Source organism: Sceloporus occidentalis, unplaced genomic scaffold (genome assembly GCF_023333645.1).
Source record: "Sceloporus occidentalis isolate IW3139 unplaced genomic scaffold, rSceOcc1.0.p SCAF_25, whole genome shotgun sequence".
Classification (NCBI taxonomy): Eukaryota; Metazoa; Chordata; class Lepidosauria; order Squamata; family Phrynosomatidae; genus Sceloporus; species Sceloporus occidentalis.
In genome coordinates this window covers 12,403,297-12,980,012 of record NW_028317005.1, presented here as the reverse complement: position 1 = coordinate 12,980,012, position 576,716 = coordinate 12,403,297, and the positions used below count along the sequence as shown (strand labels likewise).

The window sequence follows — 576,716 nt, the reverse complement described above, 5'->3', positions numbered from 1 at the left end:
GTATAAATAGTCTCACTTTGGTATTGCGCTAAGCTAGTCACACTGTTTGGTAGTCCTCTGTTTGGAGACTAGCTTAGCGCACCGACATTTTTTCTATTCCGTGTTTGCACATATTTGAGGTTGTTGGCTCCTCATCAGTCTGGTTGCAGCTTGCTGTCCAGGGGTTAATGGGGAGGAGGTTTAATTGCACCTCCCCCAACACATTAATCTGGTTTTGGTAGCAGTATAAACTGCTTTGTGTGCCCACTATGTAGGAGGTGAGAGCAGGTTCTCACCCTATTGAGAGTGTGCCTTGACGTGGCGGGTGAGCTTAATTATGTTTTGGCCAATTCATATAACCAAAACCTCTCATTTATATTATGTTTATATATTTGTTGCCAACTTTATTAGGGTGAGAAGCGCAGACAGTATTTTGTTTTTTTGTCACATCGGTATTGGGCTTGGACCCAGAATAAATTATTTTATCTATCAAACTCCTTGGTGGAACAATATTTAGGGATAGGGCTTTCCACCTTTTCCACATACAAACATTTCCTGGGCATTGGGTTACTAAGAAGATTATCTTGGAATCCAGGAAGTCCAGACGAAACGGGAAACAATAGTCACCAGACGGGAACCAGAAACTACGGGCATTATATATCCGACTAACTGTAAGTGCATCCCAACCCCGGCGGTTTCAGTTTAAAGACGGTATTACCCTATGGTGTTTTTCCTTGTTTGTGTCTTCTTGCATACAAGCCATGTACGGATTCCGAGGATTTGTTTGAAAGGACCTGTAACATCATACATACATTGTGAGTGCATAGAGTGAAGTTCACCCATCAAGAAATAATTTGTTTTCATATTACTTAACACCGGTTTAACCGAGCGCCCCTAAGTGGATTGTGTTCGTTACGTTCAACACCTGGAGAGTGTTGTTAAGGGTTGCGCCTGTGCATCCGGTATAAAATAAGAAAGGAAAGTCTTTTATCTTTACATATTATCTATTCTACTTACACTGGTTTTCACATTTTTTTTTTTTTTTTTTCAATACTCATTCTGGAACAGCAAAAGATTTCCCCCAAACTAGTGTCAGAAAGTTTATAACATACAACTGTCTAAAGTCTCTTTGAATGCAGTAACATTAACATCCCAATCCCAATCCAGACTCAGAACATTATCCCTCCCTTACCAAATATAACTTTAGGCTCTATGCATTCCAAGGGTCATGATTATACCCGCACAAACTTGCATTTTGGTGTCCTTGTGCATGGACACATGACATTGTATGACGTTGCGTGACCCTATAGACAAAGTAAATGCCTTTTCAGCTGCCAGGTAAAAAGACACATTGGCAAACCTAAGCATCAAGTTACAGGGGTCCCCTGAAGCAGTGCACTTGCCTTAGCATGCAAATGTTTGACCAGCACCCTTACACTAAAATTGGCCCTAGTTCAGGGATCCTTTACACACATGGCCTCTGGTATTACTTCTCTTTACCTTTTGATGTCTATGCAAAGGGTTACATTCTTTGCACAAAACATTCCTAGTGTATACCGTTTTCTTAACGCTAGTAACATTGTCAGTTTATATTTCAGAATTCTAATACACCCAAAAATATCATTTATTAGGTAGTTAAGAACCTTTTAGAAAATTAGTATTCACAAAATGGCTTCATTTTGAGACAGAATCCAATAAATGTCTGACTTACATATAGGTTGAACTTGATGGACTTTGGTCTTTTTTCAACCTTATGAACTATGTTATGAACTATGTTACTGTAAAGCTTTGATATCTTGGGCACACAGCCATTTATGTTATATGTAATTTTAAGATGTATTTCAGAGCGCTTACAAGAGGAATGTAAATTAGATCTGCACCTTTATGGTCCTCACTTGCTGATACAGCAATAAAATAAATAAAGTTAGTATTTAATAGAGACGTGTTATGAATAGGTTTTTTTGCAAGATTATATTTTGCCATTGGCAAAAAGACATGTTTCAGTAATCCGAAACTGCACAATACAATTTATGTCCCTGTATCCTTTATGTGGACAACTAAATAGATGATGATACAGCATATTTAGTAGATGTAACTAGAGAATGTGCTAAGAGTTTCAGCTGTTTGACCTCTCCCTCCAGAGGGGAATTGAAACTAATTATCACCTCTCTGCGTGTTCCTAAAGAAGTTTGCAACCAACAATTCTATAAGCTAGTTTATGGCTCAGTACTTGATGGTAGTTTGGCTCAACCTTTTATGGCAAACCATGACTTTTGTAGCCTTTATCCTACATCTTAGTTCGGACTAATCCATCCTTTATTCTTTGTCCCCTCCTGCAAAAAATAAAGAAAAACAAAAATTCAAATTCCTACATTAATTTAACCTTGCTAGCATAGCAAGGCTTAACTTCTCTTCCATCCTATTGTGGTTAATTCAATTTCATTCACTGAATCTGTTAACAAACCTTAATTTGGTAATTTCATATTTTTATCAGTTGTGTTGTAAAAGTCCTCATAAAAGTTCCTTTCCCATGATTTTACAGGACATTCCTGCATCATACATTTCTAAGACTCTTAACACAACCCGCCACCTTTAAATGTAATTGGTAATGTCGGGACATCAACTGTATCAACCAGTGGAACTTAAGATAAATAAATAACCAATGGATATGTTGGAGATGTTCAGCCATGCTTCCTATATATCATAGGTTGAATGATTTAACTTGCCAATGACCAATAATAGATATAGAAACAGTTTGATGCATTTAGAACCATTCAGCTTATCTGGATCTATTTACTTATTAAAGGTTAATTCAATTGACTGCGGTTGTATGCCCTTGCATGATAACACTTGGAAAATAATTTGCACTGCGAATTTTGCAAGTTTCAGATGAGGGTCCTCATTTTTGGGCCATATCATAAGAAAATTATACTCACAGCTGAAAAATATACCATTTAAGTCCAGTGAAAGGGTATTGTTAAAATAATCATTGTGACTAGTTGCCTGGGAGCCAGCATCCCCCAATTGTTCATTGACCTAAAAGAACAAGTTCAAATCTACAGACCACATTTAATTGAAAGGAAGTTGCAATGCATCTGCCAACCATTGGGGACACAGATTGGATTTTTCTTTGTGATAAGCATGTTTTGACCTATTGTAAGCATATAGGATATTTGGCAAAATTCACTTGCACGAGCAGGGGTAGTTCCTATGCTGTGCTGATGAGATCTAAAGAGTTCTAAATCACAAAAGTAATTTTCCCAGTGTTGATGGCTTCTTTGCCACACTTACTATAATCATAATATTGGCCTAATTTATCTTATACTAACTAAATATTGTTCTGGATCTTCTACACCAAGGAAGGCAGAAATAGTTGGAAGACTTCGACCTGAGCAGGAAGAAGAAGCTGGCAACTTCCACAAGACAAGTGAATAGGGAAGATATGCAAACACTTCTTTTTCAAGAAAGTGACAGAAGCACCAGAATGGCAGTGAGTTCTGGGCAGAAGAAAGAGGAGGTCCAAAAGGCAGTGTTTACAATTACAAGAATCTCTACTCAACTAAAGCATCGCACCTGTTGGCTACAGGATCCTTAACAACTTCAGCACGCAGATGCTGCTGGTACAGTGATTTATAAGGTCTGAGATGCTGAGTATTCAGGATATTTTGGGAGTTATTCTGTATAACCTTTGTTTCCTTTGCAGCATGTCATAGATACAATAAGAAAGACCTAAATTTCCTATTGCTCCATTTATGGGCAACTGTCTGAAAAGAATGCCCTGCAACCCCAGTAGGAATGAAGCACATACTTAGATTGCTCCCACCTAGCATGAGTATACACCTAATGGGTGGCAGAAAAAAACCCAAAAAAGTCAGGCTACCCCTCCAGTTAAAGCTAAGAAGGGTAAGCCTGCAGCAGCCCTCCTCTGTCAAGGTTCCACTTTTCATTTCACCACCACCTGCTGAACCCCCTACCCAACACCTTGCACAGACAGCACCCCCCCTCCTTCCTGCTGCTTTCAGCCCAACTTGCTTCCTATATTTCTCCCCCTAAAACCTACTCCTTACCCTGCTCATCTCCAGAACTAATTTCCCCTTCTTTTATCTGCTGTAGACATTCCTCTGCCGCAGCAACTAGAAAGAGCTAAAAAGAAAATAAGAAAAATAGCTGAGAAAAGGATGGGAAAGAAGTTGACAAGAGTCTCCGAAAAAGCCTTAGAAAACAGCCCCATCTCCCCTGGAAACAGAAATGGACATAGTAGGGGATAAGATCTTAGGTGGATTAACCATATGTGAGAAGCCGAGACTAAAGAGCTCAACATTACTTAGCTAGAAAGCAATGGTTTAAACTGCCTCCTCAACAAACTGCTGGTTAATTTTCCATAAAGAGTGCTCTTACCTCTTTTGCATCTCCGTCAGGAAATGTCTGTATGTGGCACTATATCTTTTAGTCACGCATATTTTCAACTTAGATCTATCCTTTAATGAAGGTGTGTTAGGAAACTAAATAGAGCAAATGCACTTTGTAGCATAATTGAGGTGAATCATCTTTTGCATCAAAATGGCCAATATTGAGAAAAGAGAGAAATATTTTTTCTTTGAGAAACGTCACTTACCAGGCTCTAAGATAGTCTAGGTGTCTGATAGCAATAGGTAGTACATTCCTCTTTACACTGGAGGAGCTGCACAGTCTACCCATAGCGTTATATTATACTCTGTCGCACATTTTAGCCTGGACCTGCTCAAACTGTATGAGGAAGTGGGGACGGAAGGCAAATGCTTTCTGTGAAGAGAGAAGATATGATATAAACAGTAAGGCAAAAGATGTGACTCTACAAGATCTTATCTAAGGCGTCACAGTCTGTGATTACAGAGATTTTCCATCCCCACCAGACCTGTGCAAAAGTTAACTGCAGTAATGTGGAGACCATGCTCTTTGGGCATTGGGAGTTGCTTTTTGTCCAACTCTGCTTCACCATCTCCACCTACAGACTTCACCTAGAGGTCTGGTTTGGGAGAGATACCCTGGCAATGAAAAGTTGGGAAGAAGGACTGAGTGAAACTTTGCTGAGAGTCAATTTGGTGTGACAGTGGTGTGCATAGAGACACTGCATATGGCTCTGCAGGTAACTTCATGTCTCATTTTTTCATGCTTCACAAAAAATCACCAAATCTCTGCAAATCCAGGAAAATAATACATCAGTAATTTCACCAATTCAAATCACATCTAATATGACCAAAATAAGCAGACCATCTTTAAGTAGTGAGTAGGAGTGGAGGCTAAGATACATATCAACATTTTTGCTAGTAACCTTTACCAAGTGAGTATCTGTTCCGGATAGTGCCTCTTGATCTATTTAACATTTGAATGTTTTCCCCTGGTTACTGTTGCTCCTGCAGTATTTGCTCGATTATAAGATGAGGTTTTTTTTAGAGCAAATGCTCTGAAAAATAGCCCTTGTCTTATAATCAAGGTCATCTTCTAATCAGACCTCAAATAGAGGTCTGACTATGAGACTAAGATGCAGATCCCCTGCAGTGCTGGAGGAGACCTGGATCCTCCTGTCTGGTAACCTCAGCTGCTGCCGGCACTTCCACCTGGCGTCTATCACCGAGCGCCGGCTAAAGTGCTGGCAGCAGCAGAGGTTGCGTATGCGCGTACTTTCCCACTGCAGGGATAGCCTGCCCACTGCAAGGGAAGCAGAGCCGGTTGGGGACATCATTGATCTCTCTGTGGCAGGCGGCGCTCCAGAAGCAAGACCGGCAATGTGCTGTCCCAAAGAGGATCTGGTAGACTTACCTCTTTAATTTTCTGGAGGTGGTGGGGGCTAGCGGAGTCACACAGCATCATTGCGTAATCCCGTGGGAGCTGCAGTAAGCGCCAGAGTGGCATATAGGGGTATAAGGCATTTCTGGAGGCAGAGTGGCATATAGGGAGTTAAAAGGCATAACATCGTGCAGAGTGGCATATAGGAGGGTAAAAGGCATAGCAGGACGGCAGAGTGACATATAGGGGGTATAAAGCATTTCTGGGGGCAGATGTGCATAACTGGGGGGGGCAGGTTGGCAAATAAAAGGAAATAAAAACAAAAAAAATTGTTTACATGAATTAATTTACTAGTAAAACTTTTTTCCTATAGGGTCATCTTATAATCAGGCTTTTTCTTTTTTTCCCTAAATTAATATTCAGATTTTGGGGGGTCGTCTTATAATCAAGGTCGTCTTATATTCGCAAATACGGTATGTCCTATGGTATTAAAAGTAAACTTCAAGGTTTCCTTCTAATTATAATTTACCTTGAGAGGATTTCTTGGGACCCTTCTGGGTTCACCCTTCCCAGATGCTTTTAAATGGTTTTGAGTGTTTGTAAGTTTCACGTCATTTGAGTCATTCCTCTAATGTTATGAGTTTCAAACAAAGAATAAAAAGTTGCATGCTGTAGGTGAGACTGGAATAGAAATAACACACATTGCTTGATGAAGAGAAGTAAACTTCATGAATTCTATTATGAAAAAGTCAAAGAATATTTATTGTTTAAAAAAAAGATGCAGGATATTTATTAGGTCAAATAAACGCACAAACCAAGTTGCATTTTAAGAAGCCCGAGAGAAAAGACAGCATGCCTCACTACTTCTAAATTAGATCACAAATTTTCTGGCTGATGGTAGCATCTTAGTGCTCACCCAGAAGGCAAAGATCTGAACAAATTACATTTTAATATCCAAGGTTCATTTAGCCATGCTGAGATCACATTGAAGCAAAGGATTTCACATACATGAATTTTCTGCAGCCCTTAAGACTTTAACTGGAATAAAGAAGTAACAGCTGCATTAAAATCATCGGTACTTGCGTTAAATCTACTATTCTGCAGGAAAACAGATGCATGTTTAATAACAGTAGGAATCTGGTATTTTGAACAACCCACAATGGTGTACTTTCTGGAAGCCTGATCAGTGATGTTCTAGAAATGTAATTTTCAATTAGATGCAATTAGCATAAATGTTAGTTTAGAAAAAAGTCACACAGAGGGTCATGTATAAAAAGGGATTCTGATGCAAAGTTTACAAAATGGTATTATCACCATAGCAGGTAATTGAATGTTCCTTCTTATTGGAGCATTTTGTTGGTTGCTATGGTGATAAGACCATTTTCAAGCACTGCTGCTGAATATCTTTTTAGATGTGGCCCAGAGTGTCTAAGTCAAGCTTTCTATGTTGTTCCAGGTAAGTATCATATACTATAAAATGTAGAATCTGCAAAATACCAAATGTTTTCATACTTATACAAGGATATTTGGATTTGGACCACGTAATTTGGCAAAAGGAGGATCCCCCTCGACTTATACCTCACACTCATTTGTATGCTGTCTTTATGTTGTGTATTTGACTGTGTCCGTATTAAGCATTTTATGTACCTCAAAACTACCGTATTGCTAGAATTGGTAGAACTTGTATACGGTATCTCACAACAGTGAGTACACCCCTCACATTTTTGTAAATATTTTATTATATTTTTTCAAGTGACAACACTGAAGAAATAAAACTCGGCTACAATGTATAGTAGTGAGTGTACAGCCTGTATAACAGTGTAAATTTGCTGTCCCCTCAAATATAACTCAACACACAGCCATTAATGTCTAAACCTTGGCAAAAGTCAGTACACCCCTAAGTGAAAATGTCCAAATTGGGCCCAATTAGCCATTTCCCCTCCGCGCCATGTGACTCATTAGTGTTACAAGGTATCAGGTATGAATGGGGAGCAGGTGTGTTAAATTTGGTGTTATCGCTCTCACACTCTCTCATACTGGTCACTGGAAGTTCAACATGGCACCTCATGGCAAAGTGGAAATGTCCAAACTAGGCCCAAAGTGTCAATATTTTGTGTGACCACCATTATTTTCCAGCACTGCCTTAACCCTCTTGGGCATGGAGTTCACCAGAGCTTCACAGGTTGCCACCAGATTCCTCTTCCACTCCTCCATGATGACAACACGGTGCTGGTAAATGTTAGAGACCTTGCACTCCCCCACCTTCCATTTAAGGATGCCCCACAGATGCTCAATGGGGTTTAGGTCTGGAGACATGCTTGGCCAGTCCATCACCTTTACCCTCAGCTTCTTTAGCAAGGCGTTTTGTTGCAATACTTCCCTGCGGCCCAGTCTGCTCTTATGCAGGCCCAGACCATGACACTCTCACCACCATGCTTGACTGTAGAGGCAAGACACACTTGTCTTTGTACTCATCGCCTGGCTGCCGCCACACATGCTTGACACAATCTGAACCAAATAAGTTTATCTTGGTCTCATTGGACCACAGGACGTGGTTCCAGTAATCCATGTCCTTAGTCTGCTTGTCTTCAGCAAACTGTTTGCGGGCTTTCTTGTGCATCATCTTTAGAAGAGGCTTCCTTCTGGGATGACAGCCATGCAGACCAATTTGATGCAGTGTGCGGCGTATGGTCTCTGTACTGACAGGCTGACCCCCACCTTCAACCTCTGCAGCAATGCTGGCAGAACTCATTTCCCAAAGACAACCTCTGGATATGACGCCTAGCACGTGCACTTAACTTTTTTGGTCGACCATGGCGAGGCCTGTTCTGAGTGGAACCTGTACTGTGAAACCGCTGCAGGGTCTTGGCCTAGGCCATCTTTATGTACAGCAACAATTCTTTTTTTCAGATTCTCAGAGAATTCTTTGCCATGAGGTGCCATGTTGAACTTCCAGTGACCACACACCTGCTCCCCATTCATACCTGAGACCTTGTAACACTAACGAGTCACATGGCGGCGAGGGGAAATGGCTAATTGGGCCCAATTTGGACATTTTCACTTAGGGGTGTACTCACTTTTGTTGCCAAGGTTTAGACATTAATGGCTGTGTGTTGAGTTATATTTGAGGGGACAACAAATTTACACTGTTATACAGGCTGTACACTCACTACTTTACATTGTAGCAGAGTGTCATTTCTTCGATGTTGTCACATGAAAAGATATAATAAAATATTTACAAAAATGTGAGATACTGTATTACCTTTTTGTATGGCTTCAGTTTTTTTTAAGCCTACAGCTCATGGGGTTCTATTTACTAAACAGGCAGCAGGATAATGTCAACATATTATAGTTTGCTCATTAGCTGAAAAAAGGTAGATATTTTTTTATTGTCTTGTAGAGCACCATCATATTCCATAGTGCTGTACAATGGGTAGACATGACATAACAAATAGTATAATATTATATAGAATAAAAAATAGACTTGCAGAAACAGGTGAGGAGGGCCCTGCTCAAACAAGCTTACAATCTAGAGGGAGGTAGGGTGTATTACAGAAGAGGTAAAAGTGCCACTTAAAAATGTAGCCACACAGTATGTCAGGCTTTGGTTTAGTAGTTTCTATCCATACAGATCTTATCACACAATACCACTGTAGCCTCCCCAATGAAGAATGTATACCAATTAAGCTTATCTTTAGAAAAAGCTACTGTTGCAGTGGACTGACCACTCTGATGTCTACTTCTCATGCCAGTTTTGGCTGCGTGAAGCAACAAATAACTATGAGGCAAGCACTTCAGCAATCATAAGAATATTATAGCTCAGTGTTCCCTTTTAATTAATATGGCTTTGCTAGTGATGTGGAAACACATTATGTTCTTATACGTGGTCTTCTACAAAATATAAATCCATGGTTTATTTACTACAGGGGGAGCTACTAGTTTTGCCTCCTTGATATCACTATACATTAGAAAGGGCCAACTGCAGTTTACGAAGGGCTGAGCTGATCTTATCTGATATAGTTAAATCAGGGAAGTTTGTTCACCCACTGGACTATGTATTATGCAGGGCCAACTCTCAAGAAAACTTGCCAGGATCAGCCCATTATAATAAAAATGATTAATTGCAACAGTAACTCTAATGCAAGCTCCTAATTTAGTTAAAAAATGGAGAGAGAAGAAATCTCCCGAATATATGTAGATCAACTTATTTCCTTTAATAAGTTAAAATTGTTTTCAGCTGCCAACTGTGAAAATAATTGGCAGTCACTAGTGCAAAAGAAAATTTTACATTAGAAATATAAATAAAGCTTTCATTAAAATATATAATTGTTACTTGTCTACAGTAAGAAATTAAAAATACAATCAGTAATTTAATAGCACTTAGTTCTCTGTAATTAAAGTGGTTTTCATTATGACCTATATATGGTTCGCATTATTACTCTATATATTTTCCAATATGTATTTTCTGTTTAAACTATGTTTGTTGCCATTACTAAATAAATACTTTTTTGTTTCAAGTTATTTGTGCATTATAGCTTCCCAACTGAAAGGGAAAATTATTAAGATTATGTATTCATATATCATGTTCGTTTTAAATGCAAGTCAATTACTATATGTAATAAAAGTCCACAAAATCTTCCATTGCAAGACTCAAAAGAAATATATGAATTTTGAAGAAGTACTGGCAGCTAAGTAGCTGAAACAAAAATCGGAGTAATGCTTCGACTGTGTTTCTTTATTGTGAAAATTGTGGCATGTGAATTATTATCAGTAAGGAATCACTGTCTGCATGGGCATGGACCATACAAGTCCTTGACGAAGAAACATATTATGAGTTCCTTAGTATTATGTAACTCCACCCTAATTTCTTAATAGTTGTTTTGTTAGAAAGTTGGACAACACTAAGCTAAGGTGTGAGGACCCTTATAATAAATTGGATTGTGTATTCCAGGAGCTTTATGTTACAAGAAGTATAAATCCCGTAGAAGCAACTGGCCTGGGTAGGCAGCAGCAAGAGAACAGTAAGTCAGTTGTAATGAAGGCAACACAATTACAAGAACTAATTCCATAATCACAAAGCAAGCAGGCAGAGACAATGAAGGGACCTAGGGCTTAAACTGGGTAGGAGGCTACTCTTCCTACTCTCTTCTGTTTCTAGCCAAGCTTAGGTGCAGAAATCCAAGATCTTCGTTTACCACTATTTCTAGCCTTGTTCCACCCCTGTGTTTTAGCTTTTATCATTCTTGGGTTTCATTTTACTAGGGAAATGGAGATTTTTAAATTCACCCACAAGGCTAGAAGGTCATGTCTTATAGGACATAACTGGTGCTAAAGGTAGATCTATAATCACCTCTAAATTTGTTTTAAAAAGCTAGGTAACAGCAGTCATGTCAGTAGAAAAACAAAAACAGAAGTTAAAAAAATAATTTTTCTAATTTCCTCTACATTGGAGGACAGTGTCAGCCTTTATCCACAGAATAAAACAGATACTTGCAAATATTAATAAAATATAAAAAGAAAATGAACAAACTTACAGTTCACTTTTTAAACAAGAAACTGAATAAAAAGGTAATGCTTCCAGCAGTAATCATTTTTCATTTATGAGAAAGATATAACTACTTCAACGATTTACTTGAGAAAGATGAAGGCTCTTATTAGTATTCTATACAACATCCGAGTCATGGTACTTCACAAGATACTGACAGGAAAAAGGAGAAAATATGAAATATAGAACCTAGCCTGTGATGCAACCTTGTGCATCATTACAACATGACAGAACCCAACCAATTCATCTCAGTCAGGAAAAAGGTGAAAAGAAATAAGAAGAAACAAAGTAAGGCATCTGTGGAGAATCTAGAAAGAAGATCTCATAGATGAACATGCAATGCAGAAAATAAACACAATCTAGATCACAAGCAACAACTGGGGCTTACATAAAATTATAACATTTAAGGCTGTAGTCATGCCAAGTAAAGCTTGGGCCACAAGAACAAAAACAGAGGGATGCTTGAAAATAAGAGACACAGAAACTTTCATAAAGCTTAAAAAAAGAATGAGTTGCAAATGATGACCTAAATAGTCTGCATAGGTGGTAGTTTAGCTATATCTTTGAGACAGAAATATGTAACATGGTCATCTTTATTCAGGGTTGATAAAACAATCAAAATATTGGGTTGCAATTAAGTATAATGACAAATGTCCATGCTGCCTAGGCACAGTGAATACTTATACATGGGTATACCTCCAGAACGTTCCACCTTCTCACTTCATTTGGGAGCTAGTAAGAAATATGGTAAACAATGGAGTGTAGAGCAACGGTTGAGGCAAACTTTCAGTAGGGTTTCAGCATCACTGAGAAAAAAAGGTCAGGGCTCCTAAGACAAAGGCTAAGCTATGTTGTCAACAGGGACAAGAAGTTGAGTGAAATATTTTGGGGGAAAAAATCCCCACACATTTTTTTTACCCCTTTACATACTACAGAAATATACATTTTTATAGTCACAGCAATCCTCAAACATAAAGGGGCTCAGGGTAAGCACCCTAGGGCCACCACCCAGCCCAACTGTACCTGAGATGGTGTTCTGTCAGCTGCCGACATAGACCTCTCAGCTAATGTTTCATCCACAGTCAATGTGCTGTTATACGACATCATATTTGCGTCGTTGCCAACAGTAAGGAATGCGCAGTACACAAGGGAGGAATCTTTAGGGTAGGTCTGTACCAGCAAGTATGCAGACCTCCACCGCACTATGGCAGCTATTGAGGAGGCCAAAAGGAGAGCTAATATGAGCCCCTAAGTTAAGCCTGGGCCCTAGGCAGCTCCTCCTTTTCCCACTAGTTAAAGATAGCCCTGATCATAGAATACATTTGTATAGCTAATATGACTACATTTTAAGCAGCTTCATGTCCCATGAGAATTTTGCAATGTGAAAAAAATGTCCAACATGTTTGGTCGCCTTGGTAACATATCCAATCTATAAGTGCTATATAAAACAGAAAACATAATTCATCCATCACTTAAACGTGTGCAGACAGAGAAAGAGATTACAAATTAAAAAATAATTCCATCTGGTATATGAAATAAGTCCATTAGAAAGACATGTTATTTGCTGTATAATGCAAATAATACAAATAAGTAAACCAAAGTATTATAAACACACTAGTGGCAAATCTAGCCAGATAAATATCACTTTTTTATATATATTTGGATATAGATTAATACCCATTGTTAAAATAAAAAAATTTAAGGTGTCTCACTTAGCAACAGTACAAGATTCAAATAAAAGCACAAATATAAGTCTCTTTGTATTATTGTCTATCATGTTTTGTGTCTGGGAATTTATCAAAAAGTGATCAAGGAAGTTTACATAGTGCTATATAGTAAACCCTATAGCTGCTTTACTGTCAGTGACAATATTGTTTTAGTGTTAAAACTAAAGGGATCCTGCAGTGATTCACATTAGAGTTGTACGGGTTCTAGTGCAATTTCAAATACATACATGAGTATTATTCCCTACAAGTTTCCCAAAAAGTTTTTTCCTCCTCATGTTCTTATTACCATGGCATGCAGCAATTCATTCATACCATACATTTTCATTCACAATGACCCTGGAGAAACCTATGTTATTATTGGGTTCATTCATAAAAGGTTGAGTTAAAAGGAACTAGACTTGGGCGCCGGCCAACTCTTTGTGTTCGTCTACATGTTCGTCTTTGTTGGAAAAAAAATCTTCATTGGTTGATGGCAGACGAGCCCCCTGCTGCTGCTAAAGTAGAGACCAAGATCTTAACCAGTCCATGGTCTTGTCTTAGATTCAGGATAGCTTTATAGCTATCCAATGCATACTGTTTAAATTCTCCATGTTTAACAGTGTAATCCCAACAGTTGCATTTTTATTTTTAATGTATGTTGGAGTGCATTTTGCATGGTCTGCAATGTATTTAACTGCATGTATCCTTTTGTTATTGGACCGTCTCATCTAAGGCCTCTTCTGGATACCTCTACTGAGACCAAGAAACATTAATTGGTTGATGCCAGAGGAGGTCCCTGTAGGCGACCAATAGGCTCATTCGCACTGCCCTGTAACCCGTGACAGCGAACCTGCGGATTTCCACTTCCGGGAACTGCCGCGATGCCGCGAAGACAAGGTAAGTTAGAAGGGGGGGGGGGAGAATGGTAGACGAAGATGATCACGAAGATCTTCGTGGTGTGTGTCTTCGTCTTCATCTACGTTTTACCGCCGCTGTCTTCTCTTCGGTGTGTCTTCGTAACGAACACGAAAACGCACTCTTTGTGTTCGTTTTCATGTTCACCCGAAGACGAATGCACAAGTCTAGTTAAAACACGTAAAGGGAACACTAGATGGACAAATATAATGGTAAGGTCCTACTTCCAGATATATTTTATATTTATGCAGGTGACCATATTCTTTTTAGAGAACAGATGCATATTTGCATAGTGTGGTATTATAAACATTTGGCTAGAACACAATGTTTTTAACATCTGTTCCTGCCAGTCTCTGTTGTATGTAATTATTCATACTGTCATTTTTGAGAAGTTCTCTTGTATTTTTAAACTGAGATGATTGTAAGTTTTAAATAATTTGGGTAGGTTAAGAGTTTTGTTAAACACAGAACATTATGTTCTTTGTGGAATGGTTAAACACTATGTTACTAATCTCTGTGGTCCTAAAAATAAAATGTGTATTTTGTGGGATGTGAAAATCTTTATTTCTTTCAAAGGTTTAACTATGAACATGTTTCTAATCAGTGAAGGAATTAGTTAAAAGAAAAAATCCATTTGCATGATCCAAAAACATGTGCATTATTGAGGCATGATTATATGGGTTGGCAATCAGTAGGAAGATGTGACTATATTATTGATTGCCATTGATGGGGCGCATGGTAGATGAGATGGGCAGTGATTTGCCTCTGATCTTCCTGGACAAAGAATTTGCAGAAATTTAATACTATGCCATATCTACACTCTACACTTCATAACCATTATGAATTATTGAATCATTAATTTTTTTATATGTTTAGTTGGATATACATTCCTTATCAGAGGAACTGTACAAATAAATATTTATAGCACATGTAAATGGTAAAAAAATAAAAACCTACAGTTTTCCAGTGGCAATGGATCGAAAAAACAATCACAATATTTCTTTACAGGCTCTATAGAAAATTGAGGTGAATCAAATAAAAAAGAATAAAATAAAATAGGCAGAGGCCATGGTATAGTATATGTTTAAAACTAGACTTTTAAAATGTATGTATTTTTCACTGTGATTAAGTACACAGTAGAAGCTAATTTTCATATGAGAACCATGGGCTTGACCAATTGAAGATTAAGTAAATATCAAATAAGGAAACTTGTCAGGCAGGAAAACAATTATCAGGACTAGTGTATATATATATATATATATATATATATATCTATCTATCTACAAGTTTATATAATTGCATAGGATTATTGACATTTTCTGGAACATGCATATGGATTGTTCTTGTTTAATCCTGTACCGACTACATTAACTGTGCTATGTAGAAACTTGCTAACTTTTAATTATTATTCCTGTTATATTACAAAGTGTAGTGTTTCATTTGTCATTGTATTTATGTAAAAAATGAGAACATTATTTAATGATGTTTTATCCCAGACATAAAAATCTCCCCCCAATAAAATCTACTTGGAGCACACTTTTATAATATATTAAATGCTTGATCTGGTTGTCACTTAATCTTATGTTTTAATGAAAATGTCTAATTAGCTCAATTTGTGGTGAACAGTTTCCATCGCAACAGGACGAAGGTTACATGTGGTCAGTAAAATATGATTCCATGACAGCTCTGGTTTACAGCTAGAATGAAATGATATACATCTTTTTCTAATTTATAATAAGATACACCATAAACCTCATTAGAAGCCAAGAAAAAACCTAAACCTATAATAGTAAATTGACTTAGATTTTCTATTAAAACATTTATACAGTGGCAGTTGGTTTAAGGGTGTAATATTGATTGCCTCATTAGCATAGGAGCAACAGTATAAATTCTGGCCATGTCATAACTGATCTTACACATTAGCATCATCCTAACTCCGTTATTCATATTCCAATAAACCAAACCTAAAGACAGCACAACAAAAAAAATGTTGAAACTGATTAAATTACTTTTACATCTCAACTACTCAAATAAACTTTCCTTGTCAAAATGTTTGCAAATAATACATTAAAATCTGTGAATTCTTTAGCTGTGTACTGGAGATCCAGAAGTTGTAGGTGATTACAAAAATTCCAGGGCAGCCTCCACTTGTCCTCCCTGCCCACTTCTGTCCTGTGACCTGTCTAACCATCTCTGGACTCCTCTACGGAACAAGAGTAGGGGTATCTCAGTGGGGGGGGGGTCATATCTGAGATATTTCCAGTTATGGTTATTGACAAAATAGCCTTGGGAATTCAAGGCAGGAGGAGATAATAATAGTAACCATATACCTCTGTTTGACGCGCATGATCTTTTTCTTCCTGGAACCAGGGACATGATAATTTCATCCTATAAATATCGATCTGCCTCTATGCTGAAATTAATGGATAATTGTGCAGGGAAAGCTAATGTCAAACCATTAGGAGGTCAATGTACAAAACAGCTGCTGGCTCAGGTCCAACCATGATAATTAAATAATAATTGTGTCCGTGAAATCTCTTTCACACATCAGACTGAATCATGAACCATTAAGGGCACATGTATTTACTAAAACAACCCACGATTAAAAGAGGATATTTTGTACATATATCCAGGATATGTTTGTATGAACAGTTATTCACTTTGCTACTTTAATGTATACATTTATGTAGTTACCGAAGATGTTCATGTATATTATAAAAAACAGGTGATATTTATCAGTCCAGGGGCAATGTCACAAGCTTTTGCCTTTAAAGCAAGCTTGCTATTTATTGTATACCTTGATTTTCATTTAAAAGATTAATACGAGAATTATTATGTTTTTTCCTTGCCCTTGTATGCATTTTCCTGAATGAGTCCTTTAACTGGAAACATCTGTATATCTTATGCCTTTGCCTTGTGTGAAAACACATCAGATCCATTGCCACCTGCTGCAGACCTTCCACGGCAACAAGGTTAAATGGTATTGACATTTAGTTAAAGCTGTCAGAACAGAGAAAAATAAAACTCCTAGACTAGACTGCAAAGCTATATAAGGTTTTCAATGATACCGGTAGTTCCTGTATTGTATTCTAATCACCAAGCTTGTAATATGCTATCACTTATGATTTCTAACCCACAATTGGTTTAATTGTTTATATTGACCAGCTTCTGGTTTTTTTTTGCTTTGCCAACTGGTGTCAAGATTACTACATGAAAACAGTATTACAAGGAAAGAAGCACTGAATAGAAAGAAATATGATGTACGGCGCTAAAAAAAGTATTTGCCCGCTTCCTCCATTTCCTTTTTTTGCTTATTTGTCACATTTAAATGTTTCAGATAATCTAACAAATTTTCATATAACACAAAAACAATGTGAGTAAACACAAAATGCAGCTTTTTTATTGAAAAAATATTAAAGGCAAAGAGTTAAACAAAATCGATATCACCCTTGTGAAAAAGCAATTGCACCCCTAAACTAAATAACTGGTTGTGCCACCCTTGGTCATCAAATGTTTGTAATTACTGACAATGAACCTTTAACATCTCCGTGGAGGAATTTTGGCCCACTCTTCTTGGCAGAATTGTTTTAATTCAACCACAATGGAGGGTCATGCCAAAGCATCTCAAACAGCTCTAAGTCAGGACTTTGTCTAGGCCACTCTAGTGACACAAAAGTGACACAAGCCTTTGTGTTCTTTATGGTCATTGGTGGTTTTTAGCCCTGCATCTCTATTATCATTGCCAATTTTTCTTATTGTGGAATTGTGAACACTGACAGGGCAGGTGAGGGCTGGGTTCCTTTGTGGAGGAATTTTGGTAGGCCAGTCAGTCCTGAGAAGATTTACCACAGTTTCAAGTTTTCCCCATTTATAGATAATGGCTCTCACCGTGGTTTACTGGAGTGAGCCTTAGAAATGGCTTTGCAAACCTTTCCAGACTGATAGATGTCAGTGACTTTGTTTCTCAATTCACTTTGCAATACAGGTTCAATTTCATTTATTTTTAGATTCAACAGGCCTGTCAGCAGTGGCGGAACTACCGGGGTCGCAGGGGTCGCGACTGCTGAAAACCGCTCGGCAACTCTTGGGCCCCCCTGACTGACAGAAATCCAGGATGCCTCTGCTCCCCGCCGCTGCCGCTGCCACTGCTGCCGACGTCGTCGCCGCCGCCTCCTGCCTCAGCGCTGCCCAGAGTACAGTGTTGGGAGCGTGAGGCGTTTGTCTCGGGTGCCGGCGCTTCACGCTCAGCAGTGAAGCGCCGGCACCCGAGACAAACGCCTCACTCTCCCAACACAGGAGTTGATGGTAAGTGACCTACAAAGGGGGGGGGGTAGGGAGGGAGTGGGTAAATCGTGAGAAGGGGGTAGGGAGAGAGAGGGTAGATCGTGAGAAGGGGGGGTAGGGAGGGAGAGGGTAGATCGTGAGAAGGGGGGTAGGGAGGGAGAGGGTAGATTGTGAGAAGTGGGGTAGGGAGGGAGAAGGTAGATTGTGAGAAGGGGGGTTTGGAGGGAGAGGGTAGATTGTGAGAAGGGGTAGGGAAGGAGAGGGGAGATTGGGAGAAGGGGGGTAGGGAGGGAGAGGGGAAACTGTGAGAAGATGGTAGGGAGGGAGAGGGTAGATCGTGAGAAGGGGGTTAGGGAGGGAGAGGGGAGATTGTTAGAAGGGAGGGAGGGAGAGGGTAGATCGTGAGAAGGGGGGTTAGGGAGGGAGAGGGGAGATCGTGAGAAGGGGTGTTAGGGAGGGAGAGGGGAGATTGTGAGAAGGGGGGGAGGGAGGGAGAGTATAGATCATGAGAAGGGGGTTAGGGAGGGAGAGGGGAGATCGTGAAAGGGGGGAGGGAGAGGGGAGATTGTGAAAGGGGGGAGGGAGGGAGAGGGTAGATAGTGAGAAAGTGGGTGGGGGGGCCCTTAACAGATTCTCGCACCGGGGCCCTGAGGTTTCTAGTTACGCCCCTGACTGTCAGTAGCCTTGGTGTGTCTAGTGAAATTTAACAAAATTATGAAACACATTTGGTTAATTGGTTGATTTAGTAACTAAGGGGGCAATTACTTTTCAGATAGGGCTGGTGGGGTTGGATAGATATTTTTTCTTCCATGACATCAGCATTTAAAAATGCATTTTGTGCTTACTTGGGTTATGTTTGCCTAATAATACAATTAATTTGATGATGTGAAAGATGTTAGTGTGACAAATATGCAAAGATAGAAGTAATGGGCAAGGGCAAATACTTTTTCACAGCACTGTACATAATTGTAGGTTTCTGTATGATTTTGTTTTTTAAAAAAAGCTTCCTGGATTCTTCCTGTCTTACTTTGGACAGCATACATTTGAAAATGGTACTTTTACAGAGTCTCTCTCTCTCCTATACTTGTCTCTGATTAGGTTAAATCATTTACCCAGGGCCAGACCGCATCTGTGGCCAGCTGACCGATGCCACAAGTGAGGGCGTAGCATGTTGCCCTTCATATGATACCATAGCGTCCTCACTGCCACGCAACAGTGGGTCACAGAGTGTACTCATGTCACATGATTAGTTTACTGCCTAAATAGCAGGGCAAGCCAAAAGACCAAATGTGCAAGTTAGGCTGGCTTAAAAGCATCTTCACCATTGATAGCTTGGTTGGACGTTCAGAAAGCAAGTCCTACTCTGCTTGTGCAGGACTTAAACCTAAGCCATTCCCTAACCGTTTAGCAGCTTAGTTAAGGCAGCTATTAACTTTGCTTATTCAAAAGAGCCAATGGACTTTTCAGGAATGATGTGGACCTTACAAAAAAAAACAAAAAACCCTGCGATCACCAAAGTCTCTACTCCAGATAACACTTTAAATTATGATTGTAACAAACAATACAATGGCACATACGAGGTTAATTTAGTGTTTGTTATTTCTGTTACTTTAAATAAATGCTTGCAGTGAGCCCAGTGGTTTTAAAATAATGGCCTGCCGAGGTCGTTTAATTAGGCAATGCCGTTAAAAGAACCATTCTTAAATTAACGGCTTTACGTGAACTGTACATTTATTAGTTACATTCACAAGCTCAACACAATCCTGTTTTAATATGCAGCTTGAATCTACATAGTTGGTGTGTAATTTACCAATCTGACTTCCTTAGGGGGTGATTAGAAAATTACTATGCAGTAGCATATCTCAGCCACAAAATGGAGGAGGTCTGCTTAATCCTTATTTGCACATAAACGTATCAATTCCATTAGCAAACCAAAGTAAAGACCATGCACTAATCTGAAAAACGTGACATTGTTTGTAAAAGTAAAGATGCTTAAAAAACAAAGTGGATTTTTCACTGACAGTATAACAACCCAAATAAACAAGCGACTATGAAAGATTTATTAAGGCTGTACAACACCTTGCCATATTGCCATAAACCATAGTCAACTCTGTAAGTACATTAAATGTACAAGTATTCTGTACATATTTGCATCAGAATCTGTAGAGAATATTTCTCCATTTTTTCATTCAACCTTGTCATCCTCTCTGGTTTCCTTATCTTGTGTATTTTATCTCTATTATACCAACACCACAGCTTGTCTTCCATTTGTAGCCTGATTTGTTCTAAGCCATCCATTTTATTTGTATCACTTAACTACATTTTCTGTAGTCCTTTCAACACGAAGGCAGCTAAGATCACCAAATCATTTAACGCAGTATACCTGATCTTCTGGTTTTTATCATTCTGTATGCATACATTAGACATGTTTCCATCAAATGGAGAGGTGAATGGAAATTCAAACATTTTCATTTTTACATATATCATATGAGTTATGTATATACTTTATTACTTCACAATTATGTTATAATAGTTTTTTCATTGTTTGGCTGGTTGGCAAGAGGAGCAGTGGGAACTGCCATCTGCGCTGGGTATAAGAATCATGGCCCCAGAGGTCACAATTACTAGACCCATGCGACTACTTGTCTGCCCTTTTAAAGCTGCTAGGTGCGAGTAGTACGCACAGCTAGTGGCACAGAGAGAAGGGGCGGACTTTCTCCAAAACTCTCAAAGAAGGGCTGATGCAATTTGGACCAGTCCACTAGCAGAAGCCAAAACACACCCTGGTCATGTCCCCCTCATGGTGAAAGAGAGACTGCTTGTACAAAGTGTGCGAGAAAGAAGCCCCTGGAAAGATAAGAGTGAAGGTCGGGAGGGTGAGAGTATGAGGGGTGAGAAAAAAGGTAAGGGAGTGAGGCAGCCAGGGAGAGAATGGGAGAGATGATAAGGGATTTAGAGAGGGAGTGAGCATGCATGTATGCATGTAGGTATGTAACAATGAATGTACATGTGTTAACATGAGTGTGTGTGTATAAGTGTGTGCATTACCGTGTGTGTAGTAGCATGAGTATGTATGTAGAAGCGTGTGTATTAGCATGTGTGTGTATGTATGTGTTAGCATTAGTGTGTATGTGTATTAGAGTGTATTAGAGTGTTTGTTGGCTTTGTCTGCCCCCGGGCAAAAAAAGAGGTGCCAGCCCTTCACTGATGGAGAGTTTAGGAATCATCCAATCAGATGATCTATCTTTTTTAAAAAAAAAAACAAAAAACATTACAACATTAATATAGTTACATACTATATCTTTAGAATCGCACGATAGGAATACAACTTATATAATCAATTATATCATTAAAGCATGAAACTATACAACAAAACATATACATAAAAATAGTGTTGTCGCAGGAATGCTCTCCACACACATACAGTGAGCTATATAATGGGTGTTCCAATCTGATGATCTCTTACACTCTCTCCCTGTGTCTCACTGATCTAATGTGCAGAAAGTGACATCACATCCAGTTTCTGCATGCTTGATCAGACTGCACACAGAATGGAGGAAGAAATACACACCACTCCTTCCGGTAAAGTGATGTAGACATGGACACAGGCAGGCTGTTAGGGGGCAAATATGGTACAGTCAAGCTGTTTGGAGGCACTGACCAGTTGTTTGCTACAAAGATGGCACAGACAAGCTGTTTGAGGGGCACTGGCAAGCTATTTAGGGACAAACATGGCACTGACAAGTAATTTGGTGACAAAGATGGCACAGACAAGCCATTTGTGACAAAGATGGCACATACAAGCTGTTTGTGGCACTGACCAGTTGTTTGGGGCAAGGATGACACAGGCAATCTACTTGGAGACAGAGGTGGCACAGACAGGGTTAAAGGCAAAGACGGCACTCACAATATGTTTGAGGGCAAAGGTTGCTCTGATTTAATAGTCTGAAGCTGTATTGCTTGATCGTTTTCTGCAATTCCATATATAGCTACTAGATTATGCATTAGGAAAAATTTCTTATCGACCGAATAACTTTTTTGTGAAAAACATTACTACTCCAAAAAAGAGATCTTAAATTTTACACCAAGGTCTAGAGGTCCAGCTTAAATTGTCTTTCTTCCTGGTTTGGAATAATATTAGTTTTTGGTTTACGTATACTATAAGCTAGTTGATTAAAACATAGGCACTATGCAAAAAAGCTATTATATTTTAATTTTGAAAGATTTTCTTTTGTTAGATTTATTAAGTTTAGTGTAAAAATAAAAATTATGAAAAGAAAGACAATTAAAAAAATATTTATTTTATAATAAGATCAGAACCCTTTTAATACAATCTAAATAAACCCCTGTAAATAAATACATAATTTACAAATGGCAAACAGATTTTAGGTGTTTAATGTATATATACAATATTAATATGCAAAGTATTTATATTTATCATGAGTTTGGACCATCTTCAAAATGTAATGAAGGCAGATAAGACAGCCTCAGTAGTACCCATGCTAACAATTCACACCATGTAGCCAGCTCATCACAAACCCTGTCTTTATTCTTTGCATGTTAAAATCAAAATTGAATTTGCTTTAGGATAAAACTCTTATTAACGTGTTATCCATCAAGGATAATGAGGCAGAGAGATTGTGAGCTGAGGAACAGACTTTTTTTGAGAATGTCATGATAACTGGTGAATTTCGCATTATATATTTTTTTTGTGAAAATTAATGCCATTAGTAAGCAGTGGGCTGTCAACTGTCTAAATGTTTTCCAAACTGGGGAATCCATCTTAACCAAGCTTTCAGGATTATTCCTGTAATGTGGTGTAGTCTCACTTTTAGGGACACTTTGGAATGCATTTGTCCTGACTCTGTGGTTGAAAGCATTCATGTGACAGAGACCCATACTTGGACTGAGTAGCCCCGCCATAGAGATCTTTCTTGTCACTGAAAGCTCAAGGGACTAACCTTTTATATTTCCCCCTTTATATTTCCCCCCAAGCACTAGCCAAAAAGTATAGGGGTAAAACAGAACTCTCTTTATTGAGGACAGAACACATATATATACAGCAAACATGATGATTAAAGGTATAATCCCATCAACCACCAGACAGCCCGGTGCCACAGTACAGTTCTATGGCCAGCAATGCCCTCCCGACAAAGTCACTATTTCAGGGTGATTCCAGAGGGAGCGACATCAATCCCAGGGTACAAATGGAGAGCTCAGCGTCCAAAAATATAACAATCCAAAAAGCGATGTGATCTGACGTCAGGACCCTGAGAGACAGTGGCGGAAACATCCCCGGGAAAAGTCAGCTCGGTATCGGGGACAGAGTTCCATAGCCGCGGCTAGGTTTACCCCCGGTCCTAAAGATTGGTAATAAAACTAGGGTTCCCGAATTAGCTTCCTCTCTGTTATCACCACTGTTTATTTGTGTCTGAATCTCTTTTATGGCTACTCTTTAATCCGCACATGGCCTGACACCCTGGCATTCAGAAGACTCTGGACATTTCTGGTTGTCATGATTCCAGCTTGCCAGGCTCCTGTATGTTTTATACCAGTTATGGTGCTATTTCCACTTAAAGTCTCTAGTGGCCACTCTACCACATTTGCAAACTCTGGCTACAGTCTATTTGTGTCAGCTGGGACTCATAATCTGGTGCAGCCCTGGAACGCTTGACTATTTTTGTGCTTCTGGCATTTTACACTGTCCTAGAATTGTTGCCGACTGCACCTGTTTACTCCACATCTGATTGTCCTGACATATATAGAGGTCATATTTTAATTTAATTATCTTAAAAGCCATGTAAGTTTTTCTTTAAAGAGATTCAAAATAGCTTTTAGGTAGGTACTTTAGTGAGAGGGTGGTAGATAAGTGAAGTGGCCTCCCAGCAGGAGTCATATCACTATTCTTAATTACATTTGGGACCAAGGACTAATTAGTGTCCAAGTCTATACATTAGGGAAAAAGGGGCAGCCTAGATGAGCCAAATGGTTGTGATTTGCTGTCAAATTATATAGTATGTTTATATGTTAAAAACCACAATCTGGTTAGTTGATGGGTACAACTAAATACATTTCATTTTATATATTCATTGTTTCTGCTACATGACAATCATTAGTTACTATAATTCTGTGAAATAGATAAATACAAAGCAGAGTGTTTAGTATTAGCACCATTATATACTGTTCATTCTGTGCTTTCTGATAGGTTGTCTAAACACCTGAGCTTGAAGAGCAGTGATTTTGAGAGAACGTCTCACTCCTGTTGATGGTTCATCTGTGAAAGAGGTTTTGGGATTGTAGATGCAATGTGTCAATTAGGACTCATAATCCACCCCCCCTTCACATTCACCCACGTATATACATCATTTTACTGTATTTGTTGTTTTTGTGAATGTTGTAAAATTGGTGTGATTATTTAATGTATATATTACCAAGTTGCAATTTTAACAGTTATTTGCTTTCCCTAGTTTATTAAATATGGCAAAATATCATGTAATTGCTGTTTTGTAAACTGTGATTGAGCCCAGATATAATACGTTCCTGCTTTTTTTGTTTCCCTATTTAAACAGATATAAAATTCAGAAATATATGTATATGATACGTAACAAGGTGTTATGAGTGCTTTCCTGATTTTTTTGGTAATTGTTTCTTGTGATTGAAGTATACATCAGCATGCCTCTAAATTTATGCAATCGTGACGCTCTATGAATGAGTAATTTCATAATGCTAATGAATGTTTTACATCAAGAAGCTTCCTCAGTTTTTCCTATTGAGTTTACTGACTGTGGGAGTACCTTGAATTAAATATTTCCACTCCTCATTGATATTGCTTAGCTGTTATTTGAAATACCTCAACACAAGTTTATCTAACGTAATCATGAAATCTCTGGTTATAGTTTTTCTTATACTTATTATACCGAATAAACAAACATAAATTGTGTAACTTATTCAAAATTACAATTATAAGTTAAATAACATGAATAATAAAACAATAATAATAACAATATTAATATTCAGGCAGAAACTAAAAACATGGCTCTCAGAGAAGAAGAATTCTCAACTGTCACCTCCCAATCTCTTTTATCTTTCCACTTAAGGGTTTTTTGTGCACTATATAAACTCATAGTTGATAGCATTAGTTTTTCTCTAGGGGTGATCATAAAGTTGCCAATGCCTGGGTCTGATATTTGGAATACATTGAATATGAATAAACCTACACCATAGGTTGAAATAAGTGCACACATAATTTTTGGGTGTAAACATGCTTGAGTGCTCCAAGTTATATATATTGACATAAAAGTCTTGTAATCATCAATAGACACTGTATTTTAAGATTTTTTTCACTCTCTTTCTTTCTCTCTCTCTCTCTCTCTCTCTCTCTCTCTAGCTCTCTAAATGTTTCCCTACCTTCTTGATGACCACTTCCATTTCTACTGATCACTTCTGCATCTTCTTCATCTTCTATCTTTTATCTTCTCCCTTCTCTTTTGTCTTATAGCTTTAATCTGCTATTGTTAATCTTTTATCTTCATCTGCATCTCCTTCGACATAACCCAGGGGAATTTACGACAAAAAAAGTGATGCTTCCGGTGACATCTTCTCCCCAATACATCACCGAAAGTGTCTTTGTTTTGCCCTAACTTGAACAAAGGGCAATATGACGGCGCTTCCTGTGATGTCATCTCCCAGATCTTCCAATCTCTGATCCTCCAATCTGGGGAGAGGCTGTCAGTGAAAGAGCTGCCATATTGCTGACATAACCCAGTGGGAACTTCAGACAAGAAGGCGCTGCCATATTGCCCTGAGTTCAAGTTAGTGCAAAATGACAGCTGTGATGTCCTCTTTCCTGATTGGAAGATCAGGGAGAGGACGTTTTGGCAGAAGTTCCTGCTGGGTTATGGCCACAGAGATGCTGACAAAGATAGCAGATTGAAGATAGAATAGAAGATAAAAAGATAGAGGATGCTGAAAAAGAAGTTGCGGAAGAGGAAGTGGTTGGCAAAAGAGGAGGTGGTCGTAGAGACGGTAGGGAAACATTTAGAGAGCGTGAGAGAGTGTACGAGAATGAAAGTGTGAGAGTGAATATGGGCACAGGGCAACAAATAAAAATGACCCAGAATTTTTTACCAAACTGAATAAGCAGGGAATGTACTGTAATTTGTCACCCGAGAATGAATGAGCCAAAAATCAACTGAAACATTTAGCTGAAAGTTTTTGTTTTCCATTTGTACATGTCTAGTAAACAGGACAATACAAGTAGGGCTGAAAAACTCCTCTCCTTATATAATCTGACCTCAAACAGAGATCGGATTATAACACTAGAATCCAGATCCCCCGCAACGCTGCAGGGGACCTAGATTCCCCTCACTGTCGGCCGGTCTCTCACTTCCGTCTCTCTCCCCCCTCCCATACACCCCTCTGACTCCTCCCCCCTCCCATACACTGCTCTGCCTCTCTCCCGACTCCCTGGTATTTTGTGAATCTCCGTTGCTGACAGGCACTTTCACTGCAGCTTCATAGAAGCCTCAGCGTAAGTGAAAGGCAGTAACGGAGGCTACTGCCCTTCACTTACGCTGAGGCTTCTATGAAGCTGCAGTGAAAGTGCCTGTCAGCAACGCAGGTTCACAAAATACCAGGGAGTCGGGAGAGAGGCAGAGTGGTGTATGGGAGGGGGGAGGAGTCAGAGGTGTATGGGAGCCACCCTCCCATACACCACTCTGGCTCCTCCCCCTCCCATACGCCACTCTACTTCTCTACTCGGCTCTTTGGTGTCTTGTGAACCTCCGTTGCTGACAGGAGGCAGAGTGGTGTATGGGAGGGGGGAGGAGGCAGAGTGGAGTATGGGAGGGGGAGGAGCCAGAGTGGTGTATGGGAGGGGGGAGGAGGGAGAGTGGTGTATGGGAGGGGGGAGGAGGCAAAGTGGTGTATGGGAGGGGGAGGAGCCAGAGTGGTGTATGGGAGGGGGGAGGAGCCAGAGTGGTGTATGGGAGGGGGGAGGAGGCAAAGTGGTGTATGGGAGGGGGAGGAGCCAGAGTGGTGTATGGGAGGAGGCAAAGTGGTGTATGGGAGGGGGAGGAGGCAAAGTGATGTATGGGAGGGGGAGGAGGCAAAGTGGTGTATGGGAGGGGGGAGGAGGCAAAGTGGTGTATGGAGGTGGGAGGAGCCAGAGTGGTGTATTGGAGGGGAGGAGCCAGTGTGTTGTATGGGAGGGGAGGAGGCAAAGTGGTGTATGGGAGGGGGAGGAGCCAGAGTGGTGTATGGGAGGGGGAGGAGCCAGAGTGATGTATGGGAGGAGGAGGATGCAGAGTGGTGTATGGGAGGGGGGAGGATGCAGAGTGGTATATGGGAGGGGGGAGGAGGCAGAGTGGTGTATGGGAGGGGGGAGGAGGCAGAGTGGTGTATGGGAGGGGGGAGGAGGCAGAGTGGTGTATGGGAGGGGGGAGGATGAAGAGTGGTGTATGGGAGGGGGGAGGAGGCAAAGTGGTGTATGGGAGGGGGAGGAGCCAGAGTGGAGTATGGGAGGGGGAGGAGGCAGAGTGGTATATGGGTGAGTTATAGTGGTGTGGGGGGTATAATGAATTTCAGGGTAGCAGAGTGGTGTATGGGGGTTTAATGAATTTCAGAGTAGCATATCTGGGGCAGGCAGAGTGGTGAATCAGGGAGTATAATGAATTTCAGGGTGGTGTAGGGCATTTATGGGGGGCGGAGTGGCATATCAGGGTGCACAGTGGCATATAGGGAGGTATAAGGCATATAGGGGGTATAAGGCATATCGATATTAGGCATATCAGGGGGGCATAACATATCTGGGGTAAAAGGTATATCAGGGGGCTCAGTTGCATATCACTGGCATATAAGGAGTATAAGGCATATCGGGGGCACAGTGGCATATCGGGGCACAGTGGAATCTCTGGCATATAGGAGGTATAAGGCATATATGGGGGCAGAGTGGCAAGCTGGGGGTCAGATGTGCATAACTGGGAGCAGTTTGGTAAATAAAAGAAAATATAAACAAGGCTTTTTTCTCATAGTTTTTATTAAATATGAAAAATAGTTAACATATGAATTATTATTTACTAATAACTTTGTATTAAAACCTAGTTTGAGAAACACTGTGTTCTTGTAGCTTTAATTATTATGTCAGTAAAATAAGAAGGTGAATAGAGAGAGAGAGAGGCCATTACAATAAAGAGATGAAAGTGTAAATTGTACATTTTTTATTACATTATTTTAAATTAAAAAAAATTGAATTTTTTTATCCGATTAATCAATTAATCAAAAAATAATCGGCCAACTAATCGATTATTAAAATAATCGTTAGTTGCAGCCCTACATAATATAACAAATTGGGCTGACAGAAACACAAGGTAAGGAGGGCCCTGTTCAAATGATCTTTCATATTTCAATGTGGTACCACCAGTATATGTTACTCTTTATATTAAATGATTTCTGGTTTAGAATGTGTCTTGTAACATCTGAATTGGGATGCCAATGTCTATAATAGCCATGTAAAAATGCCCTGATGGCATTCATTTTTGAGAATGCTGTAAAAATCTTCCCTGACAGTTTACCAGCTCTTAAATCTGGACAGAGGATAAAGCCAACTCAAGAAGAAATGCTTCAGGGACCTAGTGCGATACATCCACAAAGATAATCTCTGCATCCTTTTTTAAAACGTAATGCAGCAGATAATCTGTTTTGACGTACAAATGCTGTGTAAGGAAAGAGCCTCTATAAATCTACCTTTCAGCTATTATGAATCTTCTATCTATTCTACTCAACACGAAAAGATATATGATTTTCTAATGCTATCTATCAGGGGATATTCAAGACTAGAGACATTTGTATGAAGCCTGAGACACTTTGGGTTCTAAGGAGAATGACACTGTTGTATTGGAACATTTACCATTGCTACTGGGTGTTTCACCTTGTCATCCTCGATATGCATTCACATATTAATTTTAAACTATCTTAGCATATTTACTGCTGCAGGGCAAGGTTCTACCTTGTAGAGCAATCGTGCTTCCAAAATTGTTCATGTATTATATTAACTAGAAAAAAAAAGTTTTGAAACTACGTATCCTAAATTAACAACGGTTTCATACATTATTTATTCCCTGTTGCATGTTTACAAAACCTGACAGGTTAGTGAAACTATAAGAGAAAGTATTCATATGATACATTAAATTCTAGTTACCAGGCCATCTGGCAAACTGGGCAAATGCCCAGTAGGTTGGGGGGGAGGGTTGTTTGGGATGATGATGTTGCAGTTACATTTAGGTTGCTCATGAGTTTACTGTGTGGCAGTCAGCTGAATACATCATTCATCAACCGCTGTCCTAAGGCTAGGTTTCCACTTGGTTTTTTTTAGCTAAAAACGCCCATAAAAACGCCAATAGCGCCACCTGGCGTTTTTTTAGTGAAAAAACGCTGCAGCCAGATGTTAGCTGTTCTTCAATAGGAAATCGCAGAATGCCATATCCACTTGGCGTTTTTTTGTTTGGCGTTTTTTCAGTCCTCTTTGGCGTTTTTCTGCTTTTTTGGGCTCTGTGGCAGTTTTTCAAAATCGCAGCATGTTGACACTCTGGCGTTTTTTGCAAGGAAATCTTGGCGTTTTTCTCCAATAGAAGTCTATGGGAGAGAAAAAACGCCATGAAAAAGCCATGTGGGTTTATTGCCTTGGCGTTTTTTATGGCGTTTTTTTTCCACAGTTACAATGCAGAGGATGGACCCAGTATCTGTGTGTCCTACGAGAAATAGGCTGGAAACAAACAGTTTCACACAAAACAAAGTTCATATTGAATTCTACACCATTTGGAACAAACATGCCATTACAAACAAACATACGCGACGCATCAACTGGATCCTGCGTGCCAAAAGCAACAGCAAACAATTTGCACCATCATTTGGGGCCAATCTTCCTAGAGGAGCAGACATTCGGAATAAAGCAGGCCTTACAAACCACAGAAAAGTGACAAAAGGGTCCGCCGGGGCGTTTAAGTAGAACTCTACCAAGTAAATGACATCAGGGGGCAGATACTTGCCATTTATCCTAATCCCTTTTAGCTGGGTGAAACTTCTAACTTGTAAAGGCTGGAAAAACTGCCTAAGGTCAAAAAAAGCAATTTCCACAGAAAGGCTAAAACGCCAGAAAAAACTCCAGAAAAAACGCCAAAACGCAGGAAAATGCAGTGGCAGTTTTCTTGGCGTTTTTCATCAAGAAAAAAAACGCAGGACAAAAACCCAAGTGGAAACCTAGCCTAACAGTGTCAGGGTGATTTTCACCTTTAGTATGGCCTTGCTTGTTATATACTATTGGGGTTTAATGTGGACCCTGATATGCAACAGACCTGTTTCTTATGTGGTGTGTTATAGCTGATCACTTTTTTTTTTTCTTTAACTTATGTATAACGAAACCACTTAACATTCAATACTTTGCAATCAACTAATTCAAAAGAAGATTTATCTCCTGGAACTAAAAAAATAGGGTAGTTCTTGAGACAAGTACGTCTAGTACATTAAGTCAAGCGACTGCTATATAAAATACATTCAATACAAGTTCTGTAACTTGCATGCAGTCAAAAGTGCTGCAAAGTTCAGCACTTTCATATTAATATTGTCAAAGACAATGTGCCACTTACAGAACAGACTTTCACTTAAATCATTATCCTTGATTTACTACAGGCATGGAAATCTTTTAGCAAGATCTGTAGTGTCCTCACATTTTCATCTAATAGCAAGTGTTTGTAATGCAGTATTTCACATTAATAGACAAATTGCAGCAAAAAAGTAGTAAGTGCACGTGGAAAATGTATTAAAAGGGATGATCCATGCCAACTCAATTAAAAGTATATGTGTTGCCTATAATGCCAGACCGTTTTGCTAAGTAACTAATACAGTTGGCGCACAAATACAAATTGCTATTTTTTATTGTTACTTTAATCCAGGACATTTAAAAAGAACCCATCACATTACTCAATGAGTAAATCACAATAAATGCATCAAAATGTGAAAAAGCTGTAAATTGTTCAAGGAAAAGGGAGCAGAACATGTAAAACTATGTGAGGCTTTGCTATAAACCATGATAGTAGAAAAAAGCCATTACGAGATAAATTCTCAAAAAATTGTGTGGTTATAGAGATTTATTAATGTTTTGTGGGCAAAAATTATATAGTATTCCTATATCAAGAACAAAAACTGCCATATTCTATCACATTCCCCTCAACTTCCTAATAAGCAAGAGAAGAGTCCTCTTTTCATTCTGTACCACTGGGTTTATACTTTCAAATTTAATATTTTTATTATTTATAATAGCCCCATGGAAAATTTTGTAATTTGTGTTAGTGAGTTATTGCAAAATAATCAACAAAAACAGATTAAATTTTTTTGTATCTGTAAACTACTATACTTTTTTACTAAGTTTTTACTAAGACTGAAATTATCTTCTACACTCCCATTCAAATCTTTAAAGTGTAGCCCAGATGTAAGTTTGGGTAACTGGCCTTTTAAAAGATTGTATTTTTCTTTTGATGTTTGATCTTGGTTTATGAGGCAAACTCCAGCGAGAAGGATGTTGAAACACTGGGGAGAAACCTGATGTATGAACTTGTTTGTACAAGATACCGTATTTGATATCTGATTATAAGATGCCCCCCCCCCCAAATCTGAATATTAATTTAGGAAAAAAAGAAAGCCTGAATATAAGATGACCCTATAGGAAGAAAGTTCTACTAGTAAATGTTAATTCATGTAAACTATTTTTTTTTAATTAAAGCTATGATTGAGAAAAATATATTTTTTTGTTTTTATTTCCTTTTATTTTCCAACCTGCCCTCCAGTTATGCACATCTGCCCCCAGGCTTGCCATTCTGTCCCAGAAATGCCTTTTGCCTATATGCCACTGTACCCCATGATATGCCTTTTAACCCTCTATATGCCACTGTGCCCCATGATAGGCCTTTTGATCCCCTATGTGCCACTCTGCCTCCAGAAATGCCTTATACCCCTATATGCCACTCTGGAATTTAGGGGGTTATTATGGGGCAGAGTGGCATATAGGGAGGTATAAGGCATTTCAGGAGGCAGAGTGGCGTATACAGGGTTAAAAGGCATTTCAGGAGGCAGAGTGGCATTAGGGGGGTTAAAAGGCATATTATAGAGCACTCTGCCTACAGAAATGCCTTATGCCCACATTTAACACTCCCCCCCCAAACTTACCGGTGCTTCTAACTCCCTGGTGTGTAGTCTGGGCAGCGGGTAGACGTCTACGCGATTCACGTAGGCAACTTCCACTGCAGCCGGAAGGAGGTGCCGTTAGCAGCGGGGTTGTCTGGGTCCATCGCGAATACACCCTCTGGCTGTCAGAGAGAATTCCCCGCAACGGTGCGGGAAACTCTCCTCTCTGACTGCCAGGGAAGGTCTGCATGTTGGACGCAGACAACCCCCGCTGAAAATACTGTATTTTAAAATCCTTCTTGTCACAAGGAGGATGCATTAGCATCCGGTTGAGTGGTTGGGGGAAGGTGTGTCTGGATTGATATCCTTGAGGGATAGCTATAAGGAAGAGAGGAATTATATCCACAAAAGAAAGTAAATGGAAGGAGATAGAGATAATTAAAAGTAGGTCATAAATTGAGGAACAGATTACAAATTGAATGTGATACATGTCAAACAGTTACAAAGACACGTGTCCTGTTTCAGGTTGTGTACCTCAGCAACAACCTCCTGATTGGAGGATCAAGTGAGAGAATATCACCTAAGATAAACTTGTGTGAAATTACACCCAAACGTTTGTCTCTTTTTGAAGCTCTGACATTTTGGCGGAAGTTTTCCTGAAGGTTGCAGATGACCTAGAGTGCAGACGAAGAAAGAAGAGTGAAGGAAAAAAAGAGAAAAGAGAAGAAAGGATAACAAGAAGATGTGAGACACAAAAGCGCAGCTGTGAGACGTGAATTCCGTCGGCCGAGACGGTAGGGAGACAGAGAGCATGAGAGACTCAACAATAATGAGAGAGTGAGTGAGAGTAAATGTGTGCGTCGACAACAAATTTCATTTCGGAATTTGAATGCCCCCTGAAACAGAATTGATTGTTGCATGCAACATTTTTGTGTAAGGCCATGTGCAGTGTACAGTGTGCACCTTCCAGATTTCTTCTATTTTTGCACATTTATCACACTTAAATGTTTCAGATCATTTGATTAATTTTAGTATTAGACAAAAATAACCTAAGTAAACACAAAATGCAGTTTTTGAAATTATGAGTTAGTATAGAGAAGGAAAAATGCTATCCAAGCCTACCTGAAGCTATGTAAAAAGGTAATTGTCCCTTAGCTACTAAATCAACCAATTAACCAAGTGTAATTGATAATTAGGTTCAATTTCATTAGATACACCCAGGCATGATTTCTGGCAGCACTGTTGATACATCAATTAAGTAGAACCTGTCTTGCAAAGTAGGCTAAAAGGTCTCAAAAAGGAATACATAATGCAGCAATCTTCAAGAACAGATGAAGAACACAGTTATTGACGTCCATTAGTCTGGAAAGGGTTCCAAAGCCATTTCTAAGGCTCTGGGACACCAGTGAACCACAGTGAGAGCCATTAGCTACAAATGCAGAACATTTGGAACAGTTGTGAACCTTTCCAGAAGTGGCTAGCTGTCACGGGGTCAGGGAAAGAGGAAGGATCCTACTATGCAGATAAGCACTGTAGAGAAGTCCAGTATACAGTCCGTAATCAAAAGGGCAAAGGCAGGCAGCGGTGTCAAACGTATCCGAGGTCGAGGCAGGCAGGATAGGAGCAAAACGGTTAAACAGGTCCGAGGTCGTGGGCAGGCAGCAGGAATCGTAGTCAAAAAACAGGCAATGGTCGGTACACAAGGAAATCGAGATAATATAGAGTAATCAGCACACCCAGAAAGCATAACACTTTGAACGGGTGACTACAGGAGAGAAAAGTGGTGTTTAAATAGGTGAGTGATTACAAACAGCTGTGCAGCGTATTCTACGCACGTTGCGTACGTTGCGTACGCAGCGTACGCTGCACAGGCTGCGTACGCTGCGTATTTTGTGTACGCTGCGTAGATTGCGTACACTGCGGTACGCCAGATGCGGACCTACGCCGCGTCATACCCGCGTCCCCTTCGGCACGCGCGGGGGACGCGCCGGCGCGTCCACGGACAGCAGACGCGACCCTAGCCGAAGAGGAGGAGGTGGGACCGCGACACCGCCGTGTGCGCCCGGCGGGGACCGCCGCGGAGTAGTCGGGACCAGGCGTGGCAGCCCTGGCGTCAGAGGTAGGGACGGCGGCGCGCGTGACACTAGCCAACCAAAATTCCTCCAAAAACTCAAAGAGAAGAATAACATATAAAGAACTGCAACCCTCACTTAAGGTCAGTGTTCACAATTCCACAATAAAAAAAGAGACTGTGCAAAAATGGCATCCATGGGAGAGTTTCAAGGCAAAAAAATCCACTGCTGACCAACAAGAATACAAAGACTCATCTCACATATGTCAGAAAATATCTTGATGACCCCCATGACTTTTGGGATAATATTCTGTGACTGATCAGTCAAAAGTGGAACTTTTGTAAGACATGTTTACTGTTACATCTGGCGTAAAGCTAACACAGCATTACACACAGGGACGGTCCTACCATGGAGCAGAGTGGGGCAATTTCTCCAGGCGGCACTTTTGAAGGGGCGGCACTTTTCCGCCCCAAGCCCTTTTTTTGTTAAAGCGGAAGAGAGAGAGAGGGCGCCGAGTGGTTTTCGCTTACCAAGTTGTCAGTACCCGCTCGGCGTCCCTGTCTCTTCTCTGCGAGGCCTCTAGCTCTGTCTCGGTGCCGGCTTGTAATGCTGAGCGCCGGAAGATGACACCATTTCCGGCGCTCAACATTACATGCTGGCACCGAGACCGAGCAGGGAGACTCACCGGAGGACTGCTGAAAGGTAAGTACAAAGGGGGGGATAGGGTAGATAATAGGGAGGGAGAGGAAGGGTAGATAATAGGGAGGGAGAGGAAGGGTAGATAATAGGGGGGAGGGAGAGGAAGGGTAAATAATAGGGAGGGAGAGGAAGGGTAGATAATGGGGGCGGCGGCAGAGGAAGGGTAGATAATGGGTGGGGCGGCATTTTAAACTTCGCCCCAGGCAGCATTATGTCTTGGGCCGGCCCTGATTACACAATAAGAACATCATGCCAACATTCAAAAACGGTGGGAGTAGTGTGATAGTTCAGGGCTGTTTCACTGCTTCAGGACCTGGACAATTTGCCTTAATTGATGTACCATGAATTCTGCTCTGTATCAGAAATTTCACACACAGTTGGGTTATGCAACATGACAATGATCTGAAACAAACAAGCAAGTCCACCTTTGAATGGCTCAAAAGAAACAAACTAAAGGTTTGCAGTGGCCTAGTTCTGACAAATTTGATTGAGGTGCTGTGGCATGACCTTAAAAAGGCAGGTAATGCTCGAAAACCCTCCGATGTGGAATTAAAACAATTTTGCCATGAAGAATAGGCCAAAATTCCTCTACAGGACTGGAAAATACTGATTGCCAGTTATCACAAAAGTTTGATTGCAGTTGTTGCGGCCAAGAATGGCATAACCAGTTATTAGGTTTAGGGTGATAGTAATTTAGGTTACCTTCAATAAAGTGTGTTTACTCACATTGTCTTTTTCTTGTATTTATATTAGTTGGATGATGTGAAACATTAAAATGTGACAAATAAGCAAAAATAGACGAAATCAGGAAGGGGCAAATACTTTTTTCACAGTATTGTACTTTGTGTGCGCATAAGAAAAAAAATAAAGACTTAATATATATATACTATGACCCATCTGACCTGGATAACAAATCTGGTCTACATATGTATAGTTTGTCATGAGACATAAAGCATAAGTATGACAATTATTTTGTTTGTTTGAGGGATACTTTGTATTAAAAATGGTAGCATTATCCTAAAACATTCAGCACTGTTCATTTGAAAAAAATGACTTCTAGACTATTGCTTTAATCTTAGTCTTGCACCATTGAAGCCATGATCTAAATGTGCCCTGGTATGTCACCAGCTGATTTTTCAACATCCCCTCAGGGAATGCATCATGTACTCAAATTACAATTATAATTTAAGTGCTCATCTTTTTCTGCAGTAATTGGTACAGTTGCTTTATCTAGTAACATAGTTCATAACATAGTAACATAGTAACATAGTTCATAAGGTTGAAAAAAGACCAAAGTCCATCAAGTTCAACCTATATACATATTGTGTCCCTACTGTGTTAATCCAGAGGAAGGCAAAAAACCCTTATGAAGCAGATGCCAATTGCCCCATACCAGGGGGAAAATTCCTTCCCGACTCCAAATATGGCAATCAGAATAAATCCCTGGATCAACGTTCTGTCCCTATTAATCTAATATCTAATAAATGATTTTGAATCTAATTGACTCTAGATTTATCACACAAATGTCAAAGCCAAACTTTACTGTAATAACCCATTATCTCCATTGTTCTAGTTCAGTGCACCTACAGGAACACACTGATAATAATCTTTGCAATAATGCACATAATGTTAATGAAAGCTGCCAAACAGAGATTTCAATACAAATTTTGGCATTTTAATAAAAAAATATAATTTCTATATTTTATTACTGTCTATATATATATATATATATATATATATATATATATATATATATATATACCGTATTTTCCGGCATATAAGACCACTTTTTAACCCGTGAAAATCTTCTCAAAACTCGGGGGTCGTCTTATACGCCGGGTACTGAAACTTACCGAGCCGGAGAATCACGATTCCCCACGAAGCCACGTATCTCTAGGGGAGGGACGAGCGAAGAAGACACCTCCCCTGGGCCGGTCTTCAGGGCCGCGCCGAGGTAGGTGCAAGATTGTGATTTCCCCAACTAGCCCTGATCAGCGGGCGCCCGATGAGCAGGGCTGGTTGGGGAGATCACGACCTCCCTCTAACTAGCCCAACATTAGGGAGCTCGAGGTCTGGTCTTCCGTGCTCCCTAATCACTATGCGCTGGCTATTGATGCCGAGCACGGGGATGGCGTCATATCGGCATCAATTGCTGGCGCGTAGTGATAAGGGAGCAGTAAAGCAGAGGTCTGAAATGACAGACCTCACGCTCCCACAACTGGATGGAAGATAGAAGATGAGAAAGGTAAAAGATGGGGAGAAAGGGGTGTAAGTGCAGTGTATGTGTATATATGTGTGTGTGTAAGGTCAGTGTATGTGTATGGTAAGGTGTGTGCAAGAGCAGTGTAGGTATTTGTGTGTTTGTAAGCTGGTGTGTATATATATATATATATATATATGTGTGTGTGTAAAGGCAGGGGTGTGTGGTGAGGGCAGTGTATAAATGTGTATGTATGGACAGGCGTATGTTAGTATGTGTAGATATATATATATATATATATATATATATATATATGTGTGTGTGTGTAAGGGCAGTGTATGTATGTATATGTCTGTGTATGGGCAGTGTATGTGTATGGACAGGTGTGTGTAAGGGCAGTGTATGTGTATATGTGTGATTGTAAGCTGGTGTGTACGTGTATATGTGTGTAAAGGAAGGGGTGTGTGAGGGCAGTGTATGTCTATACATGTGTGTGTGGACAGGCATATGTTAGGGAGAGCTGACCCACCCAATCCAAGCAGGCTTTGTATACAACAACCAGCCAATCACCGGTAAGGTACATCACTTGCCATGATTGGCTGGTTGTTGTATACTGGGTAGAGGGGTAGTCTTATATGGCGAGTATAGCCCAAACTCTATATTTTAACTGGAAAAGTTGGGGGTCGTCTTATACGCCCAGTCGTCTTATACGCCGGAAAATATGGTATATATATAATATTATAGTATATTATATTACTTATATATATATATATATATATATATATATATATACAAACAAATACAAAAGCAACAGTATTTAGGTTAGGACTCACCTACATTGGAGTACTTTGGCGTAGTGGTGGGCTTAGCATAATATGCTTAGCGATATAATGTGACTAAAACTCCAATTTTGTCATCTTAGAAAGGTGTTTTTAAGTGATGTGTGTGAGCTGATTTAGAGATTGTATATATATATATATATATAGACTGAGCAACTTGGCCTGGGAGGAACAGGGATTTCATTGGTTGATGACTAATAAAGTTACTCTTACAGACCTTTAACTCCTGGCACGATCCTACATTCCTGTTAACCTCTGCTATGCTATGAAGACTTAAGGTAGGCTAGAGGCACTGACTTGTATGGGGAAAGGTACCAGGGAGATTAGGTAGTAGATATTTATGAAGACCAAGACAAACATGAAGAATTCTTCGTGTGGTGCTTCTTCGTCTTCATGTACATTTACCCGCTGCCATATTCGTTTATTCGGTATTTGGTTTGAACAATGAAAACGCAACATTCGTGTTGCACAATGCACAAGTCTAGTGAATATCATGTAAATACCACCCTTAATGTTGAAACATTTGCGCTCGACTGGTGTGCCACTCTTTAACTGGCTGATTATGGACATCAGAGATCTCCCTTGCAATGGGCCTAATTACACTTTGGGATAGTATGTGTAGCTAGTGCAGTATCTACAGTAACTTTATCTGGTGCTGCACGTCCACCTGAGGTGCTTAACAGGGCAAATGCTGGCCATGAAGTCAAGCTTAGGGCAGCAACAACCAAAACACACCTCTGAGTGTATTGTTAGTGACAATCCATGTGTTGGTGAAGCTATTAACTTTTCCCCTTTTTCCACTAAAGATGCCCTTAAAAACATAGTACTCTAGGTGATTGCTTTACAAGAAATCATCCCCGAGGGCACCAAGAACCATGTAAGCAGACATCACTGTTTAAAAAGGCTGAAATATTGAATCTCCTGTATAGTTTTACAAATGTACATTATATAAATGTTTGTGTATATTTCTGTTTGTAGTGACAAGCAGTTTTATTTCTCAGAGAGCTAAATGGCTATTGATGATCACTGCAACATATGTCTGCCCATCTATCAAAAAATATTGTTAAACTTCTCATTTAATATTATGGATAATAAGTCAACAAGCTTTGTATAACATTCTAAAGGAGCTATAGCAGCATGTACCAAAATGGTTAAATAACATTTTGGATTATAGAGATCTTGTAATTGTGCCATGAACAGTTATTATAAAGTAAGCTGTCATTACACATACTCTAAATATATGCAAAAAAACTCACTTTTATATTATGCAATACAAAACCCCTTCATCTTTCGAGTAGGTGTTTAATTTCACTAAAAGTACTTTCCAGAGAAAAGGCAAAATGATAAACAAAGCACATTATTATGGAAAGATGAAATGTATTTTTATTACTAAGGTAAAAACTGCTATTTCAAAAGTTGTAATCAGAATTTTAAATACTAGAAACCTGTCACAGTAAGGAAAATTAGCTCCACAGATTACAGCCATTTAGTAGATTTGCAGGGCTAGTATAGAAAAACTTGATGGCCGCTTAGGGCACTGACCTGTAGAGGGTGTGTTTAAGCCTACTAGTCTTCAAAATGACCTTGATAACAATTGTGGAAAAACTATAAATGGTCTTATATTTGTACATGTTTAATAACACTTGTCAAATACTTCAAGTGGTTCTACCTTTGCAAATAATTTATGTAATTTATCCCTGTAGGAATTATGTGTATTCATGTTTACCTTGTCACATCCTTGTTGTGTTTGGTACCAAACTTCTGTCGATGATCAAGCCACAGCATTTATTGACAAACACAGGAAAATTAATATTATTGTCTTCCTTACTGCAAACACACAAACACATTTTTAAAGTGCCAACATTATTCCCTACCCCTACTCAGCAGTAGTTGGCCTACAACATCACTCACCTAGCTTTGAGCAATTGCCTACTTCCCCTAACCACCCAGTTGTAACCGACTCCAGCTAGATAGCACCATAGTAGAATAAGTCACAAACATAACCACCCTAAGCACTACTCTAGAACCTTGCATCATGGTGTGACAAAACTGTGTCTATCATTTGTACCTAGTGGGCAGACGGGAAGTTCTCACGGTTGTGGAAAAGTTAAAAAAGGACCATCCTGTCTCCCTTTTACCTAAAGCTCCCCTAGAATATCCCTCTTCCATCCCATTGACCTCTGAAGCCCCTCCCTCTTAACCTAAATCTCTTTGGTTCTTCCTTGCTGCATCAAGAAACCCCAAACCTCCCCTGCGTTCCATCACGAGGAATTACTTTTCCATAGTAACCTTGTGTGTTAGCATTTGGACAGGCTGCTTATTTGGTACTGTGCTACCAAGAAAAAGTACATGAACCCTTTGGGGGGGGTCCACCCCGGGTGCCGATCATCAGGGGGGTGCCACCACGCCCGCGCCCCTCCAGAGACGGACAGTATTGTCCGCCGCTAGAGGAGCAGGCTCTGTTGGGGAGATCAAGGATCTCCCTCTAACCGGCTTAAAATCAAGGAAGCGGGAGGTTGGTATTTTTTTTTATGAAAGCATAGTACTGTATATATTATACATAAAATATATTAACCTTTTTATAAGTAACATATTGTTTGATGGATAAATAAAATACTGCAGGTATAAAGTACACTCACCATAATATGCATCTAACCAGTGTTATAAGGCATCAAAAGAATCAGCTACTCTGTAGTAGACTCAATGTGTGATCTGGTTGATTGTCATGTTTGCTGAGTAATTGGACAATCTGTTAGAAAAGAAATGTCCTGAATAATTGGATTATCTGTTCAGAACAGTAAGGACCTGAGTAATTGGACAATCTGTTAGAAAAAAAGAAGGTTCAGAATAATTGGACAATCTGTTAGAAAAAGAATTGTAATGTAATAGGTGACCCATTCAATGCCAGACCATTAAAAGACATTTGATGCAACAATGTGTTCAGCAGGCAGATATATCATTGTACATGTGAAAATATCACCTAGTGTTCTTTAAACACCTATATATTGGTATAACAACTGCCCTGAATGAAAATTGTATTTACACAGAAGGGGTCTAGAGAGATTTATTTTGTGTAAATTTTTTCCCATGACAAAAAGACTCATCTCCGATTAGCATGTGATTTTCCAATATTTTCTACTTTTAAACTTAAATGCTATTTTGTCAACTTTTCATTTTCTAGTAAAGCTATCAAACTTGAGGCGTATGGGAAATAAAAAAAAAATTGAAATTTTAGAAAAGAAAAAAATAGCATGCATCCAGAATATGATTTGTAACTCATACTTGGCCCATGTTTATTAACAGAGATTCATTATTTCAGTCTATAGTATGATTGATAAGTTTATCTCCAACATTTAATCTATCCCCTTGGGTCTATTTACTTAACTCAGAGTCCATGAAAGTTGGCTTAAACTGGGCAAAAGTCCAACTTGCAAATTCACCAACCAACTCATATTTGCACTCGCAAATAAATCACACAGAATATGTGCATATTTTTGACTGTAGGAGAGATAATTTGAGGCAAAGATGAAAAAAACTTTTTAGGGCCCATCCAGTGTTGACCGTGATGCCCTTGTAGGGGAGATAGGGTGGGAGGTGTATAGTTTGAGTACCACCATGTTGTATTTTACTACCCCTGCCCCACTTTGCACAGGTCTCTAGAAGTCTGTCACTCAGGGTATATATATATATATATATATATATATATATATATACAGTAAATAAGTAGAGGTGGTAGTTTGAAAAGGCATTAGGGGCTACCTAGGCTTCAAGCCCCCTTGATATCTTAATTCCACAATTTGTCTTTGATGCCATTGTACTTGCAAGTATTTTCCCACAGTCTCTGCTTGCTCATGTTCTCTTGGAGATGGTGTGAGCTAGTCATGACAACTTGGGACTTTGAATCAAACTTAATGGTTGTGAATTATTTATGTGAGTTTGGCAACAACTTGAGAGTCACAAGTTGTAATTTCAGTGCTCATTTAATTTTCAACATGGTAGGCAGAAATTGATCCTTTCCTCTGAATAGTTCTTGACAATCCGATAGTTGGACCTTGTGAATTCAGTGAGCTTTTAATAGCTTCTGCCTTCAAATTCAAATAAGCATTTTCCTTCAATTTTGACTTGACAAACATGCATATTGTTATTTTTTCTTTTCATTAAATGCTACCTGTGTTGAGTTTTGCCTTTAAGTATTTAAAACAAACCCCCAATTTCTTTCCTGGGTGATTCCATTACTCCCATTAGGATGCCCAACCTCTGTTTCTTAAAAGCATTACTTACTTACAGTCAGGGGCAGGCTGGGCCGGGGGGCAGTTGCCCCCTAGGCCGCATGAAAACTAATCTAAACGGCCGCTGGGTGCTGATGCCGCCGGGCGGCTTGCCATATTAAATTTAAAAAAAGGTATTAAAGCAGCGCCAGCCAGCAGCATCAGCACCCAGCGCCCGCCTAGTGATGGGAGCAATGCCAGCGTGAGGGTTGAAAGCTCCGCCCCCTCGCATGGAGCTTTCACCCCTCACGCTGCTCCAGTCACTATGCGGCCAATAACGGCCGATGCGTGCTGCTGATATATATATATATTTATTTTTTTTTGTATTCGTTAAAAAAAGAAACAAAAAAGGGTAGTGTCACCTCCGTCCCCAATCAGCCCCTCCCAGTGTCACCTCTGTCCCCTTTCAGCTCCCCATGTCATTGCTGTGCCCATTCAGCTCTCCAGTGTCACCTCTGTCCCCAATCAGCCCCTCCCAGTGTCACCTCTGTCCCCTTTCAGCCCCCCCCATGTCATTACTGTCCCTATTCAGCTCTCTAGTATCACCTCTGTCCCCAATCAGCCCCTCCCAGTGTCACCTTTGTCTGCATTCAGCACCCCCATGTCATTGCTGTCCACATTCAGCTCCCCAGTGTTACCCGTGTCCCCAGTCATACCCTCCCGGTGTCACCTCTGTCCACAATCAGCCCCTCCCAGTGTCATTACTATCCCCATTCAGCTCCCCACTGTCACCTCTGTCCCCATTCAGCCCCCCATGTCATTACTGTCCCCATTCAGCTCTCCAGTGTCACCTCTGTCCCCTTTAAGCCCCCCATGTCATTGCTGTCCCCATTCAGCTCCCCAGTGTCATCTCTGTCCCCAATCAGCCCCTCCCAGTGTCACTTCTGTCCCCTTTCAGCCCCCCATGTCATTACTGTCCACATTCAGCTCTCCAGTGTCAGCTCTGTCCCCAATCAGCTCTTCCAGGGAATTAATATTTGAGAGTGTATGGGCCCACTTGATCCTGGTAGGGTACTCATATTAGCCTTAAAAACACTTTCCCTGCTGCTGTGTACTATACATCCCATAATTCTCAGCCAGTATCATGGGGGACATTTACCTGGCTGAGCATCAGGGGGACATTAGGTTTTGCATTGTTGCTATTAAATTTACTTATGTTAAACCACATTTGAATCATATTTGTAATTTTATAATCAATATGCGTTAGAAAATCAGGAAAAGATGGGCTGATTCGGTGGCACAATGGGCCACTTGACTTGCCCCCCAGGCCTTAGGCTGCCAGCCCTCCCCTGCTTACAGTCAGCTTAAACAGCTCTCTAGTGATCTATTAGCCAAGAGGTCTCTACAAAAAATTGACTCAAGTAGGTTTTTTTTTCCTTCTTTTGGATCAACTTTAGAATTTTGTGTGTTTTTGAAAGGTTGGAGTTCATGGATTGAATTTTTTTAACCTATTATACTATACTATACTATATTAATTGCTGGAAAAAGTAATGACGCCTTGCAAGGTGAGTGTGAAGACTGCAGTGTATAGCAGGGTAGTACAGTCACATAGAGGCAGGTAATTCATAACATAAAAATCAGAAGGTCAATCAAGGTCACTCAGCTATAGCAAATTAGGGGGGGATGGTGACTGTGTTAAGATCACAGCTTGGCAACACACAAGCACAGACTGTAGTGAGTGCAGGGGTTATAACGGGCTGCAGGCTAGAGGCTCCTTGGAAGCACAATGAAGAGAAGCAAGCCTGAATGCCCCACTGCTGGCTGCAACACAGTCATGCCACTGAACGTGGCCCGCAAGATACTTTGACACTGAGTGATAGTATACCTTTGTGAATCTAAAAACACACTGTAGCTAATGTTTTTAAATAGTACAAAGTTTTGGTATTGCTTGACTTCTTCATGTGAAGGATATTAATTATATAAACTTTTTTTCATAACAACTCAAATTTATTGCACACAATTAAGGAACTTAAAGTCAAAGACCATAAAATAACATTAACAGGAGCCAGAGAATTATAAATGTAACTTCTGATGACAAGAATCAAAAATCAGATGTAGCTTCTGTATACACCCCTGGTACAATTATTGTCAACATGTGCTCACTACTTGTTAATAAAAATAATTATATTTTTTAATTAACATTATATAGAATTCTCTGATTGCATATTCCATATAATGAGATCCCTGTTAATTGTTAAATAGAATTAACACATGCTGATTATAAGATGTTATAATGTTACATTAATATGATAATAATCAAAAGTTATTCTGTTTTATATGTATGGTAATATGGCATTATGCTCACAAAAAAGAATGAGTGAAAATATGAGCAGGTAACAAAAATAACATTTTTAAATACAGCTAACCCTTTAACATATTAGAAGACAGATCACTCCAATAAGATAACTCATATTGAACTATTAATATCAATAAAAACATAAGGCACTGGAAATTATCTAATTGCATTGGCGGCGTGAAAGACAAATTTGATTAGTTTCAAAAAACACATTTTAATAATTGTACAATCCATTGCAATATAAAATATTTTATCATTTTCTTATATAGCGGTCTGCAGTAAATACTGTCATGGATGAATGTAATTTAACAGTTTTATTTAACTAACTCAAGTAAAGCAAAACAGAATTTCCAAAATAAAATTTCCATGTTGATTATTTCTGCTATTTATTTGCGTAGAATACAAATGATGCAAACTGTAATTCCGTTATGTTTGCATATTCCTTTATGTTATTAATCCAGGTTCTTTAACCCCTTAAAATTCAGTGAGTGAGCCAAGAACCAAATTTATGTAGATTTTTGGAGTCTTTAAAATTTTTGCTTAACAGAAAATGGTTATTTCTACTTAAAAAAAAAAAATGATATTTAGAAGAAAATGAAAGAGAGACTAAAATAAATGCCCTTGAAAAAAAGGTAATACATCACATTTGCCCTAGAAATGTAAGTTATGATAGTATTAAATCCTAGCAAGATGAGAGGATGGCATGCGAATGCTTCCTTTTAGGTAACTTGCCATTTCATTCCACTGTGCCTTTAGCGACCTATCATTGCTAAAACAAGACATTTTTTCAGTGATGTATTTAGGTCAATAGGGGCTCACAACCTACCTCTGCATCCATTATCCTCTCTGCTCACTACCTGTGCCCCATCTCAGGATTATTGTGAAAGGTACTAGGACCAGGGGCGGGCTGGGCCGGGGGGCAATTGCCCCCCAGGCCGCCCTAAATCCGGGCCGGTAGGCCGGACGGACGACCGGCAGACGAGCATTCAATGCAGCCGCATAGTTAAAAACTAAGCGGCCGCGAGCAAGATTGAATGTGGCCGTCATGCCAGTAGCTTACCGGGCGGGGGCGGTCCGCCCCAGCTGCCGCTCATCTGAGGGGTACCACCATGCCGGCACGCCTTCAGAAACGATGTGCGCGGCAACTGTGGCTGTGCGCCGGGACTTGATGTCAAATCCCGGCGCACAACACTGAAGCCACGCCCACCGTCTTCCGCGCTCAGTACACCGGAAGGACAGAAAGAAGAAGAAGTAGAAGAAGAAGAAGAAGAGGAGGAGGAGGAAAAGTGAGAGTGAAAGAAGAAAAGGTAGGACAAGATTCAGGGAGAGTGGATTAGTAAGTGTGTGAGAGTGATGGGTGATATGCTGAATGTAAGTGTGTGAGAGTGATGGGTGTTATGCTGAATGTTTGTGAATGAGGGTTTCAGATAGCATGGATGTGTAAGTGTTGGGGGATAGCTTGGCATAGGGAGTCCATAATCACATTCCTTTCATGCCCAGATTCCAGCATGTAGTGGCTGCCTAGGCATGATAGGAGTGTGATTGCTGTTATAAATTATTTTTTGGTCCAACTTTGGTGTGTTAACACTTTTATTGGACAGAATAATTCAATGACAGTATTAATATATATATATATATATATATATATATATATATATATATATATATATATCAAATAACAGATGGAATAAGTATCTTGTTATAATACCTTTTTTATTGGACTAACAGAATTTTGGAATGACAAGCTTTCGGGAGCTCTTCTCCCTTTCTCAAGTCTAAAACATTTCTGAGCAAAACGACACATAGAATTCAATGTTGTGTGGCAGGGGAGGGGGGCTTACTACCCAGATCTGATAAGAGAGGGTGAGATGTTGTAAAAGTATGTGTCCCTCCAGAGGGTCATAAATGTTCTGAGTAGGGAATTTTGAGGGGGGGTTTTAGCACTGCTGAAGATAAATTTACAAAAAAAATAAAAAATACCATAAGATGCTAGTGCTCACATACAGGGAATAGGAGTGCAGTGATGAATATAGGGATGGGAATGTATATGTCTACACATGCAGTGGCGGAACTACCGGGGTCGCAGGGGTCGCGACTGCGACCGGGCCCTGGAGTTCTGCCAGTCAGGGGGGCCCAAGGGGTGCCGAGCGGTTGCTGAAAACCGCTCGGCAACTCTTGGGCCCCCCTGACTGACAGAAATCCAGGATGCCTCTGCTCCCCGCCGCTGCCACTGCTGCCGACGCCGCCGCCGCCTGCCTCAGCGCTGCCCAGAGTACAGTGTTGGGAGCGTGAGGCGTTTGTCTCGGGTGCCGGCGCTTCACGCTCAGCAGTGAAGCGCCGGCACCCGAGACAAACGCCTCACTCTCCCAACACAGGAGTTGATGGTAAGTGACCTACAAAGGGGGGGGGGTAGGGAGGGAGTGGGTAAATCGTGAGACGGGGGGTAGGGAGAGAGAGGGTAGATCGTGAGAAGGGGGGGTAGGGAGGGAGAGGGTAGATCGTGAGAAGGGGGGTAGGGAGGGAGAGGGTAGATTGTGAGAAGTGGGGTAGGGAGGGAGAAGGTAGATTGTGAGAAGGGGGGTTTGGAGGGAGAGGGTAGATTGTGAGAAGGGGTAGGGAAGGAGAGGGGAGATTGGGAGAAGGGGGGTAGGGAGGGAGAGGGGAAACTGTGAGAAGATGGTAGGGAGGGAGAGGGTAGATCGTGAGAAGGGGGTTAGGGAGGGAGAGGGGAGATTGTTAGAAGGGAGGGAGGGAGAGGGTAGATCGTGAGAAGGGGGGTTAGGGAGGGAGAGGGGAGATCGTGAGAAGGGGTGTTAGGGAGGGAGAGGGGAGATTGTGAGAAGGGGGGAGGGAGGGAGAGTATAGATCATGAGAAGGGGGTTAGGGAGGGAGAGGGGAGATCGTGAAAGGGGGGGAGGGAGAGGGGAGATCGTGAAAGGGGGGGAGGGAGGGAGAGGGTAGATAGTGAGAAAGGGGGTGGGGGGGCCCTTAACAGATTCTCGCACCGGGGCCCTGAGGTTTCTAGTTACGCCCCTGTACACATGTTATCATATATACAGGTACATATAGATGAACATGGTGCACTTAAAAATACAGTACATATAGCAGGTGGGGGTTATGTAAAACCTGTGTAGTGGGATAGGAAACCCAAATCGACATTGAGTCCTCTATTCTTGCTGTTGAATAGTTGAATCATTCTGACTTCAAATGTTTGTCTTTCTTTGGTATTACTGAAGTCCCCTTTCAGTACTTTGATTTTTAGGTCCTTGATAGAATGGTCATTTTGGGTGAAGTGGTGTCCCACAGGGGTGCAGTAGGAATTTTCCTTGTGATGTTTAATGGAATGTCTGTGCATGTTCATTCTGCCATTTAATTGCTGGCTGGCTCCCGAAAGCTTGTCATTCCAAAATTCTGTTAGTCCAATAAAAAAGGTATTATAACAAGATACTTATTCCATCTGTTATTTGATATTGACACCACTGGACTAATACGGCTACAACCTCTACTCTACTATATATATATATATATATATATATATATAAAATTGCAAACAGCAATCACACTCCTATCATGCTAAGTCAGCCAGCACATGCTAGAACCTGGGCATGATAGGATCGTGATTGTTGTTATATATATATGTATGTCCTGATGAAAGTCAGTAATGACTGAAACGTCGACTTGACTTTGAATAAAATGAAATTGTCTATTTAAAGACCTGGAGTGCTGACCATCTTTTTCAAAGTGTTTTATATATATATATATATATATATATATATATATATATATATATATATATATATGTTAATATTGTTATTGATTTTTTTTGTCTAATTTTGGTGTTACTTTTAATAAAGTATTTTAAAGTTTTTTTAGTTTTTTTTTCAGTTTTGGCCAAGTGAATGCTGAATTTTCAGTTTCAGTCCAGAATTTTCATTTCGGTGCATCCCTACTATATACTATGCCAGTCACTAAAGTGGTAAGCCTACACCACATCAATGTTTGGCTTAGTATATAGTGATAGGGGTTGTCAGTGTCTGGCTCAATGTATAGGCACACATTGACGGTGGTACCGCATAATCCCTAAGTATATAATGATAACAATTTTGCTAGAAACTATGCAGTTTTAAAGTGTGTGTGTGTGTGTGTTTGGGGGGGTGCCACATACAGGATCTGCCACAGGTGCCAAATACTCTAGGTACGCCCCTGCATCGTGCGGCTGTCAGACCCAACGGCCATGCCTCAGCTCCTCTTCCCACGTCTTAAAAGGGGTGTGATGAAGAGCTGAGGCATGCGGTGTGTGCACACCGGCCACTTTAATTTCATTAAGCGCTGGTGGAGTGACTGCCGCATGACGGCTGCTTTCAATGTCGCTCGCAGCCGCAATGGGCCAGTTGACTAGACTTGCCCCCGAGGCCTTAGGCTGCCAGCCCTCCCCTGACTAGGGCATCTATGCTGGCTAGGCACAGACCATAGAGTAATTAGACCTCATTAAGCACTAACATGCCAGAACCTGCTGCCTTAGGCAGTATGCCTCTGGGTCTGTGGGAATCATACTAGATTTTAAGTATTAAGCCGGAATACAATTTATTATAAGCAGAGGTTCTTGATTGACAATAATACTGATTTTTAACTTTGATTCAGTATGCTGTGCCATGGAATCTTTTCTGCTTTTCTTCCATATGTCCACCCCAGTCTTAAGAAGATTACCAGTCATCCATTGTGGATATCTTCTATTTTCTACTACAGTGTGCTTTAGTATCTGAAAAGTCCTTACAGAGATATAATTAGAGGAGTACTATTTCTCTATATATATCTTGCATTTGGTTCTGTTTGTTTCTCTTATAAGTAAGTTATTGTTCATGTATTTTAATAGATACATGTGCTTGTCTGCGTGGGAGAAGAATGAGATTTTTTTCATCCTGTAACTTCATAGTTGTAAAAGCATAGAGCCACACTTTTGAGCTTCTGTCTTCATATTTAAAACAGCGATTTTCTGGTGAGCTGTTACAAATCATGTAGGTACTGCATTTGAATTGACACATATACCTTGTGTATTTCTTTTATTCTATTACATTCTACCTGTGTTGATTTTTTACATATTTAAATCATACTTACTGGTTAATTCCAATAAACCCACTAGGATGCCCAATCTTGCTGGAGGTTTCTTATAAAAATGTACATTCTCCATTTTGGGACTACAGTCTGGTGAGAAGAAGTACTAGAAATGGTTTAAGTGCTAATTGCAAAAGACCTATACAAAACAAGTCCCATGGCCATGCATTTTCTTAAGAAGCAAATGCATTACTATCATTAATGTAAACTTAATGCATACACACATTTAACGTAATTTTCAAAATGTTTGTAGTCAGTGTAATAGAGATGAATGGTTTAATTTAGCGCACTGAAAATAATTAAAAAAAATAGAGAAGAGTAATCAATAAAACACTGATAAGTTACAATTTTGTTGCTAACTCTATGCTTATAATGTGGGTTTCTTATTATGTATATTATATAGATATTATAATACATATTAATGATATACCCTATAGACATACAAAACAATGTGGCTCAATAGAACAGTCAGTACATAAGAAAAAAAGAATGGGATCAAAGGGATCAGCACCATTTATAAAATAAAAAGATGCAAACAAAAATTGCAAAAGGACAATTGGCTCCGGGATCAAACTTTTTGCAAGGTAACTACAGATCACGTCAGGCTAACTTAATTGGATTTTATGAAAAGGTAAACAAAAATATGGGCTAGGATCTTTCAGTATATGTTGCTTATTTAAAAAAAAAAAAAGGTTTAGGCAACACTTTTTGCACCCGGATTGAAAACTAGACTTGCACAAGGCCCAAAATATTTTTTTTAATGGACAATGAATTCTGTTTTCTGTTCTTTCGTTTCATACTAAATTCAGGAGCTTTTTTTTATTCGATTAGAAAATTAATTGCCCCAAAAACGTCTCTCTCTCTGTTCTCTAGTCCTGTCTGTGCCCTCTGCACCTTTCCCCTGCCTTGTATCTGCCCCTCCCCAGCTGCTTACTATTTACTTGCGCATTCATATTTGTACAATTTGCAAATGTAACAAATTTTGTTAAATTCAGCTACTCGTACGAAGACGGGAAAACAAGACCAGCCTCCCCACAAATCGGACAAAAATAAAACAAAAAGCTCACACTCTAACTTTCCCTCCCTTCTCTGCCGACCACGTCTACTTCTGCATCTTCTTCTTCACCTTCTGTCTTCTCTCTTCTCCATTCTGTCTTTAATCTGGTATCTTCTTTCTTCGTCCACATCTCAGCTGACATAACCTGGCAACTTCTGCCAAATTGGCAGTGATGTGGTGATGTCCTCTTAATCCTCCAAACGGAGGAGAGGATGTTACCGCAAGTGCCGTCATTTTGCCCTCAGTGAACTGAGTTTTAAAAGATATTATTATGAAGCTTAGTTTTAGAATAATCTGAAATAGGATTTTTCCAATATAGATATGTCTGGCATTGCAATGGTCATTTTGCATTTGCTAGTACTTAAGAAGCAACACCTGTTAGATTTCTTGGCATCTGAATGCTTACCACATGTACCACGTTACCACTTTGAACCTTGACCATATTTTCTGAGAATGCTGCCAAAAGTACTAATCATAGCTTGTTTAAGCCTGCCTGACCCCAGAAAAAGTAACACATTGTAATTACTGTCAATTATGCCAGAAAATGTGTGAGAGGAAGAGATCATCTCTAGCTTATCTATAGCAGGAAAACGAATGAACAAAACACAACTAAATTTTGGATGGTTTGATATTTGTTTTCGTTTGTTTTGTTGGGTCCCTCCTCTTTATCAGAAATTTGTACAAAACATGCAATATTCTGTAAAAAAACCCAAATTTGTATGAATCTAAATGCACAAAAGACTTGTTGGTAATGGAAAATGTTCCTACTGGACAAAAGTGATTGGCAGAGTTCCTCATGGTTCTGTCCTAGACCCTCTATTATTTGATGTCTTTATCACTTATATTGTAGTGGTATTGAAAGCCATGTGCCAGTGATGACGATACACAATTAGATAAGGTAATACATTCTGAACAAAACATTACTTCCCAGCAAGGAGAATAGGTCATTTTGGAAAACTTGGTGACAAGTTGGCAGGTGAGATTTAATATTGACAAAAGTTTGCATTTTGAGAAAAGAAATAGATGTGTAAATTAAACCTTAAATGGTGTTTTAAAGCAGACAAAAGAGTGTGGAGCGGTGAGGCAAGAAGACAGGGGCACAGAAGCGCTCAGTGGAGAAGGTAGGTAGGAAGACATTTAGAGAGAGCGTGAGAGAGAGTGAATGAGAGTGTGAGAGAGAGTTGGTGAGAGTGCATAAGTGAAAGTGAAAAAAGTAACTAAATTCAAATGAAAATTCTGAGCTTTTTGTTTTTTGTTTTTTTATTTAAATTTCCACAAATCAGAGTGCACAAGTTTAATGTATATAGTGCATTAACAAGGCATTTGCTGTTCAATAGTATTACTACATATCATTTCTATAACTCTGGTATTTTTTATTCACCCAAACAGCAAACACTAGCCTCTGATTGGAAAGCTCCACATAGTATCATGACCAGGAATAATATTTAAGGGGACATGAAATGAGCCATAGACAAAGCTTAGGGTCATCATGCAAACCACAAAACTGGATGAAAGTTATAGCAGCAAACATACAGTACTGTCCACACATAACCAAGCACCCATCAGATAAGGCAGTATAAGACTCTACATATGTCATGGAAACTGTTCCTGTCCTTGTGTAGCTACATTGATTATACATAGACACACGTATACCCTTCTGAAGGAAAGGGGCCCCATGCAACAAGTGACCCCCATCTGAGCTCCCACATCACCCAGCACAAGTAAGCAGTAATTGGGAGCATCTTGCCCCAGGGGCCCCGGGAAATGCTGCTGTTAATTGTTAATCGGCACATGAGGCAACCCCACAAACAGGTACAGAGGTGTCTGGATTCCAACCACAGTCTCATCTTGCTGTTGAATTTGATAAATTATTGACATGTATGTCAGGACTGTAATTGTCACTGAATTGGTGATTAAATAACAGGAAGTAACCATTACAATGGCAATCTCACTGATAAATGTAAGAGAAATATGCAGAAATACTATAGGAATCAGTGAAGTCATAATAAATAAATAAATTAGATGTATAGGACTGGCTCATGCAAGAAAAATGAATGAATTTGCGGAAGGTTGGGGTTATATTTGCACATACATACCACTGAGGACCCCTAGTGACACTCATATTATCTGTAATTATACGGACCAAGGTTCCAAAAAATCAAGAAAAACAGAATCGTGTTTATCTTTTTTGCAAGTGCTTAAATGTGCGCATCACTATAAAAGTGTTTGTTAAAATGGAATTAAGGAACAAAGCTGAGGTGGAATTGCATGCTGTATATTATTTGATTTCATACACTGCCCACAACTGCGTCACATTAAGTTTAATGAGGCAACATTCCCATCAAACTTTGCAGCAGAAATTATTTCGATGGGAACCTGCTACAGATACAGAATCTTAAATATGTGTTCAGATCATTCAGACAGCTACTTTGCTATTTTTATTGCTTCCCAGGCAGTCTTTTTTAATGGAAACTTTTTACTTTGTGTGCTTCATGACATAACCCTTTATGAAACCTCTGAAAACCCTGTGATGAAATTTTAATGTGTATAGTTTTCAGGAAGCAAAATGATGTGAGAAAGCTCTTGACAGGGTGATAGCAGAAAATTCAGACAGAAAAAGATTTATGCACCGTTTTGGAGAAAATGTTAAAATGAATGCATTTGATAGCTGACCCGAGACGAGTCACTTATTTTATTTTTTTTTGTCTAAAAAAGCACTTTAATCATTTTAACATTTATCTATTACATTTTTGTGTTTGATCTATTATTAACTACTGCAATCCACCGAGGGAAGAACATTAGCTAGGCTTTCATATAAAAGACGATGGTGGCTATGTCTTCCACAATCCCTGTTCTTATGTTCTCATGCACTGATGATAAGATATCCAACTGGGAATGTCACAGGCATATAATATATTTCACAAGGAATCTTTACCATTTGCTTTTATAAAACTTTTAGTATGTTTTTTTCACACTGTGGGTAACTAAACAATAATGAATAAGAGATAAGCAAAGACAATATGCTTGACATTCTCATCCCTAGTTCTTGACACACCATAATTCATTGGCTGTTTTGTAATTGATAGCTGACTTAAAAACACAATAACTTAAAAATTAACTACAATGTACAGTGCAGTGTGATAATTTATGCCTACGATGCAAGGATGAGTTGTAATGTTCTCTAAACAAAAATGTAAGTATTTGATTAGTTACATTTATGAAGAAAACAGAAGTCTAGGAGGGATAAAAAATGTTGGTGATACATCTGTATATATTAATAAGCCAAATTCAATTTCTACTGTATTATGATTTCTATGTCCCCTAGACTACAAGGCGCCAAATTGTTCAGTACAACCAGAACTCTTAAGAGATTGTAGAAGGATGATGCCAAATTCATAATAAAATTATTATTTAATACATTGAATTTGTTTGCAATCCTTAAATTCTCAAAATAACAATGGAGATCCTTTACAACTGTGCATTAGATTGACAAGATGTCCCTGTTTTCAGTGACAGATGTAGGATTAACACTTATATTTAGGATAATGCTTCCCCATGTTCCATGAAGACTCCCATCATACTTGATCTACTTGATGGTTTATGTAACAGCTTTCTGGAAAATAGTACACATTTGATTTAAGCAGGGTTATTCGTGGGTAGGTATGTTCAATGCATTTTTCTTTCATATGATCCTTAGTGAAAATGTTAATTGAATGTTTATGTATTTGAAAATTGAAGATGAACTACAATTACAAACTGGATAAACCACTTATTTTTCATAACATCAGGGTTTAAAGTGTCTTATCTTTTATATATAGCTAAGTAATGGTTCCACTTGAAACCAGAATTCAGCATTCATGAAAAATCTTTTCTGTTTCACTGCAATTGCATCAAATAAATATACTATGAATCTGTGTCACCATTTTGTGGCCTTAGGCCATTTGTGATTAATTGAAGGCAAGACATCCACAAATGGACTAGTTTCTTGGTAAGTAGGCTTTTATATAATCCCAAGTAATTAGTTATTAGTCTTAATTGTCCAATAAACTTAATTATTTACAGTTTAATTACAGATGATATTCCCTGCTCCCTGAGGCTCTGTTTGTTAGCACCATAAGCCAACCTGTTCATTACCTGCGACAAATACTTTGCGTTCACAAAAGGCCTTTTTTATATGGCTCTTATAATCATTTGGAATTGTTTTATTCACAAGCACTTTATTTCATAAAACTGCATTTACTAAATACAATAATTTTAAATAGTGTGTATATATATATATATATATATATATACTGTATATTCACAAGAATAACCAAGAATCAGAAATTTCTGATTATCCATATCTACAGTTTTACTGCATAAAGTCTCCTTTTTTGAAAGGCAGTATTATAACTGTAGTTGTGGTGTAATAAAAAAATCTGTGAGTTATGAGAGGGGGTGAGAAGACAAGGAGTCACTAAACTGTAATTAACTGCCTTTGAAAATCATAACCGACTCTTCTCCTTTATCATTTCCTCCCAAATGACATCCACAATTCATTTTCATGATTTCATCAATGAATATGACAAGTAATTTGAGGGATAAATATTATGGGTAATGATTACAATTCCTAGCTTGCTGACTAGGTCCCAGCACTTAGACCACACATTGTCATGGCATTCTATCCTTTTTTTTAAATTAACAAGACAACATTTATTTGGTCCTTCAGAAGGTACAGTGTGGAAGCTGAATTTGAGGTTCACAATACATCAAATATAACCTTGAACAATGCACAAAAAATGCTTAGTATTGACATCCATCAGTAGAAGTTGAGACATTAACTGTTTTACAATAATATAATGCCCCAGCAACCATGAAAGAACTCATGCCGTGGCATTTTGTGATCAATATTAACTTTTTCTGAATTTGCTTAGAATATGAGAAACATCAAGTCCTAGAGGTGCCCCTTCTAGTCTAAACTAAAAAAAGCCATAACTAAATACCGTATTTGCTCGATTATAAGACGATCCTGATTATAAGACCCCCCCCCCAAAATCTGAATATTAATTTAGGAAAAAAAGGAAAAGCCTGAATATAAGACGACCCTATAGGAAAAAAGTTTTACTAGTAAATGTTACTTCATGTAAACTATGTAAACTATCTTTTTTGTTTTTATTTTACAACCTGCCCCCCAGTTATGCACATCTGCCCCCAGGCTTGCCACTCACAAAAGGCATATTATGGGGCAGAGTGGCATATAGGGAGGTAAAAGGCATTTCTGAAGGCAGAGTGGCATAAAGGAGGTTAACAGGCATATCATAGAGCACTCTGCCTACAGAAATGCCTTATGCCACCCATTTACCCCCCCCCCCAAAGTTACCGGTGCTTCTGACTTCCTGGTGTTCAGTGGGGGCAGCGGGTAGACGTCTATGTGATTCGCGTAGGCAACTTCCGTTGCTGCCGGAAGGAGGTTCCGTTAGCAGCGGGGGTTGTCTGCGTCCATCGCGCATACACCCTCCGGCTGTAAGAGAGTTCCGCCCAGCGGTGCGGGGATCTCTCCTCTCTGACAGCCAGGGAAGGTCTGCGCGATGGATGCAGACAACCCACGCTGCTAACGGCGCCTCCTTCCGGCTGCAGTGGAAGTTGCCTACGGGAACCGCATAGACGTCTACCCGCTGCCCCGACTACACACCAGGAAGTCAAAAGCACCGGTAAGTTTGGGGGGGGTTACCAGACAGGAGGATCCAGGTCCCCTGCAGCGCTTAGTCTCATAGTCAGACCTATTTGAGGTCTGATTTTAAGATGACCCCGATTATAAGACAAGGGGTATTTTTTAGAAAAAAAACTTGTCTTATAATATAAATACGGTATGTTTAGCCAAAATAATTAGATATACTACAATTGTTTGAGCTAAACCACTTACAAAACACATTTTCACAAGGGAAAAAACATTAACATACGTGCTACCTGACATAAGAAAGCACACAATTGTAAGAAATGTAATAAAAAAGTCTGGGTTTGTCAATGTAGGAAATGGAGCCCTTTTGACATGAGGTCTAGCCCTGGACATTAAACATACCCTAATGAAAATTGCATTACGCAATAAAAAGAGAAAACAAATGTTGACCAGGAGCGTGTAATCTTGCAAGAAATTGTCAGCATGAAGTCTGCTGCCACTATGAATGCCAAATTCTGAAAGTTTCTCCTTTAAGATCTTGTCTTGTCACATCAACACTGTTACCTTCTGAACATTTAACTATGACCTCAGAAGACTTGTGCAGACATAACAGTTGGAGTTTGGTGGATCCAATGAACAAGGCACAAGTAGTTTCTTCTGTGGGTTTGGCTGCTTGTTCAAGAAAAACATTCTTCATTGATCTAGGTTTCTGGATAATATCTTCAAAGCTTCAATGACGATAAGCCATTATATTATGGCCTTAGTAGCAATCACAGCAATGTTTCCTGCCATTGACTTATATCAAATCTACTTTTCATGTTCATGCTGACGATGTACATTTGGAGGTTAGCAGCAGCAGTGACAAATCATCCCTATGCGACATAAGCTCTGCATCATCTCCCTTTTCAATGGTTTAGGCAAACAACTGGGCTCAGCTCAGAACACCCAGAACCTGCTGATCCTTTAAGCCAGGTGAAGAGGACTCCTGCTGCTCTTCTGGGAATAACTATTGTCTTTATTTTCCATTGAAGCCCGGTCCAGTGGCAGTGATTCTTTTTTGTTCCTCCAAAGTCTATCCATTGTCAGACGGTATCTAATATAATCTTTGAGCTATGTTGAACAGCTTGATGGGATCATGATCAGTGCATTTTGCCCATTGCTTTGTTGATACCGTCTTTATGTTTCCATCCTCATTAGAGATATTGGGTCTCTCAGCATCTTCTTTTGGTTCCCAGGTGGCCTCTAGGTCTGCTGTGTCTTGTGAAACTTACGGATTAGCATCTCCCTCACCAAAAAAGTGGTTGAACAGGTGTTTAGCCTATACAATGCAGTGGATGGGGGTGTTGCAAACTGTACATCTTGGGAAACTTTCTGAGCAATTTTAAGTGGCACTTGTAGCACTCTGATAATGGTGTCCTGTCCAAGGTAGCCAGCTATGCCGCCGTCGACATCGTCTGCCAGACACATCCTATTCACATCGTTTCACGCAGCTCTGGTATGCAAGGCATTCATGACTGTGAACTGCCTAAAGAATTCCACATTGTAATCACGGGTTGTGATAAGCTGTGATGTTTGCTTTTGGACAAAACTGTAGGATGCTTTCCTTGGCGACCTGAGCCTTTGACCTTCCAGATTTGAAACAAGAACTGCCTGTTGAGGTTGCTGATGTCTATAGTGTATCCAAGTCAATCACGTTCAGGTTGGTAAATCCGGTCAGCACCAAGTTCTTGGGTAACTCGCAGCCAATGCCTCCAGCTCCCACCACCGAAGCCTGATGGCCTGCTGGGTCAGCCCGGTGGGTGCGCAGGGCCCTGTTCAGCAACATTACTCTGACATCCGACACACAGAGAGAGTGAGCAAACTGTGCATTCCACTTTTCTGTCCAGCATTATACTACTTTCTATTACTACATTATATTACTATTAATTCACAAATAAGAACAACTGATAGCATTTTTTGGATTAATGTATCCTTCAAATATCTTATTAAAAGGTTTTTACAAGTAACCTGCAATATAATGTCTATTGATTTTAGTAAAGTATTATTGGATGTAGTTACCATTTACATTGTGTGCTCTAAATGTATATTTTCGTCCCTTCTTTGCATTAAATGTAACACTTTACATTGTGTATATGCCTTAAATGATTGCTCCTTTAGTTTATTGCCACTGCAAATGCAAATGCATTGTCATCTGCTAAACTGTACATTTTGTTATAGATTGCTTAGAGTATATTTCTGTATTAACCCCTTAATGACAAAGCCTGTACATGTACGGGCTCAAAATGCATTGTTTTCAATGGGTTTAGGGATTGCCCATTGTCCTTGAACTGGCGCTATCACCAGTTAGCATACCTAGAAATGTTCCACGCTAGGTTATCCAATGCTCTCCTAGCCTCCAATGATTTCAGGAGGCTTTATGGGGAGTGTGGCTAGGATTCAACAGAGTGGGTCTAGCTGTGCATAGGGGCAGAGCTAGCCCCAGAAAGTCTTGGGATGGGAAAGTGGATGGGAAGTGGGCATGGCCAAATGCTGCTCCCCTGCCTGGAGAAAGAGGAAAGTGACGAAAGCAGGGCTCTGTATTCAGTTTATTAACTATAACACTGTGCTGTACCTCTTGTTGGAAATACCTTAATTAGTCTGCATCTGCAGCCCCTTTTTATTTTACACAGCATAGAATTAAGTGCTTTACTAAAATTAACAGAAGACTACTGTACCTAATTAAGCACTGTATACAATCAAGAAAATAATCAAATTTATTTCACCTTAGCTTACAGTAGAAAATGTCAGCTGCTTTGGGTGCTTGCAAAATGGTAGACACATGTTTATGAATCCAATTCTCAATGTTGATAAGTACATGTGCAGTTTATAGTGATAAAAACATTTCAAACAATGCATTCCAGCTTCCTTTCCTTGGCATTTTGCAGTAATAACTTATGTTTAATTTAAACTTTAAGCACTAACCTGTACCATAACTAGTCAACGTTCTTTGTTTATTGACAGCCCTATTTTCTAGCCTATTATCTGCTTTTGAATAATTACAATACCCTTCTCTTACGCAGACCTAATATAATTATGTCTTGCTTTAATTATCACCTTCTTCTGCTAGAAAATAATTGATGTACACACTTTTTATGTGAACATTCTTTCCTTTAAAAAGGATTTTAAAAATTGCCAAAACATATTGCATTTTAACGCTAATTGTAAGCATTTTACAACAAACTTTGAAAGAGACTAGTAAAGACATGACTCTCACATAGGGCTAGAAAGGGCTAGATGTTTTTTTTTAAAGATAACTGTATATAAATGAAGAGGGCCATCTTTATATTTATTGAGGCCTAAAACAATCTCCCTCCTCATGTCACCCCCTAGCCTCATTATACCTGAGTGTGACGGTGGTGGAGGTATGTGCAGTAGCCAGGATTTTTATCAGGATATATGTTTTTCATGTATTAGCAAATATCCCAAAAATGATTTGGACAAATTTTGGTAAATTTTTCACCCATTTGTTTTCAGCCAACCAATTATGTTCCCTGCCCATTCTATTTGCCTGAAAATTCAGGGGTGTTTTTAATTCAGGAACATAATTTGTGGCCTGGTGTTCACATTCGCTCACACACTCTCACTCTCATTCTTGTGCACTCTCTGTCTAAAACTCTCAAAAAGTTTCTCTAAATTGCTTTGTGACCACTTCCACTTTCATAGAGAAGAGTGTGAATGAATGAATGAGGGCCCATGTATTATGGATGAAAATTCTTAGCTTTTTGCTTTGTTTTCATCAGATTCACGGGTGGGTCTGGCCTCCTTTTTGTGACTTCGTATGAATCACCAATTTTACCAAAATTTTGTAAATTTGCATGATCTACTGCAGGGTCATGTAAAGTCAGTAGCGTACCTAGCGGGGGGCGCCATGGGCTAGGGTGACCACATGTCCCGGATTGCCCGTATCCCTGGCAGACTCGTCACTTTTTTTTTACACGGAGAAGTCAGTCTCCTTCGCGAGGCCTCTAACTTCGTCGTGGTGCCAACATGTCATGCTGAGCGCCAGAATATGACGTCATATTTCGCCGCTTAGCAGTGAAACAGAGGCAGAGCAGGAAGCAGCGGCAGAGCAGGAAGACGGAGGCGTCGTGCTCCCAAGGCAAGACTTTTGGAAGGTAAGTCCAAAACCTTTAACTACAAAAGGGGGAGAGGGTAGATAGTGAGAAACGAGGGAGAGGGGGTAGATAGTGAGAAGGGAGGGAGAGGGGGTAGATAGTGAGAATGGAGGGAGAGGGGGTAGATAGTGAGAAGGGAGGGAGAGGGGGGTAGATAGTGATTGGTGGGTAGATAGTGTGAAGGGAGGGAGGAGAGGGAGAGGGGTAGATAGTGAGAAGGGAGGGGGTAGATAGTGAGAAGGGAGGGGGAGGGGGTAGATAGTGAGATGGGGTAGATAGTGAGATGGAGGGGGAGGTGGTAGATAGTGAGAAGGGAGGGGATAGATAATGAGAAGAGAGGGGATAGATAGTGAGAGGGGAGAGGGGTAGATAGTGAAAAGGGAGGGAGAGGGGGTAGATAGTGAGAAGGGAGGGAGAGGGGGTAGATAGTGATTGGTGGGTAGATAGTGTGAAGGGAGGGAGGAGAGGGAGAGGGGTAGATAGTGAGAAGGGAGGGGGTAGATAGTGAGAAGGGAGGGGGAGGGGGTAGATAGTGAGATGGGGTAGATAGTGAGAAGGGAGGTGGAGGGGGAGGTGGTAGATAGTGAGAAGGGAGGGGGTAGATAATGAGAAGAGAGGGGGTAGATAGTGAGAAGGGAGGGAGAGGGGGTAGATAGTGAGAAGCGAGGGAGAGTGGGATAGATAGTGAGAAGGGGGTACAAAAGGGGGAAGGTAGATAGTGAGAAAGAGGGTAGTAAGTATATTAGAATAAATAAACAGTGAGAATGAGTGAGAGAATAAATGAATGTGTAGATGCATTGTGTGAATGAGTGAGAATGAATGAATGTGTGGATGAATTGTCTGAATAAGGGAGATAATGATTGTGTGAATGAAGGTGTGAATTAGTGAGTGACTGTAAAAGTGTTTGTGTGTATGATAGATGTGTAATTGATTTGTAGAAAGGCAAATATGGCACAAGCAGGGTATTTATGGGACAAAGATTGCACAGGCCGGGCTCTTTGGGGACAAAGTTGACTCATGCTGGGCTGTCTGGGGACAAAGATGGTAAGTCCTTTGTGTGTAATCTGGGTGCTGGTCAGGTTCTATGTGGGCAGTGTGGACGCTAGGGCTGGCTTTGGGTTGTGCAACCTATCATCTATGACTGTAGTTTTATCTCTTGCTATGTTTCCATACATTATTATTTCATACCTGCAAATACAGGAGTTGTATGTCTGATTCTATGCCTCCAGTGCTGAGTTCACATGTGAACAATAATAATAACAATATTAATATGCCCAGGCAACCAGTACATGCTAGAAACTGGACATGATAGGAGTGTGATTGCTGTTAGCAATCACACTCCTATAATGCCAAGTCAGCTAGTACATGCTGGAATCTGGATATGCCTGGGCATGATAGGAGTGTGATTGCTGTTAACAATCATATATATATATATATATATATATTAATATTGTTATTTATTTTTTTTGTCCTATTTTGCTGTGTTACTTACTTTAAATAAAAGCGTGAGATTTTTTTTATGGTGGGGGTCATATTCGGTTTCGGACAGGTAAATGCTGCATTTTCGATTTCAGTCCAGAATTTTCGTTTTGGTGTATCCCTAAGCCAGACAATGAAGTGGTAGGCCTACACCACATCAATGTTTGGCTTAGTATATAGTGATAGGAATTATACTGCACTAATATCAATGTCTGGCTCAATGTATAGTGATAGGGATTACGCTGTACCACCGTCAATGTCTGCCTCAGTATATAGTGTATAGTATATAGTGTTAAGTGTTATACTGTATCCCCATCAATGTCTGACTCATTATATAGTGATAGGTATTATGCTGTACCCCCGTCAATGTCTGCCTCAGTATATAATGATAGGTGTAATGCTGTACTTCGTCAATTTCTGTATCAGTATATAGTGATAGGTGTTATGCTGTACCACTGTAAATGTCTGCCTCAGTATATAGTGATAGGTGTTATGCTGTACCCCGTCAATGTCTGCCTCAGTATATAGTGATAGGTGTAATGCTGTACCTCGTCAATGTCTGTGTCACTGTTTCGCTGGACTATTAAGGAAGGTCGTCCCTGCAGAAGTTCTTCCGCCCAAACTACCGCTACTGAGAGGGGAATTCCCGGCAGCAGCAGTCCAGGACTTAGACGATCCCAACAGTGGACAACCTCCCACCAGCTGGAGATAGATTCTGAGCGGCAGCAGCCGCGGCAAGGCACAGCACGAGACAGGAACACAAAGCAGGATAGTCAGACAAGCCAGGGGTCTGATACACGGAGCGGATAGTCGGACGAGCCAGGGGTCTGATACACGGAGCGGATAGTCGGACGAGCCAGGGGTCTGATACACGGAGCGGATAGTCGGACGAGCCAGGGGTCTGATACATGGAACAGGATAGTCAGACGAGCCAGGGGTCAAAACCAGAGATCACAAGCAAAGGTACCGAATCGTGGAGCAAGGGAGAGTCAGGCAAGCCGAAGGTCAAAAACAGGAAACAAGATGCACGAGCTAGATACACGAACTGAAGACCACAACAGGGTGCTTGTGAAAGGCACAGCCGGCTTTTAAAACTGGCGCCATTCCACAAGCCCCTCCCGGACCAGAACCAAAACCACGCCCCCCAGCCGTCCATCAATCCTCCTGCAACGTGCAGCGTGCCCGGGAGGCGGACCAACGACCGGAGGACGGGTAAGTACACTGGCCCTCCGCCCGAGGTAGTGGGACACGGGGAGATGTTTTCCCGGGACCCGTGGACAACCCTTCGCCCGCTACTAGTGACGCGAGTGGGGGACCGCCCGCCGTCCCGAACGGCCGGCGTACGGGAACCGCGGCCAGACCTCCTCCCGGCGGCGTCCGGAGCCGGGACGGAGACACTCCCGGCTGCGTCCGGAGCCGGGACGGAGACACTCCCGGCTGCGTCCGGAGCCGGGACAGTGACAGTCTGCATCAGTATATAGTGATAGGTATTATTCTGTACCACTGTCAATGTCTGCCTCAGTTTATAGTGATAGGTGTTATGCTGTACCACCGTCAATGTCTGCCTCAGAATATAGTGGTGGGTGTTATGCTGTACCACCGCCAATGTCTGCCTCAGTATATAGTGGCAGGTATTATGCTGTACCACCATCAATGTCTGCCTCAGTATATAATGATAACAGTAATGCTGTACCACCTTCAATGTCTGCGCCAGAATATAACGATAGAAGCTATGCAGTTTTAAAGTGTTTGTGGGGGTGCCACATACAGGATCCGCCCCAGGTGCCAAATACCAGGTGCCAAATACTCTAGGTACGCCCCTGTATAAAATTATTCTGTTACTGGGCAATGCACCCTCCTAAGAGCAACATTGGGCACTCAAATACAGATCTCTTCCACATTTATGACTCTCAAGCAACCCATGGTTTAATGAACCCCTGCATTACTATTTTTATGGTGTAGTTGAGTTGATGTGCATTAGACATTTAGTACAACTCGTGTGAGTTTGCTGCTACAAACCTGTATATACTGGCTGCTCTGATATACTCACGTTTTAGTGAAAAGATAGGTTTATAATTTGACACTCTAAAAACAAAAAGAAATAAAAACATACTGTGAGGCTGCTGCTGCTTTGTAAATGTTTTGTAGTAGATAAAATTAGTGCAAAGATGTACAAGAAAGAACAAAATCTTCCACACTCATGGCTAAGTAGGTTCTCATCGTGAGAGCTTCCACTCATGAGCTAATAAATCTTCCTTTGCGAACAGTAGTATAGATCTGGTGCTCAGGTGATTTTATATCTTGTTTATTGCTAGTGACAGTAATGTGTGGAAAACAAATTAGTCTAATTGCATTTCTAAAATCTTACACAGTTTGTCTAGTTACAGTTTCTAATATTTCCCTAGCTTTATCAAAGCTGCGGGTATAATTAACAAGCACTGAGGAAAAGCAATCCATGTAATCACTTTATCAATGCCAGGGGATAAAAGATGGGTTAATGATTATCTTTAACGGATATACAAAACACAATTGTATTAAGCTAAATGTGCTCTATTAAAATTGCCAAATTTCACTGTGTTTTTTTTGTGATATAGTACACAACAGAGGAAGATAAATATGTACATTTATGGAATTGTTTTATATTTTTTTTCAGAATGGTAACAAATGACGAATTTGAATTGCTAATTCTACAAAAAAAGTAAATATTAGTATATTTTCTTCCAATATCTTACAAGCAAATTAGATTAAGGTGTAGCTACTGAAAATAATACCACATTTCCTTCCCACTATTTAGTGTTAAAACTTTAGAATTCTTTATAATTTGTAACCTAATGTAAGATAACAAAATACATTATTTTTATACAATGCAACACTGTTAAAGCCCTTATTGACCACCGCTTTTTTACACTACATGATTAAAGCAATTTTATTGCTTTTACTATGTCTCTGTTCAACCATAATTTCCCTCTTTCTCAATTAGCGTACCCATTTGTTTTTTTTTTTTGGCCCCAGCTTTTAGAGGGGAGAACTGGCTGTCATTTGACACCCTTATCTCCCATTCATCAGGATTAAGCCTTATCTGTGAAAAAGGGCCATGTGTTAGGGTGTTTTCTTGTAAAGTATCCCCTATGCCCATGGTTGTGAAGACGTTAATAGACTATCTTAATAAAAAATGTTTTACAGTGCAATAAACAGTATAGTATAAAGTTTACTTAAAGCAGGGTAATTATACACAGTAATTATATAGATCACATTTGTAATACACTATACCACATATTTCAAAGTGGTAACACTGTCCAAATGAAGAGCAATATGGAAGGTGGGGGGCAGGTGGGCTCACAACCCTAGGCTTTTTTAAAGTTAATCCACATATGGGATACATAGTTGGCAAAATGAACATAGGGTGGGGAACACTTATACCCTATGTGGTGGCACTCTCTCACCTCTTAAGTGATTGTAAAAAAATAAATAAATGAAAATAACAAGCCAAGATCTTTACTGAACTCTTCACCAGAAGATAAATGTTTTTTTTTATCATAATATCCCACATATGACGTTTGCTAACCACCTCATTTTACCCTTACACACAATTATTATCACTATTTTTTATTTCTAGAGTAAATACTTCTACATAGAAATGAGCTTGTGTTGGGCCCATGAGGCATATCAATTAGTTTTATGATGTTAGGAGTAGATTGAGGGTTAGATTGAGGGGTTTAAGTACTAATTAATATACAGTTTATTTTAGGAAACATTGATACTGTACGACAGTGTGGCCCTTTAAAAAATAGTTGGGCCTACAAATAGGGGGGTATAAGGCATTTCTGGGGGCAGAGTGGCAAGCCTGGGGGCAGATGTGCATAACTGGGGGGGGCAGGTTGGCAAATAAAAGGAAATAAAAACAAAAAAAATATTTTTCTCAATCACAGCTTTTCTTAAATATGAAAAATAGTTTACATGAATTAATAAAGAAATAAAAGTTTCTTACAAGAATATCGTGAAGAATAATGTGATCATTGTTTTGTTCCACTAAATAAAATGGAACTTTTTCATCTAAAAGTAGCAAATGTTTTGATTCCATTATGTCTAATGTATTTCATTTATTAGGGCCTTTTAACACTTTTGCTTTCTGGCATTTTAATACAAATAATGTGATAAAAAGAATGTTTTATGTTTATTTGTATGGCAAATAGTGTGAGTCAGGTATGTATACGGGTTGTGTGTAGGGTACAAGAGCTCGATAAACTGGTCTCTAAATGTTTCCAGGGCTGCTTTTCATTCCCAGTCTGGCCCTGCTGTCAAGAGCCAACTGTCTGTTTTACATGAAGGTAAGTGCTATGTCATTGTGAATAGGGCACATCGCAGCTTGTGTACTCACATTATGGTATGGCTATCATGGCAAGAATTACCCAATAAGAAAATAAATAATCATTTATATCCATGAGGTAGTAAAAATACTTGTAATCAATATGACGAAAAGTATAAAATGTATGTATAATGAGACAAGATTTTATTTATCAAACAAACCTACTCTTGTACACAGTCTCCACTGTCGTGATAATAGATTTGTGTAAATGGACCAAAAACCATTCAGAGAATGAATGAGAGTGTGAATGTTAGAATGGGTAAAGCATTGGTGAAATCACAAATGAATTCAAATGAAAATTTAAATTTTGTTTTCAGATATTCATACAAATTGCCAAAATTGCCAATTTTTTTTAAAATTAAAATTAATCTGAAGGTGCAAGTCTACCTGATAATATTATCTATTATTAATTAGAACTGTATATTTTGTGTTCTCATAATGAATACAATTCAAAGTAAAACATACAAAAGATATAGAAACTGTAAGTAAATGTCTTACTCCCTTACCTTTAGGTAGTGAGTTAGCATTTTGTTCTAGTGCCAAACCTAGTAAAAATACATGACTAATGCAACTGAATAAACATTGTATATATCTATAACACTTGAGTAATTAGTTTTCTTTAAATCAATTCTAATCCAACAGCTACATTATATATCTTCTTAAAGATGAAACAGGCAAATTATCCTCCCTTACGTTGTGAAGATAAACTGATGGAAAAGGCTTGAAACTAATCATTCTATACAAGTTTACAGCATTTTGTGATTGGTTCAGACTTGTTGACATTAAATGTTTAAATCTGCATTACAGCATAGAATAAATGCATGTGCATACAATATTGTCCAAAAAGCTTAGACAGGTATAAAAACATGCTGTAAAGTTAGAATGCTTTCAAAAATAGACATGTTAATAGTTTATTATGTATCATCTAACAACATGCAAAGTGAGTTAAGAAAAATCTGAATCAAATCAATATTTGGTGTGACCATCCTTTGCCTTCTAAACAGCATTGAGAGAGTGTAAGAGTATTTGGCACCCGAGGTGGATCCTATATTTGCCCCCTCCACACACTTTAAAATGTAAAAATACCCACACTCATACTATGTGAAACTCTCACTCTTACTCATGCTTTTTCACATTCTCACTCGAATGTGAAAAAGCATGAGTAAGAGTGAGAGTTTCACATAGTATGAGTGTGGGTATTTTTACATTTTAAAGTGTGTGGAGGGGGCAAATATAGGATCCACCTCGGGTGCCAAATACTCTAGGTACGTCCCTAGCAGATAAGGGCATCTTCTGATTGCGAAGGGAAGTAAACATGAGTCCTTTATCTGCTACACAACTTTCCTTGACCAGTCACTGTATCTACAGTCCTCAACATTGCCTGTCTCTTTGTGTGACTTTAAAAGAGCTTGGACAGAACACCTAGAAACCCTTAAGTGCCTTGAAAGTTGTTAAGTCTTGCCATGGTGGATGACTTTTGTCTTCAGCAATCTCACCTTGTTAGTGAGTTTTGCTGTTCCTCTCCTGTTTTATCTGTCCTACACAAGTGTGTCTGTTTCAGTTAACCCCTTCAATCCCAGGGGTTTTTGGTACCTCAAAGCCCAGAGCAATTTTGCCATTTTTGGGGTATGTCGGTTTAGCGATGATTCTCTTTTCCTGTGAATAGTGTACCCATATAAACTATATATCGTTTTTTCAAGGAGAGATAGAGCTTTCGTTTGATACCATAGTTGGATGATTAGCTGAAAATTTAGAAAGAGAAATTTAGTAAAAACTAGCGAAGATTAGAAAAATAAACTAATTTTTTTTTACATTTTCCCTCTGAATCCTCACAAACTTAGGTAAAGTGATGGAAAATCCCCTCCAAGTTTATCAATTCAGGTGTCCTGATTTCAGAAATACCTAATTTATATAGATTTTCCAGACTTTCCCAGCACCAGGGAGCATACTATAAGGTGTACAATTTTGTATAATTTTTATGCCTATGGCTTAACGGGTTTGGTGGTTGTGAACGGGGGCAGAAGGGTTATACTGGCTAGATGTTATGCTAGGGCAATGGGAAGTAAGGTTTTTTAATAATTTTTTTATTATCTTTTTTTATATATTTTTTTTTATTTTAATTTTTTTACATTTTTTTTATATTTTTTATATTATTTTTACACAGAAATGGTTAGAGGTCCTCCTAGGGACCTCCTGAATATGCCAGTGATGTCACAATGACATCACAGCTCACATTATAATTTTTTTTTGTATTATTTATATTATTATTTTAATGATTTATTTAATATTATTTTTTAAATGAATTAACTTTTTCTTTTTTCCAGCTTTTCTGTTTCAGGACGGGAGGGGGAGAGATGGTTTCTGCATCTCTGCGGGGATATCCTGTCCTCCGATGACCTTCCGGTGACCTTCCGTCAGCAGTGACGCAACCCGGAAGGGAATGCCCGATCGCGCGTTTGCAACTGCGCGATCGCGCGATCGGGCACTTTCAACTGTAACAGCTTACCGGCTTTCATGCCGGAAGCTGTTACGGGAGATCTGCCAGGGGTGAGTCCAGGCTGTCGTTTGCACGAAGGGCTAGACATACCGGGACGTCCATAGGGGTTTCTTTGTGGGCGTTTTTTGGAAGTCCCGGTACGTCTATAGGGGAATGAAGGGGTTAATGGTTGTATTTCAACATACATATTAAATTGATGGTCATTAGCACCTGTTTGCTATAATTGTTTAATCATACATCTATGTGCCTGCAAATCCCTGACTTTGTGTGAGTGTAACTTAAAAAAAGAATGCTGTTTTAAAGGCATTGCATGTTGTAGATGATAAAAGTAAACTATTAACATATCTATTTTTGAAAACATTCTTACCACTTTACAGCGATTTTTCATACCTGCCTAAAACGTACTGTATACAGTATATATCTACATACATACTAAAGATATATTTATATATATATATATATATATATACACACACACAAGTATTTTGGTGTTTGCAGTATATAGTTTCAAGCTATTGTTAGTGATTATCAGAGTAGAAGAGACAACAAGTTGTATAGCTGAGTGTGCAGTCATCCATTTTATCACATCAATCTCCTTTATAAGAGCCAGGAATATAAATGTATTCATGTCCACTCTTTGCTGCACGCAGTGTTACTGCTTTGGCTCTAAGTGAATTAATGTTCCTTCCAAAATCACAGTTTTAGTTTTTCAATACAAATTGCTTTAAAAGCTTTTTCCATTTATCATTATTTTAAAGTGACATTTCTTATTGCTTCTTTTCTTTTTTGCTGGTTTGACCCTGAAATTACTACTGATGGATTCATGGCTACTCGGAGTAACACACACAAAAGCCACTCCATTATTTTGAAAAACATTCATCCTTCCCTGTTCTAAAAGTTGTGCAAATGTGCTTTAGCCTCCCTCATTTTACCTGCTTTGTTATCTGAAGAATTCAGATTAGGATCATCTTTAGTGCTATAGCAATTTTCATAAGAAGACTTGTAAGAGATTATGTGAATCCTATTTACTATCTTGAAAAATATGTTTTTATGCCAAGGAATCACTGAAAAGTAGCCTATAGAAGTTCTTTGATGAAATTTCAAGCACTGAAATCAATAATATTGTAAAAAAATACATGACTGAGGTAGCGTCTTTTGTCCCCCCAAATCAAGACACAAAACACCATAGTCATTTTAACAATGCTTTATTATAAAGTCGACTATGGATAATTTAGGCCACGGTGCAGTCCGCTTTTCGCCTTCCACACCGTGACACAGATATAAAATAACTTTTTATTATAATACAAAAATAAAATATTTGAAAACACATGAAAACCATAATACAATATGGCAATGCACGTACCGCACCACATGACGCGCAAGCCCCGAAATATAACTATAAAGTGCTAGTTGTTAAAACAACCACTTATTAACCATAAACTATACCAAACGAGCTGGCATAGGCGTAAAACCGTAACACTGTAAAGACCACCGGCGCCCCATGCACGGCATCCCTTGTCACACCTGGATTCACCCAGGCACAAGCCCAAAGAGTGTCCTGCACTTAGGCCGAGGGCCTGCGCACCATGAGTTAACCCACACCTAAAGGTGGTTAACCCAAGAACCAACTGCCAAAGCAAGGGAGCGCGACCACCTTGCACCTCACTGGCACCCCACCACAGACAACGCACACTCCAAACCAGATTGAACATTAAGCAACCAAATGTCCAAGCCCACATCACATGAGTCCCATCCCGCCTAAAAAAACCCGCAGGATCCCCTTCTAACTCAACATGTTTAATGATTATCCCACGCCAAAAAGAAATAAAATGGGAAATAGTCTTATTAACCTGTTTGGGAGCCCTTACGATCCCTGCGAGAGATTTAGCCCCGCACCACCGAACACGAGGAACAATATTGGACCACACAAGTTTTTTTTATGGATAAGCCCCCTACAAATTCTGAAAATCAGCTTTCATGTTAGAGAGAAGAGACCAGATAGGGACTTGACCCAAATCATTCCCCCCAATATGAAGCAGCAGGACCTGGGACACCCCATTCAATAAAATATGCCGTGACAACTCCCTGGATACCCAGTCCCACCGCAGGCCCTGGAAACCAAGCCAAAGCCACCATCCTGCGGTCCAAACCTGAAACAGAAACACCAGAAGTGAAAAGATGCCCAATGAACCACAACAAAACCTCACTCTTGGACACAGAACCTTGAGGGTAACCCGCCAATGTCCAAATTTCATTTGGTGCTCATGTTTAACGGCAGAGGGAACCCCACTTGAAATGACCCTCGTTACACCTCCAGCAGTAACCTTTGCACACCCCTGCCGACGACCCGGAGGCTCCAGAGGTCACAGGCGCAACTCACTTATCATGGTGGAGCGTAAGCCTGTCGTTAATGCAGCTTGCAAACCGAGCTAATACTGCAAGGTCACACCATGTGAGGTTACATGACACCCCTGAACCCTGCCTCCTTTTGGAAATTAGGGGAATGGTCTTACACAGGACTTACCTCTTTTTGCCTAGACCTGGAGCATGCCGCTGCCTTTCTTGGTGGGGGCAATTGCCCCATTGCCCCCTCCCCACTGTTCCCATGATACTGCCAAACTGCATGCACTGGAATTTTAGTGAATGGACCTCAGTAAATGGTCTTAGTTCCCTTTACTGATTAATAAACTATGATCATTTATTCTTATGTAAGCATACATATATTATACATATATAAATATGTTAGAACTCATGTAACAGATGACAATAAATGATTTAAAAATAAGACAAAATTAATCAGTATGTTTTTTGTACTGAAATAGTAATGTAATGGTTAATAGTCAACACAAGAAATATAACTTAGAATCTTGCATTAACAAGAGAATTAACTACACTCAAGCAAAATATGTTAAAATTATTGTCAGGATTTTCAACTTGGTTTTGTTTCCTTCAACTTCTTTGTTTGCCCTGTATTTTAGTTTTGTGTAGCTACTATACAAATTGGTGTATTTACCTACAAAGTAAAATGATCAGTCCAGTCTTGTCAACTGAGGTTGCATCTCCTATCATGCTAATACTCACAAAAACCCCACAGTGGAATTAAAATATAATAGATAAATGTATTGAAGGCATGTAGCGCACTGTGTGCCCCTCCTCATTTCATGCCAGATGGATTCCCCTATGCCCCTATACCTTATCCTTTGCTCATCGGTATTGGTGGGATAAAGAGAAATTAACATTTGAAGAAGCACAGAATCTGATTTACTCTAGGTAAAATCTGGCCACTTAATATTTTTGCACTGACCTTGCTGGAGTAAGATGAAGTTTATTACCTAGAGGATGATATAGTAATTGGTATAATGCAAAATCTGTGCATGTTTTAAAGAACTTTTTGACACTTTGACATACAGCGTATTTGCTTTCTACAACATTGCAATTATAATCTATGTTATGCACTATTGATTTGATACACACAAATTGTAACACTATTGTTTGATATTTTAGAGACTTTAAATTGCAGGTTGTTATGCATTTCACTTCCCTAGGAGATATCAAACATAATGAAAACATAAAACAAAGGGGGGGGGGTATGCAAAGAAGTGTGTATTTTTCTAAGCATTCTGTATGTGTTTTTCTTCTTCATACTGGCCTGTAAAATAAATTATTACCAAGCATTTGAAAAGTGAAATTAACACTTTGTATGGAAACCTGAGTTCTGGTAAACAATGTATTTGTTTCAATAGCGTGTCTAAAATGTGGACAACACATTGGATCTTTTGATTATTGGGAATTGGTGTATTACAAGGCTGTTGCTTGGGATGCAGTAGAAGGATGCTACCATAATCTGAGTTATAATACTAAAGTATATCAAAATGTAAGAAAAGTCAGAGATTATTGACTCAAATTGATATGTGAATTGCACCCATGGGTGGTGCTACTGCTGCTGCTGTTCAAAATTTCCAATTACAATTCCTGCAACTCTCCTTCATTTAGCATGCCCATTTCCTCACGTACCCTATGGTAAAAAAATTGTTTTAAGGGCCAACTTGCTATCAACCCTTGGGTCACAGAGATGGCCAGCATTCACTCTAGGGCATCTGTCAAGGGGTTGAATGCATTTTGTCAGCTCCTCTATTAGCCATCTGATCAGCTTTTTAACCTCCATGTGTAATCTCATTTTTTTCCAGGAAGTAATGCATTTTCCAGATCAAGTAGGTAAGTAGTGGATGACCTGACTTAAAGTGTCAATTCTGACTTAAAGTGTCTTAAATTCTTGGTCACATTCCTGAACAGCTTCAGGACTGCCACTGCATGCTCCATTAATGCCCATTCCCCTGAAATGATCTCCTCAAAGGAAGTGGAGTCAAGAATCTTCTCCTGCTTCAGGATCTGCTCCATGTATTCAATTTATTAGTAAAAACATATTGTGTTTGTTCATTATTGTAACTTAGACCCATAAATCACAGCCATAACCATCAATGAGACCATCCTCTGATGTTTTTGGCTACTTTTACCTATCAATCATTTATGTACCCTCTAACACACAGTCCCTTCCGACTTTACATTATCAAAGAGCTTCAAAATGGATTGTAATGTGCCAAAACGTGGCAAATGAATGAATGAATCCTAACAAAATTTTGGAGATTTTGTCGTTCATTTTCATTTGTCTCTTTGGGGACCTTCTTCATTACTGGAAATTCGTACAAATGCACAAATCCAAATTTGTTTGAAAATAAAGTTTGTATGAATTTTTCATGTCTTTAAATAGTACAAAGCAGGAAAACAAGGCTATGAATATTATATATCCGGTCTGTACATAGTTAACAATTTCATGCTTACTCATTGATTTGCATTTTCACATTTGGTTAAATATGGCAATTCAAGGGTAGTCATGATTTTCATATTCCATCACAATACAGTATTTGTGGTAAAAACAAAACAAAAGGCAGAAGGTTGAAAGTGAGCCATTGCATTGGATGTCTTTCAGCGACCATTGCTGCCTCCTAGCAGATAGTGCCAAAAGTGTTCCTAAGTAGAAGTTGCTTTCATAGAATTTTCAGGGCTCTGTAAACATATCTTGGGTTGGTCAAATGTTATATTGAAAATATAATAGAACACAAAGTACAGCAATGCTAACCTAGGTGTAAGAGTATCCTAGAGTTTCTGCATAGACATGATTCATTCCCTACTTCCATGACAGTTTTATATGAATATGAACACTGTGACATATGCTCAAGGTTTGGCATTTGCATCTTATATTTCACTTGCTTAAAGACCCACATCTAACACATGAAGGAAAAGCAGGAAATGATTGACTCCTGTGGGATCAAAACAAGAAACAAGTTTTCAAGCATTGCAGAGAAACTATATAAAGTCTGAGTAGACTGGAGGGGGCCTTGACAGGGATGCAGAGCAGGGCTAGGTCAGAGGGTCAAGTAAAGTTCAGTGAGGGGCAGTGGCGTCTCCAGGTTTCATATTTAGGGGGGGCACATGGGGGGCCAGGGACCAAAGTAGGGGGGCCAATTATAAAACGGTACATATACACTATATATTATATATATATTATATATATACATATATACACACACACACACGTTAGACGTGCATTTTTAACTACATAATATGCACTTATCTCTTTGAAGTAAAGACTGTGATTAAAATATGATTTCAAAATAACAGCTAAAGTGACAGTTATTTTTCATTCTTTAATATTAGCCCCTGCTGACAATATATATAAATATTAGACCCTGCTGCAGATATATAGAAATATTACACCCTGCTTCCGATATATATTATTAACCCCTGCTGCGGATATATATTAATATTAGCCCCTGCTGCGGATACATACTTATATTATACCCTGCTGCCGATATACATAGAAATTATACCCTGCTGCCAACATATATTAATATTAGCCCCTACTGCCGATATATAGTATTAGTCCCTGCAGCCAATATATATAAATATTAGCCCCTGCAGCCAATATTTATTGATAATAGGCCCTGCAGCCAATATATATTAATATTAGCCCCTGCTGCCGATATATATAAACATTAGTCCCAGCTTCCGATATATATAAACATTAGTCCCAGCTTCCGATATATATTAATATTAGCCCCTGCAGCCAATATATATTAATATTAGACCCTGCTGCCAATATATTTGCTACACTGACTGCAGATCAGGGGAAGACAGTGAGAGTCAGTGCAGTGTTCCCTCCTTCTGACTGCACCGTGACATTGAGAGGTCCTCTCCCCTGTAATCATCCCCAGAGTCCCTTTGTCCCCTCATTCACTAAACCATAGCGCTCTTTTACTTACACCCTGTAGTTCAGGTATAGATCAAATAAACAACACATGGAAACAGCACATGCAACTGAATGAGATTAAAAAAAACCTTGTATTTGCAGGTATACATAAATAATGTATGGAAACATAGCATTGCAGGTACAAACCAACAGAACACACAAACCCAGCATTGCAGGTATATATCAACTGGAAATCACATGTACACTCAGCACTGAAGGTTTAGATCAAATAATCAACACATGGAAACAGCACTCCAGGTATTGATCAACTGAATAAGACATGCAAATCCTATATTTGCAGGTAAACATTAATAATGTATGGAAATATAGCCAATACAGATGAACAGAATGACACAAAACCCAGCTTTGCAGATATAAATCAATTGGAAATTACATATAAACTCTGCATTAAAGGTATAGATAAAACCCCCTAAATTACAGGCGTAGATCACTGGTCACAAAGTGACCCCAAAGCCAACCCTGGTGTCCACGCTGCCCACATAGAACCTGACCAGCACCTAAGTTACACATTATGTCAACTTTGTCCCCAAACAGCTGAACGTACGCCGTTTTTGTCCCATAAAGACCTCTCCCTCCCAATCTATCTTATCTACCCCTCTCCCTCCCAATCTATCCTATCTACCCCCTCTCCCTCCCAATCTATCCTATCTACCCCCTCTCCCTCCCTATCTACCACATCTGCCTCTCTATCTACCACATCTCCCTCCCAATCTATCCTATGTACCCCCCTCTCCCTCCCAATCTATCCTATGTACCCCCCCTCCCAATCTATCCTATGTACCCCCTCTCCCTCCCAATCTATCCTATCTACCCCCTCTCCCTCCCAATCAATCCTAACTATCCCCTCTCCCTCCCAATGTATCCCATCCACCCCCATCTCCCTCCCAATCTACCCCCTCTCCCTCCCAATCTATCCTATCTACCCCCTCTCCATCCCAATCTATCCTTATCTACCCCTTCTCACTTCCTATCTACCTCTTCTGACTCTCTAACCCCCTCCTAACTTTCTAACCCCCCCTTTGAAGTTCACTTACCTTGGGCTTGTCCAGCGGTGAGATCGCGAGGTCTCTGTATCCCTGGTTCTGCCGGCTTCACTGCTGGGCGCCGGATATGACGACATATACCGGCGCTCGGCTTGAAATGCCGGCACTGCGAACCAGGAAGAGGCCTCGCGGTCGCGGAGAAGAGTGAGAGGCGCCGAACGGTTGCTGAGAACTTATTCCTCAGCAACCGCTCGGCGCCTCTCACTCTCTCCTCCGGGTCTATTAAAAGAAAAAAAAAAAGACGGCGTTTCAATTGGGGGGGCACACCGGGGGGCACAGCATGATGTAGGGGGGGCCATGGCCCCCTCTGGCCCCCCCCTGCCGACGCCACTGGTGAGGGGGTATATACGGTTAAGGGAAAGGGGGGGTTCTGGGTTGTTTGTAATGCCAGCTTATCCTGTGTTTTTGTCCCACCCTCCCTCCCTTTATTTTGAGATGTTTCCTCGTATTATGTTGCTGATTGGTGTTCCTGTTTACATATTTTTCTGTTCTAGGCATTTTGTCACAGCCGGGGGGAGGTAGCTTGCCAGGTAGCCAGGGGGTGTTATGTGATTATTGCCAAGTGTTGGTGGGAGGTTTCTGGCTGGGCATGTTTGCTGGAACCTCGGGTGGGGGCGGGGCATCATGGGATGCCCTCCCAAAAGGTGATGCTTGAGGTTCAGCCCAGTTGGTCCTGGCAAGCTTAGGTTTGTTCAGTTGTATTTGGTTGTGGGTCATTGCCGTGTTAACGCACCTTTTTTATGTTCACAGGTTGCGTGGCAATGTTGTTGATAAATCGGCTGTGGCCTTTTCATCCCAAATTGGTGTCTGTGTTTTATTTGGGCCACTAATCGTTTTGGGTATGATATAGCCTGTGAATCGAGGCTACTCCTGTCATGAGACATGATGAAATTTGTGAATTTGAGAAGCCATTCTCTTTTATACCAGTAATCTTTTAAAATAGTTGACTATCGGACTGACAGCTAATGGGCTGTAGACACATGCACCTTGCTCTCTGCTATTTTGCTAAGCTTAACCTACCCAAAACATCTAAAATTCCTTGGAGCTGATCCACTACATGTCTGGAAAAACTGGACATCTCCATAAACCTGTCACCATAACAATGTGTAACTCCTTTAATGACCCTTCACTGGGGCAATTGAAAAAAGAATTGCAAGCTTGATAAAACATTTTGTTTTAGTGACTTAATTACAAGTCATGAAGTGACAACTTCAGAAAGCGTTCTCCTTCAATAACTGCACAGTGAACTCTGCATAATATAGGGTTAAACTGGTTACATTTTTGTACAGATTTAACTGTGCAACTGTCAAGTTTTTCTACTGGTTACAGAAAAAGCCTATTTTAAGTGTGGACATATGTGATACTGTCTTATAGATAAAGAAAACATTAAATATTAAAACAAATAATTCGATGACATACAAGATTTTATCTTGTATGTTATTTTATTATAATTATAAAGAAAATAAAGTCTCTTTAAAATAGCAGTATTTTACTTTGAATCCTTAGAATTAATGAATTTCATGAAAAGAAACAATATTTCAAATGAAATTAGGGATTTATAGATCTTTTGTTCAAAGGAAGAAAAGCAGTTGGGAGAATTAAACTGCTGTAAGATAACGGAAAAGTTCCTGAGGGATTTTAATTATATTTAACTGTAACAATAAAAGTCGAAAGTATTTGATTTTTCTAAAAAACAGTCTAGAACCAAAGGCCACTGGATGAAAATTATTATAGGAATGGCTTTATTTTGCATATTTTACATCATGATTTAGAATTCTTTTTAACCCGTTTTCTTGTTATATGTAAAAACTTAAATTGTTGGCGCTATATAAATAAAAGATGTTGATGATAATAATAATAATAATAATAATAATAACAATAACATACATAGTTACAACAAGAAAAATATAAATACAACATTTTGTAATTTATTGACAAAATGTATAAAATGATTTGCAATTAATGTTTCAGTATATACTTAATATTACATACCAGTTCCAAAAAGATATAGTGTAAAAATAGTTCTTATACATTCTAGACTTTATGTCAATGTTTGAAAATAAAACCTTACAACTTATCAGTCCTCTAAAACAAAAGACGTGTACAACCAAAAACTTGCTGTAAGCTATGTTCATATTCAACTAAGAATTTTACGCTTGTATATGTATATTTTATTGAGCACTAACAGATTTGCTTAGTTCTTCACAATTTACAGTATAATAAAATATGAGGTACAATCATATAATAAGTACATCTACATTTTGATTGTGGTAGTAATATTGCTATGGGTATGATTACATTAGGAAAGGCGGTCCCTTGCCCTTAGAGCTTAAAGTCTTACTATGTTATCCTATCATGCCATTAAAATTTATTTTTATTATAATTATAATTTTGTTTCGTGACAAGATAAAACAAATTCTCTTCATGGCTTGTTGGTACTTGTTTTGGAAGCAGAGCTGAATTACCATTTGGAATGCTGTTGGTATTTCAGTTTAATACCTAATTAAAATACTGTTTGCAGTTCTGAATCAAACATGGATTTTAGAGTGGCAAATTTGGAATAAATTCAAATGAGAATCCATGTTAGGATATGCTATGGTATATTTCCAAAAAGAAGGTTACCTTTTTAAGCAATAATGGATTATGCAAACACATTTATTGAAACCACAAACAGATTTGGAATAAAAATTCCAAAAATGTAATGGGTTTACTTTTAAACAGCCAGATCTATGTATGCTCATTTCACATTTACTAACACAACATTGCCTGTCAAAATATATTACTCATTTTAATCACGCATATGAATAGATTCATATTTTTCTGGTTCATTTGTCAGTATCCATAGAGATAGTTTTGAGATTTGGGCATACATGCCACAGCAGGAAAACTCGTGTGGTGCTTTTGTTTATGAAGAATAATGTGAGCCAGCGCGCCATCTTTAGTGGAATATTTTGGATCATGTAACTTGAACATAGACATGAAATCTACTTCCAATTTAATGAAAAGGTGCAGCCAATTATATAGGATTAATACCTAAAAAACACCTTGAAGCTACTACATCACAGAAAATTACCCTTGGTCCTTAGTAACCATTATCTTTAACAACAATAAAGGGAGTGTAAGAGATGTGTATTGAATTCCTATGACTTGATTTTTTTTTTTAAATTGTCCTGGAAAGGAATAAGATCCAAGGGCATTGCTATGTCCTAAATTACATATAATATGCAACAACAAATAGCAATAACATGCATATGTGGAGACATTTATAAATTATTTATTTTGGGACTTCAGCTTTGTTTCATTGTGCAGGTAAAAATGATCTCCCGCTTTTGCTCAGTTATCAAAAAGTATGATGTAATTGTGCAAAACAATAAGAAACACGAGGCATACTTCATGGTTCTATTTGGAAATATGTATAGTTGAAAAATGAAACATACCTGTATGAAATATACATGCATTTATCCAGTAAACTGTAAATTGTGTGTGAATGAAAATGAAATGTTTCACCCTCACCGCTTTGACTATGCATATGCTCTGGATCACTATATAATAATGGGAGTCATGTTGTACCCCCCTATGGGAGTACCCGTACCAAGGAGCCTGAAGCTTAATCTCGTAGGGTCATAAAACACTGAGTGGCTCCACATTTTTGTGGCCCTGCCTTCACTGAAGACTATGATCTTAACTTTTTTGAGAAAAAGGTGGTAAACCTAGCTGCCCCTTCAATGGCCACTGTTCTTACTGCAATGCACTGGGATATGATGTTATACCTTGGTGTTTTGTGACCTAAAAGTATGCATTTAAAGCAGTCTACATATGCATATGGAGAGTGTCATGAAACCAGGGCTGCAGAGGATTTTTAACCCCTACTTCAGCTGTGTTTACCTGTTTTGGTTGTGCCCAGGAGTATAATCCCACCCTTGTGTCACCCGGATCCATCGGATCTTTATTTCCCTTGCCCTGTACCTGACCAGGTCTTAGCCGTAATTCTCTGGAACTGTTTGTCAGCTAGGATTGGCAGGAGTGCCTGCTGGACTTTTTAACCCTAAATATCTCGGATGCCCCTGGCCACACCAGAGCGCTCTTTTGCACAAATATAGAACACGTGGTGGGGCTCAGACGAGGGATGATTGGGCGAGGGAGCCCCTTGGGAACCCCAGTTTTTAAGAACCTTTTGTTGACGGGGTTTAGCAGCCGCGGCTATGGAGCCTCTGCCCGGTTGCTTTGTGTACTGTTCTGGGGAGCCTGCAAACTTCTACTGCTTCTGGTCCTGTCCACATATCAAATTGCTTTTTGGACCTAATCATCTAAGGATTGCCACTGCTTCCTTGTGAACCCCCCCCCCCGAAAACAACAATTTAGGGTTATATGGGCATTGCTGTGCTTGGTGGCCTGATTGTGGCGCTGGGCTGTCTGGGCAGGGTATTGTTTGTGGTGATGGGATTATCTCCTTATCTGAGTTTGTATATAAGGCTGTGTGTTCTTATTTTTCACCTCAACATTGGTTCTGTGTGATGCTTTGGGTGGGCTGCTATAATCACTGGTCAGGGCAGTATCAGCACTACAACAGCTAGAATTTGATCAGCTACAGCGCGAGCACGGCTCAATTTTGAGTCCCACTTCATGTCTCTAGTGCTAGTTCTGTCTAGCTCTGAGAGGATTAAACGCCGAAGTCTTGGGAAGACAAAATGGCGGGTGTACTCAGTCAGTGTACAGGACCTCCCGTCACAGAGAGAATTGCAACCATTTTGATTTTTCCTTTAACACAAGCAACTGGAATTAGCAGGTGGCTGTATTTTTGAACCTAGTACTAGATTGAGCACTGATTTATTGGGCCCATTAGGTGGAAACATAAGGAAATGTGTGCCAGTGGGTATACTGTACACGGCACCAAATTGTTTTTAAGAAGCAGAGCAATGGGTTATGATGTTATAGCACTAAGCAGTAAGGACAGAGGGAGGAGCTGGGATTTTGCGCTGGGTCCTTTATAAACCATTTTTTTTTTCTTTCCAGTACCTAGGATTCTTGAGAATTTACTAGGGATGCACCGATATATTGGTGGCTGAAACGTATTGGCCAAAAATAGCATTATCTGCAAAATGCCGAAACAAAAAAAAACCCACCGAAAATAATCATCCGCAGGGGCCCTGCCGTTTCCCTCTGTGTTGCTCGGCAGCTTCTCTTGCTCTGTTGAGGGGAAGCAGGAACACAGTGGAGTCACCTGAAGCGTTCACTCAGACTGGGAGCAACGCAGAGGGAGGCAGCGGCCCCTGCGTAAGTCTGCAAGTGGCACCAGAAGATCTGCAGTTCAGGTAAGGGTGGAGGAGTGTGTATGAATGAGTATACTTGAATGAAGGGATGAATGTTTGTGTTGAATGAATATGCATGTAATAGCATGGATGTGTAAGTAGGGGGGCAGGGCACAGTGAGGCTGTAGGTTATGTGCATGTATTGGCTGCTTGTGCATGATAGGAGTGTCATTGCTATATATATATATATATATATATATATATATATATATATATATATATATTACTAACAGCAATCACACTCCTATCATGCCCAGGCATACCCAGATTCCAGCATGTACTGGCTGACTTGCCATGATAGGAGTGTGATTGCTAACAGCAATCGCATTTCTATGATGGCCAGGATCCAGCATGTACTTGCTGCTTGGGCATCATAGGAGTGTGATTTCTGTTAGTAAGCATATATATTTAATATAGCAGCAAAAGCTAGCAGAAATTACACTTCTATCATGCCCACGTTCCAGGATGAGTGCGACTGATGTTAGCAGTTGCTGTTAGCAATCACACTCCTATCATGCCCAGGGAGCCAGTACATGTAGGACTCTGGGCATGATAGGAATGTTGTGTTCATGAACATGAACCTTTATTGGAAGCTCTAGATTGCTTCTGGGAGAGGATCACACTCCAATCAAGCCCAGGTTCCAGTATGTACTGGGTGCTGTACTAGCAGCTAACATCAATCACACTCATATTATGCCCAGGCAGCCAGTACATGCTGGACCCTAGGCATGAAGGGAGTGTCATCCTTACCTACAAGCCTATCCCCACATTTCATATACATGGTGTCATTCAAGCACACTGACTACTATCATGGCCAGGCAGCCATCACATGCTGGAATCACTCAGATGGGAGTTTAATTGCAGTAATTAATAATATATATATATTTATATATATATGTATATATCTATATCTATATATATATATATATATATTATATAAAACTGCTGTTTGAGTTTATTATTATTATTATTTATGTTATTTATCTGAGGAAGAGTGATATTTGGGCAGCTGCAGACACTGGGTGTTCACAGGTGTTGGTGGGGACCACATTTCTCCTTTGACATTTTTTTTTTTGTCCAATTTTAGTGTTACTTATATTTAATAAAAGTGTTTTTTTTTTTTCTTTTCTAAGGGGGGGGGCAATTTTTGGTTTCAGCCAAGTGCATCATGAATTTTCGGTTTCGGTTTAGTATTTTAATTTCGGTGCATCCCTAGAACTTACACCATCTGTGAAACAAACGTTTCAGGAAGTATATCTTTGATACAATTTTACTTATTGATTTTTTTTCCCACAACTTTTTTTTTTGGAGCGCTGTCACTAATTACCTTTGTTATTTCACATTACTTTTGGGGTAACTGTGGAGTTTTACCCTCACTGATTCAGCAGCACTTTTGTTTACGTTTGTTCAGTGCTTCACTAAAAGTCACTTATTTGTACCTTTATAAACCATATTTAGTGTACTGATCTGCCTCTGCTAGTTGACAACATCCTAATTATCTGGGCAGCTATTGAAAAAGAACTCATACAGTTCCACAAAAACTACAATTTTCGCTCTACAATAAAACTGCAACTTAACTATTCCAGCACCAACATCAGCTTCCTGGACACATTCATCAGCATACAAAGAAACACCATTCAAACTAACAGAAATCTCAACAAATAGCGGCTGCATCGGCTACTTCAGCCGAACCCCCTCCCCCCCAGCCGGTGGGCCAGTCTGGTCCTGAAGAGAGCTGAAACATAAGACGCTTCTGAGAAAGTATGCACTGTAGCGTAGGCTATTAAGTGTCTGTCCGTCCTCAGGTTGTTCTGAACCTTTATATATATATATATATCTATATCTAAATATAGATATATTTATTTATATATATATATATATATATATATGTGTGTGTGTGTGTGTGTATTTTATACAAACTTTTAAGTATGTGCAATATAGAATTATTTTGTTCAATTACTGCAGTGGAAAAAGCCTGCAGAGTATACCTATAGCTATAAGCTGAAAGGACAACAAAATTACTGTATTAAGCAAACACAGAACAGTTGATTATTGTTGGCAAAATCATTTTCTGTCTATTTTATTAAGACTTGGGATAACATAATCAAATTAATTAGTAACAATAGGATTATATAATGCCTTATCTGCGGTGTACAATCTTCTGATTTTATGGATGGAAAATCATCAATCTGTTATCAACTCCTTCTGTTTCCTGTAGATCTTCTCCCACAATTATCGCTGCATGTGCTTAAATCTCAAGAAGTGTGAATGTTTTGTCTTTTGCTTAATATAGCTAGTGACAAATACAGATCAGCAGGAAAGTTACACTTCTTAGCAGCTGGTATAACACATGTGGGCTTGGAAGAAATAACTGCAAATGTCAGCATTAGTCTACAAAACATAGTCTTTTAGTGATTGTATCTGTAATGAAGTGTGGAAAGCAAAATTGGAAACAAACAAGTTGTAGTAAAGTAGGAAAAACAGCATCTTCGGGTTTTCCTTGGGCACCTTCATACGGCAGAATTTATGTGGTAAGCTGATTCCTAGTCCTACATTGGCCATCTGTTCTACAAGAATGCATTCTGATAGAAGCATTATTGGTAAGGATAATTTATTAGCACTTGCATCCGTGTATCAAACACGTATAGAGGAGAACTGGCTTGGCAAGAGATAATTAAAAAAAAAAAAAAAAAACATTTTTCCGACAACAATATTTTATGAGATTGCACAACTGTTCGCCTGTTTTTGTTTAGCTTACCAAAATGAGCAGTTTTACTATTTTTTCCTCCTACTAAAATGGTCAGTATGTAGACATGATGTGAATTGCAAAATCCAATAATAAACCTATGGCAAATGCATAAACAATACCACCTGTTCTGTGCAAATGGTTTTAATAGAAAACAGGTCTATATTTTTCATGGATTTTTTTTTCTCTTCTAGAAAAAATCTTTTTTATATATATATTGTGATCAACCTTTTAGATCCCAGATTTTGCCATATTTTCTTATTGCTGTTTCATTTTATATATCCAGTAAATGTTAAATAAAACTTGCCGCTTGCCATCTCTTGTAACTGGACAGAAATATAGGCAAACCAAATAAAGACAGAGTGAACATATCACTCATAGCCATTTTGCATCCATTTCTATATTACACACCTACCAACATTTCAAATGGCCAAATAGGTGACATCTAGTTATTTTTGTAACCAAGCAATGCATTCAGATATTGTTTACACAGTTTAGTTTATAAACACATTTTTCTTCTATTTCAATGCACATTATTGTGACTTTTAAGTCTGTAGAACTTCAGGATTCACTCAAACCTTTCAAACTTTTAGAGATCAAAGAGGGACATAATTTAATTATATTATAGCTATACCTTCTGAAATATCCACAGAGTGGGACAAAAGTATCATCTATAGCAGATTTCATTTCATGTATCTGTTGTATAGATGACTTCACATTTGCAGTTATGCTCTTACAGCATGGTGAAAAGGTTCATACAGATATGATGGTTTGTTATTCTCATTAGTGCAGATGCATATCTTCTACAACTGTTTGTTCTGGAATAAGTGGCATATTGTAGTTTAGCATACTGCGGTATTAAGTAGTTTCATAAACCATCAGTATGAAATTAGCCATTGGGCCGCTTTATTCAAGTGTTCTCATCATATTTAATGAAGCATAATTTTATTTTATTTGTTTTTTGTTTTCCAATTCATATAATTTACAGTGCCTTATGCTTTACTTTCCAAATGAACAGAACTAAAGGCAAATGTAGTAAGATTTAAGTTATATTGAAGGTGTTGTTAATATGCCTGTTAAGTAGTGGTCACCAAACATGTGACTAATACAAAAATAACATTTTCTATAGTGTGTAATTACTATGTGGCTTATAGTGTCATATAGTGATGGGAAGTTCGGATCATTAAAGTGAATCGGATCATTTCGATTCGTTCACTGAAATGATCCGATTCATGATCCGGATCTTCGGATCACTCAGTGTGTCTGCACGGAGTTACTGTTTTCCAGTAACTCCGTGCAGGCACACTAACGATTGGCCCCGCCCCTTTCATTATGAATCCTCCCCCCTGCCTCCAGTGATGTCAATGAAGGCAGAGAGTCGTTCAAAGATTCGGATCTTACAGGGATCCGAATCTTACAGTGATCCGGATCACTGTAAGATCCGGATCATTGTAAGATCCGGATCATTGTAAGATCCGGATCATTGTAAGATCCGGATCTTTGAACGACTCTCTGCCTTCATTGGCATTGTAATCATTCAGAGAATGTCACCATACTGTTATAAATAATACATTCATAATCACTGCCCCCAGGATTTACATTCCCCTTTACCTGCAACTGCACCTTAAGCTAACTTTATTAAATTAATTAAATTAACCCTCACCATTAAATTAACCCTAAACACCCCATCAACCATGACTGCCCTAAAATTAACCCTTAACACCCCATCAACCATGACTGCCCCTAAAATTAACCCTTAACACCCTATTAACCATAACTGCCCCCAAATTAACCCTAAACACCCCATTAAGCATAACTGCCCCTAAATTAACCCTAAACACCCCGTTAAGCATAACTGCCCCCAAATTAACCCTAAACACCCCATTAAGCATAACTGCCCCCAAATTAACCCTAAACACCCCATTAAGCATAACTGCCCCCAAATAAACACTAAAGACCCCATTAAGCATAACTGCCCCCAAATTAACACTAAAGACCCCTTTAAGCATAACTGCCCCCAAATTAACACTAAAGACCCCATTAAGCATAACTGCCCCCAAATTAACCCTAAACACCCCATTAAGCATAACTGCCCCCAAATTAACCCTAAACACCTCATTAAGCATAAATGCCCCTAAATTAACACTAAAAACCCCATTAAGCATAACTGCCCCCAAATTAACCCTAAACACCTCATTAAGCATAACTGCCCCTAAATTAACACTAAAGACCCATTAAGCATAACTGCCCCCAAATTAACCCTAAACACCTCATTAAGCATAACTGCCCCTAAATTAACACTAAAGACCCCATTAAGCATAACTGCCCCTAAATTATCCTTAAACACCCCATTAAGCATAACTGCCCCTAAATTAACACTAAAGACCCCATTAAGCATAACTGCCCCTAAATTATCCTTAAACACCCCATTAAGCATAACTGCCCCCAAATTAACACTAAAGACCCCATCAACCATACCAATTTATTAGGTAATTTATCTGGAGTACATGCAATTAATTTAGGGGCAGTTATGGTTAATGGAGTATTTAGGGTTAATTTCAGGGGCCGTTGTGGTTAATGGGGTCTTTAGGGTTAATTTCAGGGGCCGTTATGGTTAATGGGATCTTTACGGTTAATTTCAGGGGCAGTTATGGTTGATGGGGTATAAGGGTTAATTTTATGCTGATGATTGAGGGTTAATTTAATTAATTTAATAAAGTTAACTGTAGGTGCAGTTATAGGTAAAGGGGGGCAAACACAGGGGAATCTAAATCCTGGGGGCAGTGTGAACATTATTAATGTATTTATTTATAAAAGTATGGTATCAGTGATTTTCTCTGAATGATTCGAATCTCTGTAAGATTCGGATCCTTGTAAGATCCGGATCCCTGTAAGATTCGAATCATTCGACTCTTCGGTTCATTCGACTCTTCGGTTCATTCGACTCTTCGGTTCATTCGACTCTTCGGTTCATTCGACTCTTCGGTTCATTCGACTCTTCGGATCATTCGACTCTTTGAACGAATCTCTGACTCTATGAGTCATCGTTCCTGTGAGAATTAATGAGCTGTAACCTGACCCCAGAGTGCTCTGCAGATGACTCACAGCTCTAGGATCAGGTTACAGCTGCATGATGATTCACAGACTGAACCGCTACAAACGAATCGTTCAGTCTAGTGAACCGACTCATCCGGATCACTAAAAAGAACCGGATCAAATGAACGATTCGTTCATGATCCGGACATCACTAGTGTCATACAACAGCAGGCTTACTTACTGATTGGTGGTATATACTGGCCCAGGCCTAGGGCAGCAAATCTGGTTGGTGGTCTCCCTTCTGCTGCAGCAGATCCCTGTGTCAGGTCTAGGGCAGTCATAACCAAAATACATCACTGGTGCTTATAGATTAAATTGCCAGCAGAGTCCAAGCAGGTACAAAGCTCACATAGCACACATTAAATATATTTAAAAAATATTTTTTCTCCAGAGATGGATTACAAATACTGCCATATTTTTGGTCATTATCCTGCATCATTGATAGCAGAGATTCTAATAATAATAATAATAATAGTGATAATAATATTGATAATTAAACCAACAAGCAATATGAATTATTATGTTTACAGTGTTTAAAATAGGAAACAATTTATCTAGTGCTATTTTCATGTTTTCTTGTAGAATCTGGATAAGAACTAATATATTACATTGGAAGCTTGATAGAGTGATTGATTGAGCTGGATCAATTTGGGAATGTATGTTCGATTAGTAATCAATGTTCTTGTAAGACACAAAATATAATCTAACTACACTGGGATCCATAAGGGCAATCATGTGAATGTATTATATCTTGATTATCCAGATTGCTGCAATTGTCACTTTCAATAAATTAAAGGCATCCATTGTTATTTTAATATTTTATGATTTAATTTCAAATCAATCATAAACAAGTTCTAACCATTTTCAGTACAGCAGGTGATGTTGAATGTACAATGTAATAACTATGCATTTCAACAAAATCTTAAAAAACGATTTACTATTTAAAAACTAAAAACTATTTACTATCACTATACTATTACTTAGGATACATTTGCAGTATGGGATGTGAAATAGGTTTTCTTCCAAAATAATTTGTCTAAAAAAACAAATCCACTTGATAAATATGTTAAATTATATTGCTATTTGCTCCTAGGGGCTTCATGTGTAAGATATTAGTTAAACAAAGTTATGAGGTGTGTAGAGAACCTAACAACACATTTAATGTTTAGCCAAAATTGATGGTAATGGGCAACCTGCCAAGGTCATTATTTACTAAAAGTATTGATAGTTCCTCTATCTACATCAAAGAAGGGACACCTGCATACAGTGGAGGTCCAGTAGCCACATGCCTAGGGGATGAGCAGGGCCCTCCTCACCTGTTGTCTCTATAAGTCAAATTGTTTGTTACATACTACTTGTGTCCTGTCCACCCATTGTACGGCGCTATATAAAACAATACATTATGATAATAATAATAATAATAATAATAATAATATTTTGCAGTTTTATTACAGTACACATGGATATATGACTTTATATAATTCTGTTACATCTTACAATACTTTACACACTAACATATACATACACACACTTGCACAAATACACATACCGTATTTGCTCGATTATAAGACGACCCTGATTATAAGACGACCCCCCAAATCTTAATATTAATTTAGGAAAAAAAGAAAAAGCCTGAATATAAGACGACCCTATAGGAAAAAAGTTTTACCAGTAAATGTTAATTCATTTAAACACTTTTTTTAATAAAAGCTATGCTTGAGAAAAATATTTTGGTTTTATTTCCTTCTATTTTCCAACCTGTCCCCCAGTTATGCACATCTGCCCCAGAAGTGCCTTATACCCCCTATATGCCACTGTGCCCCATGATATGCCTTTTAACCCTCTAAATGCCACAGTGCCCCATAATATGCCTTTTAACCCTATATGCCACTGTGCCCCATGATATGCCTTTTAACCCTATATGCCACTCTGGCACTTAGAGGGTTAAAAGGCATATTATGGGGAAGAGTGGCATATAGGGAGGTTTAAGGCATTTCAGGAGGCAGAGTGGCATTAAAGGGGTTAAAAGGCATTTCACAGAGCACTCTGCCTCCAGAAATGCCTCAAACCCACATTTAACACTCCCCCTCCCTCCTCCAAACTTACCGGTGCTTCTGAGTTGGGGGGGGCGCATAACACAGGAGGGTCCAGGTCCCCTGCATCTGAGCCCCAGGTGCTTAGTCCGGGCAGCATGTAGAGCTCCACGCGAATCGCGTAGAGCTCTAAGCACCGGGGACTCAGAAGCACCGGTACGTTGGAGGGGGCATAACACAGGAGGATGCAGGTCCCCTGCATCCTCCTGTGTTATGCCCCCCCCCCTCCAACTTACCGGTGCTTCTGAGTCCCCGGTGCTTAGTCCGGGCAGCGTTTAGAGCTCTACGCGATTGTATCGTGTAGAGCGTAGAGCTCTACACGATACAATCGCGTAGAGCTCTACACGCAGCCCGGACTAAGCACCGGGGACTCAGATGCACCGGTAAGTTGGGTCGGGGGTTAACACAGGAGGATCCAGGTCCCCTGCATCTGGGTCCCCAGTGCTTAGTCCGGGAAGCGTGTAGAGCTCTACGCGATTGTATCGCGTAGAGCTCTACACGCAGCCCGGACTAAGCACCGGGGACTCAGAAGCACCGGTAAATTGGGGGGGGGGGGATTAACACAGGAGGATCCAGGTCCTCGGGGGATCTGGATCTTAGTCTCATAATCAGACCTATTTGAGGTCTGATTATAAGACGACCCTGATTATAAGACGAGGGGTATTTTTCAGAGCATTTGCTCTGGAAAAAACCTCGTCTTATAATCGAGCAAATACGGTATATTCATATATGCACACACATGTATACACATCTTGAGTATTTTTTACATGTGGAAATTGAATATACACTCACTGGCCACTTTATTAGGTACACCTGTTCAATTGCTTGTTAACACAAATAGCTAATCAGCCAATCACATGGCAACAACTCAATGCATTTAGGAACATAGACGTGGTCAAGACAACTTGCAACGTGGTCAAGAAAAACAAGCATCAGAGTGGGGAAGAAAGGGAATTTAAGTGAACTGGCATGGTTGTTGGTGCCAGACGGGCTAGTCTGAGTATTTCAGAAACTGCTGATCTACTGGGATTTTCACGCACAACCATCTCTAGGGTTTACAGAGAAGGGTCTGAAAAATATCCAGTAAGGAGCAGTTGTGTGGATAAAAATGCCTTGTTGATGTCAGAGGTCAGAGGAGAATGGGCAGACTGGTTCGAGATGACAGAAAGGCAACAGTAACTCAAATAACCACTCATTACAACCAAGGTATTCAGAATACCATCTCTGAATGCACAACACATTGAACCTTGAAGCAGGTGGGCTATAGTAGCAGAAGACCACACCAGGTGCCACTCCTGTTAGCTAGGAACAGGAAACTGAGGCTACAATTTGCACAGGCTCACCAAAATTGGACAATAGAAGACTAGAAGAACATTGCCTGGTCTGATGAGTCTCAATTCCAGCTGCAACATTCAGATGGCAGGGTCAGACTTTGCCGTAAACAACATGAAAGCATGGATCCATTCCGCCTTTTATCAACGTTTCTGGCTGGTAGTGGTGGTGTAATAGTGTGTGTCACGAACCGGGGGCACAGGTAGAGAAGGAGCCCAGGTGCAGGGGATACTACAGACATGAACAAGGCAGGACACCACTATACAGAAACTAGCCTAGGACTATTTGATAACTATTGGAGATTCCGTCACATCTTATGGCCATAGTATGCTTAGCCCACCACTACGCCAAAGTACTCCAATGACGTTGGGTCCTAACGCTAATCCCTGCATGACAGTGGTACGGAACAAACCAAACATGTAATCCAAACACATAGCACTGAGACATACCTTTAGACTGCAGACTGAGACGAACAGAACACACGGGTGGGGCACACTTCATAAGGGAAGCAGAACTGAAGCAAAGAGCAGAACTAGAAGCAAGGAAAGTCTCTTGGCTGGAAGCCCTCGGGATGGGGCACACTCGGCAGGAAGCCCTCGGGATGGGGCACACTCGGCAGGAATTATGCATGGTCCAGGCTTTTGCCACACTTTGGGGCCCTCAGTACCAATTAAGCCTACTTGAGTATTGTTGCTGACCATGTGCATCCCTTTATGACCACAGTGTACCCATCTTCTGATGGCTACTTCCAGCAGGATAATACACCATGTCACAAAGCTCACATCATCTCAAACTGATTTCTTGAATATGACAATGAGTTCATTGTACTCCAATGGCCTCCACAGTCACCAGATCTCAATCCAATAGAGCACCTTTGGGTGTGATGGAATGGAAGGTTCGCATCTTGGATGTGCAGCCGACAAATCTTCAGCAACCGCGTGATGCCATCATGTCCATATGGACCAAAATCTCTGAGGAATGTTTCCAGCACCATGTAGAAAGTATGCCACAAGGAAATAAGGCAGTTCTAAAGGCAAAAGGGTGTCCAACCCAGTACTAGCAAGTTGTACCTAAATAAAGCGGCCAGTGAGTGTATATATATGTATATATACTACTGTATTTATCCATCATTTGAATGAAATGCACTTTTCCCTTCAATCCAGAGAGAGTGGACATTACCCACTTTCGAAGTCACCACACACAGAGTAGAAGGGGGGAGAGTAGCAAGCACATATAAAAATTTATTTGGAGTGTTTGGCAGCGTCAGGAAGGGTCACAGAGTGTTGGGCAACATCTGCAAGTGTTGCAGTGCTGCATTCAGCATTCACATGGGGAGAACAGCATTGCACCATAGTGGGCAGTAGCAGGATGCAGCAGGCAACACAAGACACACCGTGGGAGAGTAGAGGGCTGCAAAACGGGCACCAATACAAACAGGCAGAATGGTTCTTATCTGACAACAAGTTCTATGCTTATATGCCTCTTAATGGTCTTTCAGGTTAAGAATTAAGATTCAATGGCAATTTTGTGATTTATTTATTTTTAAATCAACTTATAATTTTAACATTCTAAGATTTTTAATCAAATGGGTAACAATGAATTTGCTTTGTATTTGCTTTATACTTTCTTGTTAAATAAAATTTTAGGAATCAACATATTACTCTCATTTTTATCTATACTAATCCAGCATGTGCCATACTTTCTGGTACAGTAATAAACTGTTAAACTGCTGCACATAGCGATCAAAGTAAAAATACAGTGAAGACAAGAAGTTTATCCTCATTCATTTTTCTACAAAATCCCAGAAGTTAAAAAGATGGATTACAACTGTCACCACAGTTATCCATGTCATCGACTTTATTATGTGTCCAAACGTATCAGTCATTTTCTTGGCAGTCTCTGCTCATGTAACTCTATCTTGTAAAGTATTGTGGGATTAGATTACCATTTGGTGCTACAATGAGCAAATCCATCACACCAATTTAATTGAAAACAAAACCCATAACCTTATAGAACAATTTTGACCCTTTGTAGTCTATAAATAACGATACTGAATTGTAACTGTAGCTGGCTTTATTTTAAATATACTTTGAAAAGGTAATGGGGTGTTGAAAGGAAATGGATAGATCTGACATTGTTTACATTTTATTTTATAGAAAAAGTAGTATATTTTCTATATACCAGGAGATGGCAATAGTGTACTACAGCTTCACACGTACCAGTGCATGTGTTGTATACTGTATGCATGAATTTAAACATTGATTCCAACAACAGAAAACAAAAAGGTAAATATACAACAATTAATCAGATCATTGTCTCACTGATACCTTGATGATAATCTCTCTAATCTGTATAATTATGTGTTACCATTCACTGCATCAACAAATCTGCATACTTTCAGCAGTACCTCTAACTACAGAAAAACACACCATGCAAATATTGATTTTCGTACACCATAGCATTTATTTATAATTAATGTTCATAACATTTTATCTTTGCCATACTCTGAAGCAGAGCTGCCCTTAGGCAGGGGTACTTACTAGACTTGTGCATTTGGATGCATACATTTTGGTAAATTTGGCAATTCGTACAAAGCCCAGAAACAGCAGAAAATGAAGTAAAAAGCTCAGAACTTTTGTCCAAAATTTGTGGGCGCACATTAACTCACACTCTCTCTCACACTCTTGTTCACTCTTTCACACTCTGTAAATGTTTCCTTACGTTCTTGTGCCTCCGCTTCTTCTTCCACATTTTTTTTCATCTTCTAATTTCAATCAGCTATTGTCAGATCCTCCAATCAGGGGAGAGGACATCAACACAAGTGTCGTCATTTTGCTCTCACTTGAAGATGCGGAAGAACATGCGGAAGTATAAATGGTCGGTGGAAGTGGAAGTGGTTGGCCTTGAAGGTAGGGAAACATTTAGAGAGCATGAGAGAGAGTGTGAGAGAGTGTGGGAACTGGAGGGATTTTATGCCTCTGACTGCTTGCTTCACTGACTGGTTTGTTTCAAAGCTTTTTAGCTGCTGTGTTTTGTCCATGTGCGTTAAAGAATGCATATTAAGGTACTAAAGTTTAAACAGGAACAAAAAAATACAAAACCATACTCCTATCATGATCTAACATGTTTAACCCATATTTAAGGGGTATTGTAGCATACCTCCCAACCAATTTCCAATGAGGAACATTTTTATTTTTGGGCTGTAGCTTAGGTGTGGTTGCAGAAAGTCTGTACTGTAGGCTTTGGAGTAACTTTGTTCCATATTAATAGAAGTTGAACGGACTGCAATTTGCAAATAAGCCCAGAACCACATACAGTCCATAAATGTAATCTTTCTCTTGTGACAAACCCTGTAGCATGAGGGCCTTAAATGTCACAATTAAGGGTCTTAAGCATAGTCATCGAGGGCAATCAGGCCCAGGAACACCAATTTGCAGCAAAACAGTACTTTATTTTTAACTGTTCAACCAAAACAAAATCCTAAGAATAAACAACCTAGGTCCAGATTGGGTCCCTCTTTAACTATACTATGCTGGTCAAGTTAGTGGGCCTAAACACCCACTAACTTGACCTTGCAGCCAGACTAAGCTAAGCCAGGCCCTGGAAAACTTCCCCAGACAACACACAAAGGTCCAAGTAGGTAATGCCTCACTTGGCTCAGGGATGGTCTCCTTGTCCAGGGAGCTCAGGGAAACTTCCTCTTCTCCCAACAGTCTCCCTGCTCATCAAGCTCCAGGGGGGTGTTAATGCCCAGTATCTGTGCCTGATGCAGGTCCCATAGTAATCCCGGACTGGATCCTGCAGACCTCTAAGCCGGCATGGATTTTCCACTGAACGTGGGAACAGAGCATTGGCCCACCCTGCTTTCCAATTGCTCCACCCCAGGGACCCATATGTATGACCTGTACTCAAGTGGCAAACTAATGCTGAATGTATATACATTCAGTAAATTAAAATGATGGATTCTGGATAGGAGGGCTGGTGTTTTTGGCTAGGGGCATTTACTCCAAGGGAGACTTTTTGCTATTAAGGATTTTTATCTATGTATCTCTCTATGAATCAATTAATAATGCCCATGTACCTGCTCAACCACAAACATCAAAATTGTATTTAAGTACATAATTTAGGATCTTACATTACTATACCATCCCTTTTTTCTTTAATGTAAACACACAGTACAGTCATCATTATTTTTTTCAATACTAAACATTTATTACTTACTTATAAGCATATAGTTCAGGTGGAATTAAAACTTCTTGGTTAGTATTCAACTAAACAAAGGTCCAATGGCAGAATGAATGACAGAATTTAAGAAGCTGTACATCAAATTTCCTTGACTTAAACCCTCTAGCGTAGGTAGATAATCTTCTTCTATTCCCTTCTATTAGCCAAATGTATTAGACAGATCTGTCAATAGTTACCATAACAACCACTTTCCTCACTTGTAAATAAATGCATCCAAATCACCACAATATTGGATGAAAAAAAAGAAAGTATGGAGAACAAGCAGCTCATGGAACAGGAAAAATGTTTTCTATATATTGATATTTAAAAGAATATTCTGTTTGGAACGTTACTAGGATTCTTGTACACACGATTATCGATTCATCAGGTAGTACAGTGCCAGCTGCTGATGTCATATTACTGAACATAAACCTCTTTTTTGAACAGGATTCTTAAAAGGGTTCCCTAAAGAATATGTTAAAAAAGAAGAAACAAAATACAGATATGAGCTTATACCCTCCTTTTTAACACAAAATATAATTCCGAGCAAACACCCAAGTGCAGTTTTGTTATTAAACTGTTACCTATAAAAATGTGTACAGACTGTGCAGTAAAAGATTCAAAGTTGACATAAGCAGATACTCATAAATCAGTGGGCGAGACATTAATCAATAGAACATTAAAGGGAAACTGTCACATTCAAGATTATTTCTTTTTGTAATTCTATACAACATATTAAACTTGTGTTTTCAGTTTCACCAGTACACTCACCTATAATATGTGATTTCTGTTATTTGTTGTGTTGCTGTATTTGAGAACTGCCATGTTGTTGCCACATCATGTTTTAAACTGCTTGTCTCAGATTTACATATAATACTGTAGGATTACAAAGGAACGGCATGGTTATTGATCTCCAGAGCCCAGGGCCACGCATAGTTTGATAAAAAAAAAACAATGCAGGAGTCCAGGAAGCAAGTTACTACCTCATTTCCTGCTCAATATTCATAGGAAATCTAGAAAATTTGAATTGACTATGTCTCTGGTGGATGTCAAAGTTGGAAAATATAAACCCGAATTACTCTTAATGTTAACGATTAGAAGGCTTGTGAACGTACATTATGCTTAAAAATCAAAAGACAGATTTTGGGTCCGCAACTCCAAAGAAAAAAAACTCCTATGATTTCTGTTTATATTTAAAGTCAAACATTAAATGATATAATGGTACAAAGGTGAAAGACAAAAAATACATGTCAAAAATGATAAAACATTTATAAAAATGTAATATTCTTTCTGAAAATGTCTCATTAGTATGTATGCAGTACATATATGTAGATTGCACACATGGCACATGAAGTTGACAGTACACAACATATGGTGGGGTACAAACCCTTTGGACCACTGACATGGTATACAATATTTTTTTTACTACTGATGCAAGGCACTCTACTACATTGGGAACCTTTGCATTTTTGAAACAGACTTTTTCCCCATGTTTTCTCATGTCATTCTATGCTATCATAGGTTTAAAGCCCACTATTTTCATGGCAATGTGATCTGTCATTAGGGACAGAGCATGCTTTTTGTTCTGGAAGGGTATACTGAGAAAGTATACTAAGGTCAGCAATAACCTGTATTAGGCTAGGTTTCCACTTTTATTAGTGAAAAAACACTGCGGCCAGATGTTAGCTGTTCTTCAATAGGAAATCGCACAATGCTATATCCACTTGGTGTTTTTCTGTTTGGCGTTTTTTCAGTCCTCTGTGGCATTTTTCTGCTTTTTTGGGCTGTTTGGCAGTTTTTCAAAATCGCAGCATGTTGACACTCTGGCGTTTTTTTGCAAGGAAATCTTGGCGTTTTTCTCCAATAGAAGTCTATGGGAGAGAAAAAACGCCACGAAAAAGCCATGTGGGTTTTGCCTTGGTGTTTTTTATGGCGTTTTTTCCCACAGTTACAATGCAGAGGATGGACCCAGTCCTACGAGAAATAGGCTGGAAACAGTTTCACACAAAACAAAGTTCATATTGAATTTTACACCATTTGGAACAAACATGCCATTACAAACAAACATACCCAACTGGATCCTGCGTGCCAAAAGCAACAGCAAACAATTTGCACCATCATTTGGGGCCAATCTTCCTAGAGGAGCAGACATTCGGAATAAAGCATGCCTTACAAACCACAGAAAAGAGACAAAAGGGTCCCCCGGGGCGTGTTTAAGTGGAACTCTACCAAGGAAATGACATCAGGAGGGGGCAGATACTTGCCATTTATCCTAATCCCTTTTAGCTGGGTGACAATTCTAACGTGTAAAGGCTGGAAAAACTGCCTAAGGTCAAAAAAGCAATTTCCACAGAAAGGTAAAACGGCAGAAAAAACGCCAAAACGCAGGAAAATGCAGTATCAGTTTTCTTGGCGTTTTTCCTGGCGTTTTTCATCAAGAAAATAACGCAGGACAAAAACCCAAGTGGAAACCTAGCCTTAGGCTGTTATAGCCTTTCTATGACCCTCATCTTTATGTTTAACTACTTAGTGTAATCAAAAGTAAAGTGTAGGTGCAACCTTGGAATATATGTTTAGGAGATTATTGATTAATACTTTAATTGTATTGTTTTTTGGAAATTATAATTTCTTGTGTGTTGAGTACTTGATCTTTTAGCAGCAGGAAAAAATAGTTATACTAGCTGGGTTCAATAGTTTTTATATCTGCCGTCAATTTTTAGATGCTTCTAAGCCAAAAAAATACAATGTCCATTGAGGTTGCTTGTGGTTAAACAAATATACAATATTTTTAATGTTTTGATTTATGGCAGTATCATACCTGATGTGTCTGAGTATTGCAAATTAGACAACAACAATCACTTACCCGCTGTGGATTATTCTCTTAAATCATTTATTGCATTTATTGGTGACAACCTGGATATGCAGCAGTCAAATTATACACCAAGAGTTTAGAGGGGACCACTACAATATGTAACGTTGATGTTGTATACAGTTCAAAATATTATTTACATTAATTAATATAATTGCTAATGTTATATGTGTTAATTGCTCTGGAACAAAGTAAGGACTGGTTTGCTTGTTAACCATTTCAGAGCTAGCAAAGTATTCAACACCCAGCATTAAAAAGGTTAAGTTATTTTATTTTTCCGTGAATGCATCCTCTGCTATAACATACCATTTTGGATATTCTGTGCAAGATGATAATAAACAGCATTCAGCTGTTAAAAAGACATGAATGTTGCAATCAAGTGAAATGTGTGTAGGCTTTATCCATTAGGGAAAAATAAAAGAAGAAAAATAGGAAACCTGTATTGGTTGTTCCCTGAAGCTAGGATGAGGTTGCCATGGTGCCTAAGACCTTTTTACAATATCTATACAAACCATTATATAGTAATGTGGTCAGTAATATGATTTTATTACTGTGATGCTTGTTAGTTTTATAGTGTTCATTATCACTCATCTACAATATTTATAAATGTATTTTGATTAATTTATCATAATCACATGAACATTAACTCAATTGACTTTTCATTATTAGATCTGGATACATTCTTGCAATTAGTTGAATAAAATACATTAATTTTTAATCATCTAACATTAAGGGTCGGTGTCATTGTATAGTGCTAGAGTCATGCTACAGCTTTCAAGATCTGTCTTTACATTCCAGTAACAGCTGAATGGACATTAAGACATTTAAATTAGTGGGGCAGACAGTTTGGGATCTGGCAATGATGACTTCAAACAGCATTATTTTTCAACTTTCAGCAGATTTTATAATATGTACACTGTGTGTCAGTTGTGCAATTCGACAATTACGTATCTCTACCAAAAATATATTGTAGTAGACTCTTCTGTGCATGTAACCTCTTTATTCTGAGTAAAACTAAATAATTAGGAGGATGTAGACATATTTTGGTCATACAATGTATATACTCAGGAAATATGAACCATATGAAATAGATAAATAGCTGAAAATCAACAATCAATTATACACAGTGACTGTTGTGTGTTAACAGTCACACTTTTCATGTAGTAAAAACATGAACTTTCCTGGGTTATGTTATCAACCTCATTGTGAGGTATAAATGTGGTTTAACAAGCATTTAATGATGTAAAACCTTGCTTTTACCCAGAGATCTGGATAAGTTTGAAATTGATAATTGGGCTCGACCAGTCCTTCTCTTGCAGTAGGTCTACTTTTTGCTTTGCATACACTTTAACACAAATTAATGCTTTTATTGCTGAAGTACATTTAGTATGTGTCAGCATTACAATGTAATACAGAAAATGTAGACTATGTAGTGCAGGGAGAGTCTGGATTTAATTAATATAAAAAATAGGTGCTATAATTGCAAGGATAATTGTTAAAACCCATTTTTACAGTTAAAATCCTACTGGCAAATGCTCGAGATATCAATTATCAGGGAAAAATAAAAAAGAGATTTAAGTATTATCACTGCAATGTTGACACCATTTTTTTTTCCCCTCCATTCCTTCCTTTTTTACTTATTTAGAGTAACTTTTTGCAGTTATGAAGGGATCTGGACACATTTTATCGCTAGTTCAGATTAATTTAACTTGATTCTTCAATTTCTTCAATCTCAGTTTGCTTCCCAGAGGTTTGCTTTCATAAGGAAATTCTGTTCACATGGTCTGGATCTAGCTTTCATTTTTAATGGCTTACTGAATCTAATGCACAAACAGTAAAAATAAAAATTAAAGTTCCATACTCTTCATGGCATTAAAATTTGACTGATCTAATGATAAAGTGCTCAAAACATTTTCTTTTGAAGAACACTCTTGGCAGTTACACTGGTAGGGTGCAGAACTTCAAGTGAACAGTAAAATTGTCACAGCTGGTAACGGAGCCAATAAGAGCCTCCTCCATACAGCCCTTATTCTGTTGTCTTTTTCACACACATTGAGTGGCAGCTGGAAGTTTTATATTTAGTAGTAGAATTATTTTTCTTCATGTACAGATACACAAAAACAGACTATAATATTAACACACAAAACACATTTATGCTTGAATAGAATATAAAAACAGTAAGATATTGTATGCCAAAAATTTTTTCCATATATATATATATATGTAATACAGAAGCCAAATTTAGAAACCACAAGAGCATGTGAATAGAATAGGAATAGGAACTGAAAGAGGAATGTTTTAAATGAGAAACATGACAAGTGTGTTCCACAGAGACTAAAACTGTGGAGCTTGCAAGTTTTAAAAGATCTAGTAAAATACGGCTAGTAGATCTTCTGTTAGTAGATCTTTAGTAACCTAACATACTTTACATAAAGGAAAGCTAGACTGTACTACAAAGAGTGAGAGAAGATAACTTGTAGTGTCAATAAATGTGATGTTCGTTACACTTAGAATTAAAAGCAGTGAATGTATTGAACTGAAATTTTAGTGAGACTGGATGGAGCAAGAGACTTCTTAACATGAAATCTATCTACCTAAATGTATCGATTTGTTTAGGTTATAACAAAATAAGCTACCAACACATAGATGCAGACATATATACTGCACTAAGTAATACAGCTAGATAAAACTCAGTATGTAATATTCTTTTGTAAACATAAAGGTATTTCTTTTGTTAGGATCACAGACTGCATATAGGTAGATAGTATCAGATATTTTATTTCATACACCCTTTATTCAGAGAGAATAACATAGTAAACTGCAGTGTTCAGTTGTTGTTCTGTGCACATCGTGCCTTGAGACCCTGACCAATTTCCATGTGACTATATTGTTTTTTTTGTGTTTTTTTTATTAACTATTTTTAAGGTGCTGTTTTGCCTACTGGACTGTTTTTTGTAACAAAATGCAGCTTGAGAAACAGCAGGTTGAGGAAATCCACATTCCTCACTTTCTTTGCTAGGGACACTTAACTGTCAAGGTAAGCAAAGGCAGATGTTGATAGGTTGTTGTCATAGCATAGCTTCTTAGAGAGTATTATTTTTTTTTTTATTAAACCTTCAAAGGTATATATGCGCAAGCGTCTACATCTGATAATATGGCAATACACTTTTTGTGCAAATATCATTATTACACTGTATCATACACTAATATATATATATTATAATTATATATATAATTTTTAACATAATCATGATTTATTTACTTATTTTTACTTATAATATTACCTTCACTATTTTTTTTAATGATTTACTTTATATTTGGAGAAAAGGTACATATAACTCCACAAAGTTTTGGATCAAGTTATGCTTGCAATGCCGTCACAAAAGCAAAAATACTAAATATGGTGTACTCATCTTTTTTCGAAAATAATAAGGCACAATCAAACTTCATAATGTATTGTAAAGTTAGACACTGCTTATTTTGAGGAGAACATTTCAAATTATATATCTCAAAATCTACTTTGCCTATAATTCAAGAAAACATGTAAGTTTCTATTTGTTGCCTTTTTTCTTAGAGCTCTTTGAATACACAATCGTATTACTAAAATCCATTTTACAATTGCACTGCTTTTTTAGTTTCAAACATGTCTCATCTACAGGTTTCTGTGAATTTCTTCATTCCAATAACTACAAAGAGCATATACAAATGGCTTTTTATGGCAGTAAAACAGTGGCTTTTTTTTATAGCTAAATGGAAAACAAAATTAACAAAAAGAAAACAATAACAAAAGCTCAGAGCTGACAACAGCAAAGTGCTCAAATTGTGTTTCTATTTTACCTATAAAAAAGAGCTATTTGTGTTCATTCATTTGTTTAATATGTTTATCAAAAATAGTGTAAAGTGATACAAAACAATATTTTTCTTCTAAAGCTGTTAAATCAATAGGATCAAAGGCAGCTGGCAAGTACCTGACCAGTTATTTAGACTAGATGGTAAAGGTTTGACAGGACAGGCCATGATAAATTAACCTAGCAATCCTTGAACATATTGAGAAAAACAAGGTTATTTTACAGAAAGTAGCTGTTGAAGTCTTAAAAATCTGATAATGAGTGTCCATTTTATTAGATTCTAGGATAATAAAACCTACAGGCCATCAGATGACAGCGTGCCAAAGGACAACTGCACACATATTTCCTATTTTCTTGTTGTTTTTTTAAAGAATGATATAAAACGTACAATAGTTTTTATTCTGTAAAAAGTGGATGGATCTTGAAAAAGTTTACATTTTTTATATGATGATGATATTTTATATGATGCTCTATGAAATAGGGTTTTCCTTGTGCTATTGATGGCTTTAAAATGTACTGATTAATGTAAGATGACATTTTTCCCTGCAAAACATTCACACAGGAAATTATGTTAAATAATCATTAATCAGCAGCTTGTCCACTTCCTACCATTTAACAATGCATATTTTTTCATTGGAACTAAAATTACTATATTTTAATTAGTCAAATTACTTATACTCCAATAATTTACTAGGCAGTGTCTTTGTAGAAAAATATGCATGTTAAGATTGTTCTCAGGATAAGTGAAATTAATATTATTTTTACTTCTAGATGATAGTATAATACTTAATACTTAATACTGTAGGGTTGACAGATTACTGGGAGGGGCTGGAGAAGACCCAGCAGTCATGGTGCACATTGGCACCAATGACAAAGTAAGAGGTAGGCGGCGTGTCCTTAAAAATTATTTCAGGGACTTAGGTAGCAAGCTTAAGGCAAGGACCTCCAAGGTAGTATTTTCTGAAATATTACCTGTACCACGTGCCACACCAGAGAGGCAGCGGGAGATTAGGGAGCTAAACAAGTGGCTCAGAAGCTGGTGTAGGAAGGAGGGGTTTGGGTTCATGGAGAACTGGGCCGACTTCTCTGTCGGATACAGGCTCTTCGGTAGGGACGGGCTGCACCTCAATGGGGAGGGTGCAGCTGTGCTCGGGGAGAAGATGGCCAGAAGGGTGGAGGAGTGTTTAAACTAGATAAAGGGGGGGAGGGAAACTACAATATAGAAGGGGAAGATAGTGTAGATAGAAAGCTGGGGCTTATAAATGTACCTGGGGGTGGAGCGGAGGGAGGGGTAGAATAGTCAATAGGGATAGGCTTCATAGGGAAAAAACCATACACCTCTAAATTGTATGCTTACTAATGCCAGAAGTCTGACCAATAAAACTGACGAACTGGAGTTAATAATGTCTGAAGAAAATTATGACACAGTGGGTATAACAGAGACATGGTTGGATGATAGCTATGACTGGGCGGTTAACATACAGGGTTATAGTCTATTCAGGAAGGATCGAAAAAAAACTAAAAGGGGGAGGAGTTTGCCTTTATGTAAAGTCCAGCCTAAAGGCCACACTGCGGGAGAATATATGTGAGGGAAATGATAATGTGGAGTCATTATGGGTAGAAATATATGGAAAGAAAAATAATAAAATACTGATCGGGGTTTGCTATAAGCCACCAAATATAATGGAAGCAGCAGAAGATCAATTATTAAAGCAAATAAACAAGGCAGCAAATCACAATGAGGTGGTTATTATGGGGGACTTTAACTATCCCGACATAAACTAGGAAACCGAGACCTGCAAATCTCAAAAAGGAAACCGGTTTCTGACTATAAGTAAAGATAATTATCTGTCCCAAATGGTACAGGACCCGACCAGAGGGGGCGCCCTACTGGACTTAATATTAACCAACAGACCTGACAGAGTAACTAATGTGCAGGTCAGGGGGCACCTAGGAAATAGTGACCACAATATAATACATTATAATTTGTCCTTCAATAAGGGAACTCTTAGAGGAGCCACAAGAACTATGAACTTTAGGAAGGCAATGTTTGATCAACTAAGAGAAGCCTTTAACACTGTAAATTGGGAAAATGTCCTCAAAAACAAGAGTACAGACACTAAATGGGAGATTTAAAAAAAAATAAATTAAATTCTCACTGTGAAAGGTACATACCGTATGGGAATAAAAGAGTCAGGAACAAGAGAAAAACAATGTGGATAAATAAAAATGTAAAGGGGGCAATAAATGGCAAAAAAAGGCATTTAAGCTACTAAAACAGGAAGGCAGTGAGGAAGCACTAAAAAGCTATCGGGAAAAAAATAAAATAGGTAAAAATCAGATAAAAGCAGCAAAAGTGGAGACAGAAAGACTCATTACCAAAGAGAGTAAAACAAACCCCAAAATGTTCTTTAACTATATAAATACTAAAAAGATTAAAAATGAAAGCGTTGGCCCCTTAAAAAGTAATGAGGGAGAAGTTATAGACGGGGATCAGGAAAAAGCTAATCCATTAAATATATTCTTCTCTGCTGTAGTCACAGAGGAAAATGAAATGCCAGGTATTATACAGCAGGATGAGATAAATGCCCCAGTACATGTCGCCTGCCTAATCCAGGAAGAAGTGCAGTGCCGCCTAAAAAAAATCTAAATAGACAAATCAGCAGGTCCAGATGGCATTCACCCCCGCGTTCTAAGGGAGTTAAGTAATGTAATAGACAGACCCCTATTTCTAATATTCAAAGACTCTATAGTGACAGGGTCTGTTCCCCAGGACTGGCGCATAGCAAATGTGCCAATATTCAAAAAGGGGACAAAAAGTGACCCGGGGAATTATAGGCCTGTTAGTTTAACCTCTGTTGTATGTTAACTGTTTGAGGGTTTCCTAAGAGATGCTATTTTGGAGTATCTCAATGAAAATAAATGTATGACTCCATATCAGCATGGGTTTACAAGGGATCGGTCCTGTCAAACTAACCTGATCAGCTTTTATGAGGAGGTGAGCTCAAGACTGGATCGGGGTGAATCACTGGATGTCGTATATCTTGATTTTTCCAAAGTATTTGATACGGTGCCACATAAAAGGCTGGTACATAAAATGAGAATGCTTGGGCAGGGGGAGAATGTGAGTATGTGGGTAAGTAACTGGCTCAGTGATAGGAAACAGAGGGTGGTTATTAATGGTACATACTCTGAGTGGGTGACTGTTACTAGTGGGGTACCACAGGGGTCAGTTTTGGGTCCTATTCTTTTTAATATATTTATTAATGACCTTGTAGAGGGATTGTATAGTAAAGTATCAATCTTTGCAGACGATACTAAGCTCTGTAACGTGGTTAACACAATAGAGGACAGTGCACGATTACAAATGGATCTGCATAGGTTGGAGGCTTGGGCTGGGATGTGGCAGATGAGGTTCAACACAGATAAATGTAAGGTTATGCACATGGGGAAGAAAAATCCAGGCTGGGAATATGTATTAAATGGGAAAACACTGGGGGCGACTGACATGGAAAAGGACTTAGGAGTTTTAGTTAACAGTATATTTACCTGTAGCGACCAGTGTCAGGAAGCTGCTGCTAAGGCAAATAAAATCATGGGGTGCATCAAAAGGGGCATAGATGCCCACGACAAGGAAATAATTCTACCACTTTACAAATCACTAGTCAGACCACACATGGGATACTGTGTACAGTACTGGGCACCAGTGTACAAGAAAGATATAGTGGAGCTGGAGAGGGTTCAAAGACGGGCAACCAGAGTAATAAGGGGAATGGGAGGACTACAGTACCCAGAAAGATTATCAGAATTAGGGTTATTTAGTTTGGAAAAAAGACGGCTTTGGGGGGACTTAATAACTATGTATAAAAATATAAGGGGGCAGTACAGAGATCACTCCCAGGACCTATTTATACTCAGGACTGTATCTATAACAAGGGGACATCCTCTACGGCTGGAGGAAAGAAGGTTTCTACACCAGGACAGACGGGGGTTCTTTAAAGTAAGAGCGGTGAGATTATGGAACTCTCTGCCAGAGGAAGTGGTAATGGTAAACTCAATAAAAGCGTTCAAAAGGAGCCTGGACGTGTTTCTTGAAAGCAATAATATTACAAGTTATGAATATTAGATTAATAGGGACAGAACGTTGATCCAGGGATTTATTCTGATTGCCATATTTGGAGTCGGGAAGGAATTTTCCCCCTGGTATGGGGCAATTGGCATCTGCTTCATAAGGGTTTTTTTCCTTCCTCTGGATCAACACAGTAGGGACACAATATGTATATAGGTTGAACTTGATGGACTTTGGTCTTTTTTCAACCTTATGAACTATGTTACTATGTTACGATGTTAAAAAAATTATATTCGGACAATCAAGGTGATTGGGATAACTGGTACTGTAGATGTATTTGCTATGGTAGTCCATGTTGATCAGGAGCTTCAGAGTTTACAAGTAATTTACCGTTTATCTACCAATTCTATTATTCTTTGCACCTTAATCTGCAATACCCAACTGATACTAGCTCTAGGAATAAAAATAATGAAGAAGTTTTTATATTGTCTCAATATAAATATTCTATTACTTAGTGGAAGCGCTATTCTGATGAAAAAAAAAATACAATGACATTGTAGTAAATATTTTATTGTCTGATAGCTCCCCAGAGATATCTTAAAGAATCAGACCTGTATAATGATAATGAGATTGAATATTGGCTTTACTAATAATTAGCTATTTTAATAAATTATTTAACAAGAAATGATGTCCTGAAGATCTTAGCATTGGAATCCAACACTTATACTATACGGTACAGGAACTTCAAAGGTTTTTATTTTAAACCACAATTATTTTCTGTCAGTTCTTTACCATAGCTCATTAGCATATAGAGTTCTCATTCTGTTTAACAATTGTTAGTGAAATTGTACAGCCTACTTTATTAAGGTGGGGTGGAAATAATTACCCACTTTATTAATTGTGATACACGATTGTCAATATTTTCATAAAATACAGAGAACAGTTCCAAGAACTTTTCCTCAACATCCCCACCTTAATTTTCAACATTACTGCTATGTTCTTCAGCTGTAATTTCTGTCTTTCTCATTTAGTTTACTCACACAAATTATATATTGTTTTTTCAGGACACGTCGGGGTTTCTTAGGATTTTTATATGTACAGTTCATCATTTAATCTGGGGGAAAAAAATGAACATTTTACAGGGCCTATTTGGGAGACTTTGCAGCCCCCAAAATTAAGTTACCCCTATGAAACCATATATAGTATTTATGGATAGGAAACAACTTCCTGACACCACCAGAAAAGGAATGTCCAAACAGAAGTTTGGGCATTTAAATCCTTTGTAATGCAAAGGCACTCATTTTGAGATCTTTCACATGAAATCACTGAGCATAGGGCCATCAATTTTGGCCCCAAGTAGAACGGGGAGACCAGTCTGATCTTCCGTGCATTGGCAGGGATTTAGCCGAACATAATAGTACGTCCAGAGTCAACTGATGGAATCTTGTGATGTACTCTTATTTCCATTGGAAGAAGGGGTAAATAATTATAAAAATACATTGAATAATTGTATGCAATACATATATACTATAAAAGAGCCCTGAAAAGTTAAAAACTCATGTTAAAAAAAATATATATTGTCAACTGTTACATAAATAGATGTCACACCCAGTTGCTCAATTTAAGACAAACTATACTATAGTATTTTAAACACCACTTTAGGTACTCATGAATGTACACACCCTTCCCAGACATAAATTGACTATACATGGTGTATTATTTAGACCATTTCATCCTTCATGTTTACCTTTACAAGTCACGATTTGCTTTATGTGTAGGAATTTTCTTCTTTGCAGATTCTTAGCCTGGAAATCCAGCTGTCATCGTGCTTTTAGAGCCTCCATTTTGCCTGGAAATCCAGCAGTCATGGTGGTTTTCGAGCTTCCATTTTATTTTACCTTAACACAGTTTTGCTTTTTATGTCTTTAATATTGTATTACTATAGATTGCTACCAGGAAAATTAAATATAATTACATTATGAGAACAGATTTAACAAAATAACACAAGTAAACTAAAATAACTTTATTAATGCAGCGATGACATGCTCTACAACATTCCAGGTTTCTAAAATGGGGTACCTTTGTTGCAGGTGCAGCCAGAGATGTGGAGGGGCAAGGCTTATGGCAGGCTTACAGCAAGGCTAAAGAGGGACTACCATTCTACCTTGCCTGAAGAGTCACAAGTTCAGCTTTAGAGCATCACAAGGTTGCTACATTGGAGCTCCATGGGATTAATGGGGAGATCAGATGATTTCTCCAACAGGCCAATCAATCCAACTGGCAGCAAAAGCAAGACAAAAAGGAGATGGTGGAGTGGTATGACAACTGTGATAACATGTGCCCCCAACAATGCAATATTGTTAACAAGAAATCCTTATATGCAACATTTTACAGAGACATTTCCTGGAAAGCTGTAAATTGTTGCTCCTGGGGTGTGAGCATGGAGTATGGTTTTATAATTCTGAATTTTTTTTTCCACATTTTATTCATTAGAGGCAAAGGAGACGTAAGAGGAGAAAGGGAGATAAGAAAAGACAGACTCCCAGAAAAATAATTTGGTAAACTGATGAAATTAATACACTTTGAGCCATGACACCATTCAAATCCCTTCAAGCTGTGCGTGAGGCACAATATATCCCAACATAAATGAATACATAGAAATGAAAGAAAATGCATTTTCTGAGTTTCAGTAGAACAACAAAATATGCATTTCTAAATTGCAAAAGAGCCCAGGATTGTCCAATTTCTTGTAATACTTCAAGTGAAATAAATCCCTATTGTGCGCACTCATAGGTTGCCACAAGCAATTTCTATTAAAAACTTAAATAGTTCTGCTGGAGAGTAGCACATTCAGTGAAATGTGCAGGGTTGTAAAGATGCAGTACAATTTAACATGCTCAATCCCTCTACCTGTTGTGTTAATGGGTTTAATATCTAATATGGACAATATGTTCTATTTTCATCGCTTAGGAGGTATTATGGAGAAATAACAATAGGATTACTTAGCCTCTATCTTTTTTGCTCTGAATTTTTTATTTTAGAAATATATAACATTCCAGAAAATATGTTTAACATGATTGTGAACTCCTACTGATATAGGCCATACTAGTCGCTTGTCAAATCTACAGTTTAAACCTTATCTTTTCTAGAATTACTGCATTCTTCTGAAAATCCTACATTGACTTGAAATGACCATAAATCTCAAGTGGATACATTAGAGATTCATGTAATCTCATCATCACTTTCCCCTGGGCTTTTCAGCACATAAAACTGTTTCTGCTGCACAGTACAACCTTCTACTGTGACCTTATTTATGGCATCTCGGTTTTTTCTTTTTTGGGGGGGCTAACACCATCCCATTTTAGTGTTTTGTTATGAATATTTTTACAGATGTTCACATACATTTTATTGCTCTGTTTTATAGAATTCATTTGAAAATGTTTATGATACTAAACATGTATTTTTCCCAGCAATGCAAGTTATATGTTGTACATATACAGTGATTTCTATTCTAGGCAATGTATTTGCATTAATGAAATGGTGTTGCTGCATTTATGCGTATGTGGCCACATGTGTCTCAATTTTAAATCAAGTTAAATCAATTTTAAAACACAACTTCCTCGATTTAGTTTATAATCATTTGTCTTGTTGGTTTCCTTTATAATTGTAAAAGGACATGGTCCTGTTAAAAGGGCTGGCACTACCTATAGCCAAAGTAGGCACCGGCCTAGACCTCAGATCTATGTGGCGCCTCTTCTGCAGTGGAATGGACAAGTTGGCTGCTTATATTTTTCCATTCCAGCTGTAATTTTTTTTATTAATATTTTTAAAGCAAAGGCTTCAATGCATATGCTATGAGGATGGAGCACACTAAGCTGTTGCACAGTCGGTATTCAGTCATTTAAATATACATATTAATGCACACAAATATAGGCAATAATCAAAATGCCAATCAAGATATTGGTATGTCATCAGCTGACATTCGCAAAATAATCATTTATGTCTTTACGTGCATAAATTATAATACATAATGATCTTATACAGGTCTTCAAATGACAAACTCTGTGACAAAGATGAGTCCTTGAGTGCAAACAGATGGAAGTTGTAAAGGGAAGGTAACAGGCTATTAAGGATATTTTGGTCAACTTGCCCACTAAAGCTTAATATTCTTCATTTGTATAGGAAGTGTGCATATTCTGGCAGCTAATTAAGTGGATGTGGAAATGTGTGTTATCCCATTGCAAGAAGTGAGCGTTTACACAGAAGTAGAGTCTCAGGGGTAAGCCTATGGTTAGTAGGCGAGGAGAGTATTTGAAAGTGTGTGTTAGTGTATTATGTTTAATGGACCAAGGTAGATCTAGCAGGGCATACTTTCCGAATAAGATGCCACTCTTGACCAGGAGAAGACACCCTACCTCCTCATAGCATTTGTGCCTGTCCAATTGATTTTCTACAAGGAACACCCATTCCTTTTGGTCGTATACACTCATTGGCCACTTTATTAGGTACACCTGTTCAATTGTTTGTTAACACAAATAGCTAATCAGCCAATCACATGGCAGCAACTCAATGCATTTATGTAGATATGGTCAAGACAACTTGCTGAAGTTAAAACCGAGCATCAGAATGGGGAAGAAAGGGGATTTAAGTGACTCTGAACGTGGCATGGTTGTTGGTGCCAAACGGGCTGGTCTGAGTATTTAAGAAACTGCTCATCTACTGGGATTTTCACACACACAACCATCTCTAGGGTTTACAGAGAATGGTCAGAAAAAAAAGAGAAAATATCTAGTTGTGTGGACGAAAATGCCTTTTGATGTCAGAGGTCAGAGGAGAATGGGCAGACAGGTTTGAGATGACAGAAAGGCAACAGTAACTCAAATAACCACTTGTTACAACCAAGGTATGCAGAATACCATCTCTGAAAACACAATACATTGAACCTTGAAGCAGATGGGCTACAGCAGCAGAAGACCACACAGGGTGCCGCTCCTGTTAGCTAAGAACAGGAAACTGAGGCTACAATTTGCACAGGCTCACCAAAATTGGACAATGGAAGACTGGGAGAAGTCTTGATGAGTCTCGATTCCAGCTGCGACATTCAGATGGCAGGGTCAGACTTTGGCATAAACAACATAAAAGCATAGATCCATCCTGCCTTCTATCCATGGTTCAGGATGGTTGTGGTGGTGTAATGGTGTGGGGGACATTTTCTTGGCACACTTTGGGCCCCTTAGTACCAATTGAGCATCGAGTTGCTGACCTAGTTCATCCCTTTATGACCACAGTGTACCCATCTTCTGATGGCTACTTCCAGCAGGATAATGCACCATGTCACAAAGCTCACATCATCTCCAACTGGTTTCTTGAACTTGACAATTAGTTCACTGTACTCCAATGGCCTCCATAGTCACCAGATTTATATTTCCATTTAGAACTTGTCCAAAGAACATTTTGGTAGCCTTCAATGCTTTCGGATATTGAACGCTACATAACAGTCTGTTCCATTTGTGCTCAATCCAAGGTGGTATCCTTCAACCTCTTTCCATACCTTCTTGCCCTTGGTTTGCTTTGGGTATGGGTTTCATTATAGATCTCCCTCCATCCAACTTGAGTACCTTATCCACTAGTCCTGATGAACAGTCTTGGGAAGTCCACACCCAGGCCTCTGTTTGTAATTTTCACACCCATCATCCTGGTCGTCATGCCCCTCTCCACTCCTGGATGGCACGTTTTTGATGGGAGTCTCATACCTCTGTGAGCTAGTCATGCAAACAGCAAGGTAACTGAAGAGGCAAGATAGCAGACATGAGCAGGAGGATACAACATCTCCTCATCTCCTGGGTGAATGACAGTTGCCAATAGATACAAGGCTGGCGCCCCAAACTGAAGCCATGCAATGGCTCAATGGCTACCACCAGGGGAGATGCTCAGACAGATTCCCCCATGTTGCTATTGATGTAAAAATGGCTATGGTGATGTTGTACTATGCTACTGGAATTTTGTTGCTTGCCCTTGTGCACTAGACTAGAAATTTGCATATTTTATTAATTTTCATCCAAACTCACAATCTCTGAAAGTTTCTCTACCTTGTCTGCCGACCACTTCTGTGTCTCCCAGCTCCGCTTCCTTGTCTCGTATCCTGTTTTTCTTCTACTTGTTCTTCTTCGTTTTCTCTTCTTCCTTTTTCCATCAGTCACCAGAAACTCCGCCAGTTTGCACTACGATAACCTTGTGTGAACTTCTGCCAAAATCACAAGAAGTTTGCCGGGAGGTTATGTGCACGGAGATGCGAACGAAGGGAGAAGAAAGAACAGAGAAAAGAGACATGGAAGCTGAGCTGCGACATGGAAGCAGAAGTGGTTGGCAGAAAAGTAAGGGAGGAGGAGAGGACATCACTGGAAGCTCTGCCATTTGGGCAGAAGTTCACACAAGGTTACCTGCTCATCTGATTACACGCCCGGGTACCTTAATAAAGGTGTTTTGCATTTTACCTTTAATGTCTGTCTGGTTCCTGGTACCTTATAGGAGAAAGGAGAAGAAGAAGATGCAGAACAAGAATATGCGAGACACCGAAGCATGACTGCAAGACATGAAAGCGGAAATGGTTGGCAGAGAAGTAAGGGAGGAGGAGAGGACATCACGGGAAGTCCCACCACTTTGCACTACGATAACCTCATGTGAACTTCTGTCAAAATGGCAGAGCTTCTGGCGAATCAGGGAGAGAATGTCACCAGTGATTTGGAGGAGGTGGTAATATCTACGGGCATCTAGAACTGCTAATCTTTCTTCTCCTTTACAAGGCCAAAAAATCCTTTTTCACAGAGGAAAAACATTCATCGACTTCATGGAAACTCTCAGCCTCTTATGCTAGGTTAGTATGAATCATCTCAGTAAAGGGTTCAACAGACAACTATAACTTGTCCCATTCTTAATCAGGACTTTGGCAGAGAGAGGCCCATGAAGCCAGATTTACGAAATCCAATCAATAATACAGTTAATGTTTTGAGAGCTCAGACAGATTATGAATACAAAAAAAATGTTATAAATCATTTTTTACGTGAGGGATTTGACTATTTAACCATTGATTGAGAATTATATTTCTTGGCAATATGTTCTTGAGAGTGAGCTGTTGTCATGTAGTTTGACCTTTACAATGATCTCCTTGTACTCTTCTAGAAGAATGATGCTGATAAAGAGCAATTGCAAAGAAGTATTTCATGCCAAAATAATTATTGATTGACTTCTACTAACTGAACTATTTTATAGGAGCTAGTTTCTCGCTACAGGCAGAACAATGTAGTTGAAATAGCTTTTTGAAGATTACAGCTCAGATGTATGATTTTCACATTTTACAGTTAACAATGCATGACTAGGTATTTGAAGTAGTCTTTAGGTGTAAGATAAGCTAAATTGATATTTACGTGTAGTTCTGTTTTTGTAGTCCTTGAAATGATAACTGTTCTATATGGCTTTAACTTTAAAAGTAAAAAAACAAGCTAGTGTCCACTCTATTGCTAAAAGTAACATTCATGTTTATGTGAAAGTAAACCTTCCCAAATCCTACATTTTGTAGCTAAATATGCACAACAAACTAATATAATGGATAATGCATATCAGCACAGATTTACAGAAATATAAATTGTCATTGTCACCGTTTTAGTATACCTATATATAAAGGTTTTTCTACCTATAGCTTGTGCATTTTGTTTGTCACTGTAATTGTGTTGGTTATATTTGTTTTTAAGATGAGATATGTATCTACGTAAGCCACAACTGATGTGTTACATTTCCAGCCCAATCCCTCCTCACCTATTAGCAAAATCAGCTATGATGTATTCCCCTTTTCTTCCCACATGTTTAAATGGGCTACCTGAATAAATCAGAAACAATCAACAACTTAACAACAGAGGATAAATTACTTAATGGAGAGGAATAATTATGCAGTTAAAATGGCTGCTCCCATGATAGCCATAAAGGTTTCCTGAGACACAGAGTGTATGTATTGTTTCTTTGAACTTAAAAATCGTTACACAGATTTAAAGAGAGTTCCCAAGTACCAAGGTCATTGCCAAACACAACTAGGCAATGGCCTAGAACACCATTTTCCTAGGAGAACCATAGGAGACAAGAGAGAAGAAGCCTATTTCCATTCTCCATATCCTATGCTCATCTTGCCAAGCATAATAAAACATTTGATGTAGTATTATGCTTTCCAGCCTAGATGAATAATCTGTATTTGGTTTCTGTTCTTTCATATAATTTAAAATTTCTACAACAGTAAATATCCAAACTGTGTTAAATATTATTTGAGCAAAATATTGCACAAATATTGCAGTTCAGAATATAGTATTTCAAGAATTAAAATACCCACAGAGAAACTCATTGGGAAAATTTGTCCCCCAAAACAAGGGCAGAAAGCGATTGCAGTATTAGTGTTAAAAGGTCACGTCTGCAAATGCTCGGAGTTTAGGGAATAAGATCCATGAACTTGTAACAGTTGTGGCAACTGAGAATGTTGATATAGTGGCTGTTACTAAGACATGGTATAATGAGAAAATGACTGGGACATATCAATACCGGGGTACTCTTTATATAGAAAAGACAGAAAGGGCAAGAAAGGGGGTAGCCCTATATGTGAAAAATAACATAAAATCTAACTTAACACAAGTTGGTGAGGAGAACATAGAGTCAGTTTGGGTTACATTACACTTTGGAGATTTGTTTACAGATATTTCTGTAGGTGAACGTTTGGGATCTAGTGATCATCAGTCTGTGTGGTTTAATACACAAACAGTGACTGAGTCACACCACACAAAAGTTTTAGATTTTAGAAAAGCTGACTTTTGTAAAAGGAGAATATGTGTAGGGGAGTCCTTATCAGACTGGGGCAATTTAAATGGAGTCCAGGAGAAATGGGATTTTTTAAAAGTTGTATTATTGAAGATAACAGAGATTTGCCCTGTCAGTAAAAAAAGGGAGCTAAAACATTTTTTAGATATATAAATGAGAAAAGGAAAGTAAAACAAGGATTAGTTAGATTAAAAACAAAAGGAATTTATGTAGACGAGGATAAGGGCCTAGCTGACTGCCTCAATGAATATTTCGGTTACATTTTTACAAATGAAAATGACGGAAAGGGACCCATTTGAAATATGTGAGTTTGTCAAGGCGGAGGTTCTACTTCAGTTGTCTAAGGTAAAGACAAATAAGTTGATGGGGCCTTATGGGTTACAGCCCAAGTTTTTAAAAGAGCTTGGTGGTTTACTAGCAAAACCGTTAACTGATTTATTTAACAAATCATTGGTAACGGGAGGCATCCCAGGGGATTGGAAAGTAGCGAATGTTGTGCCCATTCACAAAAAAGGCAGTAGGGAGGAGTCGGGCAACTACAGGCCAGTAAGTCTTACATCTGTAGTGTGGAAATTAATGGAAACTATGTTAAACAACAGGATTGTTGAACATCTGAAGTCACATGGGTTTTAAGATCAAAAACAACATGGGTTTACCTCTGGAAGATTATGCCAAATTAATCTTATTGATTGGGTGACTAAAGTAATTGATCAAGGTGGTGCAGTAGACATTGCATATCTGGAAAGAGGGGCAACGGTTTAAAGGTAACATCAGGAAATATTACTTTACAGAAAGGGTAGTGGACACATGGAATAGCCTTCCAGCAGAAGATGAAGAAGTAGATGTTAATACAATAAAGACATTTAAGTAAGCATGGGATAGGCATAAGGCCAAGCTAGATATAGGATAAGGCCAGGTACTAAGGAAAGTACTGAGAGGTTGGGTCTAATCTGCTGTCACTTTCTATGTTCCTATGAGAAGGGTATTTAAGATGCAAAAATATGCAGTTTTAGTATATGAGCAAAAGATTTGTCATGCTACACTCCTTGAAAATATTATTTGGTATATTTTATCATACTTTAATATGAGCTTTCTTAACAAATGTGTTACTTATTTTTGCACGAATGCAAAATACCGTATTTGCCCGAATATAGGCCGCACCCCCCCACCCCACTTTAAGTCTTTAAAGTGGGGGTGCGGCCTATATTCAGGGTTTAGCGCAGGAATGTACAATTCGTATCGGCGGATGCCCGGGACATGCAGTTCCGGGCGCCAAGCAGGCAGCAGGGTTAGGATCGAGATCCCCTGCAGCACTGCAGGGGACCTGGATCCTACTCTTTGGCAGCCGTGGACGTCTATGAGATGCGCTGAGACAGCCTCCCCTGCCAGCACTTCCCCCACCGGCCCCGCTAGACACCAGGGAGACTGCATTGGTAAGTCTAGGGGGGCATATCTAGGGAGCAGAGTGGCAGCATATCTGGGGGTGCCAGAGTGGCAGCATATGTCGGGGGGGCAGAGTGGCAGCATATGTCGGGGGGCAGAGTGGCTACATATCTGGAGGGGGCAGGGTAGCAGCATATCTCGGGGGCAGAGTGGCAGCATATCTCGGGGGCAGAGTGATAGCATATCTTGGGGAGCAGAGTGGCATATCTGGGGCAAAGGGGCATATCTATAAAGGTGCATTAAAATGGCTATTGGTTTTCTGTTTGTATGTAACATATGTTGACTAACTGCATAATAGATACCAAAAATGTTAAAATACAGTGTGTTAGTTAGAATACTGTTTTACTATTCCACTAATGTGTATTTTTTCTTAAAAAATTTCTTTAAAGCACCTAACTTTTAGGGTGTGGCCTATAATAGGGTGCGCCCTATAATCGAGCCAATACGGTATTTACTTATCAATCTCCTTTCCTTAGTCACAAAACATTCAGGAAAGCAGTATTCTTAAATTTTTCTAGTTCCCCTAGCTAGCTATCTAAAGATTAAGAGCTAGGTATTTGTTAGATGGGACAAGCTGCACTTAGGACGAAGGGCTAGCCCAGTCTATCTTAAGCTGACAGGGAGCAAGAGGGGGACGTGGGTGCTTGGCCAAACACCTAAACACTGCTCCTCTACATAGAGAAAGAAGAAAAGTGAGCCAACCCTTCACCCGAATACTTGGGGTCGTTATAGACCTCTAGTTTATCTCTTGAAACTAGATGGTACCCCTTATGAGGGGTAATAAGTATTACTGGGTTGCATTAATATATAAAATGTTTACTTTTACTTATTTCTTGCAAATAAATGATCACTTTGACACTTAACATTGTTTCCTGTACAGAAATTCAGACATTTTCTGTTATTTATATGTAATTGGTGCTTTCAGTGAATGTCGTTACACCAAATCAGTTAGATGGGAGCCAATGATTCTAGTTTTTGGTACATGACTTATGACAGCTTGTGCGTTTGTGTTTGTATTCCTTGTTCAAACCGAATAACGAACAAATTAATATGGTGGCAGAAAAACGTACACAACATGAATAATCTTTGTTTTTTTGTGTTCGTCTACGTAAATATCTCCTAGCTAATCTCCCTGCCCCCCCATACAAGTCACTGCCTCTAGCCTATTTTAAGTCTTCCCTTTTTAGCAGGGGTTAAAAAGGGAATCCGTAGGAACGTGCCAGGATTTAAAGGTCCATAAAAGCGACTTGTTTTAAGTTTATTAACTCTTGCTATCCCACGAAAGACTCATGCTAGAAAACCGGATACGAAGAACGTATACAAATATTCGCCCAAAATGAAGATAGGAATGGGCAAATATTTGTAGAATACAAAAATTGTTTTCCTGAAGACAAACACAAAGCCTGTGCTGGCGCCTAGCAATAATAGTCTAGCAATAATACATCTTATTGTCATTAATTCAGTCTATAAGCATAAACGTTAAGTCTAGTTTTTTGATGATCACAACGTTTTATAAAATCTTTGCAGTCCTATCTACCATATGTGCTCGATTATAAGACAACCATCATTATAAGCCGACCCCCCAAAATTTTAAAATAATTTTGAAAAAAAGAGAAACTCTGAATGTAAGACTACCCTATAAGAAAATTGTGCAGACGTCCACCGGCTGCCAGAGAGGAGGATCCAGGTCCCCTGCAGCACTTGTTCCCTCAGACAACTTATCATTTGGTTTCCAGTACCACCTATATGCAGATGACACCCTAATCTATATTTCAGCTCCTGACCTTTCCCCCTCTCTTCTAACTCGCCTCACTGACTGTCTATCAGGAATTGCATCATGGGTGGCGTCCCGTTACCTAAAGGTCAACATCTCTAAAACCGAATCATGGTAATACCGCCTTCTGCTCTGTCCACTTTTCTCTATTACCATTGACAACTCCACTATCCAACCAACAGACCAAGTTCACTGCCTTGGTGTCACCCTTGACTCCACTCTCTGCTTTATCCCTCACATCCAGTCCCTCACCAAATCCTACCGCCTCCACTTGAGAAACATCTCCCGAATCCGCCGTTTCCTCACACAAGACACGACCAAGTTACTAATCCACTCCCTTGTGATTTCCTGCCTGGATTGTTGCAACTCCCTACTAACCAGTCTCCCTCTTTCCCGCCTTTCACCACTTCAATCCATCCTCAACACTGCAGCCAGATTAATTTAAAAAACAACAACAAATTATATAAACATTTTTAGACCATTCTTCCTTACAGACATGCCAAAGCTTAGTGTCAGGGTCCTACCTCAATCCCCCGGCGGCAGCAAAGGTCTCCACCCGATGGTGGAGTCGCGGGACGTCCGGGACTTCGTCCGCGTACCACGCATCCCTGGACTCCAGTGCGGCGAATGCCGCACAGGAGAAATGCCACACGTGGAGTGACGGCGGGGAGGCGTGGCCTGCGCCTCCACTGATGAGAAAGTCCTGGTTAGGGGCGGGACGAGTAGTGATTGACAGTCACTACTCCATTAGGACATAATGAGGAGGGATGGGTCTCTGTTATTGGTGGGGAGGAGTTGATTTCTAGAGGGCTATTTAAACCCACAGCTTCTAGGCCTCATTACTTGATTGTTCAAGTCTCTACCTACCTGTTTGCTGATACCCGTTTTGAACCTGTTTGCTGATACCCGTTTTGAACCTGTTTGCTGATACCCCTTTATTGGATTTACTGGACTTTTGACCTCGGCTTGTTTATGGACTTTGATATACTTCTCCTACCCTTGACCTCAGGATTGCTACACAGTACAGTTTATGCCTTTTTCTATTCTGTGGAATAAACTTGCTGATATTCCTGATATTGCCTGTTTGCCTCTATTGCATATCTGGTGTCTCACTGCGCTACGCTCCAAACCCTGCATACCCTACACAGCCATATTCCTAGGATGTCTGGTGGAAGGGCTCTCTTGAGGTCATTTTACAGCATCTTTAATGGGTTAACGTCTGGGCTCTGACTGTTCCACTCCAAAAGGTGGGTTTTCTTTCTTTTAAGCCACTATGTAGTAGATTTAATTCAATGTTTGGGGTCATTGTCCTAATGCATCACTCATCTTCTACTGGGCTGCAGCTGGTGAAAAGGCATTCTGACATCATCCTCTACCTTGATAAACTTGGGAATTCATTATCCACTTGATGATGACAAGGCAGCAAAACAGCCTCAAATCATGATGCTCCACTGTGGGTCCCTATGGTAAGCTTGAACCTTCTTTCCTGAGTTAAAGATGGCCATAAGACAATTTTTGCAATAAAAGATTTGGACACCTACACAAATTTAGTGGTACAGCCTTAAATACTATAAACCACAACTCTTATGGTGTATTTGGACCCTCTGCAGTGTTGAAACCACAATGCACCTTATCGTTAGAACACATCCCAATGTCAAAGCCATCTAGCTCTGAGATAACATGTCAAAAGAAGAATCACATCAAAGCTGTTTTTCTATGCTTTATAAGTGGGAGTAAGCAAAGTATTCTTTCTGATTAATGCCCTATTGAAGCACATTAAACGAGGTTGCCTGAGAGGTAATGATGCAGTGTGAATTATACATACACAAGAGATATATGCAATATTCTTTTTTATCATCTTATTAAGTGTATATAAAAATAGCAGAGACAAACCTGCATTGATAGAACGTACAACAGATTCGGATATATATTTGTATATTCTAATATTTGCCTGCCTAAACCACAAAACAAGATAAATATAGCCTCCTTGACTTCCGTCTTGTAGTCCTAGTATGCAACTGAGTTTTCTGTAGTACTAATTACAATTGTATTATCCAGAGGATGCCTTTATGGCTTTTTTTTTGTTCTTTCTTTATGGTATTATGTGCTTAAGATGGTAGAAGTATAATGTTGCTAGTGAAGACTCATGCCTATAATTTAGGAGGGTAAAATAGAAAAACACTGCATATACAGTATAACATAGCGACCTATCTGGACCTGGAAAATAGCATCAAGCACATACCTGCGTGTAACCAGTTTGTCTCATCAAGTTGCTACTAGACTTGGGCACCAGGGGGCTCTTCGTACTCGTCTTCCTGCTCGTCTTCGGAGAAAAAAAAATCTTCGTATTCCGCGAATATTCGCCCGTTCCTGTCTTCTTTTCGGGCGAATATTCGTGGACACTCTTCGTGCTCGTTTCATCTTTGTTTTCCTCCCGGCTGCGTAGCAGGGGTTAATACGGGGTTAAGAACACATCGGAGCAGCAGCAGCAGCAGATGCATTTGCGCCGTGAAGGTACGTGTGTGCGACTCTATTGGTCGCTGGAAGGGGGCTGGTCTGGCATCAACAAATGAATTGCAAAACTGCAGAATGCACTTCATTCGTTGATGGCAGGCGAGCCCCCTGCTGAAACGACCAATAGAGTTGCACACACGTACCAAGGTGTACTGTACACAATACACATTGCCCGAAACTGAGGGCCAAGTTCCTCCGAGCAGTTGTCTTGTCTGAGACCTAGACAAATGCTCCAAGGAACCTGGCCTCCTTTTTATCATACACAGTCACACATCCATAGATGTTTAATAAAAGAATAGGGATCATTTTACATTTTTATATCGATTTTGGACCACTTTTAAATACATGCCTAACATTTGCTACCTATTTATAATGGCATACTTTGCAACAACCCAACTTTTACTGGACAGGACTGGAAAAAAAGCAGGACTGTCCACGAAAATCTTGGGTGTGTTGGCAGGTATGCGAATGGAAAAATGTTGGACAAGAACTAAAAAATAGTTTAGGGTTAATTTACGGTTATGTTTAAGATTATTAGTAGTGCACTGTTTTGGTTAAAGATGTATTATGTCTAAATAATAATTTAATTTTAATTTTAATGGGTGTTAAAAAAAATAGGGGTTTATTTAATTTTATTTTAAAGTTATATTTATTATTATTTACTTTATTATATTATTTATTTAATGTTGTAGTGCTACCCTACCCAGCTATACCTATGTGCACTAGCATACCTAGTTTAGCTAAATTTGATGGGACAGGAAAAAAGCAGGACTGTCCCTGAAAAAGTTGGGTCTGTTGGCAGGTATGTGGATGGAAAAATGTTGTAGGGTGAAGTGTGAGTTATAGCGTTAATGCTAGTAAGTGTAGAAGTGAAGGCCAGGGCAAATAACAGGAGGAAAGGTCCTTGTGATTTGTGAATTGTACGTGTGTGTGTTATGTGTGTTATGTGTTATGTCACTGTGCTATGTGTTATGTTTGGTAGGTTGTGTATCAGACGGAAAAAAATGAAATGGAAATGGAAAAGGAAATGGAAAAGGCGAATGAGTGGGCAGACACAGCCAGGGGGGAGAAACTACCCTTACCATTAGGGACATTTTGGGGATGACTGTAGCCAGGAAGCGAACTGGCAGAGAACAGACGCTGGCACCACCACCAGCAGCATTGAAAAATGAGTGGGCAATTGGCGACCCACTCACCTATTTCAGGGCAAAGCATCCAAACAACTGTCAGTCCTAGATGTTTGGCAGCGGACTTCCAGAGCTCAGACACTAGGCCCTAGCATAAGCTGGCTACTCCGGCGGAGGTAGCAGGCGTTGCCACACCGCAAACAGACGCAGCCAGGGGGGAGAAACTACACTTACCATTAGGGACATTTGAGGCACGACACTAGCCAGGAAGCGAACTGGCAGAGAAGAGACGCTGGCACCACCAGCAGCAGCAGCAGCATTGAGAAAGGCGAATGAGTGGGCAATTGACGACCCGCTCACCTGTTTCACCCCAGAGCAAAGCATCCAAACAATGTCAGTCCTTGGCGTTTGGGAGCGGACTTCCAGAGCTCAGACAAAAGGCCCTAGAGTAAGCTGGCTACACTGGCGGAGGTAGCAGGCGTTGCCACACCGCAAACAGACGCAGCCAGGGGGAGAAACTACCCTTACCATTAGGGACATTTAAGGCATGACACTAGCCAGGAAGCGAACAGGCAGAGAAGAGACGCTGGCACCACCACCAGCAGCAGCAGCATCAGCATTGGGAAAGGCGAATGAGTGGGCAATTGGCGACCCGCTCACCTGTTTCACCCCAGAGCAAAGCATCCAAACACTTTCAGTCCTAGGCGTTTGGGAGCGGACTTACAGAACTCAGACACAAGGCCCTAGCGTAAATTAGCTACACCGGCGGAGGCAGCAGACGTTGCCACACCGCAAACACGTGCAACCAGGGGGAGAAACTACCTTGAACATTAGAGAAAGAAAATTAACCTTCCAAGCTAAGAGCTGGGTAACCCAACTTGGGCAGATTGAATCTAAGAAAGGCAATCTGCTCCATCAGATGAGGTGCCATGCGTGAGCGCTGTATATGTTTCCAGTCATAGAAAACACGCGCTCACTTTGAACAGTGGTTGGCGGACATGATAGAAGCTGCTGCGCAACCCATGAGAGTGCAGGGCACACACTCTTCTTTCCATCCCAGTAGCTAAGTGGATCAACATTAGGTGCAGAAGGATCTTCACAGAGGTAAAGTTTGACCATTTCAGCAGCACTACTCTCCTTTCTGCTGCTAGCTCTGTCAGATGGTCCAACTATACTCCCAAGTGCCTCTTCCCAAAACGCAGCTGCTCCACTCAGCTGTGTTGTGATGCTTGTGGCACTGCTGCTGATGCTGCTGCTAGGAGTAGCAGACGACATCATCTCTTCCTCCTTCTGCACCTCTCCCTCCTCGGACAGCATTCCCATTTTACGCTGCCAGTCACGCACCTTGTTAACCAATTGCTCCCGGTAGCTACTGAGAAAATTGAATTTCATTGCTAGGTGTACTTTTAGCAGATCCTTCAGCTTCCTGACTATGGCTGCTACGTCAGGATGTAGAGTGCCACCTTGAACAGCCTCACGGTTTTCAAGGAACACATCCATCTTGCTGCCTAGATGGGAGAACACTGGGATTACCTGGGCCAGACTGGCACTGTTTGAGCTTAAATTTTCAGTGGCATCCCTGAATGGTTTAAGGACTTCCACTAGCTGGGCGATCACTGTCCAACCCTCCCTATTCAATGGAGATGTAATCCCAATATTATGCTCTGGGGCAAGATTATGGATTGCCCTCTGCTGCTCCAAAATCCTCTCCAGCATGTCTAAAGTAGAGTTCCACCGCGTACTGACATCCTGTCATAGCCAGTGTACGGGAAGACCTGACCTCTCTTGTTCTTCCCTCAAAAGTTGGCTAGCCTTAACACTATGGTGAAAGTGCCCAGCGATCTTTCTGCAGCGGGACATAACTACTGCTGCTACATTAGTTCCTTCTGACATTGCTGCCTTCACTACAAGATGGATGATGTGGGCTGCACAGCGCACACCAACAATATGACCATCTCGCATCGCTTTCACCATATTGGCACCTCGGTCAGTTACCACAAAACCAACTTCAACATTGATGCCTGCCTCTGCTCCCACCCAAAGGCTAAACATTTTCCTCATTGCATGCAGAATATTTTGGGAAGTGTGCTTTTCATCCATCACTTTTGCATGGCGAAGGAATGATCGGTAGCCTGCTGCAGAAGCTTCCTTGGGCACACCGGGCTGCCACCAGTGTGCTGTCAAAGAAAGAAAGGCATGCTGCCCACTAGGTGCACTCCACAAATCTGTTGTGAAATGAACAGACTGACCAGCAGCCTTGGAAAGCTCCTCTTTCACTGCTGAATACACAGGACTGATACAATGAGGGGACAATGATCCTACTGAAAGTGGAACGTGACGGAACTGTATATTGTGGAGCCACAGCCGCCATCAATTGTTTGAAAGGCTCCCCTTCAATCATGGAGAAGGATGCCCCTCCAACAGCAATGAACTGACTAATAAGTTGCGTTACTTTATTGGCCTGCTGTTTGGGCATTGTTCTCTTGGAGTGGAATGCCACAAATTGTTCCAGAGTGGGCTGGACATGCAGTGCTCCAACCTGCCTTGGTCTCTGGCTGCCAGCACTAGCTGCTGCTGCTATTGGCTCAGAAGCAGCTGTTGGGGTTTTTCCACTCTCTCTGGAGATGGTACTAGTTGTTGTAGTACCACGGCCACCAGCTATGCTGCCTGCACTAAGTTTTACTTCTGCATCTTTCCCCAATAGCTCAGCGTTGTGTTGAGTGCTGAGGTGATGCTTCATGCTAGCACTGGTAAAATGGCCAGACACTTTCCCTCTGCTTATTAGCTTCCCACAATGTTTGCACTTTCCATAGCGCCCTTCTTCAACATTTTCAAAGTGCTCCCAAATTGGGGCGCGCATAGCCTCGGAGTGTGCCTTGGGTGCTGCTTCCACTGCTCGGGGTGGATGAACAGAGGCAGAACTAGTGGTGGTGGCACTGGTGGTACCAGTACTGGCCATAGTGGGACTGCTAATTTCTTTAACTCTACCAGATTTGGTAGGTTTTGCTGCTGGTGGTGGTGATGATCGTAGCAGAGAAGGTGGAGGCTCAGGGGAAAATTGTGCACTCGTCATTTGGACACTGCTCCCTGCTCATCTCCTCTACTTCCTCTGGCTCATAGTCTAGTTCTTCATTAGCCAGATCAAATGGAATTCCTGCTAGGCTGGAGCTTAGACTGATATCGTAACTAGTAGTAGTGCGAGCAGGAAGAACAGACTCTGCACTTGGCCTCTCAGTCTCAGGCTCCTCTGCTACCTCGCTAGGTGGAGTTCCACTATGTGTAGCCCTCTCTCTAACTGTCAAAAACATTGTAAGGACTTGGTGGCTTGCTAGAGGTACTAGGAGGACATGGCGTGGCGGTACCGGTGGGAACAGTAGTGGTGGTAGAGGCGGTAGAGGTGGTGGTGGTAGTTTTCCCTATGAAGTAATGAGATCGCTTTGGTTTGGGAAAACCCCTCTGAGTCTTGCTGCTAATTTGGCTCTGCTTGGTACCTTGCATGCTGCTTGTGGATGGGGAAGATGCTGCTTGGGGCAAAAGGCACTTCTTTTTACCCACTGGGCTAGTAGAAGTACTAGTTGTGCTACCCTTTAACTTTGAACGTGCTTCTGGTGCTTTAGGCTTTCCGTAAAAAACCATAGAGCTTGTGGGCCTAGCAGCACTACTACTGCCTGCTTTTGGTGCCTTTCCTTTACTTGATGATCCTTCAAGCAATGCTTCCCCAAATGATAAGCAAGAGCTTGGCCTACTTGGCCGACTAGACTGACGCAAAGGCTGCATCTTAGAACTGGTGGTGGTGCTGGTGGTGGTGGTGGTACATGGAGCTTGTCCCTCCTTAGTCCCAAAAGGAGGATCCATTCCAAATTTTGTGTTGTGTGTGTAGTGTAGTGTTCAAAAAAACTATAAAAAAAAATAAAAAATAAAAAAAGGGGATAAAATTTTTTTTTTATTTGCGTTTCATAATACAAACATTTAAATTACATAAAAACATTATAACACATCAAAGGATAAATAGGTAAAACAACGAAAGTGGATTGTACAATACAAAGAATACTCTGTTGCTTATATTACTTATTATCCTCATAGACAAACAAAGGAAAGAAAGAAAAAAAAACAAACATATTCTACAAAGAACATCAAACATCCGAGATGAAGCTAATTAAAAAAAGGATAAAAAGGATAAAAAAATTAAAGACAAAAAAAGTTCTCTTCAGTGCTACTGTTGAAAAAGTAAAACTATGCACAACTGCACTGTGCTGTTGTGTGCAATCTGCCAAAGTACTCAAGTTATTTAAATTATTAACGCAAGATTAACTATATTAACTAGCAGTATTTTATTTTTAATTTGAATTTACACGGGCCTAAGAGCCTAGCCTACTACTATGCTAAACCTAAAGCTATATTCCTTAGTATTCTAGTCTACCTCTAGGCAGACGCTCTCATCAAGCCCACTAAACTAAAGTGAGGTCTAATAGATTAGAATTACTTATATTATGGATTATAGATAGAATATAGATTATGAATTAGAAAGAATTACTTATTTATATTATAGATTATGAGAATTATTAGAATTTATTATATTATGTTATATAATAAATATTAGAAGAATTACTTATATTATGGATTATAGATAGAAGAATATAGATTATGAATTCGAATTTAGAATTTCTATTATATTATGTTAGATTAGATTAGAATTATTTTAGTACTACAGATAGTACCTTGAAGCTTTGCTTAGTACAGTTGTTGTCGTCACAGTCAATCTTTCTTGAAAAGAAATTAGAAAATACAATGTCACAGCAAAACAGTTTGCTTCACTGCTTGCTGAACAAAAACACACAGCACTTATGCGGCTGCACTCACTATCCCAACAAGTTCACTTCACTGATGGACTGAGGTGAAATAAAAATTAAATATTATTAATGAAGAAAAATTGACTTGGTCTCTTGCTGTTGCTAAAACAAAGCACAAACTAAAGAGCTGCAGCACCAGTACTAATAAGATTACTAGATTAGCTGAACTATAAGATAGTAGTAATTAATTATTAATTTTATTTATAGCTAATTAACTATTAAGCTAGCTAAAATGAATTATATAATATTACTAATATAATGATTTTAGATTAGACACTAGTGGATGTCTTGAATGTGTACAGTACACTCTACACTAGTATACTATAGTATATATATATATATATATATATATATATATATATATGGCTGACAAATATATATAATATTATAATGTATTAAATTATTATATATTCTATTAAATTATTATTTATAAATTCTATTATTTAATTTGTGAATTTAAAAAGTGAAGACAGGTAAAGACAGTGCCAGCCCAGGGCAAGGGCACCCCAGTGCCAGTGAGGCACTGGGTGCACTGTCAACTCAACAGCACTACACAGTTGATGACAGACAGATCACAGAAGCACTGCAAAAAAATTAAATAAATAAATGACTAAATTAATAAAATTATTAATTCAGTAGAATTGAACACAGTACACTGTGAGAAATGGCAGGCTGAGGCTTACCAGTCTCACACAGAACAGAACTATCTCTCTCTGTAATGCTCGGATGGAGCACAGCAGTGTTGCCAAAGCAGTCACAGCGAAAAATGAATGGATCTCTCAGGCAAGCTCTGGTCTTATAAAGGCGGTTTCAGAATTCAAAAAACAGCAGCACAGGCATTGGATGAGAACCTTAGCGTGACGTCACACGAGCGAGCTGAATGGACAGACTAGGATCAGCTCACTCCTGTTTGAAATTTTGGCGAATCTTCGATTCTTCGTCTTTGCCTACGTTTTGCCAGCACTGTATTCTCTTTGGCGTGTCTTCGGAACGAACAAAAAAACGGCCTCTTCGTGCTCGTTTCCATGTTTGCCCGAAGACAAATGCACAAGTCTAGTTGCTACATTGAATAAAATAGAAATCAGTTGGCAAGACACGTCCTTGTTTAAATAGCTGTAGGTACTCAATATCAACCCATGGGTTCCTTAAAATTAAATACCAGATCCTCTTTATCAAGTGTAGGCACCAAATTAGCTAACAAACATTGCCAATAAGGCCCCTGGGAATTAGTGTAGCTGAATGGACAGGGAGCATGTATGAGTGTGGGTGAGTGCTCTGTGATTGGGGTATGTAAATGTAAGGGGCTTGAGTCCCTAGGGGATATAGGGTGCCCTTTGGGTGACCCTGGACAGTGTCACTTTAGGAGCAATGGCTGACAGCACTTACCTTCTTCCCTCCCTCCCTCCCTATTTTTTCTGTACTAACTAGACTTGGGCGTCGGCCAACTCTTCGTGTTCGTCTTTGTGTTCGTCTTTTTTTGGGAAAAGATCTTCGTATTCCACGAATATTCGCCTGTTCCTGCGTTCGGTTTGGGCGAATATCTGTGTACATTCTTCGTGTTAGTTTTTTTTCTTTGTTTTTTGACATTTTGTAGAAGGGGTTAATACGGGGTTAGCGGGGTACACACTACGCAGCAGCTATGGCACCAGGATTTTAAATGTCCGTACGAGCAACTCTATTGGTTGCCTACCGGGGCCTCCTCTGCCATCAACCAATGAAGTACACATGTACTTCATTGGTTGATGGCAGACAAGCCTCCTGCTGGTGTCCAATAGAGTCGGTCGCCCGGCCTTTTAATTCCTGATGGCGAACCAACGGATTTCCGCTTCCGTTAACCCCTGCAATGCAGCGTAGATAAGGTATGCTAGATGGGGAAGGGACCAGGGAGATTAGTAAATGAAGACGAACACGAAGATTCTTTGTGTTGTGTGTCTTCGTCTTCATATACGTTTTGCCACCACCATGTTCGTATATTCGTGTTCGTTTTCATGTTCGCCCGAATATGAACGCACAAGTCTATTACTTTCTTTTCTTTTGTCACAGCAGGCGGGTAGTGTGTCCTCGATTAGTTGGCCGATTATTTTTTCGATTAATCGGATAAAAAAATAAATGTACATTTTTAATTTATTTAAAATAACTAGATGTTAAAAACGGCAGAATAAAAAAACTTTGATAAAAATGTATTTCTTGTTTTTATTTCCCAACCTGCCCCCCAGTTATGCACATCTGAGCCCAGGCTTGCCACACTGCCTCCCAGATATGTCACATACCCCCACACTGCCTCCCAGATATACCACTCTGCCCTCCCCACATATGCCTTATATACCCTATATGCCTTATACCACCCTGATATGCCACTGTGCCCCCTGATATGCCTTATACCCCCAGATATGCCTTATACCCCCAGATATGCCTTATACCCCCAGATATGCCATAGTGACCTCATAGATTCGCAGACTCGTTCACAGCACACTGACACCATACTTTTATAAATAAATGCAGGATTAATCTTCACTGCCCCCAGGATTTAGATTCCCCTTAGTTTTCCCCCCCTTTACCTCTAACTGCACATTAACCTTATTAAATTAATTAAATTAACCCTCAGTCCTCAGCATTAAATTAACCCTAACGACCCCATCAACCATAACTGCCCCTAAATTAACCCTAATAATCCCATCACCCATAACGTCCCCTAAATTAACCCTAACGACCCCATCAACAATAACTGCCCCTAAGTCAACCCTAAACACCCCATCAACCATAACTGCCCCTACATTAACCCTAAACACCTCAACAACCATAACTGCCCCTAAATTAACCCTAAACACCCCATTAACCATACCTTTCCCTAAATTAACCCTAAACACCCATTAACCATAACTTCCTCTAAATTAACCCTAAACACACCATTAGCCATAACTTCCCCTTAATTAACCCTAAACACCCCATTAACCATAACTGCTCCTAAATTAACCCTCACCTCCCCTAACTTTCAGCAGCCTCTAACTCACAGTTAGCTGAGTTGCTGAGCCATGTGGACACTATAGGAAATGGGCGGGGCCAATCATCAGAGTGCCTGCAGGGAGGGACTGTAAGTAGTAACTGCTGTGACACTGAATAAAACAGATTATAAAACGAGGGGTATTTTTCAGAGCATTTGCTCTGAAAAAACCCTCATCTTATAATTAATAAAAATCAATTCAACTAATCGATAATGAAATTTGTACATGTCTGGCGCTTCCTCCAGGAAGCAGTGCCAGACCCTCAGGGACCCTAGGTGTGCCCACAGACATACATACAATATGTACACACATAACAAATCTTCTTGAACTTCAATGCAAGAAATACCCTGGGTGCCCACTTAATTACGTAGGATACACAGTACACGAGGAAGATTATCTACATGTTCTCACTGATAAAGTTCACTTTAAGGGGTCCAGATCACATGACCTGAGGAATTATACGCCTTAGCTATAAAGGCACAGGCAAGTTCAAGTCCTGCCAAGAATAAAGCAGCTCAGACTTATAAGTATAGAAGGCCTAATGAAGCAGAGGGTTACATAGATCAAGTCATCAATTTCAAGATCAAATAAGAATATGTCACAATGGGGAGCATAACCTTCAATAAGGTTTGAAAGTGTTGGAACCTATCACCTATATTGGAGACATACCAGTGATTATTAATGCAGTTGAAAACTCACATATAGTCCCCTTCCTATCCATCTGGGCAGAATGAGATAAGGTACCAGAATCCAAATTACCAGGCAATAAATGTGCTTCATTAATCTTCTAAGAAGCAGATATACTTGAAGCTATGTCACTGTAGTTGCAGAATAAAAATAAATAAAAATTCTGATATTTTTCATGTTAGCTGTATAGCTAATTTGAAATATAAGTTGCACTGCACACAATAAAAAATGTAGACTTATATTGCTAATACACACTAAGATCATGAGTAAGTGAAATTGCTATTAGTCATCCCGCCCAGTGTCATCAAATGAACCTTTATGTCCAAATGGGTATAGTAACAGAAGCATTTTAACTGGAACAAGGTGACCCAATTAGCCCCTGGCCAACATTGCTGGGTTTCCCTCTCTGTTAGCCAGCTACAGATGGGGTAGCTGCTTCCGCCAAATCAGCAATCCTGCAGGGGATGGGATTCAAGGGGAATTCTATAATCCCTTTTTTTTACCATGTTAGCGCTAAATGACCAGAGTAGTTTTTGTGTGTTTTTGTGTGTTACATGAAGAAAGAGAAGCAACTGAGTAAATCTTATTATTCACAATGGTTGCGTAATTGAGTTATTGCATTTTTCCAGCATACCTGGAATGCATATGGGAAACTGGGGGCAAAGGCAAACTCCGTCCCCTGTTTCCCATAGGCATCTTTGTCACTAAACATGGCACCATGGGGAGCTATTTAGTGAAAAAGATGCCTATGGGAAACTGGGGACAGAGTTTGCCTTTGCCCCCAGTTTCCCATAGGCATCTTTGTCACTAAACATGGGACCATGGGGAGCTATTTAGTGACAAAGATGCCTATGGGAAACTGGGGACAGAGTTTGCCATTGCCCCCAGTTTCCCATAGGCATCTTTGTCACTAAACATGGGACTATGGGAGGCTATTTAGTGACAAAGATGCCTATGGGAAACTGGGGACAGAGTTTGCCTTTGCCCCCAGTTTCCCATAAGCATCTTTGTCACTAAAAATGGGACCATGGGGAGCTATTTAGTGACAAAGATGCCTATGGGAAACTGGGGACAGAGTTTGCCTTTGTCCCCAGTTTCCCATAGGCATCTTTGTCACTAAACATATGACTATGGGAAGCTATTTAGTAACAAAGATGCCTATGGGAAACTGGGGACAGAGTTTCTCACAAGTTTCCCATAGCCATCTTTGTCCCAGCCTCCCACTGCCAACCATGCCCCCAGTTTGTCAACTTACCTGACTGAAGACACGTGCCCTAACAGTGCACTCTGCTGAGTTCCCGCCATAGACGGATAGACGTAGGGGCTGATGGAGCTGCAGCTCCAGGCCCCTACCTTAAAATAGGCTCAGTCAGGACCGGACTGACTGGGCCTATGCGGCCGCATTAACGCAGGGCATAAGGGGCACCTGCCCCTTAAGCCCGCAGCAACTGCGACCGGGTCCAACCCTATAGGGGGCCGGGCAGCCCCCACCAGGGCCGGCCTTAGGGGTGCGCGGCTGCACAGGGCTTAAATTAAAACATCGGGGGGTTCTTTTTGTTTACTTTATTTAACATCCTTCATGTTAAATAAAGTTTGTTTAACTTTATTTAACATGGAGGATGTTAAATAAAGTTAAAAAAACAACAAAAAAACCCCCCGATGTTTTAATTTATGCCCTGTGCGGCCGTGCACCCCTAAGGCCGGCCCTGGTGGGGGCTGCCCGGCCCCCTAGAGTGGCGGACCCGGTCGCAGTTGCTGCTTACTCCAGCAACAAGGTAAGTAGGATAAGGGAGGCGGGTGCAGTGAGAAGGGGGAGAGGGGTTAGATAGAAAGGGGTAGAGGGGATAGATAGTGAGAGGGGGTACATATTGAGAAATGGGGAAGGGGGAACATAGTTAGAAGGGGCAGATAAGAAGGGGATGGGGAGAGGGGGTAGTGTGAATGCGTACAAGAATGAATGAATAAATTTGTGGATGAACTGCTTGAATGATTTGTGAGACTGCATTAATGAATATGTGTTAATGATTTGTGTGAACGAGTGAGTAAGTGTTTGTGTCTATCATGAATGTTTAAGTGATCTGGGGAAATGCAAAGATGGTACATGAAGGGTGGGCTTTAACAATAAATAAATACATAAAAATGGGCTGCTCAGTCTTAAATGCCCGGGCCTATTTTCTGTCCCAGTCCGGGCCTGGTTCCCGCTGTCAACTTTCTCCACCCACTTCACTGAACGGGGCTGGCACCGCCCCACAAAGGTAATTGAGCCGTGCTGACACCGCCCACGAATGTTATTGAGCGGTGCCAGCTGACTCAATTCAATTTCAAATGGTCACCCTAAATTGGCGGGACATGTGGTTCCAAATTCGTCGGGGGGGCAACAGGGGGGGGCAAGGAATAACCTAGGCCCCCCCTTGCCCCCCCTGTAGCGACGCCACTGAAGATGAGTGATTATTTAACTCTCCTACACACACTATCCAATCTCAGTAGAGTCAGAAAGATATATGCAAAATCGTTAGACACAGTGTTGACAAATGTATTTTCTAAAAGTTTTCCATTAGGATTCTGCATATATCTTGCATTTTAGTATAATACATTGAATAATCAGAAAAGATATATACAAGCACAAAGAAGGTACTTCTGCAACCTACTCATACACCTATAAATATATATTGATTGACAGTTCTTATAATCCTACAACTGCTAGAAACCCCACTTACAGAGGGCCTTATCTTTTATTTAAGCATTTAAGTACCATCTGGTTCCAACAATATTTACTTTTATCATGGCTATCATCTTGAAACAAAATGCTATAGATATTAAGCACCATCATGGCGGGAGTAGATTTAAGGTTTGTGAGGAGAGTGAAGTGCATCTGCTTTATTGAACTGTTTAAATACACTCAAAATCAAATAAATCCTTGACAAAAAGAGCAGCCTCTCTGTCGCTCCTTACACATAAACTATGTTTTTTTGTTTTTTTTTAAAGCTAACATAGACTTTGTGTGTAACCCTAAGCTTTGCAGAGGCTCTTGTTGTTCTCCTTACAGGCACCAGACTTACTTTCACACGGTAAAGACTTTTTTCTGGGCTGAAAGCCTTGACTCTTGCCCAGGCGGTCCAGGCAGCTGCCCAAGTCACCTAGCACCAAAATGGACCCTTAACCAGAGGATGAAAACTGATATTATCTAGGACACACTCAACAAATCATCTTATGTAGCTTCTTCTGAAAAGATTCTAAAGTACCTGTCATCTGGGACAGCTTTTTTCATACTAACAATGTATTCATACTTTTTTTTCAGTACACATAAATGCCACAACAATTAAATCACATTCAGAGTTAAGAGCTACAGAGTCTAGTCCTTGCTGGTGCAAATGCTATATAAAGTAATACTAGATTTGTCTAGATTTAATAGGACTATATAATCATTTATGTCAGGTGTGTCACTGTCCATCTGTGCCCCATACTCACCTAATCCTCTCCAGGGGCCGATCGGGTGCTGGATATGTCTCATGCAGGCACCTTCATGCACCAAAGAGTTAGTCAAACTTTTAAACCTCTGTGCAGCCTTATATTGACAAATGCAATACCAATGTATGTTCTCAATCATGCTATTTTTTTTGCAGTACTAAAGATAGTACTTCCTATCCAAGGACAAGAATTAAAAAACCCTCCTGTACTATGAGGAACTCTACTCCTTATAGAGCAGTGTTCTTCAACCCTCTCCTCAAGGCACACCAAGGTGTTTAAGGTGTTTAAGGTGTTTTGTTTGTTAATTATGGAACACTGTAGGCACAGCTGAGTGATACCTAAATCCTGGACTGTTAGGTGTGCCTTGTGGAGAGGGTTGAGGAGCACTGTTATAGAGGACCTAGGATGTAATATGCAACCACTACAGAAAATAAATAACATAGCTTACCTATGATTTCAAATCTTTGACAGCTCCTTCCCACATTTTACATGTGGTTATTGTTTTATCTTGACCTTCACAAATTTGTTATCCAGTGGAGAAAGATGGATGTGGAGACAATTAATAATATGAACACTCTGTTTACAAATATGTTAGGCCTCATAAAAAGGACAATTTTTCTTTTCTTCGTCTACCTTTTCTGTCATGATTCACAATGTCCTAGGACAAAATTAATATACAAGAAGGTACAGAATTTAAGAATGGAGTTCTGTATCTGTATCATGTAGGTCAACCTTTCCCATTGTTTCTCCCTCTCTCTTGTCTATTAGTGGTTGTTAAAGTCCTTGCAAGCAAACAATCAAAACAACTTGTTTGTAACTAGAGGCCTGCAGCTTTCAGGTAAAAGCATGCAAGTTGAACAAAAATTATGTCTTCCTTATTATTTAGATAAAAATGCATGTTTGTAATGTAAGGAAGTTTTTCTTTACTGAAAAGGTGATGGGTAAATGGAACAGCCTCCTAGCAAAAATGGTAGAAGCTAATACCCTCAAACATGCATAGGATAGGCATAAAGCTATCCTGAATCTGAGATAAGACCATAGATATGGTTAAGGATTTAGCTTTTACGTTACAAATAACGGGCAGACTAAAATGGCTGAATGGATCAAATTCTCTGTTTTTATGATAATAATTCCCATGAGGGACTGAAAAAGACGAATTTCTGCAGTAGGATTGCCACCAATCACACTTGGTCCGGCTGTGGGAGAGAGACTCCTCTTTTGGGAGGTCTTTGACGCCTTTCAGGGGAGGTCCGTTGATGCGGGTGATCCGTCCTGTTTACTTTGCTGCAAAACGTCTCTCCATACCACAGTGTACACTACACGCCACACAGCTCCTCCCAAACGCACGGCCCACGTCATGACGCAATATCAGAAAGCATTCAATACCGTGCACCACCAATTTCTACAAGTAATCTGCCTCCCAACCTGCTTGCTTACCTTCTCTAGCTGTTTTCTGATCTCCTCTGATATTACTCTGCAGCTGTGGATACCATGCTGACAGGGAGTTGAGTGCTGAACCATTTTTTCTTTTTTAAGGGAGAGGCAGAAAGGCAGGGGAGGAGGTTCGGTAGGTGAGACAGTGCCCTGCTGATAAGGAAAAAATAACAGAAGAAAAGGGAAGGGCATGTAGTACACACACAGTGCCTGCAATAGAAGCGGTTCTAATTTAATCATCGCTTTCCTTACAGACACTGAGATTTTTTTAATTTTTTTTTTAAATGTCATATAATTTTACTTAACGTAAGGAAGATTTACTTTACTGAGGTTGTAGTTGTTATGTGCCAGCCAACAGAAGTAACTCGAGGTCAACAAAACCTTTCAGATTGTAATTTCTCGTGTCCTCATATTTGTACCTCTCTATTATATGTGGGTGTTTTGATAAAGATCTTTAAAGATATTATTAATAAGTTTTGCTTTAGGGTAATATGAGATATGATTTTTTCAGTATAGATATGTTTGGTATTGCAATGGTTAACTATAGCCTTGATTGTTTCCTGTGCAATTGTCATCTGATCATTATTAATAAGCAGGACATGTTAGATTGATTGAACGCTGAATACTGTGTGCCCACTTTGAACCATCATCACATTTTCTGGGATTGCTGCCAAAAATGCTAATCATAGCTTGTTTATTTATTTATTTATTTATTTTAAACATATATAAAAAGTAAAAAAATACAGAAAACGAAGAAAGACAAGTCAAAACAAAACAAACATCATAAAAATCAATTTGTCATCTCAATAAATCAATTGATCACGATATCAGAAATGAAAGGGGTAGCTCTCGGCTAATGCAGGGGCGTTAGCTTGTTTAAGCTTGATGGACCCCAGAAAAAAGTAACATCTTGCAATTACTGTCAAAGATAAAATATGTGAGATTAAGAGATTACTCATCTATAGCAGGCAAACAAATGAATGAAACATAACTTTTGCCATTCATTTACGTTATACAAGTTGGTATAAATCTGAATGAACAAGTACTGTGTTAATAAATGCTATTAGTATTCTCTTTTGCATCCTGGTTCCGGTTTTATTATCACAGGGTGCTGGTTAGGAAACAAAACTTGTGTTCCAGGTGTCTAGCCAGGAGAAAGCACGGCCAATGACCCATACCACCAATCTCTTAATTTGTTGCAGAGGCTCAGGATCACACAGTAAGCGCTGAGACAGTAACCATGGGGATAAGTATTTCAATTTAAATTGCATACTTTACATCTAAAGTATGGAAACTTTTCAAATCTCTTTACATTTGCGTAGTAATTATTTGAAATATATGCCACAGTTGAGACAAATAGAAAGGTGTGTTTTTCCATCTTATTTGTCCTAAATTGATACATACTCAAGAAATATTAATTAATAATTTAACTATTTCTTTATTGATTTCAGTATTTGATTAAATATTTAAGTTGTGGCTCTACCTCCTCCCTTGCTTTGTAAGTAAATTATAGTTTTGGATGGTAATTATGTTGAGCATTAGAATGGGAAAAAAAGTGCAAGCCATATTGTGATATTTAACCTCTGGCTTTTACTCCATAACATTCTGAGAGTTTAAAAACTTGATTACAGATGGCATGTTAATTAAAATAAACAAAGCACAGTTGAGGCAAACATAAATCCTGAGTGTTTTAATGTTTCAATCATACTGGGACAGGTGGAAAATGTTTTCAGAATACCAACACAATTAGAAAATAAAATATAGTCCTCCAAGGTGAGAGCCATGATAATTTTATGAAACAGCCCTTTTATTTTGCTTTGTAAGGAATGAGGGCACATGGTTTGGATACCACTCTTTTGCCATCTGGATTCTCTCAAAAGGTGATAGTTTGAATCAGTTCATCTGTTACAACATAATCAATTTGACAAAAAAAAATAACAGTAATGTGATTATCAGACATGCATTCAGTGTCACACAAAAAGCTGTTGTGTGTCATACCAAAAAAGATAAGTATCTGAGAGCACATGGGACAACAGAGTAAAAAAACACATCTTAGCTCTGATTATAAGACAACCCCCCCAAAATCTGAATATTATTTAAGGGAAAAAAAAGAAAAAGCCTGTCTTATAATCGAGCAAATACGGTAATAAAAAACACGTACAGATTTTTGAATGTAATAACAAAGTGAATCAATGAAAGTATAAAGAAAATTATGAAGCAGTTTAAATTCTTTAATATTCTTCCTAAAAATGCTTATGAGTTTTTATTAGAAAAGGGAGATGTATTATTTATATATTATATTATGTATAACTTTTTTCACAAAGTTTACAAGTAAAAACATACATTATGACGGAATGCATGCATCAGCCATTTGGTTTATTCTATTGGTCTAAGTGCTATAAGTCTTCTTTGGCATGACCATCATTTACAAACAATCCCCTGTACGTTAAAAGGATTAATGTACTTTTGTTGGAAAATGCTAACCATCAGTGGCATATCTTGGCCTATGCTTGCTCGGCCTATGGCAACAAGTCTTGGAGTCCATATTGTCACTCCTCAGTAGAGCTGGTTATACTTTTGAGGACTGTTTAGAATTAAATAATGTGCAGTGAAGTGAACAAAATTAATAAAGCCTTGTCAGAAACCACTTTTACGCTGCTTGAACCATGGCTTTTTTATACCTGCGGCGTTTAAATCTGCTACCTCTAGTGGCCGCCCTCTGGAGCACTCAGAACTCAGGTGGGCCTTGTTACCTGGATTACCCTGCCTTTATGAACCTGCCACGCCGTTCAGTCAGGGCCTTTGTATTGAAGTCTATGGACCTTTCTGCTGTGGCTCTGCAACTGTACTGTTCCTGGTTCCCTGCTTTGTGTCCTGATCAAGTGGATTCCCTGCTTTGTGTCCTGATCAAGTGGATTCCCTGCTTTGTGTCCTTCCAAGTGGATTCCCTGCTTTGTGTCCTTCCAAGTGGATTCCCTGCTTTGTGTCCTTCCAAGCGGATTCCTTGCTTTGTGTCCTTCCAAGTGGGCTGTGTGCCTTTCGAACCCTTCAAGCGGGCTGTGTGCCTTTCGTGCCCTTCCAAGCGGACTCTCTGCCTTTCGTGCCCTTCCAAGCGGGCTCTCTGCCTTTCGTGCCCTTCCAAGTGGGCTCTCTGCCTTTCGTGCTCTTCCAAGCGGGCTTCCTGCTAAAAGACTTATTACCGGTATTTTATTTTGCCATACGTCCGGTTTCTTGCTTAGACTGTATTACCCTTATTTGCTGGTCCTGTTATATACATAAAATACACTGCATTACCTGGATTTCTGCTTGTGGTGTCTTTGTTTGCATAATCATGCACCGTGGGTTACAGACCGAACCCCAAGTATGCCCTGCACATAGGCTCCTACCCGACCTGATCACCCGAGTCATGATTTAACATGCATCTGATTTATGTTTTTTCTTATTGAGACATTATCGTTAACTTTTTTAAAAACATAATAATAACGGTACTTAAAAATAAAGGGGTATCATGTAATATATTCTTCAATTTTCATACCCCTTTATTTTTAAGTACCGTTATTATTATTATGTTTTTAAAAAAGTTAATGATAATGTCTCAATAAGAAAAAACATAAATCAGATGCATGTTAAATCATTTATTGGGTCACAAGTCAGACCATAGCATGTTTTAATACCTCAACACAAAGAATCTTGTAGTGTGTAGTTTACAATCAGGGGTAGGAAGCAACAAACTTTGGGATGGATTGAACTATTCGCATAAGGAATATGCATATTTTAATATCTCACAAATTAGCAATATTCTTTATATCCAATGAAATATTAAGTACATCATATCTAAAATGCAATATCTGTTTCTTTTTAATTAACACCAAAGAAAGAGTTTTTTCTTTAAAATATTTTTGCTTGGAAATAAAATATAAAGATGATAGTAACTAACACATAATAGAGAATTATGAGCTGTGGCACGTTTACCCTGACATATATAATCTTGCCAAAATACAAAGGCTTTCTGCTATAAAAATGTAAACACTGATAAATAACATTGAAAGTACAAATGTGCAAGCATATTACTTGAGACTTGTGACTTAAATATGTAGTCTGCAAAATAAGCTAATGAGAGCATGACATATATGTAATAAACAGTGTTTTTGTGTGATACGGATGGAACACTATATGATTAAATGAACAGCCATGCAATGCAGTGTGTGTATATTCCTATACTCAACATTTATACTGCCTAAAAAGCCATAGCAAGCAAATTCTCTAAAATAATACAATTATTTAAAGATAAAGATGAGGTAATAATTATAACTAATGCAGGGAACTAGTTGCAGCATTTTTATTTTGATAACTTTTTGTGAAAAATATCTTCAAAAACAGGACTTAAACATTTTGTTAAATGAAGTTGAAAAAACAATCCTCAAACTAAAGGCTCTTGTTAATAACCGCTTCTGGTTTTGCTCAGAGAATGACAAAAGAATCCACTAGGAGAATTAGTAATTATAAGATGGTTATGCCTTTCTTTAGTAATCACTTTATTATATCAATTTAATTTTTGGACACCTTTCATAATTTAGTCATCTCATTTCTGTCCAATATGTATAATTTTTAAGATTAACAAATTCATGTTATGCTTTCCATCTTTTGACCAAGGATATCATTACATGCCAGGTATACCCTACACACTAAGGTTACTGACCCTATTCTAGCTGTACTCTAGCTGTATTTGTTTTGATTAGGACATGACAACATACTGTATAATATTCTCATTGTTTTTCAGCTATAACCAATTCTTGTGAGAGATAATATTGGTTTGATGTCAAGAAGAGCCATACATATTTCTTCAGAACTTTGGATGGAACCTTTCTCTGCATCTTTGTGATATAAAAAATAAGATTTTATTTTCACTACCCTTAAAGATTTCCAGTGTAGCTCTATTTGCATTCATGGTATCTAATGCTGTCAAATGATTATATACTACATCTCATTCTAAGTGTGCAAAACATTAAAGTATCATATTTCTTTTATATTGATTTTATCCTAAAATACTGTAGATTCCCATTATTTCTAGTAATATATTTGCCAAATTCTCCTCCAGAGATTAATCTCAGTAAAAGACGGCAACGTTACTGAGATTCTGCATTATATCTTTCTGATGGTTCTTTATTTCATTATAACAGCATGAGATCGCCATCTCCATTCTTAATTTAGGAGTTCTTGGACCTTTATTGGCATCATATTAAGGAAGGTTTTATTAGGGAATAATTGGCAATGGTGTTAAATGTTATTTATATTTTCTAAAACTTACAATTTATCATTGAAGGCATAGGATTTAAAACAGCTCTACACATCTCTTCATGTATACCGCATATACACTATATGGACAAAGGTGTTGGTATACCTGGCCATTACACCTACAGGGCTTTGATGACATAGCATTCTAAATACACAGACATTAATATGCATGATGTTTGTCCCCCCTTTGCAGATATAAGTTTCCACTCTTTTGGAAAGGCTTTTAGAGTGTTTCTGTGCGAATATTTACCTATTCATCCAGAAGAGCATTTGTGAGGTCATGCACTGATGTTGGGCAAGAAGGCCTCGCTCGCAATCTCCATTCCAGTTCATCCCAAAGGTGTTTGATGGAGTTGGGGCATGGGCTCTGTATGAGCCAGTAAAGTTCTTCCACACCAAACTCATCCAACCGTGTCTTTATGGACCTTACTAAACTGCCATATTGTGCAATTCGGACAACAAACTTGCACAAGTTGGACTAAAGTCCAACACACATATCCGCTATTGTCAACTCACCTTTCCACCTTCATAAATTAACACTCATGTTGCATATTAACTACTAAAGCGTTGAGTTGCAAAAAAAAGCAATAATCCTGTGGATTCATGAACCCATGCACTTCTTGAGTCTGTTCCCCAACTGCATTCAGTGAAGCATATACCAGGCACCTCTATACTGTGCTGAGTGGGATCAACGGATTGCAATTGAGTTATATCATCCTATAGGAGACACAGAGCTTTGAATATAATGGAAGTAATAGACTTCTATAACTGGTGCTTGTGAATTTATAAACCAGTCATTAAACACAGACTGGATTACCTTTTCTAGACATTTTTTACAATGTTTTTTGGACCCTTTTCATGAGCCACGATTGGGGTGTGTTCCAACCCACCAGAAAGAGTACATTTTACTTTAAACCTCCATTCTAATTGGTGAGCTTTATGCCCCCTCTATGGATGGGGGGGTGATTTAGAGAAAGTAATGTAAGGTGCAAATAGTTAAATTAAATAAGATTATAATCTTAAAATGTTACATATAATTTAATAATATCTATAATTTACAGTAGTCTAAGATCCCTAGGTCTTTTGCTTGAGTAGTTTAGTGGAAAAACACTTCTAACCACTGTTTTATGTGTTAATGATGGACGCAACTCAGAGTTTGGTGCGTTAAATGTTTGAAGGGGGGGCAAGGTAAGGAAGCGTGTCTGACGTGGAGTCTCTATTGTTTACTACTTTGTATCCTTGAAGTGTGTCAAGATGTTTGTCTCGCTATATGGTATTTTTTTGTGATACTTCAGATGGTATGAAGGCTAAGATTTCAAGGTAGAGAAAAACAAGAGAAAACATCTCAAATAGAGATTTCTAGAAAAAGGCTATCCCCCTACTTTACTGAATTGCAAAAAGTGTAGACCACACAGAGAGCTCATACCTGCTCAAATACAAAACAAAACCTGAAATTTACACACATTCCGAGTTATGATCTTTGATTACAATAATTGCCATTTACCTCTTGTGTAATACACTGTAACTTTATCTAGATTGAAAGCGTGTTTGAGCTTCTCACCTCTTGTTTCTGTAAGTTAAATTGTTATGTTATATACTACTTGTTATATTCTGTCTACTCATTGTTCTGCACTATGGAATATGATGGCACTATATATAAAACAATAAATAATAACAATCAAAAAATATGTAATGTCATCAACCAACATTGGCACACTTTATTAAAAGATTCAAACTCTTTACTGAGATAATATTCAGAGGAACTACAAACTTAAGGAAAAAAATCAGTACCATGGCCTACTCAAAAAAACAAAAACAAATGACCCCTTTGGATTAGATAAAGGAGTTTACAGATGTGGTAATCGCGTGCCAACACAACAGAGTTATACCGACACAAAAGTAAAATCTTCTAATAAACTGGCAACTTTCTTGACTCTGCTGCAGCAGGCAAACAAACAAATGAATCTTAACAACATTTCAGAGGTTTTGCCATTCATTTTCGGTTTCTTTCCATTGGAGGTCCTCCTTTTTGCCATAGATTTGTATGAATAGATGAAACTGGTAAAATTAATTAAAAATAAAGTAAGAATTCAAATACATAAATCTACTGTAATCCTCTTGCATTTTTAAATCCTTGTTTGCTCTTAAAATTGTACTGTATATGCATAACCTAAACCTTCTGCTTACCCAGAAAGAAATTGAGAAAATTTGTGGGTAATTCAGTTTAGGGTAAGCTAGTAGAAATAATTAACAATACTTTTATGTACATTTTGTAAACATATTTGGAACTATATCTAATGTATGCCTGTATTTGGACACTGTTTAGAACCGTAAACCTTAATTTCAAGTGCATACATGTGAACCTTTAGGGGATATAACATCAAATATCAGTTTCATAAATGGCCAGTAACTAAAGGTTAAGAGTAACAGAGAAAACCTCATGCTTTGAAGAAGTTGCCTACAAAGTACTAGACCATTTTATTCTAGATAATAAATAGCCCTATGCCTTCATTAACCTTTCTCCTTTATTATTTGCAGTCTTGGCACTGCAGCTCTAAGCTGAGCCCAGCAGGCAGTCCATGCACTGACATTTTAAAGATTGGCAATGCACTACTCTTTGTGTCAAAAAGCACTATCTTGCATTTTTGTCATTCACAGCAAGGAAACTTCAGCCAGTTTCCTTTCAATACAAGGAATTAAATGTTACCAGTAAAGTATTTATTTCTCTTTCAATATAACAAATTCGAGATTTTGAACCATTGTTGATCACAAATAATGTGAAAGCTTCTTCATGTCTCAATCCTTTAATTGTGGTACCATTGGATGTTTAACACTCTCCTTTGTCTTGGTATTTAAGGGATTAAAAATAGATTTGTTCATACCAAAAAAATCTAACATTAAAATGAGCAATTAGTTTAATCTGAGAATAAGGAAAGGAGAGTCACCCCCAGAAGATGTGTTGTACCAAGATGGTTGGCCACAGGAGCAGGAAAGATCTAGCTGCCAGGGTTCCCACCTTCATTTTATGATGACAGTGCAGTGAGAGATTCTTTCAGAGAGTTGATGCTGGAGGTAAGGGAACAGCAAGACATATTTCAATTAAACACTGCAATACAGCAGACAATGGATGACATGGTAGAAGCACACAACAAGCTATCAGACCTGTATGAAGTTTTAAAAAACAAATTCACATGATTACAGTTAAAATTAATGTATATTAAAGATAGATAATGCAGCAGCAATGCATGGATTAAAAAGACCCACCCACACACCCAGTTTACACAACATCTATTTTTAAAAACAGAAGAGCACCCAAGGACAACATTTGAACTTGAACATCTAAAAAGTCTGAAACTCGTTTTTTTTCTCATTTTCTCATGTTTTTTTCTTCTTTTTTATTTTGATCTCCCAGTTCGCTCTACACTAACCTTTGTTAAAAGGACATATGCTATAGTTATAACCTATTTGACTGTAAAGAATAATTTAGGTCATGACCACTGTTTGGGATTGTAAAGTTTCTGCACTGCAGTTGGCCGATATTGAAGGATCTAAGGCTCCATTTTATGGCCATACTTTGCTCAGGTGTATAATTACTTTAGTTACCGGCAGACATACAATGTCCCCTATGTTAGAGATGGAATCCTGACTTTATGTGACTGGTTACTGTTTTATTTTTATTTTAGGTTTAGTGAAGTTGGATTAAGTAAAGCCTCACCCTCTGACATTGACTCAACATTGAGTAAAACTAACTTTCCCAGCATACAATACCATACTAATCAATATGAAGGGGTTGAGGAATGTATGTAAAATGAAAATGTATTTGATTTTTCACTTATCAATGCATGTACTGCACTCACCAGGTCGTTTACGCCACAAAATGCAAAAACACTCAAAAGATATGCGAAAGATGAACTGACCTGCTGACATCATGCTTGCTATTTGTCCGCTTGCTTGCTATTTGCTTTAACTATGTCCTTACTCTCGAGTGTCCTTAAAGTGAAGGTAGCATATGCCTATATGTCTTCAATAGACTCATTTGACAAACTTCCTAAACAAACAAATTCATAAACATATACATTGACTAATCATACAATTGTTCTACTGACTGTAACAGCGCTGCGGAATCTGCCGGCACTTTATAAATAAATGTAATGTAAAATGTAATGTAACATCACAGTTAAACAAATTCATACAATGTTGGTTGTATTATGTCGAAAACACCTGCTTGCCTTGCATTCCAAATAAGAATTGCTCTTACCTATCTACTATTATTAATATTATTGCCTTCAGAACTGTCTTAATTCTTCGTGGCATACTTTCTACAAGGTGCTGGAAACATTCCTCAGAGATTTTGGTCCATATGGACATGATGGCATCACTCAGTTGCTGCAGATTTGTCATTTGTGCATCCATGATACAAATCTCCCGTACCACCACATCACAAAGGAGCTCTATTGGATTGAGATCTGGTGACTGTGGAGGCCATTGGAGTACAGTGAACCAGTTTGAGATAATGTGATAATGTCAGGCGTCCGACCCTGCTACCGCAATGTGCAGGGGGTCCTTACCTTCAGGGTCCCTCCCTGCTTCCTCCAGGTCCCAACGGGGGTTGGCGCCACGGCGTCCTAGGCCGCATCCCCGGCCTCGCCTACTGAGAGACGCGAGGCACTCCAGGTAGCAGCATGAGGAGGGTATGTCTGGTCCACCGCTGGGAGCGTCTCATTGGTGGGGGCTGTGGAGGAGGTCCCCAAGCTAAGCACTAATGCATGGGGTGAAGCCAGCAGTCATCAAGGGGCGGGGTTTTGGGTTTATCAACCCATAAAACCCATGCAGCGGCAGGAGACGGTGCTCGTGTATTGAGCTTCTATGTATGTTTGCTACCTCAGCCCTAGTTTTCCAGTTCTACATCCTTTCTGGTGTTTTGACTTTGGCTTGTCTCCTGGATTATCCTGAACTCTCCTGTCCTGACCTCGGCTTGTTCATTGACCACGCTCTTGCCTGATCCTTTTGCTGCTCCTGCCACCCTGCCATTGGTCTCCAGCATCTCCTCTCGAGGACCCTGACAGTGAACTTTGTGACATGGTGCATTATCCTATTGAAAGTAGCCATCAGAAGATGGTCATCAAGGGATGGACATGGTCATCAACAATAGTCAGGTAGGCTGTTGCGCTTAAATGATGTTCAATTGGTACTAAGGGACCCAAAGCGTGCCATGAAAATGTCCCCCACATCATTACACCACCACCACCCTGAACTGTTGATACAAGGCAGGAGGGATCCATGCTTTCATGTTGTTTACGCCAAAGTCTGACCTTGTCATCAGAATGTCAAAGCTGGAATAGAGACTCATCAGACCAGGCAACATTCTTCCAGTCCTCAATTGTCCAATTTTGGTAAACCTGTGCGAATTGTAGCTTCAGTTTCTTATTCCTAGCTGACGGGAGTTGCGCCTGGTGTGGTCTTCTGCTGCTGTAGCCCATTTACTTCAAGGTTCAACGTGTTGTGCGTTCAGAGATGTTATTCTGCATACCATGATTGTAATGAGTAGTTATTTGAGTTACTGTTGCCTCTCCATTCTCCTCTGATCTCTGACATCAACAAGGTATCCTCTCACTGGATACTTTCTCTTTTTCCAACCATTCTCTAGAAACCCTAGAGATGGTTGTGTGTGAAAATCCCAGTAGATCAACAGTTTCTGAAATACTCAGACCAGTCCGTCTGGCACCAAAAATCATTCCAATGTTCAAAGTCCCCCTTAAATCCCCTTTCTTCCTCATTCTGATGCTTGGTTTGAACTTCAGCAAATTCTCCTGACTACGTCTAAATGCCTAAATGCATTGAGTTGCTGCCATGTGATTGGCTGATTAGCTATTTGTGTTAACAAGCAATTGAACAGGCGTACCTTATATATATATATATATATATATATATATATATATATATATATATATATATATATATATATATATATATATATATATATATATATATGGATATATATTATCCTTGCCACCAAGGGAATTGTTGGACATGCGGCGCGAAGGTCCAATTAAAGTGCAGGTGCTGTAGGCCATCACGACCAGCAACTTCTGCGGTAAGCTAATGTTCTGCAAAATGTGTGCACGAGGTTGGTGATCTATAGTGTTTGCGGCAGGGGGGTTTAGTGGCAGGAAGCTACAGCAGGAAGTGTGCTGTAGCTTCTCATTCATAGTGTGTGGAGGGGGCAGGTAGGGGTATGGAAGGCTGCTCATACCGTACACCGTACACAGCACACACTGCTATTCTACAGCCTTAACCCACCCTTGTCATTCACAGTATGAATAAGCAGCTTTGAGTATGGGAGGCTGCTTTTTCATAATATAAACCATAGGGATGGAGAACAATAGGCTGCTCATTCACACTATGTGTGTGATGAGGGGCTTATTAGGGCTTCACAATGGTGGTGTGTACTGTGCAAAGTCTGAATTAACAGCCTTTAGTGCTCTTCCGATCCCTCTCCACATGCACACTATGAATGAGCAGCCTCTTACATCAACCCTACCATACTCTACACAGTATGAAGTAGCAATTTCCTGTCCCTAAAGGTCCCTACCTGTTACACACACTATGAATAACCAGTAGGCAGAAGAAAGAGAATGGGGACAGAGAAGAGAGTTGGGAACAAAAAAGGTGAGGGACACAGAAGAAAGAGAATGAGAGAAGAAAGGAAAGAGAAAATTGACTGGGGATCATTAGGAGACTGAGAGATAGGGAGAGAGGGGGGGTTGGAGAAAAAAGAGATAGAGAGAAAAAGGATATGGATGGAGAGTGAGAGAGAAGAAAGAGGAGGGTAGATGAAACAAAGAACAAAGAGGAAGAAAAGTGCATATTATTTCTATGACGGGCATAAACATTAGTATATAAATATTATAAATGTCAAAAAGAGATTTTAATATATTTGTGTAAATTACAAAATTAGTTTATGATGATTCCTGGAGAGTTTATTGTAACTTGGATTTTGATCAGAGAGCCATTTCATTTCTCTGATCAAACAATTCTCATTGCGAAAAAGGGCTAACCTCTCCTGTTATAAAAATGCTTCAAAATTCTCTTTTATCATCAACTCCTCTGTCACAGAATCTGAGCATAATGAGAAGTAATATCTTATTCAAGTTGGATTGAGATAAATGCTGCATGTTTGGCAGCTGAAATGCACTACAGAAGATTGGGCACTCAATGTAATGAATTCCCTCATATGGAAGATGAATTCAGTCTTTTCAGGAGATGTAGCTCTTGTGCGTGTATGGTTTATATGCATGCTTTATCATATCCTATGCATATGTCAGAATTTCACTAAACATTTTAAAGAGGTTAAGGTGTAAGGTAAATTAAAGCCTTCGGTCTGCCATGACAGAGTTGGGAATAAAAGTACAATATAAGTATACACGGGATATTCATATTAGAACATTTAAAAATGCCAATGAAAATATTAGTTGGTACTAATAAATAGACTTAAAAAATCAATATGGGTAAATGCCCTTCCTAGCCCCGCATAGACTCAAAGTGCAGGTTGAAGGCAAATCCCCTAATTATGATTTGCAATGATAACAATAACAAATTCTACAAAGTTTCTTTAAATTTTAGCAAATGTCTTCAAATGTTATCAAAAGTGTAGCTGCTGTGGGCTTACCCCAAGTGGACCCTTCATAAGTGGGCAGTGAAGAGTTACACTGGACTATACAGACATCCACTCCTGGTCTTCATGCTTTCATCCAACTACTCCTCTGGCAATCACTAATGTCTGCCATATCTCCTTCTCTTACAGGTATGACTATCACACCTTTCACCTGAACCCCTCATTTCCTGCTGTTACTCCTGTTTTCCATCCGGTATGACTATCACACCTTTCACCTGAACCCCCCCTCATTTCCTGCTGTTACCCCTGTTTTCCGCCCCTTATGTCTTTATCCTGCATGTCTCCATACCCTGCTGCTCTTCTTCCTTCCCTTCTCTTCTATCTACAATCTCCTATCTTTTTTCTTCTTCTGCATCTCCACGACATAACCTGACAGAAATTTCTGCGGTGCTGTGGTGCAATTTTTTGCCCTAAGTTCATGTGAGGGCAGAATAACAGGGCTTGCAGTGGCACCCTCTCCCCCGTTTGGAGGACCGAGGAGGACATAACTGCAGCACCTCTATTTTGGCAGAAGTTGCCTCTACGTTAGTAATTCCTTTTCTTTATCTTCTTGGCTAATGATTCTCTGCTTCTCACTCACTATATTTACTCAAACTGGAAAACAAAATCATATAAGATACTAGTTTTTGGACAGCTTAGGAAAAAAATCTAAAAAGGTAGCTAGTATACAACAACCCATAACGTGCTTGTTTAGGCCTTTCTTTAAATATGTGTCCCCTTAACAGGGGCTACTAGGCAATATCCCCCAAATAAACAAAGTCAGTAGGTTCCTTAATATTTTTAATAAGTACCATTATTCCTGATTTTATTTCTATATTAATAGTGTGTTGTAAAAAAGAGGACGTACAAACAAAGCAGAAATATTATTGCCAGGAACTACTCTTCCACTAATGAAAATATGAACATTAACAGTTTTAACATTCATTATACATTATGCCTCTCAGGTAAGCTATTGCTATTGTGAGAACTAAATGATACTGCAATAACATTGATGTTAAACATGGTGGAACAATCTTTCAAAACAATAATAATTAATGAAAAATATATTGTTTCGTTGTCAGTGCTGGTAGATAAAATAAGCGAACCCTTAATTTAATAACTGGTCAAACCTTCTTTGACAGGAATAACCTCAAACAAGTCCTTATAGTGGCTGCAGATCAGACATGCCCCATGAGTGTCAATGCGGCATTTTAGGGGTTAATACCCGTTTTGTAAACTTGTCACTTACAAGTAATCTGATAAAAAATATTTTAAAAAGTTTAAAAATTGAAATGGGCACATTCCAGTTTTTACTCCACAATGTCTGAGAAACATGGCTTATCTATGCATGTGGGGTATCGCTGTACTCATTTTGAACACAAATCAAGACCTATTTTATTTTTTCACACATCTACTTAGAAAAATAATCACGGTGAACCCGCAAAGTGGATGTGAACTTTTTTTTCTTTTTTTGTTAGACTAAATTTGGAAGGGGCCGGTGTGGAATCAGCTGCATGGGATAGGCCAATATGCCACTAACTAGTTTCCCTGAGTCGTCTAGTTTTAGGAAATATATAGTTTTAGGGGGTTAAAATTAAATATGGGACGTCTACGTGTCTCAGGTGAGAAAAATTCCATGTTTGAAAACTGAAATGCACATGTTCCAATTTTGAACCCGCAGTGGCAAAGAGAAATGCCCTACCCATGTATATGGGGTATTCCTGTACTTGGGGGGGGGGGGTGTTTCTAAATACAAATCACAAGTTGTTTCATTCATTTTATGTACCCAGGAAAATAAATCCTGAAATACTGTGTTCGGATAGAATGGGTTTGTTAAAAATGAAAAAAAAAATGAAATTTTACTGCAATGTTTAGGACAGACTGGCACTAAAATGGTTCAATAAAAAGTGTTAAAATGCCCCAATTAAAATACTTTGGGATGCCACCTTCCAAAAAATATATACTTTTGTTGAGCAGTTTTTCTTTTTCTGGCCGCTATTGGGGCATAACTCCCAGGATACCACATTTAAAAAAAAAATCTTGTTTAGAAACAGCGATGCGCATTATTTATATTTAACCCTGTGAGTGCCAAAATAAATGAAAATACCAGGCATAACAAAAACTAGGTCCTGAAGGGGTTTATCAATAAAAAAAATAATATGCAACTCTGTAGTGGCTGTAATTGTGTTTAGAAAAATAGCATTTTGCTCTACACATCCCTGCTATAGCTAAGTTAATTGCAATAGTATATATTATCCTTTTTTCTTAATAATTACATTTAAATTAACGGAATGTCTACAGAATGCAAAACTAACAGCTTCTATTCATCCAGGAGTCTTCTACTACTTTTTGTACACAAATTAAGCTCTTTTACCAATTTGCTGACTCTGTACTGATAGATTTGGTTTAATGGTGCTTGGTGCAAGCACCATTACACTGACAATGTTTGACTACTTGAACATGGAGACCAGTGCAAAAAGAAAAACATCTTAAAAATAAACATGAACAATAGAAAAAACAAACCGTTCCCCAAAAACAAGGGGTCCTCTTAAGGGCAGCAATATAAAATAACAATTTTTTACTGATCCCTCCAGCAACACAAAAAAAAAAATATAAAAATATAAAATAGTATAATATACCATGTAGCAACCCCATGCAGTCAACTGCAAGAAGAAACATAGACTCTGACATCAGATGACATTGCTGATATATACCGGAGCAAAAAACAGGACCCGTTTAAAGTGCGCATCTAAGAATTTTAAGGATGCTCGGATTAGCTTCTTCAACTTCGCTTGAAGGCTGTTCTACATCTACCACACTCAGTAAAGTCACATTACATGTAAGAATCTTTTCGTAACATCCCTCCTCCTCTGTACTTTGTTAAATCCCTTTATGTGTGTGAATATATCTTTTGCCTATCTTCACTCACTGATGTTGTACATGTTAAGAACCTTTAGTTTTTCTGGAGTAATGTGCCCTGTACAGGCGCGATCTACACACTCTTTTCAACTTATTATGTTATTATATAACATTCTTCATTTCTCAGGCATTGTACTGCCCCCGTTTGATTTTTTTCTATCACCTTTATTGACATTGTGAACTGCTATACATCTATTTGTTTTACTTTTGTATGAATATTTTGTTTTCACTATTATATTTCTTTAAACTGGATTATAAAAGGTATGTAACTATGAAATAATACAAAAGGCAGTCAGAATAATACTTGATATAACACAGAATCAAAGCAAAGTATGCAGTATAAATGGCAATTAGTGACCTTTAGCAGTATAATTTTATGGTTTCCTTAGGAACAGTTTCTCAGCCACATGCATGAATAACAAATTGCTTTAGGATATTACTTTTTACCTGAAAAGGAAAACATTTTCTTTGCAAAAAACATGAAAGTAAACATTTCACATTACATAATCTTGATCAGGTCAAATTAATTGGTTGTATTATAAAAAATTTTTATTTTTTGGACAGTGATTCCAAAAAGTAAAAACTTAGATGCAGTGTAAGAACATCGTGGAAAGCGTGGTCGATTTAATAATTGAGGTAATCTAAGATTCATGGGATATGAATAAATCTATTGTAACATAGTGGGATTAACCGTGATACATCACATCCTAGGTTGAAAAAAGTGACCTGCACATGACCACAACAAGCAGGGCTGTGGATAATCATGATGACTGCAATATTCAAGTAGGAGAACATTTTGTAGAGGATCTACTAAAATGCTGAATTGTAAGAATGCCAACCAGCTCAGGGATCTGTACTTGGACCCATTTTCTTCAATATTTTTATTTGTGATATTGCAGAAGGTCTTGATGATAAGGTATGTATTTTTGCTGATGACACAAAGATTTGCAACAGGGTTGATGTTCCTGGAGGGATAAGCCAAATGCCAGGTAAACTGGAAAAATGATCAGGGCTTTGGCAACTGGGATTTAATGTGGGTATAGCATATATATGTATAGAATATTTAATACTGTCCCAACCTCAACACGTGAGGGAAGGGATTTAGGGGTAAGAATAAAAAACTTACCAGGACAGGTTAAAGCAGACCTGGGCAAAGCACGGCCCGCGGGCCACATCCGGCCCGCTGAATAGCTCGGACCGGCCCGCAAAGAGTGTCCTGGTGACTCACCAATGAGTCCGGTGTCCCCCCCCCGCCCCGGTCACTTACCTTAAACGCCTGTGTTGGAAGCGTTTGTCTCGGGTGCCGGCGCTTTACGCTGGGCGCCGGCATATGACGTCAGACGCCGGCGATCAGCAGTGAAGCGCCGGCACCCGAGACAAACGCCTCACGCTTCCAACACAGGAGTTTAAGGTAAGTGACCGGGGCGGGGGGGGAGATCCTGAGAAGGGGGGGTTAGGGAGTTAGAGGGGAGATACTGAGAAGGGGGGGTTAGGGAGTTAGAGGGGAGATACTGAGAAGGGGGGTTAGGGAGGGAGGTCTTACTGTGTGTGTGTGTGTCTTACTGTGTTTGTGTGTATCTTACTGTGTCTGTGTGTGTCTCACTGTGTCTGTGTGTGTCTCACTGTGTCTGTGTGTGTCTTACTGTGTCTGTGTGTGTCTCACTGTGTCTGTGTGTGTCTCACTGTGTCTGTGTGTGTCTCACTGTGTCTGTGTGTGTCTCACTGTGTCTGTGTGTGTCTCACTGTGTCTGTGTGTGTCTTACTGTGTCTGTGTGTGTCTTACCGTGTCTGTGTGTGTCTTACCGTGTCTGTGTGTGTCTTACTGTGTCTGTGTGTGTCTTACTGTGTCTGTGTGTGTCTCACTGTGTCTGTGTGTGTCTCACTGTGTCTGTGTGTGTCTCACTGTGTCTGTGTGTGTCTTACTGTGTCTGTGTGTGTCTCACTGTGTCTGTGTGTGTCTTACTGTGTCTGTGTGTGTCTTACTGTGTCTGTGTGTGTCTTACTGCGTGTGTCTTACTGTGTTCATAGCTTATTCAGTTATTGTAATAAATATTTTAGCCCATTTTTTAGCTCAAAATATTTTTTCCTTTTTTTTCTCCTCTAAAATCTAGGTGCGTCTTATCAGCAGGTGCGTCTTATAGAGCGAAAAATACGGTATGCACTCCGAAGCCTTGTTCATTTTGTTCACTTCTGTGCTGTGCTAATAGTTATTCAGGCCTTACTTATTCAAGCACCTCTACCAATGACGTAGGCTTGAATAACTTTATTAAACAGCACATAAGTTAACAAAATGGACAAGGCTTCGGAGTTTGTAGTTTGTAGAGGTCTGGCCCTCTAAAACCATTCCAATTTCTCATGTGGCCCCATGGGAAAATTAATTGCCCACCCCTGGGTTAAAGGATCTTAACATGTATAGCTTGGAAGAAAGATCTGACAGGGGGGTATGAATAAACGTTTAAATACTTAAAGGAAGTCCACATGATAGAGAAAGAGAGTTTATTTAAAAGAAGAAATATTGCCACAACAAAATGACATAGTATCAAGCTAGAGGGGCAAAGGTTTAAAAGTAACACCAGGAATATTACTTTACTGACAGGGTAGTGGATGTATGGAATAGCATGGGGTAGGCAAAAAGCTAAGCTAGATATAAGATAAAGCCAAGCACTAAGGAAATTATACAGAGGTTGAGCAGACTAGATGGGCCGAATGGTTCTTATCTGCTGTCACATTCTATGTTTCTATGTTTCTCACTGATTATGATTAATTGTTCACAGGAAGAAACAAATACGATGAGTGGAATAGCTACTAATTGACATTAATAACAATAATTAAAACACCTATGAGAAGGTACCCATAATAACAAATAAATGAAAACCATTATTAGAGGTGAGCAAAAATTCAAATCACGGTGTTTCAGTTGATATGATTTATTTTGTTAAAGCATTGGATACCATTCCACATAAAGAGTTACTGTACTCAGTAGCGTACCTAGCGGGGGGCGGGGGGGCGGTCCGCCGCTGGAGGAGCAGACTCGCAAGAGAGCGGTATCGGAGGTCTTTAACAGACCTCCGGCTCCCTTGAGTGATTTTAAGCCGGTTCCCTTGAACCGGCTTAAAATCACTCAAGGGAGCCGGAGGTCTGTTAAAGACCTCCGATACTGCTCCCTTGCGATCCGCGCGGCAACTGCTGCTGTGCGCGGGGGTTTGTTGTCAGATCCCGGCGCACAACACTGAAGCCGTGCCCACAGTGCCCTCTGACCCGGAAGAAGACAGAAGAAGAGGAAGACTGCTGTAAGAAGAAAAGACTGCTGTAAGAAAAGAGGTAGAAAAGAAGGTAGGAAATCATTCAGTAAGACTGAGTGACAGTGAGAGTGGATTGGTATGTGTGGAATCTGTGGATTGGTATGTGTGGAATCTGTGGATTGGTATGTGTGGAATCTGTGGATTGGTATATGTGTGGATTGTTATGTGTGGAATCTGTGGACTGTTATGTGTAGAATCTGTGGATTGGTATATGTGTGGATTGGTATGTGTGGATTGATATGTGTGGAATCTGTGGATTGGTATGTGTGTGGAATCTGCGGATTGGTATATGTGTGTAATCTGTGGATTGGTATATGTGTGGATTGGTGTATGTGTGGAATCTGTGGATTGGTATGTGTGGAATGTGTGGATTGGTATATGTGTGGATTGGTATATGTGTGGATTGGTATGTGTGGATTGGCATGTGTGGAATCTGTGGATTGGTATGTGTGGATTGGTATGTGTGGTATGTGTGGATTGGTATGTGTGGAATCTGTGGATTGGTATGTGTGGATTGGTATGTGTGGAATCTGTGGATTGGTATGTGTGGAATGTGTGGATTGGTATACGTGGGGATTGGTATATGTGTGGATTGGTATGTGTGTGGATTGGTAAATGTGTGAGAGTGATGGGTGTTATGCTGTACCATTTCCAATGTCTTTTTCATTATAATTATGCTCTAAACTACATCATAACTCCCATCACTCTATACTGTTCTATACAGTGGCAGAGCTGGGAGACAGAGGCCTTGCACCCCCACCGCAGGACTCCTGAAAGGTAAGTGAACTTCAAAGGGGGCAGAGGGTAGATAGGAGGGGGTAGATAGGGAGAAGGGAGTGAGACGGGGGGATAGGGGGTAGATAGGGAGAAGGGAGTGAGAAGGGGTAGATAGGGCAGAAGGGGGTGATAATGGGTAGGTAGGGAGAAAGGAGGGTAGCAAGAATATTGAAATAAAGAGTCAGAATGAGAGAGCGAAAATCAATGGATTAATGTGTCGATGAATTGTGTGAATGAGTGAGAGAATTAATGAATTTGTGAGAATGCATCAATAAATGTGTAAATAATTTGTGTGAAAGAATAAATGATTGTGTGAATGAAAGTGAATTAGTGAGTGACTGTAAAAGTGTTTGTGTTAATCATAGGTGTATAGTTGATTTGTCAAAAAGGCAAAGATGGTATAAGCAGGGTGTTTATGGGACAAAAATGGCACAGGCAGGGTGTTTATGGGACAAAGATGGCACAGGTAGCGTGTTTATGGGACAAAGATGGCGTACACTCGGCTGTTTGGGAACAATGCTGACTCATGCTGGGCTGTTTGGGGGCAAAGATGGCACGTCCTATGTGTGTGTAATTTGGGTGCTGGTCAGGTTCTATGTGGGCAATGTGGACGCTGTTTTTTTTGGAGGGTTATTAAAGAAAGCACTATTAATTTATTTTATTTATTACATTTATTTTTTCAGATTTCTTGTTGTTTACAGTTGACATACAATTGGTGCAATAAATATTCTTAACATAATTTTGTAGATGTCTTTACATTTGGTGGGGGGGGTGCCACTTACAGGATCCGCCCCGGGTGCCAAATACTCTAGGTACGCCCCTGACTGTACTCATTAAAAGAGACACTGGACGGAAGACAGATTTCAGAGAGTTAATGCAAAAAAATGGACAAAAGTGGTAAGTGGAGTATCTCAGGTTTGTTCTACACTTACTGTTATTTAATGTCTTTATTATGCTGTGAACAATGAAAGCCACCTATTGGTGTTTACAGATGTTACAAAAACAGAAATTACTTAATTAAAAGGAAATTCCATTAAATTGAACTACTGAGTAGTCAAGTGCCAGGTGATATTTAATGTTGACAAACACAAAGTTATGCACTTCGGAAAAAAGAAGGAAATGGAGAAATTATTCCTCTAAGGTGAGCTTAGGCAATATGGTGGGACTACTGGTGACATACTCTCCCCGAATCTCCAATTGATGAGGAAGAAGTAGAAAAATAATGTGGAAGTGGTCAGCAGAGAAGGTAGGTAAAGCATTTAGAGAGTGTGAACGAGAATGATAGTGTGAGAGTCAATGTTGGAACCAGTCAATAAATTTTCTTTCTTGAATTAAAAATGCCCTCAAATTTTCGGCTGAACCGAATGAACAGGGAACGTAATACATTGACTGAAAACAAATGGGTCAAAAATGAACAAAAATAGTCTTAATAATTTTTGGCCCATTTGCACGTCTAGTATTGACTCACTTGAGGAAAATTTGGACTCTGTTTAAGTCAAATTGTAAGACCCTACCTTGAATATGTGGAAGCAGACTACAATATTAATAATAATGATAATAATAATATTTAATGTCTGTTTTTTGTTTAGAGAATCGGCAAGATGATGTCACCGCAGTCCCACTATATTGCTCTCAGTTCATCTGAGGACAATATGGCGCCCTTGCAGTGACGTCTTCTCCCCGATTGCAGAATCAGGGAGATGATGTCACCGCAGCGCTGCCATTTTGGCAGAAGTTGCATGGTTATGTATGCAAAGATGTGGACGAAGAAAGAAGATTAAGGATTGAAGATTGAAGAAGGAATAGAGAAGAGAGAAAATAGAAGAAGATGCAGAAGTGGTCAACAGAAGCAGAAGTGGTCACAAGAGAAGGTAGGAAAACATTTAGAGATTATGAGAGAGCGAACAAGAATGAGAGTGTGAGTGGCAGTGTCAGAGAGTGAGCAAGGTAAATGTAAGCACTAGGCAACAAATTTTGTTCCTGAATTTAAAATGCCCCAAAATTTCATCCTAACTGAATGGGCAGGGAACGAAAATCATTTCCCAGAAATGAATGGGCCAAAAAGACCTGAAAAATGTGTCTGAATCGTTTTTGACCCATTTGTATATGTCTAGTTCCTACTATAATGTTTTAATACTCTCATTCAAAGTATCCACAGTTATATGTTGTTTTTTTCAGGACTAGAAGAGCTTTCTTTATTTTCCTAATTTACTATAGGAAAATATATAAAAATATAAAAAATTTAAAAAAGCACTCTTTCTGACTTTTATTTGAAAACTTTTTTACTTATCTATAAAAGCTAATGAAAAAACTGTTAGATAGATGCTAATATTTGTCCTGAGTTTAGAAGTAACCAATGTTTTTATGTTTTGGTTTTTTTTTTGCTTTTTTACAAGTTATACAACAATAAGCACAAGCAGCATATTGTTATTTCAAAGCCTTTAAAAAAATCCAGCTATTCTACCTCTATGTCCCATTTGGGACAGCTTTAAAGCCAGTCAGCTTAATTTATCCCTAACAAGCCATATACGTTTGAAAACTAGACAGCCCAGGGTGTTTCAAATGCTAGCATTTTAACTCTTTCCATACACTTATTTTACTACCAGCTATTGTCAAAGTTTGTAGTATTTTGGGGTTTTCTGATACATATTGTACTTTAGGTATGAATTTGCCTCATATAAAACAATACTCTAATATGCGCGCATAGGTTTCTCCAGGTTGTTTGGGAGCTAAAAAACATTTGGAACAGGGGGGATATGATGATGACCCTTCCCCGCATGTGTTGTTTGGGAGATCTTTAAAGCCGGCCAATTCAATTACCTCATCAAAACATACATTTTTGTCATTATATGCACAAATACTACCACCTGCCTTTTTCGAAGTTTGTGATAATGATTTTGTGTTTTTTTTAAACACAAATTGTGCTTCAGGTAAGAATCTATAGCTCCTGGTATATATCATTGCCAAACAACACCCTAATATGTGTTCAGCAACAAAGCCCTGGATACAGTGATACCACTCATGCATAAGTTTGTCCGTTTTTTGGGGAAGTGAGCATTTCGACATCTGATCAGTTTGTGCCCATGCAATGTTTTTGACATTTTTTGGACATATTTTGTTTGAACAGGATGGTTCCCCTTATGATGTCATGGTGACATCACTGGGGTATTTTTTAGGTATACATTTTTATTTATTTCTTTTAAACTATTTTTACATTTTACTGTTTCCCTGACTCTTGCTGCCACTTTCCTTCTAGCAAAACCCTGCTACAACTATTCAGTATTCAAGAGAACGCGTTGGGACTGGGCATAGTTTATATGGCTACTTTACCAGTGGAGGAGAAATTGACATACAGAGAAAACAAGAAAAGATTAACATAAACATATAACATAGGGGTGAGAAATTACACAGACAACATTAGCACCAGACTACCACCTCACACTGAATACAATAAAATATAAAACAGAGGCAGAGAGATTAGGGAAATAATATATATAAACGCAGACTAGACAGTGAGTCATTCAGAAAACACATACAATTGGAAACAAGGGGGTGAAAATATAAAATGTTACAATTTATCCTCTGCAAGTTAATATAAAATTGCAGTCCCAATAATCTTCCTAAAATAAGGAGCTCAGCATCTATTACATGCCTAATTTTGGATTATTGTTGTGTTTTTGTGCAAAATGAGTGGACACATTATGTTTTATGAATTTTTTGTGTATATTGCACACATGTTCCTCTACTCTGACAAGTAGGGATCTAGTGGTACGTCCTACTTGTTGTAATCCACATGGGCAGGTTAAAAAATACATAGTTTAACGCTATATTTCTGTCAGGACCGGAGTCCGTTACCTACCTTGCGGCGGGAGTCGTCGTATAAGGCATTTCTGGAGGCAGAGTGGCACATAGGGGGTCAAAAGGCATACCATGGGGCACAGTGGCATATAGAGGGTTAAAAGGCATATCATGGGCCACAGTGCCATATTGGTGTGGCAAGCCTGGGGGCAGATGTGCGTAACTGGGGGACAGGTTGGAAAATACAAGGAAATAAAAACAAAAAAAATATTTTTCTCAATCATAGATTTTAGTAAAAATAGTTTACATGAATTAACAGTTACTGGTAAAACTTTTTTCCTTTAGGGTCGTCTTATATTCAGGCTTTTTCTTTTTTTCCTAAATTAATATTCAGATTATGGGGGGTCGTTTTATAATCACAATTGATCAAAATAGTTTTTTTTTCTAGTTCATCTTTTAAGCTACACTTCACTGATACTGTTTTTTTTGGGTGCCCCCCTATACACCACTAAGGGGCATTACCAACGATATGTGTTCATTAACAATTTTCTTAATTTTATGGCTAGCCCCTTGGTAATCTAATATTAGAGGGACATTGTTCTTTTTTGCTTTACCATGTCTGTATTAGGATTAAAAATATAATTTCAAACTTTAAGAGGTTGTGTGTTATATTGTCACTTATCTGTACAGTTTCTTTGTACTCTCATAAATTGGCGACAGGTATCCTAATCGAAGTAGCGTTTAACCCACTGTTTTTAAAAAGGTATTAGTTTTAAGTGTAGAGTCATCTATATAGATTTAAAGGTCTAATAAATTAGTTAACCAATGTTTTCTTAAAATCTCCTGTGGAGTCTTTATTGAGTACAACATATACCTCTGTATCATTAACTTGCCCAAATACTTCTTCCATATATTTATCCTTCGGGGGAGCAACATATAAATTATTCTGAATATGTCTTAAAGCCCATATTCTTTTCTAGTCCTACTATTGTTTGTAAGGCAACTGTGACATTTGTTGGCTGATACTGCGCTCATGAGCACCCATGTTTTGATACATATGTGCAATATATTGTATATACATCAAGACTAATTTCACTTAGTGTTCAGGAAAAGTGAATTTGCATTCCATAGCATTCCTGATTGCAACATTATGAATAGAATTTAAAATACTTTTTTTTACCTTTTGAAAGCAACAATGTGGCAGATGTCAATGAAAGCTCTGGGGTTTTCAGTAAAAAAGAAAAGGGAGTGGATAGGGACATAAAGAAAAGTCATGAAGTGAAGAAATTCCAAAACAATGAATTATCATTATCACAATTCTTTGTCAAAATATTGTACTCGTGGGACCACGTCTCAAATATTCACTTGATAGTATAATTGTTCTTCAACATTTTCAACAGATGGCCCATCCCTTGATATCATATTTAGTATTGCTCATATCTCAGTACTCTCAACATAAAAAGTACAGGTCTAATATCTTGTTGAAAAAAATAATATTTATGCTTTAAAAACTATTGTTCTAACAACTTAAGCAGTCAAATCAGGGAAAACATAATTTGGCAAGGAGAATATGTCAATTTATTTTTTCTGTAATAATTGTTTTAATCTGTTAGCATTGGTCTTAACTGTGAATACTGTTGTCACTTTTCACCATTTTGGCTAAATAACTGGACAGATGCAAACGAGCCAAAACTATTTGGATGACTTCCTTCATTTTTGGATCCATTTGTTTTTGGGCAATGAATTCCATTTTCTGTCCATTAATTTTAGACAAAAATTAAATTTTAGATTTAAAAAAACAAAATTCATTGTCTGATACCCACATTCACTCTTACTCACACTCTCTGAATGTTTCCTTACTTCTTCGTGTCTAGGAGCTCTGCTTCTTCTTTAGCATCCTCTTGTCTTTCATTTTTGTCTGCATCTCTGCAGAAATAAGCTCCCAGTGAACTGTGGGAGAGAGGATGTCACCGGAAGCTCTGTCATTTTTGCGGAAAATAATGGGAGGTTACCTTTGAACAAAATGTCGGAGCTTATGGACACACGAAGCTCTGCCAGTTTTGCGGAACATAATTGGAAGGTAATTTCCATGTGGATGTGGATGAAGGTGGAACACAGAAGAGAGAAGAAGATTAAGTTGATGGTAGAGAAGAAGTGAAGTTGTGAGACACTAAAGCAGAAGCAGGTGGCAGAGAAGGTAGGGAGACATTCAGAGAGTGTGAGAAAGAGAATGGGAGTATGCAAATCAATGTGAGAATCAGACAATGAATTTAATTTCCAAATTTAAAATTAAGTAGTAGGTGTGAGTAAGCCCATGAAATTCAAACAAACATTTTTAACTTTTTGCTTTGTTTTTGTTTGTTTCACAGGGAGTTGCCTCATTTTCCAAGATTTGTACAAATCTGCAATTAGTAAGAATCTGAATGCACAAGTCTAGTAAGAATCTTGATTACAACTAAAAGTTCTTTGTGCTAATAATTTAGCTCATTATATCCAGAGCTGGAGCCACGGGCACTTCTACCCAGACACTTACACACATGCACACACACCGATACACTAACACATACAAAGACTATTAACCACATCACTAGCAAATTCATAGATATAAAGGTATGACTTTATTTGCATTGGATTGTAGCAAGATGAAATAAAAAGTATCACGGCCACATAAACATTCACATGCAAGCTGGTTATGAAGAACTACAAAAAGAACCTTTTGTATGTATGTACTAATTAGTAGACTCGTGCACGAGGTCAAAAATCATTTTGGACTTATTTTTATTTTGTTTTTACTCATTTGTATTTGGGCAACGAAGTTCAGTTACTGCCCCTTCATTTCGGAAGAATTTCGGAGGCTTTTTATTTGGGAACAAACTTGGGGGGTCAAAAACACGTCTCTCTCGCTCTTTGTCCCCCTGTCCTCTCTGTGCCCCTTTCGGGGATTCAAGGTGAGGAACCCAGTATGCAGGATACCGCACAGCGGTGAGGACAGATGGCAATTCAGCAAGTCCAGGAATAAATAGCCAAAGCTCAGGATTGGAGAAAATAGCGTAAACGGTATTTATTAGACGCGCGCGCGTCTATACACAGACGGCGAAGCAGCCGACGGAGCAGCAGTGAGGACAGCAGCGGCGTGGGAACTGGTGCCCGCCATTGGCGGGTACTCAGGTGAGTCGCTTCGTTGGGGTCCTTGCTGAGGACCCTGACAGCCCCTGTGCCTTCTCCTTATTTGTTTCCTCATCTCTACACCTCTTTAATATAAGTTGATGTTTTGCATTGCAATGGTTAAGTATAGATTTTTTTTCTTCTGGTGTAGGTAATCTTTTGGACCTTATCCTTGATAACCCAGAAAAAAGGGAGAAATCATTCAGCTATAGCAGACAAATTAATGAAATTTAACAAATCTCTGGGGTTTTGCAATTTGTTTTCGTTAGTTTTGTCAGGATTGCCCTTGTTTATGGAGATTTGTGTGAATGTACAAAACAGTCCATTTTTGTTAAAAACAAGTCTGTACAAATCCAAATGCACAAGTCTAATAATTAGTAAGTAATCTCGAAAAAAATAGGGAAAAGAAAAAGTGTCGGTGCGCTAAGCTAGTCTCAGGCTCAAATAATACAGATGTATAATATAAGGCCTACCAAACAGTGTGAGCATGCTGCAAATACAGTGTGTTGGCTGTACAATGTATACAAAAAACAAAATACTGTCTGCGCTTCTCACCCTAATAAAGTTGGCAACAAATATATAAACATAATATAAATGAGAGGTTTTGGTTATATGAATTGGCCAAAGCATAATTAAGCTCACCCGCCACGTCAAGGCACACTCTCAATAGGGTGAGATCCTACTCTCACCTCCTACATAGTGGGCACACAAAGCAGTTTATACTGCTACCAAAACCTTATTAATGTGTTGGGGGAGGTGCAATTAAACCTCCTCCCATTTAACCCCTGGACAGCAAGCTGCAACCAGACTGATGAGGAGCCAACAACCTCAAATATGTGCAAACAGGGAAAAGAAAAAGTGTCGGTGCGCTAAGCTAGTCTCAGGCTCAAATAATACAGATGTATAATATAAGGCCTACCAAACAGTGTGAGCATGCTGCAAATACAGTGTGTTGGCTGTACAATGTATACAAAAAACAAAATACTGTCTGCGCTTCTCACCCTAATAAAGTTGGCAACAAATATATAAACATAATATAAATGAGAGGTTTTGGTTATATGAATTGGCCAAAGCATAATTAAGCTCACCCGCCACGTCAAGGCACACTCTCAATAGGGTGAGATCCTACTCTCACCTCCTACATAGTGGGCACACAAAGCAGTTTATACTGCTACCAAAACCTTATTAATGTGTTGGGGGAGGTGCAATTAAACCTCCTCCCATTTAACCCCTGGACAGCAAGCTGCAACCAGACTGATGAGGAGCCAACAACCTCAAATATGTGCAAACAGGGAAAAGAAAAAGTGTCGGTGCGCTAAGCTAGTCTCAGGCTCAAATAATACAGATGTATAATATAAGGCCTACCAAACAGTGTGAGCATGCTGCAAATACAGTGTGTTGGCTGTACAATGTATACAAAAAACAAAATACTGTCTGCGCAGTACAACTTACTATAACTTACTAAAGGTGGCAAAAAGCTGAATTCTCAAACCCTGCTGGGCACAACAGGTGTACCACTGGAAGATGGTCCGACCAGCCCTCACATGCCCCTAATCCATGCCCTAGCCAGTGATGGGTCAGTCCGCTGCTAAGTACACAGTAAAATCTAGTATGTTTATTGCATTTGCCAAATCGCTAGCAGTTGTACGGGGGAAATGTGCTTATCACTGTCTAGTCATAGCTACATATATCCAAGGGTATGTAAAAAATGAATGATAATGAGACCGTGAAAAGTGAATGAGAGGGTGAGAGAGCATAAGTGAATGGGCCCATACAATTTAAACAAAACCCCTGAGCTTTTTGTTTCATTTTAATTTGTGTTGTGGAAGGTTTTGCCTCTGTTTCAGAGATTTGGGCCGCTTGAGGAAATATGCAAGTCCAATAAATATGATCTTTGCTTTCCCATCCACTTAGCATTAATAGTAATCAGATGTAACTGAGAGAGTGAGCAAGAGTGTAAGAGATTAAATTTGTCCAAATAATTTTTGGCACATTTGCAGATGTCTACGTGGGACTTGAGTTCAAAAACAAGTGTATGCCAGCTGACCAAATAAAGTGGAAGAATTAAAATTCAACTCAAATATTGATTACAGATAGTTCACATTTGCTCATTAACAGTCAACTACAGGAGATCTGACTTGATATGAACAACTAAGTCCTCCCTTCCTCACTCCTTCTGCTAGAGGGGAAAACTCATCATTCTGTAATAGACTTCACCTCCCTTCTAATAAGATAAGGGTCACTTTTGCAAAAGCATTAGCATGCGAAGACATGGCTTCAGTTAAGTGTGGTCAGTTGAATTAATTTTTAAGTGGCTGACCACTGAAGTTTTTACTGAATACGTACTCTTGAGTTGTAATTCCGTAAAGACATCGAAGGCAGCCTTGGGTAACACAGCACTAGAAAAAAAATGTTTGTGAATCTGAAAGGAGGGTTGTTTAATGTGAAAAATAATAGTCTCCAAGGATTCTGCAAATCGGTAATTAGACTTTGCCTGTCAATATTCTAGGTAATGCTCTCTCATAAGTGGATAGGGACATATTAACTGAAAGGGCACCAGAATGGAGATGGAGATGTGTTCAAGTGTTCTTTGACCTTTTAATATTTGAAAATGTCTTGTCACGAAGAACATTTGGTTATGCTGATGGATCTATAGTTCATTGGAAGCCAGGAGTTAATTAATTATAACCTATCCCCATTCTTTGGTATCAATGAATAATGTAGCATTATAATATTGTTTCAGATTTAAAAATGATGGGCAATGTCCAAGGTGCTGTAAATTTAGTGTTTTATTTATTTTCCATAGGTATGCTAGGTGCCATTTTAACTGTCCAAAATTAGTGCATAACGTTATGGGGAGAGTTTGCAATATTTAGATATGATGTGATGATTTTTAATAGCTCGATAAAACATTGCAATACTGCTGATATTATAAAATCATGAGTGTTATATATTTTTCTCTCTCTCTTTCTCTGTCTACTTACATCAGCTATCATAAGTATGACTTAATTTCACTTACTCTTGCTGCTACATGCAAGTGGTGGAAAATTATGCCACAACATACAGGCATCTAGACACACATTCTCCTCCCCAATTAGAGGCTGTCCCTGTGGCTCCACCCTTTTGCAGAAGTGCACTGAGAGGCCAGAATAATGGAGATCAATTCACAGAGAAAGAGAGATCCATTCTGGCCTCTCAATGCACTTCTCCAAAAGGAAGACAGGGACACAGAAGCAGTTGGGAAGGAAAAAACAAACAACAAAATTTGGACCTCTTTGCTTCATTTCCATTTGTTTTGTTTTGGGTCCCTCAGTGTTTTTGGACATTTGTACAACTTGACAAAATTGGTAAATTTCATTACAATTGAAATCTGTATGAATCTGAATGCACAAGTCTATTAACAGCACAGGTTATGATGACCGTTTACGAGGTGATGATGAACACTATTAGTATGTGTAATGATAGTCATTTATAATTGTTATAATTTATACAACTTACGTGAATGTCAACAAATGGAATGTAGCAAACTCATGGTTTTGCTTGCCTGCATTTTTGGTGCTATTAGTATTATAATAAATAACCTACATCAGTGCCTTGGGTATATTCTGTCCATTTTTATACTTACCCCATTATGATAGAAATACTATAACTAATAGCTATATGCCTATTCTACCATAAAAAATATCTTACTATATTCTTATTACTGTAACCATGTAGCAACCTTGGAATTAAGAAACAGTTGGTTTAGCACTTTTACCCATGACTGCTGTCATTAAACAGTTGATGCATGAATGAATAAAAAAGCAGTTACTGAGTGAATCATTAACTCAAAAAATAATTAATTTTAGTGACAACAATATTGAAGATTATCTGTCTATTTTAAACAATGACATTGCAATTATTTTGAAGATCAGTCTTTTTTTTCAACTATTATTCAAGCAGGGCAATGCTACCCTTTAAAAGCAGGAGAGTTTTGTCTAACATGATTATGATTTTATGATTTGTTTGTTATAATCAGGTTCCACATCCACACCCTAGGGATCACGAAACCTATTTGGCAAAAATGAAATTAACTGTATAGTATGGAACTTATATTTAATAATAGTATTTCTGGAATTAATTTTATCATTTGTTTTAGATTCAGTACATTATGAAAGTGGTTGTTACATTCCTAAAAAAATCACAGTGCACAGCTGTAAAGCTAAACATGATAATGTCTTATTGTGTTATAATGCAAATTAAGTCATGGAGTTATGCATGTGTTTGCAATCTGTGGGAGAATTGGATTTTGTTGCTATGTATTTACCTTCAACATTAAATCGAATAGACAGTATTTACAAAAATGGGCCAAAGTATTTTTTTTTTAAATACAAATATCAGGATCAATATGACCACATGTGCACACTGTTATCTTTTTTTCTTTTTTTTTTTTGTCAGAAGTACATTTTTTAAAGAGGGTTTTTTGCCAATTATGCATGGTACATGAAACTGCCGAGACATCAGAAATTGTTAAATTTGTAGCAAGCAGTTCAATTACATGAATTTGATGTGGTAGATTTAAACAAACAGCGATACTTTAGTGGCATAAATCCTGCAAAGCAATTAATTTGTTAACCATATAAAGGGGAAAATATAACTGATTCACTGACACACAGTATTTTTATATGTAACTCTTCCAATTGCTGATACATAGTTGACGTCAATTTTTATTATTGGATTGAAAGGTTTAATTGTCTGTGTTAATGCCTCTATGTACAGTACGCTGACATTTCAATATCTGAGGATAAGAAACGGTAATTTAAAAAAAATTAAGGTAATTAAAACAGAAGGATGTTATTCCCTTATAGATGGGTTTGGACAAAACACTGGGTGGTAATATGCCTATCTGGGAACTTCCAAGGGTAGGCAACACAGAGCTCTTACTCTGAAAGAGTACAGCTAGCTGTGCATTGGGGAGGGGCCAGCCCTATATAGCTTTGATTGGGACGGTCAGGGCATGGGTCATACATTGGCACTACACCCCTCACATTTTTGTGAGAGATATATATATGTTATTATATGAGTTATTATTAGTAGGATTTTGGAGATGCTATATTTAGTGTTGGTTTAATCTATGCATGTGTGATTCTTATGTAACATTGATTCAGTGTTTTGTGGGATGATCCTTAATTGATTCCCCAATGGGAGGAGCTAGAATGAGCATTGATTCCGGTCTCCCAAGTTCAATTATACTGCCTTTGATAAAGTTCAATTTCTGAACAAAACTAGTCAGGCATGCTTGTTGGAGGTTTGTCCTGTGGAAGTTGTTATTTGGGCTGCATGTCATTAGCTGTATAAAAAGAACGCCCATTGAGTTCTACTTTAGGAGCAGCTATATCGGTGCTATGCTTATCCAAGGTGTCCAGTCGATACTTTTACAGCTTTGGTGTTTCTACCATCACTGGGTTTCTTCAACTCAGGTCCTGTTTTTTTAGATCTATCTTTAAGTCTGGTTCCTCTGATATTTGCATCTATTACGGGTCTGTGCCAGGGCAAAAGGAATGCCTCAATTTGTCTCAGCTGTTTTTTTGACCTTTCATTTGAATCACCCTTCCACATCATAGGGACATTACAAGAACTTCCGAGTTTAATATCATTAGTAGAATATGCATATATATATATATATATGTATAGTGTGCCTGATTGTTTTAAAATGTTTTTGTTTTTTTTAATACACTTATGTATTCTCATAGTATGCTTCTTGCATTGTTGTTTCATTGTCACTATCATAACTTATTTTGATTCAGTAGCATTCTAAGAATGTCATATTGAAATTTGTTATTCAGTCATCTAAATGACAGGTAGAAGGGCCATGTTCAGGTCCGAACCAACTGTAATTGACAATATAGATCACATCTAGCCTTAGTCTCCTATCATTCATAGTCAACAAATCAAGGGGAAATGACAAATTGCCAAAAAAGCATTCCTAAGGCTACAGTAATAATAATAGCAGCAACTGGAATCTCATAGAGTACTTTGTATTGCTTACTGTGAGACAACTTTGCATTTCTTGCTTACATTGTAACAATTAGATCATATTAATATTAGAACAAATTTGTTGGTTCATTTTTGCCCCATTCATTTTCGGGCAATGAATTCTCTTACAGATGAAAATCAGGTTTTTTTTTTTAAATTCAGAAAGAAAATTTGTTGTCTGACTTAAACATTCACTCACTCTCTCATTCACACTCTTACAACCTCTGAATGTCTCTCTACCTTCTCCGCCAACTGCTTCCGTGTCTCATAGCTTCACTTCTTCTCTAGTATCCTCTTCATGTTTTGGTTCTTCTTTCTTCTGTGTGGCTGCTACGGATCGCTGGGGACACCCAGCAGTCAGTAGCAGCCACCCTTCACGATCCCAGAGTCCATAGCGACGCTGGATCGCTCATCATCGATGACGTACCTGGTATGTCCCAGTCTGTGGGTGACATCGAACCAGAAAGTACCAGGTACGTCATCGGTACGGAAGGGGTTAATTGGGCAGATTATGTCACCGGAAGCTCCGCCATTTTATGGAAGTTCATGGGAGGCTATCTTCAGGCAATCGGGGAAGAGGATGTCACCAGAAAATGAAGAAGATACAGGAAAAGAAGCAGAGCTCCAAGACACAGAAGTGGAAGCAGTTGGTTGAGAAGGTAGGGAGACATTTAGCAAGTGTGAGAGTGAATAAGAGAACACAAATTAAAGTGTGAGAAACTGAATGAGCCCATACAAGTTTCTTTTTTCCTTGTTTTGTGCAGTTTTTTTCCATTTTTTTTGAGATTCATACAAATTGAAGAACTGTGCAAATTTTTAACGTTTGCAATTCGCCAAATCTAAATGCTCAAGTCTCATAAATATGATCTTTGTTTTCCCATCCATCAAACATCAATAATAATGATGTTTGATGGATGAGATGCAACTATCTGATGCTACAGATGTTTACTTTTACTGTTCTTGGAGGCAAAAAATTGTACTTCAACGTATCTGACTTCTACACTAGTTAGTAGTAGATATTAAAAAATTGCACCAAACCTTTCTTAAGGCTATTATATCAGAAATGTATTTTCCTCAAAAGGCATTTGTATACTGTAGAATGATACTGGATTCCCATATAAATGCAGCAAAAAGAAAACTAAAAACATAATATACAGCGTCTACAGAATCTGTTTATTATATGTGGTAGTGTATATGACTTTAACTCAAAAACAAGTATATTAACCATTTTCATTGTTAAAGTAACAGAAGTAACATTGAATCTGTTGTTCTATCGGAATAAGATTAATAAAGCACAATAACATAACATTACAAATGCTACAGAAATAGGATGGTTTTCTGATTTCATAGAGGAAACGCCAAGCTCTTATTCTAAATCTAATTATTCATTTGCATTTTTTTTTTCATCAAAATTAAAATGAAATGTAAAATTTTCATTCAGGTCTGATTCACAGTGTACAGAATATAACAGTATGGAGAGTTAAGTAATACAAAACGACAGAGTTTGTGAAGTGCACTTAAAACACAACAAAAAGAAAAAAGTGGCAACATAGTAAAATAAAACAAAATGGCATGTACTGTGGTCTGAAGTGGCATATGTGGATCAGTCAAGTAGAAGTACAAATGAAAAAGTACAACTAGTGTCCAAAGTCATACATAATTCTCAGGCTTTGACCTCGGTCTCTGCCCCGGCCAGGCGCAGCTGCTCAGCACCCATTTCGGGTTGGTAAACCACGGGGACCACACTTTCAAATATTGGTTAGGAGTATTCAATGACCAACGTGACATCTTCTCTAAAATTCTATGTCTTTCAAAAGTCGTCAGAACCTCCAACATAGTCGGGGGCATTAAGTTTTTCCACTTTTTAGCTATACACAGTTTGGTAGTGATAAAGAAGTAGATGATTAATTTCTGCATGGGGTGAGGGTCTGGGAACATATGTAGCAGTGCAATTTCAGGTAGAGGCTCCAATGCGAGATGGAAAATAATTTTAACCATAGTGGATGTAATATAATAACAGGTCCACCACATATTCAACAATTATACAACAAAATTTGTTGCCCAGTGCCCATGCTCACATGCTCACATGCTCACTCAATCACTCTCTCTCACACTCTGTAAATGTTTTGCCTTCTCTGCCTCTCTTCTCATAGGAATAATTATAGACAGTAAACTTAGAAACAGTGTTCAATGTCAATGAGATATTGTCAAGTGTCAATTGTCAAGTATAAAAGGGGGTATTGAATACACTTGTGCATTCGGATTCATACCAATCGCAAGTTTACAGAATTTTGGCAAATTCTTCGAAGCCATAAAAACAAGGCCAGACCTACCACAAATCAGACCATAACAAAGCAAAAAGCTTAAAATTTTCATCTGAAATACGTGGTCCAAGCGGTGTTTTGTCTCTTATTGATCCTCCAATCAGGGAAGAGGACGTCACCAAAAGGACCAACTGAGGCCAATATGGCAATAATGCATTTGGGATTTAAAAATTCAAAAGGAAAACATTAGGATTGGGGTTACTGTTCTATCAATGACAAGAGAAGAACTTGGAAGTATTATTTTTTAACGACTGAAGTAGACAGTGCAACAAATAGTCAGACAAAGCAAGCGGGGTGCTGGGTTGTAAAACTAGAGGCATCAATAGCACAAAGAGGAATGTGGTTAAGCCACTTTACAGTTCTAGAAGGGTCTCCAGAAGGGTATCGATATTATAGGGAGCGTTAAAAGAATGGCTACTAAAAAGTGAATGGTTTGCAGGATAGAAATTATCAGGAAGGACTAAGGGTTCTCAATATGTATAGCTTGGAGGAGAGTAGAGGGAGACGAGATATCATTTAACACGCTTTAATGCATATAATTGCTCTTTAAATTTCCATGTGGTCTGTTTTAGAAATGCATACTGGAATTTTGGAGAATTTTGGAGAATTACCTCTTTCCATATTCATCAGCTGAATGTCCTGCATCAGCTGAATGCATTATTGTTATTATTGATCGTTTTATATAGTGCCATCGAATTCCATAGCGCTGTACAATGGAATGCATCTCCCTGCATGTGATGTATTGTCACAAAGATCTTGAGAATACAAGTGAGGAACCCAGTATGCAGCAAAGGCACTGATGAATTGTAAGAATCGTCAGACAAGCCGGGTCAGGAGTGGAGAAGGCAGCGAAGTCAGGGACAGGCACGGGTCAGCAACAGAGATGGTAATCATACAAGCTGGATCAGGAGTGGAGAAGGCAGCGAAGTCACGGACAGGAACGCGTCAGCAACAGAGATGGTAATCATATAAGCCGGATCAGTAGTGGAGAAGGCAGCAAAAGTCAGGGACAGGCACAATTCAGCAACGGAGAGACAATCAGGTAAGTATACTGTAATAGGAACTGCTCAGCTAGAACAAATGAATGGAAGTCAGTGCTCGGCTTTTGAATCTGCCGCTTCAACCAAGCTCCGCCCCGACGGGTGACGTAACGCCCCGACGGGTGACGTTGCCTCCAGGGAGGCATACTATAAGAGAGGGGACGTGGTTCGGCCCCGTGCGTACCGCCCATCACTTGTGACGGGGATACTGAGAAGGACCTGCCCCGGGTGCCTGCTGGATGCTGACACCTCGAAGCAAGGTCCCGGAACTGCGGGTACTCGGGTGAATTGCTACGTTGCGGTCCGTGATGCGGACCGTGACATATATTCACCTCCAGTCGGCTGGCTCTGGTGAACACTGTGTTTAGACCACAGGGTGCATGTGTAAAGTCTTCCCACTGACTGCAATGGGAGCACTTAAGATGTCAATCAGACAGAAAAAGGCTGATTCCAGTTAAAGTACTTTTCTATCACTGATTGAATAAAGGTCAGATCATGTAGGAGGAAAGAATATTTACTCATTCTTGTTTACACTTTCATTCTCTCTAAATGTTTCCCTACCTTCTCTGCTGACCACTTCCGTTTCTTCATCTTCTATCTGCTATGTTCTCCCTTCTATCTTCTGTAGTCTATGTTCAATCTTAAATCCTTATATTGCTATCTTCTTTCTTCATCCGTACCTCCACGGTGGCCCTGTGGTGACGTCCTCCTCGATCCTCTCACTAAGGAGGAGGACCTCACCGAAAACACCAACTGAGGGCAATATGGGAGCATATGGTGACGCATTCTGCTCGATCTTCTGATTGGGGCAGAGGATGTCACCGCAATCACAGCCATTTTACCCTCACGTGAACTGAGGTCAATATGGTGGCTTTGCTGTGACATCCTCCTTGATTCTCCAATCTGGGAAGAGGACATCACTGAAAGTTCCAACTGAGGGAACGTGCCTTCATTTTGCCCTAAATATATATTTAGGAAACTTGTGTAATTGGGCAAAAACGATTTAGACAAACTGTTAATTTTTTGTCAATTTGGTTTTGGACAACAAAATTTTATTTATCAAGGTACGGCTGAATCAGGACTGAGGCCAAAGGTACAAGTTGTTGAAGAAATAATAATAATGAAATAATAATAATCCAAAATGTGGGACAAGCGAGTTACCGTGAAACAAGCCAAGGTCAGGAGCCAGAATGGGTAGTCACACAAGCTGAGTCCAGAAATCTTCATAGTCCAAAATCAGACAGGAATCGAAAACTAGAATGGAAGTTAGGCAGGTCAGGTCATACACTGAGATTAAACACCAGAGAAATACACTCATGGGTCTGGAACCACGAAAGGGCAATCAGGAACTGAACCAACAAGGTAATTCTAGACGTAGCCTGAAGGAAGAGGTTTAGCTGGGTTCAGAATATATATGAGGAAGTAGGTGTTGCCTAACAAACAGAAAGTCATGTAGAAGAGAAATCACCAGTGCAGGTAGGCTGACCACCCTGACATGTTTCCTGCCCTGTCAGTATGGATAAAATTCAGAGGGCTTTTTCTATTTTGTAACAAAATTCCTTGTTACTCTTTTTCACTCTCATGCTGTCTCACACTCTCACTCCCTTTCTATCACACTCTTACTCATGTGCCGGTCTCCTTTCCCACTTCTTCTCATCACTCTCCTTGTTCTTCTGTCTTCTTTCTTCATCTGCTTCTCCCCACGTGTTCTTTCTTTGCTACTTGGTGAACCTGGCCTCCCAGTGAAGTCTCCGGGCACGGGCTCTTCCCAAAATGTAAGGAACAGGGGGAGGTTATCCCTGTGGCTCCAACTTTTTGTGCACAGAGAAGACAGAAAAACACACAGATAGATTTGTGGAGGAAGAGCGTTTCTTTTTCCAGGATTCTGTCTTCATTATTCTGGTCTCCTGGTGAACTTCTGTGAAAAGGCACAACCTTCGAGTACCCCCTCTCCTCTGTTCCTCCAATCAGTAAATTTTAGTTTTTGGTGGACAAAGTATTTATTGGACTAATGATGAAAATACATTTCTATCAATAACAAATTTTTCATAAAGCAGAGACCAACCATTGCCAAAATACAGAAAAACATGCAAATTATAGCTACTTCTGCATAATTGATTTTGACAATTATCCATTATCAGTGCTTAATGATATTTCAGTTTCCTCCTATCCCATGATTATTTACTATCTTTCAAGACAACTCAGCCATTGATCCACTGAAGGCAGCTGGCAAAAACTCCTTGCTGACTTTCTAAGTGAAATTCTTGTAATAAATTATAAGACTTCTGAATTGTTTAATTGCAATATTTTTGGAAACAAACATACCTCTTTTTACATTTTTATTTTAATGTTATGGTTTATTGGACATACTTTCCTTACTTGTGACATTCTGATCACGTTGTAATCGCATCATAGTAACACTGAGCTAAAACCATGTAAAAATATATTTTGACGACAAATATGACCTGGCATTTATAGCTGCCAAATCATATTGGTGATTCAGTTTCCTAAATTAGAAGCCACCTGCATGTTTATGGTATTGTAAGATTAATTTGGCCACCTGGATACTGCATGCTAACTTGCCAAAAAGAAGCAATAGAAAATTGTATTTTTAACAGCATGTTTATACAAGAGGATTTATTTATTATTGGATGGTTTTTACTGGTCTATATAAAATGATAAACTCTTTGAAGTTATGTAAACAGATTAAAATAATGGTTGCTCAAAATGTTGGCACAAATTGGTACTTTTTAAGTTAATAAATAGGCAAATCAAGTGAATATGCAAGTAAAATGAAAAAGTAATCTAACTAAAGATATCAAGATATAGTCTACTGCAGCACTCAACCATTGCAGGGTCTTTAGTTTTGTAAAAAAAAAAATAGGTTTTAGATAACAATAACATAAAAAAATTGCCAATGTCATTAACACATGTTAAGACATACTGGAATATAAGGAAACAATGAGTCTGTTCTTGTGAGCTTGCAATCTATTGGGGAAAGTGTTAATACCACTTTGCACTAGAACAACTTTTTCTGAGCAATTCATCCCTTGTAGGCATCTTGAAAATCTGTGATTTCATTGTTTTTAGAGAAAGACTAAGTTAAGTTGTTGCCGATCAATACAATCTAGATAATTTTTATTTACTTTTAGCATTGGTTCAACTAAGAGAAGGAGTCATTAACTCTCTTGGGATCAAATGTGTTTGTCATTTGACCAAATGTTTGGTAAATTACATCTCCCCTTTTCCAAATTTGATGATCCTGCACAAATGATACATCATTTTGTTAAGGAAAAGTACGGAATTCTTTAAAATCCATATACATAAAATACATAACAATAATAATTCATATTGATAATAGAAAAAATACCTATACTATACTGCAGGTGGCATTGATAAAAAATGACTCAGCAACAGGTTCAGCAACATCTCCTGATTACAGTCAGTCCTGTGTACAAATTTTTATGTTCAATTAGGTCACATTCATCCTTTATATATTGCCCTATATTAGATATTTTATAATACTTAAGAATTTTATTTTATTATATTTTTTTGTTTTATAATACTTTACTAGTAGTGTTAGAGCTAAGGGCATTTTTTAAGAAAAAAAATATATATTGCTTCTCCCTCTCTTCCTTCGCTATACAGATCTGTCATCTGGAGGAGCAATCAGCACTTGCATCTTGAAGCTTTATTCAATTTAATTTAATTAAAGCCCAAGCTTCATGTGTTATGTTAAGTCAGGTTGGTTAGGCCTTTATAGGTTCTTTTACTTTTTCTTTATCTCTATTTTGTCAATTTATTATGATATTGAAAAAAGGAATAACTGGATCAACAGTTTCTCTAGGGAAGGAACTTCTTTCCACATTTAGATGATATTGCCATTGGTGTTGGTACAGAAGGTACAGAAGTAATTAGAGCCAGGGAAATCCAAGGTAATCCTGTCTGAAATTCAAGTGCTTTAAAATGTTTAAAATCCTGCAAGATTGTGTAAAACATGTAACTTTATCCTTGAAATGGACCCAATAAAAATCACAGTAAAAAAAGTTTGGTAGAGCTCTGATGAATCACAATTAACAAGTGTCCTTTTTTGGCAGTTTAGATCTTGCTATGCTATCTGCATTGTTAATTATATCCATATTATAATGGTGTGTGAAGGTTCACAATGTATAATTACAGTCTCTAGGCAATTTCAATGGTGTAATTAATGTGTAGTAATACAAACAAGAACACATGTTCTTCCAATTCATATTCAATCTACACAAACAAACAAGTCCCATTTTAATATATAAATATGTAGACGTGTCATGAAGTTCCATTGACCACTGGTTGATTTGCAAATCTGCAGTCTCATTTCTCAGATCTGAAGGGCTGGATAATTGCAAATAATTTGAGTGTTCTTGATATAGGACACTTTCCATGTTTAGTCCAACATTTTAAGTTAGAAAAAAATCTAAGTATCACACAATAGCAAGATAAAAGACACTGAACTGTAGTCAGGTAGGACACAAGGATACGGTAACGAACAAGCCGAGGTCAGGATTCTGAAAAACAGGATAAATGGGTAAACAAGCCAAGTTCAGGATGCCAGAGAATAAACGTGGTCGAGAAATTCTGAGGACTCGCACAAGGCATAGATGACCATCAGAAGGCAAGGATCCTTCAGACTGAGGCATTTAAACAGGAACCAGAAGTGCATGTTAAAATTTGCCACCAAAACAGTACAAGCGTCACTGCCTGCAGTTTGGGAGCCCACCATTAGAAGACACGCGAGCGCCGAAACAGGTAGCCGCACGGAAAGAGGTCTTCCTCTCCTGCGCGGCTCTTCAGCAGACTGCAGCGGGGGGACAAGAGAAGGAGGGGGGTCTCCTTCGTAGAGGCTGCTGCTGAGGAGGCAGCCGTGCTTGGAGGGGGGTCTCCCTCTCCTTCGTGGCAGCTGAGAGGAGAGAGGGGGTCTCCTTCTCCTGTGTGGTGGCAGGTAAATAACATTAAGTTTCTTTTATTGTAAATATAAAAATACAAAATTATGCGGTATGTTTTACTTTAATTTGAATTATTTTTTCCCCACTGTATCAGTAAATATCTTTAAGGGATTAACCATAAAAAGAATCAATGGAACAACACATGTTAAACTAAATTGTGGATGGGGTCAATCTTGTAACTGAGTAGACTTTTACTTGTACTAAGTAGAAGAAAAACCTAAAAATAAAACTGATAACATTTGTAATTAGGAGCGTTAAAATATGGGAGGCTGCTGAACTCCATTAAGGCATCATTATCTAGTTTCTAGTTCATGATTTTTTACCCATGGTTTGGGTAACAGATTTTGATAATAATAAGTTTAGATCTAACAGCATTCACAACATGATCACGCTGTGTATGTTTGAAAATGTTCCTTGCTTGTCTGCCTTATTTTGCTGGCTGTATTACCTAACAGGAGTACAAATGATTTAAAGTCCAGATGCCGAGTAATTTGAGATGCTAAAGCTACCTACAGTGAAGCAATTATTGCCTTGGAGGGTCTTATTATGATCACCATGCATTGAGTTCAGTAAAAAGCAAACAAGCTCTTATTGCCATACATTACATTACATTACATTTATTTATAAAGCGCCGGCCGATTCCGCAGCCCTGTTACATTCATTAGAACAATTTATAAACAAACACAGTAACACATACAATAACAAACTGGTGCAAAGGAGAAGAGGGCCCTGCTCTTGCGAGCTTACAATCTGCCATGCATTTGCCTAGCTCTTTGAATATATATTTAAGGAAAAGGATACCTTTCATGGTCTTGTGTCCATCCGTGGGCTTATTATTCACTCTTGACTAAACAAATAATAATAATAGTGCTAACTGATTTGTTGAGATCTTATTTTTACTACCATAAAGAAAAAAAAAGGCACTCAACCAAGAATGGACAGCCGCTTCATAATCTGTCCTACGATGTGTCCCTGATAGGGGACAAGACAAACAACTTTATTTTAATTGTGAAGGTCAGAATTGTAAGGGGTTTAGCGTCTAAATACAATGCAATATAATTTCTTATAAACCAAAATGCATTTAGAAACCAGTGTGGAGCATTTTTTCCCATAATGATGCATGCATTATTAATGGTTTCATTAGAAATTCAAGATAAATGAAGGCAGTTTATTCTGTAACAATATATATATATATATATATATATATATATATATTCAGAATAAAGGGGTACTCAAGATCTAAGATTATCAAAGGTTTTTTTATATCCAGTGTTTAATATAGTATTCTAGAGTACATCTGTATATCCGCATGTCACAGGAGACAGATTTGCACATTGTAATCTGTAATCTCAGAGAAAGTACCTGACAGGAGCTATGATTACAACGTTTATAATGGTTAAGCGGACACTGTTTCGCTATCATTTTCTGTATTTTTTCATAAACAGTGTTTTTATTGTTTGTTCACTATTTTTGGAATGATTGCACAAAGCAACAATCAGGGATGAAGATCTGGAATTGGTTGAGTAATATTTGGCTACAATACACATTTTTTATTGCTTGTATTCCAATAAATCCGGCAATTAATCAATATATGTGAACAAAGGGTGAAAGCATATAGACATATGGTCTTTGCTATTAAATGCACACATTGGGAGATGTCCACCACTTAATATTCAAACTCTGTCTCAAGAGTATAAATTAATAAGTATTAGGTGACTTCTAATGAGGATTTTCCCTTTTAAAACCAGAATGAGTTATCAAAAGGGACCTGGCAGATTTTCAAAGACATTTTCTGACCTTCTAGTATGCTGGTCCACATTAAATTTTAACAAGATGCTATATATCTGGAAGGTCTATTAGAATTCTTCAGCATAAGAGCTATTCTATGTTTTCCCCTCAACAAACCACTGAAGCAGAAAAAGAGAATCTATCCAAAATAACAAGGGCATGTTTAAATTATGCAAATTACATAAAACATATTCTAATTCTACTAAATAATCTGCACACGTTAAATTTGAATATTAATAACTGAGAACAAAGTTCTCACAATTATTGCGGTATTAATTTATGTTTACTTCAAACAATATCAACAAACGAAACGAAGGCATTGTTTCTTATCTCAGTTGTTGCATAAACAATTCAATTTTACAATAATAAAAAGCAAAGTTCTGTATTCTTTTAATTGATTAATGTTTTCTTTAGATTAGATTTCTAGTATTATTTTGACACTGTATCTTTCTGTAACAAAATATGGTAAGATCGTCTTTATAGAATGTGCCAGGATTCAAAAGTCACCAGCCCAGAAAATATTCTATTCATGGCCAGAAATAGTAAATACAGTACACTACCATTCAAAAGTTCACTTAAAAATGTCCTTGTTTGTAAAGGAAATTAAAATAACATCAAATGGATCAGAAATACAGCTGGAACTATCATAGGGGTACAGCAAACATCACTCTTGATTTCCAAGGTTCAGTGGAGAAGAACCATCACCCAGTATGCTAGAAGATGCCAATAGATGCCTCACAACAATCCCTACTACCACCATAGCTCAGACCATTGAGCTGCCTTAACCTTGGACATGCTTGGCTACATATACCCTCCATGGAAAATGAGGTTGGAAGCCAAGATCAAGGCAAGACGTTAGACGTGGTCCACTCCTACTGGCTAAAGAAACTGACAGCTGTACATCAACACCTAGCAGCACAAATGAACCACCTGCTAGCAACAAGCTCCCACCCAGACTGGCTAACACAAAGAAGAACAGCGCTGATCATGAAAGACCCTTCAACTACCGGCCAATAACCTGCCTCCCCACAACATGGAAAGTCCTATCAGGCATCATAGCCACCAAGCTACAGCGGCACATGGGCCAATACATAAGCAAACCTCAGAACGGCATTGGGAATAACATATAAACTGTTATAGGCTTATGTTAATATATAGATCACAATGGGAATAAAGGTATGGACCGCATGATGAATAGTGCAGTTGCCTAAGACTCAAAGTCTAGACAGACCAACCTGAGCACAGTCTGGATTGACCACAGGAAAGTGTATAATTCAATGCCACAGACATTGCTCTGAGAATGCCTGGAGCTATAAAAAGTCAAGAGGACACTAAGGGCCTTCCTCAAGAATCCAATGGGAGTCTGGAAGACAACTTTGGAAGGCAATTAACCCAAGTGACCATCAAGTGCGGCATATAAAAATGTGATGTACTGTCACTGCTGCTGTCCTGCATATGCTTAAACTCTCGCAGTCAGCTGGATACCTGGATACAGGTACAAGTTCAAAAGTGGAACTACCACCAGCCACCTCCTCTACATGGATCACATCAAGCTGCATGCAACTGTCACGAACTGGGTCCATACAGATGACTGTAAAGACCCAGAGCGCCCAAAATTGTGTGCAGGAGTTACGGTGCAGTAGCGGAGTTGGACAGGGCCTGGTGCAGGGCAACAGCACTTTCCCTGTGGGCATCTAGGGTTGTGCAACCACATACCAGCGCCCTGACATAGCAGCGGATGATGACGGAACAGTGCAGAACTTGGAGATATCCTGCAGGCACCCTGGAACAGGCATGAGACATAGCACTGGAATCATGTGCAGGATGCTGCAGGCTGGGAGTAGGGAAGCTAAGCAGAGTACAGGAGAAACATAGCGAGCAAGTGTCAGGGAGAGCGAGCAAGGGTCAGGGAGACCAAGCAAGAACCATAACCAGACAAGATATACATAATACAGGACACTACATGGAACAGGACAAGGAATACTCAAGATCTGACATGAACAGGACAGGACACCCCTCTACTGGGGGAACAAGACAGAACACCCCTCTACCGGGATAACAAGACAGGACACCCCTCTACCGGGGTTACAAGACAGGACACCACTCTACCGGGGTTACAAGACAGGACAGGTCAGGACACCCCACAGGTTACATCACAGACTGACACACATAAATACAGGAAGTAGCCTAGGACTATGAGATAACTATTGGAGATTCCGTCACATCTTATGGCCATAGTATGCTTAGCCCACCACTATGCCAAAGTACTCCAATGACGGTGGGTCCAAATGCTAAAGCTTGCTTACAGAGGAACAAAACAAACCAAACTTGAAATCCAAACACATAGCAATGAGACATACCTTTAGACTGCAGACTGAGACAAACATAACGGGTGGGGTTCACCTATGAAGGAAACAGAGCTGAAGCAAAGAGCAGAACTAGAAATAAGGAATGGAAGCTCAGAACAGAGCATAAGGAAAACCAGGAATGGATTGAAGCAAAACAGAGAAACTACAGCAAGATTGAGATATGCAGCTCCACAGCCTGGGTAGAACATGACAGCAGCGAACGAACAAGACATTGACTCACTGATGCACCTGATGGATTTACAATGAAGAGGATGCAGCTGGATTGTAGTAAAGAGAGGGAAGGTACTTAAGACCGATGAGGTCTTACTACCAGCAGACCACATAGCAGACATACAGACCAGCTTCAAGTACCAACATTCACATGGAAACCACAATGAGGAGACAAGGAAGCACGGGCGTAGGAACCGGGGGGGACGGATCCCCCCCAGGAAATCATGCGGGGGGGACCGATAATATAGAAATCCCCCCCAGGGCTGTACGTGAGGTGAGTGCATCCGTGATCTCCCCAACCAGTCCTGCAGGCTGCAGCTGCATTAAGGTCACACTCACCAGCGTGCTGTCTGTAACTGAGCGCCGGGCGACGGGATATGACGTTTATATCAGCATAAACAGACTGCGAGCGGCAAACCAGAAGGAAAGTTGGAACAGAAATCAGAAAGGAGGAAGAGAAAGCAGAAAGGAAGAAGAGAAAGGAGGAAGAAAAAACAGAAAGGAGGAAGAGAAAGCAGAAAGGAGGAAGAGAAAGGTAAGAGATGTGGAAAACGAAGGTGCGTAGGTGGGTGGTGGGGTCTGATGTGGAGAACGAAGGTGGGTGGGGTCTGATGTGGAGAACGAGGGGTGGGGTCTGATGTGGAGAACGAAGGTGGGTTGGGGTGGGGGGGTCTGATGTGGAGAACGAAGGTGGGTTGGGTTGGGTTGGGGGGGTCTGATGTGGAGAACGAAGGTGGGTTGGGTTGGGTTGGATTCAGAAATCAGAAAGGAGGAAGAGAAAGCAGAAAGGAAGAAGAGAAAGGAGGAAGAAAAAACAGAAAGGAGGAAGAGAAAGCAGAAAGGAGGAAGAGAAAGGTAAGAGATGTGGAAAACGAAGGTGGGTTGGGGTGGGGGGTCTGATGTGGAGAACGAAGGTGGGTGGGGGGGGTCTGATGTGGAGAACAAAGGTTGTGGAGGGGGGTCTGATGTGGAGAACGAAGGTTGTGGGGTGGGTCTGATGTGGAGAACGAAGGTGGGGGTCTGATGTGGAGAACGAAGGTGGGGGGTCTTATGGTAGATTTGTGTGTGCATATACATATGGTGAGGCATGTGTATGGGCACTTGGGCAGGCATATGTGTGTGTATAGGGCATCTGTGTATATGTGCGTGTATGTGCATACGTGTGTATGGGCTGTGTATATGTGTACGTCTGTATAGGCAGTGTATATGTGTACATCTGTATGGGCAGTGTATATGTGTACGTCTGTATGGGCAGTGTATATGTGTGTGTATATAAGGAGTGTATTAGTGTATACGTCTGTGTAAGTTTGTGCAAGGGCAGTGTATATTTATGGGGAGGCGTGTGTGTATGTGTGTGAGCAGTTTATGTATGTTTGGGCAGGCGTGTATAAGGGTAGTGCATTTGTGTGAGTACTGGCAAGTGTGTATCTGCAGGCAATTGTAGCGTATATGCTGGCATAGTGAGCTGGCCAATGGAGGACACAGAGGCTTCTGTCATGAAGACCTGGAAGCTGCTCACTATGTATGGAGGTTCCACCCCAAGTCCAACACCAAGAGACTGTACAACAGCAGGCTAGAATGCGGAGAGGGTCTGGCAAATGTCAAAGCCACTGTCCTGGATGAAACCAATAGCATCTGGGAGTACATCAGTACAAAGATGAGCTGCTGAGAGAATGCCTGAACCATCAACAGACATGCAGGGAATATCAAGTGGAGGAAGTACCATGGCAAGCCAAGACCCTGCATGGGATGTACCATCTACAAATATTGGAGGTGGCTGACATTGGGAAATTCTTCCAGTGGCTGGACAGGGCTGGACTTAAGACAGCCCTGAGGCACTGATAATGGCAGCACAAGAGCAGGCACTGAGCATCAGATCCATACATACAGGCATCTACCACACCAGGCAGGACTCAAGGTGCAGGCTATGTAGAGAGGCTTCTGAGACAGTGGCAGGGTGGAAGATGCTCACAGGACCAACATACACTGAATGGCACAGCCAAGTGGCTGCTATTGTGTACAAGAACGTCTGCACAGAGTATGGGCTAAACCCTCCCAAGTCCAAATGGGAGATTCCACAGAAGGTTGTGGAGAAGATCCCGTGGGACTTCTATATCCAGATGGAAAAGCAAGTACTGGCCAATCAACTAGTGCAGTGCTAGGAACAGCTAAGATACTGTGCCCTCAAATTCCCAGGCCTCTGGTAGATGACCTGTGGTTGAAGAAGAAACATACCACCCTTCTGAAAGCACCTACAAGGGGAAAATGACCATAAGAACTGGCCCACAGAGCAATGGAAGAAGGTTGCCTGATCTGAATCACGTTTTCTTTTATATCACTTGGATGGCCGGGTGCACGTGCATCGCTTACCTGGAGAACACATGGCACCAGGATGCATCCATGGACCTGCTGCTAACGTCCTGGTACCAGATACCACAAAACACCTTCAGAGGTCTAGTGGAGTCCATGCCTCGTTGGGTCAGAGCGGTTTTGGTGGTAAAATGGAGGCCTACACAATATTAGGCAGTTGGTCACAATGTTATGGCTGATCAGTGTATGCCCACTGTATTAATAGGCTGCTTGGCAGACTTGCCATCCAGACTGACTTTTTTCAATGACGTTCTCTCTCCCAAGTGAAGATGAAATACAGAAGGTAGAAAAGAGAAGATGGAGAACAAGAAGTGGATGGAAGTGGACGGTAGAGAAGGTAGGGAAAAATTTAAAGAACGTGAGAGAGAGAGAGTGAGATTGTGAGAGTGAATGTGGACCAGGCAACAAATATGAAAGGGCCTGCAAATTTCAGAAGAAAATTCAGAACTTTTTGTTTCATTTTCATCCTCTTCATGAGGGATCTGGCCTCGTTTTCATGGCTTTGTACAAATTGCCGAATTTGCCAAAATGAATTGGAATGAACAATTCTATTAAACAACAAAATAGTTTTCTTTTACCCAGGGAACCGTCTGACAAATGAAAGTTCAAACAGGAAGAGGATTTCATTAGATAATGACACATTGCCTTAGGTGGCTATCTCAGTATGGTGTCTAAGTGGACAATGGAGCCAAGTGGGGGCAACTGCTCCAGGTGGCACTTTTGAAGGGGTGGCACTTTGCCGCCCCAAGCCCTTTTTTTTTTTTTTTTTAAAGCGGAAGAGAGAGAGAGAGAGACAGAGAGAGGGGCGCCGAGTGGTTTTCGCTTACCAAGTTGTCGGTACCCGCTCGGCGCCGCTCAGCTTTACAAGCCGGCACCGAGACCGAGCAGGAAGACTCGCCGCAGGGCTGCTGAAAGGTAAGTACAAGGGGGGGGGCAGAGGAAGGGTAGATAATGGGGGGGCGGCAGGGAGGGAGAGGAAGAGTAGATATTGGGGGGGGCGGCATTTTAAACTTCGCCCCGGGCTGCATTTTGTCTTGGGCCGGCCCTGTGAGTAGGGATTCTCACCCACGTATCACATGACTGCCGACAATTGGGACAGTGGAACCTATTTTTCTTCAATGCTTTACCTCATCACTGTATACAACCCTATTTAAACATTATTGCCATACCTATTTGATTGAATTTGTATGCTCTTCTACCAAGGCTATCAGCAGTTTAGGAACAAAAATCAACATGTAGCCAAAGGGCAAATCCCTACAGACACCATTTCGATGTTCTTTTATGAGCAGTGTTTATAAAATACTAGGGACTGGATTTCCATTTCACTGAAAAAAAGCTCCATTTAAATTGTGCAGAAACGCTTCAAAAGGTAGCATTAACTATTAATTTAAATTAAAGGATTTTGTGTTACCTTGCCGGCGGATCCGCTGTGTCCTCGAGCAGGGGAGCTGAGACACTGCGAGGTCCGTCCTGCCGCTGGACGCGCGCCCCCGTGTGGATCGAGAGATCTAGACGGGACGCGCGCCGCGACGTCATGAGAGCCATTCACGCATGCGCGAACAGCTATCTCATGAATATTCACGATGGTTCTTAAAGGGACCTTTATCTTTTTTCCTCCTCCCCCTTTAATTATGTGGGTAGGAGGATCTAGGAGCGGAGGGATATTTAAACCCTCAGTTTACAGCTATCCCTTGCCTGTGATAGTGCCTTTATTGCCTTCACTAGCGTTTGAACCCTGTTTGCTTTTTCGTTGCCTGAACTCTGCTTGTACCTGACTATCCGTTGTTTGTCGCTTGCCCTTGCCTGAACTCTGCTTGTACGTGACTACCCGTTGTTTTCCGCCTGCCCTGACCTTTGCTTGTGACCCCGACTATCCGATTGCCTGCTCCTTGTATTCATCTGTACGTTCCTGCATTATTGGGGACCCCTGGTTGCTGATACTTCTTCCAGGAATCTGCGTAGCTCCTCATCACCGCTCCTCATCACCCGCTGTTAGTGACATTTTGATAGTAAGCTCTTAGGCATACACATTAGATAAATCCATAGATCAATGCAATATTCATAGAGCATATATATTCAAAGAGCATATATATGCTATTCTCATATATTCATACCTGGGAACTTCTGGGCTCCGGTTACCCGGAGCCTTCCTTTGCGGGACACGGCCAGGACTGCACACTGACATCAGCGGGTGTCGGTGGGCGGTCCCACTGACGTTAATGGGAAACACTCCCATGTAATGGAAAAATGGGCGGGGACACTCCCCGCTCCCGAGACCCGGGGGATTTGGGTCTTGACTCGGAGAACCAGAGGAGCGGCGTTCACCCGGCAATCTCCGGGTCAAACCCGAAGAGTTCCCAGGTATGCATATATTTTAGTTAAAGGTCCACTCCACTCCTTTTTCATGTTAAGTATATATTCTGATTTCATTTTGTATGGATGCAAAATATTGGTTGCATTCTTTGTTTAAATGAGTTAGAAATGAATATGTTTGTCTTATTTAGGCTCTCCCACAGCTGTCGCTACTTAAGCCAGAATGCATTCATGTGTACATTCTCCGTCACTCAATAGGAAAAGCACCAGTGAAGCACATGTATACTACCAGAATGTTTTACTTTTTCTTACACACATAGCATTAATTGGCTGCACAGATTTCATTGGTAGCTCAGCTCTTAATGATACAAATGAAAGTGCTGCTGGGCATGTGCAGATAAGTATGCTTCAAGCTGGTGTCAGCAGAGGCAGCAGGAGGAGTAGTTAAATAAGAACAAAGTCTTATTTTCTACATGCAGGATACATGCACTGATTTGAATGCAGTAAAGTGCATAATAGATTCTAATATACATACAAAATTAAAATTATCGGCACTAGGCTGTTCCTTTAAACTAATATTTTCTCATTTAAGATTTTTGTCATTTTTCTCAAAAACTTGATTCCGGCCATAATATATATATTTTTTTAACTGCTGCCTACTCATTCCATCTTAAGAAAAAAACAAAACCATACAAACATATTTAACAGCGTTTCATTTATTTCAACCATGATTTAAAGTTTGCAGAAATGAATATTTTTATAATAGCACTGTGAATATAATCAGAGAATAAAAAATCCCATTAGGTGTGATAAAATAAGGGAAAGGTTAGTGTTATCTCTTAAAACACATGGTTAAGTCCCAGGAAAGCAATTTTGCATGGATTTTCACAATTTTCATATTACAATTTATTTGTTGATTTGCTTAGTAAAAATAGCTTTACATCAGACAATTTACATAATTTTATGTAATATAAAATGACATGTTCTGAAACAAATATTTTAAAAGCTGTTTTAAATTTTTTTATTCAGAATTAAAATACGCTTTATCTCAAGTGTGTTAATTAATGGAATAAGGTTTATTATATTGAAAGTGAAGCCATCTAGATTAGTTCTTCACTGAATATTTCACCGTTTCATAAAATATTAACCAAATATATTTCGTTGTGTTTACATTTCCATTAACACTCAATTGGTTGTAATATATATGTATATAGATTGTAATGGCCTAATAATATTGCAGGTAGACATTTTTTAGGTAAGTTCTGAGCTCAAAAATAAACCACTAAACATTCTCATTTGTTGAATGTAGGACACCATCGTAGCACAGTTCTTAAACCATTTGATTTCCATGTGTGTGCATTTAAATAGCATTTGCAACATTAATTGCTACATATAAATAAATGATTATTATACAAATATTTTAAAATTCTGTAGAAAAATATGAAACAAATAATAGTTACAATTGACAGTTATGCAGGCAACATATTCATATGTATAGGTTAAAACTATTAATTAGATAGTTTTAAAAATTTGATTGATTAGGGTCCTCTGTAAACTGTCAGTAACCTTTTAAAATGAAAGTATCTAAAACAATAAAAAAAATACAAGTTATGAAATGTTTTACCTTAGTGATATGCTGGATAAGACCTGCAAAATGAATAACTTTGCTGTCCTGAACTCAAACGCTACCCTCAATTTTGGCAATATACAATCATCTTCCATTAAAACGGACAAATTGTTGGTAATTTTAATCTATGAACAACATTACAAAGTAGAATACAGTAAATGTAGACAAACATTGAAAGTGTTTTTTTTTATTTATGAATAAAATTAGTAATCTATAAAATTAGAGGCTCGACCTGTATATTTTGACATAATTTCCTCATAGACATTAGCAGATATATATATATTGCAATAACAGTCTTAAATGAGCAACCAGAAGAATGCATACTCCAAAACAATGAAACTACTGGTAATCTGTTTCCCTTATTTTTTTCCATTTTTAATAATCTGATGCATTTCATAACCGGTTGGGTCTTGTGTTGGAAAACCCCCCCAAAAGGACTCCTTATTATTATATTATCATGACATAACAGTTCTTAGAAACCCATAAAAAGTCTTTCATATTGAAGTGAATCCTTGAAAGTGAGAAGGTAACACCTATATGATTTGTTCTCAGGTCTTTGTAGAACAAAGACAGTTATTCAATTTTTTATGAAAAATTTACTCATAGTAATTACATGGTATAAAGTCTCATTGTCTAATTTATAGAAACAGAACCTCCATGAACACTGCATTAAATTTGTTTCAGAAAAGAAACAGAAAATAGTAAGCATATAGGTTTTAGAGCACATACCAAAACAAATACAAAAAAAATGTAGTTTAACCAAAATTTTTGACCCTCAAAATATCATTGTGTGACCTAATGACTACCAACACACATGATCTGTCAGTCATTTATGTAAAAACCATCCTCAAACACATGGAGACTTTCATTGAAATATAGCTGAGCTGAGCTAATGCAGTTTGACACCATCTCCAGCGCTGCTAGAAGTGTTTCATTTGACTTAGAAATCTTGTAATAAGCTTTAGCTTCTTGTAGTGTTGAAAATTGTGTTGTCCTGTCTTCCAGTCTGTATAAAATATTTCTAGATGAATAAAAAGTACAATACAAGCATATGTTAGGAAGAGTGCACATAACATTAAATGTTTAAAAAGGTCATTGATACTCACACATCATTTGTGTTGAACAAAAAGTCAAGCTTCAACAATATGTCTTACAAGTTAATAGTATAAACCAACTAAGTTCCCTTTATCATAAACAATTAAAAAGCATGCTTATTGAGGTAAACCTTGAGCACCTGTTGCCTTTGTAGTTTAATGTCCTCTCTTTTCTGGTCCATGTACACAAGTCTAATAGAGAGCCAGCAGATTCCATAGTGATATTACCATAGGAGAACAATTAACCATAACATAATAAATAATATAAAATGTGACAATAAGATTACAACACTTTACAAGATATTGGTGCAGAGAGAGATATATACACTGTTGCTAATGCTATCATCAGCTTTAGTTCTGATTTCTAATGTTTTCTTTTTGAGACAGGATTAATGCAGGTCTTTCCTTTAGCGAGGTAACTTGTCAAGGTGGCAATTTAATACTCTCATTCCTATCAGGTCTGACTAACACCTCACTTGACTATCAACTATACATTGTCTATGTTTCTGTTTACTCTTTTCTCTCTTGCTTCTCAGCCTGCTAGAATTTACACTTTGTCTATGCATAACTGGATTTTTAGATGATTTTTGGTCAACCCCTGTATCAGACTAGGCTGGACTATGAACCCTGCAGGTGTGGCTTCCTTTACAGCGTTGCATATATTGGATGCATATTATTATTACTTGTAATTACTTGATTGTCACAGATTGCTGACCAGCACATGTAAAATGTGGCTGTTAAATGCCTGAATGAAATATTGAAAGTAATATGTTGACTATTTTTCTACAATATATTCAAATTACTTATTGTTTTGCTGTAATCTTTGTATGATCTCAAATAACTTTGAATTATCTAGTATCATTAGAAATGTTGTAATAAAAAATAAACGTAAACATAAAACTGACAGTGATATTTTACAGATCAATTGTGTATGTCAGTGATTAAAGAGAGGGGCATACCCAAGGGTGTAAAGATGAACACTGGGCCTCAATACATTTTACTTAGTGCCCCCAAAATCCCAAAGCTGCTCCTGTTTTGGATGAAACTGTATGACTCAAAATTCAAGAGTGTAGCCTGGTATCCTTTCAACATCCCTGGATTTCAGGATGTCCTCACATGACCATTAGTAAAACTAGGCCTAAATATTGAGGACCTACCTGCGATAATGTCAGGATATTGTGAACTCTTGGGTATTTTTCATTACAGACTTCAAGAAAGTTTAAGTTGGAAATTAAGCAAACCAGATTATAGTCCTAACCATTATGTCTTTGTTCAACATGCTAACCATATATTTTTTTCTTTTTAATTAAGTATTGACATGAGAATTACATATATTTTTCCATCTTGCAGTTCAACCTATGCTGCGTTATTTTTTTCTGCTTCCTTGTTAATATGTCCTTACTAGACATTAAGATGCCATGTTATAATCCATTTAAGCAGCAGAGGGCAAGGAAAGAGATGTCTGTACTAATAGGGGTACAGATATCTTTACTTATCCATTGAAGAACCAAAAGGGGTATAAAACTATCTGCAGTACAGGGGTTTCAGTACAAACACAATATCATTACTTATACTCAGAACAGAGGACCAAGATAGCAAAAGAAAGCTGAACAATTTGGCTTGTAGAATGTTGAGCCCAAGCTGCCGAGTGTCTACTAAAGGAATACTAATTATAAGAGAGGCAAGAGGTGACCTATTTTTCCTGTGCAACCAGTGAGCTGTCAGATGTCCCCTATCGCTCACTTAGAGCCACTTCTATGGGCCAGTGTTAGGCATCAAAGCAGTCATGTTTATTCAATGTTTTCATGGCAAGTACATTCTAAACATTATGGGTTATAGGTGGCATTAAGACATATTCATTTATATTGGATACAGTACAGTATAAGGCATCTCATTTTGGCAGCACAGAAATTATATTGATTGGTCCACTATATGTATTATAAACCAATTTTCTAAATTATAAATATGTAATTTTTACGTTTTGTAAAATTAACACATTTTTTAACAGAATATCCTCATAATCTTGGATATTTAGCCAAGATAAATGTAAGACTGTCTCTAAGAGACACTAATAAGCTTTTTTTTTTTTTTTTGGTAAGTGCACAGGGAAATTAGTAATTTCGAGTTAAAATCAAAATGTGCAGTAACATTATGACATTATGATGCAGTGAATAACTAAACTACCAGTTAAGGTAGTTAGTTATTCACTGCATCATAATGTCAGGAAGCTTAGAATGTGCATAAAACGCTATTTACCAGATTCATTATGTTATAATTTATGAATATAGACATATATTCAAGCATTAAGATGCATGCTATGCTAAGTTTACCAAACCTAAAAAGAGAGTACAAACTGATAATGTGGAAGATTTCTCTTAATTAAATTCAGCCTTGATTTTTTATATGTTTGTTTTCAATGTAATGTTCCTAAACAGCAATAAATGTAATTTTTATACCATACTAATGATAGAAAAAATATACCATTTGTTCTTACATTGTTTACATTTAAATACATGGTAAAATAGAAAAGCATAGTAATTTTGTACCATTTATCATTAAATTCAAATTAGTCTGCTAAAAAGTAAATATGCCTAAATCTGTCTTGCCGATATTACAGTGAATGCCTTTAGAAAGCCTGTGGCTATTGCCTTGTACACTGAAAAATAAATGGGATCCTTACAAAGAATCAGTGGGCAGATAATATATTTGATTATTGCAAGAAAAATACAGGATGATACAAAAAGTTGAATATGGTCATCCATTGCCAAACTTTCTTAATGCAATGTTTTTTGTCATTACTAGAATTCTTATGTCAACAGTTAATATGATAATAATAATTTGATCAAACCAGTGGAATTAGAATGAAAAATGTATAATGTTCAGTGTAGTGTAAGTCCGTTTTAATGTTTTGAAATCAAAATATGACAGAAGAGTATTCATGTGGGGTTACATTTTAAATACATTTTCAACCATTCAGTTATCACATAAAGTTTAACCTTCTGCTGCCTAGCATTCTGACATTAAAAAGCATATTAGAACAAGCATTAAAAACTACCAATGAATAGGAATTTTTAAATATTTAAAATGAGTTTAAGGCTTAAGCAAATAAACTTATTTATGATTCACACTTTTAGTACACCAGAACTTTATCATTATGAAGTTTTCAAAAAAGCTGTCTTTAATGAGCTGGGAGTAAGAGGGGGTAGTAGGTAGGAAGTGGGCATGGCCAAACACTGCTCTGCTGCCCAGAAAAAGAAGAGAAAGTTATCTGGGGAAGCAAGTAGATTTCTCAAATGCAATACACTTAAAAGGGCATTGAATAATTAAGAATGTCCTGGTGGGTCATAGCATGTAGTCATCTACATCCCATAAGAAGCTAATTTTATATATAAGCTCTGAAGGCAAAGGTAACTACTAGACTTGTGCATTCGTCTTCGGGCGAACATGAAAACGAACACGAAGAGTGCGTTTTCGTGTTCGTTCCGAAGACATGAAGAAGAGAAGACAGTGCCGGTAAAACGTAGGCGAAGACGAAGACTCACACAGCCTTCGTCTACTATTCTCCCCGGTCCCTTCCCCATCTAACTTACCTTATCTTCACAGCATCGAGGGAGTTGACTGAAGTGGAAATCCGCAGGTTCGTCATCCGGGGTTACAGGGCAGTGTGAGTGAGCCTATTGGTCACCTGCAGGGTCTTCCTCTGGCATCAACCAATTGGTTGATGCCAGAGGAAGACCCTGCAGGTGACCAATAGGGCTCACTCGCACGGCCTTTTTAACTCCTGATTTCCGCTCCTGTTAACCCCTGCGATGCTGCGTTGGATAACGGGAGCAGAAATCCGTAGGGTAAAGGGCTGTGCAAGCGACCAATAGGCTCACTCGCACGGCCCCTTACCACTAGTTGCTAGGCAGAAAAAAAAAATCAACCTGGGACCCTGCTGCAACAGTTAAAAGTCCGTGCCAGCGACCAACAAAGTCGCCGGTACGGACATTTAACTGACACAGCAGGGACACCAGTGGTCTCCCCGCTGTATCAGTTAAATGTCAGTGCCAGCGACCAACAAAGTCGCCGGTACGGACATTTAACTTAGCATAAATAACTTACTATAACTTCGGACAGAATGCTGCCCTCTGTTGGTTTTACATTAAGTAGCATATGCTTGAAATCCATAGTTATTATGCTACTCAGTGTAAAACCAACAGAGGGCAGCATTCTGTCCGAAGATATATTAGCCATATGTGGCAGTGTGTTCATTTTCATTTATTAATTATTTAAATAAAATATATCCCCATGATCCGCTGGTCTCCCCGCTGCAACAGTTAAATGTCCGCACTCGCGGACATTAATTCTGTCGAACTTGCAAACTCTTTTTTTCTATTTATTTTGTTTTTTTTTGTATTAAACCATTTCATGAAAGGATAATGGGAATATATTTTATTTGAATAAATGCAAATGAGCTCACTGCCACAGATGGCTAATATATGTTCGGACAGAATGCTGCCCGAGAATATATTAGCTATATATGGTAGTGAGCTCATTGGTCCCCAGCAGGAGGCCCCCTGCTGGCGACCAATAGAGTTGCTGATACGCACATTTAAACTACTGGCGCCAGAGCTGCTGCGGTACGCGTTAACCCCGTATTAACCCCTTAACCGGAAAAAACAAAGAAAAAAAGAATATTCGCCCGAAGAGAAGACAGGAACGGGCGAATATTCGCGGAATACGAAGATTTTTTTTTGACGAAGACGAGCACAAAGACGAACACGAAGAGCCCCCTGGTGCCCAAGTCTAGTAACTACATAATTGTGAACGTTCTATTATATACAGTTGTGTGTATATGGTTAGGAACCCATGGCCAAATTATTTGTTTTGAAATTGGTTGATGCCAGAGGAGGCCCCTGCTGGCGACCAATAGAGTGGCTTGCACGGCCCTTGAACTCCTGAAGGCAAACCCACGGATTTCCGCTCCCTTTAACCCATGCGATGCTGCATAGATAAGGCAGACTAGAGGGGGATGGAGATAAATAAACTAAGATGAAAAGGAATGCAAAGATTATTCGTGTTGCGTGTCTTCGTCTTCGTATACGTTTTGCCGCCACCATGTTCGTATGTTCTGTATTCGGGCTGAACAACAAAATGCACCCTTCATGGTCATTTTCATGTTCGCCCAAATACGAATGCACAAGTCTAGTATGGAATATTGACCTTTTTTTTTTTATAGAGCCAGAATGTACCATCTGTCCTTGATAAAAATTTTAGGAGCTTTTGTGCTACTGTGGTTCCAGTGTTTATTTAAATTCTCTGCAACAGAATGTGTCTAATAAGGCAAATGTGAGATTCAGTTCCGTTAATATGAGTTTAGATTTTGCCAGTTACAAGCGAGGAGATGTGAGTTTAATTTGAAATCACAATTGCTTGTTTGAATCTTAATTGCCTGCTACTGGTTGCCATTCTGCAATGCTTCCTGATGCTGCCCACCACTCTGTGATGCTTTCCGTCGCTGCCTAATGCTGTGCATTGATTTTCAAAGCTATTTGCCACGTTCTGCCTTGAATTCTTCTCTGTCCTGCACCACCCTCTACATGGGGCATGTAGAATGTGAGTAGGGCTAAATAACATTCACTTTTCCAGGCGCCATTTAGGGGGGAAGATTTGGATGAAGATGTGTAGTTTCAACACACATTTTGACTTAAAACTGCATTCCCAGTTTCGAGGAGAATATAGGCTTTTGCATAGTGAAGGAGCGTATTTGAGGAGTGGAGAGAAAGGGAAAATTTAAAAACAGAATATATTATTTAATATATGTTTTACTATTTTAGATTTTGGTCTTGAAGAAAATAAAAATTAAGTTTAAAAAATTAAATATCATTTTTGATTATTTAATATTTATTAAATATTTTAAATAAATCATCATTAACTTATACATTTTCATAGACAGCTTCCAGCTTTTCTCCTTTGGTTTCTGATGTAAGGTGCCATTTAAGACAACGGTGTCATAAAAGACACCAAAGCGTGCTGCCAGGTAATGTGTGCAGGGTGTTGTTTGAGGGGGTCTATAAAGAGAGGGAGAAGGAGAGACAGTAAAAAGAGGAAGGGCCAGAAATCTGTTGTTTCTGCAAGTCTAATTGTTTTGTTATATACTACTTGTCATGTCCTGTTTACCCACTGTACAGCATTGTGGGATTTGATGGTGCTATATAAAATAATGAAAAATAATAATAAAGATGGCAGTACAGGGGAGAACGAAAGAAAGGTAAAAAGAACAAATAGAGGGAGAAAAAGAAAAAAGAGTGATATGAAAGGTGAATGAGAAGAGGGACAAAAAAGAAAAAAGAGTAGGCAACATAAGAAAGATGGAGAGAAAGGAGGGAAAGAAAAAAATGACAGACACATATGATATATATATACACTATATATATATACTTTTAATGTAGCAGCCTCACAAATATTATGTTTCTTACATTTATAATTTAACACTATTGCTTAATTTACTGTCTAAAAATATAATTTTTTAATAATATGAGTATTCTTGAATTCTAGCATTGTCAACTTTTACGTTGACATGAAGTCCACAGTTATATAATGAAAGCCACACTTGTAAAGGGCATATCTTAAAATGACACTGTTAATGTAGCAAGGTTTTCAACTCTATAAAGTTCATGGACCATGATTAAATAAAAGATTTATATGTTAAACCTTATTGAATCACTATATACACTGTCACCTGCTCCCGTAGATCCGCGGTCCCCCGTCGTCCTGCGTCCGTCCGTCCGGCTCCCGGCTCGCCGCTACACTTACCTCGTGGCGAGGGAAGCGGTGGCCGGGTGCTCGGCATTGCGGTCGTGCTCCCCCTGCTGGACACGCGCGTTACTGCAGCTAGGTTTAGCCGCAGCTGCACGTTTTGGCAGGTAGGGGGCGCGTGTGAAGTCAGCGTTGGGGGCGTGGTGGCTACCGGCGCCAAATTTAAAAATCCGGAAGCCCTGTTACCGGTACCCTGGTGTGGTCTTTTGCTGGTTACCCGTTCTGTAGTGTTCTATGATTAATCTGACCTTTGGCTTGTCGTGACTACCCTCTGATCTGTGATTTGGCTGTGTTCATTCCTCCACGTGTATGACCTGGATCGTCTGACTACCCGCTTTGGATTTGACCCACCTTCTGGCTGACTACCCATCCTGTGTATGACCTGGATCGTCTGACTACCCGCTTTGGATTTGACCCACCTTCTGGCTGACTACCCGTCCTGTGTATGACCCCTGGCTCGTCTGACTCTGCGTTTGGTTTTGCTCTCCGCCTCATTTAGCGAATTGTGCCCTGACCAATTATCTCCGCCTTCCCTATTTTGTGTGGATCTCTCCAGCTATATTCAGAGACTATCTACCACTCCATATCTGCCTACTCCGGGGCCTCCTCACTGTTGGGATAATCGAATACCTGGGGGTTGCTTCTCAGCGCACTCCTCCAGGAGAAGAACTTCCGCGGTGAGTGCTCTGGCTTATGGTAGACGTGACACACACAATGATAAAATCTTATAATTAACATATTTAAAGAAGTTATCCCTATATTCAAATTTATAAAACTGGGGTTACTGTAATAAATCCATGTTTTATTTATTCTAAATATACATTTACAGTAGGTATAAGTGGAACACAGGGCCTCCATTACCATTCCAATGTTCATCCCACTGCCCCACCCACCACTCCGCCTTAAGATCTTCCTATAAGCACACTTTATGGGAACAGGGGCAAGCTTTGGGTTAACACCCAATCACTCTACCATCATGCTCCTCCTCCCCCCTTCCAGGCAGCACAAAATAATAAAACCATACATGTACACACTATATACCACCATACCATAACAGACACATATATGCTAACATATGCTCACAAGCATTAACACCTTACAGTAACACACACACACCATACACTCATGCACAGGCATGCTAACCCCATACACCACAACACACAGAGAAACATAATAATACACATGCTAACATACTAACTTACACACACAGTTAAATAATTACACACACTAACTTAGTAACACATGAACATACTTACACAGAGCAACATACTGACATATTTACACACACACACTAACATACACTTTCACTCTCATATACAGTAACATGCCTGCACACACTGTATCATAATTACACAGCCACAGTAACATTTTTGCACTAACATACTTACACACATATACTAACATACCCATACATACACTAATGTACTTAGACGTACTTTCACACACACATACTAACATGCACACAGAGCAACATACTGACATACACCGACATATTTATTTACACACACTCACAACCTACCTTACAAGGTCCTTACACGCTATGTCTGAGCACCGGAGAAAATAGAAGTGTGGCACTCAAGAAGCACTCAAGCTGCATCATCCTGTTGCTATTATCTATCATCAGCATACCTGGGAACTCTCCAGGTTTGACCCGGAGATTGCCGGGTGAACGCTGCTCCTCCGGTTTTCCGGGTCAAGACCCGAATCCTCCGGGTCAAGACATGCCCCGCTCCCCGCCCATTTTTTTCATTTACATGGGAGTGTTCCCGCTGATGTCGGGGGGAACGCCCCCAATGTCAGTGGGACCGCCCACCGATGTCAGCGGGAACTCCCCTGATGTCAGTTTGCAGTCCTAGCCACGTCCCGCAAGGAAAGGCTCCGGGTAGCCGGAGCTGAGAAGTTCCCAGGTATGGTCATCAGTTGGTGCTACATGTATACATATGCTTTGTATAAAAACTAGCCTATCTAAGAAGTCTTATAAGTTGTGATTTTGAGTGATCTTTGGTCACAGAGACATTTAGATATTTAAGCAAAAAAAAATAAAAAAAAACCAGTAACAGTGATATGTTATATATTTCATTAACCAATAAGCAAACAAATCAATTGTCAACTGTCAAGTATATTGTTTTTATTTCAGTAAATATTGAGTTCTGTATCAGTAGATGAAATTACCAGAATGCTAATGCAATAAAAAAAAATGTTCACTTAGAATGAAAATTCGTAGAAATCAGTAGTAAAGTAGTTGGTAGTGGAACCGTCACTGAGACAACTATTGATTACACTTATTCTATAAAGATGTAGATGTACAGTTTGCTTGTGAAAATAATTTTTCTTTGTTGTTACTAGCTATTTTGTTTTACCATGTTTACCAATCAATTTTCTCTTGGTTTGAAAGACACAGGGCAGAGACATTTCTCAATAGATACATAAATGGAAGAACAAATGAATACTTTAGAAATGCAAAACAGCAATAGAAAATGTGCATTTTCTCTCTCTCTACCTAAAAATTTTCCCAACAGCTATTTTGACCTTGTTAGCACTCATCAGTGCAGTACAAGGTCATGTTTGGCTAATACTGCTATACATTTGTTAAATTGGTGTATACTATAGATTCGGTAAAGATGCACTGGCAAAAAAGCCATCCACAATACAAAATATTGCACATTATATGTGACATTATGAAGCTAAGAATGTAATTCCCATTTGTGCTCAGAAAACTAAAGGTAACTTGTCATAGAAACAAGCAGGTATGACACGTATTGTCAGCTATTACTGGATAGATTGCAACAAAATATACTGCTTAAAGAGATTTAGCCTAGAATAGCACACTGGTTGTCTTATTACATCATATGTCCCTTTGTATTTGTCTATTTGTTTTATGGTTAATCCCTCTGTATGTACTATATGGTCCACATTTTCCTTTGTACAAAATAATATTATAAAATGTGATCTATAATGATTTATACACATGCTTCCAACTTGGTGGGGACAGTTTGGGGAAGGCCCTTTTCTATTGCAGCACGACTGTGCCTGTAAGGAGTGCAGATGAGGAGTCCGGTATGCAGGATACTCCTTGTACAGGAAGTGTAGGCAGGGTCAAACTCAGTTAACAAAGCAAAGTCTAGTAACGTAGCCAGGGTCACAGAAGGCAGCATAATCCGATAAACAATAGCCAAGGTCAGGGTCACAGAAGGCAGTGTAGTAAGAAGATAATCCGGGGTCAGCAACAGAAATCAAATAACAAAAGGCAGGGAAGAGCTCTATCAGGCACAAAAAATGAGCAGTGCCGGTTTTTAAACCTGCCACCAGGGGACGCCCTTCCCTGTGTGTCATGTCACCGACGCGTGTTCCCCACCGTCTCCATTCAGGGGTGGATAAAGTGGAGTGGGGGCGGGCATGCGCCCAGAACTGGCCAAGTGGGCAGTGAATGGAGAGGGAGCAGGGTCGTTGGACCCGGTACCCGCGGTCAGTGGGTACTCTGGTGAGTCACTCCGTCAGGCTCTTGGCTGGGGATCCCGACAGTGCCCCCACTGCACAAAGTAAGGTCCATAAGACTTGGTTAATTGGTAATCCCATTCATTACCTTCTAATTTGCATTCCCTGAACCTCCCATACACAATCACATTCCCTTTTCTAGCTCCTTTAAGTGCACAGAAGCAGAAGTTTATGTTATGTTTATATGCTATATACAGTAGTGTGAAAAAGAAAGTACACACACTATGAATTCTATGGTTTTACATGCCAGAACATAATAACAATCATATGTTCCTTAGCAGGTCTAAAAATTAGGTAAATACAAGCAAAGATGAACAACAACACATGACACATAATGTGTCGTGATTTATTTAACAAAAATAAAACTAAAATGGAGAAGCTATGTGTGAAAAACAAAGTACACCTTATGATTCAATACCTTATAAAACTACCTTTAGTAGCAATGACTTGACTGTATGACTTTATCAGTCTCTCACATCATTGTGGGGACATTGTGGTCCACTCTTCTTTACAAAGTTGCTTCAGTTAAATGAGGGCATTTGTTTACACACAGCTCTGTTAAGGTCCCGGTACAGCATTTCAATCTGTTTGAGGTCTGGACTCAAGAGAGCAAACGGGTAAGGGAGTTAGGGAGGGAGTGAGTATGTATGTATGTATGTTTGTGTAAGTATGTATAAGCATGTGTGAGAATGAATGTATATGTGTGTTAGAGAGAGTTCTTCATTCATATAGCAACGAGTAGATCCACTCTTGACTCAAGGGTTTGTGTCTCACTTCAGGTTTAACTTTGCTATTACATTGTGTGATCCTAGTTAATAAAAAAATGCATGGATTCTGTAAATACAATATATCACTACTGGCAGTGCATTAAGCTTCAAAGTGGAGGGCAAACATTAGGTAATTAATAGTATTAATAAAAAATGCAGTACATTAAAATAAACTTGATAATGTACCTACACTTCAGCTTCAACAATGAACACTTATGCTAACTTTATCATTAGTACAAGAATTGTAAAGGACTTCTTCATACATATAACTTAATCCTTAAATCAGAATGTTCATATTGCACACTCAATTTCACACCTATTTATTGCATTTACCAGGTTGGAATTAATATTGACTCAATATACACACTGCAAACACTAGGTTGCCCCAGAATACGCTATACCAGAAGGTTATGCCTCTCATAAATACATTTTGGATTTTTCACACTTTTTGTAGTTTTACCTATCCTTCATCTCCCAAATCAGCACTTTCCACAATAAAACTGGACTTCAGTACCCTTAGCCACCACCAAGCATGGCCTCTGGTAAAAGTAACATGCTTAGTTTCCAAGCATTAGGAGGGTTGGGGGATGAAGCTTTGGGTTGCAAATATATTATTAGAAAGAAAAAAAAAATACAAATTAAAATTATTTTGTGTTTTTCCATTCAGGTTTCCCTGATTTTAGAGAGCCACTAAATGGCATTTTATGTTTTTTTTATTTATTTAAATTGAAACCCTTTGCCTAGAAAAACAGGTGGCATTTCCTGGCTGAACTTATATCCTTTATAGAAAGCTTTATTTTTATGTGTAATTTTACTATGGTCTGATGCCGTCTAGCATTCATTTTTTTTGTTTCAGTAATAAAAACATATAACTGCTCAAATTTTGGGAAGGCACTATACGAGAGATTGTTTTTATGAAATCATTCTTTTGTCACAAAAATCCTGAAGAATTCTTATCCTACAATCTTATCCTACATAAAACTGATTGTAGTAGCTTCTTTATTTAGAATCTTTACAACTTTACAACAAATTGATTTCCAATTTTAAAAGCAAATAAATATGGTACTGCATAAGTTAGAAGCTGATAGGGGCAAGACCAGTTTCATACCTAGGGGGGACTTGAGGGGCGGTCTGCCCCGGATGCCACTCATCAGGGGTTTGCCACCAGGCCAGCATCTGCACACCCTATAGAGACGGACTATAATGTCTGCCTCTAGAGGAGCAGGCTCGGTTGAGGAGATCTCTCTCTCTAACTGGCTTAAAATCAGTCAAGGGAGCGGAAAGTCTGTTAATGCAGACTTCTGATCTTGCTCACTCGTGATGAGCTCAGCAACAGATGCTGTACATCGGGATTTGATGTGCGCACAGCACTGAAGCCATGCCCACAGCACCGGAAGGACACGGAATAAGAAGAGCCAAGAGGAATAAAGAAGAGGAGTAGGGAAAAAGGGACATTGACAGAGGAAAGGTAGAGGGAGAGAGAGACATAGAGAGAGAGAAACATTAGTGTGTGAGAGTGATGGGAGTTATCAGGGGCATAACTAGAAGCCTCAGGGCCCGGTTCGAGAATCTGTTAAGGGCCCCCCCCGTAACCCAATCTACCCCCTTCTCACACTATCTACCCCTCTCCCTCCTTTCTCACTATCTACCCTCTCCCTACCCCCCTCATTCTCACTATCTACCCCCTCTCCCCTTCTCACTATCTACCCTCTCCCTAGCCCCCCTTCTCACTATCTACCCTCTCCCTAGCCCCCTTCTCACTATCTACCCGCTCCCTAGCCCCCCTTCTCACTATCTACCCCCGCTGTACCCCCTTCTCACTATCTATCCTCTCCCTAACCCCCTCTCACTATCTACCCTCTCCCTAGCCCCCCTTCTCACTATCTACCCTCTCCCTAGCCCCCCTTCTCACTATCTACCCGCTCCCTAGCCCCCCTTCTCACTATCTACCCCCGCCGTACCCCCTTCTCACTATCTATCCTCTCCCTACCCCATTCTCACTATCTACCCTCTCCCTACCCGCCCTTCTCACTATCTATCCTCTCCCTAACCCCCTTCTCACTATCTACCCTCTCCCTACCCCCCTTCTCACTATCTACCCTCTCCCTAGCCCCCTTCTCACTATCTACCCGCTCCCTAGCCCCCCTTCTCACTATCTACCCCCGCTGTACCCCCTTCTCACTATCTATCCTCTCCCTACCCCCCTTCTCACTATCTATCATCTCCCTACCCGCCCTTCTCACTATCAACCCTCTCCCTACCCCCTTCTCACTATCTACCCTCTCCCTACCCCCTTCTCACTATCTATCCTCTCCCTACCCCTTCTCACTATCTACCCTCTCCCTACCCCCTTCTCACTATCTACCCTCTCTCTACCCCCTTCTCACTATCTACCCTCTCCTTACCCCCTTCTCACTATCTACCCTCTCCCTACCCCCCTTCTCACTATCTACCCTCTCCCTACCCCCTTCTCACTATCTACCCTCTCCCTACCCCTTCTCACTATCTACCCTCTCTCTACCCCTTCTCACTATCTACCCTCTCATTACCCCTACTTCTCACTATCTACCCCCGTCCTAGCCCCTTCTCACTATCTATCCTCTCCCTAACCCCCTTCTCACTATCTACCCTATCCCTACCCCCTTCTTACTATATACCCTCTCCCTACCCCCCTTCTCACTATCTACCCTCTCCCTACCCCCTTCTCACTATCTACCATCTCCCTACCCGCCCTTCTCACTATCAACCCTCTCCTTACCCCCTTCTCCTTATCTACCCTCTCCCTACCTCCCTTCTCACTATCTATCCTCTCCCTACCCCCTTCTCACTATCTACCCTCTCCCTACCCGCCCTTCTCACTATCAACCCTCTCCCTACCCCTACTTCTCAATATCTACCCTCTCCCTACCCCCCTTCTCACTATCTACCCTCTCTCTACCCCCCTTCTCACTATCTACCCTCTCATTACCCCTACTTCTCACTATCTACCCTCCTTCTCACTATCTATCCTCTCCCTACCCCCTTCTCACTATCTACCCTCTCTCTACCCCTTCTCACTATCTACCCTCTCCTTACCCCCTTCTCACTATCTACCCTCTCCCTACCCCCCTTCTCACTATCTACCCTCTCCCTACCCCCTTTGTAGATCACTTACCGTGCAGCCCTGTGGTGGGGGCGCGAGGTCTCGGTCTCGCTGCTCTACCGTGGTGCGCACGGCTTCACTGCTGAGCGCCGGCATATGACGTCATCGGCCGGCACCCGAGACAGACGCATCACGCTCCCATCACTGCAGTCGGAGCAGCGCTGAGGCAGGCGGTGGCGGCGGCAGAGGAGACAGAAAACGACCGCTCGGCACCCTTTGGGCCCCCCTGACTGGCAGAACTCCAGGGCCCAGTCGCAGTCGCAACCCCTGCGACCCCGGTAGTTCCGCCACTGGGAGTTATACTGTACTATTGTCAATGTCTTGTTCAGTGTATAGTGGTGGGGGTTATGCTGTACTATTATCATTACCTGTGATGGGAGTTATGCTCTAAAGTAGATCATTACTCCCATCACTTTAAACTGAGTCAGACATTACTTTATACGAATGTATATAGCGCTAGCAGATTCGGCAGCGCTGTTACAGTCAGTCAGTAAAATAAAAAATCACATAACAAACCAACACAGAAGGAGAAGAGGTGAGCTTATTGTGAGCTTACAATCTAGTTGACGGTGGTACAGCATAACCCCTATCACTACACACCACCGTCAGTCTGTCTCAGGGCGACCACATCGGCCATGTTTTCCAGGAAATGTATATGTTTTTCATATTGATGACCAGCACAGGTAAAGTACTGCCCTGCAGTATGTGGGATGTATGGACTCATGGAAGGGAACCAATTAGACAGTTATAGATCATCTATACTGCAGGGCAACACTTTATCTGGTCTGGTTAGCAATATATAAAAATGTGTCCTGGAAAACATGGCTGATGTGGTCACCCTAGTCTCAGTATATAATGATAGCAGTTATCATGTACCACCGTAAATGTCTGGCTCATAGTATAGTGATAGTACTTATGCTGTTCCACTGTGATGTCTGGCTCAATATATAGTGATAGGATTTATGCTGTACCACCATCAATGTCTGCCTCAGTATATCATGATAGCAGTTATGCAGTTTTAAAGTGTGGGGGGTGCCACATACAGGATCCGCCCCAGGTGCCAAATACTCTAGGTACGCCTCTGGGCAAGACAACTGTAATGGAAGTGGTTCATGCCTCTTAGTTGTGTGCTGTGTTCAAAGCCTGCATATATATATGACGGAGCCCATGCAACAGTGGGTAGGGAATCAAAAGGTATGCATTTCTAGACGTAGAAATAGATTGTAAGCTTGCAAGAGCAGCCCCCTCTTTTCCTTCTCTACCAGTATATTTTGATGTGTATTAATTATGCCATTTTAAAACTGTCAAGTATGTTTTATTGTGCTATGGAATCTGTTGGCGCTATATAAATAAATGTAATGTAACATTCCTTAATATAAGTGTATTTCTTTTCTGGCATCACCAGAATGTAAAATAAATGTGATCATATGTACTAGGTTACATAACTTAGAACCATTGTAGTGTGAAGCAGGGATACTGTTTACCTGAAGAATCCTGGTGGGGGGTTTTGTATCAGGAAATTTTTCTCCATATTTTGTAGAATGTCATTTAACATTCTTACTCTTGTAGGGTCCCTCTCTTTAGGATCATTGGCTGGCCGCATTTCATTTGACTGAAACATTTGTGCTGTTTCTCTAAGACTTCTTGCTTTCTCCATTAAATGATTAGTAGAAGTGTCATCACCTGTAAGGAACAGTTAAAACATAAGCAAGGATACATCTTAAAATTTACTGGGGAAACATTAATGTATCATTCAAGAGTTTTCATCTGATATGATGTTCATGGAATAAATCTAAGCAGACTTTCATTTGTCTAGTATTGGATTCTAGAGTGACACTTTCACAAGACTGATTTATATATAATTTGTCATAGAAATCCATCGCTCTTGCTTAGAAATATGAGAAAGGAGAATTTTTATGAGTTTTGAATTACACTGAGCAGCACTTCTAGTGATAAAGTTGTCGAATTTACACCAATAACAAAATTGTAACATTGTAAAAGGATAACAACTATAAATTATCTTAAAATGCTGTTTGATACTCAAATGTTTTATTTATAGAAGGTAATGCCTGATATTCTAATCAATAAAGGCAGGGAAATGTGATCAACAAATTAAAAAATATATTGTTTCCCTAAACAATAAAAAACGGGACTGCAGTTGACATACACTAAAAGTGTGTACACAATCATCTAATGCCTTTTAATTGAAAATACAATAGAGCTTGGAAGTTTGCTGTCTGAAACATTTATTGTGTAATAAGACAGATGTTACCTTTTTTTAAATTTGCATTAAACTAAATCATAAATATACATGTATAGTATGTATACTGTATTCAGTACTGTATTCAGTACTAATAATTTGGTTTTAATATTTTTTTTACATGTATTTAAGCTTATTGAAATGTTGCATGTTCAAAGGTACCAGGGTAGCAAATGATCACTAGTGAAACTAATAATTTTTATTTTTCTCCAATTCATTACGATATACCACTCTCTTATTTACTCGGTGGCTGCCTCCTGGTATCAAGTATTCAACAATACACCACGTGATTGTCTGTCCTTATGATTATTTGTGCAATAGATACATAATATACACACAAATATTGGTGTTTGCAATTTCCCCTTCAATAATTTAATTAAAAGCCTGAAATAATTAGCAACTTAGAAAAAGATTAGTGTTCTACTAGGCATGTGCAAGGAGTATATTCTGGTATGCTCCTTGCTTTCAGTAGAGGCACCTGGAGCAGTAGCTGAATAAGACAGAAGAACTTCAATAACCAAATAATGCCTGCATTAATTTGAATGTAGTATAATACTCTGACATTTATGTAAATAGACCCCAGTGTGCATTTATCATGTTGAAGCATTCCTTTAATACCCTCTTTATGTATACTTGTCTTTTTCCTGCATATATATATAACTATACCCTTGTATACCTTAATTTCTGTTATTGGTAGGGCGCTGAACTGCTTGTCATAAGAATATGGATGGGTATGTTGTGTAGGAAATTTCCTAATTATTACTGTCCATGTTTAAGTTTGATGTAGGTAGTAGAAAGAGGCAAATGGTCAAACCACCTTACAGATATTAGGGCTACTGTGCTGTCAGCAACAAGCGAAGAGACAAACTTGGGTGTAATTATTTCTGACGTTTTACAAATCTCTGGTCAGACGTCGCCTACAGTATTGTGGTCAGTGTTGGAGACCCCATAACAAGAAAGATAGTCCAGAGAAGGTCTTCTTACACTAACATAGTGAATGTTTGCGGAATAAAAACACAACAAACACCAAGGGATGTAGCTTGGAGGACAGAAGTGGGTGTGTGTGAAAGAAATATGTAAATACTTAAAGGGATTTAAGAACATACAAGAGGGAAAGTTTATTTCAAAAGAGGAGAACAAAAGATCAGAGGCTTAGATACAATGTAGGCAGTTTTACTTTATTGATAGGGTGGTAGAAAGTCCCTCTTTAGTGATTAGTTACCAAAAGGATACACACATATGCACAGATAGGCTACATAAGAGACACCAGTGCATGCATCGATATGGATGTATACCCACATACACATACACATGGATCTAAGCTCCTACATACATTAAGTGTCTCTGGTCATTTTACTACAGAATTCTTCAGTATTTTCACAAGCTTACATAATAAAATCTATTTTATTCTTAACTTTTGTGGGGGCATTATTATTATACAATACAAATTATTTTGGCACTTTTTATGAAAAACTTTATATATCAGTGTCGTATCGGTTTGTCTTAGTCTGTCAATTCTTGTCTTGTCATATCCCTTGAATTTATGTATTGTATTAAGCGCTGCGTAAACTGTTGGCGCTATATAAATAAAGGATAATAATAATAATAATAAATTCCCATTTTGCTAAAACAGCTGATGTGTATCAATACTTTTCTTTCAAGTAACACAATATTGTTAAAATCATCAAGCCCTATTGTATCAAAAATGAGAAATTCTAAAATGTAAACGTTTAATATACAGCTTGTACATATATAATAAATAGAACATTTTAAAGTTTGACAAATTGGCTTCTGTAAAAATGCAACTACAGTGGCAGAATAATCATTCCTAATTCTTCTTTCATACTTTTCCTACAATATCACAATTTCAGACAGTTTTATTTATTGCACCCTATTTTAGTTACAGTATTGCCTTCTACTTGGTAGGACAGGTTCTAAGTCTTAGATCATTCAAGATTTGTAGTGCAGTTTCCTGTGATTTAAAACAGACGAGTATAAATGAGTATAAAGTGTTGGTTCCGCCACTTGTTTTCATCAAAGTACCCGATAAAATCTTTTGCTTTGTCCAAAAATAATTTGTCCTTTTTTTTAACCAAACACACAGACCAAGGTCATCCATTTTCAAAATACAAAGCTTTCAGGAAGGGTCCAATAAATCAACTCCAACAAATTACTTGATAGTAAATTATCCTTCCTTCCTGTGACTGTTAGAACAGAAGAGAGTTAGAATGATCTGCTGCTCCTGAACTAGAGTAATAAATATACAATGAGGTCCTCCACTTGTCAGTTTCTGAAAAGTACAGGCCACAAACTGCATTGGTTCTTACTGGACTTTTATGCTAAACACAACTTCCTTTATTTGGTTCTTGTTATGAGATTTTCAGACCACCTAATGAATGCAATAAATTAAAGCTAAGACAGGCTGCACTCATAAACAAGATAAAAAATATTTAAGGTGAATTTGTTTTCTAAAGTACAAAATTCTAGAAAAAAAATAGAAAAGGTAAAAAAATGCAAAATCACATTGTTAGCCATCAGTGGTGTATGTAATCAATGCAGTGACTTTGGCCTGACCCAGAACAGAATCCCAAGCCACCCTTTCTTCCTGCCTTAAAGGATCTGATTAATCACACTGCATGTCCTTGCTGCAGAGCACTTGGGTGGGGTGGCATATCCTGTAACTTCTGTGGCAAATCAGGTGTTGCAATGTGTGGCCAGTGGCTGGATACGTCAAGCCACACGCTATATGAGAATTAGAAAGTAATGTGCAGCATGTCAGATCCGTCATTTGCAGTGCTTATGTCATCAGGCAGCCACTGGCCTTAAAGTACCAAGGACACTTTGTCATCTCCAGTCCGGCCCTGATCTTAAGTATGGGGCTCAGGGAAAGAGATACTGCAGAGGTCTATTGATACTTCAATAAACCCTGAGCTCCAAAGTGTAAATGGGCCAATTATAATGGGGATTTGAGATCTCTTCCACCAGACCATTAAGCTATAGCTCACCGGGGAGCTTATTAGTCCAGTGAGGCAATCTACCTCTCATAATATGAGAAAGGTGCTGATGCTGCCTTCCTGGAGCAGTCAACCTAGAATATACAGCTTTCACTCACATTGCACAGATTGTTGTTATCCTTTGCCCGTATTTTGTGTATTATTTATATTGTTTTTCTATTTGCTGCTGTTCAACCAGTGTTTTTTGAAGAAGCAAAATCTCTTCTGACCTGACCTTAATTTGCTCTCTGAGTAGGAAATGCTAAAAGGTATAGAAAACATGACTAGTTTCTCTTTTAGTGACCTCAGGGAAATTGAATATGTGCTTAAATTCAACCAAAATATTAAGTGCATGACAATTTTCTCTGCCCAGATATCACCCTATGTACTTTAACAAGGATACAATAATGCATAAGAGTGTTCCTGGTGGATTACCTTCAATGTTCTTCTGAATTTCTAATGCTATATCCAGTGCACTAAAGGGCAAGACGGGTTCGCTTGCAATCTGCAGAACCATTTCTAAGGTTAACTGAAAAAAAAGGAAAGAAAAAAGTTTGTATTTTCACATTGCTTTGTCATACATATTGATGTGGCTACAAATCCTGAGTGTTTGTGGATGAACATAGACGTTATTTTAAGTCTAGAACAGGGGTTTAGGTTACTTTTTGTCCAGTATGTGAAGCATTATATTAAAATGTTATGCTTAGAAATCATTATTACAAGATAGGGACTTGTTGATGTGAAATGATAAATATTTACTAAGCAACAATATCAAGACAATTGAGATGACAGTTTTGCCCACAGACCACAGGTTAGGTGGCATATTCTCATCAAGGTCAACAATGCCAAGGGTGGGAGATGGGGCAGCAGCATGTGGTATGCTTTGTTAAGGACTAATTGCCCCCCCCTTGCAAATGCAGCCCGCCGGACCACCAGGTGTGAGTGAGGAGGACCGGACTGGTCCTGCTCACTCACGCGGTGGTCTGCCGGTCCGCGGGCCGGCAGACCACATTCAAAGCAGCCACCCGGCTGCGAAGTTCAAGGCAGCCCTTGTGCGGCTTTGAACACGTGACGTTGGAGTGGCGGGCCCACAGAAGGTATTCCTCGTGGCAAGGTGAGGGTCATCACATCGGAGGAGAGCAGTAACAAATAAAAAAACAAAAACGTAAGTATTACCAATGGACATGATATAAGTGTAATTTCTAGTAGCTTTTGCTACTGTGGCTTCTTGTGCATGATAGGAGTGTCATTGCTATATTAAATATATATGATTACTAACAGAAATCACACTCCTATCATGCCCAGGCAGCCATTACATGCTGGATCCTGGGCATCATAGAAGTGTGATTACTGTTAGCAATAACACTCCTATCATGCCAAGTCAACCAGTACATGCTGGAATCTGGGTATGCCTGGGCATGATAGGAGTGTGATTGCTGTTAGTAATCATATATATTTATTATATAGCAATGAGACTCCTATCATACACAAGCAGCCAATATATACACATAACCTACAGCCTCCCTGTGCCCTGCCCCCCCACTTACACATCCATGCTATCACATTCATATTCATTCATCAAACATTCATTCCCTCATCCTTTTTTGTGCAAGTTACTGCATATAAGGCTGTGTAATATTAGTTCTAAAGTACAGATTATTTAAACGAGTATTTAATAAATCACAACATTCATTTATATAAAATGGTATAATTGTTAATTTATCACTTGACAACCAATACACATATTTATAAATAAAGGAAATTAAAGCTGATAAAAATTGTAATGTTTTTCGATATATAGGACTGTACTTTGTTTGCACTGTTTAATGCAATATAAGCTAGAATAAATCACAGCACCATCTATAGTACTATAGAAAACACATTCATACTCTGTGACATATTTAGGCGTAGGGTGGACTATAGTTTCTGATGAGTTAGTATCTTCTAAGACAGGTCTTCACTGACAAAAATGTTACTTACAAGGAACAATAGTCATTATAGAGTGGTATGGCAGATGATATGAAGTCACAAGACTTTTTCTTAACACAGCAGGGTTTCTTAATTACATTAAATTCAAAGAAGTTTACAACAAAGTAATATAAGCTTTCAAGAACTTAGAGCCCCGACTTCTTGAAAGCTTATGGGATTCTACAGGTCACTAGGCTAATTCTGGTGGGCCAGTGGCCAATAGAGCCCTACATTTACCTTAAACGTTGCTCCAGTAGCAGATTTGGCTCTTCAGTGTGCGGCTGCAAGCTTGATACACGTAGCCGTACACTGTAGCTGTATCTAGACCGCAGCCACACATATGTCACTTAGAAGACACTGGCCCTGTGCATGCTAACTCTGTGAGAGATAATCCACTTAAAGGTATCACTAGCTTATTTGCCTCATGTTCTCTAGGCACAATATGGTCATGTCATACATCCAAACTTTTTAAATGGCCAGAGGGACACTTATTTTAAGGGAGGTGGTTAGGAATTAGGTGTGTCTAGATAGCAGGTCTTTACTAAGACTTTTTATGTGACTTTATGATTCTAGATAGTTATTTATGTTACCGAGTAAGAAATGTAGAAGAATAATGTAGTTTATTTACACAATGTGTTATGAATTTTATTATTAGGAACATTTGGGAGGTATGTAATATTCATTCTGTGTTGACTAGATAAATAATAAGAAATACATGCTAAATATACATCGTTTCAGTGGCTGATGATTTATGATGAGTGACGATCATGCATTTATCTATATTTCTAGTATTGTAGAATTAATAGATTATGCACCTATGAAGGCCTGGGCATGCTTTGTGATTTGTTAAAAACGTCTGTTGCTGCTTAATTAAATTTCCAAATGAAACATGCTAAATGCCTATTAAATGCTTCATAAGAAAGTTACTTAATTTTAGGTACTCAAAGATAATTAAATAGCAGTTATATTTAGTTTTAATGGAATGAGACACATCTAGCAGACAGGTTAACAAAATACAGTGTCTGATAAAAAGAATGTAACAGATTTCAACAGACCCAAAAGATACGTACTTGTTTGTGTTATACACTCACTGGCAACGTTATTAGGCACACTTTGCTAGTACCAGGTTGGACCCCCTTTTGCCTTCAGAACTGCCTTCATTCTTCGTGGCACACTTTCTACAAGGTGCTGGAAACATTCCTCAAAGATTTAAATGATGCTCAATTGGTACTAAGGGGCCCAAAGTATGCCAAGAAAATATCCCCACACCATACCACCACCACCAGCCTAAAACGTTGATACAAGGCAGGATGGATCCATGCTTTAATGCTGTATACACCAAATCCTGACCCTGTCATCTGAATGTCACAGTTAGAATTGAGACTCCTCAGACCAGGCAATGTTCTTCCAGTCTTCTATTGTCCAATTTTGGTGAGCCTGTGCAAAGCCTCAATTTCCTGTTCTTAGCTGACAGGAGTGGCACCCAGTGTGGTCTTCTGCTGTAGCCCATCTGCTTCAAGGTTCGATGTGTTGCGCGTTCAGAGATGGTATTCTGCATGCCTTGGTTGTAACAAGTAGTTATTTGAGTTACTGTCACTGGATATGTTCTCTTTTTCGGACCATTCTCTGTAAACCCTAGAGATGGTTGTGCATGAAAATCCCAGTAGATCATCAGTTTCTGAAATACCCAGACCAGCCTGTCTGGCACAACAACCATGCCACGTTCAAAGTCACATAAATCCCATTCCGTCCCCATTCTGATGCTCAGTTTGAACTTCAGCAAGTTGTCTTGACCAAGTCTACATGCCTCAATTTATTGAGTTGCTGCCATATGATTGGCTGATAAGCTATTTGAACAAGCAATTGAACAGGTGTACCTAATAAAGTGGCCAGTGAGTGTATAATATGTCATGGAATTTTACTATAAATATATAGATAAGGCTGTAACATACAGCGGACATTAGAATTGTGGTACATATTTATTGGGCCAAAATAGGAGCAAAATGTGTAAAATATGTGTAATCATAAGGTGCAGTATATATAATCCCATAGTTTACTGCAAAATGTTAAATATTTAGCATTCTCCCTAACTACCACTTTTGTTTAGCTAAATATGATAAGGAGATATCCATGAGCATGTATTAACACTGTGTTACACCAATAATTTGGTGTGATGCATAATATGTGATTTTAGTGCAAAGTTTATCTAGGCTGAAAGATGTAACAAGGAAAGCGTTCACTTCCTTTAACAATTTGTGAAAATGGCTCACTACCATTATTAATTTGTGATACTTCCTTCACAAGGGCTTGAAAGGGGCACTCAAGCCATCACATACACTTTAATACATATGATAGCTAAGAGGTCACATTTTCATTGTGTCCTCCTTACAAGGCAGAATACCCTCATTTGCCCCTTTGCCCTTGCCCCAGTAGGAGACATGTTCGCCCACCCAAAAAAATAACTAAATCAGAATTAGGTATGACCTTGTGAAATAATAACTACTATATACACCATACTATTTCTTATTATAGGTTGCTTCAATTAGAGGTGTGTATTAATCAGAAATGTGTTGAGCAACAAAACTAATGCACATTATGTACATTTTAAAACAACCAGGAAAATAAGACTTGTGTGTTATGTGACTAGATATATTTAAATAGCAGTTTACATCTATTAATAGGATAATTGTAGTGTTTATTATAGCACGCATTCTATGAGTTCACCTAAAACAATCAATAAGATAGAGGAACGATTGCTGCATTGATTTAAGCAGAGTGACTAATAATACTGCAGAAACATACATCAAACAACAGTAATACAGTTAGACAGAAAAGTCTGCTGATTTCTTATTTATAGCTTTATTTATTTATTTTGATATTCTTTCCCTAGAGTGCAACACTGCATACACGCACACAATAAAAAAAACTGTCCTTGCGCTTAAAAACATGAATCATACTGACCATTAACAAATCAAAAATAAGAATATTAAAATTTCTATTTTAAGAAATCCATGACATTAAAAGATATGAAAGAAATTGAGGAAACTTTTCTTTAAAAGATGCTTAATGAAGGTTGTTTTCCAAAATATAAATATAGCTGATTGCATCAGAAATGTAAATTTTTACTTGACAAAAAAATGACAAAAAACAAACATGGGGTAAAAATTCTCCTAAGCTGTTGAATTTTATGATATGATGCCACAGAAAAATAATTGTACACATCTATAAAAAATGATAATTCAATTAATATAGTCATGTAACAAAGTATACATTTATTGCACCATGCTTATATACAATTACTTCAGAAATGTGACAGCTACAATACATAACTCTCTACATGGGTTACAACTAGGCCAATCTAATTAATATTTTTCAACTGACTTTAGCAGAAATAGGACACAGGTCAACACATTATGTCATACTGAGAAACTAGTTTATTTGTATATAACAATGATAAATTGTTCAGCATAATTTCTATTAATCATGAGGTGATAAAAAAGCATTCTGTCCCACCACTTGGCAACTGATCCTTTATTTTCTAAAAACATTGGTTTCTTTCACTTATTTCAACGTAACCAAGACTGTGGAAAGACATAATCTAAAATGGCCTCAGACCCATTTGGTAAAATAATATATATTTTACGGAAATGTGCCATTTTACTGATATTTCCTTCCCTGATAGCCAAAGAAGAACAGATATTCTCTTCATCAAACCAAAAGCATTTATTCAATTGAAAAATTAAAGGCAAACATTGTTTCTGTGTGTATGAATTTTTTTCCCCTAGGCCAGATCCCTTAACTATGGCAACTCATTAATGAGTATTCTAGCCTCAGGAGCCTGCCAGTTTCATGATGCCAGAAATGTAGGGTCTTGTATCTGTATCTGAGATCATATATGTTGCAAAGTAAGAAATATCGACCAACTAGTTGTGTTTAGTAAACAGTGATTTTTCTATGTTTTGACTTGTTGTTTATACTTTTGTAGTAATCCTCTACTCACTTACAATTTCTTACTCAAAATATAAAGCAATCAGGAACCTGCCTTGTTTATTTAGTCTTCCAGATTTGCTACTAGCCCACAACACCTACATACAAAGATTTACACCTTTAGCTAATGTACTTCAACCCCTAAGCCTTCTGAATCCAGGACATTTAACATTTGCTGCTGGATCCACATACATTGATAGATAACTTAAACAGGGTTTGCAATTTTATAGTTGAAAAAGTTAAATATTTCACATAAAAAAATAAAAAAATAATCTGTAATTGATGAATGTGTCCTCAGCTATCATGAAGGAGGACTTCTGTTTGAATATTATACCCTTGGTAGAGACCAGAAATTAGTATCCCATTGGCTGCCACATGATTTAAAGACTCAGATCTCTGGGAGCACAATGTGATTTGCAACACACTCATTAAATGTCAGATTAAAAACTGTTCTAAATATCTAATGTGGCATTAATATAGATCTGCAAAGTGAGTAGTGGGATTTATTTAGAATAAAAACTTACTGCAGAGAATCAACATCATTTTCTATTTCATATTATATATTTTTAGTATTTATGGCCAAATTTACCATTCTCTGTTTGTATTCTTCTCTGTCTACATTTGTACATTTATTTTACAAATACATACTATTTAAAAAAACAACAAGCTGAACCTGATAAAGGTACTTCTTAAAGAGACAATCAGATCACTGATTGTGTTTGTCAAAATAAGTAAACATCTAGTGAATCCCATTTAGCCATTTTCTTCTACTATAAAGCCAAATGCATTATTTAAATCACTGCTTGTAAGTAACCCGCTACAGTTTTCTTATGTTACAGACATGTATATTTTTCTAGTATAAACAAGTTGGATGTGGTCTCTACTAATTGCCAGTTTTAGTATTCAACAGTGTGTTCACTACTTATTCTGTGCGACTGCACAAACAATTCAAAAGGAAAGTAAATGGATTAGCCTCTTCATGACAAAAGACATTCAATGTCGACCCCAAAACAATGGTTCATAGGGACCACTGGGGCAGCATAGAATCTTCCCCCTTTCAGTCACTCACGTCTGGGGATTTACACTGCTCAGTGTTTGGGCTAAAAAAAATCTTTAATGATTGATTTTTTTTTTATAGTGTGTTAATTGGTTAGAGGTTGGGCAATATAAGTTTAATCACAATTTACATTTTAAGAAGTTTTTTGGACAGAAGAGGGATTTATCCAAAAACTTGGCGAGTTCTGCACCTTTAAAATTAAAAAAGTGTGTTTGATCCATATACAAACAATATGGCACTGAGCATTTCACCAATCCCACATTCCTAGATTTCCCAAACATTAATGGAGCATAAAGAACAAGCAACAAATCTTTCTAAGGATGAGATAGTGGCAATAAAACATTTATCTAGGGACCCCAACATTGTGATTCATCCAGCTGATAAAGGCGGGAGAGTGGTAGTGTTGATCTATTCCCACTACAGGGAGGAACTCTTAAATCAGCTGTCTGATTCAAAGGTAGATTATATGGACAAATGTATTGGGACACCTGACCATTACACAAATATTCATATTGCATTCTAAATAAATAGACATTTATAAAAGGTTGCCCTCCTTTGCAGCTTATTATCTTCTAGGAAGGCTTTCATAAGATTTTGGAGTGTTTCTGTGGAAATGTGTGTCCATTAATCCAGTAGAACAATTGTGGAGTCAGGCACTGATGTTGGATAAGAAGGTCTGGCTCACAATCTCCATTCCGGTTCATCACAAAGGTGTTTGATGGGGTTGAGGTCAGGGCTTTGTACAGGTCAGTCAGGTTCTTCCACACCAAGCTCATCTAACCATGACTTTATGATAAGGATCACATGTACTACTGAATTTGTCAGTTACATGATCATATGCCCTTGTGGACTTGCATATGTATGGAAAAAATGATTTGACCCTAAGGGATCACATTTGAGAACATAGTTGGTCCATTATGACTGTCAAGATTGGAAATCTGACAAGCCGGTGGCCAAACATTTCCTTCAGATAGGACATAGATTGTCACGTATATGATTTATAACTTTTGATCACATTCCATTATTACCACAAGGAGGTAACATGTTGAAAATTGTGCTACAACAGAGCAAGATTCTGAAGTTTTAAAATTGAGCTTTGAATACAGTCTTTCCATGTGGTTTTAATGAAGAGATGTAATTTATATCTTTCTTGCTTCCTCTGTAATACATTTTATACAGATGTGGATTTTACCGCTAGTGCGTAAAGGTTGTTTTAACTTTTATTTAGCGTGTTCGCAGTACTTGGACCGCTTGCATTTGGCAATGCAATGATATATATTATTTTGGCATAGGTCCAATGGGCGGACAGATAGTTCCGTGAATAAATTACCTATTTGCCTAGTTTACCTATTATTTGCAAAGTCATGTGAGTGCGTGATTATTTTGGACTGATATATATATATATATATATATATATAATCATATGTTTAATACCTATATGTTTTCAAAGACATACAAATAATCAATAAATCATTCCCAGATGAACAGATTACAATAGGTAGGCTTTGAATGCTATTGCTATTTCCAGCCATCTTTTGAGTGTAAAATAAATGACTGTTCTTTTACAGATTGTACATGAAATGGATTCCAGAGCTTCAAATAAATTATGTCTGCAAGGATAATTCCTCAGTTACATTATAAGTAAAGTTTGTTGATAAAGACATATAGTCCCACTAAAATCACTATTTTCTATCACAGACATCCATTTATTGTCATTGACAATGCAGAACAAATAATACTAAAAATGATTGCCACATTATGTAACAAAGTAACAGGGGATATAACATTGACTTCATTTTCTTTACACAAAGATATTGCTATATGTGGGAGTGTGGGTGGATGTCACACAGATGAACTTGGCTACTGATATGCAGTCTGTTGGGATGGAAATACCTAATGGATTTAATATTTCCTTAGTGACTTGGTATTTAGATGCCAATCTTTCTGATTTAAAATCCACCACACAATGCATAAACGATTTAGTATAAAATGTAATATTTAAAAATACTGCAGGTATGTTATACCACCAAGTATAAGTGCAGCTAAAAACATAGAATGGTAAAATAGTAAAAATGATTACATAATATTAATACCATACACACATACTTTCTAATTAAATGTTTCCAATTGAAATGGATATTAATGGATAATTCAGATACCTGGGATTAACCAGATTTTCCACGTTAAGAACCAGTGAGGGAGTACAATTTTAATGCAATAAGATAATGAAAATGATCTGCTTATCATTAAGGTACTTTTGTGATAGCCATATTGAATAAATGTCCCTCTTAATTTATGCATTCACAGTAGACACTTCTTTTCTCATCAGAAATAATGGCATCAAAAGAACTAAGTAAATATGTACCATTTATCAAGGGGACAGTGAAGTGCAACAGAAATTAAGCTAAGGGATTGTTTAGATACACTCAACTAACGCTACCGTATACAATGAAAACGCATTTGAATGAAGCAATATGTAATATAGTTTAAATTATCACATGACCAGGATGAGTAAATGCACCAAGTAAAATGTCACCAAATGTGTAATGACCGGTTAAATAAAACTACTGTATTTTCCGGCGTATAAAACGACTGGGCATATAAGATGACCCCCTAACTTTTCCAGTTAAAATATAGAGTTTGGGCTATACTCGCCATATAAGACTACCTCTCTACCCAGTATACAACAACCAGCCAATCACGGCAAGCGATGTACCTTACTGGTGATTGGCTGGTTGTTGTATACAAAGCCTGCTTGGATTGGGTGGGTCAGCTCTCCCTAACATATGCCTGTCCACACACACATGTATAGACATACACTGCCCTCACACACATATAAACCGTAAACCCCCGCTGTCGGCATGTCTGCTCGGTGTGCTTTCCCCGTGGAAAGTGTTGCAGGGGAGGCTGTCTGAGCGTATCGGAGAGTAGGATGTAGGTCCCCTGCAAGGCTGCGGGGGATCTGTATCCTAACCCTGCCAGACATCGAGCTCCCTAATGTTGGGCTAGTTAGAGGGAGGTCTTGATTTCCCCAACCAGCCCTGCTCATCGGGCACCCGCTGATCAGGGCTGATCTTGCACCTACCTCGGCGCGGCCCTGAAGACCGGCCCAGGGGAGGCGGCTTCTCCGCTCTCCCCTCCCCTAGAGATTTGTGATTCTCCAGTCCAGCTCGGTAAGTTTCAGTACCCGGCATCTAAGACGACCCCCGACTTTTGATTAGATTTTCACGGGTTAAAAAGTCGTCTTATATGCCGGAAAATACAGTACTTTTGAGTAGCTGTTAGCTGTTTAATTTCAACAGTGTGGGACAGTTTTCCAGTGGATTACTCAGATTTCATGTCAGGGAGAGATAGCATGGTAGGACACTTTGTGTTATTTTTATAAATGTTGTAGTGTGTTAGACGGGACAAAATATTGTGCACTAAGTGTGTTTTGGTTCAATAAGTAGCCCTGGATTTATATTCCAATTGTCTCTTGACACAAAGCTCTCTGGTGTCTGCCACAAGAACTATGCCTTGTAGGAAGCTCATGGATGGAAAATGGGTATTTTATTATCTTTAAAATCAGTGTCAGAAAGAGAAATATAGAAATGTAGTAGAAATGGGTAGAACAGAAACAGTAGTATAAGGAGCTACAATTAAGCCTCTCCCTTTTTGTCACCCCCCCAAAAAAACCACAATCATGCTCTAGCCACATACCTGATTTGGTTAAAGGAAAGGTTATTTTGACTAGGGTCAACAAATGAGCTGAACATTCTAACCTCTCCCTTATTTGCTTACTAGATTATGGATACTGATAAATCATGAAATTTGTTCCATGTAACATGGCTGATATAAATTACATATCTTAAGGTGTTAATAATTGTTGATTTATCAATATTTTATAGAAGGTGATCCTTTTTCCTCTGACATACTATATACAGAGATTAATTTGTGCTAAAAATAGAACCCTTTTGGCACTTTCAAAATGTGTTAATTAATTAGAACATATTTTTACAGGGATATGTCAGACCAAGCTGACAAATGTATCTTTTGATATCCTTTTGGCAGGCACTGAAATAGCTAAACAGTGTGACAGATGCATCCCTCTGCTACTAGTCTTGGAAAGGAAAAACAGACCATCCAACCTTAACCTCTTACATTCACGAGTATGTAGAATATGTCATGAACAAACAACCAACACATTGACACTAAAGGATTAAACTAACAAACATGCTTATTAATGCTTTAATTTTAGTCACGTTTTTTCTCTCCATCTGTTTTTTTCCCATTGCTGCTTTGTTGTGGGCACATCAAGGTTTTACCATGTAGGATGATGAATGAACTTTGTTCTACTGTGTGGGCCGGAGATGAAAGAAAAATGACTAGGGAGGCTATGATCTTTGGGCAAATTAGACTCCTGAACTACAGTATATATCAACTAGCCATGTCAGTATTAATATACAAAGTTGTCAGTTGCATTACTCAGGTGATAAACACACAACTTAAAAGGCCATAAAACCTAAAGGTAGAGTTTCAAAGTGCTTTATAAACAGTCAAGGTAGGAATCGAAAACTCTGCATTTATGCAGTGAAATGTATGACTTTGAAATTCAATACATTCAAACCAAAAGAGAGTATAAATGAAATTATTTTAAATACTTAACCCCTTAAGGACCAGGCTGATTTTTTACTCTTTTTGTACCCTTCATGACCAAGGCTGTTTTAACACCTTTGAGGTACTCGTTTTTACCTGTAATTTTCTTCTCTCTGATTTAGTGAACCCACACAAGTTATATATTGGGTTTTTTAAGAAAGGTTTCTTCAGATACCATTTTTTGATCATATCATCTAATTTACTTTACTTTTAAAAAAAAAAGCACTTTTTCTCAATTTTATTTGAAAAAACTTTTTATTCATCTATAAAAGCTAATGAAACAATCTGCTAAATAGATTCTACTATTTGTCGCAAGATTAGAAAAACCCAACGTTTTTATGTTATTGGTCAGTAAGTACAAGTAGTGTTATTTCAAAACCCTTTTTTTCCCAAATCTGATCAGTCTGCCCCCATTTGCTATTTGGGACACCACTTCAATTTACCCCATGAAACCATATATTTTTAAACGCAAGGCAACCCAATGTATCCTAAATGCCGGTATTTTAAACCTTTCTATGTGCAAATTCTACCACTAGCCTTTGCCAAAGTTTGTGGTAGTAATTTTTTGGTATATTTTTATTAACACAAACAAATTTATAGTTCCTGGTATATGTCACTGTCAAACAACACCTCAGTATGTGTTCATCAACATCCCCCGAGTACAGTGATACCACCCATGCATAGGTTTGTCAAGTTATTTGGAGGGTTAAAAGGCCACGTTTGTGAGCAGTGCATTTTTCTATTTGAAATTTTACCATCTGGTCATCCTGCCATGTCCTATTTGGGACATTTTTGAACCTGCCCAATGCAATTTACTCTATCAAACCGTACATTTTTAAAAGTAGACATCCTTGGGTATTTGAAATACCAGTATCCTAACTCTTTCCATGGATTTTTAGGAAGATACAGTGCTAATTTTTAGCACTTGTTCATAAAAAACTTTATTTTTTATATTGTTTTACTTTGTTGGAACTGGATTATCACTGCATAATTTTTTTACTATTTTTATTTTTTTCCATAACAAAACAACTATTTTGGTAATCACATTGTGATTAGAAAGCTGGGCTCCATTGACTTGCATGGTTGAATGCAGTACCTGTATGGACATCGAGGCAATATAGCAATACCGTTTAAGAGTTTAGATCTCTTTCTAAGCTCTTACCAGGCAGGTGATTAAGTGACTGTTTTTGAGTGATGTGCCTGGCACGTCATTGGTTGTTAAGGGGTTAAATATTATTATATTCATTAATAATATTTATCAAAAACATTACACTGGAAAAAAATCTGATAGAATATAGCAAAAGAGTTGTGTAAATAAAATTGTGATTTTTATTCCGTTGTTACTTATTTGGTCTTATAATTCAGCAACTTTTAAATCTTGTTTATTAGTTACTTTAAGTCATATAAAGTCATATACCTTAAGTTTATACCAAATAGAAAAAAGACACAAATCCATTAAATACAACTTGTGCTAGGTCTCTACTGTATTAAAACTGAAAAACACAAATAAAACCACACTTAAAACATTACTAATTCATTGGCTTGAAGAGAAGAGATTACCTACCTGACCCCAAAATGGCAATCAGACTTCTCTTTCGATTAAGGTATACCCTGCATTTCTATTGTTAGAACCACATATAAGAAAGAAAAAATAAATAAATAAAGAGATGGCTAATGCTTATGACATCTCCTCATCTCTCTCAAGGTGCTAACTTTAAAGTCCTTTCTAGAAATAAACAATCTTTGTGAAACTATTATGGCACTAATGAGACACTGTGATGTTTTTTTTAATTTCCTTTTACTTTTTGTGTGCAAAAAAACGTGTTCTCTTTCCTATATGTGGTGCTCAGGACTGCCATCAGAAATACTGAATTTGTTCTTACAGCTGCTTGGCGATGGTCTTGTAGCCCATTCCAGCCTTGTGTAGGTCTGCAATCTTGTCCCTGACATCCTTGGACAGGTCTTTGGTCTTGGCCATGGTGAAGAGTTTGGAATCTGATTGATTGATTGCTTCTGTGGACAGGTGTCTTTTATACAGGTAACAAACTGAAATCAGGAGCACTCCCTTTAAGAGCATGCTCATAATCTCAGCTCGTTACCTGTATAAAAGACACCGGGGAACCAGATATCTTGCTGATTGATAGGAGATCAAATACTTATTTCACTGAGCAAAACGCAAATCAATTTATAATTTATTTGAAATGCGTTATTCTGGATTTTTTTTGCGATTATTCTGCCTCTCACTGTTGAAATAAAAATAAAAATTATAGACTGATCATGTCTTTGTCAGTGGGCAAACGTACAAAATCAGTAGTGGATCAAGTAATGTTTTCCTTCACTGTAAATGCTGCCCTTTGGTGCATTAGACCACAATGAACAACTTACGGCAAAATTGCGACACTTTCAGTGATACTATCTCCCCCGATTGGAGGATCAAGAGAGAGGACGTCACTGGAAACGCTGCCATTTGGCAGAAGTTCATGCCAGGTTATGTACGTGGAGATGTGCCTGAAGATAGAGCAAAGAAAATAAAAGATTAGGTGAGAAGATGAAAGACAGAAGGCAGAAGAGAGAAGATGAAGAACAAGAAGATGTGGAAGCGGTTGGTAGAAGTGGTCATCATGGAAGATAGGGAATCATTTAGAGAGTGAGAGAGTAAATGAAAATGAGAGTGTGAAAGAGTAAGTAAGAGTATGTATGTAAGTATGTTGCTGTAATGCGGTGATGTCAAAAGCATTCTTTAACACCGAAATCCGCAGCAGGGGCCCTGTCTGATTGTTCCACTGAACGTCAATGTGCACCATCCTGAGAATTCTGAGCTGCCCTGCAGGTTGAATACAGGTATTGCAATCAATCATGCAAGTCAAAGGAGCCTATCTTTTATATATATTATATAAATATATATTTAAAAAGTTAAAAAAATATGAGAATGTGGTAACATATAAAAATAATACCCCACTGATGTCACCATACATATAAAGTTTATTTTTATGATCAAATCTTAAAATTAGCTATATATTCATTTGAAATGCCTATAGGGGGCCTAGTTTAAAAAAATGTATCATTTGATGAGGTAAATCGAATTGGTCAGGTTCACAGATGTCCCAAATAGGACATGGGCATAGACTGACCAGATGTTGAAATTACAAAAAAATGTGACTTCCTAAATATGGCCTTTTACCTCCCAAACAACCCATGCATTGGTGGTATCACTGTACTCATGAAATGATGCTGAACACATATTGAGGTTTTTTTTGGCAGTGACATATACTAGGCAATGTTAATTCATACCTGAAGTAAAATGTGTGAAAAAATGTAAGTTTATAGGTCAAAAAGGTCGAAAATGGATAGACAGTTTCAGGTTTACAGATATCAGTGAGGTTAAATAAGGATAGCTAGGGACAGGTTCACAGAGATCAGCAAGGTCAAATAAGGATAGCCAGGGTCAGGTTCACGGAGAGTTATAATTACATAAACATTAATGAGTGATTGAGTAAATCTTCCTGGAAATTGAATCATTAACTACAGTTACAATTATTATTATTTTACTATAAAATATATGGGTCACAATCCAGCCCATTACTTTTATTTATTACTTGTATTATTGTCTTCTTTATTGCCTAAATGTGTTTAATTAGTTTGAAAGTGTTCTAGATTTTTAATATTCTAGATTTTACACATTTTTCTTTTTGTTTGGGCTATTGGTTTTTAGACAACAAATTCAGTTTTCTGTGCATTTGTTTCAGATGAAAATCAGGGTTTTTTATATTCGCAAATTAAACTCATTATCACTCACCCTCATTTAATCTCTTATGCTCTTTGACGCTCTCTCACACTGGTATTCACTCTCTCAGCAGTCTCTGTACTGTGCAGCTCGGCCTCTTATCTTGCATCTTCTTGGTTTCCTGTATTCTTTCTTCTTTGTCCACTGCTCTTTGGACAAAGAAGCTCTTCCTTCTTCATCCTCTTCATTCTCTTTAAAGCTCCTAGAAAAAAGCTCTTCGTCTTCATCCTCTTCTCCATGGACAATGGGACAGGGACATGAACTTTGGAAAACTTCTGCAAAATGCTGGAGCTTCCGTGCACATTCTCTCTCCCAATTGGAGGATCGGGTTAGGGAGTGTGCCGAAAGCCTTTTTCCTTTAAATAACCTCCTTCCGCAAAATGGCGGTGCTTCCAGACACACCCTCTCTCTCGATTCGAGGATCAGAGAGAGAGGGTATGCCTAGAATCTACGCTCTTTTTGCCTGAAGTAACCTCCCGATAAACCGGAGAAAGAACAAAGACTTTTTGGAGCAGTGGAATAAGACAGAAGAAAGAAGAAAGAATAAAAGAACAAGAAAATGCAAAATCAAAAGCGGAGCTGTGCGGCACGGAGACACAGAAACGGTTAACAAAGAAGACATTCTGAGAGCACAAGAGAGGCTAAATTAGAGAGTGGGGATTCCTATGAATTGATGAAATATGCAAATTTTGTTAAATTACGACATTTGTATGAATCCGAATGCACAAGTCTAGTTTTCTACTTAAAAAGGGAATTGCCACAGCATTTTGTGTTAATAAATGAATGTGAAAAATGAAAGTAATGAATAATAATAAAATAGTAACTAATGAACGTAATAAATGAATGTATACAGATTATGATTTTGTCCGTCTATCAGCGTTGCTATAAATGTTGTGATTAAAACTAGCAGAACTGGCATATATAATCTGTTTTGTATTCTAATGTTATTGCAACTTCAGTAACTTAAGTAAATTTATGTTGCAGAAAAGTTTTACTTATATTAAAAGTAAGGTTTACACAAGTATTCTCTTAAAGAAGTGAAAAAGGCACCTCAGCTACTACACTATGGGCAGGAAAGAATTTTTTTTTCTTGTCACTTTAAAAAAAGATTGGTAATAATCAAGCAGATCCAAATAAAAGTATATTAAGATGGCTGGTTCCATGACATACACATATGAGGTTATGCTTAATGGTGCCACAGTTTCTAAGATGTCATTATTTTGTGACTGCATCAATTTAGAAAGCTCTTTGTGTCTATTTATCTTTTGCAACATATGTGCCAAATATGGGAATGAAAAGTGCAAAATCATAACATAAAATATGGAGCATATTTTGTATAGATATTTAGAAAATATTGGCACAAAAATAATCTAACTAGGTTAACCACCACAAGTCGAGGTATTTCATCCATTACATCTTAAGCCATCGCTGTGTATAGAAGGTGACGGTACATTCTATTATGTTTCTACATCTTCCTACATAACCCCTGTAAGACCATGGGCACCTGTAGGTTTAACCCCTTAACAACAAAGCCTGTATATGTCTTTGTACAAGTGAGGCTGACCGTGGATCCGGGGAGGAAAGCCCTCCCTACAAGAAAAATGGCCTCCGCCGCACCGATCATCAAAGAATGCGGCGGTGGCAGGCTAAAACAGCTTAGGAAGCGATCGGAATTGCTTCCTAAGCATAAATGGTGTTGCTGACATGCCTCGATATTGAGGCATGTAGCAACACAATCCCCCTACTCTGATAGCCTTGTGATTGCTCTGAAGAGCAACCACAAGTGCCATCATGCAAATGACGTTGCCGCCATTCAAAAGACGGCGTCAACAATAGAAAAATTAATGAATTCACAGAGGGTCTATCCAGACCCTCTTGAGAACTCTCGAGCTCCTCCTGCAGGTTGAATGCAGGTACTGCATTCAACCATGCAAGGTCAATGGAGCCCAGCTCACTAATCAGTGAGATAAGTTAAAAAAATTTAAAAAAAAAATATGGTGACATGGTGAAAAAATAAACAAAAATAATTTTTTTTATGAGCGAGTCCTACAATTCACGCTATAGCTTCATAAAAATTCCCTCATGGAAAGAGTTAAAATATTGGCCGGCTTCAAAGATGTCCCAAATATGGGACGTGGGCACAGACTGACCAGATGTCTAAATGGCAAAAAAATACACACATCTCACAAAGGTGGCCTTTTACCTCCCCAATAACTGAACAAACCCATGTATGTGGGTTATCACTGCGCTCAGGAGATGTTACTGAACACATATTGGGGTGTTGTTTGACACGGACATACCCGGAGCGGTAAATTCACACGTGAATTACGTGTGGAAAAAAAAAATTACTACCATAAAGTTTGACAAAGGCTGGTGGTAAAATTAGTGCATGGAAAGGGTTAAAATACCCACATATCAAATACCTTGGGGTGTCTAGTTTTCAAAAATATTTGGTTTGATGGGGTAACATAGTGACATATACCAGGAGCGGTGAATTTAAACCTGGAGTACACCGTGTGTGAAAAAAATAACAAAACAAATTTACTACCATAAAGTTTGACAAAGACTCATGGTAGAACTTGTGCATGGCAATGGTTAAAATACCAGCATTTGAAATACCGTGGGGCGTCTAGTTTTTACAAACATATGGTTTGATGGGGCAAATTTCATTGGCCGGCTTCAAAGATACCCGCAATAGCACATGGGGCAGAATGACCAGCTTTGGGGGAAAAATGGTTTTGAAATGTGCAGAAAAAAGCAAAAAAACATTGGGTATTTTTAAATTCAGGACAAATAGTAGAATCTATTTAGCAGGTTTTTTTCATTAGTTTTTGCAGATGAGTAAAAGTTTTTTTGGTTTTTTTAAAGTGAGAAAAAGTCATTTTTTAACAAAAAATCACCATATTTCATCATTTTTTATAGGGAGTTAGATTATTTTGATATGATCAAAATAATGGTATCTAAAGAAATCCCTGTTTGTCCTGTGTGTGGGAGCACGAAATGATAAAGAAAATCACAGCTAAACGGCAACACTGAAAAATGTTAAAAGAGCCGTTGTCCCACAATGGACTACGAGTAGGAAACAGTCTTGTCATTAAGGGGTTAATAGTCCTAAGTAAATAAATGTATCTGTGTCCTTTGATTAAAAAAACAAAAAAATATAGTAAAATGTGTTAAGCTCACCCATGCATTGCAAGTGAAAAATATGCCCCAGACGCTGTAGACACATATTAATCACATGATACAAATAGTTAGTAGAAAGTATTCTACTCCTTAAATATTGGCCATTTGCTATTATGTCAAGTTACAGATTGTCATTAATATTCTCTTTAGAGGGAACAGATTGTTCATCTTCATGAAGTCAAGATGTTATAATCACAGCTATCCAGGTGGTAGGGAATTTAACACATCAATATATCAAGTATATAAATTAACATGTCTTTTGTGGGTTACAGTTACAAATTACTAGTGAACATGGTTTACTATAAATCAACAAACCCCATTTGCCTTTATATTCCTTTTAAAACCAGTCCAGTTTGTTACAGAATAAGTGTATAGTACAATAGTAGTTAAAGATGTGAAAACCTAACTTATCATAGATCCCAACTTTTGCATATATTCCAGAAGAAGCCGAAAATTCATGCCAAAGCAGTCATTTTTAATAAATGAAACAATTCTTCACTACACAATGGCATATCATATGTCTCCTTGAATCACACAAGTACCTGCATTTATACATTATTTTTTTATTTGTTTGTTTATATGCAGGGGCGTACCTAGAGTATTTGGCACCTGGGGCGGATCCTGTATGTGCCCCCCCCCCACACACACACTTTAAAACTGCATAGCTTCTATCTTTATACTGGCGCAGACACTGAAGGTGGTACAACATTACTGTTATCATTATATACTGAGGCAGACATTGACGGTGGTACAGCATAACACCTATCACTATATACTGAGGCAGACATTGACGGTGTACAGCATAACACCTATCACTATATACTGAGGCAGACATTGACGTGGTACCGCATAACACCTACCACTATATACTGAGGCAGACAATGACGGTGGTATTGGGGGGGGCTGGAGAAGACCCAGCAGTCATGGTGCACATTGGCACCAATGACAAAGTGAGAGGTAGGCGGAGTGTCCTTAAAAATGATTTCAGGGACTTAGGTAGCAAGCTTAAGGCAAGGACCTCCAAGGTAGTATTTTCTGAAATATTACCTGTACCACGTGCCACACCAGAGAGGCAGCGGGAGATTAGGGAGCTAAACAAGTGGCTCAGAAGCTGGTGTAGGAAGGAGGGGTTTGGGTTCATGGAGAACTGGGCCGACTTCTCTGTCGGATACAGGCTCTTCGGTAGGGACGGGCTGCACCTCAATGGGGAGGGTGCAGCTGTGCTCGGGGAGAAGATGGCCAGAAGGGTGGAGGAGTGTTTAAACTAGGTAAAGGGGGGGAGGGAAACTACAATATAGAAGGGGAAGATAGTGTAGATAGAAAGCTGGGGCTTATAAATGTACCTGGGGGTGGAGCGGAGGGAGGGGTAGAATAGTCAATAGGGATAGGCTTCATAGGGAAAAAACCATACACCTCTAAATTGTATGCTTACTAATGCCAGAAGTCTGACCAATAAAACTGATGAACTGGAGTTAATAATGTCTGAAGAAAACTATGACATAGTGGGTATAACAGAGACATGGTTGGATGATAGCTATGACTGGGCGGTTAACATACAGGGTTATAGTCTATTCAGGAAGGATCGAAAAAAACGAAAAGGGGGAGGAGTTTGCCTTTATGTAAAGTCCAGCCTAAAGGCCACACTGCGGGAGAATATATGTGAGGGAAATGATGATGTGGAGTCATTATGGGTAGAAATATATGGAAAGAAAAATAATAAAATACTGATCGGGGTTTGCTATAAGCCACCAAATATAATGGAAGCAGCAGAAGATCAATTATTAAAGCAAATAAACAAGGCAGCAAATCACAATGAGGTGGTTATTATGGGGGACTTTAACTATCCCGACATAAACTGGGAAACAGAGACCTGTGAATCTCATAAAGGAAACCGTTTTCTGACTATAAGTAAGGATAATTATCTGTCCCAAATGGTACAGGACCCGACCAGAGGGGGCGCCCTACTGGACTTAATATTAACCAACAGACCTGACAGAGTAACTAATGTGCAGGTCAGGGGGCATCTAGGAAATAGTGATCACAATATGATACATTATAACTTGTCCTTCAATAAGGGAACTCTTAGAGGAGCCACAAGAACCATGAACTTTAGGAAGGCAAAGTTTGATCAATTAAGAGAAGCCCTTAACACTGTAAATTGGGAAAATGTCCTCAAAAACAAGAGTACAGACACTCAATGGGAGATTTTTAAGGATATCTTAAATTCTCACTGTGAAAGGTACATACCGTATGGGAATAAAAGAGTCAGGAACAAGAGAAAACCAATGTGGATAAATAAAAATGTAAAGGGGGTAATAAATGGCAAAAAAAAGGCATTTAAGCTACTAAAACAGGAAGGCAGTGAGGAAGCACTAAAAAGCTATCGGGAATAAAATAAAATATGTAAAAATCAGATAAAAGCAGCAAAAGTGGAGACAGAAAGATTCATTGCCAAAGAGAGTAAGACAAACCCCAAAATGTTCTTTAACTATATAAATAGTAAAAAGGTTAAAAATGAAAGCGTTGGCCCCTTAAAAAGTAATGAGGGAGAAGTTATAGACGGGGATCAGGAAAAAGCTAATCTATTAAATATATTCTTCTCTGCTGTATTCACAGAGGAAAATGAAATGCCAGGTAATATACAGCAGGATGAGATAACTGCCCCAGTACATGTCGCCTGTCTAACCCAGGAAGAAGTGCAGTGCCGCCTAAAAAAAATCAAAATAGACAAATCACCAGGTCCAGATGGCATTCACCCCCGCGTTCTAAGGGAGTTAAGTAATGTAATAGACAGACCCCTATTTCTAATATTCAAGGACTCTATAGTGACAGGGTCTGTTCCCCAGGACTGGCGCATAGCAAATGTTGTGCCAATATTCAAAAAGGGGACAAAAAGTGACCCGGGGAATTATAGGCCTGTTAGTTTAACTTCTGTTGTGTGTAAACTGTTTGAGGGTTTCCTAAGAGATGCTATTTTGGAGTATCTCAATGAAAATAAGTGTATGACTCCATATCAGCATGGGTTTACAAGGGATCGGTCCTGTCAAACTAACCTGATCAGCTTTTATGAGGAGGTGAGCTCAAGACTGGATCGGGGTGAATCACTGGATGTCGTATATCTTGATTTTTCCAAAGCATTTGATACGGTGCCACATAAAAGGCTGGTACATAAAATGAGAATGCTTGGGCTGGGGGAGAATGTGTGTATGTGGGTAAGTAACTGGCTCAGTGATAGGAAACAGAGGGTGGTTATTAATGGTACATACTCTGAGTGGGTTACTGTTGCTAGTGGGGTACCACAGGGGTCAGTTTTGGGTCCTATTCTTTTTAATATATTTATTAATGACCTTGTAGAGGGATTGTATAGTAAAGTATCAATCTTTGCAGACGATACTAAGCTCTGTAACGTGGTTAACACAATAGAGGACAGTGCACGATTACAAATGGATCTGCATAGGTTGGAGGCTTGGGCTGGGATGTGGCAGATGAGGTTCAACACAGATAAATGTAAGGTTATGCACATGGGGAAGAAAAATCCAGGCTGGGAATATGAATTAAATGGGAAAACACTGGGGACGACTGACATGGAAAAGGACTTAGGAGTTTTAGTTAACAGTAAATTTACCTGTAGCGACCAGTGTCAGGCAGCTGCTGCTAAGGCAAATAAAATCATGGGGTGCATCAAAAGGGGCATAGATGCCCATGACAAGGAAATAATTCTACCACTGTACAAGTCACTAGTCAGACCACACATGGAATACTGTGTACAGTACTGGGCACCAGTGTACAAGAAAGATATAGTGGAGCTGGAGAGGGTTCAAAGACGGGCAACCAGAGTAATAAAGGGGAATGGGAGGACTACAGTACCCAGAAAGATTATCAGAATTAGGCTAGGTTTCCACTTCGGTTTTTGTCCTGCGTTTTTTTTCTTGATGAAAAACGCCAAGAAAACTGCCACTGCATTTTCCTGCGTTTTGGCGTTTTTTTCTGGAGTTTTTTCTGGCGTTTTAGCCTTTCCAGCCTTTACAAGTTAGAAGTTTCACCCAGCTAAAAGGGATTAGGATAAATGGCAAGTATCTGCCCCCTGATGTCATTTACTTGGTAGACCCCTTTGTCTCTTTTCTGTGGTTTGTAAGGCATGCTTTATTCCTAATGTCTGCTCCTCTAGGAAGATTGGCCCCAAATGATGGTGCAAATTGTTTGCTGTTGCTTTTGGCAGGCAGGATCCCGTTGGTTTGTTTGTAATGGCATGTTTGTTCCAAATGGTGTAAAATTCAATATGAACCAGTCCAGGACTTTGTTTTGTGTGAAGCTGTTTGTTTTCAGCCTATTTCTCGTAGGACACACAGATACTGGGTCCATCCTCTGCATTGTAACTGTGGAAAAAACGCCATAAAAAACGCCAAGGCAATAAACCCACATGGCTTTTTCATGGCGTTTTTTCTCTCCCATAGACTTCTATTGGAGAAAAACGCCAAGATTTCCTTGAAAAAACGCCAGAGTGTGAACATGCTGCGATTTTGAAAAACTGCCACAGAGCCCAAAAAAGCAGAAAAACGCCAAAGAGGACTGAAAAAACGCCAGACAGAAAAACGCCAAGTGGAAATGGCATTTTGCGATTTTCTTATTGAAAAACAGCTAACATCTGGCTGCTGCGTTTTTCCACTAAAAAAACGCCAGGTGGCGCTATTGGCGTTTTTATGGGCGTTTTTAGCATAAAAAAACCAAGTGGAAACCTAGCCTCAGGGTTATTTAGTTTGGAAAAAAGACGGCTTAGGGGGGATTTAATAACTATGTATAAATATATAAGGGGACAGTACAGAGATCACTCCCAGGACCTATTTATACCCAGGACTGTATCTATAACAAGGGGACATCCTCTACGGTTGGAGGAAAGAAGGTTTCTACACCAGCACAGACGGGGGTTCTTTACAGTAAGAGCGGTGAGATTATGGAACTCTCTGCCAGAGGAAGTGGTTATGGTAAACTCAATAAAAGAGTTCAAAAGGAGCCTGGACGTGTTTCTTGAAAGCAATAATATTACAAGTTCTGGATATTAGATTAATAGGGACAGAACGTTGATCCAGGGATTTATTCTGATTGCCATATTTGGAGTCGGGAAGGAATTTTCCCCCTGGTATGGGGCAATTGGCATCTGCTTCATAAGGGTTTTTTTGCCTTCCTCTGGATCAACACAGTAGGGACACAATATGTATATAGGTTGAACTTGATGGACTTTGGTCTTTTTTCAACCTTATGAAATATGTATGTTACTATATACAGAGGCAGACATTGACAGTGGTACAGTGTAATCCCTATCACTATACATTGAGCCAGACATTAACAATAGTGCAGCATATGTTACTATATACAGAGGCAGACATTGACGGTGGTACAGCGTAATCCCTATCACTATACATTGAGCCAGACATTAACAATAGTGCAGCATAACTCCTATCACTATATACTAAGCCAAACATTGATGTGGTGTAGGCTTACCACTTCACTGTCTGGCTTAGTAGTAGGGATGCACCAAAACGAATTCTGGACTGAAACTGAAAATGCAGCATTTACCTGTCCGAAACCCAATATGACTCCCCACCGTAAAAAACAAAAAATCTCACACTTTTATTTAAGGTAAGTAAAACACCAAAATAGGACAAAAAAGTTAAATAACAATATTTATATATATATATATATATATATATATATATGATTGTTAACAGCAATCACACTCCTATCATGCCCAGGCATACCCAGATTCCAGCATGTACTAGCTGACTTGGCATGATAGGAGTATGATTGCTAACATTAATGCATTCTCACAAACTCATTAATTATATCCCTCATTCAGACAATTCATCCATTCTCTCACTCATTCTCACAATGCATTCACACATTAATTTATTCTCTCACACATTCTCACTGTTTATTCCAATATACTTTCTACCCCCCTGTCTCACTATCTACCCCCCTCCCTTCTCACTTTAACTGAATGCTTTCCTACCTTTCTTTTCTCCTTTCAGCAGTCAGCTCCTTTTCCTCTTCTTCGCTCTTCTTCTTGTTCTTCTGTTTTCTTCCGGTTCAGAGGGCACGGACGGCGGTGGGCGCGGCTTCAGTGTTGTGCGCTGGAATCTGACTACAAACCCCGGCGCACAGCAGCAGTTGCCGCGCACGTTGAGTGATTTTAAGCCGGTTAAAGGGAGATCCTTGATCTCCCCAACCGAGCCTGCTCCTCCAGCGGCGGACATTACTGTCCGTCTCTGGAGGGGTGCCCGGTGCCGGCAAGTTGGCACCCCCATGATGAGCGGCACCCGACCACCCCCTCCCTCCCCCAAATACGCTACTGTTTATATGCATACACATATAGTTTCATTCATGTTTGTTGTTAGATCAAAACCAAACCAGTGAAGTAGTTTGGTGTCATAATGCTCATAAGTTAAGAGGATACATTGATAAACCATCTCAAGAGAACCCAAAAAAACCTGTAAAGTTTGGCAAGTTGTGAATTGGCTGCTTGTGGCAGGAGAGAGCTAGCAGTGGAATCAATTAGTGTGCTTTCTGTGCATGGACACAGGGTCTCTTTTTAGCCTCCCTTGCATATTTATAGAGCCAAATAGCTCATACCTCTTCATCTGACTGTATGCTGGTGCGCTGCTAGCTAAAACCTGAAAGTCTGGCTCATTTCAATAGAAGGATACCTATAATTGCAGCATGCAAAGACTGCATATTTATTAACAATGGATACTAGACTTGTGCTATCGGATGTCTAAAGGCGAGGAGTGACCCTCAGTGAAATACACAAACATTCTTGTTTGAATTTTGACTTTGCTGTGACTTTTAATCACTCTTTCTCACACTCTCTCTCTCAATGTCTCCTTACCTTCTCTGCCTACAGCTTTAATTTTCTTGACTCTTTTCCTGCAGCTCGCCTTTTCTCCTTACTTTTCTTCTTCTGTCTTTTTTCTACTTCCTTTTTCGTCCGCTTCTCCCCATGTCTTATTTCTACATCCTGGCCTTCCAGGGAACTTCTGCACAAGGAATCCTGTGGGTCCCTCATTTTGTGAAAGTGCACGAGAAGGCCAGAATAACGAACACGAGAAACAAGTTTTTTGCCCCTCTCTTCATTCACAAATCTATCTGCGTTATACCGGCCTCTCGGCCAGAATATTAGAACAAACCAACTGTTTTACAAAACATAAGGTTTCTTGGAAAAACATGCAAAATCAAACTAAATTCTATTTAGTGATTTTACTCAGTACGTTAAGAGGTATTCAGATCTCACAAATGGAAAATGAAACAATGTTTTTTCTTATTTTACCTTGGCAATATATTCATGAAGATTAAAGGAAGGATCCATTTGTTTGTTTGTGTTTTCTTCTTTAATGAAGACTGCTTCTGAGAGCACATTCGAAGCCTATGACACAAAATAAACATCTAAGATTATCAAAAGAGTAAGTACTTAAGAGTACTCTTAAGCGTTCTAAACATAACCTTCAGCATGGTGTTTTCTGCAACAAAGTTTTAAAACATATACATTTTAATCAAATTGTGTATAATTATAGAGACATTGATTAAGAATTACTTTTGTAGCAAAAATGATCAACTCTAAAATTAAAAAGTACATTATCTACTCATAGGTAGGTGTGTAAAACTCTGTCCATAATCCGAGAGGGCTCAATGTATATCATCTGCCACAACAATTAAATAAGGAAAATGGATAAAGACATGTTGGAACAACAGAATATGGAGTCATTAGTCAAAGGTGTTATATTTTGTCCCACATAAAAACAAAACATATAGACTCACATCTATGAAATGGAAAACTGTGGCAAGGGAGAATGTTTCATAGAACATGACTAGAAAGGGAAATTGGTTTCACAGCTAAACAGCGATACTCAAAAATGTTAAAAGAGCCATTGTCCCAAAATGTACTACGAGTAAGAAACAGTCTTGTCATTAAGGGGTTACTGCTAGATTTAACGGTTAGTCTGTCAGGAATGCAGGCAACCCATCATGCATTACATTTATTGTCAGATGTGCATGGACAAAGGGTCAATAGCTTTGCGTCGTACACAAACTATGGAATATTTCTAAATGACACACCATATTGTGGACAGAGGTATGCAGCAGGACACATTTATTTTGCTCATTTCTTTATTTGAGGGGCCACATGTTCATCACATTCCATTACAGAATAAGGTTTGCAACATGTAACCATTTGATTGGGTTAACATTATGAGAATTTACAATCCATCCCTTGGTCTCCATGGACTTTTGACCACACATTTTGTGTTTAACTGGCTGGCTGGAACTTTCCTAGCTGCTTTACTTTGCCCATTATGTACAAAGACTGGGAGGAGGAGAGGGTAACATTTTGTAAAGTTAATTATTCCTTATTTTATTGTATCATATTATTATGATTATTACTATATTATAATTATATAGTGCTAACAATGTATGCAGTGTTTCTTACAATACATATATTCAAGGGATATGACAAAACTAGAATTGTCAGACTTAACGTTAGGTAAAGACAGCCCTGCTCACAAGCTTACACTCTAGAAATGATTTAAACTACAATGGATTTTTCCAAAGCCTTTGTGTTGATTACTTTTGTATGACAATAACATGAAAGCTGAGATATTTACAGATTTATGTGCAGAACAGTCAAAACTTTACCCATTTGTCTTTGCATACAGAAGTGTGGATGTATTCTAAGTTTAGATGCATTCCATAATGTGTGTGTTTTCTCTAAAATATTCCATTGTTCACTATTAGATAAGGCATATGCACCTGAAAATTACAAATTACACAGCTCCAAAGAAGAGAGAATAACTGCATACAACCCTTGCAGACAATATGTACAAAATTACAAGTACATTTAATTCATAATTAAAATCCAATTCTTGATCTTCCATTCTTACTTGTACTGTTTGAGGACAAGCTGTCATAATTGCAGCATGTCGGCTGATTACACAGTAATCAAGAAGTAAATCTGATGCTTCAATAATCCTATAACCATAATCTAGGTTTGATTAGTGCATGTAGACACACGCACTGTGATTTTATCAAGATATATACAGACCCTACAGGTCTCACTCAAGATGGAAAATACAGAGGTACAGGCATTTTAAACATAGCTGTCAAGAGCTCCAAATGTTCTTGTAATTGTCCTGTTTATTGGGATTGCTGAAAGTTTAGCATACTAATTTGGCAAAAAATAGTAGCAAAGGCCCTCAGTGTTACAACTGAATCAACTTGATGTCATGAGCCTCACCAGGTTTTGTGTCATATTTCCTATCAACAACTGTGTTCCGCCAGTCTGTGAAAAAAACATTTCTACAAGAACAAAATTAATTATTAACTAACAAATGTCTTTAAAATGTGACATGTTTTCTTTTCTTTATGAATGATGTAGCAAAATATTTCCAAAGACTATGTTGCTCTCAACATCAGTGGTTGTAAGTATGGAGCAGGGGTGTAGTTAGAAATCATAGGGCCCCGGAGCGAATATTGCCCCGGGGCCTGCCAACTTCACCAAGCAGCATGTCCTACAGCGTCCCCAAACATCTTATGAGTACTTCTTTTGTCCCCTAACAGCTTATGAGTGCCACCTTTGCCCAAAGCAGCTTCCTAGTACTGCCAAAAAGTTTGCCTGTGCCATCTTTGCAACAGCGTGTCAGTGCTCCCAAACAGCTTATGTGTGCCATCTTTGTCCCCAAACAGCTTGTCGGTGCCAACATTGCCCCTTGCCCACCTCCAACATAAACTATGGCATACATATGTAAACGCACTTGCACAAATTTACATATGCTAACACACACTTACACATTCTCATTAACACACACATACACACTCATTCAAACACGCACTCCACCTCACACTACTCTGACTCCACTTACACATCCATGCTCATACACTTACACATCCATGCTCACACACACTTCTACATAGACATGTATGATCACATACACATATACATAGACATCTCTACCCACATACACTTATACATAGACATTTTAATGGTCACATACGGTTATATACAGACATCCATGCTCACACATACTTATAGACGTATAGACATGCATGCTCACAAAGTGCTACTTGCCTTTAAGACATGTATTGCCAGCAGTGAGGATGAAGGCAAGGCAATTGCTTCTCTCATTGAAATAGCATTGTACTGTATATATTGCATATATTATACATTTTCTATCAGTTACTCATCACATTTTTATTGAAACATATGTGCCAATAAAGTTGCTAGGATTCTCTTAATATGCTGTCAAATAAATAGCATTAATTTATGATTATGTTTAACCATAATAAACCCAAACTAAATCTTAATCTAATTGAAAATAAACTGTAATAAAAATGAATTGATATGTTCTATAGCTATATTTTCAGTACAGTCTCCCAAATGAACTATGGCTCAAGGTACAAACTGCAAAGTCATAAAAGTAAATTTATTATTGATTTTAGAAATGTTTTTTGATTTATCCTTTAGACATTGAATCCCATTGTATTTGCATTCATCCCTTACTAGTCTGTTACTAGTCTGTTATAGGCAATTTATAAGTCAGTAATAAAACGTATGCATATTAGAAATGTGTTCCAATAAGCTAGGTACGAACCATTTAAAAGTACACAATAAGTCCAAGTTCACTGAAATTCACATATGTCATATTAACAAATATTGTTTTTTATTGCTATTCATACTTACACTGTTAAGGGCCAAGAATGTAGCCATAAATAATATGTTGGCACATTCTCTATGGCATGAAAGAACTACAATCGTATAACTTTAGATTCTCAATACATTTTACTTACTTCACTTTGAGTAAGAGAAAAAAAAAAAGTCTTCTGAGAGATGCGATGAAACATGAAAGTAACCTTCAAAAACAGTTATGCATATTTTGAGAGAACTAAAGAACCATTGTGAATTCTCTCTGAAGACCATACAATATCATGTCAGAATTTTCATACTTATATAGCATGCTTTGAACATATTTCTCTACATTTAAATCCTATATATATTAAAAACTTGGTTAAACTACAAAGCAATAACTACGGGTACTTATCCTGATACCCCACATAGACAAAGATGAAAGGAGGAGAAAGTTGTTCATTCTTTTTTTAGGATAACAAGGTTTATTAAAAAATAATATAGAAATAAAAGTGAAGCATAAATAGATGCTGCAGCAAAGGTCGATGCAGAATCTGCATTTGTCATACTAATATACTATGATGATTACAAATCAGATTATCCTATTGTGCATAAAATATAATGTATGAGATTCTTCCCTAAATATAATCCACCATGCAAAATTACCCCAAGAGAGGGATAGATTAGGTATAAAGCCAAAGTTTGCTAAAATGTGAACTCTGGATGATTCAGACAATTTTTGTTGGTTAGTTTTGGCCCATTCATTTTCGGGCAACGAATTATGTTCCCTGCCCGTGTGGTTCGAACAAAAATCGAAACCTGCTGCCTGCTGTACACATTCAGTCTCATTCACTCTCTCATCCTCGTTCACTCTCTCTCTCTCATGCTCACTAAATGTTTCCCTACCTTCTTTGCTGACCACTTTCATTGTGCATCTTTTTGTTCTTCATTGCCTCTTACTGTCACTGCTGTCCCTTGAGATGGCGTATTGATAGAAACCTAAAGCTTTTGTTGTAGACTGCCTTTTTCAATCAGGCATTTCTATACTGACCTACCCCACTCAGAGCCCAAACGACAGAGACTCCTACAAGACCTGGTACCTGCAGTCGTGGCACGCAGTAAGCGAGAGAGTGTGAGTGAAAGTTTGGGCCTGCAAATTTCATATGAAAATTCAGAGCCTTTTGCTTCATTTTCACCTGCTTCTTGGTGGGTCTCATTTTCGTGGTTTTGTTCAAAGCGCCTTGTTTGCTAAAAAACAGTGAATTTTCAATTGGTATGAATCCGAATGCACAAGTCTAATATATATTGTGTGTGTATATATATATATTACTTTCTCAGAGGATTAGCTTGATGGGGCATAACAAAGTTATGTGGTAGCGTTCATTCAGTATGACAGGTACATCTGAAAGTTTCCTCATGGGGTATCTAGACCTTTTTGGCTTAGATCTAGTCTTTTTTTCTTCAGAGCGCACAATTTTTACAGTTTAGGTGGTAAAAGGTAATGTTCTGTAAGTGTAACAGTGAAATATAAGATAGGAAGAGTAGTAAAACAGGTAAATGTATTGCGCCATTAAAGTAGATTATATATATATATATATATATATATATATATATATATTTACGTAAAAGTCTGCTAAGGAAAATGTGCTATTCATTGACAGTTTAGTAGAACATACTGAGTTAATAGATTGAGCTTGAAGTTAAAAATTGGAATTGAATATGATGGGAAGTTTATTTCAGAATAAGAAAAAGTACTTTAATCAAAAGTTTGGATCTGAAATGTTAAAATGGCAAGATTGGAGATATACAAAAATTGGTAGTATGCAGAGAGATAACTACTCTGTAATATAACTGCAACAATTTAAAGCAGACACTGTTGCAAATAAAAATTATAAAAATAGAGTTTACAAACTAAAAGGCAGCAAAGAAATGATACACATTAGACTTGGGCACCAGAGGGCTCTTCGTGTTCGTCTTCGTGCTCGTCTTCGGGGGGAAAAAAAATCTTCGTATTCCGCGAATATTCGCCCGTTCCTGTCTTCTCTTCGGGCGAATATTCGTGGACATTCTTCGTGCTCGTTTCATCTTCGTTTTCCTCCCGGTTGCCTAGCAGGGGTTAATACGGGGTTAAGAACACATCGGAGCAGCAGCAGCTGCCGTGAAGGTACGTGTGTGCAACTCTATTGGTCGTTTCGGCAGGGGGCTGGTCTGGCATCAACGAATGAATTGCAGAACTGCAGAATGCACTTCATTCGTTGATGGCAGACGAGCCCCCTCCCGAAACGACCAATAGAGTTGCACACACGTACCGAGATGTACTGTACACAAAACACATTGCCCGAAACTGAGGACCACGTTCCTCTGAGCAGTTGTCTTGTCTGAGACCTAGACAAATGCTCCAAGGAACTTGGCCTCCTTTTTATCATACACAGTCACACATCCATAGATGTTTAATAAAAGAATAGGGATTATTTTACATTTTTAAATCGATTTTGGACCACTTTTAATACATGCCTAACATTTGCTACCTATTTATAATGGCATACTTTGCAACAACCCAACTTTTACTGGACAGGACTGGAAAAAAGCAGGACTGTCCACGAAAATGTTGGGTGTGTTGGCAGGTATGCGAATGGAAAAATGTTGGACAAGAACTAAAAAATAGCTTAGGGTTAATGTACGGTTATGTTTAAGATTATTAGCAGTGCACTGTTTTGGTTAAAGATGTATTATGTCTAAATAATGATTTAACTTTAATTTTAATGGGTTTATTTAATTTTATTTTAAAGTTATATTTATTATTTACTTTATTATATTTATTTAATGTTGTAGTGCTACCCTACCCAGCTATACCTATGTGCACTAGCATACCTAGTTTAGCTAAATTTGATGGGACAGGAAAAAAGCAGGACTGTCCCTGAAAAAGTTGGGTCTGTTGGCAGGTATGTGGATGGAAAAATGTTATAGGGTGAAGTGTCAGTTATTGTGTTATGTGTTGTGTGTGTTATGTGTTATGTCACTGTGTTATTTGTGTTATTGTGTGTGTTATGTTTGGTTGGTTGTGTATCAGACGGAAAAAAATGAAATGGAAATGGAAAAGGAAATGGAAAAGGCGAATGAGTGGGCAATTGGCGACCCGGTCACCTGTTTCACCCCAGGGCAAAGCACCCAAACACTGTCAGTCTTAGACGTTTAGCAGCAGACTTCCAGAGCTCAGACACTAGGCCCTAGCGTAAACTGGCCACTCCGGCGGAGGTAGCAGCTTATTGGCCACACCGCAAACAGAGGCAGCCAGGGGGGGAGAAACTACCCTTACCATTAGGGACATTTTGGGCATGACTCTAGCCAGGAAGCGAACTGGCAGAGAAGAGACGCTGGCACCACCACCAGCAGCAGCATTGGGAAAGGCGAATGAGTGGGCAATTGGCGACCCGCTCACCTGTTTCACCCCAGAGCAAAGCATCCAAACACTGTCAGTCCTAGACGTTTGGGAGCGGACTTCCAGAGCTCCAACACAAGGCCTTAGCGTAAGCTGGCTACACTGGCGGAGTTAGCAGGCATTGCCACACCGCAAACAGACGCAGCCAGGGGGAGAAACTACCCTTACCATTAGGGACATTTGAGGCATGACACTAGCCAGGAAGCGAACTGGCAGAGACGAGACGCTGGCACCACCAGCAGCAGCATTGGGAAAGGCGAATGAGTGGGCAATTGGCGACCCGCTCACCTGTTTCGCCCCAGTGCAAAGCATCCAAACACTGTCAGTCCTTGGCGTTTGGGAGCGGACTTACAGAACTCAGACACAAGGCCCTAGCGTAAATTAGCTACACCGGCGGAGGTAGCAGGCGTTGCCACACCGCAAACAAGTGCAACCAGGGGGAGAAACTACCTTGAACATTTTGGACATTTGAGGAATGACTTTAGCGAGGAAGCGAACTGGCAAAAGATCCTGGCACCACCACCAGCAGCAGCAGCATTGGGAAAGGCGAATGAGTGGGCAATTGGCAACCCACTCACCAGTTTCACCCCAGGGCAAAGCATCCAAAGACTGTCAGTCCATGACGTTTGGGAGCGGACTTCCAGAGCTCAGACACTAGGCCCTAGCATAAATTGGCTACACCAGCGGAGGTAGCAGGTGTTGCCAAACCGCAGCATGTGCAACCAGGGGGAGAAACTACCCTTACCATTAGGGTCATTTGAGGCATGATTTCAGCCAGGAAGCGAACTGGCAAAAGATGCTGGCACCACCACCAGCAGGTGGCACCTCCATATTGGCACCTCCGTCAGTTACCACAAAACCAACTTCAACATTGGTGCCCGCCTCTGCTCCCACCCAAAGGCTAAACATTTTCCTCATTGCATGCAGAATATTTTCGGAAGTGTGCTTTTCATCCATCACTTCTGCATGGAGAAGGAATGATCGGTAGCCTGCTGCAGCAGCTTCCTTAGACACACCGGGCTGCCACCAGTGTGCTGTCAAAGAAAGAAAGGCATGCTGGACGCTAGGTGCACTCCACAAATCTGTTGTGAAATGAACAGACTGACCAGCAGCCTTGGAAAGCTCCGCTTTCACTGCTGAAACACAGGACCGATACAATGAGGGGACAATGTTCCTACTGAAAGTGGAACGTGACGGAACTGTGTATTGTGGAGCCACAGCCGTCATCAATTGTTTGAAAGGTTCCCCTTCAATCATGGAGGATGCCCCTCCAACAGCAATGAACTGACCAATAAGTCGCTTTATTTTATTGGCCTGCTGTTTGGGCATTGTTCTCTTGGAGTGGAATGCCCCAAATTCTTCCAGGGTGGGCTGGGCATGCAGTGCTCCAACCTGCCTTGGTCTCTGGCTGCCAGCACTAGCTGCTGCTATTGGCTCAGAAGCAGCTGTTGGGGTTTTACCACTGTCTCTGGAGATGGTACTAGTTGTTGTTGTAGTACCACGGCCATCAGCTATGCTGCCTGCACTACGTTTTACTTCTGCATCTTTCCCCAATAGCACAGCGTTGTGTTGAGTGCTGAGGTGATGCTTCATGCTAGCACTGGTAAAATGGCCAGACACTTTCCCTCTGCTTATTAGCTTCCCGCAATGTTTGCACTTTCCATAGCGCCCGTCTTCAACATTTTCAAAGTGCTCCCAAATTGGGGCACGCATAGCCTTGGGGTGTGCCTTGGGTGTGCCTTGGGTGCTGCTTCTACTGCTCGGGGTGGATGAACAGCGGCAGAACTAGTGGTGGTGGCACTGGTGGTACTACCAGTACTGGCCATAGTGGGACTGCTAATTGCTTTAAGTCTAGCAGATTTGGTAGGTTTTGCTGCTGCTGGTGGTGGTGATGATCGCAGCGGAGAAGGTGGAGGCTCAGGGGAAAATTGTGCACTAGTCATTTGGACACTGCTCCCTGAGGAATCTGATTCCTGACCACTCATCTCCTCTACTTCCTCTGGCTCATAGTCTAGTTCTTCATTAGCCAGATCAAATGGAATTCCTGCTAGGCTGGAGCTAAGACTGATATCGTGACTAGTAGTAGTGAGAGCAGGAAGAACAGACTCTGCACTTGGCCTCTCAGTCTCAGGCTCCTCTGCTACCTCGCTAGCTGGAGTTCCACTATGTGTAGCCATGTCTCTAACGGTCTTTACAAAAATATTGTAAGGACTTGGTTGCTTGCTAGAGGTGCTAGGAGGACATGGCGTGGTGGTACTGGGGAGAACAGTAGGCGCAGCACTAGTGGTGGTAGAGGTGGTGGTTTTCCCTACAAAGGAATGAGAACGCTTTGGTTTGAGAAAACCCCTCTGAGTCTTGCTGCTAATTTGGCTCTGCTTGGTACCTTGCATGCTGCTCGTGGATGGGGAAGATGCTACTTGGGGCAAAAGGCACTTATTTTTACTGACTGGGCTAGTAGAAGTACTAGTTGTGCTACCCTTTAACTTTGAACATGCTTCTGGTGCTTTAGGCTTTCTGTAAAAAACCATAGCGCTTGTGGGCCTGGCAGCCCTACTACTGCCTGCTTGTGGTGCCTTTCCTTTACTTGATGATCCTTCAAGCAATGCTTCCCCAAATGATGAGCGAGAGCTTGGCCTACTTGGCCGACTAGACTGACGCAAAGGCTGCATCTTAGAACTGGTGGTGGTGCTGGTGGTGGTGGTGGTAGATGAAGCTTGTCCCTCCTTAGTCCCAAAAGGAGGATCCATTTAAAATTTTGTGTTGTGTGTGTAGTGTAGTGTTTAAAAAACTATAAAAAAAAAAAAAAAAAGGAAAAAGAAATTAAAGACCAAAAAATTAGAGGAATTTCTCTTCAGTGCTACTGCTTAAAAAGTAAAACTATGCACAACTGCACTAAATTATTAACTCAAGATTAACTATTTATATAACTAGCAGTATTTTATTTTTAATTTGAATTTACACGGGCCTAAGAGCTTAGCCTACTACTATGCTAAAGCTATATTTCCTTACTATAAGTCTACCTCTAGGCAGACGCTCTCAAGCCCACTAAGCTAAAGTGAGGTTAAATCAGATTCAGTATATGATTTATTAATTAATATTAAGTTATATAATATTAATAGATTAGAAATAATTACTTATATTATGTATTATAGATAGAAGAATATAGATTAGGAATTAGAATTTAGAATTACTTATATTATAGATTATGAATTACAATTTATATTATATTATATATTTATAATATATTATAGATTAAGATTAAAGAAGATTAGAATTATTTTAGTACTACAGCTAGTACCTTGAAGCTTTGCTTAGTACAGTTGTTGTCATCACACAGTCAATCTTTCTTGAAAAGAAATTAGAATAGAAAATAAAATGTAAGAGCAAAACAGTTAGCTTCACTACTTGCTGAACAAATACACACAGCACTTATGCGGCTGCACTCACTAGCCCAACAAGTTCACTTCACTGATGGACTGAGGTGAGCAAAACACTAAGGGTACTTTTAATAAAATTAAAATAAAATGTAAAATAAATGAGAAAATCTTTGCAAAACAGTTAACGTCACTGCTTGCTGATCAAAAAAGAACACAGCACTTATGCGGCTGCACTCACTAGCCCAACAAGTTCACTTCACTGAGGGACTGAGGTGAGCAAAACAAATGAAATAAAATATTATTAATTAAGAAAAATTGACTTGGTCTCTTGCTGTTGCTAAAACAAAGCACAAACTAAAGAGCTGCAGCACCAGTACTAATAAAATCAGCTGAACTATAATCTAGTAGTAATTAATTATTAATTTTATTTATAGCTAATTAACTATTAAGCTAGCTAAAATGAATTATATAATATTACTAATATAATGATTTTAGATTAGACACTAGTAGATGTCTTGAATGTCTACAGTACATTCTACACTAGTATACTATAGTATATAATATATATATATATATATTACTGACAAATATATATAATATTATAAATTAATGTACTATTAAATTATTATATATTCTATTAAATTATTATTTATAAATTCTATTATTTAATTTATCTAACTGAAGACAGGACAGGCAGTAGGCACTAGTGCCAGCCCAGGGCAAGGGCACCCCAGTGCCACTGAGGCACTGGGTGCACTGACAACTCAACAGCACTACACAGTTAATGACAGAATTCAAAAAACAGCAGCACAGGCATTGGACGAGACCCTTAGCATGACGTCACAAAAGTGAGCTGATTGGACAGACGAGGATCAGCTCACTCCTGTTTGAAATTTTGGCGGCTGCGCAGCGAAAACGAAGACGATCTTCGATTCTTTGTGGTTGTGAGTCTTCGTCTTCACCTACGTTTTGCCGGCACTGTATTCTCTTCTACGTTCCTTCGGAATGAACAAAAAAACTGCCTCTTCGTGCTCGTTTTCATGTCCGCCCGAAGACGAATGTGCAAGTCTAATACATATTAAAATATATAACAAATATAAAATACAAACACATTATATTAGCGACTATGAAAATAAAATATCCTTTTCAACAACAAACTCATATGAAATACTATGCAAATATGACTAGGTAAACTTTAGTCAATTGTGTTTTTTAATACAACCCCAAATAATATAATATATCCTCTAGGATTAATCCTTATAAACCCCTCTTTTTTACATGTGTCTTTTATTCAGGTAATTATTTCAGCTCTTTGAGTTTCAAGCTGACCTCTATAGTGGGAGTATATTTCATTAAGTTTTTAGATTATGACTCAATGGTCAAGACTGACAGACAAACAACTATATGTTGTTTGTGAATCCCACAAATTCCCAACATATGCCAAGATATATGCTGGCAAGTGTGTCAATAATGTTGGGTTATTTGTCCCTCAGAAAGATTGCTCTTTATGCAATGCAGCTTCCACTTCGTCAAAACGGTGCTTTGGATAGACTTCAGCCCCCTCCCCATGCCCCCAGGATCTAGAAGTAGGGGAGTGGTTGACTTAACCCCTTCTATTCCACAAGACAGGGGTTGAACAGAGACGAAGTGGCATGGTAGGACTCCATTAATTTCCAAAGGGTTTTCTGTTCTTTAAACACCCATCCTATAAAGCAAGGTATAGGGGGGGGGATGGGCTTCTCATCCCCAAAGGTTTTTTTTTTTAAATTTTCTTACTGCATATGACACTGAGGTTAAGAGGGTTATAGATGAGCTTTATTAGAAAGGCTTTATAAAGTAATTTAATGGCAATTTCTTTATTATTAGTGTTTTTTTTCCCATCTCATTATACTTCATTATAAGTTCATGAAAATGTAAAAACACAAGCCGTTGAATGGGGCTAGTCTGGTTTTATAACAAGTGCCTGTTTCAAAAAGGATACAATTATATGCCATTGAATAATGAGCTACATCAATTTAGGTATTATCATACCACATTCACAGCCAGGTTTTTGAGTCAATCATTTGTTTTTTACTTCCATCTCAATATTTGACTTATAAATGTAATTTTGTTATTTTTATTCAAAACTTAACTATGTTCACTGATGCATTTTATTATGATCTCACTAGGGTTCCAATAGTTAGAACATAGAAACAGTACACGCTGGCCTGCGACTTACCCTAAAAAACATGTATATAAACATCTAATATGTGTTGTAAGAGTTGAATTGCAAGGAACATGATTTGAGCATGCAATCTTTATTTTCAGCAAAAGTATAGGTTTATGACGTATATGTAATTGGAAATAATGACAAATGTGTAGGCACATGTAAAATTTTAATGTGATTTGTGTGTTTCTGGTGAGAGTGACTTGATGGTTACATGGGGTGGAAGGGACTTTGTATTTGGATTAATAGCAACCCCACAACTTTTAACATAGCACTGATTGACTGTATACAATTTAAGTGTAGTTGCTCTAATGTCTGAATTCCAGTTAGCAATAGTGAAAATGCAAGTGGAAATTTAAATATTTATTTAATTTAGTGAATTAACCCAAATGTCTCCAGTTGTATCTGTTACATTTAGGTACTAGCACAATGAAGTCAGACATATTAAACATGTCTTGATATACATGATTAACTAATTTCTCATTGGAAAAAAAAAATACATTTGTTATTTATTGAATCTGTTATGGGTCATAGAGTTAGTGGATGAGTTTATCCCCAAATGCAAAATGTAAATTGTTTAGTAAACTGCTGGCACTATATAAATGGTTAAAACATTTGAATGAAAAATAACGACAAATAATAACCTATTTGATTCACAGTGTTCACATCAGTTATTCACTAGGTGGTAAATACAATGATCTGGAACAAACTGTTCAACAGCTGCTTAGTGACAGGATAAATGTGCATTGGACCAAAAGCTTGTCTTAAACATTGTGCTCTTAATCAGTAAGCATCTGCTTTATCTTCTCCTTTACAGGAATCTGTGTTCTAGATTTAATTTAATGTACAATGTTTTGGGGTTTTTTTATGCTAAACAGGTGCAGTAGTGTTTACAAATTGAAATCCTTCTTATTAACATATTACTAGTAAGCATAGACATTTCAATTAAAAATGCAATATCTAAAAAAAAAAAGAATTATCCCCAATTATCACAAATGCTTAACATAGTTTGCATCCATTAGCTCAATTATTGGCAAAATTAGCATCACAGACATTCATGCTAACAGAGTCAAAAGGTAGAATTTCTAGATTTAAGTTTGTTAGAGCAGGGCCCTGCTTAAGCCTTTTATTTCTGTAAGTCCAAAAACACAACAAGAGGAAATACATTACAAAATATATAATTTATTTGGTATTCTGCAAAAGTGTTTCAAGGATGAGAGAAAAAAACACAAAACAGGAAGACCATAATGTTGAAACTCAAAGAGCACAATTTACATCATGGGGTAGCACAAATCCTTTCTGACTGGTAAATGTTACTGGGCATAAAAAAATAAAAAAATATATTTGGCTGGAATGGAAGACAAAAAAGTTTAAATGCTTCAGTGTATACCAGCAAAAAACGAAATCTCAGCCTCATCAATTGAAAGAAACTTGTCAGTGTATATATCCAACTGGTGTTGGTTAGTATTGGAAACCAGGGCCGGCCCTACCATGGAGCAGAGTGGGGCAATTGCTCCAGGCGGCACTTTTGAAGCCCTTTTTTTTGAAGCGGAGGAGAGAGAGAGGGCGCCGAGTGGTTTTCGCTTACCCGCTCGGCGCCCCTCTCTCTCCTCTGCGAGCCCTCTAGCTCGGTCTCGGTGCCGGCTTGTAATGCTGAGCGCCGGAAGATGACGTAATTTCCGGCGCTCATCATTACAAGCCGGCACCGAGACCGAGCAGGGAGACTCGCCGCAGGACTGCTGAAAGGTAAGTACAAAGGGGGGGGGGGGTAGGAAGGGTAGATAATGCGGGGGCGGCAGAGGAAGGGTAGATAATGGGGGAGGCGGCAGAGGAAGGGTAGATAATGGGGGGGGCGGCACTTTAAACTTCGCCCCAGGCGGCATTATGCCTTGGGCCGGCCCTGTTGGCAACATACATAAGTTTATTAATTAGAGATAAATCAATCAACCCCCATCAAGCATCAGTGACATCGCCAGTGTTGAGTTATACAAAGTAACAACAAATTACATTAACCTGTCAGTATACAACATAGGGACACTGTATAATTATCATAAAATAATTAACATACTGTATATAACTGACAAAACTGACAAAGTGTTAATACCCTTTCCTTAACAGGTAGATGGAGCTACCTCTTAAGTATTCCTCCAATACTTTTATCATAAACTGGGGCACCATTACATGGAAATTAAACACATAATCATAGTGTAATATTGTAAGAAAGAAGGGAATCTTTCTCTATGCACATTGAAGTCCCTTAGGATTTCCTGATAATATTTATATTGCAAGCCATTCAACTTTAAACAGATAGATATACCATCAAGAGCAGTAGATGGATGCACTGATGGATGGGTGGGTAAAAAGGAAGATAGACATAGAAAGATAGACATATAGACAGAGTTTACTATATATATATATATATATATATATATATATATATATATATATATTTATATATATATATCGTATTTGCTCGATTATAAGATGACCCTGATTATAAGACGACCCCCCAAAATCTGAATATTAATTTATGAAAAAAAGAAAAAGCCTGAATATAACACAACCCTATAGGAAAAATGTTTTACCATTAAACGTTAATTCATGTAAACTATGTGAACAATTGTTTGTTAATAAAAGCTATGATTGAGAAGAATATTTTGTTTTTATTTCCTTTTTTTTCAACCTGCCCCCCCCAGTTATGCACATCTGCCCCCTGGCTTGCCACTCTGCTCCAGAAATGCCTTACACCCTCTAAATGCCACTGTGCCCCATGATACGCCTTTTAACCCTCTATATGCCACTGTGCCCCATGATACGCCTTTTGACCCCCTATGTGCCACTCTGCCTCCTCTGGCATTTAGGGGGTAAAAAGGCATATTATGGGGCAGAGTGGCATATAGGGAGGTATAAGGCATTTCAGGAGGCAGAGTGGCGTATAGGAGGGTTAAAAGGCATTTCTGGAGGCAGAGTGGCATTAAGGGGGTTAAAAGGCCCCCTGCACCTCAGTCCCCGGTGCTTAGTCCGGGCTGCGTGTAGAGCGCTACGCAAATTGCATAGAGCTCTACAGGCTGCCCAGACTAAGCACCGGGGACTCAGAAGCAGGGCCGGCCTTAGGGGTGTGCGACCTGTGCGACCGCACAGGGTGCCATGGTTGCAGGGGCGCCTGACCGGGACTTAGATTAAAGCATCGGGGTAGAGGGGGGGTAGTTTGAATGGGCAGGGGGGGTAGTTTGAAGGGGCAGAGGGGAGGGGTAGTTTGAAGGGGCAGAGAGGGCGGGTAGTTTGAAGGGGCAGAGAGGGGGGGGTAGTGAGGGGGGGCGCCAGAGGAGTAGTCCGCACTGGGCGCCACAACGCCTAAGGCCGGCTCTGCTCAGAAGCACCGGTAAGTTGGGGGGGGCAGGAGGATCCAGGTCCCCTGCATCGCTGCGGGGGATCTGGATCTTAGTCTCATAATCAGACCTATTTGAGGTCTGATTATAAGATGACCCCGATTATAAGACGAGGGGTATTTTTTTTGCTCTGGAAAAAACCTCGTCTTATAATCGAGCAAATACGGTGTATATATATATATATATATATATATATATATATATATATATATATATATATAGTAGAAGCATCATTAAACACTTATCAACAGGCACCAGACAAGCCAGAAGGCTTGTTTTTCCCTCAGAAATCTCATGGTGTTGCCACAACCACAATGGATTCTGGGTAGGCGCATGCAAATAAGGTTAAAAATTATCACCTTTGCCTATATCCACTTTATACATGGATCCCATGAAAGTAATTGCCCGCTGTACAACACAGCCTTTAGACAAAACTCGGGTAAGAGGTGCAATAGCCAGATCACCACTCATGGACAGCTGTTTCGTCCTTAATTTGACTCGTCAGCATGAGGTTGTAATACTAGAGGCTCGGGGTAGCCAAGGAATACCATTACATAAGTTATGGTGGGTAAAGGTGATGGAAAACCCTTCCACTTAAATTTAATGGGTAGTATAAGCATTATTAAACACTTATCTACAGACACCCTACATATATACATGTATGTTTATGCAACATAATCATCCATTAGTCACAATACAAATACCTCTGAAGTTTTGATGTCATCAATAATAAACTTCACAGTTGGAATTCCAAGGTGGTTAATGAAGAAATCTGCATCTCCCAGCACTTGCACAGAACTGACACCAGACTTGGAGCACATTTCCTTGTCAGGACAAGCAACCTGCAGCTTAACATATAAAAAAAACCAACAGATAACTAGATGCACCTGTATCTAAAATATTTAGCTCAAACAAAAAACATCTTATGGGGTTGTTGTGTATTAAGCATGGTTTGCCAGAGCTACTTTTCATAATGCATACCCAAAAAGCCAGCGTAACTCACATGCTTATCATGGTTAGCAAATAAACCTGGTAGCAGTATCACAGTACAGAGCAGAAGTTTTGAAATGCAGCCCATTCATTTAAGATATTAAAACGTGTATAAACGTTTTTTTCACCTTGAAAAACATTTGGTTTTCAGGATTTCTTTACTGTACTTCTTTAGTTTAAAAGAATCGATGCTGGTTTGAAGGCAAAGGTGGTCACACTAAATATTGATTTGATTAAGATTTGTATTCTGCTCACTAGACTTGTGCATTCATTTTCATACAAACTTTATTTTTAACGGGAATTGCCTGTTTGTGCATTCGTACAAATCAACCAAAAGGAGGCCAATCTCCGTCAAAACTAACAAAAATGAATTGCAAAGGTTCTGAAAATTTGTCGCCACAATGTAGCCGCCATTATAAGCCATTTTAGCACCATTACAAGCCATTTTGGTGCTTGATGAAAAAGTGGCAGGGACTGTGTCTAGGAGGGTACATTTCAATGATAGGTAGAACTAGACAAAAAAAAATGACATTGATTGATATGGCTGTGATTGGTTGGTCCAACAACCTTTTTTTTTACTCTGACCAATCAGCATTTACAGTTGTCAGTAGCAGCAGTTACAGACTGAAGAGAGTTGGAGTGCGAGACAGAGACAGTTAGCTTAGCAGAGTCTGAGAATAATGCTCATTGCTCCCCTACCTGTAAGTTAACTAATAGTTTATTTTGGTACAGAAAATGTAGTGACTAGTGTAGTGTATTACAGAGACTGCAGAAGACATATTTCCCATCTTGCTGAGTGGAGTTTAGTCGATTAAGACCGTTGCCCATTTATGCTACTAACCAAACTTGTAATTTGTGGAAAATATATTTTTGTATTATCTTTTTCATCATATCATATATTATTTTTCATTGATAAATAAACATTGGTGAAAAAACAGGCAGTGTCTGCCTGCCAAACCCATAGCCCTACTACTACAACCACTGCTACTGCTGCGCTTCTTTGACAGTCCTTACTCTGGGGGAACCTTTTTCAAATTTCTTTAATTAAAGATGATTCCAGACAGTCCCAGGGACCTCCCCCTTCAGGAACGCCCCTTAAAATGCCGTTCCCAATCATAAAATGGCCAAGAATTTTATCCGAGCCGAAAGGCCAAAAACAAATGCTGCAAAAACGAAACAAAAATTTAGCCTGAATCAATTTTAGTCTACTGCTCAAATGGGTTATTAGAAAGTTTTCAGTAGCTTATTAGTAAAACCCGGTTATTTAAGTTAACTATTAACTATTTTAAACAGTCTGCGACGATAGTAGCCTTTAACTATAGCTGATCTTTTTGTAGCTTAGTTTTGGATATGGTTGGATTTAAAGTACAGAACTATTAGGGAAGCCGAGACACAGCTATCCAAATTTTTAACCCTTAAACATAATTATATAATTTTATTTAGAGTGCAGAATGTCAACATGTTTTAATAAAGTGACAAATCTACAAAACTAATAAATCAAGATAGATATCATGCTATTTATATATTTAAAATCAAAGTTCTGTAAAATTAAAAACAAATATTAATTCATCAGGTATATAAATAGTTGTAATCTAAAATGTACGGTGTAAAAGATTCTAATAAACCTCAATTAAGAAATGGACCATATATAATTATTGGTATAGGCAATAGTTCAATGATAGGCTTCAAGGTTTCCTTGACCTTAAAATATGGAATGAAGGATTTGCTGAACAGGCATTCTATAGATAGGATAGTAACTTGCTAATGCAGGGTATAGTTGTAACTCTAAAAGGGCATTACAGTATGCGTACAGCCACCACCTAAAATAGGGTTTCGACGTGTAAAGATCTTAGTGAGCATGTTTACCCAATTAGGTGAAGACCAATAGACTGACAAGACTGACATCATTATTCAAACCGTGTATATAAGTTAAGGCCTTGGAGAAGCATGGGAGGAGAGGTAGAGGGGAGATGTACTTGCCATCCACGTACTCTTCACGTCCCAACACTCCCTCCCTCCATCCTCAGGAATGCATAGGACAGATGTCATGAACTAAATTCCTCTCCAAGGTTTTGTAAGACTTGTTTCGTATTATTTTTGTTATCTTCTTTTTATATTCTTCTTCTATTTTTGTTCGTATTAAATGTTTTACCTTTGTTTGCATCTAAGTGACTCTGCCTATTTTTGACGCACATACATTTATATGTGATCCAATTATTTGAAGTTTTGTATTGGCCCGTATACATTTTATTACATATCTGGCGTGCCAGCCCTGCGTATTTTTTCCTGACCTTTGCCCTCCAGCTTGCTCAGGGGGAAGGGCAGATATATCTGTACACTTTTTGCAAACTGTCGGGAGAAAATTAAGAAAAGGACCTTTGAGGATACAGACTTCCAGATTTTATTGGAAAAACAAGTGCTAAGAGACGCTATTGACGGCAGACGCAAGAAAGCCATACAGCGTGATACAACAGCCACTCAAGGAGAGTTCATTAAGAAGGGTAAGTCATGGATTTTATAAAAACATATGCTAACAAAAGTAAAATAACTTTTCAATTTGATAATTGTCCTACTAATGCACAGTTATGGGCTAGTATGTACAAACAATGTGAGCTAGAGAATATGAAGATAGATAAGAAATTGTTATGTATTGATAAACTTAAGAAGAAACTGCAAAATGTCCTAAGCATGTTTAAAACGTTTAATGACTTGATTGTGGAGGATTTACAGCCTAGACAAAGTATTTGCATGATTAACAAAGTTGTACCAGAATCTAACCCTGATGACAGTACTGACGACTTTAACAGCTGTCCCGACTGTTTTGTTTTAGCTCAGCAATTAGAGAACTTGGAGAGGGCTAGGGACAGACAAGCTCAGTTACTGTCTAAACTATGTTTAGAAAATAAGAAGGTGTCAGTTATCACAAGACAAGAAGGTAAGAAGGGCGTATCTTTTGTCCCTGAAATAGCTGGTACCTCAACAATAGATTCTGATGAGGAACTTGACGTAGGAGGAGTTGAGAGACAAAAGCTCAGAGACAGTGCAACAAAATTGACTTTAAAAATTAATGATCAATTAATAAAAATTGCCAAAGATATTCCTAAATATGACGATAAGATGGATGCATTCCATAATATTGATGTATTTGAAACAAATACAGACAAATTCCAATTAAATAACAAACAAAGAAACGCCATTTTTAGGCTTTGGATACCTTCACATATGTCCAAAAGGTTACAGGACACACCTACAGAGGATGCATTAGGTCAATTAGTGCATTCAAATGATATGGATAGATTGAAGCAATTAATTCTGTTTACAACTGGTGACTCATCTCCATCTCTTGGCTTAATTGAATCTCTAAAAGTAAATCTTCAAGATGATCCCTTTGCATTTTTGTTGAAATTTGAGAAAGCCTATAGAATGGTAATGGGAGTTGATGATGGAGATGAACCACAGGCAATGATTATAGCATTTGTAAGGAAATTTAAATATCTAGATCCTGTATCAGTTCAGCTTGCCTCTGAAAAACCTAGTTTGCAAGAAGCAGCCATATTCATTGATCGTATTAGAAGAGCAATGAAAATGTCAACTGTAAAGGTAAAAGTATCTACAGTACAGGAACTAATTGACAAACGGCGAGAATTAACTCAGAATGACTGTCACAAGCCACAAACTAATCCTACTAATTTTGAACGATTTGATAATACTAACCAAAAGATATTCAGACCAAATGTTAGTTGTTATCATTGTGGTCAAAGAGGACATTTGAAGTGGCAGTGTAAACAATTTCTTAAAAATAGAAAATTTGTCCCTAGAACACAAAATTTTGGGAAAGAGAATGGGCTGGTGCCAACAGCCCCACCTACTGGTGAACAATTTAAGTCAACGTCCCCATACACTCCACTAATAAGACAGGTGCAAGAGCTCACAACAAATAGTACTGCTACTAATGTAACAGGAAAGAATGTCAGGGGGGGTCTGACACCCTCTCAGTGACTAGATAAGAATCAATCACTCTGTAAGTTGACTTATGTAGCTCCAGTGTCAACTGACAACTGTGGCAGACCATATGTCAAGGGAAAATTACAGGGAAAAGAGATTACATTCTTAATAGATACAGGAGCTCAATTAAGTGTGACTAATCAAGCTTTGCCTATAACATCTAATTCACCTGTTTGCACGATTGTAGGTTTTAGTGGTAAAGGTAATACTTCAGCAACTTTAGTTACTGGTGTTTTGTTTGAGATTCCTGGCTATTTGTGTACTGAAATTGATATCTGGCATTGTCCTAGCTCAGAAAATATCTTAGGGGCTGACGTAATGAGAGAAAGAGGTTGGGTCATTGACTTAGGGAATCAAGTGATTTGGAGAAGTAATAACCTTAAAGGGCCTGTAGTAATAGATCCAAGTGACTATAGTATAGTGGGCGTTATCAATTTAATTGAGGAGGTATCCCCAAATCATGTTTGGCCACAAATGGATTGTAATGACTTGACTCTTGTAGAAATTGTGCAGAAACATCCCTCGTTATGGGCTCAGTCTAAGAATGAGGTAGGGACAATGAAAGATGTTGTTGTTAAAGTGGAAGGAATAGATCCCATAGCTCAGAAACAGTACCGATTGCCTCCAGACTCAATTGAGCCTTTGTCCAAAATTATTGAAGAACTACTTCAACAAGGCGTCATACGCAAATCAAATTCGGTGACAAATTATCCGTTATGGGCAGTTAAGAAACCAGATAATTCTTATAGAATGCTTCTAGATTTGCGTATGTTTAATAAATGTACCCCAAATGTGGCACCAATTGTAGCAGATACCCCTGACATCATGTCTCGATTGAATGCTAAGGCGAAGTTTTTCTCGGTACTGGATATTAGTAATGGTTTTTTTAGTGTTCAGATAGAAAGGAGTTGTCAATACAAATTTGCTTTTACTTTTCTGAATGAGCAATATGTATTTTGCAGATTACCACAAGGGGCGCACATGTCACCTAGTCTGTTTCATCAGGCATTGGCAAAAGTGTTATCAAAATTCTCAAGGCAAGATTGTATTCTACAGTATGTGGATGATATCTTGTTGGCAACAGAGAGTAGAGAGGAACACCTCACCTTGCTAGCAGAATTGTTTGATCTGTTGTACGAGTCAGGATTGAAATTAAATCCAAGGAAGGTCCAATTACTGAAACAAGAGGTTCAGTACTTGGGAGTTTTGATAAGTCCAGGCCAGAGACGTCCTTTGCAGGAAAGAGTAGCAACAGTAGCAGCTTTGCCTGTACCTACAACTTTCAAAGCTTTAAGACAATTCCTGGGAATTTTTCTAGAGACTTCATAGAGGGCTTTGCTGAAAAAGCTAAACCCTTATATGACTTACTAAAAAGTACTGATGATGACAATTTGTTTGGTCCATGGGGAGATGAGCAGCAGAAAGCGTTTGAACAACTTAAACTTGATTTACAGAGAGCACCAGCTTTGACAACTGTGTATCCATCTAAGCCTTTTGCTTTACAAGTTCATACCTCAGAGACGGCTGTCTCGGCAGTTTTACTGCAGCTACAGGGAAAGGAATGGAGAATAGTTGGCTATTTTTCCAAAGTCCTTTCACCTGTGGAAAAAGGGTTTGAAACGTGTGCAAGACATCTGGTGGGTGTACACTTTGCAGTCAAGGCGACTGAACATATTGTTGGGTTTAACAAACTAATTCTGCAGACCCCTCACTCCACCTTGAAATTGCTTCTTGAAAAAAGTATCCCAGGAGTGTCACATCAAAGATTTGCACATTGGTTGTTGTCTTTATCTCCAAAACAGATTGAAGTGGATCATAAAGCTAAATATGTGCTCCCTCAACTAATGCAATATGAGGGTGAATTACATGAGTGTGTTGAGACATTTCAGGGGGATTTTCCATCTCTTTTTAGAAAAGAAGTAGAGGAAACTGATGAACCAGTATTTGTAGATGGTTCTAGATTTTGTTTGAAAGGACAATATTATACCGGATATGCCATTTGGTTTCCAAAAAAAGGCCGAGCTATTCAGCACAGACTACCCGGACATTTTTCTGCACAGAGAGCAGAAATTGAAGCTGTTAAAACAGTATTGGAAATTAATGAGAAAGAAAATAATGATCCTTTGGTAATCTATAGTGATAGTTCATATGTCGTACGTTCACTAACAGACTACTTACCTGTGTGGAAAAAACGAGGTTTTGTGGATTCATCTAACAAAATCTTAAGTCATGTTGATACATTGCAGACTATCTTTGAGCTTGCTTCTAAAAATCCTAACCGATATGCTATTGTCAAAGTACCTGGCCATAGCAGAGGAACTAGTGATTTAGCTTTGGGAAATGAGAAAGCAGATTCTCTAGCCAAGGAAGCAGCTTTGATAGGAGAGATAGTGATGGAACTAGAACCGTTGGAAGTACTACCAGTAAAGAGTAAGGAAGCAAATTTACCTTCATTTAGTGATGAACAGATGAAAGATCCGTTCATTGTGGAATGTAAGAATAAAATAACACCTCCTTTTGTTTGTGAAAATGGAGTGATTTGTTATGAAATGCAAGGTAATTTACTTCCAGTTGTGCCTAAACACTTGCAGACGGAATTCACCCGCTATAATCATGAAAGTTTAGGTCATGTGGGTCAGCAAAAGTTGCTGGAAATTCTCAAAGAGAAGTTTTATTGGGACAAAATGGAAGACTCTGTACAAAATGTTGTTCAGTCATGTCTCATTTGTGCTCAAGTAAACCCCAGGCCTAAAGGACAAAAGCCACCACTTCTAAGAATTGCACCTGCAGACGGTCCGTGGTCTACATTGCAGATTGACTACATAGGTCCCCTACCTTCAGGTAAACAAGGTCTCAGGTATGCATTAGTCGTGGTAGATGTATTTTCTAAGTGGGTAGAACTGTTGCCTGTCAGGAAAGATGATGCTTTGTCTACGGCAAAAGCATTGATGAATCATGTTTTTTGTACTTGGGGAATCCCAAGGATGATTTCTTCTGACAGGGGGAGCCATTTTACTGGCAAAGTCATGCAGGCTGTTTGCGCAATACTGGGGGTACGTCAACAATTCCATGTTCCATACCATCCTCAGTCCGCAGGTATTGTAGAAAGAATGAACAGAACGATTAAGTCTAGAATTGCAAAAATGTTACTTGATAAAGGAAATACTTGGGTTGATGCAGTACCTCTGGTATTGATGAGTATTAGGGGAACAAGCTCCTCAACTACCCAGTATACACCTTTTGAATTAATGACAGGAAGGAAAATGCCATTGATCTTTCCTCATGAACCGTTTTTGTCTACTCCACAGAAAGATGCCATTGCAAGAACTAAGTGGTTACAGGTACTTCAGGATAATTTAAAAGCAATCCTTCCACACGCAGCGTCTAGAATGCAGCGTATGGTACCGCCTCACTCATCTAAATTTGTGAAAGGAGCATCAGTAATGATTAAGACTTTTAGGAAGGCAGGACCTTGGGAAAGTAATTGGGAAGGACCGTTTGAAATAATCGACACAATGGGTCAAGTTATGATCCTTGTTCAAAGGACAGAAAAGACTGTGAAAAATACTCGTAGGCAGCAGAAGCTGTGGGTACATGTTGACCAGTGTAAATTATATGTTTCTAACTAAATTCTGTTCTTGCAGGAACACAGTTCTGCAAGAAAATGGAGGAACAAAACTGTTTACTATTGGACAAAGAACCTCCAAAGAAACAGCAATACAAGAAGCGTGACATCAAGATAGCGTGCTACATATTACTTCCATGGTTGTTGGTGCTGAGTTTTTTGATTGCTGTGTTGTTTGAACTATACCAGAAGCCAATTGGAATTGATGATCCGACAAAGGATTTACCACAGGAGACATTGTTATCACATAAGATAAGAGAAGTTCGAGTGGATCGACTCCTGACATCAGACATTGATACATCAAGAGACATTGTTGGACAAATTAGATTCGGTTATGGCTCCAGAGATCAACCTTGTTTGACTATATTTTTTGAGCATACCTCAGAGATCACGGTTCATGCAACAGTAGGACCAAAAGCCAAATTCACACAGTCACAGGGGAATTATACCCATAATAATCAGACAGGTGTTTGGGAATGTCATCCTACTGAGTCCATGTGGTGGTTTATAACAATTAAGGGAGAAGAACATGCACAATGGACAGGTGATGTTACCAATGAGATGTTAACATCAGGGAAAATGGGAAGATCAAAGACAGAGATTTGGTATAAGACTCAGTCTTATGGTAAAATCTTGGATCCTTCACTGCTTTCTATATCAGCAGGGGATGATGATTGGACTAGGGTTTGGAACTTTCAGGTGGAAAGAGAAATAGCTATAGTCAAAGTATCTTTTGTATTTACGGTAACTAATTCTATAGCACCTGAAGTTAGAGTTAATCCCCATAGTGTGAAAAGCCAAGAGGAATTGGAACCTATAGAACTACAATGTGGGACAAGGTTACTATTACCCCAGGAAGCATCACTCGTTTGGTCAAAAGGGAAAACATCTTTAGGAAGTTTTACAAATAATCCAACTCGTATACTTCATAAGGGTCAAATGGGGGATGTACATTGGAATGGTATACATTTTATGCTTAGATTAGATAGTCCAACTCGTAAAGACTCTGGGATATATGAATGTTGTGTATTACTGAAAGGAGATTACAAACACTGTGACAGAGCAAATGTCAGTGTTTGGTCCCCTGAAGACAATTTGTGTACTGGTACTAGACTCAAACCATCCAATCCTTTTCAGGTTAATTACTTTCAATCTAAGCCATTGTTGAGGAATGGATCGTTTGTAACCCTAGTTTGGACTTTTAACATGACTGATTGGAAAATATCCACTTGGTTTCCTCAATGTTTGTCACACCTTACTAACCTGGAAAAAGGTCTTGCTCAATGGTTTGGACAAAATCCATTGAGAATGGCAAGAAGTAGACGAGGTATTATTGAGGGAATCTTGGGGGGTGTTGGTTCGGTAGGAAGCTTACTTAATACTATGGATATAAATACTCTTAAATCCGATTTGGGATCCGTGAGTTATGTTGGAAGTCAGGGAGCAAAAGTACAAAAAGGGTTAAATCAGTTATTGGGAAAAATGGTTCTAAGTTCTGCTACTGTGATTGGGTCGTCTGTATCTCACTTACAGGATGCCACTTTAGACTTAATAGAGAGTCAAGAGGAGAATCAAGTGTCAAGAGCATGTCTGGAAATACAGATAGAATATTCCACTAATCTAAAGATGATTGCACAGGCTTTACAGAGTGGTATTACACCTTTGGGTTTGTTGAAAAGCTTACCTGACAAATATAGTTTTGGTCTGGGTCATATTGATTTGTGGATTAATAAATGGATGGGTTGTGATCAGGATTTTTGTATTGGGACATCTTTAATCCCAGTGGCAGGAGTTGAACAAGTAGTGGTACCAGTAACAGTTTTAGGAATTCCAGTCAGTGACACACAATTGATTCATTATAATTTAAGGTATACAGATTTTGTATTTGATGGGGAAAATCTGGAACAATTAGATGTTTCAGCTTGTCTTCATTTTGTTTCTAAAGTAATATGTCTTCCAGGGCAAGAAAAGGTTGTCTATCATTCTTGTTTTCACAATCATTCATCATGTGAGGCCAGGATTGAAAGTGTTACATGTATGCATGAATTAATTACTCAAGTAAAGATAGGGAAAGTTTGTTTTCAAGTAATGAAGGAAGAGTCATTGGTCAGAGCATTCTTTTCAAATTGTATGCATAATGAAACTCTTCACAGAGGATTATATTGCATAGAAGGTGATTTGAAAAAGTTGGAGATAGATGGGAAAAAGTTTAATGTCTCCACTATAGGTACAGAGCGTTTAAGAACACTACCTCTGCAATTTAATCTGACACAGATAGACCATTTTCCTTGGAAAACATGGACAGAGGAAATAAAGAAAGATAAGGGATTATTGGCCATATTAAAGCAACAATTGAAAGATGCAGAAATTGTTTTCCAACATAAACAAGGTGAATTAGAACAAATTCAACATCAATGGAATGATATGTCTGGAGTTAATTGGTGGTAAAATTTTAAAAAGTCAGTAAATATGTGGTCACAATCTTCGGTAAAATCCGCAGCTGGGAATATATTGTTAAATCCAATTATTATTATGGCTATACTTGTTTTGTTATGTATTGTTTATCAAAGTTTTCTTATGTGTAGAATAAGTAAGATATATAAACATGTTAAGTACGAAGTAGATAAGGGAGATGGAATATTAAGGGAAATGATAAAAAGAGCACAATCCTCTCATTCCATAACAAATGTAGAGAAAAGGGTGTCTCATGCTAATGATTATCATATGGTCCCAGGAAAAGTGTGATGTGATTGTAGTATAAATGTGATACGAATGTGATACGAATGGGGAGTAAATGTGTGTATTTGAAAATATATGATAAGGATATTATCCTATCATCAGGGGGAATTGTAAAAGATTCTAATAAACCTCAATTAAGAAATGGACCATATATAATTATTGGTATAGGCAATAGTTCAATGATAGGCTTCAAGGTTTCCTTGACCTTAAAATATGGAATGAAGGATTTGCTGAACAGGCATTCTATAGATAGGATAGTAACTTGCTAATGCAGGGTATAGTTGTAACTCTAAAAGGGCATTACAGTATGCGTACAGCCACCACCTAAAATAGGGTTTCGACGTGTAAAGATCTTAGTGAGCATGTTTACCCAATTAGGTGAAGACCAATAGACTGACAAGACTGACATCATTATTCAAACCGTGTATATAAGTTAAGGCCTTGGAGAAGCATGGGAGGAGAGGTAGAGGGGAGATGTACTTGCCATCCACGTACTCTTCACGTCCCAACACTCCCTCCCTCCATCCTCAGGAATGCATAGGACAGATGTCATGAACTAAATTCCTCTCCAAGGTTTTGTAAGACTTGTTTCGTATTATTTTTGTTATCTTCTTTTTATATTCTTCTTCTATTTTTGTTCGTATTAAATGTTTTACCTTTGTTTGCATCTAAGTGACTCTGCCTATTTTTGACGCACATACATTTATATGTGATCCAATTATTTGAAGTTTTGTATTGGCCCGTATACATTTTATTACATACGGTTCTCTATAATGTGAAATATACATAATGCACCAAATATGGTATTTTAGTCATAACAAACATATTTTCAGTACTATGTCATTAACTGTATACAAAATACAACAGTAGTGCATAATCAGAAATCAGAACAGCAGCAATATAGGTTAAAATAAGGTTGGCATTAGAACAGTTATTGGAGAAATGCCTAAGGCAAGAAAATGCTGCATGGGATAATGGAACATTTTGTCACTGAATAAATACATAGTGTAATTACTTCTAATAGCTTGTGTGAATAAAGATTTGGCACATTGAGGAAGCAGGTAGACCATGGATTTTCATGATTAAAATCTTAAATAAAACTCAAAGAAAAGATGGTGATTTTTAAACAATTTCCAGAAAAAAAGATAAAGTAATATGTGAAAAGGTGTACGCTAGAGATTTATCACCTACCTAAATCTATCAGGTCTTATTTTCATGCTATGCATATTCTATAGAACAAAATTATTTTCCACTGCAAATAACTCATTTATCACAGTACATCAATCTCCACAATTCTAGTGTTATCTATTCAGGGTTTTCATTGAAATGACTAGATTTTTACTAGAAAGAATGGTTGATTTTAGTCTAAATTAAAATTTAATATATTTTAATTTTAACTATATTTGGTTAGTATCTTTTTGTTATTACACACATACAGATAGCCAGGTGAGCAAGCCTAATGTCCAGGAACCCAATCATCCAACCTTACACCTAATTTATAATGGCTCAGCCATTCCTCTTTTCTCACCTCCTATAAGAGCAGATGATCTCTAGGAGCCAGCACTGGGAGGTTGCTGGGTATGAACATACATCTGTGCGAAAAAGAAAGTACACCATTTTTGAATTCTATGGTTTTACATATCAGGAACATCTGTTTGTTAGCAGGTCTAAAAATTAGGTCTGTAAAATCATAGAGTTCAAAGAGGGTGTACTTTCTATTTACATGAGTGTACTGTAGATGGTACATTCAAATGGCCAAAGAGGCACACTTTTCCTTTAGAGGGTGTGGTTAGAGTCACTGACAGTCTATCATTATAGGAATATATATTTCAGGTGCCCAAGCAGCACACCTGTGCCGGTGATGTGACCAGAGGCAGGGAGGAGTGGGGTCAGGTGCAGAAGTGGACATGGTCACTGGGCAATGTTTTAAACCAAAATAACAGTGGGCTCATGCTTATTAATGTCATCCAGGATGATAATTTAATCTTTATAGATGTATGTGTCTCCATTGATAATGATAGAAAACTACTGACATTACAAGCTAACTGCTATTAATAGTCTTCTAGCATGGGCTAGGTATCATGCAGTACAATTACAATACAGCATTCCTTTTGGTCAATGCCTAAGAGCAGGGGCAGACTGGGCGGGCAAGGACTGAGGGTCCCGAGGTTCAGGTGGGGTCTGCAGGAGTAGAGCCGGTTAGGAGGAGATCATGAATCTCTCTCTAACTGGCACAAAGAGTAGCATAACTACAGGGGTCCCAGGGGCCCACATCCATTCGTCCATCCATTCCCCACATCCATTCAGAAAGGGCCCTTCTGACCTTGATAGGGTCAATCCACGTCGAAAGGGTCCTTTCTAAACAATTTTAAACAGGCACGGGGCAACACAACGTACTCATGACCCCACGTTGAAACTAAGGGTGTTCAAACAGTGTGCGAGCAGCTGGACCTAAGACTGCTGAAGTCGTATGGGGATGCAAGAAGATGCAGGAGGGGAAGCAGATACATAGGAAAGGATTGTTAAAAAGCATGAAGCATGTGTAAAGTGATGTCAGTTGTGCTATACTACCATCAATGTCTGGCTCAGTGTAAAGTGATGTCAGTTATGCTGTACCACCGTCAGTGTCTGGCTCGGTGTAAAATGATGTTAGTTATTCTGTACCACTGTCAATGTCTGGCTCAGTGTAAAGTGATGGCAGTTATGCTGTACCACCGTCAATGTCTGGGTCAGTATAAAGTGACGGCAGTTATGCTGTACCACCATCAATGTCTGACTCAGTGTAAAGTGACGGCAGGTGTGCTGTACGACTGTCAATGTCTGTCTCAGTGTAAAGGGAATTGTAAATGGGGAATTCAATATGTTAGTAAAACCATTAGAAAGTTCTTAAGGATTCAACTACTCTTCGTCCCTCTTTGAATTCTATGGTTTGTCATATCAGAACATAAAAACAATCATCTGTTACTTAGCAGGTGACCAAAAAAACCATAACATTTCTTTTTCACATGACTGTAACTGTCTGTTCTGATTTTCACATTTATCACTCAATATATTTATGTTCTTTTGATTCATGATTATTAGGTAAAAATAATTTCCTTATTAGAAGGGACAAGTCTCATTATACATTTGTTTATGATCTATTCCCTGATATTTGGCAGATTTAACTTACCTATTGTCTTCATTCCTGTTTACAAATCGTTGATACTACGAATAGTGATTTGTAGTATTTACTTGGTTACGCACCTATGTGATCAGCCTATTTGGTTCATTTGATTCCCATCTACTGTGACCAGGGCATTTAAAAATATCTCAATTAGTATGGTAATGTTTGTCCCCTGACGGTCTGGGCGTGTGAGTCGTGTTATGTGTCTGTTGGTTCTTATGTTCCATCCATGTATTTTGATTTTCATTACAGTTTTTTCACTGTAGCAGGTGTGAAGGTTGCATGCCCTGTACAACGCCGTTAACAACCCAGTGCGTATGTGTGACTTGATGTCCAGTTATAGCTGTGTTAGATATACCTCATACCTGAACCTTTGGAGTCCTACTTGCCTGTATGGCATTTGAGTCACATCAGTATATGAGATTCAGTACATGAAAAGCAATACTTCGTTTGTAGGTTGCCTTAATTCACAACAACAACTGTGGTTAGTTCTCCAAAATGTCGGAACAACCTACCTGCTAAGTTCCTTAAAAAACTGTGTACAGGTATACCAAGAGATATTGATGCTGTTTTAAAGACAAAGGGTGACTGGGCCACAGGGCAGTATTCCAATATGATAACAATCCAAACACACCTCCAAGCCCTGCTAAAGAAGCTGAGGGTAAAGGTGATGGACTGGCCAAGCATGTCTCCAGACATAAACCCTATTGAGCATCTGTGGGGCACCCTCAAACGGAAGGTGGGGAAGAGCACGGTCTCTAACATCCACCAGCTCCGTGATGTCATGGAGGAGTGGAAGAGGACTCCAGTGGCAACCTGTGATGCTCTGGTGAATCCATGCCAAGATGGTTAAGGCAGTGCTGGAAAATAATGGTGGCCACACAAAATATTGAGACTTTGGGCCCAATTTGGACATTTCCACTTAGGGGTGTACTCACTTTTGTTGCCAAGGTTTAGACATTAATGGCTGTGTATTGAGTTATTTTGAGGGGACAGCACATTTACACTGTTATACAGGCTGTACACTCACTACTTTACATTGTAGCAGAGTGTAATTTCTTCAGTGTTGTCACATGAAAAGATATAATCAAATATTTACAAAAATGTGAGGGGTGTACCCACTGTTGTGATATACTGTATATATACACACACATATATACACAAACTAGGCATATGTCTTAGGTGCTGAGCCTCTAAGGGTTTACTGCCTGTTGGCTAATTGACTTGTTTAACTTATTGTCTGTTGTTTCACCCATCCATGGCTATTTTGCTCTTGAGGAAAAGTTATCTGAACAGATCTGAACAGATGAACCTTAGCAGTATTCCATCCTTAACTACCATACCAGGGATACATGCACCCATATATACATATATTGTTTAAAATATTTGCTATTGTTGAAAATATTTAAAAGAGCATCCTATTTCTGTGATATACCCCAATAATAATTATGGGTATTTTATATTATACACTGCTCAAAATAATAAAGGGAACACTTAAACAACACAATGTAACTTAAAGTCAATCACACATCTGTGAAATCTCACTGTCCACTCAGGAAGCAACACTGATGGACAATAAATTTCACATGCTGTGCAAACGGAACAGAAATTATAGGCAATTAACAAGATACCCCCAATAAAGGAGTGGTTCTGCAGGTGGTGACCACAGACCACTTCTCAGCTCTTATGCTTCCTGGCTGATGTTTTGGTCACTTTTGAATGCTGGCGATGCTTTCACTCCAGTGGTAGCATGAGACGGAGTCTACAACCCACACAAGTGGCTCAGGTAGTGCAGCTCATCCAGGATGGCACATCAATGTGAGCTGTGGCAAGAAGGTTTGCTGTGTCTGTCAGCGTAGCGTCCAGAGCATGGAGGCGCTACCAGGAGACAGGCCAGTACATCAGAAGACGTGGAGGAGGCCGTAGGAGGGCAACAACCCAGCAGCAGGACCGCTACCTCCACCTTTGTGCAAGGAGGAGCAGGAGGAGCACTGCCAGAGCCCTGCAAAATGACCTCCAGCAGGCCATAAATGTGCATGTGTCCACTCAAACGGTCAGAAACAGACTCCATGAGGGTGGTATGAAGGCCCGACGTCCACAGGTGGGGGTTGTGCTTACAGCCCAACACTGTGCAGGACGTTTGGCATTTGCCAGAGAACACCAGGATTGGCATATTCGCCACTGGTGCCCTGTGCTCTTCACAGATGAAAGCAGGTTCACACTGAGCACATGTGACAGACGTGACAGAGTCTGGAGACGCCGTGGAGAACGTTCTGCTGCCTGCAACATCCTCCAGCATGACCGGTTTGGCGGTGGGTCAGTAATGGTGTGGGGTGGCATTTCTTTGGGGGGCCGCACAGCCCTCCATGTGCTTGCCAGAGGTAGCCTGACTGCCATTAGGTACCGAGATGAGATCCTCAGACCCCTTGTGAGACCATATGCTGGTGCGGTAGGCCCTGGGTTCCTCCTAATGCATGACAATGCTAGACCTCATGTGGCTGGAGTGTGTCAGCAGTTCCTGCAAGAGGAAGGCATTGATGCTATGGACTGGCCCGCCCATTCCCCAGACCTGAATCCGATTGAGCACATCTGGGACATCATGTTTCGCTCCATCCACCAACGCCACGTTGCACCACAGACTGTCCAAGAGTTGGTGAATGCTTTAGTCCAGGTCTGGGAGGACATCCCTCAGGAGACCATCCGCAACGTCATCAGGAGCATGCCCAGGCGTTGTAGGGAGGTCATACGGGCACGTGGAGGCCACACAGACTACTGAGCCTCATTGTGACTTGTTTTAAGGACATTACATCAAAGTTGGATCAGCCTGTAGTGTGGTTTTCCATTTTGATTTTGAGTGTGACTCCATATCCAGACCTCCATGGGTTGATAAATTTGATTTCCATTGAGAATTGTGTGATTTTGTTGTCAGCACATTCAACTATGTAAAGACGGAAGTATGTCATACGATTAGTTCATTCATTCAGATCTATTATGTGTAATCTTAGTGTTCCCTTTAATTTTTGGAGCAGTGTATATTAATAATTAACAGATAAGACAAGCATGTAGTAGACTTGTAAAATATAAAATCAATGTTTTAAATTGAATTAAATTTACGAGAGCTTCCTGCTAATAAATTGAAGATGCATATTTTTTTTAATTTCAAGATAGAACAAAGAGATGTAAATTAACACTGCATGTGTAATTCACAGTGACAGTGCAACCTGACCAGACCTGCAAATTCTGCTTGCATTTTCTATTTTAGACCAATAACAATTGAATCAAGCATCAACCAAAAAATGTAAATAATGAATGTTCATTTTGGTTTAATGTTAATACTTGGAAACCAGTATCTCATAGTGCTGCACATAAATGGAGCTGTTTCTGTGCTCTAGTCTTTAATTTTAATTTTTAATTCTATTTTACTATACATATGCAATGCAGGGATAATCCTAGCAGCTATTATGTATAAGGGGGAATAAGGTGATCCTGCATATTGTATTCTTAAAACTAATAATGGTGCAAATATCCTAAAATACAAAATGTTTTACCCTCAATTTTTTCTGTATGTAAAAAGACAGTAAAACGTCTAAATTGATCTTAACCTAACGTATAACTTAACATATAAAACTATATGTAAAATAATGGCAATGTATTGAAAATCTATTACATTGATAGCCTTTAATTAATAATAATTTAATAAAAGTAAATTTGTACCTATTTACTTTTTCAAAATTACAGTGTATAGATAGAACTTTTTTTGCTTTCTACTCAATGCTTAGAATATAACAAAATATGTAATGAAGTCAGTTTTCTGGTAAGTGACAAATAGCGTTGCAATTAACATGCTCTGTGCCATGTCTTATGTTAGTTAATGATGTCCTTGTATCTGAAGATCAAGAAAAGCAATGACATTGTTATTTTTTTTCTTAATACATGTTTCCTTTCTTAGTTATTTAATGAAACCCAAAGAGCAACGCATTAATTCACTTTTTTTTATTCTAGCTCACCTCGAAAGTGTGACATTTCTTTGAAACAATCCATGATCCCAGCATGTTATCGCAGCCTTAAATTCACAGATCCCAATTATGTTTTCTCTTTTAAAAAGAAAGAATGCTTGGTGTATTTAGTAATAAATTAAAAATAGGCATCCCAGCTTGATTTGGCCTATACCTTTTATTGTTCAAAAGTAATTTAAAAAATATCTAAAGAGTCGCTAATTATATAAAGCCATAAGGCTGGCTCTTAAAATAACAAGAAAATCTGTCTGATTGAACACTGCCATTGTCACTGCCTGGTTAATTGCTTACTCCAAAAGGTCAGTTATAATAACTATTATAGCAAGCTTGGCATGTTAAAATGCGCAATGATTTGGGGCTTAGTTTAAAGAGACAATCCAGCCATCATATGCAGAATCCTCTCTGTGCATTTGGTACTATCACCTATCTCCTTGGCTTGCAGAAGATGTCTTCAGCTAAATGCACACATGCCACAAGATTGTCCCTTTGACTTCAATGGAAAGTAACAGGTACTAATGTGGAAATTTGTTCCCGGCTTTGTGTATCTATAATTCCAGTCTCTCTGTTATGCAGGCTTTTCTTGATGGAATCATGGGCTAAGCAATCATACTAGCTTTTGTTGTGGGGCAAGATTTCTTGCTGCTTTGGCCAGAGTCAAATATTAGCTGGACTGAGGGCATGGAAATGTTTTATAATGCAAATGAAAATCAAATGCAGACTCGCAAAGTTTGGTAAAAACTCTTTAAATAGAGACATTATTAGAGAGTTATTTATTATCAAATATTAATTATATATTAATGACTCCTAATACAATCATACAAAATTTAGGCCTAACCTTAAAATTAAAAAGCACTTTAATGTTATGGTGTGTACATTATGTTATTTAAGAATTTATAGCCAATTACATATCCCTACAGACTCTTTAGCATTAAGTGACAGCAACATAGCATCGTTAAGATTTCTTTTTGTTTTGTTTTAGTGGATTAAATAAAATTTGAATTACAAGCAATTCTTTGACAAATAAAAGTTAAGGCTTGCATACAATGCAATTAACAAAACAAAAATAAATGCCAGTTTGGGATCTATTGCATTACAGCTAAAGTAGACTCCAGATAAAAAAAATCCCCTCACGTTTATGCAGAAGTGTTCATTGGTGTCCATTAACTACCCAAGTAAAACACTGAATTTGTGAATAAACGCGAGTTAAGACAGATTTGGCTTCAACAATTACAAATGTACAAGGTGAATAAAGAGTGTCCTGAAGAGTGAAGGAATTGTGTAAATTTTACAACATGAAAATAAATCATAAGTAAAATTAACAGAAAGTTAGGCGAGAAAAATATTAGTGTGAAGGACACTGAGAAAGGTAAGCATAATGCATCAGAAATTAACCAGTTTTCTGAAGCAAGCAAAGAAACAATGGGGATTGGTAGGGTAGTAAAGATACAGACAGACATGAAAGGGCAAGGGAAATGGGCAGTAGTTACAGAATGTCAGGTCAACAAATCGGCAAAGAGGTGAGCTGGATAATGGAGTATCAGAGGGAGATGAAGGGGAGGTTAAAAACATTTGAGAGCAAAAGAAAGGAACATAGGAAGCATTGAACACGGTATGAGGAATAAAATGGTAGACATGTTGAAATTTAAATGTAAATAATGCAAATACTGTAAAACAGAAATGTAAAAATTAATAATGCGAATAATTATAGATGCACATTTAGAACTTTGCAAAGCTTTTGTCTCTTGAATATACTTAGTATGCATTGATCTATAACACATTGAACAAAATACATGAATGAAATCTCTATAATAAAATGCATAGTATCCCATTGATGATAATATTCTGGGCCTATGCAGAAAGCAACTAAATCTTTCAAAGCAGCTGATATATGTTATTCTTTCTAATCAAGGCTCGTTACTGTAATTTAGCTATTTTTAAACCCAAGTGACACTAATCTCTCCTTGCTCAAGTATAATTTAACAGGATACACTGCCTCAAGCAGCTAGAAATAAATTTACAGGTTGTCAGTTCTTTACAGGTAGGGAAATATTACTGTCTGTAGCATTCTCAAATGTGCATAAATATATATATATATATATATATATATATATATATATATATAAAATATTTTAATATTTTTAATAGACAACCTAAATATATTTTATTTTGGCGGTTTTTTTCATTGTATCTAAAAAAACATCTATTAATTGAATATCAGGGGATGGTAATTACACTAGAAAATATCCAACTCACTCAATGGCACTTCCAAAATGTTAATTCAAATGCATATGCTTGCATATTTTTCTAAATCGTTTGTTTCTTAGATGGGTGGGTAGTTATAAAAGCCCACTGATTACATCAATGAAGAGAAACCTCTCTTTTATTAACAGGAAATCATATTATGAAATTGTATTAAACAGAACAGTTTCCACTAAAAAAGCAATGTTGCAAGATGTGCTTTGTTTTGATTATTGTATTTTCTGCTGCCTTGAGAAGCCTTTCTTCCCTGAAGGAATGTACTCTTCTTGCCTACACTGTGTCAAGGGTATTGTCAGATTACATTATTTAAAAGTGCTAACACGCAGGCTACAAGAACGCCCTTTAATACCATTCACCATGTCCTTCGACCCATCAGTATTAAACATATTTACCCTAACATATTTCTGCAAACAAACCTATCTTTATTTATGTATTTCCTCCAACTATAGAAAGGGGATGAAATATTATAAGTTAAAATGTTTTTGGTGCTAAAACAGAATACAATTAGATTGAGCTCAGAGATTTACTTAAATTGCTAGATTTCAGTTTTGCTTTCCTCAATTGTCTCCTCAAAGATATACTAGCAAAGAAAAATAAACAGGTTGACTAATTATTTAAATATATTTTAGAGGACCTGCTGCTTCAGTGACCTTTTATTAATTTTAGTCTATGTTCTTGGAATCAATGCTGTAACAGATACAGAGAGTCCTTAGTGATTTTTTTTTAATCAGGATTTAACATCTTGTTCAATCCTTTCTCTACACTCATAATGTTGCTAATTCTATGCATTTCTTCCCCTTGATGACCAATGACAATCATGGCATTAAGTACACTTAGAAAGTGATGTAAGATGTAAAGGCATTCTGCAACACCAAAAACTGCAGCAGTGGCCCCTCCACCGTGCATCAAGTCGGCCATTTGTAATAACAATCGCCTCCTAAGCTTAATCGGCATTGCTTAAATACCTTGATAGCGAGGCATTCAGTGACACTGAAAACCCATCCCCGGATTCACTGTGACCACTCCAGAGAGTGTTCATGAGCAACATTGATTTTGACTCTCTCAAGATAGCGATACCCATTAAAAAATAAATAGGTTTCCAAGAGGGTCACTCCAGGCTGAAAATAAAAATAGTTTATAAAAAAAAATTGGTAGCATTTAAAAATAATTATGCAGTGGTGTTACCATCAGGAGAACTATCTATATATATAAAAAAAACATATTTTTATGAGCAAGTGCTAAAATTAGCACTTTATCTTTCCAAAAATCCTGGCATGGAAAGAGTTGAAATACAGTTCATAGGGTTTCTAGTTTAAAAAAAGTTATGGTTTGATGGGAAATAGAATTTGCTGGATTTAAATATGTCCCAAATATGACATAGGCACAGACTGATGTAAAAAACGGATACTTCCTAAATTTGGCCTTTTATCCCTTCAAACAACCCGATAAACCTATGCATGGGTGGTATGACTGTACTCAGGAGATGTTGCTGAACACATATTGGGGTGTTTAACAGTGACATAGACATAGAAAGTGTGTGTCATTAAACACAGGTTTTGTTATGGTTTTTGTATTCCTTTCACAGTGTTCAAATGCACCTACTGTATACATTTAACACATTTATCACTAAAGTATATTTACAAGGCAAATAACTCAACATACAAAGTTATATCCTCTGCCTTGTATAGGGAGATGTCTATGAAAATCACTCACTACGCTTATTACTCACCAATAAGTTTATTTAAAGAGTTCTATAGGACAGATAAGAAATATCAAAGATCGAAGGAGGAAATGGTAGACATGTTCCATTGTTTCTAGGATTGCGAGCAGTTGACATCCTTTTTGAGGACATCACCGCAAGCACCGCCATTTTTGCGGAAGTTCCGGTCAGATAATGTTCGCGGAGATGCGGACAAAGACAGAAGAGATGGGAGAAGATAGAATATAAATGCTGTATACAAATTATCGAATTTACTAAATTCAGTAAATTTGCAATTTGTACAAATCCGAATGCACAAGTTTATGTATTAGTTAAAAATATAAAAACTAAAACAAAAAAATAAATAATGAAATTGATCCCAGTGATGTCACCATAAGGACTACCTTTTGGATCCAAACAAGATCCCTGAAGACCTTAAAGGGATCCAAAGTCAAAAAGTTGAGGTAGGTAACCAAACTTTGTGCCCATCCCTCTGGAAATATATATTTTTAAAACCCTTTTCTACCCCTAACCCAAAAGTTTAAAAAAAAAGAAAGAAAAAAAATTGTGTTGTATGTATAGGAGAATTTTACTCCCTTATGAGATTTAAAAAAAACTAAATTTTCACAATTGAACAAGGATATGGTTAAATGGCAAAAAAGATCCAGTCACAAAGGGGTTAAAGAAGAAATAGTTCATATGTATTCTATTTATAAATTTTTTATTTACTAACATCAAAACTCGAATGACCATTTACTAATAAAATTAACATCGACCAGTACGTAGAAACAAAATTCAGCGCATACCCAGCAAATACCATTCCAAAAACACATATCTAAGGCATAAATATTGGGGACTCCATCTCACTACAATATATAGGTTAGCCCACCACTATATCAAAGAACCCATAGTGGCTATTTTGCTTACCAAGTAGTTTAATCAATTTGTATTTTTTATGCTCACAAAAAGTACTATTAATTGCAATATATTTGTGAAGAAATATGTGAATACTGATGAATTCTGTAACTGTTTTCCTACTTAAATGATCCACACAATATTAGTCTTTAATATACACAATGACAGTAGGATGAGATGTAAACACAATATCCTATTAATACACAAATTAAGCCTGATCAAGCTATTTTTTATAGTAAACAGCAGTAACTTGTATCTAATTAATAGCTATATAGCAAAACCCTAACATTGCTAATTGTTGCTCATTTACTATTCCAGCTTCAACCATGGTGACGCTGTTTGAAACTGAAGTTGTAGAAAGGTCACTGGCTGCTAGAGTTAGGTTCAGTAATTGCTTTCTGTGTTATGTCTGCCTAATTTCAAAAATGTCGTTTTATAATCATAGTAGAAAAGTAAAATTAAAACAGCCTAGGATTGTGTTATGAACAAAAATGCATGTATAAATATATACTATATATATATATAAATACTGAATATTGATATATATAATTTTGTAAATCAATAATAATAATACATATTCTTAATCAATAATACATGGATTTTCTTCCTAAACTGGCTAATATTTTAATTGTAGGAAATTAATTTCACAGGTTCACTACCAATATGAAATCCACATTTTGTCAGATGTTATCACAGTTTTAGGGATGATAGGCACCATAGCTTAAGGAGCCAGATAACTGTGGGAAGATTCTGCAAGGAATAAACTACCTTGTCTTATCTTTGTCCTGCTAGATTTCTTTTGCACTGCAGAGATGTGGATTTGTACTTCTGTATTTTGGACACAATCTTCTCTTACACATAGTTAGTAGTTACTTGATTGTTGCCATGTTTTATTGCTTATCTACACACTAATACTACCACTTGACTACATCATAGGGCAAGGCGGTTGGATACTAAATCAGGCCATATAGAGTTTGCAAAACAGGGCTCCAAAGTTTGACATAAAACTGTTTTTCTAAGACTGTTTTTCTACTTATGACATTCAATTTATTTTTCAATACTGCGTACCTCTGGTCTTCTTTCAAGAGACACCAAAGCCCTAAAAGCTTACCTATCAATCTAAGTGTTTATTGCATTCCACCATATATATACACTCACTGGCCACTTTATTAGGTACACCTGTTCAATTGCTTGTTTACACAAATAGCTAATCAGCCAATCACATGGCAGCAACTCAATGCATTTAGATGTAGTCAAAAGAACTTGCTGAAGTTAAAATTGAGCATCAGAATGGGAAAGGGGATTTAAGTGACTTTGAACATGGCATGATTGTTGGTGCCAGATAGGCTGGGCTGAGTATTTCAGAAACTGCTGATCTACTGGGACTTTCACGCACACATCTCTAGGGTTTATAGAGAATGGTTGGAAAAAGAGAAAGTATCCCATAAGCGGCATTTTCTTGGCACACTTTGGGCCCCTTAATACCAATTGAATGTTTCCAGTACCTTGCAGAAAGTATACCACAAAGAATGAAGGTCGTTCTTAAGGTAAAAGGGGGTCCAACCCGGTGCTAGCAAGGTGTACCTAATAAAGTTGCCAGTGAGTGTGTATATACATCCTACATATGTAAGGTCTGCAGAACCCAGATTATAATCCTTGAAAATATGCCCCACATTAATAGCTTGTGTTGTATTGCGAGATATTTATGTTAATGCAGCATTTTCTTTTTACATGGCTCAGTGACAATATTTAGTGTTATAGTTTAGTACCTTTTTAATAACGTCTGTCACTAACTGCAGTAGAGAGGGTGAAGCGATAGATCGAAGACTGCTTTTTCCACGTACAGGATTTTGAAGTCCAATATATGCCACTGCATTGTTCTCCAATATTCTTTTAAATTCCTGGCACAAACATGAACATGCATATTAATTTGTGTAGAAGGCTAGTGACCAATATTCAAGTGTAGTATTTTACGCTTACCTATAGGTGCACGAAAAATCAATAGGTCCTATCCTATCTGGATAGATCGTATCTGCATTAAAAGCCTACAGTGCCAATAAATTACAATGTGTTCAGTAAACTGAATGGATTCTAAAATGTTTTTGATACAATGAAGACATCAAGCACAGTCATTGCTAAAGCAATTTCTTCTTTTCTAAAGAACAAAAAAAACGGACTGACTATATGAAGAAGCTATTGTCTGATTTGACTAGACCTTGAGCAAATTTGCAGTATATTATCCCTACACTTGTCTTCAGTTTTCACTCTTATCGAAAGTATCGATTTAGTTTTTTTGTGATAATATCTAGCCTTTTTGTGTTAATATCTAATATATGAAATCTATAATAATAATATTTTTCAAATGTATTACATTTGGAAACACTGGGAAACTCTGCTTTTAATTTATAATTATTTAACTCCCATGAACTAATGTCCATTATGCACTTCTGAATAAAACTTGTGGATAAAGTATAAAAGATTTTAAAATGAGATCAGCACATCTCTAAATACATTTTTATAATAAGCGAATAATCAGGTGAGTATACAAATTGTTCTTCTGGAGTTCAAATTCAAAGACAAACATCCTTTTTGGAAAATTGTGTTAAACTACATTGTTTGATGGAACAATCGTTTTTCTTAATTCATGTTAGCGCACATACAGTTTACTCAGTTCACAAAAGTACATTTCTTCATATGTAATTTTAGGTTTTTACCTCTGCCCATTTGTAAGATCCAATATTACCAAATGGCGAGCCACCCCATGAGCAGAAAAGGATTGTCCTATGAGGTCTCCATCCTTCCTTGACTTTTAACATTATGGATTCAATAATTGATGTCATAATTGCAGCACCACTGGCCCACTCTTGGATTCTTTCCCCATATGCACTTTTATGAGGAGTACCCAGTATGATATACCTGTCTAGAAAAAGAAAACATCATAAAAGATGTAAATCAAATACATATTAACAAAGTCATTTGTGGACTGTGTTTGTAAAATAAAACACAGGTACATACATTATCTGTGATTCACCATACTCTGTTTTGATTTGATGTATCATAACACATACTTTTTTAGTGTTAGATATAAGTTGTTTGAACATCAACAGCAAACAGTGTGTAAATGGAGCAACAGAAGTGAAAATGATTTCTTTGAACATGAGGTCCATGATTTACTATGTGTGCAAAGCCAACTTTATGCTTCATTAAAATGGCCCAAACCCTTTCCGCTACTCCTGCAAGTAGGGCTGAAACATCCATATGTTATTATTAATATCATTATTAACATTTTTATTCATATAGCTACAACAATCTGGTGTAGTACTAGTGAGCACCAGCCAAGATGACTCCAAGGGCTCAATGTAGAATGCTCAATGAGAAAAAATAGAACACTAGAGTAACAGCTAAAAGCTTGAAGGAATCATTGGAACTGGTTAACATCTCCGTTCATAAGTCTACCATAAGCAAAACAGGCAGTCCATGGCACAACACCACATAGGAAGCCGCTGTTATACAATTTAACATCCCTGGTTACCTGACGTTTTCCAAAGAGCACCTTGAGTACGTCAACTACAGTATGGCTTAAAAAAAAGAAAAGTTGCCTTTTGGAGTGGCACAGTCACACACAGGGTTTATTTATTTGTTGCATTGTCTAAATCCTTACTTGACCAGCTAGTTGCAACATGGCATGTTTTCTGCCTGTGACTTTAAAACTTCATCTATTCTTGATGTTCCTAACCCAATGGCATAAGGTCTTATCTCCTGGCAAATACTGAAATAAGAAAGAATCTTCTCATTACAAATTAACTTTAGTGCAATTGCAATAAAGAAGGTCTTAATGGAACTCAGTCTTTGTTTTTTCCCCCTTTTTATATGATCTCATGGTAATAAAACTTCTGACATGTGTTTACTGTTATGACTCTTAGCTGTAGCGTTTGGCATCTCAATTAATTGCTCCATTACTTCAACAATTTGAAAGTGAACGATTTTAAACATTTTCTTGGATTTTAACATTTAGCAGCTCAGTGTTATTGTGTTAGTTTGTATCAACAGCTAAATAAATACAAATACTTTTAGGTCATCTACAAATAGTTTGATGAGAGAAACTTTTTGTTTAGTATGCAGTAGAAAGAGGCATCTGGATTAAAAAAAGAGAAATAAACAGGAAATAAATAAAGGAAAATGAAGTTCAAAAACAGGATAGATTAAAAGCAATAAAGTTAAGTAGATTCTTTGTTTTCAAATGCATGCATTAAAGAAAATTAATTGTTTTCCAAAAGTTTAGAACATTTACTGAAGCATACAGACTTTCAGTACAGCTGGAAGATAGCTTCTCAGAATATTCAATATGTTTTACACTTACACATATTTAAAACAACATTGACATCAGGTATTGAACAAAAATAATTGAGGAAAAAGTTTTAAGTCTACAACAACATTAGCAACAACCGTATGTGTATGTTATGGGAACAGCCGTCATAAATATTGTTACCTATCCATCAATCATAAATTGCTCATTATTGTTGAGGCAGCCTTTTGTAAGGTTAAGAACATACTTGAGAGCTTACGGGCTCCAGCAAACTCAAAGCCTATTGACGTCTGGGGTGGTCCAGCTGACATCAATGGGAACACCCCCATTAACCCCTTAATGACAATTGCCGGTTCTGGCACAGCACGGAAAAACAAGTCGATTATGAAAAATGACGTGCCAGAACCGGCACGTCTTTAAACCCAAACTGCGTTGCTATAATGCCTCGACCTCGAGGCATTCAGCAACGCCACGATCGGCACCAGGGGCCATGTCTGGCCCCTCCCTGGGGCGTCAACAACCGCCATACATTGTATGGCGGCGGACGCCCGTTTTAAAAGCGTTTAGGAGGCGATCAACGATCACCTCCTAAACTTAAATGGTGTCGCTGGAATGCCTCGATCAGGAGGCATCCAGCGACACCAAACACTTACCTTTGGATGGACTGTGACCGCTCCGGAGAGCGGTCACAGCCGCAGCTGCAGGTGATCTTCGCCATCCGCAAGTTGGCGGCGGCCCGGGAAAAAAAAACAATAAAGGTGAAAAAGTTCGCTAGACGGTCTCCAGACCCTCTAGAGAACTCTGGCTCCACTTGCAGGTTGAATATAGGTACTGCATTCAACCATGCAAGTCAATGGAGCCCAGCTTTCTAATCACAGTGTGATTAGTAAAAATAAATTAAAAAATAAAATAAAATTAATAATAATTAGAAAAAAATAGTAAAAAAAACAGTAAAATGTAAAAATTATTTCCCACTGATGTCACTATCAGGGGAACCTTGAAGTTGAAAAAAAAAAAGGCAAAAAAAATAAAATATATATATAAAAAATATATTTTTGTGAGCAAGTCCTAAAATTAGCACATTAGCTTAAAACAATTCTCGCATGGAAAGAGTTAAAATACTGGCATATTAAATGCCCATGGGGTGTCTACTTTTAAAAAATGTATGATTTGATGGGGTAAATTGAATTGGCCGGGTTCAACAATGTCCCAGTTAACACGGGGGGAAGGATGGCCACACATCTAATTTCTAAAAAATGCACACGTACCAAATGTGGCCTTTTAGTTCCCCCCAAAAATGACAAACCCATGCATATGGGGTATCACTGCACTCAGGAGTTGTTGCTGAACACATATTGGGGTGTTGTGTGATAGCGGCATATACCAGGAGTTGTAAATTCATACATAACATAGGTGTGTGGGGGAAAAATACACACAAAAGAATACTACTGCAAACTTTGAAAAAATTCTGGTGGTAAAATGTGTGCATACAAAGAGTTAAAATACCAGCATTTAAAATACCCTGGTGTGTCTAGTTTTCAAAAATATATGGTTTTGTTGGGCACACTGAAATGGCCCGGCTCAAAGATGTACCAAATAGGGCATGGGCAGTGGATCCCCAAATGCCAAAGTTCAACATTGAAAAATGCGCATGTCCCAAATGTGGCCCTTTTGCCCCCAAACAGCCAGGCAAAATCATTCATGTGAGGTATCGCTGTACTCAGGAGATGTTGCCGAACACATATTGGGGTGTTTTGTGATAGTGACATATACGAGAACCTTTTAATTCATACCTGAAGTAAAATGTGTGTGACAAAACAAATGCAAAAAAATGACTACCACAAAGTTTGACAAAGACTGGTGGTAGATATGGTGCATGGAAAGAGTTAAAATACTAGAATTTGAAATACCCTGGGGTGTCTAGTTTTCAAAAATATATAGCTTTATTGGGCATACTGAAATGGCCCGGCTCAAAGATTTAACAAATAGGGCATGGGCAGTTGATCGCCAAACGCCAAAGTTTAACATTGAAAATGCGCATGCCCCAAATGTGGCCCTTTTGCCCCCAAACAGCCAGGCAAAATCATTCATGTGAGGTATCGCTGTACTCAGGAGATGTTGCTAAACACATATTGGGGTGTTTTATGATAGTGACATATACCAGAACCTGTTTATTCATACCTGAAGTAAAATGTGTGTGAAAAAACAAATGCAAAAAAAATTACTACCATAAAGTTTGACAAAGGCTGATGGTAGAATTAGTGCTTGGAAAGGGTTAAAATACTAGCATTTGGAATACCCTGGGCTGTCTAGTTTTCAAAAATATATGACTTGATGGGGTAAATTGCATTGGCCGGCTTCAAAGATACCCGAAATGGCAAAACGCTACCTGTACATATTGCCCCATAATGTGTAGAAAAAAGCAAAAAAACATAAAAACATTGGGTATTTCTAAACTCAGGACAAATAGTAGAATCTATTTAGCAGGTTTTTTCATTACCTTTTATAGATGAGTAAAAGATTTTTCAACTAAAAGTTAGAAACAGTCATTTTTTTCTAAATTTTTCACCATATTTTATACTTTTTTTAATAGTAAATAATATGATACAATCAAAACAATGTCATCTAAAGAAAGCCCTTCTTGTCCTGAAAAAAAAAATATATAATGTGTGTGGGTTCAGTAAACGGGAAAGAAGAAAATTACAGCTAAACAAGAGCAGCGCAGAAATGTTAAAACGGCCATTGTCACGAAGGGTACAAAAAGTAAAATCAGCCTTTGTCACGAAGGGGTTAAAAGGAGAAATTGTGTGTGTGGGGGGGCATGTCAGGACCTCACTCCTGCGACCAGAATGATTCGGGTGTTGACTCGGAGAACCTGAGAAGCAGCGATTCTCCCAGAGTTCTCTTGGCCAAACCCAGAGAGTTCCCAAACATGGGCAAAAGTAGTCTCACTTGACTATTCATTATGAAGGGCCAACACCAGCAAGTCCCTTCAGAAAGAAAGGTCTGATCTGGTCCCGTATAATGCATAAATCAGTGCTTAAGGGGACTGACAAAATCTCACTGATTTGAGGATACAGCTTTGTGCCCTTGATACTCTCAACTATAGTAGAATGCATATTTTAACCCTTTAAGAACCAGGCCTCTTCTATATGTATTTTGCCAAAACAATAGCTTGTGAAATCAATGGCAGCACTTTCCACATATGTGCCCTTGGCTTTGGACAAACCCATGCATGTAGCATTTGTAGAGTCAGTACTGGAGGTATGTAGGGAGATACAGTTAGGTCTGCAAATGTGGCTCTGTACGCCACCAATTTGGCTCTGTACGCCACCACAATGGATTTGAAGTCAAACAACCCAGAAGCAGTTGAAGTGCAGACTTCAAATCTGGTTGAACAAAAAAAATTGTACGAATTGCAACCATTTTCATACCCAGTCCCCTTATTTCAGGGGCTCAAATGTAATTGTCAACACAATCATAAACAAAATGTTCATTTTTAATCTGTTGAGAATCCTTTGCAGGCAATGACTGCTTGAAGTTTGGAATGCATGGACACCCCTTTGTGATGCTTTGCTAGGCCTTTACTGTCTCTAAATTCAGTTTTTGTTTGTTTGTGGGTTTCTGTCCCATATTTTGTCTTAAATTAGTTTCATCTGTCCAAAAAAATGGCAAAGACCAATCTGGCCTTTCCATTCTTGAGGCTTATGAATGGTTTACATCATGTGGTGAACACTCTATATTTGTTCTTGTGAAGTCTTCTCTTTATGATAGACTTGGATAATGATATGCCTGCCTCCTGGAGAGTGTTCTTCACTTGGCTAGATGTTAAGTGAAGGGGTTTTTCTTTACCATGGAAACAATACTATGATCATCCATCACTGTTGTCTTCCGTGGACGTCTAAGCCTTTTTGTGTTGCACCGCTCACCAGCGGTTTTTCTCAGAAGGCACTGTTGATTTGGCCACTCACAATGTTCCTGCTATCTGCTATGGATTTTTTCTTTTTTTTTTTTTTTTCCAGCCTAAGGATGTCCGGTTTCCTTTGCATTGTGAGCTCTTTTGACTTCATGTTGTGGGTTTACAGCAACAGCTTCCAAATGTGAATGTCACACCTTGAATCAACTGGACTTTTTACCTGCTTAACTGATAAAGAAATAACAAAGGAATATCCCACACCTGTCCATAAAACAGACAGTCCAATTACTTTTGGTCCCTTGAAAAAGAGCTGCACTTCCTAAACTATTCCTCTAATTTGGATGTGAACTTGAGTTTCCACATATTTACAGACCTAACTGTATTTGTTCAGTCGGACACATCTCCATTTAGCTCAGCATGTGGAAACGGGCAAATGCATATGAGGGATTATGCAGAATTTGCCATGCATTTGCAAAACAGGAAAAAAAGTTCAAAGGAACACACAACTACCATATTCATTAAAGTTCACACAGCTTTATTGTTGTCCAAAAATGTTTTATGTTTTCAGTGGCTGCTGTTGAATCCCTTGACTTAACTATTTTAACAGAGTCACAAAAAAAAAATATCTACACCGTACTATAATAGAAAAAAACATAAAAATAGAAAAAAAAACAATGTTGTCATTATTGTGTTGACTATGAATCCCCAACAAAAAACTGTTGGGACCCAAGCTCCTGTTTATCCAGCGGACTTCTCTCTATTTTATTAGTGCCTCACACCCAGCCACCACATTGCACAAACTTTATTATGGCTTTCAAGCCCAGTGAGCTGTGTATTCAAATTTGTAATTCTTATTTACCAAGGAGATTAACTGCTGCTTGGTTGGTACTATGGATGTTTTCACAATCAGTGATTTTTTCTGCTGCTGCTGCTGTGCATGGTTAACTTTCTAACAGCCCTTCCAATTCATTTTGACAATATATCCAGAAAAGCTAGTTTTGTGTGTGGCATTGTTAGCAATTTATTAATTAAGACAAAATGGATGAATATTACTTTAACATAACCAAACATGTGCTCATTTGACAGAGGCAATGTTCAATGTCCAACACACAGGTATTGCTCCTAGGAACATTCGTCCCACCCTTGCACGGACTAGATACCACCTATTTAACACTTTTTGGGTTACATCTAACAGTCCGATAAGTTGTGATAAACAGCCTTCTTCAAATTATATTTATATTCCCCTCAAACTTTAGCTATGACAATGTACCTTGCTGGGCCTATGCGGTAATCTCAAGAGAAAAAAAACAAAACAAGAACAACCCTACAAGATATTATACTGTATATACATAAAGTTATGTAGAGCAAATATAGTAATTGGACTTGTAATAAATATATAAAACAGATACATAGTTAACCCACTCTGGCTCCACAGGGACTCGTAGTTCACAACTAGCCTTCGCATCATCACAGGAGTCCAGCAGCATATACAGCCCCCTTAATTCTAGACTATCTTTGGACATTGAGTCATTAGCCCTGATTTAGGATGTAGCTTCATATCCTTAACTAGGAACGTAGGGATATCCTCTGTGGTTCCAGATTCTATAAATTCATTCAAAGACTCCAGATACAACAAATTCATCCTTGATGATTTCAATGGAAAACTCTGGTTCCTGTGGATTCTGCTTGTCGAGTGAGGATAATCCAGCATTCCGAAGCCATCCCACTCTGTCCACCATCTGGCCTGCCTGCAGTATCTCTTAAAGTGACCAGCACACCAATGTCAGTGGGAGAACCCTTGTGAGGCTTGGGACACTATATAAGATGCTGACACCTCACTAAGGTGCTCAGTTGTCTCAGTTGTCTCTAATGCTAGTCACTGCAACTAAGTCTGTTATTCCAGTAGTTTTCCCCTAACCTGTATATATGGTTTTTGACCAGGTTACCATATTTGGACAACTTCTTCTGTGTTATGCTCGGGCACCTGTCCATTATATGGTTAACCCGTTGCTGACCTCGACTTGTTACACAACCATGCACTTGATACCTATCCACCCATTGCTGATCTAGGGGTGTTCGACCACGGATCTGATACCTGTTAACCCGTTGCAGACCTCATCCTGCTATAGACTACCTATTGCGTTCCTGTTACCATGTGGCAACCCTTGCCCTGTTCTCCTCCTGCTCCCTGGGAGTCATTTTGTTCTGGCAACTATTACAACCAGGGGTTGAAGTTCAACTATTTCAGGTAGGCCCCAGTATTTCTTTTAGCTGGCCAGCAGAAACAATCCTCGTGTTAGGCAACAATCACATTCTTGTTGCCCCAGCAGCATGTTAAACAACATTTAAATAAAACAATATAACCAGCACTCAGTAAATTGATGTTTTTATTCCACCATGTGGAAAAGTTTAGATCCAACTACAGGATCTTTTTCAAGCTATAAACAGTTGTGTACAAACAGTGCAGTTATATAACAAAACACAAGACAGTCAAGATCGTAAACCATTAGCAGTTAAAGTAACATACATACTTCTACATATAACAACCACAATTATGATATATAATAAATTCAGACTGTCATTTGTTCAGGGTGTGAGCCTTAGCTAATCAATAACAATTAAAGTAACATACACACTTATAAATATAACAACCACAATAATGATAATAAACTCAGATTCCCATTTCAGATTCCCATCACGCTCTGGGCAAATGGGAATCTAAATTATAGCCCTACATTGTATATATACTAATATGCTCATTAAACCTACATACTGTTTTTTTTTTGGTTTTTTTTTATTAGCAAAAGACAACAGATACCAACGCAGGGAAACAACCTCTGTGTTGGACAGTTAAAAAAAACCAAAAAACAAAGTTATATACAATTTATCAAGAACCATAGCAAGTGGTGAAAAACGAAGTTAATGAAAATCATTCAGTTAATCTTCACCATATCAGTTATATAACCAACGGACCAGACACAGAAAATAAGTAGTGGAACCAATAGAAATTTTGGCGGGATGGAGCTGGGGCAGGGGCGAGAATTATTTATAAGTACCAGAAATGAGAAGGGATTTTAGTCCATTTAAGAACGTAGTCTATTGATTAAACCTACATACTGTTTTTAATCATTCTCATGCTTGTCATGCAATGTTCAAGAAATATATATCTTCATATTAGAGAAGTATAAATGCCAACTTGCCTGGGAGAACTGCTCCTCTCAAGAATCCAAATACATTTGTTATGTCCTTGTATGTGGGTGCCGACTGAATCTTAAGATGGACTTTACTGTATTCTTTTACAAAATGGATACAAAATGGAAAAAATTGAAAAAATTAAAGGAAATTAATGCATACTAAATCCCAAAATGGTTATTGATAAAGCTTACAATAATCACGTTCAAGTACAGAAAATAATTAGTCATGGACATGATAATGTACTAATAATTAGAAATCCGTTTCATTTAAATAATGTTAGGTGACAATATTTAAAATAGAAACAAGTGTGTTCATGTTCAAATCAAATTCCCTGAAATGTCGACAAATATGGTCAGAATTACATTTTCCTTTGGTATCATGTGCTAAAGGCAAATATAAAAATCCATTGAAATACATTTCCATTAAATCGATTTTGTTGCAATAATCAGTACTTTGTGATAAACAATTTATTGTTCGTCACTTAGTACATTGCACTGCATACGTGTTGAGGCACATTATATACTCATCCTCTGCGGCTTATGTGTAACAGTTTGGATTCTTGAGATCACATTCCAAGATCCCTTAATATCTAATATTTGTGCTGTGATGCTTTAAAGCATGTTTATGCATGTTTTATGTGTGTACATGTTCCTGAGCATGTTTACCAGACTCATTCAATTTCGAACAGAATGAAGGCCCAGTCAAAGATTTAGATATCCCGCCTAGGGGTTTGGTGCAAGCAGTAACAGAGGCTGGACATGTTAATTTAGAAATTGCAAAAGCCACAGAGCCATTGAGAATGTCTTCCATTCTGAATTCATTAAAAAAATTTAAAATACATAAAAGAAACACTACAGGAATAAATATACAAATAGAAAAGCATTTTCATAATAATAAAATGCATAACAAATCAAAACTGAAAATGTGTATTTATGGAAAACAAATGCATCCAGTGTTTCAAAAATATAACAAGAAGAAATACATGAGATAAGTATTTTTTGTGTTCTTTTATTTATACAGAATCAAAACCATCCATCAACTTATATTTAATTTACAATGTTTCACTCTAATTCTTGTCTGCTCACATCATTACTCTGTTGATTTGTTGTTTTCTTTTAAAAATAAAGTATTTTTTTTATCTAGAGAATGAATGCCCGAGGGCTCAGAGCTAGAAACATTACAGATGTTTTCTTAACACAAAGCCTGGATGAAATTAAAGAGTACAAAATAGACCTCTGCTGAGGGGAAGAAAACATAATGTATATGCTGGAGGCATATGCTGAAACTGCCTATGGCTTCAATTCTAGTAGTGGTAGCCAAGACAATTCAATCATAGTTGTCCAACAATGTTAATAAAGTCATTCCACCACTTTCAGCCTAGGAGGATACATATATATATCTATATCTATCTATATCTATATCTATATATATATATAGAGAGAGAGAGAGAGAGAGAGAGAGAGAGAATGCACTCTTGTTGTGTAGTAAGTTTACAGAATCATCTGAAACTATTGGCAACTATGTTTATTATGAAAAAAAGTTTTGCACAATGTATAGTGTGTTACTTAAAATTAAACTTGTGCATTCAGATTCATAAGAAATGCAAACTTACAGACAAATTCAGTGATTCTTACAAAGCCACAAAAATCAGGTCAGACCCCCCATAAAATGCATTCTTCCAAAATAAAAATAAAGCACTTAGCTGACACAGAAGAAGCCCTGCTTCTGCATATGCCCTCCTGCATAGTTCGCCTTTTGTTGTTTGAAGAGCTAATCGGTGGCAGGAAATAATGGGAGACCTTTCCACAAAAAGGCTGAAACTGACTGGAGGTGAGTATGACATTTGCAAGGAAATGTATGCAGAACATGGAGCATGGGAATGGGGGCAAAGACATATGAGAGGTTCTGCAGAATCCCTCCATGCATTTGCAAATGGGACAAAACGAAAAACTTAGGAGACCATGCAGCACTGCACAAATGTGCATATGATGGCTGGAGTGTCCCTTTAAGTATTAGACACAATGTAACATTACAACAGAATGGTCCTTAGAAGCATTGTTTTCACAAGGGCAAAAAATGCCATGTTATACAAAAGCGTTACAGTGCTGTGTTAAACCAAAAATAAGGAAAACTGCTTCTTAACTTAAAGTTAGTACAACATTTAAATTATTACCTGTTTCTGGTAGCATAAGTGGAACACACTTTGTTTGGCTTGTAGAGTCAGCTATTCTAAAAACCTTTTGTAAAAGCGATACAGCCACAGGTTGTACCAACAGTGAAGAGAAATTCTGTGTCAATGGCCAGTAATATTTATCTAAATGAAAGAAAAAAATAAAATTGGTTAGTTTAGAACACCAATTGTTCAATGAAAAAAAAATAGTAATACAAACATGTTTTCCCTCAAACGGGTGGTCCCGTGTCGTCGGTAGGAGTTCCCTATTTAAAGGGAAAATAGGCAGGGAGCGGGGCGTGTCAAGACCCCCCCTCCTGCGACTCGGAGGATTTGAGTCTTGACCCGGAGAACCGGTGCTTTACCAGGGAATCCCAGGTATGGTTGTAGGAGATCAGAGGAAGAAGCTGGATAGTGTGGTAGGTATTTAAGAACGTTTCTCTAGTAGCTGAAGAATAATTATCGATCAAGTTAAGTATCAATACATAATGGAAAGAGGTTTTTATTATAAAACCTGGATAAATTTCAATATAACTATTGGTAAAACTATAATATACAATATCTGTTAAAAAAAATGGAAAATAAATTAACTTGGATTCATTTATATGTGAAACACTTAACTTTGAATAAAACCAATAAATATTAAAAAGAGAAAGTTTCTGAGAACATTCATGTCTTTAAAATGTCAAGCTTTATATGGTGTGTCTTTTAGCTAGAACAGGGCTTTGAATATACAATTATCAAAAACAGGTGCTGCCTGTTTTTTAAGTAATATTGTTTGCTATAGTGGGATGTTTGTAATAGAATATTATACAAACACAAATAGGCCTTAATTGAACTACTTAATAAACACTTTAATGTTGGAAATACAATATCATTTGGTGTGCATGGAGAATTACTAATCACTGCCGAAACTACACTTATTTATATAAGCATAAAAGCCATGGATAAAATTATAATACTAATGACATTTTTAATTGGGTAAGACCTGCATAATAGCAATATCAAAACCAGCTATTATGCTCACAATTTGTCATTTCAGTAATATATTTTCAATTATTTTTCTATGTTAACAATCTCATATAAAACCCCAAATGTGACAAATAAGTTATTTCCACTAAAGTATTAACTTTAATATCATGTTTTAGTCAACAGAATTAAAATCTATGTGCTAATTAGAGACATACTGTTGCATTATTAAAACCTGTTGCCTAAAGCATGACACATCTCCCTTTCAAAGCTTTTCAAGCATTAAAAAGCATGTCTCTGTCTCTTTGTACAATTCCCTTGATCATAATGCCCATTTAATGTACTGTAAAAATATTGTCAGTCTCATTTTCCTCTATTTAAATGAAATTTAAAGTAGCAGATTTGTTTTTTTCTTCCGAATGCAAAGCTGTCTACACAAGTAGAAGTCAAAACATCTCTGAAGTAAGATGGTTTGTAAAGAATGTAATAGTGCATGTGGCCATCATTAAATGGTCTTTCTTTTCTCTCCTCTCTCCCTCACCCCACTTTTATTTTTCTCTTTTTTTCCTCTTTCTTCTCTCCGTCTCCCTTATTTATTACTTAACCCCTTTTCCCCCCTTTTTCCCCACAACATTATCTGGCAGCTTCCCAAGACATTTTAACACTATCCAACAGAGGATAGTTTGAGTGATCACAGCTGGAGAATTGTATTAGTTGCATATTGGGGTCAATAAGTCTCCACGTTTACAACACACTTCACCGAAAAAGTAGGCTCCTTCAAAGTGAGAAGGCTTACTATTTTGGGCCTTAGGCCTTAAAGAAGACTCTATTTCTGTAAATTGATTAATTACTTAATTACAGCTATATTTATGTTCACGCAGTGATTATGGTACAAAAAAACTCTTATCACTATATACTGTGTCAGACATTGACTGTGGTACAACACCCATTACTTTATGCTGAGCTGGCACTGACTGTGGCACATTATAATTCCCATCAGTATATACTGAGCAAATATTGATGGTGGTACACCATAACTCCCATCACTTTATTCTGAGCCATGCACTGATTGTGATATAGCATAATTACTTTTACAATATACTGAGCCAGACAGTGACTTTGATACACCTTAACTCCGATAACTATATATTAAACCAGCATTGATGGTGGCACAACATAACTCCAATCACTTTATACTGAGCCCCGGCATTGATGATGCTAAGTGTCACTGTCACGTCCTCGGGCCGCGGGCGGGGGTCTGCTCGCAGATCACGGGGACCCGATACTTCTCTCTCCGGACCCGTGGTCAGCGAGCGGACTACCGCTCGCGGCGCACGGGCACCCGAGGGACGTACACGTTCTCTCCGTGCCGGCGGCGAACAGACCGACCGCCGACACGGGAGAAGGAGGGTCGGATCCGGGAACTCCTCGACGAGCAGATCTAAGGCTGCCCGTCTATGCAGGAGTTCCCAGAGGGGTTCCCTTACCTGCTGTCCGGCCGCCGGTCCGTCCACTAGGGGCGCAGCTACTCCTTCTGGCTGGCGCCGTGGACGTGATGGACGTCTGGAGGCGTGGCCTTGACTCTGCTCGGGGCGGGATCTTCTGTTTGGCGCCAGATTTAAAATCCTTGCTGTCCTTTCACAGGCACCCTGTTGTGGTCTTCGCCTGTGACTCTGAGTTTTGCTGCTGATCTTTGTTTTTGGACCCTTGCCTGCTTGACCTCCCTTTTGCCTTTGTGATTTTGTACCTCTGCTTACCTGCTCCTGTGTACCGACCCGGCTTGTCTGCTAACCTGCTCCTGTGTACCGACCCGGCCTTGTCTGCTAACCTGCTCCTGTGTACCGACCCGGCTTGTCTGCTAACCTGCTCCTGTGTACCGACCCGGCTTGTCTGCTAACCTGCTCCTGTGTACCGACCCGGCCTTGTCTGCTAACCTGCTCCTGTGTACCGACCCGGCTTGCCTGCTAACCTGCTCCTGTGTACCGACCCGGCCTTGTCTGCTAACCTGCTCCTGTGTACCGACCCGGCCTTGTCTGCTAACCTGCTCCTGTGTACCGACCCGGCTTGTCTGCTAACCTGCTCCTGTGTACCGTCCTGGCTTGTCTGACATCCTCACCTGTACCTGTTTGCCATACTCAGTACTTACCTGCTACCTGTGTTCACGAAGAGTGTCTCACTGTTGGGATCATCTAAGTCCTGGATTACCACTGTTGGGGCTTCTCCCTATTCAGTAGTTTTCTGGGCAGAATAACTCCTGTGGTGAGTACCTCTAGTGATACACGAGCGACACTAAGTATATAATGATGGTAGTTATGATGTACCACTGTCAATTTGTTGCTCAGTATAAAATGATATTATACTGAGCTAGACATTGACGGTGGTACAGCATAACTGCCATCACTTTATACTGAGACAAACATTAACAGTGATACAGCATAACTGCTATCATTTTATACTCAGCCAGACATTGATGGTAGAACAACATAGCTCCTATCACTATATACTGAGCCTGATATTGACCGTGGTAAAGCATAACTCCCATAACTATATAGTGAGCCAGACATTGACAGTGGTACAGCATAATTCTAATCACTATATTGCAAGGCAGACATTGACAGTGGTACACTATAACTCATATGGCTTTATACTGAGCCACTTATGGTGGTACACCATAATTCCCATCACACTCTAACTCACACATCTACTCAAGCTTTCTCACACTTTTACAATGTCTCCCTACCTTTCAGGTTTCTATTTTTCCTTTCCTGTAGATTATCTTCCTCTTCTTCATCCTCCTCCTCCCGTTCTCATCCTGCACCAGGATATGTGCACCATGATTTCCCTGGAGGAGCAGACCACCCCCTGGGTACACAACTGGCAGACATGCCCTAGACCTTTGCAGGACCTTAGCCCATGCTTGAATGTCCAGTGGGTCAGTTCTCCTCTGCCTAGAACCATTTAGAACATAAATCCAGCCCTGCATCGATTCATGAATATTACATATGCCCCAATTTGTTCTGATAGTCCCTAAACATCATGATTGAATTTCCATTGTTAGCGTATTATTAAGATGACATTGGTGATGTGCCTATTTTTTGTTTTAATTAAACAATTAAAAAGCTATTAGTTTTATGTTGAATAACTTCTTCCAGTCCAGTGAGCAAGATGCCATCAGTCTTCAGAAAACACACAGGGGGAAGCAATTTAATATATAAATGTTTAGCTCTGACATGCATTCTCTTTTTTATGGTATAGTAACACTAAAGATTTCAAAACAATGTAGCAGTCCATGGAGCCAATTAGAGAAACCAACTAATACTCCTTTATTATGCCAAATATGATTCAATAATGCAGCAGCATGGCCCTTAATTAGATGGAATAGTTTCATCTCATATCTTTAAACAAATAGCAGGAGAGGTAACATTAAAGAATGGTTAAATTAAAGTACACAGTCTTAATGTAAGAAAGTACAAAGTGTGAGGGCATAATTAATGGATAATACACCCTGAGGCACAAACAATGAAATACTCAGCTTTCATGACACCTATGAAAAGGTTTTGTTGTATTTAAAGAGTTTTTTTTTAATACTTCCAAATCAGCATGAAAGAATCCAAAGAGTTTTAGATTCAGTTGATGTTTTGACCTTGAGTGATATACAAATTATGCAGTTGCTTACCATTCTCTCATTCTTTGAGCATTAAAAAGGAGTCAAATGAAACAAATGTCTTCTTTATAGCCTTTATGTTACAAAGCCAACAGCAGTACTGACCATCACGAAGCAGATATTGTATGTAAAGAGTCAAACATTGAAGACTGAACTCCATTAAATTAGTTTTTGCAATACAGTTGAATTAATGCAATTTCCTAGCACTTTTTCCTTGAGCTTGAAGATTACATTTTTAGATTTACTAATAGGTAATTTTCCTCTAATCACCTTTAGAGTTGGATGAAAGATATTTTCCCCATGATGTAACTACAAAGATTGCATATGTTTTTGCATAACTCTTGTGGGAATGCCAATGGATGCGTAAGTAGGGTGCACTGCAGCACTGATTTCAATAAGCATGCAAACGGTCTGTTTATGTGGTATGTTCTGCTTATTATGACATCAACATCATAACATGTTTTACATGCCACCATCTCATTCTCAGATGTGATTTTATCCAAAATTTTTTAATCATATTTTTATTTGATGTGTACAAGTAATTTGGACCTCTCAAAATTTCAAGGTGTAGTTTTTCATTATCTACAATGAATCAGTTGAATTTGCACTAATCATCTGCATACCCCGCATACCCCGTTGAATCACTTAATTGTGGTTGTCTCATATTTCTTTAATTCTGTTTTTATGTAGTTTTTTTTTACCAGTCAGTCTACCTGTAACTAAGTGCAAAAGTTTTTTAGACATGTATCACAAACCATGCTTTTACATCTTTATTAACGCCAATAAGATGATTCATAGAATTTATCCCATTGTGTAAATTTACTTCTAATATGTTGTCTCCTTTCAGTAGAGATGAATGATTAGATTGTAATTTTATATAGTCGAGTATCTAAAGAGTGGTTCTTATTTTCAATATTTAATCATAATTTATATGTAATTTGCACTATTATTCTAACAATACTGACCTGTACATCTCATTGAATGGCTTGGATTTAAATTTAACATGTCTTATCTGTTTTAACCCCCTTGTGAAAAAGGCTGATTTTATTTTTTGGACCCTTCGTGACAATGGCTGTTTTTACATTTCTGCGCTGCTCGTGTTTAGCTGTAATTTTCTTCTCTCGTTTACTGAACCCACACAAGTTATATATTGGTTTTTTTCAGGACAAGAAGGGCTTTCTTTAGATGACGTTGTTTTGATTGTATCATATTATTTACGATTTTAAAAAAGTATAAAATATGGTGAACAATTTAGAAAAAAATGACTTTTTCTAACTTTTACTTGAAAAATCATTAACTCATCTATAAAAGATAATGAAAAAACCTGCTAAATAGATTCTACTATTCGTCCGGAGTTTAGAAATATCCAATGTTTTTATGTTTTTTTGCTTTTTTCTGCACATTATGGGGCAATAAGTACAGCTAGCGGTTTGCCATTTCAAAACCATGTTTTCCAAATCTGATAATTCTTCCCCCATGTGCTATTTCGGGTATCGTTGGAGCCGGACAATCATATATTTTTGAAAACTAGACATCCCAGGATACTTCAAATGCTAGTATTTTAACTCTTTCCATGCACTAATTCTGTTGCCAAACTTTCAGGTATAAATTAACAAGTCCTGGTATATGTCACTGTCCTAAAACACCCCGATATGTGTTCAGCGGCATCTCCTGAGTACAGTGATACCCCATATGAATGGGTGTGCCTGGCTGTTTGGGGGCCAAAGGGCCACATTTGTGGCATGCGCATGTTTCAATGTTGCACTTTGGTATTAGGTGATCCACTTCCCATGCCTTATTTGGTACATCTTTGAGCCCTATAAAACCATATATTTTTGAAAACTAGACACCCCAGGGCATTTTAAATGCTGGTATTTTAACTCTGCTTCACACATTTTACCACCGGTATTTTTTCAAAGTTTGCAGTAGTATTTTTTGCGTGTATTTTTCACCACACATAGTAACATAGTAACATAGTTCATAAGGCTGAAAAAAGACCAAAGTCCATCAAGTTCAACCTATATACATATTGTGTCCCTACTGTGTTGATCCAGAGGAAGGCAAAAAAACCCTTATGAAGCAGATGCCAATTGCCCCATACCAGGGGGAAAATTCCTTCCCGACTCCAAATATGGCAATCAGAATAAATCCCTGGATCAACGTTCTGTCCCTATTAATCTAATATCCATAACTTGTAATATTATTGCTTTCAAGAAACACGTCCAGGCTCCTTTTGAACTCTTTTATTGAGTTTACCATTACCACTTCCTCTGGCAGAGAGTTCCATAATCTCACCGCTCTTACTGTAAAGAACCCCCGTCTGTGCTGGTGTAGAAACCTTCTTTCCTCCAACCATAGAGGATGTCCCCTTGTTATAGATACAGTCCTGGGTATAAATAGGTCCTGGGAGTGATCTCTGTACTGTCCCCTTATATATTTATACATAGTTATTAAATCCCCCCTAAGCCGTCTTTTATCCAAACTAAATAACTGTGACATTCTGCCCTGGTTTCCTGCCTCCTGTATTGTGCATTTAGGTTTTTAGACTGTTCCTTGTTCAGCCTCTAGTGGCCGCTCTGCCTATGTTTCTGCTCTCCTCCTTTTGTTGTCACCTGGCCTCGTTACCTGCTGCCCTGCAGTATAACGGGCTGTAGCTTCCTGCAAACTGGGCCTTGGCATTGTAGTAATAGGACTGTTTTGCCCTGGTCCTGTTCCTGAATTATTCCTGGCTTCCTTTTGTACCTGATTCTGTATTGCTCCTGCCTTCGGACCTGCAAGTAGGCTTCTTGTCGTGTGCCCTGCGAGTGGGCTTCCGGTCATGTGCCCAGCCTGAGGGCTTCCAGCAGCATGTCCAGTCCTGTGCTCTGCCAGTGAGCTTCCAGTCATGTGCCCTGCCGGTGGGCTTCTATTTCAGCATCAGCCTTGCCAGTTCCAGTCCCGCACTTCTGTCTGCCGGGTGCCTGTCTACCTTGCACCATGAATCGCAGTGTACAAACAGACAACCCTATCCCTGCACCGAGGCCCCTCGCTAACCTGCTTACCCAGTGTGTGTCAATAACCCTAATTCTGATAATCTTTCTGGGTACTGTAGTCCTCCCATTCCCCTTATTACTCTGGTTGCCCGTCTTTGAACCCTCTCCAGCTCCACTATATCTCTATTGTACACTGGTGCCCAGTACTGTACACAGTACTCCACGTGTGGTCTGACCAGTGACCTGTACAGTGGTAGAATTATTTCCTTGTCGTGGGCATCTATGCCCCTTTTGATGCACCCCATGATTTTATTTGCCTTAGCAGCAGCTGCCTGACACTGGTCGCTACAGGTAAATTTACTGTTAACTAAAACTCCTAAGTCCTTTTCCATGTCAGTCGTCCCCAGTGTTTTCCCATTTAATTCATATTCCCAGCCTGGATTTTTCTTCCCCATGTGCATAACCTTACATTTATCTGTGTTGAACCTCATCTGCCACATCCCAGCCCAAGCCTCCAACCTATGCAGATCCATTTGTAATCGTGCACTGTCCACTATTGTGTTAACCACGTTACAGAGCTTAGTATCGTCTGCAAAGATTGATACTTTACTATACAATCCCTCTACAAGGTCATTAATAAATATATTAAAAAGAATAGGACCCAAAACTGACCCCTGTGGTACCCCACTAGCAACAGTAACCCACTCAGAGTATGTACCATTAATAACCACCCTCTGTTTCCTATCACTGAGGCAGTTACTTACCCACATACACACATTCTCCCCCAGCCCAAGCATTCTCATTTTATGTACCAGCCTTTTATGTGGCACCGTATCAAATGCTTTGGAAAAATCAAGATATACGACATCCAGCGATTCACCCCGATCCAGTCTTGAGCTCACCTCCTCATAAAAGCTGATCAGGTTAGTTTGACAGGACCGATCCCTTGTAAACCCATGCTGATATGGAGTCATACACTTATTTTCATTGAGATACTCCAAAATAGCATCTCTTAGGAAACCCTCAAACAGTTTACACACAACAGAAGTTAAACTAACAGGCCTATAATTCCCCGGGTCACTTTTTGTCCCCTTTTTGAATATTGGCACAACATTTGCTATGCGCCAGTCCTGGGGAACAGACCCTGTCACTATAGAGTCCTTGAATATTAGAAATAGGGGTCTGTCTATTACATTACTTAACTCCCTTAGAACGCGGGGGTGAATGCCATCTGGACCTGGTGATTTGTCTATTTTGATTTTTTTTAGGCGGCACTGCACTTCTTCCTGGGTTAGACAGGCGACATGTACTGGGGCAGTTATCTCATCCTGCTGTATATTACCTGGCATTTCATTTTCCTCTGTGAATACAGCAGAGAAGAATATATTTAATAGATTAGCTTTTTCCTGATCCCCGTCTATAACTTCTCCCTCATTACTTTTTAAGGGGCCAACGCTTTCATTTTTAACCTTTTTACTATTTATATAGTTAAAGAACATTTTGGGGTTTGTCTTACTCTCTTTGGCAATGAGTCTTTCTGTCTCCCCTTTTGCTGCTTTTATCTGATTTTTACATATTTTATTTTTTTCCCGATAGCTTTTTAGTGCTTCCTCACTGCCTTCCTGTTTTAGTAGCTTAAATGCCTTTTTTTTGCCATTTATTACCCCCTTTACATTTTTATTTATCCACATTGGTTTTCTCTTGTTCCTGACTCTTTTATTCCCGTACGGTATGTACCTTTCACAGTGAGAATTTAAGATATCCTTAAAAATCTCCCATTGAGTGTCTGTACTCTTGTTTTTGAGGACATTTTCCCAATTTACAGTGTTAAGGGCTTCTCTTAGTTGATCAAACTTTGCCTTCCTAAAGTTCATGGTTCTTGTGGCTCCTCTAAGAATTCCCTTATTGAAGGACAAGTTATAATGTATCATATTGTGATCACTATTTCCTAGATGCCCCCTGACCTGCACATTAGTTACTCTGTCAGGTCTGTTGGTTAATATTAAGTCCAGTAGGGCGCCCCCTCTGGTCGGGTCCTGTACCATTTGGGACAGATAATTATCCTTACTTATAGTCAGAAACCGGTTTCCTTTATGAGATTCACAGGTCTCTGTTTCCCAGTTTATGTCGGGATAGTTAAAGTCCCCCATAATAACCACCTCATTGTGATTTGCTGCCTTGTTTATTTGCTTTAATAATTGATCTTCTTCTGCTTCCATTATATTTGGTGGCTTATAGCAAACCCCGATCAGTATTTTATTATTTTTATGTATGAATTTACAGCTCCTGGTATATGTCGCTGTCACACGACACCCCAATATGTGTTCAGTACAGTGATACCCCATATGCATGGGTTTGTCGGGTTATTGGGAACTAAAAGGCCACATTTGGGACGTGTGCATTTTTCTAAGTGGAAATTAGACGTGCCGTCATCCTTCCCCCTGTGTTAATTGGGACGTTGTTGAACCCGGCCAATTCAATTTACCCCATCAAATCATACATTTTTTAAAAGTAGACACCCCATGGGCATTTAACATGCCAGTATTTTAACTCTCTCCATGCGAGAATTGTTTTAAGCTAAAGCGATAATTTTAGGACTTCCTCATCAGTAGGAAATTATTTTTACATTTTACTGTTTTTTTTTTACTTTTTTTTTTCCTTATTATTATTATGTTGTTTTTTTTTTTATTTATTTTAACTAATCACATTGTGATTAGAAAGTTGGGCTCCACTGACTTGCATGGAGGGTCTGGAGAGACACTCCTGAGAACTCTTTTCAACTCCATTGTTTTTTTTAAAGGACGCCACCATCTTGCAAGTGGCAAAATCACTCGCAGTGGAGGTTGTGACCGCTCTCCGGAGCAGTCACAGCACGTCCTGGGGTGGGAGTTCGGTCTGTGAGAGTGGTTTCTGATGGCAGCCTGCTCTCACATGCTCATTCATCCCCTCTCATTCACTCTGACTCATGATATCCCATCTCATTCACATTTTCTCATTGTCTCCCTACTTTCGCTGTGCCCCGTCTCATGGGGTGTTTGGTTTTCAAAAATGTATTGTTTGATAGGGCAAATTGAATGGGCCAGGTTCAAAGATCTCCCAAATAGGATATGATTGCAGACTGAACAGACCTCAAAATAATTTTAAAAAAATGTGCTTCCCGGAATTGTGGTCTTTTAGCCCCAAAACAACCCAACAAACCTACACATCTTTGGCCCTCCCCTCCTCCCTCTCTCTTTCCTATCCTATACCTTTTCTCCCTCTCCAGCCTCTCCCTCATCACCATCTCCTTCCTAACCATCCCAACTACTCCCGAAGTATCATAACGTCTATCCCGCCCGATGCTGGTCTCTTAACCTTCATTATTTTCACCCTGCCCCATGTCTGATGTATAATGTATAAAAAATACTTGTCACCATGGGACTGGAATTTCCAAGCGGAACAGAAAGCAATCATAGAGCAGCAATTGGATCTTAATTTAAGCACCCCTCAGCGTAACCAACAATTACCTACTCACAACACACACTTACTCAACAATATCTTCTTTTGCATGTTGTTTTGTTTCTCGCATGATGCAAGCTGCATCACTACTACAGTGGTGTGCTACATTACTCTTCTGACCATTAGCTTACTAGAATCTGCCACCTGAACCCCAAGCCACTTGTCGTTCCATGTTTACTTTCTGCACTTATACTTTCATGCTTGTGTTTCCATAGCTTGCTGATCAGGCTATACTTAGATCTTATCATTTATACTTGTTCATGCTTTCCAGTTTAATATTCCAATTTTTAATCTAAGTATTAGCACCCATTGAAGATATCAGCTTTTGATATGTCATACTACAATATTAGTCACTGTAATGGGTAATACATAAAGAGATCTGAAAAGATTGGAATACTTTTCTCAAATAAACTGAATAAATCTATTAAAGGTGATATTTCCTTTAAACTTAATTTTATGTAGGATACACCAAGAATGAATATGGGAGGGAACACAGAAATCATAGCATTTCAAGGTTATTTCTTTCCTTTATCTGTCTTGATATATTTACTCACTTTATATACTAAAGGAAAATAGTGAGTTATGACTGCATTAAACACAGTCTAAAATCGCCCAATGATTTTTCCAGTGTTAATTCCAATAATTCACCTGGTGAAAATTGCCCTGTATGTTTGAATGTCAAATCTATTTTGAAGTTTTTGTTAAAGTGGATCAGCAGGTTTAAATTATTAGTATGGTCAAAGAAAATTGATGCCAACCTCAATCTTTGCAGCTACTATGTTATCATTTACTACAACAAGTTTAGTGCAAAGAATAGTCAATTTCTAACTAAAATGCATTTTTGTAAAATATTGCAGAAGGACAGTGTTCTAATAGTTAAAAAAAAAAAAAATGCAATGTTAAATTACATTTTAGATTTTATTTAGGTAACTCATGACAAGAACTGAAATCTAGCTAATGTTTTTGTGTTTGTTTTTGCAAATATCATGATCACTTAAATGGTTTCTGCAAGGTGCTAGAATATGGAAACTTATCCGACAAAAACCTCCTGTTTATACTGTAGAGTGCTAAGCTATATTGTTGAGGCCAGGTGTTTCTTCACTTCTCTTGCATTATTCTGCAGTACCTCTTTGAGTACTTCCAAACAAAAAAGGATGCACCATGGCACCCCTCTCCCAGCCAGGCCCAAACCTTATCCCTCCTCCATCAAGCTTTACAGTAGACACTTTGCATTCTGCTAGGTAGCGTTTTTCCTATCATCCACCAAACTCATCAGCCTCTCAGATAGTGAAGCATGATTTATCGCCCCAGAGTCCAGTGGCAGTTTGCTTTGCATTAGTCCAGCTGATGTTTGGCATTGAACATAGTTATCTTTGCTTTGCATGCCAAAGATGATGCTAGAGAAGAAGCAGAGCTGCGAGATACAGAAGCGGTTGACAGAGATGGTAGGGAGACATTCAGACAGCGTGAGAGAGTGAATGAGAATGAGAGTGTTAGTTTTAAGGATTTACTAGCCTTTGCTGTCTCCTTCTTTTTCAGCTAAGCTTTCATGCATGCTGTAAGGATCTGTAAACCCATCTGGATTTAGACTAGTAGAGGGACATTGACAAAATTGATTGTAAAATAAAAACTTAAAAAAAAGAAATGAACCCATCTAGCATGCCATTTTTAGCTTTAAAGATTATTAATTTTTACCACAGCATGGTACTAAAAAGTCTACAAAAATATAGTTACATAATTGTGATTTGTTAAGAAGGCTTTCTAACACACAGCACAGTTTATATAAAGGTTAAACAAATGGCCTCAATTGTAATAAAAAATAATGTAGCATTTTGCATTAATATAAATGTGTATTTATAGAAAAAAATTTTATAGATTTTTTTTTTATAGAAATAAAACCATCTTCCGCGTTCTCCCGGTTTAGCTCTAGGGATGGAGAATACACTAGGATGTCATTGTGTACCTGGATGACATCCTAGTATATTCTCCATCCCTAGAGCTACACCAGGAGAACGTGGACCAAGTACTCTCCAGGTTAAGACTGAATGGACTGTACGCCAATCTGGAGAAATGTGTGTTTGAAGTCCAAACCATTTTTGGGGTATATTCTTTCTCTCACTAGCATCCAGATGGACCCCAAGAAAGTCCAGGCTATTCTCAACTGGCCACCACCTATGGATCGAAAGGGGATACAAAGATTCATAGGGTTTGCCAACTATTACCGGAAGTTCATCAGAGATTTCTCCAAGCATATGCAACCCATCATAGCACTTACATCAAAGAATACCACCTGGAACGATGCTGCATAGAGAGCGTTCGACTACCTGAAAAGCAAGTTCATACTCCAGATGCCAAACCCCCAATATCGTTATATACTAGAAGTGGATGCCTCAGACACCGCTGTAGGTGCTGTCTTGTCACAAAGACAGGAATCAGACGGTCAGCTTCATCCGGTGGCCTACTTTTCCTGCAGAAAGGAACTATTGCATAGAAGAATAGGAGCTATTGGCCATCAAACTGGCTCTAGAGGAATGGTGACATCTCCTTGAGGGCGCATTGTATCCAGTCACCATTTATACTGACCATAAGAACTTGGAGTACCTACGGTCAGCTAAACAATTGCAACCCCGATTAGCGAGTGTCACAACCACCCACACAAACGGCACTCACCGCAGAAGTTCTTCAGCCCAGTCTACCATTACCAAGAGAGAAGCCCTTGGTAGTGGACAACCAGAACTTAGATGATCCCAATAGTAAGGAGGTCTAGTGCGGGCAGGTAGATATAGGTACTGAGTATAAAGGCAAGGTGATGGAATAACTCCAGGCAAAACACACAGGCAGCTCAGAACTGAAGGGATTAATACAGAAAGGAAGGTCAGGATAGCCGGGTCGGTACACAAAGCAGGAAGTCTTACAAGCCGATGGTCAAGACACAAACCGGGTAATCAGACAAGCTGAACTGGTACACAAAAAATCGTTGCGGGGGGACTGTCAGGGTCCCTGTACGAGACCCCGATGCAGTAACTCACCTGAGTACCCGCTACCCGCGGGTACCGGATCCAGCGCCGCGTCTCCAGCCTTCTCCTCCTCTCCATCCCGAGTATTTGCTTCTGGGGGCGCGCACGCTTTCACACAACTTTATGCTTCCCCAAATGGAGGCTGCGGGGAATGTCACGCACGGAAGCGGGGCACCTTCTTCCGATAGCTTGCTATTTATGTATTTTATTCCCGTGTGCCGAACCTGGCTATTCCCTTGGACTTTGCTGACCTTCTGTACCCCTGATCTTGGCGGCTAAACGGCTCTCTCTGATTCCTGTGTACCGACCTTAGCTATTGACCCTGGACTCCGCTACCTTCTGCCTACTGGACCTTGGCTTCTAAGTGACTCTTGCTGGTTCATGTGTTCTGGACACCTCAGTACCTGCCCACCTCACCTGTGACAATAACGTATGGGAACACCAATTATTTCTCTTCGCCAATTTTCTTAGAAGCAGTAAAATATAATATATAGAACTGCTAGTTCTGTGTTAATAAGCTAAACCTATTCATGTTACGTTCACTTATAACTACAAATCCAATGGTTTTTGTTAATCTCCTCAAGTGTACATTTTGTGTCTTTCAGACAGACTCATAAGTATTTGTCATTAAACAGCACAATCACAAATTTTTGTAATTATATAGTATTCTTATTTGCAGACCTTTATTTGGTTTCCCATTTACTTTACAAAAGAATAGTGTGCATTTGATCATTAGCCAGTAGGCTAGAGAAATCAAAGATGCTAATTACCTGATTAACTGTGGAACAAGTGAGCATATGTACAATTGGCTAGTTTGTGGCTTCATCCAAACCTAAAAACTATCCCTTAATGGCCATTCAATTTGCTGAACAGTGAAAGGGTCTCATGTGAACATCCATTGAGAGCAAGGAAAAGATTTATCAAAGCTTGTGAAATGATCAAAGAAAAGGAGTTCACATTAATATTTATTAAAGGGATGCTGGGAGCCGCTTGTAATATCTGGAAGAACAGTACTTCATGCTGTTAAGAAAGTCACGCTTGAAATACCTAGAGGTGAACTACAGGATAGATATCTGATTTACCAAAGCTTTTACACAATTAAGAGACACTACTTGAAAGAAACAAATGTACTAGATGTTGCCAGGGTCCAATACAGCAATTATTCCAATTCTAAGCAAAGTGTTGTTTACCACATACACAGTCTTCCACACACTTTTTGCTATAGACTGCCTCTTGATTAGATATTAAGAAAAGAAAAAAACACTGCAAGATTTCATGTCAGCTGGATATTGAGTGGACTTGTAAAGGTTACTGACCTTGTCAGTATATATATTGTAATAGCTTTCTTAAAAGTAGAAAAAATAGTTAATGAAAGTAGTTATTTTAATCAAAAGAATACGTAGCAGAACCACTTATACATGTAGAAAAAAAAGATTTCACTAGTCTGCTCATATTGTTTAGTCATCATACATTGCAAGCTCATCATTATCACCATTATGTATTCACTTATTAAGGAGGTGATTGTTAATCAGTTGTCAAAATTTTACTTAATTATAATTGAAAAATAATGTGTACTAACACACTTGACAATCACATACATGGGGCATCCATATTAACTTTTCCCATGACCTTTGAAGAAAAGAGCTGAGAGCATACAAAGAAAGCATTTGCAACAGAAAGAACTGTAAAATAGCAAAGCTCACCCCTTAAAACATTGCCTGTACATTTTTGTTACTTGGTTATGCCTTTTACAATTCCAAGAACTGCAGACTGAAGAATATTCCCAAATAACTGCAACACAGGACTCCTACAGAAGCAGGAGCAGGAGCTTTGGGGCACACAACCTATGAAGTTTCCAGGCATGACCGTTTTAAGATAATATGTTAAAACCTCTAAGAGGTATTTTATATACATACTAAAATAACGGTGGTGGAAAACATATCTCCGGAAGGATATAGATACTTTGGAGATAATTCAGAAAATGGCTACTTACCAAGAAAGGTTAAAGGACTTTAACATACAGTATATAGCCTAGAAGAACAGGGGATATGATAAAAACATTTAAATGGGAAATCAATATAGAAACATAGAAAGGGACGGCAGATAAGAACCATTAGGACCATCCAGTCTGCCCAACCTCAGAGTACTTTCCTTAGTACCTGGCTTTATCCTTTATCTAGCTTGACCTTATGCCTATCCCATGCTTGCTTAAATGTATTTATGGTACATTTACTACTCCTGCTGGAAGACTATTCCATGCGTCCACTACCCTTTCCGTAAAGTAATATTTCCTTGTGTTGCCTTTAAACCTTTGCCCCTCTAGCTTATGACTATGTCCTCTTGTGGTGGTAGTATTTCTCCTTTTAAATAAACTATTTTCCTTTATCTTGTTGATTCCCTTTAAGTATTTAAATATCTCCCCATGTCACATCTTTCTTCCAGGCTATATATGTTAAGATCCTTTAACCTGTCCTGGTACGTTTTATCCTGTAATCCATGAACCATTTTAGTAGCCCTTCTCTGAACTTTCTCCAACATATCTATATCCTTCTGGAGATATGGTCTCCAGTACTGTACACAATACTCCAAGTGAGGTCTCACCAGTGATCTGTACAACGGCATGAGCACTCCCCTCTTTCTACTGCTAATACCTCTTGCTATACAACCAAGCATTCTGCTAGCATTACCTGCTGCTCTACTGCATTGTCTGCCTACCTTTAAATCCTCAGAAATAATTACCCCTAAAACCCTTTCCTCGCATGTTGAGGTTAGGACAGTATCAAATATTCTATACTCTGTCCTTGGGTTTTTATGCCTTAGGTGCATTACTTTGCATTTATACACATTAAATGCCAGTTGCCACAGCTCTGACCATTTTTCCAGTTTACCTAAATCATTTGCCATTTGGCTTCTCCCTCCAGGAACATCAACCCTGTTGCAAATTTTTGTGTTGTCAGCAAAAAGACATACCTTTCCATCAAGACATTCTGCAATATCACTAGGTCCAAGTACAGATCCCTGAGGTACCCCACTGAATATAGGCCATTGACTACAACCCTCTGTTTTCTGTCACTCAGCCACTCCCTAATCCATTCAACAACATTGGGACCTAAACTCAGAGATTGAAGTTATTAATAAAGTCTCAGTATCAGAGGCCTTACTGAAATCCAGATACGCAATGTCTACTGCACCACTTTGATTACTTTATTCACCCAATCATGATCTTGGCATGATCTTCCTGAGGTAAACCCATGTTGCTTTTGATCTTGAAAGGCAACATGGGTTTACCTCAGGAAGAAAAAAGAAACCCATACTGGCCCTATTATAGGCTGCAACCTTATAGTTTGGTAAACAGTATTAGGAATACATGTAGTTTTAGTCCTGCTTTTGACAGCATATGTTATAAACAAACATAAATTTGGAAAACCAATAGCCATTTTAAGGTCCCCTTTAATTCATAATACACCTTACCTATAGATATGCCACTTTGCCCCCCTGATATGCTTTATAACCCTGGTATGCTTTATGCCCCCAGATATGAAACTCTGCCCCAGATATGCCACTTTGCCCCACGATATGTCCCTCTGATTCCCTGATATGCCACTCTGCCCACCAGATATGCTTTATACCACCTGATATGCCACTCTGTCCCCCAGACTTACCAACGTATCCCCAAAATTGCTTCCTATGCTCCAGACTCCCTGGTGTCTAGTCGACAGCCGGTGGACGTCTAGGCGATGCGCATAGACAACCTCTACCTGGCACTTCCACCAGGGATTCTATGACGGAGCACCGGAAGTTCATGTCATGCTGGCGCACTGTCATAGCTCTGTCATTGGCAAGTTCTTGGGTATGTTAACGTGGGGCCTACTGATCCATTTCACAGGTAGAATATGATTGCTCAACTAACAGGATAGGTCTGGTGCCTTGGAGAGGGGGATAAATAGGCGGATACATTTATGTCCTAGTCTTATGGCCAGTCATACTGTGGCCACTGAAATTAATGTTTGCTGACAAAAAGTATCACTAATAGGTTTTAAACAGATGTACAAATGTTGATAGAATATAAGTGTTTGTGTCAAACTTAATGACTTGAACCATCTATAATGAATGATAATAATATAAAAACCAAAACAATTATATATTCTGTGAAAAATAATGTTGTTATTACATACGCTAGGCATTTATCTATAACAAAGTTGCATTTAACAAAAAAGTATTGTGTTTTCTGAAAATGATAATTCATTAAGTGGTTCGTTAAAATGTGCATGTATTCTTCAGCCTAGTATATGTGAAATGCTGAATGACATATCTTTTGCATTAAACTGAATCTAAAACACATAATTAAAAAAAAAATGGAATTGCTTATAGTATGCTTCAGGCAGACATTCTAAAAGTAATTTGGCCTCAGGTACTCACCCAAGTAATAAAAATATAAAATTGACTCATTGGCATTGTTAATAAGAGTGTTATGCTGCCATTTTGAAAATATGCCTAAAATATGCAAACATTCTAAGTCTTGTAGGAGACAATTACACGTGGCAGATTCTTTATAATGGCAATAGTGTAATACTGCTATTAAACAGCCTTCAATAAAGCATTAAAGGTAATAACCAGGTAATAAGCATTGTACTCTCCCTGTTATGCTTTAATCACACAGACCTATAATGTTCTGCACATTTCAAATGAAGCAAATAAATGCATTCACAGCATAGAATTTTTAGGTTGCAGCAAAGCATGACAACATCACTATGGGATCTTACAGAGAAAATACAATTCTATTTGGTGTTGCTTGTTTCAATCTACTGGTATTAATAACAGCGAGTCTCTGTGGAAATTCATATATATGACATATAATCTAGAAGAATAGAAAGTGATAAAAGCTTGACGATATAAGATCTCTTTAATAGTTCACAACTTCTGAAGTTTCTTTTTTTCTTTTTGTTCTCTGAGAACTTATTTTAAAACCAATCTATGAAGACACACACATTGGTAAAAATGGTAAATAGCAAATTATTTTAATAAATACTATCAATGTTTTAAATAATCAAAACATTGGTGCACTCTGCCTTTTGCTTCAAGGAGATATTTCGTACCAGAATAAGTCTGCATTTATAAGGTATACAACTAAATCCAAATTTTGTATATTAATACATATGACAAAATACTTTAGAATCAACAACATGGCTTCTTTTATATTCCCCCCGTCTAGCTTTTCCTGTAACATGTCAAGCATATGCAACCAACCAACTTGCAACAAACTACTTTTAGTTTAACATCACTAACATCTACAAATCACCAACTTCTCACAAAGATGAAAGGTGAAGCCACCATCTTGCCACAAGCTCCATTGTTAATTAAGGTTTGGACAGATTCAGTGGTGACTGTTTGTTACTTGCTTATGAGCATCACATGTTCCACTAATAGAAAAATAATAAAAAGTGGGTGCAGGGAAGGGGATGTTGTGATCATGCTTACTCTTGTATTTTGAATATCTCCCCTAGAGAATAGTATCAACCATACATTATTCATTCCTATTCAGAGGCTGATTCCAGTAGGTCTTCACACATCCTATGTTTCCTATGAAATAGGTAATACAATATTGTTTTGGTGGCTATGCACATCAATTATGGTTTGTGAGGTTTAACTTCAAGTGAGGATGTGATTAATGTAGCATTTCTTGTATCTATCTTATGTTCACTTAAGTATAAATAATGTCATTGTTCATGGCACTTATCATGCTTAAGCATAAGCATTTGGTTACTCATTATAAAAGTGAAGAATGTCCCCAAACGTCTTATTTTTAAAGTAATTGTTATGAGCATGTATACATTTGGAACATTTCACATCTATTTTTGTGTTCCTACCACACAAAAACGCCCACAAATTACAAAAAAGTTACAAAAATACAGGATAACCATTTAGCATATATTCCCCACAAAAATAGAGATTTTCCAAGCTAACAGCAGGGCAGAACATAGAAAACAAGATCTCCCAGGCTATGGGCAGGGGCTAGGACAACCGGGTACATAGGTAGGGAAAGGAGGCTGGTTCTGTAACCAGCACCCGTGTGCTTCTGTAACTAGCTGTTCAAAAGCCATCCTGGAGCAGAGCTCCTAAAGCAGTGATGGCGAACGCGTGGCACGCGTGCCGCTGTTGGCACGCCGAGCCGTCTCTGTGGGCACGCCGTGACTACAGTCATACACTGTAGTCCCGGCGTCGGCTCCCGCGGACTACATCTGCCACAGTTCTCTTGGAACCCTCCCCAGAGAACACTGAAGCCACGCCCCCCGCTCTCAAACATCTGACGCACCTGCGTGCAGTGGCGTCGCTACAGGGGGGCAAGGGGGGGTAATTGCCCCCCCTAGGTTATTCCTTGCCCCCCCTGTTGCCCCCCCGCCGAATTTGGAACCATCCAGCGGATTGCCCAGAACAGTCCCGCAATGGGCCCCCCTCACTCTCCTCCACGAGGCCTCTACCTCCGCCACAGTGCCGGCGTTTCATACTGAGCGCCGGTATATGACATCATATCCGGCGCTCAGGAGTGAAGACAGAAGCCTCGTTCTCCCGCCGCAGGACTTTAAAGGTGAGTGAAATACAAAGGGGGTGAGTAGGGAAAGTGGAGGGAGAGGGGTTAGAAAGTGATAAGGGAGGGAGAAGGGGTAGAAAGTGATAAGGGAGGGAGAAGGGGTAGAATGTGATAAGGGAGGGAGAAGGGGTAGAAAGTGATAAGGGAGGCAGAAGGGGTAGAAAGAGATAGGGGAGGCAGAAGGGGTAGAATGTGATAAGGGAGGCAGAAGGGGTAGAATGTGATAAGGGAGGCAGAAGGGGTAGAATGTGATAAGGGAGGCAGAAGGGGTAGAATGTGATAAGGGAGGCAGAAGGGGTAGAAAGTGATAAGGGAGGGAGAGGGGGTACATGTTAATGAGTGAGTATGAATTAATGTGTGGATGCATTGTGTGAACGCGTGAGAGTATGCATTAATGTGTGAATGAATTGTCTGAATGAGGGAGAGCATGAGTTAATATGTGGATGAATTGTCTGAATGAGGAAGAGCATGAGTTAATATGTGAATGAATTGTCTGAATGAGGGAGAGCATGCATTAATATGTGGATGAATTATCTGAATGAGGGAGAGCATGAGTTAATATGTGGATGAATAGTCTGAATGAGGGAGAGCATGAGTTAATGTGTATGTGTGTATCATAGATGTGTAATTGTGGAAGGGCAAAGATGGCACTCACCGGGGAATTCTCTCTGACAGCGAGTCGCCACTGCCTGCGTGGGATATCACCTGACACACGGACATCACAGGAGCGACTGGGGACTGACCCCACACCGATTCCAGCAAATCAAGTAAGTTTTATAACCAATTTAAAAAAATACATGCACGTGTACAGTTGTTGGTTTTTTTTTTTTTTTTTTCAATAAAAAAAATGTTTAATGTAAAGCTCTGTTATTGTGTTTTTCTTTTTAAACAAAAGCTGTTAATTAGTTTGAAAAACTGTACGAATTGTTTTTTCTAAACTAAAACCTCGTTATTCAGGTTTAATTGCAGTGTTGGCACTTTGAAAAAAAGAAGTCTTTTGGTTTGCAGTTTGAGCACTTGGGCTCAAAAAGGTTTGCCTTCACTGTCCTAAAGGGTTGCACTTTTGGAGGATTGCAAGTGCATTTGGTTCTAGTAGCTTCTCTTGTGTCTTTTGCTTTTAGTGGGTGTTTGTTAGTTTAAGCAATTGGTTTTTATATTTAGCTCCCAAGCTCACTGTGACATTTGAAAAACAAAAGCATATGGTCAGCAGCCAGTTTAAATGGTCAGTAAATAGAGCTCGGTAGGTTTACAGCTCTCTCTTAGTCTCTTTTCACACTTATATATTTGGCTTTTAAGTGGAGGTTTTTTTTGTGTATTTTGATTTTTCTGTTTACTCTTGCCATTTCTAAAAATCAACAGTTATTGTGAAATCTGCTGCACCAATTCTTGTGCAAACAATTTATAATCCGTTCAAAACTAAAATTGTAATGTATGTTAGAATTAATGTAAAGGGTTTGCATTTGTGAGCCTTTTACAAAACCCATCCATATAAATTGCATATTGCAAGCATTCTAAACTTGCCTGATGACTTGTGAATGTGATACAGGCATATTCAACAGGTGCATCCAAACAATTTAAACAAGCTCTTGACGTAAATTGACCGGTGCATACTCGTGAGACCATCACTAAATAGTCTGAACATACTATGTCTTTTGCATGAAGATATAGTCTAATCTAGAACACCACTTAGCTAATGAATTCCTCCAGATAGATATTACATATCTATAGCTACAGAAAAAAATGACATACATTCACTCTCTCTGATGAGTTCTGGTAAAAGGGAAATACATCAGCAGATTATATGGTCTGAATAATTGGAACTCGTAGAACAATGACAAACAAGGCAGATTTAGGGAACCGTAATATATTATTGCTAATTGTATATTTCCTCAAAATGTTCATTGCCAAAAACAATACAAAACAGTAGCAGCTGAGTGGAAGAAGGAACATTCTCCTGATACTATTCACTACTCCTTTTACTTTCTATGTGTATCCTGTAAATGCATTTCATTACACAGCATTACATACCATATAGCATACACCATAGCCAAAAACATGTTTTGTTTGCATTGGGGGAAAACTGCAGAACTTGGATGTAAAAGTATTCAAAATCTAAAACATTCTACAGTTTGGACTGCAGTGTAATGGAGGTAAATTCTATCCTATTTGTTATTTTAATGCATATTATAAATGTGTGGTCCCCTTAAAATTGTGGGGCATAGTCAATTATTTTGGATTGAGAAGGCTACATCTTTATTAACCAAAAATAAAATAGAGTGATTATGTAAACAATCATGAGTGGATAAATACAAACAATTATCATTTAAATGATTATTAAAAGGAAACATTCCGTAGCCAATCCAGGCTATGGTTGAACTTTAACCCTTGTGGAGATCCAGCCAGTGCCATCCTAGCTACCTGCAACACCTGCAGCGTCATCTTAATCAAAGCCAGTCTCCAGTGACCGATGCCAGATAATTATACACCCATTACGTGTCACAAACTGAGGTACTACCTTGTTCACCTTAATCCTAGCCCTATTCACAGCCAACAAGGACTTGGTCATTCTCCTGCCTGAACAATGTTTCAGTCCAAACTATGACCAGGCCCTCAAAACGTGACCACAACTGAAGTAAATCGTCTTTCGCGTCCTGAATCATCCTATGTATAGCAACTAAGCCAAAAATAAGATTGTGAGATCGTGAGCTGCCCGCCACTAGGATGAAAATTTGCTCTCCAAACCACCTTGATATCTTGGAAACTCAGGAGAAACTTGCCAGAGTCGGCCATTCATAAGGCATAAGGCCATTACTAATGCCAGAAGTCTGACCAATAAAACTGACGAACTGGAGTTAATAATGTCTGAAGAAAATTATGACATAGTGGGTATAACAGAGACATGGTTGGATGATAGCTATGACTGGGCGGTTAACATACAGGGGTATAGTCTATTCAGGAAGGATCGGAAAAAACGAAAAGGGGGAGGAGTTTGCCTTTATGTAAAGTCCAGCCTAAAGGCCACACTGCGGGAGAATATATGTGAGGGAAATGATAATGTGGAGTCATTATGGGTAGAAATATATGGAAAGAAAAATAATAAAATACTGATCGGGGTTTGCTATAAGCCACCAAATATAATGGAAGCAGCAGAAGATCAATTATTAAAGCAAATAAACAAGGCAGCTAATCACAATGAGGTGGTTATTATGGGGGACTTTAACTATCCCGACATAAACTGGGAAACCGAGACCTGTGAATCTCATAAAGGAAACCGGTTTCTGACTATAAGTAAGGATAATTATCTGTCCCAAATGGTACAGGACCCGACCAGAGGGGGCGCCCTACTGGACTTAATATTAACCAACAGACCTGACAGAGTAACTAATGTGCAGGTCAGGGGACATCTAGGAAATAGTGATCACAATATGATACATTATAACTTGTCCTTCAATAAGGGAACTCTTAGAGGAGCCACAAGAACTATGCACTTTAGGAGGGCAAAGTTTGATCAACTAAGAGAAGCCCTTAACACTGTAAATTGGGAAAATGTCCTCAAAAACAAGAGTACAGACGCTCAATGGGAGATTTTTAAGAATATCTTAAATTCTCACTGTGAAAGGTACATACCGTATGGGAATAAAAGAGTCAGGAACAAGAGAAAACCAATGTGGATAAATAAAAATGTAAAGGGGGCAATAAATGGCAAAAAAAAGGCATTTAAGCTACTAAAACAGGAAGGCAGTGAGGAAGCACTAAAAAGCTATCGGGAAAACAATAAAATATGTAAAAATCAGATAAAAGCAGCAAAATTGGAGACAGAAAGACTCATTGCCAAAGAGAGTAAAACAAACCCCAAAATGTTCTTTAACTATATAAATAGTAAAAAGGTTAACAATGAAAGCGTTGGCCCCTTAAAAAGTAATGAGGGAGAAGTTATAGACGGGGATCAGGAAAAAGCTAATCTATTAAATATATTCTTCTCTGCTGTATTCACAGAGGAAAATGAAATGCCAGGTAATATACAGCAGGATGAGATAACTGCCCCAGTACATGTCGCCTGTCTAACCCAGGAAGAAGTGCAGTGCCGCCTAAAAAAAATCAAAATAGACAAATCACCAGGTCCAGATGGCATTCACCCCCGCGTTCTAAGGGAGTTAAGTAATGTAATAGACAGACCCCTATTTCTAATATTCAAGGACTCTATAGTGACAGGGTCTGTTCCCCAGGACTGGCGCATAGCAAATGTTGTGCCAATATTCAAAAAGGGGACAAAAAGTGACCCGGGGAATTATAGGCCTGTTAGTTTAACTTCTGTTGTGTGTAAACTGTTTGAGGGTTTCCTAAGAGATGCTATTTTGGAGTATCTCAATGAAAATAAGTGTATGACTCCATATCAGCATGGGTTTACAAGGGATCGGTCCTGTCAAACTAACCTGATCAGCTTTTATGAGGAGGTGAGCTCAAGACTGGATCGGGGTGAATCGCTGGATGTCGTATATCTTGATTTTTCCAAAGCATTTGATACGGTGCCACATAAAAGGCTCGTACATAAAATGAGAATGCTTGGGCTGGGGGAGAATGTGTGTATGTGGGTAAGTAACTGGCTCAGTGATAGGAAACAGAGGGTGGTTATTAATGGTACATACTCTGAGTGGGTGACTGTTGCTAGTGGGGTACCACAGGGGTCAGTTTTGGGTCCTATTCTTTTTAATATATTTATTAATGACCTTGTAGAGGGATTGCATAGTAAAGTATCAATCTTTGCAGACGATACTAAGCTCTGTAACGTGGTTAACACAATAGTGGACAGCGCACGATTACAAATGGATCTGCATAGGTTGGAGGCTTGGGCTGGGATGTGGCAGATGAGGTTCAACACAGATAAATGTAAGGTTATGCACATGGGGAAGAAAAATCCAGGCTGGGAATATGTATTAAATGGGAAAACACTGGGGACGACTGACATGGAAAAGGACTTAGGAGTTTTAGTTAACAGTAAATTTACCTGTAGCGACCAGTGTCAGGCAGCTGCTGCTAAGGCAAATAAAATCATGGGGTGCATCAAAAGGGGCATAGATGCCCACGACAAGGAAATAATTCTACCCCTGTACAAGTCACTAGTCAGACCACACATGGAATACTTTGTACAGTACTGGGCACCAGTGTACAAGAAAGATATAGTGGAGCTGGAGAGGGTTCAAAGACGGGCAACCAGAGTAATAAGGGGAATGGGAGGACTACAGTACCCAGAAAGATTATCAGAATTTGGGTTATTTAGTTTGGAAAAAAGACGGCTTAGGGGGGACTTAATAACTATGTATAAATATATAAGGGGACAGTACAGAGATCACTCCCAGGACCTATTTATACCCAGGACTGTATCTATAACAAGGGGACATCCTCTACGGCTGGAGGAAAGAAGGTTTCTACACCAGCACAGACGGGGGTTCTTTACAGTAAGAGCGGTGAGATTATGGAACTCTCTGCCAGAGGAAGTGGTGATGGTAAACTCAATAAAAGAGTTCAAAAGGAGCCTGGACGTGTTTCTTGAAAGCAATAATATTACAAGTTATGGATATTAGATTAATAGGGACAGAACGTTGATCCAGGGATTTATTCTGATTGCCATATTTGGAGTCGGGAAGGAATTTTCCCCCTGGTATGGGGCAATTGGCATCTGCTTCATAAGGGTTTTTTGCCTTCCTCTGGATCAACACAGTAGGGACACAATATGTATATAGGTTGAACTTGATGGACTTTGGTCTTTTTTCAACCTTATGAACTATGTTACTATGTTACTATAATGAAGTTGGTGAGTTGAAAATCTCAACTAACCCTTAAACTCTTTTTCTAGTGAATAAACCCTTCAGTTTTTTTCATTTATTGTGATCATGTTCATTTCTATGTAATCAATAATATCATATAATATGATATACAAATTATTATAAAATAATAACAATCTGATTCTTGCAAACATTTATAATCAATTTCATATAATACCAATAAGTAAAAAAATTTGTTTTCCTAGTGTATTAAAAACACTAAATGTTAAAATAGTCCTTGGGAACAAACTCCAGACATAGTTGTATACTGTCTATTACAACCATATAGGTGCTTATCAAAAACTTCAGAGTTCAACGCTATGTACCCTGTTTGGCACTTTGGAACACCAGGGGTACTCACATATTCCCAAATGTTAATTATATTTATTGGGAGACTTTTTATATTGCAGATATAGCAGAAACAAAAACTAGGATAGTTGATTTTTAAGTATCTGTTATTATTTACACACAAGGGTAAATAAACACGGACACAATTTACAACCAATCTACAGAAACACTTGTTCTGTAAATGTGGACTTTTGATTGGCTTCAACATGTTGTTGTCAATCACAAAAGGAAGATGTATATTTTGTATCTAAACAAGAATGTCCTATTCAGTTGGAATGTTTGCAGGAGAGTGCAGCGTAATCATCGTAAAAAGCTTATCAAGAGTGCTACAGATGCCAATTATACTCCAGAAAAGGTTTCCAACACTATTGAAATCAAGTCCAATAATGCTTGTACAGTGATGTAGGTAATCACAGATATCACTTAGAAATCTGTTAATACAACACTTCTTAATCAATTTAACACACACAAAACTGTTTTAATCACAACCTATTATAATGGCACAAGCTACACCTGCTTATTTGTAATTGAAAAACTCAAGATAGTATGTTATTGTAACATCTGTGGGTATTAGACTTGTGCATTCAGATTCACCTGTGGGCAATAAGGCTGTCCTTGCAGTGACAGCCTCTCCCCCAATTGGATGATCAGGTAGGATGTCACCACAGCATCACCATTTTGGTGGAAGTTGCCAGGTTATGTCTGCGGAAATGCAGCCAAACAAGGCAGATTAAGGATCAAAGATTGAAGATAGAAGAGAAAAGGGAGCAGATAGAAGATGAAGAAGATGTGTAAGCGGAAGTGGTGGACAGAAGCAGAAGTGGAGGGCAGAGAAACATTTAGACAGTGTGAGAGTAAACAAGAATTAGAGTGTGAGAGAGTGAGTTAGAGTGTGAGGGAATGAATGTGGGCACCGGGCAACTAATTTCGTTCCTGAATGAAAAATGCCCCTGAATTTACAGCCAAACCAAATCGGCAGTGAACGATAATTGTTCCCCCGAGAACCAAAGGGCCAAAAACATTTTTGGCCCATTTGCACATTTCTAGTGGGTACCAGGACAGATGAGAGTCTTTTGTTGAGAGGCCGACACCTCATGTTGTGGATTGCTATTCACTACAGGCTTAGCTCTGAACTTGGGCCCCTACGGCCCAAGATTCAACATGTGGGAAACTCTGCGATTTGTGCAAAGCTAGCAAAATGAGGACAGACCCTCGAACAGAATTTTTGTTCAGAATTTGCGGGCCCTTATACTCACAGGAGCACCCGTTTCTAATTATTCTGGACAGCTGAGCCACGTTACCTGGAAGTTAGCCCTGCCATTAAATACCTGCTCTGTTCTTCAGTCTTGGCCTTTGCATTGTGGTGTATACTGCTCTACTGTTTCTTTGCCTCCTAGCCTTGTGATGTTTCTAGCAATGTTCAGTTGAATTCTATCCCATTTGAGTCAGCTCGCCCTGACCTTGCTCTTGGCTCCTAATTTGGCACTTGTCCTTGATCTCCTGGTGTTGACCCGGTTTGTTCTGACCCAGTTCCTAGTCTCATGATTCTGCTTGTTCCTGTGATCCCATGGTCTGGACCTGGCTTGCTTGGCTACGTGGGCCCTGCCTGAGAGCTCCCTGCCTGAGGCCTCCCTGTCATGAGTCCAGTGTCCTGTCTGTGGGCTTCCATATGTGCGTCCTGCCAGAGGAGTTGCAGCATTGTGCTCTGCCCTGCTCTGTGTACCCAGTCTGCTTCAAAGTCTCCTTTTTGAAGTCTGTTCAAAGTCTGTATGCTGTCTGTTCCGCGGCCCGTTATCTGAAGTCCTTATCCTGCCATGGTGCATCTGCCTTTTTGCCTATGCTATTATCAGTCTTGTTTCACCTGTTCTGTCTGCACACTCCAAAATAGACTGTTACCCATATATTTTCAGCCTCATGTGTTTTCTATTTGCCTTTCTGTGCCTATCTATCATTATGCTTCATGGGGTACAGACAGAGCCCCCTGGTATCACCTGCAACTGCAACAGAATCGTGGTTAAAGTCAAGCTAATATGCAAAATCAGTCAGATCAAAACAAGGTAACAAGGAAAACAACACAAAGCCTGAAAGCCAGTGTCCAAGAAAGGAGGAATAATCAGTCAAATAATAACCAAACCGAAAATAGATACAGAAACACAGGGTGGATCAAGGCTCCAATAAGGGTAGTTTAGATCAGCCCTAATATATAAAAGCCCCAGGATGAGCAAAAGATGTGTCAGGAATGGTTAAGAATGTCAGATGCATGAGGGGGCAGGGGGCAAAAGTCTGAGACAGGGTCAGGCACGGGGCAAAAGTCTGAGACAGGGTCAGGCAGAGGGCAGGAGTCTCAGACAGGGTCAGGCAGAGGGCAGGAGTCTCAGACAGGGTGGGGCAGAGGGCTGGAGTCTCAGACAGGTTGGGGCAGAGGGCAGGAGTCTGAGACAGGGTCAGGCAGAGGGCAGGAGTCTGAGACAAGATCGGTCAAAGGGCTATGAGTCTGAGACAAGGTCGGGCGGACAGCAGGACTCTTAAACAATGGGTCAGACCGATGGCAGGAGTCTGAGACAGGGGCAGGCAGAAACCAGGAGTCTGAGACAGGGGCAGGCAGAGGGCAGGAATATGAGACAGGGCCGGGCAGAGGGCAGGAGTCTGAGACAGGGTCGGGCAGAGAGGCGTCTGAGACGATATCAAGCAGACAACAGGAGCCTGAAATGAAATCACGCTCAAGTTATTCAAGGTCATACACGGAGGGGAGCAGAGAATTGTACAAAAGGATCCATTAAAGGGTTCCGGTGTGTTAGGAATGGTTAAGAATGTCAGATGCATGAGTAAGCAAAGAGTCCAGCAATAAAGTTTTAACATTTCTGCTGTAAGTTTCTTTTTTCCCATTCACTGTAACCACACAAGTTATGTATTGTTTTTTTCAGGACGTTCTTTAGATACCATTATTTTGATTGCATCATATAATTAACTTTTTTTTTAAAAGTATCAATATGGTAAAAATTGGGGGGAAAAACTTTTTTCTCATTTTGACATCAATCCTTTCCTCATCTTCAAAAGCTAATGAAAAAACTCGCTAAATATATTCTAATATTTGTCCTGAGTTTAGAATTACCCAATGTTATTATGGGTTTTTTTGCAATAAAGAGCAATACTGCCCCCATGTCCTTTACCACCATCAAACCACATATATTTAAAAGGTAGACACCCCAAGATATTAAAAATGCTAGTATTTTAACTCTTTCCATACATTAATTCTATTACCAGCCTTTGTCAAAATTGTTTTTTATCACACACTTCACACTACATCTCCTGGTATATGTCACTGTCAAACAACATCCCAATACGTGTTCTGCAACATATCCCGAGTACAGTGATACCATCTATACATGGGTTTGTTAGGTTGTTGGAGGAAAAAGGCCACATTTGGAACATGCATAATTTAATTTTTCAACTTGGAATTTTGACAATAGTAAAATTCTGCCCCCATGTCCTATTTGGGACATTTTTGAAGCTGATCCGTTTAATTTACCTCGATATTAAGGCATTTCGACACTGTTTAAGGAACCGGAAAATTTGTCAATTAGTCAATCAGCAATTTGCACAGGTCTAGTAATGATTCCATAAAAAATAATCTGACATACCATCATTTTAATTATTTTTTTCAATCAGATGAAGAGAAACCCAACATGGAAAAAATGCATCTGATTGCAATAAAAGCAACTTGGTGTAATTGCTTGACAATTTTAAGAGGACAGATGGGACGAAGGCTGTACACAACACTTGTACTAGTCATAATGATTTACAGAAATTCACTTTCAGACACATCTTTCATATATTATTGAAAAACAAATCTGGTCAGTAGTTTGTAAAATATCATAACATACCAAAACAAATAATATATCATGCACTGGATAAAGGAACAACAGAACAATAACTGATTTGCACAGAATGCCCCAAGATGAGGTCTTTACTAAGCAGTTTATGGAAAAAATTAGTCTGACGGATGCAGTTAGTCCAAGCGTGCAGCATATTCTCCTTCTCCCACTGAAGCCTCAGAGAGGCATTACGAACGCCTTCTCTAATTATTTGACACATTCTGTTGGCTTCTACTAATTATGCCTAAAACTTGGAGCCTGAGGTGAGTCCGTTTGATTAGAGCTCTGTATGCGGATTTCTTCACGCACATGATGATGACATGGACTGTCTCTTGATTTATTTTCAATGCAACTTGACATGTGTAGTATATTTACGCAAGATTCTTTGGCTATAAAAAAAACTATTACTGCTTGTTAGAATACTTATTGGAATCCAAGGACAGCAGTCGCAGACATTAATTTGCAACTTTTGTTCTCATTGTTCATGACTAGACAGCTGAGACTGGTTGATTTTCAATGCATAAACCTTTAGTAGGTGGAGAATATATTTTTTTTTATAAAGTATAATGTGTGATTGATTAAGTTTAATTAAATTTGGTGATAATAATCAAGCAATTCTGATTTCCATTAATGTATTTCAGTTAGCAGGTAGAATTAATGTTCTAAATATGGAATTACTTGATTGAATTAATGTATTATTATCCAGAGTATTATTGAAAAGATCAGAGTACCTCTTTAACTCAGCCAATTAGTGTATACATTGAAATTAATCTATTGAATGAGTGAGCAGCTCTGAGCATTTTGAAAACTTAGGTGTTAAGACCACCACTTACTCCAACTTTGTTCCTGGATTCTGCTTCTGGTTTGCCTTCCAGGTGTGACTCTGTTTAACCCATGGTTTGCTGATGCTGATTGTACCTTGCCTGCCTGTTACATGCTACATATTAGCAAACAAAGAGAGCCTAGGCATATGCAATGACGTGTAATGGGTTGGTACCTATTGTTTTAGAAAACCATGCCTGAAACGTATTTTATGTTCGGATAAAACTGGCAATAACTTCATAAAAAGTCTCTACGATCTATAGTAGATACAACAAATAAAGAAAAGTCTGTGAGCAATATAGGGCTCTTAGAAAAATATCAAAGTGTGAAAATTGGCACACCAAAAAAGTAATGCCAGCCAAAAGCAAGACAAATAAATATATGTATTGTATATATGCTAATATAAAGATTGTACAACCTGTGCCCAACAAGTATCAGAAAATAGCAATGAATATGAAGGAGGTGCACACAAAAAGGATCAGAATATTGTACCACCAGAGTTATATGCTAAGAGAAAGTAGTCTAATTCATACAAAATATAATGTTATCAAACATAAAAACATATTGGCACTGTGGTAGAACCAAAAAAACATTAACAGGTATATTCTGATGCAAAAATTGTGGACATATTTTGGAACTTAACTTAATATTAGTCCTACTTTTGTAGTAGAAAAGTACACATTCAAAGAAAATATGGAATTTTGTAAACATTTGTATAGGATTTTGATCAAATGCAATGCTGCTTTGATTTATTTGACACTTGAGGGCTTACAACATGAAGTACTTTTTTTGAATGGAGTGCATTCTGAGATAGGAGGCTAGAGATTAGAAAAATCAGTAATTCTATGACTCTTGGAATATTGTCCATTAAAAGAGAATAGTTTCAAAACTATCTGAATCTTCAAAAACTGTGCATTCTAAGATGAAACACTATGAGAATTCTATGACTTTTGAAATACTGGGCATTCTAAAATAGATGAGAATCATAATTCTAAGATTCTTTCGATACTGTACATACTAAAATAAAATAGCATCATAATTATCCAACTCTCGTAATATTGTGTATTCTAAATTCAAACAATATCAAAATTATATGACGATTATGTGAAATCTGTGTGCATTCATGAAAATATTCTCACTTTTGGAAGATTGTACATTCTATAATAGAACACTTTCAAAATCCTCCGAATTAGGGCCACTGTTTTTATTTTGTATAAAAAAAAATCATAAAAGGCAAGTTGGCATACTGCCAATTGTCAGTATATGTTTAAAACTATTTATCCAAGTGTGTTTTAGTGGGGAAAAAAACAACAAAGCATTTATTTGAACCAGCATCCTGGCTTTTTGGTAGCTTTATATTCATGTAACTAAATAGTACCATATTTGCTCGATTATAAGATGACCCTGATTATAAGACGACCCCCCAAAATCTGAATATTAATTTATGAAAAAAAGAAAAAGCCTGAATATAAAAGATGACCCTATAGGAAAAAAGTTTTACCAGTAAATGTTAATTCATGTAAACTATGTGAACATTTTTTTTTTAATAAAAGCTATGATTAAGAAAAATATTTTGTTTTTATTTCCTTTTTTTTTTCAACCTGCCCCCCCAGTTATGCACATCTGCCCCCTGGCTTGCCACTGTGCCCCAGAAATGCCTTATACCCCCTATATGCCACTGTGCCCCATGATATGCCTGTGCCATGGAGCTGATGCACCACCCTGTAACTTAATGTTTTAACATATTTTAAGCCCTTCATGACCATATGGACCTAATGGTATGCAACCATGCAACATGACTAGAGATCTGAACAACCTGTAGAACAGACTAAGCTGTAACAACCTATAGAAAAGAAATGCATAGGGTCAAGAATTTCTGAACACTGCAGCTGGAACTGCAGGAGAAAATGTCAGAGGAAATGTAACAGTTTAGCATTTTTTAAAACAGCAGGAACATCCGCTCTAATTTTAATAATGTTGTCCCTCTATTGTAGATTGGAATTTGTAGAAGGTATTTTATAGTTCTCAGGAATGCATTTGATACACTTGCTATATTTAAAGTGGTTCTGTCGCTAAACTTTCACACTTTAAATTTAAATAGACATTTATCCAGGTTTTGATGAAATTGACTGAGATCCTAAAGTAATTTCTTATCCTTACCTATTTAGGCATGAGTGGCTATGGCTGGGAGTAGGATGTGGAAGTTGCCTTCAACTGGGTTTATCCTAAATATTTGAATTTCACTGACTTCACACTGATCCAAATCTGTATAACTATATAACATTCCATGTACCTATGAATTGTATACTTATGTCTTGGATGTTTTGGCAATAACATATAGTTTATGTCATGGCAGTAGAACCTTGCCAGAAAATGGGAAGATCAGCAGTTGGAAAATTAGACTTTGCACTATGGTGGATTGATTGAGAGAACAGAGCACAGCCTGGAGCTAGATCACAGTATATATTACCATCTCTTCATGACACAGCACAGCAAATATTGACACCCAGGGGTATGTTTTGGCGTTTGGGTCTGTGTCCTCTCATGGGTAGAGGTAGTCCTAATAGTCACTGGTGGATGTGAGGCATACTGCTATTACATGGTGTTAAGAGTTGCAAAAACATTAATTGTATTTTATCTATCATGAATAAATGCTGTGGCCATTATTTTCCGCATTTTGTGTCCGAGTTTTTATACGCATGAATATATCAATTGAGTTTTGAGGGAGTATGGCCTTAAGGTGGAAGGAAAGTTGAGAATTGCACTACTCAACATAAGGCAAGATGTGACCTACAAGAACCTACAAGTATAAAAAGGTTGCCATCTACCTGACCCAGGTCACATGTTTAACACCTATGTGCTGTGCAAAAAAATTAAAAAAGGAAAAAACGTCTTAAAGTTCCAGTTAAACTGTCTTGAAAACAATTCTGTTTCAGGAATCTACCCCAAATCTGCAAGCCAAAGATGTCCTACATCTTACTGGCAGGCAGTTTCCTACAACAATCCCCCCAGTGGTGCCAAACAAAATACTTTAAAAGGAGGCAGGGTCTGCTACAAAAAAAGGTATTAGGATGGAAAACGGCCGTTCCTGAGGACTTTGTATCAATTAATAGATTTTTTTCAATATAGTGTTCTTCTTTTGCATTGGGGTGAGTCACAGGGGAAAAAATTGGGGGTATTTTGAATTGCCAAATAACTTGCACTAAAATCCTAAGCAAATACAGTATTAAATAGTTTGTGCCCAGCAAATTCTGAAAGACATAAGCAAAACCGATGCATGTAGGCTATTTCCATCATTTGAATGCACAGAGGAATACATTTGACTGGATTTCTTTACCAAAGAGCTGCATGACAAGTGTCAAGAAGCTCATAGTCACACTCCCTGGTTTGTCTGCTTTGCAAAAATATATACTTTTATGACAGTATGTTGACCTAGAAGTCTGCTAAGATACTTCAAATGCAGCATAGGCCTAGGAAAACCTCCCAACCCAAAATACAGGCATTTTCAGTTTGTGTTTCTCCTCCCGCTCTGTGCATGCATGAGTGAAACCTTTTTAAAGCCTCCCTTCCTAGGAGGCATGCACAATCGGTCCTTTTAGTTTATTTTTTTTAAGGACATTTAGTCATCTCTAGACCCTCCCAATTAGCCCTGCCACCTTCCCGTGCTCCTGTTATCTTCCCATCTTTAATTCTTTGGTTATGAACCTGGCCTGGTTTAACTGGACCCCAAGTAACATCGTCCATGGATCCATTATTTGTACTGACTCTCTGGTTTTGACCCTAGACTGGCTTGTCCTGCTCCTCATTGTCTCCTTCCACTACTGGCATGCTCAGCTTCCTCTGCTGTTTTTATTGGACCATAACTCTTCCATCTACCTGTATCCTGAGGTCCTGCACCTCAGCTTGCATATCAGTCTCCTGAACTCTGCTATCTGGCTCAGGACTGAGGCAGATTACTCTATTAGATAATCCACCATCTAACTTCAGATTTGATAAATCCATAACAGATCACATATTATCTTTCTTTTTATAGGTATACAGAAATCATTTCTGCAGTCACTGATAATAAAAAAAAGTCTCACCAGCAACATTTGATGAAGGCCCATTTGTCAAATAAATTCCCTCAAATCATCTTAAACATTACCAGTTTGGGGGGGTTTATTAAATAAGAACACTTATGTGATATAAAAAGGGCTGATTGTGTACTTACTGTTGGTTGATGTACTAGAGCCTGGAACAGCGCCATTGTTTAAGGACACCATAAATGCTTTGTTGTTGAGGTTTTCATTTTCAGGTAGGTCACAGGGGTCAACATACAACAGTGCTCCTTTAAATCCAATTTCTTCTAATAATGAAAGCTAAATGTAAAAAAAAAAAATTTAAATAATCAACAAAATTAACAAAATTATTACTATTTTGTTTTCATTGTAAATTATTTGTGTAGAGAGCAAACCAAAATATATACAGCACTGTTCAGTGATCTTTCTTTACAGCATATTTATTATATCCTTACATTTATATAAGTATAATAGTCTCAATAACAATGAGTTATAGATTTTGTTATATGGTAAACATATATTGTAGTTATGATCTACTTTAATTTTACTTAACAAAATTCAGGTTTTTCATATCTATTTGTGTAAGTAGAACTTTCGTTACATTTCTGTTAATTGTTTTGCTGATAAATATGAATTTTAATACACATAAAAACTGCCATTAGTGGACAATTTTAGAATTTGGAATATTTTGTACAATGATTGGTGGGTGTGATAGCATTGCATTATTTAAATAGCTATTTAATAATAGTTATTATAAAGACAATTTATATATATATATATATATATATATATATATATATATATATATATATATATATATATATATATATATATATATATATATATATATACACAGACATATGATAAATATTATATAAATAAACTGGGACAGATCCACGTAGTAGAATTGTATTTTTATCATGAGTGAGTATCATGAATGAGTACGGGTGTTTACATATGTTGGAGGGGGGCAAGGGGCACAGTCTGTGATGGCACTGAACAGCTGTTGAAGTTGAGGGGCCCAGGGCAACTTTTCACACCAGAACCCCTGAGAGACAGTGTAAAGCCTGTATATAGTAAGTTTTGCTAGGCCTGTGCTGTATCCTTCTAATTACATACTGGCTTTCCAAAAGGATTTCTCACTTTGTTCTGCATCTTGACATAAATGTACACATTGCTACACATACAATTTATCAATACTTGCTAACTGCAATGTATATTGGGCCAACTAAGCCAATGACAGCAGGTCCAGAAGGCCCACTGGGTAATCAGGTTTCCCAGTGTGCCGTTGTCCAGGCTTGTTCTGTGTCCAGTTTAGGGAAGCACCCATTTTAAACATAAAACTATATTTTCTTAAAAACAAAATCTATAAGCATAGTCTCTTATAAATCAAATATTTTAAAAAATATTTTAGGCTATCGTTTGCCCACAACTGAAGTGTATAATATAGGGGATAATTCACATTGATCATAGCATAACATCTTGGAAATGGTGGGCTGCTGGCTGACAGCACTCCAGTGTATGGCCGCTGACTGGATATGGCTGGCTCCAAACTGCGTCAGTATTAAAACATAATGCGCAGCAGCACTTACGTGATTTGACAGCACTGGCCTCAAGTTGCCAGGGCTTCCTTATTATTGCACAGTCTGTGTCATGGAACAAGTTTGTTTATTTTGTTATTTCCCTTTTTCCCTTTAAGGGGCTGGTTGCCCTGGCAACTTTCCAATTCTCATAGCTGAGATTGGGCTATTCCTCCTCCCCTGCAACTTTTCTGTAGTTGGTTTGTTCTTGGTGTTTTTCCTGTTCCCCTGTATCTCTCCCCTGGACATTCTATCTCAGCAGCCTCTGTGAGTACAGGTTCTGATTATCTTCTCCCTTGCAAGGCAATCCGTTTTTACCTTCCCCTTGCAGAAGCACTTCCACTCATAACAAAGCACCTTCTTCTAGAGAAGCACTTTCCCAACACTATACAACCAACAAGTGCCTTTATTTCTGTGACTTTTCCAATAAAGCTAAGAAAATACAGAAGACTTTGTGTGCTTTTATAGGGGACGAGTTAAGCTATCTGACCTTATTCATTTCCTGGCATTTGACATTCATATCCAGGCATCTGACCCTGGGGTTCCAGAATAGTAAAAACGGATACCATGTGCTTTGGGAGCAGCACAGAAAGCTCCAGCTTTCCACAGCTTCAATATAAAGGCACCAGCGCTGCAACCCAGCTCAGTGTATTACTCACAGAATTATCACTCTTGTGTCTTGCCTGGGTTAACCTTCTGCCCAGCTACTAAGTTAGGAACAACAGTTATACTTACCCCTGTGCATGTCCCCACGGTTAAGGCTACCAAGGGCCACGCCACTGGACATCAGCCAAGATAGGGATCAGAGCTACGGATACCTGTGAGTACAGCTACCTCTACGCCGACTGCTGCAGGACACCAAACGGCTCCAACCGCTGACACAGGTTACAGACCGCACGCCACACGAACTGGCTAAAGGCCTACACACACCTGCAGCATGGAAGAACTCAGACCCTCACCAGACACAACACATAAGAGTGACAGGTCAGACACTGAAACAGCGACACAACTGCAACAGATGCAGGAAGGCGCAAGGCCTAAGCGAACAGTTACACTGACACAAAAAGCCTGTGAAAAATATGAAGCTGACATTGAGATGCACCGTGCTAAGTTGGAAAAGGCATGGGAAGAAATCGAAATTGAAATGAGTGATGCCACAAATGCTGGCGAACAAGAAAAGGACATTAAGCGAGCCATAACTCAAATCAAGTCATGTCATAGACATTATGTAGCATTGTCACAAGCATATTTCACCTATCTGACAAGAACCAACACAATTAATAGCCTGAGGGAACGCGAGCTGCAAAAAACAATCGATAGGGAACACGACGGCATTGTGCAGACCGCCATTATGGAGGCGCAAAGTGAAAGAAAGGAGCTCCTCCTGGAAACTGCATCGCAGCGCTCCAGCACATCCAGGCATTCTTCCAGGTCAAGCAAATCAGTGAAATCTAATGTGTCTAGTGCAAGCGCGAATGCCACCAAGGCACGAGCCGCCGCAGAGGCCGCGCGTGCTAGGGCCGAATATGGTCGGAAAGTGGCGGCCATAAGGGCAGAGAGAGCCCGCATAGAAGAGGAGGAGCAGGCAGCAGTGGCCGCCGCAGCAGCCACCAACGCTGCCATAGCACGTAGGAAGGCAGAGTTAGATGCAAACTTGGAAGCCCTAAGCAAGGAAGAGGATGCGGCCGCCGCCATAGCGCAAGCCGAAGTCTTTGAAGCAGCCGCACTACAGGACGGCGGGGAGCAGACCTATGACCAGACAGCTCCAGAAGATATAAATCAACGCACCGCAAACTATGTAAGGAGCCTCCTCAGCATCAATACCAGTACACCATCTCGGAATTGCCTGAGTGACATCTCAGACGCTGAAGACTCTCTAGGTCCACAAAGAATAGACGCTGTTCTTTCAAGGGTACGCACAACCCGGGATAGCCAGGTTCTCAGCGGTGATCCACACGCCAGTAGGCATATAGATATACTGCAACAGTCTCACAGCTCAGGTAGGCCCACGCATAGAGAAACAGCTCCTCACACTGATCAGCGATCATCAAACATCCAGGCCAAGGAAAGGGAGAACACAAGGCCCTTCCGTGAAACCACACCAGAACAAGACCGACATATCGATGTATCAGGCCTAACAGACATGGGCAAGTACATGATCCGGCGTGACATGGTGCAGACAGGTCTTACCAACTTCGACGACCGTCCGGAGAATTACAGGATATGGAAATCCACATTCAAAGACGCTATCAAGAGTCTGGGCTTCTCGGCAAGAGAAGAACTTAGTCTACTAACCAAATGGCTGGGGAAAGAATCTGCAGAACATGCAAAGAGGCTTAGATCAGCAAATGTTAACCACCCCGAAGTGGGTCTTGATTTAGTATGGGAGAGACTAGAAGAATGCTATGGTAGTCCTGAAGCGATCGAAGACGCACTCTTCAAGAGAGTAGACAATTTTCCCAGAATTACAACCAAAGACTACTCAAAGTTGCGAGAACTTGGGGACTTGCTGCAGGAGCTGGAATCTTCAAGGACAGACCAATCCCTGAAAGGGCTCAATGTCCTTGATGCTGCTCGTGGAGTGAAACCCATCTTGGAAAAGCTACCCTACAGCCTCCAAGAGAGATGGACTTCACAAGGCTCAAAATATAAGCGTGAGAAGCAAGTTGCCTACCCCCCTTTCTCATTCTTCTTGAGTTTCATTCGCGAAGCAGCCCGGTCAAAAAATGACCCCAGCTTCATGTTAGATACACATACTGCAGCCAGGTACAATAACACTAGAACACCCATCTCCGTCCACAGAACGGACGTGTCCTCTATGACTCAAATGAGTTTAGACCAGTCGGTCGATGGAAACAAGAAACCAAAAAACCCTAACAAAGAATGCCCCATACATAGAAAGCCACATCCGCTTAGCAAGTGTATTGGGTTCAGAATGAAGCCCATAGAGGAGCGTAAGGCCCTACTCCGAGAATTGGGGATTTGTTTTAAATGCTGTGCTTCTACAAGTCACCTATTCAAAGAGTGTAAAGAAGCTATAAAGTGCACAGAGTGTGGCAGTGACAGACACGTAGCAGCTTTACATCCAGAGACATTTAAGACTAAAACAATCAAGGCCCCTAACCTTGTTACAAAGCAGGGCGGGGAGGAAGAAGATCCAAGCACACACCCCCTATCTGTAGCATCTAAATGCACCGAGGTCTGTGGGGAAGCCAGTGATGGCAGATCTTGTTCTAAGATATGTCTTGTAGCCGTGCACCCAGACGGACAACCTGAAAGAGCCATAAGGATGTATGCCATCATCGATGATCAAAGCAATCGATCGTTGGTCAGGTCAGAATTCTTTGACCTTTTCAACATACAAGATAACACCTCCCCTTATACTCTCCGGACGTGCGCAGGGCAGATAGAAACAACAGGGAGGAGAGTAAATGGCTACACCATATGTTCAGTGGACGGCAAAGTAAGGATGCCTCTCCCCACACTCATCGAGTGCAATCATATGGCGGAGGATAGAAGCGAAATCCCTACACCAGATGTGACACGCCACCATCCCCATCTGCAGGCGATAGCTGATCGCATTCCACCACTAGATGGAAGTGCCCAGATCTTGCTGTTACTTGGCAGAGACATCATGAGAGCACATAAAATCCGTGAACAACGAAATGGGGAGCATAATGCTCCGTGCGCACAAAGGCTCGATCTAGGATGGGTGATAGTGGGCGAAGTGTGTATTGACAAGATACGCAAACCAGATAATGTAAAAGCTCTACGAACAAACCTACTGGAGAACGGTCGTATATCTCTCTTTAAACCATGTCCATATCACTTCCATGTCAAAGAGAAGCTTGGAAACAAAGATAAACAAGGGTATACGATCAAAACACAAGGAGACATTCTTCAGTCAGAAAAATGCACTGATGACCTAGGATGTACAGTGTTCCAGACGACAGGGAATGATGACAAGCAAGCACTATCAATAGAAGACGTCAATGCAAGGCCTTTAGTCCCACTTTCCACAGATCCAGAATCACCAAGCATTCTGACTCCAGCAATGCTCCTTACGCAAAAGGTAGGAGACATTCCTACTCCAGTCGGAGACTTTAACTCAAAAGACATGTATAAACGTCAGTGGAGGCAGGTGCAGTGCCTCGCTAACACATTTTGGGACCGTTGGAGGCGTGAGTATCTTGTGACGCTTCAAGAACGCCACAAATGGCAAGCTATCAAACAAGACATCCAAGAAGGAGACGTTGTCCTGTTAAAAGACAAACAGGTGGCACGAAACGAGTGGCCTATGGGTCTTATCGTTAAAACCATCCCAAGCACAGATGGAAGGATCCGCAAGGTTGAAGTAAGAGTTGCCAAACAAGGGACTGTGAAAACCTTCATAAGGCCTATTACAGAGACTATCCTTCTAGTGTCCAATCAGGCCCAGGTAAGAAAAGAAAAAAAAAAAAGGAAAACTGACCACCTATCCGACGGATTGCGAAGCGCACAGGTAGTGCACCCACCGGATATCCCTTGCCGAAGGAACCCTGGAGCCAGTGGCATTACATCACAGTGAGAATGTGGACTTGTGTATTGTTGTTGTGTATTTACATATGTTCCACATAAGTTTATATATAGTGGTATCTCCAGATACCAGACGGGGAGTGTCATGGAACAAGTTTGTTTATTTTGTTATTTCCCTTTTTCCCTTTAAGGGGCTGGTTGCCCTGGCAACTTTCCAATTCTCATAGCTGAGATTGGGCTATTCCTCCTCCCCTGCAACTTTTCTGTAGTTGGTTTGTTCTTGGTGTTTTTCCTGTTCCCCTGTATCTCTCCCCTGGACATTCTATCTCAGCAGCCTCTGTGAGTACAGGTTCTGATTATCTTCTCCCTTGCAAGGCAATCCGTTTTTACCTTCCCCTTGCAGAAGCACTTCCACTCATAACAAAGCACCTTCTTCTAGAGAAGCACTTTCCCAACACTATACAACCAACAAGTGCCTTTATTTCTGTGACTTTTCCAATAAAGCTAAGAAAATACAGAAGACTTTGTGTGCTTTTATAGGGGACGAGTTAAGCTATCTGACCTTATTCATTTCCTGGCATTTGACATTCATATCCAGGCATCTGACCCTGGGGTTCCAGAATAGTCTGACTTGGTAGATTTCATTAACTGCATTAGTTTTTTTTTGCCACTTTTGTGCAAACTATTGGTAAAGATCTGGTCTTCCTGACTGTTTTAAGATGATTTTCAAAACAGTGTTACAACATAGAGGGAAGTCAGATGGTTTGGGGAAAAGAAAACATGTTATCCCATCTGTTGTATAGGGATTTTCTTAGCAAGCTTATATATTTGGCTAACATTTTTGACAAGCTGAACTTTCTGAACTTCCCTGCAGTGACACCATACGCATATATTAGGAATGTATGAGAAAAGGATGTTCCTTAAAACAGAAAGAACCTAAAAAATGGTGTGTGAACATCTGAAAGAACTGTAACAAAATTATATCATATTTAATATTAAACAATGCAACCCCTTTGGAACAAACCTTGAGGGCATTTGATTATCTTGCAGGTGTTGGGCTGAAAACCTTTTCAGACCTGTCTTGTGATCTGACATGTTAGACATTATTCAGTTTTAAAGACGTTAAAAAACATTCTGGCTGGGTTTCAGAAAATGGTGTCCCACTTTAGTCACTGAGGTGCTAAAGACAATTATATAGTTGTGGTTCATATAACTGTACACAAGCCAGATTTTCAGCCGTAACAAAAAATACAGTGTGCATATGCCTTCCAAAATTACTTGTGGAAGAAAGGAATTTCATCATTGCCTTTGGAAATTAAAATAGACAAATCTGTCATTACGGTTAATTTAATTGCTATTAATAAAACATTTATATACTTGCTAAAATAGAGATTTAAGTTACAGATTTAACTGGATATTATGAAAACAATAAAGATTTTTAAAACAAATTGAACAACAAAACAGGCAATATTGTTATGTAAACAGTAAGCAATATATTAATCAGAAGACTGATGTTGCAAAGATTTTATTGTTTAGATTGTATGTGTGTGTGTATGTACAAAACCATTAGGCAGCTATGAAAAATAAAAGTATTAATTATTTCAAAACTAGACATATTCATAGCTTATTTTTATCATTTAACAATAATGTGAGCGAACAGAAGAAATATCAAATCAATATTTGGTGTTACCAACGTTTGCCTTCAAAACAGCATCAATTCTTCAAGTTGGCAGGTGGTTGTTCCAAACATCTCGGAGAACTATGCAAGTATACCTATATACCTGGAGGAATTAAAGCCGAAGGCAAAGAGTAGTCACACCAAATATTGTTTTGACTTAGAGATGTCTTCTGTTTACTCACTTTACATTTTGTTAAATAATTTATTTTGAAAAGAATTCTTATTTTACAGCATTTTCTCACACCTGCCTAGAACGTTTGCACAGTGCTGTGTATATAATATAAAGTATATATATTATATATATATATATATATATATATATATATATATATATATAATAAAATAAAATAAAGAGTTTTAGTAAAGCATTTGAAATTTTGGGAGGTATGAATTAAGAAACAAATTAGCTGTAGATAAAAGTATGTTTTATTAAGACACTGGCATACGTTAACTAACATTCTTCAAACAGAAGAATGCTTTAAAGAGGTGAAAAAGAGTTTTGAACTTTAAAGAAAAAACAATGTCAATGTGGGGCCCATGTACACTGGGGGAAAAAATTCTGATTGTCCCACTTTTGAGTCATAAGATGTTGGAAGGTTTGTGGTATTGTGGGCAGACTGAAGAAACATTTGCTAAATGTCTCCAGTAATGTTTAAAATGTATATTTGGATTTACAACTTGTGCATATTTACTGACCAATAAATGCAGGTGTACCAAAGTTTTACAAACCACCTTGACACAATACATTCACCTTTTCCACATTTAAGACAAATAGATTGTTGACTTTGTGACATTATGACCATGGTAAATGAACACATTTGCTTATTTGCTTAAAGCGTATGTTTTTTGGTTTTGTTGAACATTTTGTTGCTAGTCTCTTGTTGAGTAAATGTATTTGTCTTTGATATACACCACTTACTATTAAAGGCTAAGAAGAAAAAACTATAATAGATTCATATATCTGTTAAAATTATAATAGAAATAGAAAATAGATGCATTGATGGCATATTTAGAAAACAAACTCTTACATTTTACATTGAACATTATAAACTATTGAATTTATTGAAATACAATGTTCAATTAAATATAACCTTAATGTGATGCATAATTACTACTAAATATCTGGTATCATTGCTGTGAATGAATGTTCATTGGCCAGCAGTCAATAATATTTCATGGACAGGAATTATTATTTTACTGCATCATAAAGTTTAATGCAATAGATATATAGTTAAATACCATGTCCCATATAAAAAAGCAGAAATTAAATTTAGTCTCTGGAACAAAAAAAAGGTTTTTGTTCATGTATATCTGTGACACCTAACAGCAGAAATACTCAAACTTAGACTCTTTAATCAAGGTGGTTTTAATTTCATGTAGTGATTGCTTACATATGGATTCGTTCAAGTAACATCTACCTATGAGTGTGTGTTTATCTAAACAAATATCAGTGGAAGTGGATTATAAACCTGGGTGGAGAATTAATTTTGCAGTTTGCTTTGTGACAATCATTTGACTTAATTTAATGGGTTTATCATAAATAATCTTATATTGTGGGGTACTTTAACATTAACATAATTTGTTTTTAATTAATATGTTTAAAAGAAAATTTAATACATGACTGTACTTAATTTCAAAAAGTACTCCAGCCACTAGGAAAGACATATGTGCCCCTACCCTTTGCTCCTTATGGCACTGCAGCCTCCATAATTGGGTTCCCTACAGGTGGTACAGCACTGTGTTCATTAAAAGATTAAATTACATGGAAGAAAACGTAATTCAAATATATGCACTTCTAATACAAGTGCATGTGTAGATATCCAGTGCTTCTTAAGAATAAGATAAGTGAATGAGACTTATTTGTCACTGAATTGATGCATAGATTTCACTGACAAAGAAATAAGTGTACCAACAATTTTCTCACTTACCTAATATAATAAAATACTTAATAATTACACTCATTTAATAATTACACAAAATATGAGTACGTTGCTATATTACCAATACACTACCATAAAGCAAAAAAGATGGTGATTAGATAAAGAGAAAAAGAAATAAGAAATTAATAGTAGAAAACACTTCCAGTGGGCATGTTCCCTGTTGCTGTGTTGAAATCACCATACTGTCAGTTTCAGTTGATGAGTCTTTAATATTAACAAATAGGAAAACACACAATCCATTTTTACAATCCCTAAATGTAGATGTGACATTTTTAAAGATTATTTATCTATGATTCTATTGGTATATAGACTTGTGCTTTTGGATACGTACAAATTTAAATTTTAACAAAATTTGCCAATTCTAGTGTCCACAAATGAAAGACAAAGAAAACAAAGCAGAAAGAATTTTCATTTGCATTTTGCTGGGGTTTTTTTTAACTCTCTTTCACACTTCTGCTCTCTCTGACTCTCATTCACTTTCTCACACGTTCACACTTTCTCTCAATGTCTCCCAAACTTCTCCGCGGACCACTTCCTTGTCCCTGTCTCCTTTATCGCAGCTCAATTTCTCTTCTTGCATTTTCTTGTTCTTTTATCTTCATTCACTTCACCCTGTGTCTTCTTTCATCATCTCCTTCTCTGTGAACCAGACCTCTCAGTGCAATTCCACAGGGAAAGCAGGAACAGAGCAGGACCATGTGATGTGATGTAAATCCATGTGACTCCACTGGGTTTCTGCTTCCCCTGGGATGAGTACATCCTCTTTGAATTCTAACAAAAAAAATCTTTGTCTATGATTTGTATGCCAAACATACAATGCCACCATGTGTTTATGCACATTTTGAGAAAATGTAAATTAATTATCAGTATGTTTAAAAAAAAAACCCAAGGTTTATTGTCGCCTCAAAGCCATTTCAGATCTGAAACTGCATATTCTTAGTACCCTCAATTAGATCTTAAGTGTTTACAACACAAAATATATTTGTGTTTTACTAATTAGCAACGCTACAGGACGTATAATTACTAAATGGAAATATCAAGGGCCACTTGTGACAGTACTTCAAAATTAATCTACCATTATTTTCTATTTTTCTACGTTAAAGCATATCTAACCAATACATAAAGTAGATGTCATATTACTAAGTGTTCCTGATACTGTCCTTCAGAATTGTAGAAAACAGAAAAACAATATATTCAGTACGTTTAAATGTATAGAGGTCAAATATTAGCCAAGATACTATAGATGAAAGTGAGTTACAGGAGTAACTGAAACATTGCTACTGAAGATGTTCTTTGAAGCTTTATAAAGATGAATAAATGTGACAACATGTATACCTAATAAACATACTTGGGAACTTCCTTGTTACAAGGAGCCTCCATCTTTTTAGGGAGGGGCATTATAAGGGGGTTGGGATAGTTGGTCATGTAGGTGGGGCTAGTTAAACATAGGGCAGGGTCTAGCCCCAAACAGTATTAAGTGTGTGGGAAAGTAGGTAGAGGAGAAAGATGGGATGAACTGGAGATGCACCCAGAGAGTTCACAGGTATGCATTTAAAAGGTGCAGGTAATAATCCTAGTAAGTGAAAGATCATAGGTGGAATGGTATATAAAAGCTTAGTGTATATTGATTTTGAATGACAGAATTTAGTCTTCACAAGATAACACACAATTTTAATTGTAGCTTTTTTCTCCCTAGTGCTTTTATAATAGATAAGGAGTTAAAGCGATTGACAAAAAAGGTGTATATATACACAGTACGTCTGGTTAGCTGACAAAAAGCCACAAACACTATGTATCCCACTGAGGACCCTTCTGGGGGACGAGTCCTGTTATTTTGTAGCAAGATGATTCTACAGAATTATAAGCCCCAAAGCTGTAATATGACATAAAACATGCCTATATACCACCAGAACATTCCTGTTAGCACACGACAATACTGGGACATGTAATTTTCTACTAGACAAGGCTTTGCAATGTAATGTTATTATTTGCATAATATTTATTATTATCATTATTAAGTACTATGCAAAGGTTTTAGGCCCTATAGACATATCAATGGTATATTTTTTTATCATTTAACAAATCTGATTCAGAAGAATCTAAATCAACCCTTTGCCTTTAAACCATCATCAATCTTCTGGATTCACTTGCACACAGTTTTTTAATTAACTTGGCAGTTAGATTGTTCGAAACATGGAGAACTAACCAGAGATTTAGGCATCCTCAATTGCTTCTTTCTTTATGTAATCCCAGACAGAGACCTGATCTCAACATCATCAAATCTGTGGGGGCCATACCATCACTTCCAGGACACCTTGTTTTTCTTTACTTTGAAGATAATTCTTAATAACTTAGGATGTATTATTGGGGTCGTTGTCATGTTGCAAAATACATCTGGGGCCAATTAAATGCCTCTCTAATGGTATTGCATAATGGATAATGTCTGTCTGTACCATGTCAGCATTGAGTAGAACATCAATTCTGATAAAAATCCCAGCTCCATTTGCAAAAATGCAACATCAAACTTCCAAGGAACATGTACCATTTTAGATAAATAGAGACATTCCTGTAATGCATTGGTTTCTGTGGACATCATTTATGAAGCTTTAGCACAAGTTGTGTGATGGTGACCAGAGGTTCTAGGAGTGACTTTGTATATGTAAATAGGAAGACTTTTTGGATAAAACAGCAGTATCTAATATTAAGACTTATATTGAAGTAACAGCATAGTGGTGGACTAAGCATTATATGGTTCACTGTTCATACATTGTTTCCTTTTAGGCTATTATCTCAATGAGATTTTATTTTTTAACAAGTAGTATAATTTTACAATAGACGGTCCCCATACATTTTAGCTGTGACCAAATCTGGTTGTTGAAGATTTGGATATCCATGTACCTATCACCTATTATAAACTTGATGAGAATCAATAAACATTATTATTTTTTTATTTTATGTGTTTTTCCCCTCAATATTGTTGTTGGTTTCTGAACCTCCAACTGCCTTATCATTTTTTAGGTATATCTAATATTCATCTCTAAATTCTCTAATTTACATTAGAGTGCCATACTTCTTTTCATCTCTAAATAAGTGTATTTAATTGTATTTACATGACAAACTGAGACATCTAAATTAATGTATCATTGGAGACCAATCCACAGGATAACATTTTTGGTAGCCGTGATGGGTTAACAGTGACAGATACTTTTATGTAGATCATAGCATAAAAGGTATGTTCAGAAAGCAGCAGAAGTTGCAAAGTCATGTGGGACATCTGGGGAAAGGGAATCACATTTTATGGAGCTTTTTATTGTCACTTTAACAATACATTTATATATTTTATGTGGTATTGAGTTGTTACTTAGGTAACGGCTATCTGCGAAGATTCTTGGTAACCACCCTGCTCCCACCAGTTGATTTATTCTAAAATATCTGCAAACCAATACTGTGTATTCATATAATAAATTTATATGAAAGGAATGTATAAACGCATTTTCCATATTAGCTAAATTTGTATGATTATGCGTTCAGTTCTTTGGCTGACATTACAATTCATAAATTAACTTTGGTTCTTGCAAAATGCTGATTGCAGGTTTTGTTGTGTAGCAAACAGTAGGCCTCAGAAGGTAGATATTCCTCTCTGCTATGATGAAATCCCTATTTTTGTATACTTACAGATGCTGCAAAAAAATGATCTTGTCAAAAAGACATAACTATATGAAAATATACTACAATTACAAAGTCTTTTTCCTAGATTGAGGAAAGCCATTGATTTAGATACAGAATTTAATTAAAATATTATTAACTGAACTCCCCATTATGTTAAACCTTTAGCAGATCTGTAATTCATCTGCAGGTTTAATCACATAAAACACAGAAATAAAGTTTTTTTTTTAGTTTATATAGCAAAATCCTATCAGCACCTGATTTTGCATCCCATGGGAGTTAAATGTTTGTGCAGAAATTATTATGTTATAGACAACTTTTTTTATGATTAAATAAATAATTCTGGGAAAGGTTTTGGCAATCAACAGTGTCAATGAATTATGTTTCTTATGCTGTATTTAGTTACAATAGTGTTAAAAGTATCAGTGTAGGTGGAACAAGACTTTTACATATCACAGAGTGTATACAACAGATAATAAACAAAAGCGAAACACCTCCACGTGATAAATATAAAAATGTAAATACCCTAATAAGGTTAGCAGCTCCCAAAAACAACACTCCTCATAAAGTGTACAACAGCAAATATATCAAGGAATGGGGCGCATGAACATGTAAAGAGAAAAGAACAAAACACAATAGTGTAATATGTCCAAATAATAAATATGAGTGATAACAACGTGATGCACTCACAAAGGTAGTAAGTAAAGGAGGCCCATCAAATTAGAAAAAATCTTCTGGGTGTCTGGAAAGCAAATGAAGAAAACCACAAATGGTGCAGTATAATGAAACTATATTTAATAGAAAGAGAGCTTATATAACTCACAAAAGGGTTGGCATAACCGAAATGTTATGCAAAATAGCAGATTAAAAACGTCCAGCAGATCAAAGGAAGTCCAAATACGATAAAGGCTCAGTCTCAACGCGTTTCGCCAAACTCCGTTGGCTTCTTCAGGAGAAAAAAAATATAAGTGTATTCCAACAAGGTAAATGATCTGTTTACCTTGTTGGAATACACTTATATTTTTTTTCTCCTGAAGAAGCCAACGGAGTTTGGCGAAACGCGTTGAGACTGAGCCTTTATCGTATTTGGACTTCCTTTGATCTGCTGGACGTTTTTAATCTGCTATTTTGCATAACATTTCGGTTATGCCAACCCTTTTGTGAGTTATATAAGCTCTCTTTCTATTAAATATAGTTTCATTATACTGCACCATTTGTGGTTTTCTTCATTTGCTTTCCAGACACCCAGAAGAATTTTTCTAATTTGATGGGCCTCCTTTACTTACTACCTTTGTGAGTGCATCACGTTGTTATCACTCATATTTATTATTTGGACATATTACACTATTGTGTTTTGTTCTTTTCTCTTTACATGTTCATGCGCCCCATTCCTTGATATGTATACAACAGAGCCTGAATATTTTATTATTTTATGTACATTGTAATTTACATAAATAGATTTTTCAGCAGAAAAAAATAAGATACTGCCACAGCATTATACTTGATGTGTGCTTATATCACTGAGCATTATCAGTTTTCATTCAGATTTACTTTTTAAACAAGAAACATGGATGTCCTTTGCCCTCTCGTAGCTTTTTTAAAACATCCCAAGGTCTCTGCAGACCACCATCGGAAACCAAGCACCAAGAGAGGCCCTTACAATAATCAAAATGGTGTTCAACTTCATTTGGACTTTGCCAGATCTACAAGCAAGTTTACTAATTCATGTTTTGTATTATTATGCATGTTTTTCCTGTATATGTACCAATTATGTAGTTTGGGGATGTTGTTTTTTTGTTGGCCAAATGTTATTTACATTGGGAAAAGCACATCCCTTTATCTTAATCCCCTCCGCTTCTGGCCTCCTAGCATTACTCAGCTCCCTTTTCTAACCTAAAAACTATCTTCTCTTTTTAATCTTTTCACCTCTTGTAGCTTTCCTGAAACAGCTCAAGCCCTCTGGAAACCACCATCTGAAAACAAGCACTAACCTACCCAACCCTCTGTTCACGTTATTCATACATCCTCTTTTGCAACATGAAACCACTTAGCCCTAATTACTGCTACAAGTGCATTACTACTCCCTCTTTTGCATCCCTCCTTTTGTTTCTATTACTCATACTACTCCCTTAGATTGTAAGATCATGAGAAGGGCCCTCACAAGCCCACCATTCCTAGCAGGAACTTTGTATAAAAGTACTATGAGGCTAATTGGTAAACTCATGGGCAGAATTCTCAACTTTCTGTATGTAATATATATTTGCACTGACATTCCACTTTAATCACTCACATTCAATCTGCCTTTTCTCTGGCAATCTCTGATGCAAAATGCTAACAGTCCTCTTTAATTTTCACCTCTGTGTGACCACTATTCTTTTTTTCTTAGAAATAATCTGGAAAATTGCAGTTTATGCACCAGTAAATGAATGCAGTGATGTATTCTGGCCTAGGCCTAGGGCGGGAATCCCCCTGGTTCCAAATGGTGTGGAATTATTAATTGGTCCTTTCAGATGCATGCAATGACCTGATTTTAAGAAAGCATCACTTACATGTGGACTCAATGATTCAGGCTGCACTACCTGGATAAACAACCATTCCAATGTAATGCACATTGCCATATAATTTAGTATGCATATAGAAGGTCTTCAAAGTTAAAAATGTAATGTCTAAAAATGCACAGAACCAGCAAAATACAAGTAGACTACCCTTACGAAAAATTACTGCAGTTTTTTTCTGAAAAAACTGCAATACTGCACTTTTACTGCAGTATTACTGCACATTTACTGCACTTTTACTGCACTTTTACTGCACTTTTACTGCAGTATTACTGCACATTTACTGCAGTATTACTGCACTTTTTTTTTTATACTGCAAACCTACAGTTGTACTTCAAAGTACTGTAGCTTTATTGCATTTGTACTTCCGTACAAAAATAACTGCAGTACAACTGCAGTACAGTGAAGTACAAATGCAGTAAAAGTGCAGTAAATGTGAAGTAATACTGCAGTAAAAGTGCAGTATTGCAGTTTTTTCATGTCCAAAAAACTGCAGTATTACTTCAGAAAAACTGCAGTATTTTTTTTGTAAGGGTATTACTTAGGTCTCATTTTTGCTAGGATTTAACACAGACACTTTATGTCCAAAATAACATAAAGGTTTAAGAGTTTGTAAAATATCATCAGAAAACATAGATGTTATCTGATCAAGAGACCCAAGGGAAAGTAGTTCATATCATACAACGATCATATGAAACTGGTTGTTGGAACTGGAACATTGTTATCTCACTACTTTGTAGAATCCCAGAGCTCCCCTGGAAATAAAGACACAAAGCTATATCTCAATTTTCCAGAGGTCAGAAAGAGGTTATTACTGTGGTGGTCAACAACAGCTGTTAAATCTGTTCAAAATAACTAGCCTTTCAAAACTATATATATACTGGAAAGCTGCTCAATACGTATAGATAACAAAATATCTTTTCAAGCACAGAACTGTGATTTTCTATTAAGACTTTCTGGAAAGTAACTGTGACCAGTAGAAATACCTGTGGTTTAATTGTATTCTTTCCAAAGTGATTTTAAAGAACAATTCATTCCTGTATTGGAAATTATTCTCTTACTTTAACTGACTTGGAATGAACTGAGAAAATTTTACTTTCTCAAATACATTTCATGATTTATGGATTAATAAAATGATGAAGGAAATACTGAAGGATGTGGTTCAGTGGCATACTGAGGGAGGCAAGGTCAGAGGGGTGCCACACTGGCACACATAGTTATCAAGTCTCCCAGAACTTCCCTTCCTCTAAACGTTTTCCTACCTTCTCCAAAGACCTATTCCTTGTCCCCGTCTCCTTTCGTGCAGCTCTGCTTTTTCTCTTGCCACTTCTTCATCTTCTTCTGTCTTCTTTCTTTATCTGCTTCTTCTCAGTATCAGCTCCATTGACCTGGCCTTCCAGAGTACTTCCACAAAAAGGTGGTGCCACAGCGTGCACCAGGTGAACAGCCTCTCCCTGTGCCACCAATCAGTGAGTGGACATGTGCTGAGGCTCTGCCCTTTTGCAGAAGTACTCCAGGAGGCCTGGACAACAAAGCTGATGAAGAAAGAAGACAGAAGAAGATGGGACAATAGAAAAAGCGGATTAGTGGGAAAGGAGACAAGGAAATGGAAGCAGTTGGTGGCAAAAATAGGGAGACATTGAGAAAAGGTATGAGAGCATGAGAGAGTAGGCGATAGTGATAGAGCGTGAGTAGAACTTCATGTGAGAGAGGATGAGAAGGAGTGAGTGAGAGTAAAAGTAAGAGTGTAAGAGAACACAAGGAGACGTCAGTGAGAGAGTGAGTGTATGAGAGAGTATGAGTAAGGGTGTATAAAAGTGAGAGCGGGAGTGTTTTTGCATTTTAAAGTGGGGTGCCAAATATAGAATCCACACAGGGTGCCAAATGATCTAGTTATGCCCCTGATGTGGTTTTCATGCAAAGGATGGGTTATAGAAGTGGAGGAAACAATAGTCTTATGATCTTAAGCCAGGTATAGCACTGTTCAAATAGCTTGTAGGATAATTACTTGTCCTGGAACATTATCTTTTTTGAGGCTTGCGGCAACTGTAGTATTTTAGTTGCACATAGAAAGTCACTAGATTGTTCTTTATAATTACACAAATAAATCAAAATATGCCTAATGTTTCCTAATTTGCATCCTTAATGCATACTATAGGAACCACATTTAATCTTCTATATATGCACACATAATAAAGAAAATGTTATTGGAGTGTCAGTTATAGGTGATAACCAATCAATAATAATCTCTTATTTCTTGCATCAAAATCACTCCTTGCACCACAGTTGTATAGTACCACATTTTAAAGTAACTTATAATTTCCAATAAAAGGATCTCTTAGATTTTTGACAATTATTTGTCCTCTGTTAGGTAATATAGCATGTGGTCTCTGCTACAGGGCTGAACAGAATCAGCACTATTAGCTGCACCAAAGAAGGATCTCATTCCTGCACCACACATAAGTGCACCAGGATGCTGTAAAGCAGTGCTTCACCTCAGAAGGTTAGGCAGCGCTTGAGATTCTGGCCTAGACCAGAAAATGTCACTGTATATAGGCATGTCCAACACAACACATACCTACCTAACCATTGCTATTAGTGCATTATGACTGCAGCTGTGTAGCAGTTTAAATTCTTTTGACTGGTATACAATATGTTCCAATGATTTTGACTTTAGTTATTATAACTATTCCATTGCTTTCTTTTTTAGCCTCTATTTTAGCTCATTTGAGTTTTTCTACAAGCTTTATAGCTGGCTGTTGTAGTTGTCATGGAAGAAACGACAAAGAACAGATACGACTCATGATCATTTTCTAGGAATATGCTTCTTGAAACAGAATAGAGAATCACATTATGACTCTTGTTCACTGTTATTTCACCCAAGACGAGAGCCAGTAGGTGTAGAGGGCACTTAAAGGATCTTTTGAATGAAGAACAAAGATAACAATCTACCAGGGTTAATGAGCAACAGATTGGTAGTTCCACTCCGACTACAGGTGAACTGAATTTGAATCCAAATGACCTTGTTCGAAATTATCTATCTGAATACAATATGGTTATTAGTGCTAAGCTACAAGGAGTTCTATTTAACCTGTTATGATCAAAAAGACTGCAGAAATATTTTTTGTCTAATGGGCAGAACAACTCCCCAATCAGGCCCCCTATTACAATTCTTTACATGAATCAAATTATTAATCCTTGTTTTGCAAATAAAAAAACAAAGATATTATGGAAAAGCGTGTATATTTACAGAAACCGGAAAACATTTTACTAACCTTGTACAATAATGGCAATACCCCCAATTTTAAAAGGGCAAAGCTGTTTGTTATATTTTTTCCTTGGGTTGCTTGCAGAAGATCATCCACAGTACCATACTGTACATCAACAATTTCCCCCTACACAGGAAAAAAAAATATATCACTGATTTTCATTCAAAATATAAAAAAAAAAAAGATTATCAGGAAAAGTAACAGACAATGAGATTGGGCCTGGATAAGATACATGTCCTCTAAAGGGAAAATGTAGGATCATTAAAAAACAAAGCAAGGGCAGGATACACAAACATGTTTAGACATCTTCCCAGGTAGCTATTGAACATGAGTGGTTTGTGCATCATGATTCTTTCTCCTGTTTTTGTATTCTTAAAACACTAGCAAGCTGGTTGCATTATAGTTCTGCACCAGACTTGTTTTGTCATATCTCTCTGTATCTTTCTTAATTGTTTTTCTGCATATTACAAACTCACTTACAGTAGCAAACAGCAAAACAGGCATGTTCCCAGTGGCGTTATTACAGAGGACGCAGTGGTCACAGCTGCGATGGGGACTGTACCTCTAGGGGGCATGGAGTGACCCCTTATGCCTGTCTCCTCATACCGATTCAAAATAGTTTAGAAAGGTCCTGTGTATGTGCATAGATGTGTAATTGTGTGTGCGAGCATGGATGTGTAATTGTGAGTGTGTGAGCTTGGGTGTGTAATTGTGCGTGTGTGAGCATGGGTGTGTAGGTGTTTATATGTGAGCATGTATTTGTAAGTGGTCAGTGGGATAGAGTGTGTTTTAGTGGCTATGAGTAAGTGTGTGTAATTTGTGTGTGTTTACATATGTGTGCCAGAGTATGTATTGGGGGGAAGCAGGAAAATAAGACACAGACAAGTTGTTTAGGTGCAATGATGGAACAGACAAGGTGTTTGGGGCAAAGATGGTACAAACAGGCTGTTTTGTGGAATTAGAATGGCACTGGTAAACTGCTTGGGAACAAAGGTGTTTGGGGTAAAGGTGGCGCTCAAAAGCTGTTTAGGGCAAAGGTGGCACTGTGGGACATGTTGCTTGGTAAACTGGAAGGGGCCCGGGGCAATTTTCGCACCAGGGCCTTGTGGTTTCTAGTTATGCTGAAAATTGTGAAAACCAGTATGAAAGGGTGTCTGAAGGATAAAGAATATATACTTTCCTTTCTTCTTTCACCGGATACCCAGCTGCAACCTGTAACAACACTCTCCTGGTGTTGAAATTACATTGGATCGAGTGAATACACTGACGTCAGACGCATGTACGTCGGAGAATGAAGATGGCACCCCACACAGATAAAAAGCTTACGGATAAGCTTAGAAGACACTCCAGAGGAAGCTGCTTTTTGGCGAAACGCGCCGAGAGGATTTTCTATAGAGCTCTTTTTATACATACGGACCTTTTATACTTAATTTTATATTATTTTAAAGCGGAATAGTACTTCTTAATGAAGACTACTCATACGCATATTTTATTTTATACTCATTTGGGCATGTGCCCAGAATAAATCATTACCTCCAGTACACATCTTTGATGGAATAGTTTATTTACTCACCTGTTATATACCATCTCGTGGCTGTGAAGGATTGAGGAAATCCGGAGGAATCAAAACTACCAGACGGCAACCAGCTTCTACACGCTTGACACACCAGTTGTATCTGTAAGTGTACCTCTATCCTGGCGTGCCCTAACGTATAACGTTACTACACCATTGTGTTTCTGTATGTTTTGTGTTTCCTCTTATATATACCCCATACACGGACCGCAGTGCGGTTGTACATGGACCTTGACCAGCACATACACATTGTGAGTGTATAAATATACCAAACATAAGACGATCTTGTTTCGACTACTACACACCATCATAGTTTTTCATTTTATTTTATTTTAAACCAGTTTACACAAGCGCCCCCTAGTGGATCATGTTTCTAGTTATGCCCCTGCATGTTTCGTAACTATAATATATATTTGAACATTGATGGATGCTTATTGTAAAATAGTCTAATTCACTCAAAACAAGCTTGCTGAATTTAAAACAGGATTGAAACAAAAATATCAAAACTAAAGTGCTAATCAGTACTATGAAGGGGGATCTTTTAGTCTTACATATGATTAAAACTCCCAACTAACTGATCTTCCTCTTTCCTAACTTTCACCGATTCAATCCATCCTGGACATTGGTGACAGACTAATTTTTCTTTCGTTCATCTGCTGCCCGACTGTGCCAATAACTCCATTGGCTCCCTATGACCTCCATAAATAAATTCAAGCTCCTGACCTATCGCACCCTTTGCAATTCTGCACCCCTCTTTATCTCTACTTCCATATCCAAATACTTCTGACCATTCCTCCCATGACTTGCGTCTCTCTTCTATTATTATTACTTCTCCTAACTTGCGTACTCAGGATTTCACATATGCTGTATCACTTCTTTGGCATTCACCTACCCAGTTCTAACTCTAATTTTGTGCACTAAAATCCCACCTATTCTGAGAAGCATAAAACCTTACCTCCAAAACCCTCAACCAGCATGCTAAATAAGCCATCTGCCAGGTCCACCAGCAAAATCAACAAAGTTCTAAATACGGCCCTCGATTCAATCAATGTACCCTCACCCAAGTAGTCCTCTCTTACTGTCTCACTCCACCCTCAACCACCAAATGGATCGTATTCACACTGTTTTTCACACTGGCTAAATTAATTTACGAACACCTTAAACTGCTGTGTCTTATCCCGTATCATTCTTTATCATTTTCCTTAACCCCTGTACAGCTGCCCATATCTTCTTTAGATGTTTTGTGGTTAATATTGCTTTTGACTTCATAAAGGGAGGCTGATACTCTGAAATGTTAGTCCAATGAAAATGTATTATTTTATATTCATGCATAAGAAGAACCCTCCAAGAGTCATGAATATACAACAATATTCAACAAAGAAGTGTGAAATATAAAGTTACTTACAACTTTTTCTACTAATAAATTTTATTAACAGAAAAGACACACAGGTTATTCATTGCCTTGTTAGGTTTATTTATAATATACTTTGTGTCTTCTTTTGGATCCATTAATGGACCAGCATGAGTACTTCCTACTACTTTTTGCCATCTACCACTGTAATTTATTTACTTCACGGCTATATTAGGTGGCACATTGGCATGTGTTGCATTGGACCAGATATCTTGTCAGTGTGACAGAATTAAGCAATTTATAGGAGGATTTTACTAAAAATGACAGAGATAAATAGTTACGTTACCTCAAGAGTTCCTTTGGCAGAGAAGGCGGCATATGAGTACAGAAACTCCTGACTCTGATGACTGTTGGACTCTTCATCACATTCCTGTCCATTTGGATAATAGCACTGACCATTGTTCAGAGTGATTGTATTTGGAGAAGAGCCTGGTAGGTCAAGTAAGACTGAATAATTTACTAACTGAACTTCTTTTAAGCCTATTGAAGTCCATAGAAGAGCAATTTCTTTCACTGTGTCAGTGTCTGTTTTATTTACAGAAATCTGTGTGAGATATCTGGAAGGCAAAAGAAAGAAAAGAAAGATTTTATGCTGCATTTTAAAAGTTATAAATTATTTCATAGGCATATGGTTTTTCTGTTATATAGAGTGACGTAAACTAGCTGGATGACAGTAATAGAAATTATTAGCCGATCATAAGGTCAGTTTTATTCTACAAGAATAACAAATTCAGGTGTTCAGTCCATTTTTAATATGTAAAAAAGCAGTTCTGTTGAAGCATGATCAGGATACATATATTGATTTTCTGTATGGAAGCCAATATCATATTAGTAATACAAAGTGATGAAATAAATAGCCCAGGGATGCATTTCAGGGATATATCTTCCTCTATCCCCAATGGGCCTTATTTAAGTTTTTTCAGCACAGCAGTATTCCAAACATCAATCATTTTCTCTAGTTATTTGCATGTGTTAAAGGTTTTCATCTTCAATGTTGGTAGTTACTTTATACAAACCCCAAAATCAGCATGTACAGTATACTACATTGCATTTTTCAACCTAAATTACTATGTTACTATCTATACATGAACTAGTTACTATCAGCATCAGAGGAGGAGGGGGCTTGATGAGCTGCATTAAATTAACAAAATGTATACAAGGTTTCGGCAGCTATAGTTCATAAACGATGAAAATTGATAGATGCTTCTTTTAGGAATCAACAGTTAAGTTAATGCTGCGCAGAAAAGGGTAAATTAACACAATGAAACACATTTTTAAAACACCCCATTTTTAGTATTTGTAAATCTTCCCATGGCCATACCTCGGAACCATACCAGGACTCGACTACCCGCTGTCTTTGGTGGGTGGTCACGCTGACATTGGTGGGCAGTCCTGCTGATGTCAGTGGGTGTTCCCGCTGAAGTTGGGGGACACACTCCCATTTAAGAAGGAAATAAGCGGGGAGTGGGGCATATCAGGAACCAGCCCCTATAACCTGGAGGATTTGGGTGTCTACCTTGAGAACTGGAACTTTGGAGTCCCCTGACGAAACCCAGAGAGTTCATAGGTATCCACATGACTCATCTGGTTTATACAGCAATCCCGTATGTTTAACTATTCGTTTTAATGGCCAATTACTATTTCTATGTAGGTGTATGCCGCTGTCATCATTCTGTTGTTTTGTAACCATGAAAATACATTTTAAAATACCATATAAAGCTATTGAATTAAATAAAACTAAGCTCCAACAAGGTACATAGGTTTCAATAATAGATTTTTTGTAAACATCAGTCATATAATGTACAACCAGAGAGAAACAGATTGAAAAGGTCTTTTTAGAAGTTAAGGCCTACTACTGACATCCTCATCTTGTATGGTATTAATTAAAAAGCAATTCAATGCAGAATAATTAGACAGAAAGCAAATCTCTTATCATTCAGATAAGCAACCTAGTGTTTTATAAACATCATGTACTAGATTTATATAATTAATCAAACAATGTAAAATATAGATTTTTGGTTACCCTCCCTTGTGTGAAGAGAATAATTTTTAATGTATTTGCTGTTTATTTTCAAGGAGCAATTTTATGAACAGTTTAGGGGTACTGCCATGGGCATGTGTTGTACCCTCAGCTATGCAAATCTTTTTCTAGACTGTCCAAAAGCTTAAAGGTGCCTTCAAAACACATATACATATCTGACAATGTTGACAATATTTTCATGGCCTTGTCAGTAACCCACATAATTTGTAACTCACATCGGTTTTTACCAGAAATATTTTTGGATTTGAATATTACCAAAACAGGTAATGGTCATAACAAAACTATATTATACCTCAAACCAACTTCTACTAATAACCTTTTAAATTGGAAAAGTTTTCACCCAGCTAGCCTCCGCCACAATATCCCAAATGGACAATATCTATGGGCCGACGGAAATTACTTCACTCTAGAGGGTTTTAAAAAAGGAGGCTGCCAAAGAATTATGTTTAAAGAAAAAGGCTATCCTAACAAATGTCTAAAGAAGGCCTATCAGAGAGCACCAATATACGATAGGGATATGGTGACAGACATAAAAAAGAAAAAAAGCAGCCAGATATAAAAATTCCACATGTGCTTCTCACATCACGTAGGACTCAGAAACTTGTTCACAGCCACTTTACTCCAAAACTAAGTTCTAAAACCTGGATAACACAGTTTGTACCTATAGGTGTAGCCATTGAGAAGCATGTGAGTTTTTAAAACCATCAAAACACCTTTTTAGCAATTACAATAAATGTGTATACCAAATGTGACACTTTGTCAATTGCAGTACCATTGTAGGACAGTATATCTAATTAATGTGGCAAACTGTACATTGGAAAGGCAATTCGCCCACTAAGCCAACCTATTCTAGAACCTGTCAATTCTATAAAATACCCTATTTATACTAATGCAAAAAAGCAGAATGTTGCAGAATCTTGTAATGCCTTTTTTATTGGACTAACAGTATTTAAAATAATAGACAAGCTTTCGGGAGTCCACCCTTTATCAAGTCAAAAGCATTTCTGACCAAGCAAGTGAAAAACACAGTTTAAAACCGACCAGTACATGTTCTACATGTACTTCAGAAACTACGGGGAATGAACATACACACAACTGAAAAAGCGGAAAAAGAAATGCAATATTTAAACGCAAAACAAAAGAGAGAGCTTTTCATGAAGAAAAACAACAAACTTAACAGGCTTTCCCAAAATGTCAGCAAATGCCAAAGAGAGGGAGAGACCAGGATCACCACTAAAGCACCCAGAGCACCTGAAACAGCCGATGGTCTCACTACTAACCCGGACTACAACACAAACAGCTCAGGAATTATAAATATTTCAGATTACGAACTGTTCCTACCTGAGATATCTGTCCTCTCCAAAGGACTATCATTTTGTCCAAGTACAAAATTAGATGACTGTCAGGTCCCCGCCGCGGTACTCACCTTGGTCCCACGCCGCGTCCTCCTTCTGACCCACACCGCCGATATGGCGACGCACGAAGAGGGTTCCGACGTGGCAGAACTGCCCCCCCCCGCCGTTGACGATGCCCCGGTCTTCTTCCCGGCCTGGTGATCTTCAGGACGGCCGGAACACAACTACAGGGCCGTCCCAACAGAAACGGAGAACACGTTCCGTCTCTCGCACGCCCTCTAGTGGCGCGCGCGCATACAACTCCTTTTCTTAAAGGCACAGTCACAATATTCCCAGGTGTATAGAATCAGGTTAATCTGGACATCAGAGGGAGTATCCCTTCCTCCTTCCTATAAATCTGTGCCGTTTAGTTCATTCATTGCTCAGATATACTGTGCTCTCTACGTATATGCGTCAGTGCTCCCTTATAATTGTTTCGTTGGATATTGACCCTTCGCTTTCCTTATCGTGTCTGAACCTTCGCTGCCTGAACTGACCTCTGCTTATCCTGACTTCGTTTACGTCTCATCCCTATCGGTACCTCGCTTTTGATTCATCCACGTCTCCAGCCTTGCATATTGGGCTCCGACTACTAAACCCGACAATGACATTGAACTGTACTAAGACCTGGAAGAATTTTTTAGGAGATTACGATTAAAAGAGTTCTTTCATGATAAAGAGAAAACTACCACAACGCCGGATTACAATATCAAGAAAAAGAACTCTCAATTCACTCCAGCACCAGGACGCAACAGCAAATTGGACAGTTACATTGAAAGTTTCCGGCTAAGAACTACATCCTTAGTCACAAAGCAGCACCATAATAAAAATAGAGCTAATCTCTCACCAATAGAAAGAGATGCAATCAAGGATCTAAGGAAATATCAAACCAGCGGACAAGGGAGGAACAGTCGTTAATATGAACACCCAAGATTATATAGAAGAGGGAAACAGACAATTATCAGACAGCACATACTATAAGAAACTGATCAAAGACCCCACCAAGGAATACACTACCAAACTGAGGAAGCTAATCAGATCTGTCCCAGAGGAACAGCAAAAAGGATTGGAAACGTTCATACCCACCAATCCCAACATAGGGACATTCTACATGCTTCCGAAAATCCACAAACCAGGGAACCCAGGCAGACCTATAATAACAGGTATGGACACACTAACTGAACCAATTTCAGGCTTAGTGGAAAATATTTTAAAACCCTTTGTTAAAAACACTAAGAGCTTCATACAAGACACCACTGACTTCCTTAACAAACTCAGTCAAATTACAAACTTGCCTGCCAATTCCATACTTGTAACCATGGATGTGGAATCTCTATATACCAACATCCTACACGAAGATGGAATTGAGGCCTGCTCTCTGTTCCTCTCAGAACATACTCATAACCAGAAATACAGTCCTCAAACCATTACTAAACTCATAGAATTCATCCTCACACACAACTACTTCAGTTTTAATAACAATATATATCTGCAAACCATGGGCACTGCCATGGGGACGAGAATGGCACCACAATATACCAATCTATTTATGGCTGACCTGGAACAACGATTCTTGGAAACACAACTTCACAAACCCTACACATATTATCGCTACATTGATGATATTTTCATTGTCTGGACGGACGGAAAAGAAAACCTCAGAAAGTTCCATCACGCATTTAATAAATTTCACCCATCTATCAAACTCAAAATGGACTTCTCCACAGAAAGTGTAAACTTCTTGGATACAACTGTCACAATAAACAAGGACACACTACATACATCCCTATACAGAAAACCCACAGACCGATCCAACTACCTGCACAAATCCAGCTTCCATCCATCCCACACAAAGCAAGGCATCATCCATAGCCAAGCCACCAGGTACCACCGCATCTGCTCCAACACCGATGACAGAGATATGCATCTAAAAACACTGTCTGAGACACTCAAACAAAAGGGATACAAACCTAGGATCATCAATAAGAAAATTAACTCTGCTCTACAAACACCACGTGAACACCTGTTGCAATACACAGACAAACAAACATCCTCACACATACCCTTAGTAGCCACATACAATCCTGCCCTAGAAGAAATATGAAAAATCATCAAGGATCTGCAGCCAATGCTAGCAGAGGATGAGGTGTTAAAAGAAATTTTTCCTGAACCCCCCATCTTGGCCTTCAGACAACCAGCTAATCTCAAACAAAAGCTGGTGAGTAGCAAACTACATACTGAAACAACACACACAGATAATGGAAGCAAACGATGCAACAAAGCCAGATGCAAACTCTGCCAACACATCTGTACCAGCAACACAGCCACCCACAACAACAAGACATACAATATTAAAGGATCATACTCATGCACTTCACAAAATGTTGTATACATGATTCAATGCACCAAATGTACTATAGGGTGTTACATCAGTGAAACCTGCCAGCAACTTAATAAAAAGATGAATCTGCACAGATACTCCATCAACCATCATGATGAAGAAAACCTTTGCACTCCAGTTGGGCACCACTTTACCCAAACAGGTCACTCCATATATGACCTTAAAATCAAAACACTGAGAGGTCATTTCAAAAACACCCAAGAAAGAAAGACATTTGAAGCCAAAATGATACATTTTTATGATTGTAAAAACAGAGGACTTAATGTGGATTTGAGCTTCTTAGCACACTATCAAAACTTCCTATAACCTGTGTTTTTTTAATTATTTTTTTTCCCTTTCTCTTCTTCTCTCTCTCTCCTACACGCCTACCCCTGCTCCCCCCCTAGCCTTATCTGTGCAGTATATGCCACTATTTACTATTTATGACCCTCTTAGTTTTTTGTCTGCAAATTCTCTTCCTTGTTGTTTTAAGCCCTGTTTTAACCCTGTATCAGAACATGTACTGGTCAGTTTTAGGCTAGGTTTCCACTTGGTTTTTTTTGCTAAAAACGCCCATAAAAACGCCAATTCAGCCACACGCTGCGTCCAGATGTTAGCTGTTCTTCAATAGGAAATCGCTGAATGCCATATCCACTTGGCGTTTTTCTGTTTGGCGTTTTTTCAGCCCTCTTTGGTGTTTTTCTGCTTTTTTGGGCTCTGTGGCAGTTTTTCAAAATCTCAGCATGTTGACACAGGCGTTTTTTGCAAGGAAATCTTGGTGGAAATCTATGGGAGAGAAAAAACGCCATGAAAAAGCCATGTGGGTTTTGCCTTGGCGTTTTTTTATGGCGTTTTTTCCACAGTTACAATGCAGAGGATGGACCCAGTATCTGTGTGTCTCACACAAAACAAAGTTCATATTGAATTTTACACCATTTGGAACAAACATGCCATTACAAACAAACATACCCAACTGGATCCTGCGTGCCAAAAGCAGCAGCAAACAATTTGCACCATCATTTGGGGCCAATCTTCCTAGAGGAGCAGACATTCGGAATAAAGCATGCCTTACAAACCACAGAAAAGAGACAAAAGGGTCGTGTTTAAGTAGAACTCTACCAAGAAAATGACATTAGGAGGGGGCAGATACTTGCCATTTATCCTAATCCCTTTTAGCTGGGTGAAAATTCCAACGTGTAAAGGCTGGAAAAACTGCCTAAGGTCAAAAAAGCAATTTCCACAGAAAGGCTAAAATGCCAGAAAAAACTCCAAAACGCAGGTGAATGCAGTGGCAGTTTTCTTGGCGTTTTTCCTGGCGTTTTTCATCAAGAAAAAAATGCAGGACAAAAACCCAAGTGGAAACCTAGCCTTAAAATGCTTTTGACTTGATAAAGGGAGGACTCCCGAAAGCTCGTCTATTATTTTAAATACTGTTAGTCCAATAAAAAAGGTATTACAAGATTCTGCAATATTTTGCTTTTTTGCATTCTTATACATTGGACTAATACGGCTACCCCAAACTACAGTCCTATTTATACTAAAATATCCAGGCATATTATAATGACTCTCTGGTCTCAGTTGTCTTAACCCCTTCGCAACCTTTGCCGGTTCAGGACCGTCATGACAAGAAGGTCACTAAATGACCTTTGACGGTCCTGAACCGTCAAAAAATTAAATAAGCTTAGAAAGTTATCAACGATCACTTTCTTCGCTTAAACGGCGTTACTGTAATGCCTCGATGTCGAGGCATTCAGTAACGCCGAGATCGGCATCGGGGGCCATGTCTGGCCCCCTACCCGGGGCGTCAACAGCCGCCATACATTGTATGGCGGCGGACGCCCGTTTTAAAAGCGTTTAGGAGGCGATCAACGATCAGGAGGCATCCAGCGACACCAAACACTTACCTTTGGATGGGCTGCCGGTGATCTTCGCCATCAGCAAGATGGCGGCGGCCCGGGAAAAAAAAACAATAAAGAAGAAAGAGTTCGCTAGATGGTCTCCAGAGAACTCTGGCTCCACTTGCAGGTTGAATACAGGTACTGTATTCAACCAAGCAAGTCAATAGAACCCAGCTTTCTAATCGCTATGTGATTAGTAAAATATAAAAAAAAAAAAAAAAAAAATGGGGAAAAAAAAAATGTGCTAACATTTAAAAATAATTATGCAGTGATGTCACTTGATGAACCATCCAGTACCAGCAAAAAAGTATTAAAAAAATGAAATAAAATAAAAAAATAAAGTTTATTTTGAGCAAGTGCCAAAATTTCTCAAAAATCTCAACAAAGAGTTAAAATAAAAGCACTTCAAATACCCAAGGGGTGTCTAATATATAAAAAAAATGGCTGATGGGGTAAATTGGAGTGGCATAGGTACAGACTGACCAAAATGGAGAAAAAAGTGCACTTCCCAAATGTGGCATTTTAAATCTCAAACAACCAGACAAACCCATGCATGTCGGGTATCACTGCACTCAGGAGATGTTCCTGAACACACATTGGGGTGTTGTTTGACAGTGACATATACCAGAACCTGTATATCTATAACTAAAGTACAATTTGTGTGAAAAAAAAAATAAAAAAAATTACTATTACAAAGTTTGACAAAGTGTAGTTCTATAATTAGTGCATGGAAAGGGTTAAAACAGCATTTGGAATACCCTGGGGTGTCTAGTTTTCAAAAATATATGGTTTGAATGGGGTAAATTGAGTTAACCGGCTTCAAAGATGTTCCAAAGAGGAGATGGAGGCAGACTGACCAGATTTGTTAAAAAAGATTTGGAAATCATAAAACGCTGCTTGTACTTATTGCCCTATAACTTACAAAAAACAGCAAAAAAACATAAAAACATTGGGTATTTCTAAACTCAGGACAAGTAGTAGAATCTATTTAGCTAGTTTTTTTTACTTGCTTTTTTAGGTGAGTAAAAGATTTTTCAAATAAAAGTCATAAAATGTGTTTTTTAAAATTTTTCACCATGTTTTTTTTATTTTTTTATAGTAAATAAGATAAAAAAAACAATATATAACTTATGTGGGTACACTAAATGGGTGAGGAGAAAATTACAGCTGAACACAAGCACCACAAAAGTGTCAAAACAGCCTCGGTCCCACAGGGTACAAAACGAAAAATGAGCCCGGTCCTTAAGGGGTTAAAAAACCTTTTTTTTTTAAAAACTTGTTTTTAAAAAACTTTCTGGATTTATCATTAACATTAGCTTAACTATACTCTCTATGTTAACACCTTAATGACAAGATTGTTTCTTACTGGTAGTACATTTTGGGGCAAATGCTCTTTTAAAAATTTTCAGTGTTGCTGTTTAGCGGTAATCTTCTTTCATTCTCATTTTCTTGCACTCAGACACATTATATATTGTTTTTTTCAGGAGATAAATATTTTTATCATATCATCTAATTTACTATAAAAAATTATAAACTATGGTGATTTTTTCTCACTTTTTTTGAAAAATCTTTTACTCATCTGCAAAAACTAATGAAAAAACCTGCTAAATACATTCTACTATTTGTCCAATGTTTTTATGGGTTTTTTTTTGCTTTTTTCTGCACGTTATGGGACAATAAGTACCAGTTGCGTTTTGCTATTTCAAAATTTTTTTTCCCCAAAGCTGGTCATTCTGCCCCATTTGATATTTCAGGTATCTTTGAAGCCAGCCAATGCAATTAACCCCATCAAACCATATATTTTTGAAAACTAGACACCCCAAGGTATTTCAGATGTTGGTATTTTAACCCTTCCGATGCACTAATTTTACCACTAGCCTTTGTCAAACTTTATTCTAGTAAAAAAAAATTGTATTTTTTTCACACACGTTGTACTCCAGGTATAAAATCACCACTTCTGGTATATGTCCCTGTCAAACAACACCCCGATATGTGTTCAGCTACATGTCCTGAGCGCAGTGATACCCCACATGCATGGGTTTTTGAGAGGTGTGCGTTTTTCAAATTGGAATTTTGACAAGTTAAAAATTGTGAGAGGTAAAAGGCCACCTTTGTGAGGTGTGTTTTTTTGCCATTTAGACATCTGGTCAGAATGTGCTCACATTCCATATTTGGGACATCTTTTAAGCCGGCCAATTCAATTTACCCCATCAAATCATATATATTTTTTAAAAAACTAGGCACCCTATGCGCATTTATAATGCCAATATTTTAACTCTTTCCATGCAGGAAATTTTTGCGAAGCTATAGTGCTAATTGCAGGACTTGCTCATAAAAAACATCGGTTGCCTTGTGAAGGCCCTATACAAACCAAAGGTTTATTAATCCAACCCATATGATGAAAACAGGTAAATTATATTAGTGTAACAATGTACTTTTTTCCTGGAAATAGGCATACAGTTAAGATCCATTTTATATATATATACAGGGCCGGCCTTAGGGGTGTGCGACCTGTGCGACCGCACAGGGCGCCATGGTAGCAGGGGCGCCTGCCCGGGACTTAACTTAAAACATCGGGTTTTTTTTAAACTTTATTTAACATCATTCATGTTAAATAAAGTTAAAAAAAACCCTGATGCTTTAATCTAAGTCCCGGGCAGGGGCGCCGAGCGGTTGCTCGTGAAGTTCTCAGCAACCGCTCGGCGCCTCTTACTCTCCGTGACTCCGTCGCGGTGCCGGCATCTCATGTTGAGAAGAGCGAGAAGACGGATGCCTCCCGCTCTCACCGCAGGACTCCGGCAACAAGGTAAGTGGAGGGGGTGTAGTTTGAAGGGGCAGAGGGGGGTGTAGTTTGAAGGGGCAGAGGGGGGTAGTTTGAAGGGGCAGAGAGGGGGGTAGCTTGAAGGGCCAGAGAGGGGGGGTAGCTTGAAGGGGCAGAGAGGGGGGGGCGCCAGAGGAGTAGTCCGCACAGGGCGCCACAACGCCTAAGGCCGGCTCTGTATATATATATATATATATATATATATATATATATATATATATTGTGACAAAAGGTGTGGTAAAGTGGTAAAGTGATAGATGGCAGGTATATTAGACCAGCCTTGGCCAATAGTAGCCTGCTTTAACCCCTTAACGACCTTTGCTGGTTCAGGACCGTCATGGAAAAACGGTCACGTAATGACCTTTGACGGTCCTGAACCGTCAAAAAACTAAATATGCTTAGAAAGTGATCAACGATCACTTTCTTCGCTTAAACGGCGTTACTGTAATGCCTCGATGTCGAGGCATTCAGCAAGGCCGAGATCAGCATCGGGGGCCATGTCTGGCCCCTCCCCGGGACGCCCATTTTAAAAGCGTTGATCGCCTCCTAAACTTAAATGGTGTCGCTGGAATGCCTCGATCAGGAGGCATCCAGTGACACCAAACACTTACCTCTGGATCAGCCGCAGCTGCCGGTGATCTTCGCGATCAGCAAGATGGCGGCGGCCCGGGAAAAAAAACAATAAAGATGAAAGAGTTTGCTAGAGGGTCTCCAGACCCTCTAGAGAACTCTGGCTCCACTTGCAGGTTGAATACAGGTACTGCATTCAACCATGCAAGTCAATGGAGCCCAGCTTGACAACTAAACAATGTGATTAGTAAAATATTCAAATAATAATAAAAAATAAAAAAAATGGAAACAAAAATAAAAAAAAATGTGCTAACATTTAAAAATAATTATGCAGTGATGTCACTTGATGAACCATCCAGTACCAGCAAAATGTGTAAAAGAAATATAAAAAAAAGTATTAAAAAAAATAAAATAAAAAAATTAAGTTTATTATTTTGAGCAAGCGCTAAAATTTCTCAAAAATCTCAACAAAGAGTTAAAATAAAAGCACTTCAAATACCCAAGGGGTGTCTAATATAAAAAAATGGCTGATGGGGTAAATTGGAGTGGCATAGGTACAGACTGACCAAAATGGAGAAAAAAAGCACACTTCCCAAATGTGGCATTTTAAATCTCAAACAACACGACAAACCCATGCATGTGGGATATCACTGCACTCAAAAGATGTTCCTGAGGGTGTTGTTTGACAGTGACATATACCACCACCTGTATATCTATAACTAAAGTACAATTTGTGTGAACAAAAAATAAAAAAAATTACTATTACAAAGTTTGACAAAGTGTGGTTGTATAACTCTTGCATGGAAAGGGTTAAAATAACAGCTTTTGAAATACCCTGGGGTGTCTAGTTTTCAAAAATATATGGTTTGAATGGGTTAAATTGAGTTAACCGGCTTCAAGGATGTTCCAAAGAGGAGATGGAGGCAGACTGACCAGATTTGTTAAAAAAGGTTTGGAAATCATAAAACGCTGCTTGTACTTATTCCCTATAACTTACAAAAAACAGCAAAAAAACATAAAATCATTGGGTATTTCTAAACTCAGGACAAGTAGTAGAATCTATTTAGCTAGTTTTTTTACTTGCTTTTTTAGGTGAGTAAAAGATTTTTCAAATAAAAGTCATAAAATGTGTTTGTTTTTCAATTTTTCACCATGTTTTTTTTATTTTTTTTATAGTAAATAAGATGATACAATCAAAATAATGGTATCTGAAGAAAGCCCATCTTGTCCTGAAAAAAACAATATATAACTTATGTGGGTACACTAAATGGGTGAGGAGAAAATTACAGCTGAACACAAGCACCACAAAAGTATTAAAACAGCCTCGGTCCCACAGGGTACAAAAAGAAAAACCGAGCCCGGTCCTTAAGGGGTTAAAATATGTCCCAGGGAAATATGTTGATTGTTTACAAACTGCACTACTGGCAGTTTTCAAAACATGGTAAGGGTCCCTGGGGCGGAGCATCTGGAAGAGCAGGGTGGGCCAGTGCTCCAACAGCACTAATTGCTGTTTTGATCCAGTCCAGAGCCTGCATTCTGGACAGGAGCTCCACAGGTGTAGACTAAGTAACAGCTCACCTATGGCTGATTAATTAGCAGGCAGAAGGTTAAAGGGTTTGAGTCTGATTCAGAGGAGGAAGCCACTGTTATGCCAGCTAGGAGAGCTGATAAACTGAGGGGTGGTTTCTCTCTGCAAAGCCATATTGATGGTAACTTGTGACCTGTTTTGTCCTAAGCAAGTGCTAAAGCAAAGACTGTTATTCTACTTATAACTGCTGCTGTTTACTCCTTTAAAATAAACATTGAAGCTGAGCTGGATGTGTCCTGGACTTCATTTACCCTAGAAGACTGTGGTTACAGCCAAGATCCTTGACAAAAATCCCAAGGAAAAGGGAGGCCTGTCACAATATATATACATATATATATACATACACACACATATATGTGGATTTGAGACTGCATATTATGTAAAATTTTATGTTTACAAATCAAAATGGTAGACATTGTTACTTTTAACCCCTTAATGACAAAGCCCGTACATTGTTTTCAATGGGTTTAGGGACCGCCCATTGTCCTTAAAGGGTTAAGTAACATTCTGTTAAAGAACACCTTTTAATCAGATTTTGTTGGATGTAATTTTAAGTATTTTTCATCCTTTCTATACTGTGAAATTACTTTTTATTATCGTACAATTTAAAGACAACAAAGAAAATAGCTTGATGGCACATATCTATTCTGCATTTGCTTTCCTAAAACTGAAGCATTATTTAAGAAAGCAGTGTGCAGGAGCTGACAGAAAACAAACAAGATGTTTGGAACACAACCTACATTCTCTAACCTTGGACACATCTAGCTACAGTTCAAGTTGTCTGCTGCTAGATGAAGCATAAATCCTATGAGGAAGCACTACAGTATTGTTCCTTGAGAGAAGAAGCAATCCACTCTAAATGTCACTCAAATATGACAAAGGGAAAAGAGAGAGAGAAATGGCAATGGCTCTTTTAAATGTAAATTTTGTTTCTTAATCAACATTCATAATAATAATATTATTAATAATAATAATTAGACTTGGGCACCAGGGGGCTCTTCGTGTTCGTCTTCGTGCTCGTCTTCGGCAAAAAAAAAAACTTCGTATTCCCCGAAGAGAAGACAGGACCAGGCGAATATTCGCGGACATTCTTCGTGTTCGGGTTTTCTTCGTTTTCCCCGGTTAAGGGGTTAAAACGGGGTTAAAGCCGCTCTAGCGCCAGGAGTTTAAATGTCCGTATGAGCAACTCTATTGGTCGTCAGCAGGGGGCTCGTCTGCCATTGGTTGATGGCAGATGAGCCCCCTGCTGGCGACCAATAGGGTCGCTCGTACAGACTGTTAAACTCCTGGTGCCGTAATTGTCCGGCAGATCCCGCTGGTCTCCCTGTTCTATCATTTATTAACTGATAGAACAGGGAGACCAGTGGGATCTGCCGGGTAAGTTGCAGCATTGGGATTTTAAAAGTCTGTACGAGCGACTCTGTTGGTCGCTCGTACAGACTTTTAGGCTCCTGGTGCTGTAACTTACCCGGCACATCCCACTGGTCTCCCTCCCTGTTCAATTAATTAAATGTCCGTACGAGCGAACAATAAAGTCGCTCATATGGACATGTAACTAATGGAACAGGGAGGGAGACCAGTGGCATCTGCAGGGTAAGTTGCAGCATTAGGGTTTTAAAACCCCAATGCTGCAACTTACCCGGCACATCCCACTGGTCTCCCTCCCTGTTTAATTAATTAAATGTCCGTACGAGTGAACAATAAAGTCGCTCGTACGGACATTTAACTAATTGAACAGGGAGGGAGACCAGTGGCATCGGCAGGGTAAGATGCAGCATTGGGGTTTTAAAACCCCAATGCTGCAACTTACCCTGCCGATGCCACTGGTCTCCCTCCCTGTTCAATCAGTTAGTATGTGCCGGGTTAAATGTCCGTACGAGCGACCAATAAAGTCGCTCGTACGAACATTTAACTAATTGAACAGGGAGGGAGATCAGTGGCATCGGTAGGGTAAGTTGCAGCATTGGGGTTTTAAAACCCCAATGCTGCAACTTACCCGGCACATCCCACTGGTCTCCCTCCTTGTTCAATTAATTAAATGTCCGTACGAGCGAACAATAAAGTCGCTCGTACGGACATTTAACTAATTGAACAGGGAGGAAGATCAGTGGCATCGGCAGGGTAAGTTGCAGCATTGGGGTTTTAAAACCCCAATGCTGCAACTTACCCTGCCGATGCCACTGGTCTCCCTCCCTGTTCAATCAGTTAGTATGTGCCGGGTTAAATGTCCGTACGAGCGACCAATAAAGTCGCTCGTACGGACATTTAACTAATTGAACAGGGAGGGAGATCAGTGGCATCGGCAGGGTAAGTTGCAGCATTGGGGTTTTAAAACCTCAATGCTGCAACTTACCCGGCAGATCCCACTGGTCTCCCTCCCTGTTCAATTAGTTAGGGGTTAACTTTGTTTTTTAAAGGGTTAAGGGGCCGTGCAAGTGAGCCTATTGGTCGCTTGCACGGCCCTTTAACCTATGGATTTCCGCTCCCGTTAACCCCTTCAATGCTGTGTTAGATAACGCAGCATCGAAGGGGTTAACGGGAGCGGAAATCCATAGGTTCGCTGTCAGGGGTTACAATTGGTTGATGCCAGAGGAGGTCCCTGTAGGCGACCAATAAGCTCATTCGCACTGCCCTGTAACCCCCGACGACGAACCTGCGGATTTCCACTTCCGGGAACTGCCGCGAAGCCGCGAAGACAAGGTAAGTTAGAAGAGGGGGGGAGAATGGTAGACGAAGACGAAGACAATCACGAAGATCTTCGTGGTGTGTGTCTTCGTCTTCGCCTACGTTTTACCGCCGCCGTCTTCTCTTCGGCGTGTCTTCGGAATGAACACGAAAACGCACTCTTCGTGTTCGTTTCCATGTTCGCCCGAAGACGAATGCACAAGTCTAATAATAATAATTTGATTTAATTGTGTCTTTATATTGTAAGCCAAATATATACCATATTTAATGATGTAAACCCCCCCATTAAGTGCTGTCTAAACAAAATATCTTAGTTTTACATGTTCCAGTTATTATGACCATTGAGATATTTGTGAAGGACTGTTTTTTATTCTGGTATATGTTTGCTTAGTAGCATGATTCCAGATTTGCACATATATATTGCTTTCATGGCAATATTTGTGCCATGAAAGACGTGAATAATCACCTTTCGGTTACATTGAATAAATGCAAAACCAAATGACGCAATGCTTGCTATTATTTCAAAATAATTTGACATTCAAACATATTTATAAATCCTAAGAACTCATTGTTTTGATTATTGTCTTTCTTCTAGAATTAAATTAGTAGATTTATATAATTTAGAAAAAATACATTTAAGACAATAGGCCTTATTAAATGCACTTAAACAAGATAGAATGGTATTTGCAAAAAAAATCCAAAATGCTTTATTCCAGACAGAGGCCCCTGAGAAACATGCCCATAGAAACGCATTGGCAATTGCAAGCCCATTTCAAGCAGCTCTGATACATTTTGCCGACTCTACAATAATAACTTATCACATATACTTTTCAGTCCAGTACTACCAATAAATTCTACAGTCATGAACATACAAACTGTGTATACTGCAGGAAAACAAACAATGCCAGAACACAATGTCATTTAACCCTTTACTGCAACAAATAGAATTAACGCAAGAAGGAAAGCAATAAATACCAACATTAACATAAACAACACTTCCAAATAACCTTAACACCTGCACATGCACATTACCTGAACAGGTAGCCATTAGGCGCAAAGAGGTAATCCCAATGTGGGGTTGATGTAGGAACTGAGCCACAATAAGGCTTTTACCAAAGCAGGGAAAAGCGGTCATATAATACTACTAATTTTTTAAATCAATAAATCACAATTAAACCAAAAAGAAAACAAAAGACAGTAGGTAAGATGAAGAGCAATCTATTATTGTAAATTCAATTTATTAGTTCACAGTGCATTGGACACAGCCAGTTTATTCACACGCCAATGCTTCATATTCTGGAACATGTTACATGAAATATTTGCAAGACACATTTTAACTAAAAGAAAACAATTGACACCCAACATCCTAAAACATATCAATCCTCAAATATTACACCACGTCCATATTTCAATGGCTATAGTTTAGGAAATACAAGTAATAGGTTTATGCAGAACTCCTTCGCAAGTAGATGCTAAACTGTTTCACAGTTTGTTAAATATAACTTGGTTGTTACCAATTACCTTTTGCTAACCTGACCAATACCTTGGTTGATGATTCTGGTATACTGTTACACTGTTTTCCACCACTCACATGTCATTGTTCGTAGCGGCCAAATTTTGTACTGTATGTTGTAATTGCTGTAGTTTTGTGCAATTGAGAAAAAGTATGGCACTGTACATATTACATTAATGTCTATGTTCCTATCCCTGCAGAACAGTAGTGATAAAGCAGAGGTGATGGCTTTGGTCACTGTATGAATAATAGGGGTGGCCTTTGCCGTGGTCAAGTGTCATTAACAATGTTCCATATAAACTGTGTGCGTTTTTCTGGGCAAATCCTCTGGATGCAGTCCTATGCGTGTAATCTGGGTGCTGAGAATGTCCTCTGGGTACAATATGGGCGCTGGGGCAAGTCCTGTAGCTGCAATCTAGATGCAAAACTATCTTTACATTTCCACAAGCATTCAGTGGACATATACTTTTGTAACAGGAAAAAATGCACAATATAAGATTTCTGTGATCAGTGCAAGCTATGTCTGAAAGTGAACGTTTTTTTTTATTTCTGAGTAGCTAGAGATGAGTTCTTAATTCAAAAAGGGTTCAATGACAAGCCATGCCATTAATGCTATTCTACCCTAAATATTGGAAGTTTGCTAATTAAGTAACCTTCTCTGTGAGTTCTGCTTGGCTTTTGCAGTTGCATTTAGCTTGGACACACAAGCGAATCCTGAGCTGGGGCGAATCTCCTAAGTGACATCTCTAAGTGAGGAGTTACAAGCAAAGAAGGAGAGTATATTCATTACTATTGCAAGGGGGAGCACTGTGTTTGTTTGTGTTGTGTTCAGTGTAAAGTTTTGTTGAAAAAAGCAAAATAAAAAAGGGTAAGGGCTATTTCAGGTCTGTTGCTAATTAAGTAACCTTCTCTGTGAGTTCTGCTTGGCTTTTGCAGTTGCATTTAGCTTGGACACACAAGCGAATCCTGAGCTGGGGCGAATCTCCTAAGTGACATCTCTAAGTGAGGAGTTACAAGCAAAGAAGGAGTTAAAAAGCAAGAAGGAGGGTAAAGTATAAATCCTTGTGATTGCATATAATATATTTATATATATTTTGCGCCTTACTGTCTGTTTTTGCCAGTTATTGGAGCTATCCCCATTGCCAAGATGTCCTCCATGTTTGACAATGCGGTCAGGTGTACATCTTGCTCAATGTATGCAATCCTTGAGCAGCGCTTCGAGGGTGCATATTGCTGTGCGAGATGTGTGCGGGTTGCTCATTTGGAAGCACAAATCCTGAGTCTAGAGGAGCAACTGGCAACACTGAGATCTATTGACAACTTGGAGAGGAGTCTGCTGCTCACTGAGCAAGCTCTCTCGCAGGTAGAGGTGGGGGAGGATAGTGGGATGGAGGTACAAGACAGTCAGGCAGCTAGCTGGGTTACAGTTAGAAGGCGGGGTAGGGGGAAAAGCGCCAGGGAGGCTAGTCCTGATCTAGCACACCCCAACAAGTTTGCCCGGTTGGCAGATGAGGGGGATGTTAGTTCAGAGTTAGCAGTACTGCAGCAAGTCACTGCCTCTGACCACCAGAGGGGTGTCTGCTCCAGTAAGGAGGGAAGGAGGAGCGCAGGGCAGGCCAGACAGGTGCTGGTAGTGGGGGACTCAATTATTAGGGGGACAGACAGGGCGATCTGTCACAAAGACCGGGATCGCCGAACAGTGTGTTGTCTGCCTGGCGCTCGAGTTCGGCACATCGCGGATCGGGTTGACAGATTACTGGGAGGGACTGGAGAAGACCCAGCAGTCATGGTGCACATTGGCACCAATGACAAAGTGAGAGGGAGACGGAGTGTCCTTAAAAATGATTTCAGGGACTTAGGTAGCAAGCTTAAGGCAAGGACCTCCAAGGTAGTATTTTCTGAAATATTACCTGTACCACGTGCCACACCAGAGAGGCAGCGGGAGATTAGGGAGCTAAACAAGTGGCTCAGAAGCTGGTGTAGGAAGGAGGGGTTTGGGTTCATGGAGAACTGGGCCGACTTCTCTGTCGGATACAGGCTCTACGGTAGGGACGGGCTGCACCTCAATGGGGAGGGTGCAGCTGTGCTTGGGGAGAAGATGGTCAGAAGGGTGGAGGAGTGTTTAAACTAGGGAAAGGGGGGGAGGGAAACTACAATATAGAAGGGGAAGATAGTGTAGATAGAGAGCTGGGGCTTATAAATGTACCTGGGGGTGGAGCAGAGGGAGGGGTTATAATAGTTAATAGGGATAGGCTTCATAGGGAAAAAAACCATACACCTCTAAATTGTATGCTTACTAATGCCAGAAGTCTGACCAATAAAACTGACGAACTGGAGTTAATAATGTCTGAAGAAAATTATGACATAGTGGGTATAACAGAGACATGGTTGGATGATAGCTATGACTGGGCGGTTAACATACAGGGGTATAGTCTATTCAGGAAGGATCGGAAAAAATGAAAAGGGGGAGGAGTTTGCCTTTATGTAAAGTCCAGCCTAAAGGCCACACTGCGGGAGAATATATGTGAGGGAAATGATAATGTGGAGTCATTATGGGTAGAAATATATGGAAAGAAAAATAATAAAATACTGATCGGGGTTTGCTATAAGCCACCAAATATAATGGAAGCAGCAGAAGATCAATTATTAAAGCAAATAAACAAGGCAGCTAATCACAATGAGGTGGTTATTATGGGGGACTTTAACTATCCCGACATAAACTGGGAAACCGAGACCTGTGAATCTCATAAAGGAAACCGGTTTCTGACTATAAGTAAGGATAATTATCTGTCCCAAATGGTACAGGACCCGACCAGAGGGGGCGCCCTACTGGACTTAATATTAACCAACAGACCTGACAGAGTAACTAATGTGCAGGTCAGGGGACATCTAGGAAATAGTGATCACAATATGATACATTATAACTTGTCCTTCAATAAGGGAACTCTTAGAGGAGCCACAAGAACTATGCACTTTAGGAGGGCAAAGTTTGATCAACTAAGAGAAGCCCTTAACACTGTAAATTGGGAAAATGTCCTCAAAAACAAGAGTACAGACGCTCAATGGGAGATTTTTAAGAATATCTTAAATTCTCACTGTGAAAGGTACATACCGTATGGGAATAAAAGAGTCAGGAACAAGAGAAAACCAATGTGGATAAATAAAAATGTAAAGGGGGCAATAAATGGCAAAAAAAAGGCATTTAAGCTACTAAAACAGGAAGGCAGTGAGGAAGCACTAAAAAGCTATCGGGAAAAAAATAAAATATGTAAAAATCAGATAAAAGCAGCAAAATTGGAGACAGAAAGACTCATTGCCAAAGAGAGTAAAACAAACCCCAAAATGTTCTTTAACTATATAAATAGTAAAAAGGTTAACAATGAAAGCGTTGGCCCCTTAAAAAGTAATGAGGGAGAAGTTATAGACGGGGATCAGGAAAAAGCTAATCTATTAAATATATTCTTCTCTGCTGTATTCACAGAGGAAAATGAAATGCCAGGTAATATACAGCAGGATGAGATAAATGCCCCAGTACATGTCGCCTGTCTAACGCAGGAAGAAGTGCAGTGCCGCCTAAAAAAAATCAAAATAGACAAATCACCAGGTCCAGATGGCATTCACCCCCGCGTTCTAAGGGAGTTAAGTAATGTAATAGACAGACCCCTATTTCTAATATTCAAGGACTCTATAGTGACAGGGTCTGTTCCCCAGGACTGGCGCATAGCAAATGTTGTGCCAATATTCAAAAAGGGGACAAAAAGTGACCCGGGGAATTATAGGCCTGTTAGTTTAACTTCTGTTGTGTGTAAACTGTTTGAGGGTTTCCTAAGAGATGCTATTTTGGAGTATCTCAATGAAAATAAGTGTATGACTCCATATCAGCATGGGTTTACAAGGGATCGGTCCTGTCAAACTAACCTGATCAGCTTTTATGAGGAGGTGAGCTCAAGACTGGATCGGGGTGAATCGCTGGATGTCGTATATCTTGATTTTTCCAAAGCATTTGATACGGTGCCACATAAAAGGCTCGTACATAAAATGAGAATGCTTGGGCTGGGGGAGAATGTGTGTATGTGGGTAAGTAACTGGCTCAGTGATAGGAAACAGAGGGTGGTTATTAATGGTACATACTCTGAGTGGGTGACTGTTGCTAGTGGGGTACCACAGGGGTCAGTTTTGGGTCCTATTCTTTTTAATATATTTATTAATGACCTTGTAGAGGGATTGCATAGTAAAGTATCAATCTTTGCAGACGATACTAAGCTCTGTAACGTGGTTAACACAATAGAGGACAGCGCACGATTACAAATGGATCTGCATAGGTTGGAGGCTTGGGCTGGGATGTGGCAGATGAGGTTCAACACAGATAAATGTAAGGTTATGCACATGGGGAAGAAAAATCCAGGCTGGGAATATGTATTAAATGGGAAAACACTGGGGACGACTGACATGGAAAAGGACTTAGGAGTTTTAGTTAACAGTAAATTTACCTGTAGCGACCAGTGTCAGGCAGCTGCTGCTAAGGCAAATAAAATCATGGGGTGCATCAAAAGGGGCATAGATGCCCACGACAAGGAAATAATTCTACCCCTGTACAAGTCACTAGTCAGACCACACATGGAATACTGTGTACAGTACTGGGCACCAGTGTACAAGAAAGATATAGTGGAGCTGGAGAGGGTTCAAAGACGGGCAACCAGAGTAATAAGGGGAATGGGAGGACTACAGTACCCAGAAAGATTATCAGAATTGGGGTTATTTAGTTTGGAAAAAAGACGGCTTAGGGGGGACTTAATAACTATGTATAAATATATAAGGGGACAGTACAGAGATCACTCCCAGGACCTATTTATACCCAGGACTGTATCTATAACAAGGGGACATCCTCTACGGCTGGAGGAAAGAAGGTTTCTACACCAGCACAGACGGGGGTTCTTTACAGTAAGAGCGGTGAGATTATGGAACTCTCTGCCAGAGGAAGTGGTGATGGTAAACTCAATAAAAGAGTTCAAAAGGAGCCTGGACGTGTTTCTTGAAAGCAATAATATTACAAGTTATGGATATTAGATTAATAGGGACAGAACGTTGATCCAGGGATTTATTCTGATTGCCATATTTGGAGTCGGGAAGGAATTTTCCCCCTGGTATGGGGCAATTGGCATCTGCTTCATAAGGGTTTTTTGCCTTCCTCTGGATCAACACAGTAGGGACACAATATGTATATAGGTTGAACTTGATGGACTTTGGTCTTTTTTCAACCTTATGAACTATGTTACTATGTTACTAAGTCCTCCACATGGCTTGGCTGGCTGAGAGATGAGCAATCTTTGTGCTTCACTGATCTCGATAAGAAGAAAGAAAAACACCGTCCCTTTATTCAAAGGTTGTTATTTTTATTTATAAAGCATATGTCAAAGCTACAATTGTACTTAAGTCTTTACATTCTGGCTCACATTGGTGCTTGTGAAGTTGTGATGTTTCCAACTTTGATGTATCACTTGTAGTAAGCTACTGCTTTTCAAAGCATAGTAGACAATTGTTCTATGCAATGCAGCTGAAAAACAGAAACTTATATATGTTGATATAGAAGCACATGATTTTTCTCTGAAGTGTCTACCAATTTTACCTATCTCTCTCTCTTTCTGCTCACCGCCTGCCAACCTTCAACCTTGCTACAGTCACCCCTCAAATACTTCATCCCGTGTCACCAATAGGTGTTTCTAATGTCTTTTGACTTTCTATCTGCCCATTATTTTCCTATTTCCATGTATTTCCTACTTTCTCTTTACATTGCCCTTACCTATCATACATTTATTCTCTCCATTACTAACGGTATGTCCCCATCCTCCCTTAAACATGGCCTTGTCTCTAACATCTTGAAGACCCTCTCTAGATCTTATATTCCTATCTAACCACCATCACATCTCCTTTATTCCTAGTCCCCAAAGCTACTAGAATGATGTAGCTTACATTTAATGTCTTACCCACTTTCTTTCCTTTCTTTACTTGACCCTCCGCAATTCACATGCTGTGTCCAACACCCTATTGGGTTCTCATCAATATAACTTTTTAGCTTACTACTAATTCATCTTTCTCCCAGCTCAAATCCAACCTTCAGGTATAGTTTAGCATCTCTTTGGATATCCCAGGGCTTGGATGTGGATATCTATTGTGCTAGAGTGTCCCATTAAGAGCTGCTCAGTTAGCACTTTATATGGGCTGGTGAGCAACATATTTGTTGGAAAAAAATCGCTGATATTTTCAACCTTCTCATTTTAAACTTATCAATTTATGTATTCAATGTTATACTAAAATGAAACTACAGTAGTAAAACAGTTATGAAATCAACATATAAGAGCGTGTCTTTTAAGGAAGAAAAAATGTTATCCTGTAGCATAAACACATTTATATGCTGTCCGCTTTTGGTACCTGTAAAGAACATTTCCTTGTTGCAGAAGCCAATTTAAAAGCTTTTACTCTCAAACATGAGTAAACTGCTAATTAATAGCAAATGTGTTATGTTCTTTGAAAACAAAGCCAATTGTAATTACAGCGCATAGTATTTTAATGAAGCATAATATAATATATATATATATATATTTGTAAAAATATGCCTTTTGCATTTTGGTTTTGTATTACTTTGAGGAGCAATCACATATTTGAAGTGAACAAAGGAAAGACATGAGATACAATGTAATAGCTTGAAACATAAAATTTGATTGCAATATTCAGCCCACCTGGAATGCCTATTTTAACTAAAAAGACTTAAACCTTAATTCTTATCCTGCTTCATTTAATGCAATATGTTAGTGATGTAAACTATTCCTTTCTTTTTCCTGACATGTTAGCTCACTGTGTGGTGTGTCTGTAACATTTTATGTGCCTGTAGAATAGTCAAGATTTTGCCACCAGATGGAGTAGTGATCATATAACACAATATTTTTCTTTCACCCCATGAAATCATCAAAATTGTACAAAATAAAAAAACATTCTGCATACATACATGATAAATATGTGAGCCTCAAATACATATACAATATATTAATTCCTATAAGTAATGTAAATACTACTGAATATATTTGGGCCGGAAAATGACATACATTACATCAAATTTTAATTTAAAAAAAAAAAACATGTATGTCGGACATGAATGAAACATCAGTTCTGCCAGAAATAGACCATTGTGTTGCAGAATTGTATAATGTAGACTTTAATCTTCTTGACAACTGCTGGGCAAGCATACAACGCATGTATATTTTCTAGGACAAATGTTGAAGATTAAACTATAACAAAGCAAAGCTGACTAGTATTAAAAATAGAAGTATTATTATAATATTAGAATGAACTTGTAATACTATCCTTTACAACATGATCACAAATAAATAAGTATCGACAGAAATGGAAAGTTGGTAATGTACTCTGCAATATCATGCGTCTGCTGTTTTAGATCAAAATTGGTTTTTAGACTAGTATAGAACCTTTGTTATGTACACATTTTAAAATTCTGTACTGTGAGCATCTATGAAAATATTTCACCTCGGTTTGAAGTTTACGATGAAATCCATCTGACCAAAGTCACAACAGCGGGTACCGCGTCAGACGGGACTGGTGCTTGTTTTGGTCATTGCACATGGCTGGTAAATTCAAATTATTGTAGATGGGAGCAATTTACAGGCACAGGACTATAACAGGAACAGTAAGACAGCAGGAGAATGAGAACTGGCACCCATAAGCAAGGTCAGGCTAGCCAAGGTCATATACCAAAGAGACCAGAACACAGGATAAATGCAAGGGATTGGCAGTCCAAGTTAAGGTCAAATATCATGAAAACAGTAGACCAAAACAGGGTACCGATGAGCTAAACAGAGCCAGGGTCAAGGTCCAAGCTGGGTCAATATCCAAAATCAGTCAGAGCAAAACACAGGGCCGGATGTATGGTCCTGCTAAGAAAACAGGGAGGTACAGTGGTACAGAGAGGCCATTGATGACAAGATTTGCCAGAGATGTGTCAGGAAAATGAGCAAGGATGACTTCAGCTATGGTGAGACAGGAATTGTAGCAACCAGAGAGCCTTCTGGTGGCAATATTGGTAGGAGAATGATCTCCCATGCTCACAGTAGCTATTTCTAATCACTAGGTTATGACAATGGGGTACTCTGGAGCCCTGAATACCCCTATGTTATGTTTAAATGGACTAAAACATCTGTGGATTTTCTAATGGCATTGGTGTGTGCTAGATACGTACTGTTTCTTATTTAAATATGATTTACTACAAGATGAACTAAAACAATACCATTGTAATTTTTCAGTCACATTGCAAATGTGTATTTACTAGATCAGAGTCTCATTAATTGCAATGAAACACTTATCCAGGAAATAAATTAAGCAATAGGAAAGCAGTTAAATCCTATTCTATAATTACAATAGGCTGTGCATAAATATTTTGTATGGGGAGAGATTTTTCTATAATCATAATAATTTCAACCTGTTTCATAGGGTTTGAAAAATGGTGAAAAAGCAATATTTCAGTTCAATATCGAAGTACGGAAAGTCATGTTAGGAATAATAAGTGTAATCAATCACTGATCACATTTTGTGATGCACAGATTTTGCACAGGAAAAATTAATTTCACCCAAGCAAGGAAATTATATTAATCAATGTTTTTTTTATATTAACCATGGGAAGCAGTTTCTTTCGTAGATAATTTCCATAGAATACAGCTGTAAATTATACTATACACATATGTTTAACTGTACATTTATTTAATAAATAGCAATATAGTTAAAAAGCCTATGGGAAGTTTATTGAAAGAAAAGTGATGTCAAATGTCCTTGTTTTTATATCTTTTTTTATATATCTTTAGCCTCCTTGATCTCTGCAGAGAGTTTATTTGTGAAATGCTCTGCGGGAAGCCTAGGCCTCTTCCTTTGCATTGTAACACAAGAGAGTGCTGAAATTTTGAAGGTCCCAGTGCTTGCTAACCAGATCAGAACAATGACCAGGCAACTAAATAAAAGGCAAATCTAGATGAAACATTATATTTTAAGAATTGAATCAATTTACCTACTAATCTCCAAAAATTTAATCTGGAAATGATTTGCACCTTTAAAATAGACAGACAGACAGACAGACAGATAGATAGATAGATAGATAGATAGATAGATAGATAGATAGATAGATAAAGAACTTTCTTTGATCTAAGAAATTAATAATCCAGAATTTTCATAAAATACGTTAGTGTTGCAACAATTTGTAGCACTTTTCTTTCTAAATTGTATTGCCTCAGTATTTTAATAGAATTAAAAATATATAGTTATGTTTGTGCATTGTTTTAAAAAAATTAGCATTTTCCCTATCTTTTCTCAGTTTTACCATGTCCAGTGCACTACATCAATTGTTAGAAGAGATTCTTTGATTTTTGTGGAGAGATAAAATATGGCCAGCTATCCAGCTTTTCAGGATCCCAGATATTTAGGCTGCTATTATTATTTAGATTTTTTCTTCAGAATTCAGTTAGTCAAATGAATACATTAGAAATTCAGTCTATTTGATCAGTTCCTTACTTGAATATGTAAGAAAATGAAACTTAAACAAAAATGTTCCTACACCTGGGATTAAAACATAAAAGCCAATTATTTTTTCACAGTATCTTCCAACTGTGTATTATGTGTATATTCTTGTATAAATAATTATGTTTAATTAGAATTTCAATTACCTATAGATGTTCAACTCCATATTATTTGCATGAATAATTTTGTAAATTTATAATCACAGACTAACATTTATTAATTGTCAGACAAACGTTAATATACGATTGATTCACAAATCAATGAATTAGTCCTCTCTTGACTTACCAACTGTAAAATATTCAATATACTATATTTCATGTTTGTGGATAGATAATTGTGCAAAACTTGTTCTCTTGGGAGTTTAACACATCGACTTAGAATAAAGTTTAAGAAGACTATTTGATTTCTTAAAATGCTGTAAATGACACATCAAAACTATGTGCACATTTGAGGAATCAAACACTAGGAGACAGATTATTTTCCATCACATTTTCTATTAAAAAAGGTATTTGTAGTGAAAATTACATAATGCTATATAGAAGGAATGCCAAATATTTGGAATTAGCAATACACCAGCATAGTCAAAATACCATATTTGCTCGATTATAAGATGAGGAAATACCCCTCGTCTTATAATCGAGGTCGTCTTCTAATCAGACCTCAAAAAAATGTTTGCGGGGGCCAGGCTGCTTACCGGTGCTTTGGTCGCGAGCAGCGTCTCTTCTACTAGCAGCAGGAGAACAGGAAGCTAGAAGAGTGTCACATAACTCTGCCTCCCCCCTCCTTCCTCTGGGGGCGGGGCCAGAGAAGTTGCTCGCACAGCCGGGCCCCTGCAGAAGTCTTCGAGTGAGAGATCTGCAGTTTAGGTAAGGGGGTGGGGGAGGGTTTTTGAGCAAGTGTGTGTGATTAATGGAATGAATGAGTATTTAAATGTTTGTGAATGAGTGTGTGTGTGATAGCATGGGTGTGTAAGGGGGGTGGTGATGGTAGCATGGCATAGGGAGGCTGTACTCACACTCCTATCATCCCCAGGTTCCAGCATGTACTGGCTGCTTTGGCTTGATAGGAGTGTGATTGCTGTTAGCAGTTATATATATATATATACCTCCAGAAATGCCTTTTAACCCCCTATATGCCACTCTGCCCCATGATATGCCTTTTAACCCCCTATATGCCACTCTGGCATATAGGGGGTTAAAAGGAATATCATGGGGCAGAGTGGCATATAGGAGGGTATAAGACATTTCTGGAGGCAGAGTGGCATATAGAGGGTTAAAAGGCACATCATGGGGGCAGAGTGGCAAATAGGGAGTATAAGGCATTTCTGGGGGCAGAGTGGCAAATAAAAGGAAATAAAAAAATATATATTTTTCTCAATCATAGCTTTTAAATATGAAAAAAGTGTTTACATGAATTAGTATTTACTAGTAAAACTTTTTTTCCTATAGGGTAGTCTTATATTCAGGATTTTTGTTTTTTTCCTAAATTAATATTTAGATTTTGGGGGGTCGTCTTATAATCAGGGTCATCTTATAATCGAGCAAATATGGTAGTCATAGTCACTAGTCAATCCGAAATAGAATATCTGTCTAACGTCTTTTGTCTACATATTATTCTCATTAGTCACATTAGTATAGAGTGATTTTCCTTTATAAGTAAATTTACCACCATAAGAACATTTTATGATGAAGATTAGGATTCTGACTGGCAAATAAATATTAGCCTTATAAAACATTATCTTTAAATTATGGTAAGACTAATATTTTCACATGTGAACATCTAGCCTATGTATACAATTGTGAATGCACCATAGCGCATGCTTCTCTGTGAATAAGCACTGTAAAAAATAATGGCACTATATGAATAAAATAATAATAAACACCAAAACATTAAAAATAACATCTAATTTTGGTGGTGGAAATAGACTGTATATAGGTACAACATTCAAAATTAGACACTTTTGCAATGTTTGTTGTTGAATCTGAGAGATGTGATGTAATCATCAATGAACCCATGCCTATCTATAAGATGGACACAGTTTGTCATGGCTTGTCTGCCTTCCGAAATTATCTGAATTTATAGAAATCAGCATCTGTGCTACCAGATGTTACTTGTAATTTGTCAAACATAGAAGCAATGAGTACATTGGCTTGACATTGATCCAAAACCCTGTTTTATTAACATACAATTAATAACTTAGCAGATGTATCAAACCATCCGGAAGTACCCAGTTCCTAGTGACAAACTCATACTTTTAGTTTCTAACAAAAAAAATAGCAAATTTGATATGTTTGGCATCTAAATCTTCAATAAATTACAATTGTAATGAAGTTCTATTATTTTTCAGATATAAGTTCAAACAGAGGATTTTACAGAGCTCTACTTATTTTTTATCTAGACTTTTTATTTTACTTTTATAGCATCCCTTGGTGGATGTATGTAAATACTTTTATTGTTTTGGCATGTCAGCCTTGAATAAATAGATTTTACACTATACCAGAGAGTGGTTCTAGCCTGATTCATCTTTTGGGACCTGGTCCCATGTGCACAGAACATTGGAAGGCACCACAAGAGGAACAGAGGAAAAGACATCTGACGTTTAAGGGTTAAAAAACCCCCTCAAAAGTGTAAGTGCATTTTGGTATTTGCGTGTTACAAACAGTGCATGATAATACACCATTGGGGTCCCTATTTTGTCTCTCTGCTCTTTTACATATACCCACTACATATGCATCCGGAAGACAGGATGGTCTATTAAAACCTGAATACAAGTGAACACTGTAAGTGCATCATATAGACTTACAGCGACAGCTCTTGTGTTGAATATTACACAATTATATTTTTTCTTGTTTTTTCTTTCATTTTAATACCGGTATACACGAGCGCCCCATAGTGTTCATAAGTTCAACAAAGCAAGGTATATATTTTGTTTCAATATGAAAAAGAACAAAATGACATTACTAAAATTAATGTATCTCTGCAAATGTCTAATGAAATGCATCTTGTTGTTATGGGAACTAGCTATATCCTTCTCAGTGATTTGATAAAAGATGCGTTAACATGAACTCTAATATTAATCTGATAGCTTCATGACATATTCACTTTATAAAAACAAGGGTTTTTCTAAAGAATTGTTAGACATTTTAATCAAATTAATAAATCACTGACATGTCTCTGAAATTACAGCATCTGTAAAAACTCCTCATAATAGGGGAAAAAAACAACATTTCGGAAAACAGCTAAAGCTTGCCTGTGAACCCTTGATATACTGTCAAAGACATACACAAGAATGAATTAACTCATACAGAGAAACAAAATGATGGGCTACAGTTGTATATATTGAAAAATAAATGTATACGATTTTAATATACTGTATAATTTAAATATTACATTGATTAAGGTTTTCTGAAATAAAAATGTGGCCACCGCCTTAAGAAAATACTGTTAATAACGATCAGTGACCAGGGCAAAGGTTATCTTTATGTTTACAGAAAAGGCTGACAGCAGAAATTCATGAAACATTTCCCTGAGTCTGTCATCGGTGTGTAGTGTTGCTTGAAGTTCTTTAGATATTTTGCATAGAGCTTCTACTTGGGGGTGGTAAGTGACCACCAGCGGCACACAGGTTCCAGTACGATGTTCTTTGTACTTTAGTAATTTTTTTCTGGGAATGTTGGTGACTTTCTGTATCTGGTTGTCAATAATCCTGGCATTGTAGCCCTGGTTCATAAAGTCTCCCCTTAGTTTCTGGAGCTGTTTGTCACTATCTGCTGTATCAGAACAGATGCAGTTGTATCTTATGGCCTGGCTATATATGATAGAGTTTTTTGTATGTTTAGGGTGGAAGCTGTTGATTTTAAGGTAAGTTGGTCTGTCTGTTGATTTGCGATACAGGGATGTGTGGATGGAATTCTTCCTAATGCGGATGGTGGTGTCCAGGAAGTTTATTTCTGTGGCTGAGTGGCTGATTGTGAGGTTGATGTTGGGGTGGAATGCGTTGTAGTTCTCGTGGAAGGTGAGAAGTTCCTCTTTGCTGGCGGTCCAGATGATTAGAATATCATCTATATAGCGAAGGTACACCAGGGGTTTTGTTTGGCAGATGGATATGAAATCTTCTTCTAATTTTGCCATAAAAAGGTTGGCGTATTGTGGCGCCATTCGAGTAACCCACCCTTGAAAGTAATGGCCCGCTGTACAACACAGCCTTTAGACAAAACTCGGGTAAGAGGTGCAGTAGCCAGATCACCACTCATGGACAGCTGTTTCTTCTTTAATCGGACTAGTCAGCATGAAGTTGGGATACTGGCTTAATTCTTGAGGCTTGGGGAAGCACGAGATATACCATTACAAAAGTTATGGTAGGTAAAGGTGATGGAAAACCTTTCCACTTAGAATTAAGGGGGTAGTAGAAGCATTATTAAACACTTATCTACACACACCAGACAAGCCAGAAGGTTTGTTTTCTCCCTCAGAAATCTCATGGTGCTGCCACAACCACAAGGGATTCTGGGTAGGCGCATGCACATAAGGTCAACAATGATATATATATATATTTGCTGTTTCCTACTGCACTGTACTGTACTCTGCTTCTTGCCAGCACACTCTTATAGTAAGAAGGAACATGGCAATAAACAGAGGAAAAGGCAATGCTTACCATTACCCTTGGTTGATTCATTACAAAACTGTAACTGCCTTCTGAGAACTATACTGAAAGTACAGTGGTCAGTGATGACATACAAGGTTATCATACTACTATAATATTACACTAGTTCTCCAACATTGTCTCTGTCTTGTAGATGAGAATGTTGGGAAGGTTCATCAAAAGCCTTAACATAGATTGCTCTGTGGAGCCCCATCACTGAAAAGGTGGCAACTGTAGTATTCTTGTTATTGGACACTAGTTTTTAGAGTTTTGTTTATTTTGAACAGTTGTAACTGGGTTAAGATAAGGAGTTTTTATACCTGTGTATAAATTGTAAGCTACACTGTACAGGCACCTCCTTTCTTAATGTATTCATATTTTATTGTATTACTGTGCATCCTCTTATATTATACTGTAAACTGTGAAATTCTAAGTAAATATTTTATTAAAAGAAATACATGCATACATATATCACATTTATTACTTACATTGTTTGAGGTACTAAAACCAGAGTTTGTTTGCTCTGTAAAAACAAAAATGTTAAATATTGTTTGTGCTAAATCATAAATGTTAACTTTTTGATAAATTAAATATATGGAATTACACATAGGGTTTATTTTTATATTAAATTATTATGTTTTAGGACTGTCTGTAGAACTTGGCTGTGCTATAAACTTCGAAGCACAGTTATTTAGATTTTTGTTTTTGGGAAACAAAGTTATTCTATAAATTCTAGCTAGTTTTGTCTATATTTGACTGAAAACTGAAGATACTCAATAGAATAAGTCAACAGATCCTAACAAAATATACAGATAACGAAGTATCATTTTTGTCCAGTTTAATTTCTTTCAAACATGAGTCTCCAAGGACTTATCTAAATTTTACTTGTACTGAAGTCTTCATATTAAAAAAAAAAAAAACGATTTTCCTATCATTATTATTTTTGTTCATCTCAATTATATTCCATCTATATGACAAATTGGTTTTTTAGATATCTGATAAAAGTGAAGGCACGGTAGCATCATATTGAAGAGACTTTTATAACATACAATTACTTATATGGATTTATACTTTGACAATATCATTTCCATTACCCTTGGTTGATTCATAGCAAAACTCCTTAGCTGCCTTCATATATGTCACTTCAGGTTGAGTGCTGAGAGTACAATAGATTAATGCGACAAAATATGATTCTGGTTGTTACATTGTGCTTGCCACCAGTTTGTATTAACCAGAACTGGTCTTGAATCTCATACCTTTTAAAATATTAGAAACCTGTCAATCATTACTTAATACTTTTCTTTTTTTCTTCACTGACTGTATATCTCTAAATGGAATTGCAGCCCATGCAGCATAGTCTTCTTCTTTTAAGAAGAAGAATTTCTTTAGAACGCTGTGTTATTATCTATTAGGAGAAATCACAGGCTGTACTATGATATCAAGCAGTAGAACATATTGCTATATTACTGAATGTAATAATAATAATAATAGTCATCCCACTTTATCACTTTCATTATCTTATTTCAACTAGTTCACATTAATTTTAGTGTCATTCACTTCTTTCAATTCAGATCATCTAATTTGTTAAACCCCTTACAATTGCCTCTGATTGTTTCCCCACATCCTGAAATCAGCATTGAGTAAATTGAGTACAGGCAGGGCTCCGTTGGGCACAAATGCACTTTATGAACATGTTAAAAAAAAAGAAAAAAAGAAGAACAGAACAAATAGGTGAAAATGACTTTAACATATGATACATATGATATATATGTATATGTATATCTCATATGTTCAAGTCATTTTCACCTATTTGTTCTATTCTTTTTTTAACAAATGCACTTTATATATATCTTTAGATACGGCCTGAAGCAACATGGAAAAATTAATAGTCGAGTTAGAAAAATTTCAATTATACTTGTATTGACAACTACATTTTAACGAGGACTCCAACCTAGCAAAGCATGACAACCTATACCATAAAATATGTTTAGCACCATTTACCCCTTAAGTCTTCTTACAACATAAAGTGGTCAACATTTTTTCTTTTTCTTTTTACATATAAAGGAAATGTCTATGGTCATTTAAAGGACTGGATCCTTCGCTCACCATTCAGGAGCCAATAAAAGGACATCTAAATCAATTGCTCATAAAGTTGAATTAAAAAAACTGATACATTATTATGATAGTATCAAAATCAAGAGTTCCATGTCTAATGGTATAAACTTTAATAATAAATAAGAGTCGTAAAAACACATATCATATAAAAGATGATTGAAGGTCTTGAGTTATTACAGTCTGTTGGCACCTGAACACTAGAGATCATCCATATAGCAATAAAGTAACTTCTAATGTTTGACTGTTTTTGCTGGAATTTTATTCACAGATAGCAATAACATTATGTAAGTATTTATTTTCCCTTATCAGTACAAACCCCTAGCCTTCACCCCATCAATTGGTATACTCCCTTGCAGAAAACTTTTTTTTTTAATATAAAATATAAAGGAGTTTCTATATGTTCATGTCTAGACTCCACTACCACCTACCATTACAGTATTTACAACATCTAGCAACAATGTACTAAGATGCTCATTGTTTTTGTGGTACAATGTTATGAGGTATATTCACTCATTTTAAGTATAAAATATTCCCCCATTTTTATTATAAATAGCTATTGCAAATAGAAAAAGAACCCAAATAATCTTTTAAGTGTTCGTCCTGATATTATAACCACCTCATGTGCCTATGTTACAAGGTAAATATGAAATTACACATATATATTTTAAACTTGGTACCCCTAGCCTGTAGCTTTAATAGTCATGGTTTCCAAAATAACCCCCAAAATACGTTTCACTTTCAAAGAAGACATTCCCTATGCAGTGAAAATAAAACTGCATATTTTTGCAATATATGTTAGGATTATGTTCAAATATTTCAGTTAACCGCACATGAAGCTAACACGTGCACACAAATTAGTATTTGGATGCTTCTGGTCTGTCTCACCCAAATTAATGGGTATGCCAGGGCATGGTTAGACTCCCTGGAAATCTCAGAAACTGGAGTTGGCTAGCATTAAATACCTGACACTCAGCATTATAGTGCATTTATGGTTGTAGAGTACCTTTAAAAGGAAAATAAATGAATAATGTGCCTTCTTCTATAACAGTGTTTCACTAATGTGTACAGTTCAGGAACTGCATATGAATAAAGAGGTGTTCTCTAACATATATAGTGTAATAGCAGAAAACAGGACTATACTGAAGAATAATTAACAGCTAGAAAGTTTCAACTATTTGGTTGTGGCTCAATACCCTACATAGTTACACAGTTATATAGGCTGAAAAAAGACATGCATCCATCAAGTTCAGTCTTTCCTATATCTGTTAATTTGTTGCTGTTGATCCAAAAGAAGGCAAAAAAAAAACCAGTTTAGCTCTTTCAAATTTTGCACTAACCAGGGAAAAAAATTCCTTCTTGACCCCAAAATGGCAGTCAGATTTCTCCTTGGATCAATAAGCCGTTTCCCCATAATTAAAGATTATATCCCTGAATATTATGTTTTTCCAAGTATCCATCCATTTGCTGTTTAAACGTCTGTACAGACTCCGATAAAACTACCTCTGCAGGCAGAGAATTCCACATCCTTATTGTCCTTACTGTAAAAAAACCCTTTCCTCTGCCTTAGACTAAATTTCCTTTCTTCCAGTCTAAACGCATGACCACGTGTCCTATGCATAGTCCTGTTTATGAACAGATTTCCACACAATGGTTTGTATTGGCCCGAATATATTTCTATAATGCTATCGTATCCCCTCTGAGGCACCGTTTTTTTAAACTAAACAGATTTAAATTTAGATTTAGATTAACCTTTAAATTTAGATTTAGATTAACCTTTCTTCATAACTATAGTGCTCCATTCCTTTTATTAATTTTGTAGCCCGCCTCTGCACCCTTTCTAGTGCTAAGATATCCTTCTTTAGAATAGGTGACCAAAATTGCACAGCATATTCAAGGTGCGGCCTTACCATTGATTTATACGGAGGCAAAATTATATTTTTATCCCGTGACTTGATGCCCCTTTTTATACACGACAATACCTTACTGGCCTTAGCAACTGCAGACTGACATTGCACATTGTTGCCTAGTTTGTTGTCTATAACAGTTCCCAAATCCTTCTCATTTGTCGTTACCCCTAATTCACTACCATTTAGGGTGTAGGTTGCTTGTGCATTCCGTACCCCGATGTGCATAACTTTACATTTATCTACATTGAATTTCATCTGCCATTTGTGTGCCCAGTCCCCCAAATAGGTAAACCTCATATGAAACAGCATACCGCGTATTTTTTATTGATGTGCTATGCTTCTTGTTAAGAAAATGGCTTCAGTTCACAGCCAACATCAATGTAGTTTTATTTGAGCCTTATTAAGGTCTCAAACAATGTATGTGTTTCTTTCATTAGAGAATACAGGGAAAGATTACAGTTGTTGCAACTACATTTGAATTATCATATTCTACACAGAACAGTTTCTAGTATCACATTAGTTCATCTAAGCCCTGGATCCTGCATATCAGGTCCATGAACAATGTTAGAATATCCACTTTAGGACATTATGATTTTAATGGCATCTATTTGGATGGTTCATGGCAATTTAATGAAAATATACATTAATTATTAGCTTTGTAGAGGCATATGGCCCCTCCTGTAACACCTCACAGCCACTTGGCTTGGGCTTCTCTTTTTTAGTAGCACTCTGTTACTGTTTTGGCTTAGACTTTGGATTCTTTGGATTATGTTTGCAATTAACCAGATTTAAAACGCTTCCAGTTTTGCTCTAATTCAGCATTTACAGTTATGTAGAACTTATATATTATTTTAAGGTTTTCAAATGTGCAACCATTATACAGTCATACGTCACTGACATTTTTACTTATTCTGAGTAATTCTGCTGAGAAGTATATTTGAATGTATTAAATTCTGCTGCAAAAAAAATCCAAGTTGTAGCAGCATTGGATTCTAATGGCAAAGAAGAATTGCTATAATGAAGGACATCATAATGAGGGTGAATGATTTCCTATACTGAGTTAATGATATTTTAGTTGGCTGGTTCATAACCTCATAGCCATATAAAATCATAATGAAAACATGTTTGGCTGTATATCATAGAATGAAAGATAAATAGATAAAGTACTATTACACAGGTAATAAAATGAATCAAAGCAGTACAAAAAAATACAGACTCTGCCAAAAAGTGAACTTCCGCATATAGTATTCCTTTTATCCTGTTTTGAAATGCTAGATGAGAAACAGGATGATTATGTGCAAAATAAGAAGTGATTTCCATAAAATCTAACAAGCAAACAAAATCATCCATCTTGAACCAACTAACTCACTGATGATTTTTCTGAGAAATGACACATTTATACATATATCCATATTATATTAAACAAAGTCATGCCATTTTATTTTGCATATATATATAATTTTGCAAGGACCATTATGACAAGGTTATTGTGAGGAACACAATTTTATGTTAAAAAAAAAAAAAAAAAAGTAGCTCATGTTGGGATTTATTAAAAAAACTGAACTAAGTGTACCAACCACACAAAACTTTCTCTGATAATTAAAAAAATTGAGAACATGTTTAAAGGTTTCCCCATTAGGAAAGATTGGGTCTCATTAACCAATATAAATGTTAGTATTTTCTTTTGCCCCTTCAGTACCCCAAACTGTACTTTTTTGGCATTTTTACTATATATTGATTTAAACAAGATTTCCATTTTCTGTGTTTGATGTACCCACACAAATGATACATCCCTTTTAAAGAAAAAAGGAGGTTTCACTTGAAACCACAGAAAAATGTGAAAAAAATAATAATTGTGATAAAATAATGTTTTGCATGATTTCTCGAATTTCTTCTATACAATTGGTGCCACTGATGAACATTACAGACATAGTACACATAAATATAGTATCCTGTAGAGTAGTATTTTTTATATTTCTGTCTTTAAAGGTTTGAGGGTAGAGAAGGGGTGTTATTTTTTACATGTAGTAGTAGGCTATTATTATTTTGTATGTAGTGTTTTGCACTGCTATCAGTGCAATATGAATATCTCATACATCTTTTGAATGCCAGTGATGTCACACTGGCATCACTGAGCTCACTTTAATGTTTTATTTTACATTTTTTTCATAAAAAAATAACACTTTTTTGCCTTTGTGGGAAAAGAGAGAAACATCATTTCTCACTCTCTTGCCTTTAGCTATGTGAGTGTGATATACTTTTATCTTGTATATTACATTGAAATGTGTAATGTTACACTATATTTGTGGGGGGATTTGTTATAACCTCACAGATGCACTTTCAGGTTCCACTTTATGTGAGAGAAGAAGGATCATCTTTATATGCTCATTTTATAATGGATTTGATTATATAAAAGAATACTTGGACTAAATCTATTATACGGGGATTAATTCTAACATACTAAATGTATTGGATTGACCTGATTTTCCATCTATGACACTGGGTTTATTTCTAGCATACTAATATATAGGATTGATCTGGGTTTCCGATAATGTCTTGGATAACTGATTGTATGCATATATGCATTCATTTTATATGTCACATTGGCATTAGCACAGGACACTTTTTATGTATTGTAACTGGATAGAATTTTCCCTTAAGTATTATTGCTATACACCACCTTACATGAATGCACATACATTTAGTGACCAATCCACTGTATCTATATTCATAGTTACATAGTTACATAGTTATACAGGCTGGAAAAAGACATGCGTCCATCAAGTTCAGCCTTTCCTATATCTGTTAATTTGTTGCTGTTGATTTTCTTCTTGGATCCATTAAGCTGTTTCCCCATAATTAAAGATTATATCCGCGAATATTATGTTTTTCCAAGTATTCATCCAGTTGCTGTTTAAATGTCTGTACAGACTCCGATAAAACTACCTCTGCAGGCAGAGAATTCCACATCCTTATTGTCCTTACTGTAAAAAATACTTTCCTCTGCCTTAGACTAAATCTCCTTTCTTCCAGTCTAAACGCGTGACCCGGTGTCCTATGCATAGTCCTGTTTATGAACAGATTTCCACACAATGGTTTGTATTCCTTAAACATATCTCATTATTGTTGTAAATAAATATCCATTAACTTATATGAGGTTTCATTCATGTGTTGTACATGAAATTTGAATACAGTCCTTGGTTCACTAATATATAACTGCTCTGTAGTCTTACTGGTATCACAGTGTTGTATCAGATGTACAAATTGAGCTGTGACACATTTGTGAATGTACTGCCATATGCCTGAACTAGGGCATACCATCCCAGATCATCAGCCCATGATGAATAGATTATGTTTTATATATATAATATATATATTATGTATTTGTATATTAATGTATATTTTTTTTTATTTTGGCTTGTAGAGAACAGTCATATTCTGTCAGATTACATGAATTGTATAGGCATAGCCTTGCTATCCACTTTTGCACGGACAGCCTTTTAATATACTATCATAAAAGAAATAGCTAGTACCAAATCATAAAGTATTGTTTTAATGTCACCATAGTCTGACACTCCAATCAGTGCATATTTTTAAGTTCTCCTCTTTACACAGCTTAATGAAAAGTAAAACAGCAATCCACAAATGCTTATATGTTTGAATTGAAATAGAATCCACACAAAGAAAAACAAATAAGTACTCATTACAGTTACAAAGCACTAAAGAGATATAAAAAAAAACATACCTGTAGTGTTTTTCAATATTTTCCTTAGAGATATTTTTTACAATCTCACTGACAAAACTGATCTCGCTTGAAGTAACGGGTCCACTTTCTAGACTGCAATTGGTGGAATGAGGATTGTTGTTTGAAAAATAACCTATTAAGATTCCTATGGTAAATGTAAACATAAATGTGCAAAACATTTTGATAACTGTACAAAAGTTCTGCTGGGACTTTCTTGGTTCAGACTCAGCATAGTGTGAAAAATATTCTGGCTCCTCTTGTAAACGTTGGAAGCCTCCTTTAGGTGAAATGGATGGCTGAATGGATGTAGTCATATAGACATGATTTTGCAGACTTGCTATATGTTGGTTAGCAAAATCATCTCCTTGGTATTGTTCAGTTCCGAGCTCTTCCAATTCTGTTTCCATGTCCCACTCTAGTTCTAATGCAGAAGTCTGGATATCATCACTCTCTATATAAGGTACGTCTGATCCTGCTCTTAGTCCAAGTTTATGATACACAAGTTCTTGCCCTGTAGAAGAAATTTAAGTAGCATGAAAACAGTAAATGATACAATTTAATTCCCTATCTTCAAGAAGCACGTAATAAATAAAATAATATAGGATCAATTGTGTAGCAATATTTAGGCTTAGACATAATTTCAAAAATTGTGCTTAACCAGGCATAACACAATAGGACCTTGTGGCACCTGCAGTGGGCCTATGGGTCTCTAAACACTGATACTTTGTGTTGCCATAAACAACTTGACAGCCGAGCAACAAATTTACACATGGTGGCATCTGATTCATAATGACATTCTGGGACTTCCCTATTTGGATTCAAAACATGTGTATATAGGGGTCCTGTCCAAAATATTGACTCTGCAATAAACACTTTTTAGGCAAAGTTCTCTGTTTGTTGTATAAAGCCCTAAACGTCTTTAAAAGAAACACTTGCAGAGTATTCATTTTCATCTAATTGTATTCAGTCTGATGTTCTTTATCAAGAAATGTTGCAAGTCAATACAACAGAACAAAAAGTCCATATTGATTGACTGCTTCGATATATAAATGGGTTATACATAGGAAAATTAGTTTTAATCAAGAGTTCATGTGTGATAGGTGTATGTTAGATTTTCCAAACTAATAATACTTTCTTCCAATTAAGTAAGATTGTCCAACAAGAAGAAGATAAGCATGGCCATTTGCCAGTACTAAAGTTCAAAGTCATAATCCCCAAATCCAAGAGAGCAAATAAAATCATTGGGAACAATAGTGATTTTGGAAACTCAAACTGGACGCTATTGCAGATGTCTGTCTATAAAGTGGAACTGGATAGTGCACCAATCCTCTAATAAAAGTCTGGGAACAGAAAGTTACATGTTCCTCCAAAATCCAAATGGTCCTCATTAAGTCATGTACTTAATGATTATAGCCTAGATCTCAGTATGCACACAAATTTAAAATGTATCAACATAAGAATTGCTGAATTAGTCTTCAAAATGTTATATTCCAAGTAAAATGCATCTACGAACTGGAGAACCCAACAAATGTTAAACCTGACAGTAAACTTTTAAATGCAAAGAATGGTTGGAAAGAAGGCTCATAAACATGATGGACAATGTCATACTAAATTCATAGTCTAGGGGGAAAAAAACTGTTCTTGAAAACCAAATCAATACGTATGAAAATAAAGTTAAAGGTAAAGATATAAATAAAGTTATCACATTACATGGAACTATGTATAAATAAAAAACAGAGGGATTATTTATGTTACGGATATAATATAATAAACACCAATAATCAGCCCTCTTACTGAAGTGTTAATTATTTTTCTTTTAATAGTAAAAACCGGTAATGCTTGTTGATATGAAATTTATGTTTGAATATTTTTATATTTATAAAATAAATATTTGTCATAGAGAGTTATATATCTCCCAAATACATGAACGATATTGTTCCATTAATATATACAGTATATATACAGTATATATATATATATATATATATATATATATATTTATATATATACATATACATACATGTATACACACACACACAAACACATTGCATGGTTTGTGATTCAACTCCCTGACTAAAGCTTAAATAGCAGTCATAGACTGTAGATGGCAAACCTCTAAAAAGAAAATTAAATTGAAATCACAAAAAAAGCTTCTACTAGGTGACTCAATAGCTTGCGCATTATTAGTGTAATGTTTCTACACATACATTCTAGATCATAAAACACTATCTATAATCTAGAGGACAGGACTAAACACATTTAATGCAGAAAAAAAAAAACACAAAAACAGTCACAGTTTGACATTGACTGTAGTATAAAAAACCTTGATGCTACTCCTGTGCTAAATTATACACTGAATCAGAAACTACAGACACTTATTACCACACCACACACACATGGATAGCATCCTATTTAAATAGATTTTGTATTTAAAAGGCTTCAGGTGAATAAATATGAAAAAAACCTATAAAGCAATACTGTCATGGGGTCAGGGAGAGAAGGGGGATCCAACTATGCAGATATGCACTGTAGAGTAGTCCAGTAAACAGTCCGCGGTCAAGGGCAATAGCAGGCAGCGAGGTCAATCGTATCCGAGGTCAAGGCAGGCAGATCAGTAGCAAAAACGATTAAACAGGTCCGGGGTTGTAGGCAGGCAGCGAAGATTCGTGGTCAGAAAACAGGCAAAGGTCGGTACACAAGGCAATAGAGTAATAGCAGGAAACAGCACACCCAAAAAGCATAACACTTTGAACGGGTAAAGACAGGGCATTCAAATGTGGTTTATATAGGAGATGGTACTCACATACAGGCCGCGGCGTTGCGTGCGTGGCGTGCGTTGCGTACGTCGTGATGACGCGCCGACGCGGGGCGTCGGTGCGTCATCACCGCGCCCGCGGCGTGTAGGCGCGATTCCGGCCGAGGGTGTGGAGTCGGGGTTGCCCTGCCGGCGTCGGGTCGCGGCGAAGGGGGAACCGCGACACAGACGCGTGCGCACGGCTTTGGGGGCAGTGACGGAGGTGCCGGAGGCAGACGAACCGTCACGAGCGCCAAGTGTACAAGCCGCGGCGGCGCGCGTGACAAATACAAGTTGCAAAACAAAAAAAAAACTCCAGTAGGGAAAGAGCATTTGTAATACTCAACAACCCCTAAGACTATTTTTGAGGATTTAAAAGGTAAATAGACAATGTGCCAAAGTTTTAGAAAAAGAGACGACATAGCAGAAAGTACCAGGTGGTAATGCCACTTTACAGATCTCTGGTCAGGCATCACCTAGTATTGCATACAGTTCCCGAAAACCCATCTCCAAAAACTGGAGAGAGTTCAGGAAAGGGCTACTAATATGGTTAATGTTTTACAGTTTAAAATCATATAAGACTAAGGGATCTCAATATGATTTACTAGGATGAGTGAAGAGAGAGAAACGGTATGTAATAGAAACATTTAAATGCATAAAGAAAGTGTACAAAGCACAGGAGAGATGTTTATTTCCAAGAAGCAGAAATGGTAAAAACAAAAGGTCATAGCCTAAAACTAGAGGGTCAGAGCTACGTAAGAAAGGTTACTTTACTGAGAGTGTGGTAGATAAGTGGAACAGCCTCACACTAGAAGCGTTAGAAACTATCACAGCTAAAAAATGTAAACATGCATGAGACAGGAATGTGGCTCTAAAATGAGACTTAGGAGTGATTAAGGTTTGAGATCTTAAAGTAGGAAAAAATAAGCTAAATTATCTGCCATTAAATTCTATGTTTCAATAGCAAATCCTTCAGAAGTAATATTGCTTAAGATCACTATATTTGACATATAAATGTAAGTATGTTGTTGTTTAAAAATGAACTATGCCATTCAAAAAAAGAACATAGACTAAAAAAACATCAGCAAAGATAAAATTACTCAAATGCTACCAGTACCATATTGGCTATAATGAGCTTCTGCTGTGCCAACAACCTGATCTAATGTCAATTCCTCGTTGACAAACAGAGCCCAAACAATTATTTGCCGGCAATACTCTTAATTCACCACAACACTGTGGGTACCATAGATCTTCAAAGAGATAAGATAATCTATATCCCATGAAACCAGTGGCACTAAGCTTAAGGTGCATAATATTTATTGTTTTGGTGGTTTTTTACAAGACATTAGTGCTTCTGTTCTATGCCAAGGACTCCTCCATGTCATAGCACAGAATAAAAAATTGTATTGCGCACCCCAAGGCAAAAGAGAGAAAGCAAGGGAAAGAAAACTAAGGGAGGGAGAGAAAGGGAAGGAAAGTCCTGATCATGGTTTTGGATTATTTAATGCTTAAACCATTCTTTGCCATAGTCGGGGGAAAAAGAAACAGCGCGGTGTTGTGACACGTTGAAGTTAATGAACCTCTGCCTGTCTTCAACTTTAATTATTATCTTTAGTGTAAAGTCTACTGATCTCATTGTGAATGACCACTAGATGCAACATACGGTAGTGTAGAAGTAATAAAGACTGCAAACAGACACGTTAGCATACACAGGCAAAACACTGAAGAGCTAGAAAGACCACTTATCAACAGCAGGCAATGTTGTATACACACACACACATACATGCATACAATCTTCTATAAATTAACATTATTACTAGAAACCACACACATAATCTCCATCTTGAGGCCATCTGGCAGTGTACAGCTGAGGCAAAATAGCTATTGTGGGTTTAAAGAACTACATGACTATAAGGTAACCTTTAACTTCTTTTTCATCTATTGTTGAAATGAGCTGTCATGCCTGAGAAATATCAGTATTTGGTCACTTTTGTTCTGTCCTGGTTTAAAAAAACATAAATACAACCATGCTACATGAAATATCAACCAATAATATTTTTTTCTTACTTTCTATATTTTCAGAATAGTTTTCAGGATAGGTTGAGATCATCTGCCTCCTCCAGATACGCTGCCACTCTGCCCCCTCCAGATAGGCTGCCACTCTGCTCCCTTGATATGCACCCCACTAGACTTACCAATGCAGACTCCCGGGTGTGTAGCTAGCGGGGCCAGCGGGAGGACATCTGCGCGATACGCGTAGACAACGTCCGGGGCCGGCACGTCCGCCGTGGGAAGTGCCGGCACGTCCGCCGTGGGACGTGCCGGCAAGGGAGATTATTATTATTATATTATTTATTGTTTTATAAAGCTAAATCAAATTCCATAGCGCTGTACAATGGGTAGACGGGACATAACAAGTAGTATGGAACATAACCAAATTGACTAACAGAGACAACAGGTGAGGAGGGCCCTGCTCAAACGAGTTTACAGTCTAGAGGGATTTAGGGTGTATTACACAATAGATAAAAGTGCCATTGTTAGGGATATACCAGCCACACTAGTAAAAGTATTGCAGGAGAGGGACTAGGAAAGGTGAGCTAAAGAGAGGATCCGGATCCTAACCCTGCTGCTTGCCCGGCGCCCAGAACTGCATGTTCCGGGCATCGGGTGACATGAATTGCACATTCCTGCGCTAAACCCCGATTATAGGCCGCATCTCTTAAAGACTTAAAGTGGGAGAAAAAAGTGCGGGCAAATATTCGGGCAAATATGGTAATATAGTAATGCTAATGCCATGTTATAAAGTAAAGCAGCCTATGTCCTTCCATAAACGTAAGCTCACATTAAATATTATATGCAAATATTATATTACTTAAATAAAAGTTTGCTAAAATTCAATAGTAGAGTAGAGGTTGTAGCCGTATTAGTCCAGCGGTGTCAATATCAAATAATAGATGGAATAAGTATCTTGTGATAATACCTTTTTTATTGGACTAACAGAATTTTGGAATGACAAGCTTTCGGGAGCTTTTTGTCTATACAATAAAAAGTGTTCATATGGCATTTCTATGTCTAAACTTCCACCTTTAAGGTTTACTTCCTATTTAGGATGGCCATAGCAGCGATATATAAAAAAACCAAAAAAAATAAGTTGAATTTTACACCTAACAATTAAAATGATTTTTTCCAGAATGCATGGACTAGAACACATTTCCCCCTTCGTTTTTATTGGGAGGTCATCATGTCTCGCTATTCAGAGTGGATACAAGAGGATATTATCTCTTTGTGGAAGATGAAAAGCAGGGTGATAAAGTAATGGAAGCCTTCAAATGAAATATCATGAGTAGATACAATGCAATTTATGTGCATGTCTGATTTAATACAAGCCAAGACAAAGAAAGCACATCATCACAGGAAGACCACAAGCAAGCATCTGTGTAGTGAAGTGTAATGCGATACGGTCTGGAAACTGGAATACACTAAACTGACTAAGAAGATGGTGCTCAATTCCAAATGTATTCAGTCAACAAAATAACACATGCAGCTGGATTAGTGAGTGTCAGACAATATCATATTGTAATCTCAAAATCCCCAATCTATCACAGAAGCTGCCAGAAACTGTTCATGGAAAGGAGATGTGACAAGAGCACATGGAAGATCAAGTCCAACAAGAAAGCAGTGTATTGCATTGCATTTAATAATGTTAGCCTGGGCAACAACCCACTTTAAAATGAAAAAAGAAAAAAAAAAAATATATATATATATATATAAATACATATATATATATATATATATATATACATACACATACACAGTATATGTATATGTTACACAGTGTATCAGCAAATTGACGAATAATACCAAAATGATTAATTGCTAACACATGATTCTTTTTTTCACACAAACTAGTCCACTGATCACCTGTTTTAATAATGCACAGATGCACAATTGCATTGAGGTGAACAGTTGTTTGATCTTAATAGTACAAGTGGGAATAAACTAACCGCTGCCAACTGTTTGCTATAAATTAGACCTTTAAAATGAAACATTTGCAAGCCCCATATATTAAATATATCTACCTAAAGAGATACAACATTTGAAATTGTATGTTTATTTTATTCTAAAATGTGTATTGGTAAAAACTAGGATGCACAGTTTAGAGGCAAATAGCCCTCATCTGGTAATATAAAGTGAGTAAAACACTTTTAGCAACTGGATCCCTTTGAGATTGCATCTTCATAATGCAAATTTAACCCTTTTAGTGTCAACTATTTTTGTAATACATGGTTGGCAAAGAGAAGCCCTGGAGCCAACCACATATATCAAGCATGGCAGCCATCTCACCTTCCCCCACAGGATGTTTTGTGCAAGAGGATGTCTAAGACTTCTGTTATAGAGGAAAGTAGTGCGTTTAGTGTTTAATGTTTAATGTTGTCCAGGGGTTAATAAGGTGGAATCCGGAATGCAGGAGATCACCGATCTAGGAAGCACAATACGGCGAGGTCAAAACAGGATAGACAGGGTCAGGTAGACAGAGATCAGCAAAGTCCAGTATGAATAGTCAGGGTCAGGTACACGGAGATCAGCAAATTCCAGTATGAATAGCCAGGGTCTGGCACAATAACTGAGCGCTGAGCAATAGTCAGTGCCTGATTTTAAACTTGCCACTCGTGGAAGCCCTGCCTCTGTGGACCCCGCACCAGCGGTTAGCGGATACTCAGGTGAGTGGCTCAATTGGAGTCTCAGGCAAGGATCCTGACAAATGTGCTGGTCATATATGGAAACATTTTAAGAGAAAAATTTATATGATAAAAATTTACTTTTATGAGATTAAAATAAAAACCTCAATAGGATGGGTAATAGATCCCCATCCATCAAGTTAATCTTTATGTTATTTGTGTTTAGATAGATGGAGTATTCCTGATGCTTTCAAGACTGTGAGATCAGCATTTTTGTGGATAGAGCAGGATCTTTAATATTATTGGTCACAGAATAATCAGAAGCTTTTCTAAAAGAAACAAAAAACCTCAAAAGAGTAAAATGATTTTTTATGGGCACAATTAAAGCTTTATTATATAATCTAAAACATTGTATGGAGGGGGACTGAGAAGGAGCTACCTTTGGACTCATGAAGAGTCATTCTGCAGCACACAGAAGAGGAAAAACACAATTTTTCAGGAGGAAGCCTCTGAGAAACCATGGCTGGAAGAATTGTCCTTCCCACTGCGACTACATTAAAGCAAGTGAACCAATATGGCCGCTTGCTTACATGGTAACTGAAATGATGGGGAGGGAGTGGCATTGTTTTGAATGCTGCTAAAACAGTTTGTTTCCTATGATGTCATAGGGATAGTGTAAGGTGGATGATAAACAGGACTGTGCATGCGTGGCCGGAGAAGTGGATGCACGGCAAGAAAATGCTCTATCATCACCAGTGTCATTAGGCAAATGTGCAGCTCAAAGTATACCGCATCTCAGCCATGTGTGTGTGTTATTTATACAACAAGATAATGCTCTCCCAGTAGGAAGTTCTAGAAAGTTTATGTAACTACATCTAGTCGTACAATGAAAATACTCTGATCGAAAAAAACTGCGACAATGGGCATTCCCAATATATGAGTTGGTTTTGGAGCAGTATTCATCATTCATATTTTATTTAATGCAAGCAGAACTGTTCAAATGGGATTACAATGTAAACACTAAGGAAGGTTTCTACATAAACTCTTTATCAATCCACTTTTATACATCACTGGTTTTAAGTATACAGATGTAATATATAGATGTATTTAATGTGACATTTTCATACTGCCCTCCTTATTGTATTGATTGTTATATACCTGGTAGTAGAATTATTAAACCATGTGGTTGCAATCATGAGCTTTTTTTTTTTTTCAAAACCATTCATCGCCTTACTGTCATCACAGATGTATTCACCCAGGAGCTGTCAAGAGGTTAAATTGCAATCATGTGAAGATGACACTACAAATATTGATATTACAATGGACTGTTTGTTTGTGGCACCTATAGTATGCCCAGATTGAGAGCTCAGATCATCTTCTGGCTATTGTACAAATGCTGCACTAAAACTGTACTTCTGTCTGGTAAGACAGTTCCCATAACATTCTTTATCTGAGACAACAAAGTGCGGGGAGGGCATGCTTGCAGAGAGACAGAGTGATTTGATAATCGCTTCTCTCCCATAGGAAACTTGAATAATAATGAAAAAGAATAGAATATGAAAAAGGTTGGTGAAACATATGAAGCATATTTTCATTAGTTGGAGCTGGTAGTCCCCAGGCTATTACTCTTAGAATGTAAACCTTGTTATTCACACTATGTGAGCATTCACTCTAAACACATGGGATAGCAGAACATATTAAAGCACAGCAAGGATTGCATATAAGACAGTTTGCTAACAACCACTCCATGCTTGACTTGTTACCCTCTGAGTGCATTAATGCTGTATGTAATCTAAATAATTGGGATCATTTTAAATCCATAATTTTCATTTGCCTGGCCTATAACTTATTTGCTGATTATAGCTATATTCTCATTTGTTGATGGTAGTCATTTATTTGTCATTTCAGCCTCTGCATCAAGCTCAGTGTATTAACTCTGCTTTTTTAAAAAAACAAATTCTCTTCAAAGTAATTTATATATTTCAATAAATTTTCATTTTATGGGAATCAGTCAATTCATTCATCGTGATAGATTTGTTTCTAAGTATGAGAGCTGCCACTCTGAGTAACATAAGTAGTTCCCTGATATCCTGGGGAGAAAGATTCTACACATTTACATGTATCTTTTTTGGGTTACTTTTTTGTTAGATGCATTTTAAATTGGTTGGTAGCACAATTAAGTTGCTGTTGTCCTGGCACCACAAATATGTGAGGTATTCTGTTTATCCTGACATGAAACAAGTATTTTATTATTTCTAAAGATGCCTGTTCTTAAGATGGAATATCCAAAAATTGTAGCCTAGAGCCATTGCATTAGAAAGTTGACCTGGAAGTGGAAGCAACTGTTGTTAACTAAACAAGCAGGGTTTCCAAGTGAAACATCAGCTTTATGCACAACGTTTGTCTCGCTTATGTCCAAACCTCACTGACTTACTGCCCTTTTAAAGCAAATACAAAGATGATTACCAGTATTATAGTATCTATCAAAAGTAAATTGTAATCTTACTGCTTTCTGATTTTTAGTTGCCCTTTAGTTTGCAAACAATATCTTTTTCAACCTCTGTAGATACACATTTCATTTTATGTACATTGACAGAGCTACAATGTTGATTTTTGACTAAATGAGTGAATAGTTTTTCATTCATCCCTTTCAATGTGTTTGTGGCCGAGTAGGTGGGCCAATTTAAAAAAAAAAAGTTTCCTTTGAAACTCTTAAATTTCAATAATCAAGAGAGGGAACAAGATCTTTCGCAGAAATAAATGTTTTAATGGAACATGTGAGCTTAAAGCAATAAAGTTATTTGTAGAATTATTTTCTTAAAACAGTTGTACCAGAATATTGATATTAAGGGCATACAAATCTACCCAAGGATGAGGCAGTGTTCACTTAATTTACATGCAAGAATGTCAGCGAAGAAGGAAAATATTTCTTTCCCATCTCTGAAGTTTGCCAAAGAGCACCTTGATACTCCACAACACTACTGGGAAAATGTCTTGTGAACAGATGAAACCAAGGTTGAATTGTTTGAGAAGAACATGCAGCACTACATGTGGGGTCAAAAGGGCACTACGTATCAACATGAAAACATCATCCCAACGGAGAAGTAAGGAGGAGGGTGCATCAAGATTTGGGGTTGCTTTGCTGCCTCAGGGCCTAGACAGCATGTCATCATTGAATTCCCAAGTCTATCAAGGTACCATATAGCATACTGTCAGGATAGTCTGCCAGCTGAAGCTCAGTAGAAATTGGGTGATGCAATGGGACAACGACCCTAAACATCGAAGTAAATCTACTACATATGGCTTAAAAAAGAAAATCAGCCTTTTGGAGTACCCCAGTTAGAGGCCAGACCATAACCCATAAGAAATTATGTGGAATGATCTCAAGAGAGCCGTTCACACCAGGAATCCTAACAATCCGGCAGTTGTTTAAGGAAGAATGCCCTAAAATTCCTCCCGAATGCGTTTGTTTAAGGTTCTTGGTGCCAATGGAGGTTTATCAAGTTATCAAATCCAAGGGTTCACTTACTTTTCTTCACCAGCTCTGTAAATGTTTAGTGGATGTGTTTATCATTGTCTGTGTGTTTTCATCTTAAGTGAATTGTGGTTGTCTATACTTGTAACTTAGATGTATCTCAGATCACACTTTAACAATTAATGCCAAAAAAACAGGTAATTCCAAAGGGCTCATTTACTTTTGTTGCTACTGTATGTGTAATTTTTGATAGTTGTTATATATCTCATCAACCCAATCAACTGTTTGACTTAAATAATTATAAACTTGTTTAAAATGTATATTTAATGTTTTGATCACACTGTGCAGTCACGAATATCCACCTGGCTATACTGATATTCATGTGTTAATTGTTATCTGTATTTCATTTAGAATACAGCTGTCAAATTTCAACAGAAATGATGCATACTTCATTTCATTTATCCAAAGCCCCATGCTGTTTATTTGCAGAATAATTCTCCAATTTGCCTATGCTATGCTTTTTATGGCAAATAAGCTACAATATTTTATCTAACCCTATTTCAAGAAAACATGTGTAGCGGGCCATGGATGAATTGTAGACGTTTATAAATTATGCTTCATATAAAACATCTCTAAACAATTGTTATTCATTTTCAAATAAGCAGCTGCTGCAGGCAAGTCGGTCCAATCTCACTGTAGTCATGTGTGCACTAGATAGAAAGCCCAGATGTTTTTCAAGATGGTACCATGTCTCTTGCCACTGCCTTTTCAGAAGAATCCTCATGAACATAGATCGAAAATTGTCTAGAAATGAGATGACCCTCAACAGACACATGATGAAATATAAAGTGCCACGGGAAAAAATAAAAAACATGTTAAATTTTTTATTTTTTTATTAAATATCACAAATAATAGATTCACTATTAAATAAAATATTCACACAGCAATTCCCAATTTACTACCATTTCATTAGATATACAAGTATTTCAAGTGCTAGCTGACTCATTCAGCTGCACAAACCTCCCACATAGCAAATAGCGGAGGAATTGGAAAAGGGGCAAATTCTCTACATGGAAATTCAAAGAGACCAATCAGCTATCATATTAAAGTGCTTATGATCTCTGGAGTATCCCTTAGCACACAATTTAGGGGCCAACAATAGGTGATTATTAATCAGATATTCAATTGGATTTTTGAATATATTTTAATTATGTACTAAACAGAATATATGTTATGCTTTTAACCAAAAGAGTTACCAATTAAGGTTGTATTCAAGCCTCTAAAATTATAAAATTAAAATAGAAAACTATAAATTTTGCTGGAAAAGAGGAAAAATACTAATAAACCAAATTATGATTGTGAATAATATTTACAAATCATTTAAAATATTCTGTATGTTTACTCTAAAGTAATATATTCCATGCTCAAGAATATTTATAATTCCCATACAAATTAAAACTATTAGGAATGGCTGCTACACGCTGATTTAACTGTTCCTCATAGCTGTTATATTTTATGAACAGGGACATTATTAAAAATAAAAGATCTCCATTGGCACATAAAAGAACACTGTTAAGAGATTAAATGTCAAGCAAAAGCCACATAAAGGCAGAATTTAGAGAGTTGCAAAAGGACTATCAGAGAACTTTTATATGGCCTGCATGCCACTTACAATAAAACCATCTGTAGTGAAATAATGCAAAATTAAATGCATATTTAATTTCGAATGTAACAATAGAACAAAAATAGCCAAAAGGATTCAACTGTCATTTTGTATTTCATTGTTTTTATGCTTTAGGGTATAATGTCACTCGAACAAAATAAGTGCCAGTATTAAAGGTCACGTCCTATAACGCAAAAAATGGATTCTTGTATCAGATATAAACTAAAATGTTCAAGAACAGCATGTCATGTAGACCAGATTGCCAGAAGTCACTAAAATGTATTTTTTATGTTATGATTTTAACAATAAACCAATGGGGTATATATATATATATATATATATATATATATATATATATATACACAGACACACACACACACACACACACACCGTAGGGCATCAGCTTCCCTGTGTTTATGATATAGCACATTATAAAGACAAAGCATTACATACATACTCACTGATACACACATTCACATACAATAGTAAACCCACACTGACTATCACACACATACAAAAACGGATACATGCACATAGACACTGCCGCATATCTCCTGCTCTTTATGCATTACTTATAGGCAGTGATGTTGTAATCTTTGCCACCAGCCGCCCCTCCATCCCATTGTCCTCACTGCTGAGGCTGACCAACCCCATATGTTACACACCCATAAGGTCTGTCTGGTCTATACAACATTCACACTTATGTATAGCTAATACACGCATTGTTCCTTTAATGGCACACACATTTTTATGTTACATATTTTATATAATACTTGATAAATGTATATTTATCTGTGGATTGGTACTGTGGCCTGTAATATATAAAATAAAATTTTAATTAAATTATTTGATTATTTACATACAGTGTTTCTTAATGGGTGTCTTGATATTAGGTGTCCTGGCTTTAAATGGAAGTGTCTACATACAGTTACACAAAAACATACGTGAACCCTTTGGAATTACCTGGATTTCTGCATATATTGGTCACGGAATTCCATCTGATCTTCAACTATTAACACAGAAACAATAAAAGGTGTTTGTGTATTTTTTGAACACCCCATGTAAACATTCATAGTGTGAGGTGGACAATGTATGTGAACCCGTAAGCTAATGACTTCTTGAAAAGCTAATTGGAGTCAGAAGTGAGCTGGCCTGGAGTGCAATCAATGAGACTCTTAAATTATAAACATATCACACATACTTCTACTCTTTCTTTTCGAGGTAGTGTTAATGGACTATTTTAATACATTCCAAGAAAATGCAGTACATGTATATATTTAAACATCATATACATTAATATTTTCTGAATAATATTCCATATACTGCAATTTAATCTGAATACTAAAACAATTTACATAGGAGCAAAAAATATAAAGTTTGTAACACCTGTGAAGTGGTCACAAGGTATCCATATATCCAATATAGATTTAAATAATCCTTGCAACCCAGGGTTATATCCTCTGCAAATACGGCCATTGCATTTGGGTGTCAAATCTGTTACCCATGTGTTATACACCTATAGCTGGATTCATTATACTCTACCACCAGTCATACATTTTAGGTATATTAGGTATATTAGCTAGAGATGCTATAGGAGAGGCAATTGAAAGAGGTAATATGTATGATATATATCAGCGGTCCCCAACCTCTTTGGCACCAGGGACCGGTTTTGCGGAAGACAATTTTTCCACGGACTGCGGGCAGGGTGTTCTGGGTGTGTGCATTACATTTATTGTGCATTTTGCTTCTATTATTATAAAATTTTAAATATAATGAAATATATTTGCAACTTCTCTGGTTGTCTTTCCATCCATAAAAAGCACATAAAACTGCCACTCTGCCCCCCCAGATATACTTTATGCCCTCCAGATATGACACTCTGCTCCCCTGATATGCTTTATGCCGATGTACGTCTGCGCGATGTGCGTAGACAACCTCTGCTGCTGCTCGTCACATCCGGTTTCCATGGCGGCGCACCGTCATAGAAGCCCCGGCAGCAGCGAAATTTGGTGGAGCACCGGAAGGTCATGTAACAGCAGGGTTTTCTGCATCGCTCAGACGTCCATGAGTGCTGGAGAGGAGGATCCAGGTCCCCTGCAGCGCTGCGCGCGATCTGGATCCTCACCCTGCTGTTTGCCCGCAGCAGGGCTAAATGAAAAACATAAACACCGCCGTGTGGCCCAGTTGCCTATAGGCCACGCACCGGTACCGGTCAGCGGCCCGTGGTTGGGGACCCGATATATATAATAAATGTTCATATCAACTGATAAAGTATTGTTCCTGTTATGTACAGTACTTTGCAGAGCAAAGGAAAAAATGATACTCATTTTGACTCATTACTTGGATACAGAAACTACTCTGTTCAATAAAATATTTCCTGATATAAATCAACTGCACCATGTCCTCTTTGTCATTTCTAATGTTCCAAATGCTGTTAATGGTACCACTATTTCAGTGTAAATGGCCTGTAGGTGGTTCCCTAAAAGCGGATGTGCTTCAACAAATAAAATGCTTAAATCCCCAATACAAACATAAATTTTAAATAACATCAATGTTGTGTCTCTGAAAAGAAATGAAAACCAGGTAGCAAGACATTTTTGTCTCTATTTGATGTCAGAGACAAAAAGAGTAATTTTTCAGCAATACTTGCACAGGTTGCCTTGGAAAAAATTAAGAGAAAAACAAAGATAAAGGCCCAAATTTATTGCATCATTGTTTTAGCCATTTTATCCTTTGTTTCCATTGGAATCTATGCAAGGATTTGCATTAAATTATTATTATGGAGATAGATTTATCTCCGGTATTGAATCTCGTTGTCTTCCTGCTGCATGTTTAGTAAGTTAGAGAGTGCGTTCCTGACTTTCACAAAATGTTGCTTTCCACTTGATAATAAAAATGTTACCGTCTATAGTGCAGTACTTAGAAAGACACACTATAGAAAGTTCCCCATGCCAAAGGGCTGTATTGGCCCTGCATGATACATACTTCAATCAGCAAATTTATTGTCAAACGCTCTCTCACTGATTAAAAGGGATAGTTTAATGTCCCAAGGACCTATTCCAAAGGATTGTAATGCATAGCATTAGTTAACTTTTCATTAACTGAAACCTTAGGTAGAATCTGCAGCTCCCAGCATCTTCAGTGGTCAGACAATTGTTGTCACTGACTGGCTATTTCAAACAGTCAATCGGTTGCAGGAAAGCATGCCCATTGAATGCATAAGGGGGATCTCCTGCTAGCTAAGCCAGGCTGGTACTGACTTGTGGTAAGTATGTTACTTACCAGTAGATAATAGCTGGGCAAGAAAATAGCTGGGCAAAGGGACAACTGCATATAGGTGGATTCTGCAAAATCTCCCCATGCACTTGCAAGGATAAAGGGACCTTAAAGTACTTATTATGGCTAGCATGTCTCTTTACATATACACTACACAGGGCCAATGAAGCTCTTTATGCAGCTCACTGGCCTGGCCCTTAATAGTGCCAAGTACCACCAATGAGTTGAAATATTAAACTATCCTGAAAAATTCAAATTCAGTGAATAAATACTGTATCTGCCCAGAAGGAAAAATGTATTGTCCCCTTAGGACGTACCGGCATGTCCTTTAACATGTGCCAAGATCCTTTTTGGATGTAGTGGTATGTCCTGAATTTGTTGTAGCGGCAGGGAGATATCCAGGGGATCAGGTTGTATCTTGATCAGGCATTCCCTTCCAGTTGATGTCACTGCTGACACCCACTGGAAGTTCACTCGGCGACAGGACAGCATCAGCAGGGTGTTTCTAGATCGTATTGTGATCATTAATGGAGGGCTATGGAACCCTTTATAAATCAAATTGTGTTCAACACAGACAGATCAGGATAAAATATGACATCAATGGCGTAAAAAAAATGAGACTTCCCCAAAGGGGTCTCAAGTCATACTGCACTGGGAACAGTGCAAAACAAATAGAAACTAAAATAAGTAAACTCCAAACTCCTTAAACCAATAGTATTGAAAATCTGTAATATAGGGTAATATGAAAAGCATGGATGTGGTTGAGCATAAAAAATATGTATGTGGAGCATGACTGTAATCAAGAGATGTTACTAATCATAAATTGGGACATTGTTCAGATTTGGCACCATCGATATCGAAGATATTTTAAGGAAAATTGCAAAAAGATAAAAATAAATAAATAATAATAATAATTCTATTTTAGTATTTATCTTTGTTCAATAATAATAATTTTAAGTATTTCATTTTTTTAAAAAAACATTAGGCCTTAGTTCTCCTGAATAGAATGATGAGTAATTTTTGCCGGTTCATCAAACATGAAAAGGGGAATCATAATTTAACAAGCATACGACAAAAAAAATCATCCATGGAAACCCCTAGGCCTGAAGGGGTTAAGATAAATGTACATCGAAGAAAATTACTATCAGAGGTAAACAGTGCTTAGCAACCCCCAGAGTTACTGAATTGTTAATGTAAAATATTTAATGACCCCATCATTTACCTTTCATATTTCTTCCAGTTAGTATCATAAAGAGACATATTTTGAAGATTGATAGCTACTATCTAATTAAAATTGCATATGTCATCAGTGATGGTTGTTTAACACCATGTTATTATTTCCAGAACAATATAATAGATTTTAAATAATTGCACATAAATATTTCAAACTGTACACTATCTACAGAGACAATGAAGATTCTATTATTCAGTGGGAAGTAATCCCAACTGACCTTTAGCTGCTGCTAGGCTACATCAGTATAGTGCACAGTTTTGTATTTTATTCTAACAATGAAATGTAAGGTAAAGAAGACCTTTGGACATAGAGAAAAATTAAATGGTGTTTGTTAGAGGAAAAACGCTTCAAATTTGAGTAAAAATAAAACGTGTAATGAAAGACAATATTCTTATTAGTTTAAAATCAGGGTGAATATATTGGCTGTTCATTGTTCATAGTGATATGGATATGATGAAACACTGGACTTGCTGCTAATTCACAGGTTACTGAATAAATCATGGGAACATTCCAGTTCATGTAAACCTTTCCCCTAAATATAATTTCTACACTCAATATATTGGGACATTTTCTTTTCTTTTAAACAATTATTTTTAAACATATTACTCAGATTAATTATGCAATATCAAATAGAATAGAATGTAGGGGGTTTTTTTATTTGGAAGTTCCACTTACTGAATTATGAAAACAACATCCTAAAAATGTGTATGGGATTACAAAGGTTGCTACTGAACTTTTACTACACTATAATATCTTCATGAAATAAGCTCAGTGTAACTCTGTTTTAGGTTTAAATCCAATTATGATTGTGGATGTGTCAATACCATATTTTATAGAATATTATTTTAAAACTTCAAGATAGTACTCTTTGGGGAGAATGCAATTCTTTCTGGCAATCAAAACCTATTTATTTTGAAATAAATTGACATTCTCATTTTCCCCATTATGTTGGTCTATGCATGAATAGAAGATACCGGATTAACATCAAATAGACACGATAAGAAACATCTTTTATTGTAAAAATGTAAAAAAACATACTTATGAACAGACAGAACATTTTTTTTCTACCTTCCTTGGGAAGCTTATAAGGCATGTGGATGACCAACTGAGGAACAAGACTTCACTTATCATGCTTAGACAATCACCTTCAGTGGGACATTAGGAGATACTAAAATTAAACAAAATGTGGTATCTGACTTACTTGCACTTGGTCATTATTTATTTATACTTTTGCCACATCACTACGATTTCAGAATGCAATGTTTATAGATTTAAATTCATGGACCTAAATATTTCCATACAAAGTATATATCAGAAAAGGGGTAGCCAAAGTAGACCTTGGATGCCAACCATGTGTCAGAATGACTTTACTGTGTGGGTGGGGTCCCTGTGTGTATTTACTATCCTATGTGGTCATCATTGAAATTGCATGTATGTATATGTTTTCCTTCTCTCTTTCCATCTCTGTTCTTCCTCTTCTCCCCCCTCTCTCTGTCTCCACAACACTATCTAGTAGCCCCTCAGCCCCCTTTCATACAACATTCCTGTATAGCCCCTCAGACCACAACACTGTAGGGCAGACCCTTACCTGCTACAAACACTGCTTGGGAGCCTTTCACTCTCTGCACATAGCACTGCATCTGCGAGACCCCGACACACACACCATGATCTCCCAGATCCCTGTCAGACCAGCGTACTCAATGTGACTAACAATTGCTACAAGAGAGATGTATTACTGTAATAAAAAATAGACAGATGAGCCTTATAGACAATAACTAAGGTATGCGACTCTAGTCCTTAAAAACAACATACATGCCAGTAATTTTGTGTATCCAAAACAAGTAGTTGGGTTATCAAAAAACAGGGTTGTTCCATCCCTTGTGGACTAGAGTTGCCTACTCATTGCAATTCGCAAAATGATATACACCATCAATCTGCATGGATATGCAGTTACATGCATTTGATAAATGTATATTTTTTATTTGGTTTGGTATGTATAACAAACAAAAATATGTTGTTTTCCCATTTTTAGTTATTCACCTAAATATAACTATTACAGTACTATGAAAATTGTGTTTGGTTTCCAGAAACTGAAAAGTTTGAATATTAAGGAAAATGTAAATCTTGAGTGCATATTAATCCTTATTTGCAACGACGAAGGAAAAGAAAAAAAAAAAAAAAAAAAGAGATAAAAGTGATATCTCTTTATTCTACAGTTATCCTGGTAACCCATGAGATTTTTGTTTTATTTGTTGGCAAATTTGTTTGTCATTATACAAAGAAAAACAGAAAATTTGCTGCATTGTACTGGGGACATATTTTACTATTATTTTTTCACAAACAAGCAATCTTTGAAACCAGGTTCTAAATATACATTTGCATAATGCTCTCAGCAAGAGAAAATAGATTTAAAGCTGTTTCTGCTATTGAATGTAAGTTTTTTTTTATTGATCTTACTTTCTAATTGTCTTCCTTTTCAGACTAAGTGACACACTGTTATTGGTGTTTTTAGAATAACCAGTTCACTAGGATGCATTGTATCAATTAGTATGTGCTTTCTTTGACATTTTGTCTAATTTTAAATTTAGCAAAACCATCAAATATACACAGAATCCTGGAAATGTATTTCTTTTAGCCAGTACAGCAGAATTTTGGATATTTTTTAAAAGGCAAACCATAAGACCCAAATGGCTCTATATACTTAACAATCAAATATTCTTAAAGGCCAACGGGCCTTCCATTCTAGGGGGCCGGGCAACCTCTGCCACCCCTTTTTCATCACTTTAAAGCTGCTAGGTGTGGGTAATACCTGCGACAAGCAGTATAGAGTGCATAGAGATCATCTGTAACATCACATCCACTTCCTGCATGTTGGCTCAGTCTACACACAGCACAGAGGAGGAGAGACCACTCATGCAGTAGTGTGGGCAGGGGCACAAGCAGCCTGTTTGGGGGCAAAGATAGCATAGACAGGCAGTTTGGGGCACTAACAATCTGGTTTGGGGACAAAGATGGCACAGAAAAACTGTTTGGGGGCAAAAATGACACATCAAGCTGTTTGGGGGGCACAGATGGGACAGACAAGCACTTTGGGGAACTAACAAGAGGTTAGAACACAAAGATGTCCCAGACAAGCTGTTTGGGGGTAAAGTTGGTGCAGAAAAGCTGTTTAGGGGCAAATGTGGGACATGTTGCATGGTAAAATTGGGGCCCTGGGAAAATGTATTCATCATGGCCCTATGGTTTCTAATTATTCTCCTATGCAGAATTGTATGCATTTGCAAGGGGAAAACAAAGGGGCCGCTTAGCATTAAATGCATTAGAGTGCATATCATGGCAGAAGTGTTCATTTAACACCTAGTCATATTGTACCAAACAATAAAATTGCATAATTCTCTCTCCAAATACACTACATTTTCCAGAAAAATCATACATTTGGTAGGGTCCCCAAATAATTACCCTTGATGCACAAGAGAAGTGGTAATTTTTTCTTAAATGTAAAGACATTTTAGTATGGTTGCCAAGTCATTTATGTTTTTGATATATTTTATAGTGTTGAAATTGTTGTTATGCAATGTTTAAATCCTTTAAGTTCTAAGCCTCAATTATGCTTCATGTCAATTTTAATAAAACATTTTCCATCATTTAATTTTGTGTAATGAAAATCTTAATGACTGATCATTTTGATTCAATAATCACTCATCCTCCCTAAAATAAACAAGTTATATTGAACAGATTAGTCACTGGGATGTTTGTATGTCACAGAGTGGATATAGATCTTTAGAGGACTGTGAATGACTTCGCTTCTGCCTATGAAAGAACCGCTGGGAAATGATACCCTATATTCTGGAAATTCCTTTAGTGCTAAAAATGTTATTCTCCTTGCTGAACATTTCTCTGAGAAAGAAAAAAAAAGAAAAAAAAAGAAGCTTGGCACCCTTTCATGTAAAATTTATTGTTCTCTGTATAAAATCCTATCTAATACAACTCTGATACTCAAATCTGGTCCTTGTGGGCTATTAAGAGTACACGAGATCCCTGTCCAAGTGGAGATGCATCAATCAAAATGACTAAGCCAGTAATTAATCCACCTATGCTTCTGCAAGGATACCCTTAAATCCCTGCCTGTCTGTGGCTACATGAATTGCATCACTGTGTCAAGGCAGCTCTGTGATATACCTAACTTTGCCAGTGAGTTTGTCAAAAAAACTATACAGTATGCTAATGTTCAAGAGCATGCTGTATCCTACCACCATGTACATTTCTTTTGAAATATCCTTCCCTCAAATGACTTATGTCTTGTTAATGCAGTCGTACATCTTGTTAATGCAGCCGGTCTACTTGAAGGTCATACTCATCAAACACCTACAGTGGTAGACTGGAGAAATGGAAATACCCTAGGTATGGATGAACATGTTTCAAGAACTCATTTTATGATGTATTTACTTGTTTAACCAATAGGAAAGCAAGAGAAATGATGATGTCAGAAACACATTTTCCTCCACGTAGCCTGGTTAAATGAAACAGTCTGTACTGAGAATTTCTCACATTTTCCAATTATTTCACCAACCCTGACAAACCTTGGCAGACAAACTGATTTATACAGATATAATGCAGGTCTAGCCTAATCTTGTGTTGATCCCTATGGAATAGCATGTTTAATTGTCTGTTAATGGGTTCAGATCCCAGTATACAGAAATTGTTCTTCTTTTCTGATACTCGTTGAACCTTACTCTAATTTACTTCAAATTGGTTATCTGCATTGTGGTACAGTATATATATATATATATATATATATATATATATATATACATACATTGTGATCAGTTAAACTACAATTTAGTTGAAGGTAGCTGTTCCCGCGCGGATCACAAGGGAGCGGTATCGGAGGTCTTTAACAGACCCCCGGCTCCCTTGAGTGATTTTAAGCCGGGTTCAAGGGAGATCCTTGAACCGGCTTAAAATCACTCAAGGGAGCCGGAGGTCTGTTAAAGACCTCCGATACCGCTCCCTTGCGAGCCTGCTCCTCCAGCGGCGGACATTACTGTCCGTCTCTGGAGGGGTGCCGGGTGCCCCCCTGATGAGCGGCACCCGGTGCGGACCGCCCCCCCCCCGCTAGGTACGCTGCTGGCGGCAGCGGTACGCTACGGTGGCGTCGGACCCCGCGGCGGCATCGGAGTCGGACCCCGCGGCGACGGCCCCTGGAATGTGGCGCCCTGTGCGGTCGCACAGGTCGCACACCCCAAAGGCCGGCCCTGCCGCGGGAGCCGACGCCGTGACTACAGTGTATGACTGTAGTCACGGCGTGCCCACAGAGACGGCTCAGCGTGCCACACGTTTGCCATCACTGGTCTATGATGTGCTTGAAGGGTCACACAAGTAAAGCAAACTGTTGGGTGACTGTCAGATCATTACCAGGGTGAGTCAAAAGGTCGCCACAATTGTGAACCATGTCCCTATTGTTCAAAAGAGATCTGGCTGTCTAGCAGCAACCTAGATTTACATGTGCTGTAATTTGCTGGGAGCATATTTACCATTCAAGACTTATTAGAATAAATTTAAGTGCTCAAGTTAATGCATGTTATGGTAAGTAAATATATTTAATTAAACAAAAATATACTGTAAGACTGCATTACAAGTACACAAATATAAACTAACAAGTACATTTAAAAAAAAAAACAACCCAAGGCTTTAGTACTGTATTTAGGCCAAAGCACAGGGGAGGTTAGGACAATGGTTTTACTTAGCAGACATAAAATCAAGTGAACGTCTGTGACAAGAAAGTAATAATAACAAAAAAAACCAATGCTATGTAAGAATTTAAAAAAGTTGGAGTTGCTAGAAAAGTAGGTTTATAAAGTTTCAAACAGGGGCACATTCGGCCAGGTTAAAGGACATCTCTTAAAACAACAAGCAATAAAAAGGTACATCTACATTTAGTATGTACATAGAATTTGATGGCAGATAAGAACCATTCGGCTCATTTACTGTGTTTTTATCTTTCATATTGTTAACTCAGAGTCTCAGTAGATACATGGGATTTATGCCAGAAAAGTATTAATGCCCAAATGAACTAAGCTTTTTAAGATATTTAAATTAAAACAACTTGCTGTAAATGTAAAATCATTAAGTGACAAGATTTTTTTTTTTTTAGAATATCTACGGTTCTTTTGAAAATAAGAGCTGTACATGAAATCTACAACCTTTGTTTTATAGCGAAAATTTAGTAGGTCCCATCAAATGTGGCAAACCACAGTAATGCATAGTATGGTCCATAGGACAAGGTTTAACCCTGCTCCATAATTGGGTGTTGTGGAGAGAAGTGGTAGAAAAGTTATTAAAAACCTAAAAAAATAATAGTAATAGTCCAGTATGGTATTCAGGCCCCATAGTATTTGCTTACCTACTCCTTCTAGATGAGCCTATTAAAATGAAACGTACAATTTTGCAAAATACTATCTCTGTTTCCTATTGTATCCAAAACATACTTTTTTGTACAATAGAATCCACTTATATGTATGATGCTAAAATCTGATGAATAAATCTAAAATGCTTGTGGGTTATGGTTATGCCATCTCACAAGATGTTGCAGTACCAGAGGCACGATGTCTAAGGTCATTAGTATCTAAATTCTAAGACATTGGTGTCAAATGTTTGAAATGCATTTTGAAACCCTTAAATGTAACGACAGCTAGGGTTGAGAAACCAACAGAATTTTCATGCACTACTTCCCGGTGTACGGGGTGACAGTTTGATATACCGTAATGCAAGACAAGTTTCAAATATCTACTGAGGTGTGCTCATGTGTATAGCGAAGCACAGCAAAAGCAACCACAGGAATACAAATCATTTCATATGTCTACTGAGCTGAATTTTATGCACCCTGCCCTGTCATGTCTGTGTCAAGATATCGTATTTTTATTGCTGTCACAACCCACATATGTTATCCCCACAATTATATAAAAATAGTGAGGATTGCTTTTGATTTTAGCAACACATATTTGCAGGGTTAATACCATTCTATCACTGTAGCTATTTCATTATGCTATACAATATAATATAGCATACTGCAATAATATAACATACCATTTTAGTATACTATAAATGGCATTTTGCAAATGTCATATTTATTTCACACAGATATTTATATTCTTTAAATAGCAATGTAAATTAACACCCAGTCCTATATCGTTTATCTACAATGTATAGATATGTCTTAAAATATAAGCAGTGTTATTTATTATGTAACACATCTGCACCCCTTAAACCATTTATTATAATAATACAACAAACAGTCTTCAATTTAAAGACTGGTCAAAATCACAAGCTGGAAAAAAACTCTGCTGCTTAAGCTTAACCATTGAAAATGCAGGACAGCTTTCATAACTAGATACAGATCGATGGGAAAGTGATTAAAAAAAATAACAAAATCAGTCTTATTATAATTAGTAGTTATTTGGATGTATTAACTTAAAAACATATGTAGCTTTATGATATTTTGATGTGTCAAATATTTATCTATAAATACACACAACTAGACTTGTGCATTCATATTCGGGCGAACATGAAAACAAACACAAAAGGTGCGTTTTGTGTTGTTCAGCCCGGAAAACCGAACATATGAACATGGTGGTGGCAAAACGTATACAAAGACACACAACACAAAGAGTCTTTGTCTTCTAATCTCCAGGGTCCCTTCCCTATCTAGCCTACCTTATCTACGCAGCATGGCAGGGGTTAACGGGAGTGGAAATCCGTAGGAGTTCGCCGTCAGGAGTTAAAGGGCCACGCAAGCGACTCTATTGGTCGCTTGCAGGGGCCTCCTCTGGCATCAGCCCCTGCGATGCTGAGTAGATAATGGGAGTGGAAATCTGTATGTTCGCCGTCAGGACCTTTCACTCTTGGAGAAGGAAGACAGAACAAGATCACCGTCAGGAGTTAAAGGGCCCTTTAACACCTGACAGGGAACTTGGCCTCTCTCCCTGCTCCAAGAGTTAAAGATCCTAAGAGTTGCTTGTACGGACCTTTAAAATCCTGGCGCCAACGCTACTGCGTAGTCCGTACCGCGTTAACCCCGTATTAACCCCTTCTTCAAAAAATGAAGAAAAAAAACGAACACGAAGACAAATACCAAAAGTTGGCCGGCGCCCAGGTATACACACAACCATAAAATGAATACCTTATTCTATTGAGAGGCACTCTTACTAATACTGTTAAAACAAATGCATTCTAGGCCTGGGTTAGTTTCCATTCAAAGCAAGGTTCCATGTGTAATATGGCCTGGTACATGCTGATGCCTGTGTGTGTATCCAGCTTTGTGAAATCAACACTGGCTGTCAGATTTGTAAACTTTTTTACAATACTATATTACTATATATTCATATATAAAAACAGTAGCACTGAATACACACAAACACACTACACAGGGTGTAGTTAACAGGGATGATCTGGGGTTGGGGCTAAACCCAGACTATTTATACAGTATAAGTTTGTATCTTACTGATTTTATTTTTGTTTTGTATATTTATATTGCTATTTTTGTAATTGATGATGATTGTTGTATTACATGATATAAATTATAAGCACTCCATTCTGTTTACATAATCATTGCTGTGACTTTTGTGGTTGTAGAACACTGAGATACACAAACAATTTAAGCTCCAGGAAAATAGGGCTGAAAGAGAGACATAGATTTAGGTCCCTACACTCAGAAAATATGAGATAGTACTGCCCTTGTCACAAGGCACACACCTAAGACCATGTTTGATATTTTCTACACTATATTTAACACTGTATAACTGATGCATGTGTTTTATTAGGTAAACCATGAATTACAGTATATTTTAATGTCTTAATTTAGTAAACTACATGGCCATTATAGTACAAAAGGGTATAATTCAGGGAAAATAGCTGTGAAGTATCTGAAGGACCCATTTCCCCTGATGGCAGCCTATTGAATCACTGGCAGGCAAAGCAGTAAACATCTTATTAAAGAATAAGTGCAGAAAAGGACAAGAGCCTCTAGAGTCATGTTAATTATTATCAGGGTCTGAGTCAGTGAGAAGGCTGTCTGGCAGTTTCTAAGGTAGTTAGATGGCATTGCCAACATATAAACTTCCCCAAGGCCTTGTAGGTACAATGCAATGCACATTTCAAATAACATATAAACATACCAACAGTAACCGACAATTATCTTCAATGACAAGTTGTGCCTTATAGACAAAGATCTCATATCCTATATACATGCATACATAATATATAATTCAAAGATTAAGAATATAAATACATACAGTAATATGCAAACATTTTAAAACATGGCATTCAGACACAAATATAATGTATGCCTCTAGCCTTCAGTCTCTCAAGTGACCCATACCTAATGATTTCAGGGCTTCCTCTTTTAAAATCCCTGACCACGCCTTTCCCCTGAATGGTAGATTAACCCTATGTATACCTGATGGCCTGTTTTAACCCATTACTGACATAATGGTTATGCACAACATCCCCTCTGCACCTATATGATCTCTCACATAGGGCCATACAATCACTTCTGTGACAACTTGTTCTTCTTTCTGCTGAAGATCTTAAAAGTTCTTAATGACTTTGGCTATATGCTGGGTCATTATCACGCTGCAGAATAAATGTGGGTATTAAGGTGACCATTATTTTGGATCAAATCCCCAACTCCATTTGCAGAAATGCAGCTTCAAACTTGCACACCATGCTTCACTGAAAACACTGATTCTTGTACCATTCTCAAGCCACTTGGAGAACTACCTTCTGCTACAGACAGACATTTCAAATTTGGCTCATCAGTCCAGAGCATCTGTTGCCATTTTACCACAACCCTGTTCCTGTGTTTTTGTGAATAGTTGAGTCGATTGGCCTTGTTTCCATGTCTGAGGTATGGCTTTTTATCTGTAAGTCTTCCATGCAGACCACTTCTGACCAGACTTCTCTAGACAGTCAGGGCCGGCCCAAGGCAAAATGCCGCCCTTCCTCTCCCTCTATCCCTGCCCCCCCCCTTGTACTTACCTTTCAGCAGTCCTGCGGCGAGTCTCCCTGTTCGGTCTCGGTGCCGGCTTGTAATGCTGAGCGCCGGAAATCTTCCGGCACTCAGCATTACAAGCCGGCACCGAGACCGAAAAGGAAGACTCGCCGCAGAGGAGAGAGAGGGGCGCCGAGCGGGTACTGACAGCTTGGTAAGCGAAAACCGCCCCTTCAAAAGTGCCGCCTGGAGCGGTTGCCCCACTCGGCTCCATTGTCGGGCCGGCCCTGTAGACAGTAGATGGGTTTACCCGAGTCCCATTGGTTTCTGCCAATCCTGAGCTGAGGACACTGCTGTACATCTTCCAATTGTGAAGGGAAGTAAGCATGATGTGTCTTTCAGCTACTGTACTAGGTTTCCTTGGCTGTGTGTATGGTCCTCAACATTGCCATTTTCTTTGTGCTTTCTTTGTGTGTCTGGAAACATCTGTCTGGGTTGAGATTTCTGCCTGGGAAACACCTTGCTGATGCAGTATAACTACATTGTGTCTTGTTGCTGTGCTCAGTCTTGCTGTGGTGTGTGGCTTTTGACATTAAATTGCCTTCAGCAACCTCACATTGTTAGTGGGTTTGGCTGTTCCTCAACCAGTTTTATTCCTCTAACACAGTGGTTTCTGTTTCAGTTAATAATTTTGTTTCAACCTACATATTAAATTGATCATCATTAGCGCTTGTTTTGAATAATTTTTTAAGCATACACCTAACTACATGCCTGCATAATCCTTGACTTTGTATTAGTGTACCTAGAGGAATTGATGTTCACTCACTTTGCATTTTGTTAATTTTTTTTTAAAGCATTCTTACTTTAGAATTTTTTCTTAGGTGCCTAAAACTTTTGCAGCAATGGAGCATAAGTCAGGTCTTATGAGATACCCTTTGTAGATAGCAATGTTGATAAATAAATAAAATGCTGGAGATAGATATTTTGCTGAGGTATTTAGAACCTAAGTCAAAATCATAGTTTGTACAGATCTGATCACTTGTGTGTTGGGGTGGGAAAGGCGGATAGACTGGTAGTAATTATACTGTGATTATTTAAGACATTTTTTGACAATATTGTGATTTGATTATAACCATTTAAAAAAACATCCGGTTTGAAGGTGAATTTTCAATGTTAGAATCTGCTTATAGTCATCTAGTTGTTATAGATGAATTTTTAGTTTGTAGCAGAAATTAATGAATGTGTAAAGATAAATCTGGACATGCATCTCCCTCTACAGGAGCTGCATGTCCAAGATGCATAACTGACAACTTGGTCTGGACAAGGCCGATATTACATTAATTTAGAAGTCCTTAGGTTATACATGTATATGTTTTATAAATATATATTAAATAATAAACAATATTACCAAATTCATTTAGGTAAGAGAAACCAGAAGCATTCTTGTAAATTTCTTTAATATAGTGCTGCGATAATAGAGTTTTGTTAAAGTGGATTCTCTCTTTATTTGGAGGGTGCTAATTCACAATGTTATACAAGATACTGGCTGTTTATCTTAACTTTTCATTTCCTGATGCACTGAAAATATAGTGAAGTTTGTCTCAATATAATACCAAAGACTATTCTGTGTTGTAGAACTATATAACGTTTAATAACTGTTGACATATCACTGTGACATATCACATATACAGTGTTATAATTAGACCTTGCCATCGCTGCCATTTTGTAGCTATTAAAGCTTGGGAATCTAATTTATAACAGTGATTACTTATGTGACTAAATATCATCACATGTCATATAAACACATATAGTGATATTAAAAGGATAATTGTGACTACATAAAAGTGACAAAAAAATACTTTTTTAACCACATGTCTAAATGTACATCAACATTTTCTGTCATTATGTACAAAATATAGGAGCTATGCACCACTCATTGCTCTTAGGGTCTTAGAAAATGACTTTTTTGGTATTTGGTTGCTGAAATACACTTGCACTTTAAAGGATTTACTAGACTATGGCACATAACTATATAAATCTCTCTTAATGCATGAAAAACCTTGTTATATTGTGTATCATCATGTATCCTATTATTTAGATTCCATGCTTCATGCATTTTTAATATGTTCTTAGCGTGTTTTTTTCCCTGACCCTCCAATCTATATTATACAGTGCATGAACTATATGCATGTAAATGGGTTTATGCGGTTTGGATTTATCTGTTGTGGAAGTCCCCAAGCACTTAGTTCAAAAAACTGAAATAATAACCAATGTTACAAACATGCTAGATTACTTTGAAAGCACTGCAAAGCATATTCTGCATTAGTTCTGCAATAATAATCTTGCTAAACTTTTAACTAAATAATTCAAAATGAAATCTGGCAATACTGTTGTTTAGTTATACTATAAGAGTACATTATAATAGAAACAACATTCTTATACAGGCTACCACGTTGTACACACCTACGACTGACCCTGGCACCTTGATGCACAGTAAAGCACTTTCTGCAGATATTCAGAGTATAAAGTATCTTTATATTCACATTATAATAGTAACCAAAATACTAAAGTATAGCCACAGAATCTATGTATTCATACGTTTATATTGTTGGAGTTATGTATACAGTCTGGTTAAGCTATTCATTAGACTTGTGCATTCGTCTTCGGGCGAACATGAAAACGAGCACGAAGAGGCCGTTTTTTTGTTCGTTCCGAAGGAACGTAGAACAGAATACAGTGCCGGCAAACCGTAGGCGAAGACGAAGACTCACAATCACGAAGATTCGAAGATTCTTCGTGATCGTCTTCGTTTTTGCCGCGCAACCGCCAAAATTTCAAACAGGAGTGAGCTGATCCTCGTCTGTCCAATCAGCTCACTCTTGTGACGTAACGCTAAGGGTCTCGTCCAATGCCTGTGCTGCTGTTTTTTGAATTCTGAAGGCGCCTTTATAAGACCAGAGCTTGCCTGAGAGATCCATTCATTTTTCGCTGTGACTGCTTTGGCAACACTGCTGTGCTGCATCCGAGCGTTACAGAGAGAGATTGTTCTGTTCTGTGTGAGACTGGTAAGCCTTAGCCTGCCATTTCTCACTGTGTACTTCATCCTCACTTCAGTGCTACTTAATTAATATATTTAATAATAATAATTTGATTAATTTAATTTTTTTAAAATTAATTTGTCATCAACTTTAGTGTAAGTGCTGTTGAGTTGACAGTGCACCCAGTGCCTCAGTGGCACTGGGGTGCCCTTGCCCTGGGCTGGCACTAGTGCCTATTGCCTGTCCTGCTTAAATAAATTAAATAGAATTTATAAATTACAATTTAATAGAATCTATAATTTAATAGTTCATTATAATATTATATATATATATATATTTGTCAGTCATATATATATATACTATAGTATACTAGTGTAGAGTGTACTGTAGACATTCATCTACTAGTGTCTAATTTAAAATCAGTAATATTAATTAATATAATTAATAATTGAATTCATTATAAAATTATATATATATTTGTCAGTTATAGTTAGTAATAGTATACTAGTGTAGAGTGTACTGTAGACATTCAGAACATCTACTAGTGTCTAATCTAAAATCAGTAATATCAATAATTCTCTAATTCTTTCTTATCTTAATAGTTAATTAAATTAGCTATAAATAAAAGTAATAATATTAATTAATTACTACTAGCGTATAGTTCAGCTAATCTTATTAGTACTGGTGCTGCAGCTCTATAGTTTGTGCTTTGTTTTAGCAACAGTAAGAGACCAAGTCAATTTTTCTTAATTAATCTTTCATTTTATTTCATTTGTTTTGCTCACCTCAGTCCATCAGTGAAGTGAACTTGTTGGGCTAGTGAGTGCAGCCGCATAAGTGCTGTGTTTTTTTTTGATCAGCAAGCAGTGACGTTAACTGTTTTGCAAAGATTTTCTCATTTATTTTACATTTTATTTCAATTTTATTAAAAGTACCCTTAGTGTTTTGCTCACCTCAGTCCATCAGTGAAGTGAACTTGTTGGGCTAGTGAGTGCAGCAAGCAGTGAAGATAACTGTTTTGCTGTGACATTTTATTTTATTTCTAATTCTTTTCAAGAAAAATTGACTGTGACGAGCTGTACTAAGCAAAGCTTCAAGCTACTAGCTGTAGTACTAAAATAATTCTAATCTTCTTTAATCTTAATCTATAATATATTATAAATAATAATATTCTAATTCATAATCTATAATATAAGTAATTCTAATTCTAAATTCTAATTCATAATCTATATTCTTCTATCTATAATACATAATATATAAGTAAATTAGTTCTAATCTATTAATATTATATAACTTAATATTAATTAATAAATCATATACTGAATCTGATTTAACCTCACTTTAGCTTAGTGGGTTTGAGAGCGTCTGCCTAGAGGTAGACTTATAGTAAGGAAATATAGCTTTAGGCTAGCATAGTGGTAGGCTAAGCTCTTAGGCCCGTGTAAATTCAAATTAAAAATAAAATACTGCTAGTTATTAAATAGTTAATCTTGAGTTAATAATTTCAATAACTTTAGGATTTTGGCAGATTGCACACAGCACAGTGCAGTAGTGCATAGTTTTACTTTTTAAGCAGTAGCACTGAAGAGAACTTCCTCTAATTTTTTTGTCTTTAATTCGTTTTTCCTTTTTTTTATTTTTATTTTTTTATTTTTTTTTTTATAGTTTTTTAAACACTACACTACACTACACTACACTACACTACACACACAACACAAAATTTGAAATGGATCCTCCTTTTGGGACTAAGGAGGGACAAGCTCCATCTACCACCACCACCACCACCACCAGCACCACCACCAGCACCACCACCAGCTCTAAGATGCAGCCTTTGCGTCAGTCTAGTCGGCCAAGTAGGCCAAGCTCTCGCTTATCATTTGGGGAAGCATTGCTTGAAGGATCATCAAGTAAAGGAAAGGCACCAAAAGCAGGCAGTAGTAGTGCGGCTAGGCCCACAAGCTCTATGGTTTTTTACGGAAAGCCTAAAGCACCAGAAGCACGTTCAAAGTTAAAGGGTAGCACAAGTAGTACCAGCCCAGTGACTAAAAAGAAGTGCCTTTTGCCCCAAGCAGCATCTTCCCCATCCACCAGCAGCATGCAAGGTACCAAGCAGAGCCAAATTAGCAGCAAGACTCAGAGGGGTCCCAAACCAAAGCGATCTCATTCCTTTGTAGGGAAAACCACCACCACCACCACCCCCGCCTCTACCACCACTAGTGCTGCGCCTACTGTTCCCACTGGTACCGCCACGCCATGTCCTCCTAGTACCTCTAGCAAGCCACCAAGTCCTTACAAAATTTTTGTAAAGACAGTTAGAGAGAGGGCTACACATAGTGGAACTCCACCTAGCGAGGTAGCAGAGGAGCCTGAGACTGAGAGGCCAAGTGCAGAGTCTATTCTTCCTGCTCGCACTACTACTAGTCACGAGTCTCACGACGATATCAGTCTTAGCTCCAGCCTAGCAGGAATTCCATTCGATCTGGCTAATGAAGAGCTAGACTATGAGCCAGAGGAAGTAGAGGAGATGAGTGGTCAGGAATCAGATTCCTCAGGGAGCAGTGTCCAAATGACTAGTGCACAATTTTCCCCTGAGCCTCCACCTTCTCCGCTACGATCATCACCATCACCACCACCAGCAGCAGCAGCAAAACCTAGCAAATCTAAAGCAATTAGCAGTCCCACTATGGCCAGTACTGTTACCACCAGTCCCACCACCACTAGTTCTGCCTCTGTTCATCCACCCCGAGCAGTAAGAGCAGCACCCAAGGCACACTCCAAGGCTATGCGCGCCCCAATTTGGGAGCACTTTGAAAATGTTGAAGAAGGGCGCTATGGAAAGTGCAAACATTGTGGGAAGCTAATAAGCAGAGGGAAAGTGTCTGGCCATTTTACCAGTGCTAGCATGAAGCATCACCTCAGCACTCAACACAACGCTGTGCTATTGGGGAAAGATGCAGAGGTAAAACTTAGTGCAGGCAGCATAGCTGGTGGCCGTGGAAAAACCCCAACAGCTTCTTCTTCTGAGCCAATAGCAGCAGCAGCAGCAGCAGCAACTAGTGCTGGCAGCCAGAGACCAAGGCAGGTTGGAGCACTGCATGCCCAGCCCACCCTGGAAGAATTTGGGGCATTCCACTCCAAGAGAACGATGCCCAAACAGCAGGCCAATAAAGTAACGCGACTTATTGGTCAGTTCATTGCTGTTGGAGGGGCATCCTTCTCCATGATTGAAGGGGAGCCTTTCAAACAATTGATGGCGGCTGTGGCTCCACAATACACAGTTCCGTCACGTTCCACTTTCAGCAGGAACATTGTCCCCTCGCTGTATCGGTCCTGTGTTGCAGCAGTGAAAGAGGAGCTTTCCAAGGCTGCTGGTCAGTGTGTTCATTTCACTACAGATTTGTGGAGTGCACCTAGCGCCCAGCATGCCTTTCTTTCTTTGACAGCACACTGGTGGCAGCCCGGTGTGTCTAAGGAAGTTGCTGCAGCAGGCTACCGATCATTCCTTCTCCATGCAGAAGTGATGGATGAAAAGCACACTTCCCAAAATATTCTGCATGCGATTAGGAAAATGTTTAGCCTTTGGGTGGGAGCAGAGGCGGGCACCAATGTTGAAGTTGGTTTTGTGGTAACTGACGGAGGTGCCAATATGGTGAAAGCGCTGCGAGATGGTCATATTGTTGGTGTGCGCTGTGCAGCCCACATCATCCATCTTGTAGTGAAGGCAGCAATGTCAGAAGGAACTAATGTGGCAGCAGTAGTTCTGTCCCGCTGCAGAAAGATCGCTGGGCACTTTCACCATAGTGTTAAGGCTAGCCAACTTTTGAGGGAAGAGCAAGAGAGGTCAGGTCTTCCCGTACACTGCCTACGTCAGGATGTCAGTACACGGTGGAACTCCACGTTAGACATGCTAGAGAGGATTTTGGAGCAGCAGAGGGCAATCCATAATCTTGCCTCAGAGCACAATATTGGGATTACCTCTCCATTGAATAGGGAGGATTGGACAGTGATCGCCCAGCTAGTGGCAGTCCTTAAACCATTCAGGGATGCCACAGAAAATTTAAGCTCAAACACTGCCAGTCTGGCCCAGGTAATCCCAGTGTTCTCCCATCTAGGCAGCAAGATGGATGTGTTCCTTGGAAACCGTGAGGCTGTTCAAGGTGGCACTCTACATCCTGACGTAGCAGCCATAGTCAGGAAGCTGAAGGATCTGCTAAAAGTACACCTTCGCAAGCGAATGGAAGAGAGTCCCGAAATGATGCTAGCGTGCCTTTGTGATCCAAGAATTAAGGGAAAGCTAGCTTTGAAATTCAATGTTCTCAGTAGCTACCGGGAGCAATTGGTCAACAAGGTGCGTGACTGGCAGCGTAAAATGGGAATGCTGTCCGAGGAGGGTGAGGTGCAGGAGGAGGAAGAGATGATGTGGTCTGCTACCCCTAGCAGCAGCATCAGCAGCAGTGCCACAAGCAGCACAACACAGCTGAGTGGAGCAGCTGCGTTTTGGGAAGAGGCACTTGGCAGTATAGTTGGACCATCTGACAGAGCTAGCAGCAGAAAGGAGAGTAGTGCTGCTGAAATGGTCAAACTTTACCTCTGTGAAGTTCCTTCTGCTCCTAATGTTGATCCTCTTAGCTACTGGGATGAAAAGAAGAGTGTGTGGCCTGCACTCTCATGGGTTGCGCAGCAGCTTCTATCATGTCCGCCAACCACTGTTCAAAGTGAGCGCGTGTTTTCTATGACTGGAAACATACTGAGTCCACAGCGCTCACGCATGGCACCTCATCTGATGGAGCAGATTGCCTTTCTTAAATTCAATCTGCCCAAATTGGGTTACCCAGCTCTTAGCTTGGAAAGTTAAATTTTTTCTCTCTAATGTTTAAGGTAGTTTCTCCCCCTGGTTGCACTTGCTGCGGTGTGGCAATGCCTGCTACCTCCGCTGGTGTAGCCAATTTACGCTAGGGCCTAGTGTCTGAGCTCTGTAAGTCCGCTCCCAAACGCCTAGGACTGACAGTCTTTGGATGCTTTGCCCTGGGGTGAAACAGGTGAGTGGGTCGTCAATTGCCCACTCATTCACCTTTTTCCGTTTCCAACGCTGCTGCTGGTGGTGGTGCCAGTATCTTTTGCCAGTTCGCTTCCTGGCTGAAATCATGCCTCAGATGTCCCTAATGGAAAGGGTAGTTTCTCCCCCCTGGTTGCACTTGCTGCGGTGTGGCAACGCCTGCTACCTCCGCCGGTGTAGCTAGCTTATGCTAGGGCCTTGTGTCTGAGTTCTGTAGGTCTGCTCCCAAACGCCAAGGACTGACAGTGCTTGGATGCTTTGCCCTGGGGTGAAACAGGTGAGCGGGTCGTCAATTGCCCACTCATTCGCCTTTCCCAATTCTGCTGCTGCTGGTGGTGGTGCCAGTGTCTCTCTTCAATGCCAGTTCGCTTCCTGGCTAGTGTCATGCCTCGAATGTCCCTGATGGTAAGGGTAGTTTCTCCCCCCTGGTTGCACTTGTTGCGGTGTGGCAACGCCTGCTACCTCCGCCGGTGTAGCCAGCTTACGCTAGGGCCTTGTGTCTGAGTTCTGGAAGTCCGCTCCCAAACGCCAAGGACTGACAGTTTTTGGATGCTTTGCCCTGGGGTGAAACAGGTGAGCGGGTCGTCAATTGCCCACTCATTCGCCTTTTCCAATGCTGCTGCTGCTGCTGGTGGTGGTGCCAGTGTCTCTTCTCTGCCAGTTCGCTTCCTGGCTAGTGTCATGCCTCAAATGTCCCTTATGGTAAGGGCAGTTTCTCCCCCCTGGTTGCACTTGCTGCGGTGTGGCAACGCCTGCTACCTCCGCCAATGTAGCCAGCTTACGCTAGGGCCTTGTGTCTGAGCTCTGGAAGTCCGCTCCCAAACGCCAAGGACTGACAGTGTTTGGATGCTTTGCTCTGGGGTGAAACAGGTGAGTGGGTCGCCAATTGCCCACTCATTCGCCTTTCCCAATTCTGCTGCTGCTGCTGCTGGTGGTGGTGCCAGTGTCTCTTCGATGCCAGTTCGCTTCCTGGCTAGTGTCATGAATCAAATGTCCCTAATGGTAAGGGCAGTTTCTCCCCCCTGGCTGCCTCTGTCTGCGGTGTGGCAACGCCTGCTACCTCCGCCGGAGTGGCCAGCTTACGCTAGGGCCTTGTGTCTGAGCTCTGGAAGTCTGCTGCCAAACGTTTAAGACTGACAGTGTTTGGGTGCTTTGCCCTGGGGTGAAACAGGTGAGTGGGTCGCCAATTGCCCACTCATTCGCCTTTCCCATTTTTCAATGCTGCTGCTGGTGGTGGTGGTGGTGCCAGCATCTCTTCTCTGCCAGTTCGCTTCCTGGCTAGAGTCATGCCCAAAATGTCCCTAGTGGTAAGGGCAGTTTCTCCCCTCTGGCTGCGTCTGTTTGCGGTGTGGCAACGCCTGCTACCTCCGCCGGAGTGGCCAGCTTACGCTAGGGCCTTGTGTCTGAGCTCTGGAAGTCTGCTGCCAAACGTCTAAGACTGACAGTGTTTGGGTGCTTTGCCCTGGGGTGAAACAGGTGAGCGGGTCGCCAATTGCCCTCTCATTCGCCTTTCCAATTTTTCAATGCTGCTGGTGGTGGTGGTGGTGGTGGTGGTGGTGGTGCCAGCATCTCTTCTCTGCCAGTTCGCTTCCTGGCTAGAGTCATGCCCAAAATGTCCCTAATTGTAAGGGCAGTTTCTCCTCCCTGGCTGCCTCTGTCTGCGGTGTGGCAACGCCTGCTACCTCCGCCGGAGTGGCCAGCTTACGCTAGGGCCTTGTGTCTGAGCTCTGGAAGTCTGCTGCCAAACGTCTAAGACTGACAGTGTTTGGGTGCTTTGCCCTGGGGTGAAACAGGTGAGCGGGTCGCCAATTGCCCTCTCATTCGCCTTTCCAATTTTTCAATGCTGCTGGTGGTGGTGGTGGTGGTGGTGGTGGTGCCAGCATCTCTTCTCTGCCAGTTCGCTTCCTGGCTAGAGTCATGCCCAAAATGTCCCTAATTGTAAGGGCAGTTTCTCCCCCCTGGCTGCCTCTGTCTGCGGTGTGGCAACGCCTGCTACCTCCGCCGGAGTGGCCAGCTTACGCTAGGGCCTTGTGTCTGAGCTCTGGAAGTCTGCTGCCAAACGTCTAAGACTGACAGTGTTTGGGTGCTTTGCCCTGGGGTGAAACAGGTGAGTGGGTCGCCAATTGCCCACTCATTCGCCTTTTCAATGCTGCTGCTGGTGGTGGTGCCAGCATCTCTTCTCTGCCAGTTCGCTTCCTGGCTAGAGTCATGCCCAAAATGTCCCTAATGGTAAGGGCAGTTTCTCCCCCCTGGCTGCCTCTGTTTGCGGTGTGGCAACGCCTGCTACCTCCGCCGGAGTGGCCAGCTTACGCTAGGGCCTTGTGTCTGAGCTCTGGAAGTCTGCTGCCAAACGTCTAAGACTGACAGTGTTTGGGTGCTTTGCCCTGGGGTGAAACAGGTGAGTGGGTCGCCAATTGCCCACTCATTCGCCTTTTCAATGCTGCTGCTGGTGGTGGTGCCAGCATCTCTTCTCTGCCAGTTCGCTTCCTGGCTAGTGTCATGCCTCAAATGTCCCTAATTGTAAGGGCAGTTTCTCCCCCCTGGCTGCCTCTGTCTGCGGTGTGGCAACGCCTGCTACCTCCGCCGGAGTGGCCAGCTTACGCTAGGGCCTTGTGTCTGAGCTCTGGAAGTCTGCTGCCAAACGTCTAAGACTGACAGTGTTTGGGTGCTTTGCCCTGGGGTGAAACAGGTGAGCGGGTCGCCAATTGCCCTCTCATTCGCCTTTCCAATTTTTCAATGCTGCTGGTGGTGGTGGTGGTGGTGGTGGTGCCAGCATCTCTTCTCTGCCAGTTCGCTTCCTGGCTAGAGTCATGCCCAAAATGTCCCTAATTGTAAGGGCAGTTTCTCCCCCCTGGCTGCCTCTGTCTGCGGTGTGGCAACGCCTGCTACCTCCGCCGGAGTGGCCAGCTTACGCTAGGGCCTTGTGTCTGAGCTCTGGAAGTCTGCTGCCAAACGTCTAAGACTGACAGTGTTTGGGTGCTTTGCCCTGGGGTGAAACAGGTGAGTGGGTCGCCAATTGCCCACTCATTCGCCTTTTCAATGCTGCTGCTGGTGGTGGTGCCAGCATCTCTTCTCTGCCAGTTCGCTTCCTGGCTAGTGTCATGCCTCAAATGTCCCTAATTGTAAGGGCAGTTTCTCCCCCCTGGCTGCCTCTGTCTGCGGTGTGGCAACGCCTGCTACCTCCGCCGGAGTGGCCAGCTTACGCTAGGGCCTTGTGTCTGAGCTCTGGAAGTCTGCTGCCAAACGTCTAAGACTGACAGTGTTTGGGTGCTTTGCCCTGGGGTGAAACAGGTGAGCGGGTCGCCAATTGCCCTCTCATTCGCCTTTCCAATTTTTCAATGCTGCTGGTGGTGGTGGTGGTGGTGGTGGTGCCAGCATCTCTTCTCTGCCAGTTCGCTTCCTGGCTAGAGTCATGCCCAAAATGTCCCTAATTGTAAGGGCAGTTTCTCCCCCCTGGCTGCCTCTGTCTGCGGTGTGGCAACGCCTGCTACCTCCGCCGGAGTGGCCAGCTTACGCTAGGGCCTTGTGTCTGAGCTCTGGAAGTCTGCTGCCAAACGTCTAAGACTGACAGTGTTTGGGTGCTTTGCCCTGGGGTGAAACAGGTGAGTGGGTCGCCAATTGCCCACTCATTCGCCTTTTCAATGCTGCTGCTGGTGGTGGTGCCAGCATCTCTTCTCTGCCAGTTCGCTTCCTGGCTAGTGTCATGCCTCAAATGTCCCTAATTGTAAGGGCAGTTTCTCCCCCCTGGCTGCCTCTGTCTGCGGTGTGGCAACGCCTGCTACCTCCGCCGGAGTGGCCAGCTTACGCTAGGGCCTTGTGTCTGAGCTCTGGAAGTCTGCTGCCAAACGTCTAAGACTGACAGTGTTTGGGTGCTTTGCCCTGGGGTGAAACAGGTGAGCGGGTCGCCAATTGCCCTCTCATTCGCCTTTCCAATTTTTCAATGCTGCTGGTGGTGGTGGTGGTGGTGGTGGTGCCAGCATCTCTTCTCTGCCAGTTCGCTTCCTGGCTAGAGTCATGCCCAAAATGTCCCTAATTGTAAGGGCAGTTTCTCCCCCCTGGCTGCCTCTGTCTGCGGTGTGGCAACGCCTGCTACCTCCGCCGGAGTGGCCAGCTTACGCTAGGGCCTTGTGTCTGAGCTCTGGAAGTCTGCTGCCAAACGTCTAAGACTGACAGTGTTTGGGTGCTTTGCCCTGGGGTGAAACAGGTGAGTGGGTCGCCAATTGCCCACTCATTCGCCTTTTCAATGCTGCTGCTGGTGGTGGTGCCAGCATCTCTTCTCTGCCAGTTCGCTTCCTGGCTAGAGTCATGCCCAAAATGTCCCTAATGGTAAGGGCAGTTTCTCCCCCCTGGCTGCCTCTGTTTGCGGTGTGGCAACGCCTGCTACCTCCGCCGGAGTGGCCAGCTTACGCTAGGGCCTTGTGTCTGAGCTCTGGAAGTCTGCTGCCAAACGTCTAAGACTGACAGTGTTTGGGTGCTTTGCCCTGGGGTGAAACAGGTGAGCGGGTCGCCAATTGCCCACTCATTTGCCTTTCCCATTTCCTTTTCCATTTCATTATTTTCCTTCTGATACACAACCAACCAAACATAACACACACAATAACACATATAACACATATAACACACAGTGACATCACACATAACACACATACACACACACTTACAATGCACAAAACACAAGGACCTTTTCCTTGTTATTTGCCCTGGCCTTCACTCACTAATAGCATTACATTAACACTATAACTCACACTTCACCCTATAACATTTTTCCATCCACATACCTGCCAACAGACCCAACTTTTTCAGGGACAGTCCTGCTTTTTTCCAGTCCTGTCCCATCTAATTTAGCTAAACTAGGTATGCAAAATGCAAATACACATAGGTAGTTATAGCTCGGTAGGTAACGCTACTATAAACATTTAATAAATATAATCAAGTACTAAATAATAAATCTAACTTTAAAATACATTTAAATAAACCCCTATTTTTTTTTAAAAAAAAACATTAAAATTTAATTATTATTATTTAGACATAATCCATCTTTAACCAAACCAGTGCACTGCTACTAATCTTAAACATAACCGTACATTAACCCTAAGCTATTTTTTAGTTCTTGTCCAACATTTTTCCATCAGCATACCTGCCAACACACCCAAGATTTTGGTGGACAGTCCTGCTATTTTCCAGTCCTGTCCAATAAGTAAGTTGGGTTGTTGCAAAGTATGCCATTGTAAATAGGTAGCAAATGTTAGGCATGTAAAGTGGTCCAAAATCAATTTAAAAATGTAAAATATTCCCTATTCTTTTATTAAACATCTATGGACAGTACACCTCGGTATGTGTGTGCAACTCTATTGGTCGTTTCGGCAGGGGGCTCGCCTGCCATCAACGAATGAAGTGCATTCTGCAGTTCTGCAATTCACTCGTTGATGCCAGACCAGCCCCCTGCCGAAACGACCAATAGAGCTGCACACACGTACCTTCACGGCAGCTGCTGCTGCTGTGATGTGTTATTAACCCCGTATTAACCCCTGCTAGGCAACCAGGAGGAAAACGAAGATTAAACGAGCACGAAGAATGTCCGCGAATATTCGCCCGAAGAGAAGACAGGAACGGGCGAATATTCGCGGAATACGAAGATTTTTTTTTCCCCGAAGACGAGCACGAAGACGAACACGAAGAGCCCCCTGGTGCCCAAGTCTACTATTCATTTTAAATACTTCAAACAGCTATGAACTGGATTTGAGGGTTTCTATGCATAAAAGTGGCTTTAGGAGGCTCTTAGCAATCTTTAATACATACCTCCCAACAGTCCTAGTTTCTGTGGGACAGTCCTCACTTTCGGGGCATTGTCCATATGGCTCCATTGCCCAACCCAGGGGTATAACAATCATGGTCGCAGGGGTTATCCGTGCAACTACCTGTCTGTCCCTTTAAATCCGCTAGATGCAGGTAATACCCACAGCTAGCGGAATGGAGCTTGTAGAGAAGGTTTAGGTAATGGATACCCAAAGCAGGAACAATCCGTAGGTTCAGAATGAATCCATGGGTTTTGGTAAGCGGCAATAATCTTATAAACAGTAAACAGGCACGGGTCAGGGCAGGCTGTGACAATCTCATATACGATAAACAGGCACGGTTCAGGCGGCAAACACTGAAAGTCAGGAGATGGTCCAGGAGTCAAAATGCCGGAGACAGGCAGTAAGGAAGCGGTACAGGAACAGGATACGGGTATAAGGGACAGAAGGACACAACCATAGGGGCGCTGGTATAACCAAGCAATGGTCATGAATGTTAGTGCTTGGTTTCTTTTTATAGTATCATTTGTTAGCGCCAAAGCAATTAAATCTACCTCGAGTCTACCAGGGTCCCATGGCTGGTAGCTAATAACAACCAACCGGAATCACGAGGGCACCAGCTCAAAGAGTGTCCTGCACACGCCAGAGGTTTGTGTACCACACGTCAAACCACCTCTATGGGTTGTTAACCCTTGTACCATGCCAGCATAACCAACCACCACGGCCAGGGAATGTGACCACCTTGCATCTCATTGACCCCTCACCACCTTGACCTCTCTCTCTCTAAACCAGTTTTGACAGTCATATATATCCAACCCTACACCTGCACTGCTTCCTAAAAGGCCAAGAACCAAGAAATAGTCTTATTGACCTGCTTTCTAGCCTGCTCTGCCCACATGAGAATTGGCATCATGTCACTGAAGTTAAGTAACCATTTCTGACCACACAAACAGTGTTTGGGGATATGCCTCCCAAAATGACTGAAAACCCATCTTCATGTTGGCAATTAAAACCTAGATGGGAACTATACCTAAGTCGTAGCAGGATCAGGGGCACCACATGTGCCAAGCATGGTGAGACCGCTCCCTGGCGACCCTGTATTATCTTGGAAACAGAGCCACAATACCACCACCTCCTCCAAATCAAAGCAGGACAAACAGCCACCCAGTTTCTGCCCAATACACAAAGGAGTGCCCCAGGACCTTTAAATTAAACAAAATAGTAACCACAAAACCAACCAAAAATGCCCCCATCTCCAATAAACCTCAAAGCAGATGGAGCCGAATGTAAGACAGAAACCGAGACTCCCATGCAAAATGTAACTTCACCAAAAACAATTGAAGCTGCCGAAGGGTAACCTTAGATAACCAAAGAAAACTGCCCACTAAAAACCGCAATGTCACTATCTTAGACTTTGGAAGCCGACACACCACTTCCCCTAAGTCAATTTCTATGGCTAAGAAACTCAAAACCGTGCACAGGGCCTCACTCTTCTCAGGAGCCAAATGAAAAAGGAAATTGTGTGTGAGAGACTATAATGGGAAATCTCTAGACACCTCCTAAACCAAGGCCAAAAGCACAGTATAGTTGCCAAAACTCCCACGCAAATAAAGTAATCTAGATAATGAATAATTAAGGGAAACCTTGCTACCTCCTTTAAGACCCATTCAAGGAAGGTGCTAAAAGCCTCATAATAGGCACAGGACATGGAGAACCTGTCACTTCCTCTGTCACCAAATGAGCAGAAGTTCCTCAAACCTGAGTCACCTAGCAAGTAGTGGAGCCCCAAACAAAGCGGACAGGGACTTACATGATACCAACAGTGAGAGGGCTCCGGTGTGTACAAGTAAGGTTCAATGAAGAGTGTAGTAGGCAATGCACAGCAGATTCAGAAACCTGTACAGTTAATCTGCAGCCTTGAATCACAGATGGGGTGATACAGAATGCCAGGGGTTAATGTAGAATTGATGATCAAACACCAGTGCTGCCTACTGCTTTCCATTCCCATCACCTTTTTCTCCACATACCATGTTTACAATCATCTTGTTCCTCCTTTCTCTTTCCTCTATTGTTAGTAAAAAAATTATCTCTCTCCAGGCAACAGCAACCCCACACTATGTATGTGTTGCACCATCATTACTTTCTTCTCCCTTTCTCTCATCCCAAACACTTCTCTTCTCCCACCTCCCCTCACTCCCAGCTATCTCTCTGCTCACACAAGTCCTATTCCCACCTCCTCACTCTCTCTTCTTCTTCTTTTTTTAGCAGCTGGGGGTATTTCCCTAAACCATGGGCCTCCTTTGGTGCTCTCTCCCCCATCCTCTCGTAGTCAACATTCCAGAAACCTCAGTAATCTTGTCCAATTTACCTTTGCACTCTGGAATGAGCATGACCACTTTGTCTCTAATTCCTTACACCTTCTCGCTCTAACTGAAACCTGGCTATCCCAAGGAGGGGTAGGCTTCCTACTCTCCCCTACTTGTACTTTTCAACCTATTCCCTCTGCCTCATCACTCTCTTTCTCTTCATTCGAAGTCCATGCTACCTGACTATTTCATCCCATCTCCATACGCATTGCTGTTATATACAGCCCCTCTGGCCCGGCTAACATCTTTCTTGACCACTTCTCCTCATGGCTTCCTCTCCTCTGATATTCTTTCTGTTATCCTTGGGGATTTCAACATCCCAGTTGACACCCCATTGAGTCCCATGGCTTCAAAATTTCTTTCTATTATGTTATCTTTTTGATCTCCAACAACACATTAACTTTCCTACTCCCTTGCAGCCCAACCTCGCCTTACCAGAGATCTCAGTTCTATTAACCTTCAGAACTTATCAATTTATTTTAAATCAATTTACTCCCTCTCCTCTCTCCTATCTCAAACATGATGTACCCTAACAACGCTACCTCTGTCTATAACTCCACTCTCACATCTGCTCTTGAACATGTAGCACCAGTTACTACTCGCTTCTCACAACGTTCACACTTCCAACCCTGGCACGCGACTAACGCGACACATACGACGAAATACCCGCACTGCTGAACATAGTTGGCGAAAGTCTCATTCCATGTCTGACTTTCTGCACTATAAATTAATGCTACATTCCTACCTACTTCAGAAACCTACTTCACCTCCCTCATCTCCTCCCTTTCTCACAACCCTAAATGACTCTTTTATACTTTTAATTCCCTGCTTCGACCGATCCAAACTACCCCTTACTCGGGAGATTTGCTGAACACATATTGGGGTGTTGTTTGACAAAGGCTGGTAGTAGAATTAGTGGATGAAAAGAGTTTAAACAATAGCATTTGAAATACCCTAGGGTGTCTAGTTTTCAAACACATGTGGTTTGCATGTCCCAGATAGGACATACAAGCAGAATGAAAGGAGAAAACAATTCCATGTTCTGGACAACGAGCACTAAACCTGATGCAGCCAATCCTCATGTAGAGATCCGTATAATTTATTCATCGTTTAAAATGCAATGACACGGTAGCACATATTTTGTTCCATGGTAAGCCATATCTGAACCTGCAGGTTGAGGTATGCTACGGTTGGAGGAAAGAAGGTTTCCGCACCAGCACAGACGGGGATTCTTTACAGTAAGAGCGGTGAGATTATGGAACTCTCTGCCAGAGGAAGTGGTAATGGTAAACTCAATAAAAGAGTTCAAAAGGAGCCTGGACGTGTTTCTTGAAAGCAATAATATTACAAGTTATGGATATTAGATTAATAGGGACAGAACGTTGATCCAGGGATTTATTCTGATTGCCATATTTGGAGTCGGGAAGGAATTTTCCCCCTGGTATGGGGCAATTGGCATCTGCTTCATAAGGGTTTTTTGCCTTCCTCTGGATCAACACAGTAGGGACACAATATGTATATAGGTTGAACTTGATGGACTTTGGTCTTTTTTCAACCTTATGAACTATGTTACTATGTTACTATGTTACTTATTGCACTATAACTTGCAAAAAAAAGCAAAAAAACATAAAAACACTGGGTATCTCCAAACTCAGGACAAATAGAATCTATTTTGTAGTTTTTCCATCAGCTTTTGTAGATGAGTAAAAGATATTTCAAATAAAATTACTAATACAATTTTCACCATATTTTTATAGTAAATTAGCTTATATGAAAGCCCTTCTCATCCTGAAAGAAAAAAAAATATATATAATTTGTGAGAGTTACAGCTAAACAGAAGCACCACAGAAATGTTTGTGCCATTGTCACAAAGGGTACAAAAATAAAAAACAGCTCTGTTCTTAAGGGGTTAAAATAGTTTAACAGTCATTTATGGCCTCTGAATTTATCTAAATTTATCTGAATTCATCTAAAGGTATTTTGTATCTTATATTTTCCTTTGTGATAGAAAACTCTTAGAAGCAAAAGTGTTTTTGCTTTTCTCTTCTCGGTATATCTGCTCTTGACAGCAATCGTCCCTTTGTACTTTGTAAATATAAAGCAAAGGTAGTGAAACTCAAGCACCACATATAAAAAGGGCTCTGGAAAAGCGAACATTAATGTCCCTTTTTTTGTTCACTTTTATTGCTTCTCCACCTGAACTTAGAACAAAGTACCCGTAAATGGAAAAAATAGATTCAGGTATTATTCTATCCATCCCAGTACAAATTCCCATAAAGAAACCCTTGGATATTTCAGAATCTGCACACAACACATATAAAAGATACCATTTAATAAAAATGTATATACATATATATATATATATATATATATATATATATATATATATATATATATATATACACACACACACAGGGCCGGCTCAAGGCAAAATGCCGCCTGGGGCGAATTTTAAAATGCCGCCCCCCCCTTATCTACCCTTCCTCTCCCTCCGTCCCTGACGCCCCCCCCCCATTATCTACCCTTCCTCTCCCCCCCCCCCCCCGTACTTACCTTTCACCAGTCCTGCGGCGAGTCTCCCTGTTCGGTCTCGGTGCCGGCTTGTAATGCTGAGCGCCGGAAATCTTCCGGTACTCAGCATTACAAGCCGGCACCGAGACCGAACAGGAAGACTCGCCCGCAGAGGAGTCTCTCTTTCTCTCTTTTCTCTCTCTTTCGCTTTTAAAAAAAAAAAATAAAAAATAAAAAAGGGCTTCAAAAGTTGTCGGGCCGGCCCTGTATATATATATATATAATTGAATTTATTTAGATGCCGGTTTATCAAATATGCAATGAACAATTACCATACTTTTTATTTGTACAAACTTAAATTGTATTTAAATGCACTAGAAGAGTTGAAAAGGCAGAAATTGTATTCTCATTTGTAGAGACCTTTGTAAAATAGAAAAATCTTTCTAATTGTCCGAAATGCTCTGATTCGTATTTGATTCATTTGTTTAAGAAACTGAATTACAATTCCTTTCTACAAGGCAGTGAAGCAGCACACACCTGACATCACACAGATTACTTACATTAATCTTCTGGATATATTGCCAGGTTTTAAAAGGTGAATTAAAATTAATAATATGTAAACAAATATATGCAGGCAGGAAGCACAGCATCAAACCTTTGCCCCTTGGAAATAATGGTAAGTGAATAATAAAAATATTCTGCGCTTTATTAACCCATGACATGCATGAAAGGTTAAAATATATTGCTCTAAATTTTGACTCTGCACTGGTGTACGTTTATATTTTTAGTCTGTGTCTATGAATAAACTGTATTCCTGTTACTCCCACCTATGGAACCTATATCATGTAAGTTAGTATTATTATTATTATATTCAGCTTTAAGCACAATAGTTAAACTAATGACACCTGTATGTAAAAAATAAAGTAATGAGTGTGTGTATTTTTACCCTTGCATGTCTAATATTTGTCTTATAAATTATGTTTCCAATACTAAAGTGTGAACCTCCTAATTCACATAATTATAGGACTAATTGATGTCTTTTTGGATAGGTTACCACTAAAAGAAAGAAGGGTGTCAAACTGTAAAGTAAAGTTACCCATAGAAGTCCCAGGCTGAGGAATCCCATCTAAAACATGCAGAATTGGAGGAACAAGCTTTTTACTGACTGGCCTAATGACCATAGATCAGAGGGTCATCACATCGGAGGAGAGCAGGAAAAAACAAAAATGTAAGTATTACCAATGAACATGATATAAGTATTACCAATGAACATGATATAAATATTTCTGCTAGCTTTTGCTACTGTGGCTGCTTGTGAATGATAGGAGTGTCATTGCTATATTAAATATATATGATTACTAACAGCAATCACACTCCTATTAAGCCCAGACAACCAGTACATGCTGGATCCTGGGCATCATAGAAGTGTGATTGCTGTTAGCCTAAGCTTTAATATTAATGGAGAAGGAAGTGTTCAGAATGGACAAGCACACAGAAATCGGCCTCCCTAAAAATATGCAGCATTCCCAGGTACAATTAATAGGTGAGCATGTTTTTTGTGTATTGGCATATCATCACTAAAGTTCTGTTGAAGCATGGTGTGGACTGAATTTTTTTTAAATTGTAGCCACGTTTAACAAAAATTAAAAAAGCAAATATGAGGTTTTCATATTGTTGTGTCATACCCGGGATCATGAAATAAAGCCTACACAGACTTCTTATTTATGTTTCTGGAGAGGGATGAAAAAAACAAAACATAATTTCAGAGGAGTTTTACAGGTATATTATAAATGATCTATAAATTATAGACAGCTCTATGTTACATATATATATCATTTTCTCATTTTAACCTTCTAATGTGTGTATAAACCCCTTTGGGTCAGATTATATTTTAGGCCTATAGCAGCCATACTGATATCAGTAGAATGATTTTATGCTTGCCCAATAAGACACCAGTGGGCAAGGGCTTTACTGAACAAATAGTCACCACCAGTCCAACTTAAGGACATTAACCACCTGCCAGCTGAACCAAGAGGTTCAACCCAGTTTATTGGCCACCACTGGCTTGGTCTCTCCCAGTTTCTGCTCCACTAACTATACCTTTTAAAAGGCTCACCCACATTATATTGGCAGTAGCTCATAAAGGCAATATAATATATATTAAATTACTGGATCCATCCAGAACCACCAACGCTCATGCTATTTAAAAGCAAATGATATCAATCTGAGATGGACTGAGTGGAATCCATGCTTACCAAAGAAAAATCTACTAGGAATTGTTTTGCCACATGTGTCACCTACATTACCACACTAGATGCTAATCTGCGGTCATTAGTCAAACCCATGGGGAGAAACCCTATCATAATACCACAGACTTTAAGACAGGGGCATAGGACCACAAGGACTTGAGATGATGAAGGGGAAGGATAAGACGTTATCTTCACTTAATTTACAATGAGTATAACACAACCTAATGGAGTGGTACACTACTATTCACAAATAAGCGGGAGGGACAAGGCAGACTCTTATAGAATCCAAGACTACTACTGGGAGCAGCTGGTACGTTTGATTGTTCAGATTTTTCTGTTTAGATTACTATGTTTCCTGGGTTTTGTCTCTTTCTAAATGATGGAATACAAGGATATATGAGTGGGTAATACAACTGAAGCAGTAAGATATTCCAACAGAAACAAATACATGTAATGTGATGTATCTGATGACTTAAGCTATGTAATGTAGTATCATTATCATCAGTATACCTTACTGTAAAAACAATAAGGCCATGTAACTATTAAGCAATACATGCAAATTATCTAATGCTCATTAGACCGGGGTTCAATATAGATGAAGGTATTCTACTTGGGATACACGACCACCTAAAACACATCCCAATGGGAGAAATGAAACATGATGATACTACACGCTTGACAACCACTCTTTTTGCTTTTCTTTTATTGTATATTATGTGGTATATTACATTGTATTCAATACTAAACATGAAATATATGTTTTGTGTGTGTGTGTGTGTGTGTGTGTGTGTGTGTGTGTTAGAAGCATTATTAAACACTCATCCACATCTACCAGACAAGCTAGAAGGCTTGTTTTCCCCATGGTGCTGCCACAACCACAAGGAATTCTGAGTAGGCGAATGCAGATAAGGTCAACAATGATCATATATATATATATATATATATATATATATATATATATCTTTTTAACCCTGAGTCTTGGGACCCAGGAGAACACTGTTTCTTACTGTTCTCTGTCTATCTCCAGCTCCTGGTCACAGTGGCAGTATTAGTATCCAGGATTGGTTAGGATCATTCTAAAATTCCACACTAGGCAAATGACAGGTGGGCCATTAGTCGATTGGTGCCCATATTTACCCTTACTGAGTTTGGATCCTGCAGCGTACAGTTACTGTCTGGATACATGGGTCTGTTTGCTGCACAAGACCCTAATTGCTGCAAGAGCATGTACATGATTTAGTGGCTTTAAAGTAGCCAGTGCCGCTTAGTCATCTCCATTCCTGAACTGTAAAATATATGTCAATTATATTGGTATTATGTATTTCCTTCAAGGTCTACAGTTAAAAAAAAAAGTTTTAGTATTTAATGTTTATATTTTATACAAATAGCGAAATAACAAAAATAGGAGCAAAATACATCCAAGGTGAGTGTGTTGATTTAACATCTCTTGTTATTATCCTTTTTTTGCACTACTAAGGAAAAATAAGGGGTTAAATCAAATAGGTCTGTGCATTTGCTACAATCGCTTGTCTTTATGAATACATTGAGTCTTAAGGGCTGACTTCTCCATACTGGTGGTAATATTATATTGAGTTAGGCTGATTCCAATCTTCACTCATTATGATATCACTACTTGATAAATTGCCTATGGTTGTATGCCATAAACTTGGTGCCAATAGCTCATACAGCTGCAGCACCTGCCACATTGATAAATCATGCCCTGTACTGGCTTCCAAATAAGTGATTTGCATACATTATAAAACAATTTTGAGGGGGAGAATACCTGCTAGCTCGGGAATGAAGTGTCTGTTCATTTCAGTTTAGATGCAAAGATGCTTTTCCTTGAAGATATGTATTCACCTTTAGCAATCAATGCGCTGTGATGGGGCATTTGAGAAAAATACTTATTTGTTAAGTACAAATCCTGTAACGTTAACGGTAAAGCCAAATTCTCAAGTCACAGCTGTTGTACTGAAATAGCCAGAGGGCAAGCTCACACTTTAGAAATGAGAGGCATATGCAGATCCAGGCAAGAACACAAAGGCAATATTTACAAGGGAAAATGTGTTGCAAAACGTCTCAGAGAAAACTGCTTTTAGCAAATCACTTCATAAATTAGAATTTAGATGATTATTAGCATATTTCCTTAGGGTAACTGCAGTAGTCTTTTATATGTTACAGTTTTCTATGTAAATTGTATAGCTACCAAAAACTTCATTTATGGCACAAAACACAAAAATATACAGCGTAGTCTAGAAAGAAGCCTATTCTGCTGTTTATGTGAGTGTTTATGCACCCGAAAAATATGCCCACTGTATTCTTAGAAAAGAAAACTCAAATAAGGCCCTATTATTCCCTATCAGGAACTAGCATACCCAGAGTCAGAATGAGCTCCTTGCATTGGCAAAGAGTAAGGCAAATTGGATTTATATGAATTTTAAATTCTAAAACATTTGCATAACTTGTGGATTCAAAATGTGTTTGTAAATGGACGAGTCAAGAACAAAATTGATACTGGACTATCACTAAAAGGGAGAATTGCCAGGAGAAATTACATTTCAACTCGTTGAATTTCTCATACAGTATGTAGGTCCAAACTTTTATTAGCTTTTAGGAACATTCTCTGTTCTTTCTTTAACTGTGTATAGATTTTGTTTTTGGCAATTAGAGACACTTGTTTTTTTGTGGGTCAAAGCCTACATAACCAAAAAGTCCCAAAAGTACCTTTCTTGTTCCTCCATCAGAAGTTAGAAGAATCAAGTAAGTGGGCGCCCCTTCACTTTTCAGTGCCTAGGCAATCTTTGTTTTTGCTGACATTGGAAGGAAGCGCATACAGATACCCCCTCCCTACTTAGTGCCACCTAATTTACCTATATTGTAGGGCTGGCTTTGCAATCAACTTCCATTAAAAGGGAGGAATCACTTTGTATTGTTACTGTGCATAGAGTTTTCCATGTTTTATTAAGAATACTAAATTATTCTGGTAGGGTTAGAAAGCCCATGTATAGTGATAGGTCTACTATAAAAAAAAAAAATGTTTAGCGAATGGAACCTATTTATGTATTAAGTAAAACTATGAAAATATTGACATTACAAGCATAAAAAAAACTGCTTTATACTTTCTTTGCTCAGTTGTGCCTAGAGGGGTATGAACTGGACTCCACTTGATGTTTGCCTGGCAGTTTGGTTGTGGACTGCCCTTGTGATCAAAATCAGGCTAATATGTTGATGCAGATTTTTAGTCTGTAATGGCTTAAGTGATCTAAAACTTGAGACACTTTCAACTGCAGACGCTCCGTGGGGCAGGCTATTAAGTGGCCATCCATTCATGGTTGAGTTGGATGTGATTTTTCCACATTAACCTTGTTTTTTAGGGCTTGTATAATAATGTTACCCCTATCGTGACATTGACTCAGCCAACATTCCTTGTTGCCTGTATTTCTCTGCAAGTATCCTAAAATCTTTAGTGTATATCTTTGCCCTTTGTCCAGTGCAGTCATTAACAAAATATGACTCTCCTTATATTTCAATCATGTTATGTATCAAAATGATGGTGTTATTCACATGGTTTTTAAGTAGCATGAGTGTGGCAACATTTTGTATTGATGCTTTTAAATAAAATGTTATCTCTATGCCAGTATAAATCAAACATTTTCTGCTTGGTATAAATCCAGAAAACATAAAATGTTAATATGATGATAATATACCTAAATTTTTTCTATATTGCATAGCATGAATTAGACCATACAGTATAGAGAGTACATATGGGGTGCTGGAACTCATTTTGTCTACTAATTTTACCACACAAGCGCTTTAGCAAGATAAGCAAAATATAGGTACAGAATACGTAATATCATACTGTTTTCAAGGTAAGAAAATACAAAATGCCTAAAGCATAGAACAGATAAAAATAAAGTACAGATATGGTTATTGTACTTATGAAGAAACATGCTTTTTATGTTCTTCACACAATGAACAATTACTGTAGTAAATCACCTAGAGGTTCAAAAGAAATTGAAAAGGAAAGATGAATCTGTTTCTTCTAGCTTATGAGAGATATAAGTCAAAATAGTGGAAAATGTTCTTTCATAAACTACCTAGTTGATGTTTTTGACTGTAAAATAGTACTTTGAGGTTTAATAGTTATCCAAATGTTTTAAACATTGCCTATTCATGGCACATATGGTCACACCAAGTATTAGGTTCTCAGTATACGTTGCACTTTAGATGTTAAAGTCCATATCCACAAGTTGAACAGGAACCCGTTTCAAATAATAAATATAACACATTAATTATTAATACACACACTTCCATGGGAAGATCAAATATCCCAAAGGACAATATAGGGAACCACAGTGAATGGTCCAAAATGGCTACAACAGAAGTGCTATACATAACATTCACTTTTTCTGGTTTAAGACACCCACACCAATTATATGTATTTAAAAGGCATTAAGGGCTTTTGCTTGAAGCCATATTCATACATAGAAAGCAATAATTATTAGTGCTAAGATCAAAATCGTTGCCAAAACTTACATATAACTTAAGGTTTCATTAATTAGGCAGGTGCCACTGAGTGCAGTAAAATCAACCACTCACAGGGCTACAACACTTCCTTACCAACAATACTTATACACCTATGATAGACTTAATTTTATATATTGCTAATCTATTTTACTTTTTTATTTTAATACATTGCAATATTCTAAACATTCTAAATTTTTCATACACAGAACGCATCCAAAGAAACACTTCATGCATGGCACAAAGCCACAAGTTCATCTGTGGACATCTGCTTGATCTTGTCCTCATATATCATCTTTTCAGCTTATACTTCCAAATCATGTCACATGTAAAATCATCAGAATTATAAACTGCCAAAAAGGTTTATTTTTAACAACCTGGAGATATTTCATATTGATAATTTATATTATGTGCAAACGTGCCTTGTTGAGTTCATACTTACTGTTCTATACTGTGACAGAATAAAAGCTAATTCTAATTCTATAATGACGTAAACTGGAAAGTGAACATAAGTTGAGTTTCTATTTCTAATACAGTATGGAAGTGTCATAATATACGTAGCAGCTCTTTCTACATTTTAATATTTTACAGTTATGTAACTATGAAACTAAAATGTAAGGTTGAGATAAACAGTCATAAAAGTTTGAAAGCTTCACTTTAATAACAAAAACCTTTCCAGTTAATCTGTTATTCTGTGGAGCTACTGCATTTTAACAATAGTATTTACACAGGTCAATGTGTGTGCTCTGTAGCAGGGATATTAAGTCCAATTTAAAGACCAAAAATAGTACAAGATTATACACATCCCAGTAAACAAAAACACTGTTTGCTAAATTGCAGACAGTTTATGGACCCTCTAAAGCATTTATTCACTTATCATGGAGTTCCAGAGAAAAACACAGATGACAACTTGACATATCCTGTCTACAGTTAGCAGAAGTCAAATACTCAATTCTGGTCAAGAACTTGAGAATTCCATTCACTGTTTTCTTTTTTTCAGTTCACAGTTTCTTGTTGAATAACACAAAAAGGACCCCCAGTAAAATTATATAATAATAAAAAAGAAAAAATGTGGTCTCTCTAGATCCATATTAACATGGAGAAACAATGTATATTCATCTTTCATGGTCCATGTTGAGTTCAAAAGGTGGAAGTAACCTTGCTTTCCCTTACCCTTGAGTGCAGTGGATGGGGGTACCATTAACCCGCCAAATGCCACTGCTATTCCCTGACATGATAAAGGGTTGATGGTTAACGTTAGTCTGGGTGAGGAGCATGCCCCTTTACATTGGTAGTGGGATATATAGGTTACCAAGTGGTCTATGTGATGTAGTCAGTGTCAAAACTAAATAGCAGTATGTAGTTGAGATGTTTTAACGCCAATGACGTCCCACCTTTATCACAGCAAGTGTGAAATGTCTGAAGGTAGTATTTATGCTATAACTACATGAAATGGCATAATTTAGTACTTTTTGCTTCCTAATTTCAAGCATGAACTAACTGACCAGATGATACAGTGTAAAGCAATGATAAATATAAATTCCAATGTGCATTTCCATAACCAGGATGTGGACTAAGATTTATTCCTAATAATTGTGAGTTCGAAATAGCATATATTGTAGTAACGAGAGCCAAGTAGTATAGCTGATGGAATACAAAAGAAATAATAATTTTTCACTTTGCCATTTTCTTTCCTTGAGTAACTATTTCAATCTTTTCCAGGAGAATAGACAAATTTATCAAACTATGTTTTCAAAGGCAATGAATTATACAGTTCAAATTAAATTATTAGACCCTCCAACTATTTTAGCATTGTGATGAAGATGCATTTTCAGAAAATATAAAAACCACACATATCTGAACATAATGCATGTTACAGGCAGTATATTTTCAGAGATAGAGGTACTTTAAATTGCAGTTTTAGTTCTCAATTGTGGCAGGCATATTTGAAAAGTATCTATAGTAAAATGTAGAAATAATTTTTTATTCATGCCTAAAATGTAAGATCTTAGGTAAAGAGAAAGAAAAAAAATGATTGCTTTTTATTGCTCTATAATAACAGAAGAAATATGACCTCTGCTCAGAATTAATCTATCATTACGTTTAATGTCTATATATACATGTATGAATACATATATGCTGTACACCACATACGCTTGTAAATATAGCCAATCAATGTTATCATTGAGGATTTCGGAGGCTGTTATTGCTTCCAAGGGTATGTATACCGATGGCATTGCCCTTTAAGTATGCAAAAGCATCTGAAAAAGCAGGCAGGGTGCTGGGCTGCATTGTTAGAGGCAGGAAGAAAAGGTCACAGGGACACAGAAGAAGTCTCCAGAGAAGGTAGGGACACATTGAGAGAGAGTGGGAGAGTGAGTAAGTGTAAGAGTGTATGAGAGAGCGCGAGACAGGATTAAAAAGAGTGAGGGTGAATGACAATTCATTTTGTTGCCAAATGAAAAAAGCTCCAAAGTTTGTATAAAAAGGGACAGGAAACAAAATTCATTGTCCGAAAACAAAAGAATGAAAAAGCTTGGAGGAAAAAAGAGCGGATATGACAGAAACGTTTAAACTCTTAAAGGATTTAACAGATTATATGATCAAAGTGTATTTGTTGTCAAGTTTAATGTTTCTATGTTTAACCCCTTCGTGACAAAGGCTGATTCTATTTTTTGTACCCTTCGTGACAATGGCTGTTTTATCGTTTCTGCGGTAATTTTCTCTTAACCCATTTACTAAACCCACACAAGTTATATATTGTTTTTTTCAGGACAAGAAGGGCTTTCTTCAGACACCATATATATTTTTTATATATGATGTCATTTTCTATAATAAAAATAATAAAATATGATGAAAAATTTAAAAAAAAAAAAAAATTCTCACTTTTATTTGAAAAATCTTTTATTCATCATAAAAAACTACTGAAAAAACCTGCTAAATAGATTCTACTATTTGTCCCGAGTTTAGAAATACCCAATGTTTTTATGTTTTTTTGCTTTCTTCTACACGTTATGGGGCAATAAGTACAAGTAGCGTTTTGCTATTTCAAAACCATTTTTCTCTGAATCTGGTAATTCTGTCTCCATGTGGTATTTGGGGCATCTTTGAAGCCAGCAAACTAAATTTACCCCACCAAACCATATATTTTTGAAAACTAGACACCCCAGGGTATTTTAGATGCTGATAGTTTAACCCTTTCCATGCACTAATCCTACCACCAACCCTTGTCAAAGTTTGTGATAGTAATTGTTTTTGCTGTTTTTTAAACATACTTTGTACTTCAGGTGTAAAATTACAGCTCCTGGTATGTTGTTGCTGTCACACAACACCCCGATATGTGTTCAGCAACATCTCCTGAGTACATTGATACCCCACATGCATGGGTTTGTCAGATTGTTTGGGGGCAAAAGGGCCAAATTTGGAACATGCCTCCTCAGCCGTATACCGCTGCATGGCAACAATTGCAGCAAAAATAGTGGGGAAGGAAAGGGTTAATGGCTCTAATAAAAAAAATTAAGAAAACCCTAAAAAAAAAGTAAAAAAAAATGTAAAAAAAAAGAACCCCAAAAACAATTGCCACTATGCAAGATCACTGTTTATGCAGTGATCAATGGCAATGAAGGGGTTAATATTAAATGGGTGGCTCTTATAAGAGCCTTTGGATCAATATATATATATATTATTGAGAATACCTAAAAACACACTGATCTGTCTCTCTCCCTCACTAGAAGCAAGTGAAGGAGGGAGGCAGATCCAATACTGATCAAAGGCAATGTTTAGAAAACATTGCCTTTGATTTATCAGATCATGATCACTCTTATGAGTGATCTGACCACTAGGGGTGTTATTCACTGGATGTCCATGACATCCAGCAACACCCCCCCCCCCCGATGATGACAGCAGGCTCCGCCCCCGGCTTGATGGGCGCCGCCATCTTGAAACACCGCATGTGTTTCGAAGACGCCGGCACCGGGAAGGTAAGTTGAGCATTTAGGAAGCGATCGCGAGTCGCTTCCTTTGCTAAACAGGTGTTGCAAAGATGCCTCGATACTGAGGCATCTTAGCAACACCAGCTAAGCAAAGGAAGCGACTCGCGATCGCTTCCTAAACCCGTTTTTCGGCGGCGGGCGCCGCCATGTTTGAAAGACGTGCAGTCTTTCAAACATGTTTTTTTATTTGCTCCTAGGAGCGATCGGGGGGGGCCGGGAATGTTTTTTTTGGTGTTGCTCAATGCCTCGATGTCGAGGCATTAGAGCAACACCGTTTGAGTGAAAAAAAATCGATCACGGATCGATTTTTTCACCCGTTTAAAGACGTGCCGGTCCTGGCACGTCAATTGTCATAATCGTCACGATTTTCGGTGACGTGCCCGGACCGGCAATTGTCATCAAGGGGTTAAATAGGGAAATTGAGGCTAACCTGAGCAGCTTTGATCTGCTTTTGACCTTTTCCCACTGACTTATGTAATTAAACATATCCTTTATTTAGTTACCTGTATTTGAACAGGGGTTTTAACTGTGGCATACTATCAAGAAGAAAAAAAACTCTGTTTAGAAGTTTGAGCATCCTTAAATTTATTTGAAAAAATATGCAATTAGTCCCACAGCCTATGTGACATGAAGAATCTTTCCTACAAAATAAAGACCAAGCTCCAAATATGGATTATATAGATTTAGGTTATAATTTGCTATAAATTGCGTTTCCGAAAGTCCAACAAAGGGACCTCAAAAGAGGTCTGAGCCAAGGAATCTTTGTCATACATGTTTAATACTGAAAACTGACACCAGAAAATATATCAATTTCATTGGAGAAGGAAAGCTCAATTAATGTTAATTTTACAGATTTCTGCTTAACAAGAGATTGCGCATCTCTATCCACAAACGTCTGGAAACAAATGCCTTTTGACCAGTCACAAAAGATGCTTATTTAAAATTAAAAAGTTGTGTTTTAAAAATATACATAGCAAGAGACACTGTACAACAAAATAAATAACTGCAGATTTTCCAAAATAAACTAAGAAGATCAATTTCATGAACCTCTTCTTGTAACCTTAATTTCTAGCAAACGTTGACTTTCTTTGTAAGCAGGCCTACTCAGCACTATAACTATTATACCAACTTCTATAAGCAATTATAGCTTTACAGCAGACATTTTGCAAAATGCTGTAAGATTGAAGATGAAAGAAAAAAAGGAGCATTTCTTTCATTAGTAAATGTTTTCAGCAAACGTAACAAAAGATGCCAGGCATTTGTCCCTGAAAGCTTTTTTGTGAACATAAAAACACTCATGCTGTGATGCTCCTATCTTACTTTGATCAACTTTTAGGTAAAGGATTTCAATCGTGTGTAAAAGGAAATATTCAAATTGACCCTATTTATTGAGAAAAATAAAAATGCAGACCATAACAGTGTCTGATTTCATTTCAACTGAGCACAATATTTTTTAACAGAAAATGGTTATATCTGTAACAATTGAAACCATTTTGAAGATTAGAATAAATTATGATGTACATTGTAACACAAAAACATATCCAGTGCTCATAACCCTACTAATGTTTCCCAATAAATAACAAGACTTGACTATAAAGCCCTTTAAGATATTATTAAAGATTATATATATTAGACATGTGAAAATGGTTTCATACTGCAAATTACATTACCTTCCCATGGGGCTGAAAATTTGGGGGCATTTTTAATTCTGGAACAAAATTTGTTGGCCAGTGCCCACACTATCTCATTCACTCCCTAAATGTTTCCCTACTTCGCCGACCACTTCCACATCATTATCATTTTCTATCTTCAATCTTATTTTCTACGTTCTCTTCTATCTTCAATCTGCTATCTTTGTCTGCATCTCTGCAGACATAACCCGGTGGAAATGGCAGCGCTTCCGGTGACGTCCTCTCCCCAATGCTTCAATCAGGGTAAAGGGCGTCACTGAAAGCACCATAATTTTGACCTAAGGTGAATTTAGGGAAATATGAGGCTGCTTCTAGTGACGTCCTCTCCCTAATCTTCTAAAATATCTTTCACCAACATACAAAACCCAAGATGGGAGCCAAGTCTTCTCTAAGGTTGTTCAAACTCAATTTTCCTTCATTTGTAACAATGTGTGAATATATGGTGAAAACGCCGACAAGTATGCCAACGCAAATAATCTAAAAACCTAGAAATTAACAAGAATGCATATAACTTAAATGGCTGTAAAACAATGAGCAGAAACATTATACTGCAACACAGAAACATTAAATATTATACTGCAATTTATTAGGGGGATTTTTTTCTCCCACTTCTAATTCTTACATGCGGTTCTCTTCCAACCAGGAAGATTAGCCAAAGCACCTTGAGGCAATAGAGAAAGCATTGCACTAAAAGAAAATAAAACAGGAAATGAATTTAAAAAAAGAAGCCTATGAAAAAATAGTGCTTAGTTTTCTGGAAGTTAAATAAGCCAGGGTTAGTAATAAATGCCATGTGTAACTGTGACACTGCTGTATATATATAACTTGAATGTGCTGCTATGGAAATAAGAAACACATTGCTTTCTGCAATATATTTTAAATAATAAATAAATGTTCCCCTACATGCAGACTTCTGCTCTTCTTGTAGCACCTGTGAAAAGCGCACAGATTAGTTCTACTGAATAAACAAGCCCTGCTAATGAACATTAAGTGGCATAAATGCCACCAATTTGTCACCTACTTAGTCACTGATATTAAAACTAGAGACATTTAAATCAATATAGAATTCACCTTCAAAAGTAAAATTTATTTAATGACTCTTTTAGAGGGAGAAAAAAAGCTATCAAAAGTTAATAAAAATGCTAGATTGTAAGCTAGTTTGAGCAGGGCCCACCTTACCCGTTTCTGTAAGTCTAATTTTTATGTTATATACTATTGGTCATGTCATGTTTACTCGTTGTAATGCGCTGCAGGATGTGATGGCGCTATATAAAACAATAAATAATATTAAAAAATTTTTTTACATTACTTCCTTTTGCAGCTTTTCAAAAATTACTAGCAACAGGTTATTTATTGATTCATTAAACAACATCATATTCTGTAGCAGTATACAATGGGTAAACATGACCTAACAATTAGTATATCACAAAACTTTTAAAGTTATAGAAGGTAAAGTGGCCCCTAATCAAACAAGCTTACAAGGTAGGGACATAATACACATGAGGCGGAACTGGAAATGTTCGATGTGGACCAGCTACAAAAGTGTATCCCTGCTTAACCCCTTGATGACAATTGCCGGTCCGGGCACGTCACCGAAAATCGTGACGATTATGACAATTGACGTGCCAGGACCGGCACGTCTTTAAACGGGTGAAAAAATCGATCCGTGATCGATTTTTTCACTCAAACGGTGTTGCTCTAATGCCTCGACATCGAGGCATTGAGCAACACCAAAAAAAACATTCCCGGCCCCCCCCGATCGCTCCTAGGAGCAAATAAAAAAACATGTTTGAAAGACTGCACGTCTTTCAAACATGGCGGCGCCCGCCGCCGAAAAACGGGTTTAGGAAGCGATCGCGAGTCGCTTCCTTTGCTTAGCTGGTGTTGCTAAGATGCCTCAGTATCGAGGCATCTTTGCAACACCTGTTTAGCAAAGGAAGCGACTCGCGATCGCTTCCTAAATGCTCAACTTACCTTCCCGGTGCCGGCGTCTTCGAAACACATGTGGTGTTTCAAGATGGCGGCGCCCATCAAGCCGGGGGCGGAGCCTGCTGTCATCATCGGGGGGGGGGTGTTGCTGGATGTCATGGACATCCAGTGAATAACACCCCTAGTGGTCAGATCACTCATAAGAGTGATCATGATCTGATAAATCAAAGGCAATGTTTTCTAAACATTGCCTTTGATCAGTATTGGATCTGCCTCCCTCCTTCACTTGCTTCTAGTGAGGGAGAGAGACAGATCAGTGTGTTTTTAGGTATTCTCAATAATATATATTATTATTGATCCAAAGGCTCTTATAAGAGCCACCCATTTAATATTAACCCCTTCATTGCCATTGATCACTGCATAAACAGTGATCTTGCATAGTGGCAATTGTTTTTGGGGTTCTTTTTTTTTACATTTTTTTTTACTTTTTATTTTTTTTTTGTACTTTTTTTTAGGGTTTTTTTAATTTTTTTTATTAGAGCCATTAACCCTTTCCTTCCCTACTATTTTTGCTGCAATTGTTGCCATGCAGCGGTATACGGCTGAGGAGGCATGTTCCAAATTTGGCCCTTTTGCCCCCAAACAATCTGACAAACCCATGCATGTGGGGTATCAATGTACTCAGGAGATGTTGCTGAACACATATCGTGTTGTGGGACAGTGACATATACCAGGAGCTGTAATTTTACACCTGAAGTACAAAGTATGTTTAAAAAACAGCAAAAACAATTACTATCACAAACTTTGACAAGGGTTGGTGGTAGGATTAGTGCATGGAAAGGGTTAAACTATCAGCATCTAAAATACCCTGGGGTGTCTAGTTTTCAAAAATATATGGTTTGGTGGGGTAAATTTAATTTGCTGGCTTCAAAGATGCCCCAAATACCACATAGAGACAGAATTACCAGATTCAGAGAAAAATGGTTTTGAAATAGCAAAACGCTACTTGTACTTATTGCCCCATAACGTGTAGAAGAAAGCAAAAAAACATAAAAACATTGGGTATTTCTAAACTCGGGACAAATAGTAGAATCTATTTAGCAGGTTTTTTCAGTAGTTTTTTATGATGAATAAAAGATTTTTCAAATAAAAGTGAGAAATTTTTATTTTTTTTCAATTTTTCGTCATATTTTATTATTTTTATTATAGAAAATTACATCATATATAAAAAATTATGGTGTCTGAAGAAAGCCCTTCTTGTCCTGAAAAAAACTATATATAACTTGTGTGGGTTTAGTAAATGGGTTAAGAGAAAATTACAGCTAAACACAAACACCACAGAAACGATAAAACAGCCATTGTCACGAAGGGTACAAAAAATAGAATCAGCCTTTGTCACGAAGGGGTTAAACATTGTAATAATCGCTTAAACAAGACACACATTTAGATTAGGGGAAAAGCCTTTTCAGGTGCATAGGAAGAGAAAGTCAGTGTGGTACAGTCTGACGTGAGATGTACATTCTTCAATGCTATTCTAAAGCTTTAGATGAAGGAAATACTAAAGATAACACAACACAAGCTTAACCCCTTCGAGACAAAGGCTGATTTTACTTTTTGTACCCTTTGTGACAATGGCCTTTTTAACATTTCTGCGCTGCTTGTGTTTAGCTGTAATTTTCTTCTTTCCCGTTTACTGAACCCACACACATTAGATATTGTTTTTTTCAGGACAAGAAGGGCTTTCTTTAGATGACATTGTTTTGATTGTATCATATTATTTACTATTAAAAAAATTATAAAATATGGTGAAAAATTTAGAAAAAAATGACTGTTTCTAACTTTTAGTTGAAAAATCTTTTACTCATCTATAAAAGGTAATGAAAAAACCTGCTAAATAGATTCTACTATTTGTCCTGAGTTTAGAAATACCCAATGTTTTTATGTTTTTTTGCTTTTTTCTACCCATTATGGGGCAATAAGTACAGGTAGCGTTTTGCTATTTCAAAGCCATTTTTTCCAAATCTGGTAATTCTTCCCCCCATGTGCCATTTCGGGTATCTTTGAACCCGGCCAATGCAATTTACCCCATCAAGTCATATATTTTTGAAAACTAGACACCCCAGGGTATTTCAAATGCTAGTATTTTAACTCTTTCCATGCACCATATCTACCACCAGTCTTTGTCAAACTTTGTGGTAGTCATTTTTTTGCATTTGGTTTTCCACACACATTTTAATTCAGGTATGAATTAAAATGTTCTCGTATATGTCACTATCACAAAACACCCCAATATGTGTTCAGCAACATCTCCTGAGTACAGCGATACCTCACATGAATGATTTTGCCTGGCTGTTTTGGGGCAAAAGGGCCACATTTGGGGCATGCGCATTTTTCAATGTTGAACTTTGGCATTTGGGGATCCACTGCCCATGCCCTATTTGGTACATCTTTGAGCCGGGCCATTTCAGTGTGCCCAATAAACCCATATATTTTTGAAAACTAGACACCCCAGGGTATTTCAAATGCTAGTATTTTAACTCTTTCCATGCACCATATCTACCACCAGTCTTTGTCAAACTTTGTGGTAGTCATTTTTTTGCATTTGGTTTTCCACACACATTTTAATTCAGGTATGAATTAAAATGTTCTCGTATATGTCACTATCACAAAACACCCCAATATGTGTTCAGCAACATCTCCTGAGTACAGCGATACCTCACATGAATGATTTTGCCTGGCTGTTTTGGGGCAAAAGGGCCACATTTGGGGCATGCGCTTTTTTCAATGTTGAACTTTGGCATTTGGGATCCACTGCCCATGCCCTATTTGGTACATCTTTGAGCCAGGCCATTTCAGTGTGCCCAACAAAACCATATATTTTTCAAAACTAGACACCACAGGGTATTTTAAATGCTGGTATTTTAACTCTTTGCATGCACATATTTTACCACCAGCATTTTTTCAAAGTTTGCAGTAATATTTTTGTGTGTGTATTTTTCCCACACACACCTACTTTATGTATGAATTTACAGCTCCTGGTATATGCCGCTGTCACACGACACCCCATAATGTGTTCAGCAACATCTCCTGAGTGCAGTGATACCCCACATGCATGGGTGTGTCATTTTTGGGGGGAACTAAAAGGCCACATTTGGTACGTGTGCATTTTTCTAATTGGAAATTAGATGTGTGGCCATCCTTCCCCCCGTGTTAATTGGGACGTTGTTGAACCCGGCCCATTCAATTTACCCCATCAAATCATACATTTTTTTAAATTTAATATGCCAGTATTTTAACTCTTTCCATGCGAGAATTGTTTTAAGCTAATATGCTAATTTTAGGACTTGCTCACAAAAATATATTTTTTATATATATATATTTTTTTTTTATTTTTTTTTTTTTAAAATTTAACATTTTTTTTCAACTTGGAGGTTCCCCTGATAGTGACATCAGTGGGAAATGATTTTTACATTTTACTGTTTTTTTACTATTTTTTTCTAATTATTATTTATTTTATTTTTTAATTTATTTTTACTAATCACACTGTGATTAGAAAGCTGAGCTCCATTGACTTGCATGGTGAATGCAGTACCTGTATTCAACCTGCAAGTGGAGCCAAAGTTCTCTAGATGGTCTGGACTATCTAGCGAACTTTTAAAATTTGTGGTTCCTGTTACAGGACGGCGGCCATCTTCCTTGATGGCGAAGATTGCCGGCAGCTGCGGCTGTGACCGCTCTCCGGAGCGGTCACAGCCCATCAAAAGGTTAGTGTTTGGTGTCGCTGGATGCCTCCTGATCGAGGCATTCCAGCGACACCATTTAAGTTTAGGAGGAGATCGTCGATCGCCTCCTAAACGCTTTTAAAACGGGCGTCCGCCGCCATACAAAGTATGGCGGATGTTGACGCCCCGTGGAGGGGCCAGAGATGGCCCCTTCGTGCCGATCGCGGCGTTGCTGAATGCCTCGAGGTCGAGGCATTCAGCAACGCTTTTTGGGTGCAGAAAGCGATAGTAGATCGCTTTCTGCACCCGTTTAAAGACGTGCCGGTCCTGGCACGTCAATTGTCGTAAAGCACATGCTTTTCCGTGCCGTGCCAGGACCGGCAATTGTCATTAAGGGGTTAAAGACTCACTTTACAACATCATAGTAATTATTAGACTTGAGCGCTGGCCAAGTCTTAGTGTTCATCTTCATGGAAAAACCTTTGTATTACGCAAATATTCACCCATTCCTGTGTTCTTTTCGGGTGTTCTCTCAATATGTTTTTAAGTTACCTTACTACATTTACAACATAGATATTTAAGATATTTAACGTCTTGTTTACTTGTAATGTCCTACTCTAATGCATTAACCTACTGTAAAATAAAACAGTATTGAATTCGACAACACATTAAAATTCAGTTGGCTAGTGTTAATGATATCAGCAAAAAATGTTTATCACTCAAAGACGGTAACTGCTGTTTGTTTAATATAGACTCAGGACAGCTCAAAACATTCTAGATTCTATTTAGCCTTCTGTAAATTGATTACTCGAATTCCTCCTTTTTTAACCCCTTAATGACAATTGCCGACACGGAAAAACAAGTCGTTTACGACAAATGACGTGCCAGAACCGGCACGTCTTTAAACGGGTGCAGAAAGCGATCTACGTTCACTTTCTACACCCAAACGGCGTTGCTGTAATGCCTCGACCTCGAGGCATTCAGCAACGCCATGATCGGCACCAGGGGCCATGTCTGGCCCCTCCCCGGGGCGTCAGGAGGCATCCAGCGACACCAAACACTTACCTCTGGATGGACTGTGACCGCTCCGGTGATCTTCGCCATCAGTAAGATGGCGGCGGCCCGGGAAAAAAAAATAATAAAGATGAAAAAGTTCTCTAGACGGTCTCCAGACCCTCTAGAGAACTCTGGCTCCACTTGCAGGTTGAATACAGGTAGTGCATTCAACCATGCAAGTCAATGGAGCCCAGCTTTCTAATCACAGTGTGATTAGTAAAAATAAATTAAAAAAGAAAATAAAATTAATAATAATTAGAAAAAAATAGTAAAAAAACAGTAAAATGTAAAAATAATTTCCCACTGATGTCACTATCAGGGGAACCTTCAAAAAAAAGGCAAAAAAAATAAAATATATATATAAAAAATATATTTTTGTGAGCAAGTCCTAAAATTAGCACATTAGCTTAAAACAATTCTCGCATGGAAAGAGTTAAAATATTGGCATATTAAATGCCCATGGGGTGTCTACTTTAAAAAAATGTATGATTTGATGGGGTAAATTGAATTGACCGGGTTCAACAATGTCCCAATTAACACGGCGGGAAGGATGGCCACACATCTAATTTCCAATTAGAAAAATGCACATGTACCAAATGTGGAATTTTAGTTCCCCCAAAAAATGACAAACCCATGCATGTGGGGTATCACTGTACTCAGGAGATGTTGCTGAACACATATTGGGGTGTCGTGTGACAGCAGCATATACCAGGAGCTGTAAATTCATACATTACATAGGTGTGTGGGGGAAAAATATACACAAAAGAATACTATTGCAAACTTTGAAAAAATTCTGGTGGTAAAATGTGTGCATGCAAAGAGTTAAAATACCAGCATTTAAAATACCCTGGTGTGTCTAGTTTTCAAAAATATATGGTTTTGTTGGGCATACTGAAATGGCCCGGCTCAAAGATGTACCAAATAGGGCATGGGCAGTGGATCCCCAAATGCCAAAGTTCAACATTGAAAAATGCGCATGTCCCAAATGTGGCCCTTTTGCCCCCAAACAGCCAGGCAAAATCATTCATGTGAGGTATCGCTGTACTCAGGAGATGTTGCCGAACACATATTGGGGTGATTTGTGATAGTGACATATACGAGAACCTTTTAATTCATACCTGAAGTAAAATGTGTGTGACAAAACAAATGCAAAAAAATGACTACCACAAAGTTTGACAAAGACTGGTGGTAGATATGGTGCATGGAAAGAGTTAAAATACTAGCATTTGAAATACCCTGGGGTGTCTAGTTTTCAAAAATATATGGCTTTATTGGGCATACTGAAATGGCCCGGCTCAAAGATGTACCAAATAGGGCATGGGCAGTTGATCGCCAAACGCCAAAGTTCAACATTGAAAATGCGCATGCCCCAAATGTGCCCCTTTTGCCCCCAAACAGCCAGGCAAAATCATTCATGTGAGGTATCGCTGTACTCAGGAGATGTTGCTAAACACATATTGGGGTGTTTTATGATAGTGACATATACCAGAACCTGTTTATTCATACCTGAAGTAAAATGTGTGAGAAAAAACAAATGCAAAAAAAAATACTACCATAAAGTTTGACAAAGGCTGATGGTAGAATTAGTGCTTGGAAAGGGTTAAAATACTAGCATTTGGAATACCCTGGGCTGCCTAGTTTTCAAAAATATATGACTTGATGGGGTAAATTGCATTGGCCGGCTTCAAATATACCCGAAATGGCACATGGGGGGAAGAATTACCAGATTTGGAAAAAATGGCTTTGAAATAGCAAAACGCTACCTGTACTTATTGCCCCATAATGTGTAGAAAAAAGCAAAAAAACATAAAAACATTGGGTATTTCTAAACTCAGGACAAATAGTAGAATCTATTTAGCAGGTTTTTTCATTACCTTTTATAGATGAGTAAAATATTTTTCAACTAAAAGTTAGAAACAGTCATTTTTTTCTAAATTTTTCACCATATTTTATACTTTTTTTAATAGTAAATAATACGATACAATCAAAACAATGTCATCTAAAGAAAGCCCTTCTTGTCCTGAAAAAAACAATATATAATGTGTGTGGGTTCAGTAAACAGGAAAGAAGAAAATTATAGCTAAACACGAGCAGCGCAGAAATGTTAAAACGGCCATTGTCACGAAGGGTACAAAAAGTAAAATCAGCCTTTGTCACGAAGGGGTTAAAGAAATGCCATGGAAACTAGAACATATACTAGAAAGTAATATTGGTAAAGTAAGAAAATTGGTAAAGAAAGCAGGGCCCTCCTTACCTTTTGTTTCTGCAAGTGAAAATCGTTATGATGTTAAATAAAATAAACATTTCTTTAGGTAGAGTTAAAATTAAAATATTGTAATTTATAATTGGTAAATACAGCCCTAGTGAACAGCTCCTCTCTTTTGTTCTTTATCTCTATCTATATTATTTGTAATGTACCTCAAACTTGGTTTATGAAGAAATATATCTCTTCTTAATAATATACATATAAATCAAGGGAAGTAAGCACAAACTTAAATTGGACAGTTATTCTTTATACAGTAACGAATTTAAAAACATACAGGTAAAAATTTCCTTACCATGAGTCAAAATGGTATTATTTTTGTACATAATTATGAACTAAATGAGTTTAAATAGAATCCTAAGATTCTATATCACACACAATTAATGTGTGTTCAAGAAGTGGCCATGTTTATGTTTTTAACCCCGTGGCTGCTATGCCATTTCCCACCCTGGTGCTAAGATGGTTTTCGGCATTTTGGTGCATCTCACGTTTAAAAGTAAATTTCTTGGGAATAAACTATACAAACCATATATTGTTTTTTTTCAGCACACCCAGCAGATTCCAAATATACAATTTTTATATGTGTATGTCTCATTAGGTTTGCAAAATAAAGCCAAAAATGGGAAAAAAGTGTAATTTTTCACTTCTGACTCAATAAAAACTAGTTCGTAATGTTATTTTTCTAAACTCTAATATAAAAAGCTGTGATGCTAAATATTTGTAGTAGGTAACCGGTCTAAAATAAACCGAAATTGAGAACAGTAGACTGTGTTTTTCTAATATTTTATAGCTAAAAGTTAAATTTATTAGACTATCACAAAAGACATCTTTAAATTTAATGCATGGCTGCCGTCAATTAAACAGCTCTAGCTGCCCGGGATGTTAAAATATGCCAACAAAACTATATATTTTTAGAAACTACACCCCCAGCTGCAGCAAATGAGGTCTTATTTGTATTTGTATCACAAATCTGACGTGCACAACAAATAAGTGAATATCACACTTCTAAAAACAAAATAAAAATTAAAAGCGACAAGTTCATTTATGTCTTGCGCACTTGTGCTACGAATATATGCAGCCCCTCATTTGATGCGCTGAGGGGTGTAGTTTCTGAAAATATATACTTTATGTACCATAATTTAACTTTCCAGCTGTCTAGAGCTGTCTAAATGCAGGCATCACCCCTAAATGTTTTAAGACAATTTTTTAACAAGATTCTCCAATCTGCCATATCTAAAGTTAAAGTGGTCTAGACATCTGGGAAGTTAAATTAGGGTACATAAAGTACACATTTCAAGAAACTACACCCCTTGGAGCTTCAAATGAGGGGTTACATGTATTTCTAGGACAAAAGCTGAGTGCACAAATAATGATGGAATATGTCGCTTTGGCTAGAAAATGTTTTTTTTTACCATAGCGACATGTTCATTTGTGTCTTGCGCACTCCAGGTTTGTACTAGAAACACATGCAGCCCCTCATTTGATGCGCCAAGGGGGTGTAGTTTTTGCAAATATGTACTTTTTGTGCCATAATTTAACTTCTTACGTGAGCAGTAATGCCATGTCAAGGCTTCAACCCTAATTACTGACCATTCACACGCCTTTCATATCTCCATTCACTCGCAGAAGCACACACCATACTCTCCATACATTCACTCACAGAAGCACACACCATTCTTTCCCCTTACAATCCCAAAGAAATGATGGTAAAGGAAGAAAAAAAAATCTAAAATAAGTTTTGCAGTAAAAATGCAAGGCGCTCCAGCGATGAGATGGTTACTCACGTACTGCACAGGCTAAAGGGCAGATTTTAATAATATTTGCAGTTCATCAGGATTTCAAAAATTGCCTTCCTCTACCATTGGCTAAATTTAACCCCATGATCAAAGTGATCATGAGGTTAAAATTTTGTATCGCCCATTTTTAAAAAGGGAATGTGACTTTTCATAGCTATATGATCACTGTGGTAACACTGGCTACCACAGTGATCACTTAGCTAGAATACTTTGGGGGTCTCTAGGCAATTTTGATCTTTATTTATCTGCCTTTAGAGACCCCCAAATCATTTTTTTTACTTTTTTTGTACATTTTTATTTTTTTAACTTAATATTTTGTATTCTTTTTTCACAAGCATTATACCGTTGGGGGTCTGTAGCTACTTAGATGTCTGAGATACAGGCATCTAAGCAGCATGCCCCCATACCTCTTTAACTGACAATTGTCAGTTTTCAATAAAGTTGCACGGTGACGTCATCCCGTCATTACGCGCGACATCACCGGCCGGATCGGGTGGTCTCAGTGATGCCCTTTAATATGAGGGGCAGATCGCCGGGGTAGGTGGTGATGGGGGTCCACAGACCTCCATCAAGGTAGGGTAGTGTTAGCGACGGCATGGTGCCGTCGTTAGCAGTCATTAATATATTATTAATAAAAAAATCAGGCCAGAAAACAGTCACTCTGCCTTCTTGACTTTTGTGCTGGTAATTTACAGATGTTTTACCATCCTAATTTGTTCTCCTATTCAAAAAGAAAACATTGTTTCCCTGGAAACAGTCGCATTACATGATAGTTGAGTTATCTCTCTGCTGCAGAATGTGTTCTTAACGAAGAACAAAACCCTCGCATATTGACACAGAAAGAAATCTTAGTACTACTTTATCATAATTTGGAGAAACACACCTCATCCACTGAATGCTTTTATAAACTATTCTAATTACTTTAACCAACAGTTAATGATCTTTTACATTTTATCCTATGTAATGTAAAATGTACCTGTATAAAGCATGCAGTAAGATCACTAATACAACTAATATCGATGCATAGATAGATAGATAGATAGATAGATAGATAGATAGATAGTGTATGTAAACCCATCACCAGAACTCCTCTGGTTACCAAGGTAATGGACTATTCATGATAGGTTCCCGAGTGTAGCACCACTACCTGCCCATCAGCCTGTGTTATGGACATCTATGAAAAAGGAAGTCACAAGATTTCCATTTAAGGAGGGGTTGTTTCAGAACACCTCAAGGGAGAGAAACAGACATCCTGGAGAGTCTAGACCAAAAGAAGCACAGCCGAGTAAAGCATTTGTTAGACTTAGAGGCTGTGGGAGCTGATCAGTTTCAACACCTGGACAATTTAGCAGCATAAACTGCCCGTTATTACAAAAATGGATTATAACCAGTGTCTACCATAATGTAGTAGTGTCATCCTTACCTTTTAACACCTACTACATCCAGGGGATCCATTCAAGTGCATCACCATTCTGGGACTGGTTTTCTGAAGTTGGAACAGGCTCCACTTTGGGCAGGGTTTTCGCTATACCCTTTTGAGCATAATTGTCTAAATGGTGCTTTTTCAGTTTGTGACCAACCTTACAGTAACAATTGTCTATCATGCGATTTTTACAACAGTGGACTAGCACCTTCCAGGATAAGAGACTGGGGATAACAGATTGCTCTCCCTGCTATCTGATCGGATGCATTGCGATCAGCAATGCAAGGCTATGAAGCCCCACTGACTGATCACATAGAAACAGAATTTGTCAGCCGTTAACAACCATTCGACAGTCCGCCCAATTTCTCAATCCTTTCCTTGGTCCCTGTTCTTATCTTATATCTTGGATAGCATTATGCCTATTTAATGCATGCGTAACCTCCTTCACTGTATTAACATCTACCACTGCAGCTGGAAGTAATCTACTATGATCTCAGTAATGTAATATTCCCAGATATTACTTTTAATCCCTTGCCCCTATAATTTAAGACTATGTCCTCTTGTTGTGGTAGTTTTTCTTCTTTTAAATATACTCTCCTTCTTTATCGTATTTATTCCATTTATGTATTAAAATGTTTCTATCATATCCCCCCTTGTCTTTCTTTCAAGCTTTACATGTTATGATCATTTAACCTTACATGGAAAGTGTTATCCTATAATCCATTAACCAGTGTTATTAGCCCTTCTCTGAATTTTCTCTAAAGTATGGTCTCCAGTACTGTGTACAAAACTCCAAGAGAGGTCTCATCAGTGCTTTGTACAACAGTTCCTTCTGGTTTATTACATTGCCTACCTACCCTTTAGTCATCTGAATTGCTCAGAAGGTTTTTCAAGTTACACACCTGACAAAGCTGCATGGCAAAACGCGTAGTGCAGAATCACATTACCAGGGCAAAAAGGAGTTTAAAGCAGGAAGCCTGCACTGCAGCACATACACGGAAGTGTATGAACACACTATCGTGATTTAAGCCTCCGTAACATATGGTGGATCTTATACCTCCGGGTTGAGGAATTTTAAAAATATCCCTGACCTGATCTCTGATCTGCTGTTTTCGAGCTCACACATTTGACGATTTAATGATCTTATTTTATTAATAGTATATTTTGTGATAGTTCCTACACTATGAGTGTGCCATTATTTTTGTGTTTTCTATGATTGCAGAAGACTGTTAATGGGAACTATTTGATTTATTTTCTGGTTATGCCCTTACACAGATATTCTGCTTTGTTTGCTCAGAATATACTTGACAAAAACCCTCTTAACTCAGCCACTGCCTTACCGCTTCAGCAATATTGGAATACAAGTCTTCTAGTCCAAAGCCTTAATGAAATCTAAATAAACAATATCTTCTGCACCTCCTTGATTAATTATTTTAGCCACCCAATCAAAAAATCAATAAGATCAGTATAGCATTACATCCTTAAAGTAAATCCATGTTGTTTCTACGATCTTCAACAATTCTATAATTTAACATAGGTTTCATTAATTTTCTCACTACTAAATGTAATACCTACTGGTCTATAGTTGCCCAGCTCCTCTCTACTACCATTAGTGTGAATGTACACAATATTTGGTAATTTCCAATCTAAGCTCTTTTAATAGATTAGAGTGTATCCCAACAGGCCCCATTGACTTATTTATCTTTACTTTAGACAGCAAAAGCAGAACCTCTTCCTCTATAAACCGAAATGTATCAAATGACTCAATTTTCTTTTTTTCCCCTAAGGTACCTTTTTTCATATTCATATGTAAAAACTGAACTGTAACTATGTAACTTAATTACTTGTATTTAATAAATATTGAGAAAGAGCATTTGGACCTTTAGCTAGGCCTATCATTCTGTGGTTTTAGTGTTATAAAATAATATCACAGAACAAAATATATCACCTGTAAGTTTCATGTATGTATACACAGAGATGAAGTCATTAGTGTAGCAAGCGACACACCTTATTAGCACATAATTTACTAAACCAATTGCTTAATTAGTTGGTATCTGAAATGAAATGTGTCTCAGTAAAATATTTGCACTATTATTTTCATTCTTTATCTTGCATATTTATACCACGTGTTCTGATTGTTTTGTTATTACTTGAAATTTTCATGTAAGGCAGTTAAGGTATTGCTTTAGTAATATCTGCTTTAAATATCGATGTACAAATGCTTTTAACAAAATATATTTAATTTCTTTAACAAAATGTGGGGACAAAATATAGGGATGGATTGAAAAGCGGTCATTAAACCTTGAGGGCAAAAACCCCTCTAGGGGGCTCAGTGCAACCCATGAAGCAACATCATGTGACCCTGCAGTGAAACCAAGGCTACTCACACACTGTGCAAGCACCCGGACAGAAAGCTGCAGAAGCGGTGATAGGTAAGCAGGGGCGGGAATGTATGTATGTATGTATGTATAAACCAAAAACACAAGAAAAGCAAACACACACCACTAATAGGGGCTTAGCAGTATTGCAGGTAAGTAATGCACTCACATTTATGTCCTTGGAAATGTGAGTGCATTACTTACCTGCAATACTGCTAAGCCCCCCATTTGCATACGGAGTTACACTATTTTTGTCAAAAATCTCTTTTTCCCCTATGTGGATATGCGCTCCATTTGGAAGAGCTGTATGTATATATGTATGTGTGATTGTTAGCATGGATGTGCAATTGTGTGTGTGTGTGAGCATGGATGCGTACTTGTGGGTATGAGCATGGATGTGCACCTGTGTGTGACCATGGATGTTTAATTGTGTGTGTGTGTGAGCATAGATGTATAGTTTTGTGTATTTGTGTGTGTGAACATAGATGTCTAATTATGTGTGTGTATGAGCATGGATGTGTAGTACTGTGTGTGAGCATGGATGTGTACTTGTGTGTGTATGAGCATGGATGTGTACTTGTATGTGTGTGAATCAATCTGTTAGTGAGCATGAGTAAGTGTGTGTAATTTGTGTAAATGTATCTGCATATATATGTGCCAGAGTGTATGCTGGAAGGGGGGCTTGGGGCAAAGAAGGCCATCTGTTTGAGGGCAGGACAATTTTCACACCAGGACCCTGTGGTTTGTAGTTATACCCCTGCATGAATGTCATTTTTTTTCTTATCTTTTATTTTCAAACATTTAGAAAGGATTTATTTTTTTATAACTTACATTTTTATACTTATTGATTTGTTGTTATACATGCAAACCTTTTTGTAGCATATCAATAAACATCGCTTTGACCTTTCACAGTGACCTTTACATACATAATCATATAATGCAAGGACATTCCAAAAGAAGAAGGAAAAAAACAACTGATGTAACTATACTGATCGATATTCCATTTGAGAAGCATTCTGCCAGCATTTGATCACATAGTTCATAAGAAAAGGGTGATTTGTCTATAAAAATAAAGACCTGCAGGACCCCTGGGTTTGGTTAGTTGTATCTTCCTTTTATTATGCTGTAAATATACAGCACTAGATACATATGTTAATGTTAAATAAATACAAATATGCATACTGTAACACGTGCATAGAATTTAATTATTAGAGCAATCGATGGGATTAAATAAACCCAATCCTATGTGCATTTGGCCAAAATCAGTGCCATGGTCTTACTAAAATACCCACGCTAATTGTTGTGGAATTTGACCACCTAATGGTATTTTTAAAAATGCACTTAACTTTAAGCATTTTGCACACCTGCAGCCTCTCCGAGTTCTTATGGAGACAATACGCTAAAGCATTATACTTCCCTATATAGTTCCCCGCAGCCTTGGGCCTGAAAAACACTGTACATATGAACAGACATCAACATTATCCTGCAACTGTGACTCTGCTGACTGCAGAGCAAGAAGTAGTTTCCCTTATTAAATATAGCACACATCTGTATACATTAAAACATGGTTTTACTTTCCTCGTAAGAGGTGATATCAATTAAGAAATTTTGAGTCAATAGTTTTCTTCTAAAAACAGCCAGATGCAACCAAAGTGGCGATTCCTAGAAAAATATTGTTTTTGCATGCATGATTTAATGCATAAATATTCATGAGCTATCAGATAACAATATTTCAACAATATGAAATCTGAACCCCATTTTCAGATGATCTCTACAGTACCCTATTTTACATAACTCCTACCACAGAAGTTATGTAATCAACCAACACGGACTTTGCTCTTGATCTCTTCTAGATCACCATACCTGGAACTTGGAAGAACTGTTTCCGCGAACAGTTTCTTTAATAATCAGAGAGGTGAATGCCATCTTTTCACTCACACCCCCTTCCTAGATTTCACCCACTTTCTCCCTACTCCCCGCCCACTATAGGTTAACTACGGCTAGCTCTTCCCTATATAAAGCCATACCCGTAGAAGAGGGTAAGCTTCAGTTAGCCAACCCAGGGGCATTCCTAGATATATAGATCACAATATTCAGATACATTTGCTGATTAAATATAGACCAAGAACTTTGTTGCTGTGGGTAGAATTCATATAGGGGATAGGTAAAACAAATATGCCCTTGTGTCCCTTCTTCTAGAAGGCCATGGCAAAAAATCTTCTCAGAGCCAAAACGAATTACAAAATAAAGTTTGTTTGCTTTTTAAACTATTCAATAACAAAACTTAAATAAATAGAAATGTTTACCCTCTTCTTTTTTCAGAAAAAAAAAGTGCTTGACAGAATATTAAAAAGAGAAACCATGAAGTATATACTTTGGTACTACAGGGGCCTGTTTATTTTATTTGCATTTATGCTTGATTGCATAAAAAGAGCCAATTAAATTACTGTTCACTTTCTTGGTATCCCATGTGTAACACTTGTAAAATCTAACCCCCTATAAGAAAGTCAGTTATATGCTATGAATATTTTTGCTTCAAATTAGCATGGTGGAATATGCTAAAATATGCGGATTCTTCATATTGATCATCACAACAACTATGTATACTCAAAATGCAAGATGAGCGACCGTATTAAAGCTACATTTATTTAAACCAAATACATACTAAATTATTTCATAGAACTTTTTTATTTACTTATGTGATGTAAAGCAGTATCGCACTGAATAAAATATACTATCTTTTAACTATTGGTTATGGGAGTTTTCTTTATGCTTTAAAAATTTAGAGTGAATTTGTAGGAACACAAAAAAGCAAGAGCCAATTAATTTAGCCATACTGGTGGTAGAAGATTTTAAGTCTGGAAAACCAGAACAAAAAAATACTATAACATCAAGAACAAAAAAGACTCAAGATTCCTGCACCCGGTTTGCCAGATACAACCAATCTGGTGATCAATTCTTTCTTTACTTAAATTTTACTTTGAGATCATATCAGTTATACTGTCATTATAAAATAGTTGTTTGAGTTTAAGAAACACATAATATTAATTACATAACAAAAAAAGTGGTTTTCCCATTTCACAAAGGAATGAATAGCCTTAATGAAAATGTAAATGGATTATGTAACTAATTTTTCCTATAAAAAGGAGGAATGGTAATTCAGTTTTATACATGTTTATCTAAAGATCAACATCAAAGCATTATTTAGTTCTAATAACGTGAAACAGATGACTGGCAAAATAAGTAATATCAGTTTATTTAAGGCAATAGGTGTTAAAATGTTGGACAATGATTCCCTGTTATTCATCCTCTGGAATAGAAATGCAATGTAGAATTAGTGACATACACACTTTTGTCTTGATAATCTTTTAGAATTTTTTTTTGTATTCACAATACTATATATATATATTTCAAATAAACACATTTGTCCACATTATATGCAATTAGCTAAAGCATTAAATATGTGAAATACCATGCATTCTACTGATGAAGCTTACATGCAGTTGCCAGGAGAACTCACTAAATGTCAGCAGGATACTGACAAAATGATTTACACTCACTGGTTAGTTACTGTGTCACCGTCTGAATATAGACACATCAATTACTGTTGCATGAAATTGAACTTTATGAATAGTATAATGTTAGCAGTGGTCAACAAATTGTATAGCATAAAATAAATTTTTATCTCCAGATCTTTTATAATTTATACAATCATGCTCCAGTGAGTCAAAGGGAATAGATGGATTTGGTTTGTAAAAAGGATACACAGCCAGCAATTAAAACAAGTTTCATGACTTTTTGCTCCCACTCTCTTCTTTCCCCAGTGCCCTCCGTGAGTCATCTCAGATAAAATACAAAAATTCTGTCGCTGATACGTTGATAGGACAAGTCATCTTTATACATGTAGCAAAAGTCCACAGGGCGTTTTTTGTAAAAACAGTACGATGCATCATGGGCTACCACGAAATCTTAATTATCAATGGGTAGGATAGGATTATGTCATTAATAATGGCTTAGTGTTTGTTTCATATATACGTGCATACATAATCATTTAAGTCACAGAAAAATCAGAAGACACAAAGGATACAAAGAGAATCATTAGTACATGCTGTAGCTCCATGGGACCATTGAACAATAACACTTTGTGAAATATATAGGTATTAGGCTTGCAGAGTGGCTTATTAGAACGACATGGCTTTGCTGTCATCAGAAATGCACAGGGATTCTTTTTGAAGAGCAATCGGGCATAAAATAATGCTACTGTTTGCAGTGGTTATCTAGGCGACCAAATAAAAGGAAATATTTTTGATTATAGGAAGAAGTAAAATATTAACCTCTAAAATGTGCCACTAACCGATAAGGCTAAATAAAATCCTGTGGATTTCATTAATTGACTGTATGTAGTTAAATTCAATAGGTTCTGTACAATAACTTAATGTTTTGGTCCTGTGGAATCTTAAAATGAGGTTTATCATTACAATGATCACTAGATCACTGTGTCATTTGCAATAAGTAATCGATGCCAGTAACCTCTGTGTTACAAGGCACAGTAAATAACTGCGTGATTATAGAACACAGAGACAATAATATTTTCACATATGTGTAAACATTCTAAATACCGTAAATAAGAGCAAAAAAAAAAAAACTTTCTAAGTAAAACCTAAATAAAATGCTAAATATGCATAGGAATGATGAGTATGTCAACCATAGATGGGTACAAGTTAAGACTCTGGTAACACAGGAAGTAGCCTTTAAACCAAAGTTCTTCCTATGACTTGGATTGCTCCTAAAAACATTGTGGAACATGGGTTTTTGCACCATTCTGTAGCAAACTTTTTGTTGTTAGTGATTTAACTTATAGCTGTCATTTGATTAGCTGACAAAATGTTATGGGCTGTCCCACACTATGTGTCTGTATACGATCAATTGTGTAGATAGTGGATTCAATTCTTTATCATGGTTTATACATAGTTGTGTCAGATGTTAACATGGACCTACAGTCCCATAATCTTGCTTTTTCTCTGTGTCTGGAAATTCTATTATTATAGTGACCCTTAGATCTGTAAAGTTGTGTCCATTTTGGCAGAAGAAGTGGTCTCCTACAGGTGTGACTGTCCTTTTTCTGTTCACATTATGTATTTATTGATGTGACGCATTACTCCTAGTGTCAAATGGAATGCTAAATGATTTGTTCAATAAAGACAAGAGTTGCAGATAAATAAATGTTTCATCTCACCACAATTTAACTATGTATTATTTAAAGCTAGCTCAGACATTCTTGCAGGAAAAATTGTAAGGCTGGTCCATCATAACGCACTGTGAATTCAGTGAGCGTACAGAGGTTATGTGACCTTACAGGTATAATGTATAAAATGTAATTTTGGTATAACATTTTAAGTGGTCTCATCAACACCATAACACCCATTAGAGTATTCTTGATCATTGGATCATTCTAGTTGTTGACAAGACCACAATTTAACAGCAAGCTACAATCACATGCTTACTTTTTTTTTTTTTTTTTTATTCGGTACAAATAGTGAATGTATGTGCAAGAGCACTAGGTTGTTGTTGATCTTGGTACTGATATATTTTATTGACATTAATACAGTGTTTGTACAGGATTTTATTACTAACCTATTTTATATATTATATTAATTCTGAGAACAGCATTAACAAATTCTCTGGTCCAGGATGTTAAATGCTCTAATTTTATGACTATAGGACATTTCAATTTCCAGAACACTGTGCACAAACACTTTGCAGGTTCTGTATTTTTGAGATAACATAGAATTTAAATAATTGCAGAGAAAGCATCTTATAGTTACTGTAAAAAAGTATATAATATAAATGTATATATCTGGTTAGGGTGCATGAGAAGCAAAGGGTGAATGTGATATATACATTTCTATAAGAAAACTGCAAATTCAAGCCAATATTGAGCACATTCAAGCAAGGTTATATCCTTGGGATAAACATTACGATTATAAATGAAACTTGGTAACACTCATGGCTCAACACTTCATTCTTTCTGCAAACATGTCTGTTTGTTCCACCACTCCATGATGGCAAATGAAAAGTATTGGGGAAACCTTAGTACAGGGGTGTCCAAGTTTTTTCTGAAGTGGGCCACTTCATCAGAATTGTATACGTGCGTGGGCCGCACTCATTTTTCACTGTGAGAAAATATGACCTTTAATAAAATATGCAGATTAAAATAAAGTAAATGACACAAAACCTTTACCCTAACTGATTTCTGGGCCTAGAAAGTGTTGTGACTACAAATTCAGGATAATTAAAAATGAAATAGTTCTATTTATTCTAGGGATGCACCAAAATGAAACTTCTGGACCAAAACATTCACTTAGCCAAAACCGAAAATGACCCCCCACCTTTAAAAATAATAATAAAAACTCAAATTTTTAATAAAAGTAGGTCACACACCACAAATGGACAAAAAAAATTAGCAAATGACTTGGCATCATAGGAGTGTGATTGTTAACAGCAATCACACTCCTATCATACCCAGACAACGAGTAAATGCTGGTACCTAGGCATGATGGGACTGTGCTTGCTGTGATTGCTGTTAGCAATCACAACCCTATCATGCCAAGTCAGCCAGTACATGCTGGCACAGGGTGGCTGTAAGTGATGTGCAGACCCCATACTGCTGGCAGCATCAATACACAAGGGGTGCAGCTAGCTAGGTTTCAGCATGTACTGGCTGACTTGGCATGATAGGAGTGTGATTGATAACAGCAATCACAGTCCCATCATGCCTAGGTTCCAGCACTTACACATCCATGCTATCACACACACACACTCATTCATTTATATACTCATTCATTCACAGATTCATTCCCTAAATCACGCATACTCATTCAAACACCCTCCCCACCCCCTTACCTGCACTGCAGCTCCTCGATGCCGCTCACAGACTTCAGCAGGGGGCGCAGCCTCCCTCTGCGTTCTCTGGTACTGCACAGAGGAAGCAGGACTGGAGCAGAGTCATGTGATGTCACGTGAACTCTGCTGGGTTCTGCTTCTTCTTTGCAGTACAAAAGACCCTCCCACTGGTAACTAGCAGGGCTCTTGTTGTAGCAGGGCTCGAGGTGCGGCCCACGTAAGATCGGTTGCTCTGGCTGCCGATCTTACGCGGGCCGCACCTCGAGGTCTCGCGGGCCGCATGTTGGACGCCCCTGCCTTAGTACATACACTCACAGAAACATGCAGTGATATAGTGTAGCAAAGGTCGTCTATGTGTTTACTACTTTTCTCTTTGGCGCAGGGCAGCAGGCCCAAGGAGCAACTAATCTTCTAAGCTGCACTATTGTTTAATTGGCTGGTTATAAAAGAGACCTCTGAATTTGAAAGGGAGAGACAAAAGCATATTTTTGACATGCCTATAACCTAGTGCTGATTTAGATTGCTAGATCATTTGAGCAGGGCCCTGCTTACCTGTTGTTTCTGTAAGTCAAATTGTTATGTTATATACCGTATTTGCTCAATTATAAGATGACCCCCCGAAATTTGAATATTAATTTAGGGAAAAAAGTAAAAGCCTGCATATAAGACTACCCTATAGGAAAAAGTTTTACCATTAAATAGTAATTCATGTAAACATTTATTTTTTCATATTTAATAAAAACTGTTATTGGGAAAAACGCATTTTTTGTTTTTATTTTCTTTTATTTTCCACTCTGCCCCCCACATATTTGCCACTCTGTCCCTTGATATGCCTTATACCCACCTATTTGCCACTCTGCTCCCCCAGACTTGTCTCCTGTGCGCCAGACTCCCTGGTGTCTAGTGGGGGCAGCCGGTGGACGCCTGCGCAATGCGCGTAGACAACCTCTGCTCCTACCTGTTAGTTCCTCCAGGGCTTCTATGAAAGAGCACCGGAAGGTTGTGTCACACCAGTGCTCCGTCATAGAAGTCCCAGCGGAAGTGCTGGCAGTAGCGGAGGTTGCCTGCGTGATGGGGATCCTCCTCTCTGGCAGCCGGTGAACATCTAAGCGCAGACAACCTCCGCTTCTGCCCGGCACTTCCGCTGGGGCTTTTTTGATAGAGCACAGGAAGGTCATGCTGGTGCTCCGTCATAGAAGCCCCAGAGGAAGTACCGGTGGCAGCGGAAGTTGTCTGCATGCATCGCTGCCAGAGAGGAGGATCCAGGTCCCCTGCAGCGCTGCGGGAGATCTGGATCTTGGTCTTATAGTCAGACCTCTATTTGCTCTGAAAAAACGTGTCATATTCAAGTAAATACAGTACTACTTGTTACGTCCTGTCTATCTGTATGATGGCGTTATATAAAACGACATAAAAATACAGCATTGTGTAAGACACACACAGCTACATGAGCTCCAAACTACTCAGTATCTATACTGAATACAATGCAGCAGGGTCACGCAGAGTGTATGGCTCAGCATTCTTTGTCCTTGGATTCAGGAGAGAAATGTTGGTGTGTATGTGGCTCTCTCTGCCCTATGTAATACCAACCCTGCTATGTATAAAGTGGGCATATGCAAATAAGGTAGAGACACTTGGTAAAGAAAGTGTCATATCTTGTGTCCTTATCTGCATGCCTCTGCCTAGGATTCTTAAAGGGGATTGGAAAGTCTATAGTTCTTTAAATTCAGTGCAAGGTGTCTTTAGACATGCCTATGTTAACAAGTATTTTATTTGCTGGCTAACATATGTATGTGCATAAAAAAGAACTATTGTGATATGAATATGCAAATCAGGATACCATTGGTAATACAAGTTAAAGATGCATTTTTAAAAGTATATACCATGTATATAGTGAACTAGGATTGCTACTCTAAGTAGCAGTTATGTGCTTTTTTGATATTGTTTTCCCTAGGCATCACATTTCAGCGAAATGAGCTGTGTTTCATTGTGAAACGGTGCTTAGTCATCTTATAGGTCTTAAGGGAAAATTCCAGTGCTTTCTCCACTAATGGCAGGGTTAAGAACTGCCAGAACATGTCTTGTCCAACTTCACAAACTTATTAACGAGGGCAGCTCCAGCCTCTTATCAATTAATGCACAATTTGTGCTTATAGTCATATTTATCCGGGTGCTGCGGCCTACTGCAATATCTCATCACGCAAAACACCAGCTATTGTAAAAGTATGTGTAAAAACAAACATTGTATTCACATCCTTGGACCATAAATACAGAGTACCAAAGGAAACCTAGCAAGACTAGGCCAAATGTTTGATGCTTATCGTGCCATATGTTCTTATTCCCAAGTATGGTAAGAAACATGTCAGGCATTTAGCCTGGTCTTGCTAGGTTTCCTTTAGTGCTCTTGTACTTATGGCCCAATAATGTGAATAAAAACATTATTTCATTTGTTTCTGAGAACTTTAGAAAGTAGGCTTCCCTGAGCTCTGCCTCTAACAAAGTGTCTTTGTAAGGGGGTGGGGCTAGCCCAGATAGCATTAAGCGAGCGTTGAGTGGGAGGAGAATTGGGTAGGGAGCAGGCATAGCTAAACACCAGTCCTCTGCCTTGAAGAATGAGGAGAGTGACCCAGCAAAGTAGCACTTCATCCTGGGACTTCTAGTCAAACTCAGAGCGTTTGGAGATATAGTCTATGAGATATAGTCTACTGAGATATGGCCAATTGTATGCTAACCTGCTGAACATGCTAATATGTCATCCATGTTTCACACAGACAAACTATCCACAAAAAAAACCCAACATATTTAAAACCAATTTATTTAATTTACCAGAAATATTGAAGTGAACAGACTTGAGTGCTCAAGACTACTGAACTTATTTACAGTCAGAATTACATTATAGAAATCTAAGTATATATACACCGATCAGCCATAACATTATAATCACTGACAGATGAAGTATATAACGCTAATAATCTTGTTATCATGGCACCTTTTAGTGGGCGGGATATATTAGGCAGCAAGTGAACATTTCTTCCTTAGAGCTGATGTGTTAGAAGCAGGTAAAATGGGCAAATCCAACAGATGAGCTGAAATTGCTGCAAAAGTTAATGCTTATTCTGATAGAAAAGTTTCAGAACACACAGTGCATTGCAGTTTGTTGAGTAAGGGGCTGTGTGGCAACAGACCAGTCAGGGTGCCAATGCTGAGCCCTGTCCACTGCCAAAAGTACCTACAATGGGCACGAAAGCTTACGAACTGGACCACAGAGAGAAAACTCTGATGAATCATGTTTTCTTCAACATTACGTGAAACCTTGGGTCCTGCCATTCATGTGGATGACATGTAACACCTACCTGAGCATTTTTGCAGACCATGTATACCCTTTCATGGACATGGTATTCCCTAATGGCATTGGCCTCTTTCAGCAGGATAATGTCCCCTGCCACAAAGCAAAAATGTTTCAGGAATGGTTTGAGGAACACAACAACAAGTTCAAGATATTGACTTGGCCTCCAAATTCCTCAGATCTCAATCCAATAGAGAATCCGTGGGATGCGCGGGACAAGTCCAATCCATGTAGAAGTCAGGGCTGTTCTGGGGCAAAAGAGCGACCTACACAATATAAGCCAGGTGGTCATAATGTTGGCTGATCTGTGTATCTTTTAAATAGCCATAACTAAATATATAGGAAGAGATCCTTATGACAATGTAATTGGACAAATAAAAGCAGTCCAATACACTATTTAGCTTCTTGAAAAATGAACCTTTTAAACCACAAACTATAAGGCAACAGTGAAACTGCAATGCTTTCTTCTGCTGCTTTTATTGTTTTGTGAATATATATATATATATATATATATATATATATATATATTATATAAAAAAAATCATGTCTTATATAGATATACCGGTGGAATAGTGAACAGAAGTGTATTTGCAGATTGCTGTATTTGCACCCAGGGGATCTGCCTAGCTAAAGGATATTTCAGTGTAGCTCTGTACATATTATTTTTTTCATTGCTCTTAAAATATTTCAAGATACAAGCAGATATATAAACATTTTTTATAAAGCCAAAGGCACTTTTTAAAGTAAATAAGCAAAAGCAAGAGAGGAGGATAGAGACGCAAAGAGACATACAGAAATCTGTATCATGTTTTTAGGTATGCCTTTAAATTGCACCTGCCACTGAAAAGTAGTAAGGCGCCACTTTGTAGGCGGTTATTTTTATTGGTTATATTGTAAGCAAGTAGTAACTGGATACAGGGCCGGCCGAAGACTTAACGCCGCCTGGGGCGAAGTTTAAAACGCCGCCCCCCCCCCCCGCCGACGCCGGGGGGGGGGGGGGGGGGGCGGCATTTTAAACTTCGCCGACGGCATAATCTACGACCCCCCCCCCGGTACTTACCTTTAAACAGTCCTGCGGCGAGTCTCCCTGCTCTGCCACGGTGCCGGCTTGTAATGCTGAGCGCCGGAAATTGACGTCACTTCCGGCGCTCTGCATTACAAGCCGGCACCGGGACCGAACAGGGAGACTCGCCGCAGAGGAGAGAGAGAGAGGGGCGCCGAGCGGGTAAGCTAAAACCACTCGGTGCCCCTCTCTCTCTCCTCCGCTTCAAACAAAAAAAAGCGCTTGGGGCGGCAAAGTGCCGCCCCTTCTAAAGTGCCGCCTGGGGCAATTGCCCCAGTCTGCCCCATTATAGGGCCGGCCCTGACTGGATAACAGTAGAGGTTTACATTAGACCTTACTAGTGGATAACAGAAGCATCAATTATATCAGCACAGTCACAACTATAGAGAAGAATGTAAAGTCAAAGACAATACTTCCTGTGTTTAGCAGAACAACAAGTTAACAGACAAAACTTCTACGGCTCCTTCTTCACACCAACTTGTAATATACACCTAGGCATAGTGCATGCTATTCTCTTGGTAACAGCCCTTCTCGATTGCATGCAAATTGTGATGGAGACCTATACTCCGAATGAGTAGCTCCGCCGTATAGATCTTCCTTGCTGCTGAAAGCTCAATTGCTCAAGGGATTATCCCTTCATATTCACCCAAGCACTAGCCGAGACTTAGTGTTGGGTACAAACAGAACTGAGTTTATTGAGGACAGCACAGATATTTATACACAAAACATAATTAAATCAGGAGTATACATCATCAATCACCAGACAGCACCTTCCGATAGGCACCTCCATACAAGCACATGCCAGCAATGCCTACACTAAATAGTCACTATTGTGGGGTGGATCCCCTCCGCTAAGAGTACATTGGAATTTTCAATAAAGAACATTTCATCACTTGCCATGTGACTTGTTGCCCCTAAATCAATGTACCATCCAGTTGGTGTAATTTGCTCCGATGAGTGCACAATAAAACCAAGAAACTATTAATCCCTGAAACACAATGCTCCAGGCATGTTGCTAGTGAATCAACATTTTTGTGTGATGACAGACAAGGTGGAAGCACAAACGTTATGGGGTACACACTCCCTTTTATCAACGTGCATCTACAGCTATAGTACAAACAACAAACAAACCCACATAAATAGCCAGCCTAATGATTAGGCCACTTCCCCTCACAATGTCACAGCCCTATATATAAACATAATCATAATCATACAAAAAGCACAAAAAAGAACAAAAAATACAAATGCCCAGCATGGGCATAGTGAAGTAGCTGCTTATTACCGTATTTGCTCGATTATAAGACGAGGTTTTTTTCAGAGCAAATGCTCTGAAAAATACCCCTCGTCTTCTAATCGGGGTCGTCTTCTAATCAGACCTCAAATAAAGTCTGATTAGGAGACTAAGATCCAGATCCCCCGCACCGCTGCAGGGGACCTGGATCCTCCTGTCTCACCCCCCCCCATCATACACACACTTACCGGTGCTTCCTGCTGTATTGCCGGGGCAGCGGGTTGACGTCTACGCGATCCGCGTAGACAACGTCCGCTGCAGCCGGAAGGAGGTGTGGCTAGCAGCGGGGGTTGTCTGCGTCCGTCGCGCAAACCTTCCCCGACTGTCAGAGATCAGAGTTCCCCGCACCGGTGCGGGGAACTCTGATCTCTGACAGCCGGGGAAAGTATACGCGACGGACGGATACAAACCCCCGCTGCCAACTCCACCTCCTTCCGGCTGCAGCAGAAGGCGACGTCAACCCGCTGCCCCGGCTGGAAGCACCGGTAAGAGAGGGCTGAGAGGGGAGGGGAGGGGAGGCGAGAGTGTGTGTGTGTTAGTTAAATGGGGGTATAGGGTGTGTGTGTGTGTGTGTGTGTGTGTGTGTGTGTGTGTGTGTGTGTTAAATGGGGGCATAGGGCATTTCTGGAGTGGCGTTAAGGGGGCATTTAATAGAGCACTCTGCCTCCTGAAATGCCTTATACACCTATATGCCACTCTGCCCCATAATATGCATTTTAACCCCCTAAATGCCAGAGTGGCATATAGGGGTATAAGGCATTTCTGGAGGCAGAGTGCTCTATACAATGCCTTTTAACTCCCTTAATGCCACTCTGCCTCCTGAAATGCCTTATACCTCCCTATATGCCACTCTGCCCCATAATATGCATTTTAACCCCCTAAATGCCAGAATGGGATATAGGGGTATAAGGCATTTCTGGAGGCAGAGTGGCATATAGGGGTATAAGGCATTTCTGGAGGCAGAGTGGCACATAGGGGGTCAAAAGGCATACCATGGGGCACAGTGGCATATAGAGGGTTAAAAGGCATATCATGGGCCACAGTGCCATATTGGAGTGGCAAGCCTGGGGGCAGATGTGCGTAACTGGGGGACAGGTTGGAAAATACAAGAAATAAAAACAAAAAAAATATTTTTCTCAATCATAGCCTTTATTAAAAAAAATAGTTTACATGAATTAACATTTACTGGTAAAACTTTTTTCCTTTAGGGTCGTCTTATATTCAGGCTTTTTCTTTTTTTCCTAAGTTAATATTCAGATTTTGGGGGGTCGTCTTATAATCAGGGTCGTCTTATAATCGAGCAAATACGGTAATAGAAAGAAGAAAAAAAAACACTGTGTGGCTTGAACTAGAGCTGTTTGCAAATCGGGTTGCCATGGCAACATGACGCTACACTACAAAGCAGGCAGGGGAACCTGTAGAGGGAAATGGATACAAAAAATATTACATATTAACAAGGGGTCAGGATACTAATCACAGCAGTAATGCTCTATACTAATGGAATCTATTCTCAATTCAAACTAATTCAATATATTTTCAATACCTGAACCCCAAGGGAAAAAAAAAAAAAAAATCAAAAAAAAAAAAAATTCACCCAGATGATTTAAAAACAAACAACTACAAAATAATGCACAATAAAAAGGAAAAAAGGAATTAAACATATCAGGTACTGCTCACTCACCTGCCGGTGGGGACCCTTCAAAGAAGAAGAAAAGAGGGATAGGGTTATTTCTTATAAGAACCATTACCATTCTAATTTTTCATTAAGGCCATATGGGCTAATAGTATATAAAAGCTGCATCCGGCATACCTCCCATTGGAACAATAATCTACAATTGGGAAGTATTGTGACCCTGTTCATGTAAGTAGCATGCTGCCACCACACTTATTAAACGTCTGGATTCACTTGCAACATGCCTGGAGCACTGTGTTTTCATTTCTTGGATTAATGGCTTTCTTCTATTATATTTGGGCCCAACATTATTTGTGGGTCTCTGTCTAGTTTCTAGGGTATTAATGACAGTATGACTCTGGAAGACTGCATAGTAATAATGTCACCATCAGTGTTCCCTCTAAGCTGTGCGCACGCACATAGTTTTTATAGAGAGCGCACAGATCAAACAATTGTGCGCACAACGAGTAGCATACCTAGCAGGGGGCGGGGCAGTCCGCACGGCACCCCTCTAGAGACTGACAGTAATGTCCGCCGCTAGAGGAGCAAGCTCGGTTGGGGAGATCAAGGATCTTCCTCTAACCGGCTTAAAGACAATCAAGGGAGCGGGAGGTCTGTTAATGCAGACCTCCGATCCTGCTCCCTTGCGATGCGCGTGGCAACTGATGCTGCGCGTTGGGATTTGATGTCATATCCCGGCGCACAACACTGAAGCCACGCCTACCACCTTCCACACTGCACCGGGACAGGACACAGAAGAAGAAGAAGAACGAAGAGGAGGAGGAAAAGTGACAGTGACAGAGAAAACATTCAGTGAGAGAGGATTAGTAAATGTGTGAGAGTGATGGGTGCTATGCTGTAGTTTAAACTGGATGTTTGTGAATGAGTGTGTGTGTGTGTGTGTGATAGCATGGATCTGTAAGTGGGGTGGAATAGCATGGCATAGGGAGGCTGTAATCAGATTCCTATCATGCCCATGTTCCAGCATGTACTGGCTGCCTGGGCATGATAGGAGTGTGAATGCTGTTTATATATATATATATATATATATATATAATATATATAATATTGTTGATTGTTTTTGTCTAATTTTGGTGTGTTAACCACACTTGTATTAAGAATTCAATAACAATATTAATTATATATATATATATATATATATATATAGTTATTGATTTTTTGTGTCTAATTTTGGTGTGTTACCTTTTATTGTTTTTAAAGGTATATAATGATAAGTCATGCTGTACCCCTATGAATGATAGAAGCAGTTTTAAAGTGTGTGTGCATGTGTTTCCTGTGTTTCCTGTAACACTGTATTTCCTGGCCTTTTTCCAGCCTCATCTTACACACTTTTGCTGCAAATATACCGTATTTGCTCGATTATAAGACGACCCTGATTATAAGACGACCCCCCAAAATCTGAATATTAACTTAGGAAAAAAAGAAAAAGCCTGAATATAAGACGACCCTAAAGGAAAAAAGTTTTACCAGTAAATGTTAATTCATGTAAACTATTTTTTTTAATAAAGGCTATGATTGAGAAAAATATTTTTTTTGTTTTTATTTCTTGTATTTTCCAACCTGTCCCCCAGTTACGCACATCTGCCCCCAGGCTTGCCACTCCAATATGGCACTGTGGCCCATGATATGCCTTTTAACCCTCTATATGCCACTGTGCCCCATGGTATGCCTTTTGACCCCCTATGTGCCACTCTGCCTCCAGAAATGCCTTATACCCCTATATGCCACTCTGCCTCCAGAAATGCCTTATACCCCTATATCCCATTCTGGCATTTAGGGGGTTAAAATGCATATTATGGGGCAGAGTGGCATATAGGGAGGTATAAGGCATTTCAGGAGGCAGAGTGGCATTAAGGGAGTTAAAAGGCATTGTATAGAGCACTCTGCCTCCAGAAATGCCTTATACCCCTATATGCCACTCTGGCATTTAGGGGGTTAAAATGCATATTATGGGGCAGAGTGGCATATAGGTGTATAAGGCATTTCAGGAGGCAGAGTGCTCTATTAAATGCCCCCTTAACGCCACTCCAGAAATGCCCTATGCCCCCATTTAACACACACACACACCCTATACCCCCATTTAACTAACACACACACACACACACACTCTCCCCTCCCCTCCCCTCCCCTCTCAGCCCTCTCTTACCGGTGCTTCCAGCCGGGGCAGCGGGTTGACGTCGCCTTCTGCTGCAGCCGGAAGGAGGTGGAGTTGGCAGCGGGGGTTTGTATCCGTCCGTCGCGTATACTTTCCCCGGCTGTCAGAGATCAGAGTTCCCCGCACCGGTGCGGGGAACTCTGATCTCTGACAGTCGGGGAAGGTTTGCGCGACGGACGCAGACAACCCCCGCTGCTAGCCACACCTCCTTCCGGCTGCAGCGGACGTTGTCTACGCGGATCGCGTAGACGTCAACCCGCTGCCCCGGCAATACAGCAGGAAGCACCGGTAAGTGTGTGTATGATGGGGGGGGGGGTGAGACAGGAGGATCCAGGTCCCCTGCAGCGGTGCGGGGGATCTGGATCTTAGTCTCCTAATCAGACTTTATTTGAGGTCTGATTAGAAGACGACCCCGATTAGAAGACGAGGGGTATTTTTCAGAGCATTTGCTCTGAAAAAAACCTCGTCTTATAATCGAGCAAATACGGTAGTTTATTGTTTACATTTAAACTACTATGCTGTTTTAGTAATGCAGTCCACATATGTTTAGTTGTGTATTCCTTCCTTATGTGAGTAAGTTGAACATCCTCCACTAGAAGTTTTATAATTGGTTTTGCATGTCTGTTTTTCTTGTCCTACTCTCACAGGTAGTTAGCAGGGCTGTCATTATCCAGCACATCCCACAAGCCATCTTTAGATATCAGCATATCTAACTTGAACTTCCACAGCTAGTAGTTGGGTTTGCTATTGTAAACTTAATTTCTAACCCAGTTGGTATCTAATTTTTTTGCTGACCCATAAAGTGTTTTCCTGCATTAAGGGAACAACTGCAAGTGCCTAGGTGGCTCTGAAAATTGATGCATACGTTGCCGCATGTAAAAGTTTTATACTGCAGTGCTACATATAGCCCCCGCAGGACCTTATCTGATTCTGGTACAGCAATATCAGTAAGTACCAGCCATTTGGTCTCTTTTTTTATCACACACAACAAATTATCTCCCCTACAAATGATGATGGTCACACTCTAGACCTTATTTTTATATGTGCTCTCTAACCAACTTTTCTAATCCCCCCCCGACCATCACTTCCTGTCATGCTCTCCAACCTTGCCTCCTACTGGCTCCCTTGCAGCCCAACCTCGCCTAACCAGATACCTTAGCTCTATTAACCTTCAGGAATTCTCAACCAATTCACAGGGTTACATCTCTCGTTACATCACCTTGTTCTTCATGACTCTCACGTTTCCAACACAGCTGTGACCTGACACCTTCAACATTGTGCCCACACTGCTGAACGTAGTTGGTGGAAGTCTCATTCCATGTCTGACTCTCTTCCTACTTCACCTGCCTCCTCTCCTTCCTTCACCTGCCTCTTCAGTACTTTCAATTCACGTATTTGACCTGTCACAACCACCCCTTCCACTGACCTTAATGCCTCTGACTTTTCCACATACTTCAATAATAAAATCAAAACTATCAGATATGAAATATCTGTACAGTCCCCACCACCCTCAGCCTCCCTCTGACTATGTGCCCTCCTTCTGACCTCTTTCTTCTCTACATTAAAGCAATTCTCTTCTATCAATGAAGAGGAGGTATGTGCTCTTCTTCTTTCCTCTTGCCCATCTACATGTCCCCTTAACCCCATCATCCCTTCCCACCTTACCCAGTCTCGCTCATGTACTTTTGTCCCTCACTCTAGCTCACACCTTTAACCTCTCCCTCTATACTGGATTTGTCCCATCCTACTTCAAGCATGCTATCTTGAAAAAGAGCCCTGGACCCATCTGATCTGTCCAATTACTGTTCCATTTCTCCACTTCCTCTCACATCCAAGCTTCTTGAAACAATGGTTTATACCAATTTAACTTAAGTTTCTTGGTTCAAACTCCTTACCTGAGCCTCTTCAACCTGTTTTTTGCCCTCGACACTCTGCCGAGACCACCCTTACTAAACTTACTAATGGCCTACTTACTGCTAAATCCCAGAGCCAATACTCAATGCTAGTCCTACTGGACCTCTCTACTGCTGTGGACCACACTCTTCTCCTTCAAACTCTTTATTATCTTGGTCTACATGATACTGCTCTCTCCTGGTTCCTTTACTACCTCTCTGATCGTACCTTCACCGTCTCCAGTAACACTTACCTTCCCCTCTCAGCAGGGGTAACCAAGGACCCCTTCTGTTCTCTGTTTACACTACCTCACTTGGCAAACTAATCTCATGCTTTGGCATTCAATACCACTTGTATGCTGATGACACCCTGATCTACCTATACACTCCTGATATCTCTCCCTTTGTCTATTCATGTAACTAACTGCCTTGCACCTGTCTTTACTTGGATGTCTGCACGTTTCATTGCAAAAGACTCAGATTTAGTGGCAATGCAGTCACCTCAAAGGAGAACTCCAAGATTTACTCTCATTGGAACAACATCGAAAGGAACCATCTGGACTCTTAAGGAGTTTCCACAGGTCCTGTGTTTAATTCCTATTGTTTTTAAGAACTTGTTTTTCTTTTGTATGTGGCACTGTGTATCATTTGTCTTTTTGTTATTAAAATATTAATAATCCAAATGTTATTAAAATAACCCAAATAATCCAAATCCGTCTTTGGGCTCTAGTATTGAGATCCATGAACCCTAAAAGAAGATAACAGGTTAGCAAGTAGTTATTTCCTAATTTCTAGAGGATATATATTATATATCTCACAGTTAAAATATGAGACCAATGTGGAGAGACCACCAACAATGGTGTTGCTACAGTGTAAGCTGCTTAATGAGAATAAGGGACGGTCAGGTGCAGATTCCTTATTTGTTTGTATCAATTGATCGCATAATTCAGTGTGAGGCTAGTTCTAACACAGAGCAAAAGGTGATGGTCGTAATAAACATTGTCTCTTTAGTAGGTATCCACCACTGTTAACAAGGCATCTGCTATTCATTGCTGCCACTTGATATATAGCGATATATGTTTCCATGATGCTGTTGTACCTCACATGAATAAAATGAACTATTTCCTTTAGCTTCCAGCTCCTACTGTCCTCGCAAAATAGAGTATAATTCATTACCTCGGTTTTAACATATAAAGTGGTGTGTGCCTAGGACAAAGAAAGCAAGCATTAAAGGCCAAACAGAGAAGGAAACAACAATCATCCACTGCTACAACAATAGCAGAGTTGGCATAATGTGGAGAGATAATCATGCATATATGTTGGGTTTTAATACCTTAAGAATGCTTATTTTAATCTATAAAACTCCATATGTTTATTAAACATGGCTTCGGGACAAGTGGCTGATCTGCTGAAGATATACTTCATATATTTATCGTATAATTAACCCATTCTATACTGGGGTATTGCATACCCAAAAACCTATAGCGTTGATCGTGTTTTTACAATATGTTTGTTGAGCTATGATTCCCCTATTCCCCTTTTTCATATTTTATTTTTCCTGAAGCTGCTGACCATTTTCTGACTGATCAGCAATGCTTAATCCCCATGAACGAATCATTTTAGTGTAAATGCAAGGCTTCTATTCATAAAGGAAGTCTTGCATGAATGGGGTGGGTGAATAACTGTTCCTAAATGAGATGCAGTCCTCTGCACTGGGAACTGTCAGGTAGCGGTGTGCTAGGGCACCCACACCACTACTTTATTCTAATGTCCCATGCCATAATGATAGAGTTAAACTAGGATATACTAATGGACAAAAATAAAAATGTTATTGAAAGATTCAGTCATTGGACTGCCACAATCGAATCTTGAGACTCTTACTGTTTAACCTTTGATGAACTCAGTTTGAATTCTGTTTTTCTGCGGGCCTCAAACAAGTAAAACTGGTTTATTATGTTCTAAAATAAAACAAGTTGTATTTGCTAATCAAACAGTCATCTTTTGTTAACTTTATGGATATTTATCAAGAATTTAAATCCCTGTAGATAAAATTACCTATTCCTCATATATATCAGTTGTGGTAACTGTAAGCAAACCAGAGCACTGGATGCTACCAGTGCACGTAGCTAAGTGTTTTGGGCCTACGGCCTGGTCAGAACTGCTGGATATTTTTTCAGTTGTCAGACTTCCCAACCTATACCCATTATCCACAATTATTATATTAATAGAAAGTTCTGTTTGAAAGAGAATGGGCCCCGTAGGGCAATGGGGAACAGGTATATGACTGCTGACCAATGCAGGAATGCTTTGTGTCCCTGTCATTCATTGATCAGGTTTACAACTTGGTATCAAGCAGGTATATAAGCATATGTGTCACTTCCCTACCTACTTCTCAACCAGGATCAGACAGGGAGAAGATCTGGAACTTTACTGCCCTGCTCTCCAGAATGGATTGCTAAGAAGACTAATATTGGTATCGCTAACAGCGGAAATTGGGAGAGACCAAGCCAGTGGTGACCAATACAACTGGTTTGTATATGATGGGTGTACTTGCCTGATGTGCTAACTTATAAGCTGGTAGTGGTTGATTCCTCAGTTTCTCTGGTGATTCATATTCAGGTTAGTCACAGCTGTGTTTGTGATAACCTTGCCAGTGCCCAAGAGGACTATATGGTATCTGCAGCTGCGGAAATTGGTAGAGACCAAGCCAGTGTGGGCTGATGGAACATATTTCTGAAACCCTTGGTGTAAAATCAGCCATCATCTGGCAGGTGGTTAATGTCCTCAAGTTGGCCTGGTGGTAAATATGTGTTCAGTAAATCTGTGGCCCAGCCCTTGCCCACATATTTGTGTCTGGTGTCTTATTGGGGTAGAGTAAAGGTATTCTACTGATATCTGTATGGATGCTTTAGGCCTAAGCAGTCATGTGGATATTGATTTTAAGTATTCACAATAGGTATTCTTTGTGGCAGCTGTTTTTTTTTTTTTCATTTTTTACAGCTAAACTACAAAGATTGTGTTTTACTAAACTCTATAGCAGGATGCCTTTCATCATTGAACAGACAAGTACCAAGGCCCATCAAGCACATCAATTAGTGACACACCCTTTACAGAGCATTTTAAGATTATACCAATCTTTTCCATTCAAGACCTCAACTGTAGAGGTTAATTAACAGGGAGTGTTCTAAGCAGAGCTCAAAATGTTGTTTTGTGACGTATCACCTGAACTAGTAACAACTGTACGGTTAAGGTAGCTTGAAAAACCGTTGTCCATCTATTTTAGTCTTTATCCCTGATGGTATTGCTTGGGACATGGCAGCTTGAGAGACTAAAAAACTCAGAAGCTGGTCATAAAAAGTAAATGAAGTCAAAAAAATTCAGGATGACCATAAACAGAGATTCAAAACATTTTTTTGCCAATAATGGGGAGGGAATGGCTATAGAAGGTTTAATGCAATGCATGAGCTATAGATTATTAATATATATATATATATATATATAAACAACTCCACCGTAAAGAAGGAGATACGCTGTAGGTCTAATCCTGCAACGATGTAACTTGATATCCAGTTTAAAATGTAGACACAATGTATGTTTGCATTGTTGTAACTTAATCAATGTAAATTGAGGAGTGCCCATATGTTATTTAACGAAAAAATTTTTGGTGGAAATTAAACTATTGTCATATTTTGCATTGCAGAAGAGTTGTATTTCCTTTAATTTTAAATGTTTAACAATCACACGCAAGGGCAGCATACCAAGACGCTGTAAATATTACCATACAGAAAACTGGAATGCTGCCCAGCATTCTGAGGTTTCAATATGGCCGCTGCAAAAGGAAAGCATGTGTGTCCTTGAAAATCCTGTGACAAAAGGTGACCTTGTAATTGTTGTCAGATCAATGGCTTTGTCCTGGCTGATTGCCATAGGACAACAGGCAGAAGCATTAGTACATTTGCTGTGCCCTATTGCCAGACCTTTCAGTCGCATTAACAAAATACTGTGTTTCTGTAGATCTCAAACACATTTCGTAGCTGTCAAGAAAAACCAACATTCTAATGCCGCCACATTTCTCCTAAAATCTACTTGATTTTGAACACTTAAGTTTACATAGAGATATTTCTGATATTGCATTTAAACTTAAACAAAATAATTACTATATTGGATGATTACACACTGAAAAATAAAATGATATAATTGATGTTTCATTAAAAGCAGCAGGTTAATCAGTCTAATACAGTTTGGATAGACAAGATAAGTAAATAGCTGTGGGAACAACTGATACCTGTGAGCAAAGGTATTTTCTGTGCAGTGTGAGAACAAAAGTATCGCTAGATCAGGTTACATGGCAAGTCAGGTTGGATCTCAGACAGTCTACATTCTGTAGAACAGGCAGCAAAAAGTGCACATTCTCACAGCACACATACCAAAGTCGTTTAACGAAAAAATTTATTGGCTTTAGTGATTTTTTTTTCCCTTTTTTGTCCGGTTTTCATTCTTCAACCATCCCTTTAAAAAGAAGGTTAACTTCTCATATGATGACATTATAAATTAGTAGCAAAAAATACAGCGGCACATGGTATTCTGTTGGGATGATGATGAAATGTACTATTTTTGTTATAGGCATCTTTACATGATCCTTCTGGTCTCCATGACATATCTCATTGTCATTTAGGCCTATTTGAACCAAATATTGTATGTATAAATTGTTGGCAATATTTAAAATTCAACATATTAAATCACATGAAAACATGATACAACTTGAACAGATATAAACTCTAGTAGTAAAATACATATACTGCAGTGATGCTAAACCATGCTGCACTGCAACCTTCACCAATTAAAGGGCCAGTAACGAGATTCTTTTTTTTAAAAAAAAACTGCTTGCAGTAATTCTTTAGGTAACACTAGAAATTATTCAAATGTCTTTATTTGTGTTTTGTACCGGTTAATAATTTGCAGTTTGAATTATGATTACTGGAGTTTGCTTAAACCAGGTACAACTGTGAAAAAATATCTTGCAGGACATTGAAATTGTAGTCTTGAATTGTACATTTTTACACCAGTCCTTGGCTAAAAAAAAAACAAAAAAACTTTGTTGTACAGAATGCGGACTATTTACTAAAGAGAATATTGGCAGAAGTTTGCAGGAGAATTGTGGTTTTATTAATGCTTGCACTTTCTTATCCATTATGAAGGTCCAACATTAGTAGGTAAAGGGCTGAGCTGGGCCTGTATAATGTATAAGAGACTAAAGAAATCTCTGTGATTTGAGAATTCATGAAATAATGCCAACCTGGCTTCTCCTGTAGCAAAAACCTACCGAGGCTGGCTCCTCCGAATGTATAACGAAGTAAACAGGCAAAACTCCACTTTCCCTTTAGTAGATAAAACCAAGTGACCTAAGTGTTTACAAAGGGGAGGCAGGCAGCACCGACAGTAAAACAAACAAGCATTTATGAGAGAGTTTAGGGTAAACAAATGAGAAACACGTTTTTGCCTGATTCTTAAAAAGACCAAGCAGGTTATACGGTTTTTACATACCATCAACATAGTTTAGCAGCGTAATGCCACAACAAATACACATGGCTAACTTAATGCCCATTCCAATATATATATATATATATATATATATATATATATATATATATATATATAGATATATAGATATAGATATATAAATTCCCACAACACTGGGAACAACAATGATTTTTATATGACTAATACGCCATGATATGCAAACAGTTTTGAATTAAAATGCCCAAAATTGTATAAATGCCACTATAATAGGATCACTTTATATGTTGTTTAATTCAATGTATAACACAATATTTTTGCCACATAAAGAGTTAAACAGTGAAAGTCTTGAGATCCAAAGTACCAAAATAAAGTGTAATAGCCAGGAAATAACTTTCAGACATTAACCACACAATGGAAGACGGAGCCTTACCAGATGCATAGATTTACAGGAAAGCATCGTAATTAGCAATGCATTTTAAAGTAATATGTTTAAGGCTTATGTGATGTATACTGTGAGTGTCCATGTAACCGTAGAGTGTCAGACTGACAGGTGCAAGAAAACCAGCAACTTTCCAGGAACAAGTCATCCCAGTTCTAACACGTTATTACAAATCATATTAACACTAACACATTACCGTAACAAAGTAAGACAGGAAAAAATAGCATTACACAGGAAACGGTCTTCCTTTCTCTCTGCACATTTTCAATTAGTCACGCTCAAGGAACTAACTCAGTAACACATGCAACTTCAAGGAGCCATACAAATATCACAGCTTGCAAGGACTAATATAACACCTGAACTCTGACAAATGCTTCGTAACAAGTTGTTGAACTTACCTTGCAGGGAAACACTTGTTGAATTTGACTCCTTTTCTCCCATTATAGTTATATTTTAACACCAAAGGTTGCTGGTTTCTATTGAAAAAGTTACTGTGCAGGCACTGACCTTCTGACTCCGCAGTGTACTGTAGTGCTGCAATTCTATACCTATTTAGCTCAGTGAATAATTAGCAACCTGTTTCCTGAGTTACCTGGGCTTGCCTGACCTGTTTCTCTATCAACTGACATCACATCCTTTGATCTACAGTATGCTGTTTCAGACAGCACGCCTTTGTTTCTCTAGAGCAGATTAGTTATTTAATCTTTACAGTATTTTTTGACAGCGTATTCATTGTATTAGGAGACTCATAAAATAGAAAAAAAAAATGTTTGTCTATATATTTTTTTTTACATAGAATATTTTTTTTTACTGGAGATGTGTATGTAAAGTACACATTGCAAGGCTGCCGGAAAGTAATTTCAGCCCTTCAAAATACATCTTGAAATAAACATTTTTATCTGTTGGTGGGGTTGACCTACTTAAAGGGCCACTACAGCCATCATATGCATTTCAGTGCATATGATAGTTGAATGATTCCTTCAAATTGCATTGATACCCACTTGCAAATGTAGCTGAATAACATGTTATATATCTCCCACCAATCAGCTCCAGTGCTTGCTCAGAAAACATGTGGATCCGCAAAAAGTGCTCCCATTTATTTTAATGGGTGCTGCCTGCTTCAAGCCGCAATTTAGGGCAAAACAAGCAAAATTTAATGCAAGAGCTATAAACATTTGGACAACTGAGCTGTGGAATATAATTATTATTATTTATTGTTTATATAGTGCCATCCAATTTTAAGGCAAGACAGGAGGCTTCCTATTTTGCATCTCTTCCTTTACTCTCACAAACAGCAGCAAAGAAAGGGTTAACTAGAAACAATGAAACAACCAATCGAACATCATACAGGAGGTATATAAACCCCTAAACCTTCCCCCTCTTCCTCTTTCTTTGCTGCTCACAGTGGATACAGGTCAGATCATTTGCTCCTTTGGTGCTTTATTTCTGATTTGTGGTTCTAATTTTCAGTGATTAGTTTCCTTTTCATTTATTACCTTATTATTTATTTAATTATTGTATTATCTATTTATTTGTTTGGTTACTTATTTATTTTATTATTCTCTGTGGATTATTTCGTTTGCGTTTTTTATTGCCTTTTATTGCCTTCAGCTGGTTCGTCTATTTCGTTGCTTACCAGCTCTGTCTTGTCTCTCTCCCTCCCGGGTTTTCGTTCCCGGGGGGGGGGGGGGTTCTCTCCGTTCCCCTTTTCCGGGGGTTATCCCCTTTCTGTTCCCCGCTAGGTGCCCTCCGGCACTTTTTTCTTTCCCTTCTCCTGCCCCGGTGTGGGGCCAGTTTATTTCCTTTTCTTACCTGTCCTGTCTGGCACTTTTCTTCCTCCGTTTTCGGCGGCTTTTCCTTTTTCCCTCCGTCAGTGTGGCGGCGGCCATCTTAGCTCTGGGCATCGTGCGTATTGCCACGGTGTCCTTTTTCTCGCGGCGGCCATTTTTCTTTTGGGCAACGAGCTCTCGCATCGCGTGACCTTGCTGCCATTTTGACTCCTGCTTTGTTGATTGCCGCGGCGGCCTCGCGCTTTCCCGCGGCGGCGGCCATTTTGGTTGGGGCTCCGGATCTCGCGTGTCGCGAGATTCGGACGCCATTTTAGTTTTCACAGGTTTTTCGGCAGTTTGTGGCGTTTTTCCTCCTTGTGGACGGCTCGTTTTCTGGTTATTACTCGGTCATTGTGTTTGGGAAGTTCCTCTCTTCAACCACTGGTTTCCTGCTGGATATTCATTGTTCTCCCATTCGGATCTCCATCGTACCGACTGGCATATTGTGCTGCACGGCCACTGGGTGAGCCCCTACTAAAACCTATATTTATATATACACAGGCCTCTTTGGGGTGAGCCCCTGTCTTCATATTGCACTACCATTGTTTGAGTGAGCCTCTGTCTGCATTCAACATGTCCCAGGACGACACTCCTACTCAGGATGCCTTCATGGCCTGGTTAGAGTCCAAGTTTTCCTCCTCCATGGAATCTCTCCTATCCAAGTTGACGGCTAGTATGCCTCCAGGGCAGCTCCCTGCATCCTCCAAACCTACTGCTGTGCCATCAGAAGTTGACTCTGAGAAGTCTGACGAAGAGGCTATTGGTCCTAAGCGCCCTTGGAAGGGTAGCAGTGTGTCAGCTGGCAAGGGTAAGGCACCCGCAAAACGGCCTAAGACCTCAGACACCCCTCTCTTAGATTGTGTGGAAGGTCCCTCTCTAGACCCACTCTCCATAGTGGATGAATGGCGGGCTGATTCCTCTGATGGATCTGAAGCCTCAGTAAATCTGGGTTCGTCCAGAGAATTCGACTCACGCTTCGTTCGTGAGTGTTTGGTGGATGAGCCCCACCTGGCCGAGCCTCAACAACCTTCGGGTTCAGTTCCTTTGGCACATGCAGCCTCCGCCTCCACGGACCTCCCAGTCCTCGATCCTACGGGCTCCTCACTATTTGACCCGCATATCATGCGCCATCCCAGAGCCACCGAATGGGCCCCTCCAGAACATATTGCTCTGTACATTCATAAGTGGCTTCGCAAATCCCTGCCTAAGGAGGTGCGCAACAAGATGAGAGCCGAATGCCCACGCCCCTGCATACCGGATAAGGTGGCTCTAACTCCCGAATTTGACCCCAACTTGGTCTCCCTTCTGTCCCTCCAAAAGCGGGACCCCAGGAAAGGGCTGGAACAGGGTCTCAAGTCAGCCCAGGACAAGCTGCTGGATCTGGTGGGCCCGGTTACCCAAATCCTGTCTCTGGCCGACAGGGCCTTCCTGCAGGCGACTCCCCTCGACCCGAAGCTCATTCGTGATTGGGCTCAACGGGTAGTATGCCTCCTGGGCAATGCCAACGTGGCCTTGGCCACCGAACGCCGTAAGGCGGCGCTATTTCGCATGGATCCCCGCCTGGCTGAACTAGGTTCCAAGGATTTGGGGGCAGCGGCTAACGGTCTCCTATTCGGGGACGCCTTCGTCAAGGAACTGAATAAGCATGTTTCGTTGATGACCTCCTGGAATAAGGCCAAATTGTCCATGCGGAGGGTCTTTCAGCCAAGCCCTCGTTTTTCCGCTAGGGCTGGACGACCGAGGGGCCGGGTCGCCAGCCGTTCATCGTTCCAAGGCTCCCGAAGTTTCCCGCAGACCCAGTCGTCTTACAGATCGACATTCCAGCAGCGGTCCTTCGCCCCGCGCGGAGGCAGCAGAGGCCGCGGCGCTACCGGATTCCCCAGAGGCCGTTCCAGATTCGGTAAGCATGAGTTTTTCTTGTCCTTCTTCCCTTCCTCGGGTGGGGGGCAGGATATCTCGCTTTTTCCACAACTGGGGGTGGATTTCCTCAGACCCTTGGATCCTCCAAACGGTCCGGGGGTTTCAGATAGACTTCGTATCTCCTCCCCATCAGTTGCGCAGGCCTCTCCCCATTCGCAGGTCTTCCTTCGACCAGGCCCTAGTAGAAGCGGAACTTCGTTCCCTTCGCGACAAGGGCGCTATACAGCGGGCGTCCGGCCCTATCGGGTTTCTCAGCTCTATTTTCCTGGTGCGGAAACGGTCCGGGGAGTTCCGCCCGGTAATCAACCTCCGGGCCCTAAACGCGTTCGTCGTGTATCGCCACTTCAAGATGGAGGGTATCCACCTCCTTCGCGACCTGATGTCAGAGGGCGATTGGTTCACCAGACTGGACCTTACGGACGCGTACCTGTCCGTTCCGATCCACCCAGATTACCGGCGTTTCCTGCAGTTTCGTTGGGGCAGCCAAATTTGGCAGTTCACGGCTCTGCCGTTCGGCCTCAGTTCTGCCCCTTGGTGCTTTACGAAGCTCCTGAAGCCGGTCATGGCTCTCTTTCGCTCCCGGGGTATCAGGTGCATCGTCTATCTCGACGATATCCTGCTCTTCTCCCACTCCAAGGAGTCCCTCCGGGTTCAGACGGACTTTGTGGTCCAGTCCCTTCTCCAGCTCGGATTCCTGGTAAACGCAAGCAAGTCCGAGCTGTCTCCGCGGCAGCGCATCCTTTTTCTCGGCTTCGAGATAGATTCGCTGGCTGCCATGCTTCGCCTCCCGAGGCCCAAGATTGTGGCCATCCGCAAAGAGATCCGGGCGCTCCTTCGGGCGAATTCCTGTTCTCTCCGTCTCCTGGCCCGGGTGGTGGGCCTCCTCTCGTCGTCCATCCAGGCGATTTTCCCGGGTCCTCTCCATTATCGAGCCCTGCAGCGCCTCAAGGCGCATCATCTCCGCAGGATCCCGTCCTACGATCAGCCGGTTCAGCTGACCCCCGAGGTACGCCAGGAGCTGTCCTGGTGGCTTCGGCATATGGAGGCGTGGAACGGTCGGGCGATCTTCGGATCCCAGCCGGATTTCGTCCTCGAGTCAGACGCCAGCATGCTGGGCTGGGGTGCAGCCTCCGCCTCAGAGGCGACCGGGGGCCTTTGGTCCCTGGAGGAGCGCTCTCTCCACATAAACTGTCTGGAGTTGATAGCCGGGTCGTTTGCGATCAAGAGTTTGGCCAAGGACCGCACAGATTGCTGTCTCCTTCTTCGGATGGACAACGTGTCGGCCGTGCGTTACATAAACCGGCTAGGCGGGTCTCGCTCCAGGCGACTTACGGAAGTGACCAAGGACATTTTCGAGTTTTGTCTGGCCCGCAATATTACCCTGCAGGCGGAGTATCTCCCGGGCGCGGAGAATCTCCTGGCCGATTGGTTCTCGAGGCACTGGCGGGACGCCAGCGACTGGAGACTTCATCCTCAGGTCTTTCAGGCTCTCGATCGCCGGAGGGGTCCTTTGTGTCTGGACCTCTTTGCGTCTCGGACGAACCGGCAAACGAGGGATTTCTTCAGTTGGCTTCCAGATCCGGAAGCCCTGGCGACGGACGCCTTCTCCCAGGAGTGGCCTCCGTCGGGCGCTTATGCCTTCCCTCCGTTCGCTCTTATTTCAAGGGTTGTCCATCATCTGCGTCGGGCGGGGGGATCCCTGGTTCTAGTGACCCCCTGTTGGCACTCTCAGCCGTGGTTCCCGGCTCTGCTGGAGTTGTCCTTCCGGGATCCTCTGGCCCTTCCTCGTCTCCCTTCCCTCTTGTCGGGTCCGGAGGGTCAGCCTCATCCTCTCGTGTTGGAGGACCGTCTGTCCCTGGTTGCTTGGACGATCTCGGGGTCTCCCGAGCGGTCCCAGGTCTATCGGAGGGCGCTCAGTCCCTGCTCAGGGAATCTTGGGCTCCAGGTACCAGAAAGTCTTACCGGGCTGCTTGGCGACGCTGGGCTGCTTGGTGTGTGGGACGACAGGTGGATCCCCATTCGGCCTCTTTAGGCTCTGTCCTTAACTTTTTGGCTGACTTGTTTGAGTCGGGCAAGTCTTACCGGACGATCAACGTGTTTCGTTCGGCTATTTCATTCGGGCACGTGGGGTTCGCCGGTGAGTCTGTCGGCAAGGCGTCCCTGGTTTGTCGCCTTCTGCGGGGCATTCGTCTGTCTAGGCCTCCGGCTCCTCGTTACGAATCCCTCTGGGACGTGGCGGTGGTGTTAGATTTCCTTCGGGCTTGGCCCGATAATGAATCCTTGTCTCTTCGGCAGCTTTCGGCCAAACTTACGTTGCTTCTCTGCCTGTTGTCTTTCCGCCGGGTTTCGGATGTTCGGGCGTTTGATGCGTCCGGTATCTCCTTTTCTCCTGAGGGCGTTACTTTTCGAGTTCTTCGGAGGACCAAGTCGTTGTCCTCCTCTGTGTCATACCCGTACCTTGCTGGTGATCCTCAGCTTTGCGTGGCTCGGTGCGTTCAGGTTTACCTCGCCCGTTCGGCGGTTGTCCGGCCTCCCTCGGTCTCCCAACTCCTTGTTTCTTATGTTAAACCGTTTAAGGCGGTGTCTCCTCCTACGCTGGCCAGGTGGGTCCGGTGGCTTTTGTCTCTGGCCGGGGTGGACCCGTCCTTCGGCGCCCACTCGGTTAGGGGGGCGGCTGCTTCTGGTGCCCTGCGTGCGGGTGCCGCCCTCGGGGACATCCTTCAGGCTGCGGATTGGTCTCGGGCCTCCACGTTTCGCTCCTTCTATTTTCGGCCAGTTTCTTCGGCAGCTGTGGCGCTTTTGTCAGGCGTTAAAACTGCAAAATAGGAAGCCTCCTGTCTTGCCTTAAAATTGAAAATTATTCTAGCCTTGGTGCCTGAATAATTATAATTTTAATAAAGACAGGAGGCGAGTATTTTCCCTCCCTCCTCTCCCTTGGGGTGTGTTGGGTTTTGGTGGTAAGTATGCTCCTTGCCGTGGTTGCGCGATTTTACTTCTCGCGTTTTGGCTTTCCTGCGCTGGCCTTTTCTGCTCTGTTTTGTCGGGCTGTTGTGTATATTTTTGTTTGCTGGTGCATGGTTCTGTTACGTTTTCTCTTTCTTTCCAGCTTGAATTCATCGTCCGCATGTTCCTGTGGCGGTTCGCCATTGAGGGCGCCTGATTGCCCGGTTTGAGAGTTCTGCGGGTCCAAGCTCCGGTTCCAGTTGCTGGTCTTCGGTTTGGTTCTCCGTTGCGGTTGTTCTGATGTTCCTCGGTTCCGGTTCGCAGAGGACGAAAGAGGAAGAGGGGGAAGGTTTAGGGGTTTATATACCTCCTGTATGATGTTCGATTGGTTGTTTCATTGTTTCTAGTTAACCCTTTCTTTGCTGCTGTTTGTGAGAGTAAAGGAAGAGATGCAAAATACTCGCCTCCTGTCTTTATTAAAATTATAATTATTCAGGCACCAAGGCTAGAATAATTTTCAATTCCTTAGCACTGTACAATGGGTAGACAGGACATAACAAGTAGTATGTAACATAACAGTTTGACTTACAGAAACAACAGGTGAGGAGGGCCCTGCTCAAACGAGCTTACAATCTGCATGGGAAGGCTATATTTGATATGAAACACTTTGGGAACCTGAGGGATATTCAGCTCTGTGGAATAGGATGGTGGTATATAATTCAATAAATAATAATGATAATATAATTTTTTGGCATTCTTCTTCTTTTCAATATGCACAGCGTAATTCAGGAATTCTAGTCTCTGATTTCTAAAGAGCTAACAGACTGCAGATGTTAAGCATAATAATTATCTTGTACAGGTGTTGCAATGGAGTCACTTTCAACACCTGGAATATTTTAGGCTTTTGTGAATACAACGTACTCGGCCATTATGTGCAATTACTGATCAGTCCTCAAATGCCATTAATGGGCAAGTGATGTTTACATATTTTCTTTTATTCAGTAATTAACAAGTAACCAACTAATTAACTTTGTTGCTAATATTACCAAACAAAATGCTTGTTTTTATCTGTTCACAGACGGCCAAGAGGAAGGTATGCTTTTCATAATTACCAAATGAAAAGCAATTATTATTGAGTTCATTTACTGAATTTGAAATCCACTTTTGGTAATCTTAAAGAAACCACGTGTTAGCATTTGATGAACGTAAACTCTAGGGCAATCCAACATCAAAGAAGTAATATTACATAAATCTGAATTTTTTATGTTAGGATAGAATTCCTATCAGCACATAAATCATTCCCTATTTTAATATGAAAGCCAAAGATACATTGGTTGGCAGTTTACATCATATAATTGATTTTAGGAAATACTTGCTACTCCTGAGAGTTTTTTTATATTTCTATGGTGATCATCCATGCCTTAATTTTTGGATACCTTAACAATGACCTAGCAGGCAAAAGAAAAATAATCCTGATTGACTGATATAAATGGCACGTTGGCAGGCTTCTTCTGCTTTCAATAGTCACACTGTCAAGAAACAAATAAACTTCAACCTAGATTGTATTCCCTGTTGCTCCTTGCCCTCCACCACTGGAGAAATGTTTTATTTTATAATGTTAAAAGTGGCTACCAAAAGACTTCAAATTGCATAAGTGTCAATTATTATTACATTCTGTAAGAACTGCTGTTGTCATGTATGGAGGCATTTGCATAATAACCTAAAAACCCTATAATTACCGACTTTTTTTAGGGGTTATTTTTACTTTACTGAGAAGGTGGTAGGTAAGTGGAATAGCCTTCTGGTAGAAGTGGTAGATGTTAATACAATGGGGATTTTTAAACGTGTATGAATCTATTTTGAATCTAAGACACGACCAACGAATAATTAAAGGTTTGAGTCTGTATATTGGGAAAACTAGACAGACTAGATGTGCTGAATGCCATCAAATTCTGTGTTTCTATTCTCTCTTCTGCATTGCGTCCTACAAATAGCTTCTAATTATTTCCACAGAACAGTGTTGTTCATTTCTTGTATATATAGGATGGTGCGATTTTGTGTGTCTGCTAGTTGCTAAGGGAAACCTACATTAATCTGCTCACTGATGTCTGCAAGATTCTATGTTTTGTTTTAAAGAAAAAAAACATGTGTGAGAAGAATTGAATTATAAGTAATTATGGTAAATATATGAAACTAATGTATTGTTATGATAGACTTTACCTTACCAAGGCTATATCATTTCCGAGTAGAATCATATTTTTGTCTTCCAAAAACAACGGACAATATAGTAACATTTAAGTTAATAGTGTAATTAAATTACAAAATCAGCAATGTTAGAAACAACAATTTTTCAGTAAAGAAAAACATGTTTTACGTAATTTATAGAGAAAATATTGGTCATGTGTGCTGTTTGTGTCAGTTCGGGGGTCTATTCACTGTGAGTGCTTGCAAAAAAAGAGTCGAGTTTGATGGAGCTGTGAACTGCATTCGCAAAATTCACCATGGACCGTAAGAGGTTGTGAGGCAACTTGCAAGTCCACTGCCCCACATCAACATTAAGAACTGTAGCTCAATCATTTAATTTATACTCCCCCACAGCACCCCGGTGTTTATATCATGCATTGCATCTTCCTTTGATTTGAATGGGGCTCAAATGGTCAAATTAATGTTCAATTCACTGAAGAATATAATACATCCTATACAGCTTTTTTTCCAGGGAGGCAAAATAACCTCCCCACCTTTCCCCTCTCTCACCCAAATATCTCCTTACCTCATTCCCATTGACTACTTCTATTGCCTCAGAAGAGGGGCTTCCTGGTGGGAGGCAAATGTTAGTTAGCCCCTTAATAGGAAATATGATATGACCATGGTAGTAGTAGCTAGAGACCCGCATGAACCTGTGCAACATGAGAACTTTAGTTTACAATACCTAGGGTGGAAAAGATTAACTACAACTACCCTTGTCTAGATAGTAAGCTTGCAAGAGTAGAGCCCTGTCCTTTTGTACCAGTTTGCAATTGTGTGATTTTAATGTATTTTAATGTAACAGCGCTACAGAATCTGCTGGAGCTGTATAAATAAATATAATTTAACCCCTTTCAGTCCCAGAGCTTTTATCCCATTTTTAACATATGTGGGTTTAATTAAGATTCCCTTTTTCTGTATTTGGTGTACCCACACAGATTACACATCCTTTATTTTATTTATTTATTTATTTTCAAATATGGCAGGGGTGTCCAAGTTTTTTCTGCAGTGGGCCATTTCATCAGAATCGTATACGTGTGCGGGCCACACTAATTTTTCACTGTGAGCTGTAGTTAGTGTGTAGAGTCGGCACCACAATCCTAGTCTAGAAGTACAATTACCATTATGTTTCTCCAGCAAAATGGCTGCATATTATAGTAAATGCAGTCGGTTAGTGTTTTTACTGTAACCTCCCCCGAAAGCCCAAGCTACAATTACCAACTAGTATTCCTACTTTTGCTGGCTCAACACCATAGGAGTTGTAGTCATGAAAAGGTATTACAAAAAAAGTGGGTAGTAAAAAAGGCCTGGAATCAAAATAGGATACTTGGTAGTATTCCAGCAGTTGTGGTAACATTTTCACTCATAGTTATGTTATTACATTTGTCATGATGTTCAGCTGACTAAGTTGATGGCTAAGAATCATGAGATGTGCATTCCACATCAGCTGCAGTGGCAATCCATAATGCTATAGAAATTAACTTTTAAGACTTTTGTACTAACTTTCCCATTATGCTTAACATACCAGACTGCCTCAGAGTCATGAGAGCAGTCGCATTAATTAACCCTAGCTGCAATACATGTTTAACCCCTTCGTGACAAAGGCTGATTTTACTTTTTGTACCCTTCGTGACAATGGCCGTTTTAACATTTCTGCGCTGCTCGTGTTTAGCTGTAATTTTCTTCTTTCCCGTTTACTGAACCCACACACATTATATATTGTTTTTTTCAGGACAAGAAGGGCTTTCTTTAGATGACATTGTTTTGATTGTATCATATTATTTACTATTAAAAAAAGTATAAAATATGGTGAAAAATTTAGAAAAAAATGACTGTTTCTAACTTTTAGTTGAAAAATCTTTTACTCATCTATAAAAGGTAATGAAAAAACCTGCTAAATAGATTCTATGAGTTTAGAAATACCCAATGTTTTTATGTTTTTTTGCTTTTTTCTACACATTATGGGGCAATAAGTACAGGTAGCGTCTTGCTATTTCAAAGCCATTTTTTCCAAATCTGGTAATTCTTCCCCCCATGTGCCATTTCGGGTATATTTGAAGCCGGCCAATGCAATTTACCCATCAAGTCATATATTTTTGAAAACTAGACAGCCCAGGGTATTCCAAATGCTAGTATTTTAACCCTTTCCAAGCACTAATTCTACCATTAGCCTTTGTCAAACTTTATGGTAGTAATTTTTTTTGCATTTGTTTTTTCACACACATTTTACTTCAGGTATGAATAAACAGGTTCTGGTATATGTCAGTATCATAAAACACCCCAATATGTGTTTAGCAACATCTCCTGAGTACAGCGATACCTCACATGAATAATTTTGCCTGGCTGTTTGGGGGCAAAAGGGTCACATTTGGGGCATGCGCATTTTCAATGTTAAACTTTGGCGTTTGGCGATCAACTGCCCATGCCCTATTTGGTACATCTTTGAGCCGGGCCATTTCAGTATGCCCAATAAAGCCATATATTTTTGAAAACTAGACACCCCAGGGTATTTCAAATGCTAGTATTTTAACTCTTTCCATGCACCATATCTACCACCAGTCTTTGTCAAAATTTGTGGTAGTCATTTTTTTGCATTTGTTTTGTCACACACATTTTACTTCAGGTATGAATTAAAAGGTTCTCGTATATGTCACTATCACAAAACACCCCAATATGTGTTCAGCAACATCTCCTGAGTACAGCGATACCTCACATGAATGATTTTGCCTGGCTGTTTGGCGGCAAAAGGGCCATATTTGGGACATGCGCATTTTTCAGTGTTGAACTTCGGCATATGGGGATCCACTGCCCATGCCCTATTTGGTACATCTTTGAGCCGGGCCATTTCAGTATGCCCAACAAAACCATATATTTTTGAAAACTAGACACCCCAGGGTATTTTAAATGCTGGTATTTTAACTCTTTGCATGCACACATTTTACCACCAGAATTTTTTCAAAGTTTGCAGTAGTATTCTTTTGTGTGTATTTTTCCCCCACACACCTATGTAATGTATGAATTTACAGCTCCTAGTATATGCCGCTGTCACACGACACCCCAATATGTGTTCAGCAATATCTCCTGAGTACAGTGATACCCCACATGCATGGGTTTGTAATTTTTGGGGGGAACTAAAAGGCCACATTTGGTACGTGTGCATTTTTCTAATTGGAAATTAGATGTGTGGCCATCCTTCCCCCCGTGTTAATTGGGACATTGTTGAACCCGGCCAATTCAATTTACCCCATAAAATCATACATTTTTAAAAGTAGACACCCCATGGGCATTTAATATGCCAATATTTTAACTCTTTCCATGCAAGAATTGTTTTAAGCTAATGTGCTAATTTTAGGACTTGCTCACAAAAATATATTTTTTATATATATATTTTATTTTTTTTGCCTTTTTTAAAAAAAATGTAAAAAAAAATTTTCAACTTGAAGGTTCCCCTGATAGCGACATCAGTGGGAAATTATTTTTACATTTTACTGTTTTTTTTACTATTTTTTTCTAATTATTATTAATTGTATTTTATTTTTTTATTTATTTTTACTAATCACACTGTGATTAGAAAGCTGGGCTCCATTGACTTGCATGGTTGAATGCAGTACCTGTATTCAACCTGCAAGTGGAGCCAGAGTTCTCTAGAGGGTCTGGAGACCATCTAGCGAACTTTTTCATCTTTATTGTTTTTTTTCCCGGGCCGCCGCCATCTTGCTGATGGCGAAGATCACCGGCAGCCCATCTAGAGGTAAGTGTTTGGTGTCGCTGGATGCCTCCTGATCGAGGCATTCCAGCGACACCATTTAAGTTTAGGAGGTGATCGTTGATCGCCTCCTAAACGCTTTTAAAACGGGCGTCCGCCCCGGGCGTTGACGCCCCGGGGAGGGGCCAGACATGGCCCCTGGTGCCGATCGTGGCGTTGCTGAATGCCTCGAGGTCGAGGCGTTACAGCAACGCTGTTTGGGTGCAGAAAGCGAACGTAGATTGCTTTCTGCACCCGTTTAAAAACGTGCCGGTTCTGGCACACCATTTGTCGTAAACGACTTGTTTTTCCGTGTCGTGCCAGAACCGGCAATTGTCATTAAGGGGTTAAAAGAAAACTAACTTGTGTCTGTAACATGCAAACTGTGTCTCTGCCCAGGCAGCAAACCGTGTCTATGATGTAGCAGCTGCTAGAGTGAGGAGGAGGAGGCCAAACCACTCTAACAGCAGAGGGGTGTACAGAATTAAATAAAAGCTTTTTAGCCGACAACCAGGTGTTGTTTTTTTTCTGCCTCTGTGTCTAGCTAACCTACTGTCTCTCTCTCATGTTGCTGCTCCAGTAGGCCTCTTTGAATTTTAAAGGGAGGGCAAGTGTCCCCTTCCCCCCCCCCCCACAGACACCCATGCCTATAAATATTATAATATATAAAGGATGGGTTAAATAAAGGAGTTTATAAGGTTAGATAAACTGTTTCTTATCTTTAACTTAGAAACACCAGTCAGTTACATTTATTTGCTGCAGCTACTAGCAAGCAGTTCCAGACATGCACATGTTCTCACACATTGGGATTCTGCATCCGCCAATGGTCCAGTGGTTGGAGGCACCAGAGATGATGCTTCAGGTTTTACAAGCTATTCCATAGGACAATGGTGTGCTCAGACGTGGCCCTTGTCTTGAGATGGCTCCGAGCTCTTGTGTAATAAAATGTGTAATCTTGAACAATATAGAATCGTTCAAGATTGTTGCGGCAGTAGAATTATGAAGTCCATAGCTCTTCAAACTGTGGGGAGTATTTCAAATAGACAGAATGAGTCTGGTGCATATATTTCAACCATTCCACCATTATTTCCACCCTTAGTTATTTGCTGGTCATATCATTGCTCAGACAGTTTGTACTGCGATGTTTGCAACATAACATTTGGCTGAAGGCAAGTCATATTCCTGATGTGTGTATGCGCTAGCATATATGACAGTAACAGGGGTGCAAGGAGCTGGGCGGCTACTTACTGTTTAACTGCCCCCTGGACCAGAAGGTAAAAGCTCTCCCCTGCTTAGCAGGTCTTTCATATAATATAATCCAGGATACGCAAACAAAACATTTAAATTGTTGTAATCGATGACTTTTTAAGAACCAGAATTCAAAAAGTAGAAATTACAATGAACTCAGTGGCTTGCTGTTGCATATGTAGGCTATACAGTTTTCTACCCTGACATAGTATTACAGAATATATTAAACCATCTTACATGTACCGTACGTGATGTTTAAATAAGACCCTTGACTTCCTATGCAGCTTGTATTATGATTAATTTATCTGTCATATAACTCCCCACAGAACCCAGAGATTATTCTGTTTGAGAAGGCAGAAGAGAGACGTTCTTAACAGTCAGCCCAACTCACGGAATGATTTGTAAACTCCTGATTTATGTTCCAGTAAATGTGTTATTTTCAATGGCCGAATATTTTCTCACGTTGCGTTTTTTTCCCATTTCTCAAAAATAAAAAAATATCCTGTATACAATTTAAATGTACATTTTAGTTTTGGTAAGACATATTCACCATCAATGCAGAATAATTTTGTTTTACTGAATAAATCAAATATTTTGTGTGCATGCAAACAGCTATGCAATTAGGTTTTAGGTAACAAGTGGCCCTGAGACAAAAGTATTTCTCAGACACACTGGAGGTTTTCTACAAAAAGGCAATTTGGATGAAAAAAATTAAGTTAGTACCAGGAAAATAAAATGTTCCTCCTAATTAGAGTTGTTAAGCCATTTTTTTCAAATGTTATGGCTTTTGGATGTCCTCACATAAGGAAGACATATTTTAGATCTTTATTGGCAGATTGTTTCTTGAAGGTCAAAACAATTTGAGAGATTAATGTAATAAAAGCAATAAATAAATAATAAAGAAAGATTTTCACTATTGGTGAAAACTATTTAATTTGCCTTGTAAATTGTGAAGCACATATATCAAAGCTAATTTATTTCATGCTTAATATTTTTTCCATGACCATAATATTTGCTTTTCAAAGATAAGTATATGTTATAAGATGTCTTAATACAGGCTGCAAGGGTTAGCCAAAACATTGACTACTATTCTTATGAAAGCTTAATAAATACATTCTTTATTTTCTCAAAAGCCCAGAGAGTAGACTTGTACATTAGTATGCATACAAATTGCAAATGTATCAAATTTTTGGCAGAAGTTTACCAGGAGGTTATGTCCACGGAGATTCGGATGAAGAAATAAGAGAGAAAAGATAAGATAGAACAGAGGAGATAGGATAACAAGAAAAGAAAGAGTAAAAAGATGCGAGACATGAAAGCAGGATTGACCGGAAGACAAGGTAGCAAGACATTCATAGGGCATGAGAGAGAGTGACCAAAAATGTAAGAGTGTGAGAGAGTTAGAGTAAATATGGGTGTTAGACAATGAATTTTTTTCCTGAAATGAAAATAGGCCCAAATTTTGTCCTATATGAATGGGCAGGGAATGGAATTTATTGCCCGAAAACGAATGAGTGAAAAACAAACCAAAACATTTGTCCAAATCATTTGCACATATCTAGAGAGCACCAGTTCTTTTCCGCAAACCTGTTTTGTCATTTTCATACCATATTTGCTCAATTATAAGATGACCCCCCAAAATCTGAATATTAATTTAGGAAAAAAAGAAAAAGCCTGAATATAAGACTACCCTATAGGAAAAAAAGTTTTACTAGTAAATATTCATGTTACATAGTTACATAGTTCATGAGGTTGAAAAAAGACCTAAGTCCACCAAGTTCAACCCTTCTACCTAACCTTTCTATTCTTGACCCAAAAGAAGGCAAAAAGCTACTTCGAATTCTGCCATCAGGGGAAAAAAATTGACTCCAAGAGGCAATCGGATTTCTCCTTGGATCAAGAAGCTCTAAAATATTAATGTTATTCTATGTAAACTTTTTTTTTAATATTTAATAAAAGATATGATTGAGAAAAATAATGTTTTTGGTTTTATTTCCTTTTATTTGCCAACCTGTCCCCCAGTTATGCACATCTGCCTCCAGGCTTGCCACTCTGCCCCCATAAATGCCTTATACCCTCCTGTATGCCACTCGGCCCCATGATATGCCTTTTAACCCCCTATATGCCACCCTTCCTCCAGAAATGCCTTATACCCTCCTATATGCCACTGTGCCCCATGATATAAAGGGGGTTAGTTCCGGCGGTGCATCTGTGACTGAACACCGGAAGGTCATGTGACGCCGGTGCTCCGTCATAGAAGCCTCGGCGGAAGTCCCAGCAGTAGCAGGGATTGTCTGCACCCATCGAGCGGATGTTCGCCAGCTGCCAGCTCTGTGGGAAATTCTCCTCTCTGGCAGCCGGGGAAGGTGTGCGCGATGCGTGTAGAATACCTCCGCTGCTGCCCGCGCTTTCACCAGCGCTCGGTGATAGAAGACCCGGTGGAAGTGCCAGCAGCAGCTGAGGTTACCAGACAGGAGGATCCTGCAGCACTGCGGGGGATCTGGATCTTAATCTTGTAGTCAGACCTCTATTTGATGTCTGATTAGAAGACGACCTCGATTATAAGACGAGGGGTATTTTCAGAGCATTTGCTCTGAAAAAAACAACTTGTCTTATATTCAAGCAAATACGGTATATATGAAGTTTTTTATCCTGTATGATTTTTATCAACTAAAATTTGTGCTGAATAATATTAGGTCATGGTTTTGGCATTTGTGAGGACAGATTATAATATTTTCAGTATAAACACTGTAAGATCATTTGTCATTTCAGATAAATATGAAATATACTACATCAAATTCCAGAATCAGGTACTTATACACAGGAGATTTTCTGAACTAGATAGTAATATAGCTTTGATGTTTTCAAAAGTGATGAGCTAACTTGACATTCTTATCCTCAAAAAATGTAATTTATTTTTAACCCATAGGGAATAGATGTTTTGCAGAACAAGGCGCCAGTATAAAAATACAGGGGCTTTGTAGGTGCAGTTTAAATAGTTTATCATTAAAGTTTGAGGTATAAAAGAATATTTTTTTATTATAAATAAGGGTTGCACAGTGCATCCCATTTATACCATTGAGTTTGGATTCACAGCTTACATTTTACCTATTTTTTCCAGAAATTGTTTTTCAATAACAGGAAGATACATGGTATCACTCAAATTTGTCTTTTAAAATGTTTTCTCACAACTTGAAGACATTTTTTTTTTAAATAAAACATTTTACATCAAGGAATAACTGAATAATAAACCACAGTTTGTCACTGGCTAAATCTCACTGCCTTTGTTTTGTTTTAATACGCTTACTTGAAGTTAGCATGAAGAAAACACTGATAAGAATATAATCCCTCTACTATTACACAATGACTCATGGGGTAATATGCATTACATTAGAAAAAAATCAATATTAACTGAGAGTAACCATGCTGTAATCCACTGAAAACACAGTAGTTGGTTGATAATGAAGAACCAATTTGAAATGGATAGCATAGGCATCTAGCAAGGCTTAGCACAAAAACTCACATTGGGATCAAGATCTATAAAGCCATCAGAAACATTTAGCTGCATTTTCAAAGGATCCTGAATGGTATTGGATGAAAATACCAAACTGAAATAGCTTAGTGCACACTCCACACTATTGTGTTCTGTTATCAATAATATTGATTATGTTTCCAGATGCATAGTCACATGGAGCAATGCAATGTGAATTTTAATACTTGTCCCTATTTCATTTATTTGTTTTTGTTCATAATCAGTTTTTTAGTCATAAAGGGTATGCTCAACAACATTACTTTAGTGTTGGGTTACTTTTAGAATGTTTATAGTATATCACACTAGGATATCAACTTAAAAATATGCATATGATATTAAGATATGGCATAAAATGGCAAAAATGTTTAACCATATGAAAGTACTAAATTTTATATCTAAGGAAGGGATTTAATATGCTGTGGAGAAGTCCAGGATAAACATTCTCAATTAAAAACTTAGGAAAGGGAGCGGGGAGTCGTATAGATTTGGAGGATTGAAATAGGGTCTGGCACAGGACGCTTGGATAGGTCCACTGTTTAAATCTGACAGAAAATCATTTCAAAGTAATCAATAGATGGTGCTTAGTCCCCTCTGGATTGAATGATATGTTCCCTTCCAACACCCCTCTCTGTTGGAGATGTGGTATTAAAAGGGGAAGCTATTTGCATATTTGGTGGAGAAGTAAAGAAATGAAAGAATCCATTTTCAAATGTTTGAATTTATTGAAAATATATTGGGAGTTAAATTAGATAAGACTCCTGAAGTAGCAGGACGAACGCTGTTTGATTACCCACTGGTTTGTGGCACTTGAACCAGATCTCTGTACAAATTAGAATGGAGAAGGACTTGAGCTGGTCCTTTCTTAATTCATCTAAACTATTTAGTATTTGGAATAAATGGACAAAGAAAGTTGATTATATGCCCGCTTTGGGCCCTGTGCTATAAAGTAACTGTCACGTTCTGCCCAGGCTGCGGAGCTGCATATCTGTCTTGTTTCAGTTTCCCTGTTTTGCTTCGATCCATTCCTGGATTTCCTTTTGCTTTGTTCTGATCTTCCATTCCTTGCTTCTGCTTCAGCTCTTTGCTTCAGCTTTGTTTCCTTTATAAGGTGTGTGCCCCACCTGTGTGTTCTGTTTGTCTCAGTCTTCAGTCTAAGGTATGTCTCAGTGCTATGTGTTTGGTTTACATGTTTGGTTTACATGTTTGTTTGGTTTGTTTCGTACCACTGTCAGCAGGGATTAGCATTAGGACCCACCGTCATTGGAATACTTTGGCGTAGTGGTGGGCTAAGCATACTATGGCCATATGATGTGACGGAATCTCCAATTGTTATCAATCAGTCTTAGGCTAGTTTCTGTATTCATGTTTGTTTGTCTCTTATGTACCTTTGCCCTTCTTCCTTGTATCATCTGAGGATTCTGGTTCCTCTCTCCTCTCCCTATGTCCTAGTTTATATGGCCTATCCTTGCTTAAAGGAGAAGCGTCTGAGGATTCCGGCTCCTCACTCCTTCCCCTGTGTTCCTTGCCTTGTTCCCTGTCCTTTGTTGTGCCCTGTATCATGTATATCTTGTCTAGTAATGTTTATTCCTTGTCTGGTTCACTGTAGTGCCCTGTAACATGTATATCTTGTCTGGTTATGTTTCGTGCCTGGTCTCCCTGTCCCTTGCTTGTTATGTTTCTGCTATACCCTTTGCTTAGCTTCCACACTCCCAGCCTGCAGCATCCTGCACGTGATTCAAGTGATATGCTTCATGCCTGCTCCAGGGTGTCTGCAGGATTTAACTTCACTACATTCTGGACTTCATCCGCTGCCATATCAGGGCACTGGTGTTTGGCTGTACAACCCTAGGTGCTCAACACCTGGGTGAGTGTGGTCGCCCTGCATCCAGGCCCTGTCCAAACTCCACTACTGCACTGTGACTCCTGCATACAATCATCGGGCGCGCTGGGTCCTTTCAGTCATCTGTTTGGACCCAGTCCGTGACAGTAACATTGACAATGTTTGAGGAGTTTTTCTGGGGTATTCATTTGCTGACACTACAATCCAGTGGCGGAACTACCGGGGTCATGACTGCGACCGGGCCCTGGAGTTCTGCCAGTTAGGGGGGCCCAAGGGGTGCCCCCTTTTCAGCAACCGCTCGGTGCCCTTCTTTCTCCTCTGCCACCGCCTGCCTCAGCGCTGCCCTGACTGCAGTTGTGGGAGCATGAGGCGTCTGTCTCATATGAAGTCATATGCCGGCGCTCAGCAGTGAAGCTGTGCGCACCGCGGCATAGCAGCGAGACAGAGGCCTTGCACCCCCACGACAGGACTGCACGGTAAGTGACCTACAAAGGGGGGTAGGGAGAGGGTAGATAGTGAGAAGGGGGGTAGGGGTAGGGTAGATAGTGAGAAGGGAGGGAGAGGGGGTAGATAGCCTGAGAAGGGGGGGAGGGGGTAGATAGTGTGAGAAGGGGGGTAGACTGGGGTGGGTGGGGGCTCCCTTAACAGATTCTCGCACTGGGGCCTTGAGGCTTCTAGTTATGCCCCTGCTACAATCCATACAAATCAAATAAAAAATGGCAATGTTATATTGCCCAAGTAAAACAATAAAGGAACTATGATGAATCAGGGAGGGGAAATGCAGAGGATGAATCCACTATTAAGTCTTAACTATAGATATAATTTTTTTCCTCCTTCTGGGTAGTAGTATAGGAACAATAAGACTACAGTAACCTGATATAAACAAAACCAAATCGAGAGACAAACTAACAGCCAGTGGGAGTAATAGGAGATAAACACATAGTCAATCTAAGCAAGCTAGCAGAAAAGGGCAGTCTGCCTCAAAGAAGCCACTGGAATAACATTAATGGACCAGATATATACACCCATGAATAAGAAAAAACTTTGAGGGCTAGTGTATACCTACTTGAGCATAGGAGGCTCAACCAAAATTACTGAGTCTAGTTAACTCGCCTGTGCTCAAGGGGGGATGTACTATAGTTTAACAAACGTGGAAATGGACTCTTGAATCAAGTCCTCATCATAGAGTGCTTTAATTATGGTTTACACTAATGTAATCAAGAAAGATAAGATGCCAGCTTTCAAAATACTGTAGTTTTAGAATAAACATTCAGCAGTTTATACATGACCATAAGTAATTATTTCAATTACATTAATACCGATTACAATGTACATTGACTCTATGTGACTTCATTTCCATCAAACAAATATATCCATGCCGGCTTTTCCAAGTGGCTAGAAGTCTGCAGGATCCGGTCCGGGATTCCTATGGGGCTGGCATCAGGCACAGGTGCTGGGCATTAAAAACCCATGGAGCTTGATACTCAGAGAGACTGTTGGGGGAAGAGGAAGATTCCCTGAGCTCCTAGGGCAAGGAGAGGCCCTGAAGAAGACCATCCCTGAGCCAAGTGAGGCAATACCTGCCTGGACCTGTGTGTGCTGTCTAGGGGGAGGTTTTCCAGAGCCTGTCTTAGCTGGGTCTGGTGGGGAGGTCAAGTTAGTGGGTGATTAGGCTGGTCAGTCTGGGCCAGCATCATACAGTTAGAGAAGGCTCCAATTGGGAGCTAGGTGTTTCTTTTTATGATTTGGTTTTGGGGTTTGAGTTAAAATAAAGCACTGTTTTGCTACAAGCTGGTGATCCTGACTCTGATTGCCCTAGAGGACTGTGCTTAGGACCCCTAAATGTGACATTTATGCCCCTCATGCTACAGGGTTTGTCACAGTATATATATATGGTAATCAGATGGCCAAGGCTCACTAATGCACGTGGGAGGCAAAAGCTGGCCCCTGTGGTCAAATCAGCAGAAGAGCTACTGTAGCTTAAATTGCTGAAAAAGTTAATGCTGGTCCTGATAGAAAGGTGTCAGAAAACACAGTGCATCGCAGTTTGTTGCTTATGGGGCTGCGTAGCCACAGACTAGTCAGGGTGCCCATGCCGACCCCTGTACACTGCCCAAAGCACCTACAATGGGTATGTGAGCATAAGAACTGGACTACGGAGCAATGGAAGGAGGTGGCCTGGTCTGATGAATCACGTTTTCTTTTACATCACGTGGATGTCTGGGTGTGTGTGTGTCACTTACCCGGAGAACACATGGCACCAGGATGCATCCATTGAGACCCCACCTCACAACTTGCAGGACTTAAAGAATCTGCTGCTAACGTCTTGGTGCCAGATACCACAGCACATCTTCAGCGTTCTAGTGGAGTCTGTGCCTTGACGGGTTATGGCTGTTTTGGTGGCAAAAGGGGGATCTCTACAATATTAGGCAGGTGGTCATAATGTTTTTGCTGATCGGTGTACATATATATATATATATATATATATATATATATATATATATATATTTACTCACAGAGTCCATTGCACACCATTCCAAATATTCCAAGCCCGGTGCTAGTAACCAGCAGTTTCCATGTAAAACACTTTCAAAAAGATGGTCAGCACTCCAGGTCTTTAAATAGACAATTTCATTTTATTCAAAGTCAACGTTTCAGTCATTACTGACTTTCATCAGGACATACATACATAAATATGGGATTTATATTCTGGGCACCATATATGGTATTATAGCTTTTAATGTTCATACCTGTATTTTACTGTCTGTTACACTTAAGCCTATATATGCTGCACATGGGACAATGATAGGATTCATGAATATACTGTGAGCTTATGACTTGTCCTTGCCTTTATAAATATATCATTTTCATTATTCCTATTTGTTTTCAAGTTTATTTATCTTTTCTAAGGGAGTAACATGTTACCATGACAGTGGATTCTTTGCAGTTATGTCACATCTGTGTGGGACTTTAGATGAACAGGAGTGAATTTAGGTCTATTTTCAGTGTCTGATACACATTTGGAAGTAAGCATACCGACAAGGGGCATGATGACCCACAATGAGCTTATGTTGGAATGCATGTGCTGGAGCTCCACTCTACTGAATATGGAATAAATTTGGGGGCACTTTAGCATTGGGAAACTGACTTTGGTGTAGATGCCACTGTTTGTTTTTCTTCTTTCAATTTTACTACTTATGTGGGGGCATATGGATGGATATATGTTGAATTAAAACTTGTGATGGTTTTAGGATAGTTGAAATACAATCTAACTAATATACTGTATGTCTTATGCATACCACAAAATACTTGTACTTTGTTTAACAACAATGGAGAAATCAAGGGGGGGGGGTAGGTCTGGAGTTATTTTGGGCCATACTATGTGGAGACCCCTACTAGTTATATTAAAATATTCTAAAGATTACTGTACAGTTCTACATTTAAAGATAGAACATGCATCATGTTAGTGCTAACCAATAAAACATTTAAAATATAATTTGTAGCATCTGATATTTGTGCCCTCCTACACAAGTTATGCCCAAATGTTGCTGTGGATCATTCTGCCATTCTGTCACAGAGATGACATGTTCAGTAAAAACATTAACATAATGAGAAATACCAAGCTGTTGTACATTAATTTTTGCAGAGACAATTAAAGTATGAATAAATTGTGATCTTGGTGCAAATTTTGAAGATTAATCTTTTCATAGCAACCAAAGGGATGATCCACTCAACAAGAATATTTTATTGGTTTCTATGGTGATAAGATCATAAACACCAGACTCATCTGCCTATGATGGGTGGTGGTTTTAGTTTGTTTTAACTCTGAAGGATACATAATGTTTGAGGTTTGCATAAGGTGTACCTGCGAACACTTCCAATAACCAAAGATAGTTCTTGTGCTCTGACTTGCGTGGTGTCCTAGGAAAGGGGTTTACTTAGATTGTGTATGGACAAGAAACATCTGAATATCCACTCACACTATATCACCGTAGTACAGTGTGGGATCATTTTGAGTGTGTGGGTGCAATTCGTGTTACACGTAAGCTAGCCAGAGTTATATGGTAGGATATCTCACCAATTCTGGTATGAACCAACATCTAAGTGCACACAACAGTGCAGCTTTGTTTCAGGGTAAACTGGCAACACTGGCACCAGAAGCAAACCCATAACAACTACTACCATTAAGTAGCTGCAATAGCAAAAGGTGTGGTGAAGCCTCAGACTTTTCTGTGACCAGTGGACAGATGGGGCAAGGACATCCACAGCACCAGCCTACTCTTAAACACATTGGTGCTTTTAATTCAAGGGACATGTTGAAGCAGCAGCAAAATACATGGCTGCTTTTACAGCTTATTGATGTGCAAGGGGCTGCCTTCTACACTATTGAAGGGGAACCTTTCAGGCAGCTGCTAGAGATACTTGCTCCCCACTACTGCTTCCCTTGCCGGACACCGTCAGTGGGAACATAATGCCCTCACTGTACCATTTATGTGTATCCTGGTGAAGTAGCAGGACAGACCTCCTGCCCATCCTCCATCGGGGTTTGAGGATGTCACCAAAATTTTACCCTAAGGTTAACTTTTGTGAAAATGACGGTGCTTTCGATGACGTCCTCCCCGGTGGAGAACCGGGAGAGAGGACATTACCAGAACATACCAGGGCACATAATTCATTGCCCGTGAACAAATAGACAAAAATGAATAGAAATATTAGTCTGAATTGATTTTGGCCCATTTGCATGTCTATTATTAACCCACCTGATACAGAAAATGAATAACTTCCTAGAATACAATCATGTATTACTGGGGTAACAGATTATATCTGGAGGTTAAAACACTGAGTAGGAGTCTAATAAAGGAACTCACAGGTGGCATACAAGCCATCATGGACACTCCAGAATACATACTAGCCACCGTCTGTGACTCAAGAGTAAAGGGCAATTTGGCCTTTAAAAATAATAATTTAAAAACATGGATGGTCATGTTTGTAACAAAAAGGACATGCTCAATGATAAGAGAGATGCAGACGTTGCTAGTGCCTCTGAAAATGGTCAAAGTCTACCTTGCAGAACGGCTACTACTTTCAAGTGCTGACCATCTATCCAGCCAGGCCTCTCCTTAGTGGCCTAGAAGCTGCTTTTATTCCTACCCACCAGCATCCAAGCCAAGGAGGCTTTCTCTGTGATGGGTAACATCCTCAGAGAACAGAACTCTCCCTCTATCTGGTGAAGCAGATAGCTTCTTTGAAAATCTTCCTGAATTCGGTTACCCAGCACTCAATATTCCAACTGTGGTAGGTGTGATTTTTTTACCATCTGCATGACTGTTGCTCTAGTGCTGCTACTCTATCACCTTCCCTGAGGGATCAATTCATAAAAATGGTCCAATTCTGGAGAAAATTCAGATCCATACCATGTGGCTGGAGGTGTCTGTCTGCCAGTGCCTGCCAGTTGTCCTACTGCTGCTGTTGTTGTCAATGTCACTTTCCTAACTCTGAGGGATCCATGTCAATAATTGGTGTCATTTTTGGTGAAATTGGGTCCCATAGCATCTATCTATTGGTGTAGTGCTGCAGTTGCTTGTAGTCCTACAAAGCCGAGTCTGAATCTCTTCCTGAGCAGATGCTGCTGCTTGAAGTAAATCTTTTGAAATGTGAGTCCAGAAAGTGGCGAGGTCTTCCCCAATTCAAAATATGGCACCAAAATAAATGGATCTAAATGAAACAAAAAAATTGTTATAATCCAATTTGCTCGACATACACACTTCTAATACAAATCTGGGTCCCAAAGAGGGACTTTTCTACCCAAAGGGACACTTGGGAGATATACATTCTGTCCTGGTAAAAATAATAAATCTTTGCTTCACATTTCTGTCAGTTACTCTAGTCTTTGCCACCAAGCCTTTATTTTAATTCACTATTGTTCCTGATTATGAAATCCCGGAATGCACATTTATTCACTGGATAATAGTAACTTTTTTCTTGGAATAGCAAAGATACCGTATTGGCTCGATTATAGGCCGCACCCGATTATAGGCCACACCCTAAAAGTTAGGTGCTTTTTTTTAAAAGAAAAATTGAGATTCTTAGGAAAAAAACAACTTAGTGGAATAGATATGCTGCCACTCTGCTCCCCCAGATATGCTACCACTCTGCCCACCCCGCCCACCTCAGATATGCTGCCACTCTGCCCCCCCAAGATATGCTGCCACTCTTTCCCCCCGAGATATGCTGCCACTCTGCCCCCCCTGAGATATGCTGCCACTTTGCCCCCTAGATATGCACCCCCCCTAGACTTACCAATGCAGACTCCTGGTGTCTAGTGGGGCCGGCGGGGGACATCTGCGCAATACGCGCACACAACTTCCGGTCCCCGTGCTGGGGAGGCTGTCTCAGCGTATGGGAGAGTAGGATGCAGGTGCCCTGCATCGCTGCGGGGGATCTGTATACTAACCCTGCTGCCTGCCCGGAACTGCATGTCCCGGGCGTCGTGCGATACGTATTGCGCATTCCTGCGCTAAACCCTGATTATAGGCCGGGGAAAGTGCGGCCTATATACGGGCAAATATGGTAATATTTTGCATGAATGTTTTGGAGGGGCAAATTTTGTTTTAAGAATTACATTTAAAGAAGACAATTGCTGTGGCTTGACTTAGAATTCTTTAAGCCAACTACAGAGCCAATCTTAAAGTGCCAGGGTTGCATCATCATCACCAATCCAGCCCTGGATGTGTGCCATTGTTCTTTAAAACAGAACCAGTAGTACTACTCCGAGAGAGTTGTGTCTGAAGAAAAAAATGTGAAGGTTGATTGAGATATTTTTATAGTATTTTTCGCAGATGCTTTTCCCTGTTACCATGTTGTATCATAAAAGTTTATCTCAATTTTGTCTGCCAAAAAGGTCTTTACAGATCCCTCAGTGTCACTCAAAGTTGCTGCTTGTCATTGTTGTGATAATGTAGTACAACTGTGGGAGATTAAATGACGCATTCTGTATATTAAGCCAAAATAGAGGCTATGCATTCGCTGTGAATGGCATGACATAGACTTCCCATTTTTAATAACAAAAGCAATATACCACTTGGTTCAACAATCTGGAAAATTATAGCTACTAAAGCATGCTGGGAGGGAAAACTAAAAGAAAATCCACTGGAAATCCCTCCAAGGGGATTTCATGGAAATTCTGCCAACTATTAAAATAAAATGGACATAAGGCCTGAAGATTTGTCAATTTAAGAATACATATATTACCACAAAAAAAAAATCTAGGGACAAAGTATATTTATATTAATTACTGGAGAATATAAAACACAATAAAATAAAAACAAGTTAACATAGGCATCTTACATGGAAATATTCATGTATGTTCATTAGAGCCATAATTTCACATATCAAGTATAGAAGATAAAGCCAGTTATTTATAAAGCTAAGGTGGCAATTATTCTAACCCCAATGCCATATTTAACAACACTTATTTGCAATTAAGTCATCCTGTACAAGAGTAAAGAGCAACATTTGTAAATTAAAGGTCAGGGATTATGACCTTTAATTTACAAATGTTGCTCTTTACTCTTGTACAGGATGACTTAATTGCAAATAAGTGTTTTTATAGTTTAATAAGATGTATTTTATAGTTTAAAGGAATTATGTAAACTATTTACATGGTAAACTAATGTACCATAGTTAGTAGAGGTTTCTTAAATATAAAGAGACAAAACATCTCACATTATAAAGTAGACTTTGTACAAACTTTATTTTTACCAAAATTTGCCAATTTCGTGCACTTGTACAAATTTCCATTAGTGAGAATGGTCGCCAGTCAGACAAAAGAAATTCATGTGTAGACCTCCTAAATTTCATTGAGATGTGTTTGTTAATTTGCCATGTTTCGCCACCATTAAAAGCCGTTGTGGTGCTCTTTCATGAGGTAAAGAGGGAAGGGACTATGTGTAGTGGGTCCAAATAAATGGCTGATAGTAGAAGTAGCTAAAAATTTGGGCGAGTATTATTGATGCTTATGCCCGGGATTGATAGGTCCAACAAGCTGTAGATTTTTTTCCTTAATTTTTTCATTGTAGCGCAGTGCGAAATAAAGCCTGGATCACTTCCTAAACCATGAGGTGATGCTGCTGTAGGTAAAAGGTGAGTCCAATGGCATTTCTGAACTAAAAAAGGCCTCAACATTTTCCCCCAAAACAAATAGAACAATTCATTGCCCAAAAATGAACCCTGGAAACACAAAACAAAAATATCCTCTTATTTCGATTTTGTTTGCCTATTTTTTTATATTAGTCAATTGTGGGAGTTGGTAAGAACAGTTTAAGTTTTACCTGTCTCTACTATTGGTATGATTTTTATCATATGTTTGAAAAACCATAATTCCCCTTTTCCATATTTGATGTAAACACACAAATTATACATCACTTTGCTAAGGACAAGTAGATTTTTTTTTATAACTATATTTTCATATTACTTTACAAAAAATTCAAGGCATCAATCAATATAAAATACATTGACCTTAAACGCAGAGAAACAATGTGGAGATCTTGATGTAACTGATAAAATGTTGTTCTCCCTCTACTTTTTCTGATCTCTGTTGTGCTGATAACACTGTGATCAGCAAGCAGGAGACAGTCATCAGAGATCTGGTGGGTTTCTCTTGTCCTTCAATGACATTCCAGTGGATGTCAGCACTTCTTTTGCAACAGTGTACCTGGGCTTGCGTCGCTACATGGCAGGAGAGGTTGTTACCGTAGTGTGTGTCAAGGCTCTGCCCTTATGCGGAAGTGCTCAAGGAGGCCAGGCAACACAGCAGATCGCCAGAGAAGACAAATGAAGACACAAAGAACATGAAGAAGGAGAAGCAGAGAGCTGTGGAAAAGGTCTGGAGATATTGAGAGACAGTGTGACAAACAATTTCAGAGAGAATGACAGAGGGTGACAGAACATGATGCCCGAGTTGGGCCAGGCTTTGGCGCCAGTTTGGGTAGGTTGGGGGTGGAGTTTAGGGAGTAGTTATTTAAGGGGTTGTGACACGAGGTTAAGAGACATTTTGTAGTCACTTTACCTTGAATCGTTTGTCCTGCCCTCCCTCCCTGTTTATTGTGTTATGTTGGGGTATTTATGGTGTCACAGCCAGGTGGGTAGCTTACCAGACATCTAGAGAGTGTGAATGCTCTGGGGGAGAGCAATTGATGGGAGGTTCCTGGTAGGTGGTGCTGGTAACCTCAGTTTGGGTTTGGGCATCTTGGTATGTCCATCTATGTGTGGTGGTTCCTAATTTGCCTGGTAGGCTTTATGGTTTTTCACAAGGGGGTTAGTGGCTGCGCTCTCACGGATGTGTATGAGATATATAAAAGAAAAAAAAAACACAATAGTGCAATATGTCTCAAAGCTTATTTGTGTTTGAAATAAAGGCCAAAAAGGGCTACTCACATTTGGTAGGGGCTTCTTCAGTTAGCCCCAAAGTATACACTTGGGCGATATAATCCTCGCCTTAAAGATTTCTTTGGCAGCACTATGTAATATGGGCTTCTTCAGTTAGCCCCAAGATGTGCATTTAGGTGGTATAATCCTTGCCTTGGAATTTCTTTAGCCTCAGCCTTTGAAGCAGTCTGGAGTGTCCACAGTTCCTTTTTGGTGAGCAATGATAGAGTTGCTCACTCCTCAGCGCATAGGTGGTAAAATCCCCACCAAGGATATAGTTGTGGCTGACAAGATATTTTGTCTTATAAATTAAAAAAGGTCCAGGAGCAAGATAAAAAAGTTTTTAAAAAAACTTATTTATTTTAAACTTTTGGTAATAAAAAACAATAAAAACCAACAAAGGGTTAATATAAAATAATACACAAACGCGTTTCGCCTAGCACAGGCTTCCTCAGAGTGTATATTTTGTTTATTAATGTTATTCATTATATTTATGTGTTCAGTTTGGTAGTCTTTGCCCTGTTTTGCAACGATTTGTCGGGCCTAAGGTTGCGTGGCAATAACTTGATTAATAAATACAACTGGCTGTGGCCTTTTCAACCCAAGTTTCATGTGTCTTTCATTATTGGGTTAAGTTAAATTGGGTGGGGGCCTGGCTCGGAGATTGAGGGTACTTCAGTCATGAGTGCACAAAAAACGGGCTTCATTTGAAAACGATTCAACAAAATTGGCAAATTTCGTTAAAAATTAAATTTGTAAGAATATGAATGCACAAGTCTGCTAATAAGTGCTTATCAGGCTGAGCTTATCTTCCCATTTTTTATGCTTCTAATGTAGCACTGTAGTCTAAAATGTAAAATCACTACTTAAAAAAGGGGAAACTAACTAATCAGCAGTTTATCATTTTGACATCCTAAGTCTAGGGTGTTTTTACATTATATCAGTACCAAAAAGAGGAAGAAGTTTATGTCTGAGTAAATGTAAGGATTTTCAATTATATGACTCCTGGGACTGGTCACAACAGGGTTAATGAGTTAAGGATAGTTCTATAACTTGTAACTTAGGCATCAACATGTACAGATCACTGTGCCGGATAGATAAGGAACCAGCTTAGCCTGGCTGGCACCATAAGATAGAGGGCCAGTCTGCGTCATAGAACAGAAGCTACCTAGAGATAACTTCATGACGTAAAGCCACTTGCCCCTGGAATGTTTTGGAGAAGTCCCTGTCAAATACAGTACCAAATACAGTACCAAGCCTGCACTGTCTAGCTGGTACACCATGCAAATGCCAGGTAGGCAGGCAGCTGATAGAGATGCATACTTAGAGGCCGTTGTCCTTAAAGTACCATGGCTGCTTAGCCATTACAAAACACCAGAAAGAACATCCTTTGTGTGAAGCCTGAAAGAAGATAACAAAAGCTAAATATAGTTGTGCTCAAATGTTTGCATACCATGTACCATTTTTTAAAAAAAAAACCATGAGTGAGCAGGCAAAATACATTTCTTTTATTTCATATGGGATTCATATTCAACTATAGGTTATAACAGAATAGCACAATCATAAAACAAAACATGGCAACAAAGAAGAAAATGAAATGACCCCTGTTCAAAAGTCTGCATGCCCTGTGTATTGCCCCCCTTTAGCATCAATGACTGCATCAATGAGTGCAGTCGTTTGTAATTATTTGTCAATGAGGCCCCAAATTCTTGCAGGTGGTATAGCTGCCCTCTCATCATGGCAAAATGCCTCCAGGTCATGCAAAGTCTGTGGACTGTGATGGCCACTCCAGAACCTTCACCATGTTCTACTGTAACCAGGCCCGGACTGGCCATCGGGCAAACCGGGCGTTTGCCCGGTGGGCCGGGCCACAGCAGGGCCGGATTTACTTAGGGGTTGATGGAGCTGCAGCTCCAGGCCCCTACCTTAAAATAGGCCCAGTCAGGACCGAACTGACTGGGCCTATGCGGCCTCTACGGCCGCATTAAAGCAGGGCATAAGGGGCACCTGCCCCTTAAGCCCACCGCAACTGCGACCGGGTCCGCCACTCTAAGGGGCCGGGAAGCCCCCACCAGGGCCGGCCTTAGGGGTCTGCAGCCACACAGGGCTTACATTAAAACATCGAGGTTTTTTTAAAAACTTTATTTAACATCCTCCATGTTAAATAAAGTTTTTGTTAACTTTATTTAACATGGAGGATGTTAAAGTTTAAAAAAAACAAACAATGTTTTAATGTAAGCCCTGTGTGGCCGCAGACCCCTAAGGCCGGCCCTGGTGGGGGCTTCCCGGCCCCTTAGAGTGGCGGACCCGGTCGTAGTTGCGGCGGGCTTAAGGGGCAGGTGCCCCTTATGCCCTGCTTTAATGCGGCCGTAGAGGCCGCATAGGCCCAGTCAGTTCGGTCCTGCCGCGGGCCCGGCCGCAGTTGCTGCTTGCTCCGGCAACAAGGTAAGTAGGGTGAGGGAGGAGGGTGCAGTGAGAAGGGGCAGAGGGGGGTTAGATAGTGAGAAATGGGGAGAGGGGATAGATAGTGAGAGGGGGTACATAGTGAAAAGGGGGAACATAGTGAGAAGGGGCAGATAAGATGGGGAGAGGGGGTAGTGTGAATGCGTATGAGAATGAATGAATAAATGTGTGGATGAATTGTGTGAATGCGTATGACAATTAATGAATTCATGTGTGGATGAATTGCTTGAATGATTTGTGAGACTGCATTAATGAATGTGTTAATGATTTGTGTGAATGAGTAAGTGCAAAGATGGTACATGAAGGGTGGGCTTTAACAATAAATAAATAAATAAAAATGGGCTGCTTGGGCTTAAATGCCCGGGCCTATTTTTTGTCCCAGTCCGGGCCTGACTGTAACCATGTTCTACATGTTCTACTTGACCTTGTGCTTAGGGTCATTGTCTTGCTGGAAAGTCCAAGAGCGTCCCATGAACAGCTTTCATGCGGAAGAATGCTCCATTCATCTTGCCATCAATTTTCACAAGATTCCCTGTGCATTTAGAGCTCACCCCCTCCCAAAACACCAGTGAGCCACAACCATGATTTACAGTGAGGATGTATTATTTTCGCTATAGGCCTTGTTGACCGCTCTACAAACACAGCGCTTATGGTTGTGACCATAAAGCTCTATTTTGAGCTCGTCACTCCAAGCTACAGTGTGCCAGAAGCTGTGAGGTATGCCAAGATGTATTGTAACTGGACTTTTTTTGTGGCATTGGTGCAGTAAAGGCCTCCTTCCGGCAACTCGAGCATGCATTTTTGTATTATCATATTGTGCGCCTTGAAACAACTACACCGTCTGTATTTCTTCTGAGGTTACCTACTGGTTTTTCTTTGTATCCCAAACAATTTTTTTGGCAGTTATGGCTGAAATCATTCTTGATCTACCTGACATTGGCTTGGTATCAAGAGATCACTGAATTTCCCACTTCTTAATAAGTGATTGAACAGTAGTGACTGGCATTTGGATTCCTTTTTATTTCCTTTATAAAGTTCTTACTTTGTTACGCAGGTATTTTGAAAGTTATTTTCAGCTCCCCATGACTCAGTATCTAGCCTTCTCAGTGCATCCACGTGAGAGCTAACAAACTCACTGACTATTTATACACAAACACTTATTGTAATTTAAAAAGCCACAGGTGTGGGAAATGAACCTTTAGTTGCCATTTTAACCCGTGTGTGTGTCACTTTGTGTGTGAGTAACAAGGCCATACATTCAAAAGTTTGTAAACTTTTGATTAGGGCCATTTGGGTAATATCTGTTATCATTCTGATTTAAAAAGAAGCCAAACAACTATGTAATAATGAATGGCTTCATATGATCTCTAGCCTTAAATAAAAGACAGTTTTATTATTATTATTGCTTTACACCTTTTTTTGCTTCTTGATGCATTAACCTAGGTGAGTAAATATTTGTAATTGCTCGTATAAAACATTAAACACTAAGTCTTAGAACTAGTTGTTAGGGGTCATTATAATTCGATCTAACCATTATTGATTTCTTGATACTCTCTTAACAAACCAAACTGGATTTACCTGATAAAGTACAGAAGAAGCTAGAAAAAGGGTGGTAGACAGGGCTGGATTAACCAAGGAGCACATCAGACTAGAAGGGGACCATGAGACTCTGATCCTATAGTAGACCTACTTGATTTGTAGTAGCCTAAACTGCTTCATAGCTAGTAGATGCCTGGCATCTTTTTGTCCTGAGGAGCAAGAAAGCTGAGTGCCCCCTAACCCATAACATACACACTAGTACACACATTTACACACACTACCACATACTCTAACACACAGCTACACATACAAACACACATGCTACCACACATACTAACACGTGCAAACTTACCCTAAATCATACACACCATCATCACAGGATGATCTAGCCCAACAACTTTTTTTCTTGCTGACCACAGCCATGCTATTACCATGTAGTCAGCTAACATTTCATTACATGACCCCACTGTGTTCCCACAAGCTGGCACTTTTTGAAGAATTTTGGACCAGCCCGGGGGGGGGGGGGGGTAATTCAGAGCTTTTGCCGCTGCTGTCATAAACTAAGCTGCTTATGAGCTCTGGGTTAATGCAATATAAGACAATAGCAGGGAGAGGAGCCAGCTTTACAGCAGGTAGTAATATAACTCAATTAATCAAAGCCAACTCTTCTCTTCCAGTGTCCATTTACATACCGGCTGGAGATTGGGATGGCTTTAGGTCACTGGGTGTGTTCTTATTGGCTGTTTAGCCACCCTTTTGCTTCACCCCGCTCCCTTTGCTTTCTATCCATGTTACGTGGGCTTAAATACCTGCAAGAGCTTGTACTCTGCTGGTGAGTGGACAACAACCTCCAGACAATAAGAAAGTATCTTCCAGTGCCATGGCTGATAGCAACTCTAGATCAGTTTAGAGGCGCTTGAGTGCTCATCTTTTTTTTTTTTAACCCCATTGTTGTGTATTATGTAATATCATGTTGTGCCACATATTATATTTGCATTTGTCCTGAAATGAATGGCATAATTTTGACCAGGAGTTTTGTGCCACTTGCCAACAGTCCTGTCTGGTGATTCAACAGATTGACACTTCATTCACTGCACATGCACAGTGCTCCAGGGCCTGAAGTAAAAGATTATTATATGGCTTACAGGCAACTTTCTTGTCAAATGCACATAAAAGCAAATATATATCTATTATAATTCATTTGCTAATTTTCTAGTCCTGTCCGCTGTTGCAACTCATTTTTTGATGTTTTTATGGTAGAATTATACTTTACAATTTGTATGACGTTTGGACCAATAATAATAATAATGCTACATAGCATAATTTATACATAAATGAAAGATCCACTTTCTTTCTTTTCTTTTTTTAACCTTATATTTAAAATAGGCTTAATAATTATTGATGCATAACCTAAACTCTGTATCAAGTATTTCCACCATTATCATATGGGTTAATCAAGACTGAAATGTTTTTGTATACAAGTTATTTGTATACCACCAATAAATATCAGAGTTTATATAAAAAGTGGTTGTTCACCAAAATGAGCAAGGGAATTACTGTCAAGCATATTGTAAATATCTTTGTGCGAAACAAAATCCGACAATCTGAATTCCCTTTGCATGCCTCTGAACTTTAAAAGGTATTACGAAAAGGCTGTGGAAATGAAAGTCTCTTGTGTAAATCACTGCAGAAAACAATTTTCCCTATTAAATGTTTGTTGCAATCTGTCTAGCTATGGGTTCTGTTAAAAAAAATATAAAAAAGTTTTGCTGATCAATAATATAAGTTATGTATTTTGAACAAAAGCTAAACATTCAAATCACTATAATTTTAAAGATGGCAGAAAATGTTGTTACTGTAGAAATATAGTCTGTGGACATCTAGTAACCTTCAGCCCAGGTAGCAAGCCTGTGTTGTAAACACCTACTTGGGAACATCAATGCATAAAAGCTCTGTTTCTTCTGTTTAAAAAAAAACTGTAGCATTAACTCTAGAATATTCATAAGTACTCAATGAATGCAACTAGCCATTTTTTCTGCCTCTGTAATTCTCTCAATTTGTTGTTATAGCATTATTGGTTTTTGGTGTGTTTTTTAAAATATACACCTTTGTCTTCCACAAATTCTCGTTAATTAAATTTTTTAATGGATTTTTTCTTATGGCCTTTGGTTTAACTTGCTCTGTGTATTATTTAAAATCTCATTGAGTACCCATGTCTTGAATAACATCCTTCAATTGTTGGAATTATAGATGGGCTTGCATTTTACATAACAAAATGTTCCAAATCAGGCTTTGCCTGCCAAGCCTACACACAAGGTGAAGCAATTTGCCCTCCAGAGACTCAGGACCTCACATATTGTTCTGGCTTTGTTACTTGGACTCATCATAACAAGTCAATCGTGTGATGGTTTATGTCACAAACCCAATCCCATAAGCAGGCATTGGTAACATTTATCTCATAAAATGGTATGTCTATACTTTCCTCAATTTGTCATACAACACTACAGAAATTACTGCACACATCCTTATTAATATTCATTGTTTTTTTAGGATGATGTTTTAATATCCTTGCATTAATTTGTCCCATATTTTGAATGCACTCTATGCATATCCCATATTTTTATATTAACCTATGAATTTAACTGCCAAGAAGCTGTCTCTCTCAAGTATTAGGTATACAATACTTCATGTTTCAATGTAATTATACCCATGTTGTGATTTTGGCAAAGAAACTTTTAAATTATTATTTTGTTTTTTAGGAAATTCATTCAACAAATAGATGATTTTCCCTTTTTTTGTTGTGAATTATAAAGTATATCACGGTGACTCTGACATTGGCCTGTGGCCCAAAACAGAAACCCATTTGTTCTCAATTTACCCCCTCATGTCATAGTGTGTTTCGGTAGAAAATCTACATTCAAAGTAAAGTCATTAAATATTTTGTCTGCAGCTGTTCTTGCTGCTATTTTCAATACAGACCAGAGAAAATTATGTCAGATGTACAAATGTATTTTAGTCACCTCTTGATTTTCTTCCAATGCAGAGGTATAATTCACACAACTTTAAAAGAAAAGCTTGGTTACTACATAGGTCAATGGTGTGCAGATTTAGTTGCTACAACTATTAAATAGTAAAATAAATGTTACAACATTTTTTTTATATTTGCTAAACTGGGAACATTCAGTAAACGGAATGATTTCACTATGGATTGTGAAGAGCCAATCCACATGCAAGTGAAAGTTGATGAGATAAACTATTAAAGTATATTGTGAATATGTAAATCCAGAGGGTTGTCACAATTTATAGAACTCCAATCCACATGTAGATAAAACTGGAGACTGGACCCAGGTTTGATACAAAATACGTGTTTATTGAAACATACTGCTATACATAAGTTAAAAATGGAGATCAAGATTGCATAAACCTTTTGAATTTATATATTTGTGGTCCTAATGGACCAAAGGTGGGGTAATTTTCTACCAAATTAACTTGACTTTAATAGTGGGCGTTTATTTAAAATGTGGTGAGTGCTGATTTAGCACTTTATGTCAGTATGTACATAACTCAGGGGCCCTAATAACAAAAAGGGATAAATATTATATACTTTTTTTTATCTCTGAACCTAATTTAGACTCAATGCATTCCATATACTTTCAGCACAAATTATATATAGTTTGTCCTGAATTTGCCCTTGATTATCAGTTCATTCCAGATGTATTTTTTCTGTTTAATCCTAAAATTGGACACAATGTCTTAATGCCGTGGAATTCTATTTTAGACATTGAAAAAAGAGTCCCCCCAGTCTGAAAGGTTCAGCCCTGGGTCTGTCTCATACAATTGATGATCAAATTTTAAATGTTTTTTGACAATGAAGCCTACCCTTAATTTGTGGGATTTACTGTATGTTGTGATAACAACAGTAGTATGTGTTACAATATACTGTCTTAACTAGCAACAACTACCCAAGGAATGGTGGCAGTACAAATGTCAGTGTTTTAACCACAATTTTTTTACTCAAAGTGGTGGCTACTAGCAAAGATAAAACTATTTTAGGACAAACTGCACATAATCAAGTTAACCCATTCGTACTATTACACATTTTAAGAACTGCCAAAACACATAAGGATGTAAAAGTATATGCTACACTTTTCTGAGGACAGTCTGAACTCTTTTGCCAGCACAAAACACCATCACTAGCTGTGGACAGACAGATTTGGTATGCTCGCACTCCAGCATTGCCTAAATTCCAGTGTATGTTCAGGAATTCCCTTTCCAGTGGCATCAGTGCTGGCATTACTGGAAACAGAGTCATGGCCTGTCATTGAGGCATGGATTGGCATGTCACTCATCCCCTGATCAGGGGAAGTAGAATATGTTGGGTAATATAGCTGCCCAAAGGCTATTTAATTACCCCCACTTTATTATGCATAGAATGGGGAAGACGGGGCAATCATAGCCTCCCATTGGTATAAAGAGCCTGGGGAGCATCATATCTTTTTTTAATTCTTTTTAATTTATTGTATCGGAAGGTATTTTGTGTTTCAGGCAAGGGCATGCAAGTTCACACGTCTTTGTAAGCAACTGGAGACTGGTCAGCCAAATGAACCCTTAGTAACTGACCAATAGCATTACCATTTAACATATTATCTAAAGACTGAAAAATTCCAATGCACAAGTATCTACTAAGTATACCACGCTGTGAATATATAGTGAACATGCTTCCAATAGCAGTGAATATAACAGATCTTTGCATTTAAAGAAACATTGTCAGATGCTGGAAATGTGCCTTTTCTTAAATTACTAGTTTTATATTCTCAGACACATGTAATTTTTCTACTCTTCAAGGGTTAACATTGTAAGTATCTTCAACAAACATTTTACGGTAAAAATATTGCTTCAAATGCCATCGGTATTTCCTAGCCAAATTATACACAATAACACACAAACCGATCACATAAATATCCAACTCAGTTCTCCAGAGCCACGATCCTGCAAGAGTTGTAAGATTTCTCTAATCAACTATGTAATTAAACAGTAAACACTGTGTATCAATGACACATTTGTTATTTACAGTATAATTCTGAAAACCTACTATATTATAACTCTTGAGTATTGGAGCCAAGCACCCCTGTGTTCAAATGTTCTTTAATAAAATGTAGAATTAGTGTTACCATAGAAAATGATGTGGCAATGAGTTCAGTGCATTTAAAACATTATCTTTAAACAGTTCAGGTTATAGACATACTGTGTAAAGCACTTTAAATGTTAAAAGAACATAAATATAGGATAACAATTTACATACCTAGATATGATCACATTACTGCATACTCATATGTATGTGGCATAAGTTTTGGTTGGTTAGTTTCCAGTTTTCCTGTAATATGTATGTAATGTTTCTGGTGCTTTGGGCAGTTAAATATGAGGTACCAATAAGCCTCTTTTTCATGGCTGGTACATAGACTTATCCCATCTATGTCTGAAGAGTAGATACAGTGTATTTAATCCTAGTGGTGCCAGAGTGCTATAAAGCATAAATCAGCCTTATGTAGCTCTATTAATGCCATAGGTTAATGTATCCATTGAAACATCAAATTTATGGGGTTTATGCTGCAGCTGGAGTAATCCTATGCTTCACGGGGTTTTCATAGGATTTTGACTTTACTTTGGCAGTAAGACAGTGATTTTTTTTCTGGTACTGGATGCAGGCGCCGAAAGGCATCAAATGTAATGCTAACATTTAGCATTCCGCAGACTGGGGTGACAGATTATTGGGTGGTGTTTGGATAATCAAAGGATAATAGCTCATATTGTTACCAACAGATTAAGGGGTATGTCTATGATATATGAATAAAAAATAAAAAGTAGAGGAATTTGGGTAAGACCTGTTGGCACTAGAAACAAGACAAAATAGAGCTGTTGATCTGTGGTAGCACACGGAATATCATTTTTTCTATTTACACAAACAATAATAAAATAGATTTATTAGAATATTATAATCAAACATATTCCCTTACATTTGTAAAATGGGAAATATCCACAAAGGGTCAGAAAGAATAAACTTTCGGCTCTAATTATTTATTGGAAAAGAATACAGATACAGTGGAATCTATTCACTAAAGGGAGAGTTGTGAGGAGAGTTTGCAAGGGATTTGTGGTTTCAACTCCTTGACTTCAGTTTACATTATGAAGATCTAGCCCCAGTGAGATTCTGTTATAAGCAGAGCTTGGTTAGTAGGTAAATTAATGAGATTTCTTCAGTCTCCTCACCCATTGCATGTATTATGCAGGGCCAAATCTTGCTAGATAAACTTGCTAGTGCTGTTCCTTCACAATGGATAGCGGAGCGAGCGAGTTGAATCTCCCCTGGCAATTCTCCCTTCAGTGAATAAACCCAAATATCAATCCTTGCTTTATTTCCTTGAATTTGGCGAAAAGTGGCATATGGCAAGTCTAAAGCTTAGCTAAAAATAGGCTTGTCACATTCATCTCTGAATGCACTGTTGAAATAAAAACTTTCTTAAACTCAGTTGAGATGACAATAGTATAGGTTACCGAGCCTCCTTATTTCATTGACTCATGTCCTTAAGGCAAATATTAAAATCACTGCCTAAATCACTGCACAATTTTGATACAACATTGTAAAAACATTGTAAAACTAAAACAAATTTATAGCTGATTATTTTGCCTTAATTAATTGGCCATTAGTCAATGTCAGTTGACCATTAGTCAATGTTACCAGCACGGACAGTAGGGAAAAAAATTGCATGTAATAATAACCCTTTCTGTGTTATTTAAACAGTATATTTTATCAGACCAAGGGCAGGCTGGCACGGGCGGCAGGGGGCTGTTGCCCTAGGCTGATTCTGAATTCTTCAAAAAAGGCCAGTTCGACTTTGATTGGTCCACTTGCAGAGGCAGGAAAGCAATGGGATCATGTAAAGCAATATTACCTTACCCCACAGTAACAGTATGTGTGCGAGCAGCTAGAAACAAGGCTCCACTCACAATTCTGCTAATCTTCAAAACAAAATCAACGTTTATTGGATAATATCTTTAACATAGCGCTTTGGGGCCACTCCTACCTGTCTCCAAGTTGTCTCTGGAAGGGGCACAGATCTTAAAAAAATCAAAGACTTTTCATACAGAATTTTCTTAAAATGTAATACAAAAGCTGAATGGTAACATATGAAATCTCTTTGTCTGGTTACTGGCATATGCATAAGTTCTTGGTTATGCCACCACTACTGTAAGTGCATTTGGTTTTTATACTAAAGGGACATATGAAGATATAGCACCATTTGGACATATAAAGAAACTTCACCATTTTAACTCCTGATGAGCTCTTTATAATGGTTTAGTCTGTGTGATTCATTCACATAATATCATGGATATTTTACTTTATTACACCATTGTGGCTTTTATTTTTTCCCACATGTACATGCGCCCCAATATTGATGTACTTCAATACAATACAATTAATATTCATAAGGATGGCATTGTTTGTATTAAAATATATAAATCACCCTCACTATATATTTCATTTAAAATAAATTGCTTTTATATTGGTCCTCTGGGTTTGTGTCTGCGTAAATTGTTGGCTCTATATACCGTATTGGCTCGAATATAGGCCGCACTTTTTCCCCCCACTTTAAGTCTTTAAAGTGGGGGTGCGGCCTATATTCGGGGTCTAGCGCCCGACGGGCAGGCAGCAGGGTTAGGATACAGATCCCCCGCAGCGGTGCAGGGGACCCGTATCCTACTCTCTGATACGCTCAGACAGCCTCCCCTGCCAGCACTTCCCACGGGGGGAGTGCTGGCACGGGAGATTGTCTAAGCGCATCGTGCAGACGTTCACCGGCAGCGTTGAACGTCCGCATGATGCGTTTTACCTCTGCCCCAAGACTTACCAGAGCAGACTCCCGGGTGTCTTGCGGGGACACCTACGCAATACGCGTATACAACTTCCGGTGCCGGCACATCCGCTGAGTCTCGGGGGGAGGAGGAAGAGGACAGTGGCAGCATATCTCGGGGGAGGAGGAAGAGGACAGTGGCAGCACATCTCGGGGGGAGGAGGAGGAGGACAGTGGCACCATATCTCAGGGGGGGACAGTGGCAGCATATCTCGGGGGGGACAGAGTGGCAGCATATCTCGGGTGGGGGAGAGTGGCAGCATATCTCTGGGGGGGGAGACAGAGTGGCAGCATGTCTATTAAAAATGTTTTTTCTTTAAAAAAGCACCAAACTTTTAGGGTGCGGCCTATACACGAGCCAATATGGTAAATAAAAGATAACAATAATACTAATAACACTTGATATGGGTCAATTTCTCATATATGTGTGTCCATGCATCATGTAGGTTGTGTATATGTATATATTGTAACAAGGTGCAGGGTGTTGTGGATGGCATCTACATTCCCCCTCAATTTTGCAGGGTTTTGTATGATATATAGCCCTAGGGGGAGTGTGTGTTGCGCCAGATTATAATATGTTTCTATATGGGCCCCTGGAGTGGAGCATAGGGAGAGTAGGGCGGGCTGGTGCTCCACCCTAAAGTTTACATACACCTGGACTGACACAGGATCCAGGCCAGGAGTTTAGGCTCACTCCAATGCACTGGTCAGCTGCAAGTAATTAGCTGCACTGACTGCAATAAAGCCTGACCTGTTGGACAGGGGGAGTGAGTTTTGTTTGGAAGCAGCAGGGCTTGCTATGTACACAGGAAACCATCAAACCGGTTGGTGAGATTACGTTCTGTTTAGTTTAGACCCTGATTAGTGAGGGACTTCTATTTTAGTAAGTGCTCAGTCGAGCTAGGCTTTTGTTTATAGGGAATTTATGTTCTGTATAATCCTGTTAAAACCTGCATACGAGGATTACAAATAAATTGTGGTTGATTACCTCACCGAGACTGTGGCTTTAATGCCCTAGAGGGCTGTGCTGTTTGGTGCCCTGTGTGGGTGCAGGATCACAATATGAATAATATATATATATATATATATATATATATATGTTTATGTTCTTCCTAACTTCGCTCCTTTTTCACACAACCAATGCCCTCTTTGTCTAGCCATCCTGTTTTCTGTCAGAAATAAAATTTGTGTCCTTTGTTAAATCTCTTAACCAAGCCACAGATTTATCTTTTTGTTTTAGATTGCTTGTATTTTGTTTTTCAAGATAATATTAATTAGAATAGTGTTTCAAACAAATACACAGGGTTTTTTTTGCTTGTACACTGTGATATTTATACAAAGTCATCTTGTCATTTTTTCTCTACACTACTTACTCTTCGTAACATTATTTTCACACTCCAGCAGGCAAAAAATAAATTCTCTAGTGCAACAAAAACCAATACGAGCCATCCTAAATTAATTACCTCCTTCAATCTATGTTCAGTAATAAGTCTCAGTGGGAATTGGTGGAATTAAAAAAAAGTTACCAGTCAACCAGGGCTGGCCCGACAATGGAGCCGAGTGGGGCAACCGCTCCAAGCCCTTTTTGTTTTTTTTGGTTTTTTTAAAGCGAAAGAGAGAGAAAGGGGCCTCTCTCTCTCCTCTGCGGCAAGTCTTCCTGTTCGGTCTCGGTGCCGGCTTGTAATGCTGAGTGCCGGTGCTCAGCATTACAAGCCGGCACCGAGACCGAACAGGGAGACTCGCCGCAGGACTGCTGAAAGGTACAAGGAGGGGGGGACGAGGAAGGGTAGATAATGGGGGGGCGGCAGGGACAGAGGGAGAGGAAGGGTAGATAAGGGGGGGTGGCATTTTAAAATTCACCCCAGGAGGCATTTTGCCTTGGGACGGCCCTGCAGTCAACTAAGTCAAAGCAATAGAGTTGAGTATCTTGTTAAAATGTTACAGTTTGTTTCTTCCAGATAAGTTGCCATTATCTTCAACATTTTTATAAGGAAAACTAGTTTGGTCTATAAGAATGAAAATGACTTTGCATGGGATTTTGATGTGAAGTACTAGATTATATATCATGAAATTTGAGGAAAAATAAATAAATTGATAAATGAAATCATTTGCATGCAGCAGAACTTTACTGGAATTTTAAATGCTATTGAAGATGAATAAAACCAGTTAAGAAAGTTGAATGTATCAGTTCACATACTCAGATATCAATTTAATAAAATGTAATTTAAACCACTTTAGATCAATAACTTGTTTGGTTTTATTAAAGCAAATCTGTGCCAATTAATGTTTCTGTTGTGGTAACCTATACTTTTTCTTAACTGGTTACTGACCTGAAATTTATTGTGAAAGAGCAAAAGTCATAGCAATACACATGCAATCAACACAGGGCTGGATGAACGATCAACTTACACCCTGAACACGCTCATGTGCTGGCTCACAAACACTTAGTTGATATCAGAATACCAGTGAGCCTGACTCTACCCCTGCTTACATGTTGTTACTAATGTTGAGCATCTGCCCCACAAAGCAAGGGCTTTTAATATAGAGAATTAGTATGTTTATGGTGGGCAAAACCACTCCACCATATGTTAAAATGATACAGGAAACATTAAAATATGATAGATATAATCAACTTTTTCTTTACCTTACCTCCCTTACCTGCCTTATTTACCAGAAAGCAATGTGGCTAATTGCAAAAAAATAGATCAATGCTCAACTTAATAATGTTTACCACTAAAAGGTAACCATTAATTTGGTATGCACAAGATCTATTAGTTTTAGACACAAAGCCAAAAAGTGTCTTGAAACTTTAGTAACATACTGCAAGTTATCTGAAAGGCTAATTAAAATCTCCTCTATTGAGTATTTAATCTATATGTATCTGAAGCCAACCTCCAGATGTTAACAAATTGATACTGTTCTGACTAAAGTAATGTTTTTTAATCTAAACATCCTCATTGAATGGTATCAGTGACTTCATTAGTCTTCAATGTTATTTTGCAATGCAATTGCAAATTGTATGCAACACTCAGTTTTATTGAGATCTACTCCAACCCTTTTAAGTGATTATCCCTGGAGAATGACAGCACAGGCTTTCTGTATGCAGAACAAAACACATCTTAAAATGTAATGTGCATTAAAATGGTCATACTTAAGAACTCTTAAGTGCAGTTGAAAAGCTAAAATCATCTCAAACTGGTTTATTGAACATGACAATGAGTTCACTGTACTCCACTGGCCTCCGCAGTCACCAGATCTCAATCCAATAGAGTGCCTTTGGATGTGGTGGAACTGGAGATTTGCATCAGAGATGTGCAGCTGACAAATCTGCAGCAACTTGTGTCCATATTGACCAAAATCTCTGAGGAGTGTTTCCACCACCTTGTAGAAAGTATGCCATGAAGAATGAGCAAAGTGTACCTAATAAAGTGGACAGTGAGTATAGTAGTTTACAACAGTTATATAGACACTCTGCTAAATCAGGGCTGCTGCTGCTGCTGCAAAAAATAAATAAATACCATGTGTTAATCACGAGCCATTGTTATTGTCAAAGACAAAACTGGAGAAATGTGAGTAGCAAGTAGCAGAATCATCCAATTGAAAAACAATGAGCTGGGTATTGGGCTTGTGCTCAGCTCATCCTTTTGTCACATGTTCTGCTCTATTCAAATGTATACCACTTCTCCCACAATTATTAATCTATAATTACTTTTCACCTATAAATAAATGATCCCCAGAGCTTCAATGGTCATCATAATTAAGCAGGGTGTGTGATATAATACAGATGTTATGCAATATTTTCAAGCTTAAAATGAATGCATGTCACCCTGTGGGTAGACAAGAGCAAAAAAGTAGATTGTTCTTGTAGGACTTACTGTGAATATCACACAAGTGTGCCCCCTTTTGACGTATCTTCCACAGATCTGCTTGTTAAATTAATAACATATACAACTACATCATGCTGCACATCATGGAACTTGCCCTGGAAGCTCTGGAAAAAACATGAGTTTTCCCACAGAGGTTTCCACAGGGTACATAGTGCCATATTTTGCACTTTTTATTAAATGGGTTAGAATTTGTAAATAATGCATATTAGAACTGGTGCTCAGAAGAACTTTAGGTGAATTAACCAATTAGCCAAATTTAATTGACAATTCACCAGACACACCCAGACATGTTGAATCTAAATAGCATTTTAATTAGAACCTGTCAAGGCAAAGTAAAGTAGGCTAAAAAGTCTTAAAAAGCAGCACATGATGCCACTATCTAAAGAAATTCAAGAACAGATCCCATTGACATCTATCAGTCTGCAAAAGGATTACAAAGCCATTTCTAACGGAATGGGACTCAAACGAACCATGGTGAGAACCATTATCTATATATGAAAATAATCTGGAACAGTGGTGAACCTTCCCAGGGTGGTTGGCCTACCAAAATTCCTCCAAGAGCGCAAGAGAGTTTTTTGGTCCATTAGTTTTTGTACAACAGATTCCATTACCTGCTCATTTGTTTAAGATGGAATCATGGAGCTTTTTACATTCAGAAACAAAATATGTTGTTATTCACCCTTATTCTCTCTATCACTGGCTACTGGCGTGAATACACAAATAACAGTGCAAAAATTTAAAACTGAATAAAAAAAACAAAAAAACATAATAATAAAAAGTATCATTAAACTACATTGTCCTAACTCTGCATGTAAAAAATATAACCCCTTCCCCCATTAACTACCCACAAACCCATTAAGCCATAACTATTAAAATTACTACTCTGTAGGGTACTATGCAAGGGATGGATGTGATAAAAAATATGTATGTGGGGTATATCACCCAGGGGTTGTTGCTGAACATAAGTTTGGTCATTGTTCAACAGTGGCACCTAGTGTAAACTAAATTCTAAGAAAATTGCAATATATATATATATATATATATTTTTTTTTTTACATTTTAGCATTTGTAATTTTGTAATTATTACTCTGTATGTTTCTATGGTTACAAATGAAAGCCCTATTTGTTCGGAAAAAAGTATGTATAATTTGTGTGGGTACATCAAACACTGAAAAGGGGAATCTTAATTAAACCCACATATCGTCAATAAGGTACCAAAAACCCACATATGGGCAGAAAATCTTTGTGTTTTTTAACACATTACAGGTAAAATTAATCACGAATAAAAGCCAATGTTGGATTTTTTCAAATGTTCAGTGATTTATATTGAGTTTATGTGAGGCATTGGAATTAATTTTGCATTCACTATTTGAGCACTTTTTTTAATACATAATTTAACTAATTAAGCAGTGTTGACTCATACATCTTTTTAGTCTTTGCCATCCAGTTCTTTTATTGTCCATGGTTTAATTTAAATGCCAAATATGTAAGTAGCTAAAAAGTCATATTAAAACATATGTTTGTATTAGATTCTATTATTACAGACAAATGTTGCCGTAACTAACTCAATCAAACCCTGTTTGCCAAGAATGTCATTCTACTTTTACAGACAAAAAAAGTAAGAGAACATACTGTAACTTATCAGACAATTGTCTTCAAGGAGTTCCGGGCCCTTGTGATTAAAGGATTAAAACATCTGTGCATGTAAATGAGACAATACAAATATTTAGAATTACTTACATTCATTTGTCATCATTCATATTTCTAAGTAACTTTCTTCATAATATGGTGTTCTGTTTTTTTTTTTGTTTATTTATAAGTAGCAAAATGAGAGAAATAGCACTATAAGAGTCCATGTTCCAAATAATTTGTACTTATTATAAAGCAGTCATAACAATGGTAAAACACAATCAGTAAATGTTTTGAATCAGTGTGAAAATATGCTTTTTTTTCTTTCACTAATTTAATCACATTGTTTTTCAATCAATGTGACAAATGAATTAGCACGTGGTCATGATGCGAGCAGTAAGATCAACCACTGTTACTATACAAATCAGCACTTCTGGTTTTATATCCATCCCTTTCTCTTTTGGACACCCCTCTTTCACTTAAGGCGCTGCCTTTTCTTATTGAGCTCCACCTCAACCACTTTCACCAACATCAATCATCCATGTAAACTATGCAAGAAGAATCACAGACACACATATAGCTTGAATTAGCACGTGGTCATGATGTGCGCAGTAAGATCAACCACTGTTACTGTACAAATCAGCACATCCAGTCTTTTATACTAATTGGTTTGCTAAGCATAATGGAGTGCACAGCAGCTGGAGTGTCAAAGTTAGCCATTAGGGTTGCCACCTTTTTGCTGCAAAAATACCGGCCATAGTCATTAGTCATGATCAGTCCACAGGGGCTGAGCCAAAAAGTGGCATAGTTACATTACATTCCCCCTCAAGATTGAGTTGCAGCTTCCCTGTCACAGATAACAGGTGTCTGCACTCAATTTTGTTCCCTTTAGACTGCGTATGTAAAAATACGTAGTTTAAACTCAATACAGCTTGTGTGTCTCTGACAACTTTGTCCCCCGCTTGCCTGCTTACCTGGCTGCGGCTCTGACTATGCCTTGGCTTGTTCCTTCCAGGCTTCCATGTGACGGGAACAGGGGAACTCCAGACATGCTGGCGCTGCCCATGAAAATTATTGTAATGGGGAAAATCTGCTTCGAGCTGGGCAGCTGGGAGCATCCGAGTGGGCAGCTTGGGGTAGCATTTTATGCTGCCTTCTGTAAAGTGCCATCCTGCACCAAAAAAATACAGCACTGTCTGTAGTAAGAGACACCAATGAGGTGAGGTAGATAATCACAGACAATAATAATAGAATATATTGGATTACAATTTTTTTAGCAAATTTAAAGATTGGTTCAAACATGTCATAAGTCAATGAAATAAGACACAAGTGTTCACATTAAAAGCAGATGTCCATTGTGCACCACAATCAGTGAGGATACACTTCCAGCTGGACCTAATAACTTCGGCGCACACAACTTTTTGCCCTATCACAGAACTTCCTCAAGTGCTTGTCCCCTCCTCTCATAAGTCAATCAAGCCTATGCCACAATGTTAGCCAATGATGATGATCACTGGTGTCAAGCCCACTAATATTACTTAAACAGAAAAGTATGTGCTTTTATTTGCCTACATTTTTATTTGTATTTTGGAGGTTAGTGGATTTCCCCTGCTTTAATATGATTTCATAGGATTAAAACATTTAAATATTTGCAATTTAAATTACATCAATTTGCCGAAATGTTTAACAGAAGAAATGAAACATGCTTATAGCAATTACTTGCAATCTCTTTCAGGAAGAAGCGAATATGAATCATTATCAGATTATCAGTGTTTTACTTAGGGCATGATACATCCTCCAGAATTCTTTAAATGGAGCATTTATCAACAATTTAAATATGCATGTATGCCAGCCAGCTCCTCCCCTAATGTCAAAGGCTAGTCTTTGAAACATTTTAGGATTTCATTCTGGATAAATATCATTATAATACAGTATCATATACTGTTATCCCCATTTTATTACCAAAATTACATTATCATTTGTGACCTCTCTTGATCTTGTGAGAACACTGTTATAGAATTGCTGTTAAATACTTATTTCGTATATATATTGCATCTTCTTCTTGAACATTTCCATTACACATATTACATCAGAGTTTTCTTTGAAAATAAAGTGTTCATATACCCTTTATGCAAGTGGCAGCAGGGGCGTACCTAGAGTATTTGGCACCTGGGGCGGATCCTGTATGTGGCCCCCCCACACACACACACTTTAGAACTGCATTGCTTCTATCATTAGGCAAACATTGACATTATTGAGTTATCATTATATACTAAGGCAGACATTGACGGGGGTACAACATAAATGTTATCATTATATACTGAGGCAAACATTGACCGGGGAACAACATAACTGTTATCATTATATACTGGGGGGAAAAAATGGTTCTGCACTCAACTTCCAGGAAGCTGGGTGCTAGCAGGAAAAAAGGGACAGCATAAACCCTCTTGAAGCACACGAACAAAGAAAAGGAATCCCAGCACTCCAAACAGCTTCCAATCTTTAGGATACTTTATTTAGAGAAAGCAAAAAAAGGCCCTTTTTTGCTTTCTCTAAATAAAGTATGCTAACGATTGAAAGCTGTTTGGAGTGCTGGGATTCCTTTTCTTTGGTCATTATATACTGAGGCAAACATTGACGGGGGTACAGCATAAATGTTATCACTATATACTGAGGCAAACATTGACGGAGGTACAACATAAATGTTATCACTATATACTGAGGCACACATTGATGGTGGTACAGCATAACACCTATCACTATATACTGAGGCGCGCTCTGACGGTGGTACAGCATAACACCTATCACTATATACTGAGGCACACATTGACAGTGGTGCAACGAAATCCTTATCACTATACATTGAGCTAGACATTGACAATAATGCAGCATAACCCCTATCACTATATAAGAAGCCAAACATTGATGTGATGTAGGCCTACCACTTCAGTGTCTGGCTTAGTATATAGGGATGCACCGAAATGAAAATTCTGGACCAAAATCAAAAATGACCTCCACCTTAAAAAAAAAGCATGACAGGAGTGTGATTGCTATTAGCAATCATATATATATATATATATATATATATATATATATATATATATATATATATATATATATATACATATTAATATTGTTATTTACATTTTTGGTGTGTTACTTACTTTTAATGAAAGTGTGGTTAACACACCAAAAAAAAATAATCAACAACAATATTATATATATATTGCTAACAGCCATGCCATGCTACCCCCCCACACACACACTTACACATCCATACTATCCCCCCACACACTTACACATCCATGCTATCACACACACTCATTCACAAACATTAATTCACATTCAGCATAAACTACAGCATAACACCCATCACTCTTACCCACTTACTAATCCACTCTCCCTGAATGTTTTCCTACCTTTCCTCTGTCACTGTCACTTTTCTCGCTACAGCTCCTTTTCCTTCTCCTCTTCGTTCTCCCTCTTGGCTCTTCTTCTTCTGTCTCCTTCCAATGCAATGAGCTTGGAAGGCGGTGGGCGCGGCTTCAGTGTTGTACTCTGGGATATGACATCAAATCCCGATGCACAGCAGCAGTTGTGGCGCGCATCACAAGGGAGCAGGATCGGAGCACTGCATTAACAGACCTCCCGCTCCCTTGATTGTTTTTAAGGGGGTTAGAGGGAGATCCTGGATCTACCCAACCAAGCCTGCTCCTCCTGCATTGGACGTTACTGTCCGTCTCTGTAGGGGCACCAGTGTGGTGGCACCCCCCTTATGAGTGGCACCTGGGGCCCCACCATACCCACCGCTAGGTACGTTACTGAGTGGCAGGTATATTAAAACATCTCTTTCAGGACAGAAAGGAATATGGGTTTTAAGGCTCTTACTATTGAGATAACGGCAAAGTTTGTTCTTTTTAAATCTCATTCCAACGCAGTACAACATGTACATCAACAAAGACTGCCAGCTGTATTCCTAGTATATCTCTGATCTGCTGCCAAGCTGCTCTTGAGTTTTTCTTTTGAAAATCAGTGGTTATAAACTGTACTGGTTGTGTGTGTACATCATTTGCAACATCTGTTATAATTCTCCCTACACTCGTTTTTTTTTAAAATAGCTCATTTATGTCTTAATACAAATCTAGCTTGTTGCATAGCATCATGATAGTTTGGCAACCAGTTAAGTATCTTTTAATTTACACATTTCACAAAACATTGTCTACACAACTTGCAATGTATGTTCACTACAACAATTCATGGTGGAAAATAAATATTAATGGAAAACATACTTCCAGTATATGCAGGAACTCCAATACTCCTATCCGGACAATGTGTGAGTGTCCGCATGCTAGCATTAGGGCAGAGTTTGTGTATATGTGCACACCATAACAGGCTTTCTAACTTCTTGTCAATGTCTCTCACAATGTTAATAAACACAACTGCAAAATAATAAAAACAACATTGCTCATTGAAATGTTCCCTTTGTTCCCCGTTCAGGCAGAAGCCTTGTAAAAAATATCTGTGTTGATACTTCATACATGGATCTTAGAATGTTTTATGGAGAAGCCAGGTTCTTTTAAGCAGCTCTGCATAGCTTATTGTGGGAGTTAAGAGAAAAAATGACATTTACATGAAGGCATTGTAAGAAAAGCCACATGTAGAAGCACAGTATCACTTGACCAAGGTAAGGCCTCTTTTAAAACCAAATAAATACACACCCCACCATTTTATTTGATAAATTCTTTACTTCAACTTTGGATTTAATAAAAATGGCCAGCGCATACTTTGTATGCTGCAACACTAACATTATCATGTATGAATACATTTTATACAAGTAAATAATATCATTTAAATACAGAACAAATTTAACCTTTTCAAAATTAACTGAATAATTTTCTTTTAATAATTCAACCAAAGATACCAGCATTTAACAACAAAATATTATAATAACCATATACAATGAATTTGGCTGGCACAGCCATAAATATCCCTGTTGTGGCCCTGGTGTTCCATGCCCAGCAGCCCAATTAAACATTGGTTTCACTAAAGGCCTAAGCCCAGGGAGTGTCTTGTGCTTAAGCCTTCAGGCTTGTGCACCACAAGCCACCATACCACAAGATGGTTAGCTCATTTATTGTACCTGTCAAAAATATATAATAAACCCATACCATACCCAATCTGTAAGTAAAAATCCTGTCCAAATGTAAAGTAGTTGTGTGTGAGTATGAACTCCATGAGAGTTAGAATGGCTTCACTTAGTATCTTGTTGGTTATATTGTTGTAGGTATTTCTGACATGCGGCTAATCCATCTTTGTGGAAAATGTTAGTATAGAGGGATTGAACATCTTTAGTGGCAATAATGGTAGAATATTGATACAGATTGACATTAGTCTACTGCTGGATTAACCCTAAAGGAGTAAAGGAGTTTGTGATGTGTTGTAAGCTTGTCAGGGGGGCCCACTTTTGAACAGGGTCTTCAAGTTTTTTCATACACATTGAATGCGTGTCCTATAAGAAGCACTACATAAATCATTGGCACAAAATAAATGAAAGATAATAATATTAATGTTGCCCCTCAATGACTTCTACATTGGAAGAACCATACTTATCCTGGTGAGTTGGGCCACACAGAACAACTGCTCCTGGTCCCAGCATTAGGGGGGGCACATACTTCTAATCTGTCCATGAACATTTGGGTCAGAAAGAGGTACTGTTCCTGCTAACATACTCCCACTCCCTAACTAAGGAATTGCAAGCAAAAACAATCAACTTCTGATTTCCCATTAATGCATTGAATTATATTCAACTTATTATTCTGTGAATAACACAATTTCATGTTCCCTTTAGAAAAAAACAACCTTATTTGTTTAGCTTCAATGTAATTTACATTGATTAATATAATTATTTATGGTCATCATTGAAGTGTCTGCATTTATTTGTCAAAGGAACTTTATAGGAAGGAATTTCAAGTCATAAAAAGCTAGGAAAATTATGCATCACCATCAAATTTAAGCTATTAAAAAGAGAATAGATCTTTTAGATAGGGCCTGCATCATGTCCATATGTTAGTAAACACAATGCACTATAAAGCAGACTTCTATAAACCACAATCCAGAGTAAATATCTTGAATTAATTACTCCCATCAAGTTCTCATGCCAGACGTTGTGAATGGATATGAATGGCAATGAAGTCAACGGAAGTTTTCTTTCCCATTTAGTTTTTAACTTGAAATCTGACCTTGATTTGCATGCACTAAAGTTCAGCTCATACAGCAAAGTTTTGCATATCTGTAAATGGAGGCTTCATTGGTTTAATTCATTGTCTCATTGTATAGGAAGGGTGCCTAACATGAAGCCCGCAGGCCAAATGCAACGTGGGGGTGTGGCCCACATGAGACATGCAGAGGTAGCAGGACCTCTAACCATTGGTATATCAGGATAGAGGCATGTCCCAGGACTGACAATAAAGAGGAGTCCTGGCAGCAGGACTTACCTCTTTATATCCTTAATTTCCAGGAGGATGTGGAATAGAGAGGGGTCACACAAAGTTGCATTGTATGACCCCACTTGAGTTCCAACTGCATCAAAGACGTGCTGAGACTTCACAAGGTAGTATGTGTATGTATGTGCATGTGTGTCTATGTATATATGTATTCATTTTGTGTAGGTATGTTAGTGTGTGTCTGTATCTCTGTCTGGCTGGGTATGTTAATGTATGACTGGGTATTTTAGTGCATGTCTGGGTCTGTTAGTGTGCATGATTCATGAATATGTGCCTTTGTCTGGGTATGCTTGTGTTTGTATGGGTATGTTATTGTTTGTTTTTAGTCCGTAAACATGTGTCTTTGTCTGGGTATGTTAGTGTGTGTTTATGTAAATATGTGTGTTTGTCTGGGTATGGAAGTACACCACCCACCCAAGACAAGTGTTAACTGATGTGAGTATTTAATTGAATTATTCAGTCCACTAGAGACCTGTCAATTGAAAAAATAGGAGGAAGGGTGTATCAACTTTATAGCTGGTAGAAAAACACAAGTATTACATAGCTCATATAACACAAGTGTTACATATAGGCCCACATATAAAAGAAATGAAAACAAATTATGGTGTAGTATATCAAAGTAGGTCTCAAAAAATGCTATTAAACAAACCAGACCCTTACAATTTAATGGGCATAAATATGCTCATATATAGAGTATGATGATCTCCATAGGAGTTTCTTCATCCCATACCGGTACTTGTAAAGACGGTAGACAGAGCAGGGGAGTTGATAAAAACGATAATTTTATGTATTATATTTAATGTATAAAAGAAAGGCAAACTTGTTGTCCTCCGTTTCGGATGTGCAGAGTCCAGGCTTCAAATTTCGTAGCAGCGCTGCCACGAAGAGACGCTGTCTTAGTCATCTGATCCACTTCCATAATTCTAACTCCTCCCAATGTCGTCAACATTCAATACGCGTTTCGCTTATCACTTCATCTGGTGCATCCTGTCTGTGTGGCTATCCAGCCACAGCGTGTTGTCTGTGTGGGCTATCCAGCCACAGCGCCTTGTATGTGTGGGCTATCCAGCCACAGCGCCTTGTATGTGTGGGCTATCCAGCCACAGCGCCCTGTCTATGTGGGCTATGCAGCCACAGCAACCTGTATGTGAGGACTATCCAGCCACAGCGCCCTGTCTATGTGGGCTATCCAGCTGTGATGTCCTGTCCAGATACTTTCCAACCTGTGTATTTACCTAAAGTCTGTATCCTATTATTGAAATCCAGCCCTGTGTGTGCATTGCGGGATACAGAAACAGCTCCAGGTATCACCTGCAACTGGGCTCCTACCTGACCTGCTTGCCCGCGTCCTAACAGATGCAGTCACACACTGCAGATTACATGGGGCTCTGTAATACAATCATACTGCGTATAGTTGTGAATTTTACTACTGTGGGGTTCTGTGATACACACATTCTGTGATGCATTCATACTGCATATTACACATGTGAATCATGTTCCCTGCCCATTTGGTTCAGCCAAAATTTCAGGGACATTTCTAATTCGGGAAAGAAATGTGTTGCCCCATGCCCACATTCACTCTCTCACACTCTCTCACTCAATTCCACACACTCTGTTTATTGTTCACTAGCTCTCTCACGCTCCCTAAATGTTTCCCTACCTTTTCTCCAGACCACTTCCGCTTCTATGGACTACTTCATCTCCCGCATTTTCTTCTTTTTCTTCCTCTTTAATATGTTATCTTCTCCCGTGTCTTCACTTTCCTCTTCCATCTTCTATCTTCTTCTACATCTCCGCGAACCCGGGGTAATTTCTTCAAAAATGGCGGCACTTGTGGTGACTTCCTCTCCCTGATCCTACAATTGGGGAGAGGGCATCACCGAAAGCGCCATCATTTTGCCCTAACTTGAACTCCGGGAAATATGGCGTCGCTTGCAGTGACGTCCTCTTCCGATCCTCCAATTACTGTGAGTTTGTTACCTGCATTTTATATTATTGCCAAATTAACCCTATATTAACATGCATTTCACAGCTAAGAGGTCATTTTTTCTCTTAATGAAAAATGAGTGCAGCCCACGCATTAAAAGACATCTATATATCTATATTTGAACTTTGAATTTTCATTTGTACGAATTGCAATGTAATAAAATTTGCAGATTTAGTCAATTCCTACAAATCTCCGAAAAGGAGGCCATATCCCCCAAAAAACAAAGAAAAAATATGCAGGCTCTTTCACTCCCACTCTCTTACACTCTCATCCACATTTGCTCACACTCTGGTCCACATTCACTTTCTGTCTTGCACACCTCTCCCTACATTCACTGCAGATTATGTCCGCTTCCGCACTGTACTTAGATGATGATCAGTTATACGTAACTACTAACATTAAACTGATTACTGATTGATCCTTTAATTTCCAATGCAAAAATATGAAATACATGATAGATTTGAATATGATGAACATTAGAAAAAAGTTGCATTCTATAACTGGCTAAACTACTCACATATTAATTGATAAACTCACACATTTGTAATTATATGGGAATTGGCCTACAACTCTCATGCCTTTGACTGAAACTAGAACCCCCCCCTGCCCCCTACCCCTAGGGGGAGTAAAACTATTAAAGGCTAAAAAAAAAACATAAGATAAACAAAAGGTATTCCCTGGACACACTGTTAAACAAGTTTTTAAATTGTCTTAGCACAAAGAGTGATAACAAAGAGCACAAAGAAATTCATCTTATGATGTGACGTATGTGAATATATTTTCAAAAACACTACAATATGGAAACAAAAAAACTGCATAGTCAACACAAACTTACCAATTTCCTTATTTATGAATACAAAGAATATGTTTTGCGTATATTCTATCAAAATTTTTAATATAACACAATTAATGACCTAGCAAGTAACTATGCGCATTTTTTGTTTCCATATGGTTTTCTCCTTGAAAACATACAGTATATTCATGTTATCATTATTCTATAATATCAAGAGGTACAACCTTGTTTATTGTTTATACATCTGAAGGATAAACATATCAGTCTTACAAAATGTTTGTGTTCAAAGACTTAAAAACAATTCAAGGTTCACCTCTGTAAATGCCTCGAAGGCACACGCATCAGAACACCCTGAAAATCAGATATTTTGGTTCAATAAATCTCATCATACCGTGCAAAGTAAGTAAAGCTATTTTATGTATTATTCAATCAATCCTGAATATGAAATATTAAAATAAAATAGAATGACAGACTGTTTTAGAGATTAGCTGATCAGATTGCAGTGATTACTATCATATTATCTCATATGCACAAAATATGGGTGAGACATTGTTATGTGAGAATTTAAGATTGATCATGATGTCAGTAGAAGTTGCTTTGAAGTTTTTATCTAGTTTATTGTATCGAAGAAGGGCTTGGCATAAGGATAGCAGGTAGGTAGTTGTTGGATGGGAAATAATTTATAAATAATAATAATAAATTAGGACCAGAAAGTATAGGACAGATATTTGTTTGTTTATATGCTTTACATTTCATTTATGACAAGTCTTAATTCACAAAAGACAGGGTACCCAACAGCAAAGTAACAGAGCAAACAAATGAGGGAGGGAGTGGTACAGGGGAGAAGTAGGCTACCTTAAGGATTAATAAATATAACTGGATGAATGTCTGTAGTTCCAACAGGAACTAGACTGTTAAAAGTAGGATTGAAGGAGAGCAGGTCAATATACAGTGCACAGGGAACCAGCAACTGAGTAATTCAAAGCTAGAAATTTAAATAGCCTTGTATCAAGGGTCAACAACCACTCACCACAGAAAACACTATGGACACCATGCAACATAAGTGACCTATGAAGATGGTAACTAGCATTCACACATCCAGCCGGAGGCAAACATAGAAAAATTTGATGCCAGATAAGAACCATTGGGCCCATCTGGTCTGACTATTTTTACTTTAAGTAAAGACTCAGACCTCAAACAGTCCTTGGTCTAGCCTTAGATTCAGGATAACATTTTGCATTTCTCATGACTATAATAGGCTCTACCACTTCTACTTAGAAGCTATTCCACTTTATTATCCACTATAATTATCCATTATTCCACTATATTATCACCCTCTTTAGTAAAGTAAAATATTAAATCTAAGGTAGAATTCTAGCATTGGATTAAAATAAGAGGCACGGGGGACGTGGCTAGCCGTTGGAAGAAATGGACGCTTGCGATTATTTGCTTTTATTTCCCGATATGGGACTCACAAAACGACAATCCTCGACCCAGTCGACGTCTGAGGACTGTACTGCCTCCTCGGCACCATCTCTTCGGGAGTATTTCCGCACCCCAGCGGTGCTGGCCTCGCAAGCATCTGAGGACCACAAGGCTTCCTCTCCATCAAGCTTGCGTGGTTCTGACGATCAGGGCCTTGATCACCCGCCTGAAGCCTCTGAAATACCTACCTGCTTGGCAGAGGTGCTTCGATTTTTCAGCGGCTCCGTGGAGGGAGGACTTCAGTACTTTACTTATCAAGCTGAAGCAAACGATGGCTGATGCCATTGCAAGCCTCAAGTCTGACCTTGTTAGAGTAGAGGGTTTCCAAACAGGAGGCGGAGGCTGCACAACAAGTGCAAAAGACCACCAATGTTGCCAAGATCTCCACACAGCACACGCATTACCTAGTGGAATACCGCTGCCGGCTAGGAGATTTCGACAACAGGGGCGCTGGCATAATATACGTATACGGGGCCTTCCAGAAGCGGACACTCAGACATCAGAAGAGCCTGGTGGTGAGGCTCTTTAATAACCTTCTGGGGTGGCTGCTGAATGCCGTGCTCCATCTGGACAGGATCCACAGGGCTCTGAGGCCTAGAGGTCCACCGATGTCTCCCCCCGGGATGTGATTTGCTGCATGACGGACTACCAGGTCAAGGAGAGGATCATGCATCGGGTGAGAGAGGTAGGATCCTGGACTTTTGAAGGTCAAGTCATCAACCTCTTCTAGGTAGGATATGTCAGATCTTACCCTCCAAGTGTGCAGAGCACTACACCTGTTGGAGCTACGGAGACAGGAATTACAATAATTTTGGGGATACCCCTTTAGCTTAAATGTGAGATCTGGAAGAACTACCAGCACACTTAGATATCACCATGAGCTGTCTGTTTTCCTCCGGGATCTACGCATTCCTGATATTCTAATCGAGGATTGGAGCTTGGCTGACTTGCGTCAGGGTCGTGGGGCTGTTCACCGTGGGCAGAGGACACCTAGGCAAGACGGTGGACCACCCGACCGGCCCTCCCAATGCCGAGTGGAGTTTCGCGAGTCCTCTACAGTAGCCGCAGTCGTCACGGCCGAGGAGTGATTTCACATGGGCCCGATGGATGCCTTGGCCTTCCTGTGAGTTGATGAGCACTGGAGGGCCCTCTTGACCCGGAGATGTTGAGGTCCCTGGCTTGGCCCCAGACCTACACACGCAATTTTCTATATGGTACCTAATGGTTCCCATTTGCGGGCTAGTACTGTGAGTGTGGGGAGCCCTACTTACCACAGCTTCCTCTGGTTCTGCTGTAAGATTGCAGAGTTCGCAGGTCTTTACTTTTGGAGTTATTGAGATCTAAGTGGACTGTCTTGCGGACATTCTCTGAAGCTTTGGCAAATTTACATATATCTATTCTTTTTGGGGGTTTATGTTGGGGGGGTTGTGTGAGGTGAGTTTTTACATTATTTCCTCATACTAGATCACTATGACTTACTTTCTATACCTCAAGAGTGTGCTCATAGGGGTTACACTCTACTCGTGGACTACACCGACTCGCTGGGAAGCTTGTTGGGAAGAGGGCCTTATCTGCTTTTACTTTGTCTGGTGGGGTGGGGGGAGGCAGGGTCTGCTGGGGGTGAGGAAGAGGATGGTAGATTTGTGGGAGGTGTTGCAAAAAAATACACACCTTGTTGACAGAGGTGCAATTGGTGGATTGTGGCTGTACACCCCACGGATAGAGATTTTAGTTTTTTTTCCTGTTCCTCACAGGCGGTACTCTCGTATTGATTGTTTGCTTCTTGCACATTATCATTTGTCATCCTTGACGAGTGCTAATTATGGTTCCATTACTTGGTCTGACCATGCTCCCCTGAAGTTGTCCTTTTGGTCCCCGCTGAATAGGCCTACACAAATTACGTGGTGATTGAATGAATTGTTGCTTCATGACGCTTTGGTTCTGGAGTCCACGGGTGCGTCCCTCCGAGACTACTTTTCCACTAACTTGATACCGGTGATACCCCTTACTACGGTTTGGGAGACACATAAGTGTGTGGTTAGAGGGCAGCTGGTCAAGTTAGGATCGGAAAGGAAGTAGGGCTGCAACAACTAATCAATAAAATAGCTAATAGTCGATAATGAAAATTGTTGCCAAGGAATTTCATTATCAATTAGTTGAATCGATTTTATCGATTATAAGATGAGGGTTTTTTCTGAGCAAATGCTCTGAAAAATACCCCTCGTTTTACAATCTGACCTCAAATAGAGGTCGGATAATAACACTGAGATCCAGATCCACGCAGTGCTGCAGGGGACCCGGATCCTCCTCTCTAACAGCCGGTGGGGTGTGTCTGTGTGATGAAGTACGGATCCAATTCTTTGGTTCATTCAATGTCACAGCTGTTACTGCTTTCCAGTCCCTCCCTGCAGTCACACTGATGATTGCCCCACCATTTTCTGCTTCCCAACCTGCAGTCACACTGATTATTGACCCCGCCCCTTTCCTTATAGAGTCCACACTGCTCAGCAACTCATCTAACAGTAAATGTAAAATGAATATCTGGGCTGCTGAATGTTAGGGGAGGTGGGGGTTAATTTAGGCGCAGTTATGGTTAATGGGGTGTTTAGGGTTAATTTAAGGGCAGATATGGTTAATGGGGTCATTAGGGTTAATTTAGGGGCAGTTATGGTTAATGTGGTCTTTAGGGTTAATTTAGGGACAGTTGTTGATGGGGTCTTTACCGTTAATTTAAGGGCAGTTATGATTAATGGGGTCTTTAGGGTTAATTTAATACTGAGGTCTGAGAGTTAATTTAATTAATTTAATAAGGTTAACTTAAGGTGCAGTTAGAGGTAACGGGGTGCAAACTAAAGAGGAATCTAAATCCTGGGGGCAATGAGGATTAATTCTGTATTTATTTATAAAAGTATTGTGTCAGTGTGCTGTGAACAAGTCTGTGAACAAGTCTGTGAGTCTATGAGGGCACTATCTGGGGGTATAAGGCATATCAGGGGGTATAAGGCATATAGGGTATACAAGGCATATCTAGGGAGGATGGAGTGGCATATCTGGGGTATAAAGCATACTGGGGTATAAGGCATATCAGGGGGCACAGTGGCATATCAGGGGGTATATAGGGTATATAAGGCATATGTGTGGAGGGCTGAGTGGCATATCTGGGAGGCATGTGGCATATCTGGGGGTATGTGGCATTTCTGGGGGTATGTGGCATTTCTGGGAGGCAGTGTGGCAAGCCTGGGCTCAAATGTGCAAAACGGGGGGGGGGCAGGTTGGGAAATAAAAACAAGAAATGCATTTTATCAGAGTTTTTTTATTCTGCTGTTTGTTTTTAACATCCTGTTTGTTTATTAAATTATATTAAATAAATGAAAAAATGTACATTTATTTTTTATCTGATTAATCGATTCATTGAAACAATAATCGGCCAACTAATCGATTATGAAAATAATCGTTAGTTGCAGCATCTAACAGAAAGAGGGCTAATCCTCAGAAGCTGAGAGATTTATATGCACAGATAGGAGGTTTGGAGAGGATTCATAAAGATTGTAATGATACAATTTACAATACCTCCTTATCGGTGGCCGTTTATAAAAGATCGGTGGAAAGGCATTTATTAAATGAGGCCAAGGCTCTAATCCCCCTGAATGGGTCGTGAGAGTCGAGAACGTGCGGGTTCTTGAGGAGCTGGTTGCCAGAGCTACGGGTCACGAGGAAAGACATGGGAGAATATGGTTTTATGTGGCTGATCCCTCGACATGGGCCCTTTTAGCTTAAATTATTTGGTACTTTGGGAATGCCATGGCTTCATATTTATGTTTTACCATAGTGTAACCATATGTGTATGCTGTTTTTTTCTTATGTGTTAACTGAAACTGGTCCCTTCCTGCTCCCCTCCTTTTTCCTCTCTTTGCTCCCTTTTGTTTACAAACAAAAACAATAAAAAATCTGATTTATAAAGAAAAATAAAAAAAATAAGAGGCACTATAAGACTAAATATATATATATATATATATATATGTCTTTGGTGTCACTTCCTGCATACACTTGCTTGCTATCAAATGAGAGACCTTTTGGCAGCTTCCCCTACCATCTAGGCACCCAAATCAGCTGCCAATTTTACCTTTATGGTGGGGCCTGCCTTCTATAAATATTACAGGGGCTCCTCCTAAGTTTTTCCTTAGAGAAATGTATTGGTGACTGTACCCCCCAAACTACTCTTTTGATTTCTATGTTTGTTACACTATAAATTCATATATTTTTACATTCCACAGCTAGAGATAGAAAAGCAATAAATGTGAGTAATGACCAGACACCATTAGAACTGGTAATTTGCTGCAAGTCAGTTTCTGAAGAAATCCCAGAAGAACACTTATGAGTGGTGGAGATCCATTTTTATTCTTTATATTATTCAGCAACATATATTTATCACATAATTCATGGAGACAACTATTTTTTTCATATTTTTTATTCATCGTATGTGTCAGGAACTCAGTCTTTATATCCTTTACCATTTGAGGTTTAAGTATCCACTTCATGCAAGAAGAACATGGTAACACATATTGTCAGAAAGACTGTTCCCAGATTTTGGTTAAATGATTCAGCTCATTTTACTAAGTTTTGCCTCCTTTGTGTTATTTACTAAAGAAATATATTTACTTCTTCGAAGGTTGAATGTAATTGTTTTATTAAAATGGAACGCATTCAGTCATTTTTATTAAAATATGTTACAAATCAATTTTGATCAGTAGTTTGCCCACTTCTCATTTAAAAACATGCCCTACCATACTTATATAAATAATCACACAATCACATTTTCTTGACAATTGCATCTTGTTTTATCTCTAACTATATTGTTCCTCTCTGCAATTTACACCACTATTTCTTGTCTCTTGTTTCTTGTACCAAATGTTTGAAAAACATGATTTAGAAAAAAAGAAAATGTTTTATTTGTAATAATTATTTTATCAATATCTATAGTTCAATAGTTCTTTCTTGATTAACCTTGTGTTTAAAATCTGTATGTATGTATTTTTATGCAGTAAAGTGAATAATCCATGCATGCATGTACAAGTTTATGCTTTCAAAGCTGTAAAAATAATTCCTTTAAATATTTTGCATGAAATAGGAAACATGTTTCCATTGTTATGGATGCACTATACAACAGCAAGAAACGCTTATTGCTTTAATGAATATAAGCCGGCCTCGACCAATAAAGGGTTACACCTCACGCAGATACGTGGGAGACGCAAGTAGCAGTGTATTCAGTTATCTATATTTTACTAACCGCAAACGCCATCCTGACTATATCTAGTTGGAGGAAAGTATCTAACTGTTTTCTGCCTTTCTGCCTATTTCCGCATAGTTTCAGGATTAACCAATTAATAAGCTTTACGTAACCTGACGTCCCTCTTTCCGGACACTATATAATCTATATTATAAACAAAATAAAGCAGAGTGATTTTGGACCTGACCCAGAGTGTGTCGTGTGTTTTATTTCTCTCTCCGTGCACGTACATTTATATTCACATAATTTGGAGCAGTTCAACAATTGAAGAAAGGCTTTATTGGAAAGCATCCAAAACAGTTGGCGCCCAACGTGGGGCTCGAGGAAGTCGTACCTGTCGGAGGTCCCTCCCGGGGAGAGTTCACGCCGTGAGCTGACGATTGGACCCTGGGACTGCAGCCCAGTTACAAGGTAAGATCGTTTCTAATCTACCTTGTGTGTCACTCGTTACTCACGTGTGTATTCGGAGGAGGGAACTCAGGTGGTTGACGCACCCTCGAGAGGCAATAAAAGAACCCCATGTAAATATACTGTCGTAGTCACTTGTTGAACTGTGGTGCCTCCCTTTTCTGGCAAGCACACGGTAGTGGGAAGGAATCGGTAAAGTGTTGCAAGTCTACACCGGATCAACCCAGTTGCTCTGATCCCCAGACGGTGCCGTAAGACTAACACTAATTTGGACAGCCCAGTCGCCTGTCCCCAGCACACTGTAGTGGGAAGGAATCGGTAAAGTGTTGCAAGTCTACACCTAATCAACCCAGTTGCTCTGATCCCAGACGGTGCCGTAAGACTAACACTATTTTGGACAGCCCAGTCGCCTGTCCCCAGTGCATAATATTACTACAGTGTGTGTGCCTCGCTCGTATCAGAAGGTTTCGGACGGTTGCGGACAAGGTTACGATATCGTTGCGGAATGGGGAACGATAACAGCATTCCAAGTGGGTTCTGTACGCCCTCCCAATTAGTTGCCGACAGACGAGGTAAAAGATACATTAAGCAATTATCTAAGTTGGAAAAGCGATATAAAGTACCCAGAGGAGGAACCTTATCAATTTGCACCTGGCAAGCAGGAAAATTAGACGACGACGGATTGAAAAATACTGTTAAAATCTGGCTAGATTGTAGCAAAGAATTTAAATTGTTAGATGGCGAAGAAATGTATGATGAAAAGCACTCAAGATATCTGTGTAAAATTCCAATGTCTCATACGCCACCGCTCTATAATGGCGCCGAGTTGTCGGACAAGGGGTGGAGCTGCCCAGCCTGTAATGCAATGACGTCAGGAAGCCGTCGCTCTTGTCTGTACTGTGAGGCCCCCCGCCCCCTGTCTACTCCAGCTACTGTGTCGTGTCTGACACAGACACCAGCGCCATCTTGTGATGCACTTCACCAACTGTCTTTAGTGGAAAATCCCCACCAATTGCCTGCCCCATTTTCTATGTTATATCCGGTACAGGCATCGGCGCCATCTTGTTAGCTGACAACGCCCAAAATTCTGGCTTACCTCCGGCTCCGTTGTCTTCTATGTCTATTCCCACAGTGTCATTGTACCCAGTAGTTAATCCGGATGGCACATTTGTATTACCTACCCAGATTACGGCACCCAGACATATGGTCCCAATCATGATAATGGGAAACGGTGAGGAAACAAAGAAGGCAAATATATCTACTAGTGCTGTTATGCTTCTGGCCCAACACCAGGCTGAGGAAGGCCTACTACTCCAGGGAGGCAAAACACTAAAGAAAACCTCAAGCAGTACTATTTCCACCCGCTCCTCCCGTAGTTACACCCCCGGGACCTACGCCCAGCACTACTGCCCCGATAATGATGATGGGCCCGGGCGACAGTGCAGAAGGGGAGGAAATAGATACGACCGAGTGCGCAACAGCTGCCCCGACCCAATCCTATGCCGATGAAGGTATGGTACTCAAAAAGGGGAAAAAGTTGCCTGGACCAAAACCACCAGCTAAACCCCAAGGAGGGTCTAGACCCAAACACCCACCTGTTCTCGCTCCCACAGAAATAGATACATATACTGACCAATCCGACGAAGAAGACGCGGGTCCGATCCAGGTCAACTCGCACGATCTTCCCCAGGCCCTCGCCGCCGTTCACGGCACTCTAACCCTGAGCAGCCTTCGAGTACGTCTGCCCCTCAACCACCTCCATCTATGGGAAATACTAATCCTAACAACCCTTTCTCTCCACAATTTGCCGAGATAATGTCCGGGGCTATAGTGCAAGCCACCCGACTCGCCACAGAAAGTTCTCCACGGGATAGTCTCTCTTCTACAAAACCGCGCTCCAAGTATGTAGCATTTAATCCACAACAATTGTACACAATTGTTAAAGATCTCCCCGAGCCCGATACACACCCAACGCCATTCTATCGCAAAATCTCACAAGCCTGGACCACCTATAGATGTACTTGGTCTGACCTTGTTAGTATTGTCCAAGCCAAATCAGGAGATTATGCAGGCCTCATTCTCGACCAGATACGAGACCCATCTTTCCCACCTTGTGATCCCAGATCTACTGAGTCGGGTCAACTGTTCATCAAACAATTAGAAATCTGGGCAAAGGACAGATTGTCCGAACAAACGGTATCTTTACAAGATATAACCCTAAAAAAAGGAGTCCTGAATGGAGATCAATGGACCTCGAAGTCCTTATACAGGTTGTTAAAGGATTGGAGGCAGGAAACAGCAAGAAAAAGTCCGCCATCATGGCGGTAATAACCGGAGCCGACGCCACTAATGAAGCCACGGACGGACAGCGACAACCTCGTAAATGCTATGGATGCGGAAAAGTCGGTCATCTTAAAAGAGTATGCCGTAGTCGCCATCTCTGGGCCGCTTATCAAGCCCAGAACCAAAACCAGAACCAGAACACTCCTCCTCCACCTCCTCAGCCATAGGAAATAGGCGAGCAAATGGAGGAGGGGGACTCTATTTGCATGGCCGTCTCGGCCCCTCCTTCCGGCCCTTCCCCTAAGATCACTCTTGATGTAGCCGGAAAACCTTGCTCAGTTCTTGTTGACACTGGCGCTGCTCGTAGCGTGCTTTGTGAGACGGATGCACACCCATCCTGGTTATCAGAGATTACAACTCCCCTGTAGTGGGTTAGAAGGCGTGGTTCAACACAACCCACTCACACGCCCCTTACCCGTCACAAGCTCTTCAATACATCTGCCTTCATCTACTCTAGCTCAATTTGTGGTCAGTGCCACTTGCCCCTTCAATCTTCTAGGAGCGGATTTTCTCAGCAAAATCCAAGCCAATATTTCCTTCACTGACAAAGGAACTGTCACTCTCAACACTGCTCTTGCCCCTAAAGAAACCTGTATGCTTATGGCAGTAGTACATGATCCTGGTGCCGAAACCTGGGATGATCTATTTAATTCTTTGAATACCTTGCTAGACCATCTTCCAGCTACCCTATGGGCCTCTGGACCTATGGACATTGGACGTCTCAACGTCCCACCGGTACAAGTTGTGCTTAAGGATTCTAACGTTCTCAATCCGGCTGCCCTCCTTCCACTTCCAAGGGGGGAGTATACTGATATTCCATCTACGGATTTTATTCACAGAAGAAGATCTTCAGGAACAGCTATCAAATGTCGATTTTTCAGATGTACCACCCGAGGACGATCTACATGATTGTCTGACCATGATGCAAGCGGAAGTCGGTTCGCCTCCGAACATACAGGATACCCCACTCTCAATCCCAGAATGGACCCTATTTGTGGACGGCTCCAGATATGCCGATAACAAGGGTCGTTTCCATACGGGAATGGCGGTTACGACTGACACCACTGTACTCTGTGCAAAAGCTCTACGACCGGATCAGTCGGCTCAGGAGGCTGAACTAGCTGCCCTCACCGAGGCCTGTATTATGGCTAAAGATTCTACCGCAAATATCTATACGGATTCCAGGTACACCTTCGGAGTTGTACATGATTTTGGAGTCATCTGGAAGGCAAGAGATTATATCACCGCAGCAGGGATTCCAATCAAGAACGGGAAAGCAGTTGAAGCTTTGATGACTGCGGCCCTACTCCCGAAACAAGTTGCAGTGATGGCACACTCACGGGCTGACACTATGGAAGCAAAAGGAAACGCCTTAGCAGATAATGCAGCCAAGCAAGCAGCCCTCAATGAAGACTCAACGGTCCCTCTAATGACGGTGACCGAGGAAGCAGCAATGGAATTAGACTGGGATATTCTAATTCCCAACAACAACAACAACAAGCTTCAACCAAGGAACAAAACCAATGGATACAAGAAGGAGCAGCTAAAGATGAGCGGGGAGCCTGGGCCAAAGGCCAATATCTTTGTTTACCCCGGACATTATATCCTTAAGTTGCATCGTTAGCTCACGGACCTACACATCAGTCTAAAACCATTATGAAAGAAATCATCGACAAAATCTGGATTGCTCCAGGAATCACTCCAATACTGGCACGCATCACCGAATCCTGTTTAATCTGCGCTCAGTGCAACACTGGAAGGGCGGAACAAACTCCGTCCAAATGTTTACCAAAAGCTCAATATTCTTTCCAGCAGATTCAAATCGACCATATTCAAATGCCAATGTGTCAGACTTTTCAATATGTACTAGTAGTGGTAGATGTGTTCTCTGGATGGCCTGAAGCTTACCCAGTACGAAACCAAACCGCACCCACTACCAAAGAAAGAAAGAAATTTATTCAAGAACTTATTTGCCGTTTTGGAGTCCCTGAGGTCATAGAAAGCGACCAAGGACCTGCATTTACGGCAAACATCACTCAAGAAGTGTGGAAAATTATAGGTTCACATCTCGCCTTCCACACCCCCTACCGACCCCAAAGTAGTGGGAAAGTGGAAAGACTGAACGGTATACTCAAGTCAAAAATGTTAAAAATGACTCAAGAAACTGGTCTAAATTGGGTACAATGCCTACCCATCGTGCTTTTTGCTATCAGACACACGCCAAAGGCGTCACATAAGATCACTCCACATGAAATATTTTTTGGAAGTAGTCCCAGGCTAGGACAGTACTTCCCACAGCAGTTGCAAATGAATTATGAAACAATTGCAAAATATGTTATTGCTTTGACTACTCAATTATCTAACATACATGCCCAAGTTTTCTCTTCTATTCCAGATCCCAATATTTTCGAAGGTACTCATTCTCTATTGCCTGGAGAGTGGGTGGTTGTGAAGAAACACATCCGATCCACTCTGGAACCGCAATTCGAGGGCCCTTATCAAGTGCTACTAACAATTTCTATCTCAGTAAAAGTTGAAGAGAAGCCCACGTGGATACACGCATCGCACTGCAAGAGTCAAAGGATACAATCTCATAGCAATTGACTCCTAAAATGCATATCCTTTGCAAAAGAGTGGGCATCCCACTATTATTATTATTATTCATTTTCCAACATACATGGGGAAAACCAACCCAAGCTATCAGTCACCAGGGCGGTCGGGTAGCCATTACGAGAGATGCAAAACAAGCAGGTCCTCCCATTTTTTGGTACAACTCCAGTAGCACAACAGTAGCCACATATTTATTCCAATTTTGTCACATTATAGATTGTGTTTCTAAACGCTACACTAATGTATATACCGGTGTGATGACACAAGAAGGGGATACCACCGACAATTTTGACCCTGGGTATTGTGATGTTCAAATAGGAGAATGTGTTGGGTACATATGCTATGTTGGAGGGCAATGGGGGGACAACTGTAGGTATTGGGGCTCTGTTATAACTAATTCAGGTACCAAATGGGGATATAAGCCCCCTGAAGCCCTAGCCCTCAAAGATCAATATGGTAAATCATTGCTCTCACGAATGACTCTCATATCCACCGGAACTGGTGATAACCAACGATACACCCTTACTATAGAGAATCCCCGGCCAACTGATGCTCGAAAATATATTTTCGGGATTTACAAATATGGTTTCATGAGCGGCAAGGCCCCCTTCTATCTTAAAGATATGTACAATAGTTTAGAATGGAAAGAGCCACAAGGTAAACCATCAAACCAATCAGTTTCGACACTACCGGAAATTCCATATAATGCCCTGCGCGCCATTCAACGTATGATAGCTATAGCGAATCCCACTTATGATGATACTGTAGCCATAGAAACTGGATATAATGATATTAATCTATGGCTCGAGTGGATGCAATATTCTGCTATTAAGCACAATAAGTCCAATTGCTATGTGTGTGGTAGAGCCCGTCCACATCTGGGTACAGTACCCCTACAGTTGCCCTATCAGTCACTGTTATGTCTATTGAGTCTTTATACCAATACCAGTAACAAATTCACCGAATGTGAGAAATGGAAAAGAGAATATCCTCTATTAATCGAGGCTCCCAAGCTCAACGGAGGAATTACTATATATTCTGGCACTTACATTTGTATTTCAAACACCAAAGGAACAGGCAAATTTCTTGGTAAATTCTCTAATGGTAATTGTGCTGAATACAGCAATTTGACCGGTCCCCCCACACAGAATCAAGTATATTCTCTGGGAGACATCTATTGGCTAGGTGGAGACATGAAACTGCGCACCAGATTAGAAGGTAGTTGGACTGGTGAATGTGCACTGGCCAAAGTTATAATGCCGTTATTTATAATGTCGGAAGAGCCAGAAGCTGTTGAGGCCCAGTCTACCCTGTTCCGTAAGAAACGCAGTGTCTCAAAAGCCCCCGAGGGAAGCTTCGACCCCCATGTGTATATAGATGCAATAGGAGTACCTAGGGGGGTCACAGATGAGTATAAAGCCCGAGATCAAGTAGTCACTGGTTTCGAATCCATTTTTCCCATTGTTACAATAAATAAAAATGTTGACTGGATTAACTATATCTATTATAATCAGCAGAGATTTGTCAACTACACCCGAGATGCGCTCCAAGGACTTTCGGATCAATTGGAGGCCGCAACCCAGATGACTTTTCAGAATCGCATGGCACAGATATGATTCTGGCAGAAAAAGGCAGAGTCTGTCAAATAATCCAGAATGGAAAGAGCCTCAAAGTGATCCTCCACCTAATCCCCTGGCTCCAAATGCTGCCCCATCCATCCGACGTATGGTAACCATTGCCAACCCCTTTAATGCTCATGTACGATGATCCTGAGCCAAGCAGTCTTGCGCCTTCTTATGAAACAGCATTCGACTCGATAGTCACCCCCAACGGTAATCCCCGCCCCGTGTAGGGACATATAGATCCGAGGGACATGTCCAAGACCTGAAACCGGGATTTTATCCAATAGGGATAATTTGTCGCCACTGCAGGTGAAGAGGATGCGGGATTATGTCCGGTAGGATCTGTCAGGATTAGGGACAGTCGGCCATCGTATATTCAAGGGGGGACTGTTATGGATGCACTATACAAAAGCAAGGCAACTGTTTTCTGCCTTTCTGCCTATTTCCGCATAGTTTCAGGATTAACCAATTAATAAACTTTACGTAACCTGACGTCCCTCTTTCCGGACACTATATAATCTATAATATAAACAAAATAAAGCAGAGTGATTTTGGACCTGACCCAGAGTGTGTTGTGTGTCTTATTTCTCTCTCCGTGCACGTACATTTATATTCACATAATTTGGAGCAGTTCAACAATTGAAGAAAGGCTTTATTGGAAAGCATCCAAAACACCATTACATATCACCTTTTGTATATGTAAGTCCAAAACGTTATGGGATGCACTACTAGTTATGCCCAGTATACCCATTGTATTGCTGTAGTTGTAGTGCTGCACAATATAATCATTGGTCAATAAATATATATATATATATATATATATATATATATATATATATATATATATATATATATATATATATATATATATATATATATATATATATATATATATATATATATATATATATATATATATATATATTGGGAAACACCTGAGCACCCTCAGTGATGTAGTTGGTTCAAAGGGTGAATTAATTGAATTTAATCTTAATCAAAAGTATTGGACTTCTCTAAATAGGTGCACTGATAGGTCCTAGGGTTCTGCCACATATAAATTATTTTCCTCTCTTTTCCCCTTCTTTAATGGTTGCCCAATCAAAACCAAATCATACACATTTTTTGGTTCTTTTTGGCCTTTTTAGGTACAAAATATGTACCCTGCCCATTCGGTTCAGACAAAAATCCGAGGGGGGCATTGTTAATTTGGAACAACATTTGTTGCCCAGTGCCCACATTCACTTTCATTCACTCTCATTCTCCTTCACTCTCTCATGCTCTTTAAATGTTTCCCTAACTTCTCTGCTGACCACTTCCGCTTCTACTTCTTCATCTTCTTCATCTTCATCTTTTATCTTCCCTCTGTCATCTTCTCCCTTGTCTTTTTTATAATTTTCTTCTCTCTTCTTTCTTAGTCGCCATTCCTGCAGACATAACCTGGTGCAAACTTCCGCCAAAATGGAAGTGCTTATACAAATTATATGAATTTAGACTGCTTTAAACAATAATTAGTAACATGGTCATTTACTTGAATGCATTAGTAAATTCATGTACTTTCAAAAATACTTTTTTTGTCAAAATAGACATTATGCTCAGCACTATATGGTTCCAGCCATATTGCATGTGTTAATTTAAAAAAATCTGTTTACACTAAAAACTGCTAGGTAAAACTTGTTCCATATGGATCTAATGCTCAATAGTTGTCTGTTTCAAATACTTTCTAGTTACAAATTACAGATGCATAAAATTAAATGTCATACAGACACTATGATGATCCATTTTATAAGTGTCACAAAAAACTCTCAACGGTAATAATCTTTACATGAGCAACAACAAGCATCAATTATATAGTATTATAATTTCTACTACCCCAATTAGAAGACATAATTGCATTTCCATGAACATGTAAATGAGGCCATCCCTTCAAGTGTTCTAGTAGGAACGCATAATTGTATCATTTGTACACGCAAATAAAATGCTTCATAATATCACTAAAGCACCTTAAATTATGTTTTTACAATATTAAATACTACCATTTAGGTAAAGCATCATGTAAATTGTGAATTGATTCCCAAAATTAATAAGTTCCAACATTACTGCATTGAGAAAAATTAGATTTATTTAATTATTTTATTATGGCAATTGCAATCATTGCGTATATGAACTACTACCAGCATTTTATTTGTTATTTCCGATATGGTCACCATGATGGTAACAAGGTTGGATTTTGCTATTTTTGGCTTCATCTCTGGGCATCATCATGGAATGCAGTCATCCTCAGCAATGGAGTATGTTTTGTAAAATCATATGTATTTCTCCTAAAATAATTGCATTGAGCAACATCTCTTCTTAAAAGATTAGAAATGTAAGTGGTCAAAAGAAATGCAGTGTTGAAGATGGATTGGAGCGGTGAAACGTTGGAGAGCTAGTAGGAAATTGCAATAATCCAGACCAGATATCACAAGAGAGTGAATTCATATTTTGATTGTTTCTTGTGTGAGGAATGGCTGAATTTGGGAGATGTTTTTCAGGGGAAGTCGGTAGAATTTGGTGAGGGACTAGATGTGACAGATGAAGGAGACAGCAGGGTCAAGTGTGTTACCAATGTGGCCAACTTGGTAACTGGGTTGGATGGTGCATTTGTTAACAGTAATATGTCTGGAATTTGTCAAGGGCGCAGGTGGCGAGGTTCGAGGATGAGAGGGCCTCAGAAACTGGTGACTGGACTGAAGCAGTGGAGGGCAGCTTGTGGTAAGGAGGTGGTCAGGGTATCATATTATTAATTCCATGGGGGGAAAAGTTATACATGTTGATTTTGTAGAATGTTGTTAAATGTGGAGAAGCTTAGGGTTATGGGAAATTAATAATGAAAAGAATGCAATAAAATATGTTTGGAGAGATGGAGGGCCAATAATTTTAACAAAAACTTAATGCAAAAAGTTTGCTAATTCAATTTCACTAACAATGACATCATACCTCATCAAACTTGTTTATTTAATTAATGTATAAATTCCTAATTATTCCACCATTACTTTATGAAAACGTTTGTGTGTCAAGACCTTACTGCCCAAGATTCAGGGTACAGCCATTTAATGATTTGCAGTCTACCATAAGGTTGTCTGTAGTATATGTTGCTATGGCATTAAGTGAATAGCACACATTATTGATGTACTGATGTTAAGAACGCATGTTCTAAAAACTAGTCAGAACTTATATATTCCTGTGTTTCCAGTTACTCTTTCCATGTTCTGAGTCGGTCAACTATAGTTCTTGACCCTCTCTAACTAAACTTTGAATTTGTCTTAGTTTATGTGTTCATCTTATCTGTTGGTATCTTGCCTTAGTTTCAGCTCCTGATAGCCGAAGAGTATCCATGAGTACCTTCCCTTTAGATTTCATATTCAGCCATAGAGTACCCAGGGGCTTAACCTCTGGGGAAAAGAGGCTGTTACAGGTATGCTTTTTATCAGTATTTTTGTGTGCCAGACCCCAACTTACCTCTTGACTTACAGTTGTGTTCAGCCTGCTCAGAATTTTTGGCTGGGCTTAGTTTACAATTTTGTCATATCCATTTGTACCTTACCTTGGTTTCAAAATTCTGGGGACAACAAATACCATTTTGAAAGCATAAGCTTGTACACACATGCATGGATTATTCACTTTATCAGGTGATATGTAATGGAAACATGTTTCCTATTTCATGCAGAATATTTAAAAGAAATATTTTTACAGCTTTGAAAGCATAAGCTTGTACACGCATGCATGGATTATTCACTTTACTGCATAAATGTTTTTATTTTATTAAACAAATTTTAAACGCAAGGTTAACCCCTTAAGCACCAGGCTGTGTTTTACCTTTTGTACCATTGGGACCGAGGCTGTTTTAACACTTTTGCGGTGTTCGTGTTTAGATGTAATTTTCTCTTCACTCATTTAGTGAACCCACACAAATTATATGTTGTTTTTTTCAGGACAAGAAGGGCTTTCTTCAGATACCATTGTTTTAATCATATTATCTAATTTCCCATAAAAAAAATAATAAAATATGATGAAAAAAAACACATTTTCTGACTTTTACCCCAAAAATCTTTTACTCATCCAAAAAAGCTAATGAAAAAACCTAGTAAATATATTCTACTATTTGTCCTGAGTTTAGAAATACCCAATGTTTTTATGTTTTTTTGCTTTTTTCTGCACGTTATGGAGCATTAAGTAAAAGTAGCGTTTTGCTATTTCAAAACCATTTTTTCCAAATCTGGTAATTCTTCCCCCCATGTGCCATTTCGGGTATCTTTGAAGCCGGCCAATGCAATTTACCCCATCAAATCACATATTTTTGAAAACTAGACAACCCAAGGTATTTCAAATGGTAGAATTTTAACTCTTTCCATGCACTAATTCTACCACCAGTCTTTGTCAAACTTGGTGGTAGTAATTGTGTTTTTTATCGCTAAAATTGCTCTTCAGGTATGGATTTACAGCTCCTGGTATACATCACTTTCAAACAACACCCCAATATGTGTTCAGCAACATCTCCCGAATACAGTCATACCCCCCATGCATGGGTTTGTCGGGTTTTTTGGGAGGTAAAATGCCACATTTAGGAAGTGCACATTTTTTAACTTGGAACTTTTACATCTGGTCATTCTGCCCCCATGTCCTAATAGGACCATCTTTGAAGCCGGCTAATTCAATTTACCCCATAAAACCATATATTTTGAAAACTAGACACCCCAAGGTATTTCAAATGCTAGTATTTTAACCCTTTCCATGCATGAGATTCTACCACGAGCCTTTGCCACACTTTGTGTTAGTATTTTTGTGGTATTTTTTTTTACACAAATTGTACTTTGGGTATACATTTATAGCTCCAGGTATAAGTCACTATCAAACAACACCCTAATATTTGTTCAACAACATCTCTCGAGTACAGTGATACCACCCATGCATGGGTTTGACTGCTGTTTGGGGTTAAAAGGCCACATTTGGGAAGTGCGCTTTTTTTTCCCTATTTTGGTCAGTCTGTGCCTATGCCCTATCTTTGAGCCTGGCCACTACAATTTACCTCATAAAACCATATATTTTTGAAAACTAGACACCTCAAGGTACTTAAAATGGTAGTATTTAACCCTTTCCATGCATCAGATTCTACCACCAGCCTTTGCCACACTTTGTGGTAGTATATATTTTTTTATTTTTTTCACACAAATTGTACTTTGGGTATAAATTTATAGCTCCAGGTATACGTCACTATCAAACAACACCCTAATATGTGTTCAGGAACATCTCCCGAGTTCAGTCATACCCCACATGTATGGGTTTGTCTGGTGTTTGGGGTTAAAATGCCACATTTTGGAAGTGCGCTTTTCCCCCCCCCCATTTCGGTCAGTCTGTGCCTATGCCCTATCTTTGAGCCCGGCCACTCCAATTTACCCCATCAAACCATTCATTTTTTTAAATTAGACACCCCTTGGGTATTTGAAATGCTTTTATTTAAATTTTTCTACGTCAGGATTTTTGGGAAGATACAGCGCAAATTTTAGCACTTGTTCATAATAATAAACTTTATTTTTTTATTTTATTTATTTTACTCTTTTTGGACTTTTTTTTTTATTTAAATATTTTACTAATCACATAGTGATTAGAAAGCTGGGCTCCATTGACTTGTATGGTTGAATGCAGTACCTGTATTCAACCTGCAAGTGGAGCCAGAGTTCTCTAGAGGGTCTGGAGACCGTCTAGCGAACTTTTTCAACTTTATTATTTTTTTTCCCGGGCCGCCGCCATCTTGCGGATGGTGAAGACTGCGTGCAGCTGCGGCTGTGACCGCTCTCCGGAGCGGTCACAGCCCGCTCTGGGGTAAGTATTTGGTGTCGCTGGATGCCTCCTGATCAAGGCATTCCAGCGACACCATTGATGTTTAGGAGGTGATCGTTGATCGCCTCCTAAACGCTTTTAAAACGGGCGTCCGCCGCCATACAATGTATGGCCGATGTTGACGCCGCGGGGAGGACATGGCCCATCATGCCGATCTCGGTGTTGCTGAATGCCTCGACATCGAGGCATTATAGCAACACCGTTTAAGCTTAGAAAGTGATCGTTGATCACTTTCTAAGCTTGTTTAAGTCTGATGACGTGTCAGGCACGTCATAGGTCGTTAAGTGACCGTTTTGCATGACGTGCCTGACCCGGCAATGGACGTTAAGGGGTTAATCAAGAAAGAACTATTGAACTATAGATATTGATAAAATAATTATTACAAATAAAGCATTTTCTTTTTTTCTAAATCATTTGGTACAAGAAACAATAAATAGTGGTGTAAATTGCAAACAGGAACAATATACTTAGAGATATATTGCTGCATAAAAATTAGCATGATGACTTTTATCACAATTTCCATCACAACAAAAAGCCTACTACTAAACCCAAAACAATGCTCAAGTCAAAGCTCAGGACTCATCTCTAAACAGAAATCGCATGAGCAAGTATGAGAAGAAAGTAGAGAGAGTGAGGAAGGAAGTGATAAGCTCCGTCAATGGCTAATTGTTATTTATAGTTTGTACAAATTATTTATTAGTATCCTATGTACACTATTTGGAGAAAAGTATTGGGACACCATTATGCCAACATAGACTCTTATGACATTTTGGACAGCGCTATGCTTTCAACTCTGTGGGAACAGTTTGAGGAAGGCCCTTTTTCTATTCCAGGATGACTGTGCCCCAGGGCACAAAGCAAGGTCCATACAAGACATGGTTGGATGAGTTTGGTCTGAAAGAACTTAATTGGACCTGAAAGAACCCTGACCCAGGTGACTAAACCCTATTGAACACCTTTGGGATGAAATGGAGTAGAGGTTGTGAGCCAGGCCTTCTAGTCCAACATCAGTGTCTAACCTCACAAATGATCTACTGGATGAATAGACAAAGATTCCAACAGAAACACTCCAAAATCTTATAGAAAGCTTTCCCAGAAGAGTGGGAGCTGCTATGGCTGCAAAGGTGGACCAACCACATATAAATGTTTATGTATTTAGCATTCAATGTCATCAAAGTCCCTGTTGGTGTAATTGTCAGGTGTCCCAATATGTTTGTCCACATAAATTATACTTTGTCCTAGAAATTATATTCTGTACAGCATATATAATTTAAGGGGACTAAAATTATTTGGTTAAGGTACTTTATCCCATGGAAAAACGAATATACTTTCATAAGAAGTAAGTGGGGATTTTCACAACATTGAAGAGACTAAAATACATAAATAGAAGCAATTATGTTACAAGGTTCATTGAACAGTTGTAGAGTTCTAGACATCGAAAGATTTGCAGGTTGACAGAGCAGAAACATGTAATTATTTATGGCTTTAGACACTTTAGTGAAAGGTTATGTGTGATGTAATAAAGCCAAAAAAATAAAACACATTATGTCTTTGGATTGTTGAGAGAAAAAGCCTGCTAAGGTTTTGTTTCCCAGCCAGTTTAAAAATGTTCACACTTTCTTTTTTTATTATTTTTTTATTATACTTTTTATTTTTTTGGATGTCAAGTAAAAGCATTTATGCATCACAGAGGTTCACAGTAGTCATCGGGAAGTCCACCTTGCCGTGCACAACAGGACGCCTTGTGTTGTATGTTACTGGCGATACTGCAGTATGCCCCTCTCAGCGGAAATATGTGGGAGACTGGGTTAAGGTAATTTTGACTGAACATAGACGCTGCAGCCAGGAGATGTTCAATGCCGCCTCTGAAGGTCAACTTTAAGTTTGGTAAGTGGAGTAGTTCAAAGCATAGAGAGCTTCATAGTTTTCAGACAACTTGAGGTCCAGGTAGGGCTTGTTGGAGATTTGCAAGTCAAATAGTTTGTTAAGGGAGGCAGACTAGTAATGCCTTGGGCTTGTCCATATTAATCTTGTATGCTGACAACTCTTGGAAATGTTGTAACTCTTGGGATAGGTTAGTGAGTGAGGTTTATGGCTTGTCAGGAACAGCAGCACATCTTTTGAAAATGCAGCTACTTGGCCGTACTGGGCCGATGAGACCTGGATTCTTAAAATATTCTTATTAAGCCACATTTGTTGGAGGAGCAGTTTGTGTATTTGGAGTTCCAGAGAAACAGCTCCAGGAATGTAAACATATGATGATGGTTCTTGACAGATTACTGCAAGGCAGTTCTAGAAGGTAGGAGAAAAATCATGTGTTCCAATGTCAGCCTGAGGAAAGACCTATAAAAGGCCTTTTCTGCATCAAGGGAGACAAAGAAGGTGTCAAGGTGTAAGAGGCTAATAAGAGGAGGCAGACACAGCTCCTTGTGTTATCCAATGCTTGCCTTTGTGGCAGGAAGCTGACCTGATTCGGATAGATTAATTTCACCAGGATTTTTGCAAAGTAAAGGTGGGTCTGCAACTACTAGTTCCCTCTAGCAGCTTGCTCTTTCCAGTGATACAAATTGTGGTTGTAGTTGGGTGAGAGCTGATTTTTTTTTTTCAGATGGGAGTTGTGCTTGATAATAAAATAAAGCAATGTATAATGCTGAATCAGTATCCAGAAGCGTAGTCAACTAGCCAAGTCAATACCGGACGTTCAGATAACAGGAGCCAAATCAGCAAAACAGGAGTGAAGTCAACAAGCCGGGTCAAAACGAAGAAATCAGTCACAGTAAAAAGGCAAACTAGGAGAATACACCAACCAAGGGCGACCCAGAAGTGAAAATCCCAGGTTTAAGTAGGTAGAGATGGAGGCGTTTCCTGAATATAGAGGTCACCCGAGGTTATAAGAGTACGTTACAGGTGGAATGCGCAATATCTGGTTTTGACCACTGTGATACCGTGCGGTGAAGATGCCGGGCAGGCAGCGGGTGTACTCACTGCCCGGGAAGCCACCTGGGAAGGACGCGTTGTGGGAGCAGCCACAGAGCGGGACCGGAGAGGCAGGTAAGTCCTTACACTAATAGAACCTGAGAGAAAGATTTATCTGCATACAGTGTCTGCTATGGGAATATGAGGGACAAACTGGCAGTTCTTTCTGATCATGATTGCATCTCCAAGCTTTTTTATGTACAGAGGCAGTAAAACAAGTCAGGAAGGCATGACTTTGCAGTTGAGGCTTTGTTGCAAAATGGGTCTACTGAATGAGTTAAGTATATGATTTCATCTTTTAAGGTGTTTTAGGAGAGTTCCATGCTTTTTTGGGGAGGTGATCCCATAGACCTTGACGTACAGGATGTGCAGCGATGATGGCATTCCTACAAGGTAAGTGAAAGGAAGCCTAAGAAGAGAAAAGGAGAAGAGTGAGTGAGTGAGTGAGTGAGTGAGAAGTATCAGCTTTCCATCTCCCCCGAGGAGGGTATATGCAGACATTCTTCAATAGTATAAAGAGGCCTCAACACAAAGTGCTCACAAAGTAATTCACAAAGTACAAACAAAATTCTCCAGGCTGAAGTAAACTTTCCAACAGAATCTTGTTCCTTGCCCATATGGTTCAGACAAAATTTGCTCTCACACACTCACTCTTTCACACTCTCATTCACTCTCTCTCATGCTCTCTAAGTGTTACCTTCTCTGCCGACCACTTCCTCTTCTGCATCTTCTTGTTCTGTCAGAAAACTGCCAAATGTTTCGGTTCTTTATCAGAAAGACATAGTAATCTACCCAAAGCCAAAGTATACATCTATTGCTTTTACTTATTTTTATGATTTGTTTTTTTTACATGATATAATCTTACCTATCATTGTAGAGTAATGTATTGATGGGGCAATAATAGAAACTCAGAAAAAACTTCCATTAATCAAAGACTGAGTCATTTTCTGTCGTTTGCTGTAACCTACATTTTATTTAATGTCAGAGAATGCAACCATAAATCAATCTGATGGTTTCATCACTCATGCTAATATTTTATGCAGTTTCTCCTCAAGGAATAACCTGAAAAAAACTTTGTCTCCATCTCAAGGAGATCACTGATCGGTGAGTGCCATTAAAATTCACAGTTTAGCTAAAATTCCTTCTCTTTACATAACACTACTTAGTATCTCCTACAGACAATCCACCAGAACAGAACTGAACAGCCACTGTTCTGATATCCATGAACAACATCAATGCTTCACATGATAAAATGGATGATAAAATATGAAGATGCTATAGAAGAATGCAATGATAACATTTAACTCCTAAACACTGGTTATATATATGAGCAGAAATAGTCACGTAGCAGTTTTTTTCTGTCTAAGAAGTTAATCAACTTTTTTTTTTAGGCGAAGACGAAGACCACGAAGATCTTCGTGATCATCTTCGTCTACCATCCCCCCCCTTCTAATTTACCTTGTCTTTGCGGCATCGCGGCAGTTCCCGGAAGTGGAAATCCGCAGGTTCGCCGTCACGGGTTATAGGGCAGTGTGAATGAGCCTATTGGTCGCCTACAGGGACCTCCTCTGGCATCAACCAATTGGTTGATGCCAGAGGAAGACCCTGCAGGTGACCAATAGGCTCATCCCACTGGTCTCCCTCCCTGTTCAATTAGTTAAATGTCCGTACGAGCGACTTTATTGGTCGCTCGTACGGACATTTAACTAATTGAACAGGGAGGGAGACCAGTGGCATCTGCAGGGTAAGTTGCAGCATTGGGGTTTTAAAACCTCAATGCTGCAACTTACCCTGCAGATGCCACTGGTCTTTAACTAATTGAACAGGGAGGGAGACCAGTGGCATCAGCAGGGTAAGTTGCAGCATTGGGGTTTTAAAACCTCAATGCTGCAACTTACCCGGCACATCCCACTGGTCTCCCTCCCTGTTCAATTAGTTAGTCTGTGCCGGGTTAAATGTCCGTACGAGCGACCAATAAAGTCGCTCATACGGACATTTAACTAATTGTTGAACAGGGAGGGAGACCAGTGGGATGTGCCGGGTAAGTTGCAGCATTGCGGTTTTAAAAGTCTGCACGAGCGACTCTGTTGGTCGCTCGTACAGACTTTTAAAACCCCAATGCTGCAACTTACCCGGCACATCCCACTGGTCTCCCTCCCTGTTCAATTAGTTAAATGTCCGTATGAGCGACTTTATTGGTCGCTCGTACGGACATTTAACTAATTGAACAGGGAGGGAGACCAGTGGGATGTGCCGGGTAAGTTACGGCACCAGGAGTTAACAGTCTGTACGAGCGACCCTATTGGTCGCCAGCAGGGGGCTGGAGCCCCCTGCTTACGACCAATAGAGTTGCTCATACATACATTTAAACTCCTGGCGCCAGAGCTGCGTTAACCCCCTATTAACCCCTTAACCGGGGAAACGAAGAAAAACCGAACACGAAGAATGTCCACGAATATTCGCCCGAAGAGAAGACGGGAACGGGCGAATATTCGCGGAATACGAAGATTCCCCCCCCCAAAGACGAGCACGAAGACGAACATGAAGAGCCCCCTGGTGCCCAAGTCTAGTGGGCACCTGTTTATTTAAAACATACATATAATATGAACAAGCATCTTATGTGTATGTTGATAAAGGGTGTGCATTAAAACAGACAAATGCACTCCATAAATTTGAATTGACACATTAATCTGTGAAATAAATATTTGCAGTTCTGCAAATGATACCATTAAACACAAAAAACTGAAAACCACCAAGTATATTGTATATTATAATAGACCAAATGTACTAACTTTACTGGGTCAGAAAGCTAAAGTAAAAAAACCCTAAATGTAATGCCATCACAACAGAACCAATTTGTTTCAGGTAAGTAGTTTATGTTTATCACTAGTTTCAATGACATAAAATGTATGGTTGTATTATTACTGTGTAGATAGATCATGTTGAAGTACAAGCAAAAACCAGAAAAAAAATTATCACAACAGAAGAGAAGATCTAAAATAGGAGCTATTCTGGAACTGCTGCCACCTTGTACAATATTAGACAATTATACCCTAATACAATTTGCTGTAAATTCTGTATAACAAGAGTTATTGATGTGTGATATGATGCAATCAATATAATACTTCTCGCAGCCCAGGAGTTGTTGAACAAGCTCCTGGCCAATAGGTCCTTCGAATGTCTGATCATCAATTCTGCATTAATCCCTGGCATCCTGTGTCATCCATCTGTGACTCCGGGTTGCTTTGCCTGTTACACTCAGTACCAAACTATATCTCCCTAAGCCTCAGCCTCTTCATTGTTGGGATGATCTAAGACCTTGACTTCTTTTCTAGGTGATTCAGGGCAAAAGGACTTCTGCGGTGAGTTCTCGTTCGGTGTTGGCAGACCTGATATTGAAGAGGGTGCACACAACCTCAACAAGCATAAAAAGCATACACATTCAGATTCCCGGGTTGCTGCCAGAATAATAATGACTAGACTTGTGCATTCGTATTCGGGTGAACATGAAAACGAACGCGAATAGTGCGTTTTTGTTGTTGAAACCGAATACCAAAGAAATTAACATGGCGGCGGCAAAACATACAGGAAGACACGCAAAAGAAAGATTCTTCGTTTCTTCATGTTCATCTTCACGGCGCGCCCGCCAATTTTTCAAAGAAGAGGTGGACATTCATTTTTTTTTTTTAAAATAGGAAACAGCCTTTATAAGAGCAGAGCTTGTATGAGATCTATTCATTTTCGCTGTGACTGCTTTTGCAACACTGCTGTTCTGCATCAGAGCATTACAGAGAGAGGAGAGATCGTTCTGTGCGAGACTGGTAATAGCCTCAGCCTGCCATTTCTCACAGAAATTTTACTGAAGTAGGATTTCAGTGCCCTGGCCCTGGCTTACAGAGCCTACTGCCTACTGCTTCCCATAGTTTTTTTAAAACTTGATTTTGTAATTTCAGTTCAGGACAGTCAGTCAGTCAATAAGTTAATTATTTAAACTGAACTGTTAATATAATTTAATAGCAATATAATATATAATATTAAATATAAATCATAGTATACTAGTGTAGATGACTACTAGTGTGTTAGTAATTATAATTAATACTATTATAATTAATTTTAGCTAAATTAGCTGTATTATATTAGATCAGTGGGCTTGAGCCATTCTGCCAGGTAGAAGTTAAAGCCAGGTAGAAGAAGGTAAAGTTAATTTAATACGTATTAAGCGCTGTGTAAACTGTTGGCAGTGGCGGAACATACAGGGTCACAGGGGTCGCTACTGCCAGTCAGGGGGGCCCAAGGGGTGCTAAGAGGTAATTTTCAGCAACCACTCGGCGTCCTTCTATCTCCTCTGCTCCCTGCCGCCACTTGCCTCAGCGCTGCCCCGGCTGCAGTGGTGGGAGCGTGAGGTGTCGATAGTGAGAAGGGGGGTAGGGAGAGGGTAGATAGTGAGAAGGGAGGGGGTAGAGAGAGGGTAGATAGTGAGAAGGGAGGGTAGGGAGAGGGTAGATAGTAAGAAGGGGGTTAGGGAGAGGGAAGATAGCCTGTGAAGGGGGAGAGGGGTAGATAGTGTGAGAAGAGGGGAGAGGGGGTAGATAGTGTAAGAAAAATTCATGTTTTTTGGGGTTGGGGTGGGGGGACCCTTAACAGATTCTCGCACCGGGGCCCTGAGGCTTCTAGTTACGCCCCTGACTGTTGGGGCTATATAAATAAAAGATAATAATAATAAATATTAATTTATCCCACGTAAAGATTAATCAGTTCACTACTACCCTTAAGCTTAAACTAGAAGTTGATAATTAATTATTAATTATATTAACATAAGAAATCCCTAATAATTATTATTAAGTACTTAGTTAATAATTTAGTTAATCATTTTTAAGTTTGTGCTTTGTGTTAGCAACAGCAAGAGACAGAGTCAATGTTACTTCTTAATATTAATTAATAATTATTAAATTTAATTTGTTTTGCTCACCTCAATCCATCAGTTTGAACCAGTTGGGCTAGTGAGTCCAGCCACATAAGTGTTGCGTGCTTTTTTGTTCAGCAAGCAGTGAAGCTAAAAAGTTGGACAAGTAGGCCAATGTCTCGGTTGTTATTTGGGGAATCATTGCTTGAAGGATCTATGGCAGGGGCGTCCAACATGCGGCCCGCGGGCCAAATGCGGCCCGCGGGACCTCGAGGTGCGGCCCGCGTGAAATCGGCAGCCAGGATCACAAGAGCCCTGCTGCTTACTTGTGGGAGGGTCTATTCTCTGCTCCAGTCCTGCCTCCTCTGTGGGGAGAACGAGGGAGGCCGCGCCCCCTGCTGAAGTCTGTGATCGGCATTGAGAGAGCTCTAGTGCAGGTAAGGGGGTGGGGAGGGTGTTTGAATGAGTATGCCTGATTGAGGGAATGAATCTGTGAATGAATGTGTGTGTGATAGCATGGATGTGTAAGTGCTGGAACCTAGGCATGATGGGACTGATTGCTGTTAGCAATCACACTCCTATCATGCCAAGTCAGCCAGTACATGCTGAAACCTGGCTAGCTGCCCCCCTTGTGTATTGATGCTGCCAGCAGTATGGGGTCTGCATTTACAGCCACCCTGTACCAGCATGTACTGGCTGACTTGGGATGATAGGAGTGTGATTGCTAACAGCTAACAGCAATCTGCTAACAGCAATCACAGTCCCATCATGCCTAGGTTCCAGCATTTACTGGTTGCCTGGGTATAAAAAGAGTGTGTTTGCTGTTAGCAATCACACTCCTATCATGCCAAGTCATATTGTTGATTTTTTTTTTGTCCAATTGTGGTGTGTTACTTTTAATAAAAGCGTGGTTACACACTAAAATTGGACAAAAAATACAATGCCCAGCCAACCAGTACATGCTGGAATCTGGGTATGCCTGAGATTGCTGTTAACAATCATAATATATCATTTTTTGTACAATTTTGGTGTGTAACTTACTTTTATTAGTGTGTGTGGGGGGTCACTTTCAGTTTCGGCTAAGTGAACCCTGAATTTTCGGTTTTGGTCCAGAATTTTCATTTTAGTGCATCGCTAAAATAAATAGAACTATTTTATTTTTACTTATCCAGAATCCTGAATTTGTAGGCCCAGAAATCAGTGAGAGGAAAAGTAAAGGTTTTGTGTCATTTAATTTATTTTAATCTGCATATCTTATTAAAGGCCATATTTTCTCACAGTGAAAAATGAGTGCGGCCCTCGCACGTATACAATTCTGATGAAGTGGCCCACTGCAGAAAAAACTTGGACGCCCCTGATCTATGGCATCCAGTAAAGGAAAGGCACCAATAGCAGGCAGTAGTAGTGCTGCTACGCTCACCAGCTCTATGTTTTTTTTACAGAAAGCCGAAAGCACAAGTACCACCATCAAAGTTAAAGGGAAGCACAACCAGTACTACTACTAGCCCAGTGAGTAAAAAGAAGTGCATTTTGCCCCCAGCAGCATCTTCCTCTTCCACAAGCAGTATGCAACGTGCAGAGCACGTGAAACCAGCGCGGCGATGAAGTATCTCCTCAGCACTCAACATTATGCTATGTTATTGAGGAAAGAGGCAGAAAAACGTTGGGCAGGCAGCATAGCTGGTGGCCGTGGTACTACTACAACAACTAGTACCATCTCCAGAGAGAATGGAAAAACCCCAAGAGCTGCTTGAGAGCCAATAGCAGCTACAGCTAGTGCTGGCAGCCAAAGACCAAGGCAGGCTGGAGCACTGCAACATGTCCGGCCCACCCTAGAAGTATTTGGGGCATTGCACTCCAGGAGGTCAATGTCCAAGCAGCAGGCCCATAAAATAACCTGACTTATTGGACAGCTCATTGGTGTTGGAGGTGCCTCCTTCTCAGTGATTGAAGGGGAGCCTTTCAAACAATTGATGGCAGCTGTGGCTCCACAAAACACAGTTCCCTCACGTTCCACTTTCAGTAGGAATATTGTCCCCTCATTGTATCGGTCCTGTTTCAGCAGTGAAAGCGGAGCTTTCCAAGGCTGCTGGTCAGTGTGTACATTTCACACAGAAACAGTGGCTGCCCGGTGTTTCTAAGGAAGCTGCTGAAGCAGGCTACTGATCATTCCTTCTACGTGCAGAAGTGATGGATGAAAAGCACACTTCTGAAAATATTCAACATGCAATAAGGAAAATGTTTTCCCTTTGGGTGGGAGCAGAGGCGGGCACCCTCTTGTAGCAGCAGTGCCACAAGCAGCACAACACAGCTGATTGGAGTAGTTGCATTTTGGGAAGAGGCACTTGGGAGTATAGTTGGCCCCACTGACAGACAGAGCTAGCAGCAGATAGGAGAGTGTGTGTGGCCTGCACTCTCATGGGTTGCGCATGTCCCTCAACCACTGTTTAAAGTGAGCGTGTTTAAAGTGAGCATCTTTTCTATGACTGGAAATATCGAGTCCACAGCGCTCACACATTATACCTCATCTGATGGAGCAGATTGCCTTTCTTAAATTCAATCTGCCCAAGTTGGGGAACCCATCTCTTAGCTTGGAAAGTTAATTTTTCCCACTGGTAAAGGTAGTCCCCCCCCCCCTGCAGGCCAGTCTGGTTTTTCCACAACTCATGAAACCATGTCCTTATGGACGTTGCTTTGTGCAGTGGGGCACAGTCATGCTGGAACCGAAAAGTTCCCAAACTGTTCCCACGAAGTTAGAAGCATAGCATTGTCCAAAATGTCTTGTTGTGCTGAAGCATTAAGTTTTCCCTTCACTGGAAGTAAGGGGCCTAGCCCAACCCCGGAAAAGTAGCCCCATACTATTATCCCTCCTCAACCAAACTTTATAGTTGGCACAACGCATTCAGGCAGGTAACATTCTCCTTGCATCTCCCAAACTTTGCCCATAAGACAGAGAAGCATGATTCATCACTCCACAGCGTGTTCTGTGGAGTGATTCATCACTCCACAGGACACGCTCCCACTGCTGCAGAGCCCAGTGGCCTCCTTCTTTACACCACTGGATATGACGCTTGGCATTGTACTTGGTGATGTGAGGCTTGCATGCAGCGGCTTGGACATGAAAACCCATTCCATGAAGTTCCCGCTGCACAGTTTATGTGCTGATATTAATGCCAGTGGAAGTTTGGAACTCTTCATCTATGGAATCAGCAGAGGATTGGAGACGTTTGCGCCTCAGCATTTGGTGACCATGCTCTGTGACTTTAGGTGGTCTTCCACTGAGTTGGTTCTGTTCCTAAATACTTCTACTTTCCAATAATATCACTCACAGCTTACTGAGAGATATCTAGCAGGAATGAGACTTCACCAAGTGACTTATTGCACAGGTGGCGCCCTATCACAGAACTGTGCATGAATTCACTGAGCTCTTCAGAACGACCCATTTGTAACTGCATACTACATGGCTTGATTTTATACAGCTGTGGCAATGGGTCTGCTTGAAACAGCTGAATTCAATAATTAAGTGGTGTGTCCCAACACTTTTGTCTTTTTAGTATATATGTGTTCATTTAATAGAAAAATGCACTGCCAAACCATCTAACTCTTTCCTTTTGTGCACCTTTTGTCTTCAGTCTCTTAAAATAATGTCAGGAACTGGGTCCATACGGACGACTGTAATGACCCAGAGCGCCCAAAGATAGAGTGCAGGAGTTATTGCGCAGTAGCTGAGTAGGACAGGGCCTGATGCAGAGTGACTGCACTCTCCCAGGTGAGCAACTAGGGTTGTGCAGCCACATACCAGCGCCCTGACATAGCAGCTGATGTTAACCAGAACTTGGAGATATCCTGCAGCCACCCTGGAGCAGGCATGAGACATAGCAGTAGATTCATGTGCAGGATGCTGCAGGCTGGGAATATGGAAAGCTAAGCAGAGTACAGGAGAAACATAGCAAGCAAGGGGAACAAAGCAAGGAGCAAGGGACAGGGAGACCAAGCAAGAAACATAACCAGACAAGATATACATAATACAGGGTACCACAGGGAACAAGACAAGGAATACTCAAGATCTAACATGAACAGGACAGGACACCCCTCTACCGGGGATACAGGACACCCCTCTACCAGGGATACAGGACAGGACACCCCTCTACTAGGGATACAGGTTACATCACAGACTGACACACATAAATACAGGAACTAGCCTAGGACTGTATGATAACTATTGGAGATTCCGTCACATCTTATGGCCATAGTATGCTTAGCCCACCACTACGCCAAAGTACTCCAATGACGGTGGGTCCTAACGATAAACCCTGCTTACTGAATCACTAATAAATTGAACATTGAATCTATACACAAAACCGAGAAGGACATACCTGTAGATTGCAGACTGAGACAAACAGAACACACAGGTGGGGCACAAAGAGCAAGACTGGAATCAAGGAATCAGAGGTACAGGACAGAGCATAGGGAAATCCAGGAATGGATTACTGCAAAGGGAGAACTATAGCAAGGACTAGGGAAACTGTAGCAAGGACTAGGGAAACAAAAGACATGCAGCTCCTCAGCCTGGATGGAGCCTGACAAATAACAACTCTTTCATTGCAGGCATGTGGAGATAATGCCTGCATTATAATGCAACTAGAGGTAATGAGCCACACAGTAACTAGTAATCCATGCTGTATACATTTATCTATTCCAGTAGGGCTGGTGTTCAAACTATTTAGAAACTATTACTAATATAAACATAACAGCTAATTTCCACAGAAAATACTTTTATTGTAGAATATTATTATTACCCTTCACTTCAATTAGAGTTTGAGAAAATATTGTCTGATAATCAGACCACAAAGTCCAAGTGACTAAAATTCACCCGGGGTTATCCAGAAGTCAGGACAAGTATATAACACACCTGTCATCTGTATATTGTGACTGCCTATAACTTTCATGTAGATAGAATTGCCTATAGGATTGGGATCGATCTGTGCTTCCTTAGTTAATTTAGTGCTGAGAACAAATTAACTAAGGTAAACCAAAAAAATTATTTGCTAACTAGATTTTCCTGCACTGCTTGTTTTGCAAAATATTATTCTTCATGTGGACAAGGAAGTTAATACCCACAAAAGAACTACATCATGTAATAATCAAGGAAACGTACAAATTTATTTTGAACGATTTCCTATTTTTGATTATGTGCTGATTATAGGCTAATAAAAAGTGCCAAATAATTTGCTGTTTAATGCAGTTTTCTTTGTACATACTAATATTTCACCATATTCCTTATAATTTGTACTTCAAGCATGCTAAATGTTCTGAAGGACATAGTGTATCATTTATACCCATAACGGAGCCAAGTGAATCACTTAAATGTTCAGTGATCAAACAGAGGTTACTGTGGTATGTTTGGTAGGAAAGACAGATGTGTTTTTCTGTAAGCAACAAATGGAAAATAGCTGTGAAGCTTCTAATTGAGGTCTCTTATAATAAGTACTACTTGAGTGTAAAATATTATGATTACGGAGCTGGTACCTTAATGGAATAGATTGCTCAAAAGAATAATGCTTATGGGAAACATTTTCTGATTTACAGATTTAGCACTTGCTGATTTAAATAAAATTGTTTTAGCTATTTTTACTTTGAGTGGAGGCTCCTCCATAGGAGCACATGCGCAAGTGAACCCCCAAGCGCAAAAGGAAAAAATAAATTGCAAATTTAATCAAAAATCAATTTTAATCTAATTTAGATAAAGGAGGGTGCAAAACATAACTGTAGAAAAACAGAAAGTTTCATGTGAGTCTCATATTACAAAAGTTAGGTTTAAGATTATTTATGGAATGAGGTCCAGAACTATGATACTCACATACTTATAGTCTACCTTCCCATTAGAAGTATTCATCTTTCACAAAGTTGGCATGATAAAATGAAATATACATGCAGCATATTTTGAATCTATTACCAATTTTAAAATATCCTAATGTGGGACATCCATGGACACTGACATGCTAAACTTCTGAAAGTCCTGCATAACAGGACACTTGCCATTAAAGCCTACACCAGGGACATGGGCCATGTCGTTGTAACTCCCCTGGCAAATATGGGACTGTTGTCTGGTATGGGATTGTTTCATGGAATCCCCATCTGCTCCAGGGGCTTATTATTATTATTTATTTTATTTAGGCCATATGCCTATCCAATGCATGTTGAAAGTCCTACACTTTATTAGAATCTACAACTTCTGCTTGGAGGCTCTTTCATTTAACTATTTCTGTCTTAGCCCTTTTTAAGAACAAACCCAGTACACATTTATTTGATTCCACTGTATCACACTTTTTCAAAGTTAGTATCTTTCTAGACAAATATTGACAAATGTTTCTGCTGTAATCACAAGTATAAGTATAAGTTTGTATTCTCTTATTTAGCCATCCAAAAGTCCAGGCAAAAATGTCAGGTCTTTGCAGCCACCTTCAGGGCTAAGATGGCACATGTCCCTAGCTTTCACAGTCACAAGGTATGAAAGCAGTCTGGGATTCTTCCACGGTGTCCATCTCTTGACTGTATTGCAATCCTTGGGTTTAAATTATCTTTGACCAGCGACAGTAAGATAAAGGGGTGGGTGATGGTCAAAAGTAGAGCATCCAACAAGCCAAAAACAATATCTTGCAACATAATTAATGTAAATAAATAAAATTTAGATTTTGTGTTTATCGATTGAAAAATAAGTCAAAATTCAGTATGCGTGTTCTTTTGGTGTTCACATGCATGTTGTCTTGTATGTTTTCAATGTATGTATACAAATATTGTTTAAAACATTTGCCATGCTCAGCTGTCTCCTCCGAATACACAAAACCCTTTGTTAACGTTGTCTTGTTTTCAACTGTAAAATCTTCTATGCAAACGTGTACAAAATCTCAGCAGTAACCAGATATAATCAATATCCCTTCAATAGAACACTGAAGCAAAACTGATCATGCTGTGACAGAGATATGATTTTATTCAGTGTGTGTGTGTGTGGGGGGGTAAAAACACAGAATGCCTGTTTTACAAAATAAAATGATGGTAGAATATCCTATACATTCATGAAATTTCATAATAAGCTCTATCACTCTAAAAATGTTACAGAATTAGCACATGCTTAAAAGTGGCCTGCTGTGCTGTGGCCTGCTGCTACAATTTATTGAAAACACGGTGCTATTATAGTCACAAACTAGCACTTCAAGGCTAGGGACAGAATAATCACATGAGTGCGGCCACCCACTGGATACACTTGACCACACACTGGAGCATCTGATCAGTGGCATAAGTAGAACTTGGTACAAAGTCCTCTGGCACACCGGACGTTTGCCCAGTATGCCTTATGGTCAGTCTGGCCTGATTATAGGAAAGGGTATGATTGAAGAACAAGAAAATAATATAAGTCAATATACTACTTATAAACCTACAGTTTATTGTATCATAGCTCTATACTACTATGCTATGTGGTGTGGCTATGGGGCACAGATAAATAAAAAATACATTTAATTAGTAGCATATTTTCCAAAAGAGAGCTTAACTTTATATTATCACTTGTATTTGCTCCATCTGTACAGTTTGAATGCATATAGATAGTTTTCAACATTTGAAAAAACTAAAGAAAACTTTGCAGTAGACTTGTGCATTCGTATTCGGGCAAACATGAAAACGAACACGAACATGGCGGCGGCGGCAGCAAAATGTATACGAAGACACACAACACAAAGAATCTTTGTGTTCGTCTTTGTCTACTAATCTCTCTTGTCCCTTCCCCATCTAGCCTACCTTATCTACGCAGCATTGCAGGGGTTAATGGAAGCGGATATCCGTAGGGCCGCCATCAGGAGTTAAAGGGCCGTGCAAAGGACTCTTTTGGTCGCCTGCATTGGTTGATGCCAGAGGAGGCCCCTGCAGGCAACCAAGAGACTCACTCGCATGGCCCTTTAACTCCTGACAGCGAACCTACGGATTTTCGATGCAATGCTGTGTAGATAACGGGAGCGGAAATCCGTAGGTTCGCCGTCAGGAGTTAAACTTGGAGCGGGGAGACAAGCCAAGTTCCCCGTCAGGAGTTAAAGGGCCGTGCAAGCGACTCTATTGGCGACCAATAGGCTCACTTGCACTTAACTTAAAGGTCCGTACGAGCAACTCTTGGAGTTAAGTTGCGGCATCAGGATTTTAAGATGCCCTGCAGGCGACCAATAGAGTTGCTCATACGGACATTTAAAATCCTTGCGCCAAAGCTGCCGCGTAGTGTATACCGTGTTAACCCCGTATTAACCCCTTCTATAAAAAAACTGCAAAAAACGAAGAAAAAAAACGAACAACGAATGTACACCAATATTCGCCTGAACCGTACACAGGAACGGGCGAATAATCGTGGAATACGAAGATTTTTTCCCCCACGAACACGAAGATGAACACGAAGATGAACACGAAGAATTGGCTGACGCCCAAGACTACTTTACAGTACAACTTGAAAATTTACCACACCACTGCCACAAAGCTCTGTTCACTCTTCCAAAACAACATACCGTATTTGCTCGATTATAAGACAAGGTTTTTTCCAGAGCAAATGCTCTGACCTGCAGGGGACCTGGATCCTCCTGTCTGGTAATCTCCACTGCTGGTGCTTCTGACTCCCTGGTATGTAGTTGGGGCAGCAGATAGACGTCTACGCGATTCGCGTAGGCAACTTCTGCCGCAGCCAGAAGGAGGTGCCGTTAGCAATGGGGGTTGTCTGCGTCATATAGAGGGTTAAAAGGCATATCATCGGGCAGAGAGGCAAGCCTGGGGCAGATGTGCATAACTGGGGGGCAGGTTGGAAAATAAAAGGAAATAAAAACAAAACATTTTTCTCAATCATAGCTTTTATAAAAAAAAATTGTTTACATAATTTACAAGAATTAACATTTACTAGTAAAAAAATTTCCCTATAGGGTCGTCTTATATTCAGGCTTTTAATTTTTTGCCTAAATTAATATTAAGATTTTGGAGGGGGTTGGCTTAAAATTAGAGTCGATTTATAATCGAGCAAATGTGGTAATTAGCATAATTTAGCTCTGCCTAGTTATTATGGCACAGATTGCTCTCTCATGCATGTCTTATACTCTCACTTTCTCACTCTTTCCTGCTCGTTCAGTCTCTCACTCAAACGCTCTCACACTCACTTACGTTCTCACGCACTCTAGCTCTTATTCATGCTCTCACACTCTCTTTCATGCTCTCTCACTCATGCTCCCTAACACTCTCACCCATGCTCTTTCACGCTCTCATGTTCTCTCACTCACTCTCATGCTCTCTCACTCACACACCCTCATTTGTGCTGTCTCACACTTCATTCAGTCTCTTACACACTCACTCATGCTCACTCTCTCACACTTACTCATGCTCTCTCACACTCTCAGTACTGCTCTCTACACTCTCACATGCTTTCACTCTCTCAATGTATGTCTACCTTCTCTGCCGACTGCTTCCATGTCTCCTTTCCTGCAGCTCCTTTTCCTCTCTTGCTTTTGTCCTCTTCTCCCTGGTACCAGCTCCACTGACGAAGGCCTCAGAGGGCACTTTCTCAAAAGGGGCGGAAGAGACTGTGCATGCAGGCTCAGCCTGTTTGAGGAAGCACTCTGGAAGGCATGTGCATTTCAAATACAGCTTCACTGAGCCACAGAGAGTCAGCAAAGCTTGTCAGAGGGCTGCAGGAGATCACTTCAGCGACAAGCTTTACTTAGTCTCTATGGCTCAATGAAGAGATTATTATTATTATTATTATTATTATTATTATTATAATATAAAGGTTTCCCATGCTGTTTAATAGACATATTATCCAATGTAAAATATACTGATATATATTGATATTGCTATGTCTAAGAGAAGTGGTATTTTTCATGCCATATTTGTTAAAACTAATAGAACTGTAAAAAGTTGTCAAACAATTTTTAATTATTAATCAAAAGGAATTTGTCAGAAATGTTCTTTTAAGCAGTGTTGTTTGTTAGCCATGTATCTTTTATAAAGAGAAATTTGAATATTGAGAAAGCATTAATTATTTACAAAGTATTTATTTATATTCCATTAGTTACATTTGTGAAAATGAGGAAATGTTAGGTTTAACAGAAAATTAAAGAATAATAAAACAGCATTGAATGTTGATTATGCTTACTTTATTTAACCAATTTAAACCTGGAAGAACCATGCATTTGGATTAGAACATTTTTCATATAGTTTTTTCCCAATCATAATTACCCACTTTCTTATATAGTGTAGCGAAACTAATATAAATTTTTTCCAGGGCTTCCAGAGTTTTTGCTTAAAGCCTAAATACCAAAATGTCAGTGCAAATTTATATTCAGCAACATCAGTACTGTAACTGCCCTAATGCATTGTTTTTTGAAAGCCTAAAACCAAACTATTGTTTTGAAAAAAGGTTTTTTTTGTTCATTTTATATCTCTACTGAAAGAGGTTAAAACATTTGGAAACTTTTGTACATGGATTTTAAATGTTTATATTTTTCATCTTTTCTAACAATTTTTATATCAGAGAGCAGTACAACATGATAAAAGATACCCAAAAGGTTTTTGAAGATCCAAGGTATCTCTTTTGGAACTATAGGGTAGAGGACTGCATTGGGAGGCAGGTCCCGCCAATGCAGACCAGCAGGTCTTGCTGGTGTTGCGGGCGGGAGCGGACGGTCAGGCACTGTACCTGCGGGTCCCAGTAATCCCGCGCAGTCCCGCAAGGCTGCCTTTGCGCCGTCCAGGAACAAAACGGAGTCACGTGATGTGACGTCACTTCCCGTGACTCTGCCTTGTTCCTGGGTGCAGCAAGAGAAGAGACGCTGTGAGGGAGCAACTCGAGGGCAGCCTCGCGGGACTGCGGGGAAATCTGCAATTCAGATGGCGGGAGCGGGTGGGATTGACCACAAATGTGGCGGGAGCGGGCGGGAGTGGAAAACCCACATTGTGGGAGCGGGTAGGATTGGGCAAAAAATGGGTTTAAAAAAATGATGATTAAAAAAGCAGTCCCGCGCAGGGCTCTACTAGAGGGTATGCCTGGCGATATCATTGTGACATCATGGTCCACTTAATTATGCCACTGGGAGCTTATGCAACAAAGATTAAGTTAGCAAGGAAAGTTATGTTTTTTTACTCATCTTAACTATTCATTTTGAATAATTCAATGTGTGGGGAGAGTTTGACCTAAATATGCATTATATAGAGTGAGCAAACCTTTTCTTGTATCAGAAAATCCCTGTGGTTAGACCTACATAAGGTATAATGTCATGAATTAAAACCAAAACTCTCCTGCAAACTTTCTATTTAGTAAATAAATCCCTTTGTGTCTAAACCTCCCATTGACTTTTGGTCTGCACAATATTTCTATTACGAATTTTGGGTTGTTAGCCACCTAGTTTCAGTTGTGTGAGAAAGAAAGTACATCCTCTTTGAATTCAATGATTTTACAAATCAGGACATAATAACAATCAGGTCAAGGTCAGACCGTGAATGCTCCAAAAAATTGCAAAAAAAACCTAAGAGTTACATATGAGACTTTACAGGCTTCAGTTAGCATATTAAAGTTCACGACAGTATAATTAGAAAAAGACTGAACAAGTATAGTTTGTTTGGAACAGGAGAATGCTTCTTCTGCCTAAAAGGAATATGGCAGCACGGATTGGGTTTGCAAAGTTGCATCTGATCAAACCACAAGACTTCTGGAACAATGTCCTTTGGCCAGATGAGACCAAAGTGGAGGTGTTTTGCCATAATGCACAGCTCCACATTTGGTGAAAACCAAACAAAGCATATCAGCACAAACACCTTATACCAACTGTCAGGCACGGTGGTTGAGGGGTCATGATTTTGGACTTGTTTCCCAGCCACAAGACCTAGGAACCTTACAGTGATTGAGTTGGCCATAAACTCCGTAAAGGATTCTAGAGTCTAATGTGAGGCCATCTGTTCAACAGCTAAAGCTTGGGTCATGCAATAGGACAATGATCCAAAATACACCAACAAAGAATCAAGAGAGAGAATCAAGGTGTTGTAATGGCCCAGTCAAAGTCCAGACCTCAACCCAATTGAAATGCTGGTCTTAAGAGACAGTGACATTAAGAGACTTGTGCATAAAAAAATGTCTGCAAACCTCAATGAACTGGGCAACGTTGTAAAGAAGAGTGGGTTCTAGACTTAGAGCTCTTTACCATATGGCCTTGATAGAAAAGCTTTATCATAAATGAGTATTTTCAAAATTCCTACACTTAGCACTACACTTATTATATAACGGCGTTAGTAAACAAAGCTTATTGAAAAATAGTCCTACATTTAAATTTACTGGTTTAAGAACACTCAGACATAACTGTGTGTGCTAATCCACATTCCTAGGATTCATATGTAGCTCAGTCATAAACCTTGCATGATGGAAGGGAAAATGCTTTTATTCCAAATGGATTTTTGCACATTACCATTTAAATCTCAGAGGATAAAATCAAGCCAACTTTGTGCTTTTTGAGTTACTGGGGTCATTGAAAATGCAGTGATTGAAAAGGATGCTGTAGCATGAAGTATTTCTTTTGACAAAGAAGAAAAAAAATGCAACTGGTATACAGAAGCAAAAATGTAGATGTATTCATTGCTGGTAGTGGCCAAAAGACTATCATTCAGATGCCTTTCCTACAGGGAAACAAAAGTTTGTGTATATGTATACATATATAATATTTAATCTTAAAATCGATATATGCAGCTATGTAAAACAATATAAATCTCTAAGAGAGCCTAGGTCAGTTGGTACTGGCTTAAATCTTCAGGGCACAAATAAAGGCAGTCCTGAAGATGCATACATAAAAGGGCAGCATGATATGACTGGACAATACAACCACAAGAGGTTAATACTTTCTGGTGTGATGAGGTGTTGAGGAAGCAAGCACAGTCAGCGAGAGGTCACTGGATCTCTAGAGGGGGTATAAGTGCACATACCTTCTCACACACAATTCTACATGCATGCTCACACACACAGAATTCCACATCCATGCTCACACATACAATTACACATCCATACTTACACAGACACACACAATTACACATCCATGCTCACACATACAACTATACATCCATGCTCATACACACAATTACACATTCATACTCACACACAATTACACTTCCATGCTCTCACACACAATAACATAGACATTTATGCTCACATACATACATATATACATACAGCTATACAAACATACATAGATGCCCATCCCCGCTTACCTCTCCCCTCTCCTGCAGCTTTGCCTCCAGCTGCTCGCACACAAAAACACTGTTTCACTGTAGGGTCACGTGGTGTAACATAACCCCTAATACTTTCCCGTCTCCCCATGCCTGTTCAAAATTATTTAGAAAGAGCCCTACCAGTATGATCCAGGTCGGCAAGGCCCTTTCTAAACAATTTTGAACCAGTACGAGGAGGCAAGAAAAAGTAGTTGCAGGAGTCACCCCTGTAGTTACACCACTAGTTA

General features: G+C 39.1%; 1 protein-coding gene and 1 pseudogene across 1 annotated transcript; both read right to left on the bottom strand.

The window, feature by feature from the left end:
- Positions 1 to 57,068: 57,068 nt before the first annotated feature.
- LOC149300414 (SUMO-activating enzyme subunit 2-A pseudogene) lies at positions 57,069 to 58,394 on the bottom strand (annotated as a pseudogene).
- Positions 58,395 to 187,944: 129,550 nt separating this feature from the next.
- On the bottom strand, positions 187,945 to 482,226 carry LOC149300413 (inactive N-acetylated-alpha-linked acidic dipeptidase-like protein 2). The gene is made up of 15 exons (XM_089485337.1): positions 482,066 to 482,226; positions 480,326 to 480,408; positions 383,054 to 383,564; positions 344,471 to 344,741; positions 341,207 to 341,326; positions 322,150 to 322,297; positions 286,367 to 286,507; positions 284,199 to 284,291; positions 275,491 to 275,696; positions 274,546 to 274,677; positions 250,070 to 250,213; positions 233,610 to 233,705; positions 208,110 to 208,203; positions 203,906 to 204,104; positions 187,945 to 188,143 (listed from the first exon to the last, which is right to left on the bottom strand). Exons 1-15 carry the CDS (start codon positions 482,224 to 482,226, stop codon positions 187,945 to 187,947), a joined length of 2,598 nt encoding a protein of 865 aa, XP_089341463.1.
- Between the last annotated feature and the right edge of the window lie 94,490 nt (positions 482,227 to 576,716).

Bases quoted from the DNA above. Each gene is read 5' to 3' on its own strand.
- LOC149300413 (XM_089485337.1), bottom strand. From the start codon at position 482,226: ATGCGAGAGCTCGTTGCCCAAAAGAAAAATGGCCGCCGCGAGAAAAAG. The intron at 341,327-344,470 runs GTAACGTAACTA...TTTCCTGTGTAG, and splicing joins CTGCCAAAGGAACTCTTGAG to GGGGAAATTGTTGATGTACA. The intron at 275,697-284,198 runs GCAAGTTGGCAT...TTCTTTTTCTAG, and splicing joins GAGAGGAGCAGTTCTCCCAG to ACAGGTATATCATACTGGGT.